At 39.8% G+C, this 492,523-nt stretch overlaps 11 protein-coding genes and 1 long non-coding RNA gene across 33 annotated transcripts; 6 read left to right on the top strand and 6 right to left on the bottom strand.

Moving 5' to 3' along the window:
• The first annotated feature begins 1,371 nt into the window (after positions 1 to 1,371).
• GFI1 (growth factor independent 1 transcriptional repressor) lies at positions 1,372 to 10,755 on the top strand. Its single transcript, XM_072343469.1, has 6 exons — positions 1,372 to 1,486; positions 1,584 to 1,790; positions 6,271 to 6,686; positions 6,777 to 6,914; positions 8,324 to 8,489; positions 10,562 to 10,755. Exons 1-6 carry the CDS (start codon positions 1,372 to 1,374, stop codon positions 10,738 to 10,740), a joined length of 1,221 nt encoding a protein of 406 aa, XP_072199570.1. The 3' UTR covers positions 10,741 to 10,755.
• Positions 10,756 to 32,190: 21,435 nt separating this feature from the next.
• On the bottom strand, positions 32,191 to 66,753 carry RPAP2 (RNA polymerase II associated protein 2). 3 transcript variants are annotated; one of them, XM_072343298.1, is made up of 14 exons: positions 66,571 to 66,753; positions 66,138 to 66,183; positions 65,187 to 65,301; positions 64,666 to 64,764; positions 63,726 to 63,791; positions 63,248 to 63,336; positions 61,030 to 61,065; positions 59,268 to 60,210; positions 57,723 to 57,817; positions 56,132 to 56,212; positions 49,667 to 49,735; positions 34,344 to 34,493; positions 33,581 to 33,790; positions 32,191 to 32,338 (listed from the first exon to the last, which is right to left on the bottom strand). In XM_072343298.1, coding segments are annotated over exons 1-13 (1,851 nt in total). In that variant the 5' UTR covers positions 66,632 to 66,753; the 3' UTR covers positions 32,191 to 32,338; positions 33,581 to 33,789. The 3 variants fall into 3 exon arrangements, with proteins under 3 accessions (XP_072199399.1, XP_072199400.1, XP_072199401.1); XM_072343299.1 differs by having other exon boundaries at positions 32,192 to 32,338; positions 33,581 to 33,634; positions 66,571 to 66,645; XM_072343300.1 differs by lacking the exon at positions 32,191 to 32,338 and having other exon boundaries at positions 33,662 to 33,790; positions 66,019 to 66,183; positions 66,571 to 66,647.
• Positions 66,633 to 87,765, top strand: GLMN (glomulin, FKBP associated protein). Of its 4 annotated transcripts, none has more exons than XM_072343302.1 (19): positions 66,633 to 66,763; positions 67,964 to 68,035; positions 69,028 to 69,153; positions 69,238 to 69,357; positions 70,239 to 70,347; positions 71,418 to 71,664; positions 72,126 to 72,225; positions 74,168 to 74,355; positions 74,776 to 74,829; positions 75,733 to 75,763; positions 76,132 to 76,221; positions 76,589 to 76,630; positions 76,742 to 76,815; positions 77,097 to 77,181; positions 79,116 to 79,225; positions 80,102 to 80,165; positions 82,415 to 82,538; positions 83,882 to 83,964; positions 84,083 to 85,231. In XM_072343302.1, the coding sequence occupies exons 2-19, from the start codon at positions 67,970 to 67,972 to the stop codon at positions 84,188 to 84,190; spliced, it is 1,821 nt and encodes a 606-aa protein (XP_072199403.1). In that variant the 5' UTR covers positions 66,633 to 66,763; positions 67,964 to 67,969; the 3' UTR covers positions 84,191 to 85,231. The 4 variants fall into 4 exon arrangements, with proteins under 4 accessions (XP_072199403.1, XP_072199402.1, XP_072199405.1 ...); XM_072343301.1 differs by having other exon boundaries at positions 66,661 to 66,747; positions 84,083 to 87,765; XM_072343304.1 differs by lacking the exon at positions 66,633 to 66,763 and adding an exon at positions 67,051 to 67,155.
• Positions 85,219 to 91,051, bottom strand: C8H1orf146 (chromosome 8 C1orf146 homolog). The gene is made up of 5 exons (XM_072343305.1): positions 90,983 to 91,051; positions 89,052 to 89,145; positions 87,826 to 87,994; positions 86,107 to 86,185; positions 85,219 to 85,341 (listed from the first exon to the last, which is right to left on the bottom strand). Exons 1-5 carry the CDS (start codon positions 91,049 to 91,051, stop codon positions 85,219 to 85,221), a joined length of 534 nt encoding a protein of 177 aa, XP_072199406.1.
• A 2,628-nt stretch (positions 91,052 to 93,679) lies between these two features.
• On the bottom strand, positions 93,680 to 126,692 carry BTBD8 (BTB domain containing 8). Of its 2 annotated transcripts, XM_072343748.1 has the most exons (19): positions 126,599 to 126,692; positions 126,320 to 126,502; positions 126,038 to 126,223; positions 120,273 to 120,541; positions 119,368 to 119,485; positions 116,549 to 116,638; positions 115,543 to 115,623; positions 114,372 to 114,468; positions 113,355 to 113,443; positions 113,051 to 113,153; positions 111,150 to 111,332; positions 110,564 to 110,701; positions 109,356 to 109,485; positions 106,809 to 106,870; positions 105,475 to 106,114; positions 104,945 to 105,032; positions 104,237 to 104,376; positions 100,811 to 103,159; positions 93,680 to 99,485 (listed from the first exon to the last, which is right to left on the bottom strand). In XM_072343748.1, the coding sequence occupies exons 2-19, from the start codon at positions 126,427 to 126,429 to the stop codon at positions 99,016 to 99,018; spliced, it is 5,343 nt and encodes a 1,780-aa protein (XP_072199849.1). In that variant the 5' UTR covers positions 126,430 to 126,502; positions 126,599 to 126,692; the 3' UTR covers positions 93,680 to 99,015. The 2 variants fall into 2 exon arrangements, with proteins under 2 accessions (XP_072199849.1, XP_072199851.1); XM_072343750.1 differs by lacking the exons at positions 110,564 to 110,701; positions 126,599 to 126,692 and having other exon boundaries at positions 126,320 to 126,559.
• Positions 126,693 to 127,293: 601 nt separating this feature from the next.
• Positions 127,294 to 142,388, bottom strand: EPHX4 (epoxide hydrolase 4). Its single transcript, XM_072343657.1, has 7 exons — positions 142,068 to 142,388; positions 139,403 to 139,488; positions 135,798 to 135,955; positions 133,703 to 133,831; positions 131,802 to 131,905; positions 130,835 to 130,983; positions 127,294 to 128,211 (listed from the first exon to the last, which is right to left on the bottom strand). The coding sequence occupies exons 1-7, from the start codon at positions 142,308 to 142,310 to the stop codon at positions 127,977 to 127,979; spliced, it is 1,104 nt and encodes a 367-aa protein (XP_072199758.1). The 5' UTR covers positions 142,311 to 142,388; the 3' UTR covers positions 127,294 to 127,976.
• Positions 142,389 to 146,734: 4,346 nt separating this feature from the next.
• BRDT (bromodomain testis associated) lies at positions 146,735 to 171,889 on the bottom strand. 3 transcript variants are annotated; one of them, XM_072343013.1, is made up of 21 exons: positions 171,723 to 171,889; positions 169,932 to 170,042; positions 166,118 to 166,362; positions 165,074 to 165,211; positions 164,242 to 164,368; positions 162,836 to 163,008; positions 161,398 to 161,769; positions 160,683 to 160,811; positions 160,304 to 160,492; positions 158,816 to 158,997; positions 158,450 to 158,742; positions 158,243 to 158,356; positions 157,072 to 157,203; positions 156,117 to 156,181; positions 154,767 to 154,980; positions 153,880 to 153,992; positions 152,531 to 152,660; positions 150,979 to 151,043; positions 150,463 to 150,611; positions 148,851 to 149,010; positions 146,735 to 147,833 (listed from the first exon to the last, which is right to left on the bottom strand). In XM_072343013.1, the coding sequence occupies exons 3-21, from the start codon at positions 166,322 to 166,324 to the stop codon at positions 147,765 to 147,767; spliced, it is 3,021 nt and encodes a 1,006-aa protein (XP_072199114.1). In that variant the 5' UTR covers positions 166,325 to 166,362; positions 169,932 to 170,042; positions 171,723 to 171,889; the 3' UTR covers positions 146,735 to 147,764. The 3 variants fall into 3 exon arrangements, with proteins under 3 accessions (XP_072199114.1, XP_072199112.1, XP_072199113.1); XM_072343011.1 differs by lacking the exon at positions 169,932 to 170,042; XM_072343012.1 differs by lacking the exons at positions 169,932 to 170,042; positions 171,723 to 171,889 and adding an exon at positions 168,711 to 168,803.
• Positions 171,890 to 174,262: 2,373 nt separating this feature from the next.
• On the top strand, positions 174,263 to 180,888 carry LOC140255425 (uncharacterized). Its single transcript, XR_011904479.1, has 3 exons — positions 174,263 to 174,392; positions 180,288 to 180,342; positions 180,751 to 180,888. It is a non-coding gene; the product is annotated as an uncharacterized lncRNA (long non-coding RNA).
• A 13,996-nt stretch (positions 180,889 to 194,884) lies between these two features.
• Positions 194,885 to 303,062, top strand: TGFBR3 (transforming growth factor beta receptor 3). The gene is made up of 17 exons (XM_072343592.1): positions 194,885 to 195,102; positions 207,737 to 207,910; positions 237,880 to 238,064; positions 254,095 to 254,232; positions 266,375 to 266,558; positions 272,049 to 272,217; positions 274,478 to 274,625; positions 278,766 to 278,955; positions 280,154 to 280,464; positions 281,223 to 281,372; positions 282,308 to 282,439; positions 282,697 to 282,873; positions 285,914 to 286,213; positions 287,075 to 287,192; positions 290,898 to 290,933; positions 293,009 to 293,116; positions 299,278 to 303,062. Exons 2-17 carry the CDS (start codon positions 207,850 to 207,852, stop codon positions 299,394 to 299,396), a joined length of 2,526 nt encoding a protein of 841 aa, XP_072199693.1. The 5' UTR covers positions 194,885 to 195,102; positions 207,737 to 207,849; the 3' UTR covers positions 299,397 to 303,062.
• Positions 303,063 to 341,252: 38,190 nt separating this feature from the next.
• On the bottom strand, positions 341,253 to 357,922 carry CDC7 (cell division cycle 7). 2 transcript variants are annotated; one of them, XM_072343358.1, is made up of 12 exons: positions 357,869 to 357,922; positions 355,548 to 355,648; positions 353,391 to 353,477; positions 351,472 to 351,607; positions 350,777 to 350,870; positions 350,552 to 350,694; positions 349,313 to 349,568; positions 348,618 to 348,713; positions 347,641 to 347,819; positions 346,372 to 346,454; positions 343,361 to 343,510; positions 341,253 to 342,404 (listed from the first exon to the last, which is right to left on the bottom strand). In XM_072343358.1, the coding sequence occupies exons 2-12, from the start codon at positions 355,639 to 355,641 to the stop codon at positions 342,028 to 342,030; spliced, it is 1,695 nt and encodes a 564-aa protein (XP_072199459.1). In that variant the 5' UTR covers positions 355,642 to 355,648; positions 357,869 to 357,922; the 3' UTR covers positions 341,253 to 342,027. The 2 variants fall into 2 exon arrangements, with proteins under 2 accessions (XP_072199459.1, XP_072199460.1); XM_072343359.1 differs by having other exon boundaries at positions 341,341 to 342,404; positions 357,865 to 357,910.
• A 165-nt stretch (positions 357,923 to 358,087) lies between these two features.
• On the top strand, positions 358,088 to 410,397 carry HFM1 (helicase for meiosis 1). Its single transcript, XM_072343747.1, has 41 exons — positions 358,088 to 358,216; positions 359,923 to 360,080; positions 378,625 to 378,722; positions 379,104 to 379,225; positions 380,345 to 380,654; positions 381,371 to 381,633; positions 382,574 to 382,621; positions 384,740 to 384,810; positions 385,577 to 385,709; positions 387,269 to 387,420; positions 387,776 to 387,903; positions 387,990 to 388,149; positions 388,427 to 388,627; positions 388,713 to 388,801; positions 389,705 to 389,748; positions 389,840 to 389,941; positions 391,118 to 391,263; positions 391,738 to 391,832; positions 392,576 to 392,709; positions 393,645 to 393,692; positions 394,653 to 394,733; positions 395,362 to 395,453; positions 395,954 to 396,060; positions 396,158 to 396,205; positions 396,411 to 396,508; positions 396,598 to 396,729; positions 398,101 to 398,186; positions 398,967 to 399,050; positions 400,278 to 400,435; positions 401,108 to 401,211; positions 401,540 to 401,692; positions 402,118 to 402,213; positions 402,596 to 402,714; positions 403,536 to 403,618; positions 403,765 to 403,874; positions 405,731 to 405,829; positions 406,573 to 406,633; positions 406,931 to 407,036; positions 407,294 to 407,451; positions 407,665 to 407,739; positions 408,715 to 410,397. The coding sequence occupies exons 3-40, from the start codon at positions 378,652 to 378,654 to the stop codon at positions 407,729 to 407,731; spliced, it is 4,359 nt and encodes a 1,452-aa protein (XP_072199848.1). The 5' UTR covers positions 358,088 to 358,216; positions 359,923 to 360,080; positions 378,625 to 378,651; the 3' UTR covers positions 407,732 to 407,739; positions 408,715 to 410,397.
• Positions 410,398 to 418,613: 8,216 nt separating this feature from the next.
• Positions 418,614 to 490,298, top strand: ZNF644 (zinc finger protein 644). Of its 13 annotated transcripts, XM_072342706.1 has the most exons (11): positions 459,052 to 459,207; positions 459,366 to 459,410; positions 461,444 to 461,499; positions 469,639 to 469,744; positions 471,541 to 473,587; positions 474,011 to 474,566; positions 474,769 to 475,374; positions 477,937 to 478,059; positions 484,110 to 484,172; positions 485,247 to 485,349; positions 485,830 to 490,298. In XM_072342706.1, the coding sequence occupies exons 5-11, from the start codon at positions 471,572 to 471,574 to the stop codon at positions 486,020 to 486,022; spliced, it is 3,660 nt and encodes a 1,219-aa protein (XP_072198807.1). In that variant the 5' UTR covers positions 459,052 to 459,207; positions 459,366 to 459,410; positions 461,444 to 461,499; positions 469,639 to 469,744; positions 471,541 to 471,571; the 3' UTR covers positions 486,023 to 490,298. The 13 variants fall into 13 exon arrangements, with proteins under 13 accessions (XP_072198815.1, XP_072198805.1, XP_072198806.1 ...); XM_072342704.1 differs by lacking the exons at positions 459,052 to 459,207; positions 459,366 to 459,410 and adding an exon at positions 418,624 to 418,763; XM_072342705.1 differs by lacking the exons at positions 459,052 to 459,207; positions 459,366 to 459,410 and adding an exon at positions 441,732 to 441,852.
• Positions 490,299 to 492,523: the final 2,225 nt, after the last annotated feature.

The raw sequence follows: 492,523 nt of genomic DNA, 5'->3' as shown, positions 1-492,523 counted from the left end.
CTAAACGGACCGTCACGCAACGAGCGGGCCGCGCAGCCCGGCTGCCACCCGGCGCCCCCGGCCCTCGCCATGGGTAAGGCACCGAGCGGGACGCCCCGCCCGCCCCGGGGGCAGCGCCCTGCCCAGCCCGCGGCCTCGCGCCCCCACACAGCCGCCGTCGGCGGGCGCGGCCGCGCGCTGCCCTCGGGCCGAGGGGGGCAGAGGCGGGGGCAGCTGCGGCGGCGGAGCGGCGCCCCGCGCCGGGGTCAGGCGGGCCGGGTCTCCCGCCCGGCGGGCTCCGGCCTCGGGCGGTGTGGCGGGGGCGGCCGGCGGCGCCCGACGGCTTTTGGAGGGAAAAGCTCCGCGTCGGGACGGAGCCGCGAGGCAAAAGCGGCACCGGAGCCCCCCGGCAGCCTCAGCCGTCGGGGACAGGGGAGAGCGCGGCACGCCGCCCGCCGCCACCCGTCGGTCCCCGCTCGAGGCCGAGGCGCTGAGGCGCGGCGCAGGTGGGCCCGGGCGGCGGCGCTCGGAGCGGTACTCGGGGGCGGTGCCTGGCGGCGGCGCGGGGCGGCCCCGTGGGGTGGGCGCTGCGCTCGGGCCGGGCGGGATGGGCGGCTCCGCTCCGCTCCTCTTGGGCAAACCTGAGGCGGCTCGCGGTGACGGCGGCCCCCAGAGTTCCCGAAAGGAACCGAACGGCCGCGATCTAACGGCCTGCTGGCGCTGACAGGTGCGGCGGGGGCAGCCGAGGCTGGGCGCTCGTTATCGGCCCTCCGCTACCGCTCTGTACCGGCCGGGCCCCGCTATAACTCTTGGCGGCGCCGGCGGGAGGTTTTCCCACTCGCCCTCTCCCCGCCCCGGCTTTCGGTACCCGCAGCTGCACGCCGTCGCGCCACCAGCTGCGGCGCGCCGAGAGATTCCGTTGTGTTCGTTTTCACGTTATCGTGGCAGGAGCGAATCGGTCCCTCCGACGGCTCGGTGCCTCCCCGCCGTCAGGCTAACGCCGTCGGCCCCGCAGCGGTTCCCCTCGCGCCCAGCCGTCTGACGGCACCGCGCTGACCTCCCCGGGGCGCCCGCCGCCGCCCCCCCCGCGATATCCGCTCCCGCTCTGCCGTCGGGGCCGCCTTCCCCGACCTGCTTTCCCGACCGGGCGGCCCCGGGGGCGGCGGGAGCCGAGAAATCGCGCTCCGGGCATCCCGGGGTCGGGCGGGGGGGGGTTCGGCCACCTGCGCGCCGCCCCCAGCGAGCGCTCCCTCCCGGCCCTCGGCGGCCGTTCGGCGCCTCCCCGCAGGTCGCCTCCCCGCCTTCGTCCCGCGGGACACTCGGAGGTGACGCTCGCCGTGCCCGGAGCTCGGAGACGGAGGGCGGCCGCGGCGGTCGCGGCGGTACCCCACCATGCCGAGGTCCTTCCTGGTGAAGAGCAAGAAGGCGCACAGCTACCATCAGCCCCGCTCCGCCGACGAGGACTACAGCCTGCGGCTGGAGACGGTGCTGGCCCAGATCTGCGCAGGTAGGAGCTCGCCCTTAGCGGGGCGGACGCGGGGCAGGCGGGGAGGGGGTGGCCGGCTGAACCCCGCTGAACTCCTCTCGCCGCCTGCTCCCCGCAGACAGCAAGATCCCTGAGGGCGCGGGGCTGTGCCGCACCGTCCTGCCCGACCCGGAGCCGTCGCAGGGGCGCTTCTCCCCGGAGTCCCACCTCACCGAGGCCGCCGATGGCACCTCCGAGTCGGCGCCCAGCTGCGAAGGCAGCATCTGCGACAGAGTGTCCGAGTTCGGAGATTTCTGGAGACCGCCCTCGCCCTCCGTCTCGCCAGGTAGGAGCGGGGCAGCAGCGCGCGGCGGGCTCCGGCCGAGCTCCTGTGTCCGCGTCCTCCGGCCGCCGTCTAAAATGAGCGGAAGGATAGATTTGCCTTTTCCCACTCGCTTTCGTGTTGTCTCTCTCGGGTTGCTTTTCCAGCCAGGCTTCCCCTGCTAAGGGAGCCGCGTGTTATGGTCGGGCTGTATGGGAGTGTAATTTTATTGTCATTTGTTTTTGATCAATTGTCGAAGGCAGCCGGTTATGTTTTCAAGGTCTCAGCATTTTCTTACAGGGTCCTGGTACCTTATGGGGGCATTAGTGGATAAATGTATTTTAGGGCAGTAAATGTCGCTACTTGGCTGTCTATTTACCTGTAGTGAACAGCAGTGACTCTGTGTTTTGAACTGTCTGCTCGATGTTTTCCCAATCTCCCTTTGAGGTTATTTCTTGTCTATAAAAAGAAAAGGATCTCTCCCTCTTCTTATTTTTTTCCTCCTTTTTTCTTGTTTTTGCTTTTAATTCTTTTATTTTCTAAAACTATGTTCATTTGAAAAAGAAACAAAACAAAAAAACAACAGATGAAACTAATGACAGTCAGATTTAAACACCCCGGATCCAGGAAACTCACACTTATGGCTGCAGTGCCTGTCTCTAGCTCCCTTGTCCTGCCTTTGATGTGGTTAGAGCAGTGGGAGATGCTGTCCCCAGCCTGGCGTAAATACTTATCTCATTTAAAAATACCACGTTGTCATTTTATAACAAAAATACGTATATACAAAACCTACTTTTTATTGCCTCGGTTAAAAAGTGACAGCTGGAAAAAGAACAATTTCTATCTTAGCAAAGGAAAAATTGTCTCAGCTTTTCAGAATGACAGCGGATGCCTGCAAACGAATACTTGGTCCTATTTCCCCACTGATTTTCCGACTTCACTTTATAGCATCCTTGCATATCAACAGCTGATTGTAATGATGGGGGCTTGCATTTCTAAAGCTCAGCAGTCCCTTAAAAGAGCTTCGTTCCTTTTAGGGAATGTTCAAAATGCTGATGAGTGTTGTTACAGCTACAGATCAGTTTTGGTCTGTGCAAATGACAGATTGGACCTAATGCACGAATGCAAGTCTCTCTTTTGCTAGTATTTCCCCACAAAGCACAGCAACATATAGTTTTTATTCTTGCTGATTGTTCTCCTCATTCCGCAAGTAATGCCGTTTTTGCAAGACATCTAGAAGGCGGATAGAAAATGGAGCAGCTGTTTACTAGGGCTGCTCTGCCTTTGCCTCCTCCCCACTCATTTCTTCCCTTGTCGTGGGAATTGTAGCTCCCTGCTGACCATCTGATTACCTGGAAAAGGATGTGCAGAATGACGGTGGCATCCCCAGATCGAGATTTTTCAGAGGAGGGGCAAAGTCCTGGAACTATTTGATTCCATTCATAGGGAATAATTGAAGGTTTGGGACTCCCTGTCCTGGCATGAAAAAGCTTCATTAAACTAACCTCGGTGCACTGAGAGAGGTGCTGTCAAGGATCAAGGCATCAGCAGCAGGGTTACATAGGCGGGCTTCCTTTCACAGCTTCCCCAAATCCCCGCCATCCAGCTGCCTTGTTGGATTCAGCATGAAACTGGAATTTGTGCCGAAGTCACTTCTGTGAGATGTGCTGCTGAGATGCTGCATTTTTGCGATTGCGTTTGTCTGTGTGTTTCTGTGCTTCCACACGCAGTTCAGATGAGGAATGGTGTTTCTAAATCACACACAGGGCGAGTGCAGTGAGTAGTGCTGTCACCTCCTCATCCCCAGGAGTGAACATGGATGCTTTGTTGTGCAACGAAAAGCTTCAGGTCTGTCTTTGAATGCGGTGCTGCCGGTGTAGGAGGTCTCACACAGACACGATGTAATACCTTCATAGGGTTAGCATTCTACGGACATTGACTGCATCGGTGCAGATCCCTGTGTTATTTAACCTTACTTTCTACATGTGCCTGTAATCCTGTTCGCATATACAGGAGGTACCTGATACCTGTGCAGCACAGTACATAGGTATTGTTTGATGAACCTCTTGGCGTCTTGGAGGGAGCCTTTTATTGGGTGTAACAGAGTTGTCACTGTGATCATGGCGATTTTGGTTCTATGGAAGAGGAGACTTGAATCAATTCCCAGTCATTTCAGGTAGAGTTTGCCTTATCATCCAATAAGGAGTGCTGATGTTTCTTCTCCCAGGGGCTGCACAGAACTGCTTGGAATAGAGAGAAGGAAGAGTCTGTTTTCCTCCACCATTCACCCTCTGGAGGGCTGGATGCTGTGGAGCAGAGGAGAGGCAGAGACAGCAGTGTGTCTTTTGCCGTGCAGTGTGGCACAGAAGGTTTGATCTGGATTTGGGGCTTGGATGCCTTGAGCTTGCCCTTGGGAAGTACAGCATGAGTGGCTCCTCTGCACTTTTGCCCGTGAGGTCTCTAAAGCATGAGAGGCGATGGAAGGAACACTGCACGCAAACTGATACGCAGTGCAGTGTTTACTGTGTCCAGTGTTGCCAATTCCAAGGCTCAAAAATTAGGTCAGCCTTTTCTCCCCTATCCCTCAGTGGACTGGCTTAAAAATCAAAATTGTAAGAAATACCTTTTGGGTATTCAGTTCTAGTGTTGAAATACTGAGGGTTTACATTTTTGTATTTTTTTCTTTACAGTCTGGGCTAGTAGTTGACTTTAAGGGGAAAAGAAGTAGTTACAAGAGCTAGAAAACAAAAGGAAAGCTGCGTGATGAAATCATGCAGTTTCAAGGGCTGGGGCTTTAAGATAGTTTTGAATCTTGTGATAAAATCGTGAGACATGACAACACTGAAACTGGTTGCAAAGACACAAGATAGATGATGTGATGCTGACCACAACTTTGCAGTCAGTGCGGAACAGGAAAAATCATGCTTAGCACCATGTCAGCTAATTTGATTTCATCTCTCTGTTCAAACGTCCCAGTTGATACGTGCACATATATTCCCAACTGAAACACTAGTACTTAAATGGAAAAACCTGAGTCTGTTAGCACATGAAGCTACATGAAAAAATAAGAATTAAAAACTCAATTTCTGATTTGTTTTCACTCTTATCTTCAGTGATCTTTTGTCTACCTGAACGGGTAGCCTAATGCTTCCCGCCTTTCTTCCCTATCCCACTTCTGGTTGTCTTCTTCTGCTGAAGGCTGATAAAGCCGTGGAATCTGGGAAGCTGTCAGGAATGAGAAAAATCAAACAATTGTGAGCGTGCGAGCTTTTGGGTAAGGGCAGCTTCTCCAGTAAGCAAAGCAGTAGGGGGTGCCAGTATTTCTTTGAAGGCATCGGCCTTTCAACAGTTAATGCATTAATGCTTTTTTTAGTTCACTACTGTATTTATCCAGTGGAGACATTTGACTCCCAGCTCTGCTGCCTTTTGTGAGGAAGAGTGAAAGTAGCACACCTTGGGCATAAATCACCACCTCTGGCAGCCACAGTTGGGATCTGATACCTCAAATTCCCTGCATAACTGTGTTTTCTTTATACCCTGAGTGTTCGTGCCTTCGTACACTGATCTCCAAGGGTGTTTCCTGCCATTACATCAGTCTGCTAAAGCAAGTGGGATAGATCTTATGCCCACCCCCTTGCTCAGATGCTGTTGCCAAAGGTGAGGCTGTTACAGCCAACCGAAGTCACCTGAGCTTGTCTTGGTGGAAGATAGCTTTGATTATGGCTGATAGGAAAATCTCTTTGTCCTTCAATTTTTAATGCAGTCTGTACCAATGATTTTCACGATGCATTTATGAACTCAGTATTTTCAGCAGATTCAGTGTCTTTACACAGAGAAATCTGAAAGAACCATGATTTTATTTCAGGCAATTTCAATTTATATATATATATATATTTATCCCTGAAAAAGTGAGGCATTAAATTCAAGCACTTCAGAAGCTGTTTTCTATTTTGATTATTCTTTCCCCAGTAACAGGCAGTTATGGCATGAAGTTTAGAGACTGGATTTGGGCATTGCATTGTGCAACAAACCATCTTTAGTTCTGTTGGGCAGGCATATATCTCAGCACGTTTGCTTCTTCTGGCACCTCCATAATGTCATTTCTGGGTGAATGTGTCCTGTTCTAAACTTAAATATTTGGACTGTCGGCTTTGATGCTCAGGTTGGGATATAGTAGCTGTACCTCTCTGAGGCGCAACAGATGAAACCAAAGGAAGTTGCAGACCAAGTTGTTTAGTATCTCAACAGTCAGATCAGTATGTATGCACCTGGGCACCCAAAGATGGAGGTAGACAAAACTGGCGTGGTGGTTGCTTTAAATTATTTGACTGGGGTAGCAGGTGATGAGTTAGCTCTGGATGTGCACCAACCCTACTGAACAATATAAAATGTATAAAAAGCAGTTTAAGCTCTGGCACAAGCTTGAGTACTGAGCCAGTTCTTCCTCATGATGGCGGCTGGACTGTAAAAGTACACTAACTCCCATGGCCTTGTGTTTCCACAGCCTCAGAGAGATCTGTGTGTCCATCCCTGGATGAAGCACCTCCCTTCTCAGTGCCCTTCAAACCATACGCATGGAGCAGCCTGGGAGGCTCTGAGCTGAGGCACCTTGTACAAAGCTACCGGCCCTGCCCAGCGCTGGAGAGAACTTCAGCCTTGAGGCTCTTTTGCGAGCGGGGCTCTGAGCCTACCCTGTACAGTGCAGAGAGTAGCTCTTCCCTTGGACTTTATGGTGATTTTGGCTCCCCAGGCCCAGGGCTGTTTGAGCGGCCTCCAGCAGCAGCACCTGGACTCTATACTGAGACACAGACTGGGCTGCAGCAGGAGAAGGGACCTGGTGGCCTCAAGGTGGAGTCGGACCTCTTGTGCCGCCCTTTGCTCATTAGTGCTGGCTCTTACAAGTGCGTCAAATGCAGCAAGGTAGGGAGCCCTTTCTCCCACTCTGGTTATGATTGTTCCCCAGCCCCTTTTCCCTGGCTAACCTGACCCTGCCTGCTCTCTCCGTTTCAGGTCTTCTCCACACCACATGGCCTCGAGGTACATGTGCGCCGTTCACACAGTGGCACAAGGCCTTTCGCCTGTGACATGTGTGGCAAGACCTTCGGCCACGCAGTCAGCCTGGAGCAGCACAAGGCCGTGCACTCACAGGTGAGAGCAGGGCAGACTGCCAGGATGAAGGTGGGAGGGCCAGGGCCAGCTGCTTGCTTCAGCAGGCACTGGGAGGGCCATGAAGGCAATCACAGGCAGTAGATGGGCGTTTAAACTGAGGGGAAGAAAGCATAATAGGGTGCAGTTGTGGGTGAAGAGTATGGTGGTGGGCAGCTAGCAAGCGAAGGAAGAATAGGAAAAAATTGACAAAGTTCAGGGTACTGACTTTGTTTCCATTCCCCTGACCTTGTGTGTGTCTGTATTAAGCAATGGGTCTTTTGGCACTTCAGGAGTAACAGATAATAAATAATAAATTTTTGCTCTCTGAGCTGGAAACTGTGAGGAAGGTGTGGACTTTGTTGACGGCTAAAGCATTTTTTCTCCTCCCCCTCCACCAAAGAAGTGAATCTTCCCTTGTTGGTAGTCATTGTGTCCATGCAGGGAACATCTGAAAGACCAGTCAGGTATAGAGCACAGACTTCATCCGTCTCGACACCCTCTGAGTCACACACCAAAAGAATATGGTAGTTAATTTTGGTAGGAGTATTTGTAACATTTTCCATCTGCTGATATTGTTCCATATTTCCCCTTCACCCACCCACTTAACCTGGCAAATCTTCCTTCCTCAGATTGGGTTTGGGAGGATAGAATTACAGCAGTGTTTGTTTGCTGTCTTATTTACAGTTGCATGAGCGTGCATCAGCAGAGCTCACAATGAAGAGAAATATCGCATCACCCAGTAAATAACTTTGAAAAGAGCAATACTGCAAATTAAGTCCAAAGAGGGGAGAAAATTTCTGGGACTGTGCATACAAAACCAAATAAGGTGCCTATATTAAGCACAGCAGGAGGAGGAAGGTGTAATGGGAGTTAAAGGAAAAGATGATCTGTGGTGGAAGAAAGTGATGGGGAGGTTTGTGTTAGGGAGACACAGCAGTTTTAGTGTGCTGAGTTAGCTTTGTTGAAGCAGTAAGCCAAAAAGCTCCTTTCCCCAAGTGCTCTAGGTACCTTTCGCTTAATTATAATGAAAGGAGAAATATGCAGTTGGTCGTTAGGCTTCCAGCACAAATCAACCTGCCACAGAGATTTCCCCAGAGAGCCACGCAGACCTCAGCACCCACTTTCCTGCAGAGCGCACTTTGAACAGTGCTGCAGCTGCTGGTCTTCCCAGCAGAATGATTGTGGGTCCATGTTGAAATGTGCAGGCAGTGGGAAGGGGTTCAGTATCTTTTCTTTTATTATGCAACACTGCCATGTTGGTTGTAGCATTTCCTCAGGCCAGCTTTCTGGAGAGGTAGAAGCGCTTTCTATGGCAGAAGGGGCAACACTCTTGTGCTGCTGGCCAGACTGTTGCTGTGGGATCTCTGTCATAGTGTAACGTGGGTGTGTTTGGGCTCTTCTTTCTGCAGGAACGCAGCTTTGATTGTAAGATCTGCGGAAAGAGTTTTAAGAGATCTTCTACTCTGTCCACCCACCTGCTCATCCACTCGGACACCCGGCCCTATCCCTGCCAGTACTGTGGGAAGCGGTTCCACCAGAAATCTGACATGAAGAAACACACCTTCATTCATACAGGTATGCCTTGCAGCTGCTGGTGTTCAGCCTCAGCTATAGGGGCAGGTCTCTGAAGTGGTCTCTCTGCAGCAGCCTGTTCCTCCTCAGCTGGGACAGCACTTACACTGCCCTGTGCTTCTCATGGCCCTGCTGTGGTTCACGCTATCTGAGCTCTACTTGTGCAAATGAGGGTGATTTGAATGTGGTTTCATGAACAGCAGCTGCAAAATAACCCAAATCCTCGCAATCCAATCAGTGTTCCCTTAATAGGATCTACCAATGTTTATTTAAACGGCTTTTGTGTAAGATGATTTGTAGAGCATTATATTCTTGCGGCCTTGATTTACAGCTGAGGTCCCTGGAAAATGATAGGTGAATTTGACTGCAGCATCTCCTAGTACCGGATCTACCAATTTACAATAGGAACAAGAGGAGTCTCCTCCTTTAGGTCAAACAGCAAACTGGCAGCCCCAGGGTCCAACTCTTAGTCTAAATATTTGTTCAGAGGTTGATTGTCTGCACTTCCACCCGGACTTTCTGAGAAAGGGCTGCAGCCTGATACAGAATGGAAAGAGAGGTGCAGAGTTCTCAAGTTTCACTGTTAGTAATAAACATGGAAACTAATAAAGTGCAGGTGAATCACAAAAGGAAATTGTTTTAAAAATATTGCTCAGTGAGAAGGCAGGTTTGTCAGAGATCTGTAAAAATAAATCTTACTTTACATACCTCCGCCACGTTCAGTTAAGGTAGAGGGAGATGAATGATGTGCGAGATATAGACACATCTGTAGGCACAAAGTAATAGCTGCAGTAGCCTAGCCCAAGGTTTGGGTGACCAAAATCCTGGTTCCTGAGAGTGGAATATTAGCAGATCTCAGGAATGAAATGTTGAAGTGGTAAATATGTAGGAAGATGGCATCATATGTAGTGCTGCTCGGCTGTGATTTTTTCTGGATCACAAGCAGTGAACAGTAGCACTTACACAGATTCTCCACAAGATTACTGCTGAATGAAAATGAACTATTTAGGAAGGAAAGTGAAAACTATTTCCATAGTAACTTTTTCAAATGAGATTTCAACTAAATTCTGAATGGGCCAAAACGTTCTTTGTATTATTATTCTGAAGTCACCAGCTGTCTCTGGGCTGCTATTTGATAACGTAGAACCAGCTCCTTAACTGAGTTAGGGAAAATTTCATAGGCAGCGTCAACTTGCAAAACGTGTTGGAGGCTCAGTTCACACAGATTTTATTTTTCTAAGAATCTGATTTTCAGAAGTACCAAGAGTGCTTTTTGCTCCAGCTGGAGTCAGCGGGCTTTGCAGGTGTAAAGCCATTCTTAAAATCAGGCTTGGTTTTGTGGTTGAGGTTCCCTTTTTTTCCCGTTATTTGATAGTAAACACTATGGAAACACAATGGGATCCTGCTCCTATGGAGACCAGTGGAGCTGTGCCACTGACCCCTCTGTGAGAGAAGTTTTGTAGCTGGATTTATTCCCATTTCCATTATTTGCCAGGAGAACTTCAGGACTCTCTTGGAGTGACTGCTAGCATTTCAGAGTGACGGCTGGGGTTTGAACCTGCCCTTCAGGTTTCATTCACAGCTCCCTGGTTTTGACTTAGCAACATTCTATTCTACTTGCACCTAAGCTGATGCTATCATTGATGTCAGGCAGTCAGCACCAGCTGAGGTCTTCCCAGGAATTCCTGATGTTTCTAGGAAAAATAAAATAAAATAAAATAAAAAAATAATTTAAAAAAAAAGGTGATTTAAATCTCACAGAGGCCATGCAGCCAAATACCAACGTGTTCACAAGCTGTGATGTCCTCAGAGCACTCTTTGCTTCAAGCTGCTTCCAGGACTGTACTGGAGCAATGCAAATATATCCAGATCCGTGCCTCCTAAGCTACGGTGCAGGCACAGCTGATGACTCAAGGTGGTCGACTGCATAATCTTAGTAAGAATGACTTTTTTGTAGTCATGTAGGAATCACTTCAGTTAGCTCTGAGGCCCGGAGTACATTTCCTATTTGCCCTGACCCTGAGTGTGCAGCACATTACCCCTTTCACACCTTCTTTAACACCTTTTGCTTGCAGGTGAGAAACCTCACAAGTGTCAGGTGTGTGGAAAAGCCTTTAGTCAGAGCTCCAACCTCATCACTCACAGTCGGAAGCACACAGGATTCAAGCCATTTGGCTGTGATCTGTGTGGCAAAGGCTTCCAAAGAAAGGTGGATTTACGGAGACACCGGGAGACACAGCATGGCCTCAAATGAGCCCTGCAATGCAGAAAGCACCTACAACACTAGGAGAACAGACTCCCTTGGCTTCCCCGCTGGACCTGAGCCCTGTCTGTAGAACAGACCCAGGCATTACCTTTCCGACCGGGAGCTTGGAAAGGACAGTTGTGCATTGGCAGCTCAACCTACGTGACTGTGAGAGTGGAAATTAAAGGTTGGGGTTTCTATCTCTTGTCCTCCGTTTCTGAAATAACACTGGAAGATAAGTCTCTTAGATACAAAGCCTGTTACTCTGAAGGTGGATAAGCTATCAAATACCTGTAAGCTTTAAAGTATTTCTCCCATGGCCAAGATAAAAATCCTATATATTTAAATAGCTTGAATTACTTTGCATGGATTTGTGGGTAAACAGTGTTTACGTGGTACTCACAGAGAGCAGTCAGTAAATGGCACAGGCAGTGCTTGCCTTGGTTGAGTTTCGGTGCTGAAAGGCTTTACTCTTGGTTTCCTGTCAGTTTGACATCAGGCTATTTTTTAAGCTGAGGCAACAGCTTGGGCCTGTTTCTGCTCTCACTTATTCTGGTGTAAACGAGGAGTTGCATTGACAGTTAGGAGAAGACCCCTTTTATCTCCCAGAGCTATCTCTGTGCCTAAGCAAGGCCTGGCTGTGTGTGTGTTTGAGGCTTGTGGGGTTGTCTTGCTACATCCACTGGAGGAAAGGAAGCTTGTGAAAGACAACTGGAAAAACCAAAGCACAGAGTTATGCCTTATAAGCAGAAACCCACCTAAGGACTGGTCCTGACTGAGAGCAGGGGCACAGGGGAAGCAAAGACTTTCAATCCAGAACAGTCGTTGGCTTCTGCGCTCAGTCTTGTTATAAATAACTGGAAAATAGCTACTCAATAGTCTCCTTTGTATATTTGTTTTTGTTCTCTTTTTTAAGTTTTTAAAGGGAGACTCTCCTGAGGTGGGCAGGAATCAGTGTAAAACAGCAATTGACTGGATTTGCCTTAAATGACCCTGCGTGTACCTCAGTTAAAAAAAAAAAAAAAAAGAAAAAAGCTGTTTTTACTTTGTTAACAGGTTTGTAAATGTCCTATTTAGATTTTATGGAGTGTCTTAATGTTTATTAGTATGTATTTATTGGAACGATGTTTTAAATTAATAAACTATTGAAGATCATCCAGAGTGATCTTTGTTTGATGTGTGAATGTCGGCTGTTATGGATACACCTCATCCAGTGATGGTCAGAGATACGGCATTCAACAGGGACTGAAGGAACAACAGAATTTGCACAATAGATTTTGCTGAAGAGCTCTAGTGATTAAAGCACACCAGTGTCCTGCTTAGTGGCCGGGTCCCACTGCTTTCAGTTAATCACTTAGCAGTTTTGAAGGCTGGAGTGTCCTATGGAGTGTCACCAGGAAACAGTTTAGAGAGAGAAGAGCCGTTTTAAATGCATGCATTTGAAATGCAGATTGCCAGAAGACCCTGCTCAGCTCAGGAGGGACTTGGATCTCCTCTGAGATAAAGCGTCTGCGCCAGGAGTTTTCAGGAACACCTGAAGGCCTGGTGCATCACTTACACAGCGCCATGGTTTTATGAGCCTTGCTGCCAGTGGCCTGAATGAAGTCACACCTGCACTGAGTGCTGCTGTGCCAGACATGTTAGAACTCCAGTATGAACTGCAGTCAGAAGTCAGGATGGACTTGCAATTGCCTTTTCTCTGCCTACCTCGTTAGCAGGACTTGCTGCACCTATCACTGCAGCTCTTGCAAAAGAGAAACAAGAGGAAGACGGAGGGTCCCCGTGCCCTTTTGCAGCAGGGCTCCTTTGGTGTGCCTGTCACCTTGTTCTCTGTTTCTTGTTTTGCTTAGACCTTTATTTTGGATAAAGCCTTGTTAGGTGCAGATAGGACGGCAGGCTAACAACCGGTTGCAGGGTTAGCGTTGCTTGCTTTCTCCCTCTCTAACAGGAGGAATATTTCCTTCAGTCGCACGCGGAGCAGCTGGAAGGGCAGTGAGCGGCAATGCCGTGCAGCTGCTCGGCGGCAGCCAGGTGTGAGAGCACCGCCGATCGCTGGGGTCCGGCTGGGAGCTCCGCGGGCACGCAGTGGAGCCGGCAGTTAATTAAGCGCTCCCGCCGAGCTGCGTGCCGCGCGCCCCTGCTAACCGCCGCCCCTGAGGGCCGAGGCGCGGCGATGCCCTCCGCAGCCGCCGTTTCGGGGTTCGTGGTGCGGGCTCCGAGCGAGCCGCCAGCTGTTCTCACCCCGCGTTAAGCCCGTTTCGTGGCGTTCGTGAATGCAGAAGGTCGGTGTAGGAAAAGAAGCGGGCGCCTGGAGAGGCCCGGTGGTGCCCCAGGCCCTGCCCCGCCCGCCCGCAGGAGGCTTCGCGGAGCGGCTCGCTGCCCGGCACAGGTAGGCCGGGGCTGACCCCGGAGCGCTCCGCGTTTCTCTCACGGGAATGCTGCTGCTCACGGAGCGAGTGCCGGCCCGGAGGTGCGGGGCGCTGCCTCAGCCCTCGGGACGGCGAGTGCCCAGTACCTGCCAGCGGGTAGAGCTCCTCTGCCGGCCTGAGCAGCCTCGGTTACCAGCGCTTGACTCTAAAAATACGATACCAAGGGGCCAGCCCAGCGAAGTGTCTCATTTTCAGATGGGATAGCTCGTATTGTGTGAGCCTTGCACGAGTGTGCTGGTGAACGCTGGGGCCGTCGGGGTGGCGGGGCCCTGTGGTGAGGACATGGCTGGCGTGCTCAGGCTGTCCTTCCAGAGGGGAAATTTCTGGGAAGAAAGGAATCTGGAGGGTGTATTACCGGCTTAAGGCTGTCTTCTTTTGGCGTGTCCAGACCTGCTGAGCCGCAGGCTCAAGCCCCTGCTGAGCAGCGGTGTGCGGGAGGAGGCCTCGTGCTGCTCCCAGCCCTTGTGGGGCCACCGTGGATATGGGCAGCAAGAGCTCACCTGGGAAGCGGCTGGCTTGAAGGTGACTGCTCAAAATGAGTGGGGTGGAAAAACCTCTATCTGCGGAGAATCAGAACAGGCTACTGAGAGGCCGTAGAGCAAGTTTAAAGATTGGAAATATCTCTCTCGGTGTTATTACTGCGTGCCATTAAAAATACATTATGCATATTACATGACTCATTATTCATGAAGCAGGTTCCATACCTTTTGTCTGCCAGAGTAACAGTAGAAAGGGTAAGGGGAGACACTGGAGCACACCTTTGTTTCTTTCTGTAAATTTTTAATAACACCTCCAGCTAACCAGTTGGTGAAGCTCAGTTCCTGCATAAAAGTGGAAAGGCAGAGCTATCTGCAGGATGACTAAGCCTTTCAGAAGCTAATTTGAGCTTGTGTTCATCCACACCAACAATGATTAAATTACCTATCAAATGTGCAGAGCTATCAGGATTCAGGGCACTGAAAAATGAGGTGAATTTATCTGATTGATTTCAAAGACGTGAGTGGAACGAGTGAGTTAAAGAAAAAAGTGAGGAACTATTCCTTATAGATTTTATAAATGCACGCCTGGCAAGCTAATGAACCTGTTGCTAATCCTCCAGAAGTTGTTTGCCTGCCCAGAAAACAAGTGTATCAGTTGGAATCAGAATGCTTTATCCAAATCAGTCAGCAGTATGAATTAATTCATGAGGCAGAAACAAATCAACTTATTAGGTTCTGTCCTTATAGTGAGCAGAGATGTTTAAAATTAAAACATGCAAACATCTGTGCTTTCTGTATCGCTGGTTTCCAAGAGCAGGTAGTAAGACTCAGATTGGGTATTGCAACAGAATGGAGAGCACAGCTCTTCTGGGTCTTGCTCCTTCCTCAAGCAAAACCTTGGTTGCAGTTGATGGGGGTGGAGGAAGAGGTTTCTAGAATAAGCTCTGAGTGAAAGATTGCGAGACTCGTGCAACTGTGTTTGCAAGCTGTGCTGCTGTTGCGTGCTGATAAAGAACTCCTCCGTTTTCTGCATTTTCTTTCCTTGAGAGAAAGAAAAAACACAAACAGGTCAGTTGTGTCAAATTCTTCCCCAGCGTAAACCTGGTTCACGTCAGGAATGGATTTTGCTTTTGTTTGGTCTTACTCTAAACTTTACAGTGAAATACAGCTCAGCTCGTATAACACTTTGAGAGAATTCTGATTTAGAAAAGCACTGAAATATGCATGCAAGTCAATGAAGTGCTTCTCTAGCAGGGACCTGGCTTATGAGATGCCTGCTTGGAGTTAAAGTTCTGGAGATTTTCCCTGCTGAAATCTACACCTCAGCGCAGAGCCACGTGCTGCCTGCTGGGCACATTTCCACCTGCAGCTGAGGTGACTTTTGAAGATGGCAAAGGCAGAAATTGGTTTTTATTGTCATTAGGACCATGGTTATTTCCAACGCTTTCTGCTCTGATTAGTTCACTGGTTGAAATGGGTTTAAGGCCTATACGTATCTGTAGTGCATTGCGAAGCATTTGAAGTAGTGGAAGTAGATCTGAAAATGTGTTTGTACATCTGAAGCTGTAGACACATCTGGATATGTGTTGAATATCGATATCTATTGTCTATGTAGTTGGTGGGGAAAGGGAAAGAGAGGGGGGGGAAAAAGAGCAACAATTGTCAGAGAATATCCTAAATATCAGGCTGGTCTGTAATATACATGATGTGTGAACAGCAAATAGAGGAAGGGCATAAATCTGGACGAAAAGGTTCCATGTGTCATAGGAAATGCTGGCCGCACCTTGCTAGCATGATGTTGCCTAACGTTAACCTGGAGAATGGGATTCATCCTTCAAAAACAAACAAACACTTTTGTGCGCTTCTACTTCTCATCTGCTTTTGTTTTGTGGATTTTGTTTTATTTGAGGAGGGGAGACATAACAAAACAATGCAGACTAAGACAGACCTAGAATGAAAACAACCTGATGTCTGAGTCAAGGATGACTTTCCTGCCTTTGTTTGCCACCCAGCCCGCTTCCCAACATGTGTGAGCTCTGGCTGCAGGATGCTGCTGCTCATGGGGTGCTGTGAGACCCGCTGTGGCCCAGCTTGCTGCTGCAGCAGTGCCAGGCTCTGCTCCTTGCCCCCAGCTTGCCCTGCCTGTGAGCATCCTGGAGACCTGGCAGCTGGCATGGCCCGCACCTTTGGGGTGGCCAGAGTGTTCCAGTGATTTATTACTGTAACAGCCAGCATTAAAGGAAGATTAAGCTCCTCTGAGGTGATCGGCATTTCAATGTGATGTATCTACTTCTATTTTACCCTTTCTGCTTTTTTCTCACGTGAATAACAAATTCCCAGAACTCGCTGGCAGGCTCAGCAGGTGAGTTCAAAGGGTAATAAGAAGCACGGGTACAAAAGACAGGAAGGTGAATTCCAAGGGTTGTTCAAGAGTGCACTGATCTGACAAGAGCAGGCAAAACAGATGGTTTTGGTTCATACTGGAAACTGTAGGGATTGAAGAGCTACAACAAATTAACTGCATTTCATTAAGTCGTCAGCCAGAAGAGATGAGCTGTTCACTTAATACAAGCGATTTAGGCTAGCTAGTTCTAGTTAACCAGGGTTAAGCCAAGGGGCTGTATGTTATCAGCTAACTCTGCTAACTTTGCAGCTTCACAGATGGTCAGCTCTGCCTCTGCTGCTGCTTTCTCCTCTCTGCAGCACAGGGATGTGCACAGAGCGCAGGAGGGTGACCGGCTTCATGAAAGGAAGCAGGGAAGCCTCTCTTGCTGCCTGCTTCTCAGGCTGGGTCAGGTTCTGGGGGCTCCTGGTGCTATATCTGGTGGGGTTTGACAATGCACTAATTCCTGTGGCCAGTTGGGGAGTGGGGCTGTTTGCCTCCTCTCCCTGATTCCAGGCAAGGGGGGAGATGTTCCTGCCTTCGTTTCCTTCCCGCTTTCCCCAGCCTAGGTTGCATCACAACCATTTGCAGGGGATGGAAAAGACGGTTGCAGTTATGGGAGGAAGGGGTTTTATGCAAGTGGAGGGAACTTCGTTCTTCTCTGAACACCGAATACCTCAATCTGAAACCTTTCGCTTGGCACATAATGGGACTCCAGACAGATGTTGGTCACAAAGGAGCACGAGCCTGATGAGTGTGAAGTGCCTCGAAGTGCCCGGCATCGCAGAGCATTGGGGGGATGTCTGCCTACTGCTTCTCCCTTTTCAGAACACTGTGGTTTGGTTTAACTGTGGCTCTTTCCACTTGCCATTGGGATGTCCGTTTCATTCCTTTGCAGGTTCAGTTGCTGAAATCTTGTGTTTGAGCAATGTTTTTGTGGCTCTTGGCAGGATGGTGAAGGCTGCTGCAGACTTTGTTCTGGTGCTTGGGAAAGCTTAAGGGTTATGCTCTTTTGTTCAATGCTTTACGTTTTAGCAGGGGCTGGAGAGCCAAGGAGCTGTCTGCGAAGTGCAGGCATGAGATATGGTTCTCTACTGAGAAAATTTGTTGGGCCATAGGGGTGCTGTGCAGGAAAGAGTAACTCAGAAGAACATCCCAGTGCTGGCTGGGTTGGGTGCTGATCCTGTTCCTGTGGATCAGGGGAAGTGCTGCAATCAATCAGCATCACTCAGCATGGCAGGTGTTAGTGAGGATGAGGGTCAGAATTCAGTGAGGCTCCTGGGGGTGCAGCAGGTGAGCCCAGCCTGCGGGGTACTGCTGCCTCCTGGCCATTGGGGCTTGGTGGTGCTGCAGCTCTGCTGGCTTTGATTTGAGCAGGGGATGAAAGGTTAAAACAAAACCTGGCTTCCTTGTGTCCTGGTTTTCCTGAATTCTGGAGAATCTAACAGCTACTCAGCCTCACTTTGTGCTCAGAGAGCTGCCTCAGCCTCCTCCTAGCTCTGCTACTTGGGACTGCTTGATGCTGTGCTGCCCCTGACACCCTGTGCCATGTGGGAGCACCCGCAGCTAGGAGCTGCTCCCATGGATGGGCCCCAGCCAGGCCGGGAGCAGCAGGGAAATGTACTGGGTGCTCTGGCTCCTGCCATTTCAGTCCCATTGATCTAAGGGTGTTCCTGTTCTTGCTGTGATAAGGATACTGTATTTGTTGTGGTTGAAGGATGGTGATGGGAGTCAAGTGCGTAAGTTAAAGGAGCTAAGGTATCAATTTGGCATGGCCCGTGGGGATGTGGCTTCATCTCTGATCACACGGACACCACAGCTGCCCCAGCCATGCTACTGGGAGGTCTCTTGCTCTTAGTGGCATAGCCAAATATTTTGTCAGCTTACATGATTGTGAAATGAGCTGAACTCTTTGCCCAGCAGTATAAAAGGGCTTTTCAAAGACCCTTTTTATTGTTAGCTCAGTATAAAACAGTCTTTGCATGTCTGAGAATCTATCTTAACAGCTTTATTTGGTGCCCTGAGGACTGAAATCCACTTGAGCGAGTTAGAAACAAACAAAAATGCCACTCTGTGTAAAGGCGGCTCGAGCTCAGGAGGAGATGGGAAGGTGCTCAAAGGCTGCGGCTCATGGGAGATGGTGTCCAGTTCCCCACGTCCATGGAGACCGGAGAGGGCTCTGGGCTGGGAGCCTGTGTGTGTCTGCAGCCCTATAGCACTGTAAGAGAAATTTCAGATAGGGCAATTGCTCGTCTCACTAACTGTAGCTCTCAAATGTATGTTGTAACAGCGATTGACAAAGAGGTGGAGGAAACTCCACAATAAAACTTGAGTGAAAATGTGTGTCCACAGCAGCAAGTGTCTGCACCAGGCTCTGGGCAGCATGGCCTGCAGCATCAATGTGAGGTGCACAGGGAATGCCGGGGAGGTCTAATTCCACTTCAAAAGGCATCCAGTGCCGTGAAAGGGAGATACAGCCTGGATGTGACCTGGCAGATGGATACTCAAGTACATGCCGCAGTCTGGAGTGGGGGGGCTAGGCTGGCCTTGCTGGGATGTACAGAGCTGAGTGTGTCGGAATGGAATACAAGAAGTGCTGCTAAGATAGGTCACGACACAGAGCTGTCCGGACACACAACATGTGGACCGCATGTGTTGAAGGGTTCCCTTGGTGGGAAGCTGGTGTGGCCCTTCTGGATTTGTGACTACTTGAGGAGGCTCTGTATGCTGCTGAGATGATGGCTTGGGCTAAACCACTCCATAATGAGAACAAAAAAGCATCTTTGCAGGACACCCTCTGAAATAAATTTGGTTTCCTAACCTGTGCAGTGCTTTTACTTTAGTTCCCACATTGTTTTCTCTCCCTCCCCCAAGTTCCTCAACACAAGCTCTACAACTGCCAAAACCACACCTGAATGATGACTTTTAGCAGGTGAGAGCAGACACATGGGGAATTGAAGCTTGCTGTGGTGGTGGTAAACGAAAGAATTGAAAGCTGAAGCAACTTAAACCACTCAAACCACCTCTGTTGCCTTCAGCCTTCTGGCACAAACTGTTTCTTTGTCTGTGTACATGCTTTTTGCACAGTGAGACAAAAGGGGGAGGAGGGAGGACTGTCATGTCATTGCCTTCCTGCAGGAGCCATGCCAGCACTCCCAAAGGCAGGGCAGTGCAGGGCCAGGGAAACGGTGCTCAAGCTCTTGCAGAAAGCCTAGTGTGAGATGTTCCTTGGAGGAACTGTGCCTGGAGTGATGAACTTTGTGGGAATGAACCTTCTTTGGTCTCCTCAGGGCAAGAATGCATGGATTCATTGCTGTACTTGCTGGCAATCCTCAGTCCTTTAGTTGTTGCTGGCAGGTTGCACATGTGGGGCTGCACGTGTGCTGAGGCACTGGATTGGTTTTCTTCCTGTGGTTAAAGGCTTCACGCACACTTCTCAGGATCAGAGCATAACATGAACAACCTTGCAAAGTAAACACATCCACCTAGAATTTTTATTTTCCCAAATCACTCCTTTAGCTAATGTTTCAAAGGTGTATATACGCAACGCATCTGGTACAAACCAAATACTTTCAGTCTGTTGGATCCCAGAGTCAATATTTGCCCAAGGTATTACAAAGATGATCATGAAGTTCTGACTAAAGGGAAGAGTGCTGTGCTTGAAGGCTCATTTGATCCGGTGTGTGGGCAAATGGACCCAGAGCTCAGTGATGGGGTGTCTCTTATGTTGCTGTCCTGTGGTGCTGCTGTTAGTAGCAGTTTTGGGTCACCCCCTCAATGTCTTGTGGGCAGGGGTGACTCAGTGTTGCTGCTGCTGGCAGGTGCGTGCTGTTCTTGCACCTTCTCCTGATCTGCTTGGTGTCCCCTGAAAATGGGGCATGGTGGGGGTGTGCGGTGGTGGTGGGTCAATCACCGTGTGCGACCATCTTGTACTCCTGTTCCAGATTTTTGCACCAAACTGTTTATCCTGTGTGACTTGTGGTTCCTGGTGCTATTGCAGCTTTTGTGTAGGCTTCCTGCTGACATACTTGCTGTGCTTGCAGTTGGGTTGTGGAGGCTGGCCTAATTCATGGCTGAATCAGTCCTAGAAATTGTATTGGCGTCTGACTTGTCTTCTGGTTAATAGAAGATTGCTTGGGTCAACAAAGGTCAAACCTCGAGTTTCCTTTTTGGTATTCATGCAGTTCTGCAGGTAGATGAACTCCCACTGCCTCAAGAGTGTTTGGGAGCTGACTTGCTCACAACAGATTTTTCTTACTCTAACTGAAATCAAACAGTGAGAGCCTGACTGTAGGATGCCCTACATCCAGTCTGTCATGGAGCAGTCTGTGCTCTCAGCTGAACCGAACCTATCTGTAGATCCATATCCCAGTCAGTGATATGTGGACTGCATCCAGCTGCTGGAGCAAGCACCTTGCTGGTGCAGTGCAGAACTCAGCAGAGATGAGACTGCTTGGGGAAAAACGTTTGTTTCCTGGTCACTGCCAGCTATCAGGCTGGTGAGCGTTGCTCTTATCTACACTACTTCCGCTGCAATTCTGCATGGCTCAGCACATTTTGGGCTTGTGCTGAGGGCACCATCTGTTTTTTCACTCCAGTCTGCTTCCAGGCTGGAAGTAGTGCTTGGAGCTACTTGTAAGCCTGGCTGGAGAAAGAACTGGCACCTCACAGCTGACCACTGGGTTGCAGCCAGCCTCAAATTTGTTGTCTTGATGCATGCAAGCTGGAATATCCCATGCGGTCAAAAAACAGTCAGTTCTCAGGTTAACTCTTTCACAGAAACAGACCTATGTGGAACAGTGAGACTGCTGTGACAGAAGCTCCCAAGCAGTGGCATCACACCATGCCCCAGCTCTGTGTTGTGGGTTGGTCTGGTTAGCACATGCATGTGGCAAGGTTTGACTCGTCCTCTCCTCTTTTGTAGCAGGTGTTTCTTTTAAACAACTTGTTTGGATCTCTTTGTTGCATTTGAAAAAGCAGAGATGTTCTGTGTAGTTGTTTTTGTTTGTTTGTTTGTTTTTCCTCTTGTGGGTGACTTAGCAGTCATTGCGCTCTCAGAGAAGTTATTCCTTGTGGTTGCTGTATGTTATGACTGTAGGAAACACCGCATGTTTAGAAGTTGCCTAGCAATTTCTGTTATGGTCCCTGTCTCGTTTGCCTATAACTGCCAGTGCCTGAATTTGTGTGCGGCTGTTTGCCTGGGTTGCAGTCACTGCGGTTCAGCAGTCTGTGAGTTAGTCTGCTCTAGCTCTGTGCCCTGCTCTCTGTGAGGCTGTAGTTCCCTCTCGTGGCACTCCAGGTGGGATGGCTTTATGCCCTCCTCTGTGTGCTCCCACTTGCAGGGTCCCTGCAAAATTGCTTTGCTTCAAAGGGGAAAAGCACTCGATGGACTTAATTCCTTCTAAACCTCTGTTCTGCGCTCAGTGCTCTGTTACTTCACCTCACAGTGTGCCCCAGGGAAAGTGGGATCGGCTGGTGGGGGGGATATGCCCTTGGGGCTGGGATGGGGGCATGGGATTTTCTCTTCGTGACCCTGCCTGTTACCTCTGCCTGCTGGGTGAAGAGCCTGCACGGGCTGAGGGTCTCCTGCTATGCTGCTCCAGGAAATGGAGATCAAGGCTATAGCACAGAACTTGGGTTTAATATCAGGGTACCCCGCACTTCAGAAATCAAACGTGTAGCAGTAGTAAATCAGCAAAGCACCTGATCAGGCATCTGTAGGTCTGAGTGTTTCTAGAAGTAAGAAGCTCTGAAGTGATTCCTAAATCTAGGTAGAGTACTGATTTCTGAGTGTAGCTGCGACTTTTGCTGTTGCAGACAAGGTGCTTTGCACTGCCTCAGTCTGTTTCATTCTTAGCAGCATGCTTTGCACGAACTAACACAGCAGTCATACCAGCTAAAAAGTAAAATAAATCCTAACACACAGAATGACTACTCTTCATGCAGAACATCATCACAGTCTTACATAGTGATAGAAAAATCATCGTTTGTCTATTAGACGTGTGAGAATGTTTCCTTATGTCTGCACTCACAATTTCACTGTGTGTGGTTTCAGGAAGCCTAATGTAACAGTCAGATTAAGTGCTTTCTTGCCTATGGCTATTTTACTGGAAATCCTGGTAATGAAGACCTCAGAATAAGCATTTGTGTCAAAAAAGCGTGTTTTCAGTGCTCCCACCCTGGAAAGCACTGAAGTAAGGTTCCATATTTCTCTTGTATTATTGATTATTTGTTGTAGCTCTCGACAGAGGGTAGAGGACTGAGCTATTCTGTCTCAAAATGTCAAACCCTAACCTTTGCGCAAACTTTCAGAAGTGCAGCAAGCTGTGTGAAAATGGGCCACTGTGATTGAATAACGTTAATGTGGAAATAGCTGACTCCCACGCAACACTGGATTTCATCATCTGTAACATTGCTTGGGGCTGTAACGGTTTCACAGAACTGTGATGCTCACGCTGATTTCCTGATGATTTTTCTATCATAATTATGGCTGTGCTTTAACATCTGCACAAAGACAAGTAATATGTAGCCCTGAGACGTAGATGCAGATGCTAAAAAGATATGAATGCTTTCATACTGGACATTAAGTGGAACTGTTTATCCTGTCTGACTTCATACTAGTGCATTGCTACTTTCAGAGGCAGACTTTCATCCTGCTGCATGTGCTGGCTCTCTTTTCTCCTATGTGAGTTCCTTTGCATCTGGATACATCAACAAACATTTTGTGACTGTGCAGTCTAGCGTACAGACCCACCCTTCTTGTCATCTCACTGCTCCGCATGCTCTGATGTGATGTCTTCTGCCAGCTCCACTGTCAGAGATTCCTAGCACCTCCTCCTTCCTCTCCTGACCCTCTCTCATGCAAGTACTGGTCAGGGCTCTGAGCTGGCACTGCTCTACTGTGCCCATGCTGTATGTATTGCACTTTACATGTCCTGTGATGCAGTTCATCGAGTGGAAAATGCTTCTCGTTGACTGATGGTCAGAATTTAAATTAAAAATCAAAATAAAAACAACCCCAAACTACAGAGAAGTATTTTTCACCAAGAGCTAATGTTTGGAGTCCTTGTCAGCCCCATTTACTAAAGGATTCCACTTTTCTCTATATACTTTGTGTCTTTCTTATTTTTTCCCCCGACTAGAAGGGTTTATTTTCTGGTGGAAGTAACTCCAGATTTGCAGTCTTACTGGGAGAGGCATAATTGGGGTTATTTTATCAGAAACAAAACCTGCTCTCAGAACACCACCTTGCCCAGTCCTTGAGCATCTCTTTCTTTACTGGAGTCCCAAACCACCCCAGAACTGGGGCTGGACCACCCAGCTTAGGCTTTCTCAGGCTATCTGTCTCTCCCATCCTCTATCATATTTTCCTATGGGAAACATACTGGGATTCACTGATGCTTTCAAACTTGCTCATGTTTTGCAAGACTCTTAAAAACTAACATAAGTTGGTCTAGTCCGTTCAGTGACAGGAAGGGGTATAATCATGCTGGTTCCTTACTCATGTAGAGTAACTGACTGGACTGCAGCAGCAGTTAACCTAATCTTGAAGAGAAGCTAAAGCCCCTGGGCTTACCCATTGGGCTGACTGAACATCAGTGAGTGGAGGACTTCTGTCCCTACCTCACTCCCATCCCATGCTTTGCAGAGCCCAGCCACTGGCTCCTACTGCATTTGTAGGCTCATCTTTCTTCTTTGATGGACAGGAAGCTTATAAATAGACAAAAAGGCCCAGATTTGTCAAAGACCTCAGCTTTCACCAATGAGGTGAGAGCAAATACCCCATTTTTCATCTCTCTTTATTTGAATGTACCTGGCCTCAACATACTTAACCATGTTGAAAATCAAGTTCAGAGGTTGCATTGAGTATATCTACAAATATGACCCATATCTGGTGCTGAATGCTTATGAAAATCTGGAACAATTCAGCTGTAAAATTTGTATTTGGCGTGGAGTGAAGCTTATGGCATCAGCAAGGAGACAGAGTCACAGAGAAGTGTTCAGTGAAGTTTCTTTTTCTTTCTGCTCTGGATTTGCTAAAAGTGTAAGGGAAGTATGAGAGCATATATCACCAAGAAAAGCAACTTGAGATGTGCGTTCAGGTGTGCAGAAAGGGATTTTCCTTTGCAAATGGAGGGATGCCTACTATTGATTTTGGTGAAAGCCCGCCTCAGTCCTCTTATGCACGTCTATTTTGGGCACTGTGTCTGACAGTCCACGTGGCTGGGTGAGTCATGCCAGAAGCCTTTCACTTTCCTTTTCTTTGAAAAGGAGTTACCTGTCTCTGGAAAATGCCTTGACATCAATGATGAAACTGCCAATTGGTGCTCCATTTTGAATGAGTCCTGTCAGGGTAAAGAGCTCACCCCAGTATGCGGAAACATGCCCTAAGAGGACAATTTACTCAGTGCAAAAAAAATTAGCAACAGAAAATATGTGTGATCCTGCAGTTTCATTCATCTCCAGTGATCAATCTGTAATCTTATTCAAAGTTGATTCTGAAACTAGGCAGTTTTTTACTTTGGCAAAAAATAGGAACACTTCTTTGAGCAGTAGCTTCTTCCTTGAGGTTGCTTTATGAAAGATAATGGCTTCTGATAGGTAGTGGCTGCGGAGATAAGAGGATGTTCTTTGGGGAGCCCTACGTAGGAATGAAATTCTGAACAGAGGTGTTGCTGCTTCTCATCGTGTTAGCTTTAAAAATAAGTATCGTGTTTCTGCTAAATGAAGACATAACCCGGCCTGCAACAAACACTTGCGTGGGTTTTTTTTTCTGTCCAATTTGGTTAGAGAAGTGAAAATGTACATTTTTTTGAAAAAAAAAATAAAATACGGTGAAATATGTCCACATGAATGGAAAGCAGTTGATCATAGTGAAATTTAACTCAAAATGAAAAGTCACTTTAAACCTGATTTTCTGTTTTTCCCTTTTTTTCATGTGTTTAGAAATGTTGAACTGAAACGTTCTGTCAACCTGAACGCTTTTTTTGAGTTGACAAATTAATCAAAACCAACCTTTTCCTGCTGAGGTTTCATTTTCAGCCAAGTAGGCCTCTTCTGATTAAAGAAGGCGCATACAAGTTATTAATCACCTTTGCACTGCTTTAGCTTTTGGGTGATTCAAATCTGTTTTAGAAACAAGCGTCGTGCCCGTCTATAGGTGCTTCTGTAAGAATTTTGAGTGCCCTGTGTGTCTGGTGGCAGACAGATGCCCCCAGGGAAGTGTCCTGACGTGTGGCAGCCACCTCCCTGCATTGGAACCACAGGTGTGACAGGCATGCAGCTCGCAGCCCATATATGAGGAGTGTGGGCAAAGCTGGGCACTTCTTCACTTGCATTGTGAATGTGATTCCTGTCGCAGTTTCCTTGCAGACTCTCCATATGTGGACAGAGGTTTGGAGGCAGCGGGGCTGAGCCCGCTGCCAGGGTTGGAGGGCTGAGGGCTAGAGCTGCAGAAGCAGCAGGTGTGGGCCTGAGAACAGGCAGGAGGCTGGGCATGGGCTGCTGGCCATAGAGAGCGGTTAGGGGAAGGAGTGGGATGGCGGGATGGGGAGAACAGTAAAGGGTTGGGAGATGTGGAAAGAGATGGAACGAGATAGGCGGTTGTGACTGAAAGCTCTGACACTTAGTTGTGATTTTTAGTAAGAAGGTTTCCAGTAGCACTAGGCATAAAAAAAAAAAAGGCCTGATAAAGTATCATCTGTGAAATACTGAAATCAGAACTTCTGAAGACCTGTGGCTCATGGAAATTGCGTTTTGCTAGTTTTCAGGCTGTAAGACAGGATGCTCCTGGGCCAACCTGCGGGAAACTTCCTTCCTCCCGTTTGCAGAGGAAGCAGGGATGTGAAGATCTGTATCTGAGCTGTGCTCCTCACACTGCTGCTCCTTGGTGCTGACGGCTTTATCAGCCCAGCTTCAGGCGTCGTCTCCCGTGCGTTCAAGGTTATCAGATAGAGATGAGCTAGGAAAAAAAATCCAACTTTTGACTCAGACCCTTAAAATATAAATGATGTAACCCAGAATCCAGCATTACTCTTACTTTACAGATCTTTACTGAAGATCAGCATTCATGTACTGAAATTGGAGAGCAGGGTTTTACCTTTGAATCACCAGATTAAGAAAAGGATGTTTCTTTCAGTGAAACCTGCACAACAGATCATCTTACGGTTGCATGCTGTCAGAGGGCCTTCAAGACAGCTTAGACATAGCTACATGGCTTCACGTTTTGACCTTTTTTTTTTTTTTTTTTTTTAATGTTGAGACAACTTCTGAACTGTAGAGGTGAAATTAATAGCATGTTGCGGCGTGTTTGAAGTAGATTAAGAAACTAGCTAGCAGATCCTATGTATTTTTTCAGCACAAAGGTGACTCCTGCTGCCTGTATCTGTCCTGCAGCACTGTGAGTCCTTTCGGGTATCTCACGGCACTACAGCCCAACTGGGCTGTAAACACTCATCCCCTTCATTGGAAAACTGGGCTGTGATGGGAAGAACAGGAGGCCCCTCAGTCCCACAGCAAGGCCCCAGCTTGGCTCATAGAGAGAGAAAAACCACTCCTAACAAGAAAAGGTAATGTGCTGCTCAAATTCATCTCTTCTTTCAGAAAGCAGCCTCTGCTTATACAGTGAGTGTAAAAACATGAAGTACTTGCATTCTTAAGAAACAGGCCCGCATCAAGTTGAAAATGTTTCAGATTCATCTTTGGAAATGATTTGTGTGATTTCTTCTGTTTTTCTTCAAGTGTGATTCTGTTTTTCTCTAGCACTGCTTGCTGCTTGGGGTGTGTGGTTTGACACTCCGCGCGTCAGTTTAGCTTTTTGAGATTGTGCGCTTTTTGAAGGGGGCACATCTGTGGTTATAGAAGAAAAACAAGAACATCAGATGTTCAGGGCACAAAAAGCAGAGCTTGGGAGGATCTTAGAAATGAACAGTGACAAGGGATGACTTGTATTTGACCCAGAGCTGGTGAGGGCTGATACAGTATGTGTAAAATTACTTATTTTTCCAGTTTTCAAATGCCCTCTGGAAAATTACTGTAATATGAAAGAAACATTCAACTACAGTTGCGGTTGTGACATTTTATAATAAGCCAAGTATCTTAAGGAGCGAAAATGCACACTTTGCTTTCTTCTTTCTTTTTAATTTAGTGACAGGGCGTCATTCACAAAAGTGTGCTCAAAGAAGCTTCTGAGTGAAGGTCTCTTCAAAAAAGTGAGAGATCGTGATCCCTAACAAGGGATACGATTAGCAGATCGTTCTCTCTTGTGTCAGTAGGAGCTTTATCGTCAATGAGTCGCTGCCTTTTGGACAACAAAAGGGAGTGCTGTGACTGCAGCTGCATCCCCTGTAGTTCTCCTTTAGAGTATGCGGGTCCTGAAGGGGAGCCCGGAGTAGCTGGGACAGATGGACACTAGAGCAGTGCATGTGGCTCTTCAGCCAGGGGGAACCAGGTTTGGAGTGCAGAGGTGTATGGGCTGAGGCAGACGCCTATGCAGAAGTGAACTGCGTGGAAAGCTTGCTAAAAATCAACAGCCAACAGCGTCTACAGTGTTGTTTATCTTTGTTTAAACACCATGATTATTCTAGCTTACCCGACTGCGTATTTATCTAAAGACCTTAATTTAATATTTTCAGACACTCTTTCTTTCCTTAGTGTGAATTCACTCTCTCTTCTGCGGCTATACAAGTATAAGCACTAAACAGATATGACAACTACTGCTGTATCATGTAGTGTTTGTTAATTAATCACAGGGTAGTTCCTGCTTCTAGGCCAGGTCAGCAACTTGAAACAGTGTCCTGTGCAAGAAGGGCAGGTATTCTGAAGTTACCTTTTAACACAGAATTCCGAAACAATGTTTTAAAATGACCTTGCTGCATCAGTAACAGTTGCAGATCTGTCGCCATTTGTTCTATTTGTTAAGTTAATGTCATGGTTTCGGAAGCGTCTGCAGCAGGCTTGCTCCAGCCTGTGGCTCATGCAGTACTGAAAAGTTGGCGGAAAATCCTGCTCAGTGGCAAAGCCTGATTAGGAAACGTTATCTTTTTTTTTTTTTTTTTTTTTTTTTTTTTGCATAATATATGAGATACACAGATACACATGCCTAACATATGGTTGCTATAAAATACTGTAGATGAGTCAGATCTTAGCTGGCAGCTGTAAGCAGGGCTGTTCTGCCTTCTTAGATAATACTACCTCTCGCAATCTTTATTTTTTTTGTTGTTACTTAACTACTTTGCTGTTAAATTATATTAACCTGATTTGTGGCCACTCATCTGAGTACAACAAAAAGGCAAGGATTTACAATGTAAATCCTGATGTGTTTGTAACTAATTAAAGCTTCATCCAAATTGTTCAGGCTTGCTGTAGCGATGGTTAATTCTTACCGAACTGTAGAACTGCTCAGGGAGCTGCTGCTGTCCCACTCTGTGCTCAGTTCAGTTACATATTCCAGAAGTTTAAGAGGCTAAAAAGTGCCAGAAATTGCATTGATGTGGTTTGCAGCAGTGCAGGATGTTCCCACAGGCTCTGTTCTTTGATCTTTGTGTGCAGCTCTCACAGATAATCACAGCTTGCAAAATGCAGTGAGCAGCAGTGGTGGGCAGCCAAAGTGTTGCAGTATTGCTCCTGCAATACTGACTGGTGAGCCTTCCTCAGCACAGGACTGAATGGTGTACATTCTGTGGTGGCTAAGTCAGGGAGGAGCCTGGCTCACACATCCAAGAACCACAGGTGTCAAAAGGCAGGTCTTGCTCCTGGCACTGCTGCTAATGCTGCCTCAAGCCTGTCGCTGTGCATAGGAGAACGTTTGGAAGTATCTCTCTGCCCATTTTCTAGGATATGAACAGTTTTAAAAGGCTGGTGCTTGTAACACACTTTTCTTTTCTTGCTAAATGTTGTTCTTTTTGGTTAGTCTGGTCAGGATTTTGAGAACTCTAGTTAGCATTGTTTCTAGTTCTATAGGTGCTGGCAACCCAGGGACAATGACTAATATTAGTCGTGCACATACTGAGGCAGTGTGTGCTTTCACTTGCTTTTTCAAACCAGAGTGCTTAAATGACACCTATCTATAAAGACAGAGGTTTCCAGCTCTCCCCCGTGGCTCCCTACATCCTGTTCAGCACAATTGCACCATTCCTTGGCAGCACCTTCTAAGCTATTCATCTCCTAAAGCCATCTGAAGTATGTGCAGACAAGTGGTTCTAAGAGAAAAGTCACAGAAAGAGAGATCATAAGAGGAAAAGTCTCTAGCAATATTACTCTTTGCTAATGGAAGGCACACCTACTTCCTCCGACTCTAACCAGAGGAGGACTGTCAGGTGATAGAGATGCAGCTGAGAAACAGAGAGCTTTGCAATACTTAGCCCTACCTTATATACCATCTGCCACTTATGGAAATTTAAGACTTGCCAAACAGAGGCTGGTTCTGTGTTTTCAATATTTAATGCTTGTTGGAAATGACAGTTCAGTGTAACCTATTGCCCCAGTGAGATCAAGCTAAATCCCACCCACAGCATTGGCTGTTTGTACCCCTGTACTGAAATAAGCAGGCAGCATGGAAAGCTACAAGGCAAACTGTAGAACTGGGCTGTTTCCTCCTGGGTATACTTTCAACATGGTGGTGCTATTTTTTTTCCCAAAGGATTGCCATTCATTTCAGTTCTTTTGGTTTTAACTCTTACATTGTAAGAAAAAAAATGCAAAAAATGCAAAATGGTAGATATCAAAATAACACAACAGGATTGGGAATCCTTGCTTTGCAGTGGCAGGCCTTTCATTACTACATAAGCAACTCCAGGGAGAGTCTACTGTGGTCAAAGCTCTCCTGATTTAAATCTGCTTTCTTTCTGCAACTAGGAAAAAGGGGGAGAGGCATTAACCACCACATTTGTACAGTGCACGAAGGTATGATTTAGAGAGCCTAAATTAACAGCATCAGTTCTCTTTGAAGCAGAGACAGGCAGGTAGCTATGGCTGGATGCCTAAATTTAGCAGGTGTGAATACCACTTTCCACTTCTTTCTTCCTTTTGCTTCACCCTCGTATGTGTCCGTTCTTTCCTCTTCAGCAGCTAAGGGTCAGCTAAGACTTGCTGTCTGGTCAAGCTGCTCATCCCCTATAACATCTTCTGGAGTCTAGATTCCTTCAGCCCAGGGAGAAACGGGTAGGACGTGCAGATTCAAAACTAAGATACATAAGACCATTACTTTCTCCCCCATCAAACCACAACAGATGCATCACTGTACTCACTGAGACTGAAGTGTGAAAATACAGGTGATATCTGGTGTTGTGTGGATGTGGCCTTTGAGGCCCCAGATGTCTCATGAATGTACTGTGCTCTTTGTTGCTCCCTGCACCACTCTTTAAAGACTGGGTAAGATAGAACTTTCCAGTCCAGGCTGTACCAGCACAGCTGTCAGCTGTGTTGCTTTAGATCTACTAAAGAGTTTTATTGTTTTGATAGTCTCCAGTGAAACAAATCAAGATGTCTTCTGCTTAGTTCAGAACTTTGGATTATCTGAGCACATGACTTGCAAACTCCAGGATGAAACACAGTCTCTTTGAATACCTGGTAACTGCCTGCTTCCCTGAAATAGTAACCAGCAGAACTACAAGATTCCACTTCTTTCCTGCAGAACCAATGGAAAAAATCTGTCAGCTTGGTCAGTGGGCACAAAAAACTGAACAGCAGCACTGAAGGGAACTATGCTAGGAGATATAGTAGAACAGAGTGCAGCATCTACACTGACAGTATTTACAAAGCTGTGACAAGACATGCTGTTAAAACAGATGCAACAGCCTTTCCTCCATCCTCTCTGGCCACAGAGAGACTCTTGAGTAACTTTGAGCAACCACTGACTTTTTCTGTATTAACTCCTTTCTCTGAAATTACTTCATTACATCTATAAAAAACAAAACAAAAAACCAAGTTGGTAAGAATCCATCCTTGCACCACACAGAAACATTTCACACTTGCTGCAACAGCACTGAAGGAGGCTTTGCTTTAAACTTCAAGAGAGTGTGCTTCTGTTCTTAACTATTACCATCTATATGTATAAAACATAATCATAGAAATTGATCCCTCCCCAGTATTAAAAGTAGAAAACGCCACGTCATGACTGAATTTGCTTTGCTGAAGGTCCCTTGCCAGACAGGCTTGGAGGATTTACAGTCACTATAATGAACTACTATGGTTTCATGATCCTTATGATCTAGCTGATGGTGTTACTAAGCTTATGCCTACTTTGTAGTTCAGTTTGGAAACAGAAGTTTATATTGCAGCTACACTAAGCCCAGGATTTGTAAGGTACCTACGGTCCTGTAGTTTACAAGCAAGCCAATAAGATTTAGTGTATCTGAGATGAGTATCTGCTGAGTGTCCCCTGTTCTTACCTGCTCAACAAATGGGAAGGAAAAGTAGTAAGCATAGCAGCAATGCTACAAAGAAACCACCTGGCTAAAAACATAATCAAAATGAGAAGGGGAAAAGCGAGCCGAAAAAGTTAGATTGGTGAAATGACAGCTGTAGCAGAAACTAGCTTTAAGCTCATAAGTAAGGTCTAGATTTGAATGTTTCTGAGCAGTTAAGCTATCGCAAAACATGATCATAAGACTACAGTAATGAACTTAACTTTTGGTGCTTGAGTTCTGCTCTGTGTAGAACTTGTTAAGGCTGGTAGTACAAAAGATCCTTCTGAGCTGTCTGCAGCCTTCCCACTACTGCAAAGCAATGGCTGCATGTATGCTTTTTGTATTTATTTACATATGTTTTACTCAAATCTGAAGGTGATGAGGTCATTAAATGTAGGTGAAGAATATCACTGCAGGGCATTTTCAACTAATTGTAGAAGTCTCCTGGGCTGGGTAAGAAGGTCATGGGAGGAGAACGGTTATTCTGTTCTCTCAGCACAGGAAAAGAAAGAGTAAGCTTGCTGCCAAGAAGGAGATGCAAAAATCCTGGCAGAACAATTTCTGAGCTGCAATGGCAGACAGTAAAAGCACCTACAGCAAATGTTAATAAAGAGGTCTTTGGACCTATGACCTATTCACTCTTATTACAAAGTAATGTTTTCAACACTGTAAGTGCTGAAGACCAAACCTAAAAATAGCAAAGAAAATTACACCACTGAACTGACAGGAAATGCGAAAACTTTTCAAATAAGAGACAGAGAACCTATTGAAACATTTGTATTCCCAGTTTGATGTACATTTAGTACCAAACAGCAGCTTCATCGTGAGGTAACTGTGATCTTTATGCCCCAAGTTAAACATCCATGGAACAGAACAATGGCTTGCTCAGAATCTACAGGGAAGCAATACCTAGAAAAACAGAAACATAAAACAGAAATATATTTAACATTCTAAATCAGAATGAGATAGATATGTTATCAAATTTTCCTCAGTGTATCTTGCCTATTAATCTTCTGTTAACTTATCTTCTGGTAAGGTCTTTTTCTTTCTTTGCTTATGTACCCAGTAAAAAGTTTTCCATCAGGGTATGAAAAAAAAAAAAGTATCTTCTATCTAAATTACATCATGCATTCTTACGAATTTGAGGCCAGACGCTCTTTGATGGAGTACTTTTTTCCTATTGCAGATGTAGAAAAATGTATAACTTTAAGTGCATTAGAAGTTTTTCTTATTCTAAATCACTGCTTTTATGAGCTAAATTTGATGTAACTTCCCATTATGAGGTAAGTTAGGAAAACTCAAACATCACCTAAATAAACTGATGCACAGTGGAGCTTCCCAAGGCACAAGCTTCTGCATGTCAGGGGAAATGAACATAAATATGCTGACTGTCATGAAGGAACTACCAGGCAATAATCTAAATACAGAGTTTTCTTTAGGTAACTAATTACAGAAACAAGACAGAGCAATAAACTCTGTTTCTTAAATGGCCAATTACTGTGCAGCAGTTCTGGTACATCCTGCTTCATTGCTGCCATTTGTTGCAGCCTAAGCACTGTCAGATACAACTTTATTTTCAAGTTTCTCAAAAGAGAGTGTCTTATGAACTGAGAATATGCAATATACCAACTTAGGGCTCTATTAAGAATTACTACCAGATTAGTTTTAAATGGCATTTTGCAATTATTTAGTAATAGGAGCAAGTTTAGATGTACTCATTCTAAACAACACAGCTACTTAAAATGAAATGACTATAGAAAGAAAAAAAAAAACAAACTTAAAATCTATTTTGAAATTGGTAAAAATTAGAGATGTTTAAAAATAAGTTGTATATAAACATTCAAACATTCCACCCTCCTCCCTCCCCTCCGCCCCCCCTTTTATTTTTCTTAGAAGCAGCAAGACAAACCAGCCATAGATCAGGTATCTTTGTGTACCATCCTCATCATTCTTAAAGAACACCGCTCCATGCACTGAGTCAAATGGAAAAATGTCAGCTAATTTTTTTCTTCCCTCCAATTCCTGAAGGTAAAATTTGGCTGGAAACATCCAAAACAAACTAAGACCAAACAAAAAATCTGGATTCCTTTCTACCGCCTTTAAATAGAAAGTCTTCAGATCATCTGCATTGTAATTCGTTTCCGTGCATACCTTCAGCAGCTGCTGTTAGAGTCAGCTTCTGCAAAAGACTTTGCAATCCTTATTCTAAGAAATAAATCAGAGAGAAAAAGTGCAGGAAGTACAATGAATACTTCATTTTATTTTTCATTAGAAAAGTGACATTCCAACAACTTGAAGGTGTTTGTTTTTCCCCATGCAGCTATTTCAGGCAGTAGGAGATGTTAAGATGATCACCTTGTTCTGTGGGGAACAAAGGTCTGAGATGAGTAATTGTTAATACACAAATTTCTTAATTAAATATTACAATGCTAGACTTGTTAAATCATTTGAATTCGATCAGTATAGTAAGATATTTATTCTTCTTTATTTCTGCTTATCTAGAGTTCAAAACGCAGTCTCAGCTTTATTGCTTTCAGTTTAATTTTATATCACCTAGACTAGATATAACACACACAAAAATCCCCGCTGAGACAGTCACTATAAGCACTCAGATTATTATTTTTTTAATAAATCCCAATAGAACTTGAGAAAAATTCCTCCCAAAATTGCAGTAAACCAACTGTATGTTCTTAAAAGATTAAAGTGATAAGCAGCCAGCATTTACTGTAAATGACAAAATCATGACACTCATTTCCACACAACATACATGTTTCTACTTTAAAATGTACTTTACACACTTTCTACTCTGGTCGATACAATCTGTAGTTACGATGCATACCTATGAAATGTTGGATATAAGAATTGTTAACTGGTTTAGTTTTATGAAATGCAGAACAGCTTAAAATCAACTGACCATTCAGGTGGGCTGTCCACTCGAAATATTCTTGTTAAGGTTTCCAGATCTTCATTTTTGAAATGGAGTTCTTCAAGTAACGTGCTCAGGAACTGTGTGTACGCTGGGCTTCTCTGCGTATTTTTAAAAACTGGAATATTTTGTGACAATCTGTCAAAAAAAAACAAAACAAAACAAGCAAACAATAACATGCATGGTATGCATGTGATGCAGTAAAGGGACTTTTCAACATCGACTGTAAAAATGCAGGTCTTGTGAGTTGAGACGATTATAGCGAAGAAGTTTGTAATGTCCCACTTGATTCATTACAGTACAGTGTATGACTATATGCATGACATACTGTTTGACCTGTACTGAAACACAAAAGTTTATTAAGATGTAGTGAAACAGAAACAAAAACTTAAAGAAAATGGGCAAGCGATTTGTGTGCCTGCCATCAACTATATGCTGATGATGCTTAATTTAGAAAAACAGACTAAAATGCCAAATTAGTTGTAAGAAAAAAAAAAATCAAATTTCTTAACTAAAAGCTCTTAAACATTCATCTTATAAAATTTGTATATTTCCTTGTATGAATAATATGTGAACGAGCCATGAAACTCATTTTAAAGTATCCAGAAAGAACATTCTTACTACAAATTCTTGCTCCTGGGCAGAAGCTGTAGTTAACTGCCAGCACACACTGCCAGACTTCACTAAGACATGCAGTTGCATCCATTGAATAGGAGGACTGCCCCCTGCAGTAAGGCACAAAATGCATAGCACGCCACAACAGCAGCTTGCTTTGCTTTAAGATGTCTCCATTACATAGAAGTCTCCAACAGAGGCATTCTGGATCCTTATTAATTTTACTTGATAGCATTGCAGTCAAGCTATTTTTTGTTTTGGTGATGCAGTGAAGTACTTAAAATCTGAAAGTGCCTAGAGTTATCAAGTGAATGCTTCAAAGATAAATAGAATCAAAGCGGGTAAAATTGTATTTCCGAATTTAGCCAGTAGAGTTCAGCTTTAAATTTCAAACAGTACTTGGACTTTCTGCATTTGCCAGTCAGCAACATTTTACAGAAATGCGACCATTTAGGCTCAGTTTTCTAAACTGTTAAGTAGGATGGAGTCCATCCAGTTTCCACAGATTTTAATATTTATAATGAATGGAAGCTGGAAGTAGTTGCCAAATAGGAGAATAAAGTACTTTCACTTGAATAGACCTACCCCAGTGTCACTTGGCAAGAACTCACACCCCAGCAACAGTTGCTTAGTCTCAGTTACTGTATTTAGATAAACAATGCTACACAGAAATAGACACTGTAGGGAATATTTCAAAATATTTGGGAATTGATGTGCTTTGAAGAAGCTGCTCAAGGTAGTCTACAGCTCATCAAAAACCTCACAGCCCAGAGAACCTGTAAGTGTGTAACTACTGAGATCAAGTCTCCCTGCAGACATTTGTATGAAGACCACCTTCCCTGGAGAAAAGCTGCATATTAACTCTTAATCTGCATATAGACTCTTAATCTAAGCTAAAACAGTGCTAGAACACAACCAAAAGATCTTACAAGGCACAGCAAATACAGTTCCCCAACACAGAAATAAGTTTCCAAAATTTCTTCATTAATAGATTTTTTACAAGTTAAATTATCTTCCATTTATTTGGGAACTCTACTTCAGTATGTCCATTTAATTAAATACTTTAACTACCCAGCACTGACATTTATTAAGATTTTAGGGGATGTTCAAAGTAACGACATAGTGTGGCATTAAACTGATGCGTAAGCCCTGCTATGTAAACCCTTGCACAGAAGTTAAGTATTTCCAGTCAGATGTGTGATTTTTGGACTGAAGCCACTAGGCTTTGTTCTTTATTTCATGACAGACAGGACAGAGCTGTCTCTCCTGGCGGGATGTACAATAGTTAGTATTCAATCTTGTAAAACAGTGCCTCCAACCAGGGCTGACAAACTGGAGACTGACTTTTGCATCGTGATGCTTTATCAGCACGGAAACAGAGGAAGTGCTGATAGAAGAGCAGTGACAATTTCAGAGTGCTGGTCTGGAGACAAGGATAGTGGGAGAAAGATCAGGAGATGCATTATTACTACTCTAGTTATTCTTTACAGGATTTAGCAGATTATATATGAAAAGAGGTTCATGGCATAAACAGTCACGACTTCCTAAATACTGGTGCCAGGAGGCTGCAAAATATTCTCTGCTGTGGTGTAAATCTATGAGCGTTTTAATTACATTTTCTCTTTTCTACCTTGTTTTTAAGAGAATAAGAAAACTACTAGTAAGAAAAAAGCCAACAGATTGTGCAGTTTTAAGTAACATAGTAAAACAGTTACGCTACCCAGCTCGTGTGCTAAACTGTATCTCTATGTATACAATAATTACATAGTTCTGTACACTATAAATATTTCTTACTATCATGCCCTGTTTAAGACGCTCTGTTTACAGAGTAGCTGTTGTAGCCTATGCTAAGAAAGAACAACCTATTCTTATTCCTAGAGTAGTGGCCAGACCTTAAATACTGTGGAACAAACTTAAAAATGAAAACAGCTGTGGATTATTTTTTTCTTACCAGACCTTTGTTTGAAAAGCCATTAAGCTCCTAATTACCTGATAAGTGGGAGTCAAAAATCAAAAAGTAATTTCAGAGACACACGTGTAAGTTTCTAGCAATTAAAAAATTATACCTAATGGAACACTCATGTATACAGACGTACAAACACCTTAATCTTGGAAGACTGCAAGAGGAGCAGGCAGAAGCTGCTGGTTTGCACTAATGGATTTGATGGTCTTAATAACACTGGTCCCACTTAGATTAAATGTACTGCACAAAAGAGCATCAAGAGTTGTGATCTCATCCTCGCTGAAATGCTAACTGCATCAAACCATAGTTTCAGGCAAATAAACCAGGACAGTCTTTAGGATCAGTATCTTGACGGCTACAGAGACTCTATCTCTGAAGAAACTATCATGACCAATTTAATGGTACACGAGATTTCAATTTAAAGATCATGGAATTGACTTGAAACTCTGAAGCATCTTCAGAAAAATCAGAGTATAAACAGGAAGTAAGATTTGAATCACAGTAATAGTATTTGGTTACTACAACAACAAAACAAGAAATATAAAGTTAGTTATCTGGTTTGCTCTTTCACATATTGCAACATTAATGCTGAACAAACTTTTGTAAAAAACTCAAGTATGAAGAATTAAGTGATTAAAAAAACCCTATCGCCTACAGAAACGTACATGATGTTGTCCGATGTTACACACCCATGCTTCTAAAGATTGCCCTCAGCACACTGTTAAAAGGAAACTTTCACGCTCACTTCATGGAAAAGCTGTAAAGTATATATCAGACTTCGTGAAACAGTGTCGTTTCCTGCACACCCACTTACACCATATGGTAAATGGGGCTTTGTAAAGTTTAAAAAGTGTTAAGAATGTCAAACTATATCTGACTGATAAAATGTGTGTTCGCTGACTATTCCACATATGCTACCTGTTAAAAAAAAAAAAAAAAAAAAAAAAAATTAATGAGAAGACCAAGGTATTACTATCAAGCTATTAAATGACATCTGGCTACTGAAAAGTGCTTACATAGTTCAGTGCTTCAACTCAAGATTCAAGCCTTCTATAAATTAGTCTCCTTACAAAAACATTTGACAAATACTTCTACAAACAGAAACGTATTCAGAAGTCCGTCATATTGTGTGAATTAAATGCAATACACTGATATTGTTTGCAGTTTCTTCACCTGCCAATGCCTACACCAATACCTAAGACTGAAGACAATCAGAAAAGATGATGGTGGAGTAATATGTTTATGTAGCTAAATCGCTAATTGGCACTTCCTAAAAAGAAGGTGATCTAATTGTATAATGCCATCCTCCCCTCACATGCTGGACTTCAAGAAAACCTCTCCAGCCGTTTGTTTTAAAATGAATGCTGCAGTCCCCTTTGAAAAAGTTACACTTTCAGTGCCACCAGTGTGATATCATCTGATTAGAGGCCTCTGAAACAGGCACCAGAAAACAACAGTCAGATCACAACCACCTAAGAAAAATGAAGTTCCTTTCCAGCATCCAGAATTGCTCACCTAAAATTACACAAAAAATGAAAGAATATGGGTGCAGGTGATGCGCTGTGGACTGCCACTTACCTGTTCAGTGCAATAAAGCATTAAACAAATCCCTGTCTGAATAGAAAACTCCCAAATACTAAGATCTTCACAATTATCGCCACCGTTCAGATGCACATGAAAAAGATGACAACTCGACGCTGAACTGTGCTGCTGAGGCGATTCACCATGAATGGTGAATGATCCATGGCTTTTTGTGTGCGTGAACAAATGGCTCTGAAGGCAGAGCTGATCTCAGTTCTTAGCTGAGGACTTTCTCATTGGGCAGGCTGCTAAAAGCTAACTGCACCATCTTGTCTGGTCTACTCTTTGTTTTTTCCTGGCCACAATCATCTTTACTTTTCCACACTCAGTTGAATTACTCTCACTATGCAGACATACAAATTAATTTCTATTACAAAAAAAAAACAGACTCTTTCTCATCAATTAGATACTGATTGTTTTTCTTTATCAGACATCATTTAACACCTTAACAGTTGGATGTCACTTTTGTTGTCTTGTGGATGCAAGACGTTAAATAAAAGGCCACTGTCACATGGGTCACAAATAATGGAAATTCATTTGGAAGTCTGTCTAACTTCCATCCAAAACTCACATCCAGGACTATTACAAGTCACCTCTGTATTTGGAAAAATGAAGTCATGAATGTAGGACAGCAGTTACCATCTTTATGAATAATGAATCAATACTTAGTGGAACTAAACTACAAGGACATAAAAGCACAGCATTTCCTGCCTTTCTCCTTCTGAATGTTTTATCCTCAAAAATACTGTTCAGGACAGTATTACCTATATATTTTGTGATTGGAGATTTACAAGGAATATTCATAAGAAGAGTGCCTTTTACCAACTCTGTACCTACCACTTTGAGGTGAAATCATCTCTGACTGCTTCGGTGAGGTATAAAGGATTGCATCAGTACTGAGTGGAAGGAAATATATATGCAGCAGTGCCAGCTGGCAAGTGGTGGGAGCAGGAATTGTCTGCAATCTGACCCCATGGAAGGCCCGTCAAAGGGCAAGTCACTGGGGGCCAGAACAAGGCCTGTGCTAGGCAGGTTGCTGGCCACATTAATCACAATGACCCACTTCTTGGACCAACAGTACACCGCAGGACAGTACGAAGGAGGCTGCCATCACTTCGACAGGAGCCCCTAAGTTGTTTCAATATTACAAGGCACTTCAGTTTCTTCAACGACTCAAGAGTCCTTCAGCAGCTCTCTACAGTGCATTTCCCATTCTTTGCACTGCAGTCAGAAAGGACAGCATAAAACCTTATCCATACACTTAAATAAGCTTTTGACCAGATTTATATAGCAGTATAATTTTGCAAATCATTCTCAGTAACAGTTCACCTCATATACTGTTAGAAATCCTCTGGAAATGTACAGAGCCTTGTTCAATGGGTATAGTCTTCCACTGTAATCTGTTCTACTCCATCAACACACGAGGATTTTTTTAATCTCAAATATTTCATATATATATATATATATATAAAACATGGCTCACATTAAAGATTTGATGGGCTCAGCAATGCAATAAAAATGTTATTACTCAGAAATGACATTTAATATAACACAGTTTTACAGATTACAATCTTGTTTTCCATTTTAATTATGTCCCTACGGCAGAAGTCTGCAGTGCAACTGATTAAACAAAAAGTAATTGTTTTGTTTAAGACAAATGACAGAGTCAATACAAGCAGTGTTACAGATCAGCAGTAAAACTCACTGAAGTAGTTGTGCATTGCAGCCTGTAGACCATCTGCCTGTACGTGCAACTGGAGTGTAGCCATGTATCAATCACTTAAAATTACTGCTTCAGTCAATAGGGTGACCTGAAAAACTGGCAGCATTTATTCATTGCATAAATCCCTCCTGAAAGGCGTTCAGGCATTCTGACAGAATAATTCAAAGCATCACTGTAATTCTGAATGCTCTACCCAATATACTGTCTGCTTGCTTAACTTGGGGTAAAGTCCCTAATTAACCATGTACCATTGGATGTACCACTGGACACAGTACAGTTGTTTATGGATAGCAGCCTTGCTAGTGCAGTATCTGAAATCACAGCAGGGATTTCCACAAACCCTAAAGCTATGTTTTCCATTAGGCAAAAGTTAATAATGTTCAGAAAGCTGTTCTGAAGCTCAATGTGTCTGTAGTTGTAAGCTAAAGCTGCAACACCAGGGAACTTAAAAAATGTCTTTGGCTATATATTTAAATGCTTACAGAGGCATCCTGTGTTAATATGCACTCAGAAAATAAAAACGTCACACCCTCAACTTATGTAATTCAGCCTTTATGCTCAGTTTCATCAGTTTCATTAAAAAAAAAAAAAGACTCACTCTTCTTATTACTTTCATTTGAACATGATTTAAAAAGCTTAACTTTTTTTTTTTTTTAAGCCTTGCTAAAAGCGAAAGGCTGCCTCCTGAGTGAGCACGTTCCATTAGAACACATTAATATTTGACAGACAGTCTTGAACTGGAAGCATTTAACTTACAAACAATATGCAGAGGTATTTAAAGACAGCTCTAGAGTTAAGTCTTCTGTTTAATTAAATGATGACACTACTGAGGAAAAATGTGATTATGATTAGTGTCATTTACAGCTCCAGAAATAATTCAGAGCCCTCTGTAAGCACAGCCTTATGGTCAAAGACAGAAATCAGTTTTCAGACACATTTTTCACCAGTATCCACACATTTATTCACTATTTCTGTTTTCTCCAGTTAAACACTCTAAAAGCAGCACTGTTTAATGATAATAACTGATGGAAATAAGCAGGAAAGTCTCCTATTGAGGGTAAAAAGCTACTTCTGGTCTAGTTTTAAATACAGCCTAAAGATCCTAAAGGCAAGACTTTCGTAGCTAAAGTGCAATTTATGTTTTATTCATTATTTAACTTTCCTTTCATTACTGTGTACTGACTTGTCCACAGCATCCAGCCCAGACACTTTAATCCTCTGATGGCAACAGAAACTAAATTATTCATATTTAATTTTTTTTTTTGTCCACTACGTTTAAATCAATGCTACAGACACAGACTCAAAACTGACTAGCATTCCTACATAATACAGATGCATGCAAAACTTCAGGTTTGTTCAAAAGTAAACTTTGGTCACTGCTTCCCATACCTTTGTTTTTTCATATGCAGCTTCTATAAAACTATTCAAGATTTACTTATTTTTTAAAATGCATATTTATGAATACGCTTTGAATAATTACATACGTTTCTTCTTTAAAAGTTTACCTTTCACACCTTAGCATTTAGCTGGTTTCCAGATTCAAGTCAACTTCATCCCCATTGAACATTACCAGAATTTCACTCTTGGTGGAGCCTGATGAATACAACTAACAGTCACTAGAAAGCATACCTGCATTAACCAGGATATTATACAAGAGGCAATTAGCACAAACTGGGACACAGGAAGCTCTCCTTTACTGTGTGGGTGACACTGCTGGCACAGGCTGCGCATGGGGGCTGTGGGGTCTCCTCCTTGGAGGCTTTCAAGAGCTGCCTGGACATGGGCCTGGCACTGTGCTCTGGGTGTCCCTTCTCATGGGGTTGGATTACATGGACCCAGCAGGGGTTGGGTTACATGGACCCAGAGGTCCCTGCCAGCCTTAGCTGATTTGAGATTCTCTGATCCAACCACCTGGTAAAGCTGCTTACAAAGAACTGAAAAGGAACCAGTGGATTCCCTACCTCTCTCCCCCCTCCTTTTTTTTTTTTTTTTTTTTTTTTTTTTAATTATTATTATTTTTTTTCCCCCCAAATCCAAACAGGCAATTGGCAATTCAGAAAATCTGAATCTATTTTCAAACTTTTATTTGAAAACAACTACAAACATGAAGTACCATATAGGTCCAGCAAAAACACCTAACTATTTGGGCAGCTCTACACAGGAGAGCTTCCAGAAGATTTGTTTAGCAGTGGATTAGAAAAGCATCTAGCCAAACAAGACCATTAGGGAAGCAACAACCATCTCAAAGATGTCCATGTTTTCTTATCCTTAGTACTTCTCAGTATAGCTGAATCAAAGACTGTTTCATCATTTTTGCTAACAGATACGATTGCAGGTTGATATTTAAATACCAAATCAAGTCTATTAGCACCTCTACACCACCACATTCCAAGTTATTACGATAATGCTCACAGACGTACAGTATCAGAACTTCCACACTAATGTGCTCCATTAAAGCACTTACATTCATAGAGGAAGTTGTTCCAAACGGTTTCAAATTAGCTCACTTATCTACATAAATCCAAGGCAATAAAAAGTTCACAATGTAAGCCCAGAAGAAATCACTATCAGCTGTTTCCCTCAAACAAATCTAGGTTTCTTAGGTACACATTTCAAGGACAGGCCTTGTTTAAAGAGCTCAATTTATTTGAAGTCTCTTTCCTGCTATCCAGCTGACAGATCAAAGGTACTTCTCACTCCCAGCATTTGCTCCTACTTCAGCCTCCTTTTAAACTTAGTCAAAAATTTAAGTTTAGGAAGATTTAAAATTTATTTTAAAATTCATCCTTTCGTCTTTCTCAGTCTTCTGTTCCTTTGCTTTTTACGTTCCTCAAAGTTTTCCCATGACAATTCCCAAATACTGGAATCCTTGGGTTACTTAGTTACATTCAAGTACGCACAGATAGAGGACACTGTGAGATTCAGAAATGCTAAGATAAACATTTCAGTCTCTGTAATGCTTGCTAGTGTTTTGTAAAGTACGCACTGTTGTATAAATTACTGTATACATGCATTGAAACCACTCAATATCTAAAAGATGCAAAAATGCATCTATATTTCAACCACATCCATTTTCGCAGTTGTTTTCATTGTCAGTGTTGTTGTCTTGTTGTTTGGTGGTTTGTTGTTTTTTTTTTGCTGTCATATACTGGCAATCTATCACTGATAAGTCTCTATCTCAATGGTATGTAAAAAAACCCTGACAAAACAAAACAACCCCTTCAATAAATATTAAATCAGAACTATACTGTCATACAGGTGGAACAGCTACAACATAACAAGCTTAGGTAAATAATTTGTCAATACTTGACTTTGTAAAATGTACTCACCTGCACTCAGATACTATGGGAACAATGATCATAAAATCGATTATAGTTTAGTTATAGAACTTTCTAACATTGTAACTTGATTGCCTGCCTTTCACTCTGATATACAGACCAAACACCTGGAATAATGCAGCTGAGTAAAGAGACATGCTAGGAATAGATTTGCTTCAACTGTGTCCAATTTTTTTTCCCCAGAAGTTAAACATAAGGACTCCTAAATGAGGCTGCATTTTCTCATTGTTTTTATGAGCATGAAAGGAACACACTTCAGAAAATACTGAAATTAATTTTTTGCCTTCAGTGTTAACATCCCATATTAGGAACAGAACTTAATCAATTGCCAGAGTGGATGTGGACTCTCAGAGTCAAAAGGCTTTTATGTCTCAAGAAGTGACATACAAAGGAGAAGTACAGAGTTCTTTGCACTTGATTCCTGCATTATCAGGAAGCGAAGATGAGTCTCTGGTTCATCAGTTTACTACTCACTATCATTTATCACATCACAAATTGTTTGCCTGCTTTCTGAATTAATTTTTCATGCTTCTAATTAATTTTCAGTTTATCTCCACTCACTGTAGGGTATTAGAGAAATGGCAACGCTCTCCAGCATAACATTACCTGCATGAAAGCTATTGAAACGCATCTCTACTTAATTTCCCCCTAACGCAGATCTTTGTTGCATGAGTCTTTAAGTAGTCCTGTGGACTACTGCTCTAAGTCAAGCAAATTATACCTTAGCTCAGTTTTATAGAGCCAGGTTTTGAAGATCTTCATGTTTTTTAATAACTCCCAGGATTCTTCCTGCTTAATAGAATTTATTTATTTCATAGCAAAAATACTGTCTGTCTTGTCAGATCTGCCACTTTCAACAGGAGTAAGACAAAAGAAAAAAGGATCTCCGGAATGAAGTACTGCCTTTTCTAGACAGCCCATCTTACTGTCTGGCATTATCAAGTTTTACATTTCATAATCTGCAATAAGCACTGCAAGGAAAGGACTGATCACATCTTCGAAAAAATGCTGCACTTTCAGGGATTTCCACAGTCAGAGTCCTTATGCTGTATTGGTTCCAGAAGAGTTCAGTAATACCACTTCTACTTTAGGCAAAATGTATTTCAGAACTGAAAGAACAGGACTCATCTCTTAGGCTAGTAGTGATATCATTACCCCTCTGCACAGAACAAAAAAAGTAATCCAGAACCCAAGCTAGAAATTCAGCTGGTACAAAATAACAGCAGATCACATTGTAGGAAGCTGTAATAACCTTTACAGTGCTCTATGCCTCTGTGTTTTTCTTTTTTGAGAGAGAGAGAGAAAAAAAAAAAGCCAAATCAGCACTGATTTGCATCTTACTATCAAATTTCCCCTAAGTCAAGAACTCTATGTGTCATGTCCCCAGCAAATGTAGGCTGTTCTTCAGAAAGTTTACCAAGATAAAATTAAAACTTTGAAAATAAAAGACACATTTGTGCGTCAGTCATGTTTTTCTTATAACAGATGGGTTGTGCTTCATGATCAAAAAATGTTTACATTGAATGTATTAAGATTAATTATTAATAAGGAAACGAGTATATTTTCGTAAGGTTAGAGCTTTGAGACTCAGTTGCAAATTTAACAGTTTAGTTTGCTCAGCGGTTGAAGTTAAAATGTATTTAAAACTAACATGAACTGCATTAAGCACGTCTTCTGAAGCTTTACTTCAGAACCGTCTATATTACAGTTTGTCTGTGCAACTTACTCTGTTACGGCATGACTTCGAACAAGCGAAGATGTATGAAGCAATTATGTAAGGAGGAGAAAATATGACTACAAAAGAAAATCTGCTTAATATATACATTTTCAATGAGTATAAATTTAAAAGAATTCTCTCGTTAATAGTGCTGGACGTTTTTTCCATCTGCTTGATCATCATGTATTTGTGGCATGAAGTTCAATAGGACATGAACTGCAACAGCTTGCCAGAGAGTCAACACAAAAATGTCTTCCAGCACTGGCCATGCTATCCTTCAGAGGCTTGAAACAGAATTTGCAACAAAAATCACGTTTACTTATACAGAAGGAAAAGAACTGGCAGAGGAAAGTACTTTTTCTACTACCATATTTTCAATTCATGAACTGCATTTGGAATATGAAATTGACAAGGGCAACTGAAGAAGCAGCTCCAGAATTTCGCTCTGCATAAAACTATTTCTAGATTTATGTTCCCCCTCTAGTAAAGGGATTAGTCAGGAAAACACTTTTTTTTTTTTTTTTTTTTTTTTTTTTTTTTTTTGCATTTTTTTTCTTTTTTTCTTATTAGGAGATTCTTTCAAACTGCCAGGGTCTCTTCTTCTTTCTCCTTTACAAATGAACAAGATATTTAATTAATTAATTTTAAAGTTGGCACTGATTAACATCCCAATGAACAACACTGCAATCCGACAAAATACTCTTCTATGTATTTATATTTCCGAAGTGATACTGGAACATGCTGGGAGGAAGTGAAGTAATACTGATCTCCTGCACATTATGCCAAATAAGCAGATTGCGTTTGCTTAGGAAATGCTGATAAGTAAGAACTGCTTAACAGAAAACATGTTTGAGTTCACACTTAGCAAATGACAATCTAAAACTATAACGAATGAAAAAAGGAATATATATGTATATTTTTTAACCATGTTGAAAACCTTGTCTTTTCTTTATTTCACAAAAAACTACAAGTTGAGAGCGAGAGGAGAGACAAAAACTGCGCCTGAATTTCAAATGCTTTTACAGAAAGTCAGTTTTTTGGGCTTCTGGTCCTGCAAACTGTTTAAGGGGTAAAAAAATTGCATTTCTTGCTCCATTATGAACAACTCTTCTCAGCTGAAACCTGCTTTCTGTCATCAGATGTGGAACAAAAGATCATCCCCTGGTTTTTAAGTGGTTTCTTTGGGAAAAAAAAAACAACCTGCTATCTTGAGTCCAAGTGCCATTTTTATAGTCAGTCTGCAAATCTGATTCATATCTGATACGTATTTTCATGTTTCCAGGGAAGAAGAGAGCAGAGATATCATAAACATCCAAATTTGTCTGAAAATACCTTAGGAATTTCAGTGTTGAATAATACAAATGCTCTGCTGTGCAAAGAAGTAAAAATGCATAGTTGAACGTAAAATTCTCCAGTTCCTGAACTGCTATCTCCAGGAGAGTAAACCTCCAGAGTACATCTCCACACGACACATTTATCTAAAGTGGCTGCACACACATAACGATGGCTTTTGTTGTGTGATCATGGTCATTTTGAGTTTGTTTAAATACCGCAGCCCAATGCCTATACGCTAATCCCAGAACATTCTGAAACGTTTCAAAGCTTTTAGTGGGAGGAACCTCTTGCATAGGCTTTGTAGATGAAGCTGACCACAGTTCACTGGAACCAGCCAGCTCAGATAAATAAGATGAAAGCAGACATTTCCTGAAAATATCTTGAAAGCTTTCCATTAGACTGTACCAGGGGTATAAGGTAAAACAGCAAATGCCCATGCTTATATAGCAACCAATCTTCCCACTGCTCTCTCCATTCCGTCTTGACTACAGTGTGTGTATCTATTTATCTGCTTCTGTTTAACATCTTGTAAAGTACTTTGGGAGAAAAAGACGCAGCTTCTGCTTTCTAGTTTACATTATGAACTAGCTACTAGTGTAACATAAAATTCTACTTAACGTTGGTACTAAATATGATAAGGAGATACTAAAATTTACCACACCTAATGGGCAAATTAATCAGAAATTTGATCTACAGATCATTATAGAGTCAGCCACACCACAACAGGCATGAATGCAAACATTCACACCAAATTCTCTGGCTGTTGAAGGGTATTCTAAGAAAGTCAGTTCGGTCACAAAGACAGGAGTGCCTCAGGCTAGATTTTCAATTTGATTGAATAAATCCAGCTGTTCACTAGAAAGAGGAAATGCCTCACCACTGGGATCTCCAACATTTTATAATTCTAGAAAGACGGTCAGACCACTTACTGTCAGGTACTTTACTTCAGAACAATGAATTAGAAATTCAAGTTTCTTTAACAGTCGATAAATTTGAGGGCATGTAAGTACTTAGAATAATTTTTGGAGGGCCAGCAGAATACAAAGGAAGCCCAGCACTACAATTTAAGCACTACAGTTAGGGGTAAGATTAGTCAGTGGGACTATCCTACATGTGGCTATCCTCTGTTCCACGAAGATTTAATCCACAAACTCTTAATGAAGAAAGGATAACATTATCATGATACAAAGTATTAAGCAGTGATGAGTCTTTAAGTCTGTAATGATAATATTGAATCTCCCAATAGCATACCACAGAAAGTGTCATTGTACTCTGAAAGTGCACTGTGAACTTAAGCACGCTGTATGTCCCTAGGAGAAGGAAGTGGTGAGCCACAATATCGATGTACAAAGTCGGGTGCAAGTCCAACAGTTGCTACTTTAAACAAGGTTTGCCTCCTTCCAAACAAAACAAAACTACTTTAAGACTTAGAAGTTTCTTTTCATGTATACCCTGAAGTCCCATACTCATGCTGCTTTCTTTAGTTTGTGTTCTTACACCTCATGCAGCACAAGGTATATTTAATGTGGTTGGTCTTCCTGCTGGAAAGAGGAAGTTTCAGGGTCTTGCTTATGCTACTGCACTCCTGAGCATCATGACAAAATAGTCAACCTGTGTCTGGGACCAGGTCAAGACTTTGGAATACTTTACTGGAACAGTATTAGAAATAAAACCCACCCTACTTTTCTATCAAATATAACTCATTTGTTTAGGCCTGGAGCCTTAGAAAGCAAAGGTAAAAAAACAACAATCTTGGTTCTCTTCTTCTACTGATTGCTACCAAGACTGCCTGCTACTTGTAGAACATTTAAAAGCAATTGTAAAACAACCATTAGCTATTAAAACATTTAGACCTCATCATAATGCAGCACAGACCAGCAACATATTTCACCTTCCATTCAGAAGAGTCACGGTTTCCTTAAATGTACAGAAGCTACTTGAAAAATTAATAAGATCTGTTTCACAAATTACCAATTCAACCATAAGAATATATAGTAAAAATGACAAAAGATTTGTTCTTATAGTTGATAAAAAATGTATGCCAAGGCATTCAAGTAAAGTTACTTTCTATGTTCTGATTTAATGAATCATTTGAGCGGTATCTGGCTGGGTGACAGAGATGCAAGGCTCGCTGAAGCCTGCTCTAATGCCTACTGGTGTAGCCTTCCTTGGGACAGTAAAGCCAGAACAATGTGTCAGACTGAAGTAATATCAAAGAAAGTAAATGCAGTACTGGGGATGCTATGCGGTTGGCCCACAACATCTCTTGACCTGTGAATATCTGTAAGTACTTCTCTGTCCTACTGGCTCCAGTGACCCAGGAAACGCAAAAGAAGAAGCAGCAGTGCAGTAATAAATGGTCTCTGAAATAAGATTTCTGCAATCTTGTAATTCAAGCTGAAAGACATACAAAGATTGCTTGATGGTTTAACCCTATTGAAAAGCTGGGCCTGACACTATGTGAAACCTCCAGTGATTCCTTAAAAGAGGAGCTAATGTTAAATAATGCTTAATGTGAATTTCATAGAGAACTGTCTGTTTTATACATAGCACTGTTTATATTCTTAGCTTTAAAAATGTACTTAATTTGGAAAATATAAATTAAGGAATTTTCTTGATGCATATGACCACAGCTTTTATAATTCATGCCTATGCGTACAATTTTACTGAAAAATACTTACCTTCAAGGAAATAATTTGCCTTTAATTGTGAAAGTGACATTAAAACAAGAACACAACACTCAAATAATATGTCATTTTGTCCTACTATTAGAGAAGGGCTGTAGTGAATAGAAGAGACTGAAATATCCCCTTCCATCCTTATTTAAAAATATCTGAAACTTAATTAACTCTTAAGAATAACACTGCTTGTCCGCTGCTAACGTTTTGTTTCAAATATTTTATTTCATTTGCATTAAAAATATCTCTGTTGATTCCTCCAGTCGATTTCAAAAAGTCTTTCCTCTGTTAATCTGAAAACCAGATCTTCCCTTGACAGGCTAGTTAGGACAATTGTGTATGAGAATAAAAGGGTACTTACACAGATAACAGAACAATAGCAATTAGAGTCCATTCAGGCATTTTGTGTATAATATTTCTGTTTGTTAACCTGAAAAATAGCAATTAAAAAAAATCAAGACATTTCATAGTGAAAGTAAACAGATTTTAACTGCTGAATCAAGTAAGCCCTTCAAAGACTTAGTATGTCAAATAACAATGTTGCAGTTACAGTTGCATGCGAGCCATTAGCCAACTTACTGTCTCCTCTCAGCCAGTCTGAGAGGAAGTGCAAAATTGCCAGTATGTGTCTTTGTTCCAGAGAGAAGTGGCATGAGGAAGATAGAACAGAAGCCAGTTCTTTGAATTCATAGTTTTGGCTGCTCTGAGGACTCAACTCTCCCTGACACCCTATAGGAAATTCCAGGAACTGCACATATGCTTTCTTTAAAGATGGGCCTTCTACACTCAATGTCTTCCTTATTGGTTTCAGATCCACATTTGCTATAAAAGCTAATGTTGCACCATAGCAAAAATGCTAAGTCACAGCTTGAAACAGTGATTGAGCACGTGGTGGGAAGGCAGGGCCAACCCAGGGGAGCTCAGCTGCATTCAATGCACCTGAGTGACTGGAAGGAATGGAATCAGGATCCACCCCTTCCCAGACTTCATGTAAGGGCTGGCAGTGGAGGTGAGAGGACCTTGCTGGAGATCCCTGCCTAGTGGAGGCCTTCCAAAGGTAAACAGTTTTTTTTCCTTTGATTTCTGAATTCACAGTTGCTGCAGCATAGGATTGTGCTACCGTGATATTTTTGCTGTATTTCCCATCATATTGCAGCATTACATGCATGAACGTCTGGGAAATTTTAAGATACTGGCAATAATTCTCTGATGATTCCTGTTATTATTAAAATGGAAACCTACAATTCTAGTTTAAGCACTGGGGATCAGTTCAGACATAACAGGAAAATAATGTGTAAATGAAGAACCACAAAGATGTTCAACAACAGGATTGCTACATCTTCTATTCTCTGGTCCATGTGGTTTAATTCATTATAATACAGTTTTGCTTAAAGTCAAATATTAACGTGAGTTAACAATTCACATAAGAATTGTTTTATGGCTGAATTTCAGCATGACTGGTGCTGTTGTGATGAGCAATTTTATAGAAAAGCCACAGCTCAAAAAGAATGTGTAGTTATGTAGGAATCCAAGAAAAGCTAGCAGAGTTAATTTTATTTAGACAGATGCTGCCATGTAACAGAAATGCTGAAGGGGTGAGTTCTTTAGTATTTTCATTTTCTTCTTCCACTCTGCTTCTCTTCTCTATAGTCTTGCATAAATCACACCCAGAATGAAGCTATTCTATCACTCACACGTGTCTACTGGCACTGGAGAAGACCAATTTTGCTAATAGGTCTGAAAATAAGCCCTTTTTTCTAGAAGCAGGGATTTCCTAAAAGTAGGAATTTCACCTGCTCCATTGGGGCTTTACATTCTTCATTAGAAGAGGAGACAATAGAGATAGAGGACATCAACCACTGCAGAGGTAGAACAATAGACTTCTATACCATGTTCAAGGTTCATTTTAGGAGAAAAGACTTAAATCTGTTTTGGACACTTCAAAGGAAGGTTTAACACCTGGGAGTTTTCTATAACTGTTAGCCTAGTCATAGAAATGTTATTGCTGAGTCCCTTCACCTTATCAGCTCTGATGATTTTATCCAAATAGTACTAAGTGTGATCATGGTAGCATGACAGATGCTTGTAATGCAATCAATGGAAGCTCCAAAAAACTCAAAAGCTAACTCTGCCTCTAATTCATCACTGAAATGCAGCTGTGTGTATATATTGGCATACCCTTTCTTCCAATTGAGTGCAATAAATCCAGCTTTAGGATCAGAACAGAACCGAGCTCAAGGGATCCCAAAGCATAACGATCTGTGAAGATCAGCTAAACACTGAAGTTTCCAATGTAGTCTTCTTACTTTTCCTCCTCCAAAGGGTAGTTTTAAACTGAAATACCTCTCAACAAATTGAATTCCATGGTTTTCTTCACTCAGTAAGGCTTTTAATTTCTATAGGAAATTAGATAGCAGAAACACCCAAGAACACTGGTAAAGTGTTCATACTTGCCATTGTTAAAACTCAAATGCTCTTCTCTCACTTTAGGAAAATTGTACCCAGTTGTATCTGAAATCATTATTAAAAATTCAGTTGTAAATAAGGCATCTTAATAGGATCATTTCCCTTAATTTAAAAATGCACAGATAGTAATGATTAAAGCAGTATCATCCTGTTTTCTCCCTCAAGTCTACTATCAAAGTAAGACTTTCTTGAAGCAGTAATTACTGAATTAGTATCTCAACAGCCCTAGTTTTGTTAAATGACAAAAGGAAAAGCAACATATAATACTACGTGTATAGGAATCATGATGTCAAACTAGAACTAATAGTATTGGTAAATACAAATGGTTTTTCTTAATCAAAAGATGCACATTTACCAACTACTGTTAAAAGAGCAAATGGCAGTAGCTGGCAGCAAAGCTAGTAACTGATAAACTGTTTCATTTTTCTGGTTATAGGAAAAGACCCCAAACAAAGGCTGAAAGGTCTTGACTCAATGCTGATGACAGCGATAAACACTAAGAAATGTCTGATGGAATCATCTTGACAGACAATTCATATGTAACATTCCAGTTAATCTGCTATGATAAGACACAATGGAAGAGACAGATCCAAAACACATGGGAAAACTCTGTCAAATAGAGAAAGCATCTTTATTTCATAGCTCTACAAGGAGTTTATATTGATTAGAGCACAGGAAGGTGTCATTCTTGTACACAAACTGAGAGATGCAGTTATTTGTGTCAATTAACTCTTATTCAATGTTAGTATTGATTGGCAAGGTCTCAACAGTAGTCATTGCCATCAATATGCTATTTATGAAGGAGGCAGTCATAAGATGCAGATAACCAGCAGGATATGCCAGTATGAATCTGCCGATGTACTACTGTCACTGGACTGGATGAAGTGAGGCTTCCACAACCTTTCAGCACAACACCTGTCCTAAAGCACTTGTGCAACTGAAAAAGAAAACATTTTAGGCTGATCAGACTAAAGCTAGCAACCTACAGGTGTGAAGCCTTAAGTAATATGGAGCAGTGGAAGGGCAGTCACTTTCAAGAACAAGCTGTGTGTCAGCACTAAGGCCTCTGAAGAGTAAAGCTTTCAGGAAACAGGGAAGTGCAAGTCCTCTGCAAAAATGGTTCATTAATTCTTCGTCTTGCCTTTGGCCATAACTAGTACTTCAGAACAATCCATGAAAGACAGGAGGAAAAGGTCACCAGATTTGCCTCACACATAATATGGTAATGCTTAAACACTGCAAAAGCTTAGGACATGATTTGGGCACAGAAATATTCTGTTAGAGAGTGTGGTTAAACTTTCTCACACCTATCTAAAGAAAGAAAGGAATATGCAACTTTTCAAAAGTGAGTGCCTCTGTTTTCTTAAACTGTAAGAATGGATAGGTAAGCCAAAAATGCTGGATGGGTTTCTCAGATGCTCATTTGTGAGTACTGTGGCTCATGCCAGCACAGCTTGCAGGAAGGATGTGCAATGGCTAGGCTAACTTCTTCCCTCAGCCATTAGACAAAAGGACCACCAAAGCTCATACAAAAGAGCTCAGAATGAGTAGATTCATCACAGTGACAGAAACTGACAGGTAAAGGACTGAAGAATAAGATGCAGACAAATTTCATTGCAAACCACATTCCGGTAACTGACTGGAGCTCAGCCTGCAAAAAAAGTGAACTCTAATATTTCCATATTCTGGGAATACAGAGGAATCCGAGGTTGAGGTAACCAGTAAATGGAAAACTAAACCCAATGACGACACAAAGAGCACACGCAGTTGTTCTTTTTCCTTTGATTATCTCCCCATTCAGTTACTTTTATCCACTGATTTTGCTGGTGGAACTCCATTAGCAAATGCTGGCCTGAACTGTAACCAGTGCCTGCCACAGCAGCAAATTTAAGTACTTGTGCTATAATTTGAACAGGAACATCAGAACACCTGAATTAAAGGAAAGAAACTCAGCACCACAGGTGCTCACCACCTCAGCATTTTCTGATTTCTAGGAAATAATTTGATACAGGAAAATAGTCCAACATGAATAGCAGGTAGATAAGACAAAGCTGTAATAGAGAATTTTGAACACATATTTAATAAACAGCAATATCACATTCATTATGAGAATCTGTGAATGACAAGTGCCATAAAATGTATGTAACCTTAAGGTACAGCAGAACTTCTATTTTCAACGTGCAATACTAAACTTAAAAAAATAAAATCAGACATTCACAAACATAATAATATAGCCTCAATTTCTATATAAATAGCTAATTTTGTCTTCATCTTTTAACAAAATGCCCTTACACGCTCTGGAGAATATTTGACATCTCAGTTTTCGTAACAAAAGCTTACAGGCGCTGTGGGACTTTATTTGGGAAGAGCTTTAACCATTCTAAAATGTCTCTTGAGATGCCTCTAGTGCATTTCCCAGCAGTGGTGATTGAATAATATGTTGCCCAAAGGAGGCTGAACTGCAAGTGTTCCTTTAAAAACCAATGGAGCTGAAAATTGTTGTTGCTTAGTTCACAACATGCTCTTTTACCCTTCTTCAGCTAAGCTCTACTACTGACATGCATTTTACTTCCTTCCCTCTTCAGCAAGTTCTTCAGACTGAAATATTTCTAGTATGAGAAGGAAGTTCACTAGCAGTGCTACCTCCCTACTCATCAGGCGTTTTAACCATATTAACAAAGAAAGTAAGATTTAAATTTCTAAACCCTACAAACATAAACACAGGTTATAATTTATCCCCTGCAAAAGCAATCAATCTATGAGTTGGAGAGACTCATATTGATTAAATTTAAGTATGGCACTAGAGATTCAAACCCATGCCTTCTGCTAGAGATAGCTTTTCTGTCAGTCAGTTTTATACCAGAAATACAAGGAGGAAAGACTCAAATAATTTTATTACTTCTCTATTTCCAGTATTTTCAAATTACTTTACTTTCAGCAACACTAAAAACTCCACCTGTTGTGAGATGCATATAAAACAGTAATAAATTCTTGTGTAGCACTCACAATTGTTATCCTTTCCCAAAATGCTGTATTTCTAAGCAATTTATCTTTGTTGTTATGTTTTGAGTAGGCTACTTTGCCCTCCTACAGCAAAGCTCCTATGCAGCGAACTGCTTTTGAAACCTGATATTCAGGCCACGTTATCTCTGAATAGCAAAAATAATTTAAAATATAAGTTCTGCTTTTGAGGTTTTTCAGCTGAAGTGACTAGTAAGCGTTTATACCGCAGAGCAACAGAAATGCATTTTTAAGACACAAAGACCTAATTCAAAGAGCAGGTGTACACACATCATATCGATGCTACTTCAGTATAACAAAAAATATCTTCTATGGTTGCAATGTTGTTAAAATCTAAATCACAGCTAAATGACTACAGGTGCAGAATGAGGTCCAAACACAAGAACTCTTACATTTAGAAAAGACTGTGCACAGAATCAGCAGAAAGAAAAAGAAACACATCTTCCATAGTTAAAAAAACAAAACAAATGAAAATCCTCAACAAAAACAAAAGTCTGGAACGTACTGAGATCTGTGTTCCAATGGCATTTCTCTGACTATCAGGCAAATTATAAGGGAACAGGAAGAGTTGGGTTTCTATTCACCAAAGACTAGATTTCATGTCTCAGATGCCACAAGAATGAACTTTGGTGAATCTACATGTAAACATTGCGCGTGATGGGAGGTGGCAGAGAGGAAACTTGTTTCAAGAGTAACAGCCTACACACAGTTAGCAACTCTTGTTGCTCCCTTCCTGACAAGGTGTCAAGATGCAAAGCATAATCTGGGTCCAAGACGTAAGTGTCAGGGCGACCCAAAAAGCTAGAACCATTTTGTGAAGTTACTACTATTCTATTATTCCCTTTTCTTTAGTCCCTGTGTTTTTAAGTATCCTCTGCAGAGCTTCTGACTATCTATCTGTGGTGAAGGATCATACCCTAGACCTACTTCCCTTTGAAATTAGGAGCAAGAAAGGTCAAGCTGGATCTTCTTTCCATTTTGAGAAGTTAGTGGTAATAATTATTAATTATACTAAATCCTGATAGCTCAGCTACACGGAGCCAGAGCAAAAGAAAGTGACAGATGTCATAAACTCACACTTAATAGGAGGCGATGAGGTAGCAGAACCTTTAAAAGACTCACCATCATCCTCTAGAGACCACTGGCCTAGTTTTTAAAAATCCACAAATACTCCTGGTGACACAGCCACTGTCAGGAGCAAGGAAGGGGCTGACTTGTTAGTCCACAGGGATTGTGACATTTCCTACATGCACACACAGCCTCTCTGTGCCCAGATCACAAATACAAATAATGGGATGTTTAGTCAATCAAGAATTGCTAAATTAAGACCGATACTTACCGGAAAGTTTTGACAAGATTTTTAAGCTCTGTGTAGACATCCCCTAATGTAATCTGAAGAGGGCCCAAAACTGCAGGTAATCTAGAAGGCAAGAAACACTGATTAATATGTTTTTGTCTCTTAATTTCTCCTCAAGTAAGGCTTCCATCAGAGCTCACTGAAGGTAATGAAAAGGGAAAAAAGATTTGTGCAATAGATTTGGCATATAGTTTACATTTCAGATTCCTCTCAGTGCTTTCTGGGCAATATCTTCACTTTTATAACATTTTTCTTATAAGAAGCTCCAGTTTAGCATGAACATAAAGTAGAAATTGAATATAGTTTTACATGCATGTTCTATTAAATTCCATGTTGGCTCAGACATAACATTCTTACAATAAAAATCAAATGTTTTTCATTATAAATCCTGGAATTTCAGGCTTTGTAAATACTTTAAAAGTTTATATTGGTTAAAAAATAACAGTACAAAAGGAAACTCACATGCCTAACTGTCGTTCACATAAAGAATATATCTGTTAATCTTAGACTTGCATATGATGCAACAACGATGCAACAGAAATACCACTCAGCTGGAAATCTGATAATTCGGACAAAGATGTTAGCAGGGCAATCAGAAAATTTCAATGGTGGATTGCTTCCCTGCTTGAATGTATACAACTCTGATAGAGAACACTGCAAATCACACATACTGCTTAACTAGTTATTGTTACTGCCAGCGTTTGGGGATACCATCTATTGCTATCAGATGTGGATTTAAGCTAAAAATTTTGCTTCTGTTTGCTTGTTTAACAGTTAGCAACTTTTTGAATATCCATTTGAATATCCAATTAATTATATGTATGGGTACTGTGCTGGTACTGTTGGAATAGTCAATATTTCTAGTTGTCTTTATATCACTGCACATTTTGCTAGAACTGTGTATTCCCACCAACTTCATCTGAACCACAAAATCAATTAAAACTACAATTAAAATTACAAGTAGTGTATACATAAAGTGCTTACAGCTATATATTATTATTTACATACACATATATTTATTGCTGATTGCCAGTTCCTATTTTATATCCCTCAGAACCCGCTTTTAAAGAACTTAATTTAGGTACTTCAGATGTTTCCAGGAATCTGAGGGAAAGGAGGATGAAAAATTAAGTGCTTTCTGCAGATTTTTTTGAAGCACATTTTCATTTTAAGCTCCATATGTTAAAGCAACATTTAGATAAAGAAAACATAAATATTTTCAGTGTAATGGCACGGCAGATTTCTAACAACTACTGACGAACAGGAACATGCTGTCCTGCCAGCCTTAAATGCTACAACTTGTCCATTCTTACATGCACTAGAGCTTGTAGTTGACAAGTTTATCTTAGACACCATCTTAGAAGCAAGATTCTGACATTTATCTCAGCAGGCTGTGCAAACTGACATCTGCTACTCCATAAAGCATGACAGGGTCAGAAATGATTTCTTTAGGGCAATACAGGTCATGAATAATGCCACCAGAAAAAGGTGAAGAATATCCTTGCACAGTGTGTTTATTACTTAAATGATGATGATCTCCATATTGACAGTTACTGAAGTAAGGAATACTTACGCTTTTCTCAGTTTTTCCAGGACAATTCGCTTTCTAATCTGCATTTGTGCATTTGAATCAACAAGTGGGAACGTGAGGTCTTGCTGTTGATCGTCCTGTATTACCATATTAAAACCTTTAATTACATGCTAATATTTAATTGCAGTCAATGCATTAAAATAGTCACAGCTTATCAAATGATGTTTAAACATAGGAAAACTCTCATCTCTGCACAGAAAAAAGCAGCCAGTAATGTGTTAATGGACAGAACTCTGGTTAATTTCATTCAACACAGAGTTTGCAGCTCACTTGCCTTTCCCCTTTCCTTGCAAAGCTGTATGCTGGATACTTTACTTCAACTAGTCACTCTACACTTTTCTACAAAAAGCAGTGTAGTAGCTTTATTTTAAAAGAAGCAATATTATGAAAGTTATGCCTTCTTGTGTTCATAATACACTTGATCTTTAAATACAAAAGCAATTTCACATGCTTGTACAAACTGTACAGCCTACCTAGGATAGTTAATGTATTGTTTTACTGTATTGACAAGAAGACCTGGTTGCTGTCAGATGGTCTGCCTACCCTGATAAACTTCAGACCACTCTATTTCTTTAGTTCTGCAAATACTCCAGACTCTTCCCCCCAGACTGTCTATGTTGCAGCAACATATTCAAACAAATCAGCAGGCACCCACCAGCTCAGAGAATTTTAACTAGTGATGCCAGAGCTCTAGTCTTACTCAAAAGAAGAAATAAATCCAATCTCGAGACTCTCTGTCATGAATTAAAGGCAAAAAAAGAAAAAGTTAATATAGATTTTAGGTAATGAATTAAAGGTGGAGGAAAAAACAGCTCCAGTTTCTCTTTCACCCAAGACCTATTCTGTCCTATAATGGGTTTGTTTCTTCTAAGCAAACCTCATTTACCCTGCAAGGCAGCGGTTTTACAGAAAGCCTTTGTTGCAGGAGTCCTAGTCCTTCCATCTCCCCAGAAAGTCACAGAAGTCACCAGTTTTTTCTTGCCAGTGAGCTATTCTCACATGGGGTTCTTTAGCAGCTTCATCTCATTGCAATTATACAACGCTACAGTTGTAGAGATGATGAAAAGGACAGGCCTGGGAAGTGGTGACAGTAGTTGTACTTCATTTTTCTACTAAGATTACAGTAGTAATAGTGCTACCTGTTCTCATTTGCTACAAAAACTATATAGGGCCCATATAGATCTTCTTTCCTATTCCTGATTGCCAGTACTTGCCTCTGCTTGTTTCAGTCCATGTTCAGATTGTGCTCAAGTAGCCAAGGCATCTTTCGTGTTTCACAAGCTGTAAGGAAGCTACCAGGACTGAATGTTTCCCAAAAAGTTGAATTCATTCTCATCAGCCTAAAATAATTTTCTTCAGTCTTATGGGATTGTTTTGAATCTATCCAATCTAACTTTTAGTATTTTATATTAATAGGTTGATGCTACCATGGCCATATCCATTTACAAACGCAGCAACAAACAGCTTGTAATATCTACTTAAAAGCAGGATTTAAGCAGCCTGGACACTGTTCTATTAGGCACTTACTTTGTCTGTACTTGAATGTTCATCTGTTTCTGTATGTGCTAACTCCTCTTCAGTCAAGATGCACTTTCCTTTATAGAACTCTCTTACTCGGAGCTGCAGGAACTCTGTTTCTTCTTTTAATCGTTCATAACTAGGCACAGGCTTAACTGTTTCACCTGAGCCCATAAAAGGTAAGGAATAGTTCAGACTGTTTTCAGATTTCCCTACATCAGCGCTGTTAAGATCTTCAGGTGTATCTAAGTCATCCTCGTCAAGTTCTTCATTTTCTTGGTTGGCAGATAATAGGCATCCTGATGAGCATAAAGTGTAGTTTGGGCCGTACAAAAACTTCAAGGTTTCCTCAGTTCTCCATTCTGTAAGTGTTTGCTTAAGCAGTTCTAATAAACTGCGTTTGGCAACTGAGAAAGGAACTGAATGCCCCAGTTGAATTTTTTCATGTTGTTTTGAATTAACTAGTGTTTTAAGGTATTCCGCTCCTTTTTTGCTCACACCTAGGAAGACTACCTGTGAATTGCTGTGGGTATTCTCACAGTTCTCAGAAGCATTTGATTCTCCTGGAGTAGTGCTTTTTGAGGGCGTCGCAGTTATTTTCTTTTGAACTGTGCAAGCATGCATTTCTTCCTGAGCATCTAATTTACAACTGGAGAGTTGTTCAGTGACTTCCACCATGTCTGAGCCTTCAGACTTAGGGCTGGAATAGACTTTCTGAGCGTGCTTCTTTTTGAGGATGCTGTTTCTGTGCAATTGCTGTGTAAGACTGGCTGAACTTGACTGACTTCCCGGTAGAACAGAAGAAACAAATTCCTGTTCGGTATCGCTGCTGCTATCACTGGCTGTGCCATAAGAAGCAGCTTCATATGGTGTTGAAGATACCTTAGGATTTTCAATGTCAGAAGCTTTAACTACTTCATCACATAGTTTCACCTCTTCTCCAGATTGGCCACTGTAACACAAAACACAAGTCATCAGTGAAATAAGGACTTGATGTTATGTGAGATTAGAAAATTATTATATAAAAGTAAGATAATAGAACCTTGTTCCTGTATAGAAAGTGTATACTTTTTTTTTTTTTTCTCTAGAAATCATCTTTAAACTCAGAGTTCTAATGTTTTGCAATTAAGATGGCAAGTTTAAATGCTATTTAGAGAAACTAGTTCCCAGATGCTTAGTGGCAGTTAGAATAGTAAACAAGTTGTTATTAAAGACAGACTTAAGTTCCAATTTAGTATGAAGAATTTTAAAGTATTTCCATTTTAAAATGTAGATCAGTATCTCAATATACACATAAACTCGATACCTGAAAATCAGTAGTCAGTAGATCTTGTTTTTGGCATATTTAAGTTTGCCATCTAATGGTTGGACGTTCCAAAAGAAAACAAAGTCGCCATACACAGCAAGGTACAGAGAGATGACAGAGTAACGTGAATTCAATTGAGCTGATATTGATGTTTTAGAATAGGAAGTGCAGACGTTTTCATCACCTATAATTGGTACCCCTTTCTTCATAAAGAATAGGTGGTATGAAATATTTAAAGTATAAACAGTGTATTTGTTTCAGATTTCAGCAGGCTCAATTATGACACATAGGCCAAGAGCAGCTGTACACTAAATCATACAGGTCAAACATGCTAGTTTAGAATCACAAAGGAAAAGAAATAAGACAATTAACCCTTTGTCCAATAACGTCTTTTCAAAGATTTACCCAATATCGTGTTAATATTTCTAACTATAAATGCATATAACAAATTATTGTTCAATGTACCTCTGCCCCTTCTTCAGCAGCTCTATGTCTGATGGTCTGCAAAAAGAATATAAAGAATGATGACTTTTTTTTTTCTGCTAAATCAGTGCTCTTGAAATACACAAACACAGAAAACACATAGTTGGGGCTGAGAAGAACCTCTAATGATCTCTTAGTCCAACATCCTTTGTTCAAAGCAGGGTTAGCTGAAGCAGGTTCATACATTCACATTCACAGAGCATAATTTGTGTGGGCCTGTAGCATTATACGTTTAACAACTTATCAAATCTTATGAATGTTAGTCAGAAAGGACCTCTGGAGGTCTCTAATCTGACCTACTGAGACAGTGAGACTGTTACCAGCAGCAGATTAGGTCAGCCACACCTTCTGTAAGTTTAAATCTTGAGGATTGAGATTTCAGAACCTTTTTGCATGCACTGATTTGTTCCACTGCTCTCTTAGAGCACACCTTTTTCCCCAGTGTCAATGTAAACCACTGATACCATAATTTATGGCCAACATTCCTCATTAAGTTTTTTGACAGTAACCAAGAACAGTTTGGGTCTGTAGTCTATGTAATTTTTTTCAACAAGTTGTAGACTTTTCAGATCATCCCTTGGTTTCTTCTTCCTCGAACTAAACATGCTCAGATCCTCATAGGTCACAAGGTCTCTATAGGAAAAACAATCTTCAGTAGTTTGCAGAAAAAATGCTCCAAATGGTTACAGGAAACAGGAATATTCAGGATATCTTCATTTGAGATGTTGTTTGTTTAAAAAAATAGGCTCTTAAGTTACAGCGGTCTAAGAAAATGGAATCCAGAGGTTTCCAGAAACACTAAAAACTGTTACTTAACAGATTCTGAAGGATTTCTTCCCAAATTTCTAGCTGCAGTTCTGCTTCATTTCAGTTATAAGGTATCATCACAATGCTAATTAATGTATTCAACACTGGATATTGAAATCTATACCTGCCTTATGAATGACAGAGAACCTTTTAAGCATGCCCTGAATGTAAGTCAATGAAATAACTCCTTAAACTTGGACAGTATATATAAAAAAACCAACACAACAAATGTAAAAGGATGAAAGTTGCACTTTTCATATAAATGAACTGAGTCTGGAAAGTAAAGGTGATAAGATAGTGAAACTATTAACTCCAAATAATTACTCTTTAAAGTTTTAAATGGAGGTTTTTATCCTCCAAGAGGATTTCAGATATTTTCATGTGTAAATGTGTATCAGTGTGTGCATATACAATGCTTATGCAAACTGGTATTACTTTATTATTTATTTGTTGGTTTGTTTTGGAAAATATGCCCACCCCAGCATGAATAATTAACTATGTCAAACATATCAGAACTCTGCTTTTTATGTTAACAACAGAGATGTTAAAAATAGTTTCTTTAGAGAGAGCAAAACAATACCATGAATACACCTGTAAGCTTACTTAAATATTTTACAGTTTTACCAAATTCCTCAGATCAGGCTGTTTTAAGCCTCTCCTCTCACTGACCCACGTTTCATATAAATCCTCCTACCGTGAAACTGAGCTCACACACAGTTTCAGATTGTTTATTCTCTTGAAAGCAAGGGTACTTGCTTGGACAATGAAAATGGAATGAATGAGCTGAACCTTCTCTAGGCAAGTATTTACTGTTGAGCAGTGACACCCAGTGGCTCAATTCATTATTTGCACACCTGTTTCCTAATTTTTTTAATATATTAAAGCATAGACTGTAACTCTTCCAAAATGTGTCGCAGTAATAACAGAAAATAGGCAACCTAAAATGACAGTTTTATGCAGGGTAAGGAACTTTCTCATTTTGCAGACTTTCAGGCTAACCTTAAGCCCAATGCAAGTGCTCTGTTAAAATGAGAAAACCTCTTGTAAGGTTAAGATGAATCATTCCTTTATCTTACACGGCTTGTAAAAATCCAATCACGATAAATACATTTTAAAATTAATAGGAGTTCACTATTATTTACGACTAGTTTGCCCCCTAAACTAACGCAGTCAAGTCTGTTGAGTAGTTATTATTAGAACTGGGCCACATCAATTACAGTAATCCACATGGCAGCAACACTTAACATGAACACTACACTAACTTAACACAATCACTTGTCTCTGCTTCAGCCTAACCATTTGGATGTATTGCAACTAATTAAATTGCATTTCAGCTTGGACTGAGAAAACAATATCCTCGAAATGAGCTACAAATACATAAGGTCACACTTACATTTCTTCTTCTCGCATCCATACTGGACTCTTGGAAATTTGAGCTTCAAAATATTTAGATGCTTTGTAGCAAAAATTGCTGCAAAAGCACTGGAAATAAAGGATAGAAAATACGATTAAAGACATCTTCAGTAGTAATAACTAAAAAAAAAAAAACCTAATAAAACACCAAAATACTCAAAGAGCAATTCTGAACCTGTAAAATGGCCTCACAGTTTAAAAGACATGCAGTAACATTCAGCTGTTTAACAATGTAAATTCTGGACAGCAACAGAATTTATTGATTTATTTATTGTAGTTTTCAATATGACTCTTGACATTTTGGAGATGGAAATACACTACTTACTTTATGAAAATGATTTTGATGAGATCCAAATGCATTGGTTCTGATTCAGTCCACTATACGAGTGCTGTTACAAAATGCATTTGTGATTTGGAGACAATATTAAATACATTTTTAAAACAGCTTGTTACCATACCTTTCTTTCAGTAATATCGTAAACTCTGTTAGTTTTTGTTGAAATCCTGTACTTCTGTTTTGGCACCTAAAAGGATACACTTTCATCAGCAAGATTGTCACATTGTTATATAAAACTTTCCTTTTAGTTCACATTTTCAGTATATGTAATGTATTCAGTTTTAACTGAATTACGTACTACAACAGCTCTCTTGGTATTGTATCTCCTTAGACATTAGAATTGCAATTTCTCATTATTCACTCACATCTTAGTAGACAACTTCAGGTTTACAAGAAAGCTTCTGCTGGGAGCGAACCAATGGAGCTGTTTCAGAAGAAACCCTGTTCATGTGTGACTGCCACTATTCAGGCAAATCCAGAGGGGAGCTTACATGAAAAGTAATAGTTCCCAAGTTCTGTTGGGACATGCTTAGTCCAAAATGGTACGTATTTTTCCTTTCCTGATTTATTTTTCTCAGGTAACTGGTTGTATCACAACTGGTATTATGCTATAGGTTATGTAACTGAACTCATAGTTCCACTTAAGCTCTAATACACTGTATTTAAGCATGACTGATTTTGATACAAGTAAAGTCTGTTTTTGGAGGGGATGTATTTGCAGTCACATAGTAATACCCATGTGTTTTACCTCTTTCATATCAGCCCTTCTTACAAAGGTACAGAAGGAACAGATTAAAATGTTTCTGCATGCACAAAGGATAGCTATGAAGCCATACCTTATTCATCTTTATTACTGTCCAAATAGATTGTAATTGATTCCCTTATACAGCAACGGTTGTCAGCCAATCAGATTTAACTTCAGAAGCATTATACTGAAATGATACCTGACAGCATTTTAATCTAGGTTTTAACATTCTAAGTTTAAAATGAAAAAAATAAGCAAGAGAATAAAAAATGCTAATAGGTCCTTATGATAACATTAGTCAAAAAAAGCAACTTACATTTTCCAGTTTATTTTTACATACAGGGTAACCACATAGTTTGATGATAGACCGTTCATCAACAACGTCCTTATAGTGAGATGGAGTAATACATTTTCCCTGCAATGACAAGAAAATAGTTCAAAAATAATGGAAGATCTGTCACTTTTCATACTCAGATGGAAATAAGCAAATACGTACTTTCCATTTTACAACAGTAAGTTTAATATACAGCACTTGAACCGTGGGGTAAAGAGCACCATTGGCTAAATTCACAGAGGGCATGATATGGACTCAACTTTTTGTACTTCCCAGAAGCATAAACAAAGTATGCTAATAGGGAGAGATTCACAATTATATCTCACCCTACAAAACCGGAGCATATTTTCACTGCAGAACCCTTGAAAATAAGGCAGCCATCGACAGAGCTGACAAGAGAGGATGAACTTGTCTGCTCTGAACTGCAGCAAACTGTTCTAAGGACTTTAAAAAAACAGTTGGACACTAAGATACAAAGTAATACAAAAACTTGTGACACCTACAGAATTCAGAAGGAACTCTTCAGTAATGTCCTCCTCCAGGAGCTGCTCAACAATACGCAGTGCCTTTTTTTCAAGTTCAATCTTTTTTCTCATAGAAGCCTCCAGGGCTGCTTTCCTGTAACATAAGAGATGTTGAATGAAACAGAAAGCAGCTCCCATAAGCAATTCCCACCTGAATATCTTCTTTTCTGAAAAAACAGTAGTTTATATTTTCTGCATCTCATCAAGTTGGCCAAACAAAGCAATAAGTGGACTATAAATTTTGTAATAACCACTAAAAGCGAACAAAAAGATTCCAACTTTGCTTTATTTTCTCCCCAGTCAGGAAAAGTATCGACTTTTATTGCCAAACCACAACAGAACTATTCCAGTTTTGCATGCAGCCATTGGTCATGTATTTTCCTGAACCTTCCCTGTATCTGCAGTGAGGCATATTTTAATATATTCTCTCAATATATGTAGATTGTAGCCTTTGCTGAACTTTCTCATCCTGTCAGACAGGCCGATTGCACTGCAGCAGCCAGGTGACAGCACAGGGACAGCCCCTGTAGCTCCACCTCCCCCAGGAAAGTTGTTCTCCTGTCATCAGTGTCACCACTGCAAATCTGAATTCCTTTGGGCATCTTTCCCTGATGGGCGGCTGTCTGACATCTAGGGGGAGCAGCTGGCAGAGGCACCTGTACTATGTTCTTCTATGCTGCTTAAAGGGGATGCAGCTTTCAGCCCTGCTCAGATGTAATGTGCAGCTCTGGCCAAACAGGATGGCTATGCCTATTCTAAGCAATGCTAGGTTGATGTTCGGTTAAAAGATGCACAGCATCATGCCAAAAACCTGCTGGAGGTGGATGCTGGTGTCTCTGGAGGTCAGTCATCTCCAGCAAAGCCAAAATCACAGGAGGAAAAGAGTACAGTTTCAGAGTGAAGCAAAACAAAGTGACCGCTGTATGATACCTCTGAGCAGCGTCTTCATTTTTAGGGGCAGCAGACCGTTTATTTCCTAGAAATCGAAAACATGGAAGCATATAAGTGTCTTTTCTTCCTTTAGCAACGGAAAACATTGGAACTTTAAAAAAATAGGAAGACTTGTGCAAGCACAGCAGAATGCACAGAGCCGTGCTTTTGGTGGCCGTGCCTTCAGCGAGGCAATAACCGCTCAGCAGTGTCAGGTACAGCTTTTGTACCACTCCCGGGGTAAGCACGGCCCCGTGCAGCCGCTCTCTTGCCTCAGCCGTGCATCCTGCCGAGCCGCCCCGAGCTCGCGGCACCGTCGTGCACCGCCAGCCGAGGCCGTCCTGCCGCCCGGCACAGCGAGGAGTTTGATTGAGCCCGCTGTGCCGGCCTGCGGGCGCTGCGCGGGGCAGGCGGAGCGTAGCGCGGAACTCACCTGCGCGCCGCCGGCCGGGCCTCCCCTTCGCACTGCCTTGCGACTTCCCATCCGCCATCATGGCGCTGCCGGCTCCCTCCCCCTGACCTCTCACCGGAGGCGGAGCCGTGTCGGCCTGGCCCGGGCCGGGAGCGAGGAGAGGCGGCAGTGCTGTGCGACCGGAGCGGTGCGGTTACGGTGGGTGCCGTGAGCGGTGAGCGCTTCTTGCGGTGTTTGTTTTTAATTCAGCCCTGGGTTAAAGGGTTACGTTAGCAGCCCCTCGTGCTGGCGTGTATTGTGCACCCCACGTGGGAAAGCTGCTGAGGAATGTGTTTAATAGAGGTGGAAGGGCTCCGAGTATTAGCGGCAGGAGGTTTCTGTTTATTTCGGTGCTGTACGTTTGCCGCTGGAACCGCTGGGAAGATGTAATTGGAAACTGGGTTAAGTCGTAAGGCCTGACAGCGTGCGGGAGCTGAGCGGGGAGGTCCCGCAGCGCCGTGTGAGCCGTCACGTGTCCGAGGGCTGGGGGGGAAACATCAGAGCCGGACAACGTATGGAAACTGGTCCGAGGGGCTCAGCAACGTCCGGCTCGTAGTACGGCGTGCGGTAACGAAGCGTGTGTGATGGTTGTGAAACTGAAAGGTCAGGCTGGGAACGCTGCTGGATTGCAGGGAAGTGCAAATGTTAAATTAGGCAGCTGAGAATAGGGAGTTATTGTGTTCTTTGGGCGTCAGAATTCGCACGTGCGCGTTTTTATGCTGTTGTGAGTCGACTGGGTTTTGTAGATATCCACATAAGTGATTATCCTGGTGCCGTGTTAGGTAACCGAGGTCAGGTTCAAAAGGAGAGATGGTGGGCGGCACCTTGAGGTATCTGTAAGAATGCAGATTCTGGGTGCTTTGATGAATGGTTTGCAAATCATCCAAGGGCAGAGGTGGTGGATTAGGCACAGTGGCTGTATAACAAGTCTTAGGCAGAAGAAATTACTCAAAACTGTTAAACAAACAGAAATCCCCAAAATTGAAGTTTTTATTTGTTGCACCTAAAGATAAAGGACTGCTTGATCGGCCAACATTGCAAGGAAGTGAATGATGCTGCATATGTAGTCTGGACTGGACTAAAACACTGTTGGTGCAAGGCAGCAGGCACCTGCATGTGCTGTGCCTCTCCCAAGCAGCAGGCAGAGTGCTCACCCAGTGAGGGTACCCCCAGAAAGCACAGCATGGGGGACTGTGGTTGGTGCACAGCAAGCCCAGATGTGCTCTGCTTTGGCTGCAGTTGTCAGTGTACGTGGTCATGCAGTAGCTAAAAGATTGTTCTCATTTCTCTATTTGGTGTCTTTAATAATGTGATTTTTAAAAATTTCTGTGTTTACTTAACGTGTTTTAATACTGTACCTTTTAATTCCTCATAGTTTTCAATGCCTGAAGAACAAACTCAAACTATAATGGCTGTTGATGAACTTCAAGCTATAATACAAAGATGCGTAAGTACTTTCATAAAAGTCATAAATGCAAGCAGTGAAAGGTTCACTCTATGGCTTCAAAATACAAGACACTTGTAGAAGATCTCCTCACTGCTATCTGGGTTTAGTCTCCATGTTTCATTAACTTCTCCCTGACTATTTTCCCAAGTTCTCCCTCTTGGAGAAAGAAGTGTTCTTGTTTCTCTCAGCAGAATGTGTCCAAGTGAACCTATCACAGAATCACAGAACTGTAGGGGTTGGAAGGGACCTCCAGAGGTCATCACGTCCAGCCCCCTGCAAAGCAGGCCCCCTACAGCAGGCTGCACAGGTAGGCGTCCAGGAGTAGTCTTGAATATCTCCAGAGAAGGAGACTCCACAACCTCCCTGGGCAGCCTGTTCCAGTGCTCCGTCACCCTTACTATGAAGAAGCTCCTTTTCATTTTGATGCAGAGCTTCCTCTGTGCTTCAGTTTATGGCCATTTCCCCTTGTCCTGTCCACACAGACTGCTGAAAAGAGGTTGGCCATGTCCCTTTGACTCCCACACTTAAGATATTTATAGATGTTAATAAGATCACCTCTGAGTCTTCTTTACTCAAGGCTGAATAGACCCAGTTTACTCAGCCTTTCCTCGTAGGGGAGATGCTCCAGGCCCTATATCATCTTTGTGTCCCTCCACTGGACTCTGTCTTTTTTGTACCAGGGAGCCTGGAAATGAATCCAGTACTCAGAACTGGATACAGTACTCAAACTAGATACGGTACTCCATATCAGGGCAAATTGTTGGGGAAAATACATCTAGATAAGAAACTGTAGTTTAGACTTAGAAATAGCTACTGAAATACTGCCTTACCTTCTGTGGTAGCTCTTGGTAACCTCTTATGTATTATTTTTTATATGTTAAAAGAAAAGTTACTGTGACATTACTTCTGATTTTGGAAAGGAAGCTTATGTTTAATTATTTTTGTATTTACTTTTTAAAATAAGGAGTTAAACATGCTTATTTTCTTTATAGCAAATTCTGGAAGAAGCTGATTTTAGAGGAGAAGATTATAATCTGTTTCAGGTAGCAGGTCAGAAGTGTTTAGAAGATGGATATGCTGCTCAGTTATTAGAAGTGATTCAAAATGTGAAAAATAGGGTGAGTTTGACTTCCATAAATACGATCCTTCTGTGTTTAGAAAATGTCCAGTTTTGGTTGATTCTCTGAAAATCTGATTTGTAGGTTGTCATCAAGAATATGGGTTGGAATCTCATCTCTCCTCTTGTTAGATGTATTTTAGCATATAAACAGGAAGATGAGAAGCGAGAACTCTACCTGAAGATATTAGATCAGTTGGTGCAGGTATGTTTTTGAAATATATGATTGTAATGAGATATTTGTAAGGAAGGGGCAGAAAGTCCATCTGACTTCGAGAGGAAATAGGACATGAACGCTTCTGAGTTCTTCTGCCCATTCCACATCGCTGTTAAACTCATGGGCCAGTTTTATCTGAAGTAGACACAGCGATAACATTCTGAGAGGTAGTGAACTTTTTAATAAATCTAGACAATTTTAGATAAAACCAAGCTAGACATTGTCCAATAAAAAGTTCTTAGCAACCAGCTTTTGCAGTTGATGTAGCCACAGCAAAGCTACCTGTGTCTATGGCAGATTGTAGAATGATTGGAAGGCATTCACAAGTTTCATCAAGTCCAACTCCTGGCTACACACAGGGCCACCCAAAATTCAAGTCCAACGTCTGAGAGTGTTCTCCAGACACTTAGTGGACTCTGGCAGGATTTGGGTTGTGACATTGAGTATCTGAATTCTGGTGAAGTCACAGGGAAATAAGGTTTAATCTGTAGGAGATTCCCTTTCAGTTCTTTTTCATTTTTATCTGCTTAGAAAACAATTTACAAACTAAGCCAAATTCACACTGAGGTTTTTCTTTTCTCTCTACTGCTAAGGAATAACTTGCTAAAGTAGATACTTATACAACATAGCAAATCTAATGGCACTAAACTTGATTTCTGTGCATGCATATGCACTCAGAACAGTACATTTACTATAGGAATGTATTTATTCATATTTATTTAAGATAATTTTGAATATTCTAATCTGTTTTCTTAATGTTCAGGAGTTTCTGTATTGCAGTTTGTGATGTGTTTTTTTTTCTCCTGTTTGTTTGGTTTATACCTGATAACTATGGGGATTCAAATGTATGTATTGTCCATCTCTTGTAGCTGTGCAATCCAAAGGAACTTTTTTTGGGTTTACTTGAGCAGATTGAGCAGACATCAGGAGAACAGGTGTGCCAGACTATCATGTTACTGCTTCAACCCCTGCAGACAGGTAACAGTGACTCTCTCATGTGATTTCTGACAAAGAATATTATTTATGAAATTAGTTTAGCCTTTGGTGGAGTAATTGAAGTGGATTTTAATTAAGATGGATAGCCTCAGATGAAAACGTAACATTTTTCTTCATTCACAAAATGTGGTTATTTTTTGCAGTTGTAAAACACACATCCTTATTACAGAAATAGAATTACATGGACTCATAGGTTTAGAGAATTCATTATTTAACTTTTAAAACTTTAAAATTATAAAACTTCTATTTGTAATCGAAACAAGCTGAAAAATACAAATTGAAAAACTGCATTCTTGTGTTTTACATGCAAAAATTAAAAATACAGATTGAGATACTGGTTAAGTAGGTAACAAGTAGTAGTTTCTCTCTTGGTATGTGAAATTGAGTCACACCTTCTTATCAAGTTTAAGTCCAATTATGGCAGTCTCTGAGCTGCGTTACTGAATTAAGTTAGAATTTAACAAGGGAAGCACTTTGGTAATGAGAAATATGTATTTTGTTACATAAGCAATCTGCAGCTAGTGTGTGCTGAGATCAGTTTAAATGGAAAGTGACTTGTGCTGCTTCCTTGGTGTGGTAAGACCCTATGTTGTTTTTGCCATGGAGTATAGAGCAGCTCTGAGCTGCTTAGTGAAGAGTCAGATCTTGAGCAGAAAGTCTTTTGTCAAGTAAGTAAGAGTATAGCAGGAAAGCCATATTAAAGAGGTTTTCCAGGTCAGAAAAATGGATGTTATTTTGTTTAGTCTAGTTATAAAAAGACAGATTTTTCTGCCTTCATGAGTTTGCAACAGAGAAAAGAGGAATGTGTGGAAATGCAAGACTGCTTTAATACATCATTCTCAACTCTATGGTCATATTAACTACTGTGAAATAGATTAGCTGATAATGATGATAAGCTGATAAGTCTTGCTAGGCTTGTACATCTGAATTGAGATATTAGTTCTTCTGCTCCCCTGAAAGTGAAGACTTTCTTATACAGTCCTGTTGCTTTTTTTCACACATTCCTCCAGCAAACATTAACTTAATGTCTTAAAATGTTCTCTTTGTTTCAGTGCTTTTGAAACTTCAGAACAAGAAGGCCTACTCAGTGGGCTTATCTTTGGCCATGATTATGGATCAGCTTACTCCCTTGCCTGTACCATATACAAAGCAACAAATACAAGAAGATAAACTTGGTCTCTGTCAGTGCTGTAATGCAGTGGTGGACTTTGCTAAACCTTTTGTGAATGAAGTTGTTAAAAACATGGAAAAATCATCAGAATACAATGACACGGAGCTGAAAGAAGAATTAGTGAAGTTGTGAGCATTTAATATTAGCTTAATGTATTCCTGTAGGGAAACAAAATGAAAGTAGATGTTTATTACACGTGCAGTAAATAAACAGTCTTATTAAAGTTTTTACAGTGCTGCCAACATAGAAAATAATGCTGTATTTCAAAAAGAAAAAAAAACATCTTTTGCATTTTTATGAAGTGAAAAAAGAATAGTAAAAATAATTTTTTAGTACAAGGAAATTAAGAAATATTAGTCTCTGTGATATGGAGCTCATTTGGCAGTCCTGGTGCTTCAACTCAAAGGTGCAAAAGTGAGGATAATCCAGTTCTGGAGGTGAATTCTAAGAAATGCTCCTATGGGAGACATTTTTGCTTCTGTTCTTGGAATATCAGGAACAGCAGCAGCCAAAATGAATATAGACCTTGTTGACCATTGCTGACATTGCTGTAGTTTCTGTGAGATTTCACCTGTTGTTTTTTTTTCAGCTGTATGAAAAGCCTGAAATACCCACTACTGACAGCTCAGCTTGAACAAATGGGAGGCATTGAAGAACATCCATTTCGTCATTTTGCAGCTGAAATTATAGTAAGTGCATTCAGAATGAATTGAAGTGCTTGTCAGAGCAGTTGTGTGGTTCAGAACTGCGAACAGGAAGTTCACTTCATTTCTGTTACTGGTTAGTGTGATGGCTGTCCAGGATAAGATCATGTGAGTATGTAAATGTTTGTAGTAGGCTAAGGTTCCATCCTTGGAAGTGATAAACCTTACAGATGCAGTTTTGCTCCTTGATAAGCCAGTTTGGACTGTTCTCTGAATCAGCTACTTTGTTTTAGCTGTTTTTTACCTGGTTAAGTATGATTTCTTATAAACATCTGACTTATTGTCTTCACTGCTTTGTGAAGGTAAAATCTAAGTATTAATCCACATTTTGCACTCAGAAATCTCTTACTTCCCTATAGTGCAGTGCCAGCTGGCCACTCCATGTGACCAGTGCAGTTATTCTGGTTTTGAACATTTTGCGTAGCAACTATTAAGTTGTTTCAATGACTGTGGATACACTTGTTTTAATATTGGCACTATGAAGGAATAGCATTAAATTTGAGCTTTGGAATTCATTCTCTTGTTAGCTGGTTAGAGGAGGAAAATGCAAACACCACACAGAAATGACGAAAGCCAAAGAAGGCAAGAAGGCAAGGGAGATTTTAGAATAGGTAGAGTGGGGACTGAAGCTGGCTGAAAAGGAAGAATTGGAGCCATCTGAGATGAGGAAGGCACATATGTGTGTGTGTTTGTGTTTGTAGGCATGAATGCAGAGGAAGTCTGGAAGTTGTTACGCGATGCAACTCTGTTTCTTTTTCAACTTGTTTTTAATAATGTAAGACTATCTGCACACAAAATTTTACATCCCAATGTTATGATGGTAAAGTCAAGCACGCTGTGTAGTTAGCAACATTTTTGGTTATTTTCAACCATAATTAATTCTTCTGTCATGATCATTTTGGTTTTTTTTTCCACAGAATATCTCAGTCAGTGTAGGATGGAACTGTTGCATGGATTAATTAGAGCTGTGCAATGAAAGAGAAGCTTGCCTGTGAGATCTTTGCTTCTTTTATTGCAGAACTTTTAAGATGCGCAGTGATGGAGGCAGAGGTTACCAGAACATGATATAAAGGTTAAGATAGTTAAGGCTGCTCTGAAAAACGGGCTTTTATCCCTGCCTTTCCCATTGGGCACAGTCCGAAAACATTTATTATGCTAATTATAAATTACTTCTTCTTTGTTTTCTCAAGAAATCCACTTCTGCTCTTTGTGGAATTGGTTAATGAGTACTGTGGCTAAGGTCGGTAAAGATGCATTTAAGAATGTGACATCTGATGTAATCCTAATTCTCCAGAATGTCAGGTCTTGGATATTTGGTTTGGACAACACTGGAAGGATGGATTAACCTCTGCTTCTCTATAATTCATACAGTAGAAATTACATTAACTCTTAATCCACATAGATTTGTTGGGGAAAAGAACAGACGTATAGTAGTTGTGAAGTTCTCCAGTGTCTTCCTGCTGTGAGTCACTGGAAAGGCCATACAGAACAATTCAAACTTTAAAACAGGCCTTGCCTTTGGCAGGTGAACATCATGTTGCATAGTGTTTAATAGTCAGAGAGCAAACAACTGAGTACTCCTTGAAAAACACAACTCTTGTGGCATAACGTGGGCAGGAGGCCATTATTATTCATAGCATCTGTGGATAATGCAGCCAGATTAGGTTTTGCAGGGTGACTCTTGTGAAGTCTTTTGCTAATTTTTGAGTGCTTGACTTTGCTGTCTTAGTAGCACTTTTCTGACAGTATTTGTTTTTCCCAGAAGGTTTTTCATTTGTGTATGTATCATAAATATTCACAAAATATTTCTAGTGATTTCTACATACCCTACTTAGGATATTTTACTGTAAAGACTGTTTAAGCTTTGTAATTTATTAAGCATACAGATTTTTAAAGGCAATTAAGTGAAATCTAACTTTCTTTTTAGGACATTTTGCTGGATATGAGAGAATTAGTGCCACTAGTGTTTTTACATCATAAAAGGAGAAGATCGTCCTGGGAGAATCAAGAGTTTGAGGACGTAGAGAGAAATAATTCTGCAGATTCTTTGGCATGTCTGTCATACCTGATGTTTGTTCAGCATTTTGGTATCAATTGCTTTCCGATGGTATTTAGGTAAGAGCTGTTCTTCTCACTTACATTAAGTTTGTACTTGGAAACTTCTGAACAAAATAAAACTATTTTATTTTTAATAGCTATTAATGAAAACTGTATTTCACCAGTTTTAGTTTTGTGGCAGCTTTATGTAGTTCAACAGTTCTGCAGATTGCTATAGTTTGACTGTAGATGAGTTGACCTTTAAAATAAACTGATAGGATTAGTCTTACTCTGAAAATTAATTTGTATTGAAATTATGTAGACAGATGCCCATATGAATTATAAACAGAAATTGGATGTAGTGCTTTGCACCTATTTCAGAACTTTTAGTTTTGTAAATATACTTCTACAGATTTTTCCAAAAGGACTAATGCTTTCAAATGGATTAGCTGTGAAAATGCTTATGCACTTTAATATAAACATAACTTTCTTTTTTAGTCCTTCGTACCTTCTGCAGTGCAATATGACACATATAGAAGTGCTACTGAAAAGGTAGGATTATATGATATTTGGAGCTCCTGATAATAGAGGGAACTTTTTTGTCCTATGTTTTATTCCTGGTCTTTTCTAATAATTCATAGAATCAAATTCTGATTATGCCAGATAAGTTCAAAGGTGATCCTTAAAGCTGTCAGTTAAAATTGCAAGCTCTGTGACAAGATGATATTCTCTTTTGCTAAGAGCTTTAGCAAATTGTGTAAAACATTCATCTATTCTTTTAAGAAAATTTATTCAGGTGTTCAAAATTAAGGCAGAATAATTAGTGTATATTTATTTGTCATTCTGTATACTCTGTAGGAGTATAAGATAGTGCTAACTGAATGTATTCTGATATGATACACACTCTGATTAGAGGTCTGTCTTTCTAGAGGAAACCAAGCTTCTCCGTATGTTTATTTTGCCTTCCATTAGCAGCAGTGTTGACCAAATAGTTTCTAGCATTGCTGTAGAAGGGAGAAGTTTCTGATTATGACTCCTTATGATTTCCTAGTAAAACAAAACCTCTTGGCCTATTCTTTTTAGGATTTGGTGTGTTTTGCTTTGTCTCACAGAGCTGTCTGTGTGCATAGAAAAATTTGGTACAAGTTTTGTTTTCTTTGTTAATTAGTATCTTGATACCTGTGGGATATGAGCTGCTATCTCACAGATATTAAGAAGGGAAAAAAACTAAGCAGTTCTGACCCTTAAGAGAGGAGTCTAATTTGCAGCTTTTATTAATTATATATACTCAATCTATTCTAAAAATTTTTTGAGAGGCTCAATGAAGGCATCATGTTTAGAAATCAGAATGAAAATTGTTAACAGCCAAGTTCCTTCTTGTCATCAACTATTTCATCTGAAACATCGTTATTAAGTGTCTCCTTAATTTACAACTTGATGTCTTTTTCTTTACAGAACAGAAGAATCTATGTTATCTAAAGGACTTGTAAGTTTACTTTTCCTTTGATCAAATGTTCATTGTTAGAATGCTGATTCTTTTCAATTTTAGCATTGTAAAACCTTAGTTTCTCTTTCTTAGAAAAGTATGAATGGTTTGGATAACAGTTTCAGGAATATTTTGAGGCTTAGTTAGATGTTCTTCAGTCTTATGACCATTTAAATGAATGTATTGTACATTACACACATTTGTATACATGTAAACTACCATTACTACCTAAATTTATAGCTCCTAGGAGATCCAAATACGTGAATTGTAGTAAAGGTTGTTCTAGCCGTGAAATGTTAAGCGTACAGATCAATGTCCTGTATATATGCAAAGTGTTGGCAGTTGTTTATTTTCCTTCCCACCTTCAGGATCTGTTTGAGAGCTGTTTACTGAGAATGGAAGATAATGGCCTTCTTCATCAGTATTTGGAATTCAGAGAATTTATCAATGTGCCTCAGGTAACAAGAAGCAGTGTACAGAACTGCCTTTGTAGTTGATTATAAACCATACTCAGTTGTTTTCCAAGTGCTGGAGGGAGGATGTGCTACTGAATCTTCATGCAATTGTGTTGTCAGACTGAATCCTATAGTGTCATGCTGTACTGAATTGCATGCTACGCTGAATTGTTTATCCTCTGATACACACTGCAGCATGAAGTTATAATGACAAATAAGTTATACTTTAGATGGCTCTTGCTACTTCAGATACTTTTTTATTTGGATGCAACTGTTGGAGGCCTGGCTTGTTTGTTAATACCTTGATCAGATTTTGTTCAATGTGATGTAATAATGTGCGTGTAACTACAGTTTCTTTGTCTAACTGCAGGATTTGGTGAAAGTTATGACCCTTTGTCCCATGGAGCATCTGGTATGTAATGTGACCTACAGAATGGTTTATGTACTGAGTTTAATTAGAATGAATCACATAATGTATTTTTGTTATTATTAGCATTTAATACATTTATGGTTGTTTTTTTAGAGAAAGAAGAGTTTGAGTATTTTGCAATTGTTCATAGATAAATTTGAAGCAGAGGGAAAATATACATTATTCAGGTATGCATTCAAATTACTGTAGATAGTATAATACAAGCCTCGCTGTAACTTCATTGCTTGCAAGCTGTCAGAAATCATTTTTATCTATCTGGTAAATTACATTAACTTTACTATGTTAATTGGTGAGTAAATAATGAATGTCAGTCGTCTCTCATACAATCAGCTGTCAGATGTAACCTGGTGTTGAAACTGTCACTTAGTGAATAAGGCACAGTGTTATCCAAGTCTTTAGCTAAAGACATAGGCAGTTCTGAAGATATAACATCTACTTTTGTTTGAAGGTGTTTACTGAAGACAAGCAACCATGCTGGCGTGGAAGGATACATTATTAAAAATATTAAAGATCAGATTCACTTATCATTAACGGTAAGCCTATTTCTATTAAAATATATTTCTCTTCTCAAGATTGTATCTGAATTGAGAAAACGTGTATAACTTAAGATTTCAGTGATGCATTTAAAAAGGAAATACAAAAGAACCACATGTTGAATAGCAGCATAAGATTGGGAAATGTTACAATATTGATTTGGTTTCTTTGTGCCGGTGTATTTTTCCATTATGATTCTTAAACACACTTTTAAATTACATGATCCTACTGCGTTTTTTTAAATAGGTTATTATTACATTTTCTGTACTGGAAAAACAGTCCTTGAAGAGGATCTGCACGGAGTTTTATTTCATCCTCACAGTTCCTCATTTTCTCAGTATAATTCAAATGCTACAGTCCAGAAAGATCTATTATTCTTTATCTTGTGTTTTGTGATGACATTCAGCATTACTCTGTGAGTGTTTCACAAATGCTAAATTCTTTGGGAAGAGTTGAGCTAGATCAAAGCCATTTAAATCTCATATTTTATAATCATTTATAGGAGGAAATTGGAAAACTTAACAAAAAGTAAATTATTAACTTTTTTGCTTTTTCATCTCTTCTCATTTTTACTGCTAAGGGCCTTTTTCAAAGCAAATTTGATCTCTAAGGTATTCCTTTTTGTCAAACAGGACAATACAGTCAACTCATGCATATTTCATGATAACATTAAATATTATAACACATTCATAATTCACGTCATAATTATGATATATAACAGATAATTACCTTTATAAGACTGTAGTCGGTCCTGTCCATTGAATCAGCAGGGGATAAGCAAGATAATACTGTGAAAACTCTTCTAAAAAGGGCTTGCACTAAAGCTGAATAGATAAAACATATTCTGAAACTTTTGTACTGATGAATTTGTTGACTTTGCAGCTTCAGAATTCTGCTAATGCATTTCTTCTCTGTAGAATACCCTGGCTGTCAAGAAGGCAAATAACTTACAAATTTCTTTATATGGACTTGATTTATTGCAAATAATTCTGCTGCAGAGAAGACATAAAGAAATGGATAAGAACATAAAATTGTTAGCAACTTATTTCCCTGCCCAGCTAGCGTTAGTCTTTTCACATTCCTCGTTTGACCTGACTTAACACAGATGGCCCTTTTTGTTTCCCTTCTAATCCATTTCTGGCTTTGTTTTTTTTGCCTCTGGTATAAGTTTTGTCCTGTAGGTGATATTTCTTTGTCCGACCTGTTTACAAGTTGTGTAAACTTGTATTAACTATAGTGATTGTGATGTGATGAAGGGGTGGGAAATCTTTTCTACTGAAATTGAGAAGAACAATCTGGGAGGCAGAGGAGAGAATTGTCACACGACAAATTTGTGTACTTGCATCATAGATAATAATAATAATAGTTACAAAGTATTTCTTCCAGCATTTATTTTGTTTTCAATTTCTGCTTTCCCCAGATTGTTCGTACGATTCATAGAGTACTGTGATCTGGAAGATCCAATAGGGTCATTAAGTCCAACCTCTAGCTCTGCGCAGGACCACCCAAAAATCCCTATCTCTGAGAGCTTTGTCCAAATGCTTCTTGAACTCCAGCAACTTGGGGTTGTGACCTCTGCTCTGGGCAGCCCATTCCATGCCCAGCAACCCTCTGGTGAAGAGTCTTTTCTAACACCCAGCCTGCTCCTCCCCTGATACAGTTCCATGCTGTTCCTTCAGGCCCTGTCACTGCCACCAGAGCTCAGCGTGCTCCTCTGCTCCCTGTGAGAAGCTGCATCAGCCATAAGGGCTCCTCTCAGCTCCTCTGCTCTGGGCCACTCAAACCCAGGGACCTGATCTGCTCCTCTATGTCTTGCCCTCTAGAACCTTCACCATTAAATTATCTATGTTAAATTACTTAAGATTTAATTAAGATATCTCAATTTTAGGTTTAAATTATGTACTCAGATAAACTTTTTTGTATCATTTTTCAGAAAGCACACGACAACGTTTGGTTTACAGGACATCACCTCATCTCCCTTCTAGATTTAGTGCTTTTGCTTCCTGAAGGTGCTGAGACAGACCTTCTGCAAAACTCAGATAGGTGAGTTGTAAGCACAGTTAGAGGTTTCTGTTTTTTAATCACATAGAAGTCTTCAGACCACCTTACTGCAGTGAGAGTAGTTACCGTCATGTAACTAATTAAGTGAAAACATCGGTGTATTTTAGATTTTTTGAAATAAAGATGTAAACAATCACCAATTTAAACCATCCTTTCAACTAACTCTGCAGAGAAAAATGTTACAGTGCTATTATACTGATGTTGACAATAAGAAAGGCATTCCTTCTCTGTTCCCTAAGAGTAGAAGGTCTGATGTCAGGTTACAGAACTAATTGGTAAAGTGTTCCTTCAGGAATGTATGGTTTGTCGCAGCTTTCTGCAGAAGCAGGAGAGTAACTTCAACAAGTTAGGAACAAAAGAAGTTGGTTGTGTCTCTTTGGGGGTGTAAAAATTATTCGATGTAACTTACAGCAAATGATATTTATGTGTAAGAAATGGTTTCTGCTAAAAAGCATGGTAAGAGAAAAAGCATATATAAAAAGCATGCAGAAGTAAAAGTTCAGTAAAATAATTTTTAAAAGCCCACTGTCATACTAGTTGCAAATCGTCAGTGGATTACCAGGGATGAATGTTACAACTATTTTGTAATGTGATTCTCTTTTGAGAAAACCCCTTCCCTCACAATTATTGCCCCTCCAGTCAGCTGCTAGTTTTAATCTTACTTGCAAAGTGACAGCTTCTCTTGTAACGGGGAAGGTGCTGTGCTCTTGATTAAGCCATACTGCTCAGCAGATGAGTGTGGCTTCATTTTGAACCAATGGATATTTTAGGGTTTCTGGATAAGGGACAATATAAGTTATTATCCCTATAATGAATATCTGCACTTTAAGTGATCAGTAGTGTATTTTTATTTCACAGGATTATGGCATCACTGAATCTACTGAGATATTTAGTCATTAAGGATTGTGAAAGTGATAATCAAGTAAGTACAAATCGATGTGAAATTTACTGATTAGCTACGGACTGAGCAGAATTCACGTGAACACTGTTATTCTCTGTTCATAGATATGGTTTTTAGATTACCATCCAAAATGGTCACTAATCCAGAGGTGGCGTTTTAGCAATATTTGGAGATGTGTGATATTTTGTTTTATTCTGATGAAATTTGATTGCATTCATACTTAACTACTACAGTAAAGAAGCTAATCCTTTTATTAAAGTGCAGTAAAGCATTTCCTGAAGTCAGTAAGCAATGCCATGGTCAGACAAATATTCTAACCAGCAGGTAATTATCCCAGGGTAGGTTGTTGTTTTTCCCCAGTTTGTTGACTTTATGGTTTGGGCTAATTGACTTTGGCATCTCATTTTCTCCTAAAATACTGGAAAAATCATGATCCACTTTTAGAGTACATTGGCTTCTGTGAATACAAGCTTTATAAGTGCTCAGTGGTGTTTGAATGGAAAGATAATAATATGGTTGGTACTGATTACTAAAAGCATCAGGAAAATGAACAGTAAAAATAGCTTTCAGTTTTGCGTTTCTTATGTTATTTAGTTAAGTAGATACAGACTGCATCAGTTTCTCAGATGTTTGGAGAGATTTTAACTTATGTCCCCATTACAGTGTACTGTACTTCATATACATGCATAGCTTTGTCAGCAAAGAAAGAGTTCATCTAACTATTAAAACTCTGTCCATAGTAGCTTACACAATTGCTGTAACTACCATCTAGTGCTTGCATACAGAATGTCATTATGGTTTGAGGAGAAAATAACATCAACTTTTCTGAAGTTTTCCCTTAAATTTAAGCCATGCCAGTTCTTACAGACCTCCCCTTTGTCTCCCTTCAGACAGTGCGAATGGAACACAAAGAAAATGATTCCTTTCATCTCAGTTCATATGTTTTGATTGCTGCATAACAAGCGCTTTCATGAATCAAGTAGAAAATCAGATTTTTCTGGGTAGTTATTTCTTCATTTTAGCACCACTAATGTGGAAGTAATTATTGATCTTATTTGATTAGAATGTCTTGAATTGTGCCTTGTAATCAACAGTACCATTTAACATTGAGAATTCTTATTTTCATCATCTTTTGCCCTGCCCTTTGGTGATCCTGCCTGAGGAGAGGAGTCATTTAAATGGCTCCTGTATCTAAAGACACAAAGTCTGCTTTATGTTTCCTTCTACAGCAGCTTTACAACTGCAAGCTTCTGAGGAACCAGAGCAGAGCTTTCCTCTCATGCTGAGTAACCTCGAACAGCCTTACTTTTGAGCAGCTTTCCCTCGTATCGCTTGCTTCCTGAGTGCCATTATTAGCAACTCTTTTCAGCCATCCCAAACTGGAGAGGTTGTTTGTGTGTCACTTTGACTACTGCACTGAAGAGCAGAAATGAGTACAGAGCATAGCAATGTAACAGATTTTAAAATACATGTATATGATTCATTAGGGATTTCATTAAAATCTTAACTCTACTAAAATGCTTAATGCTCGTTTTTGATTAAATGTGTATATATACACTTTATATTTCTATATGAAATTTATGTAAGTGTGCATAGTGAAAACAGCAGTTGGGAAGACAATATCTCTAGGTCATAAAGCCCTTATGGGGGTCATCACTTGCTTGCAAATTCCAGATTTCCGGTGCAGCAGAACTTCTGACAAATCTGAACTCTTGTTAGTGGGTAGTAGCAATGTAGGTACAACATGAAAAAAGAATTGGATTCTGCAGTAAGCAAACATTTAATACTTTGGTGTGTATTTTAAGGGAGATTGGAATATGGTCCGTGTTTGGTACATGTTCTAAAAACAATAGGTAAAAAGACCTTAAAAGTAAGTGCATTGTAGTTCCTATGTAGTAGTAGGATGTAATTCACTGTGACAGTTGAGAGTGTAGAGTTGGGCTTAGCACCATATCCAGTAACATTCTGACAGCGCTTCTTTAACTGCAATGTATAGACAAGAGTTTTATATTTGAAGAGCATGGCATTTACCACAGCTTTCAGTTGTCGTTACAATGCACTGTTAATTCAGGAGTGTGAATTCAAACATTTTTAAACTATCACCATGCTGTGCGTGCTTAAATGCATAAGTTTAATATTTTATTCCTTCCCACTACAGAAGTTTATGTATTAAAGACTAGTCAAAAAAACTCTGCTTGAAAACTTAGCATTGTGTTACTTCGTTAAAGATAACTTGCAACAACCTTCTCTGTGCTGTTCTCTTTGAATAGACTGGTGTGTGGGCTGCGCTTGCCAAGATTGAGAAGAACTTTTTAAAACCTCTGCATGTTGGACTGAATATGTCAAAAGCTCACTACGAGGCAGAAATAAAGAATAAGAAAGAAAACAGGAGAGGTTTGTTGCGGTGTTTCTTTTTTTTTCTTAGCGTTGGTCATGTTCAGAAATCTTTGAATTAAGGAAGTGGTGAATGCACTATAAATACCTATTTCTATTTACGTATTGATTTTATTCCAGGTTTCACATAATATTTCAGCAGTTGCTGTATTTGATGTTAATACTTTTCATAACTAGAAAAATCTGAGCTTGTTTATCTCTCATCACAGTTGTAAACCTTACAGAAACTGGACAGAAATGTCACCTGAAGACATTCAAACCTTGTTCTGTGTTTATACTTTGGATTTTAAGGTTAGACAGGAACATCTAAGTCTCTCTGTGAATATATAGCCCTTAGGTTTCATAGTTGGTGTGGGGAGGCTAAAGAAGAAATAATTCACACAGCAAATAGGTAGTGTCTTAAAGCCCAAAGGATTACCTTCTGGATCTTTTTTATCTGACACATAGAATCAAATTCTGCTCAGGGTTAAGCAGATACATTCCTAAGGGAATTAAAGCTATAGCTGCTGTAGGCCAGCTCTGTGTATGTCAGATCCTCTGTCCCTTTGTGGTCTCCAGTATAATTAAGACAGCCCAAGGAAATTACTTCTGCTGCTAGAAATGTCAGTACGGCTTTTTGCTCCTAGTCACATCCTTATGTGTTGTTATAAACTGTATAAGTACAAGGCAGAGGGAAGGGATTTTTTCTGAAGATAACCTGTGGATATCTTTCTAAAGGAAGTCCTTTTAAAGAAAAAGCTTCCTGGTTCACTTTAGTTTCTTACGTGTCCTTAGTCTTTAACAAAGCATAGAGATCTGAGTTCAAGAGAAGATACCTACCTCATTAAAATAAATGGCTTAGTCTTTCTTGCCAGCGTATAATCTTTGTAAGCGTTATATTACATTCCAAGCACATAGTCTGAATGTTGAAGTATTCCCCTCAATTTTGGGATCTGCCCTTGTAGTTTTGTCTGCTGTAAGTAGTGTGTCAGGAACAGAGAAACATGCAACCACTTTCTGGATAAAGTTTAGTCTGTCATCTTGCATATCTCTGGATATGAAAGTATTAAAAATGTATCTAAAAAACCAATCAGATTATATATTTCCTTCTAAGGAGAATATTAGCAATATAAAATTGTTTCAAGTTTACAAATACTGCCTGTTTGCTAATGTAGTCATAAATCATATAGAAGTGGCAGAGATAGCAGTCCTCAAAGTTCAGTACTTTTCCTTTTCAGTGTTTGTTCAGTCCTTATGCTTCTGATTTAACAATTACTGTCCATAAATACTAATTAATTGCAAGTTGTTTGATTCTAAAAATTAGGTGGAACAGCAGCCTGATGTCTGGTTCTTTTCTTCTACAGAGGCACACAGTTCTAACACAATTTGTTCTTTGACGGTCAGTGGGGAAAAGATGCCTGCTATGACTACTGAAATGCAACTTCAGGTGAGTTTGCAGTTCCAAATGTATTTAGATTTTCAATCTGGAGCCAAACGTACACGTACAGTCAATAAAGAAATCCATTTTTCTAATAAAAATAACAGTATTTTTTTTGTCATTTCAGGTTTTACACTCAGCTCTCTTCACATTTGATTTAATAGAAAGTGTTCTAGCTCGAGTAGAAGAGCTCATTGAAGTGAAAGTAAAAGCTGTTATGGATGAAAATATATAGGTCAACTGGAATATCTGAGTTAATGTACTTTTTGAAAGATCATTTTGATCATTAGACTTGAATTGAAAAGAGGGCTATACCAGCCTTTAGAGAATAGCTTAGAGTGGCCTCTAGAAAAACTGCAAATCCTGCTCTTCATATGTGTGTTGCTGTTTTTTTTTTTTTTGTTTTTTTTTTAAACAAACTTATTTTGCTGTTTCTGTCTGTGATCACAGATGGTTTGTTTACTAAAGTGTTCATCTTCAGCACTTGATGTTTTTTCTGAAGTATAGAAAGTATATCTACAAGACGTTTTTGTATTGTGCTGTGGTAAGAATGTGTGACTGTGCATTTCTTGTTCTGTTCATTTTCCAAATATTTTAGATAACTTGTTGTCTGATGAAGAGTTTTATAAAGTAACCTGGAGAGCCAGGAATTAAAAAGCACTGTTAAAGGAGTAGTTATTTTTATTAGTACTTTTTAATATTGACAAACAAGCTTCTATATTTACAAACAGGTCTATAACAGCTACAGTCAATACATAAAGGCAAACCGAACCAGGATTCAGACCAGGTTTAAAGAAAAACAAATCAGCTCTGAGCCAAGTTAAGGTATTAAAACTCGGTAAAAGAACAGATAAAACCTGTGTTTAAAAACACACTGCATAAGGCTCAATACACAACTGCTTGAACATGGGAAACCTGTATCTTGAAATTGTTTTGGTCATCGTTATCTCTGATGATAAAGTTTTCCTTAAGATTTATTACATAATTTGATACATTGTTATGAACGATAGGTTCAGAATCAAACCAAATATCAGGATGACTTCTCTTTCGTGCAGTTAAACTACATTTTTATTTTGTTAGAAAACATACGGGGCACAATGTATATTTTTCACTGTATAGTTATTTAATATAAATTTGTTTCAAATTCGTAAATTGTATATATAGTTTTTTAAATGCAACAGTATATTTTAAGAACATTCTATATATTGTTTATAGCTGCTATAATTTATTTAATTTTATTTATGAATAAAACTCCCCACTAAATTAATTACTATGCAACTGCTGGTACTCCTGAAGCATCTTCCAGACTGGACTGTTTTCTATTATGTGGGTTTTTGTCACTGCCATTTTCTGCGAAATATCATCTTCACGTGGCTTGGAATTCATCTGAGAGGAAAGAAAAATATTATGAGTAGGACATGTTCACTGTCTGAAAAAATGAATGCTCAGTCTCTCTTTAGCTGTAAGACAAGCCCTAACATAACTACTCCCATCATTCAACTCTATAGGATCAGCTGTAATCTTAAAAGATTTTAGGTTAAAGCTGCATTAAGAAACTGGGCCAGACAGCAGCAGAATCCATACAAAGTTAGAAAAATACAATGTTCAGAGTTATAATCAGCATTTATCAACTCTTACCATCATTTAGAACCATCTTTTGGGCAGGGTTGTCGCCCACTAGATCAAGTTGCCATGGTCCCCATCCACAGAAAGAGGTGAATTGACTCTTAAATGTCTCATTTGTCTTCATGCATTCCATTCAGTTAAAGCATTTGAGCAACAGTCCCACCTCAAGGTGTAACATGGATTGCGTAATATGACTTCATACATGAGCAGAAATTTAAAGCATTTTTTTACTCAGAAGGTGGTGAGGCACTGGAACAGGTTCCCCAAAGAAGCTGTGGATACTAACATCTCTGGGGGTGTTCAAGGCCAGGTTGAATGGAGTTCTGGGCAGCCTGATTCAGCCGGTAGCAACCCTGCCCAGAGCAGGGTGTTGGAACTGGGTCATCTTTAAGGTCCCTTCCAACTTAAATGATTCTAGATTGTAGGCAATATCTTGCAAAAAGACCCATTAAGGAAAATCTAATGTTTTCCAAGTTAAAATACCTCTGAAGTTCTGAGGTTTTAATCATATTTAACTAGGCTTACCTTAGCTATAGTTAGCATCAATTTAACAGTTTCAGCAGTATTATGAACCGGTATAATACGTAAATTGCTTCCCAGGAATCTACACATCAAAATAAATTAAGGTTACTTTCAAAGTTCACATTTAATTATGCCACGAAACTCAAAAAACATTCCCACATAATGTAAACAACTTCTTTATCTGTACCACAGGTTGCTTTCATCTTCAGTTGAGTAAGATTGCTTTTATCTTTGAAGGCAGCAGGTAAATTCTGGCTTTTTTTATACCTATCTATCCCATCTCTACACCATTTGTTCAGGTGGGATTTCTGAAGGGCTTTTTTTGTTTCTAGGACTCCCTGACGGTCAGTCAGTCTTAATTTTTTAAGAGCGTGTATGTTCAGGGAGAACAAAACACACTTTTGTTGTGTTGTTGAAGACTGTTTTCAAAGTGGCAGTAAAAAAATGTTTATTTATTCCATGAGAAACAAAACACGGGAAAGGATCTAAAAATATTTTGCTTGAAATAGCTTCAAATTTGAAATGCATCTTTGTAGCATACTGTCTAAATATAACAATCTGTACATTCAAATAATGGGATAATACTAACGATTTTATTAGAATGTCCAAGTCTACATAATTTAATCAGAGGATTAAAAATTTGATTAAAAAGAAGCAAAAACACTGATTTACCTACTGTGCCCAAAGTCCTAACTGCCAGCTAGTAATAAAGCACGTGTATCTAAGATATAATTGTGCCTTGCCATCATCAAGATGGTGTGGGCTGCAGTGATAAAACTAATATTTTTATTTAAGTAAAATTACTGAGTTTCTAAAGGGAATGTGTTTTCAAAACATCACAGTTATTAGTGGTCAATATACATACAAGATCGGTTGAAGTATAGATTGAACATTAGCACTACCATCAGCTGAAAAATATGTTCTTGCTGAATGGTGGCAGCGCTTTTAAGAACTCTCATGAAAATGGATGGAATTTTTGCAAATGGATAATAGGTTTCCTACGTTTTATCCCATACACTCAGCACTTGGCAGCATGCCCTGGATATAATGAAACTGGTGTTAGTTTCAAGGAGGTAAAGATCAAAGACTCCATTAGAATAGTCACTTTGATGTCAGGAGTGACAATCAGCTGCAGCAGAGATTACTGTACCTACCAGAAGATGGTTTTGAATGGAAGTATAGAACAGAATCTAATATCCATTATGAACAGGTATATACTGAAAAGTGTACGTTTTCAGGTTTTATTTCCACTGTTTTAGCTCAGTATAACAGACTCTCCCAAGTGAAGATATTTTAAAACCTGGTAAAGAATCTATCATTTACAACAAAGCCTCTTCATATGAATAAAACTTACTTCATCTATTTTGAATTTACCATGAAAGTGTGCTGCCAGAACTAGGACAAAATAGTTAAATAAAATTGCCTCATTTTCCAATGTGAGAGAAAAGCTTGAAAAAGGTTACAAAGGTCTAAAGAGATGGGAGGGAATTTTCTTTCTTTTTTTGTTTTGTTTTTTTCTTGGGGGGAGACACACATCTTTTGTTACCTATCATGTCAGATAGATTCACTTAACATTCTCTTCATTTTCCATTAATAAACGTATTCTTTGGCTAATTTTCCAGTGTATGAACAAAATAAAATTCAACTGAATCCCAGGCTGCCAAATAAACAGTTAAACTTCATTTCTTCCTAGCAGTAGAAAGTTTGATGTTGAAATAATACCTTCTCTGAATCCTAAAGGTTACACTCCATTCCTGTGGTCCATGGAGAGCAGCTGACAAAACCAGAAAGCTATTGCGATGTATGTTTATAAACTTCTGAATTCTTTCCAGAAGCTGCTCTTCCCCTCTCACAAGCAAGTCTTGAATGTCTGCCAGTATAAATGCAACACCTGTTGAAATTGATATGAATTTGTGTTAGCAGTGTGATTAAACCTTCTCACTACAAATACCCCAATCAGGAAGCAATTCTTATTCAAGCATTAATTTGAAAGGGTAGAACAACAACAACAAAAAAGTGAATGATTTCATGCATCTTGACAGTTTAATGCAATCATGACATTTGGCCAGTAATTACTAGGAAATTTAAGATCAAATAATTCAGAAGTTATTTTCTATCATAACATTAAAAAAAGTGTTCAATTCACTCAAAGTGTAGACATCTGAATGCCTTTGTAAGCACGTGTTTCAGGAACAAGAATCTGCTGTGTGGAATGAACTTAGAACAAATGTGGACTGATTGAAGACTTCAGCAGTTCTGGTTTAGAAGTAAGGTAAGCAAATACACCTGCAACATCTTGAAATTGAACTAAAATGTCTGCCATGAAAAATTAAATTATAACCCCCTCAACAAAGTTAAGTTCAAAGTTAAGGCATAAGCGTAGGAGGTTCAACAGAAGGAGACACAATAGACTGGGCCAGTCAATGCCTTGTTAGTCCTTGCAGTTCAGGAAAGCTTCAGGTTAAAGATCATATTGGACTGGACTGTTGAAAGCATCCTCTGCTCTGGAAAGGATGGACTGATGTTTCATGTTTGAAGTTTCAGTAATTTCCTAATCAAAACAGCTCCAAGAATCCTTTTCTCATCTCCCTTTTTACCACCGGGTCTGCAAATTCAACTTGGACAATTAAAGCCAAGGCTCTCTTTTGTATTTACATCCCCAAATACTAAATATCTTGATGGCCATCTTATGTTTAAATGGCATTCAACATGCTCATTTATAAGAAGAATTTACTGAATCCTCAAATACGATATAGAGACCAATGGCAACATTTAATCTGTTAAATTCTCTATTGCAGCCTCTGATAATATATATGCATTCACTTCTTTCACTACTGTATGACACTCCAACACAGCAGCTTTTATTCAGTTCAACGCAGCTTATGACAGAGCCTGGCCTGATCTTGTGCCTCATTAGAGTTTAGGAATTTGAAAACAAAGTACTGTACCAGAAAGGGAAAAAATCACGGAACCAATTTCCACTGATTCTGAATATCGAACTCGATGTTGTTGCCTTTGTAGAACTGTGGAGATTTCGTGATTCTAAATAAATTTTAACAGGTTATTTTCAGCCAACAGATGAGATGAAACATTCTGAAAACATTTAATAGTTACAGGAGAACTTCAGCGTCATTGCTTAAGATTTTATTTTATTTTTTAAATATATATCTTACTTGTAAAAAAGGAAAATATTAATTTAAAATGTTCTGTTAATTACATTTCAGAATATTTTATTTGAATTATAATTTATATGCGCACTTTCAGTGTGCCACAGGAAGCCATTCCATAAAACATAAAAGAACTCAAATGTTTTACACTCTGTAATAAATGCTAAAGTCTGATTTGCAGGAGCGAGGAATGTACAATGGTGCATTTCTAAGGCTCCCGTTAATTAGGCTGCATCATTCTCGTTGATGTCAGCATTTCATTTGGAAGATGTTTCAGAAGATTTTTGTATAGGAAGTGATTTTCATTAAAGGTTTTTGACAGAACACATTCCAGTAAACTAGAACAGTGCGCTGTGCAGTGTAATCATTTGAGGGATTGAGTGGGTTTGGATATATATTTCAGCCTGCAAAAAGCTCTTCTGCAGCACGCTCTGCAAAAGCTGCTCAAACCCACACATTCTGAAGATTGAACCACCGACTCCTTTTTAGCTAATAAAATGATTAAAGATGAAGGCAACCTGACATAAAGAGAGTTCTAGCGATTTAGTAAAAGATACAAAATAAAGTCCAGATAGTGAGTGAACCCTGAAGGGGGCAGTAACCAGAAAATTCACTCTTTGCATTTGTATGGAATGGGAATGCGCAGTGACAGCTGCTTATGAGATGTAACCACAATTTTGGAATATTTCTCTGTTTTGGAGCCACTGCCGAAAGGGAATTATTTGGTACACAAATGTGAAACAGCTTTAAGAAAAGGAAAGCTACATGGGTAGAAAAGGAAGCTCACGATGCAAAACTAACCAAAATTGATAGAAAACAACGTCTTATTAAAAGATCTTTGGCTTATACTTCTGCTATTTCTGTATCTTTGCTCCCTGGGAGTCCACACTAATCCTTATGAGTAAGAGGCAGTTAGGCTGGTGTGATCCCTACCCTCAGGTACCTCTCACCATTACAGATAATGTTGCTCTTGAAACAGTTCCCAAACTAGAACAGTTTGCAGGCTGTCATCTCGCAATAAACAGGCTTTAAACTGAGATAATTCAAGAATGACTTCAATACCACTCATCTATTTGTACAGCAAAGATAGAGCAGTGACCTTGTTAGCCAAGCTCATGCAAGCTATCCTTGATAGTGAGCCAAAGCCCTCAGCCTCTAAATTCTCTCAAGCTGGCATGAAATTAGCCTCAGCTGCAGGAACTAATTATCAGCTCCTTGACAGCGCCTTTCACTATGCTGGGGAATTGAAATTAACAGATATAAATATAAATCACTGTCTGTAAGGCTATTTTAAGCTGAACTACACGTTTACTGAGTAATAATTCATCCCAACATTGACGCACTAATGTAGAAAATAAAGCATTGAGGAAGAAGATCAGAAAATTAAAAACATCCCTGGTAGAATTATTTATAGAAGTCCCTGAAAGCAGCATCAGTACTATGCAAAAACAATGAGTCAGGAGGACAAGCCTAGAGCAGTGCAACTTGGAATAGCAAACAGCAAGAGTGCTAAATATGTACAGATGTAGCTAGGGGAAAAAAAAAACACCAAAAAACTGAATGCTTTACTAGAAACAACTTCAGATAATGTTACTGCTTTATGCTTAAAGAACACTGGTTGACATTGCATACAGTGCTTGCATGTACAGAACATAACACTGCTTCCAGTGTTTCTTAGCTCTGACCACTGCTCTTGGCAAACGGCACCATACCTGCAGGCCTGTATTCATAATGACCGTTGTTACCCATTTTGACTGCTCCTGCTTGCTGTTGTCTGCCATCTTCACGGGTTTAATGGCTCTCTGAGGAAATGCCAGCTGCAGTTCTGTAGGAGAAATGCTAAGTCATGGCTTGAAGCAGTGATTGAGCACCTGGTGGAAGGCAGGGCCAACCCAGGGAGCTCAGCTGCATGCAGTGCACCTGAGTGACTGGAAGGAGGGGAGCCAGGATCCATCCCTTCACAGACCTCGTGTAAGGGCTGGCAGTGGAGGTGAGGGGATCTTTTGCTGGAGTTCCCTGCTCGCCTGAGGCCTTCAAAGGTAAGCAGACCTTTTTTTCCCCTTTGTTTCTTTGTCTACAGCTGCTGTATTTGAAAAAACAGGGCATAAAATAAATTACCCCATAAGAATAACAAAATAATAAAAACTAACGAAGAAAGAAAGTGATGATTTGTTGGTTGAGGAGATAGAACGGTTAAAGCACTAATGTCTATGGGTCAGATTGGAGCCTGAGGCAGAATCCAACTCTCTAAGATGCTTGTAGGTACAAACTGCTGAACTGCTTATGTAACATGGCAACTAAATATCTATATGGGTCCTTAAACAAATTTGCATCCAAGGGCACAATGGGAGAAGGCTCAGAACGAATAAACGACTTCGAGAAAGCATTCCTGAGGAGCTCTGGTTCCTGAGGCCCCCCGCCACACGCTGGCAGTGCGCAGCCGCACACCCAAGGCACGCGGTCTGCTGAGCAGAGAGAAGCTCGTGCTGCTTCGTTCCGAGAGCCGCTGCTCGTTGTACAAACCTGGTGCCCAGCACAGGTCGAGCTCCGCGGGGCTGCAAGCAGTCGGGGCACACGGAGCGATGCCGGGCAGCACAGGGAGGGTCTCGCGCTTCCCGCCCTCGGGGTTGGGGTCTCGCGCTTCCGTGCAGCGCTGCCCGCCGTTAGGGGGCACTGCGGAGCCTGGAGGTGCTGCACGGGGCTCCGCTTCCTCGCGGCCCCCAGGAGGCGCTGCAGCCACAAGCAGGTGAATAATGAGGTACAAACCGCTTCGGTTTAGTGGAAAGTACTTCCTGTTTGTATTTTGGCTGTAGGTGTTGTTTTAAAACATGCAAAAATGGTGTTTTTTTCTGCCTGTCGCCGCATTTGACGAGAGCGTGCAGTTGAAATAGGAATGAGACTGTGAATGTTCAGTGAGGAGCAGGACCTGCTGCCGCCTGGCAGTTCAGCCCCAAGTGTCAGGCAGTGCGATGCTGGGAGCCCCAGGCTGGGATCTGGGCAGGGATCAGTTCTGGTCGGGACCGAGCGTGTGTTCAGCGATGCCGTGTGAGCCTCAGTCTGACTGTGTGACTTGGCTTTCTCTTTCCTGGAGCCTGACATCTGCCAGAGGCTTGTCCTGAAGTGTTGTTTTTACACACAGCAGAATCGAGGAATTTGGAGGAATTTTGTCCTTTTACCACTAGGATAACTATAATTAGCGTGAATAGTTTTATAGGAACTATAAAACAAAATAAAACACTCGAATGTATATTCAGCAGTTGTTCCCAGTGGTGCATCAGTATTTCTATGTGGGCTGACTAGGTTTGGTTTTGGAATGTGAATGCAGCTGGTTCCTCCTATCTAAGTAGGAGGCCATATGAATAGAGCTGGGTCTGGAAGATTCTGCAGAGCGTTCTATCAGCTGCCTGATATTAAGATCTAAATTCTGCTTTGCTGTCATAGCTGTGCTAATTCAGTGCTGAGTGTGAGTATCTGATGTTATGAAGGGCCTTCTGTTCCTCTACAGCTTTGGAATCTTAATCTTGAGGGTCTGAACAGTGCACTGAGGGGCATGGTTTGAATTCTAATAGCAAATCAAGTAGCAAGCAAAGTAGTTCTAAATGAAAGGATTTACTGACTTTGGTGGAGGGTTTGGACTAGACAGTCCTTAGAGGCCCTTTCCAACCTCTAAAATTCTGTGATTTATTTATTCATTTATTTATTGTATGCTGTGCTTTTATGGTAAAGAACAGGAGTTGGTCTCACTTCATCACTTACAGTTATTGCTGCTGTGATGATCTCTGATGTTCTGCTAGCCCTAGCTTTAAACTCTCAAGAGCGTTCCTTTTCCACGTGTCTGCATGGTGCATTTCACATACAGGTGAAGCTGCAGCAGAGAGGTAGAATAGGGCTCTGTCTGGCAGCATATCAAGTAACCCATAGGTGCACATCTGAGAACCCTTTCTTAGGCAGTAATGGAAAGACTCGGGGATTAGAACTCACATATGATGAAGATAATGGCTTAAGTGTTTGGATTAATAACTCATTTATGACAGGGCAGCATTTATTGTGAAATTAATGTTTCTCTTCACATTCCTGGGTCGTATCCTGCATGTTCTGTATCAGCACTTTTTGATCAGTTTTTGTTGGGCAGTTGCAAAGGCCTCTTCTATGGATATTAAAGAAATTTTTTTTTTCATCTTCACATTCATCATCTGTTTTGTTCTCTTCTGATATGATCAAAGATAAAGTAGTTCTTTCCCTGATGAATGTGGGGGGGGGGGGGGGGGGGGGGAAAGAAGGAAGGTGGATCCAAAGGCCCACTGAATGGATAGAAAAAGAAAGTAACTTTTTTTTCCTCAGTTTACAAAGCTAGAGATTTAATATTGGCAGCAGCCCACACACTCAGTAAGTACAGTGACTCAGCATTTAAGTTATACATAGGATTTATTATTTCTTTCTGTCATACACAAATCAATTAAGAATCTCCAATATGTAGCATGGGGAAGAAAGCTTGTGGGACTATGCAACCCTACAGCGATTCTGGAAACAGAAGAATGGGCTCACGAGGAATCACTTGGAAATGTGGTTACTTGGGCCCCAGCTAATTGACGTTTGGAAAGCAAGCAAGTTGAAAACATGCAAGCATTCAGTCTGAGAACATGCCCCTTACTCTCCCAAAGATGGAATGGTTAAAATATAAGGATTTTAATGCCATGGACTACAGGTAGTGACTCAAAACTTTTCTCTAACTGCATCCTACTACTCATATATAAAATTAATCTAAATTACTGGAGTATGATAGTCCAAAAACCAGGGATTTTAATTTCTTGCTCTACCACAGAGATATAGGCAGGGATTTTGTCACAGGTAAAAAATTTCACTTACATTTCTTACATTCGTGGGTGTGAAAACTACCTCATTCTATGGAGGTAACAAAGTTTAGATGCTACCTACACTGCATCTGGTCTGCCCAGTTATGTTAATCTTCAGCATGATGCTCTATGGAGATGCAGGATGCCATGCCATGATCAAAGGGGATGATATAAAAAAGTGAAGAACAGAAATGACTTCACTAAGCCCATGTTTGAGATAATCGCACATCTGTTTGATTAGAGTGAACCCAGGGTGCCCGAGGACTAAGTAAAGATTGCAGGTATGAGGATGTGAACTTTAGTCATTTGTTACACTCTTACTCAGCTCAGTTTTGAGCTGATATATAAGCTGGAACGATATCCTGGTTATCCATCTTTCTGTTCAGGTACTTTAAAATATCCTGATTCTTATAAATACAGATAAATACAGATCTGATACAGCCCATGCTAACTTCGGTGAGAACTGAGAAAATGTCAGTGTCCCATTTACTTGTGTGCATAAATGTAAGATCTGATGAATTGCCTGAGTAATTGGGTCAGCCCCTGGGTCTGTAGATGCAAGTCTCTTCAGATTGATCCAAGTATTCACTCACTCCTCTCTGCTTAAGCCACCTTCTGCTAACATGCAAAAGCTATTTTGACTGTTAATGTCCTTGCTAACCGTATGTAGTTTCTGAGGTTTTGGTCCTCCTGTCCCAAGTGCTGAAGCTTCATTTCTTGAAGATCTGGCCAGTATTTGTGTTTCATGGTGCAATAGATCTTTTGTTGCTAATAATGCAAAATGTTGTATTTCACAACTTTGCTTTCTCTAACTGAATGGTCTTCTGAGCTGGGAACTCCAGCAATAAATCAAGGAGATTAAGGAAGCAACTTAATAGCTTTCCATTATTAATTATCTCATACTTTAACTGCTTCCAGATGGCTGATCAGGATTAGAGCCTCATTAAGTTGAGTAACACATAATAACATCAATATGCACGTTGCATGCCCCCAGTGCCAGTTCCATTACCCTTTCTGAGAAGTGAACGTTAACCTGAAAGCCAGTCTGCAAATGTTGAAGCGCATTCACTTACATTTGCAGAGCTATAGCCTAATTGACTATACAGGGCAGGTGATTACACAGCAAGTATAAAGGGAAAGTCAAATGCAAGAATAAACAGGTGTGCCTGTGCACACATGCCCTGTAGAGCTTAATAGTTATCAAAGGTTAAAAGAAATAGAGACCAGTATTTTATTATTGTATTTTTAAATTGAGAGCCACTTCTAATGTAAATAATCTTCCACTGCAGCAGGTTTTGTTTGCTTAAACATATGTAGCAGTAGCTGATAGGAAGCTTCATTTAAAGTGAATGGATTGGAGCTGGGATTTTGTTTATTTTTTCCCCAAACTGAGTGCAGTGGAGCTTATTTTTCAAAAACAGTCTCTGCAGCTCGTGTTCAAAAGGTACGGGTGGAAACCACGATGGATTTGCTACAAGAGGTTCAAGTTTGTTTCTGTATTGGATTTTCAAATCTAAAAGCCTGTTTCCATGGAGTCATCCGTTCCAACAGGACTGCTGCTTCTATCTTTCGTCCTTGGTTCCTGCATAGTCCTGGCAAGAATGTCATCTATCATTGTACAAATGTTAAATCACTCCAGTCATGAAATATTAACGGAATACATACAATTATGACTCCTAAATTGAAGTCTTTCTAGCTGCAATTTGTCACATCTACAATAGTAAGATAGAATAAAAGTCACAGGAGTGTGAAATACATATATTGGAAAAGTAGCACTTCTAGTACATGCAGTTAATAAAGCTAAGTCCTGAACCTGCTTCAGCTGAGGTCAACAGGAGATTTCCCTTTGATGTTAGTGGTAGCAAAACTGTCTATTCAGGCATCTTAGTTCTGAGCAGCAGATGAACAACATAATAGCAGTTCTTACTTCCTTCATGCAAGGGTTTAGATTTTCTGAAACAAAGTAGAACGAGCATGCTAGCAATTACTTTGCAGATGACGTATATTCATAGTTTTAAAATGATCTCCTGCAATCTGTAATTAGCTCTATTTTTTTGTTAATTTACTTCCTGAAAGACAGACAGACAATGTTAGGGAACTCATATCATGGGCAGCGTGCGTGTGAGAAAAATGGGAACTTCCTTGCCCAGTAGCTCCTCCCAGTAATAACGCTGGGAATTCAGTATTGTTTTGAAACAGATCTAATACCTTGCAAAGAAAAATGTGGAATAACTATGAAACATGTACAGTCAAGTCACATTACCCAGAAATGAAGAAGTACTGCCAGCAAGCCACACTTCTTGAACTTTGTTACTAATCTTTTTCAACAATACTCAGATTTTATTATAATATGCATATCTTTATCTGAAGTAACTGTTTCCTGTAGTCATTGTGTTTATATACTGAATTCTTTTGCTGTACTTTATGAATATAAGGTCTAGCCTGTTTTAAACTTAATATGTCCATGTATGTTAAATGTTTAGAAATGGTTAAACAGTTGTTTTTCACTTGGTAAATGTCATTCAGGATAGACACACCCAGGGTCAGCAGTGTAAAGTATAGTTTCTAAGTCCTGGTTTTTGAATTTCTCAGCTTCTTAATTCCCCGTAAGGCACAGACATCCTTATCCACACATAGCTGGATTTGATGTAGTCGTCAGTATTTGTTTGTCTGGATCTTTCTCATCTTAGGTTTTGACAAAAGCGGTTTTACTGCTCTGATTCATTTAAAATACTACTGCCAAGAGAAATCCTTAGCAATAGCTCTGACTGTGCTGTCTCTTCTTTATCATCGCTGATTTCCCTCAGCCATTTCAACAGATGTACATACACTGTCCTATACTGTGTAGGTCGCTGGGAGCTCTTACCAGTTACTTGGGGCCCACGATGCTAGCTTTGATTGCTGTGTATTAAGTTTTCAAGCATTTGTCCCTCATTATCTGGTCTTCAAATTTTAACCTCCAATTTTCCCTTTCCATAATGATTACAGGATGGTGCGCTGAAACAATTGCTAATTAGATGGGCAAATATTGACTCTGATTTTGCTTTTCCATCCACGTTGTTTTTGTAAAAGCTTTTGTCTTAACTTGGATTATAACCACTCCGAGGAAGACCTTGCTTTCATTCTGTGTTTGTACAGTGTCTAGCCAGTGGGATACTGGTCTGATTAAGGCTCACAGGCAGTCTGGTAGTATGAATTAAAAACAATACAGCTACATTTACAGAGACTGTGTGGCTATGGGAAGCTGAAGTCTGTTCTTGCATATGTATAAACTGAACAATTCACCAAATCTTCAGCACTGCTCTAATGCAAAAATATTGCAGGAATAGCACCAACATCAGTGAGAATCTGATTTAAATTTCATACTACAGCTGAAAAAGTAAATACAAACAAAACTCACCCACAACCCTATAATGTGACAGTATTCCAGTACAACAAATATGAAGCTTCGTGTGCTACTTGTTGGATACTTTTCAATTCAGTGAGTAGTTAAATAAGCAGTAGGAGGAAGGTTTTTATTATCATATTGAATATCTTTCTTCCATGGGTTTTTAAGTCCATTGTCAAACAGAAAACGGATTTTTTTCCCTGTTTTCTTGATGTTAAAGAATGACCTTATTACCTCCTCCAGTTAATTTGAGGAAAACATCACTTTTGCTTCTGTATCAGAAGTGCAACAAAGTGGCATTCTTGAGTAGATGTTTTGCCTCAGAGCTCTTTATTATGTCAAATCCAAAGGTAAGACAAGTTATGATGTCTTTAGTCATATTTTGACACAGATGAGAGTTTCTGACCATGAACAAAAATAAATGAAGTTCCTAAACAAAATTAAGGTGCACTGTTAGAGTTACACAAAAGCTTGCAAAACTGACCTTATTACCTGCGGTTATAGTCAGCACATGTTGTGCATTTCTCTTAAACGGTTTTACCATTAGTTAAACATTAGTAGCCTTTTACTGCCATATGGCTTTATGAAGGCACTTTTCCTCTTGGTGACTAAGAGGAGATAGGAGATAGAGTACTTCAGCTTCAGGTTTTCAGCTGTGTGAAAGAGTCACCAGACCAGATAATTCCTACTAGGACCCAAAGTGTATGCTTCTACAAGTATCAGACATGCTGGTTTTCAAATAGGAGCAGCATTCTCCCAGCTCTGAATTAATCTACTATGCCATTAAAAAATACTTAAGTACATTTTTAAGAAAGAAACAATGCCCTTCCTCTAGCACAGACCCTTTGAATCCTTCTATTTAAAGGAAATAACATTAAAAAGATTATTAGAAACTTGTAAACAAAGCAAACAAGAAGTAATAAAACATGGAATCTGGCAGAAAAAGATGAAACAAGCAGTTCATATTCATAAGCCCAAATAGGATTCCTATTGAAACCTTTCCTGCGAACAAAAATATGCTTCTAGTATTAAAAGCAGTGTTGGCACACATGACCTTTTGACACAACCATTCTGAATCTTTATTGTTGTAAAATGAAGTCACCATGTAGAGAGGGAGGGCAAAAAGGAGGCAGTAATTCTACTAAAGGTGCAGTTATGTTTAAGGTCTTGCTCAATGAGCATATTAAGTGGCCAAAAGGAACATAAAAGTTAGAGAGGAAACCAAGATCTTTCTTTCATGTCATCTAATTTTTCTAACAATTCTAGAAAATACATGCTCAAAGTTCATTTTAGAAAAGACATATGGTTAAGACTTGAAAAATTTCTGTACTTGCAATTAAATCTAGATTATAAATTAACGTATTTACCTCATTCTATCAGAAAGATTGCCTCAGTACCAAGAATTGCTTGTTCTTGACTGATGCAGTATTTCACTGTATGGAAACAACACATCAAAAATAGATTTGGGGAATGGGTTGGAGTTAGTTGCAAACATTTGATCACCTTAATGATGAGTTTCCAGTTCAAGAATTGTCCATTCCCCCTGAGGGGAAGAACAGTCTTCAGATGAAAAGCTTGCCACTGTAATACTTGCTGAAGAATCATCAAGTGGAGACATTAGTTCAGTCCACCTACTGAATGTGTCAATTTGTGATGTGCCCTGAGGATTTGATCCATCTCGTGCTAGAAACAGCGTCTGATTGATTAGACATTGTGCTAAGTTAAGGTCTTCAGGAACAGAGTTTTTGAAGCCTATGTTGGAGTCCTGCTCAGATAACAGTTGCCTGAGAAGTGTCCAGTCCTGTTCTGCAAACTGCTGATCTTCAAAATCCACGTCAAGAACAGCTGTTTCTGAATCCATCCTCTGCTCAATTGCTTCTCCAACATCCATCTCATATATTGGAGAAAGGGTTTTTGAAGGACGATGCTCATACATGCAGGTTTGTGCCATTGTGTCATAATCATCTATGTCTCCTGAAATAATTCACAATACTGTACAATGTAAAAATTGCAGGTGATCCTCCCCTCAAGGGCTGTGTAGAGCAAAATTTAACTCAGGAAAGATAATCCAACTGGGTTATAAAGGGAATGATGGAGGGTTATACAAAATTGACAAAATTTTAGGCATTTATTTTCTATATAAAAAACAAAGTATGGTTTATAAATTAAGTTAAAGCAGCAATCACCACTGGTAATTAACAATAACCTCCATAATTAAGTTTCTGATACAGAAAATGACAATGTAAATACACATTTAATGCACATGAAATTTCTCATTGACCACATAAATTAAATTTAGACCAGGAGGTGCATGGAGCGAATTAATAGAGAATGATTACTGTATGGTGACTTAAGCTTTGTCAGCTTAGAAAAGAACTAAAAGCAAAATAGTTTATCCACAGGCTTATTTCTACATTGCACATGCAAGGGCAGCTGCAGGCAACGGCAAGCAAACTTCAAAAAAGAAAATAGTACAGCTTCTAATGTCTTCTTTTTACGTAGTCTGGCTGAGCATAGATCATCATCAGTTTTTCATTACTCTTGAATACACAATAGCTGATAACACTATTGTATATTTTTGATGAGATAAACAGACTGAGTTACTGGTATAAAGAAGACGAAACACAAAACAACTAGACAAGTATTCCATCTAGCCACATGAAACAAATAAGAACTTTTCTTTGTATAAGCATCAGTTCTAAGTATAATCTCTATTTTAGGAAATAAGCTTTTACTGGTAAAATTTAGAATTGTAGACATCTCAAAAGCTCTAAGTCAGAATCCAAACCTGCTCCCACTGATGTATATGGCAAATAGTTATATTCAGTGGGAGAAGGATCCAAATTTATGTAAAATATATAAATAAATTACAGCAATAATGCATATAGCTGTTTAGGTAAACAGTTCAGTGCGCTTTAGTTAAGGTTATTACTATAGTTATTGCACATCCCATTCAGACATACTATATGTTGTCAAGCAGACAAAACAAATACTGAGTTTCCATCAGATGCTGTCAATGTTAGATTGGATCAAAAATAAGTACAGAAATCTGCATCCAATCTTTCTTTTAGTATTACATTAATACTTCTTTCAACATTTCCCATTGAGCAGCACAGTATTTACGGATATTTCAGACAGACAATCATTCTGTACCAAAGTGAAATACTTAAAAATATTTAAGTTTAATGTAATTTTAGCCAAAATTACTTCAGTTCAGGATTCAATCCCTGACAAATTGCCAGAGATTTCCCTAGTAATTTGCTTTTGAATGATTGAATGTTTCTATTTCTGTACATTACCTGGAAGTAAATCAGTATTAGCGTATTCAGTAGGTGCTGGTTGACTGTCTCTCACTTGGCCTTCCTGAGTCAGTATCTGATTCTTACTGGCTTCTACAGGTTTTGCAGAGTTGCTCTTTTGCACATCAGCATTAGTTTCTCTTTGATGAAGATTCAGATGACATGGTCTTTCTTGAGATTTTGCATCATTGTCTAAGTATTTATTGCACTGCTGAAATTCAATGGCCATTTCATTCTTTGTGTTTACTTTTTCATTTTCCCCTGGACAAGAACTAGCTGCTGAGTGTACTTCCTCTGCACAGTTTTGTTCAGTCACTGAAGCACCTTTATCCTCCTTCCCTGGGATTTCAGTACCATGAAGATGTTGGAGGGAACTTTCACTTTCATTCATTCTGTTGTCCTGATCCTTAGGCTGTTTGCAATCCAAAAATCCATCTTCAATTTCCAATGAGTATCTTGAATAAAAAGTCTTTCCATGGTGCTCCTGAGAAACACTGTCAAAGACATCTGAAGGAGTAAGAGAATCTATTGAATGCTGTCGTGAAGTGTGAGTTTCCACTCTATCATCAGATCCCAATTCTTCACATTCATCTACTGAAAGTAAAACAGACCGTTTAAAACTTTTAGTTTTAGAAAACTCTTGACTTGCAGTAGCATTTTCTGTTGCATCTTCAAAAGCTAAATTATCAATTCCTTGGAACTGCTGAAGAGGAACATTTGATGAAAGAATGTTTCCTGCGACATTTTCTGGTTCAGATCTGTCATCTTCTGTTTCATCAGCAGAAGAAGAAACTTGGTCTGCTTCCTGAGTAAACTGTGCATTGCCAAAAGTAGAATTATCGGTTTCTCTGGTACTGTTCCTTGCCCTTTCTTGATGAGACCAAATTTCAGTTTTTTTTCTTGGAATCTCATCATCACTTGTTGAATTAACACGGAAGAGATCAGAGCCTTCTTTTTTCATTTTGACTTCTATTCTAAGGCTGCTGTCATAGATTTTTAGTTCTTCAGGTGTACTGGTGTCACTGCTGCTTCTTCCGAGAAAATCATGGCACAACATAGTGCTGCATTTAGAAATCCCTCTCTCATTGGATCCTTCGTCATCTTGAGAGCCTCCAGCATCATAATCTTCTGATCTTGGTTTTATATCATCAGAGGATGTAGTTGCGCTGCCAGTATCTGATTCAGGACTCTCTTTTGGATCTAATGTACCAGTATTCCAGTGGTCCACAAAGGGAATTTCTGCATTTTCATGGTTTTCTGGCATTTCTGTGGGATCAATAGACTCTATGTAATTATGTGAACATTTGTCTCTTATTTGTTCTATGGAATGTTTTGAAACTTCATCTAAATCGGTAACTGATTTGTATTCAGGAGAGGCTGATGTACAACTCGGCTCATCAGCTGGATGAAATCCCTCCATGTGAATCTGAGCAGGTGACGTTACATCCTCTTTATTAGTTATCCCTTTGGAAAAGCTTGGTAAAATATTTTCACCGTGGTTAAGATCCGTATCAGTACTTAATTGATCACTCTGTCCCACACAGACTTTTTTTGCTTTTGGCTGTTCTACCACTTCTTCTGAAGTAGCAGAGTTTTGATTTGTTTCCTCAGAAAAGTCTGAGTATCCATCGCTGGTGGACTGTGCATGACAGCAAAATTCAGCAGTATTATCAGCTATATTTCTGTCGTTATTCTCAGTAATTTCAGCCTGATCCCCACAGATTTCTCTTGCTTCCATTTCATTTTGCAGTGAAACATGCAATTTAGAAACCGTTTCTCCAGTAACTAAAGGAGATTTTGATTGTATTTTGCATTCTCCATCTTCAGGATCCAATAATTTTTGTTTCTCAGGTTGACAAGATGCCAAGAGCTCATCTTCTCTGCTACCTCCCATCACAGATTTCAGACATTCACTTTGCTTTGCAGAACTGCATTCACTGTTGTCATGAGGCTTAACAGTTGTCACATCAGCTGTGTTTTTTCCGAGTTTCTGTCCTGGACTTCTGTGCTCTGAGTTGTGTGTATTCTTCTGGATAACAGGAGATTCAGTCCTTGAATGTTTTGGGGTAGAGGACTGAGACTTTAGTACAGATTGCCCAGCTGTTTTTGGTTTTGGGTCTTTATTGTTTGTTATTTCACCATGCTTTGACAGAGCTTGAGCTTTGGGCGTCGCTATTTTTGCAGTGGTTTTTGCTACAGGTGTCTGTGATGGCTTAATACTCTTCTTCTTGGCCGAAGGATGTTTCTCTGGGGCTGTTGTCTGAACCAGATGTTGTGCCACATTCCTTTCTTCATTATGTTTTGGAGACGCTCCTGATTTCAGTGAGTTTGGTGACTCCCCCACAGTTCCTGGCAAACAGTAAAATAAATTAATAACTAAAGATTGTACATTTTAGTCAACATTTATGCATTGAATTTATACTTGTGTGTATTTGTGTTGAGAAGCAGGTTATTCAGGTTTGTGTGCAGCTAAGGGATTGAAAGCTTGTTAATGCACTAAGAGTATTGAACAGAAATATAAACACAAGATGGAAATAGCATCTTGTATTTAATATACGATCTTTGGAACTAAAGCACTTTGTAGACTTAACAGAATTTGACCTGTTGCTGAAGAAGCCATCACTGGAGCAGAAAGCAGCAGCTATCTGATAGGGATAAAAACACTGCACATGCACAGCATTTTAGCACAGGAAGTGATGAGTACTGTATTTAATTTATATTGTAGAGGAAATGAAAGTAGGCAGAAAATAATTACATTAGTTATAATGTGATTAGAAAAGCAGAACTAATATCCCTGCTCTGCCTGACAATGCTGCAAGATCTCTAATAACCAGAAACTGACAGGACTTGTGTTTTCTGTATCATAATGCATACTAGAATGTAACCTGAACACACTTTCCTACCCCTCTTGGCAAGTGCCAGCTTCAAATGAGATTAAGAGCAGCTCCATCCTGCACTTTGTATCTCTGTAATGCTGAGTTTCCTCTCTGTGCTCTATAAAGCCATTTCCCACACTTGTGCTTGAAATTAGTTGGGGGCAGGTCAGCATCAGTAGAATGACTGCTGAGGGCATCAACAAAAAAGGGTGGTATAGACTGACACTTCATGGAAGTTGTCTGCAGTCCTGATCTTCTGTACTTATTATAAATGCTTGACCTACAGATTTTGGTTGAACACAATCCTAGTTCTAAGTGCAGTGGTGCAAGGTAACTGCAAGTAAAAGGCTCTGCAAAGCTGATTAAACAAGCAGAAGATAACAAGTGGAACTGAAGTCTGTCTCTTCAAATGTTTTCAAATTGACACCTGGATACATTGCACTGGTTAGGGCTGTCATCAAAAGTGAAATACGGGAAACAGAACCAATTCTCACACTAAAAATGAGGAAACACAAGCAGAGGGCTGCTTCATTGCACTATGAAACTGTACCTTGGTTCTTGGGAGAATGGGTAGGTGTGTCCTGAGCCTTCTGCTGTGTTGCAGCGTTGCTACTCCCATTCCCTTTTTTCTTTAGGACAGCTTGTGCATTTTGTTCATTGGACACTTTTCCAGCTGTTTTTTTTGTTAGACTGCAAAGAAATAATTTGTGTTATCTTCAAGCTAAAGATTAGCAAAGCAGTGTCTGTATTTAAGTCTATACACCTATATAAAAACATTGAAAATCCAACCTAGAAGGTATACTTTTTTTTGGAAAGAAAATATACATTCACCTATATATGTGCATGTGTACATATATATCAGAATACAAATGACCACTGTAATATTTCAAAGGCTTTGAACTTCTTCCTATCTAGTGTTTTTGCAGCTCTGTCTAAGCTATCCCCAAAATTACAATTTCACAACACCTCGTGTAGTCATCAACTATTCCAGTGTGCAGAATGGTGAATGACCTTAACAATGTTCAAACAATTAGCATGGAAAAAAAAAACAAGCCAGTTTTTCATTAGCAAAATGCCCCAATCATTAATTCAGTATTTTGTTAATAATGTAATAGACACTCATTCTGAAATATTCTCAGGGTAAAGAGAACAGGTTGACTTAATAGCAAATGTAATATTTCAACTGCAAAAATACCATTTCACGAGCATGCATGCACACACGCACCAACAAAACCCACTGTGCTGATTCATAACAAACCTGCTTGTTGTGACATTAACTTCAAGATCAGCCTTTTTTTTTTTGTTGGCAACTCCATTTGGTGTCTTTGGAGAAGGCTTCGTTATCACTGTTGTAAAGTAAATGCAGACTTAATTATCAGATAAAATGCAATGCATATCACTGAAAGAAAGATCTAGTATATGAAGGTCAGCAATTGAGAATCAGATCGATGGCTAAACCTGTAAAACTTGCAACGTTTTAAATGGATATCAGTTGAAGACAGACTTTTTAAAAAGCAAAGTCTATTAATTTAATACTCTACTAGTATACTAATAATATGCTAACTAGTAAACTATTATAACATTATGCTGTTTTCTGGAGCTAATGTTCACTTACAGGGAAAGAAGGGAACTTCATCAATCTATAGTTTTCTTGTAAGGCTTCCCCAGGGAGTTTGTCAGTGCCTTGCTGGCCTGGGACAACTCAGACAACTTTTTTGGGTTTAAAAAAAAATAAAAAATAATATATATATATATATATATATATGTATGTGTATATATAAAAATTACCAGTATGTTTTTTTCCTTCTTCTGCCATTTTTTCCTCTTTGGATTCTTCTGTCTGTTCACTGGCAGCAGTGTGGATATCCATGCTGGAGTTTGTTAACTTGCTGGGTGTTCCTGCTGCAGTTGCTGTGGATGGAGATTCCTTCCCAGTGGTTTTTTTTAATGGCTTTGTTTTGACAGACACACCTGAGCTCACTGCCAGCACTTTAGGTCTGGCACCTGCTATTTTTCCTTCATGGTTCTTTAATCCTTTGACACTTCCTGAACTTTTTTGTCCACTTGAAGACGATGTCTTTTCAGCATCTTGCTTGGCAAGCATGCTTTCAGCCTTTGCATTTCCATTATTTTCTATTTTTGTTTTTATGACAGCTCTAGCCTTTGGTGAAGCTGCTTTTTCCCCAGGTTTTAAATCTTTGTTAATCTTGGAAACTGTTTTCTTGCCATCTTTTGCCTTTACATCCTCGTGCTTTGAAGTCTTATTAGCAGCGTTTCTATTGGTGCTCGATGCATGCCCAGATGCTCCTAATCCATCAGATTTCATTTTATCCCGATTAGTGGGAGAATCTCCCAAGCAATCTTTCTTGCTGTGTTCTGTCCAAGAAATATTCCTTTTACCAGCAAATTCAGTGATGGATTTATTTAGCTAGAGAAAAAGCACCAGAAAGAAAACAGAAGAAATTTATCACACTAAACAATGGTAATCTTCAATTTCTGGCGCAGCTATTTCATAAGTAGTACAGGAATCTAAAACAAGCTTCAAAAGTGAACTAATTCTTAGAATCCATATTTTCAGCTCAAGTTGGTGCCTTTCTGATGGAGAATTATGTACATGAAATTGAATCTTCATGTGATTACACCGTATCAGTGACCATCAAATCATATGAAACCCACTCTAGTTTTCTACTAAACAGTAATGTAACTTTAAGTGTGAATCTCAACAGAAGCATTGAGGCCAGAAGAACATTTTTTCAGGGCAGGGAGTGAACAGACACAGTGCTGCCATGGCTCTGACAACAGCAGAGATTCATTAGCTCAGGAGCAAACCATTTGCTCTGGGAAACAGATCGGTTTCATTACGTAGCAACAGGGGAATGTGAGATTCTGAACACAAATTCCAATCTTTTATTTGAGCTTATCTGCATAAAGCCGAGTCCTAAAAGGTTTCAAAATAACAGACATTACTGACTGTGCAGAAATTGAAGTTCACCAATAGAATACAGATTCACCAAAAGGAAGGTTAATTAAAATTGACAAATTAATATTGACTATAAAACAAATAATGAAGAGAGTGATATTTTCAAGTTTGAGTGTGTCTGATGTTAGGAGATGAGGTTTACCTGAGAACTAGTGAATACAGGCTTTTTGCCAAGTCTTCTGTCATCACCTTTGTCAAATGCGGCTGCAAGAAGGAAAAGCCCTTTATTGACCATTTAGCAGAAAAGAAGGAAGATGGAACAATTCAGCCTACTCTCATTTGAAATCAGAAAGCAATTCATCTTTATTTTATGAAGGCTAATTTTGGTGATGTGGGCAATGTTAAATGGAAAAATATGTAATGTCACATGGCCACAAGCAAGTTGTTTAACCCTTCTGGTTCTGTAGGCCCTCAGCAAAACACACTTCTGTAGGTCCAATCTGACCTCTTGTAATGCTTGAAGTGTCCCAAGGCCTTTGAAAATGTGTACAAAAATTTACAATTAGAGTGGCTTCTAAGTGATATAATGTCAACTACAGATTAAATCATACTGTTTGAATAGGAAAGTGTTTACAGTAAGCTAAGTGATACTAATTTTCAACAGCAGCAAAGCCAAATTATCTGAACGTACACAGTAAGGTCAGAGTGCCTCTCTAAACTGCATATAGCTGCATGTCATGAGAGCTTCCCCTGTGATTGTCATGTGAAATCTGCAGGCACTGAATGCCTTTTTTTTTCTCTTTACTGTTCTACTCTGGGAGAGAAGCACTTTCCAATAAAGCTTTTAAATCAATAGAGTTTACAGAATAGAAAAGGATATTTATAGTCAGTGTACAGACCCAGAATCAATAAGGTCTCCTCTTCCCTCCCCCCCAAATATTTCAGCTGAAAAAGAACCTTTAAATATGTTACTAAAAAATTAACCATTCAGTCCCTTGTGCTCTGATGTAGTATTTGTGCATACACAAAAATGTGTCCGTGTGTAACAATGAAACAAAAATTCTGCTGAATTCTTACTTAAGATAAAAATATTTTTAACTGTAGCACTGTAGAAATCATACAAGAAAAGACAGGCTGAAAATGGCACCCCAGGGACCTCATCCTTCTTTTCCAGCAATGACTCTGCACTTCAATACATACAAATACGTTAAGATAAAATCCATGTCAACCTTTGCCTAAGAAAACAAGACATGCTGTGAATGATAAAACCCACAATATCATCTGTCTTCTTGTGCCATTTTTCCTCCGGTTCCAGTGCTCCCTCCCATTCTGTATAGGTTAAAATCCTAAAAGACACACCTCCATCACCAGAAATCTTTGAGGCAGAAAATTGATTTAAATTATCTGAGCCCAATTTCATTTGAAGATTAAAATTTGTCTACCACTATTACATTATTTAATTTTTTTTTCTTTTTTGGCCTGTAATTAAAGCCAGATAACTCACGCAGCCTCGCTGTTTACAAACAACATGTATGCTAACTCCGGGTTACAGTTTAATCTAGGAAAAAAACAACAGTATCTGGCAATATGGAGTTTGGACAACTAAGGCACACCTCAGCCTTAAGTATTTTGCTTTGTCTTGAAAGCACTAGTGTCAGTCAGTCTGAACATTACTTACAATAAGGGAACAGTGATACGAACAAAGCAAACAGACCCTTCTTTTTTTTTCTGAAGCCAGCTCCTTAGCTTCTGCACAACTTCATAATCCAGAATGAAACAATCATAAGCCTGTTTTCTCCAGTAGCAGCGAGACCTTATTCGACTACACCCCAAAATCACACTCCAAGACTGACGCTGCATCTTTCTCTCAGCGTGCTGTAATTCTGGAATAAAATTTTCAGCAGCCTGTCGGCACAAACAAACAGCTCTGTAGCTCCCATAGTGTAGCTCCTGGCGTCTTGAACAAAAAGAACACTGCAATGTTTACCTTCTTTGAATCAAAAGTGCTTTGATTTTAAAGAGGTCTTAAACATTCTTTCCTGTTATAACACTGTGCCATCAAAGCTAACGTTCAGCCACAGCCCAAACTCGATGGCGGGTTCCGCACCCTCAGGATACTTGTGGGCTTTAAAACAAAGAAACGCACAGAACAAAAACTCCTTTTTGTTGGGAGTGCTGCCTGCTACAATTTTTAGTGAACGCTGTGCAGCTCCTCGGGGGCTCTGCAGTAGCACACACAATGTCACAATACCAATCAACTGTGAAGGCAAGCTGGCTGCGTTTACTCCCAGAGCCCGAGAGAAGCATTATGCAAGAGACAAGCAAAATTTAGGCATTATGTAGAATAAGATAAAGGGCAGAAACAGAATTCATGGAACGGATCATCTGCTTTAGGTACATTTAATACTTCCACAGTGCTTATCTCCTTAAAAATGAGACAGATAAGGCTTCTAATCCCACTGCAGTATTTTAAATGATTTAGAGTAGCTGTAAACAATAGTAGAACCAACCTAGATATTTCTGCTTCCTAGTATATACTCTCCTGAAAATAAAAGCAGGGGAGACTTACTGATTTCTGTGTTGAAACTACCTAAGCATGCTCTCATGCATCTATTTTAAAATGACATTACAGAAACCCAAAGCATGACAAATCGTGCTTTGATTCGTCTCCGGCTCCACGATACCACCTACATTTTATCTGCTAAACAGATTACTAAAAAATTCTAATGGCAGTTGATGCCAGACATACCTGCTTGTATTTTCTGTTGATGGTCTGGCCTCATCAGCTTCCAGCCTTCTGTGTGACGAACAGCATAAAAAGACTGAACCAGGAAGACCCAGAGCTTATCATGCAGAGCCTGGATCTTGCACGTAAAACCCTGTGTTCAAGTAACAAATCAGCAGCTGGCGAGAGGCATATTGTCATAGCAACCAGTCATTATTCCTTTCAGAATCTACTTACTCCCTAAGCTAGATCAATGATGTCATCACTTATATTTTATAATGGCCTGGTAGATGGAGATGCTGTTTTTGAAGGATTATTGCCCACCATGGTAATTTTTTACAATACTTTGACATCGAATCATTTCAAGGCAGACTAAAGCACTAGAAAACACTATGTTACTGTTTTTTTTTTTCCTTCTTCCTTTTCCTATTTTTTTTTCTAATGAACCCCTTAATAGCTCTTTACTGTCAGCTGTGTCACAACAAGGTCAAATACTCCAGGGAAAAATAATGTATCTGATTAAATTTTCATTGCTTTTACCAAGATCTACAATAGCACCAGATTGCAGTAATTCATTTTGCATTTATTTTTTATTCTTTGCTTGTAGCATCATTCTGGATTTTAATCAGTATGTCATATTATTCATGAATTATCCCCAGCCAATCAGTTTAAATATCTTTATTCGTTATTTAGATTGTGGGAATATACATGACATGTTAGACAGAGAATGACACCTCCCCCAGGTCCCAAAACCACACACTTGATTGACAGGCAGCCCTTGCTTCAGAAGTCTTAAAAAAAAAAAAATCCATAGCTGTGACTTGTACAAAAAGAGAGGAAAAAGAGGAAAAAGATGCGTAGTCAAATGATGGTCCCTTACTCTGTAAGTTTCACGTAATGCAACATTTTGGTAAGATTTTCCTCATGACAAATTTAAGGCAACAGTAAAGATCAGCAGAGCAATAGTGCCTATGGGACTTACATTCTCAGTAATACACATTGTTATTGCCATATATAGTATTTCTCCTTAAAAGAAGAATGTGTTAACGTCCACTAAATAAATGCCAATATTTTAGGCAGATGACCAGCAGGTCTTTGCATTTATGCAGATGCTTTTCTGCCCAACTGCAGGACTGCGCCACCTGAACTCAAACTACATCATGCAATTGGAACTCTGGGCTGTAAACACTTGAGTACTTTGTCCTACAAACACTACGTGTTGCAAAACCTACCAACTCCTTCACGTCTGCAGAGTCCAACAACGTATCCACAGCTATAAGAAGAAAGCAGCTATTTTCATTATTTACATTTTTTTCAATTGCATTAAAAATTAGTTCTAGGAGGTCAGGTTTGCTGCTCATTGCCTGTGCCTGAGGAAACAACAGAAGGCAGACATTTAAAACAGAAGAATGTACTTTGCATCTACTTCTCGCAACAACAAAAAAAATCAGTGGAAGTTTTAGTGTGCTGCTAATAGTTATTCCTGTAAGTGCAAGCTGTCATTCTGGGGGTCTGAAGCCAGGGAAGCTTGTGTGCATACTTATCTCTATGCTACACAGAGATTGTCCCACTGAATTCTTCTGTGAACATTTATTTTAACTGAAGCACATACTCAAAAAAGGCAGTAACCTTTAATATGGGTTAATACTAAACAACAACACAAACTTGGCATTGCCTGTTTTTTGTTTTTTGTTTTTTTCCCTCCATATAATTGTATGTTGAAGCAAAAGTTGAATCTATTCTGATTATTTAGTAGCCTGAACTAGTGTGATGTAATTCAATTTATTTGTAACCAGAGCAACTCGAGGGCACTTTTACCTGCAACAGAGTATGGAAGCCTTCACTTTGTACTACATGCAGAAAGTTTGCCACAATGAAAGTTAAACATTCTTCTTGTAGCCTGGATGCCACGGCCACAGCTCTCTCGGTCCACTTCACTTGGGGAAGACTATTGATCAGCCGGTCACTTTCCATCAGAACTGAAGCAGCATTCTTGTGGTTCTTAAAATAAAAGCAAAAATTAGCCTGCTGCCCAAAGAATTGCTGCTTGTAAAAGAACTTCTGTTCAGTTACTGAATGCTGTACAAGGATCCACTGACGTGTTCATTTCCTTTTTGAAATTAAATTTGGACTTTGATAGTTCTGAACATGAGAGCTACCTCTGAAACTAAAGGAGAGAAAAAAAATCTGTTGCTTGCTTTGTTTTGCCTCCTGATGTTAGGCAGGAACGGAGCGTCATCATGCACTACAGAACAAAATCCTATCTGAATTACTGAATAGATCGGTTGTTTTTTTTAGGTCACTGAAAGATGTAAACAGGATCCAAAATGCACTTTAGTCCAGACTCCAAAATCTTCTGGAGTGGCCGGGTACACAGCTGGCGTGGTACCCAGTACCACAGGCTATGACTGTTGTGCAAAAGCTGATAGTTAAAGAGAAATCTCATATTTCAGCACAAACTGCATCCACAGCATCTTCATTTATTGTAATAGGCACAGAAGGGAATAAAGACCCGAAGTGGTGTGGGTTTACTTTCATGCTGTCCTGTTATTGTCACACAATAAGCTTACACAATACACTAAAGCTAGTTCAGAGAAGGGTGCAGATCACAACTCACTGATCTACAATCCAGAAAGCTATACTCAGACCTTCTAAGATACTTATACATTGTATGACATACCACAGAGCCACCTATATATTCCAGGAAGAACTGAGTGTACTGATTTGATACAGTGGCAGAACACATGTACTTTCTTAAAAGCTATAGGTACTATTTTCATTCTGTTTAAAATTAAAGCATGCTGGAAGAATGACTGCTGATTATAGCTGTGGACAATCACAGTCTTCTTCTAGTACAGCCCCATAGCTTTGAAATCTCTTGTTTTTCAGGCTTTCACCTGAATATGCAGCAGCAGCCACCGCTTATAGTTGACCTACTGACCTCAGCCCTTGAAGAGGTAAGTTTTCTCTCACTAAGTCATCCAAAAAGGTCCTGGGAAGCCTTCACAGCCCTTTCATTGTGGGGCAGTTCTTGGCCAGAATTATCTGACAGTACATCTCTTGAATTAGAGTGTGTGTTTGGCAGCATGGGTAGCCAAACCTAAGCTAGTTACCTTGGACAACAACAGTCCACTGACATGAAAAGTCTTCAGCGTGAGATATACAAGCATTCTGGAGATTTCACATACTCAGCTGTCTAGTATGTACAAGAAACAAAATCATGCTGTGACTGTTACCTGAGCTACCTAGGTTAAACTCTATGTATGCTAGTTCACATTAGTTATATATATACAGTCATGTCTGGCAACAGCAGTACCAGTTTACCCTTTCCAAAGTAGAATGTAGGCAAAGAGGAGAAGGCAATCACAGACAGTGCACACCGTCACCTAGCATAATCTTTGATACAGCAATATGCTGTTGCTCAGCTTCTAAATAGACTGTGTTGTGCTGATGTCACAGCTGCGTTTCAGAGACTTCTTTCTTATTATTATGCTGGGGGCATGTGATTTTCTCTAGATTGTGTTCAGTGAAACAGCAACTACATCTGCAGATTAAAACCTGTTTCTTACACTGCTGTTTTAATGGTAACTTCTACTCTGTATAATTGCACTACTGGTCTAAAATACTACTGAATTTTTTCTCTTAAATTAACTTGTAAAGCTAAGTACGCTCTAAAAAGTAGTATTATTTTTATATAAAACACTCTATACACTACTTACCAAAGACTTAATCAACATAACAAGACAGTTGTTTTGCAGTTCAGTAGGTAGACTGGCAAAACTTCTTTCTGACAAGCATTTTGCAAAATGTTTTCCTACCCATCTGTTGAAAAAAAAAGTGTCTTTTTTTAGGTAAGCATGACAGTAAGTGCTCTAGTGCAAGTGATTCCACTAAAGCATTGTGAGGAAAAGGGTTTATATAAGTCAAAATAAACCCCATCTCTTGAACTAAAATGGTTTCAATAGAAAGAAGAGAAACAAGCAAACAAACCCATAAACCATGATTTACTATATTTTAACTTACTTCATGCAGGCAGCATATAGGTGTTCCACTCCCAGTGAATGAGCGATAGCCATACATTCTAGTACGGGTTGCTGTTTTCCAGGAATAGGCTGAGGTTAAAACATTATCAGAGTTATTATAGTTTCTAACTTAGAAAAACTGTACAGAGCTACAAAGTCTATGGAACTAGTGTTAGTTACTATGATATTTAAGTTTGCTTTCCTTAATGCAGAACAGGGAAGTCGTCTGTTCCCACACAGGTTAATAAAGTAGCACTCAGTTTAATGAGCCTAATGCATGAAAATGCTTGACTCTAAGCAGTTTTTCTTTTTTTAAACTACTTTTATTGAACAGGAATATATTTTAACTATATGTCCATGAAATCCAATATGTGAGTATGTAGTGTTTACGTATTCCTACTCCTGTTAAGAACAATTACACATACAATGGAATGTTTTACATTTTATTCCATGTAATTTAATGTATCTAGTCTGTGGAGTAGAATAGTGCTTGTTATTGTCTGTGGTTTACAAGTTTCTATAAATAGAAATCCCACTGAATTTAACAGATTCACGCATAGGAACAGGTTCTGCTGACTTCAGCCAAAACATGAGCCACACGGCTGTTAAGTATCTCATCAATATGATCTGTAAGTAATGGGATCAAAATTCTTTCTTTAGGCTTTATGGTTGTATGGGACATTGGTAATCACAGCCTGAACCTCTGATTAATCAGCTGAGGCAAGTGTGGGGTTAGCTGCGGGAGCACAGGTGAGAGTGATGTAGCTGTGCTCCCAGAAGGGGTGAAGCTCGACTCCACCTCCTCTGAGACCTCATTTAAGGGCTGACCCTCACTGGGGCAGCATCTCTTGGAGATTGCTCTTCAGTGAGGACTGCCTCAGCTTCCTCAGCTAAGGAGTCACCATTGGTGAGTTTCCCTTTTGCTTATAACCTCTGTACATTTACTATCATTTTCTCTAATATCTGTATACTAGCCACCTATACAATGGTTCACACTGTAGCACGAGAACTGGCATACCTTTTGGAAAAAATTGCAGTAATCTCTCTTCAAAATGTAGATAGCTACTTCTTTCAATCCATCTAGCCCATACATATCTGCAATGCCCAACATGCGACTAAAGAGAAAGTAAAAACAGTAGGAATCAAACAATCATTGGGATATATGCATTCTGCTTACAAGACAATTTACACACTAATTTTGCCTCTTTGCTCAGTCAGAATTTTTCAGATCCTGGCAGAGAAACAGTTCGTAAGACTCAGCTTCTCTACCTTAAGTGTAACAAGTGAAAGAGACCCGTGCCAGTGGAGTTCTGGCAGTTTGTAATTTTCCCAACCACTAAATAAAATGTTAGTGATTACACAGTGTTTGAAAACTGTGTCCCTTCCAAATAGTAAAAAGCTTAGTGACCAAACAGTTAATAGTTTCATATTAATAATCAACACCTTCACTTTATTTTCAGTAATCAATTAATTATCTAAATTTTGAGATTACAACGCATGTTATGAACAATTCTGTTTTTGTTTTAGATAGATGAGTTTTGACTGAGAATTTCAAACACTGCAAAATTTAAGGCTTTTTTTTTGGTATTTTATTTTACTATTTAGTGGCAGAGCTCCAAAGCTAAAACACAAATTGTTTCAGAAACTAATTCATATATTTCAGAATTTATTTCCCTAATACAGGATTCTCATGTAACAGCAACATGAAACTGGGTTTAAGAACTATACCAGAAAAAAGCCACAACCAACAGTTCTATTGGTATTTAAGACTACAAAGCCTTTACATCAAATGATTGTTTCAAAATACATTCCAAATATTTGCTATTATGTGTTACCATGTTGTAGGTACTGTTCTGAAAGCTAAAAGGAGCGTACAAGCAAATATACATTGTTCTGCTATAAAACAGCCTTCTGTTTTTCCACTGTCTTTAGGTAATGTTACAAAAACATCTGGTCCACCTTTTCAAGTAGCTGCTGAATAAACAATATTTCTTCAACAGCTTTATTTTTGGAATTTCCTCAAATATGTTTAGGTGTAATAATCATTACAATTGACATCTTTGTCTTATTCACAAGATGTTTACATCTTTGTATTTATTCTACAAGAGGAATTTTCCTTTAGACTCCTAACTGACAAAATAGGGAACAAGCACATAATACAGTCACAAATAATAAAGGTTGACATATACCCAACATCAACTTCATCTGGGAAGTCCAGAACAGCTCCATATATAAAATGCAAGATGACACTCATTTCTATATGGCTTAAGCTGCAAAGAGAAAGAAAGAAAAATAAGCCCAAACAGAAATAGAGATGGAAAACAAGTGTAGATAGAACTACCACATTTCTTCACATAAAAAAGAAAGTTTGTCAACAGGGTGACACATCATCCAGCCATTCTGTGAATGGAAGGTAATGGAATGACCAGGAATGGCCTGATAATATTACATATATTTTGCAGATCACCGCAGTGTATTTCTATGGACTATATTTTGGTTGAACTCATATTCAGTAGTATTTTAAATTAGTCATAAGCAGACTGTCTACAAGTAAGATCTGACAATTATCTAAATATTGAGGATATTTACACTGTTAATATGCAGAAAGGATTTTTAAACAAATCTTCTCTAAGTCCTCTGCTAGTGGTAACAAGTCAATTTTTAAGTAGGCATGTATCTAACCATTGTTTTATAATATTTTAAACTAACTACTTTTACAAATATGTTTAAGCTTTTCCTGCAATAAAAATAGTTCCAGTAGACTTATTACAACATGAGGCAGGAATGTTGAATTTCAAAATATTCAGACAAAGTCTTTACGGCTGGATTCAGATTAGGAAATCTGGAAGTTGTTCACAGAGCGGTGTGTGCAATTTTCAGAACCTCTAAGTTTGTAAAAACTGTTGCAATTGATTTTTCCGTTACTAAACAGAACTGATGTGGCAGCTCTCAGTTTGTAGGTACGAAGCGTGAAGTATTTGTCCTGCAATGACAGCTCAGTTATTTTCAGCTTTTACACAAGAAGTTGTGTAATATACATACACTTAAGTCAAAACAGTAGACAGGAAATGTACCAGGTTGAACAAAAACATCACAGTAGATTAACTTTCAGTGCACACCACACTTGCTATATATTTGCAATGATTTTAAATTACATACCTTTGCTCTCACATGGCTTGCAAAGACAACACTTACCCTTGAAGAGTGATGTGCTCTTGGGAGCTTTCAGCCCAACTTCCACTCAGCATAGCAGCAAAGTAACTAGATCTGGCACATAAAATGGCCCTGAGAGAAAAAGTAAGCATTATTTCACAGATACAAATATTTACTGTGAGACTCTTTGATAACACTGATTTTAATCTTTGCCCTTTATGTATTAAGGTATCATCTGTATACTGCATGCCTTATCCCTCAGTATATTTAGAATTTTAAAATATACTAAAGAACAAAAGCACTCCACATTTCTCTGCTACAGCTTTCTTCTACTATGACTGACATCCACACAGAGGAAATCTATTGTCACAAATATTTTCCTTTTATGTAATACAAAGCTGCACATTTATTTCTTCTGTGTTATTGGCCAAATAAACTAAATTAACTCATTTATACACCATCATTTTGGCCAAATAGTTATATCCTGAACCTCTTCAAATTCCCTTTATACTACTACATGTCTCTATTTAAATGAAAAATTCAAGATTTTTTTATTCAAAATTGTCTGGCCACTTACTAGCACATCCCAGAAGTAAAAGCACCAGAACTTAATAACAACATAATCCAACAATATGCTGTGTGTTTCCAGCACTACTTGTGAAGAGTTATCCATTCTGTTTAGACTTACTATCTCATATTGCATATTCAAAAGGCATAACTGGCTATAAAAGGGCTCATCCAATTTACTACTACTACTTCAAAGGTAATAAAGAAAGCCCAGGCCAGCAGTATTTCTCCCCATATCACTATTCAGAGAACAGATGAGGAAATATTTGCAACAGGAGCCTCTCGTGGTGGAAGGGAAAGAGTAGAAAGCAAGAGAAGTTAGTAGATGAGAACTGCTTTATGATTTTAGCCTTCCAGATTTATACCAGTTATAGCATTAGCCATTATGCATGTTATCTGGACTATGGCATTGGCAGATGATATTCTCATACGTATATTTTTTTTTTCTGACACCTACTAAGATTCCTATTATTTAGGAAACTCCTACTTGTCATTTATTTCCTGTGGCAGAAAAACCAAGTGTTATGTCTGGCATGAGAAGACTTTTTTTTTTTAAAAACAAATATTTGTTTGGCTCTTAAAAGGTTTCATAGCACTTTCATTTTTGCATAGGAATTAGTAAGAAAAATGCTCTTCATGCTTTCTTTTCTAGCCAGATATTCTGCAGTTGCTCATAACTCTCTCTTCTTCCTTTTTGGGAGCCTTGGTGTTTAAAATTAGAAACTTCTTGGACATTCCTCCAGTGATTTACTGAGCAATAACAATAATTAAGCTTTTACAGGATGTTTTACGTTGCAGTTTAATATGTCCACACCTAAGTGGGTATTATATCATAGCTCTGAGCATGCTGTCTTGTTTTTGCAAGACACTTCACAGCGTCATAAAGATGAAATGCACTATGTCTAATTTTGTCATTCTACTTCAGCTAAATTTTAGTCATCAGCAGACTATTGACAAGTACCCACTACCTAGACATACAGCATAGATAAAAGCATAGCTTATGAATGATATCAATATACCATAAGAACCTGACATAAATTTATCTATTTTTCTGTTGTGGTTTGTGCCACAAGTTCATTACTGATCACACTGTGTTGCTGCACCGAGTTCTAATAATACAACAGCATCAGTGAGATATAGCTTGTCAACACTCTCAGAGTGCTGCTCTGGTTTAAAGTCTAATCAAAGTTCATCAGATATTGTTAGAAAGTAAGGAGTACTGAGATGATTCAACTGTCTTCAGTCTTAGAATTTACAAACAAACAACAAAAAAAATCAATTTAAATCATAGTGGTCCTTTCATCCCGATTGTACACAATGTAGCTCTCCCGTATTTATTCCTGCTGTTCATATGATGTGCTGTTAAAACAAGCAACTATTGTGCCTGTTTCCTTGCTTTCTTCTATGATTTACTGCCGTATTTTTTTATGCTGGCTAGACTAGATCCATTGCTTCAGGCAGTAAATGGTCTAACTTAAAGAATCTTGGATGATGAAATACTTCTGTACAGTTTAATTTTGCAGTACTCATTTCCCACTCTGAAAGCATACCTTCTTATGGCACAGACCAGAACTAAAAAACACACCTAACCACAGCGCATTTTGGAAATCTAACGTATATCCTAATTCTGTTATAAAAAACAAACCAAATAGAAAACCTGAAACAAGCAAACAACCCACCACCACTAATATGACACATCTTCTGTAAAAATATTTCCAGTGTCATTAATAAAACACAGTACAACAGTTTGGTGTTGACAAAATACAGTGGAGGTTTTTGAGCATCTCCCTGTTATTTACTTGTACATAGAGCAAACAAAATACAGGCTTTCCAATTTCCTACTCCAGATGCAAACATTACATGCAAACAGACTGATCAAATGCACAAGATAAGAACAGTACTGCCCCTTTATTGTACTTTTCCAACCTACAGAAGTCAGGTGGGCCAGAGTTCTTAAATGACCTTCGACTTTTGATCCAGTAATGGCTGCTGACTTCCTGAAGGCAGATTAGCAGTCTGTACATAGGCATGACTGACATAATCAACATGAAATCAAACTCTGTATGCACAGACTCTGAAGAGTAAAAAAAAGAAATAACTTTTTTTTTTTTTTAAATCCGCTTGGTAATTTTATTCAGTGGCAATGGCTGAATAGTTTATTAATAGATTTTTCTTCTCTTACAGAGAAAACACAGGTTAGTTTTGAAAGGTCAGCAAAGAAAACTTGCACAGTATTTATACATGAGGATGTAGTTTACAATGATAAACTTAGAAGAAACTTATCATTTATATACCTGTGAGCTTGAAAATCTTTGCCTTCTATGCAAATATTGATATCTGGACAGCAACGTTTCTTGTAGAGCCTCAATAAGTCATCTCCTAATGCAGATGCCGTTTCTAGCTTGGAATTATCTGCAGGTGGGAAGAAGTAGCCATTTTCACACTGCCTAGCATACAGCAGAGTATTTTCAGGATACAAGTTGAAATATTTCATAGAAAAAACTTTTCACCATGTCAGATTCTAACACTGTGTGCTCAAGGTAGAATTCTCCTTGAAAGGTTTTTCATAGCCAGCAGTGGGACATGTGTTTTACTTGGCATCATGAGCAGAGGAACTGGAAAATGACCAGCGCTTCTCATTAGGTACCCATGCAAGACGAGCACTACAGTTACTCTTTTGCGAGGTCATGTAGCCAGTTAATTTCTCCAACAAAGATCTGGTTCCTCAGTACTCAATAAAAGCAGTTTGAAGAATTTCAGGGTTATATAGTGCTACTAGCTCCTGTCTGTGATTTGTTGCTTGACCCTACTCTACTGACACAGCTGCAGCAGCAACCACCTCCAGCGTGGATGCAGTCACAACTGCAGTAGGGAAGGCTCTGAAAGATTCCAAAGCTCTCATAAAATAAGGGCATTAAAATAGTATGATTATGAAAATATATATATATGTATATATACATATAAGTGGGGGAAGAGGGGGAAAAGAGATGTTCTGTGCACAGGACTGAAGTTTGCTGCGCTACAGAGAAAAAGCAGGACACAGCGATGATGTGCACAACCAGTGCTTAGCACATCCTTTCAGATTTCCACCACAGACTGGTAGGGAACTGTTCCTGCAGGATATGCATAAACCTTGGGATAATAGATTAAAAGGAAAAACCCCACAACAAAAACAAGAAAAATATAGTAGCAAACCTACCTGCCATTGCTTTGTTACTTTCTGCATCAATGAGCTCAGGAATTTCCCCTTCACTGCTATGTGAACAAGCAGTTTCTTTCTGAACATCTCTACTTAGAGCATTCTGATCAGCTGCTGTGCTTTTGTCATCTCCAAGACAACTTACATCTGTTGGAGTGCTCTGAAGAGCAGCAGTGTTGTTTTCTTGGGTTAATTTGGGCTCCAGAACTTTTTTCATCATATCCAGTTCCTCAGATTCTTGAAGACTTTTATCAGATGAATATACAAGCCTAAAAGGTGATACTGAATTTCATGCATGTGATTTTTTTAATATACCAACCAAAAAAAACCAAACAAACAAAAAAACCCTAAACTAAAATGACATTATTTTATCTAACAAAGTTCATGAACAGGAACAAAAAAAAGGCTGGACTGTACTGCAATTAATAGGAAAACTTTTTAAAACTCTGTAAGCAAATGCATTTCTTTAATGCTTCCCCCCCAAAAAATGAACCAAAATAACATTACTTAAAAAATGTGCTGTCAAGTTACAAGGAACAAAGGCATTTTTTCCTACTCTTTGTAGCTCATATACCATCATGTGCTGGCAAAAGCAGAAGCAAAGTGTATTAGCAACGATAGATCAGAGGCTTATAAATCTTAGCACAACCAAGAAAAGACATTATCTTCTAAGTTAAATGAAAAGTAAAAATAAAAACAGAAAGACCTTCTAACATCAAGAACCCAAATGATGAAGTATGGGAAGCTTTAGAGAGAAAAAATACTTTCAAAAGGAATTCTTGAAAGCATGAAGGCTTTCAGTTAAGATTAGTTTAAAGTTCTCATTTTCCTCATGCAGTAATTCCAGCTTCCCGCTTTCCCATCTGTTTCACCAACTTATTTTTGGCTCCAGATCTGGAAAGGCTAACAAAGCCTGCAGTCTGTGACTGCAGAGCTGTCATACTTAAAGAAAGATGCTGCTCTTCAGCAACTTAATAGAGCCTTAAATAGACCCTGTGAACAGATAAGATGTTTTATCTGTGGTTTCATACCAGATAGATGAAGTTAAAAAAGTTTAACAGAAGATCTACAGTTGCCTAGGATTCCATGGATAGATACTTGCAGATCTGCATTTAGTCACTCACTCCATGGCAAAAAGGATTTATTGTTAATGCAGTGAAAATGGTAATTTGAATATGCTGCTCCAACACTATGCTGTTAAAGGGGCAGAGAAAAGATATGAAGAAATCACCTTCCCGTGTTCAGAAGACTTGAGTCTTCATTCTTAACTCTCAACATGTTGAGTTAAGGTTTCAACACAAATTTACGTACTCACTGTTCTGTTGCCATTGCATATTCAGCACGTAAAGACAATACAACTTGATTTTGAGGGAGAACTGGTTCTAAGAGATATATTGCTTTGTCATAACAATAATTGTTTTAATATTCTTGCTTTCTTTTTTGCCAGTAACTGAAAAACACATCCATAGGCAATCTGCTAAACTAGGAAACAGGGAATCCTTACACTATTTTGAGATAATTTACATGAGAAACCTCAGGAATATGGTTCTATTACCAGTAATCTTAAGGCAATAAAAATGGCACCAGCTTCTACAACTAGGAAGTCTACAAATAAACCAAGTAAACAGACATACTGTTAAGCCAGAACCAAACAAGTGGTTTCTAGATCTGAAAAGTGACTCTGTGATCCACTTATTTTGTCCTTTGTGTTAGGAAGCATGTCTCCTTACTACAAACCACAGCTACTGTCCACAAGAATGACAAAAATCCCAAAGTGACAGGATCCAAACCACTAACAGCCATGGAAAGAATTAATTAACAATTAAGCAAAAAGGTGGGAAAGGATTTGATTTAGAACAAACAATCCACGTTAAGAATTATGCAGAACTCATTTTTGTTATTTCCAAGAATGCCTAAAGTCACTGGAACACCAAACTTTACTGAAACCTATTAGGACAGCCACTTTTACTGTCCCAAAGCAGCTGTAAACCTGCGTGAAAGAACGCTGGATTTAATATTAACCAAATCTAAAACCACATTCTCAGCTACTTAGGTAGCAGCCTTTTAAATCCTCCCTACAACAGGTTCTGCTTTCTCTGAGAGAGTTCTTCACTGAAAGGCCCTTCTGGAAACAACAGCTACCAGCCTCTCTCTCCTTAAACCAAGCGATCTTTATATACACATATACCTATGTACATGTTTATACATATGTATATATATACAGATACATAAATAGATCTACGAGTAGGCATACACACATGCATACTTACATTACTTACATATGTAAACGTCACCAGATAGGTGCTTTTGAGTTTTTAAGTGCTTAGTGTTTAAACAGACAAGATCTGGTACATGTTGTAGATATGTTATACACATGCCCAGACTTGTAGAGTATCAGTAAAAAGATTACAAAACAGGCTTGAACAAGTCATTAATGCCAGGAGAGATGGTCATTTTTCTATTTTGATTTCTTTTTCCACCCCAGGGTTCAGTTGGCAACACAGAACAGACATTGATGCTAAAATCCATCAGAAAACTTGCCATCGTAAATATCACAGGCAGAATGAAGCACAAGAGTCTGACCTGTATGAAAAGGGCTAGGTCTATTTTTTGGCAGCACATCATCAGTTTAATGTAATGTTAACTTTATAAAGAGGGACAAGTATAGATGCCAAAACAGGGTACTTGGTGTTATGAGGGATAATACAATCAACAGACAGACTAAATAAATTATGTTTTTCTTTTATTTACAGCTTGTACAGAACTGTGTGTTGTTTTCAATAGGAAATTTTTATGGCACATACTAGAACTTCAAGCAGTAACTAGATTTGCCTCAAATATCTTCTGCAGATGTCTAAACCTTAATATTACTAATACTGCTCCAATACAGCAGATTAATGTTTGAAACATTCTTGGAGGAGTTTGAGACCAGGCTGGATGGGGCCGTCCAATAAAGAATTTTCTTCACATCTTAATGATACAAAGCAACAAAATTCCCTTAACATCTTTTATTACGACAGTCCGCCTTTACTGGAGGAACTAGTCAAATTTAGTATGGATTCTATGAAACTTCATATACTTTCTAACACTTTGTGGGAAAAAGGGTAAAAAGCAGCTTACCTCTCAGAGAGTAAGACATTAATGATCTAATTACCTGCAACAAACTGCTGTCCATCTGGGATGCCGAGTTTCTCACTTCTTGAGGTAGACTGCAGAACCCTGCTTGAGCAGTAATCTCCTGACATGGGCATGCTTGCAATGATTGGCTGTTTCTAGTTGTGTTTTTATGAGTTAATGTATAGGGTGATGAGCATCTGTAATATGGATGCTGCACTTCCTTGTGACCAATAGTTTCTTCCCTGTGTCCTCAGACATTAAGGTATAAAGGGGAAAACAAAGCAGGGCTCGGCTATTTCACACTGAGGCTGTGCAGAAAGATCAGTATAAAGCTCAGCATGTCCTCCAACCTGCTCAAAAACAGAAGTCTGGCAATGGGAGCTGCACAGGCTCCAGTACACAAGTAACACATGGCCTATGTGCCTCTTGCACAAGAAAGGCAGAGGCCCAAAGGAAGTCTCACTGAGATGGAAGCCAAATATAGCTTATGAGAAAAAGAAATCCTAAATCCCCAGGGAAAGCTAAAAGACAAGCTAAATGCAAACAGGAAAAGGGAATGAAGTGTTTTTATAGCTCTGATGAAGGCTTCAATACTACACTAGCATTCTGCTTCTATGCTATTGAGGAACAGTATTTATAACCAAAAATCTAGAACTTATATTGAAAATAACTTTCTCTTGGGAGCTCAATGGCAGCACCAGGTCTTTGGTAAGATCTAGGCTGCAACTCCTCATAGTGATTCATGTGGTCCAAGAACTAGGATGCATTCCTCTCAACAAACTGTAACTCACAGCACTGCTTTGGATATGCAAAGATCTTTGTATCTTAACTATAAGAATCACAGATGCGAGCAGAAGTCACCAGTCCAACAACAAAGCTAAGCTCTTTTTAACCAGAGCTGCTTCCTTTCCTTGGTCCAAAGCCTTTCACTGTCACTAAACTTCAGTGCACTCTGTGACACTCGCTTCCACAGAACTTTCCAGGTAACTCAATTCAAATGCTGAAGCATCAAACAGCACTGAAGATTAAGTTGAGAAAAAACAGCAGTCTTGCAAAATGCAACTTTGTACACTGTTAAGAACGTATGTGGGAGCTCACCTAAGAACTGAAAAGAGCTTGAGAGCTCTTTTCAAAAATATGAGGCTTTAAGAAGGGAGAAGGATTTATTTAGATGGGCTGTTTAGAGTTATCTTTCTCACAGCTAACACTGTACTTCTGGGAGAGCCTGCAGAACTCCAGAGGTCATTAGTTGCCCTGCTGCAAACAGACCAAAGCAAAAGCAAATATTTATGAGCTGAAGACACGTTAAGTGCTTCCCATTAAGACAGTAAAGGTATACTGTAGCAGTATATACGTCATTAAGATAATTATCCCCAATTCATAAGTTAAAATAATTTGGAGTTTTTTAATCTGCAGTATCATGTATCTGCATGAAAGTCTTTTGCACTGCCACTTAATGAAGAGTAAAGTAAGGAAATTGCACTGATGTATGTGAGACAAAAATGAGATTAAAACCGCGTTCTGTTTCTCACTGTTTCACTGATGCCTGATTGAGACCAACAGAAAGCTGAGCAACACCAGCTATCAGCCTGATCAGCTACACTGATCACATTGCTTTAGATATTAATCATTTCATACTTAAAATTTACCCTGAGTAAATATTTCAGCCATATGCTGCCTTATTTACAAATTTATGAAAAGAATGGGTGAAACCAACAACAAAGGCCAGCCTATGTTACTTGTAGGCATTTAACACTAGAGTAGCAACACCTTGTCTTTTCTCTCATCAACTGCTCAAGAACCTAAAAATGCATGCTTTCTTCTAGGCACATCCGGAATTCTTTGGGAAGTGTGACAGTGCCTGCTGCTCCGCTGCCATGCACAGCCACATCGTCCATCAGCACTGCTGCAAAGGAGGTAGGTGCATCATTGTGACTTTGTCAGGGTAAAGCAAGTACTGCTTGGCTCCTGGGAAGGATGAGAGGTATTATGGGTCAGGGAGGACTGTGAGGCCTGGTGGTGGCACTGGTCAGCGACCCTCATGTACTGGTCTAAAGCTCGGAGCAGACAAGCGCGATGCCACAGAGGTGCTTGCAGCTGGCACTGGAAGGCAGCCCAGCCCTCTCAGCAGTATCCGGGCAGCTGCCAGCCCACCCACATCTCACTCAGCACTCCTGACAACTATGTGTGCTCAGCCTCAGCTATGATGACTTTGGGGATGGCCACGCAGTTGCTGACCTGATGCATCACTCACTAAGTCCTCCTGGCCAGTAGTGATCATTTTTCAACATTCTAGCACATTCTCCCTTCGTTGTTTTTGACACATAGCCCTGCTATTAGCATAGCAATAACCACAAACGATTTTAAAGGATACCTTCAGCACTTTTGCTGTCTTTCCTCCGTTTCGACTGCACAGACACCTACATACCATACCAGTACGTTGAGCACCACGTAGCTGCGTGCCGTCAGAGGAGGCAGTGGGAAATAGGCAAGGTACAGCAAAACGTTCTGCAAGCACCGCGGGACGGCTGTGAAAGAACTGTTTCGAAAGGGAAAGCTCCCCAACAGGTGTTAGTGCCGGGAAGTGGAAGGCGGGGGCCCAGGAGCGCCCCCAGCCCGCCGCCCGCCCGCTGCGGCCGCGCACTCACCGCAAGAAGCGCCGGAGCTCGGCGGGCCCCGGCCCGTGCAGTCTCAGCGTCTCCCGGGGCGGCCGCCCCCCGCCCAAGCCGCCGAACAGCCGCGGCGCCCGCGCCAGGAGCACCGCCCGGTGAGCCCGCAGCGCCGCGTCGCCCACGTGGATCGTCACGTCGGAGCGCGTTCCCTCCGCCAGCAACCTGCGGGAGCGCACCGGTACCGTCACCCGTACCGCCACCCGTACCGCCACCCGTACCGTCACCCGTACCGCCACCGCCGGCCCGGCCCGCCCCTACCTGCTCATGTCCTGCCGCAGCTGCTCGGCCAGCGCCTCTTTCAGCCGCTGCCGTTCCGCCGCCCCCGGGCCGGGGCCCTTCGGCACAGCGCCGCTACCGCAGCGCGCCATGTGCCGGCAGCCACGGCGCGCCCGGCTCGGGGACAGTCCCTTCGCTACGACACCGCAGCGCGTCCCACCGGCCCTAAGGCAGAAAGGACAGCATGGGGGAAGGGGGAGGCGGCGTTGCCAAGCTTCCCGCCAACACGGTCCAGCCCCTGGGACCGAGACACCGTCGCACCATAGGATGCTGCTGAGGCTACCACCCCGCTGCCCCAAGGGCCGCGGCCTCCTCCGCCAATGAGAGCTCGCGGTGCGCCGCCCGGTACCGCCCTTCCCCGCGGCGCCTCGAGCATCCTCTCCGCAGGGCGGGCGGGGAAGGAGGCGCGGCCTTACGGTTTGCCCCCACCCCTGCGGAGCGCTGTGCCGGGAGCGCCGTCCCGGCCGTTCCCCGCCGCTCCCCGCCACCTGGCGGAGCCTCCCGCACAGCGCTGCGCTCCGGGGCGCAGCCAGCCGGGGAACGGCCTCAGTTTCCAGCGGAGGTTTTCGTACCGAGATTAGGCTGCTGTGTAAGCAGTACGAGCAGCACTGCAGCATCCTTCCGAGACAGGAATACCCCCCAGCTTTACGGCTCGGTTTAAGAGGTGTGTGTGTGTGTGTGTGTACACACTGAAGTGTGTAAATGTTGAAAACGTTTGTGGGAAAAATTATACTTGAATGTCAGGTACCATTCATAGGTGTTCCCTATGGGAACGGTGTCTGAAACACTGGCAAAAAACTTGGCAGCAGTTCTTGGAGATGAGAACAGTAGATGATAACGTAGGAAGGATGAGGCACTGATTCCAATAAACATCATGTGAGGAAGGGCGCAGACACTTCAGCTATTCAGACCTACTTCTGAGCATCAGCAAGAAACCTCTCCATAGGAAGCCAGGCAAAGGGAGTAATGTAAGTTGCATTTTATTAGACAGAGGTGGTTTTGATACATGTTAGATCTTAATTTCCCATTCTTCTTGTTCAGACATTGAGCGTACAGGTTCCCATTTTTTAGTCAAGAAAAACACGTTGCACAAAGCAGCTGCATTCAACAATACAACAAGATATGTATCATTATTCACTTGAAGACTAGAAATGTGCCCCAATTTTTTTTCAGTCATCCAGTATGCTAAAATATACATAATAAAAAGACTTAATAACTTTCATGGTAAAATACATTTAAAAAAATCAGGCAAATTGAGAATGAAAACTTGTGACTTCCTTCTGTATGGCACCGCTCCATTATTTCATTATAAAGTTGTAAAGGCACCACACAGAGACTGTAAAGCAAGGGAGAAAACAAAACCAAGCAATTTTCCACGATTTTCCTTCTATACAAATACACGTATCTTAAGGCAGGTGTTTTTATGTGCAAAATACAAGTGTACAGGTAAAATCAATGTTGGTATTCTCATACTCACTTCACCTTTTAGCAGAAACATTGGTGTCCAAATGTACAGTACATCAAAAACACTTTTCTCTAACAGAGCTCAAAATAGAAGGCAGGCTGGAAGTATGGCCCTGATAACAATTACTTTTTAAATCTGAAGAGCTTTTTTGCCAACTCCTTAGAACACGTACAGTCATTCTCTCTTTCTTGTTGTGTCTTCTTTTAGAAAGGTCCATATCAACTTGTTGACTATGTCAGGTTGATCCTGCTGGAGCCAATGACTGGCTTCGGACAAAATAGTTAATCTGAAATGATTTTTAACATAAATCCTTGTAATTTCTGCCATCTCAACTTCCATAAATGCATCTCTTTCTCCCCATAGGAGCAGGGTTGGCATGATGACTTCATGGTGCTGCAGAGGTAGGCAGCTTTAAAAAAAAGTAGACATACTTTAGTCTTGCTTTATAAAAGTCACCAATTTACTTCATCATTCAACTTAGTTTTTGAAATCAACACAGACAACCTTATTGCAAGCTTTTCATATTCTGGGGTATCTTTTACAATATGAAGAGAGCCCTCATGTGACTCAAAGTGCTCTAAGCGTTAAGGATTGTGAAGTTGCATGTCTGTAATCAGCAGCTGGTTGCAACAGAAGTCTTATTTTTGGAGCATGAATGATGTTTCTTTAGGATGCAGAGCCCAGGGGCTCCATAGTCTCCATAAAAGTGAATGTAGAACAACATGGCCAGGGCTCTTGTCCATGGATTTCCCTGGGTTGATGAATGCTATTGCCAATTTCTCAACCTGTATTGTCTACTGTATGTAGATTTCAGTGAAACACCATGCTTTGAATCATGTTTGGAATATAACGTTCAAGGCATCCATAAAGTTAATGTAACTAATGTTAGACAAAAATGGAGACTTTGGAAACATTCCTTCTTTCTACTTATAAGATTCCAAGAATTAGTAATAAAAGATCAGTTTAAATAAGAATTTCATTTTGTATGGGACATTGGTAATCACAGCCTGAACCTCTGATTAATCAGCTGAGGCAAGGGTCAGGTCAGCTGTGGGAGCACAGGTGAGAGTAATGTAGCTGTGCTCCTGGAAGGTGGAGCTTGACTCCATCTCCTCTAGACCTCATTTAAGGGCTGAGCACCACTAAGGAAGCATCTCTTAGAGATTGCTCCTTGGTGGAGATTGCCTCAGTGGTACCTAGCAGACCAAAGGCTTCCATATGGGTAAGTTTTTCCTGTAAATAACCTTTTGGATGTTTACTACCATCTTTTCATTATTGTTATCATACACATTTTGACTGATGAACTAAGAAAATTCTTAAAATGACTCTCTGTGGCAGTGGATTTAGATTTCATTGTTTCTAACAATGTGGCCCAACCCCCAGAACCAGAGATTTTTCATAGTAGCATCTTAAATAATTGATAATCTGATGATCCAGTTCAGTGCATTTAGATTCATCTCTAAGGACCTTGCAAGTTTCTTTGCCTTGCTTGGGAAAACTCTATCCAAAGTAACAGGGTGACTGCTGTTCTGTTTATAGAAGTAAGTGTTCACAGTGGATGGGAGGAAGCTCATTTCAGTCATCTCTTTGGAAATAATCTTCCAGAAAAATTAAGCTTTGAAGAATCAGGGCTCCAGGGGGACAGCAATGAGACAGAAACCTCTCACATGTAGGAGACCAGTGTCAGCCCACTGGGAATCATGGGGAATCCAAGTCAATAGAACTAAAGTGCAGCTTGTACGAGAGGACAAAAAAATTTCAATCCAGTTATAATAGCTAATAATTCACCTGACATGTGACCATTAGAATTGGTGGCAAGAACAGAAAGAGCTGAAGACCTATGTTGTTTTTTCCAATGGAAATCCTGCTATGTTGTGGCTGATACCACCTAGAATGTTATTCTCTGAATTCATCCCAGGAGTATTTTCATTAGAAAGGTAAGCCAGGCAGTGCACAAGAACTTTCGTACTGAGGAATTAATGGTTCTGTGAATATACTTCCTGATTAATACCTCTCTTTCTTTTGAGCCTGAAAAAGGCCTGAACTGATAGTTTAAACACATAACTCTTCTACTCATGCAAATCCCACAGCCATGCAACTGCTGCAGTCTCTTCACTGCTGCTGCCACAGCTGCTTAATGTGTACTCACTGATGCGAGGTTCTTTGGCCAACCTAACAAGCAAGGCTCAGGGCCCTCCAGGGCCCTCCTGCCTCTCCAGATGCTCATTAGCCATACCCTGCGGGTTGTGGCTGTGCCGTTCTAGCACCAGGGAACTGCTGTGATGCTACACAGCTCCTGTTGTCCTTGGATGTCCCAGCTGGTGTTATCAGCCACGCAGTGTGACTGCAAACAGGGGCACTCCTACAAGCACAGCCACTTCTCTTATTCACCGTTGGTGTCTGTGCTTGGTGTTAGCTTATAAGATAACACGCTATCTCTCTATGCTGTTTAGTCTCAGCCTGTGCAGGCAGCACCTAGCTTGAACACCTGTTTTCCTTCCAGCACTGCCCTGCTGACTGCTTTCCTGGCAGTGACAATGAGGAAGGCACAAGAGGAGCAGGAAGGGTGGCACTAGGTTTGGAACGGGGAAAGCTGAAAGTTAATCTGTTTCAAAAACTCTGCTGAGTTCAGGAAAGAAAGTTTAACACTGCTGGAAACAGATATTAAGGGATTAAAGAGTTCATACCTCTTGATATATCCCTGCAGCCCAGGGCCACAAGTCCTGAGTAGAGAATGACCACATTTAAACACATTTTGGCCCTGTTAATTTTTTGGTAGACATGCTGAGGGTATGAGCCTCTAAGGCCAAGTCTAGCTGCTTGAGAAAACTCTGGTTCTTACTTTGTTTTGTGTGGACAACTATTTCAGTGTATTTTGCTGCATGACACCAAATGTTTTTTGTTAACGGTTGAGACATTAGAAATGTGTACGTATTTTTTCCCTTTCACGTTAGCGGCAGAAGATGCAATAACGCCTTTGGCCTCTAGAGGGCTCTAGAATATTTTACCTTGTTTCAGAATGTTATACTGACCTGAAAATATTTCTGTAATGGTTGATAGGTCCAGTTAATGCTCCAGGTTGTGAAAAGACATAGAGATATGCTTCAATATCCTCTGCTGTTAATCTACATCCTTTCCTTCCAATTCCAGTGGTCTGGCTGGTAAATAAACTTTTCAGAACCTACCAAAGGAAGAGTAAAAAGCCATCACATTTCTACAAAATGCTGTTTCTTTCCTTCAACAAGACACATCTTTCTAAAGCCTACTTATACATAGATTACTCCAGAATGGAGTACACACAAGTAGCACTATTGCCAGTTACCTTAGCCTGTCATGACAGGCAGTGGCAGGCTGTGGGCACATACTTTTTTCCTTGGAATGGAGCCCAGCAGCTGAGAGGTGGGAGGCAGAAGGAGCTGGCACCCCACCAGCTTGCTGTCCTGTATGCCTGCAGCACTGAGAGTGCTGTGCTGCATATGTGTGGGTCTCTTTTCTCTTTCAATTCGTTAATATTGTTTGTTTAACATTATATAAGATGTTGGCCTTACTGGTTTCTCAGGCAGAATTAACCACCTGAAAGAATGCAATATTCAAGCTGCTAGGCTTCTCACCCTGCAGCAGTCAGTGCATGATGAGGGGATGTCCCACTGCTCTCAGGAGCTGCAGCTAAGTCAACAGCTCCCCTGGTACCAAACGTGTCCATGGTAGAGTGCAGCATGTGACCAGCTGACTTCCAAGGTGGAATAACACACTGTAGTGCTGGAGGTTAACAGTATGTATGTGCCCAAATGCCTGCCAGATATCCCAAATCAAGCACAGGTTCTTTATGCTTTTATTCTACTTTGCATTAATATGTAAAACTGCAGAAAAATCAGAAAGATCTGTTGTTTTTTTTTTTTTCCCCAATAATTATCACTACACAAAAAGGGATCAATGTACGTGGTAATTCTTCCATTGCTCACAGTTAAATATACAAACAAGAGCACTCATTTTGCTCACCTTGAAATCATTTACTGTAAACATGAATTCAGGAAACCATGGCATTTGGAAAAAGAAGTAGTAACCAGATTTAATCAATTGTGATGGATGTCGTAGAATGTATTCTGAAACAAAAATGCCCATGAATTAAAAATGAAAACTGATGACTTAAACAAAATTACTGTTAATATCACTATTTTTTTAAAACTTAAAGGAATGTTTTAAAAATACTGCACTATGTGACAAGAGATGATTATTTTTTCAGCCGTAAGTGTATGACATGGCCATTAAGATTTGCTGCTTTTATATGTGTTAGTAGAAACAGGCAGCAAAACAGAAGCCTTCCAAAGATTAGGTGAGAGCAGTGACATTCAAGAGCTTAATCACATGAAAGGTTTTCATTTAAGAGCTCAATCTGTGCAGCTAGTCCACAGCATTTTTTCAGGTATCGAATAAAAGGCATAAATACAAATGTTACTTTTGCCTGTAAGTAATTCTCTCATCAAAGATGAGATGTAGAGAAATCTGTAGATGTTAATTGACTTACACTGTGAGTGGTAAGTCAAGAAACCTGAGATGGAACTCTTAAAAATCTGGTGTCATAATTGCTATCAGTTAGCAACGAGGAATGGCATGCATTAAGTAACTATGTGATTAGAGTGTGCCCAAAGCAGTGACATGGAAGGTACAACATCAAGGAATTTCAAATGCATAAATACATAAATCCCTTCGGAGTTCCTGGGAGTGTTTTAACTGCTGTTACGGCATTAATTGTGCTAACAAAAATATTTTAAAGATAAGACTTTGATAGTAAGGACTGTGACAAGCAGTGGCCAGTGTATAAGCTCTCTGTTTTCATTTTATTTACAGTTTGCGAAATTTGATCCACGGAGACTTTATCAAGCTGCATAACATACTTTGTTCTTTAAAAATATGCAAACATATATTAAGAAATAGTAATATGTATTTTTCTCCTCTACAGCCTGGCTCCTGTCCTTAGTGTTAGAACTGCTGCAGCTCTTGCTTGCTCCAGTGGAGAAGAACAGACATTTCCTTGGGTAAGTGAAGCTTAACTACCTGGCAAAATGTTCTTTAATACCTTGGAAAGGTGACTGAGTACATTGTGAGAACAATGTGTGAAGAGTTCTGATTCCATGATGTCATAAGGTCAGATTTATATTCAACAGGGATGAAAAATAAAGCTTTGCTGAATTTTCTAAACTATTTCTGGGGAAATGGGGTGACTTTAAAAATGGAAATAGCATAAAGTCAGCAATTTGAGAAACTAAAATGAGTGAGGTACTACAGTCATTGTAATTACTGAATGCAGATCCAATCCCTCTGAAATATTTTGTAATTGAGGGTAGCAGGCAAACTCAAAACCTGTCACACAGCAAATTCTGCTAGTGCACCTAAATCCCTTTTTTAGCTAACTGCCAGCACGTTCCTGAGCTTCTGGTAAGTAGACTGGAAAGGCTGTCTTGTTCCAGTGAATATTGTGCAAGATAAAGTTTCACTTGTCACCTAAATCAGGATTACATTCTAGAAGTCTGATTCCCAGGTTGTTTTATACAGTTTTTATAGTACAGTGCAACCTTAACCTAGGAATCACACAGCCATGTTCAGGGAATTCTATCCTGTCAGATTCATTCTTATGAAAATTATATTTGTCAGACTTCAAGGATTAAAAAGAAAACTCAGTAAATTTGCTTGCAAACATTCCCACTTCCTATAATAAATTATTTCCCAAAGTATAATGCTGGATACCTTACTGCTCCATAAAGCACATTCCAAACTGTGAGAGGTAACAACATCTAAACAAATAAATGCCTGATTCTTCTTTAATCACTCAGAGCAAACACAATTGTAATGCAAATACTCTGGATTAACATATAAAATATCATAACTACTATAAAACTCACCTGTAAACACTGAAGGATGAGGGAAATTAACCACGATCAGTTTAGTCACCATTTCAGGGTAACATATAGCCACTAACCAAGCGATCATTCCTCCCCAGTCATGGCCAATCAACACGCACTTGTTGTATCCTACCACATAAACACAAATCTGTATTTTATTTCAGAGAAATTCCATAGAAATCATCACATACAGTAACTGCTGGATAGAATAGATGATCCAGCATGTTTATTAATGTAACTAGTTAATACTGCACTGCTTCCATTATTAATGGCCAGGAAAAAAAGGTCTTATTACAGCAAAAAGTATAATACATAATTAAAATTATTAAATTTTACTTCAATTACATTTTAACATCAATGTCAAATTGAAATAATGTGGTATTCAAATGCCACTGTGTTCACATATCAGCTACCACAGAGTCAAAGAAATGATTCAAATTGCAGTCATTATAATGTATGTGCATGTGTTGTGTTTAGGGAGTATGGAGTTTGAAACTGCAGACTGAAAGGCTGGGAAATGTCATGAGTCCCTCCTGAGTAAAATTAATCTTTACGGATTGATTTAAATACAGGAGGTTAGCTAAGCACTATACATCATCATTGGTGCTAGATTATACTTGATATCCATACAGGTAATACACATATATGTAGAGATGAATACACGCATTTAAATATTTAGAAGTATAGAAGAGGCACTTCTCCATATGCTGTTTTGATGTCAGTTTTTCAGCGTTCTTAGCATTTACCTAATTACTCTTCCATTGATGGAAATGGGAATTTTGCAGCAATAAAAGGTGGCAGGGAAATTATGTCTGTTTTTGAAAGCGTAACTATTCCTCAACCATTCCTCAAATACATACTGCTGTGTCAGATATTATCATAGTTCTCACTAAGGCTTGTAATACTAAGCACATATGCTACACATAAAATGTATAAAAGCCCAATTGTTTTGAATTCTGACAAATCTGGACACAGTTATCAAAGCACCTTAAAATCCCTCTTGAATAAAAATCTCATCAAGCACATTTGATGTAATCAGCATCTCCAAAGGAATTTACCTGAGAGCTAGAAGAAGGATAGGAAGTCTCAGAAATACTTTTTTCCAGAAATTTTTAAATCCATATGAAATTTCATTATGATGAGAGCCCTTCACAATCATAACCATGGCATTACCGTGGAGATTAGCACAACCAGCAAAGGTTGGAAAATGGTAAGTGCAGTGTGGAAACTGCCTGCCCAATTTTCTGACAATATTCAGATGTTGCAAGCAAGCCTTAGAACTGCTGTACTGTTTCTTACTGTTAGTTGTTTCACTATCCCTAGAGTATCTAAAGAATTAAAACGAGGCTTATGTTTTGTCTCATTTGTACAGAGAGGAAATACCCCTCACTAGGTGTTGTTTTTTATTGTCAGATCAGCTGTGCTTCCTTCTGAACTGAAGGGGAAAAATTTGCCAAAATGCTTCAGTTCAAGATCTACTACACCATGTATTTGCCACAGAGAGCAGTGCATCTTTTTCTCTCCCTTCTGCTCCTGTCACTGTTGTGTAAGACAGAGTGATTCAGCTCTTGAGAAATGACTAATGTGCAGGAGTAGTATTTTGGGATTTTTTTTTCTTAACGCATCAGATATACTGTCATCATCATTACAAAGTCCACAATACTTATTCTGTCTTGTTTGTGCTAGAATAATTTCACTTGATAGAAATTCTCTTGTCTGCAAGTGCCATTAGACTAATCCATAATAGTATTTATTGACTGTTAGGAGAAAGTGAAGGGTCTTTTTAGTTAGGGGAAATGTCATGGGTTTGTTGTACTGCATTTCACAGCACAGAGAGAAGAGTTTTTGGAATTTATGATGGAAAATCACCTTTACATATTGTTTTTACCGATGTACATGTCATGACTGGAAAACAAACCTTTTCCATTTGTACTCTAACAGTCCATATGTAAGGAGTATCCTTAGCTTTATATCTCTACATATCTAGAACGTGTATATCTAAAAGAGAAGCAGTTGTTTTGAAATCAGTGACAAGTATTTATACACTTGTGGTTTTTTTTCCATGAGCTGAGTAGTTTGTCTTCTACTAACGCACCTAGAGATTCCAAAATATCTTTTATATCTGTTATCAGGAAATCTAATTTGTAGTTTTCTTTGTGAGAAGGAGCATCTGTTTCTCCATAACCTCTCAAATCCAGGGCCACCACTCGATATTCACTTTTAAATTCCCGCAATTGATGGCGCCAAGAATACCTAACAGAGGGAAAAAAAAGTTGGAGTTATAAGGTCAAGCAGCATGATACTAAAATGCAGTCAGTGGTTTTGTTCCCAAGTAGTTGAGGATAAATTATCATGGCTTTGTTTGCAATTAGATTCTTTTCTCTTTCTATGGTATGTTGCTTATCCCTTGTGGCTATGGCAATTTTGTGCTCCCTTTTTGAATTCTCCAGTAAAGAAATGCAGCTGCCAAAGAGGGAGCATGGCCAGGGCCTGGATATTTTAACAGTTTCTGGAGTCTGGCGTGGCCCCTTTGCTGCAAAGGAAGCAGGCATAAAACAGAGCACGTGTAGACTCCTACGTGGAGTATTCTATCTTATCCTTGTAACCATTTCATCGTCAAAAAAGTAAGGTCTGAAAGGCTTTCTCTTCTCCCTGACTTGTTCATATGCAAATTTTGACGGACTAGGGAAATACGCCTCAAGGGAAAGATTTATTTTTTTTTCCTTTTCAGAAAAGGAATGTCAGGCAATTCATATGCTAAATTAGCCAAAGAAAGAAATACAATGAATAACAAATGAATGTGGTGAATTTCATATGATTTATATTGTGCACACTTTCATCTGTGTCACTATACAGCTAGAATTGTTCCAGAACAATCTCTCAGTGTGTTGGTAACTCCACCAAGCTTTGGATTGCTCGCATTTCTGTGGAAAAGAGTGGGAGCATCACATACTTTAAAAGATATGCAAAATGAAAAAGGCAAAGTCTCAAATTATTCCTCATTCTGCAATAGTATGTAGTGACTGGATGAGTATGATTGTAATGCAAAAATAGCAGGAAAATGGTGAAGATGATCCTGAAAGAACTACCTGCCTTCGTGTGTTATTGACACCAATTAAATTTCAGAATAGCCAGCACCAAGAAGACTTGGCCTTAGATTGTAATAGAAAGATAAGTGAAAAACGTCATCCTTCTAGACATAAATAACATTAACTGCATCCCCTTTTGCTAGGATCTAGCTTTTTCTTCTGCTCTTGTTTCAACAGTCTCTGTCAGGTAGATAATAGAAAGCATTAGAATCATCAGGTATCATGAAAGAGGCACAGAATTCTATCTGAATTCAAACTGTCTACATCAGTCCACTGGGTATTCCACCTTTAGCTTTGCCTCCAGCCTTAGGCATTCTGAATATACCATAAGTAATATTACAGTAATACCTCTTAATTGTAGAAATTCATATTCATGTAAACAGAGCAGTCAGAACGTTTTCATTTCAGTGCTGTATGATGCAAATGCAAGGTTTATCACACATCTCAAGGAATTAAAGTTTTAAATGCATTATACAATGATTTGGAAGCTGAATTTGCCATGGTAACTGTTGTAGCTATCATGTATATTTCAGTAAGAAGAAATGAGGGCCAGAAATAAATAAATAAACTGTGTTTGTTTCAGAGCATGTCTAACTGCTATCCGCAACAGCCCATACATCACCAAATGTCCGACTGTTTTTCATATCCAAAGAAACCTTTTTACCATGTCTGAAATATAACCATTAGACAGTTGCTTTGTGAGCAGAAATTGGAATGCTGGTGAATACCTTCATTATCATAAGGCTAAATAACTGAAATTATTTTGTGACTTTGTATTCATGTTACTTCTGAAAGGCAGCTTGTACAAAATCTAGCAGCTTATAGACATCCCTGCAGGTACCCAGCTGTCTCAGCACATCACGCTCACTTTCAAATATTTTGTCTTTCCACAAAATTGATATTGATTTTCAAGTTCTTATGTGTCTAAAGCTCATAATGGCTCTGGTGCATTGTATTCTTAAGTGATCTTTCATCTTCAGACATTCTGAGTCACTTGGTAAGGTCAGTGTTCTCTGGTTATAGTTGTCCTACTTATAACCTTGAGACACAGGAAAGCAAAGGATTTGCTGCAATTAAGAATTGTAAATGGGAGTTGTATCCATTTATTTTTTCTAGTCAAAGAGTGCAGAGTTGATGCAGATTTTATTGTCTCTTAAATTGTGGTTATTGCATTGCATGCTCTGAGAACGTTTTCTGTCCTTGCATTAAAATTCCACACTGATTGAATCAACAAACCAGCATCAGTTATTTGTAGTGTGACTGCTTTGCAAACTGTTAGCATGTATTCTTCTTTCTAAAAATAGCAAAATGTGCTATTGGTGGTCCCAGTGACCTACATTAGTCTTTTAATCATTATTCCATTCTATTTGAATGGTCAGATAATATATAAACTATCACCTAAAGCATGGCTCGCCATTCTAAATTTTAAAAACAGCTGTCTGAATTTTGATATGTACTGGATTTCAGTAGAATATATACATGAAATGCTAATTTTTGCGTATTATTTCCACTGTGGTGAAAATAAGCTTCATTCTCAGCTGTCTTACTATGTTGGAATGCACATTAAACACCCATTCTGCAAGATATGTGTAATACTTGCATTTAGTATGCATCCCCCCAAGGTAACTGACTTTCTAATTGATGTGTACAGCCTTTGGACTCGTAATTAGCAATTTAGTATTGGGACAATATATTTATTTGAAAATTTATCTTTAAATAATAAATGTGACTCTTTACCGTCATCCTCAATGCCTTTCATATCTACAGGAAATTGCTAAGGGAAGAGAATTGGCCTCTCATTGACCTGGGTCAATTTATCATGGTATGACTTCACTGTGGCTTGAAAGATTACAGTTCCATATCTGAGTTTAGAAAGGAAAAGGATCATTGAACTTGCTGAATTACTGGCATCACCACTTTCTCTATTCACTTATTGTTTTTTATGTGGAAGTTCTGCAAGCCACGCCTCCTAGTTAAACTGGGGTGTTACAGCTGAAGTGATTTGGTTCAAACATCAGACACATGACTGCTTTTCATTGTTATTAACTGATGTACAGGCTTGGTTTTGATTCGTCATTCATCTTATGATGAACTAATAATAGAACCTTTCCCCTCTGAATAGCATTCTGAAATTAGGCTGCTTTGCAGCCTATAGAACTTGTAGTTCTCTCTCTTCCCTGGTTAAAACTCATGTATAATATTTTCAACAGTGCTATCCATACTGCTCTTAACATGGATTGGATCCTCATTTCAGCACCTCCTGCTGCAGTTCTGAAGTTTAGCCTTGTTAGTACAAATGCTGTGCATTTTCCAAAAGGGAAGTTCATTAAAAACAAGCAGTTTCTCCCCAAAGTTTGAAGAAAAGAATACGTACTTGAGAAAGAATAGAATGACAGTGCAGAAAAGACAGTTGGGTTGAGTCAGCCTGTAGGAATGTTTTATGTTTGCTGCAGTTAGAAGTGTCAATGCTTTGTTCCTGACTAGATCTTAATACTGTTAATATGCATAGAGTTATAGAACAGTTCACTCAGATTACTTAAGCTTTGATAATCAATATCAGTTATCTTAAGCAGACTCATTTATAGAAGAAAAGCGTGTAGGGAATTTTTACCAGAATTCTGGAAAGCCATGAAGCAGCAACATGAGTGGTTTACCCCTTTCTCCAGCAGCCACATAGTGGAATCTTAACCCAGAATCCTGGAAGGAGAGGAAAAAGAAGTTTGGTGCTCTTACTGCTGCATTGTAACTGCTATACTGACATTCAAGAATAACTACAGTGTTAGACAACATTCTAAGGTACCCTAAAAACACATCAAACTGTCAGTTCTCAAAGCTGAAGTCTTCTGTAATGCTGAAGTCAGGTACTGTTACACCCTGGCAATCCTGAGCATCCCACAGCCCAGTGGCCACAGCCCCTTCCTGTACAGCCAGCTGTGACACATGCCCAGCAATGCCAGTGTGTGACACTTCACCCAGGAGCGCGCACTCAGGGTTCTGAGAGATCATCCCCTGGCATAAGGATGAGGAGGTGGATGAAGATCACTATAAAAGCCAGGACCTTGCTTTCTAGCAGACATAGCATGTGCTTGATGGAAAGACTTTCAGACATAATGTACTTTTAATGCACTTTTCATCTTTCACTTAGTTTCTAAGGTTGTGCAACTATTTAAAAGCATAAAGTTACAATCTTGCACAATAAAGCACTGCATGGGTTGTTAGAAAAAACAAAGCAGTCAAAAGTAATTGACTACAAAGGAAGTTCTTTCTGCTCGCTTTTTTTCTGTTCAAGGCTTCAGACTAGCTTTGGAGGAGAAAGCCCTTATGTAACCATCTTCTTTCTACCCGGTCTGTAGTGACTATTCCTGATGTATCTTTTAAACAAAGAAGTCTAATCACCAGCAGACAAGTTAGTGATAGCTGTCCAGAGGCTTAATACTGAAATGCCATTGAAATGAATGGATGCGTGCAAGCTTATGCTAACTCGGAGTCAAATCTGGCAGAATTTAAAACTGAAATGATGACCTACCAGGTTTACTGAATTCTTACACAGATGTGGATACAGAAGTTGGGAAGCACTTAGCCCATAAAATACAACATGCTATTTAGGAGTTATTTGAAGGATCCTGCAGGAAGAAAGGCCATACTGCTCCTGAACAAATGTCAGAGCCTCATCTGTCTCTGCTGTTTTAAAAAGGGAAGATAAAACCCCTGCCTTTGCTGTTGATTGAGCCCTCAAGGGTCAGAACTGTGCAGAAAGCTTTTCTTGCCCACAGTGCTTCAAACTGTCTGAAATACTTTTGCACAGCAAAGTCACAAACCAGCTACAAAGCCATTAACGTATGTCTTGGTGTTTGAGAGGGCTGTGAAAAGGGCACATCTGTTTTCTTATTTTTGTACTCACTATAGATACAGTAGGGATTTTTTGCTCGATTCCACCAACAATTACATTGTTACTTCTCTTCTGGGAGGCCAGTGAAGTTGAAATATCTTTGTGTTTTTAAGTACTTACTGATCTCTTCCCAGTAAATTTTAAGGATGTTACATCATCTCTACCATTCTTCGTGGCATCCCTGCCTTTAATCCCTTTAACACAACAGAAGTTTCTTGGTTTTATTCTGGAGATTCTGAATTCACACATCTAGCCCTCCTCCATCCTGCTTCTTTCTCTTAGTGTCCTTTAGGGATTCACCCTCAATGCTTTTATTTAATCAATTTATTGCTTTTAAGGACATTGCTTTTACTCATCCAAATTCAATCATCACTTGTACAGCAGCAATTTGTATATCACATACCCCAAACTAAGCCCATCCTCCACCTGTTCATCTGCTCCTTTCACTCTCCTCTTTTCTGTTACTGCAACAACATGGCATAGGATGTTGCCATCTTCTCTGCAACACACTTTTATCTTTCTCTTGCTAAAACCTGCACAGATCTCTAGGATATGTGTCTGGGAGGGAACAGAAGGAGCCCGCTGTTACCCCGTGGCCAGAGTTTTCACGTTGCCTGAACCGAATGGTAGACAGTCATCCTGGCAAGCCGTCTGCTTTGCCCCAAAGACTCCGTTATTACCACCATCCCCTCGCTTCCCGGCAACCCCGGCATTACTGCTTAGCGCTATGGGAGAGGCAAATACAGCGTTTGAGAGCAGCAGTTGTGTGCATGCCTCCTGGTGATGTTGGGAAAAAGCAAGAAGGCAAATTGTGAGGGACTGGGAGGCTGAATAATTTAGCGCTGTATGGCAAAAGAAAAAAAAAAAAAAAAAAAAAAAAAAAAAAAGGCTGCACAGAGCCCTCGGAACAATGCTCTCAGTACTCGTTCCACTAAAAATAACGCTATGAAAATTGCAGCGCTCACCTACAGCTGCGGAATAAACCGAGCTAAAGCAACTTCTTTCCGGGCAGTTGCCGGAGGAGCAGATCGCCGGCAGAAATCCAGAGCAGTCTCTAACAACCCTGCGGGCTCTAACCGCGCAGCCTCAGGGACGGGGCTGAGCGCTTCACTCCGCGCTCCTCCCGCAGCTCCGCCGCGAGGCCGCGGGGCCGCACCCCACGGGCAGCGCTGCCCGGTCCGGGCTCCTCCCGCGGCCACCCCGGGGCAACGGCTCCGGGTGCGTGCGTACGGCGGGGCGAGCCCGGAGGGGAGCCGGCGGAGGGGAGCATGCACGGGTGCCAGTGTGCAGGCATGCACCGGCGGGCGGGCGCGCACGCAGCCGAGACGCGTGCACGGGAGCACGGGTGCGCACGGCGAGGCCCGCTCCCCCCGACCCCAGCCTTCACCTTGATCCGGACGTAGCAGTGGGTGCCCAGGGAGGGGTCGTTGAGACAGGCGGGAGGGTTCTCCCGCATCACCCAGCGGAAGGTCTCGCCCGGCCGCCGGCCGATGCTCCATAGCAGCCGCAGCCCGGCGATGCAGGCGCACACTCCGCAGTAGCTGTACACCAGCGCCCAGAAGAGCAGCGCCCGTGCGGCCACCATCACCCGGCGGGCGGGCGGCTGGCACGCAGCACCCGGTCTAGCCATCGGGCCCCGCCGCCGCCGTCCCCGCCGGCCGAGAGGGGCTCGCAGCGCCGCCGCCGCCAGGAGCCGCCCGAGCGGAGGCACCTCTCACGGCGGCGGCGGCGACGCGCCCGCCCCGCGGTCCCCGAGGCCCTCGCCCCGCTGCCGGGCACCGCGCGGCGCCGCGCCTCTCGCCTGGTCCCGCCGGCCCGGCCGGTGGATCTGCGCCCGATGGCCAGCAGGAAACGAAGGATGAAACGGGTCCGGAGCAAAGGGGCTGCTCCCGGCCGCGTCCTCGGCCAGGGCTGCCGCACGCACCGAAACTCGCCCGAAAGGTCTTTGCGAGAAGTGCGTGTGGGAGACGTGGGACAGCTTCACCTCTGCTGCCTTCGCAAGGTCCATGCATGCGGTGGCTTTGCTCACCCTTGTCGCGTATTTGGACGCACATGCCTTATTAGCGTGAGATTAGATGGATGTGTATGGCCGTGTAGTTAGATTTCAGTTATTTTTCAAAACTGTGTGCATTCTGTCTCTGCTGTTTAGCTATTGTCCATTGAAAGACGATGCTGTAAACATATTACAATCTCAACTGCATGTTAGTATGAGTGTTTCTGAAAAACATACCAATTCTGAGCTCCATCACAAATATTTATAATTTAGAAAATGGAACTTTAATGAAGAAATTGGCTAGTAGAGGCAAATGGACCATCATAAGCAGCCATTTTCCAAACACTGAGTTTGGTACCGAGTTCTCAGCCCCTGGAGCTGACACAGGGAGCTGAACAAGCTCAGTTCCCCTCAAGGTACACCACCTCCCCTGTTCCTCAGTGGGATGCAGTAGGTCCAAGGCTTGGAGAGGCCCTGGGGCGGATGCCAGCCTGTAACGCAGACCTGCACATTGTTGCCTGCCAGGTGACTTGCCCAGCAGTCATGTGGATTGGACTGTGACCAGAGTTTGTGTTTGGTTCAGTTTAATATGGAGGATTAGAACTTCCAAGGGGTGTTTTTGCTCCCTAAAACTGTGCAAATAGAAGCAGTCAGGAAGAGACTACGTGTCTGTTAATTAGCATGTGTAATTTAATGAGTTACTGAAAAAAGACCAACAAAATTGGACTTGTGTACTTGCATGCTTACAGACAGTATATATTATACTGTGCATGGAACACAGCTTACAGACCATTTCTGTCTATTGCACACCAAATGCGCTCTTCTACTTGTTTTGAACTTACACTTAAAAATATATACCTCACTGCTGAAATGTAATCCCTGTGGAAGGCGGTGGCAGGATTAATGCTGGTTTCAACAGGTCCAAGTTCTCTTTTATTAAATCGAATCATAGAATGGCTTAGGTTAGAAGGGACCTCAAGGATCACCAGGTTCTAACCTCTCTGCCACAGGCAGGGCTGCCAGCTGCTAAATCCAGTACTAGATCAGATGGCCCAGCTCTACATCCAACCTGGCCTCAGTCACCTCCAGAGTTGGGGCATCCACCTCTGTGGACAACCTGTTCCAACATCTGACTGCTTTCTCAGTAGTCAGGTGCTGGAATGAAGAACTGAAGCAACAGAAAGGAATGTTGCCAATTTTCATCCATTCTTTAAAGCTTAAGAATAGAAAAGCAACATTTTTTTTTTCTACTAGTAAAGGTGACATCTTCAATTAGCTGTAACCAAACTTCTCTGCCTTCATCAATAACAAATTAAATCTTAGTAACCCACAGCAGCTGACAACTGTGTTATTGATTTATGTAATTAGAAAAGTATTTGAATCCTGCTGTTTGCTAGCCATGCTTGTCTTAATGCGAGCTCTGCAGATTTGAAATCAAGGCTTTATCAGACTGCTTCAGAAAAGTGTGTAAGGCTACGTTAGGCTCCTGTCCTTGTCTCAGGCAAGAAGAGCAGCAATAACACCAGAAGCTGCTATGATTCAGTTAAGACACCAACCTCTGCAGACTCCATCAGGATTACATGAATCATGCTTACCAAGCCTGAACCTTCTGTTCATTCTCTGATTACTCATACTGCCAACCCTAGGAACAGCACATTTTTATGCATCAGCCTTCATGATGATAGCCATTTTTTTTTGCAGGGAAGAGGCCTCACCTGCTCAGTTCCAGATTGGCTGCAGCAGGATTTTCCCCAAAGTGCGTATCAAGCAGACCAGCAGTCCACTTAGTGAAGTTGTAAAGTTTGGCTGGAGGAAAATGACCAATGCTGTTGTTCATGTCACAGTAATCAATGTGCTCCTTACTGAGCCAGGCATTAGAATGACTTACCAGATAGTGTCCCTTAAGAAAAGTTGGAGAAACAGGGTTGGAAAATCTGGAGTTGACCATGAGCTTCCACCTACCTCCAATAAAAGGTCAATGAAAGCGCTGCCATAGATTGGCACAGCATTCACAAAATGACAGTAGCCATCTAGAGTAGAGGAAGGATTAAGCATGGAACAGCGATGTGCATTGTTACAAGCAGGCATTTGGCTAAACAAAGCAAGGTGTACAAACCTCAGAGCTGTCTACTTTTTTCTTTTTCTTTGTAATAATAAATCCATTTGTAGTTTATACATCTAACTGCCCGGGTAGTTTTATGTCAGATTTCTTACAGACTCAGCTGTTAGATATGGATCCTGTACCAGAGCTGAAAGATGGGAGCACTGAGAACCTTGCAGTTCTGAGCAGCTTTTGTACAAAGATGTTGTTGGGGCTGCCCTTCTGTAGATTTCATGCCAGCTAATGGCAAATATGGCTAAAGTTGAGAAGCCTCAAAATTGCAAATCCTTCTCTAGCATCCTTGTATTTAGATTTTCCAATCTTCTGCTTCAGATAGTTGTAATGAATTCCAAGCCAAATCAACCCCAGGGCAGATTGTTTTACAAGCTTTGTCAGCGTGCTTTGCCCTCCGCTATGTGCCATCTGCCTACTCAGCTTTTGTCAGTTCAACTCAGCCCATTTCTGAGAGACAAAAGAGGACGCCTTTGCACATCACTGGCTGCTTCCAACTGAGAGTAAACAAATTAACACGTTCTGTTAGTTAGTGACAAAGGACATTTAATCTTTTAGATGTGATATACCTGTGCAGATGCTAGAAATGGTGCATTAGTGAAGCTATTTCCACAAATGTTGAAGTCAACATAGCAAAACAGAACTTTACACACATTTGCATAGTCAGGTAACTAGCAATACTTAGTGTATTCAGTCAGTTTTTGTTTGCAGGCTGCATTGTCTTGAAAGTGGTGACTGCTCTAGAATAAGACAAAAATTGTAGGCTTGCTATGCACTTGGAGGCCATCTCCCTTTCCTCTGAACTCAGGCATCTGTCTGTAGGGAGGAATTGATTATCCTCTAAGTGACTTGTAGAATGCAAAGACAAGGTTTATCAGGTTAGCAGTAGCGCCACTGACTTTGTGACTTAAAATCGCCATCGACAGTATGAAGTGGTGTGAAAGACTGGTGTGATTCTTCTTACTTGTGTATCACAATTAGTGAGAGGGCTAATTTCACATCTACCTCTGCAGGTCTACCACAGCAGGTAAAGCTGTTACCAGAAAAGTTGTTACAGGAGCTGGAATTTTGAAGGAACAAGAGCACCAACTCTTATATGCCATCAATAACGCACCCATAGCTACATAGAATAGTGAAATGTAAATAATAATTTCTCCTCCTCCCTTCCATCACATGTATTTCCAAAGCAAGGGATCTTAAGCTTGCATTAGAAAGCATGTCCAGGCAATGGCAAGGTAGAGTGGATGTGTACTGTAATATTTCATCTCAGAATGGAGAGTTATTTATGATGTATAAACCAGAAATGAAGGCAGGGCTAAATCAGTTCTGATGCAGAATGGAAACACGACATCTTAATAGTATCCTTGTGCCTTACAACCCATATTTCACCCAGAATCTCTTTCCTAGCCAAGTACTGAGGTTTCCCCAATAGTAGACAGATGAGAATACATCCACACAGAGCTCATGTAAGAGTACTTCCGTACACATTTCAAGTGGCAATATCTCTGTGAACATTTGTCAATGTACAGTCTTCCTACAAGTTAATGAAGTACTACCATTCCAACAGCAACAGAAATAGAAGATACAGAATAGCTTTTTAAGGCAGAATAGGTATTTCAGGGCTAGCACTATCTCCTTACCCATGCTGCTGTTTTTATGCATGCTTTGTAATTTATTTTATCTGAAAATTCTGTAGTTTGTGGAAAGCCTTGTCCACTTAATTGGGTGGTCTGTAGCAGACCTCACTACAACACGGTCTGTTCCCTTCAGTTCCAGTTTTGATTCAAGAGCCTGACAGACCAGAGGTCTCCATGGGGAGAGAGTTTCAAGGGGAACTTTAGTGAGGACAGTGGCCTACAAAGGGGAGTGCATGAGACAATCCACTGAGGTGCAGGAAGAAACTTTATTTTTGGTACCATTAAAAAAAAGAAGAAGAAAAATACAGAGTAGTGTTTATTTAATCCTTTAATTTCTATCTTTGTATGTTTTACAGTGCATGTAATATTTGTACAGTTGTACGTAACTTATAAATGAATAAGGATACCTGTTACATGCTCTTTTTTTTTTTTTTTTCTTACTGATGGCTGCACGGTCAAAACAATTTGAGATCACTAAGCCAGATTATCCCAAAGGTGACTCTTCCTCCAACATTTCCATAGTACATGCTGTATTTTGGTATTAATTCTATAAAGAAATGTCTAATTAATCCTTTACTTAGTTTGAGAAAATAGTATGTAATCAACAAGGATATAGATCTTTAAGACTAGTTTCTACTTCAGACAACTATCTCAACATTATTAAAAACTTGCATTAAACAGAAAGCCCTTCAAACTGGATTCAGAAGGGGAGTATTTTAGATCATTTCTTTCCATGAAAAATCAGAATCGTCTGGCAAACATGCTTGCACACTGATAACGTTAACGTAAAGTACATTAAACAGAAGATCAACGTGTCTACCTTAAGGCATGCAAGTATATAGGATTTGCAAGTGAATTAGATATACTGCTGAGATTAGAATTCCAGGAAGTACTGTTTTCTGATTGCAAGTAATGTTACACACTCTGTAGAAATCGCTGTTATAAAACCTTTTTTCACAGCCCAGGCTTTGTGCAAATATCATAGCTAATGACTGTCTTAATAATAATCATATAATTAGCAAGACTTTGATTTAATGTAGTTTCTATACTTGCACATTTAGCGCACTAACTACTAAAACCAAGAGAATTTGGCTGTGAACTGTATAACAGATTCTGAAGTGTTTCTGGGAAAAAAAATGGATGAAAGGATTAGAAAAATCATGCATATGTACACACAAAATATGAACTGATATCAGTAGAGCAAGCTTTCCATATCAAGCATTTTACAGGAGCTTGCATGCTCTTTAAGTGATTTTAGTGTTTAAGCTCCTAACTCTTATATTTTCAAAGTCATACAGTCAGCAGTAGTACCGAAGTTCAGTTCTACATTAACTGCCATTTTCATTCGAGGTTTTCTTCAAACGTTGCCATAATATCACTCTGCAAATTCATATCAATGGTACAAGCCGTCTGCAAGAAAGCAAACCAGTGTATTTCTCAGAGTAGTCAGGCAGTAAATATTCTATGCAGGATAAATATAAAGATTTAACAAAAACCTACAAAGCTTCTTCCCAACAATTTATATGCTTCCTCTGTTTTTACTAGTTTACATATGCATATTTGTTCAAGCCCTTCCTGAATTGTGCTGAGCAGGATGAAAGCTTCAGGAGACCTTATCTGGATTTATTATGATCTTAGTCAGAATGCATAATACTATACACTGAACTGTTTTAGAAATATTTAACCTAAGAAACAGTAGCAATTAAAGAGCACTCATTATCTATACCAGTAAGACCAGTCTGTTTTTAAAAGGCTCCATGTTGGTATTTCGGAGCAGTACAGTATGACTAACACTTTTGCTGACATGTTGTATTTTAGCATCTTGAAGAGGGAAGGCAGCTTGCAAAGACTCAAGGTTTGTTGTTCTAAAGGGGAATCTCTGCGTTCTTAATAACTTGATTTTGTTATGCAATTATTGTAACATTCTGTGTAACGTTGTATGGGAAATTGGTAATCACAGCCTGAACCTCTGATTAATCAGCTGAGGGAAGGGTCAGGTCAGCTGTGGGAGCACAGGTGAGAGTAATTTAGCTGTGCTCCTGGAAGGGGTGAAGCTTGACTCCACCTCCTCTAGACCTCATTTAAGGGCTGAGCACCACTAAGGCAGCATCTCTTGGAGATTGCCTCAGTGTTTCCCAGCAAGGGCATCCATCTTGGTGAGTCTTTCCTTATAAATAACCTTTTTGAATATCTGTTACCAACTTTGTATCATTCCATCTTACAAATATGAGGGTTTTTTGTTTTTGTTTTTAAATGTGACTTAAAGATTTATTTAATCATCCTATTTTATTTTCTGGTCTAACTTCAAATTGCAGAATTCTGTTGTTTTTGGTTCTTCAGGTCCTTATTATGAAGGACCTGAATTTTCTTTTCTAAGTTGTGCACTAGAATTGAAACAAGATTAACCAAAAAGAGTCAGCAACTTACTGCTTCTCTCCATCTGCGTTCTTGTTCCATTTTTCTAGCCAGGTTACGGTCCTGAACAAGAGGGTGTTGCTGAGCTTCTGGCACTTGTTTGCTCACATCCTCTTTTGTGGGCTTACAGTTTTTCATTGCTGTGGCATCCAATCCTGTGCCTTTATGGACCCTTTAGAGAATGGAGAAGGAATAAGTACAGGCTTCAAATCTTTTCTCTCTCTCTCTCTCTCTCTCTTTTTTTTTTTTTTTAATACATGTGGCACTCAAGCAGTAGTTGCAAATAGCTAATCATAACTACTATAGAGGTTGTCTATTGAATGCTTCTTTAGGCAATCAAAGGATTTTACTATCTGAAGTAGTTCACACTGGTACTACTTTAGTTATGTTAACATCAACTTATTGAAAATTAGATAACCCTACTTGTCCCTTTGGATATTGTAAGGGAAACTGTTGATCCCAGCCTGAACCTCTGATTAACCATCTGAAGCAAGTGTTAAGTCAGCCACAGGAGCACAGGTGAAGGTAATTCAGCTGTGCTCCTGGAAGGGGTAGAGCTTGACTCCACTTCTCCTAGATCCCATTTAAGGGCTGACCACCACTAAAGTAGTGTCTCTTTCTGGAGTTTCTGTGGTAAGCCTCAACACTGGTGAGCATCCATCTCAACTGAAAGCCTCAGCACTGACGAGTCTTTTCTTAGATACCCTCTGACTATTCATTTACTCTGCAATTACAACTATACTTTTGTATTATTGAACTATACAGATATCAGTAAGATATGGATTTTTCTGACTATAAATGTAGAAAAGTAGAATATTGAGTGCAGGTATGAATTCTGATCATGACCAGAGGAACTGAGTGCTCCAACAGAAGTAAAAGCAAACAATAAATCCAAAACATACATTTGGGGGAAAAAAAGCAGCAAAGGGAAGGAAAGGAACATCTAAGAGTTTGCTGAAATAATATTGATTTGTAAGGGGGGAAAAAAAACCACTTTATGTGTTTAGGATGCACAACATTCCCTCCCCCAAATACTACAGGTATCTGACACATGGCAGTTGCCTAATCTGAACAATTCATTCCTGAATAGCCAAGCAACTCAGCATCAAACTTCTCAACAGCAAATAACATGCTTATAAGCTTATAACACATGCTTATAACCTTTGTTAATTCAAAATCTGCTTATTTTCTTACCTCTTTGTCTAAGCACGTAATACATCAAGACACAACCATAGAGGTTTTAGCTAATCATTACTAAATTACAGAACTGTTTTAGTAAATTCACTTCTTCTACAATATGCTGAGCACAATTACAGAACACCATACCAGAGCTTCACAACAATTACTGTTGCAAGCCAGTGTCTTCAACAGTAACAGTGCCTGCTCTAACCATACCTATAAAGCAACTTTAGATAATGATATTATTAGTTTATTAAGCATTAAGTCTTCAACACTTTTGTATCATTATTCATGATGTGAAACACTTTTTGCATTGTCTAAGCAGTCCAAGGCTAATTTTTCTTAAATTCAGCCCACAAAATTACTCAAGTATGCAGATGATAGACCATGCACATAAACTGAACACAAGCAAAAAATAGATCAGTGTTTAAACATTGTAACAAACCTCTCTTTTTCCCGTGCTTGCCCAGCTGCCTTCTGTAAGGCTACTTTTCTGAAATGCCTGAAGCTCTCAGCAGATGACTTTATTGGAGCTGGTAGCATCATCGTTTTGCATAAGCTTACCCAGGAGTCTATGTTCTTAATTTCTGTGGCCTAAAATCATTAAAAAGGAGAAACAAACAAACAAACAAAAAAAGGAAAACATGGAAGATGCAACAATACAGCTACTAAAGTTGTTTTTTGTCCCTTCAGTTATCCATTTTCTACTTAATTCCTACATTAGATCAACATTCTTTTTGGGGAACTTAGACAACCTACAACAAAAAAATTCCTTTTCTAAGAGTATTGGAGCAAACAAAGCAATTCAAGCAGAATTCAATACATTATTTTGTCAGTGTTGAAATTCTCTAATGAAGTAGTATAATAACCAATGACATTTGCAGCTCTTCTTATGCAATCCCTTCTGTTCACTTCTCCAACTTTAATTCCAGAAAACATGAATGTACAACACCACACCTACCCTTTCTGGAGAACTCTGGGGTTTTTTCTCTGGAGTCTTTGTACCATTAGGTTTATTACCGTGACCTGATGGGAGAGTAAGAATGGGTTTTTATTCATGTCGACTTTATGGATTGTGTTACCTCAAATTAAAATAGTTTGTTTAGTTAATGTATAAAATGACTTAATTCACACTACTGATTTATTATTATTATTATTTTTTAAATTAAATTATATGGTTCTTAGTGACAAAAACACTCCCAAATACTGGTAGTGTTTCCTAATATTCAGGCTTTCTACAGAAGAAGCTAATAATGGAATGACTTTTTCTTAACACTAAGGACAGCTGGAGCACACATCACTGTAGGTACAGCCTAATGCCACTGTTACAGAAGGGGTCACAGAGCTACTTTTAAAATAAAATGCTGAGGCTCACACATGCTCAAAAGCAGTTTTATCACAAGATAATTCCTGTATTAAACAGGCCCCCCCCAACACAGATACCTGCACATGCAGAGTTGAACAAGGAAGGGAAGAAGAAACAGTAGGACAAATTAAATGAAAAATCAGTCAAAATTAAGAGGACTAAAGACTAAGCAGTAGGGAATAGTTTTGGCTATGCTTGCATCCTCCTGCTATCCCTATGAACATTAAGCAGTGAGCTTCATTCATTTCTGCTTGTTTTCCCAGCACTCTAATGTATAAAAACTATCACAATCCTGGTATTATATATGGGGCATATATGGTGTGTATATATAAATATATATTGGACAGGAATTTAAATTCCAGAACACCAAAAGAATATTACAAGACTATTTGATTCGCCTATGACACATCTTGATGTTCTTTTCTCTTATTTGTTTTTTAAATACAGTGAAACTATCCTTTGTCTAGAGTTAAAGAACTAATCTGTGGTAAGACTGCAGCTTTTACTTCAGTTGAGTTTTTCAGATGCTTGTTCCCACCCTATTCAATTGTATGTGAGGAATAGCAAAGAAGGAACGAAAGAACAAGTAATTGTGTTTAGTAGCATTGAGGGCACTCCATATCTAGCCCAGCAGTCTTGAGTTTGCAATATTAATGAAGCCTGATGCATTTCTGTATGGAGCACAGCTTCCAGGGGACCTGCCTACTTGTAATCTCAAGGAACAAACTTGCGGTTACTTGATGTCTCTTTACTATCAGCTCTTCATCACAAAAACTGGAGATAGTTACTCTAAAAGTATAAAGTGCTCGTAGGGAATGAGCTCCCTGGAGGTTCACTCAACACTCTCAAGCTTCCTGGAATACTAAATTACCATTAATTAACTTTCTGAAGTCAGTACTAACTCATTTTGCTTTCTGTATTTTTGCACAGAACAAGAAAGGATCTGTGATTTCATTTTTTCTTAAAAAAACAACAACAACAACAAAAAAAAACCAACAAAACAACAAGGAAACACACTAAAAACATAGAAAATTATTTTGTCAACTGACTCATGCACAGGTGTTCAACATCTTATTTCTTCAAGACAAATTCATATGTGCTTAACTTTCTAGTCTTTACATCAATTATTTCTTATGACAGTACATACTCTCTTGGTTTATAGATTTTGAATCAGTGGTCCTCTCACTGGCCTTGCTTTGAATTTCATCTAGATTAATTAACGTTTTTTCAGCTTTAGTCCCATCAGCACTGTCAACATGGGAAGCTGTATTGGATACCTAGAAGAGAGATAGAGAAATTATACTTCAAAACGTGCTCTGAAATGCTTAACGTGTTAATTATCATTATATGATAATAGTATTGAAACTTTGGAAGCTCAGAGCAGTAAGCTGGTGTTGCTCTAGCCTCTGTAAAAACTAGAGAACTAGATTCTGTTCGTATAATGGTAGGTAAAACAAGTTCTTAACATAATTAGTATTTAGACTATGAACTGCTCAGAAATTTGAAGTGATGAACCGGTTAGAATGAAGAATTGGTATAAGCTTTTAACACTTAACATGATACAATGTAATAGAAGGTGGACCTTTTGTGAAGCTAGTTGCCCCATACTCCAGTTTGTGAATAGAGAACACTTCATTTACTTTAATTCAGTAATCTTTTCTCTGTGCAAGATCATGTAGTTACCACTGAGCACTGGAACGTAGTGCACAAAACCAAGTCTTATAAAACCTACTGCTTGCTGCTACTTTAGGTGTTAGATGTGAAAGGGAAAGGGTGAATTGTTGTGGCCCTTCTTGCAATGCATTCCTGTGCTCCTAGCTCCAAAAAAGAGTTAGTTTCCACTCACTGCAGAAAGTAAGGCTATTAAAACCTGGTTAAAGCAATGCAGCTAGCTGTGTTCAAAGCCACACTGAGAAAGACAGTTCAGTATCCAAAGACAGAAGAGATCATGCTGCTGCAATGACATCAATGGCTTCTTTATGTAGTCTAACACATACAGAGGCCCTGCTAGGCAGCATACTCTCCAAGAACATGGAGATGGTGTTTAAGTATTTCACAACAAGAAAAAGCCTCTAGATTCTTCTTGAGCTTCTGGAACTTGATATTTCTAGAGAGCAAGAATATACAGTATAAATCATTCATCTCTTCAGCACAACTGTAGGTTTACAGGGTGAGGTTTTGACATATGTGACAAGGACTGCCTGAATTTAAACTTCAGCACTGATAAAGAGAATAAGTGAGTCTTCAGTCAATGACAAACTCTTCCTTTATTTATTTATTTATTTATTTTTATTGTGGCCAATGAATTCATGCTCCTAGTAAAGGATAGGAGTTACGTATTTAGTGGGATTTTTAGGTAAATGTTTTATTATTGATCTACCGCAGCTTTCTTTACATCAAACTCAAGACAGGAGTGTTATAGTTATATCAATTTAAAGAAATAGATATACTTTAAAATAGTTATTTGAAATGAATGTATTGGAGAGATGTATTCACCTCTGGAACAGCCTGTGTACACTGGTCATCAAAAGGCTGATCTGTCCTTGGAGCAATCTGAGGCATTTGCTTGGCTGAAGTATCATGCGAAGCACAAACACCTGCAAGCATACCTGAGAAAGAAAAGGTGAATGGTTTCCCAGAGCCTACATGCTGCAGTTCTGCATCTCATTGTTCAAATTGTTCAGAGCTGTGGATTTTCTAACTACAAAGACCTGCAACCCAGCTGCACTGAGACAGTTGTGGTTTTTTTTTGTTTTGTTTTGTTTTTTAAATTAGGTTTTATTTATTTTATTCCAGATAATCAGCTACTGGCTCAAGTTGTCTTTTACTAAACTGAGGAGTGTCTGAATTGAGACCTTCCAATTTAAGGAAAAGGAAACAGTAACTTATTAATCATGTTTCTAAGCACTTTATAGCTGATATGTTTAGATAACTGATCAGTTCAGGAGGCCTGCGGTGCTAGTTCAGCTAATAAGTAATAATGTGCTAACTTGAACAATGATGGCAAAAAATTTAAGCATTTAACTCCTGCCTTGAAGTGTTCAGTACTTCCTGTAACCTTAGGTTCATTAATGCATCATTTCCCATCTTGCCTCCAGTTGGTGGCTCTCTTCATTGAGGGAGGGAGGCAGGCATGAACCTCACTGTTTTGATAGCGTACTATCCCAGTCTCAGTGCCATGATAATCTGAAACTCTATCCTATCTGACATTCTTTTACCATTCTCCTAATAACTCATGCCATGCAAGAACCTTTGCTATTACTCACCCAATAACCTCCAAAACTTCAAGATAAGCTTACTGAGGAGTGTGAACACCAGTTCTACCACCTTTTTTTCTTCAAGGTTCACTCAAATAGCCATGATTCCTGCCAAAAAGTTGTTACCTGGGGGAGACTTGGTATTTTGTTCTGCTGATTTAAGAGATCTACTCTGTAAAGGCTTAAGCTTCTGTAGCCCAATGGGAGACAACAGCTGTGGTTCAGGTGACAACAGCTGTGGTTTGGGTGATTCATAGCTTTGCAGGCTACTAGCGATAGATGAGGGCTGTACTTGCAGAACAGCATTGTAGGGCGTCCTCTGTAAGCACAGTGATGTTCTCTGCAAAGAGAAAACACTAATTAACATGCTCAAAAAAAAACCAAAACACCAACTCTTTTTAATAACTGATTCTTTCTCTCCCTCCCTTTACATTGTTTATCAGATGCTGTAGTCCTTGTTGTAGTGTGGTGTCCCTGAGAGCGTAGATGACAAAGCCCAGTGGAGTAAAGTGCTCTGCCTTGGTCTGATAGATACAGAAACCCACTAGATCATCACCCTGTGTTTTGTCATCAACTATTAAGTTTCCTGATACTCAAAGCAAAAACTTTGTAACTGATCAAGCAGACGCTTTCCTGCATCCTGTTTTCTCAAGATTTTGTTGTCACTTTGTCATTACAGAAGCTATTTCTTATTGCAGAGACTAAGCTTTCTAGGGAAGGAAGGGGAAAAAAAAAAAATAAAAAAACATTGCATAATTCCTCCCCTCAAGTCCTTGACTGTTACTCATGTGCTCCTTCTGCATCTTTTTAAGTCTGCAGAACCAATTGCTATATCAAGCTAAGCAATTCAAGTGAAACAAGTCTGTTGTAAGGAGAAGGCTTTGCTGATCTTGGAAATCTGATGTCTGTATCTGGGGTACTTTTAAGTGAAATTGTAGATGGCAAAGATAAAACAGACTGGAATTAACTCTCACTATCTAGATGTGTCCTAAAGGCATTAAGTCTTTCTATGTAATGCTTTGTCGTTGGTCTAAATGATACCCTAGTTATAGCAAGCATCCAGAAAAGGATTGGGATAATCATTCAATCAATTGAAAAAGTGAGGTTGTTTGTATTGAAAAAGAAATGAAGTGAGCTTTGCACAGTGGTCAGTTTCATACTTAAGACTGAAGTGGAAAGGATTTTCAGTGGGTGGCAGAGAAGGAAGTAAGCAACTTTTGTTCTTCTCCCACCTTCATCCAACAGAGAATTTCTAGTATTCACAATGGGTAAAAACCTCAGGAGTTTTTTTTTATACTCATCTTCTGCAAAGATGCAAAAGATACTTTTAACAAGTAGATTTTACATTACTAAGTCAGTCCTACAGAGCAAGAAGTATTATGTTCATTATTCCCTGCTTGTCTTGTGCACTTTTTAATATTGTTGCATGTACCAATTAACTGCTGAGATCAAAAGGTATATCCACGTCAAGTATACCTTAGGTTGTTCCAAAGTTAGGCAGTTTGGCTTCATTCCATTCTGTTCTGAGCATGTTTCCATAACTGTAAATCCAGTGAGGTGAGCAGAAAGAGAAGAATGGGGAAAAAGAAAAGTCATCTGTGTATGTAGCATTATTTAAATATACAAGTTGCAAGGTGGGTGTGTACCCAACAGCCAAACTTCACATGGAAAGGAATGGTCTTGCATACTTCAAATTGATACTTTTGCAGAACTTCTCCCAGATTTAACACATACAAATCCCTGCAGGATCAAGATCTTTGCTACCCTCAATGATTCCACCATTTGCTGACCTGCATTCAAGGGCCAACTGTGTAATTAATCTAACTTTAGACTGTTGCCTTGTATGGATGCCTACCACTCAGATGTGGGGGGATCTATTCTGTCCCAGCAGAGTAACAAGTGTTCCACATAGAGTAGCGTAATTCCAACATCATGATGCTACAGCACTACTCTACACCATGAATAAATTTGAGAATGCTTAAGCACTCCAGCAGAGTTTGGCTCTTCAGTCAGCACTGTTGGCCATTTTGTCCCCAGGATTAGGAACAAAGCCTTACCCACAGGGTAAGGCTCCTCCAGTATTGCAGACCAGACAATGAAAGAGAATTCAACTGTCAAGAAGTAGGTTTAAAAAAAAAAAAGATAAGGCAAAGCAAAAACCCACAGCAGTAAGCTATAGCCTGATAGCCAGGTCTCTGCTAGACACACAGACATCTTACTAGAAGATTTTAGTCTGTTCTTCACTGTCATTTCATTATTTATTTTTCACTCAGTTTTGAGACATTCATTTAATAGCAGCTAGAACTGAGTCTTTAACATAGAAGAAGACTATACAAAATGATTTGAGATCTTGGTAAGCATTTGGAGCAATAGGTGCGAATTAGGTAGGCAGGTATTCTGCCCAGTCAGAAACAAAAGAAATCTTTCTGACCCGATTCAGAGTCACTGCTGTCTGAGGAGCTGGAAGCACTGCTAGTGCTGCTGCCCGAGTCTGAGAAGCTGCTGCTGTTGCTGCTTTCACTCAGTCGGCTTGGTCCAATACCAGACTCAGCACTGCTTTCAACTGCAGAATAAAAAGGAAGAGGTTGAAATGGCCTGCAGTAGGTCTCCATATACAAGCCTAGAATCTTCTTTATGAGGGCTGTTTTCCCATATGACTGCTGGTCTTATATCATTATACTGTCATCTTACCAAGAGATTCAAGACCTTTGTAGAAGAGAGAGATTTACCAGCAGCAAGCTTGCATAAATGAAGTAGCCAATTAGAAGCTGTAAACGCATAACTTAAAAGCCCAACCTAGGTTAAAATATGAGCTATTGCAAGACATAATTCAAGCATGGTTTCCATTATAATTTTTCCTGCTCTTAAGTCTGTGCTTATTAGTGCTGCCAGACTTGTGTACTGAGGCCTTTACTATAGTCAGTTCTCCTCTTTCCCAAACAGCATGTAATCTAGAATAATTTTTTGCCACCTCCTCACCATATGACTGTTACACATCTTCAGGGTTGGTTTAAGCTTAATTTACAATATTGTTCAGACAAAATGCTTTTTCTCCAAGTTGTTTCTCCACCGAAAGCTTGGAAAACAAGAAGCAACATGTATACCTATTTCCTTGGACACACGTATTTGTTAAATGCTAGCTTCAGTCCCTCCTTTAAAGAGGCCAAATGCCAATTTAAAAGATTTTCTAGTCTGCCTCCTCCATCTTCACCCGACATTATGTTAATAACTTACCTGCTTCTTGTAGCTTTGATTTCTAGGATATTTTTAGGTCATCCAACTAGATTTCTCAATTTAGTGTTGGCTATCAGTCTGACAGTTATGGGGCTAGTTAAGTTTGGATCGTGTCTTCTATTGCAGAAGTGAAAAATGTTTTTACTTCTACTAAAGGATTAGGCAGGAGAAATAAGGAAGATGTTTTATACAGGACAAGTAACTGCCTGTTCCTATGGTGTCACAGCAGCAAATGCAATCCTAAAAACCCTGCAAAGGGAAATCTAAGACCTTAAATACTCCGAAGAAAAAGACTCTATTTATATAATAATACACAGGCCAAATTGCCCCTTCAAGGTTTTGTTGCAAATAAATGAATTTCACATTACATTTGAAGTTCTCTTTCTTTGGATTTATCTGACCGTTGACATCCAGTAGTCTCTTCTCTAGCTCTTGTTTCCTCTCAGAAAGAAGCTGTTCTTTTGACTTCATTGCTTTTTTGTCTGTGTGAGAGATAGAAGTTAACACTACAGCAAAACAGAAAATGGATCTGGTAAAATCTGTTCGGTTTTTTTTGAAACATTTATTCTACATACCACACTGCTTTCTTGGTCTCTTCCTCAGACAGGTTGCCACATATTTCTCTAATTCTCTGAGTGTTGAAGCCTTTAAAGTTTCAAAGTCTATTTCTATCTCATCAGGGTTAGAATTCCTCAGCGACGGTTCTCTTGATTGTATTATATGGACTACTTTTCCAAGCTTATCTCCAGGCAGTTTATTTATGTCCAAACTCAACTGCCTTTTTTCATCATAATTCATAGGCTTGGCACCATCATCATCTTCTGACTTATGTGCCAACAAGACCTGCTGGATGACTTTCTTTGATTGACTGCAAAAAGAAGTTTACTGCAGTAACTGTAGTTTAAAATAATTTTACACCCACACAAGTCCCCCACACTTACATCTTTGAAGAATGCTTTTTCTTAGACTTCTTGTGTTTTAGATCTTTCTTCTTTTGAATCAGGCTTGCTTTAGCTTTGCTCTTCTTCTTCTCCTTTTCTCTTTTAGCCTTCTGTTTTTTCTTTTTCAGTCTAGGTAAGGATGCTCTGGTCAAAGCCTGCAACTGCTGGTGAACAGCTTTAAGCTATCAAAAGAAAAATGAAAAGATGGGAATCTTAAGTAATGTAGTAGGAATGGTGAACTGGTTCTGTATGTGAAATCTGATCTCTTGCATTAGAACGGATAATAATGTTTGCTTTCCAAACAAGACTTGTTTTTCAAGCATCTTAGTCTATTCGAAAAAAAGAAAAAAGTAGTCACAGACAAGAGGTTTAGAAAACAAGAATACTTATTTTTATGCAGGCTCATCTTAAAGCGAGTATCTTCCAACAAACTGCAAAAACTATATAATCCATTGTAGTACTATCCAGCAGCTTTTCTTTAATTTCAGGCATTTGGGAAGCACCTAAAGCATTTATGTGATTACTGCATTGAACTAGCTGAACTGGGCTTGGGCATCATCAATCTGCAAACCCAAGGTATGTTATTCTCCTGCTAGCTGTTTCCTATCACATGTTTATTTAAACTTGAATCTTTCTGTAAAAGCTGTGTCAACATCTTATAGATTAGAAAGAGGAATTACACTGAGAATATAGTTTTCAAACACACTGGAAAAATACTTAGCTGTGGTGAAGGCTGTCTTGTAGAATTTGTTACCTTCAAACTAATATTCATGAACTCATGTTATATGTCCTACTCCAGCAAAAACAAACAAACACTAAGTTCTTCCTTATTTGACTAGCAGATCCAAGGCTCACTCCCTCCTTGGATTATAGATACAGCAGCAGCAGCTTGAATTGTTATGTTCAGGCAAAAATTAGAACCATCGCACTGTTAGACAGTAAAACACAGCCATGCTATTTATGCTGTTGGCATTAGTTGAAATACCTCTGCTGTATTTTATACTAAGCTTTCTAACATTGAATTTATGACTTGCTTTTATGTGTCTCAAAAGCACATTCCTAACTATGTAGAGGAGCTAACACACCTTGACATACTGAGCATAAGGGAGCTTTTCTACCACATAAAATGAAGCAAATGCCATTTAGAAGCATATGATTCTAAGCTGTGTGTGGAGTACCTGGATGCTGTCATCCATGGTATCATGGCAACAGTCTTATTTTTGTTCAAAAGACATGCCTTATCTAAAAAAAATACTAGGCAAGAGCACTAGACCATATTTCAATAAAAGCAGTTTATATATTTGCTGAGGCACTGTACACTTGCAGGTTGTTAATGTTTGGAAGTACTTCCAAACAGAATCAAGCTTAATTTTTCAAAATCCAAGTGACTATGGAGTCCTGTAAACACTGCTTGGCGCTAAGCCTTAGGATAGACAACTGTAAGGACACTATCAGATTGCAGTCCCAGTGTTGACTACTAGTGCTTACCTGCTCCTGAAGCTTTGCAAGGTATACTGTTCTCTCCTTTTCAAAGTCTTCAGATGATTTTTCTTCTGAAGAGTCATCACTGCTGCTATCACTGGAATAACCTTTTGTAATGTCTCTTGCATGCTGTGGCAGAAGAACGCTTGTAGCTGGCTCATCAGGAATTTTGGCAAAGTGGGTCTCAAAAACATCCTAAAGAATTTTGTTTAGGAACAGCACATAAACATTTCAGATTTGTCAAAGCACTCTGAAGCTGCTGTTTTTTTTTTCCCCTAGATCTACAAGTCATAGTAGCTGATCGCAGCAGATGGTACATCGGGGCCTAAATGTCCAAGAAAATCCTCAACTCTTTGTTTCAAATCTGACGTAAGTAATAACTCACCTGAAGTTTTTTTGCCATGGCGACCACTTCATGGTCTGGAGAATTACATTTGTAGCAATTCATGAACATTAATCTAACATCTGCGGCAAATTCTTGTATGTCTCTATATTCAAAGTTATCCATTTTTTTCTAGGGGGAAAGAAAGTGAATGCAAGTTTAGGTGTTAACTTTAAAGTGCCTCCATAGCTTTGGTTTAAATTGACTAACCAACTCAGTCTCAGACAGATCTGCCTAGTATTTGTAATCTAATGGCCATCAGTATCCACCTACAGGAAAGGTGAAAGGTGCCACAAATATCCAGTGCTTGAGGATTCACTACAGCAAGATTGAAGAGGTTTAAACAGAAACAGAAGTAGACAGTATAGAACTGCATTTTGTCTAACATAGTGCTAGCAACATCATCACACAGACTGAAAGAGACTTAATATGCTTTATTAGCAGCCTGCTTAAATGGGTAATTCTCTGCACTACTACTATTAGCTTGTTCAAGGTGGATTAGCCAGTATGTACATAGTCCCCATGAGGTGCTGAAGAACTTCAGTAAATAATTGCTTCTTAGTGGGCAGAGCAGCTATGTACAGTTCTCTCAAATTATTTCTTTCAAATCAGGAGCAGCTTTCATGGCTCTTTTTCAGTTAATGCCATTAAAATCCAGCATCATTACACAAGTTTTTTAAGCACAGAAGTTGTCCAGTCCCCTCCAAAATATACTTACTTTAATGGTTCCCAGATCTGTAGGACATTTGGCAACTCCTTTTTTCTCACCAAGCGAGTGGGATACCACATCCGCAGGTTTTAAGAAAGGCCATGCATATGCTGAATGTTTCTTTGAGAACATTTCTTTGAGAATTTCATTACAATATTTTAGTTGTTTTGGTAACTTAATCTTTTTAAGGACTCTAGGTGATTGCTGAGAATCTGGCAAGTCCTTCTTCAAAATCTTCTTTGGTATCATGCATTCATTTTCACCTTTGCGTGCCTTAACAGTTTTTCTTTTGTTACATGTTGCAGAAGATTCACTGCTTGTTGTGAATGTTGAAGTAGTAGGAGTTGTAGTGTCAGCCTTCCTTTTCACACCTTTTTTTGTCTAGAAAAATGAAATCTTTAAGTTTAAAACACCCAGAACAGTGGGAGGTCAGCTTTGAAACTACACACACAAAAAAAGTGTCCAAAATCCCAGAAGTATCAAAACCAAAAGAAAATAGTATTATAGCAAGTTTAGACCAAAAATCTACAAGACGTTACAAGCCAACTTCAAGCTTACACTTAAGTTTAAAGGAAAGAATGGGAAGTAGGTTGTGGGTAGCTTTTAGCCAATTGAGAAGACACAAAGAAACCGGTAGGTTATGGAATACTCATGACTGCTATGGAAAGCAAAAAAGTCACTGCAGTTTATGTTAAACTAGCAGAATGATTTGTGTCTTTATTTTTTATTTATTTATTTTTTTAAACCCCAAGTGGTATTTGGTCCAGAGGAGATGCACATGCTTTGCCATTCATTTTCTGACTCTCTAGTTAAGTGGAAATATACACCATAAGAGAACCTAATACACGTGGCTTGTTGGAAAAGGATAAAGAAAGCTATGCCAGTACAAGCCTGTTTGTTTGATCAGAAGTGTCAGACATCTACATACAATTCATATGGCAGTTAAGTGCTTTTGTGAGCTATAAACACCTTTCCCAGCTAGGTAGTGTTTCAACTAATATGCTACTTTTGGAACTCAAGCACTTAAATTGAAAACATGAAAAGTTTTTGAATAGAACTTAGGAAGAGCTTATTTTAATGCTTAAAACCTTTATCTAGATCACACGGAAAGAATTCCTACATCAAGGTGAAACTTGCAGAAGTATAGAAATACATTTCAAGAATGAGCTTCTTACTTTACTTTGAAGAAAAACAGTCTTCAACTCATATTTATAAAAATAAAAATCTACCAAGCAGTCATCCCTATTTCTGCATACTTCCTAGAAAGATTGTTAGCCCAGTTATTTAACAGAGGCCTAGAAGGTCTGTTAGATCTCTTATTATCCTCTGTCACAATAGAAGTTTTGACGAGATACTGCAATAAACATGACTTCCGTGGTCTTGCTGTTCATGCCTGGAGCAGTAATTTCACTATTTTTCATTCTGAAAATTATTTAAGGTAACTTACTTTTGTGATAGGGATGGCAGCTGGCATTAAAACAGTCAGCTGAGCTGCAGGCAAAGGAGGTAGTGTAGCCTTCTGTAGCTCTTGAGTTACCAATGTAGACTGCTCACCACTTTCAGCTTGTTTCTGCCTTGTGCTCTGTTTAGATGAAGACCCACTGTTTGTCTGCTGAGTTTCTGGTTAATTTAAAAAAGTTTCAAGTTATTCCTTCAGTAGTACAGTTGATCATGTTGGACAGTTTTAAATAATACATCTTCCACACACAAACAATATAAATAACAAATACGAGCTTTGATATGTAGAGCAATGTTTTTATCCTCTACTCATCTCTTTTAGTACTTCAGCTAGACTACTGTGCCAAGTTATGGCTAGTTGGCATCAAGGAAACTGTGGATTAGCCTCAGACCAGCGATTTAATAGACAACATGCTAAGCCCCCTATACTGTAAGAAAAGAGGAGTACTTGCAGAGAAAATACTAAGTCATTCTGCATACACACGGAATTATAGTCCTTCAAACATTTCAAGATTCATATGAATTGCATGTTTATACATGTAAAAGATAGAAGTGGTGTTAAAGAGCTTCAGTATGTGCAAGACTGAATTATGAGTGCATCCATAATTATAATAATCTAAGAACCTGCTCAGTTTCCAATGCATTTCTCAAACTTTCTGGGAATTGCTTATGTCAGTTCAACACACACACATTTGTCAACATCATTCCTATTAAGGCACAACATCTTTTCATTAGAGCTAACATAGACCCAGCAACTGACATCGATTCCAGGCTCACTCAGGAGACTACACTGAAGACCTCTTAGTTCACCTGCTGAGGTGCATGTACAATTCAAGACACTAAATATCCCCACTTCTATTAATAAAAATATTTGTTTGACAATGTTGAAAGCAGGATTTTGTTGAAGTGAAACATTTTTCAACGTAATGAAGCATGTTACAAGAGCAATTAAGACAACACAGGAGGTCAAAGATGAATAATGAATTGAAGCTAATCTCCTGGACCACTTTAATTAGACTTCCCAATGTAATTTGTAGTACCTAGTGCATAATTTCCTCATTAGTTTGAGATGTCTTGACTGAATCATCTTTCTTGTGGACAACAGCACTCTGTTTCACATATGAAGGTATGCTATTACACTACTGATGGTGTTGTCAGTTTTCATATTCTGATGAGTTTTTATTCCTTGTCTTAAATACATTTCATTAGTAGAAGGTTCCTTTACGATATTACAGCAGCACTGAGTCTACCAAAGCAGTAGCGTTGGTGGTCCAGTATGTTCTGGGAAAGACGGAGAGCATCCTGACCACTCCTGGGCTGAGCTCTGACAAGTTACAGGGAACTCTCTGTTCCCAGCTTTTATTTAATGTTAACAATACAGCACATAGCCATTACCTTCTGGCAGCTTTTCTTTTCTTTTTCCTTTGTCAGGAATCAGTATTTCTTCTGGTGGCATTTGTGCTATTTTCTGCATGAACACTTTTTCTAGTTCTTGGGCCATAAAAACAATGTCATCACCTGCCTGCAAAATAAAGTTGATAGCATTCAGAGTGTAGGAGAAGCTGCAGTAATAAAGTGCTACTTTTTCAACTAACCGTAGTCTATACTGAATAGATAGCAACAGGTAAGCTGTACCAGAGAGGCACTAGTCATCCCTATTCCCTATCTAATACAAGTTACTTCCCTATTGAAATAACAGCCCCTTTCCCCCACACTGCCCTGTCCTACTTACTTGTATAATTGCATGCTTTCCATAGCAAAGGGAAAGAAAGAGCAGAACTGCAATTCCTTTATTCATTCTTACAGTCTGAAGAAAGCTCAAAGATACTGAAGCACAGTCAAAGCTCAGGGAGATACTCACACTTCAGCTTAAGTTAGCTTGTCTTAAGCTTAATGGAGGAGAGAAGCATGCCTCAGAGTAATTGGCCTTGGACTTGTCTAGCTGTTAGACTGTGCTGTAAGCTGTGCAAAGTAAACCTTGAAGTTTTGCCAGCAGAACCCTCAATCTATGACAACCATGCATTCAGATATTAACAGCAAGTTAAGCCTCACCTCTGTCTTCAGTCAAATCTAGCCACAAAGCCTTCTCCCATTTCAAACAGAACTAGTTTCAAGAAATCTTGAAGACACTGACAAGTTCTATAGGTAGTTAGAAGTATCCACTTGTTTTAGACTTGTTGGCATTCATTATAATTGATTACTAATAAGAGGTGTTTGTTTCACTTACCTTGTTATATATGTAGCAGTTCAAGAACATAGTTTTGAAGTCATCAATGCATTCTGCAGCTTTTGTGTAGTACTTATGTTCCAGACGCTTTTTAATTGTGCCCAGGTCCATGGGTTTCTTTATAATGCTGTAGTAATCCTGTGTTTTTTTGAAGAGTCACAACAAATCTCTTGAATGTGAGGACATTATGATTCTGACACAATTACAAAAATTAGATTGCAAGAGGAAAAAACTGCATTATGTTTCATGGAACATTATGTACAATTACTCTTGGACATGAGAGGACTAAAAACACCAAAGTTGGAAAATAATGAACTGAAGAAACCATACCATGGTGTTATCACCTTTCTACTCATTTGACAAAATTAGTACCTTCCAGGTAAGCTGAAATACCTGGAATACTATGCCAATTACTGATGTTTTCATTTGACTGAAAAAGCTGCAGTGATCCAAAATTGGAGTATTAAGGTACCTAAATTAAGTCAACTTATCACAAGACCTTGTGTTTAGTCCAGGAATGTGTTAATGATTTTGCACATGGCAAAAATCATAGTGCAATACATCAAATTGGTTCCACATTTGCCTATTTATTTTAGGATCAGATCTGCTTTTTTCACCACAAAGTATTTAGAAAGAGATTGGCAACTTCCCCTTAAAAAAAAAAAAAAAAAAAAAAAAAAAAAAAAAAAAAAAAAAAAGAAAAAGAAAAAGTCAAGAAGAAAAGAAAAAACGTTGTTATACCCAGTATTAAGAAACACAGTTCAGTTAGTGGGGAATTAGAAGATAGGCAGCACAGAATACCAACATCAAGAAGCTCTGTAAGGCCCATGTGAGTGCTCTTATTCCATAAAGAAATATTGACAGTCTCAGAAAGGAAAGTGAACAAAGATGTAACACTTAGTATTAACCAGTGAGAGAAAGCATAGTTTTCTTGCCCTTGGAAGTGATAAAAGCAGTTCTCATGCTAAAGTAGACTTCTGATCTTAATTCACAAATACTACAATACTTTATGGGATAATAGTCTATTTCTGAAACAGTTCTTACAGGAAGATTCAGTGCTGCTGCATCTACAGGCTGATGAAACGGCCAGGAAAAGTTGTGTCTCCACAAGGCTTTCACGACCACTCTCTGTAAGTACTGAAGTTGGTTTGTTTGACACCCACTATTTTTGGTGTTTATATATTCTGGTGGAGGAGGGTTAGTAATAAGAGAACGACGCTGGCTTGGAAGAGACATCTTCAGCAAGAACATACATCCACTTTTTCCAAGATCTTCATTACACGTCTAACCTGAAGGGAGGAAAATTACTGTTCAGTAAAGACATCTAGATCCACTGCCGTTGGTGTATTCATATTCTATTTGTGACGTGTCAGTGATACGTCACAGACATAGTTATGATTTAACAGAGACATACTTGTTTTACGGCATCCAGTTGGATGTGTTGAATTATCACATTCAGTTCTTTAAGTTATCAATAGTTAAACTTGAAAAGGATTAAAAAAGGCTTGTTGAGTTCTGCAAGATTTCCCTGGGAATAAGCTTCCTCAGGGGTTCATCTTTCACTGTCTAGGAAGACATTCTCTACATCTCCACCTCAGCAGATGGAGCCTTACAGAAGAGGCTGACCTAAGAAACAGCTTTACAGTGCATACAAGTCTCACCTAGCACAAAGTAACACCTATGCGTTACCTTCCTCATGCACCTCTGCCAAACTCAACTCAGAAAAGTCCTGTCACCACCAATAAAATGTTTTAGCTTAGAAGTGCGTTTTGTAATAGTATATAATCTACACAAGTCTGAAAAGAAACTGTTTTTTTCTGCCAGTGTGCATTGGCTTTATTGTATACAATAGCATTGTGAAAGATTAACTTCTCCACCCTCTATTTCAGGTTATTAAAAAAAAAAGAAAAAACTGCAATAAGCAGCTATGATAATTGTTACCATTCTGGATTAGGGTATGGGCAAGGACAGAGTGGCCGTGTTTTACAGTGGATAACACCAGGAGCAGGCTAAGCAAGATGTAAACACTATTACATGATTTTCTGCTCCTGTCTGCCCTCATAGTCCATCACTGTGTTGCAGAAATTAAGCTAAAAGTCTCATTTCCTTCTCTGCATTAAGGTCACTTCTCATATTTTAAGATTAGCTCCCTGTTTTATCCAGGTAATAGTTACTTTTTGTGCATTCATTAAATCAAGTATTACTTACTCTACTCTCTAGCTGCCCCTCTTTCTGCTAAAGAAGCAGCATAAACAGAGTCTGATTTGATCACCATGTGAAGTATTTCATGAAAGTTTTAGAAAACGTCTTAAGTAGCTAAATAGCTAATGTAACCAGCACACTCCTAGGACACAGTCTTATGTATGTTCTTCTCTTACATCTGTAACACTCTGTGAGACATTACACGTCACCTACTTTCATCTTTGTTCTTATTTCTGCATTTAAAAGCAAGCCTTTAACAGCTCTTGAAGCTGAAGACACGTTCTCCTTTCTCCCCCATGTGTTCAGTCTCATCATTTACACTAGGCAGATATCTTACAATTAATGGTATCAAAGCAAAAGGAAACCAAAACATCAGGGCTTTGTGTATGTAATATGTACAATGTCTTGGGCCCAGGTGCCTGGATTTTTTAGCCTTAATTTACAGTGTAGAAACTAACTTCTGTCCCAACAGATGAGCCAAGGCTGCATTGTCTAAGGGAAGAGACAAGGCTTTATACTTGAGTCATCTCTCCCTGTACTCACCTCTCTTCACCTTGGTCACATAATGCTCTGGTTAAAAGTAAAATGAGAGTTTGCATTCTAAAGTAAGAGTGTGATGAGGTTGTAGCCAGCTAGGTAGTTTGATTTCAAAGCTTTTCACATCCCTGTGCATTCTTGAGGTGCTGAGGCTGGTCAGCAATCTCTGAGAACGTTTGGGTACTCCCCCTTTAACATTTGTTTGAGGGGTTTCAGCCAATACGATACAATTTAAGAGTAAAAAAGTAAAAAGCATATAGCTTTTATGTATTATGTCCCTATGGAAATCAGTGCTTTTAGCAAGACACCTTATCTCCCAAGAGCCACGCCACAGTGAAAGTAAGCTAAGCCTTTTTTTTTTTTTAATTAATTTCTAAAGAAAAGAATATTTGCTATCTGTGATAGATCTCAGAGCAAGTATTAGTTAACTTATGTGAAAAGGGAAAAAAAAAAAAGCTGTTTTCCCTTGCTTTATGTCAATATTATACCAACTGAAGTAGAACACATCATCCTAGTCAGAAGCAACGGCTCAGATAAGCGTTAGCATCCTACCAACTGAATAATAACATTCCTCAAGGCCTTTCTAACAGCTTTTTGGTTAGCTAACACTAAATTATCTCTTAAAAAATTGCTATAAACAAGTATTGAAGAAAACCTCTTATTTTTAACATACTACAGCCACCTAGATCTAAGCATAGCCTCCTTACTCTGAGCAGCCAAATTTTCTTTCAGGAAGACAATACCTCCCTTACATCTTTCCACAGAGCACCATTTTATTAGTATTAGAGCCACAAAAACCAATGACTTACAACTTCTATTATAATCAGCCTATGTTATAGACCTCAGATAACTCAAAGTTGAATTGGTACCCTTAGAATAGACTAGATATCATTTTTACCTCAGTTTTATGAAAAGCCAGAATGTAGTGCCTCCCCACCAAAGGGAAGAAGGAAGAACAGAGCTATAGATGAAAGGACAGAAAAGTCTTTATAATCTATTCTGTCCTCTGGCTTACCAACACAGCTGTGTACCTATAACCTTACCTGAAACCTAGTGTGTGATCAATTCTAATTGGGAAGTTATCCTTATAAAATGAGAGCAGCTGTTAAAGGCTAAGACACCAGTTGGTTTTTTATACTGCACTTACTCACTTACTAGTTAATCAATAAAATAAGGTGGAGGGATATGAAAATATAGATGGTATGACAGGGATGCGGAAATATCATATCTGTTTAAGCATTCCATAGTATTCATGACTGCCTATGCTATCCTAATCCCTTACTGAATTTTAAAAGCAAATATATTAAATAATTGTTTCTGTATCAAGCAGTGAGCTGGGAAAGGTAATGGTATAAATTCTAATAGCGGAAAAAAAGAAGAGAAACTCTTGTCTCTTGAATGTACTTGTTTGTTGTCTTACTTAGATTTTTCTCTTTAGTTTCCAATTTGCAATTGCTTAACCTCTTTGAATCTGTCTTTGTTCTGTGAAAAATGTTAGATGGCTAAATTGGATAGGCTGTGCCTGTGAGTGGGGCAATGCTGTGTTGGAAAACTATGTTAGTTTGGTTAGTAATCACTTGGGGATTTCTTTAAAACTCAGTTTTCTGTCTGACACATATCTGATGTTAAAATAAGCTGAGAAAAGAATGCATTAGGATAGTTTTCTTGAATTTAAATATGATATTTTGAAAAACATATAAAAGCAACCCAAAAACCTTGTTGTAATATTCTTTGCTGGTTCTGCAGTTTTAGTGCTTGCTACAAACTCTGGCTGGCTATGACCTCTGGATCACAGTGCACTCAGCAGATTACCCAAGGGGAGAGGGGAGAAAAAGCCAACAGAAGAGTAAAAGAAGAAGTCACCTTTATGCTTTTGTCTTCACCCGGTACCTGCTATTTCCAAAACGGTCATAGCATCATCCATTCAGGTGAGAGATTAGAAGAAGATATCTGACCAGTTCCAGACTATCAATTTTTATGGGGCTGATGGATTGGCTGAGATGGAGTGGCAGTTTGGTGGAATGTGTCATGACAGTTTACTCTTCTGCAGTGGGCTAGGCATTTTTTAGAAGCTGCGTTATTCAGCAAGGATTCTAACCACAAGCAAGACTCCACTGACCTGGTGAGCATCACTGGGGAAATAGGCTGGTGGCTGGGATTAGATATTGTGTAGGAAGTGATTCAGCTATTCAGCGTATTAAATGAAGTCTCACTGATTGTTGTTAAATATCTACAAGCAATGAGAACATCTGTTGAGTGGGATCTGACCTACAACAAAGGCATCTGTAGTTCCTATGAGTAGAATGGAAAGTTAAAATCCTTGTAAGGGTGGCAAAGTACAAGTAGTTGGAGATAATTAACTAGATACAATGGGAAACTATCTATTTCTTTCATTTTTAAATGAAAAAATGGCATTTTGCTAATTTTTTTTTGTTTGTTTTTCATACCCCCCCCCCTCCCCCCTCCCCTTTCCTCCCAAATTGCTATGGTTGATATTAGTTGATGTTTGCTAGTTCTCTATCTTCTGATGAATTTTTCTGTTACAAGAGACAGTCTGATTTAGAAACATGGAGGTTATCATGCTTTTATCCAGTCCATAGCAATGTTAAACAGCAGTTTAAAACATCAGAACCTTTGTGATAAGAAAGGTAATACATCTGGGCCAGAATCAAGTTCTTACTTCCCTCCTGTCCCACTCCCCACACTGGTGTATACTTTGTGTTTCTGGCTGTGGCTCTGAGACTGTTGAATCAGCCTTGTAACGTGCCAAACGCAAACAAGAGCAAAACCTTATGAATGAATACTTCATTATAATTGAATGGTATTTCCCTAAAGCAATCGCTTACAGCATGTTCATTTTATTCTCCCAGTGAATATTTAAAGTACCACTTCACAGTGTGAATAATGCAACAGCACACATAACCACACAAGTATCGAATACTTCAGAAATGTTAGGAAACAGCAAAGGGGACTGAAGCTCCCCACACACAGAATGTGATTATGGAAGATTATAGCAAGACAGAGAAACTGAAAATGATGACTAGTGATTTAATTTATAGGTCAAATTCAGCTCTCAGATACTGCTGTAAATTTGGAATAACTCTACTACCTCAAAAGAGTTGCCTTTAGTTTAGAATACAACAGAATATTTCAGTTGAAAGGAACCTACAGACATCATAAAATCCAACTGCCTAAGCACTTCAGGCCTAATTAAAACTTAAAGCATCTTACTGAGGGCATTTTGAATACTGACATGCTTGTGGCAACAACCACCTCTTTGGGAAGCCTGTACCTATGTTTGACCACCCCTATGGTAAGGAAGTTTTTCCTGATGTCCAGTCTGAACCTCCCGTGGCACAGCGTTATGCCATTCCTTCACATTCTGTAAAGGAGCAGAGCCTGCTCCATTTCCCCTGCTTGGGAAGCTGCAGAGAGCAATGAGGTCACCTCTCAGAATTCTCATAATTAGACAGCCCAAGTCTCAGCTTCCCCTCACAGGATATTGCCCTCCAACCCTTTTATCAGTTTTGTTACCATCCCCTGGACATGTTCAAATACCTTAATACCCACTTTATAATACATAGAACAGAACTGCACACAACATTCAAGGTGAGGATGCACCAAAGATTATTCCCCTATGCTGGTTGTTCAACTCATTGAATCATTTTCCCAGTTAAGATTAAAGCTACATTAGTACGAGATACCATGCCAGAGTACCCATATGTTGTGGTTTAACCCTGGCAAGCAGCTAGATATCGCACAGCTGCTTACTTGCTCTCCCCAGATGGGATGAGGGACAGAATCAGAAAGGTAAAAGTGTGAGAACTCATGAGCTGAGGTAAAGACAGTTTACAAAGCAAAGCAAAAGCTGCACGCACAAGCAAAGAAAAACAAGGAATTCACTTGCTACCTCCCATCAGCAGGCAGGTGTTCAGATACTTCCAGGAAAGCAGGGTTCGTCACGTGTAACAGTGTCTCAGGAAGACAAAAGCCATCACTCCGAACGTCCCCCTCCTCCTTCTTTCCCCTCAGCTTTTATTGCTGAGCACAGAATCATATGGTGTCCTTTTGGCCAGTCTGGGGCATCTGTCCTGGTTCTGTCCCCTCCCAGTAACTTGTTCACCCCCAGCTCCTCACTGGCAGGGTGGCGTGAGAAGCTGAAAAGTCCTTGGCTTAGTGTAAGCACTGCTCTACAACATCTAAAAACATTGGTGTGTTATCACCATTATTCTCATCACAATCCAAAACATGGCATTGTATGAGCCTTTATAAAGAAAATTAACTCCCAGCCGAAAACATGACACTGGGATATTTGTACACATAAGGCTATAACAGGTACAGAAAACTTGTTAAGAAGAATTCACCCATCCTAGAAATCAGTCTTGTTGCCGTTTATTGTTTTTTTCACCATTTAGAGTGGTGTCACTTACTACAGACATCTCATGCTTCGTTAACTCAGCCTTCAGTGAGTGTCTGACCAAGGCACTACTGCAGAATGATCTCGGTTTGGACCGTATGGCATATTATGAGATGATGGAACTGGCAACTATATCTTTCTCTGGAAATTAATGAACTCTTTTATTACGTCTCAGTAAAATATTTCTGACAGTCAACCAGTGAGATATTTCCCATACTTCTGCTACTGCTCCCCTGGATTCTTCTCATCTGCAGGTTGCTAATCTTTTTTGCCTTGGGATGTTTCCTGATACTTCATCTTACCCAAAACAGTTGTGTCCAACTGGCTGCCTTGCTTCCTGCCTGGCCTTAGTGCTTGTTGGGCTGGTAAGGGATGTCTGCTTACCCTTTATCTTCCATGTTCTTCCTTTGCCCTTACTCCCCTCCCTGATTATGATTCCTCCTCACATTCATTTCTGTCTGATCAGACCTTCACTTCCAAGGGCCAGCTTGCTTCTTTTCTTCCAGCAGTGCTGGATATCTTCACTGAGACTGTATCTGTGCTTGAGAGAGAGGGTGTCCTGTGAAAATATTAGTTCCTCTTTAAACTGAGCCAGAAAAGAAACCCTCAGGTAGCAGAAGGCTGGTGTGCTTTCTTCCCTGAATAGGACTTTAACACAAACTTCTGTACAAGTATGCAGCAGTTCTTTTCCCCATCCCATGGCCTTTAGGTATACTGAGAGAATGGAAAAATAATGCAAACTCTAGAAATTCCACTGACTTTGAAAAGGGAGCTCTTCTAATATGCAAAACTGTTAGAGCCAACTTTTTGGCATCCTTTTCAATTGCTGATTGTCAAGGGAAAAGGACCAGGTTGTTCAGTATAGTCTTGCATTCCCCAGGATAATGATGCTTGATATTAGTGCTAAATTTATGTATGGTTTGTGATTACTGGAACCAACTGGGGTGCAATGAACAGGAGAAATGAAACAGCATATTGAGTCCAAATTTCATCTCTTTCCCTTTGAATATGTCGGGAAGGGACCTATTTTTTCTCTACTAAGTTTTCTAATATTTGCCTAAAGTGATAGCACGTGATAAAACTCTGAGTGTTTGGTCATTAATTAGGGATTTAATTTGTTATTTAAAATGTTACACGTGGCACTGTTGCCATCGTATGATTCCCTCCAAAGAATCTGAGTACCACTTTCATGTGTATCAAAAGGGTTGGATGCTCCCCACTCTTCCAGTCTCTGTTCTACTATAGAGAAATTGAGGTTGGAAAAGATGCACCTGCAGCTTCATCTGCCCACTGAATTTAGAAGTTTTTGTTGAAGGAGTGTTCTTGCACTGGTACAAGTCTCAGTGAGAATAATCTTTTTCTGATTTAGTTATGGTTTATTTCAGCATTATTTGAATTTTAAACACACATCAGTTGTATCTTTTTGCAAAATGGGCTGACTCTATGTTGCAGCTGGCTAGGATAATGAGCATGTCATTGTATGGGACATTGGTAATCACAGCCTGAACCTCTGATTAATCAGCTGAGGCAAGGGTCAGGTGTGGGAGCACAGGTGAGAGTAATTTAGCTGTGCTCCTGGAAGGGGTGGAACCTCACTCCATCTCCTCCAGACCTCATTTAAGGGCTGACCACCACTAAGGCAGCATCTCTTGGAGACTGCCTCAGCATTTCCAAGCAAAGGCATCTATATTGGTGAGTTTTTCCTCCTAAATAACCTTTTGAATATCTGTTATCATCTTTGTATCATTCCACCTTACAGTCCTTAATTACAGTGCCTCAGCTGAGACCTAAGATCTTTTTAAATTGTTCTAATGTGATTGCAGGCTATTATGTGCTTATACCCCTTATGATCTAAGCTAACCCAAAGCAAATCTGTTTGAAATGAATTTCAACAGTCTTTGACATTAATAAAACATTATGCCTGAAATACAAAACCCCCAGTCATATGCTTGGCCAGATCTGACTATACTTGGAGCAAGACTGCATAAAATACATACTTTTTGGATCTCTCATCCTTTTCAACCCCAGGGCGTTTGACCAAGTACCGCTTGGAGATCCTTCCTGAAATGGCTTGCTGTGCATTTCCCGATTCCCACGCTGTTGCAACATCCTACCAGTAGATGGCAGCGCAGAACTGGTGAAAGGCTTTCCATTTGTTTCAAGGTAGTTGAAAACGGTGGTTCACAGACTTGGGCCTTGGATTTTTGTACTAAATTGGTTATTTGATGCGCAAAGCGTGATGTCCCTGTTCAGAAATTCAACATATGACAAGGTGACGTTTGAATGCTTTATGATATTTGTAACAAGAGAGAGAATTCAGACAATGTGATATTGAAAAAAAGAAAACCAATTCTTCTACATGATAATAAACTTTAAGGAGAGATTTCAAAATGGTGTTCAAGTTCCAGGTCAGCACAGATGCAGCTAGTAATCCAGGGCACGGAACCCACTGTGGTGCAGAAGAGAGGGAGCAATTTGTAGCAACCTCTCTGATACCAGAAGCAGAATTGCTATAGCATTAGGAGTTGTTTCTGTCTAAGTAAACTAGTCACCTATGTGAGAGAATGTGAAAGGAGGAAATGCTTGTTGTATGCAGCTCTATTGGGATTGTTTATCCTTAGAATTATAAGGCTATTTACAGCTTATATATGTTTCATCGTCTGAGAGGGAATAATTTGGTCATCTGTCTTTGGAATAGCCTGGCACGTGTGTCTAGAAGTTGGTACAGGGTGTGTATTTCTCTGCATAATGTGCAGACAGGTGCCAGAGTGCTGTCTCTGTTTGCTTTATAGCATTTGATCTCCCAGGCATAAAGACTTACTCTTGTGCTTTTGGGATGTGTTTTGTGAGCCAGCAAGTACAAGACTGTAAGTCTTATGTTCAGAAATTCCTTCTTCAGGGGTAGAGGCACACGACTGGTATGTTCCCACACTCACAGTACTCTGTAGCTATTTCTCCTGAGGATTGCTGGAGGCATCCCCCAGAGATCCTAGCGCCTCAGCAACTGGAGCTGTATTGAGACTTGAGTTGTGCTACATTGGGAGAGAGCTTGCTGTGCCATTTGAGGCAGTGACTTCAGTCCATTGTCACATTCAATGAAGGCATTTCCTATTTTGTGTTTTTGAGAGCTTTGTCTGTTCAAATCTGCATTTTTATAAGTGGATTGATTGCTGCTGCTTGCAGCCAAATAGCTTGTGCTGTGGAGCAGGCATTTGGTGAAATCACTGGCATCCAGAAAGGATTTTTCTTGCAGCGTAGCATGTACAGAACAGGGAGGTGAGAATACAAACTCCCTGGATGTGGTGAATACTGCAGTCAGCGCACATTTTTGTGGAGGGACAGGGGCTTCAGGATGGGTTGAGGTCATGTTGTACACATCTGGGAGAGCCAGCAGTGGGATATCCAGGAATTAGAGCATGACGCAAATAGAGAGTTTTTTCCTCTCTAGATTCTGAGTGCACCAAGGGCTCTCCTCTCCTGGGATGGCCTTGGCTTCTTATGTTTAAGGCTAGCTCTGACACAGCATAGCTCTGTAGCCCTGAACAAGACTGCTGTGAAAAGAGCAGTGGGAGAAGGGGCTGCAAGGAGCCTCCTTGGGACCTTCTCCCTTCTGGCTCAGACAGTGCATGTAAATTGAAGCCCTTGTCTTTGAGCTATTTCTGCCCATGTCTGGCAATATTCCTGCTAATCCAGACCCCCATCTGGCTACCTGGCTTAGCCCTGGGCCTGCCTTTTCTCCATGAACTTGTCTGGTCTCTAAACAGGTGATGGCCACCAACAACACCACAGGCTCTGTGCACACATTCACTGTGGAGCAGATTCTAACCTGCTGCTACTTACACATAGGTAGCACAGGCAGGCTTGTGTGTATTACAAATTTATAATTTATAAATAGATGTATAAGTTACAAAGACATATTTGTTGGTAGTTCAATTTTCTGTGTTTGTATCACTCTCTATGGTGGTTAATGCTGTATCTGCTCAAAATTTGTGAAGAAATGACCAATAACTTCCAGAGATTAGATCTAAACTGCTGGGTATCCTATAGATGACATATCTGTAAATTCTTTTTATAGGACCTTGTGGGAGACAAGTACATCAGTTCCAAGAGGGCTTCATTTTATTTGCTCCCTCTTTGTGTAAACTGTGGCCTAACTCAATGTGCAATTGTGAATTACAATAAAACACATTGGGGAAACTCATGTAGCACTATGTTTTTAGGAGATCAGTGGACTATTTGCTGAAAAAATGGACACTTCTAAATAATTCTGTTTGAATACCAGCCTGGTCAGGATCACCAGTTAGACTGGGGCTTGACAAAATGCTGCACCTGTAGGCAGGGGTATCTTCATACAGGATATTGCAAGGAGTTGTTTTTTTACAGAGCAGAGATGTGCAACCAAATGCCTTCATTACTGAGGTGGATGTGAGAAGTAAAAGGTGTCCATCATTACTAGAGTGTGCAGGGTGAGAATTTCTGAGGGAAGCTGTCATGGTTTTAACAACTTTAATCAATTTGTAATTAGACTTTCCTATATGGATATCAGTTGATTTGTCACAGCCTTTATAGGATCATAGGTTTAGTGAAGTTTTTGTGTGTTAAGTGACCATATGTCATGTAGGCTTAACATGGCTTTAGGTTTTGTATGATTGTGATATCTAACAGGTTTAATGGACCTTAGTGATCTCTTCACTGGCTCTTTGCATGTGTGGAACCATCATAGCAACATCTTTTAAAAACAAACCAAATTGTTAACTAACCAATTAGGGCCAAATCCCTTTAAGGTCACTAGCTGCGTGTTCACATACATATGCAGTAAATTAAAACAATCTGTATGTTTATGTGCTCAAAATATCTAACATTATTATAATGCTTGGATGAAAAGGCTTGGAGCCAAGTGTCCGGGTGCTGAAGCTGAAGGAGAAACTGGCTCTCAAACTGCAAATGCAAGCCCTTGGCACTGGGCTGCACAGTGATATCATGAGCATGAGCTCCTTCTCCCAGGCCTCCATCCTGTAAGGACTCTGACCTGCATTTTCAGCTTATGCCACACCACATTCTGCATCCACTTTGGTGCTAAACTTGTGCAAGGCCTGCTTCTCCTTCCTCCTCTCTCTGTGCGTTCCAACAGCAGCTCTTGCTAGCAGCATCTAAAGGCATGTTATGTTTGGTGGTTTAGCTGTTTAATGGCTTTAAAATTTAGCCAGAGAGTCTGTTACCAGTGATGGTTCATAGAATCGTGGAATCCAACTATGGTTCTTACTATGCTTCTATTAGAGAAAGCCTGGACCATGTAACCTTTTCTAAAATACCATAATGGAAAAAAGAACAAGAAGTTGAGGCCTTAGGGAATATTCCACATCCCTCTGCCAAGGAGTCTTTGAAGCAAGCAGCATATCAGCAAATGGAGAGGCTTTGTAAGTGACCAGTACCCTTTTCCTGAGTTTGCACTGTCCAGAAATCTCAAGCTGTTACCGCTCTTCTTTCATAGAGTACTTATTAGAGGAGAAATGATAGCGCACTGCTTTCCTGGGATCACATGCTTGCTGGCAGAACAGTGGCTTTTTCTCCTTCACCATCACCATTGCTCGGCTCTGCAAATAAATGAGGATGGATGAGAAGTGTAGACATACAGCTGTATGCAGCCCTGCAATCTGTGCTGTTAGGAGCATTCCTCAGCTGATCGGAAATGTTTATTGCTGTAACAGTGCAGTGAAATATGACTTTAGCATTGGGTGAGGTGCTGTGGTAACTAAAACCATTTGTAGTGAGCAGATGAGGATCTTTGTGCTTTCAGCAGGAGCCCTCTCCCTGCTTCTCGTGTGTCCAAATTTTTGTGGTCCTCAACACTGTGTGGAGCTGAGGCAGTGGCAGGTCTGAAGGTGGTGATGGGCATCAGAGTGCTTGGGCTGAGACTGCAGCCTGAATTCTGATAATTCTGATCCAGTTCTGAGAGAGAATTCCTGTGGGGAGGAAGGGCATGGAGTGTGTGGAGGAGGTGTATTTCTAATGGTAAGAAGGGGAGATGTGGCTAAACCCTGGACTTAGGCATTCTTGGACATTACAAGCAGAGAGAAGGGAAGAGAGCTTTGATACAACTGATGCTAAAGTAAATGTTTGCTCAGTAACGTGATATAACACTTAGAGAAATATGGGTGAACTACTCCAGAGAGTGTGTGCAGCGGCTTCTGTATCATTCTCCAAATCCTGCACGATCCTCCAGCATGGAGGTGCACTGTGCATGTCTGATTTTCATCATGGGCTGGTCAAGATGTGTAAATGTAATCTTTTAAAACAAAAAATGAAATGTCAAGGCTTTGTGAGGGAGAAAAAAGCTGAAGGCCAATTGTAGATCAGGAAACTGGCCTATTTATTTATTTATTTTTGAGATGGATTTCTGGCTGCAGTCTGTGTTTGGCTTAAAGGAGAGTAATACAGTTTATTCAAGCCTGGGACCACAGAGTATATTTATCTAGCTTTTGTTTATTATTATCTATTTTTCTGAATTTCTAAATCCATTTCAATATATTTGGAATTAATAATTCACTTTTACAAGACATTACATGTTGTATTATGCCTTTGGATGCATTGCATGTGCAGCAGTCACAGAAGAGACACTACATGTGCATTACTGCTGTACCTTTATATTTATCTACATGCCAGGATTAATCCAAGATGTGGTAATGTTTTGCCTTAGAGCAATTGTACCAATGAACCTTAACCCTGATCTTAAGAGACTTATTCTCTGTTCCTCTGACAGTTTGTTTATTCTTTAACTTCAGGGCCTCTTTTGAGCTAAAACAGCCATTAAATACAAATTGTTCTGGACAGATTTTCTGCTTCTGAGTAACAAAAACTGTAACTTATTTCCATTTCTTCCTATACCTTTCTCAGGTGATTCCTGCAGACATAAATCCACCTTAGTATCCATCCAGCATAGGAATATTCTAAATATGAATTAAAAATGCAATTGATTAACTCTCGAATGTGACTTTTCAGTGTTTTGTGGTTGTAAGAACTGCTGCATGCAGGGGGACAAGTCCTGCTATACTCTGTGGAGGTGTAATTCTGAATGCAACGTGTACGGTCTCAGTGTTGGAGCATACAACCTTGGGTATTTTGGGTATTTTCAGTCATTTGTGGAGGCTCTTGTCCTGTGTGACTGATGGATGACAGTTGTCTTGTTCAGTGATGTAATATGTTGACAGGGAAGTCCTAGGATGCATCTAAAACTCCATAATTCAGCAAGAATTCTGAGCACTTTTTTCAAGTGCTTGATTCATCCAGTTAATCAAATATTTAGAAATTGTTGAAAAGAATAATCTCAGACAGTGCCTGAGTATATGTCCCCATATTAAGCATAATGTTATTTAGTTAGTTTTACCTTCATCATACATAAGGAATGTAAAAAGGGTAAAAGAGCAGAAAGGAAAAAGGATTATCTGCCTGTAGTACAGTGGAGATATCAAGAGAAAAATAGAGCCCCCTTCAGCTGCTCTTATCAAGTGCTGGATCAAACCTAGAATTTCTTGCATTACTCTTGAGGCTCCATTGCTCTTCTCTTTAATAATCAAGACATGCAATTGAATGATTATTAACTATACATACTCACTAAAAATGGAGTGACTTCTGTGTAGATGCAACACAGTGAGACTTACATCATTAAACCTTTTTTTAATTGATGGATGGTTGGACTGGTTGATCTTGTAGGTATTTTCTAACCTTGGTGATTCTGTGATACTGTAATTAACCAAATGCCTTATATTATTTTGTATTCCTTTATACTAATTTTTCCTACAGAAATACTGAAATGGAGACAAAGATTTGTTTAGAAATGTAGCACTATTCTAGAATTTTATCTAAAATGAAAGCAGGCTAATCAGGGATGAATGCAGCAGTCTTTATCAGACTGTAATCCCAGGCTGTCAACAGGTTTATGGTAGCACAATAAATCATTTTCTGCTCTTTTTTAACATATTTGTTGAATTTTATTTTCAAGACAACTTAAAAATTTCTGGGAAGGATATAAAATTACATAAATATATGTTGCACTTCCAGAGATTTTTCTATGTTTCTGGCATGGAACAGCGATAGAAGTTATTTCCATTGTACGGTAAGTAGCCTTGCTTTTCCTTTGCATATTCCTAATGTAACCGAGACATAGAACTGTTCAGAAAGAAGAAAAAAACATTGCACTGATTAATGTACGTGTAATGTTTGTGTAATTGCTGATCTTAGTTGAAGTATTTGTTTTGTAAACTGTAATTTAGGTCTCTATCATGTCCTCCCTAATACTATGTATCATAACTTATGAACTAGTGAAAATCTGATTTGGATTTTCATGTTGCATCTCATTGATTTTTTTTAAAGCCTAGCTGTAAACTTTATTAAAATACAGCAGTAGTATTTCTGAACAAATTGTAGGCAATTGGAAAAAAGAGTTGAAGTGGAGTCTTACAGGATATTAGAGATATTCTGTGAACACTTGGTGCTACATCCATTAATTCTTAATTTTGATAAGTGTTAGGTGTTGATGGATGCAGTGAGCAGAACTGTTGCTGCAGCAGTTTGTAAGGATTAGAGTTATGACAGCCTATGGAAACTGGAACTGAGGGAATATGCAGAATAAGCACCTGCCATACGGCTGAGAAGAGTGAAGGGCTGAGTCTCAGATTGGCTTCCTGAGCGAAATCTGCATCTGCTCAGGTAGAGTTGTCCTGTAGCGATGGTCTGAGGACTGAAGCAGATTTTACAGCCTGAAGAAATCTTGTCTTGTCTGCGTGACTTTATACAGAATATGTAAATTTCACAGGTGGTGCTCATTTAACTGAAGTTTTCAGCAAAATTATGTAGGAGCATAAATAATTCTAATATTTCATGAAATATGAATAAAAGTCTATTCAATACTTTATTTTTTTGAGGCTCATGGGAAACTTAAATTGAATGGTGTTACTGAATCTCTTTTGAAGAGAGATCCTTTTAAATTTTTAATGTTCCGTGTCCCTTTCCATTAGTTTAAAATAGTTTTCAGTTCTCTCTGTGTTCCCTTATGATTAAAAATTTTGTCAAACGCCAGCCCTCTCATGTGTACAGTTTCAATAAGGGCTATTGGACTTGTCCTAAAATTATTAACCCCAGTGCTGGAAACATTTCACTTCTCTGCATTGCTTCTTCCTGTTATTACAGAAGAATACCGTCCTCTGCAACTATTTGGCAAATGTTTTGCCCTGAAGTAGAATTACAGAGATATTGCTGCATGTCTGTTTGACATCTACAAACATAGAAAGCCCAGAGCTGCCGCTTGCCACACATCCTCAATTCCCTGTGCATCCACTCATGCAAGTGGCTTTCCTTGCATCACATCTTTGTGTACTGTGAAAATAACTGGAATGGAAAAGACAGAGTATCTGTCACATCGGTCAATAGGACTCCTGCTTCTGTAGCATCACTAAAGCAGGCTACAGAAAGAGAAGTTTGGTCAAAAAAAGTGGTAAAAACTTAGGAAAGCTTTCAGATTGAGAGAGGTGAAAAACTCTGGTTAAGATAATGATGTATCATATCAGCTGATAAGCTGAGCTGTGATATTATTTTAAAAAATGATAGCAAATGTAGATGAGTTGTTGGGAAGAGCTATTTGATTTTTCTTGTGGAACATGATGAAGATATTCATGAAATATGTTGCATTCAGAATCAAAAGGAAGACTTTTTTTTTTTTTTTTTTTTTTTTTGATGCAATGTATATTTTCCTTGGGGAAATCATTATTTCAGGATACTGTTTTATATCTGGAGTTTAGTGGGATCCAGAAAAGGAGTTGACAATGAAAAAAAGAAACGAGAAAGCAAGCTTAGTCAAATTTGACATACTGTTGAGTAAAAAATAAAGTGTTTTAGAAAAGACAGAAAATCTTATGCTTTTGACTCTTGGAGACTAAAAGAATCTTTAAATGGAACAGATGTGACCTAACTACAGCTTGCAAAGGTCCTTGAGCATGTAAAACAGCTATGGCCAAGGACAAAGCTCTGCACCAGCTGAACCACTGGCCTAATCCAGTACTACAGTTGCTCTTCCACTCCCATGGCAATAATTTCCCCATGATACTGAGCACAGCCATCATGGTGCCCTGACACCACTATAGGAATCTGTGGATGGAGGTTTCCTATGTTGTACCAGGTAACAAATTAGAGTTCAGCTGTCTGTATTGAATTAGCTTATAAAAGCTTCAAGTGTTAAAAAATCCTTCTGAAACAGTGAAACTTAAATGTAGCTTGGGTGCATCCAGGCTCTCCCACATATCTCCCCATGTACGACAGTCTGTGCTCATTCACAGTGGTAGAACATTGCTAGGGTCATCTTGGTGGGGTTGTTTGGGACTGGAGAAAGGGAGCATCCATCCCATGGGTGTCTGTAAGACTTTAGGAGTGCATTTTCTTATCTACTCCCTTACAACAAACTTTGATGACAAATAGTTGATGCTTACAGACATACTTTGGTGCCTTTTTGCTATCTGGCATCCTGATGAAAATCTAATAGATGTAATCAAGTTAATCCCTGTTGGTGACGTGTGGTTACAAATATCTTCTGTGGTGATGCACCATGAGTGACTTATGTGTGTGAAGGAAATGTGTGACCTCCAATGTGCTCTTGCTTTACTTTGCTGAAATATAATTGATTACATATTATACTATTTACTGTGAAAGCTGGATGCTCTCCAAGATATGTATGAACTGCTCAGCTTGAATACGTTTTCATTCTCCTTTTGGAAGTGATTTTAAGAATTCTAAATGGAAACTCCCATCTTCTCTTATTACTACTGCATATTTGAACACAAATATCTCATACTACTGGGTCTGGTTTTATTTGCTTTATCATTGGCATTTCCAGCAGTACTGTGGTGGTGATTTGGAACTCAATAGAGATAGCTCATCTCTGAAGTATAATGGCAAAATTATAAGATAATCTGAGTGTGACACTGTAATACTGGGCACTTTTTAAGCCCTTCCTTCCTCCAGGGCTGAAGTTGGTGAACCACTATTTGTTTAGATGAGAAGATTATTTACAGCCATATACATGAGACTTTTATTCTGTATATGTTACAAACAATAGCTCTGGACTGATAGGAAGATCCTTGAATGTTACTCTGACATCTGCAAGTCATTATTAGAAGTTGCATTCCTGCTCTAGGGATCTCTCCAGCTTTTCCTCTCCTTCCCTTCTCCAAGATGTCTGCTGGAAAAAAGCAACAACAGAAAACAGGCCTTATGTATTCCTGTGTCTCTTGTAGTAGCTGAGAGGATAATCCTCAGATGGTAGAAATCCAGTCTCTCACCCGTCCATCAGCAGTGGCTTAACTACATGACAACTGCTGCTGCAATAAGAAGGGGGGGAAAAAAAAACCAAAAACCCAACAAAACTGACATTCTAACTTTTGGGAGAGAAAATTATCTGGCAAACATATGTCTAAATGCTGAAGTTCACAGGTTCTTAAATCTGAAGTGGCCTGATTTGGCTACTCTCATGCATGTCAAGTAATGTCCAACTTGTCCCAATAAGTAGAGCTGAAAGGATGGGGTGGCAGCTGTGTAATACCATATGCTACAAAGCAGTGTGTACTTTTCACCTCTGCTGATTTTGGTCTGATTCTCATCTTTGTTTGAGGGTTGATCTTTGGCCAGTATTTGTTTGCTAGTACCAACAGGAGATTTAAGCTCATGTAACCTGAAATAGTGAGGGATTTCAACTTGTATCTCTCCAGGTAGATGGGGTCATTAGAGCTTTAGTCAACACAACTGAAGTTAAAACACACAAGCAACTTCATTAACTCAGAGTGGGACAACTTACTAACTTGCTGGCAAACACATCAGTAGTTTATTGAACTGAGGCTTGATGGAGATGTGAGCTGTTGATAAAGTTCTCTGAAAATATCACTGGAAAAGATGGGGAAGATGATACCCTTAATCAGAGCACCAGATTAATCTGTAGAACGAACAAGTTAATACTAGAAGTTGCAAAGTTAATGTGAAATGGTAAAAGCTTGTTTGACACATGCTACACAGAAAAAGGAGAGAAGAATGTCATCGAAATACATTGCATTGAAAACATTTTGTGAAATTTCTCAAATTAGATGACAATTTTTTTAATAAGCTGTCCTGTCATACCCATAAGATGAAAATACTTTTTGCTAATTTTATAACATTGAAGGGAAAATATTTAAGTTTAATCTGACCAGTTTTAGAGCATGCAGGAAATGTGTGGGAAATGAATGTGAAAGACCTACCTGCAGACAAATTCTGTGCACAATTGACTGTATTTTTCTGTGTACATGCCAACATTAAAACCCGACTAATGATACATTTCTGCTTTACGTAGCTGCAGCTGTTTAAAACAATTTTTTTTTTTGTAAAGTAGTTTGGAAGAATGAGCATTCTGTGGAAGCATTTCAAACGTTAATATTAGGGCTGCAAGGGAGCAGAAAGAAACAAATCGAACAAAAGCATTGCTCAGATTTATATAACTAAATCCAGCAGCGACTTGTGTATCACTTTCCTTTCTAGCCTGTGATAAACCACATGTGTAATAGCTGCATTTGTTGGCAGATGAAAGATGGAAGCAAAGGGAGGTGTTTCTCATTAAATGGAGCTGCCCTTAATTTTTGTTTTCTAATAACCAAGAAAGAAGGTATCGTTTTACTGTACTTGGCAGTATGTACTTTGTTATTTAAAATTTCCCTGAGTGTATTAATAGTATAGCACAGCACTTAACTGATATCATTTGTGGTGGGCGTGGGAGGGAGTGAAGACCTCATGCTTGGGTTTGGGAATATCTACCATGGGAAATCTCCTATGCAATAACTATTACTTCATGCAGTGTGGTCCATTCCAGATGCTAACTATTTACTCTTCAGATATTTTTCACGAGCCTTGCAGATAAGATAGCTCTTTGGGATATGATTTAGCTGTGTTCAGAAAACTGAGCTCTCACCAGAGATGGGGAAATCACCCCACCTTTCTTTAATTTGGTGGTAGAGCATTAACGAAGGGAATGCTGGTCTCTGGAGCTTCCCCCACCCTTTAACACATCAGGTTCATATTAGCAATATTTACTTTCTGGAAGGGTGACACAATTTCAGCTGTTTTCAATTTTTGCTTATAATACCCTGGAGAAAAATGTATATACAAGTAACAATTTACATTTTCATTTCTATGTTTTATTGCAGTGGAGCTGATCACAATAGCATAGTAACAGTTGCTTTGCAGATTTGGTTTTGACAGCATTTGATTTTTTGCCACAGTGGAGGTAGTTGCTCACTTTAAGAACTGGAATCCCTGTAATTATGAATAATTAACTGCTATTATTTTGTAAGTGGAAGCTAAGCAGGAAACATTTGTCTTTATTTGGGAAAAAAAAAAAAAGAAGAAATAACGTGTTATTTTGCTTTAGGACTTGCTTTATACATGTACATGCATACTATATTCAAAAACATGTGCAATGTGTAAAGACAATTTTACAACTTGTACAGCTGTTCACCACATGTGTGGATGCACAGGGGAAACAAATCTGAGCTAAGAATGTTTATGCCCCTATGAGAAATGTCTATGGATACATTAAGAAATGGACATATAGGCATAGCTAATAGTATGCTAATAGTTACCAAAGACTGTGCTGTCAGTAGTATTTCAAAAACTAGAATGAGAATTGTACTGAACTGCAGAATATGTTGGTTTGGACTTTTTATTTTATTATTATTATTATTATTATTTAGCTACAGAAGCAGAACAAATACACAAAAAACAGCAGCAGCTCTAGTTTTACCACTTAGGTTGGGATTTACTTTTATACACTGTCTTTCTCATAATTTCAAGAGTGTAGCTCAATCTTGTGCTTTGTGTATCTTTTGTTAACTTGACCTAACAGATGCTAAGTTGGCCTTTCCACTGTAAAGATGGTTTAGTATACTACCTGTAGCAGAAATGCCAAGTCACAGCCTGAAGCAGTGACTGAGCACCTGGTGGAAACCAGCGCCAACTCAGGGGAGCTCCGGTGCATGCAGTGTACCTGAGTGACTGAAAGGGGTTGAGACAGGATCCACCTCTTCCCAGACCTCATTTAAGGGTTGGCAGTGGAGACAAGGGTCTGTCTCTGGAGATCTTTACATACCTGAGGTCCTTTGAGGGAAAGTAGCTCTTTTTCCTTTGTTTCTGTGTCCTTGGCTGTTGCATTTGAGAAGTCTTCTCTTACAGTACCTTGGTTTTTGCCACTATGCTGCTATTGTTGTGCCTTCCCTCACATTATAATGTTACAAGCAGTAACTGTAGCACTTTTTTTAGTAAAAGAAAGTATATTGTGTCACAGAAACAGCTATTTTTCTTTGTTTAAAAGAAAAGAAAAAAAGGAAGAAAAAGTATTCTCATAGCTGTGCTGAATAAATCTGTTTCATCATAAATGGATGTGGTATTTCTCAGAGAATTGTAATGAAATTATCTTTGCAATCCCCTTTGCATTAAAGAGAATTTGCTGTCTTTTATATTTCTAACTTTGAAGCTTTAGACAGAAATAATTCTGCTTTCTTTACAGGGATCAGAATTCCATCCCATGTGATGAAATGTGACTGGAGTTGGACTGTCTTTACTGTGGAAAAAGTAAAACCATTTTAGAAATGCTTTTAAGGTGTTATCTCCTCTGGCATGTCTGTATCACATCACACATACAAGTGTGTAATGTTCTGGATGTAGTGGAAGCATCACTTGTGTTTTGTTGAAGAGAAGGACTGAGGAATAGAATCCCTTCTATTCTACCATCTCCTGAAGTTCACATTTGGTGGAGGTGTCCCTAGCAGAAGGTCTAGATAACATGTGAAGTCAAAACAGGAAGAGAGGGAGGCAGCACAGTGCATGAATGTTGCTTAGCCCCTGTGAAGCAGAGAGTATTTTGTGAATTTGAACTTGCTTTGAGTACAAGTATCTTGGAACAGTGTCAGATAACTCTTTGTCAGGCAACAACTGTTATTGTTGTCAGTGCCCTGCAGTATCTTGTCTGTAAGCTTTTCTGCTGTTTGGGTGGCTGTAGACCAGTTAGACTAAAACTGTCAGGGTGTTTTCAGGTTTTCAGCTGCAGGGTGTGTGTCTAATTCAGCATTTCACGTTGAATCAGGGGTAGGCTTTGGAAGCCGAATTCCTGGCCATTCATTCCTGTGGCATTTTGGTTTACATGATGAAGCAAGTTGCAGAAGACAAATAGGATTCCCTCTGGGTGAAATTAAACTGTGACCCAGAAGCCTAAAAAGACCCTAATGTGCTCCAGTGGGTGCACAGTCCACACTGGAATTGGTCGGAGGTAATTCATCCTATAATCAGATAACTGAGATACAGCTTCTGTCCTGTTGCCCGCTTTCTCTTGTACTGCACTAATTGTTAGTAGAGATGCACATACAGTCTGATCACAGTTTTTTTTATTGTTGTTTTTTAAGTGTTTTTTCAAATCTGTTCTTATCTTCCTTCTGGAATTGATCACTTCTCATTAATAAAGTGATTGGTGAGAAGCAGGATGAAGCAGATGTTGGCAGCCAGTATGCTTTAGCATGATGTCCTTCTCACCCTCACAGTGACAGTATTGTGACTCACTCATTAGGAGCAATTTTCAGTGTAGTTAGCTATTCTGTTTCTGTTGACTCTTGATATTAAAAAAAAAAATTGACATCTAATACCTGAAAGACACGCAAAAATGTGGTAGTGTGACAAGGAGCTCTGCAGCTTACCGATCTTTCTATCTGTATTTGGCTACATCAGTATGGTTTCTAGAGGAGGTAAATTTTATCTGTCAATGCCTTAAAAAGATACATTGCATTTCAGTTTTTCTTTTTTTATCTTTGTGCGGTTTTTTGTTTTGTTTTTGGAAAGAACAAATAAAGGTATCAAAAAGAAAATGCAAGCACTAAATATCCCTTCATAATCTTGGTCTACTACAGTTCGTGCGAGTTCAATACTTTAGGCATGTTTTGGCTAGTTCAGGAAAGCACAAATGTGTCAGTATGGGCTTAGAAGCCTCTTGCAGAACCATATAGCAATGGTAGACACCTGTTGTTGTGTGACTACCTCAGAAAAAAATGCAGGTGCAGATGGAACTCCCAATCTTCAGGATAAAACAAAGTCCTTAAGGCAACATCAAAAATGAAATATCTGAATAGCAGTTTTACTGGCTATGTAAATTCGTGTCCTCTGCTAAAAGTATAACTTGCCCTTGATTTCCTTGTTCTTTTTTTCTTCTCTTTGACCGTGGCTTTCAACAGCACTGAGTGTTTAATTTTATCTGTCTGATAAACTTCAGATGATCCCATAGATACAAGCTGACTATAAGCAATCTGTTTTGTACAGAAGGTTCTCTGTCCTGAGATAGAGCTGGGCTGGGATTGTTCCCGTTTTAAAGTGATGTCCATATGATAACCTTGGAAAGTTTTCTGAGAGGATATTGGTATTTTGTTTGTCCTTCAGCTCACTGTCACCTTCACATTTGACACTAGCAGTTTTGTGGAACAAATAATTCAGATACTTAAGGGTTGTCGACATTAAGTTGTACAAGGGAGGTGGAGGTGGCTTACAGAAAGAGGCAGTGAAAATTACCAAAGTTTGTGTTTGGCCCCTTAGTGGAGAATATTCATGAAACTACAGCTAGCTGGGGGTACTTTGGGCTGCTTGTGAACAGGTATTTTGCAAGTCTTTCGGTTCAGATCTATTCTGTAATTGGTGTTATTCATTCATCTGTAGGTTCTTTCAACCTATCTATTGAAAGACTGTCTTTCTGCACAAGCCCCACTGTCACTAGTACAGTCAAGAGATGTGTTTGAAGTGATACATGTTCCCCTGAAACTGCCCTGGATGTCCAATTTCTCAAGTGGGTTCTCTTCTTTGGAACTCAGGCTTCCTCCCAGGTGCAGAACCTGCTCTACTGTCTGCCTGATGTGGCTTTACAAGCATCTGAATGTTAAGACATTCTTTCCTCCCAGAGCTTGATAAAGGTAGGTTGTATGGGGATTGGATTGTTTTTGCTTCTTTTTCTCAAGATCTTGATCTTTCGTGTAAATGAAAAAGATTGTATTTGGCTTTTTTAAAAAAATGTGAATGGGAACAAGGAGTGAATTCTGATAGCAGTTCACACACATCTGCTCTAAATAATTGATACTTTATGAATCAATGTGCGACATGAAAGTCTTCCAGCAGCAAATCATGTGTCAAATTTAAGTATAAACCCTTCAGGAATTATATGTATGTACTTGTCTTCATCATTCAGACTCTAGTGAAGGACAGTTAAGATGGATAGGTCACATTCCCTGGCACATTTGTTATTCCTCTTCCAAGGACAACAAGCTAGCACATGGGAGAAAACAGACACATATCCAGCATAAGGCATGAATCAGTAGCAGTCTAGGGCAAAATAAAATTGAATGTAATGCACTACAGATCACAGGGAGAGGAAAAAAATGAGGCCCAATGCTTGCAAAAAAGACTTGAATATATATATGTAATTTGTCCTGTGGAATAGCAAAAGCAGTGCAGTGTATATAAAGGAAATGCTTTTAAAGTAATCCATAACTCGAGATCTAAACTGAAAACCTCACAGGTATAAAGTTTGTGCATTTTTACGTGTTTATTTTGTAGTGGTTTTGGTAGTTTTCTGGGAAAAAAATACCTCTATTTTCTCTAGGAGCAATTCTAACTCTAACCATAGAGTGGCAGTGCAGAATTTCTTCCCTGAAGTTCTGGAGCTCAACTAAGTAAGTTGCAATCTCTGCAATCCATTGCTATGATTGCAAACCTAAAAGTTTTGCCACAGGTTGATGTTGAAGTTCCTGCAGACAACGTGTTTAACTGGGTGACTTTCCACTGTGGGGGAGCTGCTTTGGAAGCAGAGTATATACTTGTCTAATCTTCCCACTTTAAAATGTCTTTGTCTATTTTGGGCTCCAAATATCTTAAGGATGAGGAAAGCATGAAATAGTTCATTTAAGACCTTTTGCAAACAGAATGCTGACAAAAATGGTAGCTTTATTTAATAAAACAATGACCTGCAACTTTTTTTTTTTCTTTTTTTAAATACACAAGGAATATTTCCTCATTTTTCTAGCATTTTTAAGTTAGATTCTAAACATCTACTCAGTTCTATTTCAGGACAGAACTACAGTCTTATTTCAGGCATTTTTGCTGTACTGAGTGTAATTTAACTTATAAAAAATGTCTGTGAATCTCCATGCTTGATTTTTCTCAGTTTCATCTGTGATACTGTCTGTACTTGAACCTCCTTCCATGTCTGTGTCGTGACCCAGCAAGATGTGCACTTGCATTCAAATCAGATTGTGAAGACAAGAAAAAGAGAGGAACAAATGAATAAAAGTTCAAAACGGCTACAGGAAAATATCCAGGTCATATAGCTAATTCAATATACCAAACCTCAGTGATAGCTTTCTTTGTTGTGCATTCCTTTCTTTCACTTGCCTTTGCTTATTTAAGTTATCTCTCTAGAAAACAGGTTTGTCTTGTTTGTTTTTCAGTAAAACCTTTGGCACCCTGCATATATAAGAAAGTAAGAAAAAAAAGTAATAATGCCACTGTATACATGAGAAGGTTTTAGGCTGTGACATTTACATCTTGACTGTGAAGAATTCCATCCATAATGTAGTGTTGAACCACAAGCATGCCTTATACTTTTAAAGCTCAGAACAGTATATAGCAATCTGGGACCCCTGCAGACCACAGGTAAAATTTTAGTCATATGTGTAATTCTATAGTTTAGGTATTCACAGAGGTGAATGCGCAGGCTTTAATCTGGAAGTCTGTGTATATCTTATTTAGAATCTTTGATTTCTATGAAGTTCTAGGTGTTTTGTGATCAAATCTAAATAGAACTGTCCAGAACTGAAGAGGTTAAAATCACCTGTTGACTTCGTCTGTTTAATTGCTTTTTGGATGAGGCCGTGAACAGACAACAGGCAATATGGGGATCCAGCCAAAAAGAAGTGACTGAGCAGTGGATGTATGCTACTTCCACATTTTTCTTGTTTCATCTTTTGTTGTTGTTTTGTTTTTAATTATATTTTTTCCCCCTTCTCTCATATGGTCTCTTTCCTCCCTCTTCTGGTCTGTTGAGTTTGAACTTCTTATGCTGAGGGCCTATAAGCATTAGGAAAATGTTGGAAGGAAAATAAGGGGTGTATCAGAGTCATAGAGGGGTGCTGGGTACGGGGGAGTCAGTGTGAGGTGAGCAGGTAAGCGTCGCAGAAGGGATGGTTGGTCACACGAGGGGGTTTTTGTGTGGTTTTCATTCCTTTTTTTTTTTTTTTTTTCTTTTTAATCTGAAGTCTTCAGGAATGTGTTATTTTGTGTTATTTAAATGAGGTTTGTGATTTCAGTGTGCAGCTCAAAACCCGCCGTACCTTCCAGGTTTGGGTAGTATATGACTTGCTTTAGTTTGGAATTTTTCCAGATTTTCTGCAGCACTTGAAAGGTACTTTGGATTAAGACAGGGAATGAATTTCAAGTACAGACAGGCCTAACAGTGTAACGCTAACATTTACTTAGCTTTGGTAGTTCTAGGTGCTCAAGGAATGCAGGATTGTTTTGTAAGGAATGCAGAACTTTAACCTCATTAGTTGATATTAATGAGTTATTTCCTAAGAAGCTTTAGATGGCTTAATTTTGTTAATTGAAACTTCATATGAAGTATTGTATGGATAAAGTCATAAAATTACCCATAAGGAAGAATTAGTTCTTACTAATGACTGGGAATCTTTTCTGTGATCGCAAAATACTTTGACAGGAAAAGTTTTCATGCTAAGTTGCTTGTTTATTGAAATACTTGCTTTCAGAATTAGAGTCTCCAAACCAATTTGAGAGTGGTTATTCCAAAGAGCTGTTAAGCTGTTGTACCCTCTTTCTTTTGGCAGGTGATGAGTTCGAAATAGTGCTATAAATAGGCAAAGGATCATCAGATGGTTACATCCTGAAATATCTGCTTCAAGTACACTTTTGCTTATGGCAGTGGATTCGTATTAAGAATATGGTCACTAGCAGGACATTCAACATTGTACTGCACAGTACATAGTCCCTAGCTCAAAGTATAATCTCAAAGCTCCAGTCCAGCATCATTACAGAAATCAGATGATTCTGAGTAGGTGGGAATTACCTAGGCAGTAAAGGTTCTTAGTATGGCAATGTTTTAAGAACAAGTTAACTCCAATTCTGTTGTTAAACTTTGTGGATTCAAAAAAAACTTCATTGCATTAAAAAAAAAAAAAAAATTAGTTTATGTGAAATTTGATTTCATAAGAAGTTGAGCAATGTGGCTTCAGTTAAATAAATACGCACTGATTGATAAGTTTGCGTTATTCAGTTGTGCCTGCTTAAGACTGTGTGCTGAAAGTTATTTGCTGAATCAGTAGTAAATGTGACAAGCGTCTTGTCCATCTGAGCTCCTTGCTTGGTACTCAGTGTGTTGTGCACTCAAGAACCTGACTGGTGGCAAGGCTTCTGTAAACACAAAGTGGTGTGGATGTCTCTGTGTTACAGCAGTGAGATCTTCAGGCTTGAGTGACAAAGGCCAGCATGTACCTATACAGTTTAGTATTATAAAGATCCAAACAAAGTAATTTGGAATTGTATCCACATTAATAACTCCTGTCCCTAGAGAGGATTAGTTACTTCATACAGGATGTCATTTTAGGGTACTGATGCTGCTTCTGGTTTGTGTGGTGTGAACTCCTCTGACTCTTCAGAGTGGGTTGGAGTTTTATGATAATAATGTGAGGTTATAATTGATGGTGGCCTTTAATTTTTTTATTTATTTATTTATTTATTTTTTGTGAGTAGCTCATGAGTAGTTGCTACTAATAGAAGTATATTCCTAATGAATTTTAAGTCTACATACTCAAAAGCCTTTAGTAGTAATGACTCAGAATTGATGCAGTCTCAAAAATAAAGGAGACATTGAAACAGCAAAGTGTTAACTTGGGGCACAGTCCTTAAGATAAGGATTGGCATTTACTTAGCCTGAGTTCTGCAGCACTCTGTAAACCTCTTGCAAAAATGATCTGCCACAGCTTTCACGTACCTTACTGAGGATAATCCTTTGCATTGTTGGATTTGGCCAGTGGCTGCTAAGTGAAATAATCCTGCCCTGGAAAAGAAGGGAATCATAGAGCAGCAAAAACTTAAAAAGTAATTAAAGATGCAGATTACATATATAGTTCTCCACAGCTGAACACTACAGCTGTGTGGAGCTAACTTGATTTTAATAGGGAATTGTCTTCTGTTTGTTCTTTCATGAAGTATTGTTAAAAAAACATTGCCAAAGCCAATAAATCATTATGTTCCTCTGTCAACCAAACCTTCCCCTAATTGTATTTGTATGTAGTAACTTTTCTCATCTTAAGCCACTGAACTTTGTATACATCAACTAATTACAGAGGAGTTTATGACAACAAATCAATGTTGAGCATGGCTTGGAAAGTCTAGAAGTTTTACAGATCTCAGTGAAGTGGTGTAAAGCCTCATCTTCGTGGATACTCAGTACCTAACAAAGGTGGCTCTAAGGGCAGGAATCAGTTCTTACCTGATATCAGTGCAAATGGTGACAACAATTCAGCTGCACACAGCAAGTTTGATTTTACCAAGATATGCACACACACTCCATACACATGAACACCTCAGGTCGCTCATTTGAATAAATGCTATCTAACTTAATCTGTGCAGGATTGAGACCTCAATGAGTATTTAAAATAATCATTGTTCTGTTTAAGTCTCGGTCCCATTTTTGATCAGCACACTGGGATTTCTGGTAGTGGAAGTAAAGTAGACACAATATGTGTTGAAATAAAGGTGTTGCTTTTCGTGCTGCAAAATATTAATTTCTTCTTTACTGAAGGGACTTCCCCCACCTCCACGTCTCTTGTGCAGATTTTCTATCTGTCATCTAGACTTGGAGTAATAGGGGATTATTGCATGCTCCAACATGCACAACTTCTCAAACATTTAAAAATAAATCAGAAGTTGTGTAAGTGGGTTTAGGCTGCCAAAAAGCAGCCCAAGCTTGTATTTTGCTTGCTTCTTCAAGTCTTGTAAGGCTGCTTACTGAAACTTTTCAGGCAAACCAAGAGCTTATTATAGCAACCTTTGGTTTACTTGTGGAAGACCTCAGCTAATGCCAACATTTTGAGGCTTTGCCTCCATGAGGTGCTCAGCAGTGCTGCTCAGTGTGGGTGCCCAGCACCTCCCAAGACCAAACTGCTTGCAGACCCCTGGCAGGCATGGTGGGCCTCTGCAAGGTTCTTCCAAAGGAGAAACCAGCACTATTAAGAGGTGGCAGAGGGCTATTCTGGGCTGCATACTGGCATTTCAGGAGTGGATAAGTTGTCTGAACTCTTGCAGCCTCTAAGGCTGCTCCGGGCAGAGCCGCGGGCGGGCGGAGCGCAGGTGCAGCCAAACGACGCCCAGGTACGGCGCACATCCCGCCTGGGTCCGCGCGGCGAATGGGCCCCGGGGCGTGGATGCCGTCGGGGCCGTCACGGCGCAATCTCCGCCCCGCGCCCAATGACGGCGCAGCCCGGCTCGGCCCGCCCCGCCTTGTGCGCGGCGCTGCCGCCATGGGGTTACTCGCGGACTGGGGGCCGGCCGGGCGGCTGCGCGCCTCCTCCTTCTCCTCCTTCTCCTCCTTCTCGCCGCCTCCTCCCGCGCGCCGCGGGCCGGGCAGCAGTGGCCGGCGCTGGGTCGGCCTCGGCGAGGGTCCCGTCCGGTTCCGTTCCGTTCCCGGCCGGTGCTGCGCTGCCCATGGCGTAGCCGCGCGATTGCGTGCCTGCCCCGCGGGACGCGGCGTGGACGGAGCCCCTGCCAGGTATGTGCAAGCGGCCCGGAGCCGCGGTGGGCGGCGGTCCGTGTATCGCTCGCGGCCGGGTTCGGGACCGGGAACGTGGTTGGGGCGGCCGATCCGTGGGACTACAGGGGGCGAGGCACGAGGGTGAGGCTGGGCGGCAGCGACCGTCAGCCGACAGCGACTGTCAGCCAGCGGCCGTCGGGTCCCGGCAGCGGCGAGAGGAGTTGAGGAGCTGCCGTCGGGTCCTGCGGTGCGCGCTGCAGGTGTCGCCGGGAGCGGTGTATGGGGCCGGTAGGGCGGCCCTCTGTGGGATGGGTGCTGCACCACGTGCTGCTGAGCTTGGCGCTGTAGGAACGCAGCGTAGAGCTGGTGCGGGCGTGGTGGTGACACGAGAGGCGTGAAGGCGGTGTGCGGGTTAGCATGGTGCGGGTTAGCATGGTGCGGGTTAGCATGGTGCGGCTTCACCGCGTTTTCGCTGGGGAGCTGTTGGCTTGTGGGATGTGCGTCCTGCTGCGGCCTCTGAGCACTGTGTGCCACGATCCCACCAGGTGTGCCCAGAACACTTCTTGGGCTTCCCCAGTTTCACCAGCTCTTGCTAGTCCCAAATAATTGCTACTGGCTTTATTGAAGATGACGACACGTTTTGTCCTTTTACTGTTCCAGGTGTAGCTGCCTTCAGGGCTTTGCCTTCTCCAGGCACTGGGGGTGCAACCAGATGCGACTTGGCTTCCCTCCGTTATGTTACACTGTAGCTGCTGTAACTTAGTTGCTGTCACATAGTATTTTCTGCAATTCTGATGTCTTGCCAGATCACTTTTAGTGGAAATTATGTTCGCAACGTTTTGCAGTCGGTGTGGAGGAGGAAGACCTGGATGAACGAGCACTGTGATGTTGTTCTTCCACAGGCTTTTACCTGACTGCCCTGCATTTACACCAGGCCAAGCATTTCACCACCATTGGGATGAGGTGTGCAGGCCAGTGCCAGCCCTGCAGGGAGGCTCCTATGGCAGGGCAGCCCCTTTCCCCAGGCAGCACAGGGATCAGCTGGGTGCGGTGCTGTGACCCTGGGCTGCTGCTGGAGCCTTGCACAGGATAGACCTTGAGGCTGCTGTAAATACAACAGATTCCAAAGTGTGGATCTATTTGTTTACTGCTTCTTGCCAGGAATACTTTATTTCCCGTGCAGTCCACACTTTTTCCGTGGATGTCAGGGACAACATCAATTTGTAGCTGGGTTTTAGTTAGTGTCCTGTGCAGGTGTCCTGAAGCATTTGCAACAACAGTGTTAGTGAAGTGTTATTGACAGAGGCACATTTGTGCAGAGCCCTGGTCAGCTTGTGGAAGCTGGTGGGGCTGCCAGCTCAGGAGGAGCACATCCTGCCAGGATTTGGTGCTGTGGTTGTGCGGGCAGCTGATGGCTGGGGAGTCAGGGAGGGCCAGCTGCTGGGGGGCAGGCTGCTGCCTTCCTTCAGTGAAGAGCCCTTCACTTTGCAGCTCGCTTCCCCCAATTGTTTGCTGAGTCCAACCTTGCTGAGCTTTAAGTGGCACTTCAAAATTTTTCCTCTTCTGTCCTCCGTTCTCCCTCTGGGGAGGTCTTATTTGGTTCTTGTGCACATTTCAGCTTTGGGCGTGTGTGCAGGGCTTTGTCTAGGCAGGGTGTGAGTGATACCTCCCAACAGATGGGATTTCTTTCATAAAGTAAGTTTTGATTTTTATTTCTCTGGCATGCAGAACATCTCATGGTACTGTAGCACCTTGGTGGCCACCTCTAGGAACAGTACTCTGAAGTTAATTGCTAACCAGCAGGGGGAACACACAACACTGTCTTGGAAGTCGGTCTTCATACCACAGCTGCAGTTTGTTAAAACTTTGGGCCTATGCCTTTGATAGTATTTCTTTAAAAGATGAATATCGATTTACTTGGAAAAAAATAAACGTTAGAATACATGCGCGATTTTTGTATGCATGCCTATTAGTTTGTTCTGATAGACATCTCTCTCACTTTTTCTGAGTGGAATTTTACTATATTATTCAGAACTGAACCTGGTGAAATCTGAGAGGCTTCTTTAAGTGGAACTTTTCTTTCAAGATGTTTGAAATGAGTTAAGTAAAAATGAGAAAGGATATTGAGTAATCCCGCAAAGCTTCACACAGCGAGGTAGCTGGGATGTTTTGACAGTGGAACTGAAGTTGAGTAGTCAGAAAATTGTGTTCTTACAGGAAACTATTCCTGGTACTTATGATTTCCATAAGAGAAAGTATTATAGGTGATCTCTTAGATTCTAGGAAGCTGTGACTAGTTTGTTTTTGCAAAGGTCAACTGATGCTCCCAGCATGAATCAGTAATGATTTTTCTTTTTGGTTTGTATTGCTGTAACAATCAATCACTAATATATATATTTATATATCACTAATATATATATTTACTATATTTACAATCACTAATATATATATTTATATATATATATATTTATATATATATATTTCCCTCAAGATAAAAGCTATTCCCAAAGGTTATCCTTGTGATGTATGTGGTTGCATATGCTTTTTAGTCTATAAAGCCTGATGCAACCAACTGGCAAATATTTTAAGGGCTGCATATACAGATAGCTGAATGATAAGGATGGGAACTTGGAGCAAGTTGCTATTTCGTGGTGGAAGCCAAAGAGCAACCTTTACCCTACAGTAAATGTGAGCTGCCTCACTGCTCACCCTGTGAGGTTAAGCTGTCTTTGACTGATGGTAGGGTAACAACGTGTTTGGAAGCATCCACCATGGAGTAGCAAGTTTGCACCAAGACTACAGTGACTGGCAACAATTGCATATTCTCATAGCCTTAAGCCTTAAAGTAAATGGAGACAAAATACAGACTCATTAGAATGAATGGTCCCAAGTCACCTTTATAGAAAGAGGTGAGTTCCTCTGTGGATGTGCTTACGTGGTTCTGGAATGGCACTGACTGAACACTGAGGCATTCATGTTTTTTTTTCCTCTCCAGAGTTTTAGCCACCAGATATACAGGTATTCCACTGGCCTTGTTTTTTTCTCTAAAAGCAATATCCTGTATTGCTGGGTACTGAAGTTCTGTGTTAAGCTCCATTGGTGATCTGCATCTTTCATTATCTTTGCTCTGATTATAATTGAGAATCACGAAACTTTCTTCCCTGTGCTGTTCTATGAGATGCTGAAATATGTAAAGACACAGTGAGATTTCTGCTTTCATGTCACTTAAAGATAGCAGTAAAGCTTTGCCAAATTTAAATGTGTCTAATATCTACAATAATATTCTGTTAACATTTAAGATAGGTGTTACTAAGTCATAGGTGATTGATATCAGCACATATTCTGTGGGATACGGATTGCAAATATCTTTGCAATCACTTTCAGTCTAATTCCACAAAATATTTGTGTATTATAAATAAGCATTACTTCTAGAGCAGCAATATTTGTGGTGTGTTTCTGGCCATTTCATGAATAGAAGCGTGTTTTGCCATAAAAATGTACTAGCAGAGAAGTAATGCAATTGGAACTGCTCTGTCCGTAACTGCAGATTCTCATTTTCATGAGCTGGCAGTCATCCAGCAGAGCAGCTTTTCTTGTGCTAGGACAGCAACGATTAACTCTACAATAGCCAAAATGAAACAGATTGACACAGTTTGGGAAATCGCTGAAGGAGGGACTTCAAAACTGCTGCTTAGTCAGTGTATATCCCCTGTCTTTCTATTTCCTTCCTGTCAAAGGAGATTTTTGAAAACACAGCCTTTGAGCTTAACTATCCAAATGGTCGGCTGTATCGAGTTCAGCAGAGGACATACAATAGCTTGTTATATTGTTAAGCATGTACAGCTTACCAGAAGCTGACTGGCAAAATATACTAGTTTATGATGTATTTGTGGTGAAATAATGAGTTTATTGAGGAAAAAAACATGAAAGCTGTTCATTCATATTCATTCTTTAAATAGTTCCTCAACTTGAGTTATAGCTGTTGGTTGTTAACAAATTGAATTGTGCTGTATTTAACACTTCTTTTTAATAGTTTCTCTAATTCTAATAGAGTACTTGGCCAATTTATTTATTATGCTGTTGCAGACTATTGCAAAACTGTGCTGTGGGAGGTCAGCTGGAAAGGCCCACTGTTACAATCTTGCAAGAGATCTGTTTAGGTTCTGGGAGAATAGCTTATCGGTAGGTCACAGGTTTGAAACAGTTAATTATATACCTGAATGTATAAGGTGTTCTGCATGGAAGGGATTGTAATATAGAAGGTGACTGGGGGGGGGGGGGGGGGTAGGATTCACTTATACTCTGATTTTATTTCTGAGCATAGGTATTTCTGTTGGAAATTGCTATAGTTCTGTTGTTTGAGTCAGGATGGTAAAAATAAGTAATAACAAAAAGATCTCAGGCTATCAAGGGAGCCAGCTGTATAGTGTAGATCTGCTGGAAACGTGTTTCTTTGCCAAGAAGCTGGAGGTGGATTGAAGAACTGTATGTCTTTCCTTGTCTTAGATTCATGGAAGTAATTTGTTAGGCTATGGCTGCATGTGACAGTGCGATTGAGAATGGTGGTAGTCTCATATCAGCGAAGCTGTACTTGTTTTCTTGGGTTCTGACAGTGATTTGAGTGAAGCAAAATAGCATTCTGATCGACAAAACAGCTGTTGTAGGATTTGTAAAGCATGACTTTTTCTCATATAAAGGTTACTGAATTAGTGGACCAAACCATTCCTCTTGTATGTGCAGCTTGTGCTACATGGTGGATGAGCTTCCCCTCCTCTCTTTAAGATGACCAGTTCTTCCGAGTTCTTTTGGGGTGGGGATTTGGTTCACCCTGGAGATGAGGTGCTGTCATTTTCTTCTTGCATACACGGTGTGCAAATGATTTATTTATATGAATTTAGGAATTTCTTGTGGCCTTCCACATCCCAAACCTTCAATTCAAAGCTTTTTGCAGTCCCCGTAAGTGTAATAAATAATGAAAGGCAGGAAATTCTGCATGGTCAAATTATGTAGGAGTATGTGTGCATTCTCAGTGGAATATGCCAGTGATATGAATCCTTGCTGAAGCAAATCCTCCTCACAGCACTCATAAATGATAGTTTTTATGGAAAAAGATTTTGCCTCAGCCTGAACATGTTCCTCTGCCAAACAAATTAAATTACACATCTTTGGCAGACAATTAGTGAGAGGTTGGGTTACTCCTACATAAAGGGAAGCTCCTTTTGACTCATTCTTTTAACTGTGTAGAACCTTGTGGTCTTCCCTATTTGTGTGGGAGAACTTTCCTATCTTACAGACAGGCATCCGCAAATCTAATGGCTGGTGGTTAGCTTCTGACAAATGTGTTTAGCTTTTGTTGTGTAGCAGCCTGAAGAAACACACTATTCATTTACCCACTTTCTAATGTGCACCTTGTTTTAGAGAGCAAATTTCAAAACACGCTTCTCTTGATTTATTGTTTTCCCTTCAAAAGGTGGTTTTGATGATGAATGTGGTTAGTTTCAACATACCCAGTAGCTAATATTTTAAGCTGCTCATTTACATCTCGTTGCATCTTATGACCATGGTAGAGGGGAAGGCTGATTTGTGTCACCTCATCCCATTGCTCTGCATTGTTTCTCAGCATTTTTCAGTTTGATGGTTACCATTCTTTCCCCTAAGAAAGGCCTGCATCCTTATATAGAAAATTAATGCTTAGTGCCATAGTCATGTTCTTTGCTGTCATCCTGTGTGTTCTTCTCACGATTACCTGGATAATTTCTTGTATCTTAATGTATTTAATGTAATTTAATGTAGGCCACCATTTGAAAACCACTTCTTTAAATGTACAGAGGTAATTTCAAGATTTAAAATCGAGCAGAGATTGATTTAGTTTAGTTGCTGGTAGAGAGGTCTACCACTACTTCTACACACAGTTCTAAGGTTTTGCAGATTAGTCTTGAAAAAATAAATGCATCAGGCATTCCTCAAGAGACTCAGTTGCTGAAATCTCTTACCCTGAGCAGAAGAAGCCTTGCTATGTCGATAACTTTCTGACCTGCTGTGTTTCCTTTCTGTGGCATAGCTGCAGGGGGATGCTTCCCCAGGGGCATGTTGGCCTGGATAGGTGCATTAGAGCTGTTAACTTTTTAGTTTAGGTGTGCAATTAGAAACTGAGCCAAATAAAACTTAAGATTAATGAAATTTGTGTGAGGTTGTTGGCTGCTACTGCATTTGTGAAGGGTAAGATAGTCCAGTGCCAGGAAATCCATTCTGTTTCAAATTAGAAACCATTAAAAAAAAATTAAAAAGAAAAAAGAAAATAGGCCAAAGAAATTTAACCATGAGATAGGAAAATTGCAGAGATTTGCTGTATGCAGTTCATGATCTTCTTTATCCTGAAGACTCCTATGCAGCAGCAGTAGCGTATTTGTTTCAGAGTAAAATTTCCAGAAGCAACAAACTCCATTTGAAAAACAGAAGTCCTGTTGCTGTTAGAGGCATTGAGATGCTGCTGGTTTTGTTCCTAGGAACCTGAATTTTATTCAGGTGCACACTTGCAGATTTATTGGGCTGCTTTGGCAACTTGAGTCTCATCTTACATGTATTCAGTTTCTAGAAGCTTTTTTGCTGCTTCTGCTTCTTGAATCTTCATCAGAAAGACATCATATAGTTTTACCACTGGTGCTCTCAGATAAGGACAGTGAGATCTTTTCCAGAAGACAGAAGCAGAACTACCTGAAATAGTGTTATCTTTGCAGATAGATAGTGGAGGGGTGCTGTGGCCATGCAGAGGTGCTGTTATGACTCATTTGTGTGTGAAGGATGAGGTTTTTTGTGAGTTGCATGGAAAATATGTGGCTGAATCTGGTACTAGATTCGAGGTTGCTTGAGCCATTGTAGCCCAACAGCTGCTCAGCCTCCCTGCGTCTTGTTTTCTGTGCTCCTTTTGGAGACCCTCTGATGTAGATTGTCCCTGAAGGCTCTGTGTGGAAGCAGAAAAGTTCTGACTCGCTGCTCACATAGGATGTTTGCCTTGCTGTTAAGCTTTGTCTCCTGTGCCATGTATACTCCCTTCCGTAGACTTTCAGTAATCTCTAGGAATTTCTGCTTTTGTTAAAAGGGAATCTGCACTGTAGCCTCCTCCTTGAGGAAGAATCTTGTGTACTCCTTCCACTAAAAAAGACGCCTGAGTGCACTTCCTTCCCTTCCACCTATTGAAACCCTCCTACATCCTGATACCGCAAGAGGCTATTCTCTTGTTTACACTTTCAGTACAGCCTTGCCCCTGAGCCCATAAAGACTCAGTTGCTACCTCACTGGGCCTGGGGGAAGGGAAGTCCTGGGAACATACAAAAGATTGATTTTTATCCTGTTTCTGTAAACTGTCTTTGAGTTTTGTGCTATGCTATGCAGTGATTGTTTACCTCAAGCTTTCCATATTGTTTGGTTTCATGACTTTTCTGATTTGAACTCACAGCAATTAATATCAGCTGGTTAAGAAAGTGTTGGGAAGCTGAAGGGAGAATGTGATGAAGTTATACTGAGAATTATCCAAACTGGAGCCTCCTGGCAGCAGTGGGCAATATGTGTACTAAATAACAAAGTCAACTTAAGTAACACGTTGCTAAAAGGTGAAATGTGTTTCATGTGTCTTGTGGACTGATCTGTGTATTTTTTGTGGCTCGCTGTAGTTTAGCAAGGTATATTGTAGTACATTAATATGAAGATAAATAAATGAAATGTTAAAACAAAAGTCACTCGGAATAGAGGGGCACAATTGCTAAATGGCATAAAATATCTTCCCTTGGCACTTGTCCAGTTCCCATAGCCTTTAACAGCGACTTGTTGAAATGTCCCATTACAAGCACAGCAGCATGTGAACTGCAGGACATCAGAGTTACTTTTTCCCTGGGCTTCTGATATGTCAGGATTTTTGGTTTTATTACTATTCATATATTCTCTGAAAATGAAACCACTTTGATGTTTCTAAACCAGAATCTATCCCCTTAATAGTTTATGAGTGAGTTACTGTTTTCAGTTCTCAATGGTGGAACTTTATGTATGTGCTTTGGACACAGGCATTAAAAATATGTTGAAACTTTCAATCCTGCATTAATATTTGCTAACCCTATTAGTCAGCTTTCCAACCTGCGCGTGTACAAACCACACAGAATTGACAGAAGATAAATGTCATCTAATAAAAAAAGGAATCTGCTAAAATGCATATTTAATAGGAATGGAGTTATAAATAAACTCTTCCAAAACTGCTCTGTCCCTAAGTTTATAGAGCTGCTTATGTAGTTAACCATCTATGAAAGTTCTGTTGAGCATAGGAGTACTTGATTACAAATGATTGCCTTTTATTACTTATGCATGGAATGTATGTATGTTTTGCACTCACGTGGTGAGCCAGCATGGGCAAGTGGGATAAAAACTGGTTAAGTAAATGAAATGGTTGCCATGCGTAAAACAAACAAACAAAAAGTGAAAAAGCTTTGACTGTGAAGGCCTTCTTCAATAGCCTAGAGACTTGGGTTTGTGTTGCTATAGCAAAACAACATGAAGGGACAGATCCTGCTGGCTTCACTCAAGCATCCCCATTCACTTCGGTGGGACTTCTGACATGGTTCAGAGAAAGATTTCTGGTTTACTTTGGCACAGAAGCATTTGTAGAGAGCTGTGTCACCTCTGGCATTGTGCATAGAAAGAAGACAGAAATAGAAGAGTCCGTGTGGTTAAGGAGGAGAGGAAGTGGAAGTTATTCTTCAAGCAGTAAAGGAAAAGATTAGACAAGGAGGATGATAGAGTTAAGGCAAGGGAAGTACTATGGGGAAGGTAGGTGGTGATTGGAGAAACGGTGGCTATTAAGGAAAAGGCTTAAATGAACAGAAATGAAAGGGGAAAAGTAAAGCAATAAGAACCCTGTTTGGTAATGACTATGGTGAACTCCTGCTCTACAAAGCCTTAGATTGTGTTATTTCCTGCTAGTGAGGGGTGGGAAATCTTTAAATCTTTTAAAGAAGGTACAGCATGCTTTCAACTTCTGAATTCTTTGGTCATGTTGTAGCATTAAAGTTAACTTTCTAGTTCCAAGAATGGCTTTAAAAAGTCCACAGAAGATCGGAATTCTGAGCAAAGCTTTATGCATCAAAATTCTGATGGACAAACTATAATCCTTCAGATTTCCTCCTCTTTTTGTCCCTTCCCCCATGTGCTTCATCATATGCTTCCCCCCCCCCCCCCCCCTTTTTTCCCCAGTTATCTTTTAAAACTAATATAATCTTCCTTTGAGGTTTTTCCTGATGTTCTCAATAGCACTCATTCCTGATTGCATCTGCAAAATGATACATTTCAGTGAAGCAGCTCTTTCGTGTTGTTTATGCCCTCATTTTTATCAGGACTAATGACTTCTACGCCAGCAAAAAATGTTTCTACCAGACTATGCTTCTTTGATTATGAGTCTTCAGTGACTCCAGATTCAGACGTCCTCTTTTGTCCACCTTTCTTGCAGCTTTGTAGTAGTTTAGAACACAGGGATGAAAATAGCATATTTAGTAATTCAGAAGCCCTCATGTCATCTTCTTCCACTTCCTCATCAGGACTTTCTGATTATACTTTTAATATTCCTTTTCATGACCTTAGTTGCAAAAATAGCTCCCCAGATATACCCCAAAGGAAAAGATGGAAATTTCTTTTGAATCTCAAATTAACTAGGAGTTCTGTTTATTTCTTGGGTAAACAGCTTAGGCTCCCCATCCTTTTGCACAGCTTTCTTCTCTTGTTTCAAAGGAAATATCTCACCATTCAGTGGAATGCATCAACTTTTCCTTGTTTGCAGCTTTCACGTATTCTTTGGCTACAGGAGGTTTCACACTGATGCACAATACATTTTGCACTAGAGCATACATTTCCTTTTTTTGGTTCTCTTTGGTATTGTCAGATGATAAAGGTAAAACTTCATAGCTGACTTGTGAAAGACTGATACTGGTCAGCGTTCTATTGATTACAGGTTGCCAGATGGAGTCACAGACTGCACTGTGTTGGTAGGGACCTAAGGACCCTCTGGTTCCCTCACCCTGCCATGAGTAGGGACATCTTCCCAGGCTACCCAGGGCCCCATCCAACCTGGCCTAGAATGCCTCCAGAGATGGGGCATCCACAGCTACTCTGGGCAACCTGTGCCAGTGCATCAACAAATTCAGAAGAATTTCTTCAGAATATCTAGTTTAAATGCACCCTCTTCCAGTTTGAAGGCATTACACCTTGTCCTGTCACTATGAGCCTTCATAAGAAACCTTTCTCCAGCTTTCCTGTAGGTCCTTTGAATGACATCTTGCTGTAGGTTATTTTGTGGAGCCTTCTTCAAGCTCTCTCAGCCTGGTTTCACAAGGCATGTGCTCCAGTCCTCTGAACATCTTCGTGGCCCTTCTCTGGACCTTCTCCAACAGCTCCGTGTCCTTCTTGTTCTGGGGATCCCAGAGCTGAATGCAGTTCTCCAGGTGTGTTGGAGTAGAAGGGAAAAGTCTCTTTTCTTGGTCTGCTGCTCACACTGCTTTTGATGTGACACAGAGTGTGGTTGGCTTTGTGGGCTGTGAGCACATATTATTTCCAGTAAAAAAGGACATAAAATGTGCACGGCGGACCAATGCCCCCTTTTCTTCTGTGGTGCCTTTTTCTGTTTCTCATCATTTTTTTGCTTTTAGGTACCCTCCCTGAAACTGCTGAGCTAGCTATTGAGGACCTGTGACTTAACTTAAAGTCACGGGTTGATGGATGATCAGATTTTCCAAAATACTCACAAACTGCACACTTGGTAGGTTTAGTCTTAAGTTAATTATTAGTCACATACTTGTCTGTGCTTGACTTGACTTGCTTTATTTCAGATATCTGTGTAGCTGGGAGTGTTCCTCAATTCATGAAAATTGCTGTCAGTTTGTCACCCTTTCACATTGTCTCCCAGGGGATGGAATTTTCCCTCCTTTTTAATTCACTGAATGCTTATTTTCAAGCAACTGAACCCATTCTTCTTTCTAATTTTCATTTAATTTTTGTTATTTTAGCCTTTGACCTGGCAGAATCAAAGAGAAGGTTGGGGCTTTTGGTTTGTACACTGTCAGCTCTGAGTAACGAATGTTTTGCTTGGTGGATGGCAGGGATAAAATATCATTCTCTTCATTTTCGCTTGAGAATGAAAGTACGTGTGTATTCTCTCCCCCTTTTAAATGATCTTTCCCAAATCAAAGCTAAATCTGAATTTGCCATTTTAACATACCTAGGTAGATGGTCACTAGAGAATGCGATGCTCAGCTGTTCTTAGCAATGTAAGCTTTATCTCTACTTCCTTCCCTGTACTCCTTATTTCTGCATAGCTGTGTACTTTATAAAAAATGTCACTGAAGAATGGGAGGTTTGTTCTGATGGCAGTTATCTGAGTAATATCATACGCATTCCTGTTTAGTGTGTTATTGAGTGAATGTGCTCAAGTTGCTCTTTTTGTGTTTACTTTTGTTCAGAGTTGAGGCAGTAATGTGTAACTACTTCATCATGTTTCTGAATTCTCATTCATTGCCTATTTGCCCTTTCAGTGTGTTGTGATGATCTTTTATGGAGTCATAGATTTTCCTGAGTTGGAGGGGACCTGTACGTATCACAGAGTCCACAAAGGGCAACGTGGCTAGAAGCTTTTTGTTATGTTGTGTTTATCATTTGTCTGACAGTATTTAAAATTTGAATTAACAACCAAATATTCTGATTACATTGAGGTTTCTCTTCATCTAAGGAAGTAGCAACAAATGATTCCAGCTCATATATGACTTCCCAAATGATGTTCAGTATCTGCCACAAATTCCTTATAGCTTGCCATTTTGGCACTAAACTTGTTTGACTTGGATCTTCATGTTCAAAGCTTCTGTGTTTAAATGACTGTCCAACACTCCTGTCGACAATTTGTTTCCCTTTAAAAAAGGTTGACCTTAATTTACCACAAAGTTTAGTTTCCTTTTTGGGTTGATGAGTTTAGCTGTATAACTGTACATTCTTGGTGTATATGTTCATGTGTAACAAGAGGTATCTGGGATCTCACAGGTTGCTTCCAGTATGTTCAGGATGAATTAGTTTTACAGTTAGTTTTACTTCCCTGTAAATTGTCCAGGGAAGCTGTGATTTTTCTGAGGTTTTCCTGTTCTGAGCTGTTTTCAGTCGCTAGCATTGCCTGTGTCTGTTCATCCTTCTCCATTTTTTTCCCCCCTAGAAGATATACAGATCTTTCCATTGTGCAAAGGAATGAATGTCCCTCTTCAGAGTCTACTGTAAACTTGTTTTCCCTAGAATGAGCTCCAATTGTTAGAAATACAGGAGTTTCCATTTCTTTAGAGGGTTTCCTTCCTTCGTCGTTATTATCTGGGCAGCATTGTTAAGCCACTGAAAGGGACATGTTGAGGAGTGGTGCATTGGAAAGTATCAGTTCTAGAATTTCAACCTGAAATTCTGTGTGCTAAAAACTGTTAGGAAGTGCAAGTCAGTCTGCTTCTGTGAGGGAGCCACAGAGCTTGAAAGCGGGCCACATGGAGTCCGTGTTGTGATGGATTTCTGTTATTACAAGAGAGATAAATTTAAGTAGCTAGTAACATTTCTGGAAGATGTATTTATATTGTTTTTTTACTTCTTTCTGTAGGCAATTAGAAGTCTGGAAGATCTGATTTCAAAGCACACCACAGTTTTCAAAGGAAGTAAATCTACATGAAGAGCTACAGAAAGAGCTGATTTAAGAAGACGGTGTTTGCAAAAATGTCTTCAAGTTGTGTGACTCCAGTGTTTGCTTTGATGATTTTGTGTTTTGCAGATGCAGGTAGGTGGTGGCGTTATGCAAATCATTCATTTGGTGTAACTTACTGTCTATATTCAGAATTATTGATCAAAAGTAGGTTTTAACATTGGAAAAACATAGGCCAGCTAGTGTGAATGTGTGAAATGCTGTTTCTATAAGGGTTTCCATGCAGCTGTCTTACCAGTTAAAACCATTCAAGAACTGCAGTACTAACACACATACCAGTCTAGTGCTTCCTTCAAGGTTCATAGAAAGAAATTAGACAAAAATTCCAGACCAGTAAGCCTGAAGGATATTGTGTTGAAACCATCTTTTTTCTCCTATGGGACAAGCTTCACCTATGTCATTCCTGACAGGTGGCTGATCCATTTTAAAGTTATCTGTCAATGGTGATAATAAAGACCTTTCTATTAAAAGTTGCCAGTGTTATTGGAGGTCTCATAGGCTAGGAAGATGCATTGCTGTTAATAGGGATTGTGCCTGCTGCCCATCTTGTCCTCAGCAGGGGTTATATAACTTGTGACAGATAAATGAGAAAGATCTGTAGATTTTAAGCACCAAGATTATACTGAAGTTTTTTTCAAGTGCTGAAGTGATTCTTCTGAGTATGTTTGTTTGTCAAAGTTCTTCCTGTGGTTACAAGGGCAAGTCTCTTATGTGTCCAGTTTGCATACAGCATGGATCACTGGAGAAGTGGCCAAGAGGATATATAGTCAGTCAAAATGAGGTAGTGGGAAAAGTGGACAGTGGACAGATGGCTTTCTTAAATCTGAGATGTCCTCATTGTGGAAAAGATGACCAGCTTTGGAAGAGATGTGGCTGAGCAATTAAATATGTTACAATTTGGCTTCCTTTCACCATCAGCATGGAAATTTATGTTGTTTCAAGCCCTCAAACCTTGCGGGACTTTCTCTGGGGCTGACCTCCTGGAGGCATCCATCCAGCATTAGTAACTTTGATTATTTAATAGTACATGATGTTAACGTTTTGCAATAGCTTCATTACGGATGAACTTTTAGCAATGAAGGGCGTGTCAGAGTGTCTGTGGCCTGAGTGGAGGGTATGAATGCTGATCTTGGCTCAGGAGGGATTACTTTGTGTGACTCTGAGTCATTGTCAGTTCATGAAAAATCTACTTTAAGAGAAAGTACCAGTGTAAAAAATAAGAACTGCATTCTAGTTCGTAACAACCACGGTTCCATTTTATTGCTGAAATTGCTTAATGCCAGCTTTAATTAAAACCCCTACTTTAAAGGTGCTATCAAATACAGTGCTACTGTGAGAAAGTTATCCAGTGTACAGAAACCTTAGTATCTTTTGCAATCTTTTATGTTTCTTTCTGGTTTTACCTCCAAGTTCTGTGTTTTACTCCACTGACAGCTATTCAAAGTCAAAATTTCCATGGATCTGATTAGATGCTTATTCGTGAAATGTTCATAGGTTGCTCCTGACCATAAAGAACCACTGCAAACACAGTCCAGCCTCCTACCCCTGAACAGGGCTAGCTTCAAAGTTGGTTCACTTCTGGAGATCCTTCCCACTATCTGCATGGGATTAAGAGAAATAAAAGGTGGGAGTAGTGGGGTCTCTTGGTGAGGGAGAGGATAGAGGGGAGTCTTACTGTCATGGTTTCTGGCTGTGTGGGCTCAGTGGGTTTTGGTTTTGTTCCGCGCTTTTAATTTTTGCAATAAATGCCTAATGAGAAAGTCAGGTGTCATTTAAAATGTATCAGGATTGCAGTAAAATACAAGCAATAAGGAACTGATGGATAGTGCTGAAGGAGGGGTAGAGACTGAGATGAAGCAAATACTGTTACAACTGAGGAAGGACAGCTCTGTGAAGGTTATTTAAAGAGGGCTTTTGCAATGTTTTTCTGTTAGTAGTCATCAAGTCCTGTTAATATAAACAATTAAACTTTACAGTCACAGAAGTAAATAGGAGAGTTTGTGGTTATAAGTGAAACAGGGACGGGAGCAAGCAGTGTGTTTTCAGTGTAGAAAAAGCAGTGGCAAATGACTGAGCTATTGTCAGTGCGATGGCCAGAGTACCACAGTCTTAGCTGTTAAACACCAGAGCACAGAACTCTCCCTTATCAAGTCTGAATAATTAACAAACTAGTACTTCCCATAGTACAAATAAAACTAAGAAATATAAATAAAGCTGAGAAGCATAAATAAAATCCCTGCATGCCTGTGGTGAGGCCTGGGGGAGGCAGGGGGCAGCATGCCACCTCCCTGGGGTGCTGATTTTTATATACTGAGCCTTTTTCCAGCCTCCTCTTTGTCTTAAGTAGGGAGGCTGATACTGGAAAGCAAACCTTTCATTAGTCCTCCACTGATATTGTAGATCTTGTTTCTCATTTTCTAAGACTTTAAGCATTATCTTCTCAGATACAGTGAATCTTCTAGACAGAATCTGTTGCTTTTCAGTTTGCTTTTTTAAGTAGTCGTGTGTTAAATATATATATTAAAAAACAAGAAAACAAAACCTGAGTTAGATGTCATGATGCGCAGAGATGCATATTCAGACCTGAGCTACAAGACTGCCTGTTCTTCATGCTAATCAATTAAGGAATACTCTTCACTGATTTTTGTGTTGGAATTGTTTTATACAAATATTCAAGTAATGTTTGTCTCTATTTCCTCTTACCTCTGTGTGTATCTAAATGCTTACATGAATCTGTTTTAGTTCCATCCCATGCACTGATTTCTTGTAGTCTCCTATTTCTGTTGCTTCAGTTGTACACAAAAATACTGTGAGGAAAACCTGGATTTCTCTGTGATTTTTCTTCCCAATGGAAGGTGCAGAGCAGGATGGTGAGGATAATTGCTGGCAAACTATCTGCTTGTCTGAAGAAATTAGAGCTTTGTAATGTGCTTGAACAAAGATCAGGCAACCTGCAATAGGAACTTCACCTAGACTCTTAGAACTGCACATGCTGCAGCCATGCGTAACCTCATAAGCAAGTCTAGCTTTGTAGTCTTAGGAGTAAAAATATGCAGTCCTAATGTAGCTTAGATCAAAGACTGAAACATTTACTTAATGGCAAATTGGTGCTGTTGAGTGTATGATGTCTTGATAAAAAGCCTTAGGAAAACCAAAATGTGTGCCTGTCCTAGAACCTGAGGGCCAGATCCTCAACGATATAGCTTTTACTCAGGGAGTGGGAAGCGTTTGTTAAAATTTGGATCTCGTTTCTTTTTTTTCCACCTTGACATATTGCCTGGCTGTGTACATTAAAACAGAAGAGTGATGCAGGCTGTGGATCTACACTGTCTGAGGTAGATCTTTGGGTAGTGCAAATTGTCCCTGCTGTGCACAAATATCACTGATATGACCAAAAGTTGCCCGCTTGGCTATGTTCTCATTCCTTTGACCCAGCTAATATTTTGTGTTGCCTATACTTACCTTGTTGATATGTCTCTTCTTGTGACACTGTTGTGGTCAAGCCACTGGAGAGACTATAGGAGTTGAATTGTAAGTGGATGTATGTTGAAGAATTTATGCATCCTCTATTGTATAAACTTATACATTTTCCTTCTTGTATTACATCTGCCTTTGTGGTTTTCTTTCAACAGCCCTACTTCCTCCTTCTCTACTCTACTTTACCCTCGCTTTTTTTTTTTATTTTTTATTTTTGGCTCCATGTACTTGTGAGCAATCTTGTGTTCAGAGCACACGTGCTTCATTGTCAGAAAGGCTGTTTGCTTGTACCCTGATCTCTTGAGTGCCCCCTAGGTATGGCGGTGATGGGTGTCCTATTAGCGAGCGTAACAATAGGAAGAAACAGGCCCTGTCACGGCATCTTTTATTTGTTTCCTTTAAGAGGAATTTCCTTTGGCCTTGAACACTGTGAAAGCAATATAGGAGTCTTCAAAGTACAATAGAAAGTCCTTCCACTCTGAGGTGAAGGACGGGATTGAAAGAAAACGGGAGTCACACAAGTTTCCTTCCCTTTTGGACTGTGTTTGCTGCATATTTCCCAGATGTAAGGTACTGGCTTTATTTTCCCTAAAAATATTAGTAGCCAGAGCTGTGGGGTTTTTGGTTTAAATTGTGGTTAATGGTGGTTAAAGTACAGCGCAGACTAGTTTTGAATTTTAAATGCATAAAGATTTTACTCTCCGCCTCCCTCTTCCTTCAGTTCATTTATTATAACCAACCTCTACCTTCCTTGAAACACTACCCAGTAATTTCTGCCTCTCAAGTGTCTGGATGAGTGAGTCTGCTAGGGAAGTTGGACTCTGAATGTTTAAAGACACGCATGCTCACAGAGGAGCTGAAGGAGCAGCAGGTGGTTTGCGTGCTGTACCTGTGCCACTGCCACACTGTGCACCATCAGGGCTGGAAGGGCCAGGATGCCCCATATTGGGCTGGAAGGGAGCAGCTGTGCTCCTTTAAGGAGGGCGCATCACTCAGTTCTGAGAAATGCTAATTAGGAACCACTGGCAGCTCTGCTGTTTGGTGATCTACTCCTGTGTATGTTAGTTTCTTAATGTAATCAGTCTGTCTCTCATGTGAATCAGTAATGGTGTCATTTCTCTGTGGCTTAAGCTTAAATAGTATTTTTATCTTCAAAAAACCACAATTTTCTGGAAACCTTGAAGTGGCTGAATATGAAGAAAGGCCATATATTTCAGAAGAGAGTTGTATTGCAGCCTCAGAATTGCTGGAACTCAGCAGAGTGCATTTTTCCTTTATCAGCAAGACTCTGAAGCTATAAACAGTTGAATTTCTGAACACTGCACTGATGTAGGTCCTGATTCAGCAAAACAACTGAGCGTATATCTAATTGCTTTGCTGAAACAGAGCATTTATAAGTGAACGTGAAAGTCTGATCCTTTGATTAAAATTTACCCTGGATGATGCCAAAGGAATTCTAAGAAATATCAAGCCCTTAATGCAGTACTTGAATTATATGGATGTAGGCAAATGGTAGCATCAGTGAGCATCTCTGGAGGATAGTATTCAAACAATGAAAAAACAGTTATACAGAAAATTTTAAGGTGTGGTGTGTTGAATGACATTAATCCTTGTCTTTCCAAGCAAATTTGTTATGTCTTATTTAAGGGAAACTAGGTCTTCAGCAAGTTATAAGCATCACATAATAATTTTATAAATACTATGCTAAAAATAATTCTTCTGTTTTCTGAAGGGAATTGGGATTTGGCATTTTGCTTGTAGATCTTTAAATATCCTTTCCTCTACTACAGGCCCTTGTTAATTCTGTTTTAGCTTCTCCATTTGTCATTTGTCTTAAAAATAACGCAACCCCTTAATCTCAGTGATAAAGTAAAAAGCGCTTATTAGTTAACCAAAAACATGTATACCAAAGAGAGATACAGAAGTTTCCTGAATCCTTCATCTCTTTGGTGAACTGACAGGTACTTTGGAACATACCTCATTCCTTACCCTCTAACTAGTATGTATTTATCCTTAAAATGTTATTTTCTTTCATATCTGTTTTAAAATTCTTCTCCCATCAAATGACCTCAGCTGGCCTTAACGTTACTCATGCCAAAGTTCTCTTGGATCTGCTTACCTTCACTTTTTTGTGTGCTTGCTTTTTTTCTTTTGCTGTAGAATAACATAACTTCTGTAATTTGGGCTAAGCAGGGCATGTGCAAACATCAAACAACAGACTTCAGTCTGTTGACACAAGACTGGAAAAAATAGGCTTCAAGGACTGTAGTGCCTCAAAACCCAGCATTCCCCAGTGTGGACCAAGGTGTCTCAACAAGAAAGGGAGCATAAACTGTTAGAAACACGGTTGTTACTTTCAAATGGAAAAATTGAGTTCCTAGAACATGTTTTCTTTGATAAGCATTTCCACTTAAATATATTTGCATGTGTCAACACAGGTTTTTCTATACTGGTTTCCTATTGTATAAAGAGAACATAAGGACCAGGCATGTTCTTTTTCACAGAAGAGAAATACATTTATTCTCTGGTGCTAATGACAATAAAAGGAACTGAAGTTCCTCAGGCTGTAAGTCAGAGGAGAGGTGAATTTGGAGTAGAAAAAAAATCAGCACAAAGGCTGTGCAGTGTTTCATTACCTGAAGGCACTGGGTTGGATTCCTCTTTGGTATAAGCTTGTTCTCTGTCAATGGAATTTCACCAAGGATAAATTTTGACCCCAGGTGACAAAAGCAAAGGTTTTTAATAATTTTGTGAAGTGCTTCCAGCACAGTGTGCTTTTCTTTGTTTTTATGTGTACTTTGTAAAAGATGGAGCTATTGTTCCCTTATTTGGCAACTGCAACACTGTGGGACTTACTAATAGGCATTTAATAAAAAAGGGATTTTAACTGTCAAGAGATGGAACCTGAGAATATATTTATTCCTTTATTATTGGAAGCAGTGCATAGAGGAGCACACAGAGCCATTCAGCAGTAAGCTGTGGAAACATCTTTGAGGTTTCTTGCAGTTTATGTCTTTGGCAAGTTTTACTTTACTCTGGAAATCTCCTTGTTTGTTGTCTGTCACCCTCTCCTTCTCCCTGTGCATTTACTACTACTATTTAAGAATTTTTGTTTAACATGTGCCATGAAAAGCAGGTGAATAATTGATTTTTGTGCTTATCTTTGTGCTTGTGTTCTTCATGCCTGTTATCATCTTGACATGCATAGGCTGAGATGTTGCAACCAGGTCCCCCAAAAGTTTGAAGTTAATTATGGGAGCTCTGCTTTGCTTTTAGTTACATCGATGTGATTTTGTAACAGTTTTACTGTCTCCGAAGAAGCTGTGACTAAAGCAGCACAGAGCAGACAACTTCTCACTGAACACATGGCTTCTGGGCAGCAGGCAGATGTGATTGAGACTGTATGCAAGGGGACATGTGGGCCCTGCAATGAGTTTTGGTAGGATCCCTTTGTCTACTTCTGCTCTGCCACAATCCCCTTCAGTCTTGGCTGCCTTTCTGTGCCCTTGTTGTGGCCCTGCTGTTGATGTCAGGTACTTTTGATGTGCAGGCTGCCTGCTCTCCCTCAAAGCTCAAATGAGTGAGATTTTATTCAGTTTTTCATAGGGTAGATAGCAAAGGACATCATGGTGTGGATGCTGTATGGCTCATTCCAGGCTTCTGTGGTGAAGCAGTGGGAACATGACCAGTTAGCAGAGATGTACCAGCACTTTTTGGTCTGCTTGGTGGCTTGGTTAATGGCCCTACCCTGCATGGCTCAGGGTGGTGCCTGCCCAGACCCTATCTGAGAGCTGAGGTGGAGCCTTCTGCCCCAGGACTGATGCACGTTTTTCATATAGCCAACATGCAGCTGCTCTGTGTGATTTGGTGTACACGTGTTCCTACTTTGTGGTGACTAAATGCGACTGTGATGCCTGTGTCTGCAGGACCCTCGGGAGAGGGTGGGGTGTGTACTGGAGATGGTCAGAGTGATTTCCTCTGGCTGCAGCCTGTACTTGGCTGTGGGTAGAGTCTGTGTTTGCTGTGCCACTGACTGCATTGTTTCTTGTGCAGCACCTAGTTCTGGTGGCCACAGGTGGACTGAAGGCATAGGGAGTCATCTGCAAGCCCTGGCTCTTGACTGAAGGTGAAAGGCTTATATTTGGATTAGTGGCTTTCTCTGTGATCTTGACATGAGTAATTTCATCTCCCAGTCTTGGTCTCTCGATACGTAAAACAGATGTGTTCTGTCCTGTCTTCTTCCATGCAGGATTGTTTGAAGAACTAACGTCATAGCTTTCAAGTGCTTGGATCACATTGGTCCCAACTACAGTTATCTTACTAATTCTTCAAAACCTCTCCATGTCCTTTTTTGGAGGCATGAAAATCACAAAGGCTTTATTTAAAAGTTATGTCAGAATTTTTGCCTTTCTTGCTTGTGTTTAGACTAATGGATGCTGAACTATGAAAGTTCTCTCTGATCTCAGATAAGGAGCAAGTTGGTTGAAGTTTTGGCAAGCCATAAATTAGTTATAATGTTCTGAGGAGTGTCTTAACTGATTGAGCTGCTGCTTTTTTCTTTCTTCTACCATTCCAACTCATATAAAAAGAGAATAAATTGTTTTTATGGGAAGGAGAACCAGTCACACTTAAATCAAGTGGGTAGGGGAAATGTGAGACCACTTCTACTTTACTGAAGGGAAAAGGGTTTTCAGGTGTAATATGACTCTTGCATCATTAGAGGAAAGACTGCAACAGCAGGTGGGACATCCATATGTAGTTTGAGTTATGTGTTAGAAATTCAATATGTGGCTTCAGTTTCTTGTGTTAAGGCACTCTACATCTTTGGAGGTAATTTGTTTGTTATATATTCTTTAAAAGGTTGCTAGTTTTCCATGCTTCCTGTTTTGAAATGCTAGATCAGTAAGAAAATCTCCTTTCATAGCACTAATGAATTCAAAGCTGTAATTAGTTGTTATGTGGGATTTTTTCACCTTTAAGCTGAAAAAGTAGAAGTGTTTGATAAAAATGGCAGCAAAGCTCTTTAGAGGTTACTGTGGATATTACTTGTCTTGGCTGCTTTGTGGAACTTGGCCAGTAGTAGCTGTTCTTCTAACTGAAGCAGTACTTTTCCTTCCCTCAGTGCTAATGTTTGGTCTTTCTGATAACGTGTATCATCATAAGTGGAAGTAAGAGAGCTAAAATGTGCATAATGAGGACTCTCTGAAGAATTATTTATTTATTTGTTTTAAGAAAAAAATTACAATTGCCTAAACTGTAACACTTAAGTAAATGCTTCACAAGTGTCTCTTGTGAGAAGGCTTGCTAGATGACTTTAGTAATACTTTCTGCAACAGGCAGAAACACAGCTGAAATAGCAAACAACAAAAAACCATATTACTGAAATACTCAGAGTAAGGAATGTTTCATATCAGTAGCAGAAAAAATAAAAGCTGTCCAGAAAAATACCCTGTTCTGTTGCTGGTAAATTTTCTAAAGACCTCATTCTAAAAATGAAAGTTACTGACTTATCTTAGTCTTTGTTATATTTACAGCATCTCAAAGCTACCTTTGCAGCAAGAAGCCTGCAAGTCAGCACTATGAATACCGGGCTCAACTTAAATATTATTGGTATGATTCAGGAGAAAAGAATTCTAATGAAACTGTTCTGAGCTTTGAGTTGCTTAATGGTGTTGTTAAAACCTATATGCAGGAAAAAACCTCTCTAAACGGCTTATTTTTTTCTGTTTGTTTCAACAACATAGAATGACTGTATATAAGTATTCAGCCAAAAGCTATCCAAGATTTCAGGTAAACAGATTGCTAACAAAGTGTTTTTTTTTTTTTTTTTTTTCCTTTCCTGGCTTTGAGGAATCCTAGAATGTAGTTTCCCTCTCTGTAGAGAAATAATAATGCACTTGAGATGTTTTTCTTAGGTCAAGTGCTTATGGATGTCTATGATTTGATGAGATTGCTCAGTGAAAAAGTCAAATGAAATCTGGGTTCTCATTGGGAACATTTTTTTGAACAATGAACGAATGCTTTTTGGCCTAGTGGACTGGATTTATCAGGGCAATAGACAAAACACTTTGTTTTGATGCAGTTGACTGAATTAATTTAGTCACTCCAGTTCTGGTACCTACCTTCTCTCCCTGTTCCAATTGCTTTCATTTGTTTTTTGAAAGTGGAGACATTCCAATCCAGTAGGAGGGATGTGATTATTTTTCATCTCTATTATTCCTTGATGCCAGCCTGTTATGTTGACATCCCTGTGTTCATTGGTGGGGCTTCTTGCTGGAATACTTCTCTGGGGATTCAGATTACTCCTTTATGGACTATGAGCTACTGTAACAGCAAAGATTGCTGTCACATCACAGTTTCCTGCACAGTTGCTACATCTTCTGCCCTTTAATCTTGTTCAAAACCAGCCAGTAGGTGTCTGCTACAGATAATGGTCACATGATATTATGACTCTAGAATAATATTATGGCATAAAATTTAGAGCAGTGTAACACAGGTTGTCTTCCTAGAGTTTGTGTCCTGAGACCCTAAGAACACAGCTGTCCTGGTCAGAAGTCCTTTGATATTCTTCCTTTATTTGTGATGCATATGTTGGCTGGATTTTTCTCCTTATCTACTTCTAGTTAGATTCTCTGTGCTGTACACCACTAGTACAATTAGAGAGATTTAGTGGAAACCCCTCACTGCAAGAAAGACATCGAGGCCCTGGAGCATGTTCAAAGAAGGGCAACAAAACTGGTGAGGTGGTGAGGGGTCTGGAGCACAGGAATTATGAGGAGCAACTGAAGGAGCTGGGTTTGTTCAGTCTGGAGAAGAGGAGACTCAGGGGAGACCTCATCGCTCTCTATAATGACCTGAAGGGAAGTTGTGAGCTGGGAGTCATCCTCTTCTCTCGTGTAACTGCTGATAGGACGAGAGGGAATGGTTTTAAGCTGCACCAGGGGAGATTTAGGCAAGATGTTAGGAAATACTTACTTCTCTGAAAGGGTAGTCAGGCAGTGGAATGGACTGCCCGGGGAGGTGGTGGAGTCACTGACTCTGGAGGTGTTCAAGGAACATTTGGAGATTATGTTGAGGGATGTGGTTTAGTGAGAACTATTGGTGATGGGTGGATGGTTGGACTGGATGATCTTGTAGGTCTATTCCAACCTTGGCGATTCTGTGATTCTGTGAACATGCCATGCAAGGGTTGTAGTGCAAGCAAGGCAACTCACATAATCACTTCCTTTCAATGGGACACTATAACTGTAATGTGTGCTATGCTTTGTTTCTCTTTTCCTTGGAGTATATTCTTACACCTGTGTCTAGTATCTGAATCTGTCTGTATCTAAGACATCTGTTTTCTTATTTAATGTGATCCCAACACTAATTAGTATTTGATGCCTTTGTAAACCCCTAATATATACATACAGCAACTGGTACAGACTTTTTAAACAACCACCCTTCTAATTTCCTGGATGATCTCAAATAATCACAAATGTGAGATTCTCTTACAATACTCTGTATTCACCTCACTGAAATCACATATTGTGATGATTCTTTCTTTGGTTGTTTGTATCCTGAAGTCATTGGTGTCCCATTGGAATATATTGATGCCAATCTTCAGTTGATTGGCATGGATATATATATTTTTTCCAAGCAGTTATGCAGTTGACCTTACATTCGACCATGTAATCTCTCTTGCGGTGATGAAATGTTAGAATTGCCTGTGGATTGTGTATGAGCAGAAAAGCACAATGAATCTTATGAAATTTTAATATAATAATGGGTCTTAACTTTATGGAAGTGGATGCAAGTTTTACCACTGGACCACTGATAGGAAGAACAAGTTTCAGCCTGCCTCCCATTGCTCACGTGAGAGCTTTTGAAGTCCCAGAAGAGTTGTTTGTTTTCCCTGCACCATCATGATTGCTAGAGCAAACACAGGAGCACCCTTTAGAGTGGGTAGCCAGGGCGGGTGGGCCTCCCTTTTCTATAGAGATACTCCCTTTTTCTATAGCAGTCTATGTTTGTACTAGATCAAAACTGAATTTCCTCTTACGGAAGTGTGGTATCAAAGTTTTGCCAAAGTCTTTTGAATATCTGTTGATCTGTGGTTCACCTGGTGCTGGTTAGACATCAACCCTTAAGTACAGCATTCCCAGCCAAAAATGAAGCATGTGGCAAAGAAGTTTACAGCTGGCATAGGTACACCACTTACCCTAAAAGTAAGCAAAACTGACAGATGCTTTGTAAAAATTCACATGACCAATGTAACTGTATCTGTAAAAAGGATTTGCCAACTTAATATAGTTTCCAACAATGAAATATGACACATTATGGAAAGGAAATACACCATTGTACCACCAATAGCATTGACGTTTACACGCTTTTCCTTTTAAAATTGAACAGTGTGAGAAGACTTACAGTAACTTCACCAGGTCCTGTGTGGGACTCTTTATTTGCTTTTGTTTGTATGAAATTACCTTTTACTTAATTTCCAGCTTCTGTCAGGTTAGACAGATGGTCACAAGCTCTTGTTTGTTCCTCAAAATAAAAACAAATACTGCTTATGGATCTATTTAAATGGGTTGTTTACATGTTACTTTCTTCTACAAAAGTAATTGTAATAATTGAAAGATAATAATCTGCATATGTGAGATGCATAGCAAGGGTCACATTCAGACTCTTACCAATTCCAGCAAAACAAACTGGTACAAACCGCCACTGCCATGTGCTGACTCAGTGACAGCTTTTATGTGTGTCTTGTGTCTGACGGGAAGATATATTACTCATCTTGTTTAATACCCTTTCTTGGGGACTGTTTCAAAGCATACAAAGCATGCATGAGGCCCCGCAGCCTGCTGACTCCACTGCAAAGTTATTTTACATCTAGTAAGTTCCAGGATAGCGGCTGTTTTCCAAATAATGCTGTACTTTACTGATGGTACTTGAAAGCATAAGTTAGTGTCATGGTGCCAAGTTTCTCTGAAATTTTCACTTTAAGATTTCTCTTCACTTGCACCATAAGTAGAGCTGTTGTGTGCCTTGTTGAAAGGGAAAAGACTCACTGAGGAATCTAGTTTCAGGGAAGTAATGTGGCAAGAAACTTTCTGTGAGCTTGCAGTGAAAGCGTCCTTACTCCTTTCAAGCTAGCTATTATTCTGTGGCCAACATGATGGAAAGTAGTCTACCTGTGCTTTTGTCTTGTTTGGCTGTTCTGGAAGCATCTGGAGGTTTTTCTGCTGGAAAAGATGACTGAGTTGGCAACCCCACCATTCCCAGGATCCCCTTTGTGCCCTCTCACCACTGGCAGTGCCAAGGGAGCTCTGGGACTTCTTCAGGCAAGCCATGGGGCATGTGTTGAACTCTTACCTTAGAGCGAGTTGGATTGCAGCACCCATGGGGTCTCATGAAGAGAGCCTACTTTAGCAGGGGGTTGGAAGGGGGTGATCTCCAGAGGTCTATTTCCAACCCCTACTGTTCTGTGACACAATTCTCTAACTGTTATAGATGTGCATGTGAACATTTATGTTTTTGTGAAACTTGAGTCAGCTCTGAGGTTCTGAGATTCCTTTTTTCAGGCAGCAGTGGCATTCCAATATGTGCCTTATATAGGCTCTTAATGTTGGGCATCCTTTCCACAATTTCCCTTTTCAAAGATGACAACAAACAAAGTAAAAGCTAGAAAGATTAGCTGAGGTGAAGAGCCATTGTGTTTTCATTCAGGGGCCATCTCAGTTCTCCTTTTGCATCTGATGCTGGCCTTGGAGTATTTGCTGTACTCATGTCCTGGACTCAAATTATTTCCAACTTATTAATAGTTTCACAAATGCATTTAACAGTGAACTGCCTATGTGCGTGCTCTTTTTGGTTACATTTAACAAGCAGATGTTTGGTGCATTAACAAAATGTGGCTGCAGTTAACTCTTGCAGAATCACATCTCTATGGTTCTCTAAACGTCCCTGTCAGAACTGTACAGAGCACAGAGCACTGGATATATGCTTAATAAAGGAAGGAATTATGAGAGCAAAATTAAATCTTTTTGTATTTTGGAAGGGAAGAAAGAGGTTTGAAAAGCAGGACTTGAATCTTTTCCTGGGTAGAAGACACTTGTGTGGTGGCATTTAGTAAGAAACTGCTTTTCCCACAAGGGAAAAGGAAAGAGACATTAGAGATTCGTTTAAGATACCTGACTGATATGGCAAGTGGTCTCTTCAGAGAGATTTCTCAACTGAAGAAAATTACCTGCTCACTGCAAATGATTTTGTTTTGCTGTAGGGTTTATTTAATTTCTAGTGGAGGGCAGAGAACATCAGGCAGGCCAAATTAGCGTTTTATTTTACAGTTAAACTCTTTTATGATTATTTTAGTGGTTTTTTAAAATCTCAGCACTGGGAAAGTTCACTCCATCAAAGTGTATGCTTTAGATGATGAAAACCATGCTCATCCAGTGATGTTGCTTCTTCTCATCAACGAATGAGAGACGCAAGTGTAGGATATATACGGCCAAACCTTTCTGCATGTGGCTACCATCTGCGTGAACCAGATTACTCCCTATGAATCAGGCTTACAATATGTGTGCTCTCTGTTTTGTATAAAGATCTGCTCCCAAGTTGTTTAGAGTCATCCTTTCTCACTCTCCATTTAATCTTTTCTCTGGCAAATCTCCCATAGACCTCATCTGGATTCTTGCCTGATTAAGGACTAAAAGCTTGACCCTGTGAGATAATAAAAAGCCCAGCATCCCCACAATGATCCACAGATTTCAATGGGAGTTGAAGGCAGTATGTGCTGCTTAAGTGTTCAGCGTATATGCTGGGTTTAAGGTAATGATTTCAGCACTTGGCTGGGTTACAGTACACATACTTACTGGCCCTAACTTGATTAAGCTGGAAGTATATTGCCATTATTTTAATCCTCCGTGGAAAGGAAAACACTTGTTCTTTCTGTAGATTTTGTGGCTTATTCAGAATGAATTTTCATTTTCTGAATGTGTATGTTGAGATGTTCCTCAGCAGAAAATTCCACTTTATTGGTATAGTTCTCTTGGAGCTGTTTTCCTAAAAGCAGGATCCAAGAGTGCAGATTTCCTTTGTGAAGTTGAGGCCATTACATTCTAAGATTTAGGAAGGGTTGTAACTTCAACTCTTACTGCACACAGCCTTCCAAAATGATTCAGTGTTTCCTTAAAAGATTCCGGTATCTCCACGTTTTTGTGGAAAAACAAAAGAACACAAAGCTAATTATCACATCCCGGAAGCAAACACATTACAGCATTAGGCTATATAATAAGATAACAAACACAACTGACCTTCAGCTGTTTTTCAACTTGATTTTGATAGCGTGTACTACTCCAAAAAAGGACTTTTCATTAAAAAAAGAAAAACAAAACCCCCAAGGAACCTCATGGTTCAGAGCAGGGAAAGAAATATTGAAATTTTCACACAATCTTAATTAGTTTTTAATTTTGAAAAAGAATATGATGCAGTTTACAATGCAGACAATTTGATGTAAGAAAAAATAGTTTTTAATATTGTAATACTGCTCGTAGCTTTGAGTTCTACTGCACTAGGCATAACAAGGGGCCTGAAAGTCAGTATTGAGATGGAGAGAGAATCCTTAAGACAGAAGTTTCTTGAGTTGAATACTACAGTAAAGATTCCGGATGCTTTCTATGCTATTTTTATTTTTTGTGGTGCATATAATCGTTTTTATTCTTTAAATCCTATAATTGGTTTCATATGATGTTCATGGTTCTGGTTTATAACTCAGTCTCTGGTCAAAGAAGATAGCACTTGTCTGTTAAAACACATCACGCTTCTTGTCTTCCTGCAGTGTGGGCTTCTATTCTAGTGACCTGGTGAGACGTGATAATTATGCAGATAGGAATAGCTGTGCTTGGATGCTTGCAGATCAAGAGACAGGATGGATATCCTTTTGCTAAGGTCCAAGTAATGCCTGCCCGAAGAGACTGTCATGGGAAAAAAAGTAGAAAACAAAGACTGGTAAAGGTATTCATGAACATGTAGCAGGATGTACTTGATGATATGAACCAATAAATTGGCATTCACTAAATTTTATTGTAGTAGCTCAAGGAAGTAAGTGGAGGATTTGAGTGGGAAGAAAAGAAGGGAGAAGTTTGGAAGGAGTGTCCTTCTCCTGGTAACTGTTGAGGAATAGCTACCTAGATCAGGTCTTCCTTAAATTGCACTGAGACTTCAGTTTCAGTAGAGTTAGTGAGTCTGTTGCTTCCCGTTTGTTGTGGTTTTGTACTCTGTGGCTGCACTGCTATGTTCAAAGGAGTAGAAGATGAGGCAGGGCCTGTGACTTGCAAACTACTGCAGAACTCTGGCCAGGAGTTGTATGGTTATATGCTCCCATCTTCAGTTTCTCTTCCATAAGGCCTGTTTTTGGCTTGTGTGGTTTTTTCTTATTCTTTTTTTTTTTTTTTTTTAGTAAGACTTGATTGACTGTTAAGTGATGCTCAAGTGTTTAGTGATTGACTGTTAAGTGGCATTCAAAGAGAACATGCTGTGTTAGGTAAATGGAGTTAATTTGAGCTGTCATTTAAAAGTCACTGACTGACAAACTCACACTTTGAACTGCTAAATTTCTTCTGCCTTATAAATTAATGGTAATAATGTTAGGAGATTGTAAAGGGGAAAATATGGGCATCGTGTCATGCTAGTGCAAACTATTTGTCTTACGTGTGAAGTTGCTCTTTAAGCGGTAGTTATGTATTTAGAAAACCTGCATTTGTTTTGCCAGGATGAAACATTTCAAAAGTTTCAGATCCCTGAATCACTGAAAGAAACCACTCTGAAAAAAGCTTCTTGTAGGCTTGTAGATTGACCTGACATTTTTGGTTCAGAGCATCTTGTTTTAAGATAACTTCATGGTAATTATGGCAATGTTGAATTCTGGTGAAGCAGCTTATGGACTAGTGGAGGGTTGGTTGTTTTTTACACATGTGTGTTAGCTTAGGAACTGTGCTTAATACGTAACATCAAATGGAACACTTTACATACAGTCTGTTGTCAGAGTGTGGTGCAAACACTGATCTTGTTCAGGTATTACTGCTGTGGCTGCTGCCAGCCCCTTGGTGTGAAGGATCAGAAGAGGGATTTCTAAGGCCACTTGACCTCTGTGCTTGTATTCCACTCATCCTGTTGAGTCAGCCTTATTAGAGGACAAGGTTCAACTTTTTCCCATTCTGGAAGGAAAAAACAAAGACAGTTTCTACTTTACTTAGCCACGACCCAAAGACAGTTGGCTTTAAGAGCAGATCTATTTAATTGTCTGAATGTTGACAGTTTTATAAAAGCAACAGCAGAATATCAGAAAAAAGTACACGCATTAGATATTATACAAAGCTGTCATGGTTTTGTGCTGTCAATATTCTACATCATGACATCATGTGCGGTATGAACTGTTTTGGTGGTATAAGAAAGTGTAACAGAGGGTATGTGGAAGTGTAACAGAGGGTATGTGGAAGTGTAACAGAGGGTATGTGGAAGTGTAACAGAGGGTATGTGGAAGTGTAACAGAGGGTATGTGGAAGTGTAACAAAGGGTATGTGGAAGTGTAACAGAGGGTATGTGGAAGTGTAATAGAGGGTATGTGGAAGTGTAACAGAGGGTATGTGGAAGTGTGGAAGGTTCATGCTCCAGATCTGTGGAATGGCAGCATCCCGAGTACTCAGCCCTTGGAGGAAACTACATATCCCAGGGGACAACGCGGCCAGAGATGAATCACCAGAGGAGGAGGACACACATATAATCTCGCTCCCAGGCTGGCTCGTCCCTCTTTTCGCCCTGTCTTTCGCTTTGGAGCGCTCCATCCCTGCCGTCTCGCTCTATCAGCAACGTTCCAGCCTGGGAGCGAGATTATATGTGTGTCCTCCTCCTCTGGTGATTCATCTCTGGCCGCGTTGTCCCCTGGGATATGTAGTTTCCTCCAAGGGCTGAGTACTCGGGATGCTGCCATTCCACAGATCTGGAGCATGAACCTTCCACACTTCCACATACCCTTTGTTACACTTCCACATACCCTCTGTTACACTTCCACATACCCTCTGTTACACTTCCACATACCCTCTGTTACACTTCCACATACCCTCTGTTACACTTCCACATACCCTCTGTTACACTTTCTTATACCACCAAAACAGTTCATACCGCACATGATGTCATGATGTAGAATATTGACAGCACAAAACCATGACAAAAGCAAACTGTATCGAATCATCTTACACTATAGAAATGAAGAGTGGTAATGGATGTGACTTTTGTCATTCTAATTCTGTGCTGATGATTGAGACTTTCTTGTTTGTGTATGCTGGCTCTGACCAACTGCCCCTGTCTGTGCTGCCAGTACCTGGCAGTCAGTGGTCACTTTAGCAGTGATCCTACACACAGTCCGGCAGAAAGTATGCAGACACTGAGATGCAGGCAATGTGCAGATACAGAGATGTGTGGTAGTTTTAAAATCTGTGTCATCTCAAAATCATGCATTTTGTCATATTCGAAACTGCTGTAACAGTAATGTGGTAATTATTAAAATCTGTGAAGCAAATAGGGTTAACTCGTGTTCTGTTGAATCAGAGCAGTGATTATAACTGTCCGATCCTCATTTTTAGCTTATTTTTAACAGAAACCAACCCCTTCCTGCCACCCTGAAAGCTGCAGGTAGAACCAGCTGTGACTAGAGGGGATCTGACAGTGCCTTCAGTCTCCTCAAATAATTATTATCTGAATACAGTGCATTAGGTTACTTCTACAAGAGTAAGTAGGGATCCAAAATATCTACATGACTGAAGTTACAAAATATTCATTTACTAGAGGACTAAAATTGTTCCAGCTTCAGACTTCTCCCACTTCTGGTCTGTTACTGCTACACCTAAGATGATTTTTGCAATGTAGCTGCAAGCTGTTTCCAGGACCTTAATTCAGGAAATGAGGAGGAGAAGGGTCATGCTGAAAGGTGCTATGGTTACCTCTGATGGAGGCAGCAGCTCCAGCCTTACTGTCTGTCTGAGATGCTAACAGTGGGCTAGCAGGAAGGCTGGGGAAGGAAGCAGTGGTGGCCTTGGCTCATGACTACAGTGTCCTGCCATCATAAAGCGTGGGTTTAGTAATACTGGAGAAAGTGTGCAACATCACTTCAGGAAAAGCTTTCATGCTCAAAACCAGAAGTCTCCTGTGTGCTTTTAAAAGTGGAACAAACACCATTGCATGACTTAAGTTTGACTGCTCTCATTTCCACTTTGTTTTTATTCAAAATATATATTCTCCAAAGCTGTCACACTGATATTTTATATCTTAGCAATTCTTCACATGAAGCTTGTTTAGTAATCAAGGCATATGCTAAACTGTGGTTTCACTGGTTTTGTCTTCCTCTACTGGCAGCTATATATGTACAGATTTGTCAGATCTGCCATTGTGAGTGACTTGCTCATTAGAGTCTGTCCCTGTCATCCCATGCAAATGGAAGAGCATCCTGTGTACATGAGGCGCAGAGCCTTCCTCACTTTATCTGTACCGGGATGCCAAGCCCAGCATTTGCCATCTACCAACCAGCTGTCCTCCACCAGGGCCTGTGCTTCCTCAGCTCATACCTCTGCTCCAGTTCACAGTGCCCAGCTGCTGCATCTGCCTCTGTCTTCACCCTGTTGTGCAACCAAGCTGCTGTGCTTCTGCCCTCACCTGCCCATGGGATGTGTGGTGCAAGGGCTCCCATGTCCAGGGCACAGAGAAATGTTGCTCTTTCTGCAGACAGTGTTTGTTTGTTTGTTTTTAGTGGCTGTCTTCTGACTTTTCACCTCCAGAAAATATATAATAGATTAGATTTTCAAATTTCAAGCACAAATTAAGAGCAGTTATAAAAGATGACAATAACTGTATGGCATGTATGGCACATGCCCTATTTTTCAGTACTAAAATTGTGTGAAGGTCATCCTTTTAAGTGGTTTTCTGAAGTTTGTTGTTTTATGTGCTTTTGAATATAGTAAGCCAAATCCCTGCTGCTGTCTTGAAGAGTTTTCATGGTTTTGCTGATCTGTGTGGGCCATCATGGCTGCAACCAGCCAACACAGTTTGTGCTCACATGGTTAAAAATGATGACATAGGAATTAGCGTGCAGTGGTAAGCAGCATGGGTAAAAGCTATTGCTGTGGTAACTTTAAGGTTGTTTGTGTCTCTGCTTTAATGGTGTTTCTGTTTTAAACAGAAAATGCATCTGCACATTTCAGTAGACCTTTTTTTTTGTTGTTGTTGTTTTTGCAATGGGTTGCTCGTTTTGTTGAGGGTTAAAATCTTTCTGTATCTGACCTTGTCCCATAGCAGGAAATTGAGTTTTGCTTTTGGTGGTAAGTATTTAAAGTCCTATTTTAAAGGTTCTGGTCTGTGGACTTTGGAGAACAAGAGGAAAAAGAACTTTCAAAGATGATACCTGATACTGTTCTTTATAAACGTTGTCAGGTGCCCACAGAACTGTTTTAACGTAGAAGCTTACTATTTAGCTTAAGATAACTAGGTGTGTGTGTGATTTATGGTATTATGTGCATTTATTAAGAAGCCTGAAAGCCAAGGTAATAAGGGGCTTTCATTGTTTTAAACAAAAATGTCACTGTGGGAGAGAGTGTTGAGGAAAAACTGACATGCATGGAAACAGAAGATAAACTTCCAAGCACTGAAGTTAGATCTGTTGTTCACAATACTCCAGAAAGTGTCTGCACGTATTTTTCTTTGCTCTAAGTTGGTTGGTTGGGATGGTTTCAAAGGTTTTTAGAATATGGAGAAGCCAACCCTCAGAATTTTGCATTACTGACCTTAGCTGTCAAACCTTTAATTAAAAATCCGATAAAGAAAATGTAGCTACCCAGATCACTTAAGAGCTTCTGAGCTATCAGTGACCTGTGGAACAGGCTGCAGGAGAGCTGCTCTGTTACATTTGTAGCCCTTGCTGTAGATTCAGCTGTGGTGTGAACCACCTCCACCAGCATGAAATGGCACCACTGTGGTCCAGCCCCCTTGTCTGAGCTGTCTGGAACTCAGGGACATGTTTGCCAGCATTTAGCTTTCTGGCATTTGCATGGATGCTGCGTTCCCCTGCCATGACGATGCTGTCCTCAAGTCCAGGAGAAAGCAAGGGCTTTATGGGCATTCCTCAACACTGTTGTATCCTCATTTTTAGTCACAGACACATGAACAATTTTAGGTACAGAGCCCTTCTTAATGAAAAACAAGCTGGAGAATGAAATCAATTCCTTAAATCTAAAAAGTGTAGCCATGCGTATTCCATGACTGATTTATTTGCTGATCCTTACATAGAGGTTATGCTGAGGAAGAGTACAGTTGCTCTTGTGCTTTTTATATATATATATATATATATAATATATATATGTATATATAAAATATATATATGTATATATATAATATATATGTATATATATATATTTCCATATATATATAATATATATATATTTCCATATATATATATATATTTCCCCTTCAATAGGAGAAAGTTTAAGTATTTTGAGGAGGGGAGGATTTGTTTTCCTTAAGCTCATGACATGGATCAGTTTCCAAGGTTTGTGCAGTGAGATGTTTAGTGATACTGAACACATCCTTTAAGGGTCAACTGTAGGAATTCAGCCTTCAACTGAACTCACAATCTTGTTATTTTTAATTAGAAAAGGGCTGGTGTTCTTTAAGTTATAGAGCAGTCTTCCCCCAAGCCTGTGTGGTTTTGATTTTTTTTTTTTTTTTTCTTTCCTTTGGCTTCTTATGTTTCTGAGGCGCTTCTTTAATCTTTCCTGATATCCTTGAGGTGGCTCTCATCAGACATTTGATAAAGCTTTGGACATAATGAACTCCTTTCATTGCATGGTATTATCTCTTAGACAACTGATACAGTGCTACACATTTTTGAGGAAAAGAAGAGATGTGTACTTAGTTCCGAATTGAAGCTGATAGGGATGAGCGATGAAGTGTGTGACTACTTGGGTATATGAAAAACTATCACAAGATTTTTGAAGACATTCTGATCTGAAGAGGAGAACAAAACAAACAAAACAAAATCCTTCATAGCAAGTGAATATATTCTATGATCTTACTATTATTATGTGTCTTGATACCTTTGTCTCTACCTATTGGTATCTGCAATGAGATACCAAATTATATAGATCACTGGTTCATCACAGAAAGGTAATTCCTCTGCTCCTCCCCATGGTGTAGTATCAAAGCAAGACCACAGCCCATGGTAATGACATGAATTTTATTGTCAGTTTCTTGCATAATTCAGCATTTGTCTTGGTTTGAAAATGATTAGAACTTGTATCAGTGTGCAAAGAACTGAAGTATATATTTGCAATTTAAATAGGCAACATCTTGCTGAGAAAGGGAGACTCAGAGAACTTATTTTCTTGGTTAAGCAGAGACCACTGAGGTATGATCTAGGATTTCATGTGTGTTTGTGCATGGTATCTGATGATGCATGAATTCCTGTGCGGCTGATCATTAAAGTAAGATTCTTTTTTCTTGAAACTGACTTTATAAGGTCTGGAATTCTCATCTCTGCTACATGTAATTTACTCATTTGCAGGAGTACAGTAACAATAACAGTGTGAATAGGATGGTTTGGAAGCCTGTTTTTGCTCTAAGCAAGCATTTGGTCTTTATAGGTGTTTTTCCTTTTTTTTTTTTCCCTCTTTAATCTTTTGGCCCCAATAAGGAGCTGTAATATAAACCAAGCCAAATTCTTCCTGTCGTTGTCTGATTAAAAAAAAAAAAAAAAAAAAGAAAAAAAAAAAAAAAAAAAAAAGGTGTACTTCCATTCATTGTTTCCATGCAGCTTCCTGTCCTTTATGCAGTAAGAAGGGATAAATCTGTGGCAATTTATGAGCTATCTCTGGGGAAAGAGACTTTCACAACAACAAAACCTTCCATGTTATTTGGAATAAAGAGCAAGGATTGCTAGAAATGGTTTTGTTTACTCATTTATTCATCTTTTTATAATAATGGTTCTGGAGACAACTTGATTAATTAGGGGGATAAAACTGAAGGCTACATTTGATTCTTCCATTCAGCCTGTTGAGATGTAATATTTATTTGCAGTGTATCTTTTGTATCCTGATATAGGTATTGATGGAATTCACACTTTTCTGAAATACAGACATGTCTGGAGGGAGACCATGCCTCTGATTAATTTTTGCAGCTGATGGGGAAAGGATAGGTGCTCCATGGGACCTGAGATTTATGCAAGAGTATCATCTGTATTTGTATTTTAGACCAATTGCTGGAAACCTGTCTATTTTCTGCTGCTTGAGGATAAGTACAGGAAAAACTCAGAAACCCCATCTGAAACAGTGGTGAACTACTTTGGTATGGAAAACAGAAGATGTACTTCCCAGGTTTATTTAAATGAATGTCAGCACATTCATGCTGTTCTGTTTATACAGATTAAAAGATGCTCTTATACTAGTGGTGTGTTTTCCAAATACTTGGGTGAAGGGATGAAAGAGAGGGAGAGCATGTGTGCATGAGTGCGTATGCATTAAGCGTGGAAAAATACTAGAGAAGAGGTCCTGTAAGCAGTGTTTTGTTGCAAATCTCAGGAGAAGTTAGGGCTCTGACAGTACTTTCGGTCAGGAATATGTACTGCAGAAGTTACATAAAATGTAGCTCTTTGATAAAGCGATACTTTACATGTTGCAGTACATCTGCTTTGAAAGACTTCTTTGTTTTTCAGGTACAGATGTTTGTTTTCTAAGATTATGTCTCATGAGCTGGAATGTCTTAAAATTGTGCTCAGCAGATGTTAAACCAAATAGACTTTTGAATCTTCACATTTTCTATTTAATTAGCTTAATATGTGTCTTATTTAGACACCTGGAGTTTTATTTTAGTAAACAAGATACTGACGTATTGACATCAACTAGCCTTGCCTTGCTTGTGCAATTATCGAAATGAGTTTTGCTTTGTAAATTTGAATGTCATTTTCATTTTTCATAAAATAGATACTTAATGTATTTAGGTACTATTCTACTCTCTTAAGTAGCAGCGGTACATTGCTGCAGAAGTTGAGTTTGATTAGATAGCTAACTTCTCCAATTTAATGTGTACTAATTTTACATCCTTATATGGACAAAATGCTGTTAGGTTCTTATGTTTGAAAGTGGAAGGAAGTATTTATTGCTTACAAGATGCAATTTGAAATTTTACATCAGGAAAAATGTGAGATGCATGCATGCATGTAACAAGTGAGGCTTGGTCACCTATGCTGCAACAGGGAATGAGCCTGTTACGCAAAACAGAAATGTCTAGAAAAACTGCAGGAAAATAAAGGATCAAAAGACATTGCAGATAATTTAGTACGTTGATAGATTGAAATGTTAGGCCCATATGTGGAATATATCTGGAACAGAATTGGTGATAGTGAAATGGGAATCAATTCTAGAGTAATAATTGTGGATTAAGAACACACAGAGCAAAGTTTGATGTAGCTTTTACACTAGAAATCAGTGTTAAGTTGGAATGTTATCTGCCAGAAGATCATTTTCTTTTCCTTTGTAGGAAGAGGGAAAGAGCAAGAGTGCATGAAATGAAGTTACTGAAGGTTAGCAGGCTTTGAGCTTTGGAATGGGGAACCTTTGTTTTTGCACATGTTTTTAATATTGTTTGTACGTTTTTAACTCCATCTACAACCAAATGTTACCATATGTATTGAATGTTTCTTAGGGATATACTTTTCTTCTCAGCTCAAGTCTTATAGCTCCCTAATTTAAATAGATACATGCCTGAGGTTTTTGAGACTCTACTAACTCATTTGCAGTTCTTCTTTTCTTTTGATTTTTTTTCTTTCAAAAATGGCCACAATTTGTCCATGAACCTTTCCCTTGTAATTTTAAACCTTTCCCATTTGCCCTTGCAATAATTCAGTCAAAACTAGTTCCACCAAAAATGTCTTTTTTCTTTTTTTTTTTTTCCCTGACGAGAAGCCAATACTAGACATGGCAGTAAAAAACACTCCCTGAAAAGTAAGGATGTGAAGGGAGGCTTATCAAGCCTTGTGTATGACAGCTATACACTCTGCTGTTTCAGAACAAAGCCTCTATCTTTAATTCATTATTTATTTATTAACTCTTCAGGCAACTGAATGCCAAGGCTTCTTTGGATATTTAGCAAATGAGAGGGTGGTAAACAGGACCACTTCCATGACCAGTAATTCTGTAGATCCTCACAGAGATCTGTTGTTGAGATGGGACTCTTGTTGGTATTCATGTTATGATTCTATTAAACTTGCCAGCAATTAATTGCTTTTCTGAGTATTCTCCTAGTTCTGCTGGAGGGGTTTGGGATAAATTATGAGTTTTTTCTAGTAGTTCCTCAGCCCTAAACATGTATCTAATGGTGTGGAAATACAATGGTCTTGGACTCGTGAGAGAAGATGTGAGGTTGCGTGTAGGAGGTTCAAGTTATATTTACACTTGTAGATTCTTGATTGCCTCAATCCTAGCGTATTTTTTGTATCAATGCTACCTCAGCAAAGAATCCTTTATGAGAAAAAGGATGTACAGGTGTTAACATTATTTTATAGAATTCTGTCTGTATCTTTCAGAAATGAGTGGTAAAGGTTTTAGGAAGAAGTTATTAATAAGCTTGCTTAGGTCCTCTGCAATGAATTTTAAGCTTTTCAATTCTGGAGCAAATGACTTTTACTCCTCTTGTTTTTTGGAACTTTGCTGTCACTCAGAACTAGGCTTGAAGATCCTGTCTCTTTCCTTCTTGTCCCAGTTGTCACTGTGACTAGTTAATATAAGAAATACCCTTAAATTAACCTTCTCCAAAAGAACTTCTGTGGAAGTCTGGCATTTAGGCATACTGAAATCACTACTCTGATAGCTAGCCTCCTCTAGGGCTTGCTTTTCAAAGTTAAAGTGATGAATTCTAGCAGGATCTGCAGTAATTTATATTGCTTTGTACCTGACAGCACAGAAATCCCTGGTGTTTCTCAAGTCTGGATTTGAATCTTTTGTCTTTATTTTTAATGACTTCATGTGTGTCATTGCCACATTCAAAAATTAATTAGGTTAAATCTATCATTCTACTGAAGAGTGTTATATCCCATTGGTGTGTCTTGTGTCCTGTATGACATATGGGAACCATGCTAACATGCTAACTCTGCTAACAGCAGAGATTCATGTAATTTTCAGGAGCTCATCACACTTTTCAACTGACAACAATATAGAAATCTCCATGGTAATGCAACAGAATGTACGTTAGCATTTATTATTCAAATAAAATCCATCATAGCTCTGAGCTAGTCTTAGGTTGTATCATCCCACTTTGCTACTTACTGTGTACTCCCCTATGTCGTATTCACTCCCTTTTCTTCTTCTTTCCTAGAACACATGTTACTCATTGGTAACATGGATGATATGGGAAACAAGAATACAGAAATTGTATTGAATACATTCCAGATGTTCATATCAAATGAGGTTGATCTGTGTTAAGATTTTCTTATTAATTGGAAGTAGAAAATAATAAAGCACAGAATAGTTCTGTAAAATTCTAAATTCACTAACATTTGCCATTGTAAAGCACATTTGCAGTAATTAGTTCTTACAAAACTACCTGACCTGCTTTCCTCCTTCTTCAAAAGACTTTGCAGGCATTAGACAATTATATATTAATTGTTATAAGAGCCAGGATTTGCTAACTGAATGCATTCATTGAATAAATACTTAGTCCAAATCCATAATAGTGAAACAAAAGCCGAACACTGACTGCATGTGACACATTTGTATTCTCAGTAGAAGGAGGAGTGAATCCAAAGGCTTGTTGCCACACAAACTGGAGCAATGTGGTTTTGTTTAGACTTTCAGACACAAGCAGATATTGCAGAGGTGATAAACAGTTTAGTGGTGTCATAGAAAGGGCTTTCTGTTTTGTTTTGTTTTTTTCCTCAGAGTTGTAAATATACACTTCGTAGTATTTAAACTACCTAGAAGTAGCTTTCTAGCCACAGGAGGGTGCTGTGGCAGGAAGAGGGATGGAAGATCAGCAGGAGGAGTTTGAGAAGAGCCAAGAGAGACAGCAGTTAATTTAGAGAAAAGAGAGCCCCTGCTAGAGTGACAGTGCCTTGGAGTGGCACGAGACAAGACCTGCAGGTGCAGTAGGTAGTGCTGGAAAGAAATATTACTGAGTGGTGAGTGAGTAGCTCAGACGGCAGTGGGGTGTGTGTAATGTAAAGATTCTAAAATAAAGCATAAATGGAGAGAAGGTGGCAGAAAGAACTGGCTCACAGTATGTACAGACTGAGTGTTGGTGGACTCCTAGTAAGAGTGTGGACCTGGGACATTGCTACATGCAATGCAAATCTTGGCAGAAATGCAACATCTAGTGTAAGCCTCTGTTACTTAGCCCACCATAAATTTCTGTATTTGGGTAATCTGACAGCGTATGCGGTTGGAATACAGTGGAGCTGGCCTTCAGTAGCCATTCCAATCTCCAGCTCAACTTTCAGGGACTGCATTTTAGTAACTAACTAAAATGGACTGAAAGCAACTCTGTCAGAAGAAATAACTCTACTTTGCCCCATCTCCTTCCCCAAAATGTTGGCTTCTTACACAGAGCTGCTCAGAAGAGCTGTGATTTAAGGGAATGGTGTACAGAGCTGACAGAAGTCACAGTGAATCAAAGAGAAAATGTTGACATATGCACATAGTGGCAGCACTAGGAGTGTAGTTGCTCAAGGATGCAAAGGGGAAGGGAGGAGAACTTGCAAGAAAGGAAGGAGATCATTTTGGGGCCTGGAGATAGAGTGGGTGCTGTGTTGCAGTGATGGTGGGTAGTTCACAGTGTTGGACATGCAGCTTGTCTGCCATGCATCAAGGTCTGCTCTGTGCTGGCAGGCCTGGAGCCAGCTCGTGTGCAGGAGTCAAGGGGCCGTGCTCGTGTGGCCAGGGACCTATGGCAGCCAGCCCTGCAAGGCCTGGTATGCTTTTTGGGTGTGCTGCCAGCAGGGTTACATGCGTTCTGCAGGATTTCTGGCCCAACTCCAGCTTGGATGGATAGCAGGCAGTGTGGGCATGCCTCCGTCTGCCTGTCATTGTGTAGATAAGCCCTGCTGCACGTGGTTATCCAGGATGTGAACTGCTACTCCCTCTGTGAGTGTTTCCATTTTGCAAAGAGAGCAGCCTGCCATGCGGAGCACTTGGCTAGCATGTGCCCGAGGGTGCCAGGGTGGGGAGGACAGTACAGAAAGCTCAGGACTGTGTAAATTCACACCCAAACTTACTGGTCACTGTCATTTTCTTGTAGATGAGCCTTATAGAGATGGGGGAAGATCCACGTAACTTCCTCTAGTGTGGCAAACGTGTATCAAATAAAGACCAGCTGGAGGGGAGGGTTGATATGTGTACTGCATGGAAACAGGTAGTCAGGAGGGGATCAAGTGTTTTTTGTCAGCAGCTCCATTTCCATTCTGTTCCAAGTCTTATGGCTTTTTATTTCTGTGCCAGACTTTCTGATCTCTCCTTTACATAGAGGCTGCTATCTTGCCCCATACTCTTCTGGAACCTCTCCCCCATGCTGCTATTTCTTTTCTGGTGTGTGTTTATATTTGTGTAAATTTTTTTTTCCCTGTCTTTTTTTTTCTCTGTTATGGTAGAATCATCTTTACAAATGTCAACTCCACTCTGGTTTGCAAGAAATGCAATTCAACACACATCTGCTTCTTGGCTCTCAGTTTGTTCCCTAGCCAAAGAAATGCACGTATTTAGAAATTCTTTTTATGTGCAGATTATGTAATAGTTTGTTCTTCTGCAGGATTTGCATGTCAGTGGTTGGGCTAATTGATCTGCACTCTTACATCAGGAAAATGGGCCCTTGCTGCTGGTAGTATTTTTATTGCAAATTGTGAATGTTTCTTCAACTGTTACAAAAGGAAAAAGTATCAATTTATATTTTATTTTACTTTTTTTTTTTTTTTTTTTTTTTAAACTGAGTCATTGCTTGGACTGCTCTCATTTCACATGCATGTTCTAAAAAAGGAGTTAAAAGATAAACCTGCAATCCCCCACGCAGCCAGTCAGTGCTAACACCAAGCTCCTCATACAGAGAGCAGGAAGTTTGTTTATCTTCTGCATCCCAAGCACAGGCATGTGTAATTTATGCCTGCAGCACTGCCTTTAACAACTGCTCCCATTCTTTGGGAGCTGGCAGGATACGTAGCATGCACCAGTGGGTCTCAGGAGCAGCTCCTTCTGCAGGACAAGGCATGCATAACCCTAGGCACCATGGAAGTATTATCGTTCTCTGTGGCCTTGTTTTTTCTATAAAATGTCTGTTTTAAGATGGGTTTGACTTTAAATGGCCAGTTGCTAACTGTATCTTGAGTGAACTGTCTTTTTAACCAGCAAAGTGTAGGTCGGTCCCAATATGACTAAACTTGTGCACCCAGGTCAAATGATCTCTGGTGCTAGCTAGATTGCTGGATGTCGATTTCATAAAAACAGAAAGAGCTCTGCTATTTGATCAATTAAGCATTTTCTTTCACTGTGAACTTTTTATTAATATTATTAATAATATATATATTTTTAAATAAATATTTTAGTTGTAGTTGTATGCCAGCCAGAGAAATCAGGATTCTGCTTTGTGGTTCTCCTTTATATGGTGCAGCTTTTGAACTGACTTGTTTCTCTAATTCTTAACTAACTGACTGTGGTGCAAATTAGGAGTTAAGTCAATTGCTGTTCTCCTGTGACCTCCTGAATCCAAAACATACTGTATCTGTTACTGTCAGGGGTAGGTTTGAGCCATTTTGGAAAAGCAAGACTGCTTTTCATAAATATTTGTCTTGCTTTAGTTTCCTGAGATATAGTTCAAATGTAAACTTGTCCGCATGTTTCAGCTTTTGCTCTATCTTGTATCACATCGCACTGTCTCACGTACTATATGAGAGTATGGCACTGCATCATGCTCTGGTGATTATTTAAAAGGGCGTACACTCTGTTTTGGACTAGATATCTGTTATCGGTGTAGATAATTGCTGTCAGACATAAAATAGACTCAGTAAACAAACATTTCATCTTATCATGTGATAAACATCTGTTTTGTCCAATGTATTTGAACGACATTCACCATAAATCAGCAGTGCTTCAAAAGCAACAAATGCAACTAGCCCAAATCCTTCCTGCTGGGATTACATTATAGTAGAGATTAATCTTTCATTGTTATATATACATAGTTGCATTTTTTCAGTGTTTGGAGATAACAATGTTTGACATAAGCAAATAATTCATATCTAAGACTAACCAATTCCTTCTAACCACCCTAAATGCTCTTTTTCTCCCTCAGGGTATTTTAAATTTAGACTTCCAGGGAGAGAAATAAATTAACAATTTTGCATATTTAGGAGAATATGCTAAATTAAAATTTGTTCATAATGTAGATAATGAACATGACGTTTCTGTTTGTGTTCCTATTGGTTTTGTGACCAAAAGGGACTTGATTATTTGACAGATGTAATTTATGAATTGCTTTTTTCTCTAAATGGTATGCATCTGTCTCTTTCCCTGCAGGTCCTGTGCCAAGGAGTGAGTGTGTGCTATCTCCTGTTAACAATTCGCACCCAGTCCATGCCCTGTTGGAGAGTTTCACAGTCTTATCTGGCTGTGCAAGCCGAGGCACAACAAGCCTACCACAAGAGGTGCACGTCCTCAATCTCAGAAATCCTGAGGAAGGTCTTGACCATCATGAAAGAGAGGTAAAGGAGGAATTGCTTATCTTCCAGATCCATGACTTAGAAGCTGTCTGCAAATGGGATTGTTCTAAGTTTATTTTCAGAATTGTGAACATCTAGACAGTACAAAGAAGCATGTGCAGTTCGCATTGGTATTGTCCACATATGCTTTGCATGTCATAGGAGTAAACTGCTTCCATACCCTGTCATTCTTTCCTTCACCTTTCACAACCATGAAGTATAGTTTAAAAAGTTGGTGGGGTGGGCAAAGGAAATCAGAAACAGATTGGGATCTACAAGAGGCCTTTACAGAATTGGCTGTCTTCAAAGCCAGATCATTTACCTAAATGTGTTGTAAATTAACATGAATACCTTTGGATCTTTGCCATGACCACTATAAACAAATACTAAAGTTCAGATTCTTTTAGCCCTGTAATACATTCTTAGTGCTTCACTGAGTGGGGAATGTTGAGCAGATAGCAAGTGTTGCTTACTATGATAGTTCTTAAGTACAGTCCAATTACTTATTTATATACATTGCACTTGGAGAGACTGGCAAGAACTTAAACTGCTCTGGATGCAGCAGCAGGAGAAGAAAGTTTTTGATGTTAACTTCTGCAGTGCTGTTGTTTACTATCAAAACCAAGTGCTGAAGTGAAAAGAAAACATTGCATGCCACAACAGCTGAGTTTCTTAGTTCTAGTTCCTTCAGTTATTACACACACAAATCCTGAGCACTGCTTCCCGTGAGAGCAGCATGTGTGCGCACAGTTAGTAGAATTAGTGGTGAGAGAACAAAGATGATGTTCCATCATATGGAAGCTTAGCAAAAGAGAGTCTAAATCTGTGCTGGTGGAACTTGTAAGTGGAATCTTTTATAGTGTGTTCAATTCAGGCAGATACTTTCGGCCATAATCAGTTTTTCCTCTGACTTCAATAGCAGCCTTGTTGGGTTTGTACTGTATTCAACTCAATGTTCAGTGTATGCATCTGTGGAACTTCAGCTGTTGTGTAGATTTTTGGTATTTACACTTCCTGAAAGGTCTAGTGTATGATTAAGAAGGTATTTATGATTTTTTTTTCAGTAGGCGTCTCATGGATTGCCCTAAATAAAAAAAATTCAGATCAGTTCAACTGCCATTAGATGAATAGAAAAATAATATTTTTTTTCTGAGAATGAGGATCAGAGATTCTATTGTTATTATCTTAAAATTTTAAGGCACTGGATTGTTGTCCAGTGTTGTCCACCTACCTTTTTTACAGGTAGCTTTTTAGTCATGAAAAACTGTTTGAAGTTGAAACCTGAGCAGTGTAGTTTCTTATGGAAACTAAAAGCCTTATGTAGTTCTGCTATGCATTTATTAGTGCCTCTCTTTGTCACCCAGGAACTTTTAAATCTATCGGCAGGTTTTAAACAGATTTACTCTGACATGTAGGTCTCACAAGGTAATCACAAGTTCTGTTAAAAATATGTAGAAGAGTGCCCTCAATGGGGGGACCTGATAGTAGTGTTAATTCTTAGTGGTCGAAGAGTGCCTGAATGTGAGGTGAAATAGGCTAAACCTGGAGTTCACATTTCTCAGGGGGCCAGAATGAATCAACTGCAAGGCTTAAATTTGCATGAAACAAAATGTTACTGTGTTTTGATGCTCTAAGCATGAATTGCTTAGCTGTGCAGTTTCTACAGTTATGCACGCACAGCATGAACTAGAGTCACATACAGATGAGGCTGAAGACTGTGCTAGTACTAATTGTCTTGACAGAATGATAGAAGATTTAAATACTTGGCTTTGCATAAAAATTAGTTATTGTCTAGGAGAAGGGCACTGCACGTGCCTGTTCCAACATATTTATGTTATGAAAGCAGTTGGCCCAAACAGTCTTTTCTGTATACTTCTGTTGTATACTAAGGTGATGGCATAGAATATATTTCACAATTTGTAGCTCTTAGTCACCTCCTCCCAACTGTTTTCCAGTTCCAGCCCTCAGAAATCACTGCTCTGAAAGTGAATGGAAAGCTACAGCAGGGTTTGCTGGTGACAGTGAAGAGCAGGAGAGCGTAGGCAACTTGGAAAGATCCAATTTTACTTGTAGGACCAGCATCTGAAAACAAAAAGCAAATATCTTCTCCATTATTGTACAAATCAACTCCAAGTTCCCTTTTATCTTGAAGTAGAATTTCCCATCACCGCATATTAAATTAATTTGGTTTACTAGCTGAGGTTTTTCCTGTTGCCTGCAAGTACCAAAAGCAAAGATAGAGATGTCATTATAGATAGTATACCCCAGTATAAAAATAGTAATTTTTTTTGACAGTACGCTAGGTAGAATCTGCAACATCAAAATCATTTAAAATAAATCATTCATCCATTCAGTCAATGGCTGAAATTCTGGTAATGTGAAATTCAAGGTCTGAAAATCTCTTAAGTGAGGGCTTGCTTTAGAGGAGAAGGGGAGACTGGCCTTTTTTTGAACCTGCCATGTGTTAGATGCTAAATTACATGTCCCTTACATCCTGGAGGGAGGGTAAATCTCCTATAGCAAATTGTTTGGATTAGATACTCTCGAAGTTGTCCTGGTTCTCTTGAACGTGCAACATAACATGTTTAATTTAACTTGCTTGGCACTTGTGTACAATGGACAGACAACAAACATTCACACAATTAGGAAGGATGGCTACTGTATGGTAAGGGCATGATAGAGGAATGTGTTCCTTTGTTACATGTGAAGACTTTTTTTTTTTTTTTTTTGATGATTAATAAGGTTTGGCGGCTTTTTTCTTCCCTGGAAGCAAGATTAAAAAAAAAGAAAAAGAAAAGAAAAGCTAGACCAGAAGTGTGTGGGATTATGTATTCTGAAATTTGCAAATCTCAATTGATAACCTAGCACTTTCAGGTTAGGACTGACATCTCATAGATACAAGGTCATACCATGAAATGCTGCAATCGTGTCTTTGGTCTCCTAGGAATTTATTTGTATTTTATTCCTTAGAACTGTCTTTTATGGCACTTCATATTGGCTGTGCTTTATCGTAGGAAATAGAATACGGGTGCGTGTAATAGCCACAAGTGTTTTTATTGAGCTTGGCATGAAAAATGCAAGCCTTCTTTGTTTATTTTATTTGATCAAATATTCCTGAGGAAGTGAGAGCATGTGTGCATTTCTCTACTGATCTTGGGCTCAGCTGAAAGCCAGAACTGCCAAACACTTACAGGAACTTTCTCTGTGGCTTTTGGTGTCCTTACTGCTCAAGTTTCCTAGTTTTCAGAACAGCTTGCTTTCTTGTGAGGCTATTCATTCTGAGAAAGAATTGTTGTGATTCTAGCAATTTGCACCAGAAAAACATGTATAGAAAAGCTTTCATTTTAAGATTAAACTTGCTTCTTAAACAAGTATGCTATCAAGTCTTAAGTTAATGTGAAATTCTTTTTATTCTTTAAAGAATATCAACTGACGTTATTTTATTCAATGCCTGTTTAGTTTCTCTGATCTGCTTCAGGCACGCAGTCACAGCTGAAATAGTTAAAGGCGGAGCAGGGGAATGTAAAATTATCCTCATGTGGGTACTTAGGATTTGAATACATGTGACTACACAGAATGAGAATTCCTGGCAACAGATTCACTATTGTTTTCTTGACATCCTCATCCTCCGTAGCTTTTAAGATGTTATGCCTGATACAGATGTTTAACATGTGTTATGTGAAATGAAGGCAGGAAAAGCAAGGAATTGTCTTTATTTTTATAATTGTGGTAAACGCTTCTGAGGCTGTAATAATTCCATCTTTCTTCTCAGTGTTGTTTGACAACAAGTTCATAATAATTTATTATTTTCCTTTGTGAGCAAACCTGATGCTAAAATGCATGTTACTTCCTATGGAGTGGCCTAATTATTATAGTTGGGCACTTAGTAGGGAAGTACCTTCAGCTTCCCGAGCTGGCCCACTTAAAGCCATGAAATAATGTGCAAGGTTGTTGAAGTCCAACATTGTGGTATTTTCTGAGAATTTGGAGAGTTGTAAAAATGGCACAGGAAGAGACACTGAAATGGTCACCTGGTAACATTTTTTACATCCTGACTTTTGTTGGAGCATCCTGAATTCAGGATGTGTTATAACCTGGTAGAATTCTACTTCCAAACATGGGAAGTCTCTGCAGAAATAGCATGGCAGATGTTATTTTGGCATTATAACTTCCATGCCAATTCTCTTAATTTCAAATCTTCGGATAATCACTTTGTTCCCTTTTTCACACTTCCTCTTGATTGTACTTGTTAACTTTCATTTCTCTCCCTGCATAATTTATAGATCGTTATTCTTTCTCTCCTTTGGGTTTTAGGTTTTATTTGTATGATTTTCGGAGCAAGGTTCCTTAGATTACTCAGATTGCACAGCAGTGTTCCATGGCTGTATTGGTGGAAATATTTGTTTCATGCTCAGGCATGCAGAGATCTGGGGGCTGCCTTGAGAAAGGGCTTTAATAAAGGGGGTTCACTTTGAGTGTGGTTAGACATGCAAACCTGCTGCACCCAGGCCTTGAATTCTTGGCAACAACATAGGAAGGGAGTTCAAAGTTTGTTATTTGACAGTGTAGTTAGTGAAGATTTTGTTACTCAGTCATTTCTTTTATTTCCGTTTATGCTTATTTCTTCCTCTAAACATGCATTTTTTTAAAAAACAGGTTTTGATTTAGTGACAATCAAATGTCAATTTGAGGTGTTCTAGTCTTAGAGTCTGAGATGCAGTAAAAATAAAATGAGCTTTTTTTCTACTGTGCTTATTAGTGCTGAGCTCTCAGCATCAACGTGACCAAATGCTCTGAAACTGACCAAAAAATGGGCTGGTTTTATTTGGATTTTTGAAACACTTGGCAGCATGGACTTAAAAGCCTCTCTGGTGATCTCTTCTTCCTAATTCCATTCTCATCTGTCCTCTCCCAGACTGAAAGAATTGGATTGTTATCCTATGCACTACTGAAACTCGTAATGAATGAAGAGGCACAGATACATAAAAAGTTGTTTTAATTCTGTGAGATTAAACTAGATCACAGTTTTCACTGTCACCATTAATGCTGTGTCTGTGCACTGCCATATCACTTGGCTATGCAGACATGATGTTTCTGGTAAACTGATCAGAGTATGTGGTACAGAATTCATGCTGGGAAATACAGAGCATGTTCCTTGGTTTGCCATACTGCTTCCATCTGCCCTATGCTCATTAGCTGTGGTACAGTGGGAAGCTTATGCTGCTGCATTTGGGCATGTTTGGTGGCTCTGGTAGGCCAAAGGCCTTTGTTTTGAAGAAAAATACTTGCTGTTCTAGAAGAAACTTTCATCGATAAAAGCAAAGTACAGTGCCTTTGTTTTTGCAAAAGATCTCAGCATTGCAAGGGTATTTTGCTGAGTTTACCTCTCCACTTTCTGAACACCTTTGCTTGGCTGCAGTAATGAATATCTAACAGCAACAGCAAACTTGCAAGAGGCAATGCAAAGGTACACAGGGTTTCTGAAGCAGGTGTGGTATGAATTACCTGCAGTGAAATGGCCTGAGAGAGGAGGGGCACTGCCCAGCCTGTCTGAGGATGAGGAGGTGGAAGAGGTATTCGGCTTCTCTGGGATGGAGAAGTCAGAGTTGAGACTTCAGATGAGAGGAACAGAAACTTGGAAGTAAAGCACTGTGTTCCAAATGTGAGAAGGTAAACCCTAAAGGGAAGACAACAGCATGGGATTTCTTAATTGCCTTGATTAGTTGACACTACATTGCCACATCTTTAAAAACAAAAATCACCTCAGCTTTCATTCAAGGAAGGCTTGCAACATTCTCCTTTATCTTTCTTTTGTTTGTTTGTTTGTTTGGTTTGTTTTGTTTTGTTAGCACTTTAAAGTGCTGTTTTATGCATCTGTGCTTGCATAAAATCCTTTTTTGTTTGTTTGTTTTGTTTGTTTGTTTGTTTGCCCTGGCCTGAAGTTGCTGTGGGTTGTTTTCAGTCAGCTCAGGAATCGCTGGTCACTGAGTTTGGCAATCAGTTCACACTCTGCCCACCAGAACTGCCAGAGGAAGTCCTGTGTCCGCAAAAAGAGGCTGTTTGTGCAGAGCTGCTGTCCTGCAGGAGCATTGCCTGGTGCCTGACTACTCTTAAAGAGACAACAGAGACTTCATGCAACTTGGAAAGTGCTGTGCAAACCCTTGGTGTTTTCTGATTCAAGAAATGGGATTATTTTCCATGCATGGAAAATAAGACCTATTCTGTGTCACAGAGCTTCTTGGAATGGTGTGTGAAGTAATGCCAAGGCCAACTTCAAGAGACTAAAGGGTTCAAAGGAAAAATATCAGAATGACTCTTCTGATTGCGTGGAGTTTTTGGTTTTGCTGACTGTTTTTAAAATGGCCTGATGGAAGTTGGACCATCTTACTGACGTTTGTTTTCCTCTGCTGCATGTGCCCACAGATGGCTACTTTGCTGTTACAGGATTGTAGAGAGAACTGGACAGCTGTCCCAGCCTTTACTACTGGGCTTATCAGTCTTCTTCCCTCTCTGCTTCTCACATGCATTATGCTTCTCATATCTATTATGCACATGCACGTGTGTTCTTTCAGTCAAATGCATGTGTTGTGATTTTGTTCATAAACTGTGATCCAAGTTCTTGATCTCTAGTTCCCTCCTTAAAACCTCTTTCTATCTGATGTGACTTGGAGTATTTATTAATAACTTCTTTGTCTGTGGTTACTTTACCAATAATGGTTATGGAAGTGATGGCATTTCCAGAAGTCCTTTATATCACAAATTTGATGGGTGAGCTTCAGTCTGGCTTTGGGTGGCTTGTATGTGTGTATGAGGGAGATGTTGAAGCAGCACTTGCCATGAATGGCGGGGTTTATGTTGTTCTCTGGGGTGTCTGTTTGACACTAAAGTTGGAATTGATGGCGTTGTTCTCCAGTTGTTCCTAGCAGCAGGGAAAATTTCCAACATAAATTAGGTGCAGTGTGCAGTGCTTCATGTTTACTTTCCTGGATCAGCTGTGAAAGTAAAATCTGTGGTGGGAAGGTGTGAGAAGAGGAAAAAACATTTATTATTATTATTTTTTTAAATGTACATGGACTGTGCTTTTTCTAACACTTTTTTCACGCACTCAAGTTTTTGTTTCTCTACACGGGATTCTCATTTTCCACGTGAAACATAAACGGAGCACTTCCACAGTGGTAAAACTTTCAAGGAGAAGATGCGAAAATAGCACCACCAAGAGGTATAAATAGATGAAATTTGGGTTGCTTTAACAGTATGAAGGAATATAGGTAATTTATAGCTGGCTGTGTCCCTTCAGCAGTTGTTTTGGTAGTTTAAAAGATGGAAACATTTTTATGATGGGTGCTTGTGTAATACAAGCTAAGCGTGGCAGTTGTGGCGTTCTATTAGAGCATGCAAATGCTCAAGTGAAATTTTGAGGAGCTTTGGGAAATGTTATGCTGTGTTGTTGTTTAGCAGAGAAGCATGGAGGCACTTGCTTTTTATCTTATTTTATTTTCAGAATAGGCCATTAGAACAAGCATTGTTGCCTCCACTGCTTATTTGGCTTTCAAGGGATACTTAGAATGGGACAAAATAGACTCTGAGAGTTCATTGGGGCTATATGGAAAACTGTTGCAAGCAGGAAGCTGCAATCCATTTTTGTCCTGCTAGATGGAAAGCATGACAGTGTTTTCTTTAGTAAATTTCTTTTGAAGCAAGAATCAGCAAGATAGTGCGGCTGAGAAATGCGCAGAATGGTGTCACTGTGCATGGAATGTACTGCGTGACAGCCTCGCCAGTTCTTCTGGAGGGTTTGGTCAGCTTTGATTCTGCAAGGATGTACAAATTTGAGCAGTCTTACATGTACAGAGAGAACTGATTAAACTGAGAAAATGAGTACTTCATGTAACTTTGTTCTCTGATGTGTTCCCCAAATACGATCTTGCTTGTACAGGCTAAAAGTTATTTATTTATTTATTTTGTTTGTTTGTTTGTTTGTTTTAAGTTTGAAAACAGGAAAAAACATGAAGACCTGCCTGAAGGTGGGGGAATAGAACAGTGTATTGGCTACAGTTGTTGAATCTTCTGAAGGCAGTTTTCTTTGTGCTTCCACAATGTAATGGAAAATAAGTATTACAGATACACTTGCAGCACCTTTTACTCAGACTGATAGGTTAGTGACAACAAAGTAAACAAAGCTGTTTCCTAGATCTGGTGCTGCTTTCTTACATTTTCAGTTTTTGACTCGTGTGTGTGCCTGCTGTTCTCTTCCCAGGCTTGGAAAGGAAGAATTTGGTTTTATATGTCCAATAAAAATATGAAGTCCATATTTTACACTTCTCTATTTGACTGTGCCTTTCTAAAAGACACCTGCAGAATGGTGTTTCTGTTTTCTACTCATCTGGATCAATGTGTGGTCTGGCAAATCTTTGAGTAGCAAAGCCTCTTACATGCAGAGATTAGTTTGAGGTGGTCTGTGACTAATGAAACCTGTGGACAGGTGAGGTGCATCAGTGCTGTGGTGGTACATTAATGGAGCTATGTAGTTTCTGTTTGGGTGGCTAGTGCATATCTAAGTTGCTAAAAATGCGGGCAGCAGGAACTTCTGTCTACCTGAAAAGTCTGTGTAGATTTCCTCAAAGTACCTCAAATTACCTTAAGAAAAATGGTTCTGTCTGAACATAGTGATCTTACATTTTTCAGTGTAAGAAGCATTTCTCTTGGAACAGGAACTGCTTTTACATTTTGTGCTCATAACATCTCAAACATGTTAGTCCCTCCACCCCTGCTTTTTTTTTTTTTTTTTTTTTTTTTCCAGCACATTAGACAGTGTTATTGCAAAAACACAAGTATTGCTTAGGGATAGGGGGAGAGGAGGATGACATCTAACTTACCTCGCAGCTCAGGTGATTCACCAAAGAAGAGCTTATTTATGCCATGCATGTACATGTAAGTACAGAGCAGAATATTGTCTGGAGAAATGTATCCTTTTCCCATGAGTCTTCTATCTTAACTGTTAAAAATATAACTTGCAAGTCTGATGTGGTACCACTTTGTGACTAGGACAACAGTAAGGCAGTTACTGTACTCAAAACTTGCAAGAATGGATTCTGTGCCCTTAAACATATATAAAGACAAAAAGAAATTTTCCCACAAGATGTACAGAAAGAGGCATTTCCCCTTGGGATTCATTATACAGCATGTGAACAGTATTGACATCTACTGATTTATGCAAAGCTGAGTGAGTTGTCGTGTTTTTAGGTCTTGAGTGCTGGGAAGCCTGATGGCTTTGTGGAAGGGCAGATGGCACAAATGGTTTCACTTAATCTTTGGGAGTCTGAGCATCTAATTTGGGTGAAAGGAAGAATGGGTGCTGTGGTCCCAGCTTCACAAGGCTGAGCATGGGCTTTCCATTGCATGGCAGGGCTCATTGCTAGAGGCAGCCCACGCTCTGCAGGTGCTGAAGATGGGGATCACATCTGGATATGAAATTTAGCTGACAGAGCAGAGATGTTTGCACAGAGACTGTTCCATTTGATGCAGCCAGCAGGTTTCAAATGTTAATTTTTCAGGAGATCTCTGGTTCTCTAAACCATACGATATCAGAGATATCAAAGACATAAAAACTGTTTTGAGATATATGTCCCTGGGGAAAACTGGACTTTGTATAATAAAGGTAAAGAAAGTTCAGGTAGGGCTGTTAACAAGTATGTACAATCCCTACCGAAAGCCCATCCGTACACTGGGTTGCAATTTAAAAATTGTTGCAGAAGTAGTTGTACTGGTGTAAGGATGACTGATTACCCTTTGTGTTCTGAAATAGCTTTCCTTATATAAACTAACTGTTCTTTTTTCTGTTTTGTTATTCCTTCACTGTTAAAGCAATACCATTTGCTAATGTGAATAGAACTTCGGTAACTGTCCTGCCCGTTTGCCAAGTTTTTTGTTCCTGGAACAGCTTTGGTCTTAATTTTTGGATTAGTTATGTATTTGCATAGATGATTAACATCTAATATAATGTGATTCCATTTGGCAGCTCCTGCTTAAAATAACACTTTTAGAACATTAGAAATTAACTGGCTACATTTTTGTCTAAAGATAAATTATGTGAGTGAGCTGTGGTCAGAAATGACCCAACGTTTTTTAGTAGCGTTATTTGTGATGTTCCTGTGTCAGAACTTTCTGACACTGTATGACCTCTGGTGCTTTCTGGATGGGCTTTCAGAGTCTTTGTTCCCAGATGAAGTTATGAGAACAGTTACTTACCCTTGTACTTGTGAGATGATGTTACTGGTGCAATACAAGATCAGTTATGAACAGATGACATGTTTGCCAGGTGCTGAGCAGTATGTTGATGCCATCTAGCATGCTACTGTGCTCTAATGTACTCTTCTTACTGTGATGTTTTTTTCAAACACCTTGCCTTCAAAGGATTCTGGTGGTAATTCCTAATAAAGAGTGTGCAGTGGGTCCTCAATTACTTGGGTTGTCCATGTCAAACTTTCTGTTCTCTTGCCCCCTCACTTTGATGGAGCCCAGTATTCCCCTGTGAGCTGTAGATGATAAGGGTCAGCAGATTGCACAATCGTATGCTTTTTTTACTAGGTAATGTGTGGGACCACATCATCTCTGGCTTAATGCCATGAGTTTCAGTGGAATTGTGCCAGGGTGAATCTTTCCCATGATTTTCAGAACTGAACTAAAACTGCTGTTCAGTCGATCTGATTATCTCTGTAGGATGTGGATGAGAAGATTCAGGCAATACCAATTCATTTAAAACCATGCGTTTAGGATAAAACAAACAACCCTGCTCTCTCCTGGCATCGCTGCATTGCTCGCCATGGGGTTGCTGTGTGCTTGCTTTGTGGTAGTGCTGCTTGAGCGCAGCATTCCTTTACTTCTGGCCTGACAGAGAAGACATCTTAGTGTCTCCCTGGCAGAAGCTGTGGCGATGGCAAGATTTCCTTCAGCAATAATTCCATATGAATGCAGTTTGTCTTTCCTGGAAAAATCTGCAAACTCTCTCCCAGAAACTGTTGGCTTCTGAAGACTGTTCATTGCAATCTACTATAGCTGGCTTGATACCAAATTTGTAACAGCATAGGAGCATAGCAAAAATACCAAGAAATTGGTAAAATACGTGTTCCTATTTGAACTCTTAGTCCCTGTGTAAAGAGTACACAGGTACTAAAGCTATTCTTTACTTTTGTCTTGAAAATGAAAAACAAAATGGCCTGGAGATTCTTCCCAAAGCAATTGATAAATGGTGTTTAGAAATGGCACAGTACCAGATCTCTCCATTTGAGGTGGGTTTGTGGGTTAATCCTTTACTGCGCTCTTACAGCAAATGTATTTGCATTAAAATTTTCAAGTGAATTTCTGTAGAATGTCTAACCATCTTATAGTGGATAGTATACACTAATATATTTATACTATATATACTAAAACATAGTAGGTAGTGTACGCTGTATTACTAATGAACTGTGAAGATAAGCTTCTTCATATTAACTTTTCTTTCAATTTAGAATAATTTGTCCTATAAGTATTATATTAGAAAGATTGAGAACATTTTTAATGGCAGTGATACGTGAAAAAAAAATAAGAAAATCAGTCTTCTCTGTCTACTTAGTACCAATTAACATCAGCTCTGCAGCTGTGCATTAAGTTGTCATAAATCCATCTTCAGTGCACCACTAGTAAGCCAGAAAACCTGTTTCCATGATCATGATTTGCGAGTTAAAATTCGTTTTCCTCTTCTGTCTTATGAAACAGCTGTCCTAGCCTAGGCAGCGTAATTCAATCCAACACAGCATATTTTGTCCTGCTTTATTAGCACAAATTCACGATGGCTGTTTTGGAAAAAGAGCTAAGGATTTATCTTAAGGACTTCATGCTAGAATAGTTAATTCAGCCTCGCAAATCCTTGGCACTTGACTTTCATCTTTTAGAACAAAACACAGCCTGTGATTTGATACCTTGAAGTCAGCAAAACAAAATGGTACTTTTTAGCAGCAGTGTTTACTTTGATCAGTTTTCAACTTTTGTGCCCTTGCCTTTCACGTACTACAAATTGCTTTAGCAGAGTAATGGGGCAGAAGCCCATAGACTGTTTTTGTAGTTGGTTGCTGTGGTGATACTCAGCCGTCCATGAAACTGTGATCTCCAGGGAGACAGAGCTGCCACAGCCGCCCTAACCTTGCTGCTATCACATGCATCTGCGGAGACCTTAAAGGAACTTTGCAAACTGTGTCGACAGACGGTAGTGATGAGCTTGAGCCCATGCAAACGGACCTGGCTAAATAATGCCAGCTTCTGTCCAATAGACACAGTGCCTATGAGACGTTGTGGTGTGTGGGTTTTTTTCTTTTTCTTTCTTTCTTTTTTTTTTTTTTTAAGTTTTCCTAAAATAAAGTGAAAGATTCATTCTAGAAGAAAGGCAAAGCTACTCTGGGGCTCATTTTCTACTTATAGTTGCATCCTTTCTTTGTTTGTGTGCACATTTTAATGAATCGGTATGTTTTTTTGTACACATTTTTCAAATAGCCTTAGTTTAGTTTATTTATTTATTTATTTATTTATTTTAACCTATGGTCAACTTGTATTCTTCACAAATTAGTCACTTATTTGAAGGAGTGACTTGCGTGCAAAAAGGAACTGGGAAGAGCAGAGCTAAGCCTGGAAGAGCAGTATTGCTTTGCCAACAGCTCCTGTGCCTGAGCCTTGCTGAAACGTGCAGTGGCGATCATGTGCCTGTAAAGTCTGGCTTAGCACCCACTGCATGGGGACCATGCTGCTACACACCAGCTCAGTACTCAAATGAGCCCTTTGAAAGCAGCAAGGTACATGTTGGACCACAGTGGCTTATTTCCCTGTACTGCTATGCTGCTGTAGGCTTGGTTAATGTGATGTTTCTTCACGTGTTTTAAAAGTAACATGGAGCAGTAGCAGCTGGTTGTTAAATGGACTGGGTGCTTTAGTACACCTAATGGTGCTGGTTTGGTTTTCTCTTGGTGTTGTTTGACCAAACTGCTCTTGTAGAGCAATCTGAAACGCTGAGGTAGTATGTTGCTGAGAAGCACAAAATGTTCGTATTTTATAAGTTTGTATGTGCTTACAAAAGTGCGTGGAGAATATCTCTATAGATCCATCATTTTGAATAATAATAAGCCTCTGTAGGAGGTTAGAAGAACGGTGGATTTTACCATTGTGTTTATTAATGGGTTCAGCATTTTGCACCACATCTTCATATGTAGCTGTATAGAGCTGAACACGCTAATTTCCAATGGGGTTTCTGGGCAATGCCTCACATGAATATTTAATAATATGAGTTCTGCCAGAGAAAATGCTAAAAAGGAAGGGAAAACTTCTAGTTAGCTCTTCTGCTATTGATTAGAAACATTTTGTTGGTGGTTTGGAAATATCCAGTACCTTTCTGTTAATATATGCAGTGTTTAGAAGGTGCTATGAACTGTCTAGACACTTGAAAAAGAATGTGCCCTGAAGAGCTCACAAACTAAGATGAGAAAGGAAAATGTGGCTGGGAGAAGGGGAGCATCATGTCTAACTCAGCTGATACATGGGTTCCTGGCTGGACAGTGGAGGCACTCTAGCAGAAATGACTTGTGTTTTTTGTTTTTTTTTTCACAAGAGCACTTGATTTGCTCATGAAAAATTAATTTTTGGATTAATGTCTTATAGATTTTCTTATGGATCAGCCTGCACTTCTCATGCACAGAAATGCATGAAATAATAGGTGGACATAGTCATATGTCATGTGTCACATACATACTTGTAATAGCAACTAGGAAATCTTATAGTAGATGCAGTTGCAAAGAGTCTGGTTTTCACTCTAAAGTGGTATGTTTACTCTTCATGGCCCCTCATGTGACCAGACAGGTAGAAATCTTCACAAAGTTTTAAACATCTGTCTTGTCTGGTAGGTGTTGGCTTTGGATAAGCCGGTTTGATATCAGTTGAAACAGAGATGCTTCTCCATTTTCGCCTAGCTGTTCATCTCTAAGATGAAGTGTTCAGTGTGTTATGTTTCTTATAATTGTTTTTTAAAAATACCAGAGATTTTAAATAGCAAGAATTTTGAAAATGTCTATTGGAGCATCTTCTTTTAATTAAATCAGCATTCTGATATAAATACAAGCAGTGTGCAAACCTAAACTGTGTGCCCCAACTGGCCCATGTCAGGAGATTGTTAATATTTTTCTATTCTTGGATATTTAAGTACAGAAAGCTATATAATAGCTCACTTCATTAATATTTACATTAGCCTGAGCTTAGTTTGGGATCAGAGGAAGCTGATTATCGTTTGACTATGAAAGCGTAGCTATGAATACATACAATAAGACTGGAGAAATGCAATATTTACCGCATTTAGTGTAAGAGACTTTTTTGTTGGCAGGTTCAACTTTGTCGAGTTTATGGTCAGGTGTACTTTATGCCATTTGGAACTGAAAAAGATATCAGATGAAAATTTGAACTTGTTTGCCAGATAAGGACTGTGAAAGATAAAACTTGGCTGCTTTGGTAAATTTAGATTACAATATTTGTATTGCTTTGCAAGAAAACTATATTACGTAACCCCAGAACAAGGTAATTATGTTTAATTGTTTAAATGGCCTGTTGCTAATTAGTCAAGATTACAGCTGAAAAACCACAAGAATTAAAGAAAGCTTTTTAATAGCGGTGAATTTAATAGCAGTTTTAAACTTTTTCCACCTTTGGCTCTTTCCATTTCTAGATGGAGCAACCAAGTGGGAGACTTTTAAAAACAAACATTTTTTTGTGTGTGGTTTTTTTCTTTTTCAGCTATCAGAATTATTTTCACTTTATAGCCTGATACTTCAAAGCAGTTCTCATAACTAAGATCATGAGTGCCTGATATCTGAAGTCTGTATCATCCTCTGTTACCATTCAAAGTACTGATGTCCTGCAGTTTCCTAAAAGAAGCTATTTAAAAGGAACTCAGTTTGGTTTCTAGCTTCTGTCTAGTCATATGAATCCACATTTACTTTAATAGTAAACTGGTATTTACTACTGTGTAAGATGGAATAAACAATGCATTTAGTTTCTCTAGCAGGAGACAAAGCTCATTCTGAACTACCTGTATGCTCTGTATTCCGAGCCACCCTGAGTTCTGTGATTGTGTGCATGTTCAAAGAGCTGTGGTTCTTTGTCAGGGAACCCACCTTCAGTCCACTACTGAGATGTAACCTGGCCTTCTTAGTGTGTATGCTATGTGATCTCCTAATTTCAATAAAGCAGAATGTATAAATACATCAAATGCTGACTTGCTTAGTAAACTTACCAGTGACTGTAATGACACTGTGATTTCACCTACAAGTTCTTGTATACTAAAAACTGGCAGAATGTTCTCCTTATTGCATTGAATCTTGCCCAGCATTGGACACTTTCTCTAAGGGCAGCAGCACTTTCAGTGAACGGGACTGGGCAGGAAGGGGCTTCCAGAAAAACAAACCGAATGTTTAAAAAGTCACCTCTTAGCTTTCCTCACATTTTTGAAGCTCACTTTCCATTCACCATTTTTGTCTGTGATGATAATAAGGATTTTCTTCTGTTTTGTGTTTGTGTAGTTTTATTTATTTTGCAGGTTAGATTTATGCCCCAATAGCGTAAATAGATGAAGTTTTGTACTCTAAGCCAGCTTTGTAGGCTACCATCAGAAACTGGAGTTTTCTTTGCTGTTCTTTTTATCTCCTTGTTCTCCAGCTCTCAGCTTAGTGGTTTGACCTTTTGCGTAAGCTATTTTTCATCAGCATTTGCCAAGGTTTTCTTAAACACTTTAGCAGTGCTTTGCAAGCATAGAGCAGAAATGTTAACTATTTCATTCTTTATTTTATCTGTACTCTCTTGACTAAGTTTTTTTTGGGAAGCAGTGTGTCCATAATCTTGGGTCAGAAGGTCTGAATGCTGTGAGCCGTAATGTATATAAAAGTGACCTCTGATTCATTGTTACAAATTCCCCCTTTGCTTTGAAACTTAGAATGCAGAACTCACGCATTTCTTTATTTCTCTGTAGGTCACGTTACACTTGACTCCAATTTCATCAGTGCATATTCACCAGAAGCCTCTGGTGTTTCTTCTCAACTCACCTTTGCCCCTGGTTTGGAAGCTAAAAACAGAAAGACTGGCACCTGGAATCCGGAGAGTTTTCTTTGTAAGTATATACGGTCCTCTGGCCTGCTCTGTATCATGGCTATTTGTCACACAAAACACAGAGTTAATGGCATTCATTTGGAAAATTTTTAAACATACGTTTAAAAAAGGCAAGTTAACAGGAGGTCAAGTTTCAGCTTCAGGCTCTGGGGAACAGTTAGGTGGTAGGGCAAAGCAGTTTGGAAAAAGTACCCAATTACCTGTTATATGAATTCAAGTAAAAGAAACCAAAATTGCTTTTTTATAATCTGCATATTGGGTAATTATTAACACCAGCAGCAGTTCCAGTTCAATAAGTTATGAGGGTATAACAGATTGCCTGTCCTGATTCGAAGTTTGATAAATACAGTGCAAAAAACCCTAAAAGCAATGGGAAATGTTAGGGTGAATGATAGTTGTTGTGTTCTCTGTGAACAAACAAAAATTTGTGTGTATTGAGCTCAAGATATGTTTGTTTCTAATGAAGCTTGATCTATTGAAATGACCAAACTAAGACTAGAATGAAGTCATTTTTATTTCTCAGAAGGACTGGAGCGCTGCTTATAGTGTAGGATCCAAATATTACCTAGTATTTGTAAATCATGTCCATACAGTTTGCCAGCACATTCAAGTTTGCTATTTGTAATGAAACAGACAAGTTGTTTGGATTACATTTTTGATGTGTGACATCATGTCTAATCATGAGTCGTCGCTATTAAAGTTGCAGCTTTCACTATGTTCAACTCTAATTGCAGAACTAAACTTGATTATTTTTAGCTTTGTCCTTATAGGGTTCAATTTTGCTCTTCTAGCATAGCTGACTGTGGTAGGCATTGACTGCTTCTGCACTACCTGATGGGAAGGAACTCAGGGGTGTCACTGTGCATCAGCAGGAGGGGAAGATGCCCTGTGCTGCAGCAGTTAGCATGCCAGGAAGGGACATTTGTCTCTGTTTGACTTGGTATAATGGTGACCCCATAAAGTTCTTTAGAAGTCCTGTTGTTCACAGGGTACCAAAAGTTTTTCTAGGATTGATTTCTTTTTTCTTCCATCAAGTTACAACAGTAGGATGACCTTTGGTATTTTGGCCTGTGAAAGACTTGGTCCTGTTCCCAGTGCCAGTTGTTACTGGCAGGTGTTTTAAATACAAAAAGAACATTGCATATTTTTAAAGGTGTTCTCAGTCTCAATTTTTCTCATTAACATCCTGGAGACTCTTAACTGTTATCTTCTTGATGACCGTTCATGGTGGTATGTAACACCACATGGCTTAACACAGCCAGCACAGTTCAGATCTGCTCAGAAATTGACTGAAGATGATGATGATGAACAGCAGTATGATAAGAGTCCTCGTTCTTCTTCTGGCCAAAAGAAGCAGCACCTTTCACCAGTTAATCAAGACTTATAAGTCATATTTTCAGTTTAGTTTTGATCTCTGTTACTGTTACTATATCATCACTCCCATTTCATTTCTGCTAATTTGTTTTCGGCCCTCTCTTCTCCTCTCTTCAGCATTTTCCTTCTTCCTTTGCCTTGACTTTGAAACTGAAGAAGCTCTGCTGAGAGCCATCAATTTCTGCTCAGCAGATCATGCCAGTGTTCAGACTGTGGCTGTGCTGGACTTGCTTAGCTTGGCTCTGTGGCCTGCAGTAAGGCACAGGAACAATAGGAATGCGCCTAAGGCCTTAGCAGCCAAAGCTATATGATTAGCCAAGTGTTTGCTTCAGGAAAGTGCTTCAATCTCTTCTGACTCAAAGCAGACCTGAAAACAAAAACTGTCTTGAAAACTTGAGCAGCAGCAGTCATGATTTGTGCCAAAAAAGACATTATAAGTTTGTTTCTATCTCTTATCAGGGGCTCATCAAACTTCCTATTCCTCGTATACCAGTTTCTCAGTAGTTAAGACTTGTGTTAGCTGGCTGAACAATTTAACCTGCGGTAATAGACTATTACCCTTCCACAGTTCCACTCAGCTCAAAAAGATACATATGTTATTTTTGAGAAGAAACATATAGACAAAACAAACCACACAGAATCATGTGGCACAGAAAACTATGGGAAATGGAGAAAAAATATTGACTTGTGGACAAGCGTACCACCCCTCAAAGAAGCGGATTAGCTCTAGTTTGGCAGCAGAGCTGCTTGCATGTATTAGACCATACCACACTGCAGACACTAGTGCAACTTCTGACTTGAAGAAGCCACCTGCCTTTTTGTAGAGTCAGGGGTTTTTATTTCCAGTTATTATGGAGCAGATGGATGTACCTCTTCTACTCTCCCTTATTTCTTACCAAAGCTCTCAATAAGTTCCTGAGAATTAAGCTTCAGTGTGTAAATCGCAGCCTGAAGGAGCATGGGATGCAGAATTGGCTTCATTGGCTCATCTTGTTTGAAAATACTTGGCTTATACATGTACTTCTGCAGTTACATCTTGTTCGCTCTCCTTACAAAACAGTATTTTGAATCATAAAGGATTTCAAATATAAAAATATGTTTTGATGTCTGTGAATTCTATGCTCAAAACAGGAATGTGTGTCATGCATACCATAGGAGTGTCATAACTATTGTGTCTGTCTCTATGGAAGCCTGAGGCATGATAATCATTGTCTTTCCAGCATCTCTTTCAGACATTTCATACAATGTGTTCATTCACAATTTTATTAATATACTGCACACAAATTGTGAATTGCAGTGTTTTATTGATTGAGCCTAGTTAGTAAGTAAAAATGTTTAATTGGCAACTTCTGGGACTTGTTAGTAATAAAGAAAACTCTTCTGGAGCCAAGTCCTGACTGTTTATTTCTTACAATTACTAACTGTTAAATTTGCCCCTGTATAGCACCATAATAAAGTTTTTAAGTCGTTACAGGGAAGTTATTTGAATAAATCAATACACAAATTATATTGAAAGATCAAAAGCTATTTCTAAAAAGGAAGGTAACTCTAGGATGTGAGCAGATAAAATAGCAATCTGTGAAATGCTGTTATTACCCTTGTACAGATGGAGAAAATAATGTTTGCTGAGCTTAAACAATATTTCTGTTGCAGCAGAGAGTAAAACTATGGCTGTGTATTCGTGGTAATCCTTGTTAGAAAGATATTCTGCTCCCCTCAGTCTGAATTCATTGTTTGAGTTTCCCCTGCAGTGAGTTAGTTGAAGACAAGAAAGATAAGTGGTCTCAGATTGCTTGCTGATTATTATTTTTTAAAATTATTTTATCTCTCCATCTATATGGATGGAGAAGAGTGAAAAGATTTGAAGCTTGTGTCAGCACATACTCAGAAGACCAGTAAAGCGTACAGTAGTATTATTGAGTCCAGAGTTCACCTTCTTTCCTTGTAGCTAAAAGTTTGGATTGTTGTCTTGGTTCAGGTCCTCCATTAAGCAGAAGTTTAAAGTGAATGGTGGAGAAAATCCGTCCTCCAGGCACATGGTTAAACTGTAGAGGAAAGTACAAAGTACTTTGTAGATGATTATTATTTTTCCCACAAATGGCAAGATGAATGGAAGCACAGTGATGCTTACGGTACTTTGGAGCAAGGCATCTGAGATGGTGCTTAGCGGATTTTTTTACTTGTCCACTGCCTTTGTGTTGTTATTGTGCTGATTTCTTCATCCATAAACCAGACAAAACATTAGTGAAAATTTCTAAGAAAAAATGTTGGCATCTCAAGAGAAACTAACGTAAGATATCTAAATAATAATTCTTTTCCTGGTAGGTTCATTTGTCAGTCATATAAATGCAGCTCTTGATTTCACTCTGAACTGTCTTGAATTGCATTCAGCTGAGTTAGTCTATAATAGTCTATATTCTCTGTACTGACAGTCAAAAGGCACTGAATCATATTGAGAAAGGAGAGCTAGTAAATAGAAGAAGTAAAATATGTGTGTTCTATATTCTAAAGTCAAAAGCAGTGCAATAATGATTATAGAATTATAATGCTTTGTTTGGTATACATAATATTTCAGTGCTGTGGGAGATAAGGAGGTCAGGTGTGTTTCAATAGCCATATTTTAGTGCACAAGTGTTCTTGTAAACTACAGATAATCCTTTTGTGCTTTGCATGTTTTTATTTTAAATACTTACATAGAAAATAAACTAGAAAACAGATGCTATTCCTGAGCTTTGATCCCTGCTGTAGCTGAGTTCTCTTGGGTTACCTGAGAGAAAGCAGAAGGGTGGAGAGTGATTGTTGAAGCTGTGCGAATGCTAAAAAGGGCAAATTTCTGCAGGAGAGTTACAGAAAGGGAGTACATGGTGACTGTGCGGTACTGTGTTAATATTGCATCTGGCTTAGACAAGATTATTTTCAAAGAGTCTATGTGAGTTATATATATCTTGATGGGTTAAGTTGGTGGTGCCAGGAAAATTACTGTGATTTTAGTACAGCAAGTCCTGAGTTTATTCTCATGACGCTGTAAATCAACATGCCTAATTATCATGGTATTTCAATCCGAAAACACCTGGAATGTGTCAGTGAGTGAAGTTTGCCTGACCTAACTCATTGAAAATCACCACTTTGACTACTGATGTATCCTAGTCATATTAGTCTGATTGGATATTATTACATGTCACAGAAATGCAATAGCTTGGGGACTGGGCCATTTCTGTTGGAGAGTTCATGGCCTGGACCAGCAGCCCTCTGTAGGAAGAGCAGCATGCGGATGGGAAGGTCTCCTTAGTTCAGCAAGGGGAATACTTAGCACCTGTGCTAAATACTGCTTTTTCTTCAGTAGGAAGTGATGCCAGAATTGCACCGGAAAGAGGCACTGGCTCCCAGTACATCTTCACTGGGGATTAGCCCGGTTAGATTACAACAGATCTCAATTTTATGTAAGCTAGGCAACACCTGCAGAAAATACTTCTACCTTTGATCCTTTTACAGGCCATTTTGCAGAAAAACCTGACCAGACTTTTCCCACCACCACACTTTTAAATTTCTGTATAACAAAATAATTTCCTCCCTTCCCCTGAAGTCATTATTTCACTCCTTCCCTAAAAGCAGTTTATTAAGAACATGCCTTGGCAGAAAACCAGAAGGTTTACGAAGCTGCCCAGAAGGAGGGTTTTGCAGATGCTGCTCACTAGTGATTTCTCTCTTCAGATTTGTTAGCTTTCTCAATTGCTTTTGTAGCCTAGGAAAGTCTTTATTGGACAAGTGAAACTAATCAGAATTAAATGAAAAAATGGACGCAATCCTTTTTGCTTTCCTGAGAGAAATCACTGTTAGAGTAGATTCCTCACCTCCACCTCCCCCCAATAGTCTTGAATATCTACTTTATAGTATTGCTTATAGTGTTTGGTTAAGGATGTGGTGCTTCAGCTTTTTCTCTGAGTTTGTTATTCAAATAATTGACTGAATAAGAGTTATGGATGCAAAAGCACTTAAGAAGTGAATAATTTGAGAAGAAACTGGTAAAATGGAGGAAGCAACAGTAGTAAAAATAAATGCAAAACCAGATCATGTGCTCTTGTCTTGAGATTTGAAGAGGGAAAAACAAACAAACAAAAAACCAATAGCTGTAAAGAAAATAAGTGATAGAATGATGAGTTTAATTATTTGTCATTTGTGTATTTCTAAGAAGAAAAAAAGGATGTTCTTATTTCTTCAGCCAATAGCTAGTTTATTCCTTTTACTTCATGAAAATATGGCTCACATATTTTGGGTCTCTGCCACCAAACCACAAGCTGCTCTATGGTTTGCACTAGATTTTGGATGACTGACAAAACTCACTGAAAAACAAGTGCTATTTGTTTTCCTGTGCCTAGTATTTAACGGGAAATCAGGAGACTAAGTTTCCAATCACTTGCTAAACAGACCCAGATGCGAACCGAGTGCTCTGCTAGAAGAGTGAGAAAGGATAGGAAGTGCGTGACTAGTGATAAATTTAGTATAAATAGTAACCTTTCACTATTCAAGGTAAAATGCTGTAGATTTGCAGCGTTGTGTAACAGTGTGAAGAGGAATTTAAAAGGATGATTACGTTTCTGCAGAATCCTGGGTTTATTTTTTTTGCTTGAATCTTTATAGTTCTTCAACTTAGTAGCAGGAAATAATCTCAGAGTAACCCTTTTCCACTTGGCGGAGTTCATACTCCCCCTTCCTCTTCCCATACCATTTCCGTGCTTTTTGGAAGGAATGTGAAAATACCATTGAGTGTCTAATTAAAAGCACTGTTTAGTAAACAGTGACTTTTATTATGTTTGTCACAATAGTAAAATTCCTCAGAGACTTTCTCGTTTGGCCTGATTCACCTCCGGACAAAATCCTGCTTTTCTAGTCTATGTAACTGTTTTACTCCCAGAAATTTCAGAGGCTACATATGAGAGATGTTCTTGGCAATCAGCTGGAAGGATTTTGTCTTTAGTAGAGACGGAGAAAATGACAGAGTGCTTAATACGTGTTTAGCAGTGATGCATCGTCTGCATTCAATAAAGTGGAATGAGAAAGAGCACAATAGTTCTAGTAAAATATCTTTAAATACCTGGGTTGTTTTGATTCAGAAATTCCTTCATGAAATATTAGAGAAGAGAATTGATATTTTTTACCTTTGAAGCTAAAATATAGTTCATGGCAAAAAGTTCTGCGTGCGGTAGTATGATGTCCCAAAACAGGGGACTTCCTTACAGCATGGAGGTATTTTTTGCTTTCAGTGTAAAGCACTTTCATCTGGGAAGAAATATTTCAAAATTCCCAAAATTCTCTGGTAAATACCAGGTGAAGCTATGCGAGTCTACGTGCCTTAGTTTCTCCTTTAATGGGATGGTCAGGCCCTGTTCTTTTTTGGAGCTTGGTTTGCTAAGGCTATCCCAGTTCATATTAGGTTCTCTCATGTCCTGAGTGATTTAAGCCACTTTTCAAAAGTCAGGCTTCATCCTTGGTGTTTCATTAAGCTTCAGAGGGGGGTTGTCTTCATGGGCTCCAACAAAGCTTTGTGTGCATCTTGGGCTCTTATGTTAAATCAAGTTGCAAGAACAATGAAAGAAATCACATTCTAGCACTGGAGACTGGAGTGGACCCATTCTGCAATAGACTGAAGTGTCTGGAGCCAGATTTCTGTGCTGATTTTTGTCTCTCCTATATTGTCAAAGTTACTTCCTGTCCTCACTTGCTTCAGCTGATGGGGTTTTTGCTAGTGGAAGTTCACAGAAGCAAGCAGTGCACTTTGGCAGACCATTGGTGTTAGTGACGCAGAGATAATAAATCACAACAGGTTGTTATTGAGTCACTGATTCCAGTGGAAAGTATAGCTACACTTGTCTAGATATGCTTCAATTCACCCCTTCTCTCCTTCTGATAGATTGAATCTAGCTAGAAACAAAATCCCTGATAAAGCTTCTGCTACCTTATTTTGTTAGATCAACTCAATGTGTTGAACCTATTGAGATGGTGCTAGATTACTGTGAGGTGAGTGAACAGTTACCTGTATATGCTAAACTCCTTCTGAGCCCTAAACTTTGGGGGCAGATTTATCCTTCATGTCATTAGTTGTTTTTTTTTTTCCTTTTTATCATGATTCTTCCTATTGTGGTTTGAAAAGTTGTGCTTGCTTTGATGTGCTTTCAACTTAGATGGAAAATTTCTAGATTTTCTATCTAGATGCATATAAATGTGCAAGAGTGATCCCACAAGGTTCTAATTCCTATCAGGTCTGTTGATAGTTGGTGAACTGAGCATCTCTTCTGAGGCAAACAAGATAATGCTGTTTCTTTCACATTTGTTTTAAAAACAGTGAGAAATGGAAGTGGAATTTTGTCATGATTGTCTTGAGAACACCAAACTGAAAATGAAAAAAAAATACTGCTAACTGAAAGCATCTTTGTGGTTTGTAGGGAATAACAGAAAGCTGGTAGATGCTGCACTAATGCTGTTATGCTGCATCTCATTTCAAAAGCAGCCACTTACCAAGAAGGATTGCTCTCTTTGTGATTGTTGTATGCTGCGTGATGATTTTTCGAGCAATAAAGGAAATCTTTTTTTGAGTTTCAGAGTACCTGATCTTTCTCCATTTGTGGCTTTGCTTTTTCTCTGTAAGGTGTCTGAAGTCTGTCAAAATACATTATCAAAAAACACGGAGTCCTGATTCTGTGTAGGCTGCTGTGAAAGTCAGTTCAAGATTTTTACTTCTACTTTGAGTGGATTTATTCCTTTCTGACATGTTCTGCCACAAGTCTGAGGCTATCTAGAAACATGAAGGGTGCTGCTTTTTTTATGCTGATTTGTTTGCTTCATTATGGATGGCTTTGTTGGTCACTTGTGCTGGAGGGGCCTTGGCGCTTGGCTGTTGCTGTGAGGAGAGGGAATTTTTCATGCTGTGGACACTTAACTTTGTATTCTGAGTCAGTTTCCAAAGGTGCCTGCCTCTCTCTCAAGGCTAAATTACGCACTTGCTTCCTACTTGGGTGTTCTGAATTACAGGTACATTAAATACTTAAAATGTCATAAAGCAAACAACAAAAATATCCCCAATGGATCAGGTTGAAAGACAAGGAAAAAAAAATAAAGACACAGAACTTTAAAGAGAGAAGGAAATAGGTAAAATAAGAAACAGAAGTTGATGTTTTAAGTGGCTGTAGTGCTCATGCTTACCAGTGAGATGACTTATGACTGGTTCTGAGGTGTTCCTTCCGACGAGCAGTAACTTGTGCATTTTGGCACTTACACCAGGTAGCTGATGTCCCAGGGTGCCTTGGCAGCACTGCAAGAACAATTTTTGTGAGACTGGAAAGTTTTCTTTAGAGACACATAAAGGTTTTTTTATTTTATTTTATTTTATTTTATTTTATTTTATTTTATTTTATTTTATTTTATTTTATTTTATTTTATTTTATTTTATTTTATTTTATTTTATTTTATTTTATTTTATTTTATTTTATTTTATTTTTTCAGGATGAGAGGTCCTGGAAGTTTCTTTGCCTCTGTACAGTGCGAAGAAAATTCCTATTTCTCCCAGTTGTCAGCACTGGGGACCACAAAGTTACATCTAGATGGTATTATGTGTAATCAAAGTAGGTTCCTAAATACATTTTATTGCTTGATAGAAAGCTCAGATTTTAGTAGCAAATTGCAAGATTCTGCACTTGATCCTCATTCCCCCTTACTGCAGAACCTTTTGAGCTGCATTCCTTGCTGTGTGACTGTGGATGTTGTCTTTCGGGCCTGCAGAATGATTTTCCACATCAGACTTGGAAGTTCTTATTTAGCCTCAGAAATGTGGCAAAGCATGTAGATGACCTCAGCAACAGGGGGTGTTTCTAGTGCAGTCATCTTTAGTGTCCGCACAACAACAGGAAGAAATAGAGCTGGGGTGCTTTTTCTACTCTGCAACCTCTGGAAGTAACCACTGAAGGAGATAAACTTGGGAGATAAGAATGAATGTGGCAGCAGTTTCTTAATCAACCATTAGGCGGGGTAATGAATGCTCATGTTAAAATTGTTGACATATTTCTAAGCACGTAAAGCATTCTTTGGTTTGAATGCTCTGGCTGCCATGCCTGAAGTACTTCCAAGATGGTTGCTATCGGTCTGTTCTGAAGAGTAAGCAGTTAATGTTTGAGGCAGGTGTTGAAACAGTGATGGTCGCCCTTTTTGGAAGAACTTCTTGAATTCTTTCCAGAAAAAGTAACGTGCTTGGCCCACTTAACCTTGTCTTAGGTCCGTGTAGTAAAAATCCTAACATTGGCAGGAACAGCTGAGCTCTGTACTTCTTTTAAAAATGTAATAGTGAAACCATTATTTCAAGACAACTTTGGTATGTGATTAAGAATTGAATGATGATAAGCTTCATGTCTATATAAAGATGTTTACTGTGTTATCATTAGTTGAGTATGTTTGTTCCAGACTTGTTGGTGATTCTGCTTTTTGTCTCCCATTTTCTCTCTAGGAAGACTCAGAAATTTGGGTGTTCATTGATAGGATCTGTTCTGCAGGAAGATATTTGTCTTGCCCTGGAATTATACTGAATGTTTGCAAGCTCTAATTAGTAGTAAATGGAAAGAGCTTTGAGGAAAATACTTATCATTAACAGACACTTAAATATTTCAAATCCTAAGTAGAAAATATAGTGAAAATGCACTATTGTAAGCAAATGCATTTCTCTAGACAATGTTTTAGAAGTATTACTATTTTCCTCTTGAATTTTCCTCAAATGTCTTAAAAGGTTATGCTGATAATTCTTTTCTCTGACACTGACCATGGAAAATACCAGGGCCATTGTAAACTGTGTAAATGAACACCAATTGCTGTCACTCTTAGATGCACTGTAGGAATTTTTTGAGACAGTTAAGGAGTTTTGGTTCCTGGCAGCAAAATGCTATTATCTACCCAATATACCTGTAAAATAATAACCGATGAAATCCTTAAATCCAGCAATTTTTACTCACAGGAGAATTTTATGCTTTGGGCCAGGGCTCTACAAAAATGTCCCATGTGTTTGGATAGAAAAGACATCATAGTTATGAGGTGCTACATAGGCTGTCTCTGCATGACCTGGTCTTGTGCTGACAGTGTTGTCTTTGTCCTGTATGACTGAGCACACTATGAAACCCAGCGTTAGGAGCATTATTGTGATGCTTCATGAAAACCAGTTAATGCTGTAACTGCTTCTAAGTAATGGAGTTGCCAAGTCAGTACTATTTGCTAAGTGCTACTTTTTAAAGCTAAATGTGTTGCCATCTTTTCCTAGTATTGCAGGAAAATTTCCTAGAAAATCCTATATTTTCTCCTACATAAGAGTCTGCTTTCTTATTTGGGAAGTATGGTATATTCTGTGTTTGGGTTATAAATTGTGTATTTGTGTTATACAAAATAAAGATTGATTTAAAAGGAGGCATGTTCTGATGGTCATATGAAAAACAAATAAGGAAGGTTATTCAGAATCAGAACAAATATTAGTTTAAACTCCGAACACTATTCTGGTGAGGGGAAAAAAGTCTTCTCTTGAGCAGAGTGTTATATGTGGATATAAAATGCCAACATAATAACTGGAAGCATGGGGAAGAACTTTTGAAATTCTTTCCATGCACCAAAGAACATAATTTATATGTCTGTTTAGACAAATACTTGTATCTGCTAAACAAGCTGATACAGAACATCACAAAATAGTGCTGTGAAGGGAGCAGTGGATACAGGAAAGATAATGGTTGGCTACTGTTAGTTAATTTTATCTAAATGGAGACTGACTTCATATAATTTGTTTAAATAATGGCTATTGATAAGTTGTTTAAAAGGTTAGAGGGATACTTATCATCATTATCTTGCTATAGCAGCATGTAAATAATAGTCAGAAGGGGTTGAAAATTGTTACACTGTGCTTTTTACTCCTTTGATCAACACTGTTAGCAAGGAAGTAATACACATTTTTTGACAAAGAAATCAAGTTTACTAGAAAGCCTTGATGTTGCAGCACTATATATTGATATTGGGATACTTTCTGCCTCCAGGCTTCTGTCTGACTTGTGCTCAGGTGCAAGAACTCATACTCTATATTTTGACAATTTTAAGCACTGTTTTAGTTTTTCTGGTCAAGATCTAAGTTAATACAACCTATTTATAATGATTTTTCTAAAGATGCAAATCATCTGCTTTATGTGCTAGATCAAAGCATTTCTTTTCTTACTTTAGGTAAAGCAACAGTGACTATTTCTGTCTCATTTCTTACTGTGTCTCTCCATTTGTCTTTTCACTGAGCTTGAACTCATGTTCTTATTTGGAAGTTACTTCAGTAGTTCACAGGTTTATTGAGTTTCACATACTTCTCTCCCTTCACTTACCTGGACTCTGTTGTTCTTACCCCCACCCATTTCCCTGCTGTCTTCCTGCCCTCACCTTCTCTTATTAAGTCCATGTGAAGCATTATTATACTACTTCTGTCAGCAGCCCAACATCTGAGAGTGATTCAGAGACCCTCTGATTCAGCTGCCATATGCACTCCAGCCGAGCTGATAGGTTGGGAACACTGTGGTGTTTAAGCAGCTACATTAAACTAAATAATCTCTGCAAATGAATCATTATGCAGATGTTAAAATGCATGAAATTTAGGTGTGAAGTTGGAAGTAAGCTGTAAACGTGCATTTGGGTGTGCCAGTTTATGTTGCTTAAATGGGCTGCCTGTCTGTATGGATAAATGTACCACATTAAAGTTATGTTTTTATTTCCATCAGGTGTCTTCAGGTTCCATTGTTTGGTTCGAGAAGGGAAATTTCTCCTTGTCAGCAGAAATGGAAGAAAAGAATTTTCCTGAGAGAAATGAACATCTGTTACAGTGGGCCCAAAAGGAATATGGAGCAGTAACGTCTTTCACCGAACTCAAAATATCAAGAAACATCTATATTAAAGTAGGAGAAGGTAAAACAAAAAGAAAAGAGGGAAACAAAACTTAACAGAAGTATTGGAACTTCTCAATCTTAAGAATAAATTTCCTTGTTGTAGTATTTAATTAATTTTTAATTATTTTGATCGTTAAACAAACCTCTCATTTTCCAGAGATATGTTGTGAAGGGGATGAGGCAGAGAAATAAAATCAAGTCTGAAGATCAGACATCAGGTTTAGTCAGCTTTTAATGGATTTTGGTACCATAATTTTATGCTTATAAATGCAGGTAGAAGATCATTGGCTATATTCTTACAAGAAACAAGTATTCACATTTTAAAAGAAATATATTACTTATGGTGATTGTTTGGGTGCCTTCATGTACGAGATTAAAGTGGAGAACCTGTGGAGCAAGATTCCCTATCCCTGTGAGCCTGGCTAAAGGAAGCTGGGGAAGTACTCCAATGCCTGTGCAGCTGGACAGTGTCAGAAATATATAAAAATAGGATTCTTTGCAGGTTCATGCTTATGTTATCATGCTAAGGGTATCTTCTGCAAGAGAGTTGTATCTGAGCTGTTCTTAAGCCATGGGTAATACAACAGCTACAGTTCTTTCTTCACTATGATCTTGGAATAAGGCTGTCAGTTCACGAGAGTTTTATAAACTACTTATCTTTATTCAGTTTTTTTTCCTGTAACATATATGGATAGCAGAAGAAATTTATTAACAAAAGCAACTTTCCTTTATAGTATGAGATGATGGGGGATGAAGTTTGCTTTATTTGCAGGCATGGGATAAGATTTCAGTGTTCATTACTTAATGGCCTGTTTCAATGTTCTTCTAATTCTTTGAGGATAACATTCAAGTGTAGGCTAAAACAATGAGAAAAATGGCTGGTAAAAGTGAATCGGAGCTGTTCTTTGCATTGCAGCTAGAGATCCAGCTGTTTGGAAATAATAGAAATCAGTAGAACACTTTAAACAACATCCAAAAGGGTCTGGGGGAATCGGCATTGAGTAGCATCAGGTGACTGTTTAACTTAGTAGCACTTCAGCAGTATTTCTAGAGAAACTCCTGCAAAGTGGAACTAGTTGGCTACATAACAAACAGACAAAACAAACAAAAAACCACACACACACACACAAAAAACAAAACAAAGAAAAAACATAAACAAACCCAAAGTCTTCTGTGACAAAAACACCTATCCCTTACAACCAGTACATGATCATTAGATTTCCTGAAGCATGAGGCTTGTCCCCCCAGATCAGAGTATGGCTGTTTTGGTTTTATCCAAAACCTGCCAATTTTGTACAGGATTCCCCTGCATGATTTTTGTTCTGCTTGGCACCAGTCTTGTATTTTAATGCCAGAAGATCATTCAGAAATACGTTTATTAGGTTATTAAAGTGCTCTTGGAACATATGTATGGGAGTAGTGGTCTCTGTGTTACAGAGATAAGCATTCAATTAGATATGTCAAAAAACAGATAAAATTGTTTGTTGATTTGCTCATCTCCAGTCATACTAAACAGCTAAATATGAGAGCTTTGCATCATGTTTAGATTGTATTTAAACACAGTTTAATTAGGAGTTAAGTACACAAAATGGAACTTGGCAAGCAACCAACATCAGTTTCTGAGAAGGCTCCTACAAACGAGCTGAACTGTAACCGTATTTGATTTAGACTTGAATTCTTGGCAGAAGAAATGAAGGGGTGGGGTGAAGTGGAGAGATCATGCATGTGTGTTCCTGGATAGGGAGAGGGTCAGTTCTTGAACTGTAGCAGTCATGCAAGGAGTTCTATGAAAAACACATGGGATGTGGACCTGTTCTGCTTCTTTGCAGAATGAACAATGGAATCAGTGAATTCTCAAACTACAGTGTATGCTGATAGCTTAGGCTTTTCCTACAAAATCACGCTATTCATCAGGTACCCTCTGTTGCCAGTCTGTGAATTCACAGCTAGCATTACCCATAATTTAGAGGAGGCTGTGTGAGTTCATTCATTGCTACACAGCTGATACGGATGTTAATGTGGGTAGTTAAATGAATACTGCCATTTTATCTTTATTCAAGCTAGAAATATCTGAAATTGGAAGATGTAATGTTTTAGAAGTTGGTGCTCTAGCTGAATACAAGGAAAAGAAAGTTCAAGCAGGAGGGAAAAAAAAAATCTGAAGGATGATCTTTCATACAATAAAACTGCTTCTGATGCCATGAGTCTCTGAAATCAGTTTTGAAGCTGCAAGTGAAAGGCAGCTGAGTGTGGAAGCCTGTCAAAACTGGATGAGGGCCAGGCTCACCTGAATCTTATTGATTCTATCCATCAAGAGCCTGAGTGTGACTGATCCAGCTCTGCAGGGGTGGTGAGCACAGTGGAAACTTAAATGGGCCAGAGTGAGGATTTTGTGCCAGGAGGCCCGCAGAGTAGGGGTGTTGTGGTCAGCTGGACTTTCATAATAACAGAGGTGACAAAGTGATAGCCACGATAATTGCAATCAGATTCTAGAAAGCTGGACTGCTCACAGAAGAAGTGATGTTAGAGCATATTTTTCCATAGAAAAGAAGCTGATTTAGTTCCTAAATGCTCAGTAAGATATAATTACACAGGTCAGTGTAATTATACCGATTAACTTATCGGTTAGTAAGCTAAATGTTACCTAATGCATCTGGTATCACCAATCTAAATCCAAGGCAGGTATGTTAGCCTGGAGGGCAGCTTATTTCCAACACACTATAAACAAAGAAAGAGTCAACTATAACAATAACAGGTCTGAAAAAGACTCTGTGGATAGTCTGCTTACAAACTAATGCTGTGTTCCTGTCCTGGCAGAAGCTGGAGCTTCAGTCGTGTTGCTGAGTTGGTACCCCATACTCACTCATACATGCAGACTTGCTGGGTTTAGTACTGTAGGTTTGTTCTCTGTGCTGTGGTTTGTCCTGCCATTGCTTCATCTCGCTGCTTTGTGGTGAGTGCTGCTAGGGGCTTCCACCCTCCCTGCAAAGACTGCAGCTGCTTTCTGTTGTTTTAATGTGGTGCCACTTTTAAGTTCATGCGCTGATCTCTGTAGTGCTAAGGGCTAGTGAACTGTGAAGTGCTCCTGAAAAAAGCCCTGCATTGGAGTGGTAGAGGAAAATCCCCGACACCTTGCTCATCCCTAGCTTAGAGTTTAGAAAGGCGAGCTCTGCTTGGATGGGATTTTTATTGCTGAGTTAAGGTGCTGCTGCCAAGAGTGCATGTCTTGGAGGGTGACACCTGATTAACAGCTCTCATTTGCACAAAAATCTCATGAGTTAAACCTTGGTGTTCAAGTTTTATCCAGTTTAGCCAAGGACCTGTGTGGGATTCCTAATGTATATAGAGAGAGCAGATGCTGTCTGTCCTCTTTAAAATGGAGGTGTTGCCCACAGGAACTCCTGGGGCAAAGGCAGGGCTGCACAGCTGTGGCAAGTGGGGCTCACCAGCTGCAGACTGATGTCTCACCCAGCACTGTTCCACCGTGGTGCCTGGGGAGATTAGGGAGGCCTGGGGCTTCTAGATGGGCTCATGGGGACTGCTTGATCAGTTTAATTGCAGACACCTGAAGCACCCTTTCAAAGTAACTAAACAACTCTGAAAGGAAGAAAAAGAAGAAAAGAAAAAAGTATGGTGACCAAAGAAAGAAGAGATGAATCTCCCTTTCTCTTAAAGCCCAAATCTTGTTAACTGGTTGACAAGAGTAAATGCATTTTGGTTAAGATGGGCGGGAAGTAAATATGTATATCAATAATCTACTCAGAGTTGAAATGAGCACAGAAGAAAGGCGTGTGAGGAGCAGGGGCCCAGGCTGGGGAGCATCAGAACTGGTGGTGGAGAGAGCAGCGTGTCCCTGAGCTGTGCCGACACAGCAGGAAAGGGCCAGGAGCAAGGAGGCAAGCGCTTTGCCATGGCCAGTGATAGCACGTGTGGTGATTACCCACACACTGCTTAGAGGCTGATGTTTTATGAGTTTAACTGTGTTGTAGCACAGCAACTGAGAAGCAAATACATAATATCTGTGTGTAAGTATGAGCATATATATATAACTTCAGGCTCAGTATAGATCATTTGGGATCACTTTCCATTCTGTGCTGTTGTGGGAGGAGTTGGCAGGAGTGCAGCTGCATTCAAGGCTAATCTGGCAGGGCATGCACCAGATGTTGGAGGAGTGCTTTGCTTGCACAGTAAGAAGAGTTACTGCCTCATGCAACTTTGACGGTTTCTGTACAAAAGGCAACAAGGTTAATATTCAAAGACTGCTTTGTGTAAGATCAGGAGAAGAAATTCTCCTAATTGTTTCCACTGTAGTTTGGGGTCGTAGGAGTCCCTGAGCTTTCTGAGAAGATGTGTACCACATGCAAATGCACTTCAGGGGTGACGTTTCAGCTCTGATTTAGGAAGCAAACTCAAACAGTGATCTCCACTCAGTTTCTAGGAGTTTGTCCTCAGCTTTACATGCATAATGCATTATGTTCGTTTTAATTTTTTCTGTTGCGCTACTGATCTTAATAGGAAAGCCTTCTTTGTAAAGCAAAGGTCTAAGTGACACTGGTTTGGAATTCTGTTCCTATAAGACTTTGTCTTGAGCATGATATTTTGTCCTGCTGCTTATTATGGTAATTTGTCTGTAAAGCTATCTCAGAAATGAAGTATTTATGTATGCTGCTTCTTGGAGTGCAGGAATCTAGGCTGTGCATGAGGACTACATACCACATGACTATTTTTTTTGTTTAATTTTGTACAGTAATTAATGTGCATGATCAGCTAGACAGTTAAAATCAAAAGAGAGATTATCTGCTCTAGGATTTTCTCATTTCAGAGTATTATATTAACCATTTCTTGCCATATTCTTGCCATATTCAATTTTCCATGCATAAGAAAACTGTGATATTTCTAGACAAAGCTGATTCTGACTACACAAAATATAGGAAAATATATTGAATATGGAAATATATTTTCTGTGATCTTTTAAATGTGGCAAGTTTTTAATAACAAGAAAAAAAATCTGAAGGGAGGAGTTAACATGGAAGTTATTAGTTAATTTCAAAAGAAATGTGAGAGAAATGAATGAAAGATGTTATTCATGTTTACATACTTCCCTTCAGTATTGTTTTTCAGGTTTATTTTGAGGGAAGGAAGGGTGTTCATTAAATATTGAAATCTGTAGTTTAAAAGTATGTATTTTAGAATCACAGAATTGCTCAGGTTGGAAAAGACCTTCAAGATCATGAAGTCCAACCACAGTCTAACCGTACTATCCCAACTCTAACAACCTAAGTTATGTCCCTGATCAGAGGAGTGCTATATTTTTGCAACAATTACCTCCCTTTCAACATTATAGTGATTTCTCCTTATTACTAAAGATGGGTAATAGATGTACCTCTTGTTCTAGAAATCTGCATCATAAAATACAGTGCTGCATTGAAGTAGGTGCTGTACATATATGAATGTAAGTTTGTATTTTTGCATAAAGCTACTTATGCTTCCTTTTTCTTTTTTTCTTCAGATCAAGTTTTCCCTCCCACGTGCAACATAGAAAAGAATTTTCTCTCCTTAAATTACCTTGCGGGATACCTACAACCAAAAAGAGCAGAGGGATGCCTAATGTCTAACTTGGTCCAAGAAAGGGAAGTTCACATAATTGAGCTAATTACTCCAAATTCCAATCCATACAGGTAAGGAAGGTACCACAAAAGGTATCAAATCTGAAATCACAGCTAGATATTTCACTTCTGTATTGGAATTTAAATGAAGATAGACATTTTAGTCGTTTCATCATTTCAGGAAGAGCTTGGACCTTAATACTTTACCTTAAGTAGAATATAGTTCTTCGTCATGTAAAGACTCTGGATCCTGCTTCATGATTCCAGGATTTTTCTGGGCAAGACCATAATGCACAGTTTTTATGGATTTTACTCTGTCTTCCTTCTGTATTCAGAAATCTTGCTCAATCAATTGATGTTTTCCAATGAAATGAATAAGGAAGTATGAATGAGGACAGAATCTGACAGGGATTACAATAAGCCCACTGAATGGGGAGGTGAGAGAGGAATTTAAAGTAATCTTGACCTGTCATAGGTATTGATGACTAACAGCAAACCAAGGGCACTGGTTCCCAAATAGTGGTCTAGAGGCCATGAATCTGTGGTCTGTGGTAAGGGTGCCACAGTTCTGCAGAATCATAGCAATGTTTTCTGTAGTGATTCTGGTTGAGGTTAAGGTATAGCTTGATAATCTATGAGAAAAAGGGTTGACAACAGTCCACTAATTTTTAAAAGATTTATAAATAGTTGTTAAGGAAAACTATCTATGTGTTATTAGAGTTATCTAAATTGTCAAAAGTGCTGTAAACTTGGAGGTAAGATGGTCAAAGTATTCATTCTTTGCCTGTGTTTCTTGGATCTTAGTGGATACATATGAATGGTGTTTGCTTCAGATAATCACACCTGAAAAAACTCTTCATAAGTGCTGAGTATTGTTGCTAGAACAGAAATTTGCCATGAGGCTTATTTTTGCAAGAAGAAAAGCACAATTTCAGCAGAGATGAGGTGGAATTAAAATGCTGTCTGCTTTCTGTAGACTCTGGCTTTCCATCATTGTCCACCTCTGCTCCTTATGCAGTATGTTTCCCATCTCTAATCAGGAAATCACACAGGGAGACAGAGGTGGAAGATTAATTATCTCATTGCACTATGCTGATCCCAGAGCCTGAAAATAGTCTCTTGCCTAGCAATCTTGGCAGAGTAAGAAAGCACTGAGGTGATGGAAGGCAAGTAGTTAAATCCAAATGGTTTGCCGATGTGTGGCAGTGGATAGCAGCCCCATTTTGAATTGTGGTACTAGTTTGCAGCAACATCACCATACGTCCCTTAGAGTGTTATGCAATGATTAAAGCCTTGTTTCTCTTTCTCTGGGTGTTTGGCGTTGGCTGACAGTGCACGGTAAGAGTTTGTTTTTTTGATGATAACACTGCAAAATATTTAAGTGTTACAATATTAAAAAAGAAAATGAGTATGTTAAATTTCAGCTTGCTTCATAAATAGTTCCACAGCTGTCTTTACAAAGTTTATCTGCACAGAAGCTGAGCTGAATATGTGTAAAGCTACATGAGATAAAACAAAAGATGCCAAGATATGAAGTCTCAATGTAGAGTATTAGTTGAAACTTGATATTTGGGGATGATCACATTTTTAGACATATGTTCCTGTAAGGTGATCTGGAAGTGAAGGTTTTTATGTCGAATTAGTATTTTGCATGATGAAATGTTATTGCTCTACTTACTGTACCAAAGTCTTGAAAATCTGGATAGCGTTCATCTATTTTCCAGTGATCAGTAGGCTGTACATCTGTTTTCTTGTCTTTTTAAAAGTATATATCCAGAAGTATTGGAAACTAAATACGGCGGTTTAATTCCTCAACACATACATGATCCTAAGCAAAGTAATTTCAACGATTTAACTGCATAGACAGAGGCATTGCCTGACTTAGTATTTGTGTGTTTTTTTATATTAACTTACTTGTCTTTTTGCTTTTTTAAGATACTAGTTTGAACTTTAATACAGTTATAAACGGAGAAAACTGAAATAGCTATATTTAGGCACAGTTGCAGTGAAATAAGCGAAGAGTGTAAAGCAAACTGCTTGCCATATAGCTAACCTGTCCCAAATAACAGCTGAAATGAGTAGCACAGTTCTTGTAAACAAAGCAACAAACAAACAAAAAATTGTCTAAAAAATACTTGTATCTGTTGTGAAGCAAAGTCATTAAAGAGTAAATGGAATAACAATCTGTTTTGCACATGTTGTGTTGTCTGGGATAACCTCCAGCATTTTAATCAGCTGGCCAGACAGTGGAAACATGATGGATTGGAAGAAGGTTGATAGCTGGAAATTTCTGGCACTCTGGTCTTACTTTCCCTCTATTTTCCACACACAGTGCTTTCCAGGTGGATATAATCGTTGACATTAAACCATCTCAACCTGGCGCCAAACTTGACAGAAATGTCGTACTTATCCTCAAGTGTAAAAAAGCGGTCAACTGGGTTATCAAGTCGCATGATGTCCAAGGAAAGCTGGAAGTCATTGTAAGTTATGGCACCCTTATTTTTTGAGAGTTACTATGTATGAATGGTATAGGACCCATTTGAATGCAATATACTACTAGTCCATATTGATTTTTTAATGTATTCTTAGCTGCTGATGCTGACACAAACCAACATTTCAAAGAGTAAGTTCAGAAATGAATATTTTTTTCTCTGTTATGTACTGACCAACATGTCCCAAAAGCCAGGTGGTTCGTGTGAGGATTTAGAGCCTATATTCTCTTGATTTCTGTTGAACTATCTCAACACTGAGTTGAATCTTCACCTCCTTTCTTGCTGTTAATTTGGTGAGTGGATCTACAGGTTTATCTAAGAAGTTGGAAAGATGCCTATGAAAGCAGAGTGGATAATTCTAGATATAAGGCATACACCCACATTGCTTTAGAAGTGGAAGCTGCTTTGCGCCTTCCACTTGTGATTCTAGTGGTCTCCAGCTGTCTTCCCTGCCAGTATTTCTGTCCCCAGCAAGCGTTTGGTCAAATTGACCTCACCTCTGCTCAGACCGCAAATAATAGGTTTTATAAAATTTAAAACCAGGGTCTGTAAAGCTGAGCATTTGAAACCATACTTAAAGATAATTGGAAGCTCCAGTTCAGAATGGTTTTTGGCACAGGCTCTGTGACTCAGCATTGTTTCTACTAAGAAAATATGCTTTTCCTTTTTTTGGAGAGGAAATAAATAAATAAAAATTAGATTAGGCTTATTTCTCTCTTAAGTAGTGAGTTGAGTGCATCATGAAGTTGAGCTTAATGTTGGCTCAGGACCAGCCAGTGGCCTGTTGGTTAACAGTTATGCAGTAATGTAGATGTACTGTCAAACTCTGGCCATTTATGTTTATACAAATTTATTTGGTAGCTTTCTCTGTTGAATGCATGCAGGTCAGTACTGAAAGGGTCCAAAGGCTGTTTGATCTACGTAGGTCTCTTTGAAAGTAACTCCTATTTATTTCCATATGCAACAGATACAAACAACACAATACTGCTATTAGATAGAGCAAATTCTCAGCTACAAAGCACTTCTTTTCAGCTTATCACCACTATTAGCTATGTGTTTTCCCTAGCAATAAACAGTAGCCTGCATACTGTGCTCATATGTATCACCAGCAGAGATGACCTACTGTTGCTGTCACCATTACTGAAACGTGCCACCCACTGCCTCACTGTTCTCACTCACATCCACTGTTTGGTCTCCATAAATGTTCATCAAGTGGAGTGAATTTCAATGGGTGCTATTTTTTCTGCATGGAGTTCAGTGACTCACCTTTGCTTCATATGCACTTCTATGTCAGATGCCATTCTGTCAGGCTGCCCCTCTGCTGCCATCTGTTGCATAGCTACAAACTGTAGCAGAATACTGTTTCAGCCTCTACTGCTGTTCCACCAACATCTGTCTCTGACTTTGTGGGCCAGCATTAAATGATAGGAGGCATTACTTTCAGAGTAGCCCTCATAAATCTGCCTGCCACTCATCTCTTTTAGGATTTCATCTTTGGTTTTAAGAGAAACCAATTTTAAGGAAACAAATGATGGTGTTGCTCAGGAAATTGTCTGAAAAGACTTCATAGTATTTATAATGAAATTCCCTTCTGATCCCTGTCACGTCTTGATTGTACAAACAGGTAGAGCTGATCTAGTAGGTACTAAAGGAGTGAGATCAAGGTTAGTTGCTCAGGATTAGTGCATTTGTAAGCAGAAGATCAAAGAAAGCATTACACTTATAACTTCCATTCTGGATTATTTAATAAAGTTTGCTGTTGTATATTTAGCCTTCATTTGTCTTCCACACAGTAGAGAATTGTGCACTAGTTCAGTGACACGTTTCAAAGCCATGAAGTTACCTCTTTTTAGATACAAATTTTCAGAAAGAACGTTTTTAGGAGATTTTAATGTGTCTTAAAATGCTGCAATTTTATTGAGAATAAAGAAATATTACTATATTTTGTTCAAGTTTGCCTTTAGTAATCATTGGAAGTATAAGTAAAAAGTATAAGTGGAAATTTTCTCTAACGGGTGGCAGAAAATAATATTGCTGAAAGAGAAAGTAATGAAAATATGAATATATGAAAATGTCAATATGTTAAAGACTATATGTCTGTATTAGGATTTGTGACTGTTTACTGGTTCATTCATATAGATGCCTAATTTTCCAAATGTGTGTTTGTTCTACTTTAAATGGGGGAGGGAATTAAACAACCACTTCTTATTAAAAAGCATGTACTTTGAGGATTTAGGATCTGTTCATATTCTATTAAGCTAAAGGCCTTTCCAAGCTCAAATTTAAACAATGCATAGAAACATTACTAAACAATTAGGTAATGTTTCACAATGTTCCTTTTTATTAGTTGAGTAGGTTCCATGCACTTCAATTTTCCTAATATCTTGCCCTTAGCGTGAGTCTTGAGGGGACTGGCAAACTGAGAGTGAAAGGTTAATGCCGTGCTGCCTCAGCCCAGAGAGCATGAGTTAAGGTCCAGATTCATAGATGATAAGTGTTCATTTATCATTTAACAGCTTGCTGTGCTTCTTGAAAATTGATGGACACAAAATTGAGTAAAGAGAGAACAGCTTAGGTAAAATAATTACACATAGGATATGTGAAGTGTGTTTTTCATGAGCTGTGTTCACACCCTGTTTACAGCCCTGTGTCCTTACATCAGCTTGAATTTCTGTGCGCATTGGGCTACCTGCACTTCAGAGCAGGTTTCTTCTTATACAGCTACAGATTCTACAGTAGAGAAAGAACTTAAATTGCAAAATGATTTGATCAATTCTATGTGTATTGAGGGGTGCAAAGAGTGAAAGAGGTAAAAAGCATGGAACAATAAATCTCTGAAGATTCCAGATGCTTGGAGGAATTGTTCTTTAAATGATGAAAAGTGCCTGCCAGTTTGTGAAAAGCTCTCTCTATTTGGAATAGCTTTCTAGGCGGCTCTGTGTTGATTGCCTGCACTGTGCAAGGGTGTTGACAGGGCAGGCATATGAAGGAAGGTATGCCTGTTCCTGGAAGCCCTTATGATTGGTTTTGTTTCATTGAGTTGATGCAAGACTGAACTTTTACAGGCGCACTGTGGCATGGAGAGGTATAAACAAGCCCTGAAAATGGTCAGGAGCCAGCTTCAACAGAAAGGTTCTGGGATAATATTTGTTCAGCTGTCTCATTTTGAAAAAAAAAAAAAAAAAAAAAAAAAGAAGAAGAGAAAAGTAGAGAGGGAGATCCAGCAAAATTGGGATGGCATAGTAATTCCAGCTGGTCAAAGAAGTGTGGTGATATTAAAATGTGTGATAAATCATAGCCAGATTTGTATCTATTGGAAAATAAAATATTATTTGACCCAAAACAGTAATAAGGCACTGACATTAAGATACTCGTTGCTTCCTTTTTGTTTCTACTGTTTAGTAGTCTTTGACAACTAGTAACAGAATCCTCAAACCAGATGCTGCGCACCTAAAATTCCCCTTAGCTTCTGTTGTAAAGCTTTGAGTGTTTAAAAAATGCAGAATTGGGTCATTAGAAAGAAATGAGGGAGAGAGATAAAGATAAATAATATACAGCCTCTATGATGGAGAATATAATCAGGCATGGAAATTGAAAGTGTGTGCAGTAGATTGAAAGATGTAATCTGCATATAGAAAAAGCAGTTCAGTCACATTGGAGGAATTGCTGAGTGGGTCATCGTGCCCTTTCCTGCAGTGTGAGTATTTTCAGCTTGTTATGTAGTTCGTAATGGAATTGTTACAGTGATAATAGTAAAACCGTAAATGTAAAAATAAATTCATGTATCTTTAGCTTTGTGGGTATAAATATTTAAAAATAAGATGCCAAGCACTTAAAGGAAAGTTGAAATGTAATATCAATGAATATTTTCTATTTGCCCCTTTGACAGCTGGAAATGCTTGTTATATATTCTTCTGACTTGCTTATTTGGACAAGAAAACTTTCTCCACATGTGCAGCAGTTCTGTTTTTAAGGTGGCAGAGTTTATTTTATTTTATTTCCCAGGTGATCTCTGTTTGCTGTTACGAACAGGGTAAAGTTTTTCAACATAATATGAAATCACTGTCCCTAGTCTATGCTAAGTATCCCTAAATGGTAGTAGTGAACCATGTTTTTCTTTGTTTGCAGACATCAAATAGTATTGGTTTTGGAAAGGAAACAGAACGATCCATGACTATGAGTAAATCAGTAATACCTGATATTCCTTCATCACATGAGAGTTTGATCAAGTGGGCATATGAGCATAAATACAGTCCAGTTACTTCCTATACAAAAGCCCCTGTCGCTAACAGATTTCATCTGCAACTTGAACATACAGGTGAGCATAAAGATGGACTTTTGTCAAACAGAAGAAATAAAGCTGTCTTCCCAGGTGTATGATGCTTGAAAAGGTCCTTTCCCAGTTTTGGGCCATTGTTGTCATGGATTGTGCTATTTTCACTGCTCATTGTAAAGTATGCTGGTTGTATATGTAAATGCTCATTTAAAAGTGAAAAACAAAAACCAAAAAACTGTGGCTTCTTGATTAGAAAATTCCAGATGAATTGTGTTGCATCCTGAAGTGGAATTAAAGTTGTATTTTGTCCAGTTCAGAAGCTTGACCATGCTCAGCATTCACTGGAATGAGATTTCAGCAACTGCATATTTTGTTAGTTAATAAATGCAGCTTTAGCTTTTATCCAAAATATGGACATGTTCATTTAACTGTACAAAGAAACATTTAAATAGTTGACTGAAAAAACTTGGTTACCAGAAAAATCTGAGTAACTGGAATAAATGCAACCATTTACAAAAAAATTTGGCCAAATACATTGCTGACTTGAATATATCCTGGCCCCCTGAAGCTAGTAGAGTTGCATCTCCTTTGGTGATAGTTCTGAATTTAAGGCCCTAAAAATACCATTTTTTTTTTTTTAATAAAGTTTATTTTCACGTAAATTTTATCACTTGCATTGTCCTGGTTTACAGATATTTATCTACTTGGGTGAGGCGCTGAAACTTCAATCCTGAGCAGTACAGCATGCAATCCAGGAGTTAGTGTTCTCATTTCCTCACCTTAAAGTTAACTCTGATTTAACTTCACTCAGGGTATATAAGTAGTTCCTCAACAGTAGAATTTGCATTTTCAAGTAATGGAAGAATTTCATAGGCTCATATGACTGATTGATACTTCAGTAGCAGTAAACTAGCATATTTCTTGGATATGATGTTTTCTTTACATTTGTGGTGGCCTTTTCCATAGAATGAGGCCCATTCAAAGTCTATTTTTAACTACTATTGAAGTGTATTTCTAGAAGGGTATATATATACCAAGATTAAGTGCCTTAGTATCAACTATACTGTTTGTGGAGAAATTGTGGCTAATAAAGGAAAGTAAAAAGATGTTGCTTTGTGGGTGTATTTCAGAAACTCATTTCTGGATAATATTTTTTTTATTTTTAACATGAAAGTTCTTCAGTTTTGAATATTTTTGTAATAATATCTAATAACCCAATTAACTTTTTTTCTACCTTTAGAAGAGATGAATGATGAAGAAGACCATTCTCTTCCTCCAGAGCTTACAGAACTGCTGCATGGCGCAAAGAATCCTGCATTAAGTGATGGCCTGACTTTTCCTTTCCACATTAATAGAGGAGAACATGACACAGGGGGAGAAGGAATTTTCCCATCCAGGGATTCAGTAGACACATTAATTAATCATGACTTTGAGCATTCCCTCTCAAAACACAAAGAACCTGAGGAAGTTCAAGGCAGTGCTGATGTAGCCCTGTCTATAAAGTGTGATGACAAAGTCATGACAGTAGCTGTAGAAAAAGACTCTCTACAGGTAAGTGTGGTCTCTTATCTTTTTTTGATCAGACCATTTTATTTGTATTTTGTTGAAAAATAAGTAGTCTAAGATCCACAGCAATTTTGAACGTCCTCACCTTCCCCTGCTGTCCTCTCCCCCAGTAGTTTGATGGGGAAACTGGGCTGTATGTATTTTGTGCCATAACTCTGTGTCTTGTTTCCTCTTCTCAGTAATGCAGTAGTTTGTAGAGGGATTTCTGATTAAAGCTTAGCATGGTTGGTTCTGTAGAAATCTGCTGTATTCAACCACTGGTCAGTTTTTAATTTCCGTGGTACAAAGAAACTGCTTTTGGTAGCTTTGTAAGACCTGAATAGATCTGTGAAGAGACAGCTAAGGGAATGGAAAGCTAGAGAGTGAAACTGTGTAGTCTTCTGTTACCCATTATGTGCTATTTTATTCTGTCTTCACCATCTACCAGCTGACAGGTTGCTTGAACCTATTTGCATTGTAGAAAATAGCTTGATACAGACTAAAGCATTTCAGTTCAAGACCAAATAGTGTTTCTGTCAGTAAATTAATAATGAACTTGTTGTTTCCTTTGTTCCATGTTATACTTATTCCCTGTCTGTCAAGTATAACAACATTTTGAGATTGACCTTCCCTGGATACCAGTACAATGAACTTCATTTCCTCTTATCAGTAGTCATGAACAGTATTCTGAGCTACACTTTAAGAAAGGGTCTAACACAATTTCAGTGGAGGTTGCAGACATTTACAAAGCATCTTTGTTTTAGGCAAGCGGCTACACAAGGACTGAACTCTCATTGCTGGATCACTCTTGCAAAGCCAGGATGAATGGTACCCATTTCATTCTGGAGTCTTTGCTGAACAAATGTGGGACTCGGACATCATATATCTTGGACAAGATTGTTTATTTTAATGCTGTGAGTATTCTACAAAGTGGAGCCTTCTTCTCTGCTGCACAGCATAGTGATACAAGGAAGCTACTGTAGTTAGCTTTAGCCTTAGCAGGAAAGAGGCATCCTGACCTTTTCCTGTTGGGCTCAAACCTAGTTGTAGCTACAGTCCCTGTATTCAAGAATTTATGAAGGCTATACATTCCATCTGACCTCGTGGTCAGATATTATCCTATAGGAAAAAGAAGGATCTGAACTTGCATGCTTTTACAAAATTGCATGGCTGAACTTTGGGAACCATTTGTACCAGTTTCAAAGAAGTTATATCTACTTTCCCTGTGCAGTTTAGGTGTACCCACACTTAAGAAGTAGATATGTTGCTTTAAGAAGGGATAAGAATGAAGTTCTGTGATTGCAGAGAGCAATACAATTTAACTCACACACTAAAGCTGAGTAGAAATTCAAATGAAGAAACAAAGAAAAGGACATAACTTCTTTGGGTATGCATCTCCAAAAATAAAAATGCACATGTCAGAAGGGAAAAACCTTTAATGACCCTAAAACTTGCAGTGATTTTTTTTCATGTGACATCAAGGAAAACTGTAAGTTGTGAAAAATCACTGTAGAAAGTCATTTTTTTCTAGTCAGTGTTGGTTGTAGAAATGCCAGAAATAGAATGGAAATACTGGAATGCTCCTTTAGGTACCAGCACCCAGACCAGCATTTTTTATGTCTTTGCTATTTCTGAATTCTGGAAATAAACTAAGGGCCTTTCACTAAACATAACCTGTGTATTTTAAACAGCTTTGTGACAAGCGTGTGAGATGTTCTTTCACCATCTTTTAGCTGATGCATTTCTTTTGGTTTTCGTATTGTTCTGAAGAGAAAAGAAAAAAATAACTGTGAAGTGAGAGTGCTCAATTATCATCCAATTTTATGCATTTGCAATATGTTATGTGCAGATTGTCATTCAGCTATCATCACCAGCTGAAGGCAGCAGCTTTGATGATGATGACATGGAATCAGGTGATAATGGATTTCCAGGGGATGCTGACGAGGGAGATGCTACTTTCTCAACCTGGCCTGAAATAGCGGTATGTTAATCTTGGTTTTGCACCTGACAACTGAGAAAAACCTGTTGTAACAGGTAGCTTGCAGAAATTACATTAATAATATAGCAATTAACTTGTCTTTACCACTTCTCCTTCCGCTTCAGTTTCTTGTGGCCCTGCTGAAGGGTCGCACTAAGAGGAGTGTGGGAGGAGCATTACTGTTTATGCAAATTTGTCCTTACTGTGCTACCATGTCTAACTTGGGGTGCATTTGTACTTTTATGTTTTTGTACTTTCAGTTTAATTGCACACTGCACCAGCCAGAGAAAGACTTTTTTAATCCTGCCATGTTCTGGCCTCCTGAGCCACACATCACCAATGTGACCTTCAACATGGAGCTCTACAAAACAGATCTATTCCTTACTCCCTCCCAAGGACTCTTCTCTGTTGCTGAAAATGGGCCAATATATGTAGAGGTAACAAACTGAAAAAGGCTTTCAAGCTAGTAGAAGCATTTTGCAGGGCCGTACAACTGAGCCACATTTCTGCTTGTTAGTTGAAAGTTCTCATTGTGCAGCTGCTTTAAGCAGATAGTTATGTGCTCTTGGAGTGGTAGAGAACAGAAACTATGGATTTGATTTTGACTACAAGCAGAGCAGTGCTTTTGGTCAACAATAAAGGATTCTTGCAGAATGCATGAATTTAAGTACAGGGTCAGTCTTTTCATATCTGCTTTACTGTTCAGAACCTAAAAGTGGTCTCTAAGTTTTTTCCATTTTTTGGTGAATGCTTCAGGGCTCATTTTATTGGGTAATGTGGTTGATCCTCTTATGAAAGATGTAGGCATGGAAAAAAATAGTTCTAAGTGTCTGTCTTTTACATACTGCTGTTCTCGGGTTACAAAGTTAATATAGATTCTGTTCTGTCTCTGATGTACTTACAAACACAGATTTGCTTATGCTAACACACAGCATATTAGGGTATAAAATAAATGAACCCAGAAGAGTCAGCAGCCATAAACATAGTGGCTCATTTAGCACTAATAGTTGTCACCACTTTTTCAGCATATTGTGAATCTTTCTCATTCTCTACCTAGTGATGAGGTTGCGACTTCTTTCGAGAAAGTTCATAAGGATTCATCCTGAAGTAAATTATTTTAAATGAGTTTCCACGTCTTTGTAGTATGATACAGGACCAAGACACTGCGTGGTGGAAACAGAAATATGAATGTGGTACTGGAGCTCCAGATTCCTGTTTCCTCCCATTTGTAGCATCCTCCTCTTTGTAGTAACAGTTACTAGAGCAGTTTTCTGCTTCCTTTCTTTGAAGCTTCTGTCCATTTCAGAGTGTCTACATAGTGGATGCTCTGTGACGGTCTTATGGTTTTTGTTTTGTTTTGTTTTCCATTTTCTCTTACTTTTTTTGAGAGTAAAATACCGGCTGAACAATAAAAGAGTAACACAGAAGCTTTGCCTTTACCATATCTTCTGTGCTAAAATGTAGTCCTTTACATCAGTAAAGCCTTCTCTAAAGAAATCTACCTGTCTCTAGCACTCTCATCAGAGATTCTTAGCGAGTAGACTTGGGAATTATATTTGTGACCTCCAGCTTGTGGTAGTTTATTTTGTATGTTCTGTAGATGTTTAATTGACCGTTTTTTGCCTAAAAGACTTTAAACAATGCGATAGTGAAAAGTACTTAAGACAGCTGAAACAAAAAGAAGGTATGTCCTCATCGGTTAAGAATATGTTCATAAAAGACAAGTGATCTTTTTTTCATTTGGATAAAACCTTCTGCTTCCTTCAGCAATCTGGGATGAATCCCCTTGGCTCCCAGCTCTTGGAACTGATCTGGTTCTGGAGATGTTTATTCAGACAAATGTGCTGATTTCTTCACCACCTGTCCTGGCAAACCCTCCCCTCTCCCCCTTTTTTTTTCCTGTTTCTCCTCCTTGCAGAAGGGAAAATTTATATCCGTTTGGGACTTCTGTGATTTCATTTCTAACTCACAGACTTTTTTACTTTGTTGTTGTTATTTAAAAAGATAATTAAAATAATTTAAAAAGCAAACAACGCCCCCCACTATTTATGATCAGTAAATTACTTAGGCCTTAATCTGGCTCTCTATGCCTTTTCTTTCTCATGCTAAATAAAAAATTTAGCTTTTTTTCCTCCAGATTTCATTTTCTTACCTTATTTTGCTCTTACCTTCCTAGTATAATTCTTTTTGTTTCCTTGAGATATTGTGCATCTTTGTACATACACAACGTTGTTTTGTAACACTGTAATATACTTGTCCTTCATGTCACGTCTTTTTTTAAACTAGTTTACACCATCAGCTTCTTTCCCTATCAATATCAGCGCTTTGATTTTTCATTCACCACCCTTATTTCCTGTTCTTTTTATGATATGCTCTCTCCTGCTTAGTTGTTTCAGCTCATCCTTTCATCTTTGATTACTGCTCACATGGTGAAAAAAGGGAAGTGCCATTGGTTACTGCACAGCTTAACATCCAAAAATTTCTGTATAGACCATGGGAAAATTTGGAAGGTTCTTACATATACAAGTGGCACATGAAGTAGACATTTAAGGCACATTTCTTATTTCTAAGGAGAAAATTATTTCTTGTGGAACTGTTTTCATCACATCGTGTTAAATGGTGCTGTTATTTGTTAAGACTAGCATGCTTCACTTATTACAAATTCCATTTTTTTCCCTAATTACTCTGTAGCATTTGCTGTCTCTGCCCAGTTCAGCTGAAGCATATCAGTGCCTTGCGAGTTGGCAGTTTTAATTATTTTTCATTAAGGAATATCAATTTCAGTCTCATAGTTGACAATAAATTAGGGCTTTTTAGTAGACTGCCCACACCCCCCAGTCCTGGAATGCCACCCACATGTCAGACCTTGACCTCCGCTCTGCCTCTGCATTCCACTCTTGGCTGGGGCTGGGTTCCCTGTTGTAGGTGGCTTTTTTTCTCTTTCATTTTTTTTTTTTTTTTTTCCTTTTTTCCTTTTTCTTTCATTTTTTTTTCTTTTCTTTCTTTTTCTTTTTTCCTTTGTTTAAATATTTCTTTTTTCCTTTTCTTTTTTCTTTTTTTGTCATCAGTAAAGCTTTCAACAAAGACATAGGATTACTAATTGCCTTTCATAGAGTTCTCATGATCTGTCTGGCAGTATGGGAAGCAGCATCATCTCATGTTGTAGTCAACTTTAACCTCCCAACCCCTGCAATTCTGTGATCTGGCCTGGATTTATTTGTTTATTTATTTATTTATTTTTAAGATAAGGAATTGCTGCTGTTATGTTTGGTAATGCTATTGAACAGCTGCTAGTTTTGAAACCATAGATTTTCCTCTCTGTGTGTGACAGCCTACCCTTAACATTTAACTTTCAAAACAGTTCAACTGGAATGTGGAACTGGATCACTACTTTAAAAAAAATGTCAAAAAAATAAATGAAATGTGAACTAAAAATGTCGTTTTGGAGATCTTACTATGTCTTTCTTTTTATTGCAGGTGTCTGTGACTAAAGCTGACAGATCCTTAGGCTTTGCCATTCAAACGTGCTTTGTTTCCCCATTTTCAAATCCAGATAGAATGTCTGATTACACCATTATAGAAAATATTTGTCCTAAGGATGAGTCTGTTAAATTCTACAGCACCGAGAAGTTGAACTTCCCAATAGCGCATGCGCAGAAGGACAAAAAAAGATTTAGCTTTGTGTTTAAGCCAATATTCAACATCTCACTGCTTTTTCTTCACTGTGAGTTAACATTGTGTACAAATAAAGAGAAAGATCCCCAAAGGCTGCCTAAGGTCAGTACTTTTTTTTTTTTTTTTAAGTCTAAACTGATTTGGGTACTACCAAGTTGTGGGGTTGTTTTTAATCTGAACTTTAATCTGAAGAGAATAAGCGGTTTTCTGTTGGATTGATATAATAAGCATATTTCTAGGTTCAAGATTTTAATATGAGTTATGATGCTGTATGATTTGACCACAAAAGTTAATTTTAATTTAAATCTCATTGTTTGGGATAAATAGAAATTGCTTTTCATTATGCAAGTGCTTCGGATTTATCTTTTTTATCAGTCTGACATAACATCATGACAAACAGTGTTAGCTTTATCTTCCAAACTTGTGCCTAATAAATACTAGGTAATCTTGCAAGTGTGTTTGAGCCTCCTTTTACCAATTGTGAGATCAGTTTATCTCAGTGCAACTTGGGTAGAAAGTAACTAAGTACTGGCATGTCTGCTACATTTTGGTACTATATCATCTTGTGTTCTTATAGCAAATGGTGCTGCTCTGCTCTACTGATTCTAAATAAGATTCAAATTCTATCACCAAATCACCAAATTTTGCTTTATGATTAATGAATATGACTTAGGTTTGTTACCCGAGAAAGAATTTTAAGAACAACTAAATTTCAATAGTAGTGCTCCTATAAATCTTAGAGGATCCTTAATGAACACAAGGGTTGCATCCTGAACTGTTGCTAGGGATTACTTTTGCCTGTGTGTTCTACAGATATTCTTTGGATGTTCTCCTATATTTTTTGGTAAACAATGTTTGATAAAATTTATAATGAGATGGCTGTGCTGCTGGCAGAGCTGGACTGACATACACTGCTGCTGTTTGAGTGACTCTGACCTCACTGACTGTTCTTTCCATCTGCAGTGTGTTCCTCCTGATGAAGCTTGCACCTCTCTGAACGTGGATATGATCTTGGCCATGATGCACAACAAAAAAACCTTCACCAAGCCTCTTGTGATAACTCATGAAGGAAAACTAGAAGGTATGAAAATGGGCTTGACTTGTTTATAGCCACTTGAATTGGGCTTAAAAAAATAAAATAAAAAAAGCACTCCAAGTATGAAGCATCTTGTAATCTTGTGGTAATACTGTGTTTGTAATATTGTGTTTGTAATACTGTATTTGTTTAGACTTTTCCCTGGTAGAAGTTATCATGGCAGTTGTTGCCATCTTTTAATGGCCTTTATTGATCCCTAGTATGTGATTTTGCCCAGCACTGAGTACAGAATACTATACCAAGCAACAAAATTGGTTTCAAAAGTGTGAATATATCACTAGTGTTTCCAGCACTTGTTGCCCAGAAATCAATAGCAGTAGTCTGTTCCCTGCTGCATCACTTCTATATTTGGTCTGTAAATATATATCTAGGAATAACAGAATTACAAGGTGTTGAGATGCTAAAGCCCCAAAAGTTTGTAAAGCAAAGTGATGGCCACCTTCCACCATGGGAAAGATGGTGTTTTGTTTTGTTGTTTGTTTTTAAACAACAGGAACTGAGAACTATTTCTAGTGTCATTTAATCTGAAAGTTTTTGGTGAATCCCTCTGGCTACAGCATTAGTCATGTCTTGTTGCATTCATAGGAGAAGGTATACATAATCTTTTCCTTTCCTATTACCACAGTGGTTTAATTAGCAGGCTCCAGTGGCTTTATGTGCATATCAAAATCATGCAATTGTGTACAAAAGCTGTTTGAAATTTTGGAATGCTTTTCAGGTAACATCAAAGGATGGAGATAAGAAATCCTTTAACCTCCATTGTTCAGTGTGAGATTTTTAGTTTTCAAACAATTTTTAGTACCATAAAGCATTGTTATAGGACTTAAAGAAAAGTGTTCCTATTTAACTTTACAAGACAGCTTCTGATTTGTTTTACAAGTTTCCTGTTAATACAGATCAAATCCACAATGAAGTAAAAGCAAGTAATTGATCTGTTGATGCGATACAGCTAAATCTGTACTTTGGGCCTGATTCTGTGCTCTTTCTTTTTACAAAGCTCTCACTTTTTCATTTTCTTTTTTATTGGAGATGAGTAAATCCTCCAACTGAAGTTCATCTTTCAATAAACGGACTTATACTCTGAGCTCTCTTGCCCTTCTGATGTGTGGAGCATTGTGTGCAGCTCCCATCTAGGACTGCACTCAGAATGTTGCCTTTGTGAGAGGCACAAGGTCTTAGTGTGCAAAGATGAGCTAAATTTATAAAGATTAGTTGCAAGACAAGGACGTGATAGAGTATTTTGTTGTATCGTGGGTGATTTGGTCTAATTGTAGGATGTTCCATGGAAATCTCTTCCAGCATATCACAGCTTTCAGATGTAATACAAAGTGGCACATTAACAACGTAGCTTTGTTGGTATGCAGTTGTTCTGCAGGGAATCAAATGACCCCTTTCTAAAAGTAAAGAGCAATGCGTCTAACTGAGATTTGGAGAATAAGTCACATTGCATTACTGAAACAGAGAATTTATGTCTCAGAGGTGGTGTTCAAAATTTTCCTTCACGTGAACAGGCCAGCTTTCATTGTTGCAGACCATATTATGAGTTACTGCTATTGCAGCTGCTCTGTAAGCCAAGTGAAGGAGTCATGTGCTTGAAATTTCAAAAGCCTTAGCAAACTAAACATTGCAAAGGTATTTTTTTTCTTCAGGCTTGATCTAAGGATTGTCATTGACTCTAGTAGAAATCCCAACTGTGTTATCTGTATGAGACTAATTCTCTCTTACTGATGTTATTACAGTTCTGTACTGACTCAATTACATATAGTGTTATGGTAGATCTCAGTGCAAGTGTCTAAAAGCTTCATGTCATGTTCTTTTTGTATCCATTATTGCCTTTTAATGCATCTTGCCCTGATTCAGTGAATGTCATATAGCTGTAGCCATTTATATGTTTGAAAATATTTGCTCTCCTGTTGAAACAGTCTACCAACTTTGTTCATTGTTCAAATTTTTGGCAAGTATGGAAAGTTTAGATTGTTATTTCAGTGAAAGGAAGGTGAGCTGAACAGCTAACAGGAGCCTCCGTTCTGAAAAAGTATAGGACATCATGATAGTGTTTAAAAGCCAGTAGCTGCGTTTACTGAGCTTTAAGGATTCCCTTTGCTCCTGTGTTGCTCTGAGCAACCCACATTAAAATAACGTGAAAGAAATGGATCAGTGGGGAGAACTGATAAAAAGCTACATAACCTATTGTTAATTAGTGGACTTTATATTCTCTGTACAGGGGCCAATGGAAGAAGGAGTGTGGAAAATTAATTCTCCTCTTATCTTGGGAGGCATTTTGTTGGCACTAGGATATGCCAGTAGAGTTTAGACAATCAGATACTGCCTTTAGCTGTGTTTGTACTGTGGATTGCTCTCTGGTTTCAGTCCAACCTTCCTCACAAGTGTTACATTCGGTTACATGTGAACTAGTTCCCCCAGACCCACTTTTCTCACCTGTTTCCTACTATGCCAAGAGTGATCTGGAGGAGATAACCATGCATTAGAACAGCTGAATGTTAAATATAAAGAAGAATAAAGTGCTATATGGCTATTACAGGCACATGTGTCTGAGAGTGTAATGCCCTCATAGGATATTGCTGTCAGTTTAGTGCTGCCTCTTGAGTTTAAGAAGCTAGAAAAACTGGCTTGGTTTAAGAACACTTCAAATAAATAACATTTGTTTTCAGGGGTTTTTTTTGCACCATTGTTTATGTTGCAAGTGCACTTGGTTTGTTTTTCAGTCCCTAAAGATATAAAAAATAAGTATTGGGGCACTGTCTTAACAAATCCTTTTACAGCTATTGCACTGAACACCCTCAAATATAGCCAGAATTTAAACAAGAACCCTAGGTTACTGGGCAGTACAGAAGCAAACTCTGCAGCTAACCAAACAAAGGCTTAGATCTGAAGCCAGGATCTCTGGCTCTTCTGCTTGAGGTGGCATTTTTGGAGAAAGATAAGAGGAGCCAGTTAAGCAAAGAAGAGAAAATTCTTTATTTCTTAACATGTATTTACTTAATCACTTTCTGCTACATGCTGATAATGATGATGATAATGCCAAGAATAATAACTTTGGTGTAATAGCTATGATCTTTGATTTCCTGTATGTATTTAAACCAAACCAAACAACCCACCACCACTAAAAAAGCCCAACTAAACAACACTCAAGACAGAATACTGAGTAGGAATTAAGCTAATGTGCAAATCGACACATTCATGCATGAACAAACAGATATTTTTCCATAGTAGTGACTTTTTTCTTTAAAGGTGATAGTCATTTATTGCTCTGGTTTGATTTTCATGATTTAGCATGCTGGTTTTTAGCATCTTATGTTTGTTACTGGTCAGTAGCGAGATGAATGAATCACTTTAGGACAGACCTTGTAATCTATGTTTGTTTAGAAGCTCCTTATATGAATTAACCAAACTTACTGCAGGTTAAAACTGATGATACGTGGGTGGAAAGTTGTAATGTAGTTGCCACCATATCACACTTTGCATGAATGTAGTTCATGCTATAATATTTTTCTGAGGATTGATCAATACATGAAAGGAATTTTTCTAGACTGAGCAAGATTTGGACTGGTTTTCCTGAAGTTTTTACCATTAATGTATTTCTGCTTGATCAGATCCTGAAGTTTACTTTCACAGTTTGAAGGCTCTTCGCAAAACTTTCTAATTTTTTTTTTATTTGTTTTAAAACAGATTCTTCTCTTCCAAAATCAACTGTGAGACAACCATGTAAGTAACTCTCCAACCTATCTCTTTTAAACCTTAAACCTTTGTCTAGTATTAGATTAATGAAGAAAATTATCCTCAAGCTTTCTGAATTATGTGTGTGTGGGTGAGTTTGTTAAATTCTGGGACAGGAGAGGATTCTGATTAGTGCTGCTAAAGGCATTCTCATTGATCTTTAGAGAGAAGGACTGTAGTCATATGTATATGTGAAAACTGAATTTGGGAAAACACCACTTAGAATTAGAACACACATTTGCCAGTGTGTGTTATTTCCCCCAACTCTGTCAAGGCTACCACTTCCCAATACAAGAGCTTCAGCAGCAATGCCATCTTAAGGACTTCCTGTATCCTATAGCAAGCCTCACTTCTACATTGCTCTGCAATTGCTCACATCCTCAATTACTCTGGCACCAATATTCATAGGCCATGCTCTAGATGAGATCACTGAACTGATGTGGATTAATTTATTTGTTTTTGTCCTGCTGTCTTGGTATAGTGAATTTTACTTTTCATCATGGTCAGTGACTGACCCTGGAGAGGGAGAAAGAGGGGAGAAGTGGCACTAGGAGGTGAGAATAGACAGGAATGTGAAGGTGATTTGCAGCTAAAATCAGTGATGAATGGAGAAGAGGGGAAATTAGAAGAGGAAGTGCAAAGAAGGTTTTTTCCCTTCTATTTCTGTCCCCGTGGTTTTGGGACTGAATTTACAAATTACAAAGGTAATGAAAAATTATGCTTCTACTGCATGAGCCTCTAAATGACTTACTCCTCTTCACTAAGTCTTCTCAGAGGTGAGTATATGGGGCTGGTGCCTCATGGAAAAAGAACATTTGAGTTTAGGAAGTCCTTTTCTGTTTTGCATTTAAAAATGGCCAAGTGCCAACAAAGGAATTAGAAATAGTCCCATATTAGAAATGGGAGAAAAGCCTCCTAAGCCACTATCCATCTAGTTTTGCACATGCAAACTTGGTCACAGGCAGCCAGGCCCTTGCCAACAGGAACTGCTGGAGATGACATTTTGTCAGACTGGGAATGGCACTGAAGATCACAGGAGCTGGTGGGCTGAGGGATGTCTATGGGGATATCTATTGAATGCAGGAACACATGTAGTTATTTCTAAAGTAAGGGTGTTGGTTGTGTTTTAAGAATTGGAATTCTCCTGAAGGATGCTACTGAGAAGATCTAGTCATTTCATTTCCCAGCCAGCTTAGTCAGTAAAATGTTATTTGCTGGCCTAAGCCATTCTGCGTACTGGGAGACATTAAAAATACTGAAACTAGAAATCCATTTTGTAAGAAAAGATTTCCCCCAAATGGTTGATGAAAGAGCGTTGTTGAAACTTTTCTAATCACCAAGAAGAAAAAGACAAAAGCTGGAAGCTTTTTTGATGTTCAGCTCTGGGGCATTGTATCAAGGAACCAGATGCTCTTACCCTTGAAATGGTGCTGCAAAATTAGCTCTCCCCTAGAAAGTGATCTTGTGTGTGTGGTGGGGGGAGTGTTCTATTTCTGTGTTCTGGAATTAATTTTAGTTATTGTTTTTCACATTTGGCAATCTTTTCAATTGTTTCTATTTATGTTTTCGCTGACTTTTTGTTGGCATCTCTTTCCGCTTAACAGCAGTTCCGTTCTCCACCTAGAATTCAGGCTGAACTTGTAGGAGATGTAGGGAAAAGTTTGCTTGAATATTGGAGCATTTAAATTAAAATAATATTTTGCTAAAAATCTCTGCCTTTGTGAAACACACTTTTAAGATAAGTGGATATTTAATTGAAAGGGCCAACTGCAAATGCTTAATTTTTGCAGTGTGTTCCACATTTGGGTGTGCTTGAGCTGAAGCTTTGCTTTGTGATGTGGAACAGTTGGTTGGACTGAAGCCAGTCTCCAAAAGCATCATTTTTATTTCCTTGATGCTAATCTGCTACACTGCTCTTTAAAATAGTGCTTAATTAACCATGAACTTCAACTAAAAAAAAAAACCTAAACAACTTTTTCCATGGAAGCTTAAGGATAATTGTTGTTAAATACGACTTGTCATGACAAAATTAAAAGCCCTTATTGTGTGTGTTTGCCTTTTAGCTGTGTTCTATGGCTTGGACACTCTTACCGTCGTGGGCATTGCCTTTGCAGCATTTGTAATTGGAGCCCTGCTAACAGGAGCGCTGTGGTTTATCTACTCTCACACAGGTAAGCATAAGAGCTCTTAGTGACCTCAGTGTAGATCATACTGCAGGAAATGCAGTGTGGTATGTATGAGTCCTTGCAATTAGGCAGGGGAGGTGAGTTAGCAATAGCCATCCTGCCCTTGTTTCTCACTCGCTGTTCTCTGTGAGCAACTCCTTGCAGGAGCCTGTTGATATTTACGTGTAGATTGGCACCTGCCCTTCCTTGAAAGGACATATTATGTGTTGTGAAAATATTTGATTTTTCTAAAATCTTAAATGCAAGTCTTGAAAACTCACCTGCGATCTTGAAAGTAAAACGGAGATTCCCTGGGTTGTGCATTGTCATTAGTAGCATCTCCGTTTCAAATTAATTGGCATATCTGTTAATGTATCTCTTTTGGTTCACATTATACTTTTTCTAAATTATTTGTGGTTTTGTTTTCCTTTTAAGTTACTAGATTAGATTTATGTGACTCAAGATGTGATGTGATCAGTGGACAAACTGACTGAGAGAATACCTTAATTGCTTTGACATTTTCTGAATATAACTAGACTTGAAAATGTTTCTCTTGATTACATAGAAATTTTGCCCCAGCCATTTATTTCTCTTTTCATCAACTGTTGTACAAGATGGTAGAAGTAATGGGTAATCTCATTTAATTTAACCCAAGCAAATAACCAAAAAAGTGCCTGAAATTGATGCACTTCTTACGTGTAGCTAATTTTTCAGTGTCTCCTCACACTTCTTTCCATACTGTGATGAGTTAGCAGAAATGCAACACCATAAGAAGCAGAATTTGTTTAGGGAACAAAGACTGGACAGTGATAAGGCCTTGCTTTGGGGTATGGGATCTTGGCTGCCTGTGGATTATCGAGTATCTCAGGATCCCTACAGCATGCTATACTCCCAGCTTCTCCCATTTTTGACACTGCAAGACCCTGTCAAGATCTCTAGGAGGTGGGGAAGAATGTGAGGTCATTTACTCCAAACCTAGAAGCCTTAGGATTGTCCCATAGCACATTATAGGGTATTGTGGGGTTTTATCTGCATTTAAAACCTTATGGAAGCTACATAAGTTTAAGAATCTGGCCCTGTCAGGTCAGAGCTCATGTAAATATTATGACCCAGGAGCTTATGTTAATTTGGAAAAAAATCTGTTTTATTTCCAGTTGACATTACAACAACTTAGTGTAAGCATTTTAATGCTTCCCAATGCATCAGCTGTGTATGAAGCTTGTTTGGAATTCAGAGACAAATATGGAAACTGTAAATGTTGGGATCATGAGTATAAACAGTATTACGCTGCTCCATGTACTAATGAAACATTATGCAAAAAAACTAAGTGTAATTTGGGTGGGTAAATAGGAGATGATTTCCAAGTAGGTAACAATTACTAAGAAAAACAGTAAAACAGTTGTGAAATTAATATTGTTGGGTTTGCGTTTGTGAAAATTGAGGTTCTGTTCATACACAGAATCAACTGTAGGCACATGTTGTATATCAGTAATAAAGGAATGCTCAGAAGCAACATGATAAATCCTTCAGTAACAGCAAGACTTGGACCAATCCCATTAAAACTATTACATTAACAAAGTACATCAGTCATAGCTACCATGTAAAAGTAGTGAAGAAGACAGCTGCTCCGACTTTGTGTTTAAGAGATGAAAATAAATGGAGAAAAAGGCCTGACAGAGAGAAGAAATAACTTAGACGAAAGAAAAAAAAAAAAGTAAGGAGACGCTGTAACTCATCAGACCAGAGAATCTCAGCAGTGAGATGAGAAAATTATCTAGACATTATCTGGGTTGGATTTTGAAAGTGAGCCTATGTTCCTGAGCATGTGATTTTTCGGTGCATAACAACTTGTATCTACAAGGCAGAACTTCAGCAGAGTACAGTGGAGGCTCTGGCAGGGACAGTCTCTTAGAGGACAACTGCTGTGACAGAGAAGATAATCCAGCTGCAGTGGAAACATTTGAGATTTGACTGCAAACTTATTAAAATGAGGAGGAAAAAAAGTTATCTAAATATCATCTACAGAGTGGCTGTCTTTTGCCATTGCAGAATTCACCCTCTGTTGTATTGCTCTTTGAAATCTCATCCTTTGTTGCAAGTAATACTGAGTTTGTATTCTAACCTGGTTTTTAGATTAAAAATGAAAAATGAGTTAACTCCAAAGTTTTATATTACAGTGATAATCAGAGAATGGGGAAAAGCTACTGCTGACTGAGAATGCCAGCTTGGTGTGTGTGAAGTACAATACAGCAAAAAGCCACCTTTTAGCCATTAGTAAGAAAGTTTGCTGATATGATTTTTTACCAGAATGGCTCTCTTGGCAGGCTCATTGGAGAAAGCTTTACATGTATGAGCTCCTTTATTCATCTGCATTGGCTGTTACCATCAAAACCTCAATTGATAGCAAAAAAAAGAACTAAAAGTAAGTAGGATTTAATCTCAAAATATTAGGCAGGAATTGTGTTCTGTTTTTCTCTGTCACAGTTGTTCTAAGGCACGCAGGTAGTAAGGGAGGAGAAGAGAGAAGCTGCGCTTATGACCTTGGAGGAGGAATTTTAGCCCACCTTTCTGCAAAAGGACTCCCTGCTTTTGATCCTTTGTCCAGTTGCTTAAAGGCCTTTAAAAGCAACTGACAGCAGTATTATTTCTGACTGAGAGGGCTCAAGAACAAGGGGAAGACAGGAGAGACTTGCTACAACTGAATGAAGAAACAAAAGTTCTTGCAGAGCGTGCAGTTTGAGGAACCCTTCAAAATTAGCCACATAAATATCAAGTGTCTGTCTTAATGGGAATATCTGGCTATTTTTAGGAAAGGATGTGCACAAGTCTGTCAGTTAATGAAGCTGCCAAACCTATACCCAAAGGTGTAAATAGAAAGCTGTTACACGGAATGTCAATCACTTCATTTTCTAAGGAAGTGCTTTTTTCTGCTTCAGACAGTGCTGCATGTTGACAGGATAGAATGTTCTAAAATCTGAGAAGTTAAATGCGTCTCTCCTCCCCCACTTCTCTTTTTTTTTTTTTTTTTTTTTTTAATGGGATCTGATTTAAAATAAACTGACATAGCAACCAATTATATTTGGCAGATGGAGATAGAAAAGCAAACATTCAGACTTCCTGGACAGGGAGTACAACTGGCAGCTTTCCTAAGTGTGAATAATAAAGTGCATGTTGTCGCGCTCGGATGAGTAAAAGCTTGTTTACTGTCAATAGACATGTCCATTTTGAGTAGTCCTGGTTCAGTAACGTTGGATACATTAAGCTGCTTACAAGAGGGCAGATGGGGAATGCCTCTTTAGCAATAATTTACATTTCTTTAAATCCATTTCGTGAATATTCTTTAGAAGAACCGTGCTGCAGCTTTGCTGGCTGTTTAGGAAATAAGATGTAGGAAAAATCAGCCCGTCCAAGTACAGTCGTTGGTCTGTGTTTGTAACATCACAGTGACAAAGTTTCTTTTCTTCCGGTCTTTGAAAATTTATTCTGCAGCTGATTGGGGTGTATGGGAGCTGCCAATAATGCTCCAGATGAGGCACTGAAGGGAAATTGAATTCCAGAGGGAGATGCCAGTGAGGGAGGGAGCTGCCATCCTGAACTGAAATGCCTGCAGGACGCTTCCAAGAGGAACTGAAAGGAGCAGATAGTGTAATAGGGATTGCACGGAGGCCAACGTGGTGCCTGTTGGTTTTCTGCAAAGACAACAATACACGCTTAGCTTATAAATGAATTTCTGGTTAAATACATCCAGATTGCTCTTACACGCTGACGCAGAGCTGTGTAGCTGTGTGGTTTGTAAGGGGGAGACAGCAGGGGGAGGCAGGGGCCCCACTAGGGGAGCCCAGCCGGAGCTGCCTCCTCCAGCACTGCCAGCTGGGGTTAGCCCTTCATTGCCTTCTGATGATTTTCCTTCTCTTGTTTTGTCTTAGTGAAAGGGAGTTTGTTTATTCCTGCCTCTGTAAATATACCCTTTTGTACAAAGGAAGAAGGCCTTATACGCAAACAACTGGAGGAGAAGGGAACAGCTAGGAGTGGGAAGCTATCCAAATGAAGCTTATGAAAGTCTTTACAGTATGGTAACACAAAGCACTGATTTGATGCAGCTTATTCTGACGAGTTACAAAGCTGTTTCTAATGCAAGTTAGGGGTGAAACAGATTTTATGCCCAGATGGCTAGGGCTGGATTCTGACTTGTTGCCTGTAAGCAGAAATCTGCATTTTGCTGTTGAGCTATGTGAATATTTCTTACACTGTGGAGAACAGAATCAAAACCTGCTCACAAAAGCCAAGGCTGTACTTCGTGTCTGTGAGGGTGACACTGACCCTCCCACTCAACGTTTCATTGGCCTCCTGGGCAATGCATTTTAGTGGTTCTGTTATTTTTTTTTCTTTCTCTTCTTCCTTCCCCATCCCAAGAGCAGCGGGGTGCAAGGCAGGTCTGTGTGCTCCGGGGTTGTGCCTGGGCTTACAGCTGTGGCTGCAGCACAAGCTCACAGTGACCCCAGCAATTCCCATTACAGAGAACACTTTCAGCCTCTGCTGTGAGAAATCCTCAGACCTCCCTTGTTCAAAGTAGACTCTGAAAGTTCTGCAGCCAGCAGAAGTGTACTTTCTTCATCCATTGGAAGCCTTTTGGCTTTGGCCTGAGATGCAACACGTTAAGCACATGCAGCCCCAAGGGTCCCTTCTTGAGAAGCACAGGATGCTAGAAGTGAGGGCATGGAGTGTGCCATGAGGCACCTATAGGAGGGCCTGTCCTTGCTCTGTGACCCTGTTATTGAAGTGCTTGCTCTACTGACAGACCTAGCCTGCGGGATCAGATAACCTTGGGCAGCACTCAAGGCAGGAGGTCTGCAGCTCTCCTAAACTCATGAGGCTGGAGATCCAACAGTCTTTGGCTCTTCCTGATTGTTCCTGCCCATGATCCAGCAAAATATTTCCTTCTTGCAACTTTGCTTGGAGAGTGATTGTGTACTGCTGTCTGCTGTGGGTTGTTCCATGGCTTTGCATGGCAATTATTTGTTACTGTGCTGAGGTCTCTGACTTAACCTCCAGACAACGATTGTAGACTCATAGATGGTTCAGGTTGGAAGGGAGCACCAAAGATCATCTAGTTCCAGCCCCCTGCCTTTGGAGGGGGTCAGTGACATTGTAAATCACATAAACATCACTTTCACATCTGTTCTTAAGGGGTTATTTTGTAATATTGCTACAAATGAGGTTGCAATTGTGAGCACCAAAACTTTAAAATAAATAACTGGGACCTTTAAATATATATATATATGTATATATGTATGTATATATATAATTTATGATTTCCTGTGTGGCCTCAATGTGATATTTTGGGCATTTACTTTATGACACAGTGCAGTAAGAGCTGGATTTCTTCCAGAGGATCCCTGCCACATGTGCAGAAGGGACACGAAGAGAGCAGACGAAATCTAGGCTTTACCAGGAGTCATAAATCTGCCTTTAACTCCTGAGTGCTTGATTTGGCAATCCAGATAACAAAGAGCTTTTAATTTATTGTCCATAAACAATTTACGAGAAGTGTTGGGGCTTGTTCTCACTGAGTTGTAAGTGCTGCACATACTGTGGCAGCTGTAAGGGAACTTCCTACATCTTACGTTCGGAGTACATCAAGTCAAGATTGCAGCATAGCCTGTTGTTTTTCTACACCAGGAAAATGGATCATGTCTCAGGATATGTGGTATCCTGCTGACTGATGAACTTTGTCTTCAGCTCCAGCTTCTCAGTCATAGCAAATGCACTGCACTGTGAACTGGCGCTGGAACAAAAGTCTGCATTTCACTGGCCTTTCTCCATATAACAGAAAAAGCTATGAAGTTGTCTGAATCACGTAACGAGACATGCTTGAGTGATGGCTGACAACAGAAGGTGAACAGTGTCCATCTTGGTCATTTCCATCTGCTGCTTTTACAGTGATTAAGTAAACAACAGTATTATTTTTCCTATGTACATAGCGATGCTAAGGGAACATGGTAGCATCTTCAACAGTACTTGGAGATCCATTACTCAAAACATTAGTTGTATGGAAATAAAAACCACCAGAAGAGGAAGACTGGGAAGGAATGGAATCTTTTCTGTCACAACTAACATTTTCCATTTCTCTTCCTCCATCTCCTTTTTTTCTCTCCCTTTTCCCTCAGGGGAGGCAGCTGGAAGACGGCAGGTTCCTACATCCCCACCAGCCTCTGAGAACAGCAGTGCAGCACACAGCATTGGCAGCACGCAGAGCACTCCTTGTTCCAGCAGCAGTACAACCTAACTGTGGGGAGAGCAACACTGAGGAACAGCATAGGAGTGCAGAGGTTCAAAGGACTGTGTGTTGACATCAGCATTTTAATGCTCAAAGTTTGGTTCCTTTATGAAAACGTGAGGATAGATTGTTCTACAGAAAAAAAAAGACTGATTTTCTTTTGGGGAAGCCACTATGTGTATGTGTGTGTACACATGCACACAATGCGTGGGTAAGCACAGCCTTTTGGATCTATAGCGTGTTATGCTACATGTGACAAAGCTACTAACGTTACAGTACTGCAACCTGTTCTAGGGGTCTCTGGGCCCTCAATGTGAAATCTTTGCCAGTTTGGAGAAATGCTGCTTTGTCTATATGACTTTTTTTTTTCCCTAAACCGTCTCATTGACACAAGGTATTCATTAAGGGAATTCAAAAAGATAAGCAGAACAAAAATTATCTTAGATCAAAAGATTTCTATTTGTCTAAGCAAGAAAGCCTGAAGGTCAAATCTCTTTGGTTAATAACATGTTATTACTTCAGCTGTGTTAGCAACTAATGAGTAACCTTTGTTTTGTTGAGCTTACAGCTACAGCATCTCATTCGCTTTTCTGTTGTGTTTGCAGCTTCAGGTTTATTCCAGTTATTTCTGTTTGAATACACGTTCATTTGGTAATTGGAGAAGAGCACGCTCTAACATTCCCTTTCCTCTTTTCCAGGCCAAAGCTCTTTAATAAGAGATTTTTAATCTGCTATACCAAATAAAAACACACAGAAACAGTAAGATAAGAAATTTTCTTGTGCACTAATATAAATGTGTGTGTACATTTAATGGCAGCGTCCTTATACAAACAGATGTATATCTGAATCCAAACCTGTTATTTCAACAACTGCAAAATTAGCTCAGCGTTCCTTCCATATGTAAAACATAAAATACATAGATATGAAACAACTGGCTCGTTGATTCATAATGGGTAGATAGAAGAGATAAAAAAGGTGGTGGTTCTACTCCTTTAGCTCCCCTCAAATTCCCTTTGAAATAAGAGATGATTTTGAGAGGGCACAGAGAATGTGCGGTAAAGCCTATTGTTTTTGTAAAATGCCACCTATGAAACTAAGCTATTCTCTTACGATGTGTGTGCAGTTGTTTGTGCCAAACCATTGTATGAAGATTGAAATTTGATAGTCCCAAAGTAGTGTTGAGATGCAGAAAGCACAAAAAGGTACTGATTGTCTCAGTGATTTTTTTTTAGCGCATTGCCATGGCTTGACCCTTGACTAGATGCCAAATGAGAAGAAACAATAAGTGATTTTTAATGTGTGATTCTTTGACTGTTATGTTGCCACTTTGTAATTTTAATGTGTCCTACTGATCCTTCTCCTTTAGGGAAAAATGAGCGTTGTTTTCCTCTGAAAATGGGGTAACTAACTTTCATAGATTTTAGTAGATTACCTGTGTTTTGCAAGAGGAGAAGGGAATTGATTACACTAGAGTGATAGCCTGCTCTGTAGTCTGAGCTGCAGATTTCTTTTGCTGATTCTACACTTGTGCCTTGCTGATGTGAGGGTGGTCAAAGTGCAAGATATGCAATGGATGTTAAGCGCCCAGAGTTGGGTAGAAGAATATTGCTCAATTTGAATCTGATTTGTTACTAATCCTGCAAACATTCATGCCTGTGGGTAGCTACATGCATCATCATCTTGATAGTACATTAACATGCTCAGCTCTGCAACTTACTGGTATTCTCAGAGTCAGCAGAGAAATCCAGTGCATACAGTTATGCATGTGAAAAGTGTTTTATGTTACTAGGCCAATGAGTAGTCCTGGAAACACCGTCAGGGGTTGTCATGCAAGTGTAGTTGTACCCATGCAGAGGAGTATGCAGGATTGGTTCTGATAAGAGGTGTCAGGAGGATGAAGGTGCTACCTGTGTGGTCAAAAAGAAAGTGCTTTGTCTAACCTTCAGCAGAATGTATTGTAAAAGCATATTCTATGTGTAAAGTCTTTAAAGATGTCTTCAAAGAAGACTAGAGTCTTTAAGTTCAATCATAGCTATATTTTACTACATTAAATTTGTGTATAAAGATATATTTAAATGTTTTAGATAAATGTAAGTTACTCTATATGAAATGTTTAATTTCAGTTACTGTGAAATTTACATACTCTGTAAATTCTTTCCTTGTTTTAACCCTTTCCTTCAGATATTTTATTGAGTAGTTTCTCATAAGAAGTTTTAGATTTGGTTGTTGGGAGGGATGGGTTAAAAACTTCTATGTAAAATAGATAACTTTATATTTTTGAGAGAAATGTGCTGCATTAACAATGTTTTTATAAAAAAAAATACTCTAATTTTAAAGTGATGTAGAGATTTATATTTACTGTTGGATAAACCAAAAATATATAAAGTTCAAAGATTCAATTTATTGGCTTTGATTTCAAATATTTTAGTTAACCAAACGTGGTGTATTTAGCTGTTTAATTCAGAAATTTTAATCAATCTGAATTAATTGGCTGTTGGAGGTCACCAAAAATACATGGAATTCTTTAGCAGATGGAAGAGGCATTTCTGATTCGAGAGAACTAAAATGGACCTTCCAAGTTAATAGCTTTATTGCAAAAATCTACCGTGCTTTCCAGCAGCTGTTAAGTTGCCTGTGATTCGGAGTACTGATACACCTGTAAGCTCTGCTTTTATAACAGCCATTCATATCTACTGCAAGTTTCTGTGCTTGGTGTGGCAAGCTGTCTGAATGTGTGACTGCAAAGTCACTCATTCCCAAGTCCATTGAACGTGGGCTTGTCACACTGAATTTTGTGGGGCAAATATCTGCCTATTGTGGAGAGCTACCAGAACACCTCTGTACCACTGATGTCCCAGCATAGGCCTTTAAAGCAGGGCTTCAGGGGGGCTGGCCACATGCTGGTTCATCATAGTAGTAGCTTCTAGCCTAACCAAATTTACTCCAAAGGAACTTCTTATGCAAGAATGGGAGGACTGGGTTTAAAAGGGACACCTTTTCTCTGAAAGCTATCAGTAACATACTTAAACTCCAAACCATACTGCTTGTTTTGACATTCGCTGCCTAATCACTAACCTGTTAGAGCCTTTGGTGTTGGACATTACTATATTGATGTTTCAAGAAGTCAGAGCTTTACGTGTTAGAATGTTTTTGTAGTGTTTTCTTAAAGGAAATGGATTTTCCAAAATGTTTGTAGATGTTGATGATTGTAAACTTTCCCCTGCCTTTTTCTAGCCATTTCTTGTATGTATGTACCATTCTTCTTGTTACGTATATCTACCTCACGCTTCACAAGAAGACTATACTGTTGGTTGTGCTGACAGCCCTTCCTGTGAGGTGACTGATCCGCCATGTTGTTGTTCATCATTTTGGGGATGTTCATAGAGTTAACGATGTTTCGCTGCCATGTACCTACCAGTTCCACGCAGTATTCTCACATTTAAATAAATAAGTATATTTCTTTAGGATCCAAATGCCAGATTTTTTAAAATCAAAGAACGTTAGAAATGTACTTGCTAATACCTGTGGCCAGTCAGAACACCCCATTTGTACTACACATTATGTTCAGTATTGCAGAGACTTGTGGAAAGTGCTTAGTTGTACAGTTTTGATAACCACAGTTTCATGTCATCTTAGTCTCTTGTGCACAATAAAGTATATATCGATTTATTAACAGTTGATGCTGTGATTCATTTATTTGAAGCAACTGATACCAACAGACTGTGAAGAACAGTTGACTGAGATCTGTGTTGCTGCCTTTTTCCTGCTCTTGCATAAACTTCAGTGAATATTGTGTGTTAGGGAAGGAATTGACTTTGTCATATTTTTCTTTTTCTCCATTCTCTGTTCTTTCACTTAGAGACTTTGGTTGTCTTCTCAGTATCATGGCTGCTTGCAGAAGGTAGCAGACATATTTAGTTGAACACTGCCATTTTTCACTCCAAGTCCAAAGTTCAGATCCTGCAGGTGTTCAGTTGTTGTATATTGTGACGTGTCCCAAGTCCTACTCTGCACAAAGCCTGCCTTGAGAACAGCCAAAACCAAGGGTCAGCTAAGAGTCCTCCATCTGAAGCAGCATGGTTCCTTAAGTATGTTGTACACTTAACTGCAAGTACACTGAAGATGAGCAAACAAGACCAAGCTGTATTTTCATTACTGAGGGGTCGTGCTCTGCTAGAGCAGATAGCTTGGTAAAGTGCCAGCGGGGCAAGGATTTGGATGTTTACTATCCTAGTTATTGCTTTGTTTCCTGTATTTCATGTGCAAAATATTCTTTATGGGCAGTCTGGGGGAGCCGGCCTCAGCTGTATTTCCTTGGGTTATTCAAAGGTTATGGCTATTAACTCACAAAGTAAAGTTCTCTAAAATAAGGAATTCCAAATGTTTGATGTTTGTTTTTAAATATCAGGATTCTTTCAGCACAAAAACTATTAATTAGAAGCAATCGTAAGTCATAAGCAACCTGTAAGCCTAACTCCCAAAGGTGCAGTAGATTTATTGCTCCTTAGCAGCCATATATCAGTTCCTAAATTAAGACTTTTTTTTTTTCTCTCTTTGGAACTGAGTTATCTGGAGCTGACAGTGTAAAGATACTGGAGCTGTTCTTCACCTTTATCTCTAAGATTTATATTTTGACTGAAACGTGGTGCATGAGCACTTATATGAGCATTTAATTTTAACATGTAATACCCAACAAATTATGATATGATACTTGCATGAGCTTCTATACATTAAGAATCAAGTCTTACCATATTATAAAGTATCAGTGCCGTAAGAATGTGTTTCTGACATACCTTTGTGAGTGAAACAAACATTTGGGAATGTCAAAAGAATACAAGTGCCAGTTTCATGAAAAACACAGTCCAGATCCTTTCTATTTTAAACAGAATTAAACTTATCACAGCATTCCTTCCAACACAATATAAAAGGAAAAGGAGCCAATATTTTTGATACGTTTTCATAGTTGTCACTTTGTAGTTGTAAAGCAGATATTTATGGGGCTGAAAGTCTGTTTGCAGCTTAGATTTCATATTGCAATCCCAGTCCTTCAGCCCAAGAGCAGACCTCATGAACCTACGTGCATTTACAGTTGGAATTCTTTGTATAAGAAAGATCAAATTACACCACTTCACCTACCCAAAGGAGCTAGCAGTGGAAATTACATTTCTGTAGATTCTCACTCACTGGGGGCCTTAAGGGACTCACTGCAATGCGTACGGAAGACGTTGCATACCGAGGTGACACTGGGCCCACCGTGCCCCAAAGGCTTGCTTGTCTGTTGTTCAGTCGTGCAAAGCGCTGCAGTCTTAGTTTGTTTGGAAACAGCATGAAGAGGAGATGGTTTGCAGAGCTGAAAAAGAAAGGCAGCACTAAACTGTTACTCTTGCACTTTTTAAAAATGACAGCTCTTTTTCCATCCAATTATTTTGGCATGGATATATGAAAAATTGGTTAAAAAAATGTTTGGGTGGAGTCTCCTTTTGCTCAGCTGTTACTTATTGCTGCTTGTAAACTGCCTAAGTCAGTTCTAGTAAGGAACATACTGTACTTGCAAAAATTGGTGTTTTGAAGATCGTAACTGAGTGTTAAGCTGAGGAAGCTGATGGTATTTATAAGTACCTCAGCAAACTTGATCTACATTTTGTCAGCCTTGTGAGTTTTTAATGGTGTTCCAGTTAAAGACAAAATGCAATTTCTATAAGGGCCTGCTGTGTTCCCCATTCACAGAGCATTCATCTTCCTGTTTTTCTTTGTGGACGGAGTGAGAGGATCAGCCAGTTTTTGTTCTGTCCTTCAGCACAAGTAGGTATATCCCTTGGAGTCACAAGAATTAGGGATGTGGGAAAATCTGTGTTCTAAACAGTATTTTTAGTGATCTCTGATCCCCAAAGTGATTAGTAATGTTATCTGTTAAGCATGGCAAACAAACAAGATGATAAGGGTCATATGTGCAGAGCGTTTCCATCAGGTGTATTTAAGATTTCACAGAATTCTTGATTAGCAAAGCACATAATAGAAAGTTTAAATCACTGGCAGGGAGTGGTAAAATGTTCTGAAGGAAGCATCTGGAAAGCATCTGGAAACATAGCACTGAAGGCCGGTGTGTCACAGCAGGCTGAAGGGGGCTGCTGGCCCTCCCGTGGTCTCAGGCAACACATGGTGAGAGCCCTGGCCTGCAGGCTGTGCTGCTATTGCCAGAAATTCACTTCTTCAGATGGCTGGGCATCAGCAATCCAAGTAGGGTTATTACTGACAGGTCTTGTGATGTTAACTTTGGGGTACATCTGGGCTCATGATAAACTCCTTATTAACAGATGCTTGCTTTTTCAGACAAGTACTTTTTTTGTGTGTGTAAGCCAAGCAGCTCCGTGTGTCTGTCTTTGCTTCAGGAAACAGGACTGCAGGATATAAATAAAGCTAACTCAAATGACAAACTGAGGTGCTAACATGCTGCCTGGATGGTAAATGTTTGCATTGCAAGGAGGTGGATGGATGAAGTCCTACTCCTGCTGTCTGGGTAAGTTCTCAACTGCTAAAAAACATGCTTAAGAATCCAAAGTACCAAGCTCTGTCATGCATGACAGTGAGCTTGTCCCTGTCTGTGTTACTCCTGCTGAAGCAAGATGGGCGGCTCTCAGGGCAATGCTGTAAGCAGGGTCCCTCTGACTGGACCCTCAGAGTCTGTCAGGTGGCCCAGAATGGTGGCAAAGGGCCCAGTGCTGCCCCAGAGGACCTTGTGGTGGGGCCTGGGCAAAGAGAAAGGGCAGATGGCTGCCAGCAGAGGCAGCTGGGGTGTTCAGCATCGCTTAGAGATGGCTCCTCAGAGAAAGGAAGTCTTGGAAAGAGACTTGGAAGAGTGCAAGCATGGCAAACTGGGAGAATGGAATGGGAAAGCATGAGGTGGAGCTGTTGTGAATAGTTTTTGACTAATCGTTGCTGCTGCTGAGTTGTGTGAGGAGTGTTCTGAGTCTCCTCTCTGTACATCTCTGCAGTGCAGAAGGCACCTGCATGGTCTGAGGCTCTGCTCAAAAAAAAAAAAACAGACTTTCCCTCACTCTTCTGCTTCAAGTGGGAGAAGACCCAACAGTGGGTCCTGATTAAACACTTCAGAGCCACTCCCAGTTTATTACAAGGGGTGATTGGGCAGCTGCAGGAGGGACAGGACTAGGTACAGGACAACATAAACACATACATGAAGAGAAAGGTGAGGCTGAGGGCACAAGCTAAGGTGGTGATGCCCTCAGTCTGACGGTGGGAAGAGGGGGTGTCATTAATTGAGGACAGAAACAAGAGAAGATCTGCAATGAGGTTATTGTTTAAGATGGAAAGTTGAATCAATGTGCTGATTATGAGATTGGTGGAGAATGCTGGTCCTGTCTGGGCAGGGTGTAGGGATGGTTATTATACTCCATATGACACCCTTTGTCCCATTACAAAGCAATTGTAAGTACACCCATGTTTTTGCTGGCATTGCTCATTTAATTTTTCTGTGTTTTCCCTCAAATGTGTGTCCCTGAAGTGAGTCATGTTTTCTAGCTGTTAGACAACAAGGATCTGTCATAAACTGAGAGGCTCTTGCTGACCAATGGCCTCTCCCCTGTCCCTGGGGCTGCCTGCTGAGGAGGTCACAGGTAATCTCCAGTCTAGCTATGGCATGGTGTTGTGTGCAACTGATTTTGTTCTAATGGTAGGAGCAAATGTATGTTAAGTTATGCTAAGCTAATGGCAGAAGATTGCTTTGTTGCATTCCTTTGTAAGCTTTCACTTATGGCATTATTGTTCCATTCAAAGGAAAAGGCAAAAGAGCTTAAATTAAAACTTACATAACAGGCTGAGAATACAAATGTTGGACATCAGATCTCATACTTCTTCGTCAATAGCTGGTTTAACAGCTGTAAACCAATGACAAGCTTGTTATTTTCTCTTTTTGAAGATGCAAGAAAGTTTAATTACTGTGCTGGTGGGGTTTCTTTAGAGTAATGATAAATAACATGGTTTTGTGGGACCCAGCTATAATTTTATAGGATTTCTATGCTTTTATTGAACAAGAACAAAACTGTGATATCAAAAAGCTATCTATTCATACAACTCTGTTTTCAAATATAAATGTCTGTGGGTTTCATTTTGAGAGCAAACTAAGGACCATGTTGTCAGCTGGTATAAACCAGCTCCTTTAACTTCACTCAAATTGTGTCTGTTTACAGCAGCAGAGAGTCTCTCAAGTGCGTAAGCTTCTCTGTAGCACCAAATAGCAGCAGTATGAGCTGGTAAGCAGCCAGTTTGAACAGCTGCCAATGCACTCCAGATCCAAAGATGATTCCTTGAACCCCAGTATCTCTCTCCCCCTTCAGACTTCTATTGAAAACAGAACTTATTCCCTGGTCTCTGTAGCCATAGTTCTCCAAACCCCAGCTCACACCACACCCACTTCTGCAGCCATCTGAGAAGTATCTGCAGATACTTCTACATCTGCAGAAGTAACACCTCTTTTCACAGCTCCAGTCAGCAACACAAGCTCTTATTTCAAAATGGAGTTGTCAGTACTGAAGCACCAGAGCTATTCAGGCTTCAATGAATTGTACAGGTTTTACTGAAAAGCCCCCCAGAGAAGACTGAAGCAGGTGTTCTGGGCAGAGTGCATTCAAGCAGATGAATAGCATGGTAATTATTCCTGGAGGTATCTACAGCAAAACCACAGGCTCTGTCTGAGACTGCCGGTCTTTGGTCACTCTGGACCTGATTGCAACAAAGAGACCAACACACACAGTCTCTTCATATGCTGTGGAACTTGGAGCTCTCCCATCCAAATGCACAGTGATGTACGTGACAAGTTGTTGTCCTGGGGCAAGCTGTGCATGTCCCTGTCATGTGGAGAATTGCTTCCAGCAGCGCTGCTGCCTTTGTGTGTCCTCGAGGCAGCATTGGGCCTTGGCCTCTAAGAGAAGAGCTGGTGTTAGTCACACGTGAGTCATCTGTGACTGTCCCACCCGCTATGAACTCTATTCACAGAGCCTGTTTCCAGATGTTTGTAACTAGCAATTGCTTTAAAGCGTGTCCACATGCTATAGCTGCTAAGCCAGTCCTTGTACCCATGAGGTATAAAAGCCATTTCAGTGACCCATCTTTCCAGGAAGGTTCCTTTTTCTTTTTTTCCTGCAGTTCCTTGCCTCCCTCCCTCCCCCGGCACCAGTCATGGTCTGTCCACACCTCTGAGCATGCATTTTGGACAAGCAAGCATATCCCTAGTTTGATAATATGGTTCAGAAGTAAAGTGAGTTTGAAAAGTGGATAAACTCATGGGAGAAGCAGCACATGCTGAAATCAACCAGTACATGGCATTGAGCTCCTTGGTGTGAAAGAGTTACTTCCAGAAAACAGTCTGCAGACACCAGATTGGCCACAGCTTGTGTTCGGGACTCACCAAATGCCTCAGAACAGCAACCACAGAAGTAAAACCACACACTGCTCTCAGGCAAGGGGGGAGAGGGAAGAAGAGGAAGAAAGGCTGTACAGGCTGCACACACTGGTTAGCTGAACTCTTTGGGTAAGATTTTAAGTCTGTGGAGAGAAATTACTGCCCAGTTCTATAAATACAGACGTACGAAGCTGTTGCACAGTGCCAAAATCATTTCTAAAGGAATGAAAATAGTTATTTTATCAGTCATAAAATTCAAGGGAATTATACACCCTCCATGTATCACAGGCTGCGCTTTCAGCACACAGTGATTCACTGTCCATTACAGCAGGATGTTCCTCGGCAGCTGACACAGATGTTCTGGTACAGATGTTGGCAGAGGTCGGTACCATGTGGGCTCCCAATGGGGACCCAACAAAGTCTTTCAAGAGGAATCTCACATCTTCCATGGAGCTTGGCTTTTATTTTCCTAAAGACCTCTAGAGCTAAAACAAAACCCATTTTGATGATTTACTGAATTGCAACACACCTCATTATGTGTCTGCCTGTGATCTCAGACACATACACAGCAATAAAAACTTTCAACTGGTGGTAATTAAGAAGAAAATTCCTCTATGGCAGTGTTGGTTTCCCAACATTCCCCTCAGGTGAGAGTGAGCAGGTAATGCATTCAAATAAACAAGAGTAATTAAGAAGGAAAAGGCGATGGGCAGAAGTCCTCTTGTCTGTGTGGACTTTATCCAGGATGACTTCCTTGAAAATGGGGTGAGACAGTGGAGAAATGGTGAGGGGCAACTAAACTGGGTTGGAGATTTCTTGGAGAACAGCACTGAGCACAGATTGCTTTTGAGAAATCTATTTTGTGCAATGTAGGCAGCATGATGTGCTGGGTGCGGTGAGGATGTCTCAGCCAAAATGCTGTGGGTGCCACAGATTGAATGAATGAGAGCAGCGGGCAGCATGGCACAGCAGTGCTGGGCTTCCTGCAGCAAACTCTCTGAGGGATTCCCACTGTAACTCTTCAGAATAATCTGCTCATCCAGCTCTTAGCCTGAGGATGACTTCATTTGCAAAGGAAGACACTTTCCCATTGTGCAGCCAGCTGGAAGTAAGGGTTACAAGGCAGATGAGTAAATGCCAAAGGAAGGAGGCGTGGAGGGCAAAAGAATAATGAATTAAAATCTGAATATCTAATACATTGCAATATATGGATGGTTGGGGTTGTGTAAATACTTTCCTACAGTGTAGTCATCCTGGCATTATCCTAACAGAAAGCCACTTAGTCAATTTAATCAATAGCTATAGGATCGTGTTTCATGGCTTTTTTTCCACCCTTGTTAACCCTTTAGCACCTCGTACAATCCTAACATCCATGTTTTCACTATAGAATTGGTTTACATAGAGCACTACACTCAGAAGCCTTACTTCAGTTTTTTCCCCATGACCATAAGAATTTATTGCCCACAAAAATCTGCTGGGTGCAACGAGTGGTGGGAAACCACATTTCTTCACATGAACAGTGATTTTGGTGGAACAGAATTACATGCAGTGGTTCCAATGCTTCCCCTTGCTCATCAGGTTGGTGTGCTGAATTGTTTTGAGCTGTTGATGCCAAAAGCAGTGTTTATTTTTAAATTGCTTAATCTGCATTTCTCCTACATGCCTGGTTCTGCTCTTTCAGTCAGTAAAACCCGGTGCAGCTCGTTTCTCAGCTGAACAGCATGGCCAGGCTGATGGGCTGCACCTGTGCCCTGAGCCATCAGCAATAATCCCACAGGTGCGCTGCAGGCAGAGCTGTTCCTGCTGCAGGAATGGAGAGTCACTGGCTTGGATGTGAGAGCTGGTTCAGGACTTGGTGCAAAGGTAAGGCAGCCCGAAATGTTAATGTTCTCAAGTTTTATTTTTGAAACAAGGCTGTTGAACCTGATGTTACTGAGATACTGTGGATGGTTTTGTACATTAGAGGAAAGTTGTAATGCAGTAGTTGGAGAAGAGCTCTGGAGCTGTGTTTATTCTTTTGTCAGTCTTAATGTATTAATTCTAATTTGAGAGACTGCGAGTGCTGCAGATGCTGAAATGGAGAGAATGCTTTAGCTAGCATATGGAAAGTATTTATAGGCTTTACACAATGGTGATATATAGGAGTAAACAGACTGTCAGATAAGCACTGAATTTCTTTATTTTCACTTAAAATATGTTGGCTCATAGGAAGAGAGGATAGCTGGATGGCTGAGGATAGGCTGTCTTAGGAAAAACATGCTTGCTAAGCAGAGAGAACATCGGTGTGAAAACAATAAATTCAGAATTCAGGGTGATCTCTAAAGTTTACAGAAACTATTCTGTACAGAGCAGGAGCTTGGGCTACAGCTTAATTTTCTGCCTACTTATCTTTTACTTTCATTGAAAATAAATATTATTCCTACTTTCACCCCACGTGCAACTCAGGTGCAAGCTCAGGGCTGGGAGGGCAGGTGGGTCCCTGGAGTGAGCTGATGGTCCTGCTGTCCCAGCACCGGGCCCAGCTTGGAGACAGAGTGTCTGCAAGCTGAGCCCAGCTGCCTGTGCTTAGTGCTGCTTCCATTTTCCTGAGCTTTTATACTTGAGTATTACATTAATATGTAAATCTGTATCTTCCTGATTCTGAGCTCTGAGGAATTCCCCGGGAGCACTACAGTGGAATAGTTCTGTGCACTGATGCCCGAGCTGGGTCATTGCTCGAGGGAAAAATGCTGACAAAAATGCTGACATATGCTGAGAGGTGAGACAGGATGCAGCACAGCTGGTGCTGACTGCCCTCTGTGCTTTGCTAAGGCAATTTCAGGGTTCTGCAGACTGAGATGGGCTGCCCAGAGTCCTGCTGCCAGCTTACCAGCACCCAGCAGGAGCCTGTGCAAATGGTTTCTCATCTACTTCAAGTGGGTGGGAGGCTTGAACATGAGATAACTTTCTTGTAAAGCGTAACAGATTGCCGGCTTACTAACAGAGGTGATGGTGCTAACATACAGGAAATGAAATACATTGCATTTTGCATTTTTTCCTCGTTGTGTTGGCAGCTTTGAAAAAGTGCATTATTAATGCTGAAATCTAAGAAATGTTGGCCTGCTTAAAATACTGATTGTTTGAAACAATGTTGTTTAAATGTTGCTGACCTAAGGATTTTCTTTGACTCTTACTCTTGTTTCTTTTGGATATGCTTTGTTATTTATCTAAGCAACTCTGGTTGTTGAATGAGGTTTCAAGGGACAAGGTAAATAGAGGAAAGGAATCAACATAGGCAAGCACAAATAGGTTTTTCTATCACAACTATGCTTCTTTCATATTACAACTCTGAAACTGTGAAAATGAATTGATTCAGTAAACTTTTCCATGTTTCTAAAAAGCACAAGATCAAGAACACTGGTTCATACCGAAAGCCCTTAGGAAGAGGCTAAGATCTGTTGGCTTTGGCACAGGCATGCAGAGGCAGTCTGATATCATCAAGTTTGAAAAAGGAGGACAGCGACAGAGGGTGGCTCAAATACAACATAAACTCGGTTAATTTACAGCAGAATCTTGGTTTTAATAAAAAGCAGGGGAGTTGGTACACCATGCTGGCAGAAAGTCTGACACAGAATCAGATTTAGCTGTTGATATCAATAAGGAAGAGCAGCTAAACAATGCCATTACTGAGTATATTTATTGTTGCTTAATTTTTAGAAGATGACATCATCTGTGTATTGGATTTTATTTATTAATTTATTTAAGACCAAACTGTAACTGTCTGAGGTGTTTTCTATAGGGCTGTGGTGTCCTGTCAGCTCTGTGTGGAAGACTGACATGCACCAGATCACTTGCTGCTCAGTGCTTACTCACATCAGTGCTGGGTCCAAAAAGAACCAGCTGTGGATGCATCTGAGCTGTCTCTGATACAGCTCCAAGTCTGGAAAAGTGAATTCCTCCCTCTTTATGCAGACAGTGTTGTGCAATGGCCTGACCTCACTAGACACTTTCTCTGTACAATGGAAAGTAACCTGGGTACAACATCTACTTTAATTACCACTGGCTTGTTTAGTCAGTGAATAATTTTTTTCTGTGCCCTATCCCTTCCCACTAACTTCTAGTACTGATGGGATTACAAGATACTGACTGGTACGACCGTGCCTTGTGGCAGATCTCCAGGAGTCAGACTGGTTGTGTCACTGCCCTACATGCAAAATCAGTGTTATGCAACTACTTTGTCTGTTTACAAAATGATTTGAGGAAATGTTTTAGAAGACAGATTTCCTAAGATGTTAAATGGCACCATCAGCCAAGGTGATTAATTATTAAACCATACGGAAAATTGAATGATAAGGCAAGGAAAACCACCCAGGCACTTTGGTATGTGATATCGTTTCCTGAAAGTGGTGGGACAGGATAGCAAGATTTCTGTCCTCATCCCTTTCCTGTTCTACGCCCTGTATCCCTTGGCTGTGTGCTGCACTTGCAGGTGGTGTTTATTGCAAAATGCATCTAACCCCTAAGGAACCTTGACTACTTCTTCCCAATACAGAATAAACTATTTGTGCCAACCATTCTCTCCTTCTGCTTTTAGAATTACAACTTTGCATTAGTTTTTCTTCAAGAGGATTTTATCAGCTGCCTTAATTATTTCAGTGTTTACAGCTCTACAACTGTTGACAGCATGTACTGCATTGTTTGTTCTCTCTCCTTGTGCAAGTAGTCTAGTGTTATATGGAAACTCCATCTCACTGTTTCCCTTTCCTAATGTAGGACTCCAGCAAGAACTGTAGCATTACAGGGCTATGTATTTCTTGAATTCCTACTCCATCATCAGTGACGAGAGTCCAGAATGAGGTCTGACATAAGGAAATAATTAATGCATGCAGGTAGCATAGTGTTAATATTTGTGTTTTGTCTTCATAAAATACTACTGCTCAGACAAGAAAAGGCCACAGTGCTATGCTTGCAGTTTCCAATGCAGGTAGACTGCAAGCTAATCTATCTTTGTGAGCAAATTGCTGTTCTAGTTTCTCATTTATTTTTCAGGTAGTCAAGACAGGGAAATGCAACCTGTATTAAAAGACAAGATAACCAACTCCCAGAGTGATAAAGTGAAAAAAACTTTGGTTACTTTAGAGGATATGGCTAAGGCCAATCCTAGAGTTAGAATTAGTGTTGGAAAAAAAAAAAAAAAAAAAAAAATGTCTGGGGCTTCAGGTGGTACAAAGTGACTGTCAAAGTATAGGGTGGGCTGCCCAAGAACTTTGCCCTTGACAGTTTAGGGAATGTCTGGTTCATATGGAAAAAGCTCATCCCATATCTAGCCCTGGCTTTAAGGGTAAGAGAGAGATAAAGCCTAGGCAAATGCTAACTGGAACTTGAATGCTAATACTAGCTGGGGGCTGTGCCTTTACCTGTGAGGCCTCAATTATAGCCCCAGCATTATTTCCCTTTGGTATCCCCTTGGATCCCTACTCCACCTAACTCCAAACTCTGACTGATTAGTGTATATTAATGCCCAGTTATAGCCCAGTCATTTTCCAGGAGCAAAGTTTTTGTGCAGCTGATCTATTCTTTTGGCTGCCCCTTTGCAATCTGGCTCTACTTGCAGCTCTGAGCTCTGTCTCTCTCCAAACCATTAACCAAACCAGCAAGAGTTGAGCATCATCCCTCAACCTACAGAAATAATCAAGATAAACAAGTTTGTTAGTGGTTACATCTTTCTCGAGTCCACCCCTTATTCTAGTAACCCATTTGCAGCCCAACTCCACCTGGAGCTCTTGGCTGTTTCTCCATCCTAATTCTTTCTTTGACAGCTCCTTTGCAGCCACAGTCTAGAACTCTGGGTTTTGTTTCTCTCCTAACTCTTGGTATTGGCTCAGCCTTAATTCAGGGCCACCAGGCAAGGTCTCATTGTGCAGCCCACTAGTTCCTTTAACAGCATCATTTTAATTCCATAGTAACAGGGTCTTTAAAGTTTGTTTTCTTTCTAATTTTAAGTTTGAACTTACTGTAAAGTCATAGTAGAGACAAAAATCCCTTGAGCTCCAAGTAAGGTTACACTGTGAAAGGAAAGGTTTGGCCTTATCTTGACAAGTTTTTCCAGTGGGCAGACTGAGTCTTGGACAGGGAGGGTTAGGGTTACGGTAAGGCTTAGGCTTCAAAAGCAGTTTGTAGTTAGGATTAGTGGAGAGCCAGTGATGAGCTACATTTCAGATGTAGCCAGCTGGGGAAAACAGTACTGTTTGTAAAATTAAACATTCCTCCTTAAAACTGGCATCAATCGCTTTCACTTTTCTGAGCAGCATTCCTAATCTTTTGCACGCTCCCTCCTTTGATGGCAGGCACTGTTTGTCCCTGTGCTTTAAGCAAGGACCTGCACTCTTCTTTTGGTATGGCACACTTTGCAAATTCCTGTCATTTGCTCTAATTTATTCCAGCACATCTGAGCTCAGTGACATCCTATTCTGTCAAGGTAATGAGCAGATAGTGGAGATTTTCCAGACTTGATTAAATAATGTACTTAAGAACAAGTACACTAGAAAAAAGATAAAAACAAACAAAAACAAATAAAACAAAAATATCAAAACCCCTAAGATAAGAAGAAATGCCTCTTTTCTGGGCCCTTTTCACTTGATAGCCAGCCAGCCAGCTTCTATGTTGATTTGCACTTAGATTTGTAACTATTTGCTTGACAGAGCCTCTGCCAAAGCTTCCCTGTCGTGGTCGCAGTTCTTGTCATTCTCAGACACATTGTGAATGGCCTCTCTGATAGAACAGTGTAGTATTTCCTTTCTTTAGGCTCACGTTTTCAGAAGGTTGGATGCTTGTAATATTTGAGCACTGTGATGTTGTCCTCATTAACTGTTTTATATATACCATTGCATAAATGATTGCTGACTTTAAGCCGTTCATCCAGGGACAGAATTACTGTCGAGCACTTGAAAATAGACTAATGAACGTAATGCTGACAAAACATCCAGCACATCGTAACACATTTTTTTAGAACAACCACAAGGTAAAATACTCATTCTTTGGCAAGAAAGATCTCAATTAGGAGGTGCTGAAGGAATTCACAAGGCTTTGGAAAGCTCCATGTATTCTTTCCTCGGGGGAAAACAGGAAACATGAACATTATTTCCTTGAATGTTTACAGCTGAAAATGAAAGCTGGAAATTCAGCAGAGATGCAAGCATTTCAGCACAGTTTAGTTGCAGCGGTTAGGAATAATGATTCCAAAGCCATTCCCCTTATTCTCAGGAGCCTGTTTTATAATTTATTTTGTGGGCTTTGCATTTTGTAATCTAATAGGAATTTTCAGGATTCTTTTGCATGATGATTTATAAAAATCAAGGCTATATCCTGAGCTTTTCAGGCCTCTACCATGCTAACGTGGATAAGATAAGCACATATTCTACAGTCTGGTCACTGCTATGCCAAGGTCTAGCAGGACATACTACCTAGCCTTGGACAAGGCAGCTCAGATCAGTTAAGATACAGAAGGTCATTAACAGGAACTCTCAGAGATAACTGCTAGAAACAAATGCTGTTGTGAAAGTACATTTTGTTCAGCAATTTCCTCCTAGCTCTGGGCTTATCATACTATTAGCATTACTTCTGTTTCATCCTCTTTGGTGGTGTGTTGGCTGCAAGGACAGGTTTTTTATGGAGTGGAGGTACCCGGAGCAGCTGTGTAATCTTCCAGCCATTACTGTTGGTGGTGAAATTTAGACTGCTTTGGAAAGTAAAGTAGATCGCAGCTCAAGGAGGCTCAAGTGAGTTGTACAGCACTCTGCTCATCCCCTTTGCTGCAGGCACTTTTGTGTATTAGGAGCTGACATAGTGTACTTCCCCAACCTCCTCCTCTCCCTTTCATGTTTGGATGGATGGCAGAAAGAATAGTGTTTTTTTTAACCAGAAGGGAAATTCTGATGGTTTGTGGAGGTTCAGCATGTATTCTCTGCCTTGGCATTAGGGAACAGCTGTCATGCTCTGTGTTGGTGAATTACCCAAAACCGGCACCATGTCTCTGAGTCCTGGTGGAAATGACTTAGCTGAGATAGCTGGGGAAGCAAAGTCCTTTTGTTTGAATTTGCTGTCAGATTTTTTTCATATCATTATTAGGATGTTTGTTTGTCCCTAGCTGCTTCCCTAATCTTCTCCTGCTCCTAATTAGGTTTATTTCCTCTCTTTCCAGATGTATGTTCTGTCCCCTTACTTTCTTTCCTGCTTTCTTCTCTAAAGCCACGTTGGATAAGCCATGTGGTTAGCTCTATGCATCAGGCTTTCCCATCATGTCTGCTGGAAATCTTGTTGTTACATTTGAGATTGTGCTCATGCAAAGCTCTTGTTGTGAAGCGCTGTGGTGCAGGGATTTGAAAGCATACATCTGTGAAGTGGTATCTTTTCAGCACAGATGTGCTCAACAGGAAGCTGAGTGAATAAACTACTTCAGGCAGCTTCTGCTGTAGGTTTGAAGCTTGTCCTAAAGTGTATGCTAGGAAAAAAGTTATCCATGCTTACTGGCTTAAAGATGGTATGGATTTCTGCTCTCTTATTGGCAAAGCAGTTACTATAGGATTAACTAAAGTTTCTCTGCAATGACAACAAGAAACTGAAGGTTTTTTTTTGTTGTTTTGTTTTGTTGTTTTGTTTTTTTGTTTGTTTGTTTTATAAAATCTGAGAATTTCATGAAATATCTTTAGGACAAAGTTGAAGAGTGGTGAATCACCATCTTCCCCAAGTAAAACCCAGCAGAGAGTAAAGCCAGGTGCCATTTCTGCCCAGAGGATTTTTAGTCTTTCAGATGGCTTTTCAAAGAGATCTTCCCTGCTGCTCTGTAAAAACTGCTGCTCTACAAAAACTGCTCCTGGATGCAGGAACAGCCCATTACACTCAGTTTCCAAGTCGCACCTCCAGGACAGCACCCAGCTAAAATCAGTCAACTTGTTTTCTGTTTATTTGCTGTTCTACTCCTACTGAAAGGAATGATGTCCTGTACACGAGCTGCCTGGCAGGCTGCTGGCTGTGTACTCGCACAGGATGTTGAGCCCAGTGTGTGGTGGGACACAGGACTGGTGTTCTGTCATGTTGTGTGCTGGTATGGCTATGATGAGGGATCTGCAGGACTGGCTGTGAAAAGCTTTGCCCGTTTAAGGGCTGGCATAACAAGAAGGAAGATAGTTGTCATGTCTCCAGAGACCATTTTTGTGCAAGAGAAGCAGCCCACTGGACTGTTTTGCTAGTTAGGGTGGTGTTTTTGGTTTATGTCTCATATAAATAAAAAAAAACACAAATACCTCACCGCTAGCAGAGCGGTCGGGAACAAATTAAAGAGAAAACAAATAGCTAACCAGAGCACATTTACAATTCAGACTGAAATCTGACTTCAGTCTGCAATAAAAAAAAACTGCTTTCCCTCCGTGCTTGATGTGCTCAGCTGATTAAGCACACGTTCTTGCAAAGTGAGACCTGATGAGGATAATTGTGTTTGCAAATGGCCGGGGAGGAGGTGGAGGTGCCAGGACTGCAGTGTGTTCGCTCATTCTGGAGCCCAGGGGCTGCACAGCGCCTGCTCTGGTCTGAGACGCTGGCAGGAGTGCGTGTTCCTTTGGCAGGAAAGCAGCTCTCTCGATTCACCCCCCCACGTCCCCCAGAAATGTACACAATGTCCTTCTTCCTCCTCTGCTGGAAATGAGCTGGAGGCTGCCTCCTTGCCCAGCTATCCAGGCCTTGCATGTCTGCTGGCACTGGGTGGCCACAGCCCCTTCCCCATGTGGGCTGTTGTGGCCAGGGTCCTGGGCACCTGCTTGTGCTCCGCTGGGAGGCTGCTGGAGCCAAATGCATTTAAGCAGCCCAAACTGCTACACACCAGCCTGTGTCTTTGGCAGTGGCTGCTGCTGTCTGTTCCTCCTCAGTGCATCGTCTCCTCATGTTCTGCCATGAGGGATTTCCATTAGCAATGGGCAGCTCTGTGGGCGTTTGCGAACAGCAATTCATTTTTCTGCGGTGTGGACTTCTTGGTTGTTTTTTGTTTAGTTTTTGTTTGCTTTTAAAATGTTCTCAGTCTTAAAATGTTTTTCCTGCCTGTGCATAGTTCACAAAGGTCTGTCTTATTCAGCACAGAGGAAAACACTGTGGTCACCTCCTGCTCCAGCCTGGCCTCTCTGACACCTCTGATCTGCCACTGCTGGAGCTGGGAACTGCTGCTCTGGAGGTGGGTTGATGCCCTTAGTGGGTTGGGGTCTCTGCTAATACAAGCTACATTTAACAGAAGACTATTGAAATCCATGAGCAGAAAATGTGAGTTCCTAAGTACCCAGGAAAGATTAGAATGCTTATTGTACGTGTTTTAGATGTGACTACACTTCTGACCTTTACTTGATGATTACCTCATGCAAAGCAAGTCACAGACAGTGCTGCACAGAGTGGCAGTAGTGGTTGTTCTGGATGTTTCCCGGCTGATCCAAGAGGCAGGGAGAAAGAGAGGGGGACACTGGAGCTGTCTGTTTGCACCAGAATGAAACATTCTGATATTAGAATCCTGCCATTTACACATATTTGTTTCTGAAAAAGAACTTACCGGGGTTATTTCAGGAAAGGAACAGGTTGTTATGCACAAAAAGAAGTAAGCAGTTCCCACTACCTTTGGCCTGGCACTCTGCATGCAGCTGGGTGATGCTGCAGGATGCCCTGCTGGCTGCGGGTGCTCGTGGAGCAAGAGCTGAGACCAAGCAGACTGCAGGGTTTTGTCTGAGGATGTTTTTTCCAGATACCAGGGACTGAAATCTTTCCTGGCTGCCTTGAAACTCTGAGTGCTAAAATAAGTGCCGTAGATGGAAAAACTGGAGGAGAACATACAGGCAGCAGACTGAGTGGAGCAAAGGCACAAATGTTTGAATGCCATGATTGCTTCTGAAATACAGGATGAGCTTAATGAAGATATAGATGATGATATGTTAGGAAAAACAAGATTTAAAATTTGGTAATTTTATATTGAAGATGTCCGTATCTTTCTAACAGAAGGCATCACTTTCAGTCTGGGGGAAGCGACATTGCTGTGATTTGGAAGACTTCAGTTTTTTTACCTACGACTATTTTAGAAACCTAGAACAGGTTTATGTAACCCTTCTGTGATATTTTCCTGTGAAAAATAATGACCAGCCAACCCCTTATGAATGCTATCAGGTAGTAGTCATGCTTCTTGAATGGTCTGAGGTGTGCATGTACATAGGTTAATGTCACAGGCAAAGAACAAAATCATTTAATATCAAGATTTAGCAAAGAAATGTATCCTGCGTAAGGACAAATTGTAGTTTAGGGGTGAGTGAAGGAAAGACAAGAAGGGCCTGCTATTGCTAGCTGTTGTCTTGAGTGGCTTCCAGTAAAGATGCATCCTTCTCTTGTAATCAAAACACCTTAAACATGGAGAGAGGCAGAAACCAGATGTAAATATATGGACCCTGGTGAGGTTAATAAATGAAACACTGACAGCTGACAGGACATTTTTTCTAGCCAGGCTCCCTGGGACAGGCATGTTGCTGCCACTTGCAGTGCCACAGGTGGGAAGCAGGCCTGTTGTGCAGATGCAGATCATGGAGCAGCACTGTCAGCCTGCACAGCGACAGCAAATTACTGCCTCTTGTCTCCCGTTCCTACCACTTTGGCTCTTGGGGAGAGGAGGCTGCTGATGGGTAATTAATGTTTAGTGAACAGCTGAGATCTTCTGGGGAAGGAGAGGTCCTGGTGCTGCTGAATAGATCAGGTGGGTGGGAGGGAAGTGGAAGGTTCAGTGAGCTTGCTGAGACCTGGGTGTGAATTGTGCCACTGCTGTAACGCAAATACTATAGCTTGAGGCTGGACTTGACCCTGCATGCCAAAGCAACATGCTTAGGCTTCCAGTGCTTCTTCTGCTCCCAGAATAGAGGTGCTACTGCCAGCAGCACCCTACCTCTCTGCTGGGAGCCTGCCTCCTGCAGCCCTGCTCAGGTGGGGCTGAAGCAGGCAGGGCCGTGGCTATGGGCAGTCTGCCTGGGGACATGGCCTCTTGCCACTTGCACCTGAACTCACTGTGCTCTTCACACACAGCAGTCTCATTGTCCACTTGGTAGCCTGCTTTGGGAGCATGCAGCCCCAAGGGCCTGCCCGCTGCATGGCTCCCAGGAGCTCTGCGGGTGCCGTTTATCTCCTTAGCGTGGCCATGCAGAAGCCTGAGCTCCTGCAGTAGTGCTGGCTGTAGGGCTGTGTGTGCTCCAGGCCCTGCGCAGGCGCCTCTGGTTGTATTCCAGAATTTTGAAAAATTAGTAAAAACATAAAATAACTGATCAGCATTAAATCAAAACTTGCAAATAACTCAGAAGAGTCTGTTTTAGAAAAAAATTGTTCTAACTGAAGCTGAGGCTTGAGAATACATGAACTATGGAGTCACCTTCCGCCCTGACATTCTTTTTCTTTAGCTTGTACTACAGCGGGTTTCCCTCCTGTGTACAGGCACTCTGTCAGCGGTTTGCTGTAATTAGCTTCCCTGCGCTGGGAATGCCTCGTTATCAGGCAGCTCGGTGCTGCCCTGGTCTCAGGAGTACAACTGACAGCAAAGAGCTGTGCTTAATAGACATAAAGATGTGGAATTTGCAGGAAAGAATGAATTCTGTGTAAATAACCAAGTGGGTCTGAGGCGTATGTTCTGGGTAATGATTCACGCTGGAAGTTTAATTTGACACGAACAGGAAAAGAGAGAATTATCGATGGCTTGAAACTGATAGTTGCTGAATGCCCTTAGTTCCCGGTGGAAGTTGCTTGGACCTTAAAAATGAGGTTCCTGTTGCATGTTGCTGTTCCTGTCATTATTCAGTATTGTCCTGTGAGGCTTTATTGTATCTTTGTTTATAGGCCTGTTTTTTGTCTGGGATGATAATTGAAACCATATTTATAAACAAGACATGCCTTGCATGCTGAGTATGAAGGCTGAGTGCTCAGAGTTGGCTGCAGTGATTCTTCAGTACAACAGATGAGGTGCTGCCACCACCCTGGCTGTAGGGCTCTGTGAGGCAGCAAATGCCATTCAGTTGTGCTTGGGGAATCTGATGTTTGTCACATGGTTTCTTGGGAAACAGAGTCGGATAATATGAAACCAGCAGGCTGTATCTAGAAAAATTAGAAAGTATAAGGTTTACTTTTCTCCCTTTGTTTTAAGAGAAGGGGATTTAGCCTCAAAAGCCGATTCAAGCTCTGAGCCCCAAGGGGATGGATATACACATTCAGCTCTACTGTGTTCTCTGGGATGCTAACTGGTTCATAGTTTTAAGTTGCTATTACTAATGAGAACTGACAGATTGCAGTATTTCTCTTCATTGAAAGCCTCTTGTAACAACCTTGTGCAAAGCTCAATTAAGCTGATGGAAATGTTCCCACTGATCTCAGTGGGCACTGAATCAGGTAATACACCCTATTGGTCCTATTTACCTGTGGGAGTACATAAATAACAGCTGTAGAAGGTGCAAAAACAGTGAAGTGCACTTCTTGACTTTTGTAGAAACTATAATACCTTCCTTTTAAGTGTCAGAGTGTGAAAATGGGAGTCCTGAAACATTCCAAAGGCACTCTGTGATACTGAAAGAAAACAGAGTTTTCTGTTGTAAGAAAGCTTACTCAAGGACCCTGTGGATTACCATGTGAAAGAGCAGGTATATTGGCAGTTGGATCTCAATCTTTTTATAAACTTCATCTCTTCAGTCTTCTGAAGCTGAAGTCATCTCTCTTGATAATAAAACCTCCTCTTAGCACAGATATCTAACTCTGTCAGTGTTGGAAAGTGAATCCTATTATGTGTTGGCAAAACCTTTAACTATACTTGACTAGCTCTCACGTTATGAGCGTTCTGCCAGGAAACTTAAAATTATTACGAACTTTTTGCTTCTCCAGCAGCAATGCAAAGCACCACAAAATGTATTAGCTTTACTTGAGTTCTTGAATGCATAGGTTTAATTACATATATCCATACATTTCCATATGCATATGCATTTATATAAAAATATCATTCATTTAGAAATCTGGGACAAGTACCAGGAAAGCACTTTTGTCCAGATTGTTTATATGTAGTTGAAGACAAATGAAGAATCAGAAACTTTCTGAAATGTGTGCTATTTTTATCTCAGTGCAGTACAAAATAGAGTGTACTTTTTATTTTGTGGCCAAGGAAGGTAAAAAGGGGCTGCTCTGGTGCTTTCTTTCATTTTTTTTTATAGTATGGTGCTTCATTGTGCTTCATCTTCTTTTCTTTATTTTTTCTTTTCTCTTTTTTCTAACTGTCCTTGAAATTATTTTGGACCTGTTTTGCAGAGATCCATTTTCATGAGGTGCTTGTAATCAGCACCTTATGAAATCCTTATTAGAATGATGTCACCAGTCATCATTAGAGATGTCTTTTGAACCTTGTGAGGCTATTTTGATGACTCTGGCAGATAAGAAGATGAAGAAAATAGAGGAAAAACAATGACACTGTTCTTCCATCAGATCCTGAGCAACTTTCCTGTTTATTAGCTGTGAAATCCACTTGCTTCAGACTCCTCTTTTCCTTTCATATGCTGTTGGTCTTTTAAAACGTGTCTCACCATTGCTAGAGATGCCCATTCACAACCTGCTCTCTTTAAGATAGAGTCTCTTTTTATGCTGTTTCTGTGCTAGAGTGGAAAATTTCACTGTGTTCATGATGAACTCATTTTCAGAAATGAGCACGTTTCCTTTCAAGTCTGTGCTGGGGGACATAGGAAGTTCCTATTTTCTTCAACACTTACACTTGAATTTGAGTCTTCTTACATTAATAGATTGATTTGTTTGTCAGAAATTTGCACAGGCAGAGCTCTGAGCATATACCCAAATATTTACAGATGGCAACAAATATCAGGAGTAATGTTCTGATAAACAGCCATCTTCACTGCAATTAGTGAGGTATCCAGAATGAATTGAACCTACAAAAGGGTTTGCTTCTTGGTTCCTAAGGGCAGTTTTCTAGAGCTTCTTGATTTACCTCCATAGAAATGAAATTGTGATGTATCCTAACAAGAGACTGGCTGCTGTAATCTGAATGAGCCCTGAGAACACAGTACCTCCTCCTGGAAGCTGTAATAGGCAGTGGCAAAACAGCCTTCCCAAAATCAGATGGTTTAATTCATCAGGAGGATTAAAGTGATTGGGATGTGGGTCTGACTGGTTATTGAAATCTGCATGCATTGCACAGCAAGTCTTTTGTTACACATTAGATATAATTTCATAGACATCCCAATGAGTCATGAGTCACTCTGCTTCTTCTACTTCTTTCCATGCTCTTTTGTTCCTTTTTCTTTGAGAAAGTCCATTTCAAGTTAGCCTAATCCTTTAGAGCTGTATCGTAATTGGAGACTGTCTCTTATCAGCACTCGGTTGTTCACTGAGAAGACCTTACTATGCCCTACCCTTATCTATTTGTACACTAAACATACCAGTAACTATGTAAACATAAAGTATTCATAAATGATTGCAGAGCAGCTATAATCCATCACAACAGGACCTTCAGAAGGCTGAAACTTGTCCGAATGAGTTGTGCTGTAGCTGAATTTCTTGACAAGACTGTATTTGTAGGAGGAATCATCCATTACTTCAGCATTATGAAATTATTTTGTCATATGGTGGCCAGTGTACACCCTAGGAAAAAAAAAAGAGTCAAAGCAACACAAAACATATCAATATCTTGCTAGCAGGAAATACGTCTCATCTGGGTGGACTGGCTTAGGCTCATGTTACAGTTCAGTGCTCTCTGACAAAGAACAGTGCTCTCTACAAAAGAACTTGTTCTTCTGGGTGACCCATATATGAAGGGCTTTATGCTTACTGCCATTCTTATTTACTTGAAGCTATCATCATTACATGGAATTTTGGTGTGGCAGTGTCTTACCACAATGTATGTAATTTGTATTTGTGTTGTGACTTACAAGAGTGAAACTGCAGTAGAAATGGGATTACCACTGCCTGTTTTTGTACCAAGCTCACCATCACAAAACAGGCACCATAAGTCACCAGAAAGGAATGCATGGGCTGAAAACAACTCTCATGTGTTGCTCACTTCGAAGTTCACTGTTTGGTTCAGGTACTCCATACTGAGTTGAGCACTTCATAGCTGCCCCTAGACCCCATAATTCTAGATGATGTAGGAAGATATTTGCACCCCTGACAAATTAAGGGATAAAAAGCTGCTCCATCCGTTCACCTGATGTTAATCTCTTGTCTAGAGAAAAGCCACACTCCAGTCTCCTTTCACTGAGATAAGTTCACCCTTCTTAGCCACAGCTGTGGTCAGTCGTTCCAGATGCTGCTCCCAAAGCTCCAGGAGCACAGCCTGTGCCTGTCTCCTCAGAGGCGTCACAGCTCTCATACAGTCAGTGCCAAAAATGAGCTTATACTGTCCAAAAGCTTAGCTGGAAAAATCAGCCTCTCCCAAAAATCAATTCTAAAGCTAACCCTGCATCTCTCATACATCCAGTATTTCCACTGAAACTAGTATCTTTTTGCGTGCAAGGAATGAGTAATTGAGTTTCCATTCTTATCAGGGAGAAGTACTTTATAGAAATCAATAAGAATTCCTTCAGAAAAGTCAAGTGCATAACAGAAATGTGTAATATCAGAGGGCAAAGTGGTGCTGTGGGATGGGAGACAGAGCTGATCTGTAAGTACTGCTTGTGGCTGCTGATACATGAGGAGTACAATGTGCCCAGGTGCTGCTAGCTGGTAAAGTCTAGAAGACAACACACTGTGAATGCAGCATGCATGATGGTGCTGCACTGCCTCGTGTATCTGCAGGACAAGTGCCAAGCTCTCCTGTGACTTTGATAGAACAGGAATTTGTGGCACTGTGTAGGTAGTGTGCAATGAGGATGAGGAGCTTTTTCAGTGCCAACACAGAGAAAAGTAACTTATAAAATTCTTCCAGAGATCAAAAAAAGTGACTAGAGGAGCCTTGAATATGAGATTTGATGTAGGAATAAAAATGCATCTAGTCACAGAACAAAAGGTGATCGCGCTCCTCTCCACATTCTACGTAGTGTTGAATTGCTGGGAGTGATTTCAGATTTAAGATGTCTGTAGAAAAGTTTGTCAAAGACACTTGGCAATTTATCTCAGTAATTCCAGTCTTAACCAAGCAATCCAAAAGTATTCCTTACCCGAAAGGTATCAAAAATTATTTGTTCAGTTAAACTGAAATGATGGAAGATTAACTTATGACAAATAACGATGTTAAATTAGGGTCAGGTTGCTCTCTTAATCAAATAACTTTGCCAAATATTTGCTAAAATAGGACAGACTCTTGTAAAAGTATAAATAGTTTGTTACTTATTTAAATAAAAGATCCTTACAAACCTTATTTGGTATGATTCTTTGATAGTGTTTATGAGAGGGGTTTAATAGCAGGATTTCCATTGTGATTTTCACTAGTTAAAAAAAGTTAACTTTATTTTCTGGCTAAGCAGATATTTCCCTATAAAATTTTGATAGAAAATATACTACTTAATAACTTATGAGATATGATATAAACACTCCGTACGTGAGCTTTACTACTAAATAAATATTTAATTAAGAAGGATGGGGCTGTTTCGGGGACTTGACTAGATAATCTGATTCTGTGCAGCAACTTGTAATTGGCAAGTTCTGACTCCCTGATAAGGAAGGGTTTGAAAACCCAGGGAGGAGTGGGGGCGTTCTGCAGTAGAAGGCTTGCAGACTTCTATCCAGATGTGTTTTCTGTGTGTGCAGAACAGAATAGATCCAGAACAGAAAATATTAAAAAGGTAGCATTAGATAAAGCAATGTGCTTTATCTATTCAGAATATTCAGAGTAAAGTGTCAAGGAAAAGTGCTCATTTTCAACCTCCCTGGTCTGGCAGAGGTGGGAGTTCCTGTATTCACGGTTTGCTCTGTCACCTTGTGTACAATATCACACACATGTTGAATCTGCTAAGGATGTTTTACAAGAAACAGATTCTATTTCTCAAATATTGAATTCTGGCAGAATTTGGGAATTGAATTAATTCAGCCAACCTGGCCATAAGAAATATAATGTTATTATTGCAGTCAAGAAAGGTGCTAAAGGGTTGAGGCAGTCCTGGACTTGTCTACCAGGTCTGTACTACTGCTGTTACTATTGTACCAGGAAAACTCATTCAAATGTTAAAAATTCTGCTTTCTTAAAAGCAACATGGAAGTGATTTTGTAAAGGCGTGATTTCTCAACTCTCTTCAATAATATTTAAGTCCTAAGAGGGAGTTAGAAAATAAAAGTATTTACTCTCTTTCTACGTAAGCCCTTCTATGTAAACACTTGTAAATTGTAAAGTACAGCTACAGCTTAGACACTTCTTAGTATGGGAGAGAAATGCAGAAAAGTTAGATCTCAGCATAGTGGTTGTAAATGCTATATATCTAGCTTAATTAGAAATGGGATAGGGAAGTGGTAAACACTGCTAAGTAATAGCAGATGGTGTTCAGAAAGTATCCCTGAAGGAAGGGTTAGGCAGTAATTCTTTACAAGAAGGACGATCTGAATCTTCTGCTTGGTAGTCTGTCTATCAAAATCTAGGAATTGTAATGGAAGGTTAATTTTGATTGGAAATCTCACAATAAAAAAAATGTTGGTTTGTGTTACAGAGAGGTTAAAATAGAGACTCAGCAGCGTTTTCAGACAGTCTGTGTACGAAAAGCAGTTTGGCCTGAAAACTTGAAGGCTGAACTGTCTGGCTGAAGACTTGAAAATAGTATTGTGTCTGTGTAACTTGCTCCTAATTTTAGGATTCTGATTGCCTAATCTGCAATTATGATGGTGAGCATTCATGTGGGTCATTTCTTCTGCTCTAGTGGGAATGCTTATGGGAATACAGAATATACCAACACTGTAAACTTCTACTGTCTAGATTTTTTATATATATATTTAACTTCAATGGGAAGTAGGTGCATGTTATACTGAGACACTGATTGCAAATACACACCCACTCATTTCTCTCCAAATGAGAAAATGTCCTGTCCTGAAAGGGTTTGGGCACAGGGCTATAGCAAGCACTAAAACTAGAAGTGATTCAGGCCAAGAAAGCATCTAGGTTTGTGTTCTCCAGGCAAGGCTGGAAAACCAACCTGACTACCAGCTACTAGCTAGCAGAAGCTAGAACTGTGAGCTAAATTTTGTTTTGTTTTACTCCATTCCTAATGTTCTGCCTGTCTGCACATAATGGGATATAACACTGTTTTCAGCTGAAGTCCAAAAATACAATTAGTACAACCAGAAGAGCATGCTGTGTTCCTCAAAATTCTTGCAGTCACCCGTTAGGAAAATGAGCTTAGCTAAGAGTTACACTGCCATCTAACTCTAAGCATGATCTCACATAATATTGTTCTAAAAGGCTGGAATAATTCCAGCTATGTGATCAGATTACCTGAGTCCAAATGATGCCTAAGTAAGTGATGCAATGAAGAGATTAACTACAGATGAAGCAACTGAAAACATGTCAAGTGACTGAAATAAGACCTGTACAAATGGAAACAAACGTAAGGGGTACAAAAACATAGCAACAATCACTGTTGCTGGCTGCAGTAAGCTCATATTAACTGGAAATAGAACTAAGTAATGTAAAGGGTTGGAGGAGAAAAGATAAAGGCACTTTCAGAATTTTCTGTTGTAAACCATGCCTTTTATGGAGGAGCACAGCAGAAAGTAGAGCAGTTCAAAAGAACAACAGACAAAGATGGAATAGATAACTCGGTGAATGAAATGCATTCCATGTTTAAAACAAGACTCTGCCTGGACTCTTCTTTGAAAGAAAATTCAAACCATTAGAAGTTTGTGCTTAACACATAAAACAGTGCCAATGCAAGCAGTTTGCACAGCAGAGGCCTTGTCTGAAGTTTGCAGAACAATGAACAATGGTTAAATGGCAGCCTTTTACCATTGACACTGTTTACGTGAAAGGCAACTCCAGCTCTAAGGCAGCATGAAACACAATGGAAAAATGAAGTGTCTTTTTAGTAGGAGAAAGAGGAGACAAGCAATAGCAGCAAACTTAAACTATTTGAAAAATTGGGAGGAAAAAAAAAAAGAAAAAGAAAACAGACAACAGGAAAGAAAGTGAACAGCCAGATTGTGCAACTCTGTTAATGTGCGTCAAGGGCTTGGGAGTATGCCAGCAGCACTGCTCTAGTTAAGCAGATTGTAAGGCATGAACATGCTTTATACCTGTCAGTATTTCAGAGTTTGTGTTATGCATGTAGGAACCCAGATGGGCACAGGATGTCATACTGAAGCTTCAGGATTTCTGCTCTCAGTTTTCATGCACTTTTAGGTGGATTCCTTGCTGTCATGTATTACAGTTGCATACCTGTTCCAGGTGGCCTCTCATGGGATGCAAATGTAGGTGTCTCTCAAGACATTTAGCAGATGCAGTAGAAATGGTTAAAAGTGATTTTGCGTGTGGGGATAAACTAGTGACAGATGTATGGACAGCTCAAACAGCAGAGCCTCCTTCCTATAGGAGGCTGGAATAGAACGCAAGGCCTCCTAACTAACACAGGGAGAAATGTATCATTGTTCAACTGAGGGGTGTGTTGAGTGAAAGAACATGTTGGATGGGGAAATGAACGGCTGGGATTCATTCGTTTGTAACACTCAAAATGCCAGACTGTAGCGTCAGGAATTCTGCAAAGCTGAGAAATTCTCAAGAGAATATCGTTATCTGCTGACTTGAATGAAATATTGGGAAGGATACATCAGCCAAATGACTTTAATCTGGTTTACTCTCGCAAATGTTGTTCAGTGAGGCAAATTCCAGAATATACTCTATGAATAAACTCTTTGGGTGATACAGATTCCTGTCTTCTATTAGTGCCCTGCACCCCAAGTTCCACAGAACACAAATGCAAATATTTCATAGGCATGTAATGTATTTTGACAAAAAAATTACTGAAACACACCAAAGCAACATAGGAAAACTCTGCATTGTCTATTTGCAATAGAGGCTATGCAAGCTTCTTTTAAAATTTGACCAAAATCAGCAAGTGTTGAGATGGAAAAGACTGAAACAAAAGTGGTTCGCTTTGCAGCTGAGCATTGCATCTCATGTGTGTAAAGTCTGCAGATGGTAAACATACTGCAATTATAGTTGTTTGTACTGTATATTATTTTTTTAAGTGACTGTGTAGCTGATTTGAGGAAACTCACTAAAAGCCATGTGCTGTATTCTGGCCATAAGAGCCTAAGATGTTTCTCCCTAGGACAAAGAGATTATCCTTCATTTCCTACTTTATTTAACATTTAACTTGAAATTGAACTGCAGTCAGGGGAACACAAATAGCTCAGTCAACTCTCTTCTGTGAGGAGTCTTAGGGCAAAGAAATTAGCAGATTAGTCACGCCAGCTTGCCAGGAGGCTGTTGGCTTGGATATAATGTACCAGTTCCAAAGGGGAACTTCTGAGTTATGAAACTGTATGTGGTTATAGGGATACATTAATAGCAGCAACAGCAGAAAGCACAAGTGGGTCAGTTTTGGAGTTGTGCTGCCCCACAAAGCCAGGAACTGATAGCTAAAAGACTGCATTGTTACTTTGTACTTCTGATTGAAAACATCCTGTCAGGCAATGCTTCTTTGTGATGGCTGGATGGCTGAGTATGCTGGGATGTGCAAACCATGAAGGTCTTATTCAAAGAGAGATTTTTATTTGGAAAATCATTGGTGTTTATTGAATCATAGGGTCACCAAGGTTGGAAAAGATCTCCAAGACATTCAGTACAACAATCCACCTGCCACCAGTATTTCCCCATTAGACCACGTCCCTTAGTACAAAATCTATGGCTCTTCTTTAATGTCTATGAGGATAAAGAAATGGCTTGCAAATGGGGGACTGTATCTAGTCCGAACTTGGAGTGGACTGAAGGTTCAGTGAGCCAAGATTTGTGCAGTGTGGGGTTTGGATGGGGGTCCTGGCTTTGTACACTTCTGAGGTCTCTCTAGTTGTGTATGTCACCATTGGAGAGATGGGGCTGCTGTGAGAAAGGTGCATTCATTACATGTGTCATACAGGTGGGGTGAAGTAGCATTGTCACTGCAGGGAATGGAGAAATTGAGACCTGTTCCCATGATGGCTGCTAGCATATGGAAGTGGGCAAAATGGATTCCCTGTTGCATGCTGCCATCTTAGTTACGTAGATCAGAATTGTTTTACTTCAAGACAGTGTAAGAGATGGTTAATCTGTGGACCTTCTGCTTTAGTAAGAACGTTTCTACATGTTTCTTCTGGGATTATTATTTTTCTTAAGCATGGTCTAATATTTTACAAAACTAACTTCAGATGCTTAGTAAATTTAAACAACGAAGAAGAGCTCATGCTGTGGTTGCCTTGATTCACAATGAAGTAAAGATACTCAAAAGCTTGCAAGTTCAGATCCTAGTCTTTAATATCTAAATTATTTGTTTTAGATTAATAAACAACAATCATTGAGATAAGTTTTTATTTAGTCGGTAGATGGAGGAGAGGTACAGAGGGAGGGGGTTTTATTTTTCCTTTTTTATTTGGTGTGTCAAAGAATCAAACCCAGAGAATGTATTTGACTCCCAACTCCAGAAGCAAATGACTATTTCTAGAAAGGTTAAAATCTACCTTGATTTTCTATGTAAGACAGCAGTTAGAAATTCCTTTAGAATTTCAATGTTTTGAATGCTGATGATTAGAAAAAGAAAATTAAATAAAAATATATACCTGGACCTTCTGAATACATTAAGTAAAATTTCAGGGGGTGTATAACTTTGGACTCAAAGGATACTTTCTAATTTTGAAAGTCAAAATGGAGTGTGTCTGAGTTGATTTTGTCTTGGGAACGGACTTGTTTGTGGTTGTTGCTTTTTGATCAGGACATTCGTCAAAATAGGTCTTCCTTACAAGAAAGTCTGTACAAGTCAGGCTTCTTTGGAAATGAAGGTTTCCTGCAGAAACATTTTAAAAGCATCATTCTTTCCAGCTTTTAGGCTAAAGACCTGAGTGATCCCTAATCTTATTGAATATCTGTGTGACAGAATGCATACTCAAATGCTATAAAATGAAATTAATGTAACTCAAGTAGCCCCCTAAAAGTAAAATAACACCCCTTGATTAAGCAGTAAGTAATCAGTGCTGAGGAAAATCAGCCTTGAGGCATCGGAGTTCTTCAGGCAGCTCTTTGCTGGGAGTACTAGTATGGTACGAGCAGACTTGGGTTTAAAGCCAGACACAGAACAGCTGTGTTGCTGGAAATTGGGAGAACTCATTCTAAATATTTTAAGCCAGAAGAAATGTTTAAAACAATCTGCTATGCTTCAAAATGGTCTCCTATGAGTAATCCCATTATCTTCAGGAGAATGAGGACTATTTAACTGTTGCTAGATCTTGTCCTTGACGAATGTGTATTTAGATTCCTAATTGAGTAAAAAGTATAGAAAATCTTGGATTCTGGAGAATGTGTTGCTTATTAAAAAAAAACTATTAAAACACAGAGAAAGGCAGAGCTACCAGAAATCTGTGAGGATCTGAGTTCTAACTTTAGCACAACCATCAGTCATTTCTTATTCCTCCCACCCCCTGCTTAGCTCTAACAGGAGCTCAGCAGGTGGGAACCCCAGGTGGTGATTTCTGTGCTGGGAGTGGGCAGTAGCATGAGGGGTAGATGTGAGCTGTGGGGGAACATAATGCCTTTTGCTTCCAGGAAGTGGGCAGCTCCTTTAAGAAGTGAAGGAATGTAGGGTGGCTAATTGCTGATCATCTGCTCAGTGTCAGTGCTGAGCAGAGCTGCTGTGTGCCAGCAGCCTGCTGGGTTCTAAGGAGAGACAAAACCCTGGGACTTGGAGGAGGTGATGGCACCTCAATCCGCTGTGCTCCTTTCCATCATGAAGAACTGTGTGGGCTCTAGCTCTAAGGGTAAGCAATTGAGGCAAAAAAACTCTGGTTTGGTTCTCTTTCAGAAAAAACAAACAAACATCACAGAGTCAGAATGATAAAAAATATTCATTGCAAAATAGACTTATTTAAAGAAAAATAATAATGTAACAAAGGAAGTTAACAAGTAACGTAATGAAAGAAGGAGTGAGGCAATTCTGCTATGGTCAGGTTGTGCTTACATGAAGCTGAGATCAATCAAAAAAACTGTAAAGTTCCTATCTTGAATTAAATATATCATCTGTCATACGTGGCTGGGCAAGTTAGGGCTGCTCCTGCTCTTTCATTCTCCCATTGCTAATGAAAACGGTGTCTTTATTTAAAGAAATGTCCAAAAAGCAACACAAGTCATGTGACAGGCATGTAGCTCTGCTTTGCTCTGGTCCATGCCAGAAGATGTTTGTCCCTTCTGGGCCACGTTGGATCAGAGCCATTCTTTCGGCTGTTCTGCAGCAGCCTAGGGATTCACAAATGAACTGACCGCAATGACCACTTGCTCGTTTTCATGGCATGGCGTGCTGACCTACTTTAAAATACTCAGTTCCAGCAGAGTGCCGCTCTGCACACCCGGCTTGCTTCGACGCCTGCTTTATTTTCCTTTCCCAACTAAACTCTTTAATGGGGTATTTGCTGTACAAACTCCAAAGCTCAGTGAGCTGCTTCACATTCCAGTTTCACAGGAAGCACAATCTGAGCTTGCCAAGTGCACCGCTCGGCATCCCAAATTCCTATGCTGGGCAGCAGGAGGTTATGTAACAGGAGCACGCCGGGCCCATGGCAGTCAGAGAGAAAAACAGACATGAGTGAGTGTGATGTGGCAGGAAGCAGCTTGTGTGGCATGGACAAGTGGAGTCTGAAAGGTGGCAGCAATGTGTGTTCAATACAAAGCTAAAACAACAAAATACTCACTTGGGCAGCAAAGCTGTCCCTCAGGCTGCTTTTAGAAGGTATAAATGGAGCAAACCTCAAAAATTTCATGGTGAATTTATTTGACAACATGAACTTAAATTACCCTAGCAGCTGGATAAGGAACTGTTCTCTTCTAAGAGTGACAGAAGTTTTGTGGCAGCTGTCTTTCTTTTTGGAGACACAATGATAAAAACAGTGGGGTTACAGTAGTTTTAAAGTCCTGTAAGGACATGGAGCAATGAGGGATGAAAGCACTGCATCCAGCCCCAAGTGCCACCCAGGTCCCTGCCACAGCCCAGGCCTGTGCTTTGGCTCAGGCTCCTTTCATGCAAGGAGCAGAGCAGCTGGCAGGCAGTGATGTTGTGCACTGTAGCTAGCTGCTGAATCTGGTGACAGTCACCTCATCTGAGTGGGACCCCACTGCTTGCTCTCCTAGGGGTGACAGTGCTTGTTGAGGTCTGGCTGTTCTTGTGCTCAAGCTAAGCTGCTTACCAGCTTATTTCCTGACCTGTCTGTTGGGGTGTTCTTTTTGCCATGTACTGGGGGCACTGATTGCTTCTTGGGATGAGCTCAGGCTTTTGCATATTTCCTGCTGCAGGAACCAGAACAGGAGCAATGCTCAGTTTCTTCAGTGTTCTTCCTGTGGTATGTTACAAGTCTTTGGGTTTCTTGCTGCAGGCATGAACCTTGGTGCTAGCTGCTGAGAAGTACTTCATGGCCTGTAGTGATAGCTGGAGCTCCTGTGGGCTCAGTAGCTATAGTGCAGATATGGCACAGCCTGAGCTCCTAAACCCCATGCTCACCTACCAGGGCTGTGCTGCTGCACCACACAGGCTGCCCATATCTGTGCAGGGCTTTCTCTGGTGAGGAAATGACCCAATTCCATCTGGGATTGAAAGGAAGATGTGGTGAAACATGGCTCCCACAGATACGTAGCATTGCAGCACGGCCCTTCCTAAGGATTAGTTGGAAACAGCAGATAGAAGGAACAGCCAGCCTGTTTTGTAGCATACAAAAAGATGGGGGAAAGTGGACTGTAATTAAGTTACCATGATGCTACTGCTCTCATATCACTTTGCTCTAGTTATAGCTGAATGAAAATCCAGATTGTGTATGAGCAGATGAAGAAATAAGCAGATCCTGTGCATTTCTTAGAAGAATGAATTTTATGTTGCTGTGATTCCCAGTTGTTCCTCGGCTTACTTGGAGACTGTCATTATCAGAATAGTGTATTCCTTAAAGGTGAATTAAAGTTGTTTGTGTTTTGAAATGGTATACTTGTATCATCATCAACCCATTAAGCAAGGCACTTTGTAAACTTCTTGTATTGCAATTTTATAACAACACGAAGGCTAAAATTCACGTATATGGAATCATGAAGGTCATGATGCACTGCCCACAGATTTGGGGTGAGCTCTCTGCTCCTTGTGACTGCTAACTAGACTGGGAGTGCTGGTATCTCCAGTGCTGCCCATCTGAGAGATTGCTTACACAGCACGGCTCTCCAGGGAGGAGAAGTATCTAGCTTCTAGCACTGTTTGTTATTAAGAGACCTAATGGAAAAATCAGTTTGGAAAAGACATTATACAGATTGTGCACTACTAGAGCTGCATTCAGCATTTTCATAGAGAATCTGAATCCTTCTGCTAGAGATCTTTTTGTTCCCTTGCATTTGCTGCAGGTTCTCATTATACAAAAGCTGTAGAACTTGTGTAAACTTTCAAGCTGCACGTTGGTCCTTCACTCTGGCAGGGATCAGATGGGCCTCGGCTGTGAGTGTCACCTCATGAGGTCAGACCAGCAGGGTCTGGGCACAGCCCTGCCCCCTGGCATCATGGCACCCTCACCCAGCTTGCCCCACTGCCTGACCTGCAGGGCTGGGAGCGTTACTTGCTGGCCAAACCTTTTGTTTAGCTTGTTAATTTTATGAGAAATGTTTGCTTCTATTTTGCTGTTTGTTTGTTTTGTTCTCTGCAATCACTGTTGCATGGAGTATCACAGGATACTCTGTTGGTGTTAGGAGGGGAAAGGCAAGAGAATATTTCCTAAAGGAGGTGAAGTAGTGGGATTAAGGTTTATACTCTGTGAACTACGCAGATTGCTTATACTTATGTGTGTGCATTTATCCTTGTGATGGATGATCTCAGTTTTTGGGGGCCGGTGTGTTTAAGCAAACTCAGCCATTTAGGAAAAGAAGTCGCTGCAGTTCTCATGCATAAAAGGAGCAAAGTTGTGTAACCTCTTAAGAGAAATGCTTAGGCTTTCTTCCATAGATCCTATGCTTGAGATAGTAGGAAGGAATAAAATATACTTATGTGAAATGCAGAAAGGCTTGTAGATGTTATGAACCTCTTACTTCTTCCTCCCAAAGGATTTGTGTATCTGCAACTTTTCAAAAAAGAAAACTGTAAGAAAGAGGTCTTTACAGTGTAACTTGAATAGCAAGTTGGTTGCTGTGCTTATGAGGCACCAGCTAAGGGTCTCATACAGTTTCACAACCACTTTTTGCATGGATACGCTCGTTTCCTCACTGGATGTTTGTGTACCTGTGACAGAGACATTTTTTATTTGCATGAAAACTAACAAACAAAAAAAACCCAGTGGATCTTTCCACCTATTTCACAGCCACCTTTGTCTCCTATATATGTTGCTTGCCAAATATAATAAACAGACAGAGTTTTACAGACAATGCATGACACATGCTCTATATATGTCCTAATTCTGGCAAAGTTGCCTACCCAGGCCTCAGTCTGAATTGTATTTCTGTACAAAATGTGTGTGTGTTGAGCAGGCTGCTGAGACGACTGTTGGAAACTTATCTTTAAAGCTTTATTGCAAGCCAGAATATTGTAAAACTTGGCATGCTGCTTCTAGAGTGGGTGCAGTTCATTTAGTTAAATCTGGGTCTGTCTCCTGCTCTTGTTCAGTTTCCCTAGGGTAGGGAGAAGTACCTAATTGCAAGGCTGTTTGCCAAGTACTTGGCAATGGGAGCTTCCCTCATGATGCAGTTTGTCTCTAAAGCAGATAAAGTCCATTTGGAATAGTCTGCTGCTTTCTCTACTATTTTCACCTCCCCTCGCGTTTTCTTCCTCGCTCACAGTCAGTTTAATGCAGTGGTTTGGTTTTACTGAGTCAGTCATCAGCTTATGAAAACATTTTGTACCTATGCAGAACACAAATATATGCAGATATTTCATATCAAGAAATGCAAATGCTTTATTTGAGTCTCATGTGCTGCTGGAGGTTGAAAAGTACTTCTATGGCTTTGTGTATGTTACAGAAATCTGGCATGTGAGGCAGAGTGTGCATACCAAGTAGCATGTATCAGCAGAGCTGAGGTACCAACAATGTTAGGGGACGGTGCTGTTGCTGGCTGGACCCACAAATCTGCAGCGTACTGCAGAGTCAGCACAGGCCCCACTCAGACAAAAACCTAAACATCTGTTTAACTTAAGGCATGTGCTTACACTTCTTTGGCATGGGCTTCTAATGGAGGGGGATGTTTTTGTTTTTCTGAGTGTTTTACTTCACAAGGTTATGCTTAGAAAGCACTTTTCAACCAAGACAGAGATTCTTTTCCCTAGCCTGCCTTCCCATAAAGGGGTGAGATGTAGGCATGTGGTCTCAAAACTTGTGCTCTGTTTCTGTCATTCCATACACATTTTCAGAGGAGGGAACTTTGGGTGCCCCAGCCTCAAAGAGATCTTCAGTTTGTTTGTGCAAGTCCCTGGTCTGGACAGCCAGGGCTGGGACCTCAGGACTTCTGGGTGTATATCAGACCACTGTGGAGAAATAGCAGACAGCATCATTGCTGTTAGTTCACTGTCAGATGCTTTAGTGCATTCAGTAATGCACAGGTGCATGGGCTGATCAGTATTCCTTCAGTTACCTGGGGGACTCTGTCTATGAGAACCTGCAGTAGGCTTGTTCCTTCCTACCGCTCTAAGCTATGGAAACAAATAGCTCTTCCTCTTGTACAGAACTTTATCTCAGTTTCATTTAGATGCTGCTTTTGTCTACTTTCTGCTAGTTACCTACTTGGATTCTTCCTGTACTCATACTGATCATTAGCTGGATTAGTTCATGTATGCGTATTTTATATATTATTCTATAACATATATCTGACTTAAAAACTCACTTGACCTAGCTGTTGTGATAGCAGGGGAAAAGCAGATCTTTCAGTTCTCTTCGAGGAAGAGCAGCACCTGAAAATCTGTGGAGGAAATCAGATTCTTGTCCTGACACTGATAGGAAATCAGCAAACCACTGATAGGAAATTGCTCCACCTGAATCAAGGAGCTCTGCTAATTCTCTGATCACCACAGCAAGTTTGCAAAGAGTTGTTGAAGATCTTAAGAGTTGTTAAAGATTTGACTTAAAGGTCTTGTGTTTAGGTCTAGGGTATTTAATTGCATATTACAGATTTGATAAATGCATTTTCAGGGAGGAGCATGTAGAAGTCAAAGGAAAGGGGAAGGAAAAAGCAACCATTCTTATTGCTGTTATAAAGAGTTCCTCCTGAACCAATAGAAATCAGGCCTGGATCTCACTGACTTCCCTGTCATTTACCATCAAGAGTTGGCTACGTGGTGCAGCTCAAGGGAACAGTCACCCTAATGTGGGAGCACAGGCCAGCAGGAAGATCTCACTCCCTTGGAGCTGGGGACGTTAATGGCTGCTGAGGTTTGTTTGATGGGAGTTTGAATATATTGCAGTATCTGGTAGCATCCATCTTTCAGTTCTTCGCCTGTTTTGATAAGCAAAAAATCCTGTGCTGTTGCAAATAGCTCTGCTCCTCCTGATAAATAAGTTGCATATCTTTAAGAGCTATTTATTACCCTCTGTTTGTCAGTTTTGTAAACTGGAAATGATTAGTGGGAAGAGAAAGGGAGGGCTGCTGCTCCACACAGGCTGCTTCCTGGGACAGGAGGGTGGGGTGTAGTGGGGGACCCAGCATCTCCCTGCACTCTGCCCTGCATGGCCACGGGCAGAGCCAGACTGGAAGCTCCCCACTGTGATTTGTAAGTGGTATAGCTACTTCTTTTGATTAATACATTATGTAACCAAGCATTACCATTTCACAAACCACATCTATGGACAGTCAATACTTGAAGAGTAATTGTTTTGGTAGTGTTGGTTTTTTACCCTATGTTTTATAGGCAGGCCACAGGCAGAGTAAAGCATATCTAGAACCAGTACAGGAGGCAATACGATCACAGAAGGTATGTGGTTCAGGAGAGGGAAGTGATGTCCTTCCTACCAAATTCATTAGGGTCTAAATTGCCTAGAAGGAGTGACTATTATGTGCTCTATGAAATGAATCTTCAGAGGAATGTTTTATTTTATATGTCCTGAAAGAAGGCCAGAGAATTCAGTTCTGGAGCTGTGTTAGTCCAGTATGATTTCATCCATCCCCAAAATAATTTGCCAAGCTTTTTGCAGCTCTCATTCTTCTGGCTGTTTAAAGATTAACCATATCTAAGATACAATGCATCAAATTAATCAAATAGTTGATTTTAACAAAGGAAAAGAGTAGCGATCAGCAGGGAACTTGATCCTTTCCTCTCTCAGAATGGGCTGTCAGCAAATATTCAGTACACTGTGATTTTTTATTTTATTTTTTTTACAAGGACAACCAGGGGAAATACCTATAAATTTGAACTACATGTTACTTTACTCATGGTAAATGTGGCTCAGGTTACAGAGCCGGTTGCAAGCAGACCAGCAATGGAAAACATAAGCCAAAAGACACACACAGGGAATCCCAGCAGGTGAAAACTGCTTAGTTGTAAGCTGCATGCAGGACTAATCTGCACTGCATGAATTGTCCGTGATCAATTACCTCAGCAAAATCCATCAAAACAAAAAGGAACAAAGACACCTTCAATCTGAGTCTTTCACCTTCCTACAGTAAGGTACCCTTTTGGAAATGAAAGGAGCCCTGCGAGGAGCTAAGGCAGCCCAAGGGAATGGGTTGGACATCAGAGGGCAGAACAGATCCTTGGAGAGTTTTGAAAGCAAGTTTGAAACAACTTTCATAGCTAGATATAGATGTGTTGGAGGAAAACTGTGTTTCCTACTGCAGTGAATAGTAAAATTAATTTTAGGCGATAAGAGTTTGAAAAGAAAATAAATAATTTAAAAAGGGGCCCATTGCAACTACGATACATAAAGATTGAGTAATGTCTCAGGAAACAGTCTTTGCTGTGAGCCTACCAACAGATATAATACAGTTTTGTTATGGAATAAGAATCTGTGAAGCCATAGAAGACATGAATTTCATTTTAAATGCTGTCATTCTCAAGTGCCTTCAGTGCTTCGTGATTTTCTCCCTTCAGGTCTCCCTGTCCAGAACCCATTGAGTTTAACATTTTACCTCTGGTTTTTATGCTTTCATAGAGTGTTCCAGAATCAGCACTTAGTCATATGTCTTATCAAGCATTTTCTTTTCACTTTATCCCTCTCCCAGGAAATGTCTCGTGTTTTAAATAAATAGCTATTGGGAAGAAGAATAGCAATGTTTTCTTCTAGCTTGTTACCAAATAATCTAAGCTTAGAATTGTTACTTGAGAATTTTATTTACCCCTAATAATGGTAAAAGCACCATCAGCAGTGATATTCCTGCTCTGATTATTAAACTTAAGTGGCAGTTAATGACTGCAGTGCCTGCTGCAAGGAGCTGCTCAGTGCAGTGGTGAACAGGAGGGTTGACAAAGCCGAAGTGATTTAGAAAGTTCACAAGCTGGCATTTTTTTCCGTCAGCTAGTGCCCTCGTAATACCACAGGCAGCATGAGTGAACATAGGAGGAAACAATACATCTGCAGACACTGGCAGACAGCATCACTTGCTGAATTTGGCCATGGTTGCTCTAAATAATTTCTCATGTGCTGGGTTGAAATTATATAAACAGCAGAAGTTATTAAGACCTGGGCCCCAGAGTATTGTGGGTTTCTTTCTGACACCCACCATCAGTACTCTGACATCTACAAATATTTTTCTCTAACAGCTGATGCCAGGGGCAGGGCAGTATTACCATCACTTTGTATGTATTGCAGATTTTGAACGTATTGAAATAATTGCCCTTCAGCCACAGCATTGGTCATGACGTAACGACCAGATCTGCGTGGGCTTATATAAAAGTTATCAAAGCAGCGATCTTTTCCTGGAGTGGCTGTAACCATTTATAGCAACAACTACACGAGCGCTGCAAGAAATGTAATTGGAAAAACACTATATTAAATTTCAGTCCCCAAAAGTATCATGGGCTTCTAGAGAGGCAACTGCTGAGAATAACATGACTGACTTTGTGCAATGAATTCATGAGGCTAGAAGGTACTGGGAAGGCGGGGGATTCCTACTTATGACCAGACATTAGCTTGCTTCTAAGGTGAGGTAGTAAGATTTCCTTGATAATTAAGATACTTCTGCTATGACAGCAATATATACCAGTGCTGTCTGAAAAGTATCATACATCACTGTGGAATTTATGCAGAAAAGAAAGCTGCATAATTCTTCCTGAACAGAAGTATCCCACAGGGAAACCTTACCTAACTATTTTTATAGAACCATCTCCAGACATGCTTCTGAAATTATAAAAACAAATCCTTTATTTAAAAGATGTTCTGTGAAAATCAGTTTCTGTAACAGAAATCAAACACATTACGTATCACACAAGACATTCTGAAGGCTACAGTTGTTGTGTATTTACAGCTACCAATGGTATAGAAGAAATACAGGCTATGCAAGATGACGAACTGCATTTATCACTGTTGCTTAAGTAGGAAGGAACAGACAGGAAAAAAAAGAAGAACTTTTAAAAGAGTGATGCTTTTGTTTTGACGACAAAACCGGCACTATCTGGCCCCTGTTCCAGCAACGCTCCCAAAGTAAAGCTGTTCTCCAAAAACCATCTGAACAAAATCAGTGCACTTCAGTCTCCCAGGTATTAATTGGGAACAAAGCAGGGGTGTGCAATTATGGATAAAAAGTTCTCGAGCACTTTTTCATTTCAGTCATTCCTTAATGCAAATTTCTGTGTTTTGAGAGAGTATCTCGAGAACGAGCCTTAGCGTGAGAAACTCTACAGTTTTAAATCACAGTTAATTTTCTTAGAGGACAGGTACGCACTGTAACAACACCTCAAAAGCATCTTAGGATTTGACCGCGTTAGTAATGTTTGTGTAATATTGAGATCTATAAGCTTCTTTTAAGAAGCTGCATTTGCAGTCCACCTGTGAGGCAATTTCAGTAGTGCTGTGCACAGTGTAATGGTACTTCAATGAGTGTAAGGGCAACGGATTAAAACTCCTTCAGTATCTCACTTTGACATAAAATGTACAAGAGCAGAACAAAGCATCTTCTCATAGCCTCATGTCTTTAAAAAAGGGATGCAGCAAAGCATCTTTTGCAGTTATTCTTGTTGCAGGGTTTAAGTCTAGTAGCTTATCAAGTAGGTCATATGCTTCATCAGGAACCTGATCCCATCCTTTCATGTCTGTTGCCTTATCTTCTGAAGCACCGTCATCTTCCTGACAGCTCTTTAAGTGTTGAGTTTCTTTTCTGAGCGTCTCAGGAGCACATTGTTTGTCTACTTCAACTGGCAAAGCTGAGTCGTCTCCAGATTTGCTGGGCACATCATGGTGGGAGCTGTTACAGCTGCTATTTGTTCCTCTCAGCTTCTCACAGAGTGTTCGTAAGTTTTGTGCTGGGACTACTTGGGTACACAGAACTGATTTACCTAGGAGGAGAATAGTTTTTACAGTCAGTGACATTTTATTTTGCTTGTTCTATGACTACAACTTCTAAGTTTGCTTCAGAGAAATTTCAAGTATTGAAGCATAACTAACTTCAGTTCAAAAATAATTAAAAAAAACCCCAAACGAGCCATGTTTTACAGTAAGGGCCCCTGAAAGCCAGAAGTAGCTCTGCTCAGAACAGGACTGTTTTTTCATGAAGTTATGAGTTGACAAGTCATCACTCAGTCCACACAGCATCGTTTTCCATTTCACTCTCATCTTAACAGAGCTGCAAATTAAAAACCCAGTTCAGTTTATTGCGTATGTTACTGATTTATACACCTCTGTTTGGAGAATTAAAATCGATGCTGTCAGTTACACTTCCAGGTACCAAGTGCTTTAATGTTTGGCTTGCAGGCAATGAGGAAAATGGTTGTTTATGTTTTTGTGCTTTTTCTTCTCCTGCCAAACAGGTGCTGTTGCTTTTTTGTTTTTGTTGTTGTTTTTGTTGTTTGCCCTTCTTGAATTTGGACAAAAATGCAGGGTTTGCATCATGTAAATATTAAGTCAATATGACTTAAGGCTCCATGGCAAATTTTGCAGGAATAAACATTACTTCAAGAATTCTAAGAAGTAGGAAAGTTTTAGCTGGCATATTTCACCTCAAGTGGCCCCGATTTACGGAAAGGCAGCAAAGTTAGGAAATCCACAGAATGAATTACTCCATGTAAGAAATTATAAAAGACAGAAAATTACAAAGCTTTCCTAAACCTCCATATGTATGGACAAGTAGTGTTAGTTTGCATGCAAGAAGGGTGACTTACCTCCAAAGTGACTCCCAAAGTTTAAAATTTCATTTAAAATAAAAACAAATCACAACTAGATCGTAACTCATTGCATTAAACAGCAGACCAGGCATACATTTTTCCCCTTCTCCCCATAATTAAGGTTTGCATACCAAAAGTTTTAGCAGCCTGAATGGTTTCTCGAGATCCACGAACTGTCATGATTTGTGCCAAAGCAGTTAAATCATCGCTTGCTTTGTAAAATGGATACCGTCCACTGAGCAGAGAAAGGAATACAATTCCTGCAGACCACATGTCAATTGCTGCAATAGAAAGCAAGCTTAGTAACAAGTAAGCAAGTAGAACAAGTAAAATTTTGTCAAAAGCAAAATCCCAAATTCTTTAAAAAGAAATTACGACCAGAAGTGTTATCAGAGAAAGTAACGTTCTGAATTACTTACAGGCTGCAGTCACAATGATAACACTTCAGCAAACAGTGTAAGTGGGTATACTTGCAAATAAAATCAGATGCGGCTTTTCTACAGAGTCTATAGAATTGTCTATAGGATTTCTCACATGAGTAATTTCACTAACTTGCTTAAAAAAATGCACTGAAATAATGTTTGAAGCTATTCTGACCAGGGAGCTGAGAGGGGAAAAATAGCTAGTTTTGATACTACATTAAGTTTGCTTAGACTGAGAAAACTTCATATAAAAGTTCATGAATAAAAAATAATTCAGGATTGAATGTAAATCTTACCTCTCTGGGACCGAGGTTGCCAGTTAGGCATACTAAAAGGTTTGTTTTACTACAGACTTGGTTGCTCTCTAATATGAAACCACTTGATGAGATTGTTTAAGAACTGTAACAGTTATTCATCACTTTCATTGTGTTATGAAGAGTAGAGGGAGTTCTCTGATGGTAGAAGCCAAAGCATGATGGAAACTTTAATACCGAAAGTTATGAGAATACCTGGCTGCAGTCATTTTTTTTTTGCTAAGTTGCACATTTTGAGAGATGGCAAGGAAAGTGAAGTAGAGAGTCTGAAGAACTCTCTAATTCTAAAGAGAATAATTAACTTGGGAAATAAAGCTATAGTCATCCTGTGCTTCTTCCAGAAATAGGCAGTAAAATGCGCAGTAATCGAGTCTGACATTTTAGTTAGAAACACTATCGACAAAGAGATCTGAAACTACTGAGTTGATCTACAAACACAGGTTTTTAAGTCTTTTATAAAAAAATCAAAATCCAAGTTATTTATGGGTACAATAATTCAGTGAGCAAAAATGTTGCGTCTTATCTTTGCTGACAAAGTTTTAGTAGTACTGTATTGATGTTGACTACACCACCTGCTTACGGTGTTATGCATCACCCTTACTATGTGGTTGGGAAAGACAGTCATTAAGGTGAAGGCTTTTAGAGATGTTTATCTAGCTCTTCCTGATACTGTCAGACAATTCGATAGTGAAATGAAAAGCATGTCCTCCAGTTCTGATAGGGTTGGCATCTTCAGCAGACTGAGAGATTTTGTGCAATGACATCAAAATCATGATTTCTCTCTGTGCATTTGCCTAGTGGTTAGCATCCAGCTAGAGAGGGATGCTATCTTAAAGGGAAACTAAGGAACAAATCAAGTTCAAAATCGTAACTGGATCTGCCTAGGGCCAAGTTGTTGGTTTGGGTTGTGTTCCCTGTGCTTTAAACATGGCTCAGTTATTTAAGGTAGCTCTGGACAGCCAGCTGGATCCAGCTGATAACTTGGTCTTGGCACAAAGACCAAAACTAGTAGCAAGATTGGCAGGAGTACAAGGAGGTGACTACAGCAGTCCCAGATGTTATTGGGTAAGGAGATTTGTTAGCTCAAATATAGCATTATCTCATAAATATTAGTATTAGTCTACCCGGTTCTAATGAAGCACTTTGTTGACATATTACAGAAGATTTGCACCACTGACTCAGTACCTTTAGGGCCACACCTGAGGGTTTCCAGATCTACCCATATTTTCTGTAGTCCTGCCCTCCATTACCCTAGAGAACAGAAAACTGTCTGAAAGCACACTTAAGACAACCCTCTGTCCAAGACTTCTTAAGTATGTCTTCTTTCTGCATAAATTCTGTCTAGACGGATTCAGGGATTGTCTAAACTTATCCTGGATTTCTGGATGTTTTCTAGCTCATAAAGCTGGCTGTTACTGCACAGGCACGGTGACTCCAAGTAGGCTGTCATACCTCTTGAAATCCCAGCCATGCCCACAGCACATCCTGTCTCAAATAGCATTAAGCTATCAAGGGATACACTGATCAAACATACTGTAAAGCTGCTCTGAGTGCATATGAGCACTTTCAAATGCTGTAAATTGACTATTTGCTCACAAAGTGCTCAGCAAAAAGATGGCTATAAACTTATTTTAAATACAAATTCTGAGAACGTTGGTATTTATCCTTCATTTTCATAATCAAAACTTCTGGTCATACATGACACATTTAACTTTGTATCAGCCCTCCAATTCTTCATGTATGCACAGTTTCTCACAGCCTACTTGCATCACCTAAGGCATTAATCATCCCTTTGTTCCACTCCAGTATTTACCAGGCTACTGAAACGTATAGGTTTTAGCCCTGAGAAATTAAAAATCTTAGAAAAAATCATGACATTTACAGATTATCTATTTAAAGCATTAGAAAAAAGGAAAAAAAGAAGAAAAAAATCCAGTGAAAAGTCCTGATTAACTGACACACATCATGAAAAACATAAAAAATTGCACTGATACAATTAGTTATGCCCAAGACAGCAAAATACACGTGTCAAACTGTCTAGAAAGCATACCCCTCTAAGATTTATTTAAGATTTTTCTTGAATAAACAAGCCAGCGAGCCAAGAAACTTGATAAAACTTACAACTTTGTTTTCTTTTAAAACACGTGCTATTGAACTCCTGCATATGGCAGTACCCCTCAAAGGGATAAAGACATTCAAGTTTCAAACATGGGAAAATACTCCTAGTTCCTTCTTATTCTGAGTAATTAACTTCAAATTAAATTTGAGAAATGGCTGATAAATGTTAAAAGGGATAAGAAAATGAATTTCATGTGTAACAGCCTCCTATACAAAAGATAAAGTCAATGCATAAATGACAGGTTTAAGCAAAAGAAAGGCATTTAGTTTTTGTCTGCTATGTTGTACCTGTTGTCTGAGTGGGGCACTTTGTCAGTACTTCTGGTGCTCTAAATCCTGGTGTTCCTGCTCGGGGAGCAACTTGCTGACACCTTGTAGGAAGACACAAATATGTTTAGAATATCTATACTGAGAAATAAGTTCTAATTATAATGATGCCTACTATTTTTAGAATATACTTTTGTGAGATGTGTAAATCTGCCCTATTCAGTTTTTATGTCTGAAATATCTTACAATTATCTAGCATATAATTATTACCTCATATGAAATAACCTTATTATAATTACCTATTATATTACTGATCTTGTTGTAATGTGTAGAAGGAATACTTACTGCATACTTCAGTCACAATATTTTCAGATTTATTCAATGATGACACGTGTTTTCAAAGGGAACTTTAAAGTTAAGACTAATTAACCAATGGCAAAAAATGCATTAGTTTTTTGGGTTTTTATTATTCAGAGCAAACTAAGGTTTGCTATTTCTGAGCGCTGACAAGAATTTACTTCTTGTTAAAGAAAAGGTGTGAGATGGTTATTAAAAATCTTTCTTGTATAGAAGTGCCTTCTGTCTACAAGCCAACTTTCTTGTGACTCTAGCAAATTCCCCATGTTTCATTTCTGAACTGACTTTGATAACATCATATTTTGACAGTCAGGAAAGAGAAGTACCACAGTTTCATGACTATGCCTACCAAGCAGATTTCTCTGCAGGAATTTCTGTTCCCTAAGGTGGACAGGAAAGGTAAGGGTAGATTATAGTCAAAATGAACTACAGAGGACTGGATTTGAACTGAGTTCTTTATATTCTCTGGCCTATCCACTATTAAAATATTTCAAATTGAGAAATGCAGCACTGTCATCTTTCCTTTTTATTCTACATTTCATGATTTCCAGAATGCAAACAGCCTGGGGAATGTATTTGGCCTTAAGTTCTCAGAAAGCAAGAGTCCAATCACTGAATTTCAATGCAGTTGGCATAATTTAGGCCTATTAGATCAATGACAGATTATTGTCTACTCTTGTTTTGTAACTAACAATTCAATAGAACACCAACAGAAAATCATAACAGTGAATCTCTTGCTGCAGATAGCACTGAACCAGTGACTCCACAAATTCCACGAACTGTTCCTTTTAAAGAGCACGCTTAGTGTCATAAGGGCTGCACAGATCACATGCTGTCTTTCACCTACTAAATCAGCTGTCTGGTAAATTCAAGCTTTTTGAACTTGTTTGACAGCATAGTAAGCAATTCTACAGCATTGTTGAAGCAAATTACCTTGAAAGGCAAATGCTGCAAACTCTGTCCGTTGCGTAACAGTTACAGGTCAGGCTTGATGGACAACCACTGGCAGCTTTCCTGCCCACCCCATTGCTCACTGCTTTGGTAGAAATAATCTTCTTCTTTGTTACTAACTTCCTAGATGAAACATCGATCATCTTTGATTGTTTAATGAGCTGCAAAACAGATATTTTTTCAGAAGATGAAATATTTAAGAAGCTTCCCATTACATATAGAAACCTGTCTCAAAACTACTGAAAAGATTCATCAGCAAGGAGCTCCAATTTTTAAAACAGAAGACAGCAAATCTTTCTCCTAAATCATGCCATCTACAAAAAGGTACTTCATTTTTTAGTGGTTACAAAAATGAATATCCATATCTAGTAGATACTTTGAAGCTTCAAGTTGTTTTCTTTTTTCAAGTTAGTATAATGTTTCAAGCATTCTTTTGATTCAATATTAGTACAACAAATAAATAAGTGTATGAAACAGTTAATGCCACAACAACAAAGTAGTACTAGTTTTAATTCTACAATAAGATGATTGTTGTTAGACAAGCCTTCTCATTTAGCTGGGGTTTTTCTCCATGTCACAATAATTCCTAACGACAAAATGAAAATGTTTATTACGTGCTTGTTTTCTCCACAGCTTCAGTTGCAAAATAACAAGCTAAGGTTTCACAAACTAAGGATACCTTGGTGGAAAAGTACATGTGTAGGAAAGACACTAACTAGCACACAAAGAAGATGAGCTGGGGAGACAGGTACGTAACACCTCCTGAGGAGTTTCTATAGGGACTGAAACAAATGAAAAACTCTTCAAGCCTTTCAGTGAAGTCACACTTAATAATCTGTATTCTTAATTGTCAGCTGAGAACTTTAGTTTCACAGGGTTCTGTCTAATCTTACAGAACTAGTCCTATAATTTCTCTCAGACGTAACAAATTGCTCTTACTGATGAGTCATGTTTCTTACTTTTGTATTTGAATTTTCCTGGTATGTGGAACAATAGATGTTGAAATTCCTCTCTCCAAAGACAGAGCGTTGGGCAGAATGGTGCACAGAATCCTCCTGCAACATCAACAAAGAAGACAGTAAGGATCTTATCCAGTGGTCAGCTGGATACTGGGAGTTCAAGAACTGTGCTAAGTGACATAAAACTAGAACATATATACGGTAAGTCTTTTTTTTGGTATTCAGTTCACTGTGAAGTGGAATCATCTAGACAGAACACCAAACATGCTCACAGAGTTAATCACGCTTCATGTGCCCCAAGACAACTTGAAACATTATCTGTATGTTATCTGTATTGCATTTGTTATATTTATGCAAGTAAGCATACGTAAATAATTATTGGTTTGGGGAGGAATTTAGCAGCATGTGGGGTTTAAAAAAACAAAACAAAACAAAAAAAACAACTAAAAAGATTTAGAGTTGTCTAGAATAACCCATGCTAGAGTTTTATGTTGCTTTCAATGCTGAATTATATCTAACAGACACTGAATGATGCCAATAGCGTTACATAAAACTAGCTACTTCAATGTGAAAATTGGTTCTGTGCATCAAATCCTGCAAGATCAGCACAGCTTTTGTTCAAGTATTACATCTCCCCCTGTTGGATGAAAAAATACATTAAACATGCAAAAATATTAATGAAAGAGATGGATAACCTTTCCTCCTCTTCCTTGTTTAATCTGTATTTTTGAGTGTGAGCTGGAGTGTGAGCTTTTATCAGATGCTCTTGATGCTAACTGTTGTGCAATCTGGTTGGGCGCTGTGACACTGACAGAAACCCCATTTCCCAAGGCTGTGTTGGGATTACTTTGTGAGTAACTTCCCTGCTGGTCTTCAGAATGGGCAGTTTTGAGAAGTTCAATTTTTGTGTCAGGAGTTCCTTGTGCCAAGCCAAAATCTACCAAGGCATACCTAAAAGAAACAAAGTTAGAATCACGAGTCAAAAAGTATCAACCAGTTTTATCAACTACTCATTTCTTGTTTATTCACAGTTTACTCCTTATTACTAGCAACACAGTTCTATTTTCCTTCTCCTCTGTTTGTCCTATTTGTCCGGCCCTATTTGTCCTCTCATTTTTACACTACATCCATTTCTCTTTGCTGTTATTTGAATTGTAAGCTTTTCAAGCGTGTACTTTCACCACTGACATTTTGAAAGCTATTCCTGGTAATCTCTTCCTTGGCTTTTTATTCTACATTTCTGAACTACCTCAGCAAGCAGCCTAATAAATGTGGATTGACCTGTCACGGACAGAGGCACAAATGAAAGCACAAATTAAGCAGTGAAGACAGCTGGAATAATAACAATGCTAAGAGTTTTGCCAAACCTCAAGCAATGCTACTGTAAATCACTTATCAGTCAGGTAGTTTCAACAGCATGCCTTCACTAATTGCACCCTTCTCAGCAGTCACCATAGGACTGCCAGCAATTGAAAGAGAGCCTTACTCAATCCACTCCAACAAAAAAAGCAGTGCATGACTTTTTAGTTTTCAGATACCAAATGCATTAGTTATAAAAATTCATGAGTAGAAAGTTTCAAATACCAGCCTATGCTTAACAAGTGCCTATTAGCTCTTTTTTTAGATCATTACTGATTTTAGTCTCATTTTTATTAAAGCGTTGTAACTATACTCAACAGTAAATTTTCACTTTTTCAGGTACTTGACACTCTGTAAGGCAGATGCTAAATTAAATGTTAAAAAAAAGAATCTTTCCATTCTCAAATGCCCAAACACAGAAATAAGTTTTACAAATAAAAAGTCTTTTTTAGCTTTATTACTTAAGCACATGTTGGGCAGCTGGAAGGAAGAGAACCAAAAGCCTCATTTACTCTGTTCTGCCAAGACACGCATCCCCAGACAAGATCACAATATGGACATCTGGACAGACTTACTGCTTCAGCCTCCTGTTGTAGAGAAAGTTACTGGGTTTGACGTCACGATGCACAATACCAAAGTGATGAATGCGCCTCAATGCTTTAAACAGATTAAACATGTATTCTTTCACTTCTTCAAACGAAAGAGAATTCAAAATGTCCTGAAAGATTATTTGGATACTATTATTATGCAACTGCTTTCAATTAAGAAGTTTTACTACGCATATGAAGTCTGGGACTCACCAAGAAGGATTCATGTTCCAGGTATGGCATAACAATAACCACGTGATCATTTTTCCTAAAGCAATATTTAACTCCCATAACGTTATCTTGTCCCCTAAAAAAGAGAAGTAACAAAGTAACATCCCTGAGTAAAGACCAGAAGATGAATTTTGATTTTCCTTTATTTCCTGTAAACTTCAGTCTGGCTTTCTTTTAATATCTAATTTATACCTTGGCAATGGTCTTAGTAGCAGTAATTATGTTGTTCTTGTGTCATTCTTTTGTTCCATTTGAGTTCTGCAATACAGACCCAGAGACCATGGTTTGTAGCTACCACTGCATTTAAATGTAGGAGTTCATGACATTGGCTACTCCAAAAAGGTGCTGTTGAGCACAACGGTGACAAGAATTCATTCCTAAAACTGTAATTTCTTATTAAGAGATTGTTTTTTCCAAGCAGCTGTAGCCACATACATAAACTAAGGAACTTCTCAGATGGTAAATGTAGTATGGTCTGCAAACTGAGACTAGCAAAAAAGGACATGCATTACGAACAAGAATCCATTTCTTATTTGCCCCTGCTAGGAGTCTGAAAAGTTTCTGAGATTAAAAAAAAAATGCAAGTGAAGTGCCAAAACTTTCCATAAGTAAATGCAGATCAGCAAGACGATATTCAGCAGTTTAATCATGACAATCATAATTTTTTTTTTAAGTACCCTGCTATTGTGAGGCACTGAAGTTCAGCAGCAATTCGCAGAGGGTGACTGGTTGGAATCAAGTGCTTCAGAGCCATTTTTTCTTCACATCCTGTTTGTAGTTGTGCTGTGGCCAAGTAAACAGAACTAAAAGTACCTGTAAAAAAGGGAGAAAAACACTGTCTCCAGCATCTTTAATTAAGTCGATTCAGGTTTTTACAGAAATGATCTAAATGTTCACAGTCTTACAGCGCATCTGACACTATGTCAAAAGCAGATTCTAGAAGCGAAAATAGGCAGTTTCTTTTTTCTATTACTGAATTCAGTGATCTTGTATAGCGTTTTTTTAATGTCAGTAAAAATGCAAATGTTACACTGTCTAACTTGCCTGGGACATAGAGCTCTTTGAATGTAAATTTCCTATCTTTGATTTGCTTTCTTGTTTAGGTAGCTCTCTTTCATCTGACATCCAACTCTTCTTTCTCTGCAAGGTAAGTCGGCTATCTAATGCTCATCTGGATAGCACTGCTTTTGCTATTCAAAGAACTTCTGAAATCATTACATTTCCCTTAATTCTGTTATCTTATTTATAAAGTAAGGCTTCTGACTTGATGCGTAACTTTAGTATTTGTTTGTCCCCAGCATTACCACATAGACAGAACACAATAGACTCCTTTGAGAAAGGCAGCATTCACACTGCACAATAATCTTACAGCTTTAAGTTTTATTATTACAGATTTAAGGATATCCTAAAATATCTCTGTGAAGGTTAATTTATCCTAATGATCTGACATACCTGAACATAGAAGTCAAAGCATTCTTCCCTGTGAATAAGCAGTTCAAATTTACTTTTGATTCTATTTTAACTACTGTGTTTGTCACACTGAATTTAACAGTCCGTGAGTGTATACATACATCAAAATGCCAGCAAAACCTCTAAATACTTCTTGCAGTTGTAAAAAATTCTAGTGTCCCATAAACTGAGTAGAATTGCTCATAGCAACATGGGTTACCACATTGACCCAAGACCTTCTTTTTGGTGGTGAGAACAGCTAAAACAAAACAGACTCCTGATTGGAATCCTAAGTTGAAGCTTCTCTCGTCTTTATGTCGCAGAACTGCTAGTGGTATTTTTGGCTTTCAAGAGCATTGTTTGCTCCCAGGAGAGAAGCCGGAGTACTATTCATAACTGGAGATTTAGCTTGACTGTTCTATCTCATTTATGACAAACAGAACTGCACGTTTTCTAGAAATTTTGGATCGCTGTGCAGAATGGTGCTTTTTACTTGCTTTGACAGGCAAATTTCAGTCCCCTGGTTTGCCATCGCAGTTACTCCATTGCAGAACAGCTACAAAGCTACCCTGCTTCTCACAAACACCTTTTCTTTTAAGTGTAGAGTGTCATTCCTGAGTAAAGTTTCTAAAGGTATCTACAACGCTACCTACTGAACATCAGGAGTACACGAGTGATCCAAAATTGGATCCTATATATCCTAAAAACAAAATCCAACAACAAAAACTAAAGCAGCTATAACATTCCAGCCTCCTCCTCCACTTCTGCCCACAGAGTTTCAGCAGAAACAAAGCCAGTAGTTAAATATGTCAGAACATAGATGTGCATAAATAGATTTTCCATGTAAAAAAAGAACGGAGTTCTTACTTATGTGCTAGAATCTACCCCTCAAAATGTTAGCTGTCAAAACTAGAATGCTGGTTTTGTGAAAAGGCTTTTATAAAACAGATTTCTTAGAAAATCTCTTGAAATATTTCCTACTTAAAACCCCTGTATGTTCCAGAACTTACTACAATTACTGTATACACTGAAAAATAAATCAAAAGGCATCTGGCTTAAATTGTATGCATTGGCATTTTTGATTTATACTGGTTAAGTTTGTACCAAAAGAGATGTAAGTTTAAGCAAGCTGCAATAAAACATTTACCTTCTCCAATTTTTTCCTTAATTTTAAACACGTTTACAAGCTGTGGCACTGCTTCATAAAGTTTTTCTATATCTTTTTTTATTCCCGCTGTGGAAAGAATAAGGAAGATCAGTTAAAAATGTTATTGCTCAATTCAGTACCTGGTCTGTAGCTCATATCATAAATTAAACTTCAATTTCTAGTACTGTAGCTTGACAAACGGAAGGAAAAACAGGAGAGGGGTACTCATCCTTGCTGGCATTACTCTCTGCATAATGGATCATCTTCATCACATTCCCTTACGTGCTGCAGCATTTTAATAAATGTTACCTACCTGCCACCAAGAAATTCCTGAGAGAGGAAAAGCTGCTTTTGTAAAACTTCACGTTGCAGCTCATTGATTAATGTCTCCTGGACATGCAATGTCAAAGTCATAAACTATAACAGCTGTTTATGTAAGCAAAAGGGCACATCCATGAGATGCAAACCAAGAATCAAAACTATAGGAAAATTATTATTATTTAAGATCATTAATACAATCTCTTACACTGTTAAAACAGTAAATACCAAAAAAGCATATTTGCTTTGCGTTTAAATTATTGTACTTTGTGCTGCAATCACTAGATGGCAGGACAAGGATGTCGTACTGCATTCCTTCCAAAACTTAGTTTTCCATTCTGTTCCTGAATGCTTCTATTTTAATTGTTCTCTATTTCTCTTGAAGCTGAGTATGAAGCAGGGCTAAAGAACAATTATGCAAGTAATGTATGAAAAAAATGCTATTTGAAAATACATCAAATGAAAAAAAAAAAAGTTTATCATTTTCATCCTAAAAATGAATAACAAATTCAATTTCACAAACATATAAATTGTACTGCATACATAAGTGTCCCATGTTTTACCTGAATAACAAGTTATAAGTAATAGGAATTACTTTCAAAGTATCACCAATATGCTTGTAACAAAGCATGGATTGGTAAAACATGGGCCTCACCTCTCAACAGGACAGTAATGTTATTAGTTCTAAAATATCCTAGAAGACTTTCATGCCTAAAGGCTGTGTGCAATAGGACGGACGTAGAAAATGGTTTGAAATGCTGATATGGTTCTTTACAGCTCTGTCAGAACTGCCTTGTTTAGAACTAGATTGCTATGCAACCTGCTCCAAATGAAGCAACCTGCAGCTCTGTTCCAGCGCTTATATCTGAGCTTGACTTCTGAAAAGGGGAGCTTAAGCTCTAATTCTTACTGATTACACAGAATTTGCACTAGAACTGCTCCAGTAAAATTGTCCGGTTGGAAAAAAGGACTTAACCTTGGCAAAATGCAAGGGACTCCAACGAGGACTTGAAACAAACATCTTTTAAGTCTTCAGATAATATCAGCTCAGACTTTAAGCTGACTTTACGTTGTCACCCCAGCTGGGCACAGTGCTCGTCCCATTGCTGCCCAAACACAATTTAAAAATGCAGACATTCTTTGCAACGTTTTCTGTGGGACTTTAAAGCAATTTATTTACTTCCCAGAATGAAAAGCATTTGCGAAGTGAGACATCAAATGCTATTCAGCATTGCTCTAATTCTGGACACGGATGTGTAGCAAAATGACAGAGGGCTATTTCTGGGAAAATCAGTAGCCATTATATATAAACTGTCTGACCACCAGCAATTACTGAGCAAGGATGGTGCCTGTGTACAGAACGCCCAGATTTAAGAAGTCATAAACAGACAAAATAAAAGCAGCAACAAAACGTATGTGTTTGTAGTTTAGCTTCTCTTGTATGAGCAAGAACAGTGCGCTTGTGCACACCAACACATCTAAAGATATTTAAGGCCAAGGCTGGTGATTACGTGTTAGAAGGCAAAATATTAGTGTTGAGACGTTGTTTGGTAAGGGAATTTTATCCTCAAGAAGTCCCTTTTGGAATTCTATTATCCCCTAAGATAATATATTATGTAGTAAATAAACAGGATAAAGGAATTGTGACAAACTACTGCTGATGAACTTTTGTAGCCACATGGAAAGCAGGAATAAGCTCGTTGTCAACAGCGATTTCAAGTGTTCTCATTTCATTGAATCTTCATACAATATGATAATCGATGTTGAAACTTCCTGAAGTGATGAAGAAGCACATCAACGCCAAAACGTATTGTTAGCAGTCCCTGCTTTAGCACGCACCTGAAAGCTTGCTGTTCTGCACGTGCTTTCTGCTTGTGTCTTCAGCCTGATGAGGGTGCTGTTCATCACAGTGCGACTTTGACTCTGTCTCCATCACAAAACTAAAGAAAAAACATCCAAGACCTTGAAAATCACTTCTGGACACTTGAGGGAGCAAACATACCTGATAATACACTTCATTGCCCTGCACTCAGTGAGTGCAATATGAGATGTAGAGAGAGTGAGGAGTTCCTCAGTGCTGCCTAAAGTCACAAGGCATCTACCATCCCAGAGAAAAATCAAACCAGTAAACCCACTTGATCTCCAGTAAAAGGCAAGAAGAGAGAAAGAAAGCAGGATATGCTTAGAGTCAAATGATTTTCTTTTATCCAGCGTGTTTGCTCATTCATGTTAAGGCTCTATCTTTTTCCTTACGTTTGCTTTGAAAAGTGAGGAACCAGTTCACATGGCATTAGCTGCATCGTACACTGCAGCACCCCTACAAAGACAGAGAGCCTGAAAATGTATAGGAGAAAATCTCAATGTGAGATTTCTCCCTCTTCTAGAACATAACCCAAAAGCATCATTATTTGTTCTAATCCCTCATAAAAGAAGTAATAGAGCATATTTATTTTGAAATGCTTCTTCCCAAATCTTGTAAGAAAAGGTGTAAATTATTGTACTAATGAACAATCATAAAAAAGATAATCCTATTTCATGAAGAAAAGAGACATGGAGCACCAGGGAAGGACAAACAGCGACAAGGAAGCTCAGCACCACCGCCTCTCACAGTGGCAGCTTTTTCTGCTCAAGGATCTTCCTTTGCCGAGCCCACAAAGTTCTGCCTGAACTTTTCTACAAGGGGGGGAATGTGTTTTGAAAAACTCCAGATGAAAGGATTCATCTATTTCAGCGAGCTAGAAATACACTTTGTCCCCAGAGAATCCTGGCTACCTTTACTCTGTCATTCTCACGCAGCAGAATGGGGACAGGCGACAGCCTCTCTCTGTGAGAGAACTTTGCTGGAGAGCACAACTTGGAGACTTATGCAGTGAAGTGGCACCCTGCAGCCTTTCACAGGTAGGGACTGCTGTGCTAGTGCTGACCAGGCAGACAAGCCTGTTCCAAACCTGTCACGGCACAGCTTCATTAGCGGAGCAAGGAGTGCCCTGAGCACGGCCTCATCAGCAGAGCAAGGAGAGCCCATCAGCACACAGCAGTGCTGGCTGCAGCCAGCATGCTGAAATGGAGCCCCAGCACCAGAACCTGACTGCGCAAGGCAAGCGTGTTCAGAAAGCTGGAAGCAAAGCTGCTCAGCCTGCAGGACCTCAGGAACACAGGCAGGGTGGAGGGGGATCAGTAATTCAGGGTGCCCCTTCCATCACTTTGTGTCAAACAGGTGCTGATGGCTGCAGAACTGAATGCCTAGAACACCTCAATATATTTTAACACAGTTTACAAACTTGGAAGCGGGCCTCGTGGTTATAAAACTGAACCTAATGGAGTTCGATCAAGTCAAGCACCTAGTTTTTGTGCTAGGAAACATTCAAAACGGATCATCTGAGAGAAAAAAAAGGAAGACGGAGATGCTGCAAAGTTTCAGCTCAAGTCACCCGCAGTTGTCCCAGCTGCCACCGCAGAAAAAAAGCTCTCCATGGCTCGGAAATAAGCGAGGCGCAGGCGGTGGCGGCCCATACGGCTCACACGGCCCTTCGAGTCAGGTCCCCAGAGCTCAGCGGCCGTCCTCGGCTGCAGCATCGCCAACTGCCACAGAGCCACCGGCAGCAACGCGACTCGAGCAGCACCGTGAGCGCGGCGGGGTGCCGAGAGCCCACGAGGAGCCGCGCATGCAGGACACGAGCTGGATACCGCCGGTACTCGCAGACAAAGGGCAAACATCTGCAGCGTGTCACAGCGCGTTAGCGTTAGCGCTGCGGCTCCCGGTCAGACGCGCGGCGCCGCGGGCGCTCGCACCGCCGCTGTGGGCATCGATAGCGACCGGCGGGAGCCTCGAGGCATGCGCCGTGCGGGACACGGGGCCGAACACCGCGGGCGCTCTCGGGCCGGGCACGGAGAAGCGGGGCCGTCCGGCCCACGTCCCGCAGCCCGCCCGCCTTGCCCTGACGGGATCGCGCGCGGGCATCGGCCCGGCGCAGAGCGGGGCCCTCCCTCGGGGACGGGCTGCAGGGGAAGCGCCAAGGGACCGCAGCGGAGGCAGGGGACGAGCAAGCCCCGCCGATGCCTAACGAGAAGCTGCGCGGGGCCGGCCGCGGTGCAGCGGGGAATGGGGGCGCGAGGGGGGCTTGGGGGGGGGCTCGGGAACACGCGCGGGACTCACTCACGCGGCCGCCGCGACGCGCCGGAATTTTGCCCGCTGCCGCCTTTTGCCGACCGCCCCTCCGTGACCAATCCCGGCCCTCGGCGGAAGCCGCGGCCGCGGCCAATGGGACGGCGAGCCGCAGGGAGGAGCGCTGCTATTGGCAGGCGGCGAGGGAGGCCCGCCCCGAGCGGCGGCCGGCGGCGGGGATGGCGGGCTGAGAGTTTGCTGCTGTATTGCCGTGCTTCCTGCCGCCCCGCGGCTGTGGGGCCGCCCCCAAGTCCTCCAGAGCGGGTAGAGCGGTGTGTGGCGGCGGGCCGTCCGCGTGTACCGTGCCCAGCGAGGCTCGTGTGGGCAGCAGTGTCTGCGCGAGGTAACGGCCCGCCTCATTCTTGTTCTCTCTATATGGGGTTAATGCGAAATAATTGCCAGCCCCGGGTAAGATCTGGTTCTTTTCAGACCTGCCATCAATTCAGCTCAGTTCTTGGGGAGGCTGCGAGGCTGATCCATGTACGTTGTTGTTTTTGTGTTTTTTTTTTCTCTTTTATCTAGTCTTGTGGTCGTTATTTTGAGGTGAAAAACAAGCCCTGTTTTTTGTTAAAGACTGGCTGTTCTGCTTCTGAACGCAAATAACTTCATCCCTCGGTGAAGAACGAGAAACCCTGAAGCTGCCAAAGTCCCCAGGGCAGCGCTGCCACTCGGCTGCAGCCTCACAGTACGCCGCAGTCAGCGCAGAACTTCAAAGCAGAAACGGGTTCCACCGCTTTTACTGAGCTGCGTGGTCTCCTGTTACACGGTTTCCAAAGCGGGTGCCCGAACACGTCGCTAAGCTGCTTTTGTGGTTTGTTTCCCCCCTCCCCCCAACAGTTTTAGTTGGCACTTTTGTTCAGAGCTCTTAAAGCACCTCAGCAGCTTGTGCTCAGAGGTTTTGCTCAGTTAAATACAAGCAAGGCTTAACAATTTAGGTTATGGGTGAGGGTATTAAAGAGCAGATTATAGCAAACATGAATTAAATGAGGGATAATGACAAAATAACGACAGATATCGTCGTATTGCGATATTGCGCTATCTGCTTTCGTGCTGTGAGGATCTATGTACTGAACCATCACCCCTTCTATGAAGTTTCCATTCTTGGCATTCCTGTTAGCAGTATCAATACTATCTTTCTCCCTACCACTTAGCTTACGTTCATGGGCAGTGAGAAATCCCTTTCATTTTATCTTCCAAAATAGATGTGACATGGCTGTGGTTTCTTTCTCTGTGATATCTCTGTTTTCGTCCTTCCAGCACCTAAAATCCTTTTCATTTAGGCCCTCATCATTTATCTACCTTGATCGCTTGTTCCTCTCCATTTCCTCCTTTCCTGTTGATGTAAATGCGTTGTGCTCCTTTGTGCTGTCTTTCCATTGTTTCAGCTTCTCCATTATGTCAAATTTATATGTGTTTGTTCTCACAAGCATAACTGCACTTGCAAAATGTGATATTGTCTCTTATTTTATTGTCCTATTCTTCTTAGTCTGCCAGAAATGCCAGCCTGGATGCTATCCTTCATTTATCTCTCTAAAAGTGCTTTTTACATCCTAGCTTCTCATCTGCTTAAGGGAGAAGTTCAGTCAAGCTGGCTGCAACTCTCATAAAAATATCTTCCCAAAATTCACCCCTTCATTAAAGTAACTTTCTTCATGTACATCTTAACAAAATAATAATAATTATGTATACTGTTTCTGCTCAATTTCCTTAATCTTTGCTTAAGTATCTCTAGCTAATTTTGCTTTTATTCAGAATGAATGTAAAATACATAAAAACACAGTTTCTGTGCCTTTGCTAAAGTATGGGAAACGCTCCTTTTATGCTGGCTTGGGAAAATAGAAATCCCTTCCCTTCTTTGCTGTTAGGGCAGAGAAGCCTCCATCTTCTCATTCAACACTGAATTTCCAGTTCTAACAGTGTACTAAGGCAGAACTTCTCAGAATAAAAGAGAAGAAATTGCATCAGCCAAATATAACAAACAAAGCAGCATGTCTGATGCTCTTCAAGTCAAACTGCTGAACTGTCTCCTCTTCGTGGCTTTATCTCTAGGTTGGATCTGTAGGATGAGAAGCCAAATGACAACCCAGGCCTGAGAAGAACGTTGCTTAAGGCTGACAAGCAATTGCCAAAGCCAACCTCTGGGAGCTCTCCAAGAAAGGATCAAAACTTTGCTGTGAGATTGCATCCACTGCTGCCAGAATCTGCAGGTGAATGATTTTTTTTTGTTGTTGAAAGATCTAAAAATAGTCTGTGTTGATGCCAGTACACAGTTATCAACCTCTTCTTAGGTCAATTAAGCTAGCATAAGTCTCCTTGTGCTTGTACTGCTTCAATCTCAAAGAAAAGATCCCAAAAAGATACCCAATGAATATTTCCAGCACGAGCAGAGGTAGGAGATCTTTACATCCCACTATTTACTCAGAAATTTAGAGTGAGAAATTAGAAACTACTTAGTATACTACTAGTATATTACAAACACAGCTTGTTACTGCCCTGGCAACATATATGTACACCAGTATGTACATTTTAATGTTAATATAGGCTGTTGAATGTGTTATTCAGTCTTCATTAGCCTAAATGTCATATTTCCTAACTTAATTCCTCTTATTGTCAAGCAACATGATTCTGTGGCAGAATTTTCTCTCTTTAGCACCAGGTTGAGACAAATCTCTTCATGCTATTGTGCCCTTTAGGAATACTGTCAAATTCAATCATTCAGGACTCATGAGTCTTGCACTAACACGAAGAGATTGATTTGAAAACCATGGGGCTACATTTTTTCTTTCTGTTTTTCATTTTCCATTTCCATACCTTAACCATTTTACATGAAAGCTGAGATTGCCAGCTTTGCTCTCACATGCAAATGAGTATTTTGTGATGCTAGGGAGCCCTAGGATGATGCACTTGGATGTGGCAATGACTGTCTATGCCAGTATTTTCCGATCAGTTAGAACTATCTAAAATGTCAAGCAATATTCTGGTGTCAGAAAATAGGCTAGAATATAACAGCTTCTACAGTCTATTTAGAGACAGTTAAAAATAGACATAAAAATTACCCCAGGCAAAGATGCAGAGGAGTTCTTGACCTTTCATAAACTAGGTCCCATTCGAATAAAGTATGTTTTAATAAGGTCAGTAGAAGATGCATACCTAAGAATAAATAATCACAGATTATCCTACACAATAGAAGAGTTTGAAGTGGGCCAGTAAGTCAACTGGCAAGTAACTGAACACAAGTTCCAAGTGCGATGTTGTAGCAAAAAGGGTCCATGCGAACCTTGTTGTATAGACAGAGTACAGACGTTAAAGGTGGCAGTTTTTACATGGGTGTACAAATGGTGAAGGTGATTCAAGCATAATGTGCATGGCTCTGCAAGATGGATACCAGAAAAATGAAATGAGTACAGAAAAGACCTTTCAGAGAAAATGCTACATAATTGAAGAACTAAAAATCTTAGCTACTGAACCAAAAAGATTGAAAGTTGAGTTTGCAGCAGTGCATACATACATGCACAGAAAGAAATACTGAATGTTAGGACCCTTTAAATGTACTAAGAAGTGGTGTAGCTGGGAGTAATGCCTGGTAGCTGGAATCAGGCAAGTTGAAATAGTGTGGTCTTTCAGTACTCAATTCAGTACTGCTAACAATAATCAGTTATTGAAAAAAGGCAGGTAAGGGCTGTGGTGGATTTCTTGGCTCGTGATGTCTTTATCTTTCCTATCCTTCATAAATAAATTTCTACATTTACAAGGTCTCCGTGAACCGTGAATGCCTTTCCTTCCTTTGTATGCCTTTTCCATCTTTGACTGCCCTGTCCCACTTGCTCAGCACTGTGCTGTGGGATGAGAAGGAAAAATGGTAGGTAAAGGGGAGATGAATAAAGCACTTTTTGTCTCAGATTACTCAATATCTCTCAGACCACTTCAAGGAGAGTCTCCATCCCTTGCCTTTATTTGCCACTTAGAAGAATGTGCTTTGTCCAGCTGAGCTCCCTCTACCCAAATCTCATCCTTCCATACTCTGATACCACAGCCTGTTACAGGGTCAGCTTAGCAGCCATGCCTTGGCAAATGACTAAGACTACAGCCAAAAGCAAAGCAATATGGCTGGTCTGGAGTGATGCTTCAGAGACTTTTTCAACTTTTAGACAAAGTTAAAGCTTTCCTTGGCAGCAACTATCCATTTAAAGTAATTTGAATGTTCTTGTACGTGCTGCAACTTCTGTGATTGCTTACAGCTTAACAGGAATACAGCGCCTGGCCATAATGGTACCTACGTGGCTAAGGGGAAGACTGGCATCTTATGAATATTGAACTGAGTGCTTTTCTTTTCCCTGCATTATATATTATTGCTACGTGAAACATCTGTTTGAAAGCAGAGTTACAGTTGTCACTGTTGTTTTCTACATTTCACCAGCACATAGGGTGTGCTTTTTTAATAGTTAAATGAGAGACCCTGTTCTCCTAATAGATACATGGGTAGCACTGTGCTTTTGCTCCTTTATCTGACATAAAGCTGAATCTGGCAACCTCACTTACTGCATAATTATGTTGTCATTGGGAATACTCACACATGTAAAATGAGAAGGACTTGGCCCTTTGGTCATATTTTTGTAATAAAAGATAAAATGAGATTTTAGGAAACTGCAACTTATGACCATGATATTTATGAGGCTGTCAGGATGGCACTGTAAGAATTCATATTATTTAATTCTTCACTCTGACACTAACGCATCATTTCATTTATATGCAAATAGGAGTATACTCTACTGCTGTTTCTTCACTGAAGAAGCTGTTTGAATTATTCACGTTTTATTAATAAAACTTCATAAATAAGGGTTTTTTTTCCTACTCAATTGGTAGTGGCTGGAGGAGAATCTATTTATCAGATTGTGTTATTATGAGCTTCATAACAAAATATGAAGATTTATGGAGTACATAATTAGATATTATATGATTGTAATTGTAACATTGGGTTATACAGATGAAATACACTTTTCCTTGTGTGTTTCTTCTTGGTAGAAGCACTTTCTGGAAAATGGACTAAACCCGGTCCGCATCACTGTGTTCCAAGAACTGCATTTGAAAGGAACAAAGCAATTTAATACCTTTGTGTTATCATACATACTGAATTAATTTTGAGTAATGAAGATACGCCTAAGGAGGACTAACGTGGGGAAGATGTTCTCTTCTGTGCAGAAGTGCTGGTGTGCAGACCTAGCATAGCTGTGTATATGATATTACAATGTAGAGCTTGAAGCTGTCTGGTCTTTAAACCATCAGCATTTAATTTTCCCTTCAGGTACAGATCGTGGTCAGAATACTCTAGAGGTGAACTCAGATCCACCAGAGCTGTGAATGAGACTAAGCTGCCTGTGGGGCTGAGCCCTGGCACTGAAACCTGGCTATGGAACAGCCAGGTTTGCAGCCTCCTCATAGGTTTATGAAGAGCAGAAATGCCCTGATGCTCTACTTAGTCAAGATATCAGCCTTTTCAAGTGTACACTAGGGGGACTTTAGGAACTCAGGTGTTTTCTTCAGCAAAATCAAGCTAAAGAGGCCAAGTGAAATTTGTGTAAATTGCTTTGTCAGAGTTAGGTATCTGTACTGCACTTTAAATAGGCACTTTTTGAAATACTGGCACTGAATTCTCCTTGGAGTTTTGAAGTATGAGACATAGAGAACAATGCAGGCACGAGGTGTCCAATCCTATTATACAGTAGTACCTGAATGCCTATAAATGACCTAAACCAATGAAAATTTAAGGGAGACACCAGAAGGGAAATACCTGCTGAGTATTATAGTTTAGCCCTTAGAGTTTTGTTTCATTTTATCACTATATGCTGTAATCCGAGCAGAATTTTAGTCTGCTGTACATCTGAAATGTGCCATAGCAAAACTACTGCAGATGAGAAGTAGTTCAGTAAATCTAAGCTGCCTAAGTTTGTGTCAAGAGCTGAAGATGCTTTGTGGGAAAAATTGTATTTTGACATTGTCAATTAGATATGCATTGAACACATAGCTGTTATGGACATACCCAATGCTAGTCAGTGCAAAATGTAATCATACATCAATTCTGATCCATTCTACACGTGATCTTTTTAAGAAGTTCAAGAAACAATTTTTATGCTAGCCTGTTGTAGCAGAAATGCAAGTCACAGCCTGAAGCAGTGACTGAGCACCTGGTGGGAAGGCAGAGCCAACCCAGGGGAGCTCAGGTGCATGCAATGTACCTGAGTGATTGGAAGGGGTGGAGCCAGGATCCATCCATTTCTCAGACTTCAATTAAGGGTTGGCAGTGGAGGTGAGGGTCTATCTCTGGAGTTCTCTGCATACCTGAGGTCTTTTCAGGTAAGTAGCTTCTTTCCTTTGTTTCTCTGACTAAAGCTGTTGCATTTGAGCATGTCCTCACTTGCTGAAGCCTGGGACCTTGCTGCTCTGCTGTCATTGTTGCACTTCCCGTTGCATTACACGTGTACAACCACAGACTTCAACGCTATCTGTTTTGATAATATTGAATAAGCTCTGAAAGTACTAAATCTAAAGTGCTCACTGTGTAATTTTTTTAAGAATGAATAATTGTAGTGTGATAGCTTTCACTTCAGGAGTTTGTTTTTATTTTTGAAGACACTATGGTTAATGGGTAAGCTACTGATCTGAAAATTTAGAGACAGTTCCTTTTTTTTCTCTCCTGATAGATCCTGGATAGATGCCAATTTGCATTGCTGAGATTGATGGGAATTTTATTCCTAGCTCTTCATAGGGAGGAAAGCCAGGAACATTGTTAGGGTCATTTTTATTTTATTTTATTATTTATTTTTTTCCTTGTTCCAAAGCTATTTTGAAGTGGCTAAAGATATTCAGACTTGCTGACTTGCTAGGGTCCAGAAGGCACTGATGGGCCCTGATTAGTCCCAGCTCACTGTCCAGGACTCCACTACTCCACCTGGGCTACTGCTCTGAGCTGGGCAGGACTTGTGTCCTGACATACCTGCCCAGCCTTGGGCAGCAGAGAGGTGCCAGATGGGCACCAGGGCTGCTCTCCAGGACTTTCCCTGCTCTGCTCCCAGCTGTGATGGTGAGATGGGTCCTGCCCTGCCCAACCCCTCCTTACTGCCACCTGTGGAGCTGCTGGCTTTTTGTGTGCCCTGACACAGATGTGATGATAGCTGAATTTTATTGAGGAAGAAATCCAGTGACTGCTATCTTGCTTCTCTGGTACTTCTCTTTTACAGGTAAAATACACTCTCTGTGAAAGCATTCTTTATAGGTAGCTCTTGGTGTCTGTGTTTCTAGCCTAGCATCTGTGTGCCGCTATATGTGTTCATGGTTCAAGTTCCCAGGTCCTTTTGCCACAAGGCAACTAAAGAAATGTCACATTGGGAACCTCAAGCCCTAGTCTAGGCAACTAAATAATATGATTGTGAGACCTCCCAGTGCAGCAGTAAATTAGAACAACTATCAGTGCAGACTGTCATATACTTCCAGCATTTTTCTGTCACTACTTTGTTTTTCTCCTTGGGATAACCATACTAAAATCTGAGAAAAGCCGTTAATTTCTTGCAACGTGTTTATACTCAGTGTAGTCATACCTGTAAGTCTCCAGTACTACTGCAGCGCGTGGCTGCAGAGGTGATAGCTATTGGACTTAGATATGTAGATATGTAGCCCATTGTTTCTTTTTTTTCCTTTCATGAAAAGGAGAGGATAACATGTCTTGGAAAAGCATTATTTAAAGTGTGCGCTGGTGCACTGCTGAGCTTATTCTATATTAAATTTCAAGGATGAATTCTCTTGTGAGTAGTTTTCAGCAACTTGACTGATTCATTTATTTTTCAAGAAAATTGTCTGATATTTTTCTTTGTTCTTTTACTCTCAGCTACAAGTAATCATAGCAATGAAATTGGTTTTCTTTTTATATGGGAAGCTGCAAAAACTGACTTTACTAATTACATGAAAAGGTGGCTGAAACTCATCTGGAAAATGTTATTGTTGTCATGTTGCCTTGTCTGTAACTGTTTGCTTGCTTTCTGTTTATGTTTTTGAGGGGCAGTGTGTAGTACATCAGTTTTCTTCAAAAGTCCTCGTACGTTTCCTCAAGTGAAAACCCCATTTTTGGAGTTTGTGGTTTTCCTTCATGTCCTCTGTGAGGAAATATCTCAACATTGCAGTTTGTTGTAGCTGTGTTCCAAATAGAGTGTTTGTCTTGCACACGTTCTGCTTTCTGGGCAGAATTTGGATGACTGCGTTTCAGTTTTTATTTTTGTTCTGCACTATGCAAACCACAGGACCATATGGCATAGCTACAGAAATGTGTGAGCTTGTTACGCAACTGCGTCCTAATATAGTTACAAAACATGGAGGTGATGAGTTAAATGGATCAAAAATAATGTTGCTGTGTGAAAAGGCAGCAAAGCTCAAGCACTTACCTCTGGGAAATGAAATATTGCTATCCAACAGTCATTCCCCAAATGCCTGATGTTAAAATAACTAAAATGAATTTGCAAGCATTCTAGTTTCAGCAGGGATAGTGTTAATTTTCATCCTAGTAGCTGGCATGGTGCTGTGTTTTGGCTGTGAGATGACAGTAATGTTGGTAACACCAGTGTGTTAGTTGTTGCTGAGCAGCACTTGTACCCAGTCAAGGACTTTTCTGTTTCTGATGCTGCCCTGCCTGCAAGCTCACTGCCATGTCACAAACAGATCAGGTGGTCTCAGCCTACTGAAGGGATGTCCATACATACGGCATCAGCAGTGGCTGGAGTGGCTGCTGCTGCTGCTGCTTGGGGCCTGGCGGGCATGGCTTGGTTGGAGATCAGCAATTGCCTTGTGCATCAGTTACTAATGCATCACTTATTTGTTTTTGTGTTGTTTTTTTTTTTTCCTGTTTGTGTGTTATAGTTTGCAATTTTTTGTTTTTTAATGGTTGGTTGTGTTGTTTTTAGTTTTACTGTTTAAGTGCCCTTATGATGAGGGCACTTAAACAATGTGATGAGTTCTCCTTTTCCATTCTCCTATGACTGTGTGGTGTGTAACTACCTGCTAAGTTAAACTACAAAAATGAGTACTTCAGTTCTTTTGTCTACCAAAAAATGTGTTTCCTACTAGTGTCCCTGAAAGGAAAATGAGTGAGGCAATGGGGGCTGATCATATGTTGTACATGAGAATTGTCAGCTATGTGGTTAGCCACATGTACTCCATGCAAGTAAGGTATTGATATGTCACTGGTTTTGTACTAATTTGGTAATAAACTGTCACTTGCATGCATTCCTGGGGTGTTGCTCGCTGTCAAACTGATCATCCGTTTTTACTGTCCCTCTGCTAAATGGAATTTTCAGCTTAATAAAAGGAGTCATTCAAAAATGGGTATTATCCTACAGGCCTTCATGAGAAATTGGAAATGAGTAGAATTAGATGGAACCATCAAATTCAATTATTTATTTATTTTTAATGGAAGGATTTAAATCTATTTAAATCTTTTTTTTTTTTTTTTTTTTTTTTTTTTTTTAAACAAAAAGCAGTTTCTTAAACAATGTCATATAACTATCGAAGGATAGAATGGAGAATAGTACTAACTGGGGAAAAATCCCTAGAAGATTATGGTGTTAACTTGGTAGTTGCTGGGGTAGGCTGGGAAGTTATCATGTTTGTCCTAGTTACAGGAATCTTGAGGCTGTTGTGGAAGCCCACGACTCAGCAGGCTGTCTTATGAGTAAGGCAAAGAAATAAGGCGTCTGCAATGCTCCACTTCCCTATGAATGCTGTCTTTCATGCCAGAAGAAAGGCTGAGAGGTTATTCCATCACAATCCCTACTACACTCAGTCTTCTTGTAGCCACAAGCTTTGTGTCCTAAACAGTCCCTCTTGGCTTTGAAAACCCAATTTCCTTTTGCTTTTACCTAAAATATACCCCAGTCACAGTTAAGGATACTTTGTTTTGTGTGTGGTTTGTTTATCCCAGGGCACTTTTGCATGGTACTGGCCGCTGGGAACTTATTCTCTGCTGACTTTATCAGTATTTGTACATATGCAATGCAAAGTAGTACATACTGTGTATGTAACACAGCCTCACTTGATAGTAGATTGTTTTCTGATGAAAATTTCTTCCTGAGGAAAGATGGAATGGAAAGTCAAACCTTTAGGTAAAAGGGGAATCTGGAGAAAATCCATAGAAGAAAACAAGGAAAGAAACTTGGAATAGATCCTGGAATCAGCGAAGAGCTTGTGGGGATAGCTGAGGATGAAGAAGTCATATTTTTACATGAAAATTTGCCTTCAATTGATTTATTTCAAAGTTTCTACTATGTGCTAATATTTGGGAAACTATGAAGTCAAGATATAAACATCTCATGTTAGGAATGCAAATAGATCTAGTGGTAGCTTCAATAATGGGAGATTACAGTGGGGATGAAACTATGGTAGAAAAAACAGGTGGACAAAGCAATGGAAGTAGTAATACACAGAAAAAGGAAGCTAGTTGGGGTCAAGGATAAAGTCAGCATTGCAGACAGGGGAGGCAACCATTAGGTCAGAATAGAATAGAACAAAAGAAGAGAACAAGCAGGGCATGTATAATATATGTGATAGGACCCAATTCTGCCCTAGCCTATGCTGGTGCAGCTCCTTTGGCTGAATCCTTTTAGCACAATGTCACTTCCAATATGATCTAACAACATCTATGTGAGCTTGCTTGCCTTTTTTTATTTTTTCTTTAATCAGTGCACAGAGCTAACTTTTCATTGTCTTACCCTGTTTCTAGACAATTGTAATTTCACTTATGCACTGTTGGTACTGTTGTGGTCCTTTAGATACTGAAGGTTTCTTCTGTGCACCTTCCTTGAGCAAGCATTTCTGTTTCAAGTCTGTGTTCTGCTTTAGCAAGATTAAATTCTTTAATTTGGGAAAACAAGATACTGCAGGCGCTTGCTTGACTAGTGTAGTATGGTATGCATTTTTAAAATCCATGAATTCTAGGCACATTCCACCTATCGACCCTCATTTAAAGATATTTAGGTGTTGGGTTTTATTTTGTTCTTTTTTACGCTGTTGATATTCCTGTTTTCCATGCTTTGGCATCAGGGGTGCAAAAAGGAGCAAGGAGGAAAAATCTGCTATCAGAACAAATAAACAGAAAAACAGACTTGACTTGAAACCTTATTATTATTATTTCTTTTAACTCTATTATACTTTTGGCACTGCCATTACTTCTCAAGCTCTAACCCCCAGGGAACTTTGCCTCTAACCTCTGGAATTTAAAAAACAAAAATAAAAAAACAATAAAAAAAATCAACCTCTGAAACCTGCCAACTCCTTTCCCCAAAACTCTGGGCTTCTGCTACTCTTCTTACACATTTATCTCAAGTTGCTTTAGTATTACAGACGATGCTGTTTGCCGCTTGTTGACATCTCTGTAACAGAAGCTCCTAAGAAAACTGTTTCACAGCCCTATACAGAGGAACAAAGAAATACATACAAAGAAAGCTGTGCTGTATGCCACTCCAGCAGGCCAGGCTGAGGTGTGCTGAATCCCAGCAGGCTGAGAAGCACTCGTGGAGCCCCCAGCAGACAGCAGCACTGGGGCCCCGAGACCAAAGCAGCCCATCAAAGATAGGAATTTCATACTGAAAGGAAAGTAATACATATATCACTTAAGGCGTCTAGCTTAAAATATTAAAAAGGAGGACAGAACTATGGAAAGAGGAGTTCTTTTAGAAGATTGCCTGTGGACTGTATTTTAATGTTCTGAAGCTGCTCCCTCCAGCTATTTTATACAATACCCAGTTTTCTCAAGTTTCAGAAGTACTAATGATTCAATGGATGCAGAATCACAGAAGGCTCCTGGACTCAGCTTACGCTTCCCTCCACTGCCTTGAAGTCCTATTTCCAGCCAGTGTTTTAGAACTAGACAGCTTTGCAACAGGGTAAAAATCCCTTAGCAGTACTAACTTTAACTTCTTTGAAAGGAATTCATCTTAAGCCAGAGAAACTGGATGTGTGACAGAAAGGTTGTCTTCTTTTTTTCCCCCCCAAGAAGTGGTAGATTAACCTAAAAGCTTGCTTAAATGTAACGATCATAGTAATGAAATGCATTATCTCCTTCTGTGTTTTGTCTCCGTTTTTTTGTTTGTTTCTTTTGCTCTATTCTCCAATATTTCTGTGGATATTTCATGTGGCTTTTGATGTTTAAAACAGCAGTTATTTGAAACATCATGAATACACAGCATAAATTTGGTAAGCCCCACTCTGCTGTTTAATAGGGGGATAGCGCTTTTTTAATCCTTTTCAAATGTGTGGCCAACAGTTCTTTTTTCTCTAATGTCAAAATATGATACAAAAATACCATTTCATGCGTATTGCCACTACCTGTAGCTGCAGGTAAATGCTGTGTACTCACTAGCTGTAGAAATCTTCCTGGTGAAAAGATGGCTTGTTTTTAGAATGGCAGCAGATAACTGCTAGGGTTTCCACCATAAAACTGAAAGTAGGAAAATTGTAGATGTTGCAAAAATAGAACTGAAATCAAGAAAGGAATTCTGCACCTTCGGAACTTCATTTGAATACTTCTTTTTTTTCCTACAAGACTGTTATTAATGAATTAGAAATCACTGAAATCTTTTTGAAGCAAAGCCACGCTCTGTTGAAATTTTGCCATAATCAGAATGTTCAGCTTCTTTGCCCAAGGTTTTGATGGGAAGTCTTGAAACAACTGAAGTATTTTAAAAGCAAAACTCTCTGAGGCATCTGAATTTTACCAGGATGAAAACTCTATTTTCTGATCAACTCTAGATGGAAACACGCTTCTTTTTCCTCTGTTGTACTGTTTTAATGTGAGTCATGGTTTTGCTGATCTTAGTATTTCACTGACTTTTACTTACCTGGCCTCTTGGTCTGGATGCTCCCAGCCACTCTCAAAGCCCTTCCCTGTGGTCTTCCTTTTTTCTCTTTCTTTTGTTGAGTAAATCTCCTTCACTGATCTGATGTCCACTGTTTTATTGCACAGTTGTTATTGTTGTATTATTACTGATCTCACCTTCGTTACAATAATTGCCTTGTCTCTTTCTTTGCTTTCCTATGGCATTCCTGAAAGCAGTAGCTAGACATGAGCAGCAGAGCTGTCAAATGCAGTTTGCTGATAGGCAATGCCATAAACAAGTGCTTTAAAATTTTATCAGCACCAGCCTTATTCTTTAACGCTTTAATGCATTTCTTTCTCACACTCAATTATTTTTTTTAATGACTATTATTTCTAATGACTAATGTAGGTTTATGTAAGTTCACTCTTAAGTTCCTGAAGATCTATATTCTATGCCTTATGTGCTGGTGATTAAGATTCTTCCCTGTGTGTATTTGGTAGCTGGGAGGAATAGCTTAGCACTGTGATGTATTTATTTTTATTTTATTTTTTTAGAGGAGATTTATCCTAATGCTTTGTTCTCCCTGGTACTCCTGCTGTTGCCACTTCTACTGCCTAAGGAAATGTTTCTGTCTCAAATCCCTCCACTTCCAAAGTCTATGTACAGACCATGAAAACAGTCCAAAGGTCACGCTTCGGAGAAAACAAGAAAGGGTGGAGGGAGAAGGAAAACTTGTTTTTAAAATGTGGTGACTTGGTGAAATTTTCTGAGTTTTTACACACAGGAGCTCATGTTGGAGATTAATGTGGCATCCTTGGTCTTATGGCTCTGACTCCACAAAAGCCAAGAGGAAAAACAAGATAAAACAAGGTGATAGTGACAGATGTTAGATTTATTTTTATATGTAGGTTGGCAGTGCTGCAATAGCAGTTTTGGTTGACCTGATCTTACTAATTTTTGTAAGTTAGTATAACTTCCAAAAGCATTTTGTTAAGGTAGAATTTCTTAATTTTCCATTTATTTCATAATATGTTAAGCAGGTTGTTAAAGTTACATAGAATCTGCTCCTGCAATTTAGAGTTATTAGAATGTGATCAAATTTTCCACTTTTAAAGGAGAGACCCTTTGTCTCTCCTTGTGAATGTGAACCACATGTCAGTGATGTCACTAGACCTACTTTGCTTAATTACAGTGGGTATCTGGTTGGGCTCCTTTGCATGGAGCGTGCAAATATTTGGACAACTGAGCACAAGACTGTATTATCTTGTAGCCTAGGGGAATGCTGTGGTTTGGCTGGAGAAGTCTCCAAATCCTCAGGTGACTTTCCTAAGCCATGTTTCCACGTATGTACTCTTTCTACATAAGGTTTAATTATTCCATACCATTTCAGGCAGTTACCACAAAGTGATGAGGCAAAGCTGGACCACAAAACTCAGTAACTGAGTACTTAAGAATTCTCACTCAAAGTAGGAGACTTGTATTTAAGTTGCTTCACACAAAAGGAAGAATTCTTCAGTGAGTGCTGTAGTAAGAATGTTGTTTGGAAAAATGGGAATGGAGAAAACTACTGTGCTTTGTAGGAACTTGTTTCTGTAAGTTCCCAAATCTTCCCCAGAATCGAAAGCTAAGGCTTTCAATTTTCAATAGACTGTTCCAATAGAAAACACATAAAACACCTTCAGAAGGAGCTGTCAGCATGGAGTCTTATGACATCCTCTGTTCTTCTGTAGTTACAGCCTTCAATCCACTGACCATTTCGTCTTTATTTAAGTATATATCTCCTTCTTTGTATCTTAAAGTATATAAATAGTAAATCTATATAGCTTGAATTAAGGAGTATCAGGACTGATTAGTGAATATCCGGACTAAATATGCAAATTGCAAAGTTTTCTTCGTGGTTTTATATGAGAAGATGTTTTAAAAACTTTATCAATGTCAACGTGTCAGCCTGCATTTCTCTGTGCAGTCTTGAAACTGCTCTTTCATCTATGTTGTAAACACATCAACAAGTATGTAGAATGTCTTGACTTTGAAATGCTGTCACCTACTTTCTGTATCGTTGTCAGTAGTCAGCTTGTTATAAAAGTGTTTCATTTCTAACTCTGTTTCTTTTGGTTGTGTGTCGACATACTGCATTTTTCAACAGTGTTCTTTGCTGCCTCTTCCATTTTTATCAATAAATGTAGTTTGACAGAAGTTCTTCTCTTTCTTTGCAACATGTTGATATCTCTGGCTCTCCACTGTCACCGAAGCTGTTGTGTTACTTTGAGGCTAAGCTGAGTGCGTGTAAACCTTCTTCAACATTTTGTGCCAAAGTACAGAGGGAATTTGAACTCAAAGGTTTCTGTGATGGTGAGAAATCCCTAAGCTTCAGTCACTGCCTTTACTTTTCAGTTGGAACTTTCCCAGAACATGTTCAATTTGATGCAGTTCCTGATGTCCTACAATGTGGAGTTTGCACTTTCCTTGAAATGAACCCATCTGGTGATGGACAGTTTCTTAAGTGTGAGTGTATTCAGGCTTCTAATTCTGCTGCTTCTCATATAATCTTATGGTTGTTTTGTTGTTTGGTTTTTGTTGGTTTTTTTTTTTAAAGATAATGTGTCAGAACTGGTGAAATGGCCTCAAAGGCCACAGCTTAAAGCTGTATTATGTGTACAGCTTACTGCACAGCAGAATGTAAGACGCTACTTTCAAACTTTGAATTACACTCATTTAAAATGATTTTCAAACCAAATTTACATCGCTGAAATTTAAATAGATATCTCTTTGGTTAAACTGGGGAAAATGATTTTGAGACTTGTGCTATAGAGATGCAGAAGAAAGTCAGTGAGACCAATAGCTATGGTGTACTCAGCATAGAATGTCAACCTCTTTTTGCACTTACAGCAGTATGGTTTTCTCACACCTTTCAAAGGCCCTCATCATGACAGTTCATGCATGAACTCTTTCCCTCTATATCAGTATAGATTACATTCTTGATAACTAACATATCATAAAGAGCTATCTTCTAGTTACAGTTTGTTTCAAAACCAGGCTGACATGGAACAGAGATCAAACAAAATCTGTATACACGGACCTAGTTTGAAAAAGCTAAGGATCTGTAGTGTGTTCTGATGACATACTCTGCAGAAACTTAATTGGCATATTGTTGCTGTCTAACTTAAAATGCACTGCACAGCTACAGTACAGAAGATGATTAGAAATAACTGAGTAAGCAGACTGTCATCTCAGGAAAGATGGTAAGAACCATCAGAATTATCTCAAATACACATGTGTCTTTGGCCTGACTACATCAAGTTAATCATACAGGCTGGATGCAGTTCACCTTAGACACGTGCCATGTTGGTTCTTTAAACACAGTCTGTATGTTTCAGGATCTTAATCAAAATAATAGAATGGGATCAAGAAAGGAAGAGGGCAAGTAGAAACACCTTTTCTAGAAACCTTTGTCTTCATGATTCTTTTCAGAAGGCAGTGTAGTGTGGATGAATGCCTTGAAGAGGTCAGTAGCTGCTTGCCTCCTAGGAAGTACAGTCTGATGAAACAAGTGTTCCCACAGCATTGATCTCATTTTATTTGCTCTGTGCCTACCTCATGTTAACAACCAAGCCTACAAATTAAACATTCAAAAACTACAGAGTATCAGCTATGTGAACTGAAAGCCCTATTCTCAATATTATCTCTTCTGTCTGTGTGCAAAATTGCTTTTCTCCCTAAATACTGATTGACACAAAATGACATTTGTACATGATGAGATCTGTTCAGGGTGGAGTTCTAAATATGGAATGTGGTTCTTTTGTTAATTAGAAGATGCAAATACTATACATAATGAAAACGGTCCTTGGTAGCTAGTCTGTTTGACGGGTTTCATAGGAGCAGTTCATGTCTGAAAAGAAACGTATGGATGAGAAGGTGAAAACAGGGAGTGAAAGTAAATAAGTACAGGAATAAAAAATGTTTTCACCAACTCATCATGAAAAACCATACACTAAGTATAATTTAATTTAGCTACATAAAAAAATCAAAGGTCAAGACCTACGCTTCCTGGAAAAGCATATGTTAGGGGCAAGGCACTAGCAGCTTGCTCACTGGGACCCAGGGGAGCAACACTGTGTATCAGTCTGGGAGATCCCCTCTGGCTGACATGCAGGGCAGCACTGCCAGCTTCCAGGGGAAGCTGTGTTTAGCTCTCTTAAGACTTCCCCATCTTGCAAACACTTATGCACATGAGTAACTTCAGCTTCCATGAGTTAAATTACTTAACGTGTCTAAGTTTCTGCAGGAGTGCAATGACAGGGCCAAATGAGCGCTAGTCAGTAGGACAAAGCAGAAGAAATTCACCCCTGTTTTTCCTCAACTGGGCAACCTATTTTGTGCTATATGTTTATTTCCTGGTTACAACAAAAGAATGTTACAACTGCAGACATTTTTTTTATTTTTTTTTAATTCTTATATTTTACTGTGATTTCTTTAATAAATGAATCTTTGACACAATCTCAAGCATATGGTACAAAATCATACAGTTTAAAGCTTGCCTATGATTTTAATGTTGATGTTTCACAGAGATTTTTTATGAGGTTTATGAGGTGAGGCACTTTTTGGAGACTGGTGCTTATGCTGACACATCTCTGAAGTTGTGCATAAAGCTGGACAAAGGAAACTCAGGATACTGACAACTGTCATTCTTCTTAGGCCCCCTTGTTTTTCTGCATTTAATTTGTTCATAATTGATCTGTTCAATTTCTAAGTTCTGGGGAAAACTGAAGCTTCTAACAAATCTGTGTTTTGTATGAGGATTACTGTGTTATCATATGGATCACTGACCAGTGTCTGGTGTTGGTGATTTTTTTTATTTTATTTTTTTGTTGCATTGCTCCAGAATATGGAGGTTTATGGCTTAGTATGTATCTCTATGAGCTGGAAAGACTCAAAGCATATGGCAGATCAGATGTTAGGCTTGAGGGAAATCAAAAATTAAACTGTCTCAGAGCTGTTGAGAGACTGCTTTGCTATATATTTTATGTGATTTGTGTATGTGTGTTGAGGGAGATGTCACCTAGGGAAGGGAATCGAAGAAAAAATAGCTTTAAAAAATGAACTGTTTGTATTATCGCTTTAAACTTTTAAAGTCTGGTCAGCTAAAAGCAGATGTTGTGAACTAAGATGGAAACTTGCCTGAGGCCAGAATTGAAGAAGGCTTTCTCTAATAGTAAGAAGTAAAAATGTTTTCTGCTTTCAGAATTTATTGTAAGAATACAATGAGTAGTCCTCAAAAACATCCCCATTTTTATATAAATTAGTGAATAATATTGGTGGTTTCAGAACGTAATTTCAGACAATGTGTTCATCAGCAATCCTGTTTGTATTCTAAGCTGTTTATCGCAAAATCTTTTGTTACTTTGTGGTGGCCAAAATTCTGTCATGTTGGAAGAAGGAATGAAGTGCTTCTTGCCCTTGGCTCTTTGCCTAGTCATTAGATGGGAAGTGGATTAAAGCATCTAAACGTGGTGCCAGTGTTGGCATTCTGTAATATTAAAGAGTTTTGATGCGAGTCAAATAATAGGCAATTAGAAGTAAAAATAAAGGAAAACAAAACAAAAAAACTCCTATACAAAGAATTGTATAAATGAATATAACCTTTCCTGCACCCTTCTAATTGACCAGGGCTTGCACAGCACTGGAGAACGTACATACCTAAACAATTTGAAATCAAAAATTTAAAAATTAATATTCTCAAGAAAGTAAAACAAAAAAGTTGCTCAAATAAAAATTATTTATGTTAAAATCAATCAGTATTTGAGAAAAATCTTATATGTCTCCTTTTCATCTATTTATGTATGAGGAAATACATGTTTACAGTCGCTGCCTCTATAGTGTTTGTTGAATGGCATGAAGCTTTGAACCAGCTCAAAACTGAGTCTTTCTGAGACAGTTCTGCAATTTATTTTAAGTTTACGTGTTTGGAAGCTGTGCTCTAATGGCGAGTCCCAAACTGAGCTGCAGCATTTCTGCTGCAGGATGATAGCAACCCACTTCTGCATTTCACAAATCCTTTACGTGGTACTGGTTCAGTGCACGTCATTTGTTTGAGGCACCTTTGCTGCCCTAATGCAGCAGCAAGAACATACCTACAGAGTTTTTTGGAAAATCACTAGAAAATATTTTAAGGATCAACATTTTCAGTGTATTCACTTCTTCCTCCCGTAGGAACCCTTTTGCTAATCCAGGCACACAATACAGAAATCAGCCTCCTGTGCTGATTTGTGTCGGGGTAAAAACGAGTACAGGCTTCCCGACAAGATAATAATTCCAGGTAAGTCCATGTTTGGCCAAGCCTTAAATCCGGGGCCTGCAGCGCCGATTGTGTGCAAGGGGCTCTGACCGCAACGGGCTCAGGGGAAGCGAGCGTGCGGGAGCATCGCCGCTTCTCCCCCTCCGCCGCCGCCATTTTGTGTGGGGGTGACGGGAGGCGCCCTGACAGCTTCGACCTCCTTGGTTTCAGGAGAAGAGCAGAGGGGACCGTCGGACTTGTGGGAGCGGGGAATGAGCGCTGGCAGGAGGGGATGATCCCTGCCTCCAGCCCAAGGGCACCTCTCCGCGGCTGGGAGCGAGCAGGAGCGATTGTTTGGGTCGGCATCCCTGGAGGTATCGACCTTCCGTTGGCGCCCCCTGGAGAATCCGCTGAGGTGAAGGCAGCAGGCTGGGGCAAGGGGAAGGCTTAGGAGGAAAATAAAGAGCAAAGCAGCTTCAAAACAGAATATCCCATATGTCTGTAGGAAACTGTTTCTTTAAAAACATATACAGAAGAAGTTCTTTGCTTACAGGAGTTGGCACGTGTCCCTTTGTAAGTGAACCAAGATTTGGTGGTGCTCCTGTGAGCACCTTCACATCTTCGGTATGTTTTTGTATATTCCATAGAATGGGAAAATTAGCCTGTTTTGTTAGATTAGTATGATTTCTAATGCTGCTCCTGCTGGGAGAAATAGCAAAACTTGAAGGATGACAGAGGTTTGCAGAAGTGATGCAGACTTGCACTGAAAAGGAATGCAGTGAGGGTATCGGCAGGTTTCTTGTTTGAAATTCTCAAATCTAAATCCCAGTAGTCACAGGATGACACACTCATTTCTGTGGTATTATTCTTGTGAGATCTTTGCTTCTTCAGTCCAACGTTAAGCAATATAAAGAGCTATGGAACTTTTCAACACAACATGTAAACACAGTCTAATGCCTACAGGTGGTGCTAACGGAATAATACTTTTATTAATGTGTACTTTAAAAACTGGTACAGTAGAAATAAGCTGTGATCCTGTTGTTTCCTAACAAATCTCATTAAGGAATTGGGCCCATAGTCCAGTTATCCAGGTAAGCAATTTGCTTATAGGTGCAAAAGAAGCCTGATTCACTTGTGAATTAATATGTACACTTAAAACAATAGGGCCATTCATTTGTTTTGTAAAATTGACAGTCTGTTCCAGTGGTAAATATTGAATTATTATTAATTTTTTTCATCAAAATGGAGAGAGTCTGAGGAAAAAATAAAAATGAATCTGCAAATGTCTAAAGAGATTTCAGCATTAGTTTTAAAGATGAGATAGAGAAAAGCTCTGCCTGAACCATCAGAATTAACCAGTTGCTTCCTACTGAACGTGGTAATGTAAAGGTTATTTAAAGTTCTGTCCTAAAGGATTTTTTGGTCATAGTTAATAAGATCTGTATTATATCATGAGGGAGATGCTTTTTATGAAGCCACATTAAGGGGTCAGACAAGATCTCTAAAAGCGAAAGTAAATCTAGAGATGAAATACTGGTACATGTATCACTGATGAAATGCATGTTCTTTGTACAAGTCCAGTTCTAGAAACCTAATTTCAGTTATTTGTGCTGCCTTTTACAGATTTAGAGATTAACATTCGATCTGAAAATGTTCAGCTCTGCAGATGAGGTTTTTTCATTGGAAAATTTATTTTATGAAAGACCAGAACAAAAAAAAAGGTAAATATTTACTGTTAAGTACATATTATTGTTTCCCAAGTGTTTCCCATCTCTGAATCATTTAACAGCAGATTTTATTATGTAACTTCCTTTTCTACTTCTTAATGGAAACCTGAGGCTGGAAATGTCATGGTTCCATCAACTCGCACTTTCAAATATTTTTCTCAGTATAGCTAACAAGATTTGGATAGTGCAGGTGTATCTTCTGGGTATAAGAAGTATTTAGCTGAATTTTTGCCTCTTAAGTTTACTGTGATTAAAAGTCACATGAATTAAAAAGTTTTTTTTAGCAGGAGAAACAGTATGTTATGACTAGTAGTTTTAATCTAGGTGTTGCAGAGGGCGCTTTAAGAATGCTTTTACCTTGCATTTTTATGATAGAGATCTAGAAAATAACAAGTCAAACACTTGGTGGATTGCACCTGCTCCAGCAATTGATGAAATTCCATCTGCAGAGGAGCTACAGAGGGAACTGGAAACAAACACAGCCAGCAGTTGCATGGGTAAAATAGTTGGCATTCTTTTTAAATAACTTGACAGATAATTAACTTGACATATAATTTTTCTTCTTTCTTTTAATGCTGTGAATTGTGGAGTATTCTATGTATGAAAATGCAGACATCCTTTAGTTCAGAGGCATGGTCCTAGTTAGAGAAGAGATTTGGCCTAGTAGCAGTTCTCTTTGGGCATGTACAGCCTGCAAGTTCACTCTGCAGAAGTGAGCAATGTAAGGAGTATGCTTTTTCACTTTGTGTTACAGTGCTTCATGGAATAGGGGGAAGCAATTGCAAGAATAATGCAGTGTGTGAACCTGATGACCTTCTCCCACCTAAGACATGGGGTTTATATGAACCCTTTTTTCTTCTTCCTTTTTCTCTTCTCTTGCTGTCCCCTCTGTCCCATGTTTTATTTTCCCACATTCATGCTCAGAAGTTTAAACAAATAAATAAATAAATAAATTAGAACCTGGTCATTGTTGAAGGATTAGCAGGTCAAAGTGAAGGTTGTGTAATACAGCTTATTCTTTAATCTTTTTTTGCATCCAATTGCTTGTTTCTGCTATTGCCTCTTTTGCTGGGTATAGAGAATGACAATGCTTGTATAGTCACTCAGATCAGGACACTGATCCCACCAAGAGCTAAGTGTAGAAATCATTACTAAGGTGACTGTGAAACCAGACTGACTTCACTAGGAAATTTGGCTGTTGAGATCTCAGGTTTTCTCTCACAGCTGTTCTTAGCAGGTACTTCAAGTCTAGTCATTGTATCAGTTTTACAAACATGCTGCCTACTACATGCTGAGGCAGAGTAATGGTTTTCCATTTCACAGATTTCTGGGATTGGAGTGAAGGATGTGTCTGGGAGTAATTTTCATCTTTGTAGTGCACAGGAGTAGCTTTGTTCCATTACTTTAAATGACAAACATGGAAACCGGCCCTATTTTTATAACTTTTTAGTTGTCAGGAGATGTATTTGTCAGAATGAGTCATAAAATGTAGAGAGTTCTTGCAGTAAAATAAGATAAGTTCATGTAGTATATATGAAGTTGACTGATTTTATGTGGAAGATGTTTAAGAAATGAGTATAAATGGGAATATGAGTGAATGTTATTATCTGTTCTAGGAGGGATAAAGCACCAGATGTTTATACAACGTAAGAATATCACTGAGGAAGCAAATGACAAATCACCAGCACCTACTCATTTTGGCAAAGCCTCCGAAAAAGAAATGCTCCGATTATGTGTGGGAGAAAGAACAAATAAGCATGGAAGTCTGCAAATGGCTTCAATGTTTCTCTCTCCTAATCAGGCTAAATATAAAATAGGAGCAGAGATTTTTCAGCAGCCTGGTTCAGATTTCTCACAGACTAAAATATTAGTTAATTTTCCAGAAAATGGTGATGATGAGAGTGTTCATTCAGCATTTAGAAGAAGGTATGTTTGTAGTCAACTCTGATAATTCATCAATTGTGTGATTGTTTTAGGTCTCTTTCTCAAATGCAGAGTTTTTGATCTTCTGAACTCCAGACATTAAATCATTTCAATGCAAAGAAAAAAGAAGTTGCAATTAAATGTATCCTGAGTTCAGGCTCTTTTATGAGGAGGATAAGTATGTTGTTGTTGTTGTTTTTTAAATGTTGATAACTTTTTAGATAGGGCAGGTTATTGAAAATACCATTTTGAGTTCATTATCTATTGTGAAGAGCAAGAAGATAGATCATTTGCCTTTCAGCCAACGAGGAGTATCCTTAGCAGTTCACAGCATCATTTCATTGCTGCCTAGGAGATGAGGTTTTACAGATAAGCACTTCTCCCATGCCCAGCTCTTCTCACTCCTCAAACCTCGTATGTCTCTCTCAATTTTTAATTACGTGGAGATTGACAGACAATTAAGATTCAGAATACATCTGGACAAGGAGTTCACTTTTTTTTTTTTCAGGTTCTTTTTGGAATGAAAATAAGATTAAAATGTACCTTGAAAAGAGTTGTCTTCATGTAGAAGAATGTCAGATCAAATAGAACTGGATATAAGCTTTTCTTATTATTGTAGCATTTCAGTTGTGTTTCTAATATAAATGTGTTTATTGTTCAAATATGGGAGAAACTATTTAACATATAATGGAGTAATAAGAATCCTTCATCTTTTGCAGCTTATTTAAAATGCCTGATTGTATGTATAAAAATACAGAATTTAAAGATAGTTCAATGGATATGAAAGAAGTTGATAATCACTTTAATACAAGTGAAAACATGACAGAAGCAAAAAAAGATACATGGAGGGAAAATCGTCAGCCTTCAGTGACTGCAGACTCAGGTTTTACCCTGCACAGGGTAAATGATGGGGACGTGGCATCTAAAATTGGAATTAAAATAAAATCATTGTCCAGTGCTTCAAAGATCCTGGAGATGACAGGTAATTATTATGGCTCTATTGAAAGTAGAAAGAGGTCTGGAGGCTGGCCAGGAATGGGGGAGCATGATTCCTGTCTGATTGCCTGCTGTGCTAGAGTTACTAGACTCCAGTCTAGTATGAGGGGATGAGAGGAGGGCTCTGCATGTCTTTGACTTCAGCAAGGGTTTTTGTGTGATCTTAGAGTAGCTGATGAACGCTGTTTTCTACAATGGTTATTTATCTAAGTCAGGATATTAAGGTCTGAATGAGTGGATCAAGTACAAGTGTGTTACAAAATGGTTGGCTCAGAGAGACTGGTTAGTGTGTTGTGCTCTACCCACATGCCTGCCTCAAGTGAAGAAGCAGGGCTTTGTCCTGGCACTTGGGCTGCCCAACACCCCTGTCAGTGACCTGGGGAAGCACTGCAGTGTGCTTGAAGAATTTCCAGATGTTACCAAACTGGGGGTGGACACCAGTGAGCGCACCTGAGAGCCAGGCTGCTCTTCCATGGAGGAGGGACCAGCAGGGACCTGGTGAAATACAGTAGGATCAAATGCCAAGTCCTGCCCTGAGGAAGGAGGAATCCCCAGAGTTCCCATGGAATGGGCTGACTAGAAAAAAAAGTCAGGGAGCTGGATAAAGTGACTATCCCCTTCTTCTCAGCACTTTTGCATAACTTTTAACTCGCTTCTCAGATGTGTAAGTGCTGCATCCAGATTTAGCTCTCTAACATAAGCAAGACATCCTGAAACCAGAGTTCAGCACAGGACTACCAAAATGATCCTTTCAGATAATAAGCTTCTGTCCTCCCTGTCATCATCAGCTCCTTCTGCATCACCTGTTCCTTGTTCTGTACAGCCTTGCAGCACCTCACAGAACACATAGCTTAGAGTCAGGATTTCATGGATATTGGTTGAAAATAATGAAATCTGTTTTTATAAACATATCTACTTTTATTTAGGAACTGCGAGAAGAAACTTGGAAATGTTGAGGGCTGTTACAGAAATACGTATCCTTTCATTTGTTGTACCTGGTCTACCGATCTACAATGCTTCTATATTTACAAAATTACTGTGTTTAACTTGCAGCGATAGGAACTCATGCATTACTCTGTAATAGTTTTGAACTGCAACATAGTGCCAGGGGGAATCAAATGATGAATGGGTGTTTATGCCTGGGATTTCCTAAGCTAGTTTGAAAACAGGACAATAGACATATTCACTGCTAAGTAAATTTATTCATATTTCAAATGTTCACATTTTATTCTCAAAGCAACTTATTTTTAAAAAGAAAATTGTAAAATTTTTAGTTTGCAGAATATATGTTTAAGGCTACACTATATATGCTGACACACATAAACATATGTAGTTTCTTATACTTTAAAGAAAAAAGTCAATTAGTATTTGGACTCATGAGGAAAAACAAATCCTACTTTTTGTCCCATATTCTCAAGAGAAAGCAGGCTTTGTTATGAGGGCTGCTCAGAAAGCAAAGCCTCCTGTTGTATGATGTTGGCCCACAGTGTCAGAGGTGAATGTTGGTGGTGCTGCAGTAGAGGTTGATCCTTCTCACCAATATTGTGTTTCAGTTTGTTGCCATATGACACATGGCAGCAGTGGGGCAGTCTGACAGAATGGCATTCCTTGTGGAAGTGTGTATGAAGTAAAGGTGTGTTGTTGAATGTTTCCATGTGGATAAATTTGCACCTTTTGAAATTCATTGGTGGTTGCTGAATGTTTATGGAGACTACACAGTGGATATGAGCACAGTGAGGTGGTGGGTGCTGCGTTTCTGCAGAGGCAACAACAGTCACCTTCACTGGTGCAGATTTTTACAAGCATGGCATGCAGGCTCTTGTTCTTGGCTTGCAAAAATGCACAGCTAATGGTGGTGTCTGTTGAAAAACACTGTTCTGTAGCTTTTGCTCAATAAGGTGATATTTCAGAGCAACCAACGTACATCTTGCAGATCGGTATTTGGTCTTGTATGCATATGCTATATTTCCATTCATTAATTTTAAGCAGATTTTATGCTAGTTCTTCTTTTTCTTATTCCTGCTTTGAATCTGTAACATAGGTAACCATCCGTTGGTATGACAAACTGTTTTTTGTTTTGTTCACTTTTACATTTTGTTCCTAGTGAGATGTCAAATGATAGGCTAAGTGTCATGAAGAGCTAATAGCTACATTAAGGCAGCTAAATTCACTTGAACAGTTTAAGAATTAACATACTATCCCAAACAAGTAGCTATTCAGTAGTTCTGATGCTTCTTGTTACAGATAGTCAGTTTCTCCTTTTGAAAATGGGTCGCTTATTTAGGGGAGTAATTTTAAAAAAGCATTTAAAAGAAATCTCTGTTTGTCTTTATTTAATTAATTTATTTATTGCTTCCTTTTTTTTCTTTACCATTTTATTGAGTCTTTTAAAATGAATGTTACATTCATTTAAAGCCCCAACTGTTCATTGTTAGTGTTGCAGTTGGTGTTACATCCAGCTGTGTTTGCATCCACCTGCAGCCTGATCAGATGGTCGCAGTTAGGCTGTTTGTGTGGCTTCAGTGCAAGTCTGGGCAAGGATCAACTTGCTTGTTTTGTTCTATAATGAAACAATGTTCTCTTTCGCTTCTCTTGTATCTTAGATAGGAACATTTTTGTCTGGAAAATACATAATATTAGTCATTGAAAGAACCTTTAAAACCACCATCAGCATGCAGAGATCATAGGTGGGTTTCTTTACTACTTCCATAACTGGGCATACAATACTGTGCTCATTAATTTCTGCTATATAACAGATGTAAAGTGTCATTTGACACTGCAGGTATTTTAACAGTAGTGCTCTGCTTACTCTTTCAAACACTTCCACATGATAAAATTGCATGTAATTCCATGAAGCTTCCGTGGAGGAAGCTTTAGATTTATAGTATAATACTGAGATCTCCCATAGGTCCTGGGTTTATTTTCTCCAAGAATCTAAACAAAGCTACTAAATCATTTAATGACTTACTTTTTGGTAATTGTGATGCATTTTAAATTTGCATTTAAATTGCAAGAAAAGCCTTCCTTTCACAGTTTTAAAAGAAATGTTAAACTTTTCGCTCTGTTGTTTTCAGTTCCTTAATGCTCTCAAGCAACCCAATTTAGGTGCATTTTTAAGGAGTTTCCATACTTTAACTATGCCCAGTCTAAAGCTCTGGATGATGTAAGTATGAAGCATTAGCTGCAAGTAGTACTTTGTAGGTAAATATAAATGTAAATGAAATTTTAATATTCAAAACAGAAAAGGAACTAGAAAGCTCCAAGATATCTAGAATCTCTTCCTGAAGTAGTTGAGCAGGATTCTGATAAGCTGGGAGAAGAGACTGGAACTTTTTATCACTTTCTTCGATTTTAAATACTTTTGTGAGAAATTGTATGTGTACTTACACAGATTGCTGATGTTTTTAAATGACTTTCAAAGGAGTATTTAAGAAACTCTTTAGTGAAGGATGTCTATTTGGAAAAGTGCTTTTTTACCTGTCCTTTATTCTTATCAGGTATAATTGGTTAAAAGCAAACAAACAGCTTGAGATTGTGATGTATTGCGGAGAGGGGAAATCAGTCCAACCAGTCTTTAAAAGCATTTAACAATGTTATCCAGCTCTGTGGGAAATACCAGTGTCATTCATCACAACTTCTAAGCCTGATTTTTAAGCTACTGGCTTTTTTGTGCTTGTCACAGAACAGTAGACTTGCATAATAACCGTAGAGAAGCAGTATTTTTTCTGGTTTGCGTGGCAGATGTATTGCAAATATATTCTTTATTTTGCTCTAATTTAAGCTTTGCACCTCATACAAAATTCACTATGGAACTATGTATATCAATGTAATATTTGTGTGTGTGTCCTTTTCACCTAGACAGTTCTTTTGGAATGTGTGAATAAGTACAATAGCTATGTTATATTTACTACTATGCCATTCTTTTCCAGCTTCTTTATACAGATAGAAATTTTGTGATTTGTGCTCCAACTGGCTCTGGAAAAACTGTAATGTTCGAACTAGCTATTACCAGATTACTTATGGAAGTTCCAATGCCTTGGTTAAATATTAAAGTTGTTTATAGTAAGTATTATGCAGCTCTAAGCTTTTTGATGACAGCAGTAGGAAATTTCTTTCTACGAGTGTGGAGGTATAGATTGGGTGCTTTAATAATACTGAATTCATATGAGTAGCAGTACTGTATAAATATAGTGACCACCATAGCTTAATACAGATAAAAATCTTGTAAAGACTTTGTCCTCTAGTAAGGCAAGATGTACATGAAAAGGAGAGAATGGAGCAAATGAAACTAAACCAAACTCTTAGTGGCAGAGCCAGAATTTAAGCCGTATCTTTTGTGTGCCTGCCTATTGCTCTAAGAGAACATATTTTTCTATGTTTGCTTGTCTGGGAAGGTTTCATACTGACTGTTGCTTTCTGTCTATTCCTTCTGTTGCTCAAAGACAACAGAGCCATGGTCTTCATGAATTTTAACTCATCTAATGTGGAAATTAAAGAATGTTTGAAGGTAGTCACATTTGGAAACTTTTTTCTCCTTTTGATGAACTCAATGCATATCATGTAAAGTGGATGGGATTGGTCAGTTTTGTCCCGGTGTTCATACAGGGTTATATTTGTCAGCATTGGTATTAATAGTTAATCTTTATGTTTTCAGAAGTTTCTGCCCTACTTGTGATCATTTTTAATTTCAGTGAGTTCAAATTCTTGAAATGCTGGTGTTGACACAGACTGAACTGTGTATTGTAAACTGCTCTTTTTATAAAAAGGCATATGTTGTAGTTTCTCTGTGAGCAAGACAAGGCAGAGAACTTCAGTGTCCTCTAAGGATTTTGATCGCTTTGATAGAATTGATACAAAACCATCTGATTGGAATTTACTCTAAGGAACTGCTGGTGGAATCAGAACTTTCCAGGTTTAGTGATGAAGAAAGAGACATGTCAGTTTTGTGAACATTGAAACAGGGATATTTACTGAAGTATTATGTACAGAGTTCTGCAGTACTTAGTTTGTCAGTGTATGTGAATTAGCTCATGGTAGTTGTGTAAACTAGTATGTATACAAGCTACTGGGAAACAGCTTTAAGGATTGATAGCTGAATTTTAAGGAGCCATGTTAGCTGGTATGGCACTTAAATATACACATGGTTTAGATAGACTTTGTTTTCTTGTAGTATTCTGTTTGTGAGTGGTTTCTCAGATATAACTCCCCTTTCTCTCTGAATATGAAGTGCTCACATCATTCTAAATGGGAATAAAGTTGGCATTTGTATGATCTCTCATTAGAAAAGATATTTCCTATGGTTTATTCTGACCGTGAGAAAGCCTTTGATAACTGAGTGATTCTTTCCATGTGGGATTGAGGAAAAAACCAGGATTAAGAGAGGGCATAAATAACCTTAATTAAAGGATTCTCCTTCCAATTGCTGATAGGGAAAAACTGTGACCTAAAGCTCAAAATTGATTATCATACTCCTTGTGCAAAGATCAGTTGTTAATGTTATGGATTTGAGAACAAACCTGAAATTTGGAGAATTCATGAAGATATCTGCATGTAGAAATTGTATCAATATTATGGAAAGTCTGGTGTTCATTATGTAACTGATAATTTCACGTTATTTTTAGTGGCTCCAATAAAAGCTCTGTGCAGTCAACGTTTTGATGATTGGAAAGAAAAATTTGGACCCATAGGACTCAGCTGCAAGGAACTGACAGGAGATACAGTGGTGGATGATTTATTTGAAATACATCATGCTCATATTATTATCACTACACCTGTAGGTTTCAGTCCCAAGTTCTTAGAGAAACATAGAATAAGCAGATATTAGTGGACTACCAATTGTATGCTGCCAGGTCTGCTTTTACTTTATTTTAATAATGAGTAGCAATTTTCAGAACAGTGTTATGATCTTTATAGTTGTCTGTAAACTGCTGTTGCATGCTTTTGCTTCATATAATCAGCAAATAATATAATAGCGTGTCAGATGGAACCTACATGATAGGTTAGCTTGAAGTTAGCTTGGCTTTATTTAACAGATTTTATGTAAAGATGTGTTAAAGGTTAGGTATGCCTACATGTACTCTATTTCAGGCATGCGTTGGTCTTTTAAACATCCTCTTTTTATCTCCTAGGAGAAATGGGATAGCATGACTAGAAGGTGGAAAGACAATTCTATAGTTCAGCTTGTGCGACTGTTTCTCATAGATGAGGCAAGAAAATTAATGATTTTATATGCTCTTTTCCTTCTTGAAGATGAAAGGAAAACTCTTAGAAAGTACAGCATTTAACGCATGTCTAGAATATAACTGGAGAACTATTTTGCAAATGTTTTTAAAATTCCTACTAGGTGCATGTTATAAAGGATGAAAGCCGTGGCGCAACATTGGAAGTTGTAGTCAGTCGGATGAAGACTGTGCAGTCTTCTCTTTGGCGTCTTTCAGAGAATCGTGATGTGCCACCTTTGAGATTTGTAGCTGTTTCGGCAACAATTCCAAATGCTGAAGATGTAAGAGTTGCATTTTAACGGAATTTTAATTAATATAGAGTACAAAATAAAGATTGATGAATAACAGAGTTGTCATTTTGAAGATGGCAGCTGATGGCAACTATGTGGTTGATGTTATCGTAAGAAATGGTGTTCAGCCATAGAGAGCTGTCAGCCTAAAGTGGCTATGCTTTATGTCATGTGATAAAGATAAAATTAATTATTGTGTAATGCAGGTAGAGTAGAGCATGGTTTAAAAACAGAAAATGATTATTTAAATTCTTTTTCTTTTTTAAAGATTGCAGAATGGCTTTCAGATGGGAAGGTTCCTGCTGTATGTCTGAAAGTAGATGAGGATCAACGTCCAGTAAAGCTACGCAAAATTGTTCTTGGTTTTCCTTGCAGTGACAGTCAGACAGAATTCAAATTTGACTTAACTCTGAACTACAAAATAGCGAGTGTTATACAAGCGTACTCTGATCAAAAACCAGCGCTGGTGGTATGAGTTGTTTTTTTTTTAGTTACATTTAAAATTGTTTCTTACTCACAAGTGTTGATTTAAAAAATAATTTTCTTAATTTCAGTTCTGTGCCACAAGAAAAGGAGTGCAGCAGGCTGCTTCTGTTCTTTCAAAAGATGCCAAGTTTCTACTAAGTGTAGAGCAGAAGCAAAGGTATTTTTATGTTTAAGTTTTTGATCCTTGTTTGTGGGTTCTAGTAAACTTACGACATTTGCAAAGATGTTGAACTAATACATCTTCTAACAAAAGAGTGTCTGCAACAAAATCATCACAACTGACATTTCTGTTGCTAAACTGTCACTCTTTTGGGGATATTTTTTTGTTTCTCAGTTTTTCAAAGTACCATTCACAAACATTAAGTTGTTTCTAAAAACTTGCTTTTGCAGCATAAAAATGTTAATCTCCATGGGCCTGTGAGACCTTGTATTATGAAGATTAAGTGTACAAGTAGTTGAATTGGATGTGATCTTACTAGTGCATTAAGTTAAGCTCATGAGAAGTCTGTGCATTATCAAATACCTTTAATAAATGCACATTAATCATCAACTTCACAACTTCAGAAGCTGCTTCTATGATTCTATGATTCCTGACTTTCAGAATCCAACTGTTGCCTTCTCTATGTTATGTAAATAACACATCTCTGTTGCTATCCTTGTTTCTCACATTTCTGCCAACACTATCTATATCTGATTCCACTTTCTGTGTCTGCGTGTTGTAACTTGGAAAGACAAGTGGGCTGGAAAGGGTGCAGCAGCTGTCCCAGGGAGTCATTTTGTTTGCTTTGGGAAAGGTAGAGGTTGAAAGTATGAAAAGAATGTATGGTTAAGAAGTTATTTTAAGACAATATCCTTTTGATAGTCTAACATGTAGTTATAAGCTAAGAACATATTTAAAAAATGCAAATATAGTAGTACTATGAGAAACTAAGAAAATGTACTTGCCAAGGAATGCTTATTATAATCTTTAAATTGTGTATCTAGATTTATGTGAAGCTCTGTCTTTGCATGCTAACATTAATGAATCCGTTTTGTGATTCATTTATTCTTTGTTGTGCAGGTTACAGAAGTCTGCAAATTCACTGAAAGACTCCAAGCTCAGAGGTAAGTATAACCTACTACTTCTCTACCTTGTGTATGAATGTTTTCTTGAGTAAACTCAATCAGGTAATGGATGTAATTATTTCATTATCAGATCTTTTAATGTATGGTGTGGCTTATCATCATGCGGGTATGGAGGTTTCTGACAGAAAAATAATTGAAGGAGCTTTTACTGCAGGAGATTTACCTGTACTTTGTAAGTAAACTTAAATTTGAATGTTAAAATGTTCTTAAGATATGCTGAAAAGATGGGAGTTTGGAATTGGTAACGTTTTATGATTCTAGAGTTTCTGCTTAACCTTAGGAATTTCTTAGTAGAATGCAGGTTGAGCTGCTTTTGTATTCCATGTATACTTTGGCTCCTTGAGTATAATAATTTCCATTATTACTAAAATCCAGAGAACTTCTTTTCTGCATACACAGAGGTCATCCTCCTTGATATGTTGGTACAGGGCTGGCTCATATTTCTTTCCTTCTTGTTCAGTTGAGCAATCCTGTTGAGATGGATTTCTCTGCTATCATGTCCTTACTCAGCTTTCACATGATGTTTTCTTGGTTTGTGCTTTGTAGCCATGGGTTCCTTAAACAGGGGTTTTGCTATGAAATATTCCACCTACTGTTATGTAAAAAGAAAAGGCATCTGTTTGAGATGTGATGGTCTTGTTCAGGCCTCCTCTTTTCATATCCAGGAGTTCAGACCCCATGAAACTTGACTGTGTTGCTTACGTACAACTGTGAAAGCTTTGTGAATTTCTCAATTCTGTACAATGGCCTTAATTCATTATTAAATATTAAGGTAGATCTCTTGCTGTGATCTAGCAAAATTTACAGGAGATGCAGTTCCTGTCATTAATAAGTATTTCTACATCCCTGCAATCTACTCTACTTTGGCTCCCTGGAATTTTGTGTATGGCTTTGCCAAATGCTGTGCTATTCCTGAAATCTCAGGGGACAGTAGTTCAACAAATTTCCCTTTGCAATAAAAGCTAGAGACCCTTTGCCACAGATTGAACATAGTGTGAATGCACACATGGATTACCATTAAAAGAATGCAAAGTTGTTTAATTTGTCTGAAAGCATGAGCAGGACTAGGGTTTTGATATTCTTCTTTAACTACTGTGAAGGGGAAGAAATCTTTAGTCTTGAAATAGAGGAGTATCAATTTGGTCACACTGTGGATGTATGAATACATGGACTGCAGATCCAATTGCATTGATCTAATTCTTTCTAGTGCATAAAGGTCCCAAATTTCACTGACTCCACTAGAAAATAAGAGCTCTTCATGATGAAAATTAGGTGCTTATATGTTTAATGTCTGTGTGATGTTTCAGTGGTGTTCATCCTGATATCAATATACTTTGATCTGGTCTAGTTACTACTAGCACCTTAGCTATGGGAGTCAATCTGCCTGCACATCTGGTGGTCATAAAATCCACAATGCACTATGTTGGAGGAGTGTTTGAAGAGTACAGTGAAACTGATATTCTGCAAATGATTGGGAGAGCAGGAAGGCCTCAAGTAAGTTAATGTTGTGTTACAGCAATTCTGTCTAAAGGCAGATAAGTGGAAACTACATGTGGCAAAGAAACAGCAATTCCAAAACTTTCACTGCAACGTTTGCTTTTTTTAGAGTTTTGTTATTAATAGTTTGAGAAAGAAATGTTTGATTTGGTATTATCTGTTAAAAAACATTGTTTCTCCTTGCTGTAGTAAAAGATCCAAATATTGCATTTGGATTGTGCGTGGTATAAGAACTAGAGAACAAATAGGAACCTGGCACACAGTCTACAGATTGCATGATAAAAATATCTGAAACAATAATGGCATCCAGCGCAATGTACTTCTCATCACTTCAGAATGAGAAAACATTAAGTTAGAAGAAGACATAGAAGAGCAGTTTGGAAGCACTGCCTTCAGTATCCCAATTAATTTTTCACCTACAAGAGGAGGTCAGGGTTGTTGTTTAGTTTGTTTGTATATTTATTTTTGCAGTTTGACACAACGGCTACTGCAGTAATTATGACTCGTTTGAGTACAAGGGAGAAGTATATACAGATGTTAAATGGTGCAGATGTAATAGAGAGCAGGTAATTAATTTTTCATAAGATTAAATAGGTGGCAGCAGCATTTCATGTTTGCTACAGAACATATTTTCTCTTAAATTCTTCTTCTGCTTAGAAGAAATTTAAAGACTCAAATTAAAGAAACCCAATCCAAGCTAGTCAGAGGTAACAGCCTCTGTTTTATTAGATAAAAACATATTTTAGTTCATCTTAAAGTTAGCCCTGGATTTGTGCTGGAGAACATAAGTAGCCAAAATAATATATATTGGAAAGATGAACAGCAACAGTGGAAGCCAGATCATGTATCTGAATTTTTAGACAATAGAGCTTAGAAAATAGCAGACTACAGAGTCCATTTGAGATGAATGGAGTATCAGAAGAGACGTGTATATGTGAGTTAAATGAGTCCGTATGACTCTAAAACACAAAATTTTAGTCACTGTTGTTTGGGATTCTTTAAGGTTTAATTTTTCAAATATGTTCCAAATATCAGTACTGTGCTTTAACTTAAAAATGCAGGTCGCTTTTTTTTCTAAATAATTATGAAAGTTCATAGTTCCCAAGATTAGGATTTTTGTTTCACTAAATATTAAGCCACAGCAAATTACATTGCTGATTGTTTCCTTTTTTAAGCTATTATTTCCTATTAATTTCACAGATTAAAATGAACAGTTGACAATAAGCAAAAAAAAGTTTTGTCTTTTTTTTCGTATTACTAATGGATAAATATACTTACAGAGGTTTTTTTATTTCTTTGGTTTTGACAGCTTGCACAGACATCTTGTGGAGCATTTAAATGCAGAAATAGCATTACATACTGTCACAGATGTCACTGTAGCTTTGGAATGGATACGATCAACATTCTTGTACATTAGAGCTTTAAAAAATCCAACTCATTATGGTTTGTTTGTTTGCTGTTCTAAATTTTGACACTGGCATGTGTAAAATCAGTATTATTTGTTCCTTTGTTCTTGTATGGACCATTGTTTCATGAGGAGTTGAAAACAAGTTGTGTAACGTGGCCCACAACACTTCATGGAAAAGTAATTTTATTTGCACCAAGCAGAAGGAATTTCAGTGTGATAGAACATTAAAGGCTATGAAGAAGCCATTTACAGCTTCATAGTGATCTATTGTTTTCATCCTAATACACTCAGCCATATATGCGTACATTATCTAGCCATAATGTACTTTTCAGCACTGAATAGGTAGTCTGTTGCTATGGAAAAGACTGTCTAGCATTTCATAGTTTTGCTAAACCAATATCTTAATATGCTGGTTTCTTCAATTTGTCTTGTGTAGAGCAGCACCTTAATTGCCAGCCATGACCGTATCCTTGTTATTGACACTTGTACTACATCCATTTATAAAGTAGTTCTTGACTGGCTGAAAACAACTAAAGGAAAAAAAAAAATATATATATATATATATATGTAATGGAATAGACCATAGTACGTGTACCACATGAACAAGTATTACCTATATATATTCCCTATAAGGGAACTTCCTGTATTCTACAGTAGGAAGATTCTGAATGTGAATTTGGCACTCTTATGATGATTTTTACGGATGGTTCTACAACTGTTAGGACTCTGTGTATCATAGGGGAGCATGTAGAGCATTAATCCCTTTGTATCTGTTCTAACAAACACTTGATGGAACTCGGATACTCACACTGTTTGAGACTCTTTATTTGTTCCTGGTATTACAAAAAATTTAGCAATTCTTTGTTTTGGCCATCTGGCTCCTAACAATTAGGAAATTGCTTTTGATTGGTTATGATATTAAGGAGGAAGCACATCATTGTATTCCATTTTTATTAATCGTTTCTTGAAGGTTTTTCATCTGGATTGGATAAAAACGGAATCGAAGCAAAATTACAGGGTAAGTGGCTTATTAGCTTTCTCAGTAAAATGTTATGTTTTAGGCCATGTTCTTCCATGTTTATGCTGTTTATATTACTTCATTATTTCAGTAGATCCAGTCAACAACTATACCTCATCTTTCTATATATGTTCTCAGAAATAAGACTCTGTGTTGAGTTCTCAAATTTTGATAGCTTATCATTCTTTCTAATTTTCCTTTAATTTATATTTCTTGTTTCCCTTCATTAATTTCTGCTTATATACTTTCAAAAAGCCATTTCAACAAATTATCTTTCCCTATTCCAGCATCTGTAGCTTCTTCTCCCTGCATACGTGAAGTACGCTGTAATAATTTTCATAGTTTCTTATGTTCTCGTACACTGCATGTGCAAAGTGAAATACTTCTGGATGCTCTGGGAACTATCACTTTGAATGCTTTCACAACTTATTTTTGTTTTGAATACTGTGTTAATGTTTCCTTGGCTTTGAAAGAGAGAAAAACAAAATGTTCTGATGAGCCTCCTGCAGATATCCACTGCAAGCAAATAAATAGATTTACTGTAGTAATACAAGTTCACCTGAAACAGTATGGAATTTTTGTCATGAAGGTTTCTTAAATACCTGGGGATATTCAAAATTTCATCCATTTAAGTGTTCAAACTTAAGGGAAAGTCATTTGCATAAATACAGTGAATTCTCGGGCTTGTCATTTGGTATTGAAAACAGTAGCTCGTGTGCCATGTGTCCAGTCTTTTACTTTGCTACATTTGCTTTACTGAAAAGAGTTATGTCAAATATCTTTGAGTGAGCTTTCCTCAGTTGAGAGTTTGTCGTCAACTTGAAAAAGAACTTTATTTGAATTCAGTGGCATTACTTCGATATATGTTCATTGTGATTGGATGATGTTGTTCTTGGTTTGTACATAGGTAAGTTTTTTTCCTGTATGTGCTAAAAATACTTATTTTCAATTTGTGGACAGAACTCTGTTTGAAGAACTTGAATGATTTATCATCTTTCAATTTGATCAGGATGGACAAAGAAAATAATTTCAAGCCAACAGGTACACTTTTCTAAATATATATATATAAATTAAATTTCAGAAGAGATGTTGAGATAATGAACTACAGAAGTTCACAGCTATTTCTGTGTACCTTTAATATGAGTACACAAATATTATAGAGAGTAGAATCTGAAAGTTTCTCTGCCTAGAATTATGTGATTTGTTTTTCCAGCAAGTCGTGGGAGTTCATTCTCTTAATCCCTGAACACATCTTCTCTTTTAACATCACTGAAAAGATGTTAAAAGAGAAAACAGAAAGAAATAGAAATTATAGAATGTTATCACAAGCTAATGGGATACAACAAAATGCAATGAAGGAGAGGCTTTCTAAGTACCAGTTCTTCTCTACAGTCCTCATGTAGGAGTGGTTGGCTTCTCAGCAATTGCAGTTCACAGTCTGATATATTAGCATGAATTAATCTTCACTGGAGAAAACTAAATGGTTCATATTTTTCTGCCTCTGACAGGGTCAGTAATATCCATCGGGCAGCATACTGAGTCAGTAGCATTAAATGTCATAGAGCTTTCTAGTAAGAAAATTAATTCATTTTTGTGACTTAAAAAATGCATACACTGAAAAAAAAAATCTTGGCATATAAATTTTTGAAGGTATGTTCTTCTTTTACAGAGACCGGAAGATTAATGGCATGGTATTATATTGCATTTGATACAGTAAAGCAGTTTTTCAGAATTAAGGGAACCGAAACTTTAAAGGAATTGGTAATTGAATGAATATTTACAGATGTTCAGTTGATTTTAAACAGAAACAAAAAATAAAATGATGTGTAAAAATACTGTATTGTGTTACTTAATAGCTATTTTACTGCAAATACTAGCTGCATGAAGAGTTACTTTTATACTTAAAGAAATGGTATTGTCTAAGTCATTTTCCACTGTCAGTTAGCAAGTTATTATTGCAACAATTATGTTACAAAGAACTTTTTCCAAACAGTTTTTGTGGTAGACCAGATTGGCTATGAATAAATTGAATGTCTGTTCCCATACAGCTGTTTTTACTTTGAAAAAAGTAAAGTTTAATAAATAAGAAACAGCAAAAACTACTTATATTTACCTTGCATGTCTTAAAGTCTTAGCAATGTGTTTGATTTTGGATAAGCTCAAGTGGAATAATGATCTGAAAACTGAAAGAAGAATCTTCCCATTCTATCACAGAATAACCTTTATAGAAAAAAGATAAGAAAATAGTTAAACTGTTTCAGGTTACAATGATCTCCAGCTGCACAGAATTTCTAGATGTCAAGTTAAGAACAAATGAGAAGAAAATACTGAATTCTTTGAATAAAGACAAGGAAAAAATAACTATCAGGTATATAAATAAATAAATATATACATTGAAAAAGGGAAGTTTGGTTTTGGCAACAAAAGCTATGAATAGTGAACAATAAGTATATTTTCACATTTAGGTTTCCAATGGAGGGGAGGATTAAAACAAGAGAAATGAAAGTAAACTGGTAAGTATTGCGCTGTGGTTAAATTTTAATGAAAGTTTTCATTTTGTCTGTTGAAATGCCTGCTACGCTGTGTCATTTCATAATGGACCAGATCTTTTATTTTACTCTTCCAAATTTTCTTGTGTTTTCCAGCAGAAACTTCTATGTTGTTGTATGTAGCTTAGAGTAGAGCTTATGTACCAAGACATAAATATTTCTTTTCCAGTCTGATTCAGGCTCACCTAGGATGCATTCCTGTTCAAGACTTTACTTTGACTCAAGATACTGGCAAAATATTTAGAAATGGCATAAGAGTTACTAGATGTATGGTAAAATTTAATCCTTTTCTATAAATATAATAACTAAAAATACATATTGGTTGATATGTAAACAAGTAAAATTTATTTTTACAGGGTTATCTGACTTTCTGGCATCAAGTAAAGACAGCTTCTCTGCATTATTAAACTCTTTGATTTTAGCTAAGTGTTTCAGGTGCAAACTTTGGGAAAATTCCCTTCACGTGTCTAAGCAATTGGAAAAAATTGGTATGTACCTGTCAGAAATGATGTAAGGTGTAGAGTGAAACAGCCTTGAAACTCATAATTTCTGTAGTAACTGTTTACGTAATTGTCTCCCAATTACCTATTTGTCTACAAGTACCAAAGTTATTACAAGTTTGTCATTATCTTCTTGGATAGAAATAGTCCATTTATTGATATTATTCATGCTTTCAGTGTGCTGTTTCTCAATGTCATTCTCCATACTTGGAACGTATTCCACATTTGTATTATAATCTCAGTAGACTATAACTTTCTTTCTAAGAAGCTGTCTCTGTATGTCCTGCTACTCATATGCGTGAAAGCCATTTAACTGGCATTGAGAAGGATAGGAATCAGGAAATTATTTTATTGTGCATAAGGTTCTTATTCAAGTTTCTAATGGCATTCTTCCTTATCAGCATGTTGTTGTTTCCAAACTTCTGTTTGGAAATACTAATTTGCTTTAATTACTTGAAAGGAAATTCAGAAATGTTGAAGCTCTTGAACAAAAACGTATGTATGCTTGACACAATGGTACATCTTCCTGACGTGGTCTGAAGTTATCATACTTTCATGCTTTTAGAATTCACTGCAGTGCTCTATGCTTGTTATTTAAAGACACATGTACTCTATATGAAACAGTACAGAACAGAGGTCTGCAAATTAAGCCAGGAAATGTGTATGACAGTGCATGACAAAATTGTCAGCTCATGTGCAGAAGCAGTATTGCTTCGTTCATGTGGATTTAAACTAAGAGATTAGGGCGTGTTAACTTCTGTGGTGGTAAATTGTTTCCACTATTTCTGGATCTGTGCTAATGTACCAGTCAAAGATTTTATCACCTTTAGTGCTTATGCAGTTCTATTTCTGTCTTTTTTTCTTTCTCTTGTTTGAATATAAGTTGGGGAGAAAAACCTTTTCTCATCTCATTAAGTAATTCCTTGGTTGGGATTATTTGTTTCAAAAATTTCATTCCATGTGAATGTCATTCTCATTTTAGTCACAGATATGCAGAATGCTTTTTTGTTCACTCTTGTAGAACTTGATCTGAAATCTGTCTTATACTAGAAAATGTATATAAAGTGTTGTTTACTCTTGAAGAAAGTGATCTAAGATGATTCTTATGCTAGAGAATTTATGTAAAACTTGTCAATATAGTAATATTTGCTTTCCCTGCATTTCTTTTTCCTTTACTAATGATAAGTGAAATTACTACTCTTTAGTTGAAAAAAAAAATGTTTATTTTCTGGGCAAAAAGCTTTGAACAAGCAAACTGCAAAATGATTTCTGCTTTGTTTTTACTTGCTGTAATACGGTTAGAATAAACTGAGATTAGTAATTGTCATTTAACAACATAGAAGTTTAATATTTTCACAGGTGTGTCGTTGTCAAATGCTATGGTAAATGCTGGGCTGACATCATTTAAAAAAATAGAAGACACAAATGCAAGGGAACTTGAATTGGTAATTTATTATTTTGTGTTTCATACGACTGACTGTGGATTTGGCTAGTTTTGGAAAGTGGCTGCTTAAATTCATAGAATTTCATTATTAACACAATTTGAAACAAAAGGCAACATGCAATCACCTTCTAATAATGTTCGTAAATATGTATTTCCTTCTGTTCTTACTGTAATCCTAAATTTATGGTAATGATGAAAATCTTGAATTTCTATTCATGATATTTTAATTAAAGGTAGTCATAGAATAAAATGCTGCTTGAATCATCTATAAAACAATTCCTAAATCTAGGCAAGTTAGATTTTACACAAGAGCAAGTTCTTATGGTCTTGACTTCTTTTGTGAGGAAACTGTTTTTCCTGTGTTCTGAAACAGATTTCTAAGTGAAATTGATCTTATTCAGGTTTTTCTGCTCTGACTTTAAATATTTAATTTTTCTTTTCTGCTCTTTTTACAAGTTTTTCTTCAATTTCTGTTTTGTTTTCACTAAAGGTAGGGTAGCATAGAAGTGTCAACACATAAAGCCTGCCTAGTTCTTCCAGGTTGTAAGCTGGTTCATTGGCTGATACTGAACAGAAGAGAGCACTGTGAGAAAAATGTTAGAATTTACTTTTCTTTTGGCTGTGTTGCTATTCTGGATATCAGTGACAGTAGATAACTAGGAGTGATAAGTGCTTTTGTTTGTGGCATAATTAGTCTGGTGACTTTGATCCTTTGGATTTACTTTTGTGCCAGCATTGCTGATCAGTTGAATTTATCAGAAATGAAACTAAATTTTTGCAGATTTTGAACAGACATCCTCCTTTTGGAAACCAGATAAAAGAATCTGTTTTACACCTCCCAAAATATGAACTTAACATTGAACAGGTATGACTTTTCTATTTATTTTATTGTTTTTTACTGATATTATTAACTGAAAGCACAAATATTACTGTTAAGAAATTCCAACACTGATAGAACACTGTACAATATCATGACCTCCTTTCACCGTAGCAAGTGCAGTGAAAATCAAACTCTGAAGGATGGATTTTTGAACAAATATTCCCTCTAGTACATTAACCTTGTTCCTACTCCCCTCCACTGTTAACAGCTTTTTGTATTAGAGTTGCAAACCAATATATTCTCATTCCAGCTTTATATGTAAATATTTTAAATTAAATATAATGAAAATATTTAATGGTTGTTTGTTTTGTTGTTTGTTTTTTTTTTTTCAAAACACCCCACCTGAGAGACAAAAACCCAACTCTATAATAAAATGTGTTGAACAAGTATTAGCTAACATTAATTTTCTGTCACGCTTAGCAATATGTAGAAAGAGTAAGTGATTATATTAACCTAGCTGGTACCATTTCAATAGTAAGGTGTAATCTAATGCTCTAATTCTGTGTTCTCTGAGGTTCTGATGAGCATTATGTCAAATAGCCGCTTTGTCTCAGTTTTCTGAACTGAAAAATATGTAACATTTTGTGAGATCAGTACAAATGAAGATGCCTTTGAGGTTAAAAGCTGAATACTTGTGTGAAATGCTGTTTTTATTAGAGGTTCTATTCTAGTTTTTCATTTGACTTAACAGCTGATGAGCATCTCTAAAGTATTTCACAGAAGAAAGATTCAGCAATGATAAACGTAGAGGGGTGTTGGAATGTCAAACATTTGAATCTGAAAACTTTATCAAAATACTAGTTTTGTTCTTGCACTTTAGATTGAACAGAAGAGGTTTTTTGTTGTTTTTTTTTTTAGGGGACTTGATGTATTCTGTTTTATTTTCTCAATACTTAAATACAGAGTGTTCAGCTATGGCCTAGATAGTGCCGTATTATCGAATGGCTTGAGTTGGAAGGGACTTTAAAGATCATCTAATTCCACACTCCCTGCCATGGACAGGGTTTGCCACTCACTAGATCAGGCTGCCCTGATCTAGGCAGTGCCTAGATCACTGCCCTGAGTGTCTAAGCACAGTACATAGAAATTGCACTGCAAATTGCTCAAATTGAGCTTTTGTGGTTGTATCAACATTAGCAATTTATGGAAGGATATATGTTTTACTTTGCGTATTTTAGCAGTTATGTCATCTTCTATATAATCTTTTCCTAGCTTCCAAAATACAGTGATACAGTGGCTGAAATTTTGGTAACCACCACATTAACAAACTTTGAGCAGCTACAGACGAGGAGAACAGCATCAGACTTTCACTATGTTACGTTGGTTGTAGGAGATGCAGACAATCAAGTAATCTTTATTCAGAAAATAATGTATGTATAATCAGTTTTTTTCTTACATATTCCAAGTTTGTTGCCATATAATCCTATGTTGTCTTACAGTTTTTGCAAACCTTTCCAATTATACCAAACATTACAAAATTAGTCTTTATCCTGTAGTTACTCAGTTGTCTCCTCAAATGTTACATGGCTCAATACAAAGGGAAAAAAAAAGAAAAAACATGTTTGTGTGTGCATTTCAACACAGAGGGTATGTGTAAATATCTGGACAATAGCAATGTTCTACTATATATATATTCGCATACATTTATATATGTATATTCTCAACTGGTTTGTTATGAGTATTAGCAATCTTTCTTTAATAATATCATTGTCAGAACTGTTTTTTATGTCAGAGATGAAATTCAGTTCTGCAGTTAGATAAATTACGTTTGGAGCAAATGAAAAAAAGGAATGAAGTCATTTCTAACTGCATGATCTACGCAGGAGTATTGGCCAAGGTCTGATACTTCTAGCAGAATTGAAACTGATCTGCAGGATCCTGGGTTAAGAACACAGATGATGTTATTGAAAGGTTATTGTTAGACCACTTATCAAGCAAAGTTCAAGAACAGAGAAAGACTTTACTTAATTACTGATACAGTCTTGCATGCAGTCTTGTTTTTCATTGTCCATATCTCATGAAGATTTACTGATGCATTGCAGGGATTCTATGCTGCTGAAAACTGGAAATTGGATGAAGAAAATTGAAGTGAAAAGAGCTCTTAAATCAGATGACATTAGTATAAATTTAATTAGTTCTGATTATGGTGAGTAAATCAATATACTTGTAATATTAAAACAACTGCATAAGACTTAAAGTACATTATTAAAACTCTTTACATCAGGCCAAAATATAACAAAATCAACTGGAGAACAAACTCTATTTTTTTTATAGTGTTGAGTATTACCTATCTGTCCTAATTACAGATCTGTTTATATAGTAGAATATTAATGTTCTCAAACAAAACTGTTCTTGAGAGAGAGAATTTTGCTCAGTTAATTGAAATTAAAGGTAATTTGAGAAAGAAAATTTTAAGTTGAATTAAGCTATCAGCTTTATAGGATACTTGCAATTTGAAATACTTTTTTTCACAGTCGGCCTTGATATACAGCAAAGATACACAGCCTTTTACTTAACACCAAGAACAGTGGGAAGTAAAGTAGTTATAAATAAACTGAAGTCTGAGTCTTCTCTTGATACACCTTGTGGCACAGCACAAAGTCTGCCAGCAGCAAAAGTGGATTCAGGTAAACGGGGAGATCACAGCATCTGGCTAATTCCAAAGTCAACAGAAAGCTGAATTTTCTGTTCAGTGGAAAGTTAGATCTTTGTTTATGCATATTCTTTCTTTCTCTACTATAGCAAATGTGTAATGCTACTGTTTCTGTTTGTTGAGTACTACTATGCAATTCTTCAACATTGGAAGTTAGAAGAATATTGTGAGCTTGCTGTCTCATGTTGCTGTTCGATTTTGGGAAGAGGTAGAGCCTCTGTTTTTTTACAGTGTTTGTTAATTTATTTCCAGTTATAGTGTTAAAGCAGCTCAATGTTCTGTTGAAGGCAACAAAAGTCTAGTGACCCAGACCATTTTAGCCCATCCTACTGCATGAGGAGCTCTCTCAACAATGCATACAAAATCAAAAATGAGCACTTTTGTATTCTATCCATCTAGGAAGCAGGTCTAAAGAAGAAAATATGTGTAAGAAATACAGTAACAGAGAATGTAACCATCGCTGTAAAAATAAAGATGTGTGTGGACATGACTGCTGTGAGTTTCATTAAATACATTATTTCTGTTACTTTTAGATGAATATAGTTTACAGTAGTTCTATTTATACCAATGTCTACATTAACAGAAGTGATACAGCAATATCAGGCATACCTTTTTGCTAAACAAATAAAATCCCCACACATTTTGTTAACATAACTTTTATAGAGATTACAGTGGCTACTAATGTTTTTCAGATCATCTAGCATATGATTTAAGAGGAATGTAAAGCTTGACCTCTCATGTAAATAGTAGTATGTTAAATCTTTAATATTTCTTAATAGATGATACCAAAGTGTAGTGGCAGGTTTCCATTGATTTGGTAATAACTGTGATTTATCCCTTTAAACTAACTGAAGGTTCTTTTAATATCCTTTCTCAGGTAAAACTGGAGTACTTCCAAAGTCTGAGATGAGTGGAGATTCAAAGTTTAGTTTGTACCTGGCTGATTTAAGGAGCAGGAACTCTACCTCGTCTGTACCCCCAGTAAAGCGGTTAAAGGTTTGTTTGAGTACAGCCAATATTTGAATAGAATTTTTAAATCTGTTTTATGTTTGTATGTATTTCCTTTCATAAGTAAATACAAACTTGCAAGATTGTCCATGTGGAATGCAAAAAGCAAAGAAGTAGAAAGGTTCTAAAGATCAAGGAATTTCTGACAGGTTCCACTGGTGTTTGGAATACTTCCCGTAATGCAGTTCTCTGTATGTACTCTGTTTTTAGTTTAAAGGCATCTGATAGACTGTGGTGGGTGAAATACAGAGGCATTATTGGATTGTGTACTGTAATTTAGTTTGGTGAAGTATGATGTGAACAAAAGCAAATACTGGTATCTATCAAAGTAATGCTACTAGGAGATCTGCTGAGAATTTGCTCTGTTAGGTAGCATTACTGTGTTCCTCGTATCTGTTCTAGTTTCTGTGGAAATAAATAGGAGGCTTATTTTTGGCATGACCTACGTATCTTTGAACATGATGCCAAACTAATCTTCTGTGTGTTTGAGACACTGTAGTCTTAATTCTTCCTCACAGTATCATTTGCTTGTTTGTAAAAGAGAAGAATGATATGGCCTGCAGCTAATATAGACAGAATTAGTGTCTGTTAGTTAGTCTGACTTTGCCCAGCATTTTGGATAACTATAATAGAAGCATGTAATTCAAACTTTTTAAAGAGAAGCCAAGAGATAACTAAATACCAGAAAGATATAATGTGCAATCTTTAAAAATATGCTAGCTTGATAGAATATTAATAATATAACTCAGATTGTTAAAACACATTTTTCAGTCTTTGTCTCATTGATTAAAATAACCTGCTTTCTTTAGATGCAGATGTTAAATCAGGCTCAAAGTGTGGATCTCAAACAATTTGTTTTTGCACCCAAATCTTTGATGCCAGCACCGTCAAGGTACTAATGAATATAAATAATAAAAATTAATGTCTTTGGGTAGTATGTTTAATTTTAACTAGTGCCTGTTTTCTGAATACAGTTCTTCTTTGTTGCAGCTTTCTTCAACAGTTTCACTGACATGTCAGTGTTGTTTTTTTAAATAGGTCTGGGAACAAAGAGTCATTTTCCTCACCTTCAGTGGACCAGGTAGATAGTTTTAATAACTTAGGGAGATCTCAGAAACAATTCCAGTCCTGGGACTATGGAAAGAGTGGTAAGTTATGAATAATGTTTGAAATTATAACATTTGCTGTTTTGTGTTGAATATACCTTGTGTGTGATCTGAAACTTGCTGAAATCACAACAGCAACCAGTACAGGGAATTAGCATGGCCTTAAGTGGCTTGCTTTCTAAAATCAGTAAGAAATGCAAATGCAGATCTAAGTTTGCATATACAACTCTAAGTAAAACAATAATGATGAAATTCAAATATATGAGGGAACAAAACTAAATAATTGTTGCAAAATATTTCCATTGCAGACACTTGCAATATGAAAGGTATTTTACCTGTTTATCTATGTCTTTTCTTCATTCCTTCTCTACTAGAAAAAATTAACGAAATAGGAACTTTTGTTCATAACTAATAAAACATCGCAATCTAGAAATAAGAAAAGATTCTTTCTACTTTTCTTTCACTGAAAAGGGCATTAATGTTTTCTTATGTGCAGTTAAATGATCAGTCTTTATTATCAGTATATAACTATGATGTTCTCCTCAATGCACTCCCTTTACCATTCTATTTGGTGATTGTAGGTTTACATGAGTTAGGTTTTGATTGTCTGTTGGTTAAGTAAGTAGCAGATCCAATGTTTATATCATACTCAAACATATAAGAAACACTGTTGAGATAAACTGATATACGTATTTTTTAGCTCATGCTACCTTAAGTGTTGGCAACTGTACTATATCATTTCATTTTTACTGAATATCTTGAGGATGGAATATTTAAATTAATACTTCAGATTTGCCTGTGTATTCATCCACCTGCTTTATTTATTTATTTATTTTTACCTTACTCTTAAGATGGAAGACTTGCTATATCATCAGTAGCTGTGTGAGCCACTTAGTGTGTGATATAAATGCGTTGTAAGAATAAATTCACAGAAAGACAGATGATATTCTGGTATTACTATAGCTGTGTAATCTTGAGGCAAATAATACAGCATCCAGGGAAAATACTGCTGACTAACAACAACCTCCATTGAGTAGTACCAGAAAACATAATCTTAGCCTTATAAACTGGGCCAGCTATGCTTCAAGAAATTGACCAGAAATAGTTCTAATGAGATAAGGCATCAAATTCTGTGATTTATGGAGGTTCAACTATGTTTCTAATGTGGTGTCTTTCCATTCCATATAAATAAACACAGGAAACTGAGAATATGCTGTTAAATTGTAGTAGCCTATAGTTAGGTTTTTTAAACTGTGTATATGTCTGTAGTACTGCACGATGCTGACTTTGCATGCCCAAAATTACAGTAGAATTGCCTTCCAGGTGCCTTCTAGTGTCTCTTGAACAGTATTTTTTATTTCAGCCTGTCCTGCTTCCCCTGCATTGAAAGGGATATCCAGGTCAGGGTTCTTTTACTACCTTAGGACCATGGCAACAAAGCAAAGCACTTTCTGGTGCTAGAGGGGAGTGTGGCGGAGGAAAGATGGGAGAGAAAAAAAGCAGAAAATTGGATTGGTGATGGAGAAACAGAACAAAACAAATGAAAGGGAGAGAAAGTGCGGAAAGTTGACTTTGCAAGAGAAAATGAAGTATTTTCAAACATTAAGTATTTCACTTCTTAATTAAAAATCTTAACAGTAATGCTTGGAAGTGTTTGAAAACTTATCTCAAAGGAACACAGATGAAAAACTGCATATGTGACAGTCTTCCTTTCAATAGACTGAACAACTGGTCTTAAAGCAGAGCAGTTTCTATTGTACTTATCCATGGATTGCAGCTTTCTCTTGGAATCATTCAGTATGTGTAAGAAAGGCTGAGAGACAATGGCATAAAAAAATCTTAAAGAATCTTTCATGCATAACTTGACTGATATAGGTAAAAGCTGATCTCTTTTTCAGATGCCTTGGGTGTGAAAGCTGAGCTGAGAGATGACGTTTGGGATGATGTTGATGATGAAGTATTGGTAGATGCTAGCAACTTTTTCAGTAGAGAATTAGGTAAGATTATTTTGGCAAATTCTGTGTACAAGTTTTTTTTACAGGTTTATGGTGATTAAATACATCAAATAGCTCAGCTATTTCCATACTTTCACTCCCCATCCTCAACAGAAAAGGGGGAGAAAACATGATTGGAAAAAAAAAAAGCTCACAGGCTGGGGTAAGAGCAAAGATCACTCACCAAATATGTCATGGGCAAAATAGGCTCAGCACAAGATTTTTACTTGTGTGTATGTGTGTGTATATATATATATATGTATATAAATACACACACATATATTTATCTATTGGAAACAATTTAGAGCAGTGAGAAGCAAAAGCAAACTAAACACCTTCCCTTCATCCACTCTCTTCTACTTTTCCCCCCAAGTGGTGCAGGAGAATGGGAGCTGCAGTCAGTCCATAATGCTTCATCATCTCTGCTGTTCCACAATTATCACTCTTTGCTTCTCCATGTGGGTCCCCTCCCATAGGATGCCTTCCTTCCCAAATTGATCTTGTGTTCCCATCCTTTAAGAAGCACAGAGCTCCAGTATGGGTCCCCATGAGTGGCAGCTCCCCCAGGCCTCCTGCTCCACCACAGGCTCTTCTCCAAAGGCCTGGGGACTATTCCTGCTGGGGCATGTGGATATTTATTATTTATGTTATGTAAAACATTTGCAGTGCTTTTTGGTTGTTTGGTGGCTGGTTTAAAACTGTGATTCTTAGATGGAATGAAAAAATAAACTGCTTTCACGTTTCAGATGCGTGTGAAACCCTTCACAACTATTCAACAAGTGAAGCCACAAGTGACATTTCAGAAGAGTAAGCATTATATAATTTACTGCAATTTTACTCATTTTTAAAATTATATATATTTTACATTATTTATGTTCACATTTCGATGTTCACATGCATAACTGCATATGTACAAGATTGTTTACTGAGCACATTGAGTGAAATTTTAACTTTAAAAAGATGGGAATTGTTGACTAATTTGAAATTACTTTTTATTTAAGTGTGGAGGGAAAATCCTGAACTGGAGGAAAATCCTGAACTGAAAAGTAAACAGTTTTGCACTTCTGAAAAAATAACTTCATTTTCTCAACTTGGCATTTTCAGTTCTTGCCTATTACAAGGCAATGCCAGTGTTCAGAACCCAGTTCTCTCTGTGTTTGATAGCTCATCAAAAGTGGAATTATCTGTACAGAGTGGACATATAAATACGGTGAGTAAAAATGTTTCTATAACAGGATTTCCTGTAATTAAATTAGTCTTTCATATGAAAATGTATTTATTGTACCTGGCATGTGAATCGATTTGAACATACAGACTTAGGACATAGGACTGAACCTATCTGTGTTGTCCAAACTCTGAACAGGCATGCATTCTGTGTCCAGCATGATGTTGATGTCACAAAAAGTTAGGACTACAAAAACCCATCCAGCAGGGTTTTTTTTTAACATGTTAATGTTTGCCTTGCAGTTCACGTCTCAAGATAGCAAGCATTCAAATCTTTCACAAGAGCTGGAAATGGTACAACATCCTTCAGTTTCAAAAATAATCCCGGCCTCTTCTAAATTCACTGGGAAAGAGAATTTTTTTATTTTCATGAAGGAACAGGACGAAGAAACGGAACGTAGGTAATAAGAAGTTGTATGTATTTTGCTGTTGTCTAAGTGTTAAGTGCTTATTTCTTCTTGGCAATTTGTTGATTTACTACAGAGGATGGATTTTTGTGGTAGTACCACGGGTTTACTGTTCTCAGGAAGAAAATATTTTCAGTAGTGTTTTTGATTTCATAGGTTTTTATGTATTGTCCCTAATTTTGTTTTACTTTGCTCAATATTCATTAGCTGTCTTCCTGATGATGAGACCGGTGATGTCACACCCTTACTCGGACTACTTGATGACATATTTTAAAACATATTGTAAGTGTTTTAAAAAAAAAAAAAAGTTGATGCTTATTTAATGGAATTTTGGGTATGTTCTCTTATTTTGAGAACTGCTTACATTTCACTTGTTGTTTTATTTTTTTTAAATGAAAACATTCAAATAAAGGTAGCTCACAGTTACTGTACTGCTGTTATGTTTAGACCAGCAATCCCAGTTAAGCAGATCCTAGTCACGTGTTATGACACACAAAAAGCAGTTTACTTCTGCCAAACTGTTTCTTATTTCTATAGCAGGAACTCTGGTGTTTCTCCACAGATGCTAGATATTAATTACTCAGGGACCAAGACCCTAGTCATGCCCCAAAAGATGTGCATAAACACAGCTAGTAAGAGCTCTCTAATTTTAGTCATTTAACTGGACAATCTAAAGGTCATAAACCTTGTTCAGCTATGCACCCTAGAAAAGAGGCAGACAGTGTTAGAAGATGATTCAGATTGTAAGTGGGCTGAATTACTCTCCAGTGGAACTCATCAACTTATGTTATGATGAAAGCGACCACATACAGTTAGTGTGGAAAAGCTGCTGTGCTATAAATTCAGAGTAAATTAAATATTGCTTTTCTTGCATAACTGAGGTGCTTGGGTTCTTTTACCCCCATTTTTCTATTTTGAGTAGTCTTATTTCTGTACAGCAAAAGATGGCTGTGCTCCACTAATTTTGCTGCGTGCAGCTTCCTTTCAGGTGCTGATGATAAAATATACTAATTAAATTCAGTGTAAGACAGTTTATTTCAACAGCTTCCCACTGATTAAAATACTGACTTAAAGAAATAAAAATATTGTTGAAGTATGAAGGGATGTTGTTATTTTTTAATTTTACGTAGTAGTAACATTAAATAAGTAACTTGAGTTTGAATCAGTTGAATTAAGTAGTTCTTTCAGAATGTCACTGGTTTTAGTCTGAGGATGATTCTATAAAATGTATATTATAAAAATACTGTTTCCCCACAGCAGAGCCATGAAAGAAAATTCAATGTGACAAGATGTCAGATTTTACTGTCTTCCTTGTCTGATTCCCTGTAACAAAATACATGCTCATACCTGCTTTTAATTTAACTTCATCTTCCTTATATGCTTCCTTGTCCTATCAAATGTATTGGTTTCAAAATATAAAGTAAGGTCAGCTGTGTCTGTGTCTTAAAAAAATTCAATATGCACTCAAAAGACACAATCAGAAATTGCTAGCAGAATAGGATATATGGTGTTTAAACATGTTGCTGGACACGTTTCTGTATAAGGTAATTTTATAGCATGTGGATTACTATAAATGTGCAATCACTTGTATGCAGCTTGTCTCATGTTAATTTAAATTACATGGAATTCATTCATGTGTTTGAGCACTTCAGTGAGTTAGACTGTACAGTAATAGTTATAATGGAAGTTGTGGCAAGTAGGAATCTTACTATTTTGAATTGGTTTTTACTTAGATATCGCTTCACAGAATAGCTAAGTGAGATATAAAAGCAGGTGCTCTTAAAGGCAATTAACAGTAATGAATTTGAACAGAAATCACCGAATTGAACCAATAAGCATCTGAAAATAATTCAAGTCATTTATTTTGTAGAACACAAATGATACCCCTAAGACACCATCATGCCAGAATCAGTGGTCTCTCATCTAAATGGGTGTTGTGCTTTACCTCTTGACCGCTTCTGCTTTATACGTAGAAGCAAGAGTAGTAGATCAGTTGTACTGCTGCAGTCTTTAAAAGATGTCCATGAAATGAGATTCACAGAAGCCCTTTTTTCCACCACTCTTCTGTTTAACAAGGAATAGAGAAGGAAGTGTTACTCAGAGCAAAATTCACTTTCTGTGGAGCACTAAAATCTCACTGAAGGTTTATATAGGAATATACTGTTGCGCGTACTTTGTACTGGCAGTTTGCAGTGATGAAATTCAGCTTGGGATGAGTCATTGGCTTTATTGGCTGCCACTGTACAGCTGAGAGCAAGGTCTTCTGTTTACTCATGTTGCCATTATTTGTTCCTCCAACTTCTAGTGAGTAAAATTGTATCCCTGTAAGCCACTCCTCTGCCAGTGACAATTCCTGGCCTCTATGTGCTCTTGGCAGATTTTTTCTGGTGAAGGAGGCTTGGGCTGCACCTTCTGAGGAATAGGAGGAGGCAGGAACTATTTGCCTCCTCTGTTCTATGAGTTCCTTGGTCACTGTTCTGCTTTGCTGTGGTTGTGAACTGGCTGGGAAAGCTGTGCTAGTATTAACCCGCAGTCCTGCACTGCATGTCCTGTTCTTAATGCAAAGTCCTTATACAGGTTGTTTATTATATCAGTTAGGGAGAACTGCTTTCCAGTTCACTCCTGTATGCTAACTGCTACAGTGAAAGCCACTTTCATTTTGGTCCAGTGAGATGTGCTCTGATTGTTACTGGGTCTGTCCTGCTGCAGTTTTTAAACTGACTGTTTCCACGTGCCAGTACTCACAGGCATCTGAGTGGTGGTGTGCAATAATGTTGCACGTTTTGCAGAAATGCAGCAGGTGAGTTGGATGCATTTTGTATAAAGCAGGTGTATATTCTTTCAGATATAACTAGTGCTCAGATATACTAGCAAGGTGTGTGCTGGTTTTGTTGGGTTTTTATTTGTTTGTTTGCTTTTCCTACATTAAGCATAGAGGACATGGAGCTAGTATGTAATAATTACACAGACTTTTAGTTCATGCTACATAGCGATTTTTATATTCTAGATAGCTGAACATAGGGGAAAATGTAAAACATCTTGTTTTGGAGGCTGGTAGGGTATTTTGTTTGTATAAATGTAACAATGTTTCTTTCATAACTGTGAAACTTCCCATTAAGGGATGCATATAACTTTCAAAATAAAAAGATGCTTGAAACTGTAAATGGCTATGATACATTTGCTGCTCCCCCCTTCCATTTGGAGGCAAAACTTATTTATGTGGCTTTATTAAGTGCAAATAATTCCCATGGCTTCAGCAGAGAAGAAACAGCTGTAGAATATTGTCTGATTTGCATATAAATGACATGATTTCAGCTCAGAAAAGATATTGAAATATATATATTTCTACAGTGAAAACCTGATAGTCACACATACTAAGGTCAGCGTGTGTAACTTTAAGCTGCTGCTTGTTGATATCTGATCACACTTCCAGCTCGATTTAGGCACCATCAGTTGGATCCACAATGAAATTGTGCATTTCTGCTTTAGAGCTAATTAACCAATCATTTTTAGAAAGGGGTTCCAAAATATTTATCTTGGCTGCTTAAGCACTTATAAACACTCAGAATGTTTTATCAGTGCAAGTGGGTAACTTCAATTTCTTCATTTTTTTTCTTCAGTGCTGTGAATTTGTGATGCAAGGGATCTGGTATTGTTTAAATAAGACAGAAAGAGTCCTGCTAACTTGCCCAAGTCATTTCTATAAATGGTAGGTTATATTAGAGGCAGAAATGCAGCATTAATTTTACTGTCCCAGATAGTTCCCTCAGGTTGTCTTTTTTACTGGACATAAATACATGCTTCTAAAATTACTGTCCAACATAGGCCACTGCTGATCAATTGGAGTGCTTGGCCAGAATGAATATTACGTGTTTCAAAGCTGGAGCGGGATGTGCAATCCTATACCGGTTATTCCAGCTCACCACACAAATTCTCTAGAACATATTTCTTGCAGTAGAAATGTAATTTAGATTTTTTTAATTTTTTTTTTTTTAATAATGAACTACTTTCAACATAGTCATATCTAGTTACTAAACACAGATGTTCGGCTATTGAGTATGGCTTCAGCACCAGTACTCACTTAGAGCTTAGGCAACAAGCAAAGCCAGGTTCTGCAAGTGGACTTCTGCCACTCCCCAGCAGGCCAGCAGAGCTCCCAGAGATCCTTGAGGAATTCCCTTAGGGAGCCAGGTAATGTGAGAGAAAGCAAATGTGGGCTGTGGTCATCAACTAGCCACTTCCCTCCCTGACAGGCTAGGAGTATGACTTTGCAATGGAACGTTCATTTATTGACAGGCTCCCACTGTTTCTTAGATATATCTTAACATGAAAGATCAGTGTTGGGGAGCCAGGAAATAGAGAGTTTGGAAGAGAAGGAAATGACTCCCAAAGGCTTCCAAACCTTGTTTTTCAAATTCTTACTTAGCAAAGGCCTCACTGGGTTGAGTGCCATTGCCAGAAGCTGGAGGTTGTCTGCTCCAATGGATTGACTAGCCACAGTGTATTGTCATTAGACTGAATGCTTCCTGATGAAGAGGTCTGATACGGTTCAGTAAAGAAGTGAAAGTAGTGCTGTCTAGAAACTTGGATATTCAGATAACAACTTCCTTCTTAACAATTTCCTTTCATAGTATCATCATCATAGTATCATAGTATCGTGCGAGTTGGAAGGGACCTTAGAGACTTTACTTTATAAGTGTTATCCATTCATCTGAATGGAAGTGTGTCAATAGAGTTTACCACTAGGATTACCAAAGGGTTTTGGCTGGTTGTGATGAAGTATTTTAGCTTTCGTAGTCCAGACTTTTTAGGTTGCTGTGTGCAGAAACAAAATTATTTCATCCCATGGCACCATTCTCGTGTCTTACAAGTTATGCCTGGAGGAGGTTTTTCTGCCCAGATGGAAATTTCTACTCCAAGAATAGTCACTCAGCAGCTGGATCGTTCGTAACATTTTCAGTATCTCCTCCTCAATTAAAAAGGTTTTAGGCTCTGAGATCAGCTGGGTGGTTTCTAAAAATTGTGCTGATGGGTACAGAAGCAGCATTTGCCAAAGCATCAACACATCATCAAAATAATTTGATTTCAAAAGGGTGGCAGTAGAATTGATTAAGAAAGTGATTAATAGTAGCGGAAAAGATCTGCTTGACTTGTGATATATCACAGAGATGCATTTCAGAGGCTGGAGATTTGCTTAAGTGAGGAAAATAACCTGTGATAGGAGGGAAAGGTATAAGTGCATCTCTTTCCTCTTGGGTGTGACTGTTTCGGAACCTAGATAAAGGCTTGGTTCTGGAGCAGATACATAGAAATGATGGTGTGTACAGCGGATGATGGCAATAAAACAGACAGTATGTTTTGAAAGAAGGTAAAGTTGGTTGCTTGGAAGGATGGAAAATAGTTTCAGGTAAGTGTGTGATTCAATAGAAATTAGTCTCAGTCTGTAGAGTTTATAGCAGCCACTCAGAAATGCTCTTTTAGTTGAAGCAGTTAATAACATCTCTGCACTGTAGCTTAAGGGAAACAATTTTCAAAACTACTGTAGTGTGGGACCGATAAATTTCAGCACAAATAAGGCAGTATTCTATATAATTTATTTTAGATTCACATCTAGGGTATGTTCTGACACTCCACATGAAAGTCAAATTGTCCATGTAAAATGGTTTTCAGGTGATAAGTTGACCCCTGGGGTTTTACTGAAATAATAGATTCCGAATTCTGTCTGACTCTCCAATCTATAAAAGCTATTTATCAGCTGTTTGAAGGATTTGATAAGAAGAAAACAGAAGAAAAATAAGCTTTTGTATGGTGATATTTTTCTCATTAATGGGGACAATGTTAGAATCACAAACTCCTTCTGGATTTGGTAGTAAATAGTCTACTGGCATACATTTTGGGAGGCAGTTGTTGTGTTTGTGTCTGACGCTCTCCAATCCGCATATTGAGCAAGGCATATTTCTAATGGATGTGTACATTTACTGTGCCACCATCTGGCCATCATTTTTGAATGCGTTCTATTATCACAGCCTCCCTCTGCGGAAGTTTTGCTGGAGAATGACCATCTTATGCTGCTCGGAGAAGCACCAGAAGAACAACACAACCATTTGTTCCTGCTCGCGTTCTTCAGTGTTTAAGCATAGAGCAAAAAGGGGGAAAAACAGTGAGCAAAAAGAAACAAGGCATTAAATTCTGTTCTCCACACTCCTATTGGACCTGCTGTAAACTTTATCATTATGGGATTTCATTTGAATTGAATTGCATTTTCTTGAGAATACTTGCAGGTATTACCTCCGGCTTAAAAAAAGCAAATAACAAAAAGCAAAACAACAACAACAACCACCGAGCTGAAGGAAACTGGAATTTTCTATAGTCTGTGCAAACACAAAGGGTTGTTTTCAAGGAAAAAAAAATGCCTCCTTCAGTTATTCCTCCCGTAAACCACCATCAGTGCTGCTGGTTGTACTCTGTAGCTGGGAGTGCAGTAGGGCATGGAGATGCAGGCTGCGTAGAGACTGTCTATTAGCCACTGAATTGCTGGAGGATGGGCAGATGTCTCCTCTGAGAGGAACTGAGCAGTGCTCAGAGGAAAGGAACATCTGGCACTCCCAAGTGGAACGAAGAAAGAAAATGCAGTGAGCCGAGATCTTGTCAGTGTTGTGAAAGAGCTGGGACTTTGTTCGCAGGTTGGAGCCAAGCTCTAGAAGCGGCTGGAGGTTGGACGGTTCCCTAGAGCAGGCTGAGCAGTGTCTGCCCTGCTCTGAGAATCACTTGGAAATGCTCAGACTGGGAGAAGGAATGAACCCGTGGGAGGGGCCTGGTCAGGGACTTGAGGAACTGGTGCTCACTCAGGTGTGTATAAGCTCAAGAGGAGCGTACTCAAAAGCACAGTGTCTGTCATGTTCTTCTTAACGTGCTTTTCTTCTGGAAGACCAAACCTAAGGATCAGAGGAGCTCATGAGCAACTCTGACTCCTGCTGTTGACTAAGATATATTCTGTATTAATGCTTTCCAAAATAGCTATATATTCTTATTTGTCACTCTCAGGTTGGTTTTTAAATGTATCCTCCACTTCCAAGGCTTCAGTTGTTAGCACTGACATGTTTCACTGTGTTGAGGTATTGTGGCCCCACCTTAATTGTAGGCCACACCTTTTGCTTGCTCCAAACCCTGTGAGAAACTCTTTCTTTCTCTGGGCTGGGACAATACATAGTATCTGTATTGTTTCATATCCTTCATACCTTTTGTGAGTGCTAGATACAGTGTCAGGTGCTGTTAGTGCATACATCTTTGCTGGAAAACTTGTGACTGCAGCCAGAAGTAAGGCCACTGTCAGTCATGGAAGCATCCTGATGCAGGCCTGCAAGGAGAGTCCCGGGGCCCTGGATGAAGGCAAGCACACAGAGCAGCCTCCTGCAAGGTGTGAGCCGCCTCAAAGCAGCTTGAAGTGTGAAGAGGACACAGTCTGCTCCCCTGAAAGAGGCACACAAGGTAGGATGGACGGGGAAGATTCTCATAGAATGTTTTATGAGAAAAACAGGTGTCCTTCAGAGGCACAGCTTTAAGAACCACTTACTGCTTATGTGAAGTACGAGGCTTGTGGTGACAGTTGTTCCAGGCATTCCTCAGTCCCACTATCCCACTATTTTGCCTTTTATCTCCTATGGATGAATGCTGCGCGGATGTGGGTAGGAAGGCAAAAGGAAGGCATGATTTTTATTGCTAGACTGGGTTGTGCTGACCGGCCAGCTGTTTTGGAAGTCAGTATGACTGAAATGTGTTCATGGGGAAAGTGGAATGTGACCAATACTGAAAGTACTCGTGGAGAGTATAACTTCATGTTAAAGCGTGCTCTGTTGGTGCCCTGTGTCACACCAGCTGTCGTGACAGTGCAGTTCTGTGGGGTTGTCCTGTGAAAAGAATTATGACGGGTGAGCGAGTGTTCCCTGCTCCCTGGGAAGCACGTCTCCTACCTCTCAGTAACGCTGTTATTACTGGGATAAATTGCAGGTGTGCAGAAAAACAAAGCAGACTGAAAAATGATCTTCCAAGGTTATAATTCACCCGTACTTAAATTGTAAAATAAGTAGCCTTTGTTTCATGTATAGGATGTCAAGGACAGGTGAAATGCACTAAGAAAACAGAGATCCTACACCCTAAATGTAAATGGAGCTAACACCAGCAGTAGTAAATGTCATTTCCAGCGCATATTTTGGTTGTATCTTAGCAGTCCTGGTAGCCTCACGGAAGGCTGCAGGTGGGTGGGATTCGCCATGCTTCCATCCCAGCTTTACCCGTGTCCTCCAGGCTGTGTGTGTCCAGGAAAGGAGCTGAACAACGAGTAGCATTACATTTACATTTCCAGTTGCAGTGCAGATGCAGAGGGAAATCATTCCAAGCACTGTCTGTAAGCAGCTGTGCCTGCCCTCAGCCTGCCACGGCACATTCAGAACGTACTTCTTTAAAAAGATCATTGAGGAATACATCCCCCAGGATGCACTGCACGCCCTGCACAGTGTTTTAATACGGCTTGCACATCGGCCTCACATTGGACATTTCCCTTTCTTAACTGCACTAACGATCTCCGGGCTGAGGAACGGCCCATCTGCGTTGGAGAAACTGAACGCGGAAAGCAGCCAGCTTTTCATTTTAAGTGTCTTTTCGCTCCCTCCCCGCACGCAGACGGGGCCGGGACCCGCCGCTCTCCTGCCGCCGTCACAGCGCTGCCGGGGCCGTGGCGCCGCCTCGCGGGGGTCGGGGCCGTACGGCCGTGCCGGGCTGCGAGTGCGGAGGGGCGATGCTGGCCCGGGCTCGGAGCCGGTGCGGGCCGCTCGGCCATGTCTTGGAGCGCCGCTCTCGCGGCCGTCGCCATGGAGACGGACGGGCGAGCCGGTGGTGTCGCCATCTTCCCCGCCGCGTGGCCGGGTGGGTGACGGGGAGAGCCCCGGCTATGGAGGCTGGTGTGGTCCGAGGAGCTCGGCCGCACGATTCCATGGCTGGGAGTCGGTGACTGCCGGCGGCTGTTGGCCCTGCCGATCCCTTCAGCCGCTGTGGCTCGGAGTCAGGTGTACGGCCAGCTGCCGCTTATGCTAGAATGCAGCGTAGCACTGGAAAGAGCTGTTACTTTAAATGGGAAAAGCCTACATAGCAGCTGGTCAGCTTTGTCATTCACACCCACCTAGTGCGAACCGAGCCAGCCTGCAGGGCACAGCCACCATCTTGTTGCTGCCTTTTCCAGTATCTGCAGCAGCGTTCAGCCCATGTCTGCCTGCCCCCTGCCAGTCCGGCATCCCTCGGCACGTGCAAAGGCAGAGAAGGCAAAGTGCCTTGCATTTAATGCATAAGGGATTTGTAATGTTTTTTGTCTCCGGATTTATTGTGACTTGACAAGGAAGCATCATGCCCAAAGCGGCTGTTGGGCTCTCCTCCCTTTCCTGCACATGCAGGATGCTGCTGGCAGCAGTGGAGCTGCAGGCCTTTGCTCTGGCCTTGCTGGGCCAGCCAGCAGGGCTGCAGGCAGACCGTCCCAGAGCGGTGCCAGCATGTGGGCTGGTATCTGCCTTCACCTCCCCTCCAAGAGTTCATAAGGTGTTAACTTTCGAAAGGGAGGTTCCCCTTGTGTATTTATGTCAGAGATTTGGGAGTTTTAAAGAATTCATGCATGAAAAATGACTGTAGGAACTGTATACTCCCATGTGTGAGTAACGACTACATGGGAACACAGATTACAGCAGTTTTGCACTGAAACTGCTGCCGTTTACATGCTCTCTTTGGGAACGTTATGAAACGTTTTTAAATACTGGTGCATGTTAATGCATTGATTTCAGTCAGCCCTTTTTTGTCCCTCTTGAATTTGTTCAACCTAACAGCTAGCACGTCTCGTGTTTGCTCTAAGATATGCCTAGCAAATTAGACAAATTAAGAAACGCGTGCAGAAATGCGCCCCTATGCACATGGATCAGCTTTGTTATTTATTAATGGGCTCCAATTTCCATACGATAGCCTACGTTTTGTGTTTTTTTTTTTAACTTTGGCTCAATGGGTAGTTTATGCCAATTACATGTAGTTTAACAGCTTTGAAATCTGTTTTTGCTTTTCTTATGCATAAAGACATGGACTCTGATTCAGGTTTTAATTAAACTCTACGCTGACTTTAAAGATTCTATTGTCCTTTCATTTAAATGGGATTTTTGTTAGATCTTTAACAAGGCCTCTGTGGGGTAATAAATCTAAGCAATTGTCCTTATTAGGAGTAGATTATCCTCAAGAGACAGAAAGTAACAGAAGTAAGTAAAACCATTTGTAGAGACTGAACTAAGGCTTTTTCTTCCTCAACATTAAACAGACTTGCAAATGACTTGCTTGGGTGCTCAAATTAAATTAAATTATATTTTGTTTATTTTTCACATTTCTAGTGGAGGCTATTTGCGTTTACTTAAAGTTGGAGTTTGGTTGAGCAGAATTCACTCCAGGGTACGGATCCTTACTTTCAGTAAACAAGCTGCGCGTGAAATTCAGTCCATCCTGCAGTTTCTTTTGTTAGTAATTGTGGCCACGCTTTTATATTATGGGACGTGCTGACCTAGCGAGTAGATTCTTGCTTCCTCGTGTGTTCTGCAGTAGGTGAGTCTCGGCTGGAGAATTTGCCTGACGTTTGTCGCACACCCCAGCCAAGAAGGACTGCAGAGCGCATGGCAGCATGCAGTTTGTTCGAGGGCCTCAGTTGGGCTTCAGTTTACTTGCTGTCAGAAGGTGAAAGGGCATTTCACTCTAGCGGTGCTTTTTGTTTGAGGTGTTTGCTTCATTTGGGGGTATTCTCAGCTCTGTAGATGTCCAGGCCTTGTTTTATTCCCATCTTTAATCATAGGTTGGCTCCTTCTGTGGCCTGGCCTCCTTCACACACAACCATATCCTGAATTTTAACCATATATTTAATTCCCAGCTTTGCTAAGCGCATTGTAGTCCAAATCTTTTAAAGCATGCACTTGTTTGAAAGATCCATTTTGCGGTGCTAGGCTGGGGATGCTCATTTGTGGGACGTTAATTTACCCCAAATCAACTGGTGAAGGCAGAGATGTTGTGCAGGGACATGCAGTGAGACATGTGACAAGAGAGGCTGAGTTGTTTTTGCTGGCTTCAGTTCCCGAGCTGCTTGAGCTGCTGCCCTCTGCAGAGCATGCTGCAGGAAGCCGGACTCCAGGGACACAGCTGCACGTGACGCAACCCACGTCCGCCTGCACCGGGAAGGAGCCCACAGCCCTGTGGAGCAGATGAAGGCAAACCTGTCTTGGTTGCTGCAGCTGCACCAGGTATTTTATGTCCTGAAGCTCTCCTGTCTGTGGGCTGTTCTGTCCTTATCCTGCACACCAGAGCCTGGTAGAACCAAGTGCTGTGAGGCTCTGATCTGCTTCTGTTCCCTACCTGGTACTTGGCCATGTTTCTCCATTCAGACTTCTCCTCAACCCTTCTTTCTCCTACGTGATACTGTAGCGATACACTGGGGCAAGAACACGGTCTATACGTATAATTTCTAATTAGGTTTTGTTTTGTTTTCATATCCTGGGCAAAACAGCAAGTTTTATTCAGCCTTCATCTCTTCTTTTTTGTGTAACTCGAGTGGCAAAGAGTTTGGAATGGTAAATCATGAGGGAGGTGGGAAATGTGTGAGTGAAATCTGTGGCACTCAAGCATCATGGCTTCTCTGTGCTCTGATAGCAATTAGAGAAAAACAGAAGGTACTGACAGCAGAATGTCACCTGGTTGCTGTTCTGCTTTTGGGTTAGAGCTGGAGAAAGAAAGGGGGCAAAGAGGAAATTCATACCCAAGCATATGGGCTTGGATTGTCTGTCTTCCTTCCTCCCAGTACAGCACGGTCAGAGAGTAAGTGGTAGAGAGTCAGAGGCTGAGTCCTGATGCTGATTTAACTTTTAAGGTGACGCAGTGCCTAGGACTGTGAAGTAGCTGTGTGTGCTCGGCTTCGGGGCAGATTCTGGGGAAATTAAGAGTCTCCATCCTGCATTGCGTGGCATTAGATCTCCTGTTTTAGCTGAGGCATCTTTGAGATAAAGCAACGCTGTATCTCAGCCAAAATCTACGGGGTGTAGTTTTGCTGTGACATCTCACTACTATGTGGGATTTTCTCTCTCTTCAGCAGCAGCAGGGCCAGGAGCAACCCCAGATCTGGAGGGTGAGGCTGAGAGGGCTCAGCTCTGTACCTGAACAAGAAGTGTATTGCTTCTGTTCCTCATCCCCCAGCCCCTGTTTCTGGGGATGTATGCTGTAGGCAGGAGCTGGGACTCTGTGCCCACAATGTGAAGGCAGTGACTACTTGCTGATGTGCACCATCTGACAATTGAAAGGACCTCTGCTTGCTTTGTACGCTGAAGTGTGTTGCTTTTCAGTGCTGGCTATAAATTGCAGCATCAAATGTGGCTCCTAGATGCTCTTTGCATATTGCCCAACCAGAGAAGCAGCCACATTCATCCCTGTTTGCAGCCACCTCCCCTGAGGGCAGCAGGCTGTGTGGGTCTGGGGCACCTGTGCAGCACAGGCGTGAAAAGCTGCCCTGCTCCTGCCCTGAGGCACAAAGCTGCCTTCATTCTGCCAGGCAGAGCAGAAAAGCTGGGGTCCGGTGGTGGGAAACATCCCTGAGCATCTGTGTGATGCAGGTGACATGTATTAAGAATGCCAGTTTGCTTCTCAACATGAGCAGATTGAGACTTAGGTGGCAAAGTAATGGGAATGCTAAATGATTACTGCTAACCCTTACTAAGATGACAGCAAATCTCCTCTATATTAATGTTCAGCTTTCGAGATGAGGTTGAATCTTTCTTTATTAAAGAAAGGGGGAAGCCTAGAAGTAGCTCTTTAATCCTCGACTGGAAAATATAATTCTGAAATCTATTATCTTAGGAATGCAATAATCAGAGTAAGAACTGATCTTAAATCTACTGTGAATATTATTTAAAGTACTTCCCAAATGGAAACAGAAGTTGAGAGGATGGCATCACGTTCACTTAAACCCCTGTTTTCTCTGTGCAGTGGCACACGCTAGGAAGAGAGGTTGACTGATGCCTATTTTCTGCCTATATGATTGTTTCAGGATCTACCAAAGGCTGAAAGTCGTTATGTGATTCATAAACACATCCATTTGCTCTTCATACTTAGAAATGTCTGCTGGAATTATACTCTACAAACACAGCTATGAGCGTGAGGACCTGTAGTAGGTACCTACCCATGTGGAGTGTCCCACATCTTTGGGAATCTTTGGAATTAAAGAGAACCTACTCAGCCCCCTCCCCTGGCCTACCAGCACCTGACATCATCTACATGTTGTTTCTCACAGCTTAACGGGCTCCTGATTTTCCCAAATGATGTCCTTTCTCCTCCCCATGTTTTTCATCTCTTTGCCCATTTGTATAATGCATCTGCACGCTCTGTTGTTTTCATCTTCTCCTAATTTAGTACCCTGGTGAATTTCTCACTCTCTGCAAACTGTTAATAAGAGGCTCCGTGGCTCTGCTTGCAAAGGAAAATGCTGTGTTCCCAAGATAGCTTACAGGCTGGTGTTTACCTGTGCACAACGTTTAGGAACGTTAGCTTTGTTTAGGTATTAAATGGAAGGAAAACGATTGTAACCTGTTTGCCTCTCCAGTTTGAGAATGCAAGGAACATAGAAATTCAGAAGTTGCAGGATGTGAGAAGGCCTGTGCAGCCTGAGGGAAGGGGCAGTTTGCCTTGTAAGCTGGATGAAAAAAAGAATGGATGAATGAAACGCCAGCCCAGCCACAAAGCCCTGTCAGGTCCCAGCCTGTGGGCCCATGAGGGCAGCCCTCTTCTCCTTACTTCTCCTGGCATAGACATCTTGTGCCCTTGAGCCTTCTTGCAGCAGAGCAGGAGGGAGCCTGGTGCTGCCAGGACAGTGCATTTAACTCTTTGCTTTCTAAATTCAGCATCCATGTGACGCAGAGGGAAGTAAACCCCAGGCCCTTCTGTACAGCCGCATGTGCCCCCTGCTGCTGCTGTTAGTAATGCTGCGCGCAGTCCCTCAGTGCAGGCTGGGAATCGGGGGGCTGGTAGCAGCCAGCAGTGTCTGAGTCTGACAGCGCTGCCTGAACTCACTGTCAGGTAACTCATAGATATAACAGTCAGCCTCAGTCAACAGCAGCACTGTAAACTCAAACAGACAGTGTAGCCCTTGCTTTTTCTAGCAGGGGTGGTGTAAAAGGAAACTGAAGTAAAAAATAACTTTGAAATGAGCTCAAGGCTTTTTGCAAGCCGCTTAGAACTTCCGAATCTCTGATATTAACAAGGGAACCTATTTAAAATAATGGAAAGCTGCCACCTGCTGGTAAAAGAAAAGTAATGCACATAATGAAGAAGCAGACCTCGGAAATGATAAACAATTCTTTTGCATTTGACATGCCACGGTAAATATATATGTGATGTGGGAGATGCATATATTTATTCTACTGTTTTTCATCTCCATTTGCATTTTCGTATAGAATATGCTAAACAGATGCGTATAACATAACTAACTTTAACGACAAGAGCAGAAAACCAAAGACAATAAGAATAAAGAATGAGGACTAATAAAAGCAGATGAGCGATCGGGGTGGTGACAGCCTCCAAATGTGTCCTATTTACATTGCTAATAAAGAACTGCATGCACTTCCTTCTTTGATCCCCCCAACAGACCCTCCTGTATGACCAGAATTATAGCACTGGGAAATATTTCCCAGCCTCTTCAATGTGATCTTTTTGCGTGTGGTTTCTTAGTTAAGCTTGTAAATAGGAAGCAGGGTAGCGGGTCTTTAATTGTTTCTGATTTAAGTAGGTCACCTTCACCAATACCCAAATCTCCCACGTTATAAGCAGGTTGGCTATCGAGTGAATGTAGGAAATACTTATTACACAAATAGGAGAGGTGAAAAGAATTCAGCAGAGGAGCACCCCCACATTATATGGCCGCTTACACAACTAGACTCCATAAATCCCAGGTACGAGTGCACTGCAGGGGAGAGACCATCAGATTTCATGTTTGTGTAGTGCCTACCAGGTAGCTGTGCTGAGCATGACTGGTCCCCGAGGTGCTGCTGCACTATAAATAGCAGTATTAGCGTGAATTACCTCCTGTGCAAACACCAGGCCACTTGGCTTTGTCACATGCACGCAGTTTTCTTTTATGGTTTTGGTTACTACAAACATAACCCGTTGTTTCAGCAAACCGATTTTGTCACAGGAAATGTTGAAAATGGGCAAACTAAAAAAATAGGTCAGCTCTTCCTTTGAAATCAGAGAGCAGTGTGCATTTGTAACATCTCCCAGCTTTATTTCCTTGGAGCAGGTTTGGCAGGAATGAGAGGAAGTCAGAGATTTATTTTTGGTGCTACGTACCAGATGTCATACCTGCTTTTCTGAGACAGCGGCTTTTATCTCCAGCAGTACCTGCTTTAGTCGTGATGAAAGAAGTGACTCGAATCCCATTTAAAGCATGTAGTGTGCGCTGTTTGTGTGCTGCTGAAGGAAAGGAAAGGCTTCTTTGGGAGGCTCCAGGCAGAGTCTGTGCATCATCATAAAGTGAACATGTTTGCATCCCTCTTGGCAGCGCTTTTGCCTCTATGAAATGAGGAATTAATGTGCACAGATCCAGGGCTTGCAACCCCAGCACAGGCTGAAGGTCTGCAAGGAAGCCTGGTTTGAAGTGCTGCTGTATTTATGGGGACTCCACTCGTGGCTTGTTTTGTAACATCCAGATTGTTCTTTGAAAAGGACTGGTTTTAGGGAATCTGTGGTGCTGAGCGTACTCCATTCACACTGGTCTTCATTAAATCCAGTGCTGCTCAGCATCATGCCTGATGGGGCCCTGCTTGGTCGCAGAGGGACATTTAGAATATAGGGTCAAACCCTCAGCTCAGGAAAAGCACCGTTCAGTCTGTGGAGGATCTAACCTGTGCTACGTGATCACAGGGGCCCTGTTTACTGGAACGCTCCAATAGAAACACGACATGATCAAAGGGGAAACAGAGCCAGGGGAGCAGCAGTGCCCGTGGATACCTGTTAGCGGGCGGGAGCTGAAGCACACAGCTGCCATCAAAGACCCTGCTGTCCTCTGCTCTGCTCTGCTGCGCTTCCATCTCCCTGCTGATGGGATGCTGCCTTCCAGCTGAAGCATGACTGACAGCTGAAATAACAGTCCCAGGTATGTCAGTGACCTGCATGACCCGTGGGAAAGATAAGGTAAAGGCAATCAAAGCATCACACTCCCATAGCCTCTAAGGACTGTAAAAATGGAAACCTGGGATGCAAGCTAGTTAGATATGTGAAGGAAAGAAATGAGGATGGAAGTTCACCTTTCCCTGCTAATATGCTTAATCAGGAGCTCAGTGAGACCAGGATTTGACCCAGCAATAGACAGGAGATGAGTAAGGAATGACCAAAAGATAGGGCTGATATTTAGTTTGTTTGATGCTAAAATCACGTTCAAATAGTCCCTCAAACCATAGAAGGCTGTGGCTGGCAGGGCTGAAGAGGTGGGTTATAGCAACGAGGAGTTATTGTCATTACACAAATTGGAGCAGTTTAGGTCTGCTGAACCGTTTAATGCCGTATCCCATTTGTCTTTTATGAGCTTGCTTTGCCATGAGATGCGGGAGATTGTGCTGACAACACAATTGGCTGTTTTCGTTCTGTGTTTCCAGAGGTATAAGCTGTGTCGTGTCTATGCCATGTTTGAAGTTTGGCAAAGGGTTTACCATTCTTTTGGCCATCGTTTAATCCTGCTTCCTTATCATGCTACCCCTCACGTACCTCCTCTTGAGACAGAGTGGATGGGCTAAGTAACAGCAAAGCTAGAAGTTGTTTAACTAGAAGCAGGGATGCTGTTAGTAGTCAGGCCCTAGTAAAAGCAGGGATGCTGTTAGTAGTCAGGCCCTAGTAAAGTGTAGCTCTCAAGATGAAACAAGATCCTGATATTGGTGAGGATTATGATGCGGTGGACTCAGAAGTGATGTGTAGCTGTTTGCTGCTGTTCAGAAAGCAATAAGACTTTTATTTTAGAAGTAAGAAGGACGAAACAGGCATTATTTCACTGGCACAGAGGAAGAGGAATGCAAAGAGCGACACGCAATGGCTACACAGTTGTCAGTTGTTGTGAATGTAGTGACATTTGGAGACCTCTGTTATTCATTGGAAATAAACAATGGAATAGGACCCATATGCTACATGCTTGTCAAAGCCAGGCGCAGCGATCGGCTAACGTGCTTATCGGTCAGGCAGTGTACATGGCAGTATTCTCTTTTCACACTGTCTGCTGACTGGAATTGGGCCCACGAGGAAGCCAGGTGATTAATCTGCAGGGGTTTATTTTTTCTGAACTGTTAATGTCCTCTGTTTTAGAGCAACAGCCCATGGCTCATTAAGCAGGGAAGACTTGAATGCAAGTGTGAAAGGCAGCTCAGAAAGAATCTCCACACATCTCATTTGAGCTGGGAGGTTAGAAAGATTGTGTTGGAAAAAAGTTTGTCCTGTGCTGGGGTTGAACTAGTGCGTCTGAGAAGCAGCAGCACCATTAGAAACAGCTACGTATTGCAGTCAATGGGGATAAAATCTAAAGCCACGAGGCTCTTGCAGGGTGGTGGCAGACACTTGGTACCGGCCCAGAAGCGCACAGCTGCTGTGTAGCTGACCTGCTGAGAGGAGCACGCTCCTTTTAAGTCTGTTGCTCCTTTTCTTTGGTGATTACATCTTTCTCTCTCACTGTTTTCTGTCTGCCCGTACTGTTTGTGTGCTCTGCTGTCAAGATGCTGAGAAAGCAAATGGGGTTGCTGTGCCTAACTGCCTCAACAGAAATGCAACAGAGGAAGTGAATGCTTATTCTGAAAGACACTTCTTATTAGATTAATCTTGAGATCTTCTGGATGTTATTAGGCCTCATGTATAGTCTGTTGTACCTGTGTTGAAGATTAATTTGTCTGCAACTGAAATATTTGAAAACATGTTGATTTAGGAAAAATATTCTTCAGACAATATGTTATTATATAAGCATGCTTTCATTAGCCGCGGTGACCTTCTTGAGAAACAGGGAAGCATTTCAAGGCAGTTTTTACAGATGGGGAAAATGAAGGCTTTGATGTAGAGATTCAGGCCTGTATAGCCTCGTGTCTGCTGGTGGTGTGCTTGGCCCTGCTTGCTTTCATGTGAGTCTCTTCCCCCCATCAATTCCTGGTCACTGAGTAGCCGTGTCCCACGCAGCTCTTGGCAGTGCTGATTTCATCCTGTGAGGGAGACTGTCGGGCGGGCAGCCGTGAAGGCAGGCTGTTGTAGGAGGGGGGTGAGGATGATGAAGGAAGGGCTGTCTTGCATCAGGCCAAGAGACTCTCCTAAGTGTAACTGTAGTGTTAATTTTCCCATGATCCGGACTCCCGCTGTGCTGCAGAGGTACAGTGGTAGTGACAAGGCTTTCTGGGCTTTGCTCTCTGCTGAACCTCTTCTGGCTTCTTTATTTTTCTCTCCTGTTATTCTTTAAAGTTCTACAAACAATTAAAGGAAATTTAGCAGTTAGGCTGCCTGTGGAGACTAGGAAAGTGAGAATACATTCTACATCACCACTTCCCTTTGTTTGTCTGTTTTATCTTTTTATCTTTGATCAGCTGCAGATGAAATACCCAGCTAACTGCTCACACACCCAGGGCTGCCACTCACGCTGATGGAACTCCCTGACACAGGACTATGCTCTGCAGCAGTCTGGCAGTATCCATTTCTTATTCTGGTGCTCTGACAGGTTACTCAGGGAGACTAAGAACCTCTATTCTGGAGTGGAAAAGAATGTGCCATTTCAATTTTGTTTTGATTTGAAATTTTCCATCTACCTATCAAGACCAAATCCTTGAACTATTTACTTAGAATAACTGAAATACCCCTATCTGAAATAGTGGATATGCAAGATTTAGCCATTAAAGAGTTGGGGTAAAATTAAAATCCCTTTCAATAATAACTAAAGTCAGAGAAAATCTTTCAAGAAAATTAAACACTTGATCAAAAAGAGAGAGGGGTTATTGTTGAGAGCATAAAGATTAAACAGGAGGGTTGTCTCAGAGAATAACCATCAGTGATAAGTAGCAGGCAGTTAATAATATCCCCTCAGGGATCTTCTTTTACTCATGTAGGTTTTTGGACAAATACAATATTACATTTCTTATACCTAAAGCACAAGAGAGCTTTGTGCCATTCCAGGGTAGCAATAAAACTTCAGTGGAATAAGGACAACTGGAGAGGTGGGGAAGGGGGGTAACTCAGGAGCTGAAGTGGGGAAGCAGTGATCTGCCTTTCAACCCCCCAGGCTCTGAGACCCATTCTCAGTCCTCCCTTCCATGCCCCTTCTTCATGTGGGCAGTGCTGTATCAATGCTCAAATGTCACGTGGCATTGCCCCTTGTTACACAGCAGCTGAAAATGGATGGGAGAACGAGTAGACTAAGGGTGTGATTCCATGCTGTAGTTAAGAGCTTGTTTAGAGCTTGAACATGCAAATGGTTGAAGAGGCAGAAATAAAGGGATGGTAATCTGCAAGCAGGGGAAGGCATGTAGTATAGAAAGGCTGGGGGCAGGAAGGTTTGGAGGACTCCTCAAGCCAGCTCTACAGCTGGAGAAACTGTAACATGAAACGGCTCCCTTGATCTCTCATTTTTCTTCTCTTGCTCTCTCCTCCTATGTAATTACAATAATAAATCTCGTTGTTCCTTAACCATCTTGTGGCCGTTGCAAACACTTAAGAATTAATGCAGTTTTCACATGTGATGCACATGTTCTGCATGTCCCCTTGTGTCCCTTCACTTATTCATTTGTCGTGTACACACAAAATTCCCATAAAATATTAATCTGAAATACAAATCTCTCTTTGCACCCTGGGAGCATTTGCATATAGTAATGTTAACGAGATTATTAATTCTGCATGCACAGTCTGTGGGCTGCACACGGGGCCAAATTTCTCTCAGCGTCTATACTGAAATCAGTGTCAATTTCAGAAATAGTACCTTAATATTAAGAAGTCAGTGGGAAAGGAGAGCTGCTGGAATTGGGGCATTTCCTTCAAACTCGAGAGAATTTGAATCTTGGCTTCGTTTTTTCCTTCCGAGTATTTCTTTGTGGAACGAATTGTGTATTGCGTGTGCTTCTGCCTGATGACTCCTTATAGATTAGTACAGTCTGGAGACAAAGAGAGATGGTTTTGAACAGTGCCGTAATCCATGAGGGATCTGAGCATTTCTTTTGCTATTCCTCCTTTTGGGACCATCAGGTGTAGCTGCCCTTCTGCAAGGCTGCCTCTGCATCTCTCCTGCTCATCCCTGCCTCCTGCCAGGTGAGCCCTGGGGGTCTGTGGAGCATGGAGTGGCGCTTTAGGATGAAAGGCCATTCCAATAATGAAAGGTGTGTTCTGTGGGCTGCACCCAGATCCCACTGTTCAGAGCATGCTGCAACCCTTCCCCAGCTTTGCTTCTGCAAGCTAGCCAGTTGTCCTATTTGGTGGACTGGGAATGGCCATGTTTCCCCACAATGAAACCTGAGTTACTGCAGTTACTGCAGCTTCTCTAAAGGCTTCTACTGGGAAAGTCCCAGAGTGGGAGCTGCCTGCTGCAGGGGACAGGGGGGTGATGCCTGTGCCTGCACAGCCTGGCACCCTGCAGCCAGGTACCGCCAGGCTTGTGCTGGGCACTGCAGCCCAGGAGCTGGGCCTCCTGGCAGGGAGCACCCAGCCTTCTGCTTTGGGGTGACACGACTTGCTGCATGTGCTGCCGTAAAATCCGAGTCCTTCTGGTTTCAGGAAACAATGTATTTTCATTTTGATTCAGTTTCTCTGATGGAATTCAAATGTAGATGTCTGCAGTATGAGAAGTCAGGGCTTTGATATCCACAGGAACAATACCTCCGCCCTCAACAATGAGTGCTAACAATGAAGCACTCATTCGGCTCTATAGTTTCTTGAGGTATTATCAGTGAAGCATGGAAGGACGCTCCCCCAGCTGGAGCTGAGCACTTCCACGTGCTCGCTGAACTGGGGACAGTGTCATTAATGTGATGCTTAAGGACTGACTGGAGATCCAGAAGAAATGATCTTGGCTTAAGCAAGCCATCGCATTTCTCTTAATCATTACTACTCCATCATCTTTTTTTTCTTTCACTTCCTTCTTATTCATGCTTAAATGAGAAACATCTGTTTCCATTTTTCACATTGTTCTGTTATGTGAGTAACAATATTAAACATGGTTTTTTCCTGCACTGTGAAAGAATAAATTAACGCTAAGTTTTGTGAAGTGCTTTTAAAGCACTAAAGCGAAACATCTGTTTCAGCTTCAGGTCATTACAGTGAAAAATCCTACCCTGTGTGTAGTGCAAAACTGCCAAAAAAGGTATCAACCCAAGCACATTTCCTCACCTATCCTTTACTATGGTGACTGAAGGTGGCCAGAGGACTGTAAAACTTGTCTTTGGGAATGGAGCAGTTGCATGTGCCCACTGCTGTGACCTACAGCAATCCTTGTGATGACAGATCCCATTCTGATGTGGTGGTGCCCAGAGGTTGCCCCATAGTGTCAGGCTGAGTGTCTCCTTGAGAGCGTTTCAGCCAGGCTGGTGCTGTGCAGGGCTGCCTGATACCCTGTGAGCAATACCCGTCAGCTGAAAACAGCCCCCTCAAGTCATTTAAGGTTCGAAGGTTGTTTGTAGGGCATGTGGCTGGAGGAAAGCTCAGTTGGAAAATCCACTGCCTTGGTGAACTGAGATGCTCTTGTTGTGGCAAAGCCCAAAAGTAGATGTCTGTGTTCCTTTGTTGATAATGATCTCCTTTGTAAAGCACTTTGAGGTCTACAGATGAAAAGGCAACAAGTACCTCAGAGCTTGGCTATTAATAAATAAAACAATGACTATTAGAAAAAAAACAAGTGCAGTCACTGAATTATGTAGGAAGAGTCTGGCCTTTTGGGCAGGTCCTGGCAGGTATGTAATCGCTTACTCCTCCGGGAGACCGGGTCCACCCTCATTTCCCTCTGTGTTTAATTACAAGGTCCAGATCCTTTCTAAGTATAAAGGAGGAGTTCGGCATCTGGCAGGAATGGCCTTCAAAGCTGCACAGGGATTTCCCAGCATTTTAAAAGGAAATGATTTTTTTGTTCTTGCAATCTCCTAAAGCAGCCCTGTGCTCACACCTCCCTGGTGCAAACAGAGGTGATGGTTTGGGGTCTCCAGCAGCCCTGTGTGCTTCTTGTAAAGCGTTCTGCCTCCTGTTTCATTTAAACGTGGAGTTTTTGTGACAGGATCCTGTGTGCACCGTGCTGCACTGGGGCTGTTCACCTGCAGCCTTCCCCACCCCCAGCACACGAGCACGATTTCCTTTCTGCACTGCTCTGTCACAGCTTGGCAACTTTCCCAAGACAATCCACACCAGAAAGGAGAACATGGCTGCAGAGCGGCACAGACGGGAGCAATGCTGATGGAACAGCTTCATTTAAATGCCATGAAATGTTGAGATGCCAGACGTAACTGAAAGCAAATCGCAGCCCCTAATCTCTACCATCAGTTCTTGTGTTTGCCTTCACTACCAGCAGCACCTAATAGCCCCCGACTGTCTCCACTCACGTCTCCATCTTGTTCAAGGAGCTGCCTGCGGCAGAGCGCACGAGCAGCTTGGCAAGCGGTTCGAGGGGCAGCCATTCTATTTATTTATTTATTTTCTCCTAATTCCTCGTGATCCTCATGAGCATTTCCCCACCGATGTGCCTGTGGCATCATTAGGTGTTTAATGAGAGTGGCGCCTGAACGTTATTGTTTTTATAGCTCATTTTGTTTTGACAGCTCTTCGGTTTTGCGGCAGTTTATGGCGGCTGTGCAGACTTCTCCCTGCACCCAGCTTTAGGATTTGGAGAAATATTTATCACTGAGGAATTGCCATAGAGTCCGTCATAACGGATTGTCATCATGTCTTATTTTTCAGTGCTACGCGTGCTTCACAGCACAGAAGTTTAATAACCAATTAATGATTTGAGCGTGTTTCTTTATTGTTTTAACTGAACCATCAGTGGTCGCTAACAGCCATATTCACACAGAAGTTAAGTGCAGTTCTGCACTGGACGATGCTGTTGGGTTTCACTTAGCAGCTCTGAGACCAGCGTGCACTCCATGGGTTGTGGGTCTCTGTCTCGTTTTTCTTCTCATCCAGAATCTTGATCATTTTCTGTTGTGCTCGGAGAGAAAATGCCGGCATTGTATCCTTGGGACACAAGGCTGCTGCAATCGTAAGCCTCAGACAGATGCATGCAATGTCATTTTACCGCCTGAGTTTAGCCTGCATGATGGCTGTGCTTCATTCCTTTCTTAACTGATTAAATTAAATGGATGTAATGTTTGTGTACAGCCAATAGCGTAATTCATGGGAATGCACTGCCTTCATCTATTGCGTCCTGTGGAAGATCAGCACTGAGCAGTGCCTTTATTTAACAGCTGTCTGTGCAAGGAAAACACCGGTATTTTTTACAGAGTAACTAATATTTATTAAGCTGTCACTTTTATATTATCTTCCAAGTGATTTTATCTGGGTTAGGATGCCAGTGCATGTTGTCTTACTGCCACAGCAGCAGAATAGATTGAATCCATTCTTCTCTGGCTGTGAACCTTGAAACAAGCTGGCTGCCCTCATGAATTCAGCTTGCTCACTTTGAGATCAGGAGAGTCACTGGGGTGAAGGACAGTGAAGGCAGGCTTCCCTGCAAAGCATACACCCTGTGTGATGCTGAAGGGGAGTGAGCAGCACCTCGCTGCAGCCCCACGCCTCCCGCTGACCCACAGCAGTGCAGCCCAGCCTGAGGCTGCCCGCAGTGCAGGCCTGCAGCTCTGCACATCTGCTCCCAGCGCTGCGCAGCCCCAGGAGCGAGCGGTGCTGTCTGCCTGTCCTTGTATACACAGCTACTGTTTCAAATGTTCTTATCCTGGCTTCCAACATCTCTACTTTTATGTCCTTGTTTACATTTAATAGCAGTTACAGTGGTTAACTGGCTTTATTTTGGAAACCTTGACATTTCTCTTGCCAGTACTGAAGCTGTGAAGATCTAAAACAAAGACGTGCCTTTTTACTCTGTTCCTTCTGATAGGTTTTGTCATTTGGCAACTGTTGTTCTGTTAGACTTTGCAGAATTTGGACAGGATTCTGATCTCCTACAAAGCGACACACGCATTTATTAGAATGCAGGAGTAGGTTTGGGGCCTTTTTTCTGGTACACCATGCTGGGCGCCGTGCATGGGAAATTAAAGTCTGTCTGTTGTTATGTGACCCAGCAGCTGCTGGAACTTCTAGGGCTTCTGAATAGTGAAATGAGAATCAAAATAGTATTCCCTTAAAGGGGAATGGAAAGGGATCCAGGCCACCCTTCTGCAGATCTCCTGGGCTCCAGAAGAAAGGGATTAAACCTGGGCCGAGCCAGCCTTCATCCACTCATAGTTCCACTGAGGTAAGACAAAAAATGAGGAGAAATGTGGGATAATTTCGACAGGCTCTTTCAAGGTAGTTCTTACCTTCATCGTTTCTCCTGAAACCCAGCCAAGTGTTTAAAAAAAGAAGAGGAAAGAAACAACTGCAATTTCTCAGCTAAATGAAACATGGGACTTGGGATTTGTTCACTCGCTGTGTGGAGGGTGTACATCGGAAAGCTGTGTGAAAGGAAGGATCCCATGGTTTGGATGGCACTGCAGTTGACATTGAAGCAGACTTCATTTTATGTTCGGTTGTTTTTCCTTTTTGGCGCTAAGGTAATCGCTTACAATCACTTGCGTTGCCAAATAAGCAGTGGGGAACTCCCCAAGCCATTTAATTGTCCTGCTCCTGCTGGGAAATGGGATTTGTTCTGTCAGCCGCCCTGCAAGCTCCATGTCCTCACCCGACTCAGAGCAGGAGAACTGCCAAGTGCCGAGGGGCCAGCGAGCCTTGTCCTCCTGCCCAGCAAAACTGCTCCTATGCTACCCTTGGGGTTTTATTACCTGGTCGTTATCTGCCCTCTGGGCTCCCTGGGAGTGCCGCAGCTGGGCTGCTGGGGGGAAATTCCTCAGAAACCTGCTCTCTTCTCCCTAACTCCCATGTATGTGGATCACCTCCACTGCTCAGTGCCTGTCCTCAGGGCACCCCTATACCTGTCCAACAGAGCCATATGGCCTGGCACTGGGCTTTAGCTCTGCCTGTGAATGTGCCGTACCTGCCCAGCCCTGCCCAGCACCATCTGGCCATGTGGTGACATGTTCTCTGTGCCTCCAGCCCAGTTCCTCCACCTGGCCCTGCGCTGCCATCTGCAAGCTCTTTGGTCACTTTGCAGCCAGTCTCCGCCATGCTTGGGAGGCTGCAGCTATAAGCTGAGATCTTCTTGCTTCTATTAATCCAGAAGAACAGCAGCGCTGCTTCCCAGCACTGCAGAGTGCTTCTGAAATGTAGGGCCTTGAGTGGGCCAGCCCCAATGGCCTGAGAGACCTGAGCGATGTGCTGGCTGTCCCAGGGAAGGTAAGGCACAGGTGGAGACGTGGCCTCAATGTGTCCTTTGTGCTGCTGTTCTTATCCCTCCTCAGCTACAGACTCAGCATTCTCATGTGGCATGTCCTCAAACATGTCACACACCACCTGCATACAAAAACCAAACTAGCAGGCAAACTGAGTGTGTCCAGTGAGCATTTGAGCAGGAACCCTGCTCCCCCAGCCAGTCAGCATTTCCCCATCTGGAGCTGCCTGGAAGCTCCTGCCTCTTCTCTTGCCCTTCCCCACATCTGTGGCTGCCTTTGGCATCAGTGTTGGGCTGAGGAGCCGTGCTGGGAGATACCAAGTGTTTCTGCAGCTGCTTGCTGTAAGGCAACCCCACTGCTGTCCCAGCATGTTCTCAGGCCACTGCTTGCCTTCCTCAGCCCAGGGGTTCAATTGGGTCAGCTCCTGCTGGCCAGGATCTAGCAATGAAATGAGCTCTCACTGCGTCCTTATTTCTTTATAAAGGATGGAATAACGAGTAATGATGGAAGTGATTGTATACAATCCATGCTTAGTGAGTACCCATTGTCTTAAATTAATCCTAATAAGACAGTTTTTCCCAGCATGTGCAGTTTTAACAGTCACTGTGAGAAGCTGTTCTTCCTAATACGCTATCACAAATGTGATGACACCATCCTCTTTTAGGGCAAGTAATTGGTAAAATGGCACAAAAACATGGTTATTGCTCCTTCATAAATGGGATACGTTAAAAGTACTCTCAGTCTTACACTGGCTGGGCTCAATGACTTGCTGATTAAGATGTCTACATGAAATTTTAAACCACCGTCACCTCACTGGCTCTTAAAATTGTTCAACACCAGGATTTTCTTTTGAGCAGGGTAAGTAAAAGCAGCTCTCCTGTTTTAAAGCGGAATGTGAATATTGTAACTCAAAGCCGAAGGTATGTTTGAATGACCATTCATACGTAACTTCTAATGGAAGAATTTTACTGTGCTGGGGATGGAATTTGAGAGAGACTTCAATATAATAATAGATAGATTGCAGAGATCCCTGAGAGTGTGCATACACAGCTGCATTTGTTGAAATTCCCAAAGTGGAACTACTCTGCTAACTGCTCCCCGTTCCGCTCTTACAGATAAGCCCATCTTTACTCTCTAACTGAAAATACCTTTCCAATGCCTTACCTGAGCCCATTTCCACACACTGACCTATGAAGACCTTGTTAGGAACAAGTGACGTGAGACTGGGACGTGCTGTAAAATGAACATGACTGTTCTCTGCATTTCTTCATTCTTTCTTTTGCCTGACAAAGTTCTGCTCAGCTCGCGCTCCAAGATACTGACTATTTTACAATTACTTTTAAATATGTAGATTTCTACTACTAGGAAAATTAGTGCTGGGATTCTCTTTCTTTGAGCCTTGTTGAAAGCTTGTTAAAGTCTTTGCAGCTCTATCACTTAGCTCCCAGTAAGGCATTTGACGTTCCTATGAGCATCATACTAAAAGTAGCGTTATATTACAAGTTCAGCCTGTAAATCCCAAACCTAAGACAATATTTCTCAAATGGGATGTTGGCAAGTGAGCTGCTGAGCAATTAATTCATCTGAGAACACAGGCAAGACACGATCTGGAAATACTGGATGAACAAGAGAGAAGCAAAAGTTTAAATGTAACTTTGATCATTGCTCTGAAGATACTTCCTGGCAGATGAGATGCAAAGGATGTGGCCAAGCTGGGAAGCGGGGAGATGCTTCTCTTTTGTTTGCATAGAGAGGCAGGGAGGCTGGAAAGAAAAAAGCTGCTGGTAATGAATCTTGCATTGTAATAACCCTATGTTTGAACTTGCTCTTTTCATTTTTGACATGAATTTTATTCTAAGAGAGGAAACTTTATGTTCTGGTGACCAGGCTGAGATATGAGACCCATGAACCAACCGTGCCACATGCTAATTCTGTGCAGCCACTGAATTGGATAAAGAATTTTTCAAACCCGGGTGATAACTCTTAGCCTGACAAAAACTATCACTGTTCTATATATTTTTTCCTCCTTTTCAGGATTCAATTACAAAGATGTCTGTTTTCATGCCCTGAAGATATATGCTTATCTATACAGCACAGTATACACTAAAAAAGCTCGCGTAGCTTTTTAAGCTGTATCTCTGATGTTAGGAAGCTTGGCTATATTCATAATTAATTGTCTTGATCAAACCCAAACTCCTTACAATTAAGAAACAAACAGAAGGTATGGCATATCAAACAGACTTTCTGCTGCTGTGATCTTATCTAAAGACAAAATAAGTTCCTTGGTACTTTCACATTAATAGTAATAAAGGGGTTTTTTGAATTTTCTTTAGAATGATTGTTATTATGTCTTCCCTCGCACAGACCTCTGGAGCTCTGCAGACAATGGCGAAGGTTTGCGTAATTGTTAGTGTCAAGCATAAGGGTGTATGTCTGCCTGAGTTAGGGCAAGAAATCACAGTTGCTGATGTAGGAGCTGCAGGACAGCAGGAAGCTGTGTGGAAAAGAAGGCGCTATGAAATCCTGGCTGGTGTGTAGTGACGCCCCAGCAGTGCCAGTGCCAACTGAGAGGTACTGTTAGCTGTTCATGTTTTAATATATGGCACTTGCTTCTGGAGGCTGCAGTTTCTGGTGAAATCGTCCTTACTTGGACCCTTGTCCTCACTGCTCTCTGGGCAGGTGACTCTCAAACAGGAACGGTGGGTATTGCCTGCTAATAACAAGCCAAAACTTGTCCCCCCAGAGACAGTGTTGAAATGGTGATCAGCTGAAGGTGGCTTTTCCCCTTTGTGCTACCTCTGCCCCTCACTGTGACCTGTACAAGTCACAAATACAGATGTGGAGCGTGACTAAAAGGATCATTGTCACCAACTCCCCATGCTAAAATTGCTCAGGACCCACGGCACCATGGGTGTGACAAAGGAGAGGTGGGGTGTGACGCAGCTGGGAGGCTGTAATGTGGCACCCAATGGCCCAGTGCAATTTCCTTCTCCTCAGCAGTGCTTTGCTGGCGTAGGGTGCTCATGTTGAAGGTGAGGCACAAGGTCAGTGGTGGTAGGAGCTGCACTTTCTTATGCCCTTTCCTCTGCAAGGGAACATTAAGGTTACTAGAGGGACACCTGAGACCGGGAACTTAAAATTACTCCATCTTCTCTCTGTATGCTATTTTGGCATTGTAATGTGAACTGAATCATCAGACTGGGTCAGCATAGCTGTGATAATTTATTCCTATTATTTCTAGGTACTTTCCATTATCTGCTGAAGGCCAGTTTATTGCTGCAGCTTTTCTCCTACTCCACTGAATTATAATTCATCAGCAGGCTCAGGAAGAAATTAGTTACTATTTTTTTTGTTCATAGCATGTTTTCTTATATTAATACTTCCTGTGCATGATACAAATGGCAGCCCTCCAAGGCAATACACTGTTGTTTTTAAGAAGGTCAATGCTACAATATACAGTGGTATTTTCCTGCTCTGCCTTCTTGTGATCTTTGAATTCTGTGAGACTTGAGCTCAGTAACTCAGACATGAGAAAAGAGATGTCAGCTCCTCCTTTTTCATGTGAGACGGATAAGAATAATGCAAGATGAAAGAAGAAAAAGAAAAAAGCGCATAAAGACCAAGGTTAGTTTGGCCTATTGATAATCAATCCAGGATTTGTTAACTAATCATGTTTAGTATGTGGTACCTGAGGAACAGCTAGGAATGGAGCCTCGCATGCCAGGCAGCCAGTGCTGCTCCAGCAGCTGCTCCACTCTGACCAGATGACAATAACACCCCTTACTGGTGTGAGACTGAAAACAGGAGGCAGCTGTGGGAGGCTGCACCCAGAGCCGGTCGGTGCCCTTGTGACAAAAGCTGTTTTGTGATTGCAGCAGTAGGCTCAGCCAAAGGAGCGGGACTCAGCAGCAGAATCTGTGTTTCCGTGCTGCTGCTTATGGACAGAAACCTAGAAACAGGAAAACACTGGCAGTTGTCTTGAGTATTGAACGCGGGAAATATTTTCCTGGATGGGAGATTTAAAATGGTATGAAAAGGCAATTCACGGTGGCAAGTAGTCCTGCTTCCCTAGGCAGAGCCTCCAAACGTTGTAACTCAGGACTAGCCTTACCTTGGGATTACTGCCTGGAGAGGGAAAGGCTTTAATAGCACGTGACTTTACCTATACGTTCTTACTGCCCTCTTACTGGCTTTTTGGCAGTTCTGTAAGTCTTATTGATACTGACAAGGATGACTAAAATATCTTGATTTATAGCAGAAGAAAAAGATACGTTCCGAATAGATTCCTTTTTCTGTCAGAAAAAGACAAGACCAGACAGTCCTCTTTAATTAACGCTGACAACTATTTCAAAAGATCCTGTGGAAGAAGCAAGCCAGCAGAACAGGAATCAACAGCTCAAACAAAAAACAAAGTTACATCGTTTTTCTTCTTCCAATTTTTATGGTGTTGAAGTAAATCAAGCTGCTCCGGTTAATTCTTCCATTGGTTATTAGTTCTTGTAAAATATCTGTATATGGTAACTGCTCTTTGTAGAAACAACCGGTGTATTGAGTTCATGATTGTTTTCTATGTGGGTGGAACGAGTGCTATATTTTTATAAGAAAGGACAGGGAACTGGAAGGATCTCTGTAGGTTGAAAGGGAAAGCTGTGCAGCAGGGTGAGCAATAGCACACAGATCTTTCACACGGCGTACCTTGGTTTTGTACTTGTGAGGGACTCGGGACGAGATAGTTTTGTAGGCAGAGGTTATGATGCTTTTTAAAACAATGATCTTAGCTGAAAATCCAAAGCGTTAAATCTCAAATACTTCAAGAAGCTTTTCCACTTTATGACTTCAATGTAACAAATTGAATAGAAGATACCAGCTTTTCCTATAATCTCTTTTTTTTTTTTTTTTTGTCTGAAATTCTGCTATCGAGGATCATTGCCATTTTGGAAATGTTAGGGATGATCATCATTTGTCTTTTACCAAAGGTCACAGTATGAAGATGAAATCAATGTGAGTGGAGAGGGGAACTGCATGGGTATAGCGGTGTACCCGTTCCCTGAGCGTGCTGCTTTTTTGAAGATCGTGCTATTCTACAACTCCAAACTATGTGACCTAATATCTCCCCTGTTCTTCTGTTGGTCCCTATGCACAGGGTAAGCACAGGATTTTGGTAATGAAAGAAATGTGTAAACTGAAAATGAAATTTTCAGAGTGGTGCATGTAGCGGCTACATTGCTACGGTGAAGCTTTTTGCATGGAATTAATGAAGTGCTTGGGGTCCCAGGGAATAAAAGGTGCTATATAAATGTAAGAAATCATCATTAAAAAGTTTTTCCCTCCAGGCATTTGGGATTTTGCAGGGTTTCAAGGAGGCATTTGCAATCTTCTTTCATCCAAAATGCTTCAGCTTAGACCTGCTCCAAGTCTCTCCCTGCAGTGTCATCTACAGAAATGTTTATATGAAGAAACAGTTTCTGAATTGGTTTCAGTTAATCATATTTTGCTGCTAACATGAAAGAATCTGCTTTGGCATAAGCTTTTTTTAACCATTTTGAAGACCAAAAGGAACTAGGTAGCAACCTTTCCTCAAGAGGTTTTCATTGGCTGTTTTAACCACTATTAGACCTTGTCTGCACTGGTGGAGGAATACAGAGGCTCACAGCCAGGGTAGGTGGGTACAGAAAGCCTGCTGTGCACTATGGGGATTAGAGTTCAAGAATCACATCTTAAGGGCCTTCATGGCTACACACGTTTGTTAATTGATCTTTGAATGCCTGACCAGAGGCTTTCCCTTTCATCCAAAATTAGACTGGTTTTGTGTGTGTACATTTCTGTATACTTCTAAACTCTTTTTTTAACCCGGCACGCAACGTTTAAGATAATCTACCACTTTCCACATATTGTGTCAATGGCAAAGCTGGCAGAATCGGAAATCAAATCATTTGTGAGACGACTGGCCATAGCCTTAATAGTTTGACTGCACTGTCCTTTTGATGAAATGGTGAAGTTATGTGCGCCATGAATTCACTCCAAACGTGGCTCCACAGCGTGTGGATCACAAGTATTTTGTAGAGTCCAGCACTGTTCACAGAACTGGAAAATAAAATGCTAAGTATCTCTAAGCTCTTAATGAAACCATGAGATATGGCAGCATGGAAGTTTAGATTTCCTTCTGCTATCCATTTTACTTGGTTACATGTGAAGTTAAAGTATAATAAAACACTGCATCTTCTGTGATCGTTTCATAGAATTTGGTATTTTCCCTCAACTGCTTGTTACAGAATTGAAGCAGGAATTGCTGTTGTTTACACCTTATCTGGTAGGGGATGAGAGGAGTGAGTGAGTGTGATTACCTTCAAATAACTGAGTGCAATAATGTATTTAGCAAGAAGTATAGAGCCATATCAATACAATCTTTGCTTTTCATGCCTTTATTTGCATTTTGGTTAGCATGGAGCACATACTAACAAGACCCTTAGAAGAAATCTGTGGGTTGTGTGAGATGTTTCTTATGCTAAGGAACAGTGAAGAACTATCTGTAAGTGCTCCAAAATAGCAGAACTTGGTTTTATAAATGTATCTTTTCAGAAAACAAGCTTAATTCTCAGAAGAGCCACATTAGCACTCATTAGGGGACTGAGTGCTTCAGGGTACTGTTAATGAAATTCATTGCCTTTTGCCTGTGGGCTATCAGTTTGAATTCAGTTGAACTCAGTGGAGATTTAAAATTGTCCTATTTAATGGCCTTTTAGTCATCTCTAATGGGATGAGTTTGGTGGCTCTCAGTCCCATAATGTAAACCATTTGCTCTGCCTTCTCCTAAACTGGCAAGCTCCAGAGAAAGCCAAAAGTTTCATGGATTCTGGGGAAAGATTCATATGTTACCATGAAAAAGCAAAACAAAGAAAAGAAAAGGTCTTGTTGCACGCTAGTTATACGTAAAATCACACCAATACTTTTGATTTTTAAATGTCCTTGGGATCCCTGTCAGATATATATACATGTGTATATATATATATATATACATATGTATATATATATATAGGATTAGAACAGCTATCTGGATAGTAACTGCAGTTATGGAAAATGATGCAAAAAAATTGATTTCCTAATGTGCCTCCATTTGTTCTCAGTATTTAAATGCTTCTCATCTATTTGTACATTTAGCTCAGGTTTGGTTGGGTTTTGTTTTTAATGATGTTTTCAGAACCCTCCAGAACACGTATCTCTTTAATTTATTCACGCTGTAGTGAAACCTTTCCTAATGTCTAAACTGAATTTATCACAGTGCAGCTCGAAACTGTCACTTTTTGTTCTTAGCTGGATGGATTTAGTGTAGTCCTCTATTCTTTAGACTAAGAAATCTAAATCATTCCTATTTTCAGTTTGCATTACATTTCCCAAAAATTCTGATTGGTTGGTTGTTGTTTTTCCCCTCCTGCTCTTCCCCGGGCTTCCTTCTATTGGTGTTCTTTGAAAGATGCATTTTCTTGAAAGAGAGCCCCATCTGAGTGCAGGATTCCAGCCAGGGCTTTACTAGTGTTAAATGTGAGGAGAAATTGTTTGTATGTCCTAGATATGACAGGTCTGTTCACACACCTCTTTCTACGGCAGCTTTATTTCACAACAGCGTTGACACTGTGGACGCATGTTCCCTTTGTGATTTACGGTGGTGCACAGCCCCTGTTCTGAAGCCATGGTGGCTATTAATCTGTTTCTTGCCTTGCAACTGTGCAATTGCTGTTTTCCCACTTGAATGCAGAAACTGACAGTTGCATCCTATTTCTGCGATCAAGATCACTTGGAATTCTATTTTTGCCCAGCAACATCCCTGCAGCTCTGCCATTTGGTTACTGTTGGCAAATCATGGAATCGTGTAATATCCTTAGCTGGAAGGGACCCAACTCTACTCCACTACTCGTGTAATTAGAGGTCCAGGACACGTCCGTGCCTAAGGAACTACGTCTGCTATATTCTGTTGTTATTCAGAGAGGCACTGCCAATTACTTTTTGAGTAGTTTTGTACCACTGCAGACTTTTCCTTCTGTTCACGTTTCTTTCACATGCTCAGTTATTGAGTTCTGAGTCAGTGTCAAAAGCTTTACTAAAGTCAAGCCACAACAGACCTGCCGCTGTTCCCACCTGAGGTCCATTTATACTGTCATCAAATGGAATTAGTTTGGTTTCTACGATTTTCTTGACAAACCCACTTGGCTGTAACTTATCACTTCATTAGCTGCCAGGTACTTAAAGATGTGTGATTATCTGCTTCAGTGCTTTCCAGAGAAGGGATGCTGGAGTGCTTGGCGGTTCCTGGCTCTTCCTACACTCCCCTTGGAATTGCATGTGCTATGTGTTCCCTTCTCCCCACTTCTGAAGCACCAGTTGTCTTCATGAGCTCTGTGACAACTGCTCACACCTCTGAAGTCGCCTTATCACCTTCTCACTCTAGCGTGAAATCCTTTGGGCCTAACAAACCCGAAGGAAACCTAATTTATCAAAGCAGTCCCTAATTTACCAATTTGTCTCCCTCGAATCCTTGCCCTTTTGAACTGGAGCTTGCCATCACAGCCATCAATCTTTATGGCTGGCAGTGAAGGCAAGTTTCGTAGTGCCCTGTCAGAGATGTTCCACAAGGCAGAGCGGCCACCTCCGCGCTCTCTCCTCTCCCCTTGCTGCTGCTTTGCTCTGCGTTTCCTGCTCCGCTTTCTCACTGCCCCATCACATCGTTTGCCAGCCGCTGCTTGTTTCAGGACTGCCTCTTTTGTGCGCTTCCTTCGGCGTCTGACCTAGTTTTACACTTTCCGTGAGAAAGACACCGCAGAGCAGCAGGCGCTTCGGCTTCCCGCTCCCCCACGCACCGGGGGACCCGCCGCAGGTGAGGGGAGGCCGCGCTGGGGCGGGGGGCGGCCGCGTTCGGCATTTCGCCTTTAGAGGAGCCGTTAGAAGCGTCTCCTCACGCCCACGCGAGGCATCTCCCACTTGCGCTCACAGCGCTGCCGGGGCCAACCCGAGCCCGACGGCCAGCCGCGCGGCGATAACGGCCCCGCTCGTCCCGGCGGCTGGAAGGGCGGCGAGGTCGCGACCCCGCAGCTCGCTACGGGAGGGGGCGGCGCCGGAGCGGGAGAGGCGGAGGAATGAAACGCGCGTGCGCGCTGCGCTCCCCGGGACGTGGGGCTCCGTGTGCGGTATGGGGGGGGGGCCGGGAAGCTTACGCGATGACGTCATGACGCCGCGCGCAGGACGTAACCCCGGCGTGACGCACAGCCCGGCGAGCCCGTGAGTTTCCCGTTATGCTTTTTTTTTTTAACGCCCTCCCCCCGCTCCCCTCCCCCACCGCGGGGCGCTCCGCTCCGCACCGCACGGCCGGGACCGCCAGGGGCGGGGAGGGTCAGGGCCGGGGAGGGGGCCGGGGCTGAGGCGGGCGCGGCGGGCCGGGCCGGCCGCCCTAGCGGCGGTTGGCGGGCGGCCGTCGCCTCCATCCTGCTGCATCGGGAACATGGCGGCCGCCTCCGACCTGCTGCGGCTCCGCGGCTCGGCCGCTGCTGCCCGCGCGGCGGTAAGTGCCGGGCCCGGGGCGGCGGCGGAGCGGCCGGGAGAGAGCGGGCGGCCGCGGACCTCCCCCTTCCCCCCCCCCCCCCCAACGCCTCGCCGCCTCCTCCCGGCCTCGCCGGCGGCACCCGGGCCGTTCCCGAGCCGGCGAGCGGCCTCCCGGTGCCCCGGCCGGGCCGGACACAAAGGGCCGTGCGAGGAGGGCTCCGCGCGGTCACATGAAGCGGCACAGCCAGTGAGCGCGGGGCGGGGGGGAGCGGGCCGCCGCCATTGCCAGGCGCGGAGCGGCGGGGCAGCCTCGGCGGGGCCGGGGGAGGCAGCTGGGGAGCAGGTAACGCCGGGCGGGTGGGAAGCCGTGGCTCGCGGGTGGCCGGGGTCGGCCCGGGGGCTCCGGCGGGCCGTGGACCGGCCGGCTCCGGCCGCGGAAGCTCGCTGCCCCGCCGCGCTCCGTCCGGCCCGGTGACGCGCTGTGCCCGCCCGCTCCCTTCCTTCCCGGCTCGGAGCGGGACGGTCACCGTAGGATGCGAGGTTGTGCCGGTCCCGGCCCGCCGGCGGCTGATATCAGTGTGGTGCCACATCGCTACAAGGCCGAAGTTAGCGAGCACCCAGGCCGTGGGGTGGGGGCTTCTGAGCAAAGTTTGTGTCACATCAGGCTGCAGTGGTGAGCATCACCCTGCTTAGGAGCGTGTATCGTACAAAATCGTCAAAGTTTTCTGTTGTCATGTTTCGGTGTACAACCTTTAGTCTATCTGAAGTGCTTGCATTGGGGTAATATGGTCGTTATAAACTGACAAGTCATGGTGGTAATGAAAAACAAACTCTGTACATCCAAGCAGGCTTCCATCAGTGCTGTGGAACTCTGGCCCTTTAAGCGTGATCTCACCTGCAGTCACGTTCTGATTTTCTGCCTTCCCTCCCTCCTAGCACGTAATTGAATCATGAAGGTTGTGTCATGGAACTTCGCTTTGAGACTCGTGGGGAATGAACACGCACCAGATTTTAGGAAGAAGCCATTTCGTGCTGTGTAGCTTAATGAATTAACACACGGACAGATGCTTGGAGAGGTTTGTGTTCCAGAGATAAGGATCTCTGGAATTCCATCAAGGAATGGTACCTTTTACTGAAAAGCTTATGAAATGCATTTTTTAAATAAAAGTTGCAAAATATTTTTTTTCATTCAAATTAAGAAACAAGGCTTTAACTGAAGCATTTCAACATTTAAGAGGTTCATCTGAGTTTTGACTTTCTGTATAAAATCCTTTGCTGCTTGACTTGTGTAAAGCAGGTGATTTGAGGGCAGAGCAAATGAACTGATTAGGCAAAGCAGAATAGATCCTGAGGAGCTTTTGATGCGTCACTTGGGGAGAAAACGCAGCAATTTCCTTATTGGAGAGGGATTTAAGTAGGGTGTATGGAGGAGCAGTGCAGCGTGACAATCCCATTACACTGACTGACCATCAAAGCTGGTGATGCAGACCTGTCTGATAGGACTGCAGAGGGATGCAGTGCAGGGTTATGCATGAATAACGGCTAAAATGGGAAGAGTTTTCAAGACATTGTCTTTAAAATAGTTTCTTCCAACACCTAACACTAGTTCAGATAGAGGTTTCTTCTTATTTTAGAAGTTAGATGGGAAACATTTGAGGGTGAGAGGTTGTTAATTTCACCAGTAAACACCTTTCTTGTTTACAGAAATCGCTTCTTTTGTTGTCTTTTGTTATGCTGCAAATAGTCCTTGGCAATGTCATTTAGCAAAATCAGGGCAGAAGTGTATTACTTCGATTTTTTTCTTTTCTGAAATCTTGTGAAATCCAGCATCTCTTCTGCAGTAACACACAGAAGTAGTGCCAAAACCGAGGGAAATGCCTATGAAAGTTTGTGAGGGAACCTTAAAAGTGATCAGTATGGCCTTGAAATCTCAGCAGGTGACCTGAGCCGTAGGAAGAAGAAGCCCTGTTGACATGAAGCATCCTTGAGAAGTTAATTATGGGAGCAACAATTGACTGGAGCAGGAGCATCAGCAATTGAATTAACAGGATGTTGAACAATAGTGGCAGTGCCTTCCACTTTAAAATAACAGTGCTGGCCGATTTTCAGTATGGACACTTGGGTTGCCAGGGGAGTTTCCTATGGGATGGTTTGTGCTTACACTTGTATGTGTTTGCACAACCTACTTGTGCACAAACCTCCTATTTGTAGAGCCTTCTGCAGAAAACAAGTAGAAAGAGAATAAGAATCTTCTTGGTCATAAAGCATATACAGGCTTACATATCTCTGTTCACCTTGAACAGTTCCAGGTTTTTTACCAGCTTGCACAAGATCTCAGCAGTGAAAACTGGACAGAATGCGCTGTAGTCGTGCCACTTGCTTTGCAGTTCCCCCGAGGTTGGTTTGGCTGAAGGCTCTCTGAGATGTCGCAGACCGGCCCGGTTGGTTTGGCCAGTTGGGAGCTCGCTGTCAGCATGTTATTTATATTTTATAACAGCTTTTTGAGTTCTGCAACCATAAAATGATGTTGCTTTTAGTTGCTACCTGTTGAGATTATTGCTTTTAATTCCCTCTGTTATTTCCATACCAAATGCCTCACTCAATGCTATGGCTATTTTAAGCCAAACTGAAGTGATTCCCTATGTGCTGTATGTTTTGGTATTCTGTACTGTGTATTGAGAGATGGGTGAAAACATTTAGTAAAATGAGGTTATATCTGCACAAAGCTGCACTCACATTGACTTGTTAACTGATTTAGGCTGGCAGAGCCTCCAAAGCATGATTCCTTCAGCTGGAATTTGTGTGCAAACAACTTGAGAGCGTGAAGAAATTCCTGTTAAAACAAAGCAAAACAAGTCTTCCTTCTCTCAAAATATGTTCATTTATCCTCCTGAGCACTCTGAAAAGAAGCAGATTTTTGATAGTGAGCCTTTTTCCTTGCTGCTTTTTTGGGATGTAGATGCAAACTTATACAGCTGCTGGCAAAAGAGCTTGCGGTACCCAAGGAAACTATGAATGCCAGTCATTTTGTTTGATACGCTGCATGTAGGTACTACTGGGCTAACTAGGTTAAAGATTCCCACGTAGTTTGTGGTCAGAAAAACACCCTTTTAATGCTTACTTAAAGAAAAAGTCTTTTATGCCTGTATGCAGTGTGTCTCTTAAATCAAAACTTGTGTCAACTAATAGCAGAGAATTCACACAAGCAGGGATGGGTAACTGTCATGCCCACGTTGTTCACTGCATTGTAGAAAAGGCTTCTTTCTGCTGTATGAGGATGTGAAATAGACACTGGGATTTCCCTCACAGCTGAAATCATCTGAAATGGACCCCAATCCGGTGCATGTCTGCAACACAGTAATACTGTTTCTGTACGGTTTCTGTAAGTCGCAGCTGTCTGTCAAGAAGGGCCACGTAATGAGTGTGCACAGACTTGGAATGTGCATTTAAAGAAATGGAGAGAACACGATGGTCACAGGATCAGTCATGTTACCTTGCGTGCGATGCAGCGCGCGTTTAATCCTGGGGTAAAGTCTACCCGTAATTCTGCTGTATTCACTCAGAAATCTGAAGGAGAACAAGCTTTCAAAAATTCCAAAGTAAGGGGGGAAGCAAAAGCAAGTAAAAGTATCTCATTGTGCTGCTTCTGTCACTGTCCGGCCGCACCGAGCAGCTGTTAGCTTGAGAAGTTGTTGCTGCAACGCCCTGAAGCTGCCAGTGAGGTTGAAGGGGAGAAGATGGTGAATTAACAGTGAGTGTGCAACGTCTTGTTTTTGTTACGCTAAACATTAACTGGCTGTTTCTTATCAAGCTTGGGACTACAGAGCGCGCTTCCTCCAGCAGGGGTGATTGCTGTTGGTAGGGAGTTGCTGTTCTTAGAGGTGGCTAAGCCCAGCTACTGGGAAAGATAGATCTCTCGCTAGTGTTATCACTAATTGACAGTGAGTGCTTAGTCTTACATGTAATTGATCAGTTGAAGAAGGATGACTTATTTAGAATTTTAGTATTTCTTGAAGCTTAATCCAGAGGGTACAAAGTCTGCCTAACTCAGAACAAAGGTCAGATTGCTGGGCTTGGGAGCATTGCAGGCCTGTTGTCAGTGTGTAGTAATGATTTTGTATGACTAACATGGCGAGTCAGATACGTTCTGTTTTGCACAAACTTTGCAGTTGAAGACACATTGTGTTTTGAGGGAATTCCAGGTGCTTTAGTGTAAGAATGTGTTCGCCAGCAGAGTGGTAGAACATAAGCAAAGCAAGATGCAAATTATAGGTCTTGTATAGCCTTAAATACTTTATTTACAACCTTTTGCCTGATCTTTCCTTTTTTAACTTGTGAAGAGCGAGGAATTGTTTACTATGTGATCATTGTAATGTTGCAGAGTAGCAACTGAACACTTCCTGCCTGTCTGCTGAATAGTGAGCTGTGCTTCATCCCATCTACCTTTCCAGTTGTGCTTCTTCAGGGTGACAGCGGTGGGCATTCCGCTCCAGATTCCTTTCCAGTGCAGACATCCAGCAGGAGGTCAGAGGGCTGCTTTGGGAAAACTGTTGCTTCTGTCTGCAGTGCTGTAATGGCTCTGTGCTGCTGGTAGGAAGTGGCAGGCATCTGTTTCTTGTCTGGCTACAGGCAGCAGGCTGGTGGGGGGTGGCTTGGTTTTGTTTGGTTAGGTTTTGGTTTTGCCTATTCTACTTGATAGGTTGCTGTCTTCCTCCTTTTTTTCTTTTTTTCCCCATATTTAGCTTTATGCTTCTGGTGTCAGTCCTCTGAGTATTTCTGCTGTTTGCTTCTGTTTTACACAGCTTTTCTAGCAGCATTGTTAGCCAGTTTGAAGTAATTCTCGACTTTCTCTTTTTACAAAAGCCCTTAATGTTTATAGTGTTTGCTGCTCGTATCTTTCTTCATCTTCATACCCAGGCATAAGCAGCAGCTTCATGGCTGCAGAGGTTCAAACACTATCTCTACTATTATCTTTGTATTAAAAATAAATGGTTTTTCAGTCAAAGCGGCAGGAAAGGTATAAAATGTTAATCCTTTAACTAGGTTTCCATGCACCAAAACAGTGCTTGTAGTTTATAGAAGAGTTTACAGTATCTATGATTATTTCATTTGCACAGTAACTGTAGCTGCTCTTAGGGAGTCTTCAGTGAAGACTTTGGTTTCTGTGCCCCTCTGATAACTGTCATGGAGGAAAGAGGGAGTATTATAATTCTTATGAAAGCTTTTTTTCTTGTTGTTTGCTCTAAGTTGAGTTGCTATTAGAAGTATATTTTCATGTATATTTTCATACATTTTTGCTCAAAAAGTTGTGGTGTAAATAACTTTGTTTCTTCCCACAGGAGGGCTGGGTTTTGTGCAGTAGTTGTGAACATATCTTCTGTGGGAAAACCCAGAGTGTTTGTGCTGTCGGTGAGTGGGAAGCGCCAGCTCCGCAGCTGGCTGTGCAGCGGGTACTCATCCTTCCTGCTGACTTTTTGTTTGTGTTTTTTCTAGATCTTCCTAGATTTTCATGTATGTGTAGGCATGATAGAAGTCAGTCTTGTCTTGAACAACGCTTTAAAAGCCAAAAACCTGTTGCATGTAGCGAAAGCAACTGCAATGCATGAAACCTATACAAGAGGTTAGAGCTCTGAAAGTACTGCAAAAGCACTTCTTTGTCTTCTGTTATTTTGCAAACAAAACACCAGTTATTGCCTCCTTCTCGGGTACTTACTAATTGATAAAAATTAGGACAAGTTTCTTTTCCTGGGGAAAAGCACAGAGGATAGGTGCTGGGAGATGAGCTGTGAGCAGCAGCCTCAGAGGCTTTGGCGCAATTACAGAGTGGGTAAGAGTTCTCTTTGCCTCATATGCAAACTGCTGCGTAGGTGAATCTGAGGTGGAATTGTTGCTTGTGTGGTACATAAAGAAGACACTAAAGGTAGCATATTAGAAATTCCTACATCTTTGTTTTGGAGAAGCCTCAGAAGGCTATTTTGTCTGGCTTGTTAGGGACTTTGGACTAGCACTTGTGTCCATGTCCTTATAAAGCCTTGAATGTGCTAGATGATGGTGACACACGTAGTGATGGGAAATGACAGGCGTTTACATGAGCTGCTTCAGCAGTGATTCTCATGGACCTTTTCTGTGTGTTCCTGTAAAATACCGGCATCTGTTCCCAGACTTTTTGGGTGGTGAGACTGCTGTGCGTGTGATAGAAACTGTGGATTAGAGGGTCCCTTTCCTTTCCTGGTGTGTATAAGGTTTGGAGAGGAGGGCAGCTTGCCCATAAAAATCTTTTCCAGTTTTACCACTCTGCTGTGATTGAAAGAGTGTTTTTGCTGCTTGCTATTGTACCAGTAGAAATGTGTGTTAACAGGCATTATTTATTTCTTCTGCAGAAGGAGAGGAGCCAAAAATAGAAGAGCTCCTTGGGAGAAACCATTTGAGTTACTGTATAACAGAAGTGTCCTACTATTTCCAAAAATACCGCACAGGTACAGCGATAACTCATTTTTAGAAGTGTCTAAAAGAGGAAAAGCTCTCCCATTTTGATCCTCAAGAGAAAAAATGATTGCAGCCTTCTTGAAAGAGATCTTTCAACACAGATGGCTCTTTAAATGTTGAAATGGGTCGTGGGAATTGAGAAGTGTAGTAACGCTCTTGTTTTCTGCATCTCAGCTCTTGATTCATAATTCTGTAAGGTTTGTTTGTCTTGAGATGGGTTGATTTCATTGTTCAGTTACATAAAAATTCATTAATTTTGCATTTCTGAGCCTACTGGAGGCCTAACACGGGTGAACAGAGAGGGAGGTATGCAGGCCGTACTATAGCAAGGTGTCATTTAAAAACAAAAATAAAATTGAGATGTTGGTTTTTGTGATCATTTCAGGAGTCGTGTGTCCATGTTCCTCTTATCTATCCACATAGATCTTTGTAAACATTCCTATAGAGACAAGCAATTCAAATCCTGTTTTTTTCCAACCTAAGAGCGAGGTGCGAAGTTGTAAATTAGTATCCTGGCTAGGATTATTTGTTGGCATTTAGAAAAATTGGGAGGATGTGCAAGTTCTGTGGTCTCCTCAGAAATCCAGCAAAACGCGTGAGAGTATTAGAAGGATGGGTTTGTACTGCAGTGTTCCAGCTGAAAACTTCCTAATAGCGTTTGGAGCGTTAATGGGGAATTGTTTGGTTTTGGCTTGTTAAACTGTTTAAAGAAAAGGGGGTTTGTTCAGTTTCTGTGACATGATCCTTCTGATATTTGGGATGTAGGGCACTGCTTTAGTTGAAATTGTATTTAATGTGTTTCAAATAAACTTAGCTTTAGGTTCACCTAGTAAGCTGATTGCGAGCCGTGCTGCTGCCTACCATTTTCAGGAGATGTAAAAATACCAAAGAGGAAGAATTGGAAGTGGTCCTTTGGATTGCAGTTTCCACAGTCTTAAAACAAAATCTGCCAGCTTAGTAATATTTATTTTAGGGACCAGGGTAATTTTATTCAAAATTATCTCCCTACAAGCTTTTATTCTTCCAAATAGTTTTATCTTTTTTATTTTTCTCCTTTTTCTACAGTAAGTCATCTGAAATGCCATTTGCAGCAGGAAGAGGCTTAATGTTGTCCTTTTTCTTCATGACTTCTGTCACTATTAATTCATTAGCATTTCTTCCTCATCTTGAAGGAGATTTTTGTTATTCAGATGTGAAAATCAAAGGTGTATGATCTTAATCAACAACTTAGAAAGAATGCATAAATATTAAAGTACCACTATGAAGCATAACCTTTTGTTACCACTGCTTTAATTCAGAATTCACACTTTGTTTTTAATAGGGCAGTGCTTCCAGTTGACTAAAAAAACCAAAGAACGCCAAAGTCAAACCCCCCTTTCCTTCAGTTTTGTCCTCAGTATGAATCTGAGTGGTTTATGACAACACATATGTCATTTAAAAAAAGAAAAAAGGACACAAATATCATATTGTTTTCCTCTGAATATTGTGAATCCCTGGCAACTTTCTGATAGGCTAATGTAGTCAAGGAATAGGTTTGGGGAGGGTATTTCCAAGTCTAGTTTTTGGAGGGATTTCACTCTTCTTTGCTGTAATTTCCTTCATTTTCTGCTTTAGTTGTCCTTTGAATTTGCTTTTGCGAATCTAGGAAATTCGGGAGTGTGTTTAATTCTTGGCTCTTATTTTCTTTGTTGCTTAAAGTTGAGTAAATAGGAAGCGATCCAGTTCTAAGCATTTCTGTTAGAATTGCTCTGGTGAAGTCTGCTCCTCTATGTTGTATGTAATATTAAGGCAGAGTTCCTCTCTCATGCATTTAAACCAGAATAATTTGCATTTCATAGAATGGTTTGGGTTGGAAGGGACCTTTAAGACTGTCTGTTTCCAACCCCCTGCTACAGGCAGGGATTTGTAGATATTCTCTGAGCATTTAGCCTTGCTTGTAGTTTCTGCAGTGTTCTAGATGAAAACAAATATGAAACAGTGGAGCTGAACTTGCAAATCTAAATGTGTATGTTTATAAAACTTCCAGTGATTCGAGGATGTATTAGTTAATATGTATGAATTGTTTGCAAGAAGTATTATCAGATCTCTTTTAATTGTGGGTGTGCAAAACCACTGGCAAAGTTTCCATGGTTATCCATGTAATTTGTGCCAAATGTATTGATGCTTTGTAATGATGACTGTATGCAGCCTTAGCCACTACAAATTCAGTTCTGTGGTCTGCTGTAACCCAATGTAAAGCCTATAAAATAGGCTTAGAGTGTGGTCTCGTGTCTCTTTTGTTCCTTGAGCTACTGTAGGAAATTTGGTTGGAAAATGTGTTTTCATTAGGAAAAGTGAAGTTAGATGGCTGTATACCAGAACAATAACAAGGAAGTGTATTTTATTATTAAGCCCCAACCAGACCAAGTGCCTAACTGCAGCCAGCAGGCTGGCTGTGCACAGATAAGCATAACTGGTGTGGTTTGCTTTCTGCCTTTGTCTTTTCTGCAAGTTTTACCACTTGAGGAGCATACCAGAAGGATGGATTTCTGTAGGCAGAAATAGAGTAATTCGTTGCTGTAATCTGTCATATGATGGAGCACTTATATCATGAGGTCAGTATTTCATATGAGTAGCGATGTTTGTCTTGTGACTGTAATGGAATATTTAAGGAGGTGAAGATGAGTGGCCAAACACTCAGACTATAATGGTTTTTCTTCTGTGCATCATGCCAGGTATGTTGTGACCTTTTGACTGTAGGTGCTGGCTCAGTTTTTTGGCTGTGCACCTGTATCGCTTGGCAGTGGAAAGTAGGCCAAATGCGTGCCAAAACAGTGCAGAGAAACCCAGTATTCTTGGTATATACAAATGAAGGGAGGCAAGGCTCCACTGACACCTAAAGGCTGAGAGTTTGAAGAGAGTGTCGTTTATGTAAGTGATGGACAGTGTTGGAAGCTTGAAGTGCTGCCAGACCAAGAGTAAGCATCGAGTAGCTCAATGAGGAATGGGGTTTTACTTACTTGGAAAAGCATTTGCAGCACCTGCTGTAAAATGACAGAGTGGTTTGAATTGAAAGGCATATCAGTCCACCCTCCCTGCCACAAGCAGGACACCTTCCACCAGATAAGGTTTCTCAAGATCCCAGTCACCCTGGTCAATCCTCTGTCTTCATAAAGCAGCCTCCTGTGAAATGGAAGCTTTACACTGCTCATGTGTGACTCCTCAGAGTGGTCTTTCATATATCCTAAGGGATGGAATGTAGAAAGCAAAGTATTTTGTATCTTCATTTCAAATCTGATGAGCATTAGTTGAATCCTACTGTATAAAACATGTTTTTAAATATATATTTTATTTGGATAAAACTATTGCAGGAAGACTGCTGGTATCGGAATATATGTATTTAGGTGATTGTTTTATGTAGTTGTCTCTTTCCTTGAACATTGCTTACAGTGGCAGCTTGGCCCTCCAATGAGCAGTCTCTGTGGGAGCCAGCTGTGGTGCTAATGGACTCTAATGCTCCAGAGTGTCTGCTCTGTCCTCTGCTGGAGGTTGTCAACTTTCAGAGATGCTCATTTAGTCTTTTCTTCCATTACTGTTATAAAGGGAGTGCTCTCCCTCTTTCTTATTAGTGCTCTCCCACCACTGTTTGCTTGCTTTGAAAGTGTCATGAGAAGAAGGGTTTTTTTGAGAAGGGAGTGGAAATTAGGGAGCTGAAATACCTCTCTGTGAAGAGAAACTGGAGGAGCTGGAGTCGTTCAGCCTGGAGAAAAGATGGCTCTGGGGAGACCATGTAGCAGCCTCCCAGTATTTTAGGTGGGACAGGGAAGCTGGAGGGAAACCTTTTATTGGTGAGTGTTTTGGAAGAGCAAGGGGGATGGCTTTAAACTAAAAGAGGGGAGAGATAGATCAGATATTAGGAAGAAATCCTTCTCTGTGAGGGTGGTGAGGTACCGGCATATCCCAGGGAAGCTGTGGGTGCCCCATCCCTGGAGGCACTCAAGGCCAGGCTGGGTGGGCCCTGGGGAACAGCTCACCTGTGGCAGGATTTGAACTACATGGAAACAGTATTGCAGTCTTAAGAAAGCAAGGAAAGTGTTGCAGGTTTTGTCATTTTTAAGACTGCAAAAGTGTTGAGAAGGAGTTGTAAGTGGATGCACACACTACTTTTGTCTCAGGTTTTCTAAACAGAAAATCCAGGGAGACGGGAATCTACTAAGAAACTCCTTTTGGCTACAGCTCCTGCTTTGATTTTGTAATCTCTTCTGAGAGGGGATTTTCAGTGGTTGCTCCTGTAAGGATGGAAAGCACACTGCTGCCTGAGTAACCTCATACCGGACTGTGTCCCTACAGCCCATGGGTTAAAATAATTACATTGCTGGTCTTGTTTCCAGCGTCCTACGAACTGTTAAGTCTCTTAAATGCAGTTGTTTGAAAAGTACACTGCTATGCTCTTTTGATTAATGTAAATGAATTTGCACAGAGTACAGTTGTAGAGAACACTGTTAGAGAGGTACATGTGACTAAAGAAAGTAGTCTGGAGTGAGATATTGTCAAGTGTGTAGCCAGAGAGAAAACTTGAGTGATTTGCTGCCTTGGGGTTTAAACAGAGTTTGTAATAAGAGGTGTTGGTGTCAGAAAAGCACTAAAGCTGAGAAGAAAATGGCTACCCGAAATCATTGTTGCTACAGTAACAACATGGCTTGACTATTAATGTGCTGCTTTCATAATAAATTCTGTGATTCTGTGATTCTGTGATTCTGTGATCATGTTAGGTGTGTTGTGTGAGATGCTGCTCCTAGGTAGAAAGAACCTTATTGAGAGTAGATTTAAATCCACTTGGAAGCCTGACAATAGCCATTAATATCTTGTTTTAGAATATTTATCTATTTATTGGAAAGACTAATTTGTAGTGAATGTTTTTTCTATTAGAAAAATAAATTACTTAATGGTTTTCAATTGTACTGATAAATTTGTTGTTCCTGAAACAATTTGCAGGAAGATAAAGTACAGAGTGAGTGATCTCAGTAGTAAGTTTAATAGAAAACTACATAGGTTGTTCTGAATTATTTATTTATTATTCTGTTCTATTTATTTCCGTGGAAACTGCAACAGATGGAAAGAGCACAATAACAATATTTGATAGAGCAAATTCTCAGCTACAGAACACTATTTCCCAACATAGTCCCCACAGGTAGCTGTGCATTTTCACCAGCAGTGAAAAGAGCCTGTGTGCTGCACTTAGAGCAGTCTGCTCCAGTGGAGGAAACCCACTGTGGCCACTGCTTAAACGCACCACTCACTGCCTCATTGCGCTCACGTCTACTGGTTGGTTTCCATCGGTGTTCAACAAGCATAGATGAATGTCAGTAGGTGCCATTTTTTCCACATAGCGGAGTTCACTGACACCCCTTTGCTTCATGTGCACTTCCACGTCAGACTCCTTTCTGTCAGGGTGCCCTTCTGCCACCAGCTGTCACACGGCAGCAACACATAATGGGACATTGGTGGGACAGTTTGGCCTCTACTGCTGTACCTCCAACATATGCCTCTGACATCATGTGCTGACATAGTAAAATATGAGGCACTGCTTTTGGAGAGCCCCTCATAATACTCTCATGAATTTAGTGTGCATTAATAACGTTGGAAACGTCCTTGTTTTCTCTTGTTGTTTCAAATACTTCACTATCTTGAGTTAAAATTAGGAAATGACAAAACTGGCATCCTAATTGAAGATTTAAAAATAAGGAAGGCTCTTATTTAAGTGTAATCTATGCATCTCTGCATTATATTTTATTTCACAGGGCTCTCGACATAGGTGTTCTGTAGTAAAATTTGCACATTTTTCTCTAATTGAGAAGAGCTCAGTTACATTGGAGAATTTTGAAGATGTGTAAGGAAGAGGTCAGTCAGGAAAGAGATGTGTGAAGTGCAGTGAATGTGTGAAAACAGGTTGATGCACTGGGTCTCACAGGTGGTGGTCTGGGAGTGGGTATACATTGGTAACTGTCTGCTCTCCATCCAAGTCCATTGTGTGTGGAATGCATTGTATAGTGTGTCAGATCCCACATGTGCTTACTTTGAATGTACTTCTGTAGTGTTCGTATTGGGACAATCTTACTCCACCCGTGTACTGTCTCATACAAAACAGCCTTCTGACTCCTTTCGGTGGAGTCCTGTCTCATTTACTGCATCTCAGACGTGTGCTGGATATATGAATTGCAATTTTCAAGGCTGTAGAAAAACGTTTGGTATGTAGGAACAGTCATTTGGGTAGTGGTTGTTGCTCTTTGTTACACTGAAAAGGATGCACCAATTTGGTATACACAAGGCTTGAACACTTTGTGGCTCTTACGTACAGCTTTGCCTCTATGTTTTATTGAAATTCAGGGGGCTTGGTGGAAAAGAGAACCATTGTTACTTTAGAAATGAACTTGGAAGTGGAACAGGGTATTTTCTTAAGATGAGTGAATGGAACGTGCTGCCTCTGATATTTAAAAAATAAAAAGCATGCGTTCAAGTTAAGGCCCTTGTTAACTTAGAGAAGAACTTCAGCGAGTGCTTTGTGCTTTGGATTTATCATTGCTTATTTCCAACTGAGAAACTGAGTGTGCAAACTTGAACTAAAATTCCACGACTGATTTCTGTACAGTAGACACGGTTTCATGTGACTGTGTCTGTGTTCTGGAGTGCGTTCGTGCAGTTGGAAAAGGCACGTCCCTGTATTTGGGTGTGCTGTGTATATAAAGCTTGTGTGATTATATAGCAAAGGAACATGCAGTAATTCAGACTGGAGGAGTTCCAGAGCTGAAGGGCTGAGGTAGTTACTGCACAGGTAATGTATTGCAGAGATTTTGCTGACAGTATAATGATGAGAGAAGTGTGCAATGTCAAGGATGATGCCAAGGTTATGTGCAGTGTCAGTAATGTGGAGTGAATCAGAGAGATGATGTCACACTGCTTTAGGCTTTTCCTGCTTGAGAGAAGCTGTTATGTTCAAGGTATATAATGGCAGGAAATCAAAAGCTGGTTCGTGTGGTCATGGTAAATGGACTGAAGGGTGACAGAAAACTTACAGATGTCTGCTATGCTGAGAGTATATTGATTTGCAGTTTAAACTGGTGGAGTTCTACAGAAAGAAGGGAAATTGCTGCTCTGCAGTTTATTGTGTATGTTATGGTAACTATCGTTGTGAGGAGTGCCATTTGATTTAGCTGTATCCTGACGGACTGAATATCAACAGTACATAGGATATCGCAGCTAACCTTAGCTGGTGGGGAAGCTGCAGTGAGAAGTAACCTTTAGCAACAATATATTAATATTCTTTCTGAAGAGCCAGAAGTTCTTTAAACTGATCCTTTAGTTTGCTTCTATGATGCATTAATTTATTGGTTATCATATACTTGCTTACTGGATAATGTATGTTCAAAGCAGACAGGTCTTAAATGTATCTGCTTTTTGTTCTTTTCCCTTGCTTCTCTGCAGATACCTTTCCGTCCTGACTGTGTGCCTGTTGTATGCATCTTTAAACGCCTACTTCTGTCTGTATAGAGATGAAGATGAAAAGTAGCCTTTTTAACTGATAGTTGTTCCATTAGTCCAAACCCCAGTCTACCTAGAATATTTTTCCCTCTGAGAGCTTTTCCTCTTTTTTCTTATTTAAGTAATAGAGATTTTTGAAATAGTAATTAAATTTGTCATTTGACTTGACTGATGATAAAACACAAGCTCTTTTTTCTTGACTCAGGTTATTCTCTCTGACAACTTTTTTCCCACTGTGATAGTCCAATTGATGTTACATTCATCTGCTTGTAATCTGCTTGTTTGGACTGAAACAGCTTCCCTCTGAAGTATCATCAGTTGTGTTCGTCTCCTGCGCTGTCATACTTCTCCTTGAAGTGCTTCACCGTCCCATATGGGGGTGTTGTCAAAAAGCAAAACTTCTTCTCAGTAGAAAAATGAGATCAACGGTTCCACGTGAACACCCCACCACAGCTTTGGGAACCGCGCGTGTGCTTTTTGCTGTGCTGGATAAGACAAAGGAAGAACTGTAAGGGTTGGGATTTTTTGAACTGTTTTTTCATATATAACTCAAAGTCTAACAGGAGATGGAAAATGCTGGAGACACTCTTCTCTCTTTCAGTGCCTTGCTTGCTATTTCTTTCAGTCACTGAAGACTCTTTGAAGGCAGAAGCATCTCCAGTAAAAGGACTTAATTCTTTGTAGGTTGTTTAGCATTTGATTTTGACTGAATTTTACTGACGGATAATTTTTCAGATAATGGTGTCTGTACAGTTCCTGTATGCAAGTATTGCTTTGCAACAACTATTGCAAAAACAATGATTGGTAAAATTGATTGTGGCGTTTGTAATTGAGTTGATTAAAGTTGGAATAGCACATGTTGAGATAACTTCTACAGATTCTCAAAGGGAATTAATGAACTGGTTTTAGAGAAGAACGTGTTGAAGTTCAAGCACTTGTTTTATGTGCACTGAGTGGCTGTTAACATAAACTGAATGGTAGTTCTGTACGTTTGTGGGTACAGAATGTTTTAATTTATATCAAAAAGCATCAAAAGTGGGAGCTGCTGCTGGGTTCCTTGAGGAGCTTTTTGTCATCCACCACATTAGATCTATTAGATTTCTGTGCATTTGTGGAGGACTTCCAGAGCTGCATCAGATGGTAGAAGGAAACTTCTGCCCTTTCACTGCACCTTCTCTCTGCCATATGTCAATGTAACATGTCTTAATGCTGGGACAAGGGTGTCCTGATGGATGTATCTGTCAGTCTCAACCAAATAAATACATTTCCTGAATCTCAGGAAGTGCTTGAGGTTAGGACCACAGGTGCAAACTAGTGCTGTGTTTTTGCATTAAGCTGCCGAAGTGAACTGTTCAGCCCCAGTTTATACCAACAAAAAAAGTAGTTGCTACGGTTTATTCTCACCTTTGTTCCTTTATCTTCCTTGCTTCCTCCATAATCAAAATGAGCTGTGAAGGAGAAAGCTGGTTTTCTGTTACATTAGAACTTTTACTTTAAAACAACAAAAAGCTTTTCTCTCAATTACATTCCTGACTGCAACTATTCCAGGAGAAGGTGCTGGCTGGAAAGAGTTAAGGGTATTCTCCCGGATGGATGTGAAAGTACGATTCTTGAGGATCTGTTAGAGTTTTTCTATTAAAAATAAGGACTGAGTGGTAGGTAAGTGCATCAAAAACCTTATCAGGATTACTGTAAAGGTTCCTTGTACACCTCTGCAATCTGATGTTCCTCGGCCTTTGCAATCTAGTGTTTCTCAAAGGTTTTCCCCAGAAAGGGGCCTGTTGTAGGAGGTACTTCATTATTGAAAACAGGACACTACTAACTTAAAGAGAAAGTGGACAGAAGTATATTTAGTCTGAAAATAAGGTGTAATTGTAATGACCAGAGGAGAAATTGGGCAAATTTTGTAAAGTAAATCAGATTTGAACTCAGGTGAATGATCTTAAAATAAACTATGTATTGTGAATGACTGTGAGCTCAATGCAGGAGTCATAGGTAAAATATTTTCTGCTCTGCTTGTAGGTGGAAAGCTGTTACCTTAATTGTTCTTCACCTGAATTTTGAAGTAGCAGCGGTAGCAGTCTGCTTTCAGAAGCAATACTAAGGAAGCTTTTGTAGCTGATCTCCAGCTAGTCATAAAGATTAGAGTTGGTTAGTGGCTGTGGCATGGTCATCTCTAACAATGTAGCTTGTATATTTTTAACTTATTCCTCAGGTACTTTTTGAGAACCGCCTGTCTCTGTGTGACTCACACATGCTTGAGTGATTGTGCTTGCCTGGGCAGTATCCATGTACACGTCTTGGTTGCTGTGTATGGACTGAAGAGTTTTTTGTGCCTGCTTTGCTGATTGATATGGTGTACGAAAAGCAGCAGCACTTCTATGCTGTTTTTGTTGTTTTTTTCACTGGTTTAGGTGATCGGCCCTGACAGTGCATCAGCCTTAGTTCAGATTCACTGATCAGTGAGATCTGCTTGTGCTTTTGGATGCTGAAGTCTGCCTGTTTTACTTTGGTGTTATTAGGGTGCCTGTGAGATATTGTCTATCTCTGCCTGTGCTAGGTGCTTCTTCCTGCCTGTTCTCAGCCCTAGCAGAAGAGGCTGGCAGCATATCAGTGGTCAGAGGCACAGCATTCTTGCAGTGGCTCTTTCACTGTTGTGGACCACTTCCCTCCTTGGTGAGGCCTCAAGGTGAGTACACTGTTCTCACTGGCTTCTGAGTCCCTTTGGGCCCTATCTTTGTTACCTCGTGGTGGAGAGACATTTTCTTCATAGCTGCTTTCTTGATAATGAGAATTAAGACTTGAAAAATGAGAGGTAAAACATTTGTGATTTTGCCTTTCCCTCAGGAACCCTGGGGAGCCTCTCTTGGATCTGCTGGGAAAGAATTCCAGGTGCGCAGTTATTTCAATTGTCAACACCCTTGAAATGAGCAGTTGCTGTTAAGATTGAGCTGTTTGTGCTGTAGTGAGAGGAATCCTCCTTGACAGCAGAAGGACCTTTGATGGGGAAATGTTGGCTGGGCAATGCAGACAGGCAATGAGTCTCAGTGCTGTCAGTCATCCTGGCTACAGCTGGTGAGTCCCACCACTGCAGGCTGCTTACCTGCATCAAAACATGTGTGTGCTGCTGCAGTGCTGTCGGATGTGTGGCAGGGCTGTGGGTGCAGTGGTTACTAAATCCTTAACAGGATCCCACTTTTTTTCCCTGTGTACACTAAGAGCACCCTGTGAGCCAAAAAAAGTACTTATATTCAAGAATACTTGTATTGGAGCTTTTTCAAAGGGGTGGATCATCTCCAGGTAGGCAGTATAGGAGAGATTTGCCATTTTATTGTAGCAGTCTGAAGCACTTGGTCTAATGTGTTGTGTTGTCATGCCAAAGCTGCAGCAGCACAGCATGGCCTGTGCCTGCTGGATTACTATGTCCAGTTGTCTGGGCTTGATCTTGTGGTGCAGAGATGCTGTGCGGTTGAATGAGAAATGAAAACAGTGTGGAGAACAGCTTTTGCTAGTGTTAGGCCAGTTGCAGTTTTTGGAAGATAAGAGGATTGTTGCAATGGTGAAATGAGTTTGCAGGGTGGCTGGGTCATTATACTGAAAAATTGCTTGCTGTGAAAGATGTTAGGCTGGGCCTGGCTTTTGCCAACCAAATTGCACAGGCTTACTGAGATGTCTGTTTTAGTGCTAGTTCTGGTGCTTGGTAGTGTTAAGCTGCACAGACCTTCCCCTTTTCTGAAAGGAGTTTTGGCTCATTGTGCACGGAAGGTTTGGTTTGTGAGTTTTTAAACTGCACTTGATACTGAGCTTTCTGTTACATCTAGTAGGGCTTCACTGCTGCTTGAAAAAAATTCCTTTGCTTCTATAGGCACAGGAACTGGCTCCTTATAAACTAGATTTTTTTATTATTATTATCGGGGGGGTGGAGGGAAGTATGACGTAATTGAGAAAGGAATGTAGCTTTTCAGTAACATGGCAGAAAGGTTGCAGTTTTATGTGGTAATCAGGAAATGATCCTGTGGCTTGCGGAAGGACCCTGGAGACTTGTCTTCTGCTGGTTTATATTGCCTACAAAAACTTGGCAGAAGTATCCTTCCTTACTGTCTGCCTTTGTATTTCAGACAGATGGCTTTGCGATGGAGGCTGACTGGGGAACTAAGACTTGAAAAAGCTGCTGCGTATGAACCAAGTTAGGAGAGGAGTCCTAGGCAGTATGTGAGGAAATGTATCTCTTTCCAGATTAATTCTGGTGATGGATTCCTGAGTTTTGTCTTGATATGAGCATCTTGTGCTATAAAGCTGTATTCTTGGCTTCAGTGGTAGTAAACTGTGTTTGCAGAGATGCTGCATTTGGTCCATTCTTGTTTTGTACAACTCCAGTAACTTTCAGTCTCTTCCGAATGGCCTGCAGTCTGATATCTCTAACCAGGAAGTGAAAAGTTTCCTTATGAAGTACTTTTGAAGATTTGTGAGCAAAACCGAAAATAGATTAGTTAATCTGTTTATGATTTTATGGTTAGGTTATCATTTTAAAATTATAGGTAACTTTTTCTGAAGGAAAAATGAGGAACTGGTGAGAGCCTGTATTTAAAACTTTCCAACACTTAATTTCAGGTGCTTTGATAGATTTTATGGAAAAGGGCAGAAAAGTTTGATTTCTAATCATTTATTCTCTGTAGGAACATAAAATAGCTGAGTTTGAAAGCTCTAGCTGAAATGTGGAACTTTTCTTGCTATGCAACTTTTTCCTTCTCTTCTTAGTTTAGTAGCATCTTTATACTTATGTGGCTTCTTGGTAGGTTAGTACCAATATCTCTTATTTGAAAATTGTGTGTGTTTGAGAGAAAACCACTCAAATTTTGGTATTTCCAACCTAGAGTACATGTAGATTTCTTACTGGTGTGTTAAATTCATGTTTTATTTTGCAGGTTTGTTTTAATGTGGAAGTGGATCTCAGAGCTTAATGCAGAAAAAACAAACAAAGGTATGTGGAATTTTTTTTTTTCCCCAGGTTGCTTGAATCCATTAGCACTGCTAAGCAATCAGGAAAGCAGTCAGTGAAAAAATTAGTTGCATTGCAACTTGAATCTTGATGGCTGAAATTCAGGTGTGCAGTGCTGTGATGCTAAAAGAGGAACAGCCTTCCTCCTCCCCCAGTAGTTAAACTTATGATAACTGTTGTGGCTGGGTGTTTTTTTTCCTGCAAACTGTTGTAATCAAAAAACTATTGTGGCGTTCTGTTAGCTGTTGGGAACCACAATTACGAGTACTTAAGGTGCGTTTCATTCTCTACATATTATCTGCCTGGTATCTAAGTGCTGAAAATGTACTTTGCATTGTCAAAGGAGTGTGTTAAACTTTCACTCATTTTATTAGTAAATAATCATGTGGGAAGTCTGGACAGCTGTATTTAAACACAGATTTTGTTTCTCTTCATGTTACTTTGTGTTCTACAACAGGAATGCTTTGATTAATGTATTCTCTATTAAGTTACATTAAATGCACTTAAGAGCAGTTTGCTTTCATCTATTTTAGCTTGGTTTCTTCATGAGTGTCTGTAGGTAAGATCCCAGATTCAGTAAATTCTCATTACTGTGGAGGCAGGTCTTTGACAGAGTTGGACACGCAGGCTTCTTTAGCAAGTAAGATCTGGTTTCCCAAGTTTTCTCCTTGCTGCTGACTAGTGTATTATCTTAGAGTTTAGCTCAATAGTTTGAACAGGTAAGAGGGAGGTCCTATTGTATACACAACAAGAGGACAGAAAAAATGAAAGACTACATGGAAATGGTATAATGATGTTTGGTACTGTTACTGCTCGAGGGAGGTCTTGAGGTTCTGATAGAAACATGCAAACCATCCGTACTTGCCTATGCCTTCTGCCTCCACTCGTGGGTGTCGTGACTGCAGCACCTTGTATACTTCTGACCAATGAATTTAAATCGCACAACTCGATGCAGACTTGGCCTTTCATGTAAGCTCACATCACCTAAAGCAGTAGTTGAAAATGTGATTTAATGGTTCACTCAAACATGTTGTACTCTTGACAGGAATTTATTTCCTGATGATGCTTTCTATACAGGTTTTCTTTGAGAGTAATGAATGTGGGTTTTTGCTTTGCTAGTTGCAGATTGTTTGCTTTCCTAATTGCAAATGTAAACAGTAAGGCATCTTGACTTCAGGGAAATCAAAAAACTTATTGCCAGTTAAAGATACACAAGTAAGAAACTATTTAGAAACAATGAATGTGTTTTATTAAGATAAATGTCATCTTTGTTCTTAAGATTTTCAAGTTCCAGGCCACGCTTTCTGAGCTCCGTAGGAGGCCCTATCTTCTTTTGAATATGGGGGAAACGTAAGGAAAACAATCTTGATCTCAGTATGCTAATTATATAGTTGATCACACTTCCACATAACAGGAGGTGTTACAGAGAATACTTGTGCTGAATTTCTCTGTAATGGTTTTTGGCGTGAAATCAATTTTTAAGTATTTGAGATAGCTGGCAGAACAGGACTTATTTCCCAAAGCTGTCTTCAATGTATTTAATACCACTTTACTTAAAAACAGAAAAAGTAGGAAATGAATGATAGCACCACAGGTGTTGAAAGAGGACAGGTTATATGTATAGAAGCTCGGGATAAATTTGGATGTGTCTGATTTATGCTTCTTTTGGTCAGACAGAAATCTTACACAATTTTCATGTTGCTATTCAGATAATTTTGGCTACCTTAAGAAGAGTGTTATTTACAGTAACGACTTAAAACACTCAGTTATTAGGGAAGTGCCTTAACCTTTGTTACTGTTTGTAAATGTGAGTTTTTGTCTCTTTGTCTGGTCATGTACAGTGTTATAGTGCTACAAGTCTTCTAAAAACAATTTCCTGTGTGTTCATCAGTAAGGATGATAATGTTCTCCAAATTGACAGATTTGTCTTACCCTGAAAGAGCACATTATGTTTTTTGCATTATTCAGCACTGTTATTTACCATCTTGTTAGCTTTGTTTTTTTACCTTTGGTCACTGAAAGAATACAGTGGTTGATCAGAACCAGTTTGCTGGTGATGATTAGTGGATGCCACTAAATGTCATTTATTACTCCAGAGTTGTAAAGCAAGTGAGTAAAAGTGGAGAGTTAATTTAAGGAAGTCTTTTAGTAATTGGGAAATACAGCATGCTTTAGGAGGTCTCTACATCAGCAGGAGGTGTGATCTTAGAATTTGTGATGCCACTAAAATATGTGCAGCAAATGATTGTCAGCCAAAACAAGTAAAAAGCGTAATAAATTGCTGGATACCTCTCAGAACATCCTGGAAAGAGAAAAAGAAATATTACTTTTTTTCACTGTAATGGGAAATGAGGTCAGAATTTTTCCTAAAGTTGGAAAGTGTGCCGTATTCTAGGGTGTATTTCAGTAAAATGGAGTTAAACTGCTTTAACATCTTCTATTAAAAAAAAGAAACAAAAGGTTGCACTGTAAATCTGTGGCAGCGTTGTGCAAGTTCTCACTGCTGATCTTTAGGAGTGACACCCCAGGAGCAGCTGGCACAGCTAACTAACAGCGTACAGTTGATGAGTTTGAGAAGTATTTCCATCAAAAATAGCTAATCCTGATTTCTAGAAGCCTTCCCAGTCTGGCTGTGGTCTCTACATGCTGAGCTTTGAAAGTAAGTGAAAGTCAGACCTCTGTGATTGTGCAGTTGTAATCACTGGAGATTTGCAGTGAGTTATTGAAAACGTCATTAGCCAGTTTGCTGATGCCGCCTGTATTTGTAGTGGAAGAAAGAGTTCTTTAGCTGCTCTTCACAAAACGTGCCTGAACAAAAACACCTAATAGTAGGAAAACTTTTTGTTTTGAATTGAAATTCAGTTTTGGATTGGAGTACTAAAAATACGTAGTTCTGCTTTGGTTAGTTTGAAGACCTTTTCTTAGTACATCTTCAGTCCGTAGATGACTGGGGAATATTGTTAGTTCTGTGGGATCTACGGGTGGTGTAACTACATTTGCATCCGGAATCTCACCACCACTTGGTGGCACTACTTGGCTTCAAAAGGACATTTTCTGAACAGATAAACTCTTCGGTCTTGTAGAGCTGTAATGTAAAGGGAAGCAGCCTTGTTTTAAATTTTCTAGAAGTTGCTGGTGAAACTTTAGATGTGAAGATATTTCTTGTTTAACCTACTGAAAGGATTTGCTTTTGTATGTCTCCATGGAAAATCTAGCTATCATATATATGTATTTTAAGATAATTTCTCATGATAATAGTATTCTCAGAAGATGTATTATTTAATGTTCCCCAGCTGAATTATCATAGCATTTACTTCTGGTGTTTTACTTAGATTGGATAGTATACTTCAGATGATTTTAGTCTGTATGGATGATATCTGACACCAAGTCTTCTCTTTGTGCTAAACAGTCCCAGTGCTATCAGCCTTTCCTCATATGAGATGCTCCAGTCACTTACTTGTCCCAAGGGCATTTCAGGAGACTCTGCGGTAGCTCCAGGTCTCTCTTGTGCTGCAGATCCCAGAACTCCAGATGTGGTCTTGCCAGGGCTGAGTTAGAGGGGAAGGATCACTGCCCTCAGCCTGCTGGCAGCATTCCTCCAAGTGCAGCCCAGGATACCTTTGGACTGCTTTGCCACAAGGGTACACTACTTGCTCGTGTTGAACTTGCTGTCCACTGGGACCCTCAAGTTCTTCTCTGCAAAGCTTCTTTCCAGTATGTACTGGTGTGTGGTGTTACTCATGGTACTCCAGGCATCTTTTAGCAGTATCTATTTCACTTTGAAAAGTCTCTGCCAATGAGATCGTCTTAAATGGCTGCCCTAGCACTTAAAACTAGAAGAATATTTTTGAAAGTCATACATCTGATTCTTTTGACACTTGAATTGTATTCTCATTTATTTTATTGATTTCAGTATTGGATTTTAGTGTGATATGCTCCATTGTGACAAATTGGTATATTTTCCCAAGCAAATCAATATTGGAGGAATAAGATTAAGGGTGGTTGGTGGCAGTAACAGTGTTCTCTTTTTTGATTTCTGAATTGTAAGACAGTCTTGCTTTGGTTGTAAACTGTTGTCTTGCAGGTGTGGGATGTTTCAGTATCACTCATACACATTCTAGACCAAAAATCATGTTTATAAAATTCTGACATCTTTTTCTAACTGTCTGACACGTGGCTTTCAAAGAAGCTCATTTGTTAACTACACATTTTCTGTTTTAGATGGAAGAGGCTAAAGCATTGTGAAGTGTTGTCCAGGTACCCTCTAAATAAGATGGTGTGATGAGGTTACATTCACACACCTGGCTATTTGGGAAACAACCTTCTTGGCTTTCTCATCCCCTCCTGTTGATTTGAGTAGCATTTATACAACTTCCTCCTGTTCTGTATGAGTCTTTGTTTTCCAGATGTTAAAAACTCAGTACTTGTCAGTGGGCCATGATTAAGTTATTAAAGGAATAGACAGGGATCCTCTGCCTTAGCCTGGTGCCACGGTGTGCTTAGGCTTTAGTCAGCTGTTGTTCAGAAATCTGTGGCTTTGGTTCCATCAGCTGTCATTCCAGAAAGCTTTATTTCAGCATTGCTTCTGGATAAAAGTGGAGACATGTTAGTTTGTTATGTTTTAATAACAAAGTCTTGAAGGAATAACAAATGTAAAAGGAATCAGTACCAGCCTGAAACACCTTTACTGTCTCTTGAATATTAGGATAATCTCAAGTACCTTGGTTATTCACATATGTGGCTTAAAGAACTTGACTTATGACTAGTTAATTGGCACAGGACAAGCTCAGTTCTGCCTTTCGTTGTAGCGCTGTGTAAATAGTGTGTCTCTCCAGTTAGTTTAGCGAATAAATTCAACCCATTTAGGAGATGATTCTGAAGTCGCTGTGATACTTAATACTTACTCCGTGCTTTTAGCTCACTGGTTTATATTTATGAATTCAGTGAGAAACTTAGTATCAAAACACATAGAAGCGCTTAATGCTTTTCTCAGTCTCAGCCACATTTTTCCAACTTAGTTTTTCACCTGCAGTGTCCTTTCCAGTCCATTGTAAATGCTTGTAAAGCAGCGTTATTGTAATGGAAATGGACAAACCTCTAGCTGTATCTGCTAGTAGACAGCAGTGGAATGCACTTAGCATTGCATTGTAAGCTTTAATGAACCAGTGTTGTGGGAAGGCACTACAGTTTGGTGTGTGACACTGCTACGTAGTAAAGGTTGTCATTATGAAATAGCAGCTTGGAAATGTCATAAACCTACTTGTAATAAATACAATTAATAATGTACATAGAACAATGGAATTAAGTAGATTCCTATCAAAAAGAATTCTTAATGAACAGTAAGTGGACAGCATAGATTTGATGACAGGAAGGTTGCATCTAATCTGAATTACTGAGTGACCTGGGAAGCTTGCTGAGAGGGATTACCGAATAATTATGTTAATATGCAATTATCACCTCATTTCTTCTGTAGTAACCTCAAGATGTAGTGAAGTAAGGGTGTTATAGCAAGTGCTGATAGTTTGCAAAAATACTGATGTTCAAGATTTTTGTGACTATAAGATTAGCTTCAGGCATTTAAATGATGATCTGTCAGCTTGAAGACAGATCTGACCTTACACTTTTTTGATGCTGAGAGTATCTGGCCACGGGCATTCATATCTGAAGAACTAATTATGATTTGAAACTGATATTTTATGAATAAAAATAATATTTAGAAAGCAAAAGTGTAAATTTAAAAGTACTTAATTAAATCAGTTGGAATTGGGTTTAATTGGCTGAATAATTGCTTGTTTTTTACTTTTGAAAATGAAATAATGCCACTATAATAAGCAGTGTATCGCCTAAGTCAGGAACAACACTGTTAACCATGCTTCATTCCTCCTAGGTTTACCTAAAATAATAGAAATAAATAAAATTAAATAAAAATAGTTTCTATTTTAAAATAAAATAAATAGAATTCTGAAGTGTTTCCAAGGTATGAGCCTAGAATTGTTGTGCTTATGTAGGCTTTCTTTGCTCTGCTGTTTCGTGTTCATCTTCTATGCATATGTTCTTAAATAAAGGATAAACTGCATTGCCGTGGTAGAGGATGTGGCAAGCACTGTTTGCAATATTAAATTTGAAGTTTAATCTCGGTGTTTATGTTTCAAGTACTCTAATGATTAATTACCATGTATTTTGACAGAACTAGTGCAATGTGTGTTTCTAATATGGTATAGAAAGCATTACTTATAAAACTATGCTGCCAACATGCAAAGATTATTGTATACTCCTCGTTAAGTCTTTGTTGTTTCAATGATTGATTTTCTTTTTTTCCAAGTTGTTTGGCATTACGTAGCATTTCAGTCTGGATATCGTGCTTCCTGAGTGGCACGAGTGAAGTAATAATAATGTTCTTCTCAAAAGTAATGGCGTTGTGTGGAGTCATTGTTATTGAGCAAGTTCCTGCGTGTTCAGTTCTGCACTTAGGCTCCCTATTATCAGAATACTCACAAATCTAAGAATGTGCTTTATGGTTTTTTTTAAATACACTGTTAAAAATGCTAACTCTCCTGTTGTCCTGCACACCTCATAGTGGATTGTACCACCCCAATAGCTGGAAAAATGTGATAATTAGCAGAAAACTATTAAAATGTAACAGCAATATTATCGATATGGTAAGCAGCTAAGGCTTAATTCAAAGCCCGAAATCTGTAGGGACTGTCATATTACCATAGATGTCTTCTAATCAGATCCATATGGAATAGTTCACAGTCTCCATAAATACACAGTAAGGAAGGGAGTCTCTTTTGAGGTTGCATGATGTAATGTTTTGGATGTAGTTCATGATAGCTCTGAAGTTTGAGGTGGTTGTATGGTGCCCTCTGCACCTTGTTTTAACTCAGGTTTTAACAATCGTGCACGTAGTTTTTGTATATGGAGCAGCGTGATTTTGTCTTCACCCTGTAAACCTGTGAAAAGTTTTCAGGAGCCATTTGATAATGAGGGCTGCAATCTCCGTGTTCTCAGTCAGCCTCCCTGCTGTTTGGGGGCTACCAGTGGGGTTGCTTTAAATGGGAAGCGTCTGTTCTTCCTCTGAACCCCTAACACCACAACAGATGGGTGGAACTTGGAACCTGGAAGGTTTTACCTCCGAGGTGGTAGCAGTGAAGCCACTCATTAACACTGAATTTACCACTTTGTTAGCAACATTGCTTCCTGTTGAGAAGAGCTAATGTAGGCTCTGAAATCGACTGAGAATGCACTTGTCTACATCTGCAGTAACAAAATGAAGAAAATGCACGACTTTCAGGAAAAGCTGACTTACTGTCTTTCTTCTAAACTTTCTGGGAACGTCTTATAGTCTGCTGCCTAATATTAAATGGAGTTTATGCTGTTCAGTAACAAAATCATTCGAGCAGTTCTGTGTCTTCGGAGCTTTCCTCTCTTTTATTTGATTTTTGCACTACTGATTTATAGTGCATGTTTGTAGTACCCTTTTCTAACTCATGTTTATGTTGTAAAGACTCCTGCTGGGTGGTGCATTATCACCATTTAAGGATGATAGTGTGAATAGGATGTTATTGGAAGTTCGTGTTCTGTAGAAACTGGCTCATCTGAGAAGAGCAAAGACACTCAGAAATCTACTAAATGAAGGCAGTTATCTGGACCATCTACTTGAATGTATGCATTGTGGCATTTAAGTAGTGTAATAAATACAATTGTTTCTTATGTGTTAGGCATTTGTTATGCAGCTGAGGTGAGTATAGCTGGATTGCTAAACTGAGTAGATCAGTAACTGTTTAGCAAAGAAAACATTTCTTGAACGCCTTGCTGTAAAAGGTTTTTTTTTCCACTTTATTTGTACTACATACATAGTGTTATTTTTCTTCAAAATGGTTAAGAAAAAAAAAAATAAGTATACTGAGGTTTGTTACTGAGAAACTTTAAGGAGATTAGATTATTTTGTCATTTTGCTGATTTGAGGAGTGCAGAATTTCATGAGGCTCTGGCTAGCTTTGAACTACATAGACAGTTATGATGTTGAATTGGAAAAACTAATAGCTCTGAATTTGTTTTGGTGTGCACTGTATAAAGGTGGAATTGGTGCCCTTTAAACAGCTTATTTTCTATCCTTAGGAAAAAAGGATGTCAAGCGTGGTCTTCCTTGATTTTGAAGAAGGTCCACTGCAAGGAGCCATGGACAGTTGTTGTGAGTTATAACACCGTAATTCAAAGAGCCTAGGTAATGACTGCACTTAACAGGATTCTTTATTCAAAATGTTGATTAATATCTGGAACTAAGTATGTGATGGCAGACACAAATCCCCTAAATTATAAAAGTACTATTCAAGGGTAAAATAATGTGTTTTGTGTAAAACAGATAAATGTTTCCATCTCCCAGGTAGATGTTCTAATGCCTTAATGCTTACTGTGCTCTCAAGACCCATATGCAGGAAGCTTCTTTGTGCTCAGTAAGCATTGGGTAGATTATCTTGTGTGTAAATGAAAGTTGCTTATAGAAAGGCATACTTAACACACGTGAAGAATTAATATGTAATATTCTCTGTACTAGTAGATACTGTCATTGTCATATACTGAATTCAACATGGTGATTTCATTAGGTAGATAAATCCAAATTAAGTATTTTTCTAACTGCTTTTTTCCACCTTTAAGGAAATGCTGTTTTATTTGCTTACCATTCTGAATGGGCTCAGAACATCAGCAGGATCTGATTTATGTATTTGTCTAAAGGCAAGGAGAACTCTTTTTTAGGAACATTATTTGAAAACATTTATTTGCTGAATTTGGTCTTTTGCTGTTTGCATTAGTAATTCCATGTCCAAAATTGGCCTAGTTAGATGAATGTATTCTCTATTCATACCCAAGTAAAGGGTTTACATGTTTATGCGTATCGTCATGTCAGCTGTATACAGGTGCTTTGAATGAATTGTAAAATCACAGGGTTGGAAAGGACCTACAAGATCATCTAGTCCAACCATCCTTCCATTACCATTGCTACCACTAGCCACTAAACCATATCTCGTAGCTCCTCATCCAGATGCCTCTTGAACACTGCCAGGGACAGCAACTCCACCACCTCCCTGGGCAGCCATTCCAGTGCCTGACCACTCTCTGAGAGAAAAAGTTTACCCTTATGTCTAATCTAAACCTTCTCTGGTACAACTTGTAGCCATTTTCTCAGGTCCTGTTTATTGCCTGGGAGAAGAGGCCAAAGTCTTCCTCATCACAGCCTCCCTTTAGGAAGTTGTAGAGTGTAATGAGGTCTCCCCTGAGCCTCCTCTTCCCCAGACTGAACAATCCCAGCTCCCTCAACCGCTCCTCATAAGACTTGTGCTACAGACCCCTCACAAGTTTCATTGCCTTTCTCTGGACACATTTCAGGGCCTCGATGTCTTTCTTGTAGTAAGGGGCCCAAAACTCGAGGTGCAGCCTCACCAGTGCTGAGTATAGGAGGATGATTATCTCTCTGCTTCTGCTGGCCGCAGAAGGAAAGAAGTGATACGTTGAGATATGTAAAAATTATTTTGCTTTGTTTATTAGGTCTCAAAGGGAATTACATTTAAAAAATAATATAAAAATCACTGAAATGACTGTAGTGGATGTCTGGAAAACCTTACTTGTTTTACTTTTAAAACGGAATTAAAGATAAACAATATGTTCAAGTGAGTGTACATGTAAAATGCATTTGCACAGTTTTTGTCAATCACATTTTTTTCCACCTTGCATGTTGGTGTTGAGACTTTTTGCACTCAGATAATGCTTGACAGTTCTGTATGGTTATTAACATAGCCTAGCAAAAAAAAAAGTATACAGTTTTTGGTTCCTTTATTGATTAATGTAAAACATGTCTTGAACTTGTTAGAATATTTTTTTATTATTCAAAACATTCTGATTACAGTGTGAAGGAGCACAGTCCTAGAGAAAATAGTAAATTAAAATGGCCATTCTTATATTTCTGTGATTCTGATTCCTTTCTTGCTTGTTTGTTGTATGTTTTTGTTTGTTTGTTTGTTTTAGTATAAATGTATTTAATGGACAGACCAGCAACATGGATGATTTAGAGATAAATACTGAAGTTACTGGTGCTAAAGAAGAAGAAGAGGAAATCCTATGTGATTTTGTGTCTGAGGAGGAAGGTGGCATTCCTGAATCACAAGAGGGTGACGCGTTGTTTCAGAAAAACAACACATTGACTCTGCCTGAGGAGCTATCCAGGGACAGATCTGAAAAAGCCTTAAGTGGAGGCCAGACTTCTCTATTTATACACACTGGTGCTCCTACTGTTTCTAGTGAAAACTTTATCTTGTCTAGAGGAACTGCTGTTAATGGACCAGTTTCACACTCCACCTCAACAAAAACTTCCATTATGAATAAAGGCAGTGTTTCACTAACCACTGGACAGCCTGTAGGTCATCATACAGATTCCTGCTCAACTTTGACGGTGGTTCATGATCTTCAGCTGCCTGCAAAGAGTACAACAGAAAATTCAAATCAGCACCAAGTTTTATTTTTGTTACCTGATGTAGCACATGCTAAGAACATGACTCATTCCATTAAAAATGTACCTACCTCTGCTTCAGTTGGTTGTGATTCACAGAAATCAGTAGGAAATAGTGTAGACAGCACTTTAGTAGGCCAAGTAGAAGTTTGTGAGGATGATAAAAATTTACTGGTAAAAGACGATTGTGTTGATGCATTAACAGGCATTTCCTCAGGTACAGGTGGTTTCAGATCGGGATGTGAACCCAGCTGGGATCCACAAAAAGAGTTTATACAGTTTCTTATGACAAATGAAGAAACAATAGAGAAGTCTCCCATTCACTGTAAAGTAGGTTTAGAAAAAAAGAGAAAAAGAAAAATGGATGTTAGTAAAATAACACGCTATACTGAAGACTGTTTTGGTGATACTACTTATATCCCTACTAAGTCAAAACTGCTAACTGTTGACTTCTTAGAACAGAATGAGGAGCTACAAATAGTAGAACCTCAGAAATACTCATTGAGTAAAGTAAAGCCTGAATCCACCGATGAAGAGCTGGAAGCTGTTGATGCTATCCAGCAGCTCATTTACAGTCCCACTGGTAGCTGTGCAGAGGATGCTTCTCCTGTTCACACTAGCACTTTTCTTTCCAATACTTTAAAAAATAAATGTGAACAGAATGATTCTGAATCACCATCTACCTTCAGTACTGATGAACCATCATTTTATCCCTGTACGAAGTGCAATGTGAATTTTAGGGAGAAGAAACATCTGCATAGGCATATGATGTACCATTTAGATGGGAACAGCCATTTCCGACATCTCAATGTCCCCAGGCCCTATGCATGTAGGGAATGTGGAAGGACATTTAGAGATCGTAATTCACTTCTTAAACACATGATAATTCACCAAGAAAGAAGACAGAAACTGATGGAAGAAATCCGCGAGCTGAAAGAGCTTCAGGATGAGGGTAGGAGTGCAAGATTACAGTGCCCACAGTGTGTATTTGGTACCAATTGTCCCAAAACATTTGTACAGCATGCAAAGACCCATGAAAAAGATAAAAGATACTATTGCTGCGAGGAGTGCAATTTCATGGCTGTGACAGAAAATGAACTTGAATGCCATCGAGGGATTGCTCATGGAGCAGTAGTCAAGTGTTCTGTTATTGGTAGTGACATGTCCCAGAGGAAGTCACAGAAGAAGGCATCCATGAAAGATCCATATTTAGGATCCTCAAAGAAGTCGTCGACGTACATGTGTAAGATGTGTCCATTTACAACTTCAGCTAGAAGCGTTTTAAAAAAACACATGGAATATTTGCATCCAGCATCTTGCATCGATCCCTTTGGTAGCCATCTTAGACTAGAAAAAAGAAAAGGCAGCATAATAGAAGAATCTTTAGATTTTGGTAGCAGGACGAAACAGTTGATCAAGCAATCTTCTACGTTTCCAAAGAACTCAGTTTTAAAACAAGATGTAAAACGATCATTTGGCTCTACTTCACAGTCCGGTAACTTCGGAAAACTCCACAAGAGACCCTACAGGATACAGAAGGCTCGGAAAAGCGTTTCACAGTCATCTGTAAGTGTGTGCAATCTAAATTCTCCAGACGAGACCCTTTTGATTAGAAATAGCAGTGACCAGAAACTTAAAAAGTTTTCATCAAGCAGCAAAGCAGAGTGCTTGTGTCAAAGCAAGCAATAATTATTTACGTAGACCTAAATATGAAAACTACAATGGTTAAGAAATATACTAATTCTTATCCTTTACGTTTAAGAGTCCACCTCTGTGAGGTTTTTTTACATTTATTTTCTTCTTAAGGTAGCATCTGTAATAATTTTTTGTCGTGGAGTCAAATAATCTTAATTGCGAAGGAGCAGAAGGCTATAAAGATAATAGGCATGTAGCTGCAATGAGTGGTTAAGGAGGGATGGCACTGTTACAGGAGATGGTTTGGATTGCTGTTCAGATTTTCTGCATAAATTGGCTGTTGTTGTTTTACAGAGACTTAACTCTGCTGAAAAAAAAGACAGCTATGAAACGGAGGATGAGAGTTCCTGGGATAATGCTGAACTGTGTGATTACACTACGCGGTCTGTGGAGGATGAATCTTACAGTGATATTAATCAGGAGCATGTAAGCCTATTCCCCATTTTCAAAGGTAAAATGGAAGATCATGAAGCTGGTGATAAATCTTCACTTAGTTATGAGCAGAATGATGGCTTTTATTTTGAGTATTACGAAGATGCTGAGAGTAGTAACTTCCTGCATGATTTGCATGATGCGCAGAATTTAGAAAATGTAGGATCTGCATTGCCAAAGCATAATTCAGTTTTCCATTGGACTGATTTGTCACTTGAAAAGAAGTCCTGCCCATACTGCCCAGCAACCTTTGAAACAGGTGTTGGATTGTCCAACCACGTCAGAGGACATCTTCACAGAGCTGGATTAAGCTATGAAGCCCGTCATGTTGTTTCACCAGAACAGATAGCAACAAGTGACAAAATGCAGCATTTTAAAAGAACTGGAACAGGAACTCCTGTTAAACGTGTTAGAAAAGGTATGTGGTTTTTTAATATGTTTTTTGTTGTTGTTGTTGTTGTTTTAAGTTTTGGTGTAGAGGGGACAAAGTGCACTAAATTGAGCACTAAACGAGACTTGCTTTATTTTGTTGTAAAGCCTCTCTTCGTCCTTGTGATTTGCTATTGTAATATTTAACAGTACATAATTGTCAAAATACATGAAAATTATTTTCTTTGTAGCAATTGAGAAATCTGAAACTTCCTCTGAGCACACGTGTCAGCTTTGCGGAGGCTGGTTTGATACTAAAATTGGATTGTCAAATCATGTGCGAGGACACCTGAAGAGGCTTGGCAAAACCAAGTGGGATGCACACAAGTCTCCGATCTGTGTTTTGAATGAGATGATGCAAAATGAAGAGAAGTATGAAAAAATACTAAAGGCTTTGAATAGTCGCCGTGTTATTCCCAGACCCTTTGTTGCTCAGAAATTTGCATCAAATGATGACTTTTTATCTCAGAATGTTTTACCTCTCGAAGCATACCATAATGGCCTAAAGACTGAAGATATATCTGTGTCTGCATCAGAGGAAGAAGGGCTGAGTTTCCTAAATGAATGTGATGAAACAAAAGCAGTACTACATAATGAAAAAAAAAATCAGTCACTTACACTGATAGAACTTCTGAAAAATAAAAGGTTAGGAGAAGAAAGGAGTCCTGGTATTTCTTCTCAAAAGATTCATAATCAAACTGCGAGAAAGAGGTTTGTTCAGAAATGTGTTCTTCCATTAAATGAAGACAGTCCATTGATGTATCAGCCACAAAAAATGGACTTGACTATGCAGTCAGGTAAGAAGGTGTTTCTCGCTGTCTTGACAGCATTTCCAAACAAATGTTTTAATTCACAGAAACTGTACAAGTGCAGAGGATTTTAATTGGGAATTTGTTTATGTAATTCTTGTTTCATTTCCAGAGGATCTTGACTGCGAGAGGTAGCACAAGAAATTTTTCTTGTGTATTTTTTCTTAAGTGAATACTCAGTACTGAGGGCCTTTGGCACAGAACGTAGTACCTGTTCTTCATATGGTTGGGCTTACAGATTCAAAGCGGGCACAAAACGAGCCTCAAAATGGAAGAAGACAGATCCTGCAGTAACCATATGTTGAAGTGTCCGGGCATATTTGGTAGACTTAACAGTTCTGAAATGTTTGGGCTTGTGGCCCTGTTTCTGGGCTTTAAAACTACTGGTTTGAGAATCACATCATTTAAATCTTGGAGGTTTGTGCAAAGCACCATTTGCTCGAACTGACAGAACTGTGGATGCCATTATTAGCATGTAGTATTTTAAATTGGTTAATTTCTCTTGACTGATTGTGATGCTTTTAGGCAAACATGCTTTTACACCATAGATTAATTATTGTTTGTTTTGAAATTGTGGCTGCTCTGAGAAACTGATCCTTTCTTAAGGTCTGTCTGTCCTGAGGGAAGATGTGTGTTAGTTGGAATACAGCCGTAGCTGGTAGGGTTCTGATATGCAGCATCCGACTGATAGGGACAAAGATGTTCCCTGCACTGAGACTTGCGCTGATGAAGCAATTCCGTAATCAACTTTCTAGCTACTCTGTACTTACAAAGCAGTTTTTTTTAGAGTGATGTTTTTAACCTACTTGTCACTAAGAGTTATTTCTAGTCTTGGGAAATTCTAGGAGGATTCTTTTCAGTGTGTATGTAGAACTTACATTTACCTGTTTCTTGTTGGAGCACCACCTTAAGGTGCTGCAAGACTCTTCAGGCTGAGGAGAAGGATCTTAGTTTTATACTCCTGACTTTTTTGGTTCTGTTGGTATTTTCATTAGTACCCAGTGCAGGTTACTAAAATTGGCAGTGCTTTGTACTTTTTTTCGCCTCTATTCTTGTCTGCCCTTAAAGAAATAAGAAGTCCAGTGTACTCGGAAGTTCTTTTAAGGGACTATGAAAGTGTGGCGATCAGTTTCTTGAGGTGACTTTCTAAAATGGCAGAGGTGGAACAGAATCATGTTCAGCGTCATGTGGATACATGTGGTTGTTGTTGAAGAAAGGAGGTTACTTTATCCAGGAAGATGTGTCTTTGACAGGCTCAATTATTTGAGAAACCAACTAGAGAAGGAGCTTGCCAAAACAGAACTGTTATTGCTGTCTGTTCAATATTTACTGCTGAGTGCTGGGTAGCAGCACCTGTTTGGTTGCGATGAACGATCAGGTTAAAATGAACACATGCTTACATAATACTAACAGTTATGTATGGGGCCCTGTAATTATCTGCGGCTGAGGTAACAGTTTGACAACTAACGATCGCACTGTGCCAGTTGAGTTGGTGAGAAAGTATTTAGCATCGAGTTGAAATTCTTCAGTGCTTCCTAAGAAGGCAAATGTTTCTAATCTCGTTTCTAGTTTTCAAAAAGTTTTGTGGTTTTTTTTCTTTCTCTTGTTGTTGTTATTTGTTTTTTAAACCAACCAGGCCTTCTTCTTTAACTTACCTGAAAAAAACTGCACGTCTTCTGTGTGCTGCTGGAGAATAAGACTCTTTCCTTCCTGCAAGCAGAGGCTTTCTTTCTGAGTAGATTGGGCTTTTTTATCTGTTCTAATAATTTATCAGTGGAGAACTGGAAACAGTATATCCTTAGTGAAACGAGGGGAGAACATTATGGCAAAGTTGAGCAGGGGAGAAGTAATAATGCTTTCTTTGTCTGGTAAGTGAGGGGTTCAGTATTGTTTCACTTTCACTGTTTTCCTGTGATAAAAGCATGCTGCTTTGTTGGTTATTTAGCACAGAGATTTTAGCAAAAAACTTTGAATCGTTAACTTTCATTATTGGTGATGCATCTAAAGTAATGAACAGAAAAGGCACTCAACAAAATGTTTTGTCTAACAGCTGTTCAGTTATGTGCTTTACCACCTTTCTCTCTAAGCCTTCAACAGTAGCCTAATTTAGTATTGAGCCTTTCTGTCTTATGGGTAAAACACTTTTAATTACTGCTTTGTCAACCAGACTTTTAAAATTCTCTTTATTGGAAATGTTACAAACTCTGAAATTTCTCAACAGTTCTGTGCTATTCAAATTGCAGGATTGTGTTTTGGGGATAGAGCTTCGTGATACGGAGATGTGTAGGAAATTGTTAGTAGCCTGATGCAGAGTAGCCTAATGGGTTCAAGTTGCCTTCCTTCTGTTCTTTTCAAATAACAAGGTTTGGCTTAAAGCACTACGTGGAAAGCTAATGATGGTTAACTTCGATCCTCCTAATATACTAAACAATTGCATCAATGCAGTGAATATATTTAAAACCATCTTTATTACAGAAAACCTTTTACAACGCTTTGAGAATTTCATTTTTTGAAGAGAGAACTGGATTATAGTTTTCTTTTGAATGATAGGTATGCCTGTGAAGCTTAGAACGTGTGTGCATTGCAATACGACGTTTACAAGTGCTGTTAGCCTGTCCAACCACTTACGCGCTTATGCACGAAAGAAGAGTGCTGGACTTTTGACTGGGACAGGTATGTTTTGTTACAGATGTAAAAGCAAAGTCTGTCTATGATACATTTTCTTCATCAGACTGGACAAAAGCATATGTTAATTCAAAATAATTTTGAAGCTTCCGTTGATAAACAGTTTATTTGCCATACAACTTCAGCAACTTGTAAACAAAGATATGTTGCTGTTGTCCACTCTCATGTCTGATTTTCATTCTTACTCATTTATTTTGGATCCAACACTTAAGGTATGTGTAAGCAAAACTGAGAGATGTTCACTCAAAATTCATTCTTCCACAATATCACAATTTCCAAACCAACTAGTTGACCATCTAACAAAGTCTTTATAAGCGCTTCAACAATTAAAAACATTAAGAAATAATTATATTACATATAGCTACTAAGAATACTGTAGCTAAAAACGGAAGAACCAAGTAATTTTCCAACTCGTATATTTCAACCAACATAGTACATGTAGCTGTTTTCATTTTTTGTTTGGTTCACAAACCAGTCATGGAGTGATTGACAGTAGAGTGAGTGTGGTACAGCGCTTGGCACTGCTATTAATGCTTTTTTTATTAAAACACACGTATATTGAAGATCTTCTAGTATTCCATATTTTGACTCATTTCCAAAGACATGCAGTTTTCTTGGCTGTAGGCAGATTCCTGAGTTTACTTGGAGTATTGCTTAGATTAGTGGGATTTTGTATGGTCAGCAGCAAGCTGGGGAGCAAACATGGAATTTAGTGAGGAAAACAAATTTTAAACTATGAAGTAATTCAGAAGGCAGCAATCAGTTTCCTGCATTGACAAGCACAAGCATTTACATAATGCTGGAAAAATATAGAATTCCGTTTTTCATGTGCAGATGCGATTTGTTATGCTATATTATATAATCACAGATAGTTTCAGGCCTTCTCTGTGACAGGCTGGAAAACATTTAAATGAATTTTACACACTGAGCCTGTGGATGCCAGGGCTTGTTATGCATAATGATATAATAAAGTAGATTTAGAATAAAAACAGTTGCACCAATATCCACTATGTAGCAGAATATGATTTTAGGGGTTCTGAAAGTTTTCATGTTTACACAATAGAAACATGGCAATAGCGGGCTTCTTTTACCACTGCTGTTGTTTGATGGTGCTAGCCCTGTGCTGAGTTTTTTGCTTCTATACCTACTGGTAAATATAACTATATTTAATTTGCACATTAAAATCTACCAGTTATTAAATGAAGGAGACACTGGGGCAAAGAAACTAGTACACAGAGCCTGGATCCTAGAGAAGCTCCTTTCACATCAGCTAAATAGGAAATGTGGATGAAGCTTTGGAAGTTTTTTGTTTTGTGGTGTTGTGGTTGTTGGGTTTTTTGTTGTTGGTGGTGGTTTTTAAGGAACAGTTTGCAAACTAATAATAGCATGCTCATCTGAGCAGTTGATGCCTTCTTTTTACAAACTTAAACCTCCTGGGTCTTGTATCCTTGGAACTAGAAGTTAGTTTAAAATGAAGCTATAAAGAAAGCTTAACAAAAAATCCAAAAACTTGCTTATGATCTCAGAAGGTAGAGCTGATATAGATTAATGGCCTATGCCATACAGATAAAGGCATTTCACTGAAAATGGTGACTTAAGGGAGACTTAAGTTATGGCTGTAATGTTATGCAACCAATGCACATGTGCTTATTTAGTAGTTGCCATTAAAAGCTTTGCACAGTTACCAAGGTTATAAATTTGACTGTTTGCTCATTGACTCTTCATTTGAGCAAGCTCAGTATAAATCTGATAGACCAGATAATACACTTATAAAGTGTTGGGTTGTTTTTCTTCCTGCTACTCCTCCATACATTGGAAGTTTCGCTAGGAGGATGACAGCTTTATGAGATTTCACTGGCACACACCAATTTAAAACTTTGCTGAGTGTTGTGCTTGGGCGCATTTCAGTCTATCTTTTTAAAAATAATTGTGGTTGTGAGCCACTTATAGACGTCTTCTACTTGGCTTCAGCTTGGAACTTTTATGGAGACAATGACAATACATTTACACAGGTTTCTTTTTCAGTTTTCTTGAGGTGATTTCTTACATCTTCTGAAGCATACCAAACTGCCATAAAGAAATCTTATTGGTTGCATATCGCAGAATGGCCTGGGTTGAAAAGGTCCTCAGAGATCATCTGGTTTCAACTCCCCTGCCATGGGCAGAGTTGCCATATTTGTTTTAGTTTCTTGGTGTCATTAAATAAGTGTGTGCAAACATGAAAGCTCTAGTTCTATGATTTCGCAGTTGTTATGGGAGCTATTTAGGTGTTACTGTTTAGTAAAAGAAGTACAGTAAGCTGTACAAGTCACCTAAGTGAGAGCTGTCCCAGCGCTACATTAGTATGTGCACTAGTCTACTCAATTTTTCAGTTTGACTTGTGTGTTTCCAATAGATGGTTATCATCTTGCTTTTCTAGCAGATGCCCTTTTTCTCCAGAATCAGCAACTTGATTTCATTTAGTCAGTGTTACCAGTTACATTCTTTTAAATGCAACTTGACATTTTTAGTTATAACTCAGTTACAAAAGTTACATAATAGTAAATTTTTAGAATGGGCTCAGGAGAAAAATATTCAGAAGTGGAACTCTCTAGCTGTTGGCTGTTCGAATTAGTGTTTGTTACTAAGCTTACTTTGTGCGTAGCATAGCAAATGCTTCACTGAGTTCGTTCTTATAATTACTGGCTTTTGCATTAGTGGTTGCATGATGGTCTTCTCACGTTTCTCAGAGTGTGTGTCAAACTGACTCTACTCAGAATCTACTAAATGCATCCTGCCCTTCTTGGTGCAGTTGTATATCCAGCTTCCTTTCTTTTCCTTTTACCAGGCTTCTCTTCCTACCTGAAATCTGCTTGTTCTGTCTTACACCTTGGCTTTTTACATCTTCTCTTTTTCTTTCTCTGTCCACCTACCCAATCTCTTCTTAACAGCTGTCATTTTCTGGGAGTCATCACTCTCTTCTTCTTTGGTCTCTGCTTCTGTAGATGGAGAGTACTCTCCCAGAAGTTTGGGAGAGGACAATAATATACAAGTAAGGACTTTGACTTGGAGCCAGCAGTATGGCTGAGGTAGTGATTTCTGTGGCTACCAGCTTTCCAAATAGTTTCTAATATTGCGATTGTAGATTCAGGAAGTTTGCCGTGGAAGCGTGTGCAACCAAAGCAGGGATCAGAGATCTGCTGGATTTGCACATCTTTATTTGATGCTGATCAGCCAGCACAGTGGGCTAAATTTAGCATTGCATAAAATCCTTCAGAGAACCAAATAACTGGAGAATTTCATATGTGTGTGTGTGTGTGTGTGTAAAAAAAAAAAAAAATCTGGCTTTCTTCTGCATTGTACTTGGCAATAATGATGAGACAAGGTAAAAAATTATTGAATTTGACAAATTAGTGAATAAATACACAAGAAGGATATTTTTCTAGCTTGGCGCTGTTTTTAAATGGTTAACAAGAGTCACTTATGTATGCAGTTATTCAACTTGTGTCATATTTTATGACAAGAGTGGAAATCTTAATAAAGACTGAGCATCAGTATACTGAAAGGAAAGGTGAAAGGTGTTTCACTTTGGAGGGTATTAAGAAGTGGAGCTGCAGGTTAGCGTAGGTGTGTCTTAATTTTGAGACTCAGACCAAAGATCATGGAATTAAGGATCTCCAGTTGTGATGTTCGTAATTCATATTGTCCTAGATGTACTGCTTGTAACCTCTTATCTCCATCTGCTTGTCAGTCCTTCTTGATATACTGTCAAAAATGCAGTAGGTTTTTATATACAGCCTTTTGATATCACATGTGATTTTCTAAACATAATGATCAAATTGGACTTGAGTGCCTCAAGAAGTTTATTCCAGAGTTTGGTTATCTTCCTTTGTTTTACATGAGTTTTCTCTCTGTCATGCTGTATCAGAGTGTGGATGAAGTGGTACAACTTGTTGTTCACAAAAGGCTTTTGGAAGCAGCAGCTGGGAAGCAGTGGGTGGCCAAACTTGAAGGAAGGATGCTTCTTTCAAAGAGAACTGGTCCTTTATGGAGAAAGGCCCATGATAACGAAGGTTAATAGTTTCAGGTGCTGTCTTAGCACAAAGTAGGCATAATTACAGGTAGCTCCTACATCTCTTGGGCAGTTTGCTGCAAGTACAGTCTGAATTTCTGTTGCAAGGACTGCATTATCTTTGGTCTCTTCCTGAAAGTGCTAAAAACACTTTCTGCTGAGGTCATCCTTTGTTTTACAGAAAAGGAATCAGAAGAGTTTTGATCAGAACATGCTTTGTTACAGACGAAACAATAGTTTGTCTTATTTGATGCTCGCAAATGCTTGCGGTCATCATACCAGCAGTGTGTAAGCAGGTGTGACATGTAACTTCATTTAAAGTTGTTACTCTCTTGATAGACAAAAGTGGAATTAATATGACAGTTACTGGTTTGTGTCCTTGAGAACTGGTGTTGGAATTAGAGTTTTCAATCAAGTTTACCCAGATCTTACTACTCTTTTTCTCAATTTTTCTGCTACAGTGAGATTACTTCAAAATATACTTGTGTTGCTTTGCACCCTCAAAAATGTAAATAAATATGTTTACTAGGTCATAATTCAAAGGTAACAAAAATAACCCTTGCAGAACACAGATTTAATATTCTTAGTATTTTTTGTGTTTTTAATAGCAGCTTCTTTCTGGGCATGTGTGCTATGTCCAATCCTTGCTAAATTATTGTAAGAATGCATTGAGTGATCTGATTATTGTTTTTCTTGAAGTTTCATTATATTTTCTGCTCTTCTTTTTGTATTTTCTCTGTCTAGCATGACTGTTGTAAATGATGCAAAGATATCCATATGTCTGTTTCGCTTTGGTTTGCTTTTTTTATTTTTGTTTGTTTTTTTTAATTGTTCTTGGGAAAATATACCTTACAAGGAGGTAGTAACGACTACTTCTAGTGTATTATGATTGCTTGTTTATCTGTGTTGCTGTCCATTTGATTTCGTAGTAGTTCAGAGGGGTTTTTTTCCTAGAAGAATATACAAATGCTTAAAACCATTTGGGAGCTCTGTTACAGAAAACCAAATAAGAAGGTGAAGACTCTGAAATGCTTGGGATGTGTGTGAGTAGAATCAAATTTCTTGATGAGAATGAATGCCTTAAGTATGCCAATGTGAAGGAATCAAGCTAGTTCTTGTTTCAAATGCCTTTGGGCTTTTCTAGGTGGAGCCTGCTGTCTACTGTTTTTTCTTCTTATTTGTATCAACTGACATCATCAGCTAACTAACATCAGGTGCAGCTCCTGGATGCCTTTGCATTCAAAGCAAACGATGACTTGTAATTGTTTCCTTCCTTCACGTGGCATTTTGCAAAATCAGCAGTGGCAAAACTTGTGCTGTAACAACTGCTTCAGATAAGTCTTCCCTCATGCAAATAATTCTCTTCAGAGAATCAGCCTCTAGGTTTCGGTATTTTGTCTGCTTACATTTCTGGTGATGATGTTACTGGTACTGAAATATGAGACATATTTATACTACTCAGTAGTTCCTAAAGCTTTAAAGATAGTGATTTTCCTTCCTAATCATGTAAAGGGTATCTTTTTTGATGAGAACATAAAACAGTAAGGACCCCTTGCCTGTTCACTTTTTCAGAAGTTATCTTGGCCATTTCTTTCTCACTGGCCTTATATTGAGACTGCTTTGCTTCCCTCGGTACTGTCAGAATAAAAACACTGTTGAGGCTCATCTTTATAATGATGGCTTCACCCAGAGTCTGAAAGAAGTTTCTTTAGGTTGGTGTCTCCTCCTTTTCTACTTGTCCGCAGTCTGATTCATTCTCTGGTTCCTTCAAACCTCCAAAAATCATTCATTTTTTTTTCGAGGTACTCTGAGAATCTTCAGTCTGGGGATGGAAATGGGAAGTGCTCACTGTGTCTACAAGTTTAAGGTTTAGCTGCAGGGTAAAAACAATGTTTGAGAGGTGATTTTTTGGAAGACATAAGAGGAATTACGGATGCAATTGAGCCTATTTGTATGTTCTTTAAATCAGCATGTTTTGCCTCCACAGATGACGTCTTATGCTTCAGGATACTAAGCTTTTCTGTTTTCTGTTACACAAGTCAGAACTTAGGCAAGTTTAACAGCTTTTGAATTCCATTGCTAAGATGTCTCAGTAGCATAGCATGTGCCTTGTTAGTATCAATATCACTCATTACTGACCTTCAGATTTCCGTGTAGTTTTAGTGTGAGTATCTTGTGTTTTTGGAATACAGTATAGCTAGATAACACTTAGCAGTCCCAAACTTCTTGTCTTTCTTGAGCCTTATCAGCTGTTTTCATCATACCAATATTAACTCAGTTTAACGCCCCCATCCTCCAACTTTGGCTACATTCTAGAATCTCCAGGTTTTGTTGTAGAATCCCGTTGCATCTGTTTATGGAAGATGTAAACTTTTGAATGCTAATTGAACCTGCTTGCGATGTGTTTTCAGATAACACACATTTACTTTCATAAATGCTTTCAAACAGACGGGATTAAAAAAGATGGCCTTGCCATCCCTGTTGGTTGTTTTAATACCATCTACTGTAGAGTATCAATACGTAATTTTTGCAAGATGCAGTACGGTTCAGACAGGAGTGAGGAGGAAGTTCCATTTGAAGTTCATCCATAGTATATGAAAGGAAAAAGGTTTTGCATCGTTGAAAACGAATGACAAGTGTTGCATTCAAACTAGAAATTCTTCATTGCATTAGCTGAAAGATACAACTTGGTGAAGATGCAACCTGCTTGAACATGAGCGGTTTTACAACGTTATTTGAATGACAAAACAGTTTTCCACATTTTGACAGTGATTTTTGAAGGAAAGGATATTTCCAATGGTGCTTTGCTTTTGTATAATTCCAGAAGTTAGCAGGTGCCTGCTGGTACTGAAACAACAGTTTAATGCTGAATGTTGATTATTTAGTCTTTCAGACTGCTGTGCTTGAAGAAAGAGGTGGAGGTGGGGAGAAAGGCATCAGATGTTTCACCAGCACACTCTTAGAGCATGTTGTGATTGTTTTGGAATGTAGCTATAACTAAACATACAATAACAAGGAGGTAGATATCTTTTCACCACTTCTATAGGGAATGCTCAGTGAATATCTCTGGTTTAACACTGTCTGAAATATCGCTTTTTACATATGGAAATTTCTCTCTTCTTAGCTTTGGACTGTAAGCAAAAGAAGTCAAGGTCAAGATCTGGAAGCAAGAAAAAAATGATGCCATTACCTCATAGTGCTGATGAAGTTTACATACTCAGATGCAGGTACATAGGGTTATTTTAATTGAAAGACTGTGTTCTTAAGAGCTTGCTTATTTTGGCTGTAGGAATATTTAAGATTATATACTGTAATGTTTGTGATGACTCTGGATATGACTAGGGGGAAAGCAGTTGATTATTTTCATTAATTCGGACAAGATAATTTGAATCAATCATACTTAGTTATTAAATTGCCAGCTCCCATTTCTATAACTAAAATCTTACTGGCCATGTTTGCGTAATACTCTGTTCTTCAAAAGAGACCTTAAGAGGATCAGATTGTTATTCCTAGTATTACCAACATAGGAGCATAACTTGTATGAACTGCAGAGAATTATGTTTATGACTACTACAGATGAACTCAGTTTCTAAGGTTTTCAGCTAAACGTATGTAAAGGCAGACTTCAATAAAATAAGGGCTTTGTTTGAGTAATTACTGAGCAGTGCTGGATATATCTTGATGGAACAATTTTAATATTTGCATAGGTTTTGTGGTCTGGTCTTTCGAGGACCTTTGTCTGTTCAAGAAGACTGGATAAAGCACTTGCAGCGACACATTGTCAACGCAAATCTTCCACGGACTGGAGCTGGCATGGTTGAAGTCACATCGCTACTTAAAAAACCTGCTTCGATTACTGAAACTTCATTTTCTTTACTGATGGCAGAAGCAGCATCATAGAACAAGAAAACATTTTCAATTTGAATTGGATGTAAATTTGAAATACTTCGTCATTTTTTAAAATAAATTGTTACACTAAATTATGTTTATAAATCCTAAAGGCAAAAATAGAGGAAGTGGATTACGATAACATCAAAGTAAATTGAATACTTAACAGTTACAGTAAGTAGTCTTTATATTTTATATAGGGTGGAAGATGTGTTTTTAAGGTTTATTATGTTTTTGTCAGTTACTGTGTTCACTATCAATACAAGACCATTACATGTATGGCAGCCATTTTTAAATCGTTGCACATGGGTACTTAAAAGACAGATTTTAATAAAACAAAAGAAACCACGTTCTCTGCAGTGTTACCCAAATCAAGGCTCTGTTTATTCCAAAAAAATAAAAAATTAAAATTAAAAAAAAAAAAAATTACATAGTAAAATAAGATATTATATTTTGTTTGTATGTATGTAGTGTTTTGTATGATATCAAGAACTGCTAATACAATTTACTCAACTTTAGGGCATTAAATACCATGTTACTTCATAGTTCAAGAGACTGTTTCATTCAAATAGGGCAATTAGTACTCTTCTATCTAGGTGTGTAAGTGTTTTTTTTAAATCACATGAGGCTTTTTGTACTAAAAAGTGGAGGGAAACTTGTCTAAACAAATTTCTAAGATACGTATGTACATAATACTGGAAATTTGTGGTAAGGAAATATTCTTTACTTCAGTTGCATTTCTCACTGACAATAAAGTGGTGCATCCATGCTACCTCCTACTTGTCAACAAAGATGGTATTTACCCTTATGTTTTTGTATCATAGTAGATTCAATCCAACTTTCTTTATTACAAAGCATCTTTTTGTTAACAAGTTTGTTCTTTATGATGATTTACTTAAAGTCTGACTTGCTTACAGGAGTTTGCCTCTCTACTATTTTATTTAACACTGTAGAAATGTACTAATAAGCATTGCTCACTACACGGTTAGAGTAGCCTTTTCATTTATAATTCTGTTTAAAAGGTTGATCATTTTAGAAGATTTGAACACAGGTTGAAATGTTTCTACATATGAAGAGAATGTTTACAACTTAAATTTTAGAGCTTGTTTTGGATGTGATTATATGTATGAAAACTGTAACACTATGCTCATGCTAAGGACCTACTTACAGAATTACTGAAATAAATGTGCTGTGAGGATGGAAATATGGTGCAGGTGTCTTGGTCATGCTGAATTGTGTTTGTTCATTCAAACTGTCTTTGAAACATGATTTTTGTTTAAATCATAAGTCAGATTCCTCCACAAATCAATTTTGTATGCAAATAACATTTCATTTTACTCACATAGGGTAACAAATACTGTAGTTAAGCCAAGGATATGCATTGATATTTTCCTTATATGTAAATAAAGTTAAAAGCAGTTAAAGCAAGAGGAGTATTTTGGTAGAGTATATACATACCTCACTGCCAGTGAAATTGCTTTCCTATGGTATATCTCCTTACCAGAAAAATCTCTAAATAAAAAAGGTTTAAAGAAAATCTAAATGTCTATAATGTGAAGCATTTATTTACATTGTGTGAATTAAGTTTGTGAAATGGATTTGTCTTGCTTGAAATTAAAATATTCTCATTATCTTAAGTAAAAATAAGTTTACTTGCAATAAAATGACTTGTTCAGACACGTTACATCTGGTTGGTTGAAAATATGAATGATGTCGATCTGCCTCGTACGTGTGCAGTTATCACACCAGGTTTGTTAACCTTCAGATCAAACAGATGAACTAAAACCAAGCAGTTGTGGAGGATGGAGTCCTGAGACAAGGCCATCCTATGTCTGGCGAGGTTATCATTCAGTTAACGCTGTCGGGTGTTTTACTGTACAAGTTCCAACCGTTAACACAAACTTCGTTGTCCAAATTGTATTCCTACTGCTTTGTTCTGGTTTTTAACCTGGAAAACTCCCCTCGGTCCATCAAAAGGCCAGAAATAAAAATTACTTCAGAGATTTTAGGAAAGATAAGCAGAGCGTTGAAGTGTGTTGCAGACATATTATGTGTGTACAGACTGACTAAAACATTCTGAGCTTGTATATAATTAATTGTGGGATTTTTTTATATGATGTGAAAATGAAATATTTACAGCAACATGTTGAAACAGAGGGAAGCGATCGGATCATCTTGAATGTTTGTAATGCTTTAATTGAGTGGTTGTTTACTCGTGTCACCAAAAAGGGGTGTCGTTGAGCACCAGATTCTGTTGCTGTTTAACGTGAAAAATCCAATGAAGTGCAAATTATATTTATCTAGAATGTTTATAAGGGAAAGCCATACCGTGCAGAATTTAGCATCTGCAAAAACAAAAGAAAACCACTTGTCTAGATTTGTAATAGTAAATCTAGTTAAATTTATTTTGTCCCTTCAGCCACAGTAGTGAACACCAAAAATATAAGGCTGTGGCTGAAGAGCAGGAAGCTCTATTCCTGCCTGGGTTCCGAAATGATGTTCTCTGGTTAGAAATAGCTGTTTTCACTGGCAGGCTTTGGGTGTGTGTTGGAGCTGCCCGGGTGCTTAGCTGTGTGTTTTTTGTCGATGTTCCTGCCCTGCTTACATCAGATCCGTGCTATAATATAGTTTTGAAATATAGAAAGAAGTCCTGGAAGTCCTCTGATAAGTAAATTCATTGCATATTAAAGCTGATGTGGACTGAATGATGAAACGAAATGTGCACATGCTTTCTTTAGCTTATAGGTCTCAGGTGGGGCTATTTGGTTTCTGTTGCTTGGAAATAAACCTCTTTTGCCGATTCCTACTGGGAGATAGAAGCTCACCTTTCCAGAGTTACAGAGGTTCTAATAAAATGGGTAGAGTCCATTAGATCATGTGAAGAGCAGGATGTCTGGAATTGCACATAGAAGCACAAGTGTTACTTGGCTCACCTTGGCTGTATTGCTTCAGGATGCAGTTGTTTTGTCATATTTGGTAATGGTGGTCAGTTGGTTTTGGTTCCTCATCACAGTCTTCCATGGATCAGGAGTTGCACTCCTCTTCCTGCACCTACCCCACCTTCTGGTAAAGCTCCTTTGAGTGGCAGCTTCTAAGTGTCAGAATACTCAAGTCAGGAAACCAGGGGTCCAGCTCCACGCTTTTGACTGGCTGCGTATTCAGTCCCAGTGCTATTTCCAAGTTGTCCTTATTAATAGAATAGCTCTATTTGCATTCCTTGAAAGAGGTTTCTGCAGGAGTTTGGAAATGTGCTTTTGAAGTGGGTGTGGTAACCACTGCCAGGTGGTGGTGTGGTCAGGCTGTATGTTCTATGAAAACTGAGTAGCAAAATGTCCCCGGGCGCTTAACTCCTTTTGGCCATATGCTGCTTCACGTGGATTGTGTGACTTGTGCTAATAGGTGGTTGGCACCCATGAGCCAAGGCAGTCCGGCCCTGCATGCTGGTGGAACTTCTGGCTCGGGGCTCAGCTTGCCCTGGCAGTCAGGGCCAGGCTGAGGCCTCTTCTTGATGGGAAAGAAGGTGTATATGAGACAGTAGCTACCTGGGAAGGGAGGAGGGAGCATGAAAGGTACCAAAGAGAGGGATTTTAACAGTTGGCACCTTTGTCCTGAGCCAGAGATTTCATGTTTGAAGTCCTAGATTCTTAGCCATGCTCAGGAAAATCAAGGTCTGAGGTAAGTGCTTCACAGGAAGAACATGAGTTGTGAACTGGGGCTTAGAGCTGTGCATGCACGCGGGGCTTGGGAAGGCCAGCTTTACAGGGCTGTGCTTACAGAGCTGTTGTGAAACAAATGCTTTTTTCTGGGCTCATCCTCTGTTATCCTACGAGTCAGTAATGCTTTTTAAAGGGGCTTTTCATTAATTCAATCTTTGACTTGATTTGGAAAATCTACAGGGGAAAAAATGGCTGCAAGTATGTGGAAAAAATAACAGTAAATAACAAGTACTTATTTGTAATGAATTGTAAGGGCTGTAGGAGCCTCCTCACTTAAGCACTACAGTTGACAGACTGTTCCAACTTTTTACCACAGTAGTTAGTGGCCTGGATACGTAACCAGTAGTTTCCTAGTCCAAAAACCACGTAATCCTGTGTCTGTTAAAAGAAAAAGGCATCTATTTAGAACAGTGCTTATTAAAAAGGTCGACTGCATCGTGAGTTCAGGTATTCCAATCTGCGTGCTTTGTAGGTGCTGTTGCCTGATAACGTGGGTAGCAATTTCAATGTAATGGAAATGTTTTGGCCAGAGCGCCAGGTCTGTAACCTCTTGCAATAAAATGTTCCTTTCTAACACTGCAGGCTTCTTGGTGTTCTTCCCCTTGCCCTGAGGTGAGCATGCACAGCATACTTCTGCTAGGCCAGCCTAACCTGGGTCTGCTTTCCTGAACAGCTGAGTAGTGAGACAAGGAGGGCATCCACTGGCTGTAGCCTGAAATACCAACAGGTGGGCAGGAGCTGGTGTCTGTGTGTTCGTCTTGGAGACCAGGAACACCACCTGGAAGGAGCACCACAAGAGCTGGGTGCCAGGCATGAAGCTGAATCTCTCATACACGGGGGCTGCCACCTGCAGATAACCCTCCCTAGCTCTTGTTCTGTGAAGTCCAGGTAAGCACTGCTGGCTGTCCTAACGCTGCCTGCCTTGCCTCTCTAACAGGGCTGATCGTGTCCAGCTCTGAAGGGATGGGGCTTACATATTAAGTAAGATGATAATCCTTTTTGTATCAGAGACCTGTACCATGAAACAAGTGATTTTCCTCATGCCCGTGCCTCCTTATCAATGGTCTGCCACTTAAAGTCTGTTGGGAGCTCCCAACCTCTGCGTGTTTAAACATCTGACGAAGTACACCTATGTCAGAGCAGCTGTGAATCACACCTGTGGTTCCCTGGGGAGGCTGCCCACCAGACCCTTTGTGTTACCTTCATTCCTAACTTGTCTAACTAGATTTTTGTTTATGTCCGTGTTTTCCCTTTCTCTGTTTCTTGTTCTCCAGGATTTTACCACAGGCCACTGCTGTTGAAGCTTTTTGAGGCAAGCCCTACGGGCTCTCATTGGTGTGAACACACACACAGTGCTGCTCAGTGTTCTCAGGTGTGTCTAATGGTCCGCTTTCTGATGCACTGCTCAGGAAGGTGCTAGATGGAGCCAAAGGGAGATTGGACATCTTAAAGTGACTTTGGAAGAGATGCTGTGCAGAGCAGAACCCCAAACCTGTGCAGTTCAAACCTTCTGAAGGCCCTGGAGGTTTCTAGTGTTTGGTATTGAACACTTGGAACCATGTTTCTGTTTTGCCTGCATACAGGTGAGCCTTTTTGGTTTTTAACTGCTGGCAGCCTTTCCAAAGACAATATTGGGAATATGGAGCATCTGCTTGAATGATTTTTGTGAACAAGCAGCTGGTTGGCATCTGTGAGCAAAGAGAAAAGGATAGGTGCTAAAGGCTGGCAAAGACATGGGAGATCTTTGTTTCACTGCTAATGATGGGTATGGCAGATAAGAATTTCTTAGGAAATCAAACAGTGATTTCAGTTGTATGTGTGCAAGCATCTCAGCAGTGCCTGAACAGCAGCACCCCATGTGCACACAGTGTTAGCTGCAGGCAAGCTGCAATCTGAGGGCTCCTGTAACATGCATGATGGCATAGCTTGTGCATAATAGGAAGAAGAGAGTAGGGAGAAGATATGGGTAGGAAGAAGAGGGGAAAGCCCTGGTTTTCCATTGCCCCTGCTGTGTTTGTGCTGAGTAATTATTAGTAGTCATTATAGTATTTGCTCATCTAGTCTCCCCAATGTCAGACACCATCAGTAACCAAGCAGGCTGAGTTTCCCCGTCTCAGTGTGAGGTGTACAACTGCTGCCCTAGTTTTGGAATGCTCAGAAAGCTGGTGGGTGTGCTGTCCCTGGAGACACTCAAGGTCAGGCTGGATGTGATCCCCACAGCCTCTGACCTGGTCAGTGCTGGGGAGTGACTGGGCAAGAGGAGATTGTGCCTGCTGCCACAAACACTGCTCAGAAATGGCTGCCACAGGGGCAGTGATGTGCCCCTTCCTTGGGCTGAGCTGCTGGGGAGGTACTGCTGGAGAATAAGAAACATGAAGTGCAGTGCTGACACCTGGCATCTTCCAGAAAGATATGTCGGTACTTCAGGACTGTATGTTGTGTAAACAAATAGCACGAGTGATTAACTGTGCCTGGGGAAGGCTGAGCAGTGCATCTGCAGCTCCTGTAAATGGGGAAACCTGAGTAAGTTGTTGTCTCTCAACAACAACAACAAAGGCAGTGTATGCTATAGACTGGGAAATGAAAGCCAAGAAGGTGGTGCAGTCAGTCAGTCATGAACTGCAGCCAGCGGTTTCCTCTAGATAGAGCCATGTCAGGCTGGGCAGTGCAGACACAGGCTCTGTCCGCAGGGCACAAAGCAACAACTTCAGAGAAAAGAGAGAGCAAGAGCTGACCAGTAAGTCATCCGCTGTGCTCTGCAAGAAGCCTTACAGAGGAATTTGTGGAGCAGATGGGC

The sequence above is a fragment of the Excalfactoria chinensis genome, chromosome 8 (assembly GCF_039878825.1).
Source record: "Excalfactoria chinensis isolate bCotChi1 chromosome 8, bCotChi1.hap2, whole genome shotgun sequence".
In the NCBI taxonomy this organism is placed as follows: domain Eukaryota; kingdom Metazoa; phylum Chordata; class Aves; order Galliformes; family Phasianidae; genus Excalfactoria; species Excalfactoria chinensis.
The sequence above is the reverse complement of the archived record's forward strand: the minus strand, read 5'-3'. Positions and strand labels throughout refer to the sequence as shown.

Excerpts from the sequence above, each read along its gene's own strand:
- TGFBR3 (XM_072343592.1), top strand. The coding sequence starts at position 207,850 with ATGTCTTCAAGTTGTGTGACTCCAGTGTTTGCTTTGATGATTTTGTGT. Across the intron at positions 266,559-272,048 it reads CTATATTAAAGTAGGAGAAG|ATCAAGTTTTCCCTCCCACG; the intron begins GTAAAACAAAAA and ends TTTTTTCTTCAG. Across the intron at positions 278,956-280,153 it reads TCTGCAACTTGAACATACAG|AAGAGATGAATGATGAAGAA; the intron begins GTGAGCATAAAG and ends TTCTACCTTTAG.
- HFM1 (XM_072343747.1), top strand. The coding sequence starts at position 378,652 with ATGTTCAGCTCTGCAGATGAGGTTTTTTCATTGGAAAATTTATTTTAT. Across the intron at positions 380,655-381,370 it reads CATTCAGCATTTAGAAGAAG|CTTATTTAAAATGCCTGATT; the intron begins GTATGTTTGTAG and ends CATCTTTTGCAG. Across the intron at positions 396,730-398,100 it reads TAAGCAATTGGAAAAAATTG|GTGTGTCGTTGTCAAATGCT; the intron begins GTATGTACCTGT and ends ATATTTTCACAG.
- EPHX4 (XM_072343657.1), bottom strand. The coding sequence starts at position 142,310 with ATGGCTAGACCGGGTGCTGCGTGCCAGCCGCCCGCCCGCCGGGTGATG. Across the intron at positions 130,984-131,801 it reads TTACAGTAAATGATTTCAAG|GTTCTGAAAAGTTTATTTAC; the intron begins GTGAGCAAAATG and ends TTCCTTTGGTAG. Across the intron at positions 128,212-130,834 it reads CATTACAGAAATATTTTCAG|CTGCCTACCTCTGCAGCACC; the intron begins GTCAGTATAACA and ends TTTTTTTTAAAG.
- ZNF644 (XM_072342704.1), top strand. The coding sequence starts at position 471,572 with ATGGATGATTTAGAGATAAATACTGAAGTTACTGGTGCTAAAGAAGAA. Across the intron at positions 475,375-477,936 it reads GGACTTGACTATGCAGTCAG|GTATGCCTGTGAAGCTTAGA; the intron begins GTAAGAAGGTGT and ends TTTGAATGATAG. Across the intron at positions 485,350-485,829 it reads GTTTACATACTCAGATGCAG|GTTTTGTGGTCTGGTCTTTC; the intron begins GTACATAGGGTT and ends ATATTTGCATAG.
- BTBD8 (XM_072343748.1), bottom strand. The coding sequence starts at position 126,429 with ATGGCGCGCTGCGGTAGCGGCGCTGTGCCGAAGGGCCCCGGCCCGGGG. Across the intron at positions 119,486-120,272 it reads AAGTAACAAAGCAATGGCAG|ATAATTCCAAGCTAGAAACG; the intron begins GTAGGTTTGCTA and ends TCCCACCTGCAG. Across the intron at positions 110,702-111,149 it reads GCTTCCATACTCTGTTGCAG|GCACAGGCAATGAGCAGCAA; the intron begins GTAAAAGTGCCC and ends TTGTTTCCTCAG.
- RPAP2 (XM_072343298.1), bottom strand. The coding sequence starts at position 66,631 with ATGATGGCGGATGGGAAGTCGCAAGGCAGTGCGAAGGGGAGGCCCGGC. Across the intron at positions 56,213-57,722 it reads CTGGAAAAACTGAGAAAAGC|ATTACCTGCAGTTTTGGGCC; the intron begins GTAAGTATTCCT and ends CTTGCCTTCTAG. Across the intron at positions 34,494-49,666 it reads GCTATTGTTCTGTTATCTGT|ATTGTCACAAAATATTCCAG; the intron begins GTAAGTACCCTT and ends TTTTTTTGACAG.
- C8H1orf146 (XM_072343305.1), bottom strand. The coding sequence starts at position 91,051 with ATGGCAGACAACAGCAAGCAGGAGCAGTCAAAATGGGTAACAACGGTC. Across the intron at positions 89,146-90,982 it reads TTATGAATACAGGCCTGCAG|AATCACGAAATCTCCACAGT; the intron begins GTATGGTGCCGT and ends AAATTTATTTAG. Across the intron at positions 86,186-87,825 it reads ACCTTTAGGATTCAGAGAAG|ATTCCTGGGAAGCAATTTAC; the intron begins GTATTATTTCAA and ends TTTGATGTGTAG.
- CDC7 (XM_072343358.1), bottom strand. The coding sequence starts at position 355,641 with ATGGAGACAGAGTCAAAGTCGCACTGTGATGAACAGCACCCTCATCAG. Across the intron at positions 349,569-350,551 it reads TACAACAGGAGGCTGAAGCA|GTATGCCTTGGTAGATTTTG; the intron begins GTAAGTCTGTCC and ends TGTTTCTTTTAG. Across the intron at positions 343,511-346,371 it reads GTGCCCCACTCAGACAACAG|CAATTGACATGTGGTCTGCA; the intron begins GTACAACATAGC and ends TTTCTATTGCAG.
- GLMN (XM_072343301.1), top strand. The coding sequence starts at position 67,970 with ATGCCTGAAGAACAAACTCAAACTATAATGGCTGTTGATGAACTTCAA. Across the intron at positions 76,222-76,588 it reads AATTTATCAATGTGCCTCAG|GATTTGGTGAAAGTTATGAC; the intron begins GTAACAAGAAGC and ends GTCTAACTGCAG. Across the intron at positions 76,631-76,741 it reads TTTGTCCCATGGAGCATCTG|AGAAAGAAGAGTTTGAGTAT; the intron begins GTATGTAATGTG and ends TTGTTTTTTTAG.
- GFI1 (XM_072343469.1), top strand. The coding sequence starts at position 1,372 with ATGCCGAGGTCCTTCCTGGTGAAGAGCAAGAAGGCGCACAGCTACCAT. Across the intron at positions 1,487-1,583 it reads GCTGGCCCAGATCTGCGCAG|ACAGCAAGATCCCTGAGGGC; the intron begins GTAGGAGCTCGC and ends TGCTCCCCGCAG. Across the intron at positions 8,490-10,561 it reads ACACACCTTCATTCATACAG|GTGAGAAACCTCACAAGTGT; the intron begins GTATGCCTTGCA and ends TTTTGCTTGCAG.
- BRDT (XM_072343013.1), bottom strand. The coding sequence starts at position 166,324 with ATGTTCTTGCTGAAGATGTCTCTTCCAAGCCAGCGTCGTTCTCTTATT. Across the intron at positions 165,212-166,117 it reads CAGCAGCACTGAATCTTCCT|GATTACTACAGCATTATAAA; the intron begins GTAAGAACTGTT and ends AAAAAAACACAG. Across the intron at positions 150,612-150,978 it reads CCCAGAGTTCTCCAGAAAGG|GCCACAGAAATTAAGAACAT; the intron begins GTAGGTGTGGTG and ends TAATGATTTTAG.